This window comes from Bufo bufo, chromosome 2, assembly GCF_905171765.1.
Source record: "Bufo bufo chromosome 2, aBufBuf1.1, whole genome shotgun sequence".
NCBI lineage: Eukaryota > Metazoa > Chordata > Amphibia > Anura > Bufonidae > Bufo > Bufo bufo.
In genome coordinates, this window is record NC_053390.1 from 482,045,884 (window position 1) to 482,622,599 (window position 576,716).

The following is a 576,716-nucleotide window of genomic DNA, read 5'->3' on the forward strand; positions in this document are numbered from 1 at the left end:
CTTCGGATGAAGCATCCGAAGTTGATTCGGTAATCCCTAGTTGTAACCATGGAAACGAGCAGTGAATAATGTGGACAACCACAATACATTAGTAAGTGCCTTGTAATAACTTTTTCTCCATGAATGCCATTTGCTGAAGTGACAAAACCCCTTTTTTACAGTCCCACAAATTTGCGTTGTCCAGGCCGCCCATAAGTGGGTTGTATATGGGGCATTACTGACAAGAGATGTTGGTAAGTATGCCTTTAATGAATATTGGACTGTGAGATGAGAAAATCACGCACAGCAGGACATAGTTCTGCTACATCCAGAAGAAATGCTGTTATTACACGCGTGGCACAAGAAACTCATGTCACAATCCGCGGCATGACTCCACCAACTTGCCGTAGTCTCCCCGCCTCCCCCTCCTCCTTAGTTCACGTTGGATTTGCTATCTCCATGGCAACTGCATGATGCATCTTACGTCTCATTCGTCTGATGGAAACAGGCGCCGCCATCTTTGTGCGCCATGTTGTGGATTTCTCCATCTTATTACTCGCGGAAGCGGAAGTAGTGTGCTCGAGGCTCTATAGACGGCTCGCCTGGGTAAGTCGTTTCTGAGGTGTAGGTGCTGCTGCTGTCTGTGTGGACTAGCCTATAGTGGCCAGTCGCCTTGAGCTTACAACAGCCTCCTCCATCAGGATCTGTGTTGTGGAAAACGGTGCCAGTGCTGCTATGGAGGTGTGCACGGCTCTGATGTCGTGCTGGAGGCTCCATTCTGTGCCACAGACATGGCATCTATTGGGCCACCACGAATGGCACTGGCTTGATGCTATCAGCCCTGCTGATTGGAGGAGGTCCCAGTCGTCCAGTCTGAACCTCTGCAGTCACATCTCATCATATTATTTGATATGTTTGTGTCTGCTTTGAAATGGTAAAATGTGAAACCATATTTTTTTTAAAGGGGGGTGTAGGATGCGTTTTTTTTTTTTTTTTTTTTTAATTGCATATTAAGTGTAAAAAAAAAAAAGAGCATATTTTAAAGGGGTTCTGCAGTTTGTTTACACTGATGATCTATCCTCTGGATATCCGACACCTGGGACCCCTGCCGATCAGCTGTTTGAGAAGCGCCACAGCCTTCTCACTGTTTACCGCTGGTCCAGTGAGGTCACAACCAGTATCAACTTGCCAGGGCGGTGCTAAGGCTACTTTCACACTACCGTTCAGAGCGGGTCCGTCTGATGTCTGCTCAGACGGATCCGCTCCTATAATGCAGACGTTTGGATCCGTTCAGAACGGATCCGTCTGCATTATAGTTTAAAAAAATTTCTAAGTGTGAAAGTAGCCTGAACGGATCCGTCCAGACTTTACATTGAAAGTCAATGGGGGCGGATCGTTTGAAGATTGAGCCATATGGTGTCATCTTCAAACGGATCCGTCGCCATTGACTTACATTGTAAGTCTGGACAGATCCGCTCGCCTCCGCACGGCCAGCCGGACACCCGAACGCTGCAAGCAGCGTTCAGGTGTCCGCTTGCTGAGCGGAGCGGAGGCTGAACGCCGCCAGACTGATGCATTCTGAGCGGATCCGCGTCCACTCAGAATGCATTAGGGCAGTACGGATGCGTTCGGGGCCGCTCGTAAGCCTCTTCAAACGGAGCTCACAAGCGGAGCCCTGAACGCTAGTGTGAAAGTAGCCTAAGCTCTGTTCACTTGAATGGATCTTAGCCGCGCCCAGGCCAGTTGATACTAGTCGTGACGTCACTGGGCCAGCGGTAAACAGTGACAAGGCCGCGGCGCTACCTTCTCAAACAGCTGATCGGCGGGGGTCCCGGGTGTAGGACCCCTGCCGTTCAGAGGCTGATGATCTGTCCAGAGGAATGAGGATAGATCATCAGTTTGAACAAACTGCAGAACCCCTTTAACTTAGGCTACTTTCACACTCTTGTTTGGTGCGGATCAGTCATGGATCTGCACAGACGGATCCGTTCAGATAATACAACCGTCTGCATCCGTTCAGAACGGATCCATTAGTATTATCTTTAACATAGCCAAGACGGATCTGTCAATAACACCATTGAAAGTCGATGGGGGATGGATCTGTTTTCTATTGTGCCAGATTGTGTCATAGAAAATGGATCCGTCCCCATTGACTTACATTGTGTGTCAGGACGGATCCGATTGGCTCAGTTTCGTCAGACTGACACCAAAGCGCTGCAGGCAGCGTTTTGGTGTCCGCCTCCAGAGCGGAATTGAGATGGAACGGAGGCAAACTGATGCATTCTGAGCGGATGCTTTTCCATTTAGAATGCATTAGGGCAAAACTGATCCGTTTTGGACCGCTTGTGAGAGCCCTGAACGGATCTCCCAAACAGAAAGCCAAAACGCCAGTGTGAAAGTAGACTTATGGATCATCATGTGAGTATAGTACAGTAGCCTTGCGATCAGATGGGAAGTGGCTGCATCATAAATGACTATCATATAGTCAGTTCGGGCCAGGGGATGCAGCCGACACATACCATGTTTTCCTGACCGAGCGCAGTGGTGTGCACAAAAAGGGAACACTGCTGACGAGCCACAGATGATTGCCTCAGGGGCCATATGCGACCCGCTCGCTGTGTGTTTAAGACAACTCTTTTAGTACATAAACATACGGTAGTGTCAAATGCATGGTGCAATATAACCCACTTTGTCTAAATCCAGGATCAGCACTCCAGCAGTTCTGTAACTACAACTCCCAGAATCCTCCTTTCGCTTCTATGGGACTTACAAGTAACAACTGAGTAAGGCCTCATGCACACGACCGTGCCGTTTTTTGCCGTCCGCAAACTGCGGATCCGCAAATAACGGAAGCCGCCCGTGTGCCTTCCGCAATTTGCGGAACGGGCGGCCCGTTGTAGACATGCCTATTGTTGTCTGCATCACGGACAAGAATAGGACATGCTATATTTTTTTTGCGGGGCCTAGGAACGGAGCAAAGGATTGAAGTGAATGGGTCCGCACCCGAGCCACAAAAACTGCGGCTCGGATGCGGACCACAACTACGGTCGTGTGCATGAGGCCAAAGACCCCTTTCACACGGGCGCGAATTCCGTGCAGGTGCAATGCGTGAGGTGAATGCATTGCACCCGCACTGAATCCGGACCCATTCATTTCTATGGGGCTGTTCACATGAGCGGTGATTTTCACTCATCACTTGTGCGTTGCGTGAAAATCGCAGCATGCTCTATATTGTGCGTTTTTCACGCAACGGAGGCCCCATAGAAGTGAATGGGGCTGCGTGAAAATTGCAAGCATGGTTGCTAGGAGATGATCGGGATGGGGACCCGATCTTATTATTTACATAGAAACATAGAATGTGTCGGCAGATAAGAACCATTTGGCCCATCTAGTCTGCCCAATATATCTGAATCTTATGAATTGTCCCTGGCCCTATCTTATATGAAGGATGGCCTTATGCCTATACCATGCATGCTTAAACCCCTTCACTGTATTTGCAGCTATCACTTCTGCAGGAAGGCTATTCCAAGCATCCACTACTCTCTCAGTAAAGTAATACTTCCTGATATTACTTTTAAACCTTTGCCCCTCTAATTTAAAACTGTGTCCTCTTGTGGTAGTTTTTCTTCTTTTAACCTCCTCAGGACCGCCGTACGCAGGATTGCGTCTTTGCGGCGGCCCTGCTCTTCTGGGTGGACGCGCCGGCGCGTCCTCTCGCGAGACGCGAGATTTCCTGTGAACGCGCGCACACAGGCGCGCGCACTCACAGGAACGGAAGGTAAGAGAGTTGATCTCCAGCCTGCCAGCGGCGATCGTTCGCTGGCAGGCTGGAGATGTGTTTTTTTAACCCCTAACAGGTATATTAGAAGCTGTTTTGATAACAGCGTCTAATATACCTGCTACCTGGTCCTCTGGTGGTCCCCTTTGTTTAGATCGACCACCAGAGGACACAGGTAGCTCAGTAAAGTAGCACCAAGCACCACTACACTACACTACACCCCCCCCCCCCCCCGTCACTTATTAACCCCTTATTAGCCCCTGATCACCCCATATAGACTCCCTGATCACCCCCCTGTCATTGATTACCCCCCTGTCATTGATCAACCCCCTGTAAAGCTCCATTCAGACGTCCGCATGATTTTTACGGATGCACTGATAGATGGATCGGATCCGCAAAACGCATCCGGACGTCTGAATGAAGCCTTACAGGGGCATGATCAATGACTGTGGTTATCACCCCATATAGACTCCCTGATCACCCCCCTGTCATTGATTACCCCCCTGTAAAGCTCCATTCAGATGTCCGCATGATTTTTACGGATGCACTGATAGATGGATCGGATCCGCAAAACGCATCCGGACGTCTGAATGAAGCCTTACACGGGCGTGATCAATGACTGTGGTGATCACCCCATATAGACTCCCTGATCACCCCCCTGTCATTGATTACCCCCCTGTAAAGCTCCATTCAGATGTCCGCATGATTTTTACGGATGCACTGATAGATGGATCGGATCCGCCAAACGCATCCGGACGTCTGAATAAAGCCTTACAGGGGCATGATCAATGACTGTGGTTATCACCCCATATAGACTCCCTGATCACCCCCCTTTCATTGATCACCCCCCCCCCCCTGTCATTGATTACCCCCCTGTAAAGCTCCATTCAGATGTCCGCATGATTTTTACGGATGCACTGATAGATGGATCGGATCCGCAAAACGCATACGGACGTCTGAATGAAGCCTTACACGGGCGTGATCAATGACTGTGGTTATCACCCCATATAGACTCCCTGATCACCCCCCTGTCATTGATCACCCCCCTGTCATTGATCACCCCCCTGTCATTGATCACCCCCCTGTCATTGATCACCCCCCCTGTCATTGATCACCCCCCCTGTCATTGATCACCCCCCCTGTCATTGATCACCCCCCCTGTCATTGATCACCCTCTGTAAGGCTCCATTCAGACATTTTTTTGGCCCAAGTTAGCGGAATTATTATTTTTTTTTCTTACAAAGTCTCATATTCCACTAACTTGTGTCAAAAAATAAAATCTCACATGAACTCACCATACCCCTCACGGAATCCAAATGCGTAAAATTTTTTAGACATTTATATTCCAGACTTCTTCTCACGCTTTAGGGCCCCTAGAATGCCAGGGCAGTATAAATGCCCCACATGTGACCCCATTTCGGAAAGAAGACACCCCCAGGTATTCCGTGAGGGGCATATTGAGTCCATGAAAGATTGAAATTTTTGTCCCAAGTTAGCGGAACGGGAGACTTTGTGAGAAAAAAATTAAAAATATCAATTTCCGCTAACTTGTGCCAAAAAAAAAAAATTTCTATGAACTCGCCATGCTCCTCATTGAATACCTTGGGGTGTCTTCTTTCCAAAATGGGGTCACATGTGGGGTATTTATACTGCCCTGGCATTCTAGGGGCCCCAAAGCGTGAGAAGAAGTCTGGTATCCAAATGTCTAAAAATGCCCTCCTAAAAGGAATTTGGGCACCTTTGCGCATCTAGGCTGCAAAAAAGTGTCACACATCTGGTATCGCCGTACTCAGGAGAAGTTGGGGAATGTGTTTTGGGGTGTCATTTTACATATACCCATGCTGGGTGAGAGAAATATCTTGGCAAAAGACAACTTTTCCCATTTTTTTATACAAAGTTGGCATTTGACCAAGATATTTATCTCACCCAGCATGGGTATATGTAAAAAGACACCCCAAAACACATTCCTCAACTTCTCCTGAATACAGAGATACCAGATGTGTGACACTTTTTTGCAGCCTAGGTGGGCAAAGGGGCCCATATTCCAAAGAGCACCTTTCGGATTTCACTCGTCATTTTTTACAGAATTTGATTTCAAACTCCTTACCACACATTTGGGCCCCTAGAATGCCAGGGCAGTATAACTACCCCACAAGTGACCCCATTTTGGAAAGAAGAGACCCCAAGGTATTCGCTGATGGGCATAGTGAGTTCATAGAACTTTTTATTTTTTGTCACAAGTTAGTGGAATATGAGACTTTGTAAGAAAAAAAAAAAAAAAATCATCATTTTCCGCTAACTTGTGACAAAAAATAAAAAGTTCTATGAACTCACTATGCCCATCAGCGAATACCTTAGGGTGTGTACTTTCCGAAATGGGGTCATTTGTGGGGTATTTGTACTGTCTGGGCATTGTAGAACCTCAGGAAACATGACAGGTGCTCAGAAAGTCAGAGCTGCTTCAAAAAGCGGAAATTCACATTTTTGTACCATAGTTTGTAAACGCTATAACTTTTACCCAAACCATTTTTTTTTTACCCAAACATTTTTTTTTTATCAAAGACATGTAGAACAATAAATTTAGAGCAAAATTTCTATATGGATCTCGTTTTTTTTGCAAAATTTTACAACTGAAAGTGAAAAATGTCATTTTTTTGCAAAAAAATCGTTAAATTTCGATTAATAACAAAAAAAGTAAAAATGTCAGCAGCAATGAAATACCACCAAATGAAAGCTCTATTAGTGAGAAGAAAAGGAGGTAAAATTTATTTGGGTGGTAAGTTGCATGACCGAGCAATAAACGGTGAAAGTAGTGTAGGTCAGAAGTGTAAAAAGTGGCCTGGTCTTTCAGGGTGTTTAAGCACTGGGGGCTGAGGTGGTTAAATATGCTCTCCTCCTTTACCGAGTTGATTCCCTTTATGTATTTAAAAGTTTCTATCATATCCCCTCTGTCTCTTCTTTCTTCCAAGCTATACATATTAAGGTCCTTTAACCTTTCCTGGTAAGTTTTATCCTGCAATCCATGTACTAGTTTAGTAGCTCTTCTCTGAACTCTCTCTAGAGTATCTATATCCTTCTGGAGATATGGCCTCCAGTACTGCGCACAATACTCCAAGTGAGGTCTCACCAGTGTTCTGTACAGCGGCATAAGCACTTCACTCTTTCTACTGCTTATACCTCTCCCTATACATCCAAGCATTCTGCTGGCATTTCGTGCTGCTCTATTACATTGTCTTCCCACCTTTAAGTCTTCTGAAATAATTACTCCTAAATCCCTTTCCTCAGATACTGAGGTCAGGACTGTGTCAAATATTCTATATTCTGCCCTTGGGTTTTTACGCCCCAGGTGCATTATCTTGCACTTATCCACATTAAATTTCAGTTGCCAGAGTTCTGACCATTCTTCTAGTTTTCCTAAATCCTTTTCCATTTGGCGTTTCCCTCCAGAAACATCAACCCTGTTACATATCTTTGTGTCATCAGCAAAAAGACAAACCTTACCATCGAGGCCTTTTGCAATATCACTTATGAAGATATTAAACAAAATTGGTCCCAGTACAGATCCCTGTGGAACCCCACTGGTAACATGACCTTGTTTTAAATGTTCTCCATTGACTACAACCCTCTGTTGTCTGTCACTCAGCCACTGCCTAATCCACTCAACAATATGGGAGTCCATGCTCAATGACTGCAGTTTATTGATAAGTCTTCTATGTGGGACAGTGTACTTCCCCTTATAACATGGTTATAAGGGGAAATAATAGCATTCTTAATACAGAATGCTTAGTACAATAGGGCTGGAGGGGTTAAAAATATAAAAATTAAACTCCCCTCACCCAGGCTGTCTTTTCGTCTTTCTTCTTCTTTGAGGACCTGGGAGGAAAAGGACCTTTGTTGACGTCACTGCGCTCATTACATGGTCCGTCATACACGACGCCTGTGTGAACTCAGCCTAAGGCCGGGTTCACACGAACGTGTATGACCCGTGCCTGTGCTGCGGCCCGCAAATAGCGGGCTGCAATGCTCGATCGCCGGCCGTAGGTCAGCCGCATCGGATCGCGGACCCATTCACTTTAATGGGTCCGCGATCCGGCCATTTCGCTAAAAGATAGGACTTGTTCTATCTTTTAGCGGAACGGAAGTACGGGACGTAACCCCACGGAGGCACTCCGTAGTGCTTCCGAGGGGTCCCGTCCCGTGCGGCCGTTCCGCGATTCCGGATTAGCGGACCCATTGAAGTGAATGGGTCCGCATCCGTGATGCGGAATTCACACGGAACTGTGGCCGTGTATTGCGGGCCGCGATTTGCGGGCCGCAATACGGCCACAGATCACACACGTTCGTGTGAACTTAGCCTAAGTGTGCATCCTGGAGTGCCGATTCTGGGTCTAGAGCCTCGACTCCTATAAATGATGACGGCATTCAGCAGATCAGAGTGACACTGGCTGGAATTACACATTCAGGTTTTATTATGCTGTTTTTGAAGCAAAATCCATGTATGCGTTATAAAGGAAGAGTCTAAGTACAGATACTACCTGACTGATGGTTTGGAATTCATTCCTGGTTTTGACTTCAAAAACTGCATGAGAAAATCTGAAAGTGTAAACCTGGCCTAATGTAACACAAATGGAGGATATCAAGCTCCTTGCACCCCAAAATGCAATGAACTCAGCTGTTAAAGTGAACCTGTCACCGGGATTTTGTGTATAGAGCTGAGGACATGGGTTGCTAGATGGCCGCTAGCACATCTGCAATACCCAGTCCCCATATCTCTCTGTGCTTTTATTGTGTAAAAAAAACAACGATTTGATACATATGCAAATTAACCTTAGATGTGTCCTGTATGTGAGATGAGTCAGGACAGGACACATCTCAGGTTAATTTGCATATGTATCAAATCGTTTTTTTTTGCACAATAAAAGCACACAGAGCTATGGGGACTGGGTATTGCAGATGTGCTAGTGGCCATCTAGCAACCCATGTCCTCAGCTCTATACCCCAAATCCCGGTGACAGGTTCCCTTTAATGTTGCACCCGGTAATTTAGCATTTATTATCCCTGCCAGCGCAGCTTTGGATTTGCCGTCTCTGCGAAAGCAACTCGCACCTAGAGGAAGGCTCGTGAAGTTTTTATATACCCACAAACCCTATTCTTTTACCCTCCCTTGCTGCCAACATTACATTATCTAAAGAAAGCCATCTCAACTTTTTGTATAGCTAGCCACATTTTTATTCCAGCACCAAATCCTGTAAGAGCATGTTACATAATTTTCAAGTTCATAGTTCAGGCTGTAAAATAAGGGATCACGAATGTGTGCTGCTTGTGTTGTTCATTGGGGACTGCAAATTTGCGTATCCACAAAACACAGATACTGTCATATCCACAAAAACACAGATACTGTGGCTGTGTGCATTCCGCAATTTGTGGAACAAAATGGCCAGCCCATAATAGAACAGCCCTTCCTTGTCCGAAATGCAGAAAATAATAGGACATGTTTTATTTTTTTGCGGAACAGTGAAGTGAATTCTTCTTTTTTGCGGCCTGTATGCAGAACAGACACAGACCAAAAAATCAAGGATCTGGTTTTCGCTGCAGGGGACCCACCAGGCCGCTACCTCTTGGAATAGTCCCGGTGCAGGCAGCTGACCTAAGGGAGACAATGGTGCAAATCATCAAGTGGTCAGGCAATACTCCTAGTCGATCCACAGGCAGATTTCTGGGCAGGGAAGTCCGTGTAACTAATCTGAGGTCAGGGCAGGCAGTGGAGTAACAAGTCTGTAAATAGGCAGACATTCAGTTCACAGATAAACCAAATAGCGCACCTCCACTGGTTAAACTAGGAACCTAATGCTAAAATCCTATGCTCACCGCTTTCTCCCCCACAGTTCTCTGCACTGCAGCTTCAGTCCTCTTCCTGCTGTTTGGCTGGCTGTGGCAGTATATACACAGTCCTCAGCGATCTATTGTCCTACACCGCTGAGGACAGTAATTGGCTGCAGTGGTATTGTGCCTCATACTACTGCAACCTTGTCTGCAAATGGCGGGAAGCGGACTGGAGCTGCATCACAGATAAAGAGTTGAGTATAGGATTTTATGTTAAGTGATGTTGGGAGGATTTTAGAATCCTGCACACATGAATTTTGTCAGTAGTTTTTCACCATAAAAAAAAGCTAAAATAATAATAATATTTTTTTTTTGAAGGGGGGTGGGGGCCTGCAAACAATACCCCAGATTTACTCATTGTAAAGATAGCATAAGCTTAGACAGGCCTCCTAGACCTGCACTAGATTTACCACAGTGGGTCAGGTTGGATGATAAATCTGGTACAGGGATATACTGGTACACTGACTCTATACCAACTATTGGTTGGATTACTTTGAGACAAACTTTTATGCCAGAATCGCCCATTTCTGATAAACCCTGCCCCTTGCTAGTGATGATTTGTTGCACGTACATTAGTAAATCTGGGGCAGTGTGTTTCTGCATGAATATGTGAAAACGCAGTGTGCCGTGTGTGCTTGGTAAGCTGTGAAGACACTGCAGTGCTCACCGGGACTAGATGGATAGATGATCAGTATCCAATTAATGGATAACCCCTTTAATGAAATCAGTTGCAAAAATGTACGTCATTTCCATCATGGATTCTGACCAAAAAGTACTCTTGACACCTGAGTGAGCAGATCTAGTAAACATATTTGTGTGTTTGCAAAAATGTGAATGAAACATCAAAGAAGGAATTGTACAAAACAAGTGCAGAAAAAGATGCTACATAATTAGAATGCTTTCAAAAATAGAAATGTTTAACAAATAAACACAAAGCAATGAACAAAAGAGAAATCTCAATCAGATTAGTATTTGCTGTGACCACCCTTTGCCTTCAAGACAGCATCAGTTCCTATAGGTACACATGGGGGTCATTTATCAAACTGGTGTAAAGTAGAATTGGCTTAGTTGCCCTTAGAAATTAGATTCCACCTTTCATGTTCCAAAAGAGCTGAGGAAAATGAAAGAAGGAATCTGGTTGCTATGGGCAACTAAGCCAGTTCTACTTTACACCAGTTTGATAAATGACCCCCACAGTTTTTTAAAGGAGCTCAGCAGGGAGGCTGTTCCAGACATTTTGGAGAAATAACAGAGATGTAGGCTAGCTCAAATCTTTCAAATCCCAGACAGACTTGATGACATTGAGATCACAGCTCTGTGGGGGCCATTTTATCACTTCCGGGGCTTCCTGTTCCTCTTTACGCTGAAGATAGTTTTTAAGGACGTTGTATGTTTGGGGTTGTTGTCCTGCTGCACAATAAATTTGGAGGCAACCGGATGCCACTCTGATGGTACTGCTTGATGGATAAGTATCTGCCTGTACACTGCGTGCAGAATTATTAGGCAAATGAGTATTTTGACCACATCATCCTCTTTATGCATGTTGTCTTACTCCAAGCTGTATAGGCTCGAAAGCCTACTACCAATTAAGCATATTAGGTGATGTGCATCTCTGTAATGAGAAGGGGTGTGGTCTAATGACATCAACACCCTATATCAGGTGTGCATAATTATTAGGCAACTTCCTTTCCTTTGGCAAAATGGGTCAAAAGAAGGACTTGACAGGCTCAGAAAAGTCAAAAATAGTGAGATATCTTGCAGAGGGATGCAGCACTCTTAAAATTGCAAAGCTTCTGAAGCGTGATCATCGAACAATCAAGCGTTTCATTCAAAATAGTCAACAGGGTCGCAAGAAGCGTGTGGAAAACCAAAGGCGCAAAATAACTGCTCATGAACTGAGAAAAGTCAAGCGTGCAGCTGCCAAGATGCCACTTGCCACCAGTTTGGCCATATTTCAGAGCTGCAACATCACTGGAGTGCCCAAAAGCACAAGGTGTGCAATACTCACAGACATGGCCAAGGTAAGAAAGGCTGAAAGACGACCATAACTGAACAAGACACTCAAGCTGAAACGTCAAGACTGGGCCAAGAAATATCTCAAGACTGATTTTTCTAAGGTTTTATGGACTGATGAAATGAGAGTGAGTCTTGATGGGCCAGATGGATGGGCCCGTGGCTGGATTGGTAAAGGGCAGAGAGCTCCAGTCCGACTCAGACGCCAGCAAGGTGGAGGTGGAGTACTGGTTTGGGCTGGTATCATCAAAGATGAGCTTGTGGGGCCTTTTCGGGTTGAGGATGGAGTCAAGCTCAACTCCCAGTCCTACTGCCAGTTTCTGGAAGACACCTTCTTCAAGCAGTGGTACAGGAAGAAGTCTGCATCCTTCAAGAAAAACATGATTTTCATGCAGGACAATGCTCTATCACACGCGTCCAAGTACTCCACAGCGTGGCTGGCAAGAAAGGGTATAAAAGAAGAAAATCTAATGACATGGCCTCCTTGTTCACCTGATCTGAACCCCATTGAGAACCTGTGGTCCATCATCAAATGTGAGATTTACAAAGAGGGAAAACAGTACACCTCTCTGAACAGTGTCTGGGAGGCTGTGGTTGCTGCTGCACGCAATGTTGATGGTGAACAGATCAAAACACTGACAGAATCCATGGACGACAGGCTTTTGAGTGTCCTTGCAAAGAAAGGTGGCTATATTGGTCACTGACTTGTTTTTGTTTTGTTTTTGAATGTCAGAAATGTATATTTGTGAATGTTGAGATGTTATATTGGTTTCACTGGTAAAAATAAATAATTGAAATGGGTATATATTTGTTTTTTGTTAAGTTGCCTAATAATTATGCACAGTAATAGTCACCTGCACACACCGATATCCCCCTAAAATAGCTAAAACTAAAAACAAACTAAAAACTACTTCCAAAAATTTTCAGCTTTGATATTAATGAGTTTTTTGGGTTCATTGAGAACATGGTTGTTGTTCAATAATAAAATTAATCCTCAAAAATACAACTTGCCTAATAATTCTGCACTCCCTGTATTTCTCAGCATTGACGACACCATTAATCCCTGACCACATTGAGGACTGTAGACAGTCGTTGTTCAAGGAAACTTAATGCAGTAGATCAGTGATGCCCAACCTACGGCCCGCGGGCCAAATGCGGCCCACGCAGTGACCAGACTTTATCAGCGCAGGGCGCGCTGCGAACGACACAGGCAGCAAAGCGATGCTGCCTGCGCCTGCAATCTCCCCGCCCAGCGCCGCCTCCTAGCTAATTTATTCACGGCACTTACCTCTGTGAAATTGAAGAGAAGCGCCGTAATCTCGCACAGGCGCACTGACAGAGGCATCGAAGTGCACATGCACCGTCTTCCTGGCCTCTGTCAGTGCACCTGTGCGAGATTACGGCGCTTCTCTTCAATTTCACAGAGGTAAGTGCAGTGAATAAATTAGCTAGAAAGCGGCTCTGGGTGGGGGGATATCTGTGGAGGACACTGAAGGGGGGGGATATCTGTGGAGGTCACTGAAGGGGGATGTTGGGGTGGGAGGTCCTGGAGGGGTGTTTGGGTGGGAGCTCTGGAAGGAGTGGGAGATCCGATAGGTATCCGGGAGGGGGGGGCCCATAATCTTTTTTGCTATGGGGCCCAGTCATTTCTAGCTACGCCCCTGATTGTTAAGATTGGGCGGGCACTGGAGCGATAGAGCGCCCTGCTGTAGGAGAAGCCGGCGGGAGATGAAAGGAGGAGGGGCCAGCTCCTGGTGGTGTCGGGCACACGGCGCAAGCATGGCGGTGGAGGATCTGACTGAAGCCTAAAGACCAGACATCAAGGTAGACCTGCAGAAGAAGGTGACAGCGCAGTATGTGATGTATACATGTGTGTAATGTATGTAGTGCATTGTGTGATAATCACATACTGCACTACATACATTACACACATGTATACATCACATGCCCCCTCACAGTAATAATGCCAAGATATGTGCCCTCTTCACAGACATAATGCTCACACATGCCCCCTCACAGTAGTTATGCCCAGATATGTGCCCCCTCACAGTAGTTATGCCTTGATATGTGCCCTCCTCACAGCTCACAGTAGTTATACCCTGATATGTGCCCTCCTCACAGTAGTTATGCCCAGATATGTGCCCTCCTCACAGTAGTTATGCCCAGATATGTGCCCTCCTCACAGTAGTTATGCCCAGATATGTGCCCCCCTCACAGTAGTTATGCCCAGATGTGCCCCCCTCACAGTAGTTATGCCCAGATATGTGCCCCCTCACAGTAGTTATGCCCAGATATGTGCCCCCCTCACAGTAGTTATGCCCAGATATGTGCCCTCCTCACAGTAGTTATGCCCAGATATGTGCCCTCCTCACAGTAGTTATGCCCAGATATGTGCCCTCCTCACAGTAGTTATGCCCAGATATGTGCCCTCCTCACAGTAGTTATGCCCTGATATGTGCCCTCCTCACAGTAGTTATGCCCTGATATGTTCCCTCCTCACAGTAGTTATGCCCTGATATGTTCCCTCCTCACAGTAGTTATGCCCTGATATGTTCCCTCCTCACAGTAGTTATGCCCTGATATGTACCCTCCTCACAGTAGTTATGCCCAGATATGTGCCCTCCTCACAGTAGTTATGCCCTGATATGTGCGCTCCTCACAGTAGTTATGCCCTGATATGTGCCCTCCTCACAGTAGTTATGCCCTGATATGTGCCCCCCTCACAGTATTTATGCCCTGATATGTGCCCTCCTCACAGTAGTTATGCCCTGATATGTGCCCTCCTCACAGTAGTTATGCCCTGATATGTGCCCTCCTCACAGTAGTTATGCCCTGATATGTGCCCTCCTCACAGTAGTTATGCCCTGATATGTGCCCTCCTCACAGTAGTTATGCCCTGATATGTGCCCTCCTCACAGTAGTTATGCCCTGATATGTGCCCTCCTCATAATAGAAGGCAGTTTGTTTGCCGGAGGGCTGGAGAGCTGTACAATAATCAGTGTCTGCAGGCAACAATGAAGCATGGTGAAGTTTCTCTTCATTACAGCAAATGGAGTTGGGGATTTGGTCAGAATTACTGGTGTCCTCAATGCTGAGAAATCCAGGCAGATACATATCCATCATACCAGGGGTCAGCAACCTTCGGCACTCCAGCTGCTGTGAAAATGCAACTCCCAGCATGCACACATGCGCAGCTGTTCTTGTAACTCCCATAGAAGTGAATGGAGGGTTCTGGGAGTTGTAGTTTCAGAACAGCTGGAGTGTCGGAGGTTGCTGATCCCTGCATCATACCATCAGGGAGGCGTCTGACTGACTCCAAATTTATTCTGCAGCAGGACAATAACCCAAAACATATAGCCATTGCAATTAAGAACTATCTTCAGCGTAAAGAGGAACAAGTAGTCCTGGAAGTGATGATAAGGCCCTCACAGAGCCCTAATCTCAACTCAGTCTGTCTGAACTTACATGAGGACAGTAGGATTTCAGCAAGCCTACATCCACAGGAGCACTATGGTTCGTTCTCAAGGATGTTTAGAACAACCCCCCTGCCGAGTTCCTTCAAAATCTGTGTGCATGTGTACCTAGATGAATGGATGCGGTTTTGAAGGCAAAAGTTGGTCACACAAAATATTGATTTGATTTACGTTTCTCTTTTGTTCATACACTTGGCATTTTGTTAATTTGTTTGAAAGCATTCTTACTTAGCAGTACTTTTTTCCACACCTGCTTAAAACATTTGCACAGTTCTATATGTAAATAATATTTTGTGTACTTCAGGTTGGTGTGGTGCTTTTCTATATTCTAGATATTCTAGACAGGATAAAGATACTCATGGCAACTTACAGTTTGGCAAATGAAAGACTGCGTATCCTAGAGGAGATTGAGAGAGAAATTGCTTCCATCTTATTAAATGCAGGTAATCTGAAAGGATGACTACACAATGTTTGTTATATAGTACTGTGTACATAATTTTTCATTCCAGAATCAGTTGGGTCACCTGACTGTCTGCAAAATATGAATAAACCTCAGACACACTCCTTGTACTGAATATTCTCAAGCATCCCCCAGAGAGAGAATTGGTAAGGGGAGGTGGGCAATCAAGCTCAGTGTATACAATCAGTCCCGTCTTATCAATGCCTCTTGTAACACAACCCATATTGCCACACTGCTCAAGATCTCCCTGATGAGCCTCACATACTTAAAAGGCGAGACACATAGAAGAACAGAACCATAGGAGATTGGGTTAGGGGATGCCCTTATCAGGGCGGGTCGGCTGCTCATATCTGGCTGAGGGTTTACAACTGCATTATGTCAGGTATCTAGGGTATACTAGGTTTTCACAGTAAAAGACCCCATGGTGCTGCCTCTTATAACACAGAATACATAATTCTGGATCCAACCAGCTACTAAATAATAAATTTTCTCTTTTTAATTATTATTTTTATTTATTTTTTTCGTAAATTTTTATGAGAAGTAATAAAAGTTATATGTTTTAGACCCATGAAATGTTGAATTCTGTATCCCTTTCCTTGTACCAACCAGCAGAGTTGTGCACATATGTGCTATAAACTGAAAGGAGAGATGCTCTTCATTCTTCACCTCAGCAATCATCCGTTATCACTGAGGTGCATTAGTGTAGCGTTTTCGTACTTGTGCATAATAGCTTTGGATTTGGCATGTCTGCCGAAGCTACTTGTGTCTGCAGTCTGGGCCATGAAGCTATGCCCACAAACCCTATTATTTTTTTTTTATTTTTTTTTTTACTGTCTCCTGGTGAGAATTGAATAGATGCCTGGATTAACTTTAATGTTATCTAATGAAAAATATCTCAACTGTCCACAAATCTATCCACACTGTAATCCAGCACCAAATTCTGTGGGAACATGTTCCATAACTCTTCAGCTTTGGAACGTTATTATTCTCCCTGCAAGGTGTGTGTTGGCCAGAAGAAGAATATCACAAATGGATACTTGTGGCCCAGTAGGTGTTTTCTGAATTATGTCTTAGAAGTACCACCACAAAGGGATTTTTCTTCAAAATGTTGCTGAAGGGCAGGAAGGTTCTAAAATCAAAAAGAAGCCTCACTTACCTGCTCAGTCTTCCTTGGTTCTCCGGCAGTGATGTGCCTGAATACTCCATTTACTGGCCTTTGCAGATCTTCCTACAGCAGGGACATGCCCAACTACCTCACATTACGCTTAGGCACGGTATCGCTGCAGGGCCACAACAATAAACTGCTGGAATGGTTGGGGGATTGAGCAGGTGAGAAATGCTTTTATTATACAGACATCTTGGACATCTGCACATTTTTTTTGGGGTGCCAGAAAATTCCAGACTGAACTCTTACATATATCTAAAGCCTTCTAAGTAAATGTCTGTTGGAATGCCACTCTTATGTTTCTCTTATTTGTTGCAGGAAATGTTGTATTGGAGCTCTCTAAGGAGAAACCAAATGAACGCCTCTTAGACAGACATGCTGTTCAGTTCACCACCTCCATGCAGAAGGTTGAATCTGAACTATCAGCACAAATACGTTATCTTACACAGGTATGTTTAAACCGCATCTTCATATCAGAGGCAGGTGTTAACCCCTCAGTGACCTGCCTGTTTTGGGGCTTACTGACCAAGCGTTTTTCTTTTTTTCTTTCAAGAGCTATAACTTTATTTTTTCATCTATGTAGCTGTATGAGGGCTTGTTTTTCACGAGACAAGTTGTAGTTTCTAATGGTGCCATTTTTGGTTACACATAACTTTCTGATTAACTTTTATTAACTCTTTCTGGGAGGGGGAAGGGGGGAAAAGCAGCAATACTAACACTGAGTTTTTATGTTATAAATTTTGCAGCACTCAATTTTTGGCATAAATAACATGATATCTTTATTGTTTGGGTCAGTACAATTACAGCGATACCAAATACATATAGGGGTCATTTATTAAACAAAAATACGGTTAACCCCTTAAGGACACAGGGCGTACATGTACGCCCTGTGTATTTTTGATCACCGCCGCGCGGCGGGCAGTGATCGGAACCCCGTGCCTGCTCAAATCAATTCAGACCTGCGGTTTTCTGCGTTTCCGGGTTATTCGGGTCTCTGAAGACCCGATAACCCGGAACAGGATGGTGATGGTGGTGTGATTTCACCCCACCAATCACCATTCAGCGATCCTGAGTGGTGATGGTGACATCACCACTCAGGATCGCTTCTGATTGGTCTATGGGCGGTCCGGCGGCAGATTCAAGAGGCAGGCGCTCCTCTCTTCCTCCTTTTGTGTTCCGGAGGAGAGAGGAGCTGCCTACACGTGTCCTCCATCGCTGCCCCCAGGACCCGATCTGTGCCCCAGCACCCCCCATCAGGTACATAGGGAAAGTTTGGGTTAGGCAGGGAAAAAAAAAGGGAAAGTTAGTTTGTACTTTTATTGCATCACCCTAAGTTAGGGTGTCTGGGGTCCACAGCACAGCTGTGTGACCCTAGACCCACCAGGGGTGCTGCCGCTTGCCCCCCCCCCCCCCCCCCCCACACCTTTTTTGGGGTGCATTCATTTATTTTTTTATTTTTTGTACGCTGACTGTGGCCGGCACTCTTAGCGCCCGGCCACTGTTAGCGCATCGCACACCCCACCGCTGATCAACTTCGGATGGTTGATCAGCGGTTTTGAATTTTTTTTCCCATCATTTTTTGGCCTTTTTTTAGTTAGTTTATTTTTATTTTTTTCTGTTAGTTTTAGGGTGAGTTCGTGAACACCCGTGCCCCCACACACACGCACACCAAATAAAGAGTTACACACACGCACATATACACGCAGACACACACTCCCCTATGGCCCACCGGACGTTCTCGGCCAAGGAGGCATACGCCCAGCTTGCCTCCGACTCCGAGAGTCCCAGTGAGAACGAGGATGACCCCACATTCCTGTTGTCATCCGCGTCCTCATCATCTAGCGATGATGATGAGCCCCCAAGGCGGCGGAGACGCCGCCAGGCGGAGCAAGGGGACCGCCATGTTAGGGACCCTGTGGCCCACACTAGTACGAGCAGCTCTGGGGCTCGTACTGGTTTCCCGGCCCACCAGTTAAATCCACCGGAGCACCCTGCCGGTGAACTAGTCTGGTGTAGCCCAGAGCGATACGAGCCCGTGATTCCTGATTTTGTAGGCCAATCAGGAATCCAGATTTCCACAGTGGGCTTCACTGAATATGACTTTTTATTTTTATTTTTTCAGTGACCCACTGGTAAATCTGATGGTGGAGCAGACGAACCTGTATGCCCAACAGTTCGTTGCTCAGCACCCGGGCTCCTTTTTGGCCAGTGCAGCCGAAATGAGGACATTTTGGGGCCTCGTGCTGCATATGGGCCTGGTCAAGAAACCCAGTGCCAGGCTGTACTGGAGTGGGGACGTCCTATACCAGACCCCACTTTACAGTACGGCCATGACACACTCCCGGTTTGAGGCCATCCGGAAATGTCTGCATTATTCCGATAATGCAGCATGTCCCCCCCGAGGTGATCCTGCCCATGACCGTCTGTATAAGATACGGCCGGTCATCGATCACTTTGGGGCCAAATTCATGGAGTCCTATGTACCTGGAAGGGAGGTCGTGGTTGATGAGTCTCTCATTGCGTTCAAGGGGAGACTCATTTTCCGCCAGTATGTGCCCTCCAAGCGGGCGAGGTATGGCGTGAAGCTATACAAAATTTGTGAGAGTACCTCAGGGTACACTTACAAATTTTGTGTATACGAGGGCCGAGATTCCCGGATTCAACCCCCAGAATGTCCCCCCACTCTGGGTGTTACCGGGAAACTTGTGTGGGACCTTATGTACCCACTGCTGGATAAGGGTTACCACCTTTACGTGGATAACTTTTATACCAGTATCCCCTTGTTCCAGTCCCTTGCCGCCAGATCCACGTCCGCTTGTGGGACCGTGCAGAAAAATCAACGCGGCCTCCCTGCCCACCCCCTCCAGGTACCTATCCCCAGGGGTGAGACCCGTGCCCTTACCACTGGAAACCTGTTGCTGGTCAGGTATAAGGACAAGAGGGATGTCCTTATGCTGTCCACAATTCATGGTAACGGCATCACCCCTGTCCCTGTGCGAGGTACCGCGGCAACGGTACTCAAGCCCGATTGTATCGTCGACTACAATCGGTATATGGGAGGAGTTGATCTCTCGGATCAAGTCCTCAAGCCATATAAACGCCATGCGCAAAACCCGGGCATGGTACAAAAAAATTGCGGTCTACTTGGTACAGGTTGCCATGTACAACTCTTTTGTACTATCCCGAAGCGCTGGCAGCACAGGGACATTCCTCCAGTTCTATGAGGCAGTCCTCAAGGCCCTGATCTTTTCGGACCGGGAAAGAGCAGGCCGGAGTACCTCGGGAACTGTAGGCGCCCGAATCGTCCCTGGCCAACACTTTCCAGGTGTGGTCCCCCATACTGGAAAAAAGGGACGAACCCAAAAAAAAGTGCAGAGTGTGTCGCAGGAGGGGGATACGGAAGGACACGACTACTCAGTGCGACACGTGCCCCGATCATCCGGGCCTCTGCATTGGCGGTTGCTTCAGGGAGTATCACACTTCCATGGAGTACTAAATTTATATCCCAATTTAGCACTGACATCGGATAAAAAAAACTGGTTCTCATACCCCATGACCTAACCCCCCAGATTAACACGGTCCAGAAAAAAAAAAAATTGCAAAAAAAGTTTTTTTTTTTTTTCACCTTACATAATAAAAAGTTTAATAGCAAGCAATCAAAAAGTCATATAGCCCCCAAAATAGTGCCAATAAAACCGTCCGCTCATCCCGCAAAAAATGAGCCCCCACATCAGATAATTGGATAAAAGAAAATAAAAAAAATGACACTTAGACTTTAGAGATACCCAAAAAAATAAATTGTATCAAAAAGGATAATATAGTCAAAAACCTAAATAATTTTTTTTTAAAAAGTAGACTTATTAGGTATTGCCGCGTCCGTGAGAATCTCCTCTATAAAAATATCCCATGACCTAACCCCCCAGATTAACGCGGTTAAAAAAAAAAAAAACGGTGCCAAAACCGCTATTTTTGGCACTTTTCCATTTCAATCCGTTTTTTCCGGTAACAAAACAAGGGTTAACAACCAAACAAAAGTTAACATTTGTGGTCGTAAACTGCTGTATCAGTAAAAGGGAGGTCCCAAAAGGAAAGGACCGACGTGGTTTCTGGAAGGCTGATTTTGATGGCCTTTTTTATTGACACCATGTCCCTTTTGAAGCCAACCTAGAGTAAAAACTCCCTAAAAGTGACCCCATCTAAGGGCTCTTTCACACTTGCGTTGTCCGGATCCGGCGTGCACTCCATTTGCCGGAGGTGCCCGCCGGATCCGGAAAAACGCAAGTGAACTGAAAGCATTTGAAGACGGATCAGTCTTCAAAATGCATTCAGTGTTACTATGGCACCCAGGACGCTATTAAAGTCCTGGCTGCCATAGTAGTAGTGGGGAGCGGGGGAGCAGTATACTTACAGTCCGTGCGGCTCCCGGGGCGCTCCAGAATGACGTCAGAGCGCCCCATGCGCATGGATGACGTGTTCATGTGATCACGTCATCCATGCGCGTGGGGCGCCCTGACGTCACTCTGAAGCGCCCGGGGAGCCGCTCGGACGGTAAGTATACTGCTCCCCCACTCCCCACTACACTTTACCATGGCTGCCAGGACTTTAGCGTCTTGGCAGCCATGGTAACCATTCAGAAAAAGCTAAGAAATGCGCCGAAACGATGTTTAGCTTAAGCCTTTCAATGGGCATTAATTCCGGATCCGGCCTTGCGGCAAGTGTTCAGGATTTTTGGCCGGAGCAAAAAGCGCAGCATGCTGCAGTATTTTCTCCGGCCAAAAAACATTCTGGTCCGGAACTGAAGACATCCTGATGCATCCTGAACGGATTTCTCTCCATCATTAGGATAAAACTGATCAGGATTCTTCCGGCATAGAGCCCCGACAACGGAACTCTATGCCGGAAGAAAAGAACGCAAGTGTGAAAGGGCCCTAAGAAACTACACCCCTCAAGGTATTCAAAATTGATTATACAAACTTTATTAACCCTTTAGGTGTTTCTCAACAGTTAATGGCAAATGGAGATGAAATTTCAGAATTTCAATTTTTGGTAACCTTGCCTCACAAAAATGTAATATAGAGCAACCAAAAATCATATTTACCCTAAAAATAGTCCCCAAACAAATGCCACCTTATCCCGTAGTTTACAAAATGGGGTCACTTTTAGGGAGTTTCTACTCCAGGGGGGTTGAAACAGGACACGGTGTAAATAAATTAGTCCATAAAAATCAGCCCTCCAAAAACCAAACGGTGCACCTTTCACTCTACGCCCCGCTGTGTGGCCGTACAGTAGTGTACGACCACATATTGGGTGTTTCTGTAAACGGCAGAGTCAGGGCAATAAAGATACAGTCTTGTTTGGCTGTTAACCCTTGCTTTGTTAGTGGAAAAAATGGGTTAAAATGGAAAATAAGGCAAAAAAATGAAATTTTCAAATTTCATCCCCATTTGCCAATAACTCTTGTGCAACACCTAAAGGGTTAACGACGTATGTAAAATCAGTTTTGAATACCTTGAGGGGTGTAGTTTCTTAGATGGGGTCATTTTCAGGTGGTTTCTATTATGTAAGCCTCGCAAAGTGACTTCAGACCTGAACTGGTACCTAAAAATTGAGTTTTTGTAAATTTCTGAAAAATTTCAAGATTTGCTTCTAAACTTCTAAGCCTTATAACATCCCCAAAAAATAAAATATCATTCCCAAAATAATTCAAACATGAAGTAGACATATGGAGAATGTAAAGTCATCACAATATTTGGGGGTATTACTATGTATTACAGAAGTAGAGAAACTGAAACTTAGAAATTTTTGTTAAATTTAGGTATTTTTTGTGCAAAAAAAAATAATTTTTTTTTACTTCATTTTACCAGTGTCATGAAGTACAATATGTGACGAAAAAACAATCTCAGAATGGCCTGGATAAGTCAAAGCGTTTTAAAGTTATCAGCACTTAAAGTGACACTGGTCAGATTTGCAAAAAATGGCCTGGTCCTAAGGTGAAATAAGGCTGTGTCCTTAAGGGGTTAAATTAGGCATATTTCTGGTGCAGATTGTGGCACAAAGGTCCTTTGCGCCACAGTCTGCAACTTCTCCCAGGTCTAAAAAAAAGTGTTTGTAGCGGGGAAGGGGATGACCTGTCTCATTCACCATTTTCTATGCCTGGTTTAGGAAGCTGTCTTACAATTAAAAGCGGCAGTGGATCTGCCGAAGTTATGAAGAGACCAGTGCCTCTTAATAACTCAGGTCGATCCAGCGCAGGGCCTTATTAAGACCAGCATCTAAAACGCTGGTCTTAATAAACGTGACCCTTAGTTTTTTAGGTTTTAATATTTTTGTGCAGTAAAACCCTTTTTAAAAAATAAAATAAAAAATCTAATCTTTTTACATCACCGCATCCCAAGACCCATAAATTTACCGTATTTTTACCCTATAAGACATTTTTTTTTTACCCCCCCTTAAAGTGGGGGAAAATGCCCCTGCGTCTTATGGGGCGAATACTAATGAAGAGCTTTCATTATGGAAGCTCTTCATTAGTACCGGAGGACCAGGAAGCGGTGAAGGCTCTGTAGTGACCGCTTCCTGGTTGTCGGCTGTGAAGGCTGCGCACAGTGTCAGGGCACTGTGACCTCATGCTGTGCGCGCCAGTTCACAGCAGACGGAGGAGGAGGAGGAGGAGTGGCGGCGTCCAGAGCAGAAAAGTTAAGTGTTTTTTTTTTATTTTATAAAACATGAGGCGCTGGTGGCAATATAAAGATCCTGGAGGCTGATATGGGGGCAATATGGACATGCTGAAGGCTGATATGGGGGCATTATGGACATGCTGGAGGCTGATATGGGGATAATATGGACATGCTGGAGGCTGATATGGGGATAATATGGACATGCTGGAGGCTGATATGGGGGCAATATGGACATGCTGGAGGCTGATATGGGGGCAATATGGACATGCTGGAGGCTGATATGGGGGCAATATGGACATGCTGGAGGCTGATATGGGGGCAATATGGACATGCTGGAGGCTGATATGGGGGCAATATGGACATGCTGGAGGCTGATATGGGGGCAATATGGACATGCTGGAGGCTGATATGGGGGCAATATGGACATGCTGGAGGCTGATATGGGGGCAATATGGACATGCTGGAGGCTGATCTGGGGCAATATGGACATGCTGGGGGCTGATCTGGGGCAATATGGAGATGCTGAGGCAATATAAGGCTGATGTGGGGCTGCTGACTGCTAATATGAGAGGCAATGGGGACTGATGAGAGGCAGGAGGCTCTTATCTGAGGTCTGATTAACATTGGGGGTTTGATTAGTGGTCTGACCTGAGTTCTAATGAGATTTTTTTTTTCTTATTGTCCTACTCTAAAAACCTATGGGTTATTTACCCCTAAATTATACCAATGAAAACTACAAGTTGCCCCGCAAAAATCAAGCCCTCACACAACTCCAAAGAAAATAAATACCGTATTTTTCACCCTATAAGACACAGATCTGGAATATAACTCTACGCCTAGGAATCAGATTTTTGTGGATGGGGTAAGAGTTGATTTTCTTAGATTTTCTATCCATCCTAGATCCGAAAGAGTGTCCATAAAGTTCTGTGTGGCCCAGGAACTTGCTTCTTTTGAGTTGCCGACTATTAAGAAGTCGTCCAGATAAGGAATAATGCTGTTTCCTTTTTTGCGTAAGAAGGCGACCATCTCCACCACTAATTTGCTAAATATTCTTGGTGCCGATGAGATGCCGAACGGGAGGGTTTTACGTACTGGAAATGATGAAGGATTCCTTTTGGATCTCTTAACATGAATCTTAGAAATCTTTGGGACACCTGGTGAATTGGAATGTAATAATAGGCATCCCTTAGGTCCACTGACGTTATAAATGCACCCTCTGGAATTAACTGTATTGCCGAGCCGATTGACTCCATCTTGAATCTCCTGTACGTAATAAATGGTGTAGTAGTAGTACAAAAGGTGTTTTTTTTTTACAAAAAAAAAAGGTTTGAATAAAAACCTTTTTTCTTTTTCTGAATCCGGAACCTCCTGGACTCTTTCTGATCTTACTAAGTCCTGAACACCTTGCCAAATCTTTGTTTGAACTGCTTTGTTTTGGGACGTGATCTGAAATCTCTCTGGAGGTATGAAAGAGAATTCTATTTTGTACCCCTGGGCAATGATGTCTAATGCCCAGGAATTTGATGTAATCTGACTCCAATGAACAAGAAATCTCTTCATTCTGCCTCCCACTCTGGTGTCATTGTCTGTTTCCCTGTCTATTCTGGGGATTAAGGATAAATCCTCTGCCTCTACTACCCTTGGGGTAGCTCCACCGGCCCGATTTTCCCATCCCTCTGTAGGATCTGGGTTGAGAGGGGAACTGACGAAAGGACTTCTTCCTTGATTCTTTCTCCTCTGGAAATCCTTTTTTTCTGTCGGCCGCCTTTTCCAGTATCTTGTCCAATGTTGGACCAAACACGAATTTGCCCGAAAAGGATATGGAGCATAGTTTAGCCTTAGATGCCTTATCTCGTAACCAAGCCTTCATCCATAAGGCTCTGCGTGCTGCGGTGGAGAAAGCTGCTTCCTTAGAGGAAAAGCGTATCGACTCCGCCGATGCATCTGCCAGAAAGGCAGTTGCTGATCTTAGCAGAGGTATAGAGTCTATAATATTTTCTCTCTCTGGGATTCTTATTTTTAAGATGATCTTCTAGCTCTGCTAACCAAATGTACATAGCCCTAGCCACGGAAGTTGCCGCTATGTTAGTTTTGACCCCAAACTAACAATACATTTAAGTTTGGTCAGCAATGGTTCAGACAATTGCACGGCAATGGGGACTCCAGTCTCGTGCACGTTTGCCAACATTTATCCTCCAATCTGCTGAGATATATGTGTTCCCTTCCTAATACATATGAAAATATTTATACGCTACGTGGATGATATCTATGTGGTGTGGATGGGTACACGGACGCAGCGTGAGGATTTTGTGGCTTACCTCAATCGCACCAATGACATGAACATGAAGTTTACCCTCAATTTTGGGGGCAATTCCTTGGAGTTTCTCGATGTTCGTGTCATTGTGCGGGATGGTGGGATTGTCACAGAAGGGTATAGAAAACCCACTGCGACTAATTCCCTACTGCACCATGGTAGCTTTTACCCACGTACCGTAAAGGAAGCTGTACCATACGGACAATATGTGAGACTGAGACGAATCAATAACACCAATGAAGGGTAAGCCAGACAAGCAAATCAATTAAGAGAGAGATTCACTAGGAGAGGGTATTCGATATGGGGATTGGATAGTGCTATGCGTAGGGCACAATCACACACAAGAATTACTGCACCTCAATGGTAAAAAAAAAGTTGTGATGTAGAAAGTGAAGGTAGATTTGTGTTCGCATTTAAATTCAGCCCTATGTCGGACCGGATTAAACTGGTCGTTCTAAATAATTGGGACATACTTAAAAATGAACCGAGTTTGGCTAAATTTGTGGAAAAGAGGCTGGTGGTCACGTTTTAAAAGGAGTCACACACTTAAGGACATGCTGGTTCGTATCTGCTTTAAAGAAAAAAACAAAAAGAATTGGCTAACAGGTAGGAAACCATGTGGCAACTTTAAGGCTGAGTTCACACGAGCGGATGCCGTGCGGGCATCCGCTCCGTGAAAGAGTGCCAAGACCCGATGCAGACTGCAGAGGCACGGAGCATTAACATGACTGATAATGCTCCGTGCCTCTCTGTGATCTCTTTACTACGAAATCACAGTTGTCACTGTGATTTCGTAGTAAAGAGATCACAGAGAGGCACGGAGCATTATCAGTCATGTTAATGCTCCGTGCCTCTGCAGTCTGCATCGGGTCTTGGCACTCTTTCACGGAGCGGATGCCACTTGGCACTCTTTCACGGAGCGGATGCCACGCACGGCATCCGCTCGTGTGAAACAGCCCTAAATGTGGTGACTGCTCTTTTTGTAGCTATAATTATCAAAAGAAAGAGCTCACCATTGGAGGTGTAAACCATAGGATAACCCAATTTATTACGTGTAAAACTACCTTTGTGGTGTATATTGTTAATTGCAGATGCGGGGCATTTTATGTGGGCAAAACCATTAGACCTATGTACGAGAGGTTTAGGGAGCACCTAAACTCGGTAAAGTCAGTGAAAGGTTGCCCCCGCCTCATAGACCATGTACGTAGAGTTCATGGAGGCGATATTAAATGCCTCAGCTTTGCTGGAATCAAAGCCGCCCTCCGATGACGCAGGGTGGGGATAGACCGCCTCCTGCTTCACAAAGAGGCGCGGTGTATTATCCGCACAGACGCCACGGGAGCATTAGGATTAAATGAACAAAATGACCTTAATGTATTCATCTAATTGTCTGTTATATTGCTTATTGTTTGTAGGGGTCATGTTTTGGATTACTGATTTTAATTGTAGTGAGTAATCGATCACAGCAACTCAACTTGAATCAAAGATACTTTTTGTATTGCTGGGCACATAAGCGGCAGTACGTGTTTAAACATTTTCGGTGCGTAGGCCTTCATCAGCCACTGTGCCGCAGTTAGGTATCAAGAGTAGAGTAAAAGTACAACGTGGGTAAAGGTGTCAGATCGCACCTGTGGAGTAAAGGTGTCTACTCTACTCCTGATAGCTAACTGCGGCACAGTGTCTGATCAAGGCCTATGCGCCGAAAACGTTTACACACGTACTGCCGCTTATTTCTTATGTACCCAGCTATAAAAAAAAAAGTATCTTTTGATTCAAGTTGAGTTGCTGTGATCGATTACTACTAGCAAATTGGGGTGGGAACCCTATACACAGCAGACGCCAAACAGAGTGCAACAAAGTTCTGTGAACTGTTTAATTGTAGTGAGACATGGATCCGCCTATCTGTTTGAGCTTCGGCATTATTGGTTGCCATGACAACCTTACTTGACGAAGCATAAGAGCCGGCGCATATCCATGTCGTCACATTGGTAGCCGGAGAAAGCGTTTGCTACCTAGCGTGGTGTCGGTGGAAGGTCTTCCGCCCCAGCCCTATTTTGCCTGTATCGATGTATTCGAAATAAAGAAGATTCTTCTCCAGTGGTGAGTGCCGCCTGTATTTCTGCAATCTGTTCATCGAGTATCATCACTTACTATTCGAGGCAGTACACCACGTACACTGAGTGTTACGGGGTTTGTAGGACTGAGTAACCACATAGGAGTGGTCCAGTAGTGCTGCCCGCTTTTCTATTGTCTTCATTGGCTGTGTATAGAATCTATAATATTTTCTCTGGGAGTCTTATTTTTAAGATGTTTTTCTAGCTCTGCTAACCAAATGTACATATCCCTAGCCACGGAAGTTGCCGCTATGTTAGTTTTGACCCCAAACATGGCGGATTCCCAAGATCTTTTTAGAAGGCCATCTGCTTTACATTCCATAGGATCACCCAGTTGTGAGGAATCTTTAAAGGGTAACTTTTTTCACTACTTTGGCTACCTGAATGTCTATTTTTGGAATATCATCACAAATCTTGCATTCTGTCTGATCAAAGCATAGTCTATTTCTGAATTATTTTGCGACACCAAGTCTCTTCTCCGGATCCAGCCACTCATCCATAATCATTTCCCTGATATTTTCATTAATAGGAAAAGACAATGGATTTTTTTGAGCGAAGGCCTCCAAACATTTCATCTTGCACCGTGCGAGGCTTAGGAGTGTCCTCTATACCCATTGTGGCTCTTACTGCCTTCAACAACTCCTCCATATCATCAGAGGAGAAAAAATGTTTTTTATCAATATCTATGATCTCTTCCTCTGAGAGGTGGTCCTCCTCAATGTCCTCTGGGTGAGAGGAAGACTAGATGGAAAGTCTCTGCTTTTTTACAGGAGGAATAGAGGTGATGGGAGTAGACATGGAAGCCAGGGAAGATTTAATTTCTTCGTGAATGAAGGACTTCATTTCTGAAAAGATATTTGGTTGTTCTTCTTTCAAATTGTCGGACATGCAAGATCTGCATAGTCTTTTCTTATAGTTTTCAGGAAGCTTTTTTGAACAAGCAGAGCATTTAAGAGACATTGCTTTAGACTTAGGGTCTCTTGTGCCCTAAGGGACAAAAGAAAGCAACCAAATATCAGCAAGATTATCACATATCAGAAGTATATATATATATATATATATATATATATATATATATATATATATATAATTTTACAGTTGCAAGAAAAAGTATGTGAACCCTTTGGAATGATATGGATTTCTGCACAAATTGGTCATAAAATGTGATCTGATCTTCATCTAAGTCACAACAATAGACAATCACAGTCTGCTTAAACTAATAACACACACAAATAATTAAATGTTACTATGTTTTTTATTGAACACACCATGTAAACATTCACAGTGCAGGTGGAAAAAGTATGTGAACCCTTGGATTTAATAACTGGTTGAACCTCTTTTGGCAGCAATAACTTCAACCAAACATTTCTTGTAGTTGCAGATCAGACGTGCACAACGGTCAGGAGTAATTCCTGACCATTCCTCTTTACAGAACTGTTTCAGTTCAGCAATATTCTTGGGATGTCTGGTGTGAATCGCTTTCTTGAGGTCATGCCCCAGCATCTCAATCGGGTTGAGGTCAGGACTTTCACTGGGCCACTCCAAAAGGCTTATTTTCTTCTGTTTAAGCCATTCTGTTGAGGGATCCGGGCCCTCCAGACGAGGTGTAGGTGTCTCTGGACATCACGGCGGAGATGCAGAGAAAGTTCTGTATGAGCACTGTGTAATTTAAATTTCCTGGCATCTTACGTCATAAAGCTGCCCCCTGTATTATACTGTACACTGCTGCATTCTCGGGGCGCTCAATGCGCCGCACAATCCCTGATGAACCTCAGATGCGCTCCATGTGCCGCATCGCACTTACCGTCAGCCAGTCCCAACAAGATAGGAGACACCGCACTCTGCGCTCGTGCTTCGCCTGGAACCGTCTCTGGCTGACTGCTTCCACCAAGTGGAAGGAAGACTGCCTCATAGTAAGGACCGCAGGCCCCAGCTTAAGCCGGGACGAGGGTCCTTGTTGCCCCCGCTGTCCAGCCTTAGCCCCTGCCGCGGGAGGACAGCGGGAGATGCAGGTAATTTTTTCCTGTCTTCTTTCTTCACCTCCCGATAGGGAGGCCTCTCTCTGTATGTTAACCCTTGTAGGGGCAGGAAAACACTGAGGGGGTGGAGGGGTGGGGGCTACTTAAACTCTCTCTGTGTGTTCCTGCCCCTACAGAGGTCAAGGGTCATCTCTCATTGTGGCCGTCATGGTGGAGGAAATGGGAAATTAGCTATACAACAGAAAGAACCCATCAAAAACATCTCAACTCTCTATACCTTACTACTGCCCAAGATCAATCAGAGTGAATATTGGTTTATAACTAAATGGGAAAGAGATCTCTGAGTGAATTTCTCTATCATTATCATATGCAATACCCAAATTCCATTATCCCCCTCTGTGTTGCCTACTCGGCCTTATTACAGAGGTGCAATAATCCAAATACTCCTGGGAGCGGCTCGGATCTTAGTGTGTAGAAGGAGAGGGGAAAGAATCCCCCCCCCCCCCCAAAAAAGAGCGTTAATCTTAGACTTCCCTTGGACGGTTACTCCAAAGGTGGTCTTAAGGACAACAACCAGGCGCCACCAGGAAGGAGAGAGAAACCAATAGTGAGTAGGGAGACGGGTGGGTGGGAGGCTGCCAGGAGTGGCTGATAGTCGTATATAGTATTGATAAAGCAAAGGGAAAAAAACACAAGAAAAGAACCCAGCCACAAAATAGGCGACAATCACCTGTGTGAAATGAAGTCTGACTAGAGTAGATTTTTAAGAAGTATATATGGTCCGTGAATAGAAGAACGACTGTGCGTTTATTAGAGGAACAGTCTGTGTATATATCAACAGTTCGTTAAAAGTGGGTTCAAAACCTCAGTTATGGCAGAATATATAGGTATATAAAACCACAAGCCAATAAATAAAATAAAATACGGATAAAATAAATAAAATTATACATATAAGAAACTCACTTCACAGGGGCAGATAGTCTAAGGGATAAGCATAAAACACCCAAAGGCTAAACTCCCCCGGCCAGGATCGCTTGTAGAGTCACAGGAACAAACCACAGTCTCCACGGGAAGAGCTTCTGGAATATTCCTTTTATTATACCCATCCATATTGTGTATCCATTAGGAGCACATGTGTCCGGGCGGGATAAGGAAGTGATGTCACTTCCGGTTCCGGTGGGGCATGCGTTCCACTGTGCAACGCATGTCCATTCTGTGTTAATTAGAGTCTGTCCTAAAAGGCATATATTGTGAATATCCTCCGTCCCCGATCTATATGTGAAGGTGGGGAGGAGGTAAAAGGACGCCTCGATCCATCCTAGGTCGGAGGGACTAAACTTCCGGTAGGTATATGGACCGCATCATGGAACGCATGCAGCCCACGTGACTTCTGGTTTTCGGACTTAAGCGCAGCAAGAGCTGGCAGGGAAAGTGAAGAAACCCCGCCCCACACTCAGGGGAATGTGAGAGCACCGGGGGATGGGTTTTTGACACAATTTTAAGAATAGGGATACAAAAATAAATATAGTAATAGGATAGGAACAGTAGGTGTATATATAAATATAATAGGAACAGTAAATATATATCTAAATATAATGTGCTATGTTATAGTCTACATGACTAAGTAGAGGAGAGGGGCACACCTACATATGATAATCAAATGGAGCTGCAGCCAATACGTTTAAACTATTTATTTGTCACAGTAAAATCAGGTACCTAAATAAATCACAAAATACATTCGATAAAATACAGTTAATACATAAATAACCATCTGTGTGGACTCAAATAACCAGTATGGGGTGTCACTGGTACCCAATAGGAAATCGTAGGTTTGATATTGAATAAATCCAAATGCGCTATGTCTCTGCTGGTGTTAGGTAATGACTAGCAGCTAAGGCTAGTATGTTGCAATAGTATACAAAGTCTCGTAGTATTGCTTGCTGATTGTTACAGCATATCAAATAATGCGTTATAGTAGCTTGCTGTGTGTGAACACACTACTCACTGTTTGAAGCGATGATATGTTATAGTCTATATGTAGCACTAAAAGCATGCCTGTGTCTGTGTTGGGGTATCCCATGTTGAACCTGTCATCCATTCCAAACACAGACACAGGCACGGGAGGAGTTTACAGGGGGAATTAGGTCCATGTTTAGTTCCCCCTTGCCCACCGGCAGTAGTATAGATCTATTCCAACTAAAAGTACTTGAAGGGGTAAAATCCCTGGTATACCCCCAAGCACACAAAAATCTAGACATGGGGGAAGAAAAAGCCCTGAGAAGGCTACAATTCCGTGATCATATGGTTATTAAACCGGCGGACAAGCGGGGCAACGTGATCCTGATGACTAAAGATTATTATCTGTCAGAAGCCCGCAGACAATTAGAGAATAATAATGTGTATGAGGAATTGAAAACAGATCCCACATACAAAATCCAGGACTATTTGAGAAGCCTATTACATAGGTACAGTGGATATAAAAAGTCTACACACCCCTGTTAAAATGTCAGGTTTCTGTGATGTAAAAAAAATGCGACAAAGATAACTCATTTCAGAACTTTTTTCCACCTTTTAATGTGACCTATGCTGAAACAGCAACACGTTGCCCCAGGCAACAGCAAGCGTGGCAAAAGTGTCACAGCGCACACCAAAGGCCGTGACACAGACACAGTCACACACACACATTGTGCGCATTCCTGGGTTTGCCCGCTGCCTCCTACACAGCCCAGCATCTCGATGTGTGGACTGCTGGGGAGTGCCATAGCTCAGCTGACCGGTGAAGCAGCGAGCGGACAGCTCGCTGCTTCACTATCTAAATGAACTGCCCGGGCGCACCACCCGGGACATGTGCCCCACTTATCCCCCTCCTTGCAACACCCTTACTTTTTACCATAGTGTTCAAGCATTGCCGCTGCTGCTGGATTGCAGGGTGGTCGTAACCATGGAAACGAGCAGTGTACAATGTAGTGGAAAAATGAATCTAGCCATCAAACAAAGCCATATGGACAATCGCAATATATTGGTAAGTGCCTTGTGTTAACCCCTTCAAGACCCTGCCATTTTTCACCTTCCTGACCCTGGCTATTTTTGCATACAGTGGATATAAAAAGTCTACACACCCCTGTTAAAATGTCAGGTTTCTGTGATGTAAAAAAAAAAATGAGACAAAGATAAATCTTTTAAGAACTTTTTCCACCTATTTGGAACTGCTCATAATTCTCTCTAGTTTAACTAAGGCCCCAGTTCCATCTGAAGAAAAACAGCCCCAAAGCATGATGCTGCCACCACCATGCTTCACTGTGGGTATGGTGTTTTTTTGGTAATGTGCAGTGTTGTTTTTGCGCCAAACATATCTTTTGGAATTATGGCCAAAAAGTTAAACCTTGGTTTCATCAGACCATAACACCTCTTCCCACATGCTTTTGGGAGACTTCAGATGTGTTTTTGCAAAATGTAGCCTGGCTTGGATGTTTTCTTCGTAAGAAAAGGCTTTCGTCTTGCCACTCTACTCTACCACACAGCCAGTACTTGCCAGATATTCCTGCAGCTCCTTTAATGTTGCTGGAGGCCTCTTGGTAGCCTTCCAGACCAGTTTTCTTCTCGTCTTTTCATCAATTTTAGAGGGACGTCCAGTTCTTGGTAATGTCACTGTTGTGCCATATTTTCTCCACTTGATGATGACTGTCTTCACTGTGTTCCATGGTATATCTAATGCCTTGGAAATTCTTTGGTACCCTTCTCCTGACTGATACCTTTTAACAATGAGATCCCTCTGATGCTTTGGAAGCTCTCTGTGCACCATGGCTTTTGCTGTGGGATGCGACTAAGAAAATTTCAGGACTTTCATCTCCGCTGAAAAATCATGTTCTGAGCGGACACCGAACAGACCCCATTATAGTCTATGGGGTCTTTAGGCTCAGTTAGGTCTCAGTTATCTGCAGAATCCATCCTTTCCATTCTCCTGCTCCTCAACGGAGCCGGAGAACGGAAAGGAGAAACTGTGATGTGAAAGGAGCCTTAGAGATATAAAAGGGACTCGTCCTATAATAGCGTTCAGGAGATGTCACACACTAAAAGATGGGTTAGTCCGGAGCCGTTTCAATAGTCCGGAGTAAAATCAATACATGGATTGTTGGCGATCACAAGGTGTGGAATTGCTCCTGTTGTAAGTTCAACCCCCAGTGGAAAGTTCTGTCTTTTGGTGGGTTACAACACCATGTCAACACTTTGATCACATGCAAAAGCAAATTTTTGGTGTACCTGATATTGTGCATATGCGGTAGATTTTACAGTACTGCCCATAATTATTCATACCCCTGGCAAATTTTGACTTAAAGTTACTTTTATCCAACCAGCAAGTAATTTTTTGACGGGAAATGACGTAGGTGTCTCCCAAACAATCAAAATGATTTAAATCACGAGTTAGTAAGGCTTGATTTAAATCATAGTTTTCTACATAAAGACTAATTCTTGCTGGTATAACTTATAATATGCAAGTAGATGAAGATTTTTAGAATAACCACTTTTCATATTAGGTTGATTCTGCATTCATAGGTTTGTAGAAGTTAGGATTAAGGTATTTTTCTCAACTCTGTTCATGTTATAACATTTTTGCTGTGAAGAAGAGGCATGTGATCTCTGCTGAGTCAAATTCAGTTTTGAGAACTACAAAAGTAAACCAAGCATCTGTGATAATATCTTGTAGGCAGAGAAACTGCCCAATAATCTTACAAAAACCTCTGGAAGAGCATGACATTGTGAATGGATTAATGGAATTTATTTACCCAAAAAATTACACATATAGAAACATAGAATGTGTTGGCAGATAAGAACCATTTGGCCCATCTAGTCTGCCCAATATACTGAACACTATGAATAGCCCCTGGCCCTATCTTATAAGAAGGATGACCTTATGCCTATCCCATGCATGCTTAAAATCCTTCACTGTATTTGCAGCTACCACTTCTGTAGGAAGGCTATTCCATGCATCCACTACTCTCTCAGTAAAGTAATACTTCCTGATATTACTTTTAAACCTTTGCCCCTCTAATTTAAAACTATGTCCTCTTGTAGCAGTTTTTCTTCTTTAAAATATTCTCTCCTCTTTTACCTTGTTGATTCCCTTTATGTATTTAAAAGTTTCTATCATATCCCCTCTGTCTCGTCTTTCTTCCAAACTATACATGTCAAGGTCCTTTAATCTTTCCTGGTAAGTTTTATCCTGCAATCCATGTACTAGTTTAGTAGCTCTTCTCTATACTCTCTCAATAATATCAATATCCTTCTGGAGATATGGTCTCCAGTACTGAGCACAATACTCCAAATGAGGTCTCACTAGTGCTCTGTAGAGCGGCATGAGCACCTCTCTCTTTCTACTGGTAATGCCTCTCCCTATACATCCAAGCATTCTGCTAGCATATCCTGCTGCTCTATGACATTGTCTGCCTACCTTTAAGTCTTCTGAAATAATGACCCCTAAATCCCTTTCCTCAGATACTGAGGTTAGGACTGTATCACTGATTTTATATTCTGCTCTTGGGTTTTTACGCCCCAGGGGCATTATCTCGCAACCACTGAGGAAGGGGCCACTAAGAGCCCCGAAACGCGTCTGGTACTGGACCCCCCGACTGGACCTAAGGACCACCAACCTTTGCAGCTTCGCCCCTTCTTGGAGAAAATAAATTGAAGGTGGAACGCATATCTGCAGAGCTGTGGACTACAAAGATACTACTGGCGCCAGTAAGTGAGAAACTTTGATTGTTCAATTGAAAAACAGCTTGTTGAAAACTCTCTGTGAAACTTACTAGGAGTTATCAAAGACTATTCCATTGTGAAGTTGTGGCTCACACGTACAAGCGGAGATCATACCCTGACTATTACGCGGGACGCCGCGGATTGCTGATCTGAGCCGCCTAAGTACATTTATGTGAGTAGACTATAATACAACTGACAAATTATCCATTTGGAAATTAACGCTGTTACTTTGAACTGTGCGAATATTTGTATTCAGGACTATTCGTCTCTGTAAAAGATCTCAGGATATCGGATCAACTATTTCATCCGTCCTTTTTGTATATGGCACACTTCTGATATTGGACTGAACATTCGGATAGTTTTGGACTGTTTTCGTCCTCCATATATGCGGATTATTGGTCATATGCGAATTACTGATCATATCTTACTCTTATATATATCAAATAGGTCCTTTTACCATTGTGTTACAGTGATTATATTTATATTTTAGATACTATTATTGATGTGTATGAATGTGTGTTAGAATATGTGTTTTTAATATTATAATAATTGATTCTAATTAATAAAGCACCACGGCTACTAGATATAGTGAGTGCCCAGCCCTTTTCTTTTGTATAATTATCTTGCACTTATCAACATTACATTTTAGTTGCCAGATTTTTGACCATTCCTCTAGTTTTCCTAAATCCTTTTCCATTTGGTGTATCCCTCCATGAACATCAACCCTGTTACAAATCTTTGTGTCATCAGCAAAAAGACACACCTTACCATTGAGGCCTTCAGCATTGTCGCTGATAAAGATATTAAACAATATGGGTCCCAGAACAGATCCCTGAGATACCCCACTGGTAACAAGACCATGGTCTGAATATACTCCATTGACTACAACCCTCTGTCCCTCAGCCACTGCCTAATCCATTCAACAATATGGGAGTCCACGTACATAATTAAAAAACGAATCTTTATTTCATGATGGAATAACCTTTGGATGGTAATATATTTTCCTCAAAAAGCATTTTATATAATAAAAAAAAAGATTTTTATTTATTTTATTTGTTTTGGGTCATTGTCATGCTGAAATGTCCACTGGTGCCCAAGGCCAAGTATCTCTGCAGACTGCCTGATGTTGTCGTTGAGAATCCTCATGTATTGCTCTTTTTTCATGGTGCCGTTTACTGTGATTAGGTTCTCTGGTCCATTGGCTGAAAAACACCCCCAAAGCATTAGGTTCCCACCACCATGTTTGACAGTGGGGATGGTGTTCTTTGGGTTGAAGGCTTCTCCTTTTTTACGCCAAATGAAGGAAACCTCATTGTGATCAAACAATAAAATTTTTGTTTCATCTGGCCATAACACAGAAGACCAAAAGTCTTCTTCTTTGCCAGATGAGCTTTTGTAAAGGCCAAGCGAGCTTTTGTGTGCCTTATCTGGAGAAGTGGCGTCCTCCTTGGTCTGCAGTGTGCAGTGTCCATTGGATTGTCTGCCTTGAGACATTGCCACCAGCAGAGCCCAGATTCACCAGGATGGCCTTGGTGGTGATCCTTGGATTCTTTATTACCTCTCTAACTATCCTCCTGGCCAGCACAAAGGTCCCTTTTGGCTTCCGACCACATCCTCTAAGATTTTCCACAGTGCGGAACATCTTGTATTTTTTGCTTAAATGTAAATAAAAGCTGAGAAATGTTTTTTTTTTACACAATAATGCCTCTTGTACATCATCTTATCTTTTGGGAGACACCTATGTCATTTCCCATCAAAACATTACTTGCTGGTTGAATAAAAGTAACTAAGTCAAAATCTGATGCTTACATGAAAGAATTCGTGAACACATAAATTCAATTGTTACAGGAAAGGGGTGTCCACGCCTTATTAACCATGTTAACATTGAACATGAAGGCAATAGTGATGTGTTAAAGTTTGCAGGCATAGAAATTGTACCGAACCACCCACAAGGGGGAGACGGACATAAAGAACTTCTCAGGAGAGAGAGAGTAAGTGGATTCTGCACTCATGCGCAATGGGCGCCCTAGAGTTAAATAAAAAAAAATCAATATGGGAGTGTTTCTATAGGATTTAGTATGTCATAATGTAGGGTTTTGTTTTTAAAATTGTGTGTTTTGTAACACTGTAAGGAATGCTGGGCCCGTGGTGACGTCATCAGCGGGCGCCGTACTCCGGTGCCGCTGTTGACGTCACGCATGTGAGAAGAGCGCCGGTATTCAAAGGCTGACGTAGTGATGCCACCATGTTGTTTGGCCTGAAGAAGCGCGCGAAACGGCCGTTGCCTTATCACCTGTGTCGGCACTGCATGTAAGTCCACCTCCAGCCATTTTATGTACTCAGCTTTTATGTATCCAGCCATCATGTACTCGGCCATGTGTACTCAGCAATGATGTATTCAACAATGATGTACCCAGCTCTGGAGGAAATAAAAAAAGATTGCACCGATTGGTGAGTGCCGCCTACATATTTTCATTTAGAAGCTGAAAATGGTAGATTAAGATTTCAATTTTAGCTCTTGCAGGCATTTTTCCTGCCAAAAGTCAAATGAAAAAGAAAGCCCATTTGAATTTTCATTTTAACGTTGTACTAACATTCAGATTTAATTTAGATGAGCAGCAGTGGGCATGGTGCAGCATGCAAAATGTTATTTAATTCCTGACTGAACAGACAGTGACTCTGTATGTCCACTAGAGGGCGCTGTGCTTCTCCACATATCCAACAGCTAACACAGGATCAAGTTTACAATTCCAATAGATGGCGCTGTGACAGTGAAATCTTAGTATTGTGCCGAATGCATAGGATAAGATTATGTCTAATAGTGCCCTCTTTTTGAGGAGTGAATTATACTAGGATTAAGATTATATCATCAACTCTGCTGCCCTGTTAACCCCCTAGATGCAGCTCTGCCATACTTGAGTGAGGACGTGGTGGATGTTGCTCCAGGAAAAAGCCAAGAAGCTTAAAAAGTCTCAAATTATGCTACTCATGTCATGCGCCACAATCAGTGACTTTTTTACATCAGTATAGTGGCATAACGATTAGTAAATGTCCTCCATTGTGTCTGTGTGACCAAAAATCAGGGTGCATGACTTGCAGAAACGCGGAGCATCCTTGGCATCACTGTGCTCATTGGTGGGAGAGCTCAGACCCCTATTATCAGTATTGATGGCTTACAATAGCGCTCAGCAACCTTCGGCCAGGGGTATAACTATAGGAGGTGTAGAGCCTGAGGGAGTCCAAAGACTCCTGTGCTGCTTAAGAAGACACCGGTATTATATAAAGTACATGCTGGTCAAGTACCTCCTCTGGCTGAAGAGAAAGGGTTTAAATTTTTGCCTCAGGCACTGCAAAGGCTATGTGCTCCCCTGCCCCTGGCAACAAAGCACTGGATTAAGGGGGCCCAAGCTGAACTCTTGCACCGGGCCCATGAGCCTTTAGCTATGCCACTGCATTCGGCATGCCAGCTGCTGTGAAACTACAACTCCCAGCATGCACATTTACTCAGCTGTTCTTGTAACTCCCATAGATGTGAAAGGAGGATTCTGGGAGCTGTAGTTTCAGAACAGTTGGAGCTACGGGAGGTTGCTGATGCCCAGCCTACGATATTGATATGTCACTCTCTTCTTCTCCGGCCGGCGCTGCACTGTTATCTGACAGCGTGCAGAGTCAGGTCATAGTGCACGCACTACGTCCTGACGCTGTACGGGGTCAGGAAAGTGCAGCGCCGACCATAGCAAAGAAGACCAGTATCGCAAGCGCTTGCACCTGGTGAGTATCGGAAGCTCTTCCTGGCTCCCGTCACCTAATGCATACTAGTGAGCGCTTCCATAATGGAAGCGCTCACTAGTATTTGCTTTATAAGACTCTCAGCAATTTTCCCCTCACTTTTGGGGGAAATAAGGAAGTATTAAAAAGCAAAAAATACGGTAATTCACTCCTCAAAAAGAGGTCACCATCTATTAGACTCATAATCTTATCCTATGCATTCGGCACAATACTAAGATTTCACTGTCACAGCCCCATCTATTGGAATTGTAAACTTGATCCTGTGTTGGCTGTTGGAAATGTGGAGAAGCACAGCGCCCTCTAGTGGACATACAGAGTCAGTCTGTTCAGTTAGGAATTAAAGGGGTTCTGCAGTTTTTTAAACTGATTATCTATCCTCTGGATACATCAGCATCTGATCGGCGGGGGTCCGACACCCGGGACCCCTGCCGATCAGCTGTTTGAGAAGGCAGCAGCCCTGGCAGTAGCGCCACGGCCTTCTCGCAGTTTACTGCAGGCCTAGTGACGTCACGACTAGTATCAATGGCCTGGACGGGGCTAAGCTCCATTCAAGTGAATAGAGGCCATTGATACTAGTCGTGACGTCACTCGGACTGCGATAAACAGCGAGAAGGCCGCATCGCTACTGGTAGCGCCGCTGCCTTCTCAGACAGCTGATCGGCAGGGGTCCCGGGTGTCGGACCCCTGCCGATTAGATGCTGATGATCTATCCAGAGGATAGATCATCAGTTTCAAAATGCTGCAGAACCGCTTTAAAAAAAACATTTTGCATGCTGCACCACGCCCTCTGCTGCTCATTTAAATTAATCTGAATGTTAATCACATACTAGAAAAATAAGGACCCTTAAAACGCAATACTTTATTTTAATTTAGATAAGAGTATCCCAAACCTTAATATAAGGCTGACTACAGTACACAGAAGATACAAATAGAAACAGATATCAAAAGTAAACAGAAAAAGCTGAAAATACTAGGGGAATGTACTTACCGACCGAGGGAGGGGGGAACTGTCCCTACAGAAAACCCTGGTCTACCCTCAGCCCGGGGACAACTTCTGATGGTGGGGTTTTGCCGTCCTCGTACCTGTCCTGATATGCCCTTTAATGCCCTGCGTTGTGAGACCTAATACCGGTTCACCCCAATCTGAATGTTAGTACAACGTTAAAATGAAAATTCAAATGGACTTTCTTTTTCATTTGACTTTTGGCAGGTCTGACAAATACCACACCTCGCGGCCCCGCCTGACGTCGAGCTCACGAGATACGGTTTAGTCACTGGTTTTCAAGTTACGCCCTCCCTGGGAGCACGTAAGGTCAGCTTGATGCAGTTTATACAGACTCCTCCTTTCCACTCGGGCACACAGAGGCAGGGGGGTGAGAGACGGTGGTTCACGCGGCCTCCGGTGTATTTCCACACTCGCTCACAACCCTGACAAGCTGAAAGAGCCTTTTCACTGCCCCAGTGAAACAGAGCTTTCTCAGCCCGGTAGACTGCCACCAGTTCCTCGTTTGATATAAGCCCAGTCTGCTATCGGGATTATATAGGGTGAGAAACCAACCCGCAGTAGCTTATAACTATGCCCAAACACGAACGTGGGAATTCGTGACTGAGGTACAAGAACAGCACAAGATTAAATTATATATTTAATTGCCTTAAGGGCGCACTAGACAATACACGATACACACAGAGAATATATACAGTGGTCGGATGTGCAAATACAGGTGGTATGATACAACAGAATTAAACAGAGCAAGGGTCAGTTACCAGATGGATGAGTAGTCCTTTGGGTTACAATGAGTTCTGGGGTGCTGTAATGCTTGACTGTAGTCACAGGGGAGGCAGTGATGCCAGCAGTTTGTCCACGGTCCCTCCAAACACATTTCTCGATGTGACCCCTTCAGAGAAAGACACTGGCCTCTGGCCTGCATGGGCCTTTTAACCTGTAGTCGGTGACGCCCCTCCCTTGATCTGGGAGGAGTCCACCCTCCCTTCCTTGTCTTGGTAGCTAAAGACCCACAACATCCATTATGGCCCATAGCTCTAGATCGGAAGGTCACACGGAGATGGTTCTGGGACCTACGGGTCCGCCTGGGTCCCGGCTACAGGTGGAGACCAAACATGGTGCCGTTATTAGGTTCCTACTGGGATATCTCTGTATGTCCCCTTCCCAGCACCTTACCCCCCAACTATTACCAGGGGAAAGTCTGTCTTGGCCCCAGGGTCGCAGATATATAACTGGTTTAACCCCTTTGGGACACAGCCTTATTTCACCTTAAGGACCAGGCCATTTTTTGCAAATCTGACCAGTGTCACTTTAAGTGGTGATAACTTTAAAATGCTTTGACTTATCCAGGCCATTCTGAGATTGTTTTTTCCTCACATATTGTACTTCATGACACTGGTAAAATGAAGTCCAAAAAAATTCATTTTTAATTATAAAAAAATAGCAAATTTAGCGAAAATTTGTAAAAAAATAGCAAATTTCCAAGTTTCAATTTCTCTACTTCTATAATACATAGTAATACCTCCAAAAATAGTTATTACTTTTCATTCCCCATATGTCTACTTCATGTTTGGATCATTTTGGGAATGATATTTTATTTCTTGGGGATGTTACAAGGCTTAGAAGTTTAGAAGCAAAAACCCAATTTTTAGGGACCAGTTCAGGTCTGAAGTCACTTTGCGAGGCTTACATAATAGAAACCACCCAAAAATGACCCCATTCTATAAACTACACCCCTCAAGGTATTCAAAACTGATTTTACAAACTTTGTTAACCATTTAGGTGTTCCACAAGAATTAATGGAAAATAGAGATACAATTTCAAAATTTCACTTTTTTGGCAGATTTTCCATTTAAATTTTTTTCCAGTTACAAAGCAAGGGTTAACAGCCAAACCAAACTCAATATTTATGGCCCTGATTCTGTAGTTTACAGAAACACCCCATATGTGGTTGTAAACAGCTGTACGGGCACACGTCAGGGCGCAGAAGGAAAGGAATGCCATACGGTTTTTGGAAGGCAGATTTTGCTGGACTGTTTTTTTTTTTTTACACTATGTCCCATTTGAAGCCCCCCCTGATGCACCCCTAGAGTAGAAACTCCAAAAAAGTGGCCCCATTTTAGAAACTACGGGATAGGGTGGCAGTTTTGTTGGTACTAGTTTAGGGTACATATGATTTTTGGTTGCTCTATATTACACTTTTTGTGAGGCAAGGTAACAAGAAATAGCTGTTTTGGCACAGTTTTTATTTTTTGTTATTTACAACATTCATCTGACAGGTTAGATCATGTGATATTTTTATAGACCAGGTTGTCACGGATGCGGCGATACCTAATATGTATACTTTTTTTTATTTATGTAAGTTTTACACAATTATTTTATTTTTGAAGCAAAATGTTTTAGTGTTTCCATAGTCTGAGAGCCATAATTTTTTCAGTTTTTGGGCTATTACTTTGGCTAGGGTATGATTTTTGCGGGATGAGATGACTGTTTTATTGGCACCATTTTGGGGTGCATATGACTTTTTGATCGCTTGCTATTACACTTTTTGTGATGTAAGGTGACAAAAAATTGTTTATTTAGCACAGTTTTTTTTTTTTACGGTGTTCATCTGAGGGGTTAGGTCATGTGATATGTTTATAGAGCCGGTCGATACGGACGCGGCGATACCTAATATGTATACTTTATTTTTTTTCCCCCTATTTTTTACCAATTTTTTTTTAACTTTTTTGGGGAAAATTACGTTTTTGTTTATTTTTACATGAAACTTTTAATTTTTGGGGGGGAAAACTTTCTTTTTTCAACTTTTTTTTTCACTTAATTTTTTGTCCCACTTTGGGACTTGAACTTTTGGGGGTCTAAACCTTTACAATGCATTCCAATACTTCTGAATTGGAATGCATTGGCTGTATGAGTAATACTGTGAGTATTACTCATACATTGATCAGCAGGCACTCACCATCTGTATTTCACATATATAACACATTTATTAAAATTATTAATTTGATAACAGCCTAAAATATAAATAAATAACCTAAAACTTTGAAATCACTTTACATACAACATTATACACTATTAACATAAACTTTTACCATAAATGACCAACTTCAAAAGGAGTAGAATCTTCAATATTGACAAAAATCGAGTAATAAAAGAATCGAATAAAACATTGAATAAATTGATCGAATAAATTATCGCATAGTTATTCAGATAAAATTTTCCAAGTAAAATTTGAATAAAGTTTCAAGCATATATTTATCATCCAGAGTATATGTTATCTCTATGTCCTTGTTGGGATTGCTTGCAAGTAGGGATGAGCGAACCCGAACTGGGAGAGGACGTGGCCGTTCTGCCACAGCCACACGTCCTAGTGAACCAACTACCTCAGGTCCCAGGTCCCAGTAGCCAGCAGAATTTACAGCGATATTTGGTGGGGCCCAATGCCGTTCTAAGGATGGTAAGGCCTGAGCAGGTACAGGCATTAGTCAATTAGGTGGCCGACAGTGGATCCAGCACGTTCACATTATCTCCCACCCAGTCTTCTGCAGAAAGCGCACAGATGGCGCATGTAAACCAAGCCCATCAGTCTGTCACATCACCCCCATGCATATCAGGGAATCTGTCTGAGCCTCAAGTTATGCAGCAGTCTCTTATGCTGTTTGAAGACTCTGCTGCCAGGGTTTCCCAAGGGCATCCACCTAGCCCTTCCCCAGGGGTGGAAGAGATAGAATGCACTAACGCACAACCACTTATGGTCCTAGACCCCACATGGAATGAAGGTCGTGCCACTGACTTTCAGAATTCAGAGGAAGAGGAAGTGGTGAGACCGAGCCAACAGCGTAGCAAAAGAGGGAGCAGTGGGCAAAAGCAGAACACCCGGCGCCAAGAGAGTCTGTCTGCTATTGGCCACCGCCATCTAGGACCCAGCACCCCAAAGGCAGCTTCAAGGAGTTCCCTGGCGTGGCAGTTCTTCAAACAATGTGCTGACGACAAGACCCGAGTGGTTTGCACGCTGTGCCATCAGAGCCTGAAGCGAGGCATTAACGTTCTGAACCTTAGCACAACCTGCATGACCAGGCACCTGCATGCAAAGCATGAACTGCAGTGGAGTAAACACCTTAAAAACAAGGAAGTCACTCAGGCTCCCCCTGCTACCTCTTCTGCTGCTGCCGCCTCGGCCTCTTCCTCCGCCTCTGGAGGAACGTTGGCACCCGCCGCCCAGCAAACAGAGGCTGTACCACCAACACCACCACCACCTCCGTCACCAAGCATCTCAACCATGTCACACGGCAGCGTTCAGCTCTCCATCTCACAAACATTTGAGAGAAAGCGTAAATTCCCACCTAGCCACCCTCGATCCCTGGCCCGGCCAGGGACGCTATATCTCCCTAACTGCACACTGGGTAAATGTAGTGGCGGCTGGGCCCCAGGCGAAGAGCTGTTTGGCGCACGTCCTTCCGCCGCCAAGGATCGCCGGGCAACATTCTTTGCCTCCTCCTCCTACTCTGCTTCCTCCTCCTCTTCTTCTACCTGCTCATCCAGTCAGCCACACACCTTCACCACCAACTTCAGCACAGCCCGGGGTGAACGTCAGCAGGCCATTCTGAAACTCATATGTTTGGGGGACAGGCCCCACACCGCACAGGAGTTGTGGCGGGGTATAGAACAACAGACCGACGAGTGGTTGCTGCCGGTGAGCCTCAAGCCTGGCCTGGTGGTGTGCGATAATGGGCGAAATCTCGTTGCAGCTCTGGGACTAGCCGGTTTGACGCACATCCCTTGCCTGGCGCATGTGCTGAATTTGGTGGTGCAGAAATTCATTCACAACTACCCCGACATGTCAGAGCTGCTGCATAAAGTGCGGGCCGTCTGTGCGCGCTTCCGGCGTTCACATCCTGCCGCTGCTCGCCTGTCTGCGCTACAGCGTAACTTCGGCCTTCCCGCTCACCGCCTCATATGCGACGTGCCCACCAGGTGGAACTCCACCTTGCACATGCTGGACAGACTGTGCGAGCAGCAGCAGGCCATAGTGGAGTTTCAGCTGCAGCACGCACGGGTCAGTCGCACTGCGGAACAGCACCACTTCACCACCAATGACTGGGCCTCCATGCGAGACCTGTGTGCCCTGTTGCGCTGTTTCAAGTACTCCACCAACATGGCCAGTGGCGATGACGCCGTTATCAGCGTTACAATACCACTTCTATGTCTCCTTGAGAAAACACTTAGGGCGATGATGGAAGAGGAGGTGGCCCAGGAGGAGGAGGAGGAGGAAGAGGGGTCATTTTTAGCACTTTCAGGCCAGTCTCTTCGAAGTGACTCAGAGGGAGGTTTTTTGCAACAGCAGAGGCCAGGTACAAATGTGGCCAGCCAGGGCCCACTACTGGAGGAGGACGAGGATGAGGATGAAGCATGTTCACAGCGGGGTGGTACCCAACGCTCGGGCCCATCACTGGTGCGTGGCTGGGGGGAAACGCAGGACGATGACGATACGCCTCCCACAGAGGACAGCTTGTCCTTACCTCTGGGCAGCCTGGCACACATGAGCGACTACATGCTGCAGTGCCTGCGCAACGACAGCAGAGTTGCCCACATTTTAATGTGTGCGGACTACTGGGTTGCCACCCTGCTGGATCCCCGGTACAAAGACAATGTGCCCACCTTACTTCCTGCACTGGAGCGTGATAGGAAGATGCGCGAGTACAAGCGCACATTGGTAGACGCGCTACTGAGAGCATTCCCAAATGTCACAGGGGAACAAGTGGAAGCCCAAGGCGAAGGCAGAGGAGGAGCAAGAGGTCGCCAACGCAGCTGTGTCACGGCCAGCTCCTCTGAGGGCAGGGTTAGCATGGCAGAGATGTGGAAAAGTTTTGTCAACACGCCACAGCTAACTGCACCACCACCTTATACGGAACGTGTTAGCAGGAGGCAACATTTCACTAACATGGTGGAACAGTACGTGTGCACACCCCTCCACGTACTGACTGATGGTTCGGCCCCATTCAACTTCTGGGTCTCCAAATTGTCCACGTGGCCAGGGCTAGCCTTTTATGCCTTGGAGGTGCTGGCCTACCCGGCGGCCAGCGTTTTGTCTGAACGTGTATTCAGCACGGCAGGGGGCGTCATTACAGACAAACGCAGCCGCCTGTCTACAGCCAATGTGGACAAGCTGACGTTCATAAAAATGAACCAGGCATGGATCCCACAGGACCTGTCCATCCCTTGTGCAGATTAGACATTAACTACCTCCCCTTAACCATATATTATTGTACTCCAGGGCACTTCCTCATTCAATCCTATTTTTATTTTCATTTTACCATTATATTGCGGGGCAACCCAAAGTTGAATGAACCTCTCCTCTGTCTGGGTGCCGGGGCCTAAAAATATCTGACAGTGGCCTGTTCCAGTTTTGGGTGACGTGAAGCCTGATTCTCTGCTATGACATGAAGCCTGAATCTCTGCTATGGGACCTCTCTCCTCTTTCTGGGTGCCGGGGCCTAAATATCTGACAATGGACTGTTCCAGTTTTGGCTGACGTGAAGCCTGATTCTCTGCTATGGGGCCTCTCTCCTCTTTCTGGGTGCCGGGGCCTAAATATGACAATGGACTGTTCCAGTTTTGGCTGACGTGAAGCTTTATTCTCTGCTATGACATGAAGACTGATTCTCTGCTGACATGAAGCCTGATTCTCTGCTATGGGACCTCTCTCCAATTGATATTGGTTAATTTTTATTTCTTTTATTTTTATTCATTTCCCTATCCACATTTATTTGCAGGGGATTTAACTACATTTTGCTGCCTTTTGCCCTCTAGCCCTTTCCTGGGCTGTTTTACAGCCTTTTTAGTGCCGAAAAGTTCGGGTCCCCATTGACTTCAATGGGGTTCAGGACGAGGGTCGGGTTCGGATTCCAAACCCGAACATTTCCGGGAAGTTCGGCCGAACTTCTCGAACCCGAACATCCAGGTGTTCGCTCAACTCTACTTGCAAGTCTATACAAAGTTCCATACAAAAAAGTGCGTAATTGCAATGATTATATTAATCCAAAGACCGTATAGTCTTTTAGCGTTAATGGCTTTGGTTTATACACTGAAATTTCAATTGGGACAGTCTGGCTGTATAGTTGTGATCAATGTGTCTTTCGAAATAACAGTGCGATTTTACTTATATAGGACTAAATAGTCGATTGTTTGCACTTATATAAGATTTGATGGTGCTTACTGCAGAGGCATCCCTCCCGCAGTACAGCTACTCACCCAATCAAGACCTTTTGTGCCATACTCTTGTGGTACTCAGCTGTTGGCGTCCCACGTGGTGTGTGGACACGTGTTTTCTCTATGGAAGAGATACTGGAGGAAAGACGAAGTTGTGATGTTTGTCTTTTATATTTCCAACTTTTTCGAATGTGCACTGCTTGATCCTGCAGGATATATTCTTATGGTAGTTTGGTTCCTTTAGCTCGCCAGACGCGTTTCGAGGTGACCTCACCTCTTCGTCAGTTGCTTGAATGTGAACCAAACTATTTTTTCTTCTTTTTATATGGTCGATGGTTACATCAAAAACCAGGATTTTCGGAATGTTGGAAACTCTGGTAGGAATTTTGTACGTCATTTTGCATATATGAGAAATATATTACCAAATATACAATATATAGCTTGGATAGCACTAAATTTTATATTCAATAGTTGTTTCAGAGAAAGAAGAGTGAGGGAAAACCAAAAAACGCTTTTTCTCAAAATTGCGTTTTTTGGTGTAACCATCGGCCATATAAAAAGAAGAAAAAATAGTTTGGTTCACATTCAAGCCACTGATAAGGAGGTGAGGTCACCTCGAAACGCGTCTGGCGAGCTAAAGGAACCAAACTACCATAATAATATATCCTACAGGATCAAGCAGTGCACATTCGAAAAAGTTGGAAATATAAAAGACAAACATCACAACTTCGTCTTTCCTCCAGCATCTCTTCCATAGAGAAAACACCTGTCCACACACCACCACGTGGGACGCCAACAGCTGAGTACCACAAGAGTATCAGTCAAAAGTTCTTGATTGGGTGAGTAGCTGTACTGCGGGAGGGATGCCTCTGCAGTAAGCACCATCAAATCTTATATAAGTGCAAACAATCGACTATTTAGTCCTATATAAGTAAAATCGCACTGTTATTTCGAAAGACACATTGATCACAACTATACAGCCAGACTGTCCCAATTGAATTTTCAGTGTATAAACCAAAGCCATTAACGCTAAAAGACTATACGGTCTTTGGATTAATATACGGTAATCATTGCAATTACGCACTTTTTTGTATGGAACTTTGTATAGACTTGAAAGCAATCCCAACAAAGACATAGAGATAACATATACTCTGGATGATAAATATATGCTTGAAACTTTATTCAAATTTTACTTGGAAAATTTTATCTGAATAACTCTATGCGATAATTTATTCGATCAATTCATTCGATGTTTTATTCGATTCTTTTATTGCTCGATTTTTGTCAATATTGAAGATTTTACTCCTTTTGAAGTTGGTCATTTATGGTCAAAGTTTATGTTTAGTGTATAATGTTGTATGTAAAGTGATTTCAAAGTTTTAGGTTATTTATTTATATTTTAGACTGTTATTAAATTTTATCAAATTACCGTATTTTTCGCCCTATAAGACGCACCGGCCCATAAGACGCACCTAGGTTTTTGGGGAGAAAAATAAGAAAAATATTTTTAACCAAAAGGTGTGCTTTTGGTGGGTTTGGAACTAATGGTGGTCTGTGGATGGCACTATTACTGGGGATCTGTGGATGACGGACACTGTTATGGGGGGATCTGTGGATGACTGACACTGTTATGGGGGGATCTGTGGATGACGGACACTGTTATGGGGGGATCTGTGGATGACTGACACTGTTATTGGTGGATCTGTGGATGACGGACACTGTTATGGGGGGGATCTGTGGATGACGGACACTGTTATAGGGGGGGATTTCTGGCTGGCACTGTTACAGGAGGGATCTGTGGATGGCACTGTTACAGGGGGGATCTGTGGATGGCACTGTTACAGGGGGGATCTGTGGATGGCACTGTTACAGGGGGGATCTGTGGATGGCACTGTTACAGGGGGGATCTGTGGATGACTGACACTGTTATGGGGGGGATCTGTGGATGGCGGACACTGTTATGGGGGGGGGATCTGTGACGGACACTGTTATGGGGGGGGGATCTGTGGCTTGCACTGTTACAGGGGGGATCTGTGGCTTGCACTGTTACAGGGGGGATCTGTGGCTTGCACTGTTACAGGGGGGATCTGTGGCTGGCACTGTTACAGGGGGTATCTGTGGCTGGCACTGTTACAGGGGGGATCTGTGGATGGCACTGTTATATATGTGCCATCCACAGACCCCCCCCAGCCCATAACAGTGCCATCCACAGACCCCCCCCCCAGCCCATAACTGTGCCATCCACAGATGTCCTCCATAAAAATGTCATCCACAGATCCCCCCACTCCCGCCGCTCCAGTATACAAATATAAAATGTCTTATTCAATTAAAAGTTATTACACATGCCCCCCAACTCCTAATAGTACCGTACATCCTAACCGCTTCAGTACAACGCAGGCAGGCTGGGCGGCCCGCGCGTCACTCTCTGACGTCACTTGCCTGCGCCGCCTGCTTCATTCACCTCGAAACGCGTCTGGCGAGCTAAAGGAACCAAACTACCATAAGAATATATCCTGCAGGATCAAGCAGTGCACATTCGAAAAAGTTGGAAATATAAAAGACAACTTCGTCTTTCCTCCAGAATCTCTTCCATAGAGAAAACACCTGTCCACACACCACCACGTGGGACGCCAACAGCTGAGTACCACAAGAGTATCGGTCAAAAGTTCTTGATTGGGTAAGTAGCTGTACTGCGGGAGGGACGCCTCTGCAGTAAGCACCATCAAATCTTATATAAGTGCAAACAATCGACTATTTAGTCCTATATAAGTAAAATCGCACTGTTATTTCGAAAGACACATTGATCACAACTATACAGCCAGACTGTCCCAATTGAATTTTCAGTGTATAAACCAAAGCCATTAACGCTAAAAGACTATACGGTCTTTGGATTAATATACGGTAATCATTGCAATTACGCACTTTTTTGTATGGAACTTTGTATAGACTTGCAAGCAATCCCAACAAGGACATAGAGATAACATATACTCTGGATGATAAATATATGCTTGAAACATTATTCAATATTTTACTTGGAAAATTTTATCTGAATAACTCTATGCGATAATTTATTCGATCAGTTCATTCGATGTTTTATTTGATTCTGTTATTGCTCGATTTTTGTCAATATTGAAGATTCTACTCCTTTTGAAGTTGGTCATTTATGGTCAAAGTTTATGTTTTAGTGTATAATTTTGTATGTAAAGTGATTTCAAAGTTTTAGGTTATTTATTTATATTTTAGACTGTTATCAAATTTTATCAAATTACCGTATTTTTCGCCCTATAAGACGCACCGGCCCATAAGACGCACCTAGGTTTTTGGGGAGGAAAATAAGAAAAAAAAATTTTTTAACCAAAAGGTGTGCTTTTGGTGGGTTTGGAACTAATGGTGGTCTGTGGATGGCACTGTTACTGGGGATCTGTGGATGACGGACACTGTTATGGGGGGATCTGTGGATGATGGACACTGTTATGGGGGGATCTGTGGATGACTGACACTGTTATGGGGGGATCTGTGGATGACTGACACTGTTATGGGGGATCTGTGGATGACTGACACTGTTATTGGTGGATCTGTGGATGACGGACACTGTTATGGGGGGATCTGTGGATGACGGACACTGTTATAGGGGGGGATCTGTGGATGACGGACACTGTTATAGGGGGGATCTGTGACGGACACTGTTATGGGGGGGGGGGGATTTCTGGCTTGCACTGTTACAGGAGGGATCTGTGGCTGGCACTGTTACAGGGGGGATCTGTGGATGACTGACACTGTTACAGGGGGGATCTGTGGATGACGGACACTGTTATAGGGGGGGGATCTGTGACGGACACTGTTATGGGGGGGGATCTGTGGCTGGCACTGTTACAGGGGGGATCTGTGGATGGCACTGTTATATATGTGCCATCCACAGACCCCCCAACCCGTAACAGTACCATCCACAGACCCCCCCAGCCCATAACAGTGCCATCCACAGACCCCACCAGCCCATAACTGTGCCATCCACAGATGTCCCCCATAAAAATGTCATCCACAGATCCCCTCTCGCCGCTCCAGTATACAAATATAAAATGTCTTATTCAATTAAAAGTTATTACACATGCCCCCCAACTCCTAATAGTACCGTACATCCTAACCGCTTCAGTACAACGCAGGCAGGCCGGGCGGCCTGCGCGTCACTCTGACGTCACTTGCCTGCGCCGCCTGCTTCATTCATAAAGTAGGCGGCGCAGGCACGTGACATCAGGGAGTTACGCTGCCGCCCGCCCAGCCTGCCTGCCTGCATTCTACTGAAGCGGTTAGGATGTACGGTAATATTAGGAGTGAGGGGGCATGTTTAATAACTATTAATTGAATACAACATTTTATATTAGCATACCGGCGGGGCGGGGCTATAGTACACTGACTGCACCGCCCCGCCGCTATTGCCGGCCCCCAGCTTCTCCTCCCCCCGCAGACTCGCATACATCGCAGCCAGCGATGTAAAACTGCCAGCATTCGCCCCTTAAGACGCAGAGGCATTTTTCCCCCATTTTGGGAGGAGAAAACGTGCGTCCTATGGGGCGAAAAATACGGTAATAATTTTTATAAATGTGTTATATATGTGAAATACAGATGGTGAGTGCCTGCTGATCAATATATAATTATTCAAATCAAGAGATTAGGTGAATCACTTACAGCAGGGCACCATTACCATAGTGACAAGTGGGGTGAGCCACTATATTCCACAAAAATCTATTACTCATACAGCTTCCGGCCTGTGAGATCCAGGGGGCTGGATCTCGCAGGCACGTCACAGGAAGGCAGCGCGATGCCTTCCTTAGACATTGCGCTGCCTTCCATGCCATCGGGTCCCCCCCACAGCCGCATGGGGACCCGATGGCACCGCCCGCCGCCGCAATAGGTAAAAGACGCAAACCGCAGGTCTGAATTCACGGGACCCCCTCGGACATTTAGCAGAAGTGCCTGCTCAATGATTTGAGCAGGCACCGGCTTCCGATCACCGCCCGCTGTGCGGCGGTGATCAGAAATACACAGGGCGTACAGGTACGCCCTGTGTCCTTAAGTACCAGGACATAAGGGCGTACCTGTACGCCCTGTGTCCTGAAGAGGTTAAGCCTGTGATGGGTGGGCAATTCGTAATTCCTTATAAATCCCCAGTTCCATGATGTCTGATGGATTTTAGTGATCTGGGTAATAGCTGAGACCCCTTACAGGAGGGTTTTCCTGTAGGATGAGTTGGCCTCCGTGCTGGCTGAGTGAGGTGTGAATTGTACGCCTGTGGCCTGCTTGAAGCCAGGACCCCTGCGGAGTTCACTCCCTTTGTTATTTCGCAGCAAATGGCTGGAATTAGATCATGACTGGCATTAGATCATAATTCCACATTCCTCACAGCAGGGAAAATGCCTGCAAGAGATTAAATTGAAATCTCAATCTACCATTTTCAGCTTCTACATGGTGTTTTCATTTGATTTATGATTTTGATATGAAAAACCCGCTATAGGAAGAGGAGAATTAATTGACAAAGTGGAAATTTACAAAAACCTTCACAGACAACCTATGAGGGCCACATATATTGATTAAATCACAACCTATAACACCACTATGTGCATACCCAGATCACCCCAAAAAAAGCGACCATTTGTAAGCAAAAAATATATACTTTATTAGAACAACACAATAAAACACATATAATGGAGTCTTACATCATTGGATGGAGTAAAACAGGTATAAAAGAGGGACATAGGGGGGAGGGGACCGATAAATGTGATACATATAGGGGAAGCAGCAAATGTAATTAAATAAATACACAAGTGTAAACGCTACCCTAAATTAGTAACAAAAAATTAAGGATACTACAGCAGGTTTCCACACACAGGCAAAGAGCCTAGTAAAGTACATAGCAATAGTGCCTCAGGTAGACCAGGAACCACATATAGTAGCTCATTCAATTGTAAACAAATGTATTAACGGTCACATCACCCATCCAGTGTCCCTCATTTATCCTACACATTTCGCCTCGCCAGATGGCTTCGTCAGGGGAAGTCCTGTGTCCCTCTTTTATACCTGTTTTACTCTATCTAATGATGTAAGACTCCATTATATGTGTTTTATTGTGGTGTTCTAAAAAAGTGTATATTTTTTGCTTACATATGGTCGCTTTTTTTTTGTGATCTGGGTATGCTATAGGGTGTGGTAAAGTGGAAATTTAAAATGAAAAAGGCTATTTATTTTTACATTTATTTTTGGCAGTTATTACCCACACTGGAGTTGGAAAAGAAAATTAAAATTGAATTTTCTTTTTAATTTTGCAGACACTAGATGAAATTTAAATTTTAAAACGTTATTTTAATTATAGTTTTAGTTTTTTCAATTTCATTTTTACCTCCCATAGTGGAGAACATAGGCCACTCCTTGGAATTGTCACTATTGCACTCCACCATCTACACATGGAGCAGCAATTACAGTTTGGGACAGTACGTGTCTTTCAAGGCCCGTTGGATCAGTGGTAGCAATGAGTTCAGGTGCTATTGACATCTCCACTGCTGTGCCAGTCTGGTTCTTACACCAGATGCTTCTCTCCTTTCTCTATGTGCTCTTCAATGGATATGAGCCAACGCCTGCCTGCATTTGTCTGACCAGAAGGCCCTTCTCTACCCCCTGTTGAGTCACCACTTCTGCCACTGCAACAAGTAGCAGAAGCACCAGCAGCACACAGTACAGTTTGTTGAACATTGTAGAACAATTTTTTCGACCATCGCATCAACCTGACGCACATCAGCAAATAGATACACGTCACCTGAACAACCAGGTTCAGTTGTACCTGAACTTTGCTCTTTCTCTAGCACATACCTTGAGCCCTGCCATCAGTCAAGACAGTTTAGCCTCCAGTATACTCTTAGAGAGGGTATTCAGTGTGGCAGGTGGTATTGTCACACCGAAGGTGATAAAATTGTCCTCTAAGTGTGGACAAAATTTAATTTGTGTAAATTTAATCATGCATGGATCAGTGAGGATTTTCACACGCCTCTGGCTAATGCTAATGAATAGATCAGCCATTTAGGCTGTGGCTATTTATAACCAGCACAATGATGCCACTGTTACTGTCTGCCTGTCCATCATGTCCCATAGTGTACTGCTGCCTCTGTAGCTACTACTGCCCCAGCTGCCAATACTACTACTCCTACACACTAATACATATCTGTCTTGTCTGTCTGGTCCATCACTGTACTGATGCTGCTGCTCCTAAAATAGGGAGAATTTTGCATGGCTTTTGTAAAAACAAAAGCCATTTCTTATTTTCTTTCCTGGAACTCTGCACGCTGGCACTAGCACATGTATTTGTGAAAGTGGAATTGGTGGAGATAGTGTATTTACATGATATACATATTTTAACATGGCTTAACATAGCACCAAACCTGTTGCTACTTGGTGGTGGTGCAATAATCTGAAACCCCTTGTCTTTTAAAGTCTCTTTCCAGGAGAGCCAATCATAGGCAAAGGTTCCCTCATGCTGCAGCAACCAGTCAGTATCAACAAAAGTTAAAAGCAGAGTGTAATAGTTTATACGATTTTATGATCTGCATGATCTTTTAGAAATCACAAGTGTTTATTTTCTCCTGATTCTTTTTATTGTTCCGTAACAGGCAATTGAAACAACAAACTTAAAGGGGTTGATCTAACTTCTTATTGCTCAGATGGGAATAACCCACAGTAAACACTGTTCTGGGATGGATGAAGTTACACACATGGCTGAGTGGACAGTGCTCCACTGTTTCCTTAAACTCCATAGCAGTGAATGGGTGCTATACGAGCAGCATAGCACAGCACACTATGGGTAACTAAGTTTCAGTTGTGTAAATCTTCCCCTTAAAGGGGTTCTCCAGGAATTAAGAAAATCAAAATACTTAAAGGGTTTCTGTCACCCCACAAAACTCTTTTTTTTTTTTTGTTGGATAGTTATACTTCTCTTTCGGTGATGTCATCGGCGCAGGCGCACTGAGGGAGTGCTGAGGAGACGAGCCTCCTCATCTCAGAGCGCCTGCGCCGAATGACCAGAGGCGCGCGATTTTTGAAATACTGACAGGGCCCGGCCGGAGGAGAAGACCACGGCTGGCCATGTCATTCAACAAGAGGGGGGGGGCGGATTTCTGCTGCGGCTACCAGCAAGTAGACGCCCTACTTGCTGGTAGAGCCCTGATTTGCATATTATAAAACTTCCTTTTCTAAAGAATCGGCCGCATGAAAGTAAGTAAGACTATTATATTCTCCTATATCGCGCTATAAGGAATATAACTATCCAAAAAAAAAAAATATGAGTTTTGTGGGGTGACAGAAACCCTTTAAATATTACTTTATTATAAATATATTCCCAAATACCTTTCATTAGTTATAACGGCTCGTTTTGTCTAGGGAACAATTAGGAGAAACAAAAAAAATGTCCGCTGTCCTATTAGTACACACAAAACCTGTCCTAGTCACAAAGAAGGATAAGTTACTTCACAACACTGAGCTGAAGAGCTGCCTCATCCTTCTCTCTGCTCTGCTTGTCAGGGCTTATGATCCTGAATACAGCTGATAAGAACTTTAGCTCTGTGGGAATGGCGTTCATGGGGAGACATGGAGTACAGAGAAGATGGACAGGACAGACTGTGGTAATGTGGAGCTGAAACTTGCTGACTTGTTACATGTGCACATAGGAGCTAAAGGTATCTGTGTTGGTCCCGTGTGTCCACATTGCTGAGAAAAGTGAATTTTTTATATATGCAAATCATTTTTAGGAGTAGTGGAGGCTCAGCTCTCTCTGCATCTGCTCCACCCTCTGTTCTTTGGCAGGGTCCGGTGTGATGACGTTTACACTGACTGGCCCTGTCAATCAAATTACACAGGCTGCGGCAGTTGCAGAGAAGGCAGAGCTTCTAGATGTAACAGCAACTCCCTCATTGCTCCAAGAGGCTCTCCTTAGACTTCGCAGAGTAATAACTACAGCTCATAGGGGCCAATACATTCTAATACTTATAGAGTGCTCGCTCCGTACAGTATTCTAACAACGTTTTATGCAAATCGACCTCGGATGTTTCATCCAAAGTCTATTTGCTCATCCCTAGTCTAAATAGTGTAAAAATATAAACTTTAGAGAATTTTTTTTTTTTTTTTTTTAACATCACCATATTCTGACCGACATAACTATTTTTACAGTTATATCTACTAAGCTGTGTCTGGGCTCATTTTTTGCAGGACAATCTTTAGTTTTTATTAATACCATTTTGGAGTGTGTGACTTTTTGATCACATTTTATTACTTTTTTTTGGGGTAAGAGAAGCAATAAAAAAAATGGTATATTGACCATTTTGACCCTTTTTTCCATTACGCCATTCGCCATATTGGAAAAATATTTTAATAGTTTGAGCGTTTTCAGTCAAGGTGATAGCTATGAGGCTGTTTTTTGGAAACTTGACATGTCACTTTATGTGGTAATAACTTTGGAACACTTTCACTTATGCAAGTCATTCTGAGATTGTTTTCTCGTGACAAATTTACCACTTCATGATAGTGGTAAATTTCAGTAAATATTTTTCATTTTTATAAAAAAAAATATTTACAAAAAAATTGGAAATATTCGCAACTTTCCAAATTTCTATTTCTCTGCTTTTAAAACAGATAGTGATACCTCATATAATAGTTATTACTTTACATTTCCCATATGTCTACTTTGTTTGGATCATTTTTTGAATGCCATTTTATTTTTTGGGGACGTTTAGAAGGGTTTTTCAGAATTTCCAAAACCCACTTTTTAACGACCAATTCAGGTCTGAAGTCACTTTGTGGGGCTTACATAATAGAAACTCCCCATAAATGACCCCATTTTAGAAACTACACCCCTCAAGGTATTCAAAACTGATTTTACAAACTTTGTTAACCCTTTAGGTGTTCCACAAGAATTAGATAAAAATGTAGATGAAATTTCAGAATATCACTTTTTTTGGCAGATTTTCTACTTTAATCCATTTTTTTTCCACAAGCAAAGCAAGGGTTAACAGCCCAACAAAACTCAATATTTATTACCCTGATTCTGCCGTTTACAGGAACACCCGATTTGTAATCGTAAACTGCTGTACGGGCACACAGCAGAGCGCAGAAGGAAAAGAGCGCCATGTGGTTTTTGGAGGGCAGATTTCACTGGGATAATTTTTAAGTTGCCATGTCATATTTGAAGACCCCCTGATGCACCAATAGAGTAGAAACTCCAAAAAAGTGACCCGATTTTGGAAACTACGGGATAAAGTAGCAGTTTTGTTAGTAGTATTTTAGGGTACATATGATTTTTGGTTGCTCTATATTATACTTTTTGTGAGGCAAGGTAACAAAATATAGCTGTTTTGGCACCGTTTTTATTTTTTGTTATTTACAATGTTCATCTGACAGGTTAGATCATGTGCTATTTTTATAGAGCAGGTTGTTACAGACGCGACAATACCAAATATGTCTACTTTTTTTGTTTGTTTTACATTATATTTTTTAGTGTCTCCATATTCTGAAAGCCATAGTTTTTTTTTTTTGGGGGGGGGTAATTGTCTTGGGTAGGTCTTATTTTTTGTGGGATGAGATTAGAGTTGTTGCGATACCAAATTTTTGATTCGGTTTCGATACCATGAAAAAGTATTGCGATACTCGATACCATTCGATACCACGCGAAAAAAATAAACAAAAAAAGCCACGTGCATTCCTCATTTTTAAAAATGGCGAATCGCGCAGTTTTTATTTTATTTTTTCTGTTCCGGCATTCACCACCTAGATTTTTTTTTTATATTTTAATAGTTTGGACTTTTCTGACGTGGCGATGTAATATGTTTATTTATATATTTTATATGTGAAATTGGGAAAAGGGGGGTGATTTATACTTCATATTTTAGTGTTTTTTGTTTTTTTCACTTTTTATTTAATAACTATTTCCCCCCTTAGGGGCTAGAACCTGGGATCTTTCATCCCTTTTCCTATTCACCCTGATAGATCTCTATCAGGGTGAATAGGACTCCACACTGTCCCTGCTGCTCTGTGCTTTGTGCACACAGCATCAGGGATGTTACCATGGCAACCAGGGCTTCTGTAGCGTCCTGGCTGCCATGGTAACCGATCGGAGCCCCAGGCTTACACAGCTGGGGCTCCGATCAGAAGCTGCCACTGCACCACCAATGAGGGGGAGTGGAGAGGTCCCTGTGGCCACTGCCACCAATGATTTTAATACTGGAGGGTTGAGAGGGGCCGGCGCACTGTGCCACCAATGATTTTAATGGGATGGGGGGATTGAGGGGGGGGGGGCACACTGCACCACCAATGATTTTACCCCTTTATACAGGAGGCGGGTACTAGCAGATCAGCGGCAGTTAACTGCCGCTGATCGCAGCTCCCTGTCAGGGGCAGGGTGCCGGCAATGCGATTCTGCTGCCGGCACCCGCCTCCTGTATGTGTTAAAGACTGACTACTGTATATGAGTCCAGACTTTCACTATTAGGCCACACAGAGCGGCGCCCAGCGATGTCTCAGCACTCACCATTTAGTCCTGGGCGCCGCTCCGTTCGCCCGCAGTGCCCCATTACTGTCTCCTCTCCTGCTCCACATGCTGCTGATTACTATCGGAGCGATGGGAGGAGACATCAGCTTCACTAGTGGGCGTTCCTTCTCCCTGGCTGTAGCGCTGTCCAATCGCAGCGCAGGGAAAAGGAACGCCCACTAGTGAAGCTGATGTCTCCTCCCATCGCTCCGATAGTAATCCTATCATTGGTGGCGCAGTGCGCCCGCCCCTCCTCCGCCCCTCTCTTCTCATTGCCGCCCCTCCTCCGCCCCTCTCTTCTCATTGCCGCCCCTCCTCCACCCCCTCTCTTCTCATTGCCGCCCCTCCTCCGCCCCTCTCTTCTCATTGCCGCCCCTCCTCCGCCCCTCTCTTCTCATTGGTGGCAGCGGCAGCAGCCCAGGGGGAGGGAGGACAGCTTCCTTCTCCCCGTGCTGCTGAGAGAGAACATGAGCGCGCCGATAGCAGCGCGCTCATGTTCAGAGATACTAGACTGCGCAGAAGCGCAGCCCAGTATCGAAAAAACGGAAATCCCGGTAAAAGTATCGATTGGGTATCGAAATTTCGATACCCGCAACAACCCTAGATGAGATGACTGGTAATATTTTAGGGTGCAAATTACTTTTTGATCGCTTGGTATTACTTTTTGTCATGTAATGTGACAAAAAAAATTTTTTTTTTTACTTTTTTTTTTTTTTTTTTTTTACGGTGTCTTCCTGAGGGGTTAGTTCATGTGATTTTTTATACAGAAGGTTGTTACAGACTCGGCAATACCTAATATGTGTACTTTTTTTAATTTAAGTTTTACACAATAAAAGCATTTTGTAAACAAAAAAAAATCATGTTTTAGTGTTTCCATATTCTGAGAGCCATAGTTTTTTTTTTATTTTTTGGGCGATTGTCTTAGGTAGGGTCTCATTTTTTGTGGAATGAGATAATTGGTACCATTTTGGGGCTAATATGACTTTTTGATCACTTGGTATTACACTTTTTGTGATGTAAGGTGACAAAAAGCTCTTTTGACACACTTTTTTTTTTTTACAGTGTTCACCTCAGGGGTTAGATCATGTGATATTTTTATACAGCAGGTTGTTACGGATGCGGCAATACCTAATATGTATACTTTTTTAAATTTAAGTTTTACACAATAAAAGCATTTTGTCTTAATATTCTGAGAGCCATAGTTTGTTTGTTTTTTTTTTTTTTGTTTTTTTTTTTGGGCTGTTGTCTTAGGTAGGGTCTCAGTTTTTGCGGGATGAGATGACGGTTTGATTGGTTCTATTTTGTCGAGTGTATGACTTTTTGATCGCTTGGTATTAGGGTTGCATCGGGTATCGAATTATCTATACCCCCAATCGATACATTTGTACCAGTATCGATTTGATACCGAGATTTGACATTTACCGATACTAGGCTGCGCTACTGCACAGCCTAATATCAGAGAACATGGTGCGCTGCTCTCAGCAGTACAGTGGAGAAGGAGTCTCTCCCTCCCCCATTCCGCTGCTGCCAATATGAAGAGAGACGGGAGGAGGAGGGGAGGGGCTGTGACCACTACACCACCAATGATGATAACCCATTAATACAAATATAGGCGGCGGGTGCCGGCAGCAGAATCACATAGCCGGCACCCGACCTCTATGACAGGGAGCTGCACCTGAGTGGTTAATTGCCGCTGATCTCAGAACCCTGTCATAGAGGTCAGGTGCCGGCTATGTGATTCTGCCACCGGCACCCGCCTCCTGTATTTGTATTAAAAGGTTACTTATCTTCATTGGTGGCGCAGTGCGCCCCCCCCAACCACCCCAGTATTATAATCATTGATGGCAGTGGCCACAGGGTCCCCTCCATTCATTGGTGGTGCAGTGGCAGTTGTGATCGGAGCCCCAGCAGTGTAATCCTGGGACGCTGATCTGTTACCATGGCAGCCATGATGCTACTGAAGCCCTGGCTGCCATGGCAAGCTCCCTACTTCTGTGTGCACAAAGCACAGGGCAGTAGGGAGAGTGTGAAGTCTAGTCACCCTAATAGAGCTCTATTAGGGTGAATAGGACAAGGGATGGAAAGATCCCAGGTTCTAGCCCCTAAGGGGGCTAATAGTTATTAAATAAAGTTTTTTTTAAAAAAAACACATAAATATTAAGTTTAAATCACCCCCTTTACCAATTTTACATATAAAATATACAGTATAAACAATAAATAAACATATTACATATCGCCACACCCAAAAAAGTGCGACCTATTAAAATATAAAAAAAAATCTCATATGCGGTGAACGCCGTAACAGAAAAAAAGCGCGCCATTTTTTGTCACCTTGTCCCCCCAAAAAATAGGATTGGACTGTTCGATTATGGGCCGGACGTTCCATAAAATGCAGAATGCACGTGGCTTTTTTGGTGGTTTTATTTTTTTCGCGTGGTATCGAATGGTATTGAGTATCGCAATACTTTTTTATGGTATCTAAATCAAATCTAATCAAAATTTTGGTATCGTGGCAACCCTACTTGTTAGTACACTTTTGTGATGTAAGGTGACAAAAAATGTTTTTACAGTGTTCACCTTACAGGTTAGATCATGTGATATTTTAATAGACCTGATTTTTCTACTTTTTTTTTTTTTTACTTTTAACACAATACTTGAAACAAAAAAAATCATGTTTTAGTGTCTCCATATTCTGAGTGCCATAGTTATTCCCCCCCCTGATTGTTTTATGTAGGGGCTCATTTTTTGGGGGATGAGGTGATGGTTTGATTGGTACTATTTTGGGGGGCATACGCCTTTTTGATCGCTTGGTGTTTTTTTTTGTGATGATTTTAAAGCTCATATTGCAGACTACAAAATCTATCTTTTAATTTTGAACAATGTATTTTTAAACTGCACTTATTATTGAGAATTGCTCATTTCTTATGTTGTCCTGCCATCTGATGGATAAAGTAAGAATTGCACTTTGAATGTTTTCAGCCTCTGAGCCCATTCAAATCAATTACTGGAATCCCTATTGGCCGCAGAGGACGCCGGTAACGCTCCCGGAAGCGCGAGCTTCTGTTTTTTACGCAATTAGATGCCGTGATCTCACTTGATCATGGCATCTAAAGCCTGTAATTAGCCGCAGGTCTCTGCTGTTTGAAACAGCAGAGACCTGCCGGTCTTGACACCCGTTGCACGTGCGAGCGGGCGCCATGTTTGTGCTGGTAGCGAAGGGGTTAAAGTGTATTTGAGTAGTAAACACAAGTAAGAATTGCCTTTTTTTTTTCCATACTTTTTGACACTTTTGATATTCCCTCACAGGTAGCCACTGGACAGCCCCATGAAGGTTCAAGTTACAGTGCACGCAAGGATGGAACAATGGCACTAAACAGAATTGACTATGCTCGAGTGAAGCTAGCTGAGTTGTGTAGAACGTGCGAACAAATTCTTGAGCAGTCCTGACCTTCATTAAGAAATCAAATACAATATTAATAAATGTATTTCTAACTGCATTAGAAAGATATGAAACAAATGGCAGGATTCACAGTCTCTGCCGATGGCTTACAGTAAATCTAAGATCAGTGGTTGCATATAATGTGATTGTACAGCAATACAAAAATGTTTGAGGCAAAGGAAAATACTTTTTTTACTATTTTGATTCTATGAATTTCACCTCCGTTTTTTTTGTTTTGGCTTTAGCCATTGTTTTTTATTTTTAATCTGAAGACGTGCAAGTTACAAATTGCTTGATTTAGTTATCTACCTATACAAACCTTCAGGGTAGCTATGTTTTGTTAATAAAATGTATTGATAATGTATCAAAGATTGCATGTCCGATAAACATAATAAATTTCTACAAGTTCATGACAATCACTTACGTATTGGCTATTTAGGTATCCTACTGTTGTTGCATTGTCGGAGAATACCTTTACATAATGACCTCGGATTATTTGTTTCAGGCTCAGAAATGATTAAAAAAACTGCCAATAACTCTGCAGTTTGAAGAGCATAGTGACATCTGAGGACTCCAGGTTCCTTGAACCATATTGTGTAGAGTATGGACCCCCTCCCCTTTCTGCTTGCATCGGTGGTCACTGTAATTTGATTCTGTGGCCGGCCCTGGACTCCTGTCTGCAAATGCTTTTTTAACATTCACCAGATGAGCGACCTTTTTACTTGATCTGGAATTTTTACCTTCTTTTCCAAGGAACTTTGCTGTTTGTCCCAAGATGAGAGAAGGTAGGACTTTAATATTCTCATTTGACCCTGAGCCCAATTCACCAAGGTTATTTTTGATGTTAGATGGCCCAACAAACGCATGATCTCCCTTATCGAGGCTGTCTTCTTGGAACAAAATACTTTCACTGAGTCTACTAATGCCTTCTGTTGGTCTTGTGGAAGAAAAGAGGATAGGTGGGGAGAGTCCAAGAATACTCCCAAAAAGATTTTTAGTTGACTGGGAATTAGGCTTGATTTCTCTTGATTTATTGTCAAGCCCAGTGAGGATAGTCTCTTCCACTATTTTAAGATGAACTAAGAGGTTTCGATATGAGTCCGCGGCAATTAGGTCATCCAGATAAGGGGTGACTAGGATCCCCTTCAGATGAAAAAACCCCACTACATCCACCATGATTTTTGTAAAAATTTGAAGTGCACAGGAATTTTTGACTTTCCCTGTCAACTGGGACATGGTCATAAGCATTTGCCAGATCAAATGTTACCATGTAATAGTCCTGGCTGAGAAGATTTAGGCCTCATGCACACGACCGTTGTGTGCATCCGTGGCCGTTGTGCCGTTTTCCGTTTTTTTTCGCGGACCCATTGACTTTCAATGGGTCCGTGGAAAAATCGGATAATGCACCGTTTTGCAGCCGAGACCGTGATCCGTCTATCCTGTCCGTCAAAAAAAGACCTGTCCTATTTTTTTGACGGACAACGGTTCACGGACCCATTCAAGTCAATGGGTCCGTGAAAGAACACGGATGCACACAAGATTGGCATCTGTGTCCGTAGGTTACTTTCATACAGACGGATCCAAAGATCCGTCTGCATAAAAGCTTTTTCAGATCTAAGTTTTCACTTCGTGAAAACTCAGATCCGACAGTATATTCTAACACAGAAGCGTTCCCATGGTGATGGGGACGCTTCTAGTTAGAATACACTACAAACTGTGTACAAGACTGCCCCCTGCTGCCTGGCAGCCCTGATCTCTTACAGGGGGCCGTGATCAGCACAATTAACCCCTTCAGGTGCGGCACCTGAAAGGGTTAATTGTACTATTATATCCCCCTGTAAGAGATCAGGGCTGCCAGGCAGCAGGGGGCAGACCCCCCCTCCCCAGTTTGAATATCATTGGTGGCCAGTGCGGCCCCCCCCTCCCTCTATTGTAATAATTCGTTGGCACAGTGTGCGCCCCCCCCCCCTCCCTCCCTCTATTGTAATAATTCGTTGGTGGCACAGTGTGCGCCCCCCATCGGCCCCCCTCCCTCTATAGCATTAACAACATTGGTGGCCAGTGTGCGGCCTCCCATCTCCCCCCCCCCCCCCCATCATTAGTGGCAGCGGAGTTCCGATCGGAGTCCCAGTTTAATCGCTGGGACTCCGATCGGTAACCATGGCAACCAGGACGCTACTACAGTCCTGGTTGCCATGGTTACTTAGCAATAGTACAATAGTAGAAGATTCATACTTACCTGCTGCTGGCTGCTGCTGCGATGTTCGTGTCCGGCTGGGAGCTCCACCTACTGGTAAGTGACAGCTCTGTGCGGCGCATTGCTAAATGATCTGTCACTTACCAGTAGGAGGAGCTCCCGGCCGGACACAGACATCGCAGCTCCCAGGTAAGTATGAATCTTTTACTATTGTACTATTGCTAGTAACCCGCTGCCACCAATGATCGGGGGGGGGGGGAGATGAGAGGCCGCACACTGGCCACCAATGTTGTTAATGCTATAGAGGGAGGGGGGGCCGATGGGGGGCGCACACTGTGCCACCAACGATTTATTACAATAGAGGGAGGAAGGGGGGGGGCGCACACTGTGCCACCAACGATTTATTACAATAGAGGGAGGAAAGGGGGGGGGGCGCACACTGTGCCACCAACAAATTATTACAATAGAGGGAGGAAGGGGGGGGGGCCGCACTGGCCACCAATGATATTCAAACTGGGGAGGGGGGGGGGGGTCTGCCCCCTGCTGCCTGGCAGCCCTGATCTCTTACAGGGGGATATGATAGTACAATTAACCCCTTCAGGTGCGGCACCTGAGGGGTTAATTGTGCTGATCACGGCCCCCTGTAAGAGATCGGATGCTGCTAGGCAGCAGGGGGCAGTCATGTACACAGTTTGTAGTATATTCTAACTAGAAGCGTCCCCATCACCATGGGAACGCCTCTGTGTTAGAATATACTGTCGGAAATGAGGTTTCACGATCTAACTCATATCCGACTGTATATTCTAACATAGAGGCGTTCCCATGGTGATGGGGACGCTTCAAGTTAAAATATACCATCGGATTGGAGAAAAGTCCGATCCGATGGTATAAAAGGGACTCCAGACTTTACATTGAAAGTCAATAAGGACGGATCCGTTTGAAATGGCACCATATTGTGTCAACGTCAAACGGATCCGTCCCCATTGACTTGGATTGTAATTCAGGACGGATCCGTTAGGCTCCGCACGGCCAGGCGGACACCAAAACGACTTTTTTTTCATGTCCGTGGATCCTCCAAAAATCAAGGAAGGCCCACGGACGAAAAAACGGTCACGGATCACGGGAAAACGGAACCCCGTTTTGCGGACCGCAAAAAAATACGGTCGTGTGCATGAGGCCTTATAGTGGATCTTATTGACTCCATCTTGAAATTTATGTAAAGGATGAAGTGGTTTAGATATTTTAGAGTGAAGATGGTTCTGAATTTTCCACTTGGTTTCTTTATCAAGAATAGAGGAGAGTAAGGCCCCTTCCACACGGGTGCAATACGTGACATGAACGCATAGCACCCGCACTAAATTCTGACCCATTAATTTCAATGGGTCTGTTTTCATGCATCAGTTCTGCGTTGTGTAAAAAACGCAGCATGTTCTATATTCTGTGTTTTTCACGTAGCCCTGGCCTTATAGAAGTGAATAGGGCTTTAGTGAATAATGCATTGCATCCGGAAGAGATGTTTGTAAACCTTCAGGTTTTTTTTTTTATCGACATCATCTGACCAAGAGCTTAACCAGATAGCTTTACAAGTGGCATTTCACAGAGCCGTAGATCTGGCTGAAAATCTCACCAGGTCAGCCGAGGCATCAGCAAGGAAGTTAGAGGCCTATTTTAAAACTGGGAGAGAAGATAAAATCTCCTCACAGGGAGTCCCAGCTGCTAAATGATTCTCAAGTTGACTAATCCACACAGATAAGGATCTAGCCGTACATGTTGCCGCTATTGCCGGTTATATACAGAGGTCACCTTGTTTCCCGTGATTTTTTTTTAACCACCTCAGCCCCCCTAGCTTAAACACCCTTAATGACCAGGCCACTTTTTACACTTCTGCACTACACTACTTTCACCGTTTATTGCTCGGTCATGCAACTTACCACCCAAATGAATTTGACCTCCTTTTCTTCTCACTAATAGAGCTTTCATTTGGTGGTATTTCATTGCTGCTGACATTTTTACTTTTTTATTAATCGAAATTTAACGAAATTTTTGCAAAAAAATGAAATTTTTCACTTTCAGTTGTAAATTTTTTTTTAAAAAACGACATCTATATATAAATTTTTCTCAAAATTTATTGTTCTACATGTCTTTTGATAAAAAAAAAATGTTTGGGTAAAAAATAAATGGTTTGGGTAAAAGTTATAGCGTTTACAAACTATGGTACAAAAATGTGAATTTCCGCCCAGACAGTAGAAAAACCCCACAAATGACCCCATTTCGGAAAGTAGACACCTTAAGGTATTCGCTGATGGGCATAGTGAGTTCATCAAACTTTTTTTGTTGTTTTTTTTTCTTACAAAGTCTCATATTCCACTAACTTGTGACAAAAAATAAAAACTTCCATGAACTCACTGTGCCCATCACAAAATACCTGGGGGTGTCTTCTTTCCAAAATGGGGTCACTTGTGGGGTAGTTATACTGCCCTGGCCTTTTAGGGGCCCTAATGTGTGAGAAGTAGTTTGAAATCAAAATGTGTAAAATGCCCTGTGAAATCCTAAAGGTGCTCTTTGGAATGTGGGCCCCTTTGCCCACCTAGGCTGCAAAAAAGTGTCACACATCTGGTATCGCCGTACTAAGGAGAAGTTGGGCAATGTGTTTTGGGGTGTCATTTTACATATACCCATGCTGGATGAGAGAAATATCTCGGCAAAAGACAACTTTTCCCATTTTTTTTATACAAAGTTGGCATTTGACCAAGATATTTATCTCACCCAGCATGGGTATATGTAAAATGACACCCCAAAACACATTGCCCAACTTCTTCTCCTGAGTACGGCGATACCAAATTTGTGACACTTTTTTGCAGCCTAGATGCGCTAAGCGGCCCAAATTCCTTTTAGGAGGGCATTTTTAGACATTTGGATTCCAGACTTCTTCTCACGCTTTAGGGCCCCTAAAATGCCAGGCAGTATAAATACCCCACATGTGACCCCATTTTGGAAAGAAGACACCCCAAGGTATTCAATGAGGGGCATGGCGAGTTCATAGAATTTTTTTTTTTTTTGGCACAAGTTAGCGGAAATTGATTTATTTATTTTTTTTCTCACAAAGTCTCCCGTTCCGACAAAAAATAAAATTTTACATGAACTCGCCATGCCCTTCACAAAATACCTTGAGGTGTCTTCTTTCCAAAATGGGGTCACATGTGGGGTATTTATACTGCCCTGGCATTTTAGGGGCCCTAAAGCGTGAGAAGTCTGGAATATAAATGTCTAAAAAATTTTACACATTTGGATTCTGTGAGGGGTATGCTGAGTTCATGTGAGATTTTATTTTTTGTCACAAGTTAGTGGAATATGAGACTTTGTAAGAAAAAAAAATATATCAATTTCCGCTAACTTGTGCCAAAAAAAAGTCTGAATATGGAGCCTTACAGGGGGGTGATCAATGACAGGGGGTCAGGGAGTCTATATGGGGTTATCACCACCCTGTCATTGATCACCCCCCTGTAAGTCTCCATTCAGAGGTCCGTATGTGTTTTGCGGATCCACGGATCCATGGATCGGATCTGCAAAACACATACGCACGTCTGAATGGAGCCTTACAGGGGGGTGATCAATGACAGGGGGGTGATCAGGGAGTCTATATGGGGTGATCACCCCCCTGTAAGGCTCCATTCAGACGTCCGTATGTTTTTTGCGGATCCGATCCATAGATCCGTGGATCCGCAAAACACATACGGACCTCTGACTGGAGCCAGCCTTACAAGGGGGTGATCAATGACAGGGGGTGATCAGGGAGTCTATATGGGGTGATCACCCCCCTCTAAGGCTCCATTCAGAGGTCCGTATGTGTTTTGCGGATCCATGGATCGGATCCGCAAAACACATACGGACGTCTGAATAGAGCCTTACAGGTGGGTGATCAATGACAGGGAGGTGATCAGGGAGTCTATATGGGGTGATCACCCCCCTGTAAGGCTCCATTCAGAGGTCCGTATGTGTTTTACGGATCCATGGATCGGATCCGCGAAACACATACGGACGTCTGAATGGAGCCTTACAGGGGGGTGATCAATGACAGGGGGGTGATCAGGGGGTCTATATGGGGTGATCACACCCCTGTCATTGATCACCCCCCTGTAAGGCTCCATTCAGACGTCCGTATGTGTTTTGCGGATCCGATCCATGTATCCATAAAACACATACGGACATCTGGATGGAGCCTTACAGGGGGGTGATCAATGACAGGGGGGTGATCAGGGAGTCTATATGGGGTGATCAGGGGTTAATAAGGGGTTAATAAGTGACAGGGGGGGGTGTAGTGTGGTGTTTGGTGCTACGTGCTACTTATTACAGAGCTGCCTGTGTCCTCTGGTGGTCGATACAAGCAAAAGGGACCACCAGAGGACCAGGTAGCAGGTATATTAGACGCTGTTATCAAAACAGCGTCTAATATACCTGTTAGGGGTTAAAAAAATCGCATCTACAGCCTGCCAGCGAACGATCGCCGCTGGCAGGCTGGAGATCCACTCGCTTACCTGCAGTTCCTGTGAACGCGCGCCTGTGTGGGCGCGTTCACAGGAAATCTCACGTCTCGCGAGATGACGCACGGATGCATCCAGGAGGAATGAATCGACCGCCGCCAGGACGCATCCGTGCGTTAGGTAAGCAGTTAAGGAGGCCCTCACTTTTTCCATAAGGTCTTTTAACAAACCCATGAAAAACTATCAAAACGCATTGCACCCGCGTGGAAAAAACTGAACGCAGCAGCAGACAAAACTGACTGGACTTGCTTGAAAATGGTGCAAGTTTCACTGAACACACCCTGAACGCATCCGGAGCCAATCTGTATCGTTCGTGTAAAAGAGACCCGGCCTGGTCTCCCGGGACTTTTACAATGACTCTGCTCTAGCAGGGTTGCTAACATCCTCTACCTTCATCGTAGCTCGCAGTAGGGACTCTGTGTCCTCAGGTGAACACAATGGATGACCAGACCCATTGTCAGAGGAATCAGAGTCCCCATCCGAAAAGAGCTCTCCTTCACCAAAATAGATTGTATCTGGATATGGATCCAAAGATCTTGAAGTTGAAGGATGGGGAGAAGTGGGTGTCATGCGGTGGTCAATTGCAGAATTCACTTCGTCCCTAATAAGAGTACTAAGATTTTCCATTAAGGAAGGCAATTCTTCCACTACCACCTTTTCTGTACATAGCGGCTTTTTACATGAAGGGGGTAGACCTTTACTATACATGGCACTTTTCTTTTTTACAGATTCACCACCTGTGGCCTTTGTAGGGTCAGCGTTTCTAGTCTAGAGAGCACAAATAAGCATTAGAACCCCATTAATGCAGAGGCTTTCACCAAACACCCGGGTGGTGAATTTCAGGGACCAAGGGAATATAAATCCCACCAAAACCCCAATGCAGACGGAGGAGGTCTTTTACCGGGCCAAGGGATTTGCAGATCTGAATGGGACATCTCCAGGGTCAGCGGAGGACATCTTGCTGACAGTAGTAGGAGACTACGCTGTCCTGTAGCTGCAAAATCCATTTAAATGATCTGCAGCCTTGCACTCCTCCTGGCTTTACCCCCATGTTCAGATGTCCAGTGTACATCCAGAGTGCGCATCCATTGGATGCACCCCCACTTCTTCTGGCTGGTGCCCACTGCCAGAAGTGTGTCACTCAGTGGAAGTGGCGGGGTGCAGCGTGCTTTGGGAATACTCCTGTCCACAGAGGATTCCCATCTGCCGGGGGTGCAAGTGATGCCAATCCCCCCTGCCCACACAACACACAGCCTGGGATGCCTTAAGCAGGACTAACTCCAAGGGACAGAGAAGGAGAGCCCATGCTCCACCCAGTCTCTGTCTCCAGCTCAGCCCTCCCAGGCTGAGTGAAGATTTAAGCCAAAGCACTTGAAGAGGCTTGGGCAGGAAACAACTAAAGCAGGTAGGAGATGTATTTTTATTGGGGCTTCCGCTGTTGTTTCCTGTACTCGGGATCATCCTCCTAGTAGTGGAGGTGTGGAGGTGTTGGAGAAATAGATGCTACTAATTAGCAGCTCTCCCTGCACTTAACCACATAACTGTTTTGCCCCAGTCCAGCTCTGGCAGTGGGAAAAGTAGCTAACTGGAGGGTGGAGAGCTGCTTTAGATGCTGCTATCTCCTGAATGGTAGCAGCAAGAAACATGCAACTGGTCTTGTTTGGAAGCTGAAAGATGACAGTTAAAGTCCAAGCAACAGAGGAGAAATCACTGTTAGAAATCAAGTCGGGAATAATCACTGGTAAAATCTGTTTTTACTTTGACTTTCAGCTGCATTCACAGCATCCCAATTTCTATCAATGATATCTTTCCCTGTACTAAAAATATTGCGGTCTTTCTGGTCTTGTATCAAGGCGTGGAATGTCTGCTTTCAAACAAAAACCGTTACATGTTTCTAGCTGCTACCATTCAGGAGATAGCAGCATCTAAAGCAGCCCTCCCCCCTCCAGTTAGCTACTTTTCCCACTGCCGGAGCTGGATTGGGGCAAAACAGTTAGGTGATTAAAGAGGACCTTTCACCGATTATTACACTATGAACTAAGTATACAGACATGTAGAGCGGCGCCCGGGGATCTCACTGCACTTACTATTATCCCTGGGCGCCGCTCCGTTCTCCCGCTATGCCCTCCGGTATCTTCGTTCGCTAAGTTATGGTAGGCGGAGTCTGCCCTTGTTCTTCTGTAGTGCTGGCCAATCGCATTGCAGAGCTCACAGCCTGGGAGAAAATAACCTCCCAGGCTGTGAGCTCTGCGCTGCGATTGGCCAGCGCTAGAGCAGAACAAGGGCAGACTCCGCCTACCATAACTTAGTGACTGAAATCTCTGCCTACTATAACTTAGTGAGCGGAGATACCGGAGGGCATAGCGGGAGAACGGAGCGGCGCCCGGGGATAATAGTAAGTGCAGTGAGATCCCCGGGCGCCGCTCTACATGTCTGTATACTTAGTTCATAGTGTAATAATCGGTGAAAGGTCCTCTTTAAAGTGAGTTTGTAACGTAAATTTCACTAATATAACTACCAGCAAAGGCTATCAACACATTGTAAAAGCATTCTAACCATACCTTTATGTCATTTGGGTGCTTATTCCATGTCCAGGAAAAAACTATTTTATTCCTATGAAAAACAGCTCCCAAGTGCCCAACTGGGCTGCTTCCCTTTTCCTAGTGAAGGCCCCAGGCCTGCCTCCAGCATGTCCCAGCAGGTTGTGCCTTTCCTGCTGGTGAATGTTAGTTTAGCACTGACTGTAAAATTAATTGCACTACATGAATAGTTCAATGTATTTTAGAAGCGATCAAAAGATTGCCTATTATATGCCCTTGTGGGTCTATTAAATGGTTAAAAAAAAGTTTTAGGAAAAAAAAATCCAAGTAAAAATAATATCCTTTTCTATTGGAAAAAAAAGCGCTTTTCAATGGAAAAAAATTGCAAAAATAAAATCTCCATATATATGGTCTTCATAATATTAAAACCGTGCTGCTCACCAGAGAATCCACTCAGACCACTTCAGCTTGCGTCAACATTAATCCATATGCCAATCACTGGTTCCTTGCTACACATCCATTCACCTGCCCTATAACAGCCAAGGCCAGATAGGCAAAGCTAGTGAAGCACCGCAATGAGATTTAATCACACACCAGTTTTTATTATACTCGCAAACATGCGAGGAATATAGGCATATATAACAATTCAGGCGGCTTCCCGTCTATCACCCGATATATATCCCACCCAAGATAGGCATGTTTTTTATACACAATTTAAGCTCCTCCCCCTCACTTAGTTCACATACAGCAATTTAAAACCCTCTACGTATCAAATAAAAGCTTCAGTTTTACATATAAAATAACTCATTAACTTTAAAATACACAAAATCATCAGACCTTCTTACACCATCAAATATCCATATATATTTCATTCCAGCGTTACATGTCCAGGTGTAGCCAATCAGAGAATACTATCAAATCCTATTCATGAATATATTAGTCCCCACCCCTAGGCATCCATTCATACTCAAGTTCCCGTTTCTCATGATAGTTTTTGAAGGAGTTTATGAATGCATATCAGTTTACAGACTCTCCCCTTATTAGCAGGGAGCCACACATCCCTTTTATATCAAACAAGGTTTTAAATCAAACTCCACATTCAGCCCTGCAAGTTCCAGAGTACCCATTTCATGAATCCATTCCACCTCGCAGCGATTAATCTTAGCGACAGGATCCTCTCCCCGCCATTTGTTGGTCACGCGTTCAACTCCAACAAATTTTAGCTTGGATGGATTTTTATTATAGTGGGCCGAGACACTATGTGTTTCCAGCCCTTTCTTTATATTTCTGATATGTTCCTGTATACAAGTTTTTAGTTTTCTCATAGTTCGTCCCACATACTGGAGTCCACAGGGGCACTCCAGCATGTAGATGACCCCCATAGTCTCACAGGACAATTCACCTCCAATCTTAAGGTACCACCATTACTCATAGACACCACTTCATTTGCCCTCAGTTTTCTATCTTTCTCTCGACGGTTTTTGCACGGCAAGCAGAAACCGCACCATGTGAACACATGCTTTTTGACACCCTAATTTTTTAAAGATAGACAACTATGCACTAAGTGGTCTTTTAAATTAGGTGCTGTGACAAACTGCCATTTGCCACTGGGCATTGTAGAGGACTTATGGCTAGCCTCCTGCCCTACGACTATGGCCCCGGGACATGTTGCCCTTCAGGAACAGTGACAGAACTGTGCCGCATGTCTGGACTGTTGGTGGGACCGAACACGGTCAGCGGTGTATGCTGGGGATTCTGTGGAGCTGGAATCGGATGCGCGGATACACGTACGCCGCTGACCCTTACCTTCTGTCATACTGAACTTTCAGCTCCAGAGACTAAGTCCCGTTCGAAGATGGGACTTAGTCATTTTTCTGCATGGAATTGACCGACCGCACAGCCCAAATCTATGGAACTGTTTTGGGCAGGAAGTTGTGCTTGCGGTCGGTCATAAAAGGACTTCCACTAAACTTTTGATCCGCTGGAGGGATTTGTGTGATTTTTGGAAGTGTTTATGTTTGATGTATGCAGAGTTTAAATATGTAATTTTTATGGAGATGGAATGTATGGTTTTAAAGTTACAGTGTATGTTTAAAAACTGTATTTTTACTGTCTGTGATAGTTATGTTAATCCATAATTATATCCCAGACAGAAGGGAGGATTTTGTGTATTCGGGTGGGGATTCCTCTCCTATTGTTCCCACATGTGTATTGGTGGTCTCCCTTTGTCCTAGGAGATAATTGAATTGCACTTCGGGTGTCTCTAGGGCAGAGAGGAGGAGACCATGATGCATTGTGGGGACCTGCATAAATACGGGCGGGTAGCCCTCAATAAAGAGTTCATGCTCAGTTCCTGTTTTAACCCTTCAAAACGCAGCCTCGTCTCGTTATTGGAGGGAATTGCTGTGTCACGCTGGGGATTGCTATGCTCTGCATATTCCCTGGAGGAGAGATCTTTCCCACACGGTCCTGAATGCTGGAGGTTCATTCAGGGTGGAAGGAAGACGGCGCGGCTCCAGTTAAGCTACGGCGGTTGTGGAGTCTGCGGAGGTTGTGGTGTCCAGTGCGGTGCTTGTGGTCCTCGGCGCAAGCTAGGAAGCGTCCATTAACGGAAGCGGATCCGTTACAGGTGCTTTTCTGAATATGAATTCTGGATTAGCAGGGATCATCTCATCTAATACGGGATCATTTTTAAGAATTGACCAGTTTTTTTCTTATGGCGTTTTTAATTAAACTCGCATTGCAGTTATATTGGGTAATGAATGAAAATTTATAATCCTCCTTATCTTGTTTTTCCATTTTTTGGGGTATAGTTTTCCTGTTTTTCACTCTTTTTTTCTATTTCTTCCCTACATCTTTCTAAATCTTTATTTTTATATCCTTTTTCCAGGAACGACTCCTGTATCATATCACTCTGTTCTCTATAGGTTTTTTTCTCTGTACAATTCCGGAAAATTCTTTTAAACTGTCCCTTCGGGATGTTTTCAATCCAGGGACCGTAGTGACAACTGGTAGTATCAATGTTTACATCCATAGGTTTGAAATATGAAATTCCTCCAACCCCAATAGATCACCTTCCAATATTAACACAGTCATCGATGAATCGCTTCCATAGGCACAATTTACCTTTTTCTTGTCGCAAGTTTAGTAAAGGGTCTATAAATTCACTTTCCCAAGCGGCCATAAATAAATTTGTAAAAGACGGGGCGAATTACGCCCCCATCGCCGTACCAATTAACTGTAAATAAAAATGATCCAAAAATCAAAAATAATTGTGACAAACAAAAATAAATACATTCAACTAAAAATTCCCCTTGTGCTTTTAGACATATTCGGCTCATTCTCAAAATGCTTCTGAACCGCTCTTAATCCTTTTATCCTTAGGGATTACTGTGTACAAAGACATAACATCAACTGTAGCAAGATACATATTATCAGAAAATAACCCCAAATCATTAATTTATTTTCAATACATCACCCGTCTCCCGCAAATATGAGGTCGTTGCTGTTACATATTTCTGTAGGTAAAAGTCTACATATTACTGAGTTTATCCCTGAGACTATGGGTCTACAAGGCTCTTATGTATTTTAGAGAGTTGATATATTACCAATATGACTGGATGTCTAACCCTCAGGTATTCATATTCTTTTCCACTCAATATACCCTTTTTATGCCCTTTTTCCAACAGAGCCTCCATTTCATTTATAAACTCAATAGTGGGGTCTCCTTTTAACACTTCATACATAATTTTATCCTCCAATAATCTCAACATTTCTGCCTTATATTTCATCCTGTCCATTATCACAACTCCACCCCTTTGTCAGCAGGTTTTATCACTATCTCAGTTCGAAATTCCAGGGTTAGTAATGCTTGTCTTTCCTCGTATTTGAAATTGCGGTAGGTGGGTTTAGTATTGATGGTTTCTAGTTCCTTCAAAATACCTTTCCTAAAAGCCTCTACACATTCACTTCCTTTGATTACTGGACAAAATTTAGACTTTTCCTGCAACCCGAGTGAATGACCCTGTCGTCTTTTCCTCCATTAGTTTCTATTCTGGGGTTCAGGATTGCATATTTTGCATATATTTGTGCACATCCAAAAATGTTTCAAATTTATTCATTGTTCTAGTTGGTTGGTGCTTCACTATCTTTGCCTATCTGGCCTTGGCTGTTATAGGACAGGTGAATGGATGTGTAGCAAGGAACCAGTGATTGGCGTATGGATTAATGTCGACGCAAGCTGAAGTGGTCTGAGTGGATTCTCTGGTGAGCAGCGCGGTTTTACTATTATGAAGATTTGAATTCGGTGTGAGTAGAACCCACCACGCCTGAAACCTGCAGCGCTCAAAGTAGGATTGACTATTCGGAACTGACTTTCTTATTTCCATATGTATGGTACCTGCAATATACAAATATCATGTAATTTATAGGAAAATAAAGTATGTGTATCGCGGCTCACCCGTATCTCTAATATGGTTAAGGTGCTCTGTTTTTTGGATGATTCACCTATTCATCCAATATAACAAGTGCAATCCAATTCTAAATAAAAACAGGCACTCACCACCTGGTATATTTGCAGTTGGTATCTTTACTCAATATAATGATAAAATTGCACATAAAATATACATTTATATAAAATACAATAATAAAATTAAATACACTGCGCTGCAATATCTAAAAATGACACATACACTCACCTAAAGAATTATTAGGAACACCTGTTCTATTTCTCATTAATGCAATTATCTAGTCAACTAATCACATGGCAGTTGCTTCAATGCATTTAGGGATGTGGTCCTGGTCAAGACAGTCTCCTGAACTCCAAACTGAATGTCAGAATGGGAAAGAAAGGTGATTTAAGCAATTTTGAGCGTGGCATGGTTGTTGGTGCCAGACGGGCCGGTCTGAGTATTTCACAATCTGCTCAGTTACTGGGATTTTCACGCACAACCATTTCTAGGGTTTACAAAGAATCGTGTGAAAAGGGAAAAACATCCAGTATGCGGCAGTCCTGTGGGAAAAAATGCCTTGTGGATGCTAGAGGTCAGAGGAGAATGGGCCGACTGATTCAAGCTGATAGAAGAGCAACGTTGACTGAAATAACCACTCGTTACAACCGAGGTATGCAGCAAAGCATTTGTGAAGCCACAACACACACAACCTTAAGGCGGATGGGCTACAACAGCAGAATACCCCACCGGGTACCACTCATCTCCACTACGAATAGGAAAAAGAGGCTACAATTTGCACAAGCTCACCAAAATTGGACTGTTGAAGACTGGAAAAATGTTGCCTGGTCTGATGAGTCTCGATTTCTGTTGAGACATTCAAATGGTAGAGTCCGAATTTGGCGTAAACAGAATGAGAACATGTATCCATCCTCTGATGGCTACTTCCAGCAGGATAATGCACCATGTCACAAAGCTGGAATCATTTCAAATTGGTTTCTTGAACATGACAATGAGTTCACTGTACTAAAATGTCCCCTACAGTCACTAGATCTCAACCCAATAGAGCATCTTTGGGATGTGGTGGAATGGGAGCTTCGTGCCCTGGATGTGCCTCCCTCAAATGTCCATCAACTGCAAGATGCTATCCTGTCAATATGGGCCAACATTTCTAAAGAATGCTATCAGCACCTTGTTGAATCAATGCCACGTAGAATTAAGGCAGTTCTGAAGGCAAAAGGGGGTCCAACACCGTATTAGTATGGTGTTCCTAATAATTCTTTAGGTGAGTGTAGATGTTCATATATGTTCAACAATTCCCACTCACTGCATATTATGATAACAGGATGGATCATAAGGTATATTTCATACTGGATTCCTAATAACCTATTTGAAGTGTCCTGTGTAAAAACAAATTTTTTGTGCAAAATGATTTTTCATAAAATATTTTCATAAAAAATATATATCCTGTGCGAAAAAAACTTTTTCAAGAAGTGCAAGTTATTAAAGTGTTCTGTGCAAACAAATATCCTGTGAAGAAAATATCTTGTAAAAAGAATCCTGTAGAAAAACTTGTAACAACTATTTCTTATGAAGAAGTATTAGTAGATGTACAGTCGTGGCCAAAAGTTTTGAGAATTAGATAAATATTGGAAATTGGAAAAGTTGATGCTTAAGTTTTTATAATAGCAATTTGCATATACTCCAGAATGTTATGAAGAGTGATCAGATGAATTGCATAGTCCTTCTTTGCCATGAAAATTAACTTAATCCCAAAAAAAACTTTCCACTGCATTTCATTGCTGTCATTAAAGGACCTGCTGAGATCATTTCAGTAAGCGTCTTGTTAACTCAGGTGAGAATGTTGACGAGCACAAGGCTGGAGATCATTATGTCAGGCTGATTGGGTTAAAATGGCAGACTTGACATGTTAAAAGGAGGGTGATGCTTGAAATCATTGTTCTTCCATTGTTAACCATGGTGACCTGCAAAGAAACGCATGCAGCCATCATTGCGTTGCATAAAAATGGCTTCACAGGCAAGGATATTGTGGCTACTAAGATTGCACCTCAATCAACAATTTATAGGATCATCAAGAACTTCAAGGAAAGAGGTTCAATTCTTGTTAAGAAGGCTTCAGGGCGTCCAAGAAAGTCCAGCAAGCGCCAGGATCGTCTCCTAAAGAGGATTCAGCTGCGGGATCGGAGTGCCACCAGTGCAGAGCTTGCTCAGGAATGGCAGCAGGCAGGTGTGAGCGCATCTGCACGCACAGTGAGGCGAAGACTTTTGGAAGATGGCCTTGTGTCAAGAAGGCCAGCAAAGAAGCCAATTCTCTCCAAAAAAAACCATCAGGGACAGATTGATCTTCTGCAGAAAGTATTGTGAATGGACTGCTGAAGACTGGGGCAAAGTCATATTCTGCAATGAAGCCTTTTTCTGATTGTTTGGGGCATCTGGAAAAAGGCTTGTCCGGAGAAGAAAAGGTGAGTGCTACCATCAGTCCTGTGTCATGCCAACAGTAAAGCATCCTGAGACCATTCATGTGTGGGGTTGCTTCTCATCCAAGGGAGTGGGCTCACTCACAATTTTGCCCAAAAACACAGCCATGAATAAAGAATGGTACCAAAACACACTCCAACAGCAACTTCTTCCAACAATCCAACAACAGTTTGGTGAAGAACAATGCATTTTCCAGCATGATGGAGCACTGTGCCATAAGGCAAAAGTGATAACTAAGTGGCTCGGGGACCAAAACGTTGACATTTTGGGTCAATGGCCTGGAAACTCCCCAGATCTTAATCCCATTGAGAACTTGTGGTCAATCCTCAAGAGGCGGTTGGACAAACAAAAACGCACTAATTCTGACAAACTCCAAGAAGTGATTATGAAAGAATGGGTTGCGATCAGTCAGGAATTGGCCCAGAAGTTGATTGAGAGCATGCCCAGTCGAATTGCAGAGGTCCTGAAAAAGAAGGGCCAACACTGCAAATACTGACTCTTTGCATAAATGTCATGTAATTGTCGATAAAAGCCTTTGAAACGTATGAAGTGCGTGTAATTATATTTCACTACATCACAGAAACAACTGAAACAAAGATCTAAAAGCAGTTTAGCAGCAAACTTTGTGAAAACTAATATTTGTGTCATTCTCAAAACTTTTGGCCACGACTGTAGTATCCACAATGTATCCATCCAACGTGACACTGTTGTAGCAAGTTGTAAGTCAGTATGCAATATGCATATAGATTTAAATGATACAGGTCAAGGAGACTCCTCTGTTGGTATTATGTGTCTCAATTCGATTCAAAGTCCGCAATATAGCAGTTGAAAGTTAATATGCCTCTAAGGGTTAGGTAGTGGATATTAAAGACGGTCGGGTTTCGCAGTTGGGGCGTCCCCCTAATGCAAACCCTCTTACCTTGCCCTTTGAGGTGGATTTTCTACTACGGTAGCTGTCTTCACTAAGGTCACTGCTCCTGTACTTGTTGTATTCTTCGTATCTCCCACGGGATCCGATACTTGGTTCTTTCTGCTCGCTGCTCTCTGGTCTCTCGGCGTTCCACGTGGTTTCCTCTTTGCGTGTCACCGTCCAGGAAGCACTCAGCAGAATTTGCGTTGTCTCGCGATAGACCAAACCAGATTTTCTTTTACTTGCGCTTGGATTTGTATGGAAATCCTTATCTTATAATGACCCATACTGTATTTAGTAGGTCTTTACTCTGGTTCAGGTAGGTAGTTATCACTCGCAGGACCAGCCAGACGCGTTTCGAGGGTTCTCCCTCTTCCTCAGTGGCATAGTAAGTTATGTGTACTCCCCAAAATGGCACCATTAAAAACCACAACTCGCCCCCATACGACTACCTTGACGGAAATATAAAAAAGTTTTAACTCTTGGTTGGTGACAATGAAAAAATGAAGAAAAAAAAAATCACTTGGTCATTAAGGCCAAAACACAGGCTTGTCACTATGGGGTTGAGAAATTATTCCCTGAAAACACATTTAGAGTCCTTCAAACATTTTTCCTACAATGGTAGCTTACTGGTCTGTGGAAGACCTTTTTTAAATGGGCACCATCTTTGCCTTGCGCCAGTTGCCTGGCAATAGAGAATCTCAAAAATTTACAAACAGGGACACCACAATAACTAAACTGAGTTATTTAAGAATTCTTGGGTTTAAATCGTCTGCACCTGGAGTCTTGTACACATTTACTTTCCTAGCTCAGCTTGGACCATATTTACATTCACTTAAGTATATTACTGGATGGCACCTCTTGTACCTAGTGTACAACCATGCAATATTATAAACAAGATAGTCCGATACACTGACGAGCAGAAGGGTAACAATGTTTTGTACTTTTGACTTTCAGGTTTCATATCTCACCATCCACTACAACTTTGAGACTACCATCATTTTATAGACAATCATCTTGGCTATCTCATACATAAATTGGACTTGCAAAACTATTTAGCATATGATTAGTTATGCAGATTCTTGTCATGTAACTGCATTGTCATGTAACTCATTTTGTTTCAGGATCATCTCCCTCTCCCACACCACTTGAGGTGGAAGGGGTGGTACATGAGCTATTATCCTGAATTTCAAGTGTTTTTCTCTGTCCTATTTCTACAAAATGTTTAGGAACAGGTTTTTTTTATGGTGTATCTAACTGTATATTGGTTGATACGTGTTTTAAGATCTAAAGTCGTCTCCCTCACATATGACAAGTTACAAGGACAGATCACAAGATAGACAACATAAGTGGTATCGCAAGTCAAGAAGTGTCTCATAGATCACCAAAGAGTGGGTGTGCAACGCTTTCACACTTTAATATGTACAGACAGTGTACACAACTAATACATGGAAAGCACCCCAATCTTTTTCTGGGTCCCAACTGAGACTGTACTGTCGATCTGTGGCTCATTTTCTGCCATCCATTTATTGTATACAGAAAACATTTATGTTAAAAGATGCCTCAGTCTGATGCCATACAGTGGCATCCGTTCACCATAGAGTCCCATTGTTAAAAAAGTATACGTTAATGTAGGATAAAAAGCATGGAGGATAAAAAAGCATGGTGTGCTGCGCTTTTGTATACTTTTTTTTTTTGCAACATATCCGTTAAACAGATAACACAGACTTGGTAGGAAAACAAAGGTGGATTATTGAGTTCTGGGATATGATGTCAATATGAATGGGATGCTATGTCTTTGAGAATGTTTCTCTCTCTGTCCTACTTGTAGAATACTATCTCTTTCTAAGTTTGTGACCCTATCCTGTTGGTACTTGATCAATTTCTTATGGTATCCTCTCTTTAAGAATCTGTGAGATATTTCATTTAGTATTTAGCGCTGGGGAGTGGCTTTCCACTGTGCCAGTAATGAATTCTGCTCACTAGAGGTTTAAGTTACTTTTCAAGAAAATGGCACCCCGGCATGCGCAATTGAACAAACATATCATACTAGATTTGGCAATACTGGATTACTTTCCGGAAGCATAGACTATAATTACAATTGCAAAAAAAAATAAAAAATTAAATTCCACCACAGTTTTATGTGTTATGTTTTTACTGTGTTCTCTATGTGTAAAAACTGACCCATTCCCTTCATTCTCTGGGTCAGTACTATTACAGTGATTTGTATAGTTTTTCTTGTGCCGTACTTTGCCATACATTTCATTGCCATATTCTGACCCCCATCATTTTTTATAGTTATTTTGTGTGTGGGGTTAATTTTTAAAGTATGATCTGTATTATTATTATTATAATTTATTTTCTTTTAAACAAATTTTATTAAGGGAAGAGGCATGAATAGTTCTTGACAGTGCAATAACTGAAACTACATAGGTATGAAAGTTACATTGCTTGTCGGTAATTAACTGTCACAGCCACTATCTCTGGCTGTGACCTTCCATCCTTGCTCGTTCGGCGCTCCTCGCTGAAGTTTTGTTTCTGTGTGTTATTTGTGGTTCTGTATGGGTTAACTCCCCTGTGTTCCTATTAGGAGTTAATCCTCTGTCTGCTCCATGGGTGTGGTCTCTCTGCTGCACCCATGGAACCTGTATATAAGGCTGAGGTTTCCTCAGTTCTGTTTCAGCTCTCCTGGTGTGTGTTGTCTTGTCCTGTCCTGTCCTGCTCCTGGTTTGTACTCTCTCCCATGCTGCTGACCCATGGGATCCGTGTCTGTCTGCCTGTGCTCTGTGGGTTTCCCTACTTGTTCATTTACGTCCTTTCCCGTCCTCTTTGACGTCTTCTCTCCCGTCCTCATTCCTGTGTTTGTTATCTGTTATGCCAGTTATGTTTGTTATGTTATATGTCTCTGTTCAGCAAGCTTTTGCAGCAGAGTGGCATGCGCAAGGCCATGCAGTTTACTACTGGTGGAGCAAGTCCTTCTCTGCTCATTGCCACTCCTGCTCCCTTGCGAGAACTCCTGCTTGTATTATTAGTTGCCCTGTTTTGTATTTGCCTGTCTGTTATCTTTGCCTATGTGCCGTCGGTACCTTCTGGTACCTGTTGTCCATTTGTTCCTGCTGTCACTGTCTAGTTCACGCTCCAGAGTGGACCCTGGCAACTTCCTGCGGCAAAGTCTAACCCTACCATCTAGGGCTCTAGTGAATACCAGGAATTGCTTAGTCACGCCCCTCTGGAGTATTACTAGACAGTGGCGCAGTGGGGGTTTTCTCCCACTGTGCTGACGGTACATAGAGCTCTTGTTTTGTCTGTGCTGCCTTCCTTGTTTTGTTTGTGCAATAAACTCTTATGTGTCTGTACCTGATTTCCGTTTGTTTATTGCATGACGACGCGGTGGTCTCTCCTGGGACCTCCAACTCGTGACATTAACATTGTTTCATAATACAATTTGACAAATTTGTTTATCATTTACTACGGAATAGATGTTCTATGCATATTGTTTCTCATATTTTCCTTTTTTCCACTCAAAAGCTTTTATTTCGAGAGAATACAAACTTGTTTGACGGCAATATAGCCCTCACACTTGGAATATGATGGATTTCACAAATAAAACATCATAGCTTTCAACAGATACCAGTAGACATGTGTAAGTCTTGTTTCTAACTTCCCTATTTTCTTTTTCCTCCCCTAAACCCCCCCCCTCCCTACTATCCAATTCAACTAATAAACATCCTGCTCGAAACGAAACCTTAGCATATATCCATGAACATAAACAGAATTAGCGAAGATCGCACTTGTCGTGTACACTTCTACTTCTCACTAGTGTAGAATGATTATTTCTGTGCCCAACGGCCTAGCATTCCCTTCAATTGTTCTTTCAAGTACTATTGTGTGAGTGTGAAGGATTTCATTATATTTTCTATTTCTGAATTAGACAACATTTGCGTCATAAAACCTTGCCACTTTTTCAAAAACTTGCCCCCCTTCCCTTCTTTACTTCTTTCCGCTTCCCTGTGTTCCAACGCCAATAAAACTTTCAGGTTTAATAAAATGCTGTCTCTAGAGGGAATCGAGGGTTGCAGCCAAAGTTGCAGTATGCTTTTTTTGGTTATCATGCAAATTGCATGGAAAAGAGCTGGCAACCTTCGTTCCGTGGAGACCCCGTCCTTCGTCTTTTCCCAATAGTGGAACAGATATATCATAGGATTTAGTGGGACTATAAGGTTCCAGATATCTTTGATTATCTGAGCTACTTGTTGCCACAAACTATAGATTTGGGGGCAAGTCCACAGACCGTGATTTAGATCCGTGTGTGGAGTAAGCAATTTGGGCAGCTGGTGAGCCTGTTAGGTCTGCTGGGGGGTGATGGCAGGTTGAAAGCATAGGAATATAAGAGAGAAATGGACTGGGGACCTGTCCCTCTCAACAGTATCTTGTCAAAGTCATTTTTAATTACCTCTCCAGAGACATCTATTAATCTGTCGGTCAATAATTTCTTGATTTGTGCGTATTGTATGGTCTGAAAGGGACTTAGCTGGTATGTGTCCCTAACTTCCTGGCATGTTAGTCATTCATCATTTGTTGAGCTGTCAATATCCCTTTTTGTATCCATTCTTTAAACAGAACACTATTTCTGCCCTGCTTAAATTCTGGGTGTCCCCATAGAGGCAAATCTTTCGACATTCTATGACATAAGTGAAGGTTTTTCCTAAGTGCTCTCCAAGCTGCCCAAGTGTGTTGAAATAATAATGAGTTTTGCAAGTGCATTGGTAGATTCTTCCGATTCGTGTGTAGTAAGGGGGCAAAGGTCCCAGGGGGCGCAGAGGTTACTCTCTAGTACATAGTCTGAATGAAAACTAGTGTGTCGTATCCAGTCTATAATATGTCTGAGCAAACACGCTTGATTATACACTCGTATGTTAGGTATGTTCATTCCTCCCTTGATTTTGAGAGCCATAAGCTTCATCATGCTTATTCTAGGTCGTCTACCTTTCCAAATGAAATGTGTCATTTCACTATGCAACCTGATGATATCCATATGTTTAATCAGTAAAGGTAGTGTTTGGAGGGGATATAGAAGTCTGGAGAAGCTTATCATTTTAATTAAATGTATTCCGCCCAGGAGAGACATTGGTAGGTTCTTGCGCAATTCTTGTGTCACCTTGGTAAGCAGAGGGGGATCATTTAGTCGGTACATGGAGTCAGTTTTAGCTGCTATTTGTATCCCCAGGTAGGTTATATGGTCTTTTACTATTGGTATACTGCATAGGGTCTGTTCACGACTCGATCTCTCTTGTTCCTTTTCGTAACTGTAAAAGAGCACATTTGGCAATATTGATCCGGAAACCAAACAGTTTTCCAAAGTCTGCTATAATATTCAGAACCATCTGTAACTCCTCTCTTGGTTTTTCCATGAATAATAGGATGTCATCGGCAAAAAAAGATTGCTTTCAGTTCGACATTTCCTACCTTAATGCCCTCAAACTGTCCACTGGAGTTCAATAAGCGAACCAGGGGCTCTATAGCCAGATTGAATAGGAGAGGGGACAAGGGACAACCCTGCCTGGTTCCCTTATGTAGGGCAAAAGAGTCAGACAAAAATCCTTGCATGCCTATCCTGGCCATTGGGGTTGTGTATAACTGTGCTAAGTACATCCTAAAAGAGCCCCTTATCCCAATCCGATCTAGCACCCTCCCTAGCCATTCCCAGTGTATGTTGTCAAAAGCTTTTTCAGCATCCAGGGTGACTAAGGAGGGCGCCGTTTCTCCCCCTCCCCTTCGACCTATCTCATCAAGAACCGACAGAACTCTGCATATATTTGTAACCGCCGATCGCTCTCTTACAAAGCCTACTTGCATTGGGCTGACCAGACTCTGAAGAACGAGAGCCAGCCTATTAGCCATTAATTTGGAGAGGATTTTCAAATCCGGGTTAATGAGGGAGATCGGAATGTACGACTTTGGGTCCTCAGCTGGTTTTCCCTCTTTTGGGATCATGCGTATATGTGCCATGGTCATTTGTGGCGTTAATTTCCCCCCAGCTCTCCCAGCTGGGAGATGCATTTCCTATCTCAGCTAGCACGGGCGACAGTTGTATTTTCAAAGCTTTGTAAAAATCGCCAGAGTAGCCATCGGTCCCTGGCGCTTTGTTTCCGGGCAGCTGGGAGATCGTGTTTTGTATTTCTACTGCCGTAATGGGTGTATTAAGTAGGGCTAGATCCTCAGGAGTAATATTCGGGAGATTTAAACCATCTAGGAACTTCGATTCTCCCTCCCATGGTCTAAGGGCTTACTATATAGATTGAAATAGTAACTTCAAAAAATTTTCTGACTTTTTGCAGGTTGTGTCACTATATTTCCCCCCGTCCACGTAAACAACTCACCGGGGCTGCTTGGCGGCGGTGCAGATCTAGTTCCCATTCAGCTTTATGAAAACCCTCTCTTCTCAGTGCCCAAATTTCAAAATCTCTCCTGGCCTCTGTCCACTTTAGTTTTTTTTTCTGGCGTCTGGTTTTGTATGAAATCTCTATATCGTCTTTGGACCTCCAAGCTACTTTTAATATATTGGGCTTTAGTGGCTTTTTTAAGTCCTGTGACATGCGATCAACCTGCCCTGCATCACCGCCTTGCCCGCCTCCCAGAAAAGTAGATTTGTCCTGTGTTCCTGATTTGAAAGTGCTATATTCCAGCCACCATCCTCTCAGCAGTTCGACAAAAGGTCTCGTCATTCACGAAGAAATACGGGAATTTCCAGATAGGTTCTGGCCCTCTCGGTTCTGTGTCCGCTAGCATCGGGACCACCGGTGAGTGGTCTGAAATTACCAAATTTTCTATGGATACTTCCAGAACTCTAGATAAAAGTTCTGCCTTTGCTAGCCAGTAATCGATTCGGGACCAAGAATTATGCGCATGAGAGAAGTGGGTAAATTCCCGGTCATCAGGATGAGAAACCCTCCAGATATCCACTAGCGCCTCCTACGATCTTATCTACTGCTGCGTCTTGTAAGATTATATCTCTCGGAAGCAAAGAAGCGTCCCTGAGCTACATTGGGAGCATATACAGTCAGGTCCATGAATATTGGGACATTGACACAATTCTAACATTTTTGGCTCTATACACCACCACAATGGATTTGAAATGAAACTAACAAGATGTGCTTTAACTGCAGACTGTCAGCTTTAATTTGAGGGTATTTACATCCTTATCAGGTGAACGGTGTAGGAATTACAACAGTTTTCATATGTGCCTCCCACTTGTTAAGGGACAGAAAGTAATGGTACAATTGGCTTCTCAGCTGTTCCATGGCCAGGTGTGTGTTATTCCCTCATTATCCCAATTACAATGAGCAGATAAAAGGTCCAGAGATTATTTCAAGTGTGCTATTTGCATTTGGAATCTGTTGCTGTCAACACTCAAGATGAGATCCAAAGAGCTGTCACTATCAGTGAAGCAAGCCATCATTAGGCTGAAAAAACAAAACAAACCCATCAGAGAGATAGCAAAAACATTAGGCGTGGCCAAAACAACTGTTTAGAACATTCGTAAAAAGAAGGAACGCACCGGTGAGCTCAGCAACACCAAAAGACCCGGAAGACCACGGAAAACCGCTGTGGTGGATGTTCGAAGAATTCTTTCCCTGGTGAAGAAAACACCCTTCACAACAGTTGGCCAGATCAAGAACACTCTCCAGGAGGTAGGTGTATGTGTGTCAAAGTCAACAATCAAGAGAAGACTTCACCAGAGTGAATACAGAGGGTTCACCACAAGATGTAAACCATTGGTGAGCCTCAAAAACAGGAAGGCCAGATTAGAGTTTGCCAAACAACATCTAAAAAAGCCTTCACAGTTCTGGAACAACATCCTATGGACAGATGAGACCAAGATCAACTTGTACCAGAGTGATGGGAAGAGAAGAGTATGGAGAAGGAAAGGAACTGCCCATGATCCTAAGCATACCACCTCATCAGTAAAGCATGGTGGTGGTAGTGTCATGACGTGGGCATGTATGGCTGCCAATGGAACTGGTTCTCTTGTATTTATTGATGATGTGACTGCTGACAAAATCAGCATGATGAATTCTGAAGTGTTTCGGGCAATATTATCTGCTCATATTCAGCCAAATGCTTCAGAACTCATTGGACGGCGCTTCACAGTGCAGATGGACAATGACCCAAAGCATACTGCAAAAGCAACCAAAGAGCTTTTTAAGGGAAAGAAGTGGAATGTTATGCAATGGCCAAGTCAATCACCTGACCTGAATCCGATTGAGCATGCATTTTACTTGCTGAAGATAAAACTGAAGGGAAAATGCCCCAAGAACAAGCAGGAACTGAAGACAGTTGCAGTAGAGGCCTGGCAGAGTATCACCAGGGATGAAACCCAGCGTCTGGTGATGTCTATGCATTCCAGACTTCAGGCTCTAATTGACTGCAAAGGATTTGCAACCAAGTATTAAAAAGTGAAAGTTTGATTTATGATTATTATTCTGTCCCATTACTTTTGGTCTTAACAAGTGGGAGGCACATATACAAACTGTTGTAATTCCTACACCGTTCACCTGATTTGGATGTAAATACCCTCAAATTAAAGCTGACAGTCTGCAGTTAAAGCACATCTTGTTCATTTCATTTCAAATCTATTGTGGTGGGGTATAGAGCCAACAATGTTAGAATTGTGTCGATGTCCCAATATTTATGGACCTGACTGTACATTGTAAAGGCTGAGACCCCCGACTGTGTCTTTCATTGTCAGCACCAACACCCTGCCTTCGTCATCTGTAGTCTGCCCTTGTAATTTGTGCACTAGTTTTTATGTACCAGAGTGATTACGCCTGCTTTACCGTGTACCGCCGGAGAGCCATACATCTCTCCCCACCCATAACTTTGACATTCTCTGAAAATCATCCTCTGATAAGTGAGTTTCCTGCAAAAATGCAATGTCCGCTCCTAGGCGTTTAAGATGACGTAGTACCATCATGCGTTTCTGCAGAGAATGCAGGCCTTTCACGTTCCATGTGATTGATTATCTTAACCATTGTACATCAATTGAGCTGTTCCTCCGGCGATTCTAGTACATGGAAATGCAAACATACTCAGCAGGAAAACCCCAACATAGTCAAGACTCGCATATAAAACATACATGAACAACATTAGTTATACTTTCTGTCGTGGACTTCTCTTATTTCTGGTAACATACTCCAGTCCACAGTCCCCCCCCCTTCTGCGTTTATTAAGGGAGCGAGCATTCCAGCATAACAGTACCTCTTTTGGAATCTAACTTGCTGAAGGCACTTCTATATTGTACCCTGGAGGTTTTCACTTTCGTTGGCGCCTTTGGTTATTGGAGGATGGGATGATGTCCTCATACTAGCGCCGTAACCGGAAATCCGTATGACTTTTTTTATCCAATTATTTTGAGAGGAGGTGTAGAGATGGAAAAAATGGCGAACTGGCAATTTTGATCTTTTTCCCATTACTCTGTTCACCGCATGGGATAAATATTTTTATATTTTAATAGTACGGGCATGTTGGGATGCAGCGATGCCTATGATGTTTATTTTTTTGATTGTTTATTTTTACTCTGGTAAAAGAGAGGGGATTTGAACGGAACGTTTTTTGGATCTCGGATGCCTTGGTCACATTTCACCATGGTATTTGAGGGGTTAAATGTCTGCTATCAGCATTATCGCTGATCACAGACATTAGCCCAGGGTGCCTGCTGTTTAAAAAAACAGAACACCAGTGGCTATGGCACCCCCTGCAATTGTGAGCAGGTGCCATTTATGGCGGAGGTCCAGAAGGGTTTGTTATCCCCTATCTACAGTATAGGGGATAACTATTAGATTGGTGGGTCAATTTGAGGGGCTTAAATAATAGAAACCACCCATAAATGACTTCATTTGAGAAATGACACCCATCAAATTATTAAAAACTGATTTTACAAACGTTGTTAACTCTTTAGGTGCTCCACAAGAATTAAAGGGTTAACAGCAAAACAAGCCTCACTATTTATTACCCTGATTCTGCAGTTTATAGAAACAGAGCTCAAAATGGAAGGAGCAACAATTTTTTTGGAAGGCAGATTTTGCTAGAAGGGTTTTTGGGGCCATGTCACTTTTAAAGAGACCTTGATGTAAGCCTACAGTGGAAACCCCCAAAAAGTTATGCCATTTTGGAAAGTACACCCTGTGACGCTTTGCGATCCACAGCGGTATTAGGAAATCGCAAATGCGCCATATTTTGCAATCACAGAGACACCAGAGGGTTCACTAAAAATCTTCTCTTTTCACTAAAGGAGTAATTCACAGAGCAGAGGTGACATTATCACCTCCTTGTGACAAACCTTTCCTGCCCCATGCCAAGTTGAGTATCCATCAATCTAGTTCTCTTATGACAGAACCTCCTAAACCTGGTCTTTCTGCAGCTATAGTGTCTCCAATACCAGCAGGGTTCTCACACCTTCAGTCTTGCCAGTGCGCTTCAAAGAGAGCAGGACAGATTCTTATCAGACAGCTGTTTGAGACACAAAAAGAGGTCACTGGGCAGCCACCTCTAAGGCTACTTTCACACTTGCGGCAGTGTGATCCGGCGGGCAGTTCCGTCGTCGGAGCTGCCCGCCGGATCCACCGATCTGCCGCTGACTGAAAGCATTTGTGAGACGGATCCGGGTGCGGATCCGTCTCACAAATGTATTGCAAGGACGGATCCGTCTCTCCGCTTGTCCGGTATTCTGAATGCCGGATCCGGCGCTAATTCATTCCTATGGGAAAAAATGCCGGATCCGGCGTTCAGGCAAGTCTTCAGTTTTTTTCGCCGGAGAGAAAACCGTAGCATGCTGCTGTTTTCTCTTTTGCCTGATCAGTCAAAACGACTGAACTGAAGACATCCTGATGCAAACTGAACGGATTACTCTCCATTCAGAATGCATGGGGATAAAACTGATCAGTTATTTTCCGGTATAGAGCCCCTGTGACGGAACTCTATGCCGGAAAAGAACAACGCAAGTGTGAAAGTAGCCTAATACATAGCTTTCATATTTGCGTCCATATTTCCTCATATTTCCTGGGTTTGGAACCAATGCACTGAACCATCTCTTTAGGGATTATTCCGGCCCCAATAATACACCTTTCAGGAAATCGGCCAGTAATACAGAGATTCTCTCTCTCAGATATCAACGCTCTCAGGGAATCTAAATGGTAATTCTATCCTGTTTGGTATCAGAGGATCTGTAAAATTGTGCTGATTCTCAATATGACTTCTATGTCCTAATTTGACCCACGGGTACGGAGAAACTGGCACAGCAAAGATTCAGCCAGATTTCCTCTGTCCAGGGCAGGAACTGCCCCTCTTCCAATTACCCAAGGCTGGACTTGTGCGGGTCACAACCCCTCCCCACTACAGAGTGGGTAAAACCCTGTGACACATTCAGCCCTGGGTCCTTCTTCTACCATCTGACGTCGACTAACATCACGACCGCCCACTGGACACGGGCACACCCCACCATATTGGATTATTCTACAAAGACTTTTCCTTTTATTGGACTTTACCACGGTAATTCTGAACTTACAGACATTCTATTCCCTTCCACCTCTTACCTATTTCTATCCAAACCAATCTGTCCAACTGGCAGGTATATTTATCTGTCAGCTTTAATGTATATATTTTTGTGTATAGTTTTAGAATAAAAACTAACGATTTCATCGTTCCAGTTTTGCCCTTGTTACTTGATGACCTGATCTATGCTAAGAACTCTGTCCTCAGAAGACACACTACCAAATTGTTTTATTTTTATAAATTGTTAATTTACTAGCTAGGTTGCAAATAACCGTTTCGTCCCTTTAGGATTAGCTAGCCAGGGTCTCTTCGCCCCAATTCAATACGAAGAGTGGTGGCAGCAAACTAATTTGATTTCTAGCATGAAATCAGTAATTTTATTTTTACCGATTGTACATACAATCTTGATTGTATCCTGTCTGGGCACACCAAACAATCTTAGGCTACTTTCACACCTGCGTTTAGGTCGGATCCGTCTGGTATGTGCCCAGACGGATCCGCACCTATAATGCAAACGTTTAGATCCGTTCAGAACGGATCCGTTTGCATTACCATGAACAAAAAAAAAAAAAAATTTTTTTTTGTTCATGATGATGCAAACGGATCCGTTTTGACTTTACATTGAAAGTCAATGGGAGACGGATCCGTTTGAAAATTGAGCCATACTGTGTCAACTTCAAACGGATCCGTCCCCATTGACTTACATTGTAAGTCTGGACGGATCCGTTTGCCTCCGCACGGCCAGGCGGACACCTGAACGCTGCAAGCAGCGTTCAGGTGTCCGCCTGCTGAGCGGAGCGGAGGACAAACGGAGCCAGACTGATGCATTCTGAGCGGATCCGCATCCATTCAGAATGCATTAGGGCTGGACGGATCCGTTCGGGGCCGCTTGTGAGCCCCTTCAAACGGAACTCACAAGCGGAGCCCCAAACGCTAGTGTGAAAGTAGCCTTAAACGTCTTCTGTGCTCTCAGTGGATTCGCCTCCAGAAGTCTCTAGTGGAGACCTGTATGGCAACTGTGGCTTAGTACGACGGGATTGGCGGGTGGTTGTCACACACCCCTCAAGGAATTTATCGAGGTGTGTACTGAGTGCTTGACCACACAGGCGTTACACAGAATTTAGAATTTAGATGGCTGTAAAAATGAAAAATTTCATGTCTTCCAATAAATAGTTGCATAAGCCCCAAATTTTTCATTTTCACAAGGGGTAACAGGAGAAAAGCAAGACTAAGTTTGTTACCTATTTTCTCCTGAACCCAGCAACAGCCCATTTATGGTTGTAAACTGCTGTATGGGCACACCTCAGAGTTTAGAAGTGAAGGAGCGCCATATGGTTTTTGGAGGACAGATTTTTCTGAAATTGTTTTCTGGCGCCATGTCACATTTGAAAAGACTCTGAGATAACTCTACAGGGGAAAACCCCAAAAAGTGACCCCATTTTAGGAAACTACTTTCATAAATTCTGTGAAGCACCTTCAGGGGTGTAATGAGTGCTTTTAACCCACAGGCGTTTCATAGAATTTAGAAACATTTTGGTGTGAAAATGAAAAATGAAAAATGTTGCTTTAGCTCCAGATTTTTTATTTCCACAAGGCGTAACAGAAGAAAAAGTATATTTACATTTAGTCATCGACTACAAGATACCTAAGGCCTCTTTCACACGGGCTTTGCAGGAAAATGTGCGGGTGCGTTGCGGGAACACCTGTGATTTCTCAGCGCGAGTGCAAAACATTGTAATGCGTTTTTCACTCGCGTGAGAAAAATCACGCATGTTTGGTACCCAAACCCGAACTTCTTCACAGAAGTTCGGGCTTGGGTTAGGTGTTGTGTAGATTTTATTATTTTCCCTTATAACATGGTTATAAGGGAAAATAATAGCATTCTGAATACAGAATGCTTAGTAGGTGGTCAATTGAGTGTTAAAAAAAAAAAAAAAAAATTAACTCACCTTCTCCTCTTGTTCGCGTAGTTCCCGGTCTCTTCTTTACTTCTCAAAAGATGAACTATCGGCTAGGACCTGTGGTGACGTCAGATCACATGCTCCAATCACATGGTCCATCACCCCGGTGATGTACCATGTGATTGGAGCATGTGATCTGACGTCACCAAAGGTCCTTTAGCCGGTAGTTCATCTTTTGAGAAGTAAAGAAGAGACGGGAACTACGCGAACAAGAGGAGAAGGTGAGTTAATTTTTTTATTTTTTTTTAACCCTCAATTGACCACCTACTAAGCATTCTGTATTCAGAATGCTATTATTTTCCCTTATAACCATGTTATAAGGGAAAATAATACAGTGAATAGACTGTCACCTAGCAACCATGCGTGAAAATCGCACCGCATCCGCACTTGCTTGCGGATGCTTGCGATTTTCACGCAACCCCATTCACTTCTATGGGGCCTGCGTTGCGTGAAAAACGCAGAATATAGAGCATGCTGCAATTTTCACGCAATGCACAAGTGATGCGTGAAAATCACCGCTCATGTGAACAGCCCCATAGAAATGAATGGGTCGGTATTCAGTGCGGGTGCAATGCGTTCACCTCACGCATCGCATCCGCGCAGAATACTCGCCCGTGTGAAAGGGGCCTAACTTTTACATGTACCTATTGGTTTGCTTTAAACGTAACTTTTATTGAAACCATTAAAAATAATTAAGAGGTAATTTTAAAAGCATCAGTGTTTGGCACAGTTCACTTTTTATGTACTACCAATATAATCACCGCTACTGTATTTCTGCAGCAGTACGCAGTGGTAATATAGCTGTATACAGCGCGGGCAGATGCATGCTTCCACCAGCGCTGCTTTTACTACAATATTACTGACTATTCTCACTTCTCTTTCCTTTATATCTACAACAATACTGTGCCCCTATACTGGACTAAAAACACAGTCAAACGCTGCCTCCAGACATTTTTCGCTTGAACACTGGCGTATTCAGGAGATCGGGCTGCTTTTAAGGGTCTGATACCCTCTACAATACATTGGGGCAGATTTACTGGTGTAATGTGTGCCAGGAAATGATGCATCACATTTATTAACTGTTTTACACCTTTTTCTAAGCATTTTACGCCATATCCAACAAACGTGACTTCTAGAATGGAATGTGGCCTAAATTGTGGCTCCATGTACAAAAATGAACTTATATGTAGTGTAAATTTAGACTAGATATTTTTTGTGGCGCACAGACACAATGTTTGGCGCATGGACAAAATTCTAGCTTTAATCTGGTGGAAGATTTACAACATTCCAAATTTACAAAGGTCCATGCGCCAGAATATAAAATTTGTGTAATATTAAGTCTGATTCATATTCTTAGACAGTGTAAAGTATAACACTATTAGTAAATCTGCCCTATAGTTTGTATTTATGCATTGTGACCTGGGCTGTGATACCTGTGCAGTCGTACAGGGCACATCATACTATTCCCCATGAGGGATTGCCATTCCTGACAAATGCAGGTCACAGGACTAGATGAAGTGTGTAGCTAGACAAGTTGTGATTAGAGTTGAGCGAACACCTGGATGTTCGGGTTCGACGAGTTCGGCCGAACTTTCGAAAAATGTTCGGGTTCGGGATCCGAACTCGACCCGAACTTCATCCCGAACCCGAACCCCATAGAAGTCAATGGGGACCCGAACTTTTGGGCACTAAAAAGGCTGTAAAACACACCCGGAAAGGGCTAGAGGGCTGCAAAAGGCAGCAAAATGTAGTTAAATCCCCTGCAAACAAATGTAGATAGGGAAATGATGAGTTAACATAAAATAAATAAAAATTAAACAATATTAATTGCAGTGAGGTCCCATAGCACAGAATCAGGCTTCAAGTCACCCACCAATGGAGAAGGTCACTTACTATTATTTTGACCACAGCACCCAGACAAAGGAGAGAGGTCCCACAGCAGAGAACCAGGCATCATATCACCCACCACAGGAGTAGGCCACCATTTAGTTACTTTGACCCCTACACCCAGACGGAGGAGAGAGGTTACACAGCAGAGAATCAGGCATTTAGATCACCCACCACAGGAGTAGGCCACCATTGAATCAGACCCCGGCAACCATGTCAGATGGCACAAGCATAAGCTTTATATCAATCAGCACAGGAGAAGGCGACTTTGACAGACTTTGACCCCTACACCCGGACGGAGGAGAGAGGTTTCAAAGCAGAGAATCAGGCATTTAGATCACCCACCACAGGAGTAGGCCCCAATTTAATGGGACCCCGGCAACCATGTCAGATGGCACAACCATCAGCTTCATATCAATCAGCACAGGAGAAGGCGACTTTGAAAGACTTTGACCCCCTACACCCAGACGGAGGAGAGAGGTTTCACAGCAGAGAATCAGGCATTTAGATCACCCAACACAGGAGTAGGCCCCCATTGAATCAGACCCTGGCAACCATGTCAGATGGCACAACCATCAGCTTTATATCAATCAGCACAGGAGAAGGCGACTTTGAAAGACTTTGACCCCTACACCCAGATGGAGGAGAGAGGTTTCACAGCAGAGAATCAGGCATCATATCAACCACCACAGGAGAAGCCACCATTTAGTTACTTTGACCCCTGCACCCAGGAAGAGGAGAGAGGCACCACAGCACATATTCTGGCATCATATCAGCCACCACAGGAGAAGCCACCATTTAGTTACTTTGACCCCTTCACCCAAACAGAGGAGAGAGGTTCCACATCAGAGAATCAGGCATCATATCAACCACCACAGGAGTAGGCCACAATTTAATGGGACCCCGGCAACCATGTCAGATGGCACAACCATCAGCTTCATATCAATCAGCACAGGAGAAGGCGACTTTGAAAGACTTTGACCCCTACACCCAGACGGAGGAGAGAGGTTTCACAGCAGAGAATCAGGCATTTAGATCACCCACCACAGGAGTAGGCCCCCATTGAATCAGACCCTGGCAACCATGTCAGATGGCACAACCATCAGCTTTATATCAATCAGCACAGGAGAAGCCACCATTGAGTTACTTTGACCCCTGCACCCAGGAAGAGGAGAGAGGCTCCACAGCACATATTCTGGCATCATATCAGCCACCACAGGAGAAGCCACCATTGAGTTACTTTGACCCCCGCACCCAGGAAGAGGAGAGAGGCACCACAGCACATATTCTGGCATCATATCAGCCACCACAGGAGAAGCCACCATTGAGTTACTTTGACCCCCGCACCCAGGAAGAGGAGAGAGGCACCACAGCACATATTCAGGCATCATATCACACACCACAGGAGAAGGCCTCTTTCAGTGATTTAGGCCTTTGGACCCAGACAGAGGAGAGAGGCACCACAGCACATATTCTGGCATCATATCAGCCACCACAGGAGAAGCCACGATTGAGTTACTTTGACCCCTGCACCCAGGAAGAGGAGAGAGGCCCCACAGCACATATTCTGGCATCATACTAACCACCACAGGAGAAGCCACCATTGAGTTACTTTGACCCCTGCACCCAGGAAGAGGAGAGAGGCCCCACAGCACATATTCTGGCATCATATCAGCCACCACAGGAGAAGCCACCATTTAGTTACTTTGACCCCTGCACCCAGGAAGAGGAGAGAGGCACCACAGCACATATTCTGGCATCATATCAGCCACCACAGGAGAAGCCGCCATTGAGTTACTTTGACCCCTGCACCCAGGAAGAGGAGAGAGGCCCCACAGCACATATTCTGGCATCATATCAGCCACCACAGGAGAAGCCACCATTGAGTTACTTTGACCCCCGCACCCAGGAAGAGGAGAGAGGCACCACAGCACATATTCAGGCATCATATCACACACCACAGGAGAAGGCCTCTTTCAGTGATTTAGGCCTTTGGACCCAGACAGAGGAGAGAGGCACCACAGCACATATTCTGGCATCATATCAGCCACCACAGGAGAAGCCACGATTGAGTTACTTTGACCCCTGCACCCAGGAAGAGGAGAGAGGCCCCACAGCACATATTCTGGCATCATACTAACCACCACAGGAGAAGCCACCATTGAGTTACTTTGACCCCTGCACCCAGGAAGAGGAGAGAGGCCCCACAGCACATATTCTGGCATCATATCAGCCACCACAGGAGAAGCCACCATTTAGTTACTTTGACCCCTGCACCCAGGAAGAGGAGAGAGGCACCACAGCACATATTCTGGCATCATATCAGCCACCACAGGAGAAGCCGCCATTGAGTTACTTTGACCCCTGCACCCAGGAAGAGGAGAGAGGCCCCACAGCACATATTCTGGCATCATATCAGCCACCACAGGAGAAGCCACGATTGAGTTACTTTGACCCCTGCACCCAGGAAGAGGAGAGAGGCCCCACAGCACATATTCTGGCATCATACTAACCACCACAGGAGAAGCCACCATTGAGTTACTTTGACCCCTGCACCCAGGAAGAGGAGAGAGGCCCCACAGCACATATTCTGGCATCATATCAGCCACCACAGGAGAAGCCACCATTTAGTTACTTTGACCCCTGCACCCAGGAAGAGGAGAGAGGCACCACAGCACATATTCTGGCATCATATCAGCCACCACAGGAGAAGCCACCATTTAGTTACTTTGACCCCTTCACCCAAACAGAGGAGAGAGGTTCCACATCAGAGAATCAGGCATCATATCAACCACCACAGGAGTAGGCCACAATTTAATGGGACCCCGGCAACCATGTCAGATGGCACAACCATCAGCTTCATATCAATCAGCACAGGAGAAGGCGACTTTGAAAGACTTTGACCCCTACACCCAGACGGAGGAGAGAGGTTTCACAGCAGAGAATCAGGCATTTAGATCACCCACCACAGGAGTAGGCCCCCATTGAATCAGACCCTGGCAACCATGTCAGATGGCACAACCATCAGCTTTATATCAATCAGCACAGGAGAAGCCACCATTGAGTTACTTTGACCCCTGCACCCAGGAAGAGGAGAGAGGCTCCACAGCACATATTCTGGCATCATATCAGCCACCACAGGAGAAGCCACCATTGAGTTACTTTGACCCCCGCACCCAGGAAGAGGAGAGAGGCACCACAGCACATATTCTGGCATCATATCAGCCACCACAGGAGAAGCCACCATTGAGTTACTTTGACCCCCGCACCCAGGAAGAGGAGAGAGGCACCACAGCACATATTCAGGCATCATATCACACACCACAGGAGAAGGCCTCTTTCAGTGATTTAGGCCTTTGGACCCAGACAGAGGAGAGAGGCACCACAGCACATATTCTGGCATCATATCAGCCACCACAGGAGAAGCCACGATTGAGTTACTTTGACCCCTGCACCCAGGAAGAGGAGAGAGGCCCCACAGCACATATTCTGGCATCATACTAACCACCACAGGAGAAGCCACCATTGAGTTACTTTGACCCCTGCACCCAGGAAGAGGAGAGAGGCCCCACAGCACATATTCTGGCATCATATCAGCCACCACAGGAGAAGCCACCATTTAGTTACTTTGACCCCTGCACCCAGGAAGAGGAGAGAGGCACCACAGCACATATTCTGGCATCATATCAGCCACCACAGGAGAAGCCGCCATTGAGTTACTTTGACCCCTGCACCCAGGAAGAGGAGAGAGGCCCCACAGCACATATTCTGGCATCATATCAGCCACCACAGGAGAAGCCACCATTGAGTTACTTTGACCCCCGCACCCAGGAAGAGGAGAGAGGCACCACAGCACATATTCAGGCATCATATCACACACCACAGGAGAAGGCCTCTTTCAGTGATTTAGGCCTTTGGACCCAGACAGAGGAGAGAGGCACCACAGCACATATTCTGGCATCATATCAGCCACCACAGGAGAAGCCACCATTGAGTTACTTTGACCCCTGCACCCAGGAAGAGGAGAGAGGCCCCACAGCACATATTCTGGCATCATATCAGCCACCACAGGAGAAGCCACCATTTAGTTACTTTGACCCCTGCACCCAGGAAGAGGAGAGAGGCACCACAGCACATATTCTGGCATCATATCAGCCACCACAGGAGTAGGCCACAATTTAGTTTATTTGACCCCTGCACCCAGGAAGAGGAGAGAGGCCCCACAGCACATATTCTGGCATCATATCACACACCACAGGAGAAGGCCTCTTTCAGTGATTTAGGCCTTTGGACCCAGACAGAGGAGAGAGGTCAGAGATTAGCTTCATATCCCCCAGCACAGCAGAAGACCGCTTTATTTGACTTAGGCCTCAGCACCCAGACAGAAGACAGAGGTAGCATGGCAGAGGTTATGGCTTCATGTCACCCGTTAGTTTAACCGGCCACTTTCATCTGGTTAGGCCCCGGCGCCCAGACAGAGAAGAGTTTCATTCAACTGTGGGTTTCATAAAATTTGTATCAAATAAAGAAGTGGCCCGTAGCACAACAAGACATGTTTTAGGCAGTTAATAAGGACTACTCTGCACAAGGGAGGGACAGGTCCTGTGGGATCCATGCCTGGTTCATCTTTATGAAGGTCAGCTTGTCCACGTTGGCTGTGGACAGGCGGCTGCGCTTGTCAGTAATGACGCCCCCTGCCGTGCTGAATACGCGTTCAGATAAAACGCTGGCCGCCGGGCAGGAAAGCACCTCCAAGGCATAACATGCTAACTCTGGCCACGTGGACAATTTCGAAACCCAGTAGTTGAATGGGGCCGAACCATCCGTCAGGATGTGGAGGGGTGTGCAGACATACTGTTCAACCATGTTAGTGAAATGCTGCCTCCTGCTAACACGTTCCGTATCAGGTGTCGGTGCAGATAGCTGTGGCGTGGAGACAAAACTTTTCCACATTTCTGCCATGCTAACCCTGCCCTCAGATGAGCTGGCCGTGACACAGCTGCGTTGGCGACCTCTTGCCACTCCTCTGCCTTCACCTTCCACCTGTTCCCCTGTGACATGTGGGAATGCTCTCAAGAGCGCCTCTATCAGCGTGCGCTTGTACTCGCGCATCTTACGGTCGCGCTCCAGTTCAGGAATTAAAGTGGGCACATTGTCTTTATACCGGGGATCCAGCAGGGTGGCCACCCAGTAGTCTGCCCACGTTTTAACGTGGGCAACTCTGCTGTCGTTGCGCAGGCATTGGAGCATATATTCGCTCATGTGGGCCAGGCTACCCATGGGTAAGGACAAGCTGTCCTCTGTGGGAGGCGTATCGTCATCGTCCACCGTATCCCCCCAGCCACGCACCAGTGATGGGCCTGGGCTGCCACCCCGCTGTGAACTTGCGTCATCCTCGTCCCCCTCCACCTCCTCCTCCTCATCCTCCTCGTCCTCCAGTACAGTGCCTTGGCTGGCGACTTGTGAACCTGTCCTCTGCTGCTTAAACAAACCTCCCTCTGAGCCACTTCGAACAGACTGGCCCGAAAGTGTTAGAAACGAGCCCTCATCCTCCTCCACCTGGGCCACCTCCTCTAACATCATTGCCCTAAGTGTTTTCTCAAGGAGACATAGAAGTGGTATTGTAACGCTGATAACAGTGTCATCGCCACTGGCCATGTTGGTGGAGTACTCGAAACAGCGCAGCAGGGCACACAGGTCTCGCATGGAGGCCCAATCATTGGTGGTGAAGTGGTGCTGTTCGGCAGTACGACTGACGCGAGCGTGCTGCAGCTGAAACTCCACTATGGCCTGCTGCTGCTCGCACAGTCTCTCCAGCATGTGCAAGGTGGAGTTCCACCGGGTGGGCACGTCGCATATGAGGCGGTGAGCGGGAAGGCCGAAGTTCCGCTGTAGCGCAGACAGGCGAGCAGCGGCAGGATGTGAACGACGGAAGCGCGCACAGACGGCCCGCACTTTATGCAGCAGCTCTGACATGTTGGGGTAGTGGTGAATGAACCTCTGCACCACCAAGTTCAGCACATGCGCCAGGCAAGGGATGTGCGTCAAACCGGCTAGTCCCAGAGCTGCCACGAGATTTCGCCCATTATCGCATACCACCAGGCCTGGCTTGAGGCCCACCGGCAGAAACCACTCGTCGGTCTGTTGTTCAATACCCCGCCACAACTCCTTTGCGCTGTGGGGCCTGTCCCCCAAACATATGAGTTTCAGAATGGCCTGCTGACGTTTACCCCGGGCTGTGCTGAAGTTGGTGGTGAAGGTGTGTGGCTGACCGGATGAGCTGGTGGAAGCAGTGGAGGAGGAAGCCGAGTAGGAGGAGGAGGCTACAGGAGGCAGAGAATGATGCCCTGCGATCCTAGGGGGCGGAAGGACGTGCGCCAAGGAACTGTCCGCCGGGGGCCCAGCCGCCACTACATTCATCCAGTGTGCAGTTAGTGAGATATAGCGTCCCTGGCCGTGCTTACTGGTCCACGTATCTGTGGTTAGGTGGACCTTGCCACAAATGGCGTTGCGCAGTGCACACTTGATTTTATCGGACACTTGCATGTGCAGGGAAGGCACGGCTGTCTTGGAGAAGTAGTGGCGGCTGGGAACCACATACTGCGGGACAGCCATGGCCATCAGCTGTTTGAAGCCGTCTGTGTCCACCAGCCGGAATGACAGCATTTCAAAGGCCAGCAGTTTAGAAATGCTGGCGTTCAGGCCAAGGGCTCGAGGGTGACTCGGGGGGAATTTGCGCTTCCTCTCTAAGGTTTGAGATATTGAGAGCTGAACGCTGCTGTGTGATATAGTGGAGACGCTAGTTGACGGTGGCGGTGGTGGTGGTGTCGGTGGCACATCCTCTGTTTGCTGCTCGGCAGGTGGCAACATTCCTCTCGAGGCGGAAGCCGAGGCAGCAGCGGTAGAGGGAGCAGGGGGAGCCTCAGCGAGTGCCTGGTTTTAAGGTGTGTACCCCACTGCAGTTCATGCTTTGCATGTAGATGCCTGGTCATGCAGGTTGTGCTGAGGTTCAGAGCGTTAATGCCTCGCCTCAGGCTCTGATGGCAGAGCGTGCAAGTCACTCGGGTCTTGTCGGTAGGACATTGTTTAAAGAAGTGCCATGCCAGGGAACTCTTTGAAGCTGCCTTTGTGGGGCTGGGTCCCTGTTGGCGATGTCCAGTAGCAGGCGAACTCTGGGGGCGGCGGCTCGTCTGCTTTGGCCCCCTGCTCCCTCTTTGGCTTCGCTGTTGTCTCGGTCTCACCACTACCTCTTCCTCTGAACTGTGAAAGTCATCGCCACGACCTTCAGTCCATGTGGGGTCTAAGACCTCATCGTCCTCTGCATCGTCTTCCACCCAGTCTCCCTCCCTGACCTCCTCCTGTTCAGTCTGCACACTGCAAAAAGACGCGGCAGTGGGCACCTGTGTTTCGTCATCATCAGAGAGTCGGTGACTCTGCTGTGGTGGTATTCCCATGTCCTCTTCATCTGGAGACATAAGTGGTTGTGCGTCAGTGCATGGTATGTCTTCCTCCACTGGGGAAGGGCTAGGTGGACGCCCCTGGGAAACCCTGGAAGCAGAGTCTTCAAACAGAAGAAGAGACTGCTGCATAACTTGTGGCTCAGACCGTTTCCCTGATATGCTTGGGGGTGATGTGACAGACTGATGGGCTTGGTTTTCAGGTGCCACCTGTGCGCTTTCCGCAGAAGACTGGGTGGAAGACCATGTGGTGAACGTGCTGGAAGCACTGTCGGCCACCCAATCGATTAATGCCTGTACCTGCTCAGGCCTTACCATCCTAAGAGCGGCATTGTGCCCCACGAGATATTGCGGTACATTCTGCCGGCTAGTTGAGGGAGTTCGTTCCCTACTGTGTGCGCCTGGGGCCGAACGGCCACGTCCTCTACCAGCAACAGAGGCTCCACGGACACCACCACGACCGCGTCCTCGTCCCTTAATAGTATTTTTCTTCATTGTTGCGATTCAACTCGCACCACAATGAAATATATTATTTTTTATAAGCAAAATCCCCTCACTGGAATACTTTCAGTCTTTTGACTGTATGGATTACAGATGGAATGACTGTTATATGTGAGTACCGCTTTCTTTGACAGATTCTAGTATGGGTACATATATGTTTTCCCAACCCCAGCACATTAGTTTGCTAATTCCAGATGTATGAAACGCAGGCCTAACTGTATCTAGTATATTGAACGCCAGATAAACTAACTTGGCCTTTTTTAAATAAAAAAAATTCCCTCACTGGAATACTTTCAGTCTTTTGACTGTATGGATTACAGATGGAATGACTGTTATATGTGAGTACCGCTTTCTTTGACAGATTCTAGTATGGGTACATATATGTTTTCCCAACCCCAGCACATTAGTTTGCTAATTCCAGATGTATGAAACGCAGGCCTAACTGTATCTAGTATATTGAACGCCAGATAAACTAACTTGGCCTTTTTTAAATAAAAAAAATTCCCTCACTGGAATACTTTCAGTCTTTTGACTGTATGGATTACAGATGGAATGACTGTTATATGTGAGTACCGCTTTCTTTGACAGATTCTAGTATGGGTACATATATGTTTTCCCAACCCCAGCACATTAGTTTGCTAATTCCAGATGTATGAAACGCAGGCCTAACTGTATCTAGTATATTGAACGCCAGATAAACTAACTTGGCCTTTTTTAAATAAAAAAAATTCCCTCACTGGAATACTTTCAGTCTTTTGACTGTATGGATTACAGATGGAATGACTGTTATATGTGAGTACCGCTTTCTTTGACAGATTCTAGTATGGGTACATATATGTTTTCCCAACCCCAGCACATTAGTTTGCTAATTCCAGATGTATGAAACGCAGGCCTAACTGTATCTAGTATATTGAACGCCAGATAAACTAACTTGGCCTTTTTTAAATAAAAAAAATTCCCTCACTGGAATACTTTCAGTCTTTTGACTGTATGGATTACAGATGGAATGACTGTTATATGTGAGTACCGCTTTCTTTGACAGATTCTAGTATGGGTACATATATGTTTTCCCAACCCCAGCACATTAGTTTGCTAATTCCAGATGTATAAAAACGCAGGCCTAACTGTATCTAGTATATTGAACGCCAGATAAACTAACTTGGCCTTTTTTAAATAAAAAAAATTCCCTCACTGGAATACTTTCAGTCTTTTGACTGTATGGATTACAGATGGAATGACTGTTATATGTGAGTACCGCTTTCTTTGACAGATTCTAGTATGGGTACATATATGTTTTCCCAACCCCAGCACATTAGTTTGCTAATTCCAGATGTATGAAACGCAGGCCTAACTGTATCTAGTATATTGAACGCCAGATAAACTAACTTGGCCTTTTTTAAATAAAAAAAATTCCCTCACTGGAATACTTTCAGTCTTTTGACTGTATGGATTACAGATGGAATGACTGTTATATGTGAGTACCGCTTTCTTTGACAGATTCTAGTATGGGTACATATATGTTTTCCCAACCCCAGCAAATTAGTTTGCTAATTCCAGATGTATGAAACGCAGGCCTAACTGTATCTAGTATATTGAACGCCAGATAAACTAACTTGGCCTTTTTTAAATAAAAAAAATTCCCTCACTGGAATACTTTCAGTCTTTTGACTGTATGGATTACAGATGGAATGACTGTTATATGTGAGTACCGCTTTCTTTGACAGATTCTAGTATGGGTACATATATGTTTTCCCAACCCCAGCACATTAGTTTGCTAATTCCAGATGTATGAAACGCAGGCCTAACTGTATCTAGTATATTGAACGCCAGATAAACTAACTTGGCCTTTTTTAAATAAAAAAAATTCCCTCACTGGAATACTTTCAGTCTTTTGACTGTATGGATTACAGATGGAATGACTGTTATATGTGAGTACCGCTTTCTTTGACAGATTCTAGTATGGGTACATATATGTTTTCCCAACCCCAGCAAATTAGTTTGCTAATTCCAGATGTATGAAACGCAGGCCTAACTGTATCTAGTATATTGAACGCCAGATAAACTAACTTGGCCTTTTTTAAATAAAAAAAATTCCCTCACTGGAATACTTTCAGTCTTTTGACTGTATGGATTACAGATGGAATGACTGTTATATGTGAGTACCGCTTTCTTTGACAGATTCTAGTATGGGTACATATATGTTTTCCCAACCCCAGCACATTAGTTTGCTAATTCCAGATGTATGAAACGCAGGCCTAACTGTATCTAGTATATTGAACGCCAGATAAACTAACTTGGCCTTTTTTAAATAAAAAAAATTCCCTCACTGGAATACTTTCAGTCTTTTGACTGTATGGATTACAGATGGAATGACTGTTATATGTGAGTACCGCTTTCTTTGACAGATTCTAGTATGGGTACATATATGTTTTCCCAACCCCAGCAAATTAGTTTGCTAATTCCAGATGTATGAAACGCAGGCCTAACTGTATCTAGTATATTGAACGCCAGATAAACTAACTTGGCCTTTTTTAAATAAAAAAAATTCCCTCACTGGAATACTTTCAGTCTTTTGACTGTATGGATTACAGATGGAATGACTGTTATATGTGAGTACCGCTTTCTTTGACAGATTCTAGTATGGGTACATATATGTTTTCCCAACCCCAGCACATTAGTTTGCTAATTCCAGATGTATGAAACGCAGGCCTAACTGTATCTAGTATATTGAACGCCAGATAAACTAACTTGGCCTTTTTTAAATAAAAAAAATTCCCTCACTGGAATACTTTCAGTCTTTTGACTGTATGGATTACAGATGGAATGACTGTTATATGTGAGTACCGCTTTCTTTGACAGATTCTAGTATGGGTACATATATGTTTTCCCAACCCCAGCAAATTAGTTTGCTAATTCCAGATGTATGAAACGCAGGCCTAACTGTATCTAGTATATTGAACGCCAGATAAACTAACTTGGCCTTTTTTAAATAAAAAAAATTCCCTCACTGGAATACTTTCAGTCTTTTGACTGTATGGATTACAGATGGAATGACTGTTATATGTGAGTACCGCTTTCTTTGACAGATTCTAGTATGGGTACATATATGTTTTCCCAACCCCAGCACATTAGTTTGCTAATTCCAGATGTATGAAACGCAGGCCTAACTGTATCTAGTATATTGAACGCCAGATAAACTAACTTGGCCTTTTTTAAATAAAAAAAATTCCCTCACTGGAATACTTTCAGTCTTTTGACTGTATGGATTACAGATGGAATGACTGTTATATGTGAGTACCGCTTTCTTTGACAGATTCTAGTATGGGTACATATATGTTTTCCCAACCCCAGCAAATTAGTTTGCTAATTCCAGATGTATGAAACGCAGGCCTAACTGTATCTAGTATATTGAACGCCAGATAAACTAACTTGGCCTTTTTTAAATAAAAAAAAGTCCCTCACTGGAATACTTTCAGTCTTTTGACTGTATGGATTACAGATGGAATGACTGTTATATGTGAGTACCGCTTTCTTTGACAGATTCTAGTATGGGTACATATATGTTTTCCCAACCCCAGCACATTAGTTTGCTAATTCCAGATGTATGAAACGCAGGCCTAACTGTATCTAGTATATTGAACGCCAGATAAACTAACTTGGCCTTTTTTAAATAAAAAAAATTCCCTCACTGGAATACTTTCAGTCTTTTGACTGTATGGATTACAGATGGAATGACTGTTATATGTGAGTACCGCTTTCTTTGACAGATTCTAGTATGGGTACATATATGTTTTCCCAACCCCAGCACATTAGTTTGCTAATTCCAGATGTATGAAACGCAGGCCTAACTGTATCTAGTATATTGAACGCCAGATAAACTAACTTGGCCTTTTTTAAATAAAAAAAATTCCCTCACTGGAATACTTTCAGTCTTTTGACTGTATGGATTACAGATGGAATGACTGTTATATGTGAGTACCGCTTTCTTTGACAGATTCTAGTATGGGTACATATATGTTTTCCCAACCCCAGCAAATTAGTTTGCTAATTCCAGATGTATGAAACGCAGGCCTAACTGTATCTAGTATATTGAACGCCAGATAAACTAACTTGGCCTTTTTTAAATAAAAAAAAGTCCCTCACTGGAATACTTTCAGTCTTTTGACTGTATGGATTACAGATGGAATGACTGTTATATGTGAGTACCGCTTTCTTTGACAGATTCTAGTATGGGTACATATATGTTTTCCCAACCCCAGCACATTAGTTTGCTAATTCCAGATGTATGAAACGCAGGCCTAACTGTATCTAGTATATTGAACGCCAGATAAACTAACTTGGCCTTTTTTAAATAAAAAAAATTCCCTCACTGGAATACTTTCAGTCTTTTGACTGTATGGATTACAGATGGAATGACTGTTATATGTGAGTACCGCTTTCTTTGACAGATTCTAGTATGGGTACATATATGTTTTCCCAACCCCAGCAAATTAGTTTGCTAATTCCAGATGTATGAAACGCAGGCCTAACTGTATCTAGTATATTGAACGCCAGATAAACTAACTTGGCCTTTTTTAAATAAAAAAAATTCCCTCACTGGAATACTTTCAGTCTTTTGACTGTATGGATTACAGATGGAATGACTGTTATATGTGAGTACCGCTTTCTTTGACAGATTCTAGTATGGGTACATATATGTTTTCCCAACCCCAGCACATTAGTTTGCTAATTCCAGATGTATGAAACGCAGGCCTAACTGTATCTAGTATATTGAACGCTAGATAAACTAACTTGGCCTTTTTTAAATAAAAAAAATTCCCTCACTGGAATACTTTCAGTCTTTTGACTGTATGGATTACAGATAGAATGACTGTTATATGTGAGTACCGCTTTCTTTGACAGATTCTAGTATGGGTACATATATGTTTTCCCAACCCCAGCACATTAGTTTGCTAATTCCAGATGTATGAAACGCAGGCCTAACTGTATCTAGTATATTGAACGCCAGATAAACTAACTTGGCCTTTTTTAAATAAAAAAAATTCCCTCACTGGAATACTTTCAGTCTTTTGACTGTATGGATTACAGATGGAATGACTGTTATATGTGAGTACCGCTTTCTTTGACAGATTCTAGTATGGGTACATATATGTTTTCCCAACCCCAGCACATTAGTTTGCTAATTCCAGATGTATGAAACGCAGGCCTAACTGTATCTAGTATATTGAACGCCAGATAAACTAACTTTGCCTTTTTTAAATAAAAAAAAAATTCCCTCACTGGAATACTTTATGGCTTTTCACTGTATGGATTACAGGTGGACTGGTATTAGTAGGGGTGACACAAGCACACCCAAGTCCCTGATGTAGGATTTCTATGGCACAGACCACTATTACAAGTGATTAATGGACGTTGGGAGAGATTGTGCTGCAGCACTAGTCCCAAGATAGCCGCCGCCTATCAGCCCAGTAACATGTGCCACAAAATGGTCTGCACAACCTTTAAAAAAAATAGCCTTGGACTGTGCTGCTAAATCGCTATTGGTCTGAATCCCAGGTGTAGATGTCTGACTTGTTTGGAGCTTTGGAATGCACACTGTGGCAGCTTCTGCTGCAGCACTACAAGTCGCAAAATGGCGGCCGGCGGTCAGCCCGGGTACATGTGGATGGAAAAATCACTCTGGCCACTCTAAAAATAGCCAATCCCTATCAAAAAAGCAGCTCAGCTGCAGTTGTTCAGATGAATCACAGGTGGAGGAGAGAAATTTGCTTCCAGTTATTCAATTATCCCTGCCTATTCTCGCCCTAGCATCAGCTGCGTCTAACCCTGTTCTATTCACATCGGGAGTGAGCACGTCCCGACGTGCGCACAAGCTTATAAGAGGCTGAGTCACATGCTGCACTTGGCCAATCACAGCCTTGCCAATAGTAGGCATGGCTGCGATGGCATCTTAGGGCAAGTAGTATGATGCATGTTGATTGGCTGCTTTGCAGCCTTTCAAAATGCGCCAAAATACATGCCGAACGACGAACCCGAACCCGAACTTTTACGAAAAAGTTCGGGTTCGGGTCCTTGTCACGAACACCCCAAAATTCGGTACGGACCCGAACTATGCTCGAACTGTTCGCTCAACACTAGTTGTGATATTACTTTCAAGAAAGGCTTCCTGGCCTCTCTTGCACTTGTACAGTGAGTGAACAATCATAACATCCTGTGGCCGAGAGGTTCACTACTCTTATCCTTAAGAATCCACATGTATGTTGATGGTGAAATTCTATTTCATCTAGGTATAGAAGATATTCTCTTGTCATGGTTACAGGCCTAGGTATTAAAAAAAGACCATTAGAAAGATCTCCGTACTGTCTATTTATGTACAGGTATTTTTACATCCCCTAAGCCATCTTTTTTCAAAGTTAACAAACCCAAATTAGATAGCCTGTCTTGATACTGCAAGCCAGCCATTCCCTAAATTCCCCTAAGGTCATGTTCACATCTCTTGTGAACGTTTCCGGCAGATATGGCATTGCCAGATTAATAAGATCTCCGCTGGATCCCTATTGATTATAATGGGATCCGGTGGTGATCCTGCATAATTGCTGTGTTTTGTCTGGACAAAAAACATTAGATACAGCGGTCTTTGATCTGGTTGAAAGCCGGTAATTTTGCTGAATCAGGCAGTGGGATCATCTCTGACAGAGATGTGAATGCTGCCTTAGTCACTGTCCTCTGCATCCGCTCTAGTTTAGCTATGTCCTTATAATACAAGGGTGCCAAAACTTGTATAGAGTATTCTGGATGATATACCATTCAGATTGTATTCAGTATTGCTTCAGTAATCAGGATTTACTTGTGTATTCCTTCCTTCCTGCATTTTTTTTATTCACTCCTATAGACTAAAAAGTACAATAGGAAGGGATGGAGCCCGTGAGAGGGTCCCCACCCTTGGTAGAGACACTAACTGCGCAACTGAACGACCAGGTGAGTATTAGATACAAACTTATCTTTATTCAAGGTTGACAACGCGTTTCGGAGCAAACAGTGCTCCTTTTTCAAGTCTAAAGAGACACATATGTGTGTAAATGAACATTTAACCCCTTCCCGACACGTACTAGTACGTCATTAAAGTCGGTGACTTACCGCATCTTGACGTAATAGTACGTCATGGATAACTAATCGGCAGTCAGCAATCTTGACTGAAGGAGACCAGTAGTTTTTCCACCCCCCTGCAGCCCCGATCGCTGCGATTGGCTGGCTAGTGAAGACCAGCCCATCCCAGCGCCGTCAATATATGGAGCTGCAGGGGGGCTCAGCAAGAGGTGGGAGGAGGCTGATGTCAGCCCATGTCTCCTCCTAGGTCAGGGAGGGGACACCAGACACAGGTGTCCCTTCCCAGCACTGCGATTGGCTGGAGCAAAGCTCCAGCCTATGGCAGCGCTATACAACTATCAGCCAATCTGTGGTGCTGCTGGTGGCTGGGACGGAGGTGATTGGGGCTGATTACAGGGAGGGGAGGGAGGGGAGGGGTCACTGATGTCCCCTCCCAGCGCTGCGATTGGCTGGAAAAACGCTCCAGCCAATGGCAGCGCTATGCAGCAGAAAGAACCGTTGGTGCCTCTCTGCAAGCAGCCATTTTAGCTTGGTGACTGCTTGCAGAGAGGACCTGTGCCCTTCTGTGCTGCTCGTTGTCGGCTGGGACTTATGGTACTACCACATAAATCACTGCTTTTCATTAAGAGCTTTTCAGAAGAAGAAGAAAAAGAACAACATCTGGAACAGCTGAAGTGATCTTTGGCTCATCAGCAGCTGTTTCAGATCCCCATTCCCTGTCTCCGTCCTTTTTTTTTTTTTTGGGCTTTTGTTGGCTTTTTTTTTGGCTCTGCACCACTTTTTCTGTGTGCGAGCTGTCACTGGCAAGTGCTGATCAGCACTTGTGTTTGTTTTTTTTGGTGCTAGCTAGCTATATATATATAAATATATATAATATTATTCACAGTCACTTAAACTAATACGGGCTTTTGGATACACATATCCAAGTCAATTAAATGTTTACTATGAATTTCACTTGCTTTTTAATTATGTATTTTTGGATCGTGATATGTACTTTGATGAATTGTATTATTTATTGCACTTAATTATGTTATTGATTGATTGATATGAAACATGCTATAAATATGTTATGTGCACTCCCCTTTCACATCACTGCTTGAAAAAGGTTCCAGTGTGCGAACCGAAACGTTTTTACTGAAGGAAGTGCCGTGGATTTCCTGGATATATATACACTGCTCAAAAAAATAAAGGGAACACAAAAATAACACATCCTAGATCTGAATTAATTAAATATTCTTCTGAAATACTTTGTTCTTTACATAGTTGAATGTGCTGACAACAAAATCACACAAAAATAAAAAAATAGAAATCAAATTTTTCAACCCATGGAGGTCTGGATTTGGAGTCACACTCAAAATTAAAGCTGAAAAACACACTACAGGCTGATCCAACTTTGATGTAATGTCCTTAAAACAAGTCAAAATGAGGCTCAGTAGTGTGTGTGGCCTCCACATGCCTGTATGACCTCCCTACAACGCCTGTGCATGCTCCTGATGAGGTGGCGGACGGTCTCCTGAGGGATCTCCTCCCAGTCCTGGACTAAAGCATCTGCCAACTCCTGGACAGTCTGTGGTGCAACGTGACATTGGTGGATAGAGCGAGACATGATGTCCCAGATGTGCTCAATTGGATTCAGGTCTGGGGAACGGGCGGGCCAGTCCATAGCATCAATGCCTTCGTCTTGCAGGAACTGCTGACACACTCCAGCCACATGAGGTCTAGCATTGTCTTGCATTAGGAGGAACCCAGGGCCAACCGCACCAGCATATGGTCTCACAAGGGGTCTGAGGATCTCATCTCGGTACCTAATGGCTGTCAGGCTACCTCTGGCGAGCACATGGAGGGCTGTGCGGCCCTCCAAAGAAATGCCACCCCACACCATTACTGACCCAATGCCAAACCGGTCATGCTGGAGGATGTTGCAGGCAGCAGAACGTTCTCCACGGCGTCTCCAGACTCTGTCACGTCTGTCACATGTGCTCAGTGTGAACCTGCTTTCATCTGTGAAGAGCACAGGGCGCCAGTGGCGAATTTGCCAATCTTGGTGTTCTCTGGCAAATGCCAAACGTCCTGCACGGTGTTGGGCTGTAAGCACAACCCCCACCTGTGGACGTTGGGCTATCATATCACCCTCATGGAGTCTGTTTCTGACCGTTTGAGCAGACACATGCACATTTGTGGCCTGCTGGAGGTCATTTTGCAGGGCTCTGGCAGTGCTCCTTCTGTTCCTCCTTGCACAAAGGCGGAGGTAGCGGTCCTGCTGCTGGGTTGTTGCCCTCCTACGGCCTCCTCCACGTCTCCTGATGTACTGGCCTGTCTCCTGGTAGCGCCTCCATGCTCTGGACACTACGCTGACAGACACAGCAAACCTTCTTGCCACAGCTCGCATTGATGTGCCATCCTGGATAAGCTGCACTACCTGAGCCACTTGTGTGGGTTGTAGACTCCGTCTCATGCTACCACTAGAGTGAAAGCACCGCCAGCATTCAAAAGTGACCAAAACATCAGCCAGTGACCCAAACAAATTTGTACGCCCAGCAGTTTATTTCTTAAAACCCAACATCCTCATATACTAGACCCCTAGGTTGGACCCCTGTAAATGCGGCAGACATTATGAAGTTTTGGGGGCTGTTGCTGCATATGGGCCTTGTAAAAAAAACTGAAATGAGACAATATTGGAGTTCTGATGTCTTGTACTACACTCCAATTTACAATATGGCCATGTCCCGCTCAAGATTTCAATCTATTTTGAAATTCCTACATTATAATGATAATGCACAGTGCCCCCCCCCCCCCCCCCCCCCAATGACCAAAATTTTGACCATCTATTCAAAATAAGACCCCTCCTGGAGCACCTCAACTCAAAATTTACAGAGGTGTTAACCCCAGCAAAAGAAATTAGCATAGACGAGTCCCTTGTACATTTTAAAGGAAGGGTTAAATTTCACCAGTACCTGCCCAGCAAGCGGGCACGGTACGGAATAAAAATGTACAAGCTGTGCGAGAGTACCTCAGGGTACACCTACAGGTTCCGGGTTTATGAGGGGAAAGATTCCCGGATACAACCCCCTGAATGCCCCCCTTCCCCCGTCCTAGGAGTTACTGGCAAGATTGTGTGGGACTTACTGCACCCACTGCTGGATAATGGTCATCACCTCTATGTAGATAACTATTACACCAGCATACCCCTATTCATGTCCCTAAAAGTCTGAGGTACTGTGGCTTGCGGCACAGTGCGAAAAAATCAGAGAGGGCTCCCTAGATCCCTGGTAGGGCAACTACTCAGAAAAGGTGACAATAAGGCTCTCCTCCATGAGAACATATTGGCGGTTAAGTACAAGAACAAGAGGGATGTCCCTGTACTAACCACCATTCACACAAACACCAGTTCTCCTGCCCAAGTGCGAGGTACCACTACCCCTATCAACAAGCCTGACTGCATCCTTGATTACAACAGGCACATGGGAGGGGTTGATCTGTCCGATCAAGTTCTGAAGCCCTACAGTGCCATGCGTAAAACTAAGGTGTGGTACAAAAAGCTTGCCGTATACATTGTACAGATGGCAATGTACAATGCGTACATTTTACATCGAACTGCAGGCCAGACAGGAACTTTCCTTCAGTTCCAAGAGGCAGTAATCAAGGCCCTAATTTTCCAAAGTTAGGAAGGGGAGGGCCCGAGTACTTCAGGAGGTCATGGTGCCCGTGTTGTACCAGGACTACATTTCGCTGGTGAAGTCCCACAAACAGCGAAGAGGGGAAAGACCCAAAAAAGATGTTGGGTTTGTTACAAAAGGGGAGTACAAAAGGACACCATTTATCAGTGCGAAACCTGCCCTGATAAACCTGGCCTCTGCATGAAAGAATGCTTCCGAACCTACCACTCGTCCATGGATTTTTAATTTCATCCTTTATGCTCCCTGTAATATTTCCATATCTCTGATTTAGTCCACCTCACTTGCATACCCACTTTCCAACAACCACTACATAATCTTTTCTGTGAGACACCTGTTTAGTAAAAAGTACTCTTTCCACCACTTAAAATGTCCGTACAGGGGTTCTCTTGGGGGTTTTCATTTCTGGGGACCTCTGGAAATTTATTAAATGCGACATGGCAGCTAAAATCCATGTCTGCCAATTCAGGCCTGCAAAAACCCTATTTTGCACTTTGCCTGCAGCGGCCTGCTGTGCGCCAATACAGTAGGCTATGAGCACCTAATGGGGTGTTTGCAAAATGGGGGGGAAATGGGGAACATATACTGGGGTGCATTTTCTCCTTTAACCCCTTGTGAAATTGAAAAATTGGGGTCTGCTAGTAATTTTTACAAATGTGTGCTATGAAATGCTAGTCTCAAGTAATTCTGCCTTCTGTGAGACACCTGTTTGGTACAAAGTACCCTTTCCACCACTTAAAATGTTCTTACGGTGGTGCTCTTTCCGAAATGGGGTAACTTTTGGGGATTTTTCATTTCTGGGGACCTCAGGAAATTTTTTAAATGTGACATGGCAGCTAAAATCCATGTCTGCCAATTCAGGTCAGCAAAATCCATATATAGCTTTTTGTATCTAGAGCCCTGCCATGCATCCAAACATCATTTTATGAGCACATATTGGGTGTTGGCGTATTCGGGGGGAAATGGGGAACAAAATGTGGGGTGCATTTTGTCCTGCTACCCCTTGTGAAAGTGAAAAATGTGGGTGTAAAGCTACTTTTTCTCACTACACACCTTGAAATATTCCTTGAGGGGTGTAGTTTTCGGGAATGGGGGTCACTTTTTTGGGGATTTCCACTCTAGGGGTACTTAAGGGTGTCTTTATATGCGACATAGTTCCCAAAAGCCAATCCTGCAAAATCTGTCCTCCAAAAGCCCTATTGCACTACTTCCATTTTGGACCCTGCCATGCACCCATACATCATTTTATGAGCACATATTGGGTGTTGGCGTATTCAAGGGAAAATGGGGAACAAAATGTGGGGTGCATTTTGTCCTGTTACCCCTTGTGAAAGTGAAAAATGTGGGTGTAAAGCAACTTTTTATGGAAACAATTGTAATTTTTCATTTTCACAGCCAAGTGTTTCCTAATTCTGTGAAACGCCCGATGGGTCAAAGTGCTCACTACACACCTTGAAATATTCCTTGAGGGGTGTAGTTTCCAGAATAGGGTGACTTTTTGGGGGTTGCCACTGTAGGGCCACCTCAGAGTGTCTTCACATGCGAAATAGCTCCCAATTACCATTCCAGCTAAATCCGCTCTCCAAAAGCCATATGATGCTCCTTGCACTATGAAGCCTGCTGTGCAGTTTTTGAGCACACATGGGGTGTTTCTGTAAACCCCAGATTCAGGGTAATAGATTTTGAGTTTTGTTTGGCTGTTAACCCTTGCTTTGCTACTGGAACAAATGGATTAAAATGAAAAATCTGACAAAAAAGTGAAATTCAGAAATTTCATCTCCATATGCCATTTACTCTTGTGGAACACCTAAAGGGTTAACAAAGTTTGTAAAATCAGTTTTGAATACCTTGAGGGGTGTAGTTTCTAAAATGGGGTGATTTATGGGTGGTCTCTAATATGTAAGCCCCAGAAAGTGACTTCATAACTGAACTGATCATGAAAAATTTGGGTTTTGGAAATATTGTAAAAAATTTTAAGATTTGCTTCTAAACTTCTAAGCCTTCTAACGTCCCCCAAAATATAAAATGTCATTTTCAAAATGATCCAAACATGAAGTAGACATATGGGGAATGTAAAGTAATTACTATTTTTGGAGGTATTACTATCTATTATAAAAGTTGAGAAATTGAAATTTGGAAATTTGCTAATTTTTTGAAATTTTTGGTAAATTTGGTATTTTTTTTATAAATATATTTTTTTTTTACTCCATTTCACAGGTGTCATGAAGTACAATATGTGACGATAAAACAATCTCAGAATGGCCTGTATAAGTAAAAGCGTTTTAAAGTTATTTCCACATAAAGTCACACATGTCAGATTTTCAAAAAATGGCCTGGGCAGGAAGGTGAAAACAGGCCCGTGGTTGAAGGGGTTAAAAGAAATATAAATATAGAACATTAAAAGTAGCTGACATGATTAATTAATAAAAACAGTTTGCACGACATGATGCTTGGTCATGATTCAAATAAAACAATTCATGATCGTTAATCATTGCTTATAGTTGATAATGGAGAGAAAGACTGGAAGTATACGAATATTAATAAGGATTAATATGAATTGAGAAATATAAATAGAGAGATGGATAAAGAAAAAAATAAATATATATATACCACCATCAGTTTGTGGCTAAAAATTCATTATGTAGAGGCAATTGGATAAAAAATTGTCTATTATATGCATAAAACAACCAAATATAAATATAAATGTACACATATATGTACCAGCATGCTAGAGCATTATGTGCATTTGTTTCAGTATGAGGGCTAACCATAGGAAACAGTGGCCTGCTGTTAAAACCAAGAATTAACGAAAAAATAAAATTTTAATGGATAGTCGTGAATTGATTGATTAAATAGTGTTTTAGTCCCATAATAAAAGTGTTTTTTATCTAATATATGTCGGCTTTTTATTGATGGAGTAGTTGTTATAGACAAGGATGGACATGATGTAGGGTAGGGCAATTTATAGGTGGGGGGTATGAATGACATAGGAAATGAGGCTAATGGGATGTATTACCAGTATTGAAAAAAAAAAGAGAGAGGATTTTATTCCCTTTTTATATTTTTTAAAAACATTTTTATTAGAAATGTTTTATTGATTTGACAAGTGGTGTGTTGTCTGGGGACACCGTCTACACAGGGAGAGGAATGGACTGGTCACTAGAGGAGAGGGGGAGAAGCTATTGGGACTATAGGGTTGCGATTGGTAGATACAGGCTGGGGGCCGAAATTACGGATATTGGGGAGGGAGAAATTAGGTGGGTGTGTTTGTTAGATGGGGCGCTCGTTTGTAGTTGACAAGCATACATTGGAATGGTGATTTATGTGTGCTCAGCAAGATAATGCGCTCTGGGGAAAGAAGGGGGGGTAGGGGAGAGAGGGAGAAAGAGGTGCAGACAGCCGTGATCGGCCAGAGACAAACTGTGACGGCCATGCCGTCATGGGGGAGAGTGAGTAGCGCTGCGGGTATGGAGGGAATGAAGAGCGCACAGGCTGTAAGCCGGCGCATGTGTAGTTTACCTGGTATGCCATGGCTGATGATAGCTGGTGCGTCTTACTTGGCGCGATGTCGGGTGTAACAACAGGCAGAGCACAGAGCGCCGATTTTAAACCCAATGGTGATGATCACATCACCACTCACCTCCCCTCACCACTCAGTACGTCCCCCTTCCCATGCATCCACCAACCATTATACCGGTTTTGTCCCCTCCCACCCTCCATTCGTAGTCCACTCCCCCCCATTGGGTTTAAAATCGGCGCTTTCTGCTCTGCCTGTTGTTACGCCCAGCATTGCACCAAGTAGGACGCATCAGCTATCATAAGCCACGGCATACCAGGTAAACTACACATAAAAACCTTTCTTTCTTTTTTTTCAATACTGGTAATACATCCCATTAGCTTCATTTCCTATGTCATTCATACCCTTCACCTGTAAATTGCCCTACCCTACATCATGTCCATCCTTGTCTATTACACTACTCCATCAATAAAAAGCCGACATATATTCGTATACTTCCAGTCTTTCTCTCCATTATCAACTATAAGCAATGATTAACTATCATGAATTGTTTTATTTGAATCATGACCAAGCATCATGTCGTGTGAACTGTTTTTATTAATTAATCATGTCAGCTACTTTTAATGTTCTATATTTATATTTCTTTTAAATGTTCATTTACACACATATGTGTCTCTTTAGACTTGAAAAAGGAGCACTGTTTGCTCCGAAATGGGTTGTCAACCTTGAATAAAGAAAAGTTTGTATCTAATACTCACCTGGTCGTTCAGTTGCGCCGTTAGTGTCTCTACTAAGGGTGCGGATCCTCTCACGGGCTCCATCCCTTCCTATTGTATTGTTCACCTCACAAGAGTTGGCAACCCCTCCAAGTGAGGACCAGACGACACTGGCAGCACCGACCTCCCACTATCACCGACGTACACTAGTGTTGTGCCTATGTTAGCACAACCATACAAGGTGAGCCTAAATTTCTCCAAACGACCCTGTTTATCACGTACATACCACCCTATGAGCGCCTTTCCCCCTCTACTTGCCCTTTCTGCTATAGACTATAAAGGGGATATTTGGAAGCAAATATGCACAAAACTAGTACATGCTATGTATTTCAAATACTGAGGGAAATTAAATGCCTGTGTGAGTAGCTCTGTTCATTAAAGGGGAGTTTTATACTGATGATCTATCCTCCTCAGGATATGTCACCAGTATCTGATCAGTAGGGGTCTGACACCCGGGACCCCGCCGATAAGCTGTTTGAGAAGGCAGCAGTGCCTGCAGTACCGCAGTGGCCTTCTCAGTTGAGGTGCAATACCAAGCACAGCCTCTATACAATGTACAGCACTATGCTTGATTTGTTGAAAAGGCTGCAGCACTACTGCAAGCGCCGGTGCCTTCTCAAATAGCTGATGGGGGGGGGGGGGGGGGGAGGGTCCTAGGTGTCAGACCCTGTTGTGGCAGACCAGCCACGTGAGGATCGAGCCACGTGTTCAAGGTGAATGACGTAGATGGAGAATAATGACAGAAGTCAGCACACGGGTTAAAACTCTGCTGGGATCCCAAATTGGGAGTGTCCTAGGCCCTTTATTTATACCCATTCCAAGGGTGTAACCTCTTAAAGTATTGACATGATTGGTTTACAAATATTCCAATAATAACTTCTGATTGGTACAAAAATAATACTTCTAATTGGTCAGAACTGAATCTATCTATTGATTGGTTAGTATTCTATGAGCTTTCTATTTTCTACTAATGGGTTAATCGCTGAGACTTTTTTTTTGTTGCAAGAAATGCATATTGCTTATTTAGCACGTATACAACTTATCTTAACACGCACTTGCTAACTTCTTTTATCTTTAAGTTAAAGCTCATCACCATTTTCTTATGGCGTACACAGAAATTTAAACACAAAAGTCTCTCTGTAAAATGGAAAGCTGGGTTCTTCTTTAACAGACCCCCACCGATCAGATACTGATGACCTATCCAGTATATAAAATCTGTGCCATATATGTATTGCAGATATGCTCATGTGAAAAGGACATAAGTGTACTTTGGAAAAATCATCTTCTAAAACACTTTAACCACTTAAGGACCACAGGTTTATACCCCCCCCCAGTGACCAGGCCCTTTTTTACAAATCGGCACTTCACAACTTTAACGGTTTATTGCTCGGTCATGCAACTTGGCACCCAAATTAATTTTACCTCCTTTTCTTCTCACAAATACAGCTTTCTTTTGGTGGTATTTGATTGCTGCTGAGATTTTTCGTTTTTCTGATAGTAATCAAAATAGACCGCAATTTTCTCAAAAAATGTGTATTTTTAACTTTCTCTGGTTAAATTGTTCAAATATAATTACATTTCTATACAAGTTTGTGTCAGAATTTATTGTGCTACATGTCTTTGATAAAAAAAAAATCCAATAAGTGTATATATATTGGTTTGCGCAAAAGTTATAGCATTTACAAACTATGGTACTAAAATGTGAATTTCCGCATTTTGAAGCAGCTCTGACTTTCTGAGCACCTGTCATGTTTCTTGAGGTGCTAGAATGCCAGGATAGTATAAATACCCCCCAAATGACCTCATTTTAGAAAGAAGACACCCCAAAGTATTCGCGAGTGAGTTCATGTATGGTTAAAAAAAAATTCACAAGTTAGGCTACTTTCACACTTGCGGCAGAACGGATCCGACATGCTGTTCACCATGTCGGATCCGTCCTTCCGCTATTTCGCCGTGCCGCCCCTCCGTCCCCATTGACTATAATGGGGACAGGGGCAGAGCTCCGGCGCAGCACGGCAGTGCACGACGAAAGCCGCCGGACTAAAGTCGGACATGCAGGACTATTTAGTCCGGCGGCTTTCACCGCGCACCGCCGTGCTGCGCCGGAGCTCCGCCCCCGTCCCCATTATTGTCAATGGGGACGGAGAGGCGGCACGGCGAAATAGCGGAAGGACGGATCCGACATGGTGAACAGCATGTCGGATGCGTCCAGCCGCAAGTGTGAAAGTAGCCTAACTTGTGAAAAATATTTAAATCATACATGAACTCACCATGCCCCTCCGCGAATACTTTGGGGTGTCTTCTTTCTAAAATGGGGTCATTTGGGGGGTATTTATACTATCCTGGCATTCTAGCACCTCAAGAAACATGACAGGTGCTCAGAAAGTCAGAGCTGCTTCAAAATGCGGAAATTCACATTTTAGTACCATAGTTTGTAAATGCTATAACTTTTGCGCAAACCAATAAATATACACTTATTGGATTTTTTTTTAATCAAAGACATGTAGCACAATAAATTCTGACACAAACTTGTATAGAAATGTAATTATATTTGAACAATTTAACCAGAGAAAGTTAAAAATACACTTTTTTTGAGAAAATTGCGGCCTGTCCGACTTTTTAGTCCGGCGGCTTTATAGTCAATGGGGACGGAGCGGCGGCACGGCGAAATAGCGGAAGGACGGATCCGACATGGTGAACAGCATGTCGGATCCGTCCTGCCGCAAGTGTGAAAGTACATTTAGCGGAAAATGACACTTTCTGAGGAAAGAAAAAAATATAAAGTTTCTATTTTTGCTAACTTCTGGCAAAAAAAATAAAAATCTCCCACTGACTCACTATGCCCCTCAGTGAATACTTTGGGGTGTCTACTTTCCGAAATGGGGTCATTTGTGGGGTGTGTTTACTGTTCTGGCATTTTGGGCGGGGCTAAATTGTGAGCAACCCTGTAAAGCCTAAAGGTACTCGTTAGACTTGCGGCCCCTTTACGCACCTAGGCTGCAAAAAAGTGTCACACATGTGGTATCGCCGTACTCAGGAGAAGTAGGACAATGTGTTTTGGGGTGTATTTTTACATATACCCATGCTGGGTGAGAGGAGAATCTCTGTAAATTGACAACTTTGTATAAAAAAAATTAAAAAGTTGTCATTTACAGAGATATTTCTCTCACCCAGCATGGGTATATGTAAAAACACACCCCAAAACACATTGCCCTACTTCTCCTGAGTACGGCGATACCATATGTGTGACACTTTTTTGCAGCCAAGATGCACAAAGGGGTCCAAATTCCAATGAGTACCTTTTAGGAGGGCATTTTTAGACATTTGGATTCCAGACTTCTTCTCACGCTTTAGGGCCCCTAAAATGCCAGGGCAGTATAAATACCCCACATGTGACCCCATTTTGGAAAGAAGACACCCCAAGGTATTCCGTGAGGGGCATGGCGGGTTCCTAGAAAAAAAATAATTTTGGCACAAGTTAGCGGAAAATTATATATATTTTTTTTCTCTTACAAAGTCTCATATTCCACTAACTTGTGACAATTTTTTTTTTTTTACATGAACTCGCCATGCCCCTCACGAAATACCTTGGGGTGTCTTCTTTCCAAAATGGGGTCACATGTGGGGTATTTATACTGCCCTGGCATTTTAGGGGACCTAAAGCGTGAGAAGAAGTCTGGAATATAAATGTCTAAAAAATTTTACGCATTTGGATTCCGTGAGGGGTATGGTGAGTTCATGTGAGATTTTATTTTTTGTCACAAGTTGGTGGAATATGAGACTTTGTAAGAAAAAAAAAGAAAAAAAATCTATTTCCGCTAACTTGTGCCAAATAAAAAAAAAAATCTTCTATGAACCCGCCATGCCCCTTAAAAGTGATCTTTATAGCGCCGCAGCGATTTTACGGTGTTTTTGCAGTGATCAGAAAAAAAAAATTCTGCCACTGCGGTGGGGCGGACTGAACGCAAGTGTGCGCACAAGATCAGGCCTGATCGGGCGAACACTGCATTTTTTGTAGAGCCTATAGAACATGTCCTATTCTTGTCCGCAATTGCGGACAAGAAAAAGCATTTTCTATATAGTTCTGGCAATGTGCGGATCCGCAAAATGCGGAAAGCACATTGCCGGTGTCCGTGTTTTGCGGATCCGCTAAACACATACGGACATCTGAATGGAGCCTTACAGGGGGGTGATCAGGGAGTCTATATGATGTGATCACCCCCCTGTCATTGATCACCCCCCTGTAAGGCTCCATTCAGACGTCCGTATGTGTTTTTCGGATCCGCAAAACACATTCAGACGTCTGAATGGAGCCTTACACTGGGGTGATCAATGACAGGGGGGTGATCAGGGAGTCTATATGGGGTGATCAGGGGTTAATAAGGGGTTAATAAGTGACAGGGGGGGGTGTAGTGTAGTGTGGTGATTGGTTCTACTTACAGAGCTGCCTGTGTCCTCTGGTGGTCGATCCAAGTAAAAGGGACCACCAGAGGACCAGGTAGCAGGTATATAACAAAACAGCATCTGATATACCTTTCTGATGCGATTATTTTAACATCTACAGCCTGCCAGCGAATGATCATCGCTGGCAGGCTGTAGTATAACTTCCGAACAGCGCGCCGCTGTGAACAGCAAATCTCGGGTCTCACGAGATGACGCCGATCGGCGTTAGTGTGACCTGAGGGAGCCGCCACACTGACGCCGATAGGCGTTAGTGTGACGGGAGATGGTTAAAGAAGCAACAATCCACTTTTTGAAAAGTTTTTGAAAATAGTAGCATAAAAGTATGCACCACTTTATTATGGCACATATTTCTAGTAGATTCTAATCTTGTAGATTGTAAGCACTTGCGGGCAGGGCCCTCTCGTCTTCTGTAACAGTCTGTAACTCTTCTTGGTCATGCTTAGTGCAATTGTCTGTATTATGTATGTATACCCCTTATCATATACACTCACCTAAAGAATTATTAGGAACACCTGTTCTATTTCTCATTAATACAATTATCTAGTCCAGTGTTTCCCAACTAGTGTGCCTCCAGCTGTTGCAAAACTACACCTCCCAGCATGCCCGCACAGCCAAAGGCTGTCCGGGCATGCTGGGAGTGGTAGTTTTGCAACAGCTGGAGGCACACTGGTTGGGAAACACTGATCTAGTCAACCAATTACATGGCAGTTGCTTCAATGCATTTAGGGGTGTGGTCCTGGTCAAGACAATCTCCTGAACTCCAAACTGAATGTCAGAATGGGAAAGAAAGGTGATTTAAGCAATTTTGAGCTTGGCATGGTTGTTGGTGCCAGACGGGCCGGTCTGAGTATTTCACAATCTGCTCAGTTACTGGGATTTTCACGCACAACCATTTCTAGGGTTTACAAAGAATGATTGTGAAAAGGGAAAAACATCCAGTATGCGGCAGTCCTGTGGGCGAAAATGCCTTGTGGATGCTAGAGGTCAGAGGAGAATGGGCCGACTTATTCAAGCTGATAGAAGAGCAATGTTGACTGAAATAACCACTCGTTACAACCAAGGTATGCAGCAAAGCATTTGTGAAGCCACAACACACACAACCTTGAGGCGGATGGGCTACAACAGCAGAAGACCCCACCGGGTACCACTCATCTCCACTACAATTAGGAAAAAGAGGCTACAATTTGCACGAGCTCACCAAAATTGGACTGTTGAAGACTGGAAAAATGTTGCCTGGTCTGATGAGTTTGGATTTCTGTTGAGACATTTAAATGGTAGAGTCCGAATTTGGCGTAAACAGAATGAGAACATGTATCCATCATGCCTTGTTACCACTGTACAGGCTGGTGGTGGTGTAATGGTGTGGGGGATGTTTTCTGGGCACACTTTAGGCCCCTTAGTGCCAATTGGGCATCGTTTAAATGCCACGGGCTACCTGAGCATTGTTTCTGACCATGTCCATCCCTTCATGACCACCATGTACCCATCCTCTGATGGCTACTTCCAGCAGGATAATGCACCATGTCACAAAGCTCGAATCATTTCAAATTGGTTTCTTGAACATGACAATGAGTTCACTGTACTAAAATGGCCCCCACAGTCACCAGATCTCAACCCAATAGAGCATCTTTGGGATGTGGTGGAACGGGAGCTTCGTGCCCTGGATGTGCATCCCTCAAATCTCCATCAACTGCAAGATGCTATCCTATCAATATGGGCCAACATTTCTAAAGAATGCTATCAGCACCTTGTTGAATCAATGCCACGTAGAATTAAGGCAGTTCTGAAGGCAAAAGGGGATCCAACACCGTATTCGTATGGTGTTCCTAATAATTCTTTAGGTGAGTGTATATGCACCATGGAATGAATGGCACTTTAATAATAAATAATATTTCCCATTGAAAATAGCAGAAAGCTGTTTTGAAGGGGTTCACAAGCTTATTACAGCACACACTACTGACATTTATGATCCAAAATATGCTGTGCACTTGTGTTATCATGGTTATGGCTGCATTCACATAGCTGCTAGATTGGGTCATTAAACGGGTTGTCCGTGTTATTTTTTTGTTCTTTCTATGTTCCTAACTAAGCAAATGTAACAGCTTTCCAATTAACTCACTTTATCTGCAGTGTCTGGTTTCTCAGATTTCACTGAGGGTCACATGACCTGTGATGTTAGCTTCTCTCCCTGCTCTGATAATGTTCGTTTACAAGCCTGTAAACGAGACGACTGTGCTGGCCACGCACCCCTTCACTGCCGTCTGCTCTCTGCTATGATTCTTAACCCCTTCAGCTGCACAGACTGGCTAGCTGCAGCAGTGAGGAGACAATGCTGGGCACTGGAGCTGACAGACTAGAGAGAGCCTTGCGCAAGAAGGTAGGGGGAAGATCCTGTGTGTATTAGCAGTGTCATTATACAGCTGGGACCTGTAGTTCTACACTTACAAGATGCTGCTGATTCTCCCAGCACTCAGGGCAGTACTTGTATTCACTCCCTTAGCAGTGTCATTATACAGCTGGGACTTGTAGTATAAGTATAACACCTGTCATGGGTAAACTGTTTGAAGGTTTTCTAAGAGATTATATCTTGGAGTACCTCAATGAAAAATAACTCTGTATCAGCATGACTTCATGAGATATCGGTCATGTCAAACTAATTTAATCAGTTTCTATGAGGAGGTAAGTTCTAGACTTGACTGCGGCAAATTAATGGATGTCGTATATCTGGACTTCTCCAAAGCATTTGACACTGTACCATATAAAAGGTTAGTATATAAAATGAGAACGCTTGGACTGGGGGAAAATGTCTGTATGTAGGTAAGTAACTGGCTCAATGATAGAAAACAGAGGGTGGTTATTAACGGTATACACAGATTGGGTCACTGTCACTAGTGGGGTACCTCAGGGGTCAGTATTGGGCCCTATTCTCTTCAATATATTTATTAATGGTCTTGTAGAAGGGTTGCACAGTAAAATATAAATATTTGCAGATGACACTAAACTGTGTAAAGTGATTGACACGGAAGAGGACATTATACTGCTACAGATGGATCTGGATAGATTGGAGGCTTGGGCAGAGAAGTGGCAGATGAGGTTTAACACTGACAAATGTAATGTTATGCACATAGGAAGGAATAATGCAAATCACCAGTACATACTAAATGGTAAAACACTGGGTAACACGGATATGGAAAAGGACCTAGGAATTTTAGTGAACAGCAAACTAATTGGTGCATTGGTGATACCACTATTGAGGCATGTGAGAGTCTGGCTGTGAGTTGGTTTCTAGCACTGTTCAGACCCTGTTCACACACCACGGGTAGTTGAGTAGTAGGACCCCATGCTTGCTGAGACACCAGGACGTGGTGCATGAGGGGCTCTGATATGTTCCTGACTGGAAGATATTGGCAAAGTTCTCAGCTTTTAACATCGGCTTGAGGAATTGGTTAGTATTGTCAGTTGCGTATCTTTTTGGTGCATTTTTTTCAGTGATTTGTGTATGTATATATTTTTTTTATCTACACAATGTATAATTTTGTGTAAAATGTCCTGGTGGTGCATGTGGTCTGCCCAGACATCCTCCATTGTACGCATTTTTTGCTGGGGATTGCCGTTATCTGCGGACCACATGCGGGGGAATTGCTCCCCCGGTTATAGACACGCTACAGTGTCTGGGTTTGGAGCATTTCCACCCGTTCAAGTCACTTTTTTCAGTGAGTTTTTGAACAGCAAACTAAGCTGTAAAAAACTGTGTCAGGCAGCTGCTGCCAAGGCCAATAAGATAATGGGTTGCATTAAAAGGGGCATAGATGCCCATGATGAGAACATAGTCCTACCACTTTACAAATCACTAGTCAGACCACACATGGAGTACTGTGTACAGTTCTAGGGTCCTGTGAACAAGGCAGACATAGCAGAGCTGGAGAAGGTTCAGAGGAGGGCAACTAAAGGAATAACTGGAACTACAGTACCCTAAAATATGATCAAAATTAGGCTTATTCACTTTAGAAAAAAGATGACTGAGGAGAGATCTAATTACTATGTATAAATATATCAGGGGTCAGTACAGAGATCTCTCCCATCATCTATTTATCCCCAGAACTGTGTGTCACGACCGCTATCCCAGCAGCAGTCGTGTCGCACCAGACGGAGGGGAAGGGGGACCCTTATCTACGGATGGGAAATAGAATGGCCACCCCTGACTAACCCTAAGCTGGCACCTGTCTGCCCTGATACCCTAGACGGGGTGTGAACCCGTGCGGCGAGCAGGATGCCTAAACCCTCAGTCACCCTAACAAGACTAGACTGGGGAAAGGCCGATGGGAGCCCTAGTCACCATCACTCACGTCTAGGAGAACAACAGGGGAAGACAGCAACAAACAAACCATCTATAGCAGAGATAGACTTATCCAGTCACGAGCAGAGAAGGCGATCCCAAACACGACAGTCCACGCCGGACAAGAGCTCCACAGCAACACCGTCAAACGATCTCCTTCAAAGGTCAGAATAGCACTGGAAGTAAGGAATATATCTGGCAATGACTGCAAGTGAAACTGAAACTAATATAGTAGCTGGGAGTGGCAGACAGGACTCACCTGAGAAGGATGCCTACAAACTCCCAGTCAGGACAAAAAGGTTCACAAGGCAAAACCCGGATGACATACCCTGAACCACGGAGCAAACTCACAAGCTATCGCGAGTAGCAAGTCGCTGCGACCTTCTCCTCCCAGACCTGTCTGGATCAGTCACAGTCGTGACACTGTGACAGTGACAAGTGGACATCCTCTGCATCAAACATAGAAGAGGATTCTTTACGGTAAGAGCAGTGAGACTGTAGAACTCTCTGCCTGAGGAGGTGGTGATGGTGAGTTCACTAAGAGAGTTCAAGAGGGGCCTGGATGTATTTCATATCTACATATTTCTGGAGTGTAATAATATTACAGGCAGGGGCGTAGCTAGAAATGACTGGGCCCCATAGCAAAAAAAAAATTATGCCCCCCCTCCCGGATCTCCCACCCCCACACACCTTTCTCGGACCTCGCCGCCACATCCGCAGCTCCTCATGCACTTGCGACGGTTACGCGTAGGACTGAGCACAGACAGTTGGTCACTGGCAACGCATTTGTGCCAGTGTAGGAAATGTATGAATCTAAATGTCTGTATATTAAAGAAGATTGTTAAATTGTACAGTGGTCTGTAACTCAAGAAGGTGAAAGTACATATCGTGGGGTGTGTATGTGTATTAGACAGAAGGTAGGGATATGTATCTTGTGTAGTTTGGGTATTAGGAAGAGTAAGGGGTATATATCTAGTGCTGATACACGTGTAGGTGAAGAGCCGCTCTGACATAATTCGTCTCTTACTTACAGTTTTGAAGACTCAGGGGTGCTGGCTGGCTTGGTCTCAGGGGGGCTGGCAGGCTTGGCCTCAGGGGTGCTGGCAGGCTTGGCCGGGCAGAAGGAGTGTGGGAGACTGTGAGTCCTTTTTTCTCCAAGCTGCTCCGGAAAAAAAAAAATTCCATTATACCTCAGGTCAGACCACCAATCAGACCCCCAATGTTAATCAGACCTCAGCTAACAGCCCCAATAAGATCCCCAATGGTAATAAGACCCGAATAAGACCTCAGATCACACCTCAGCTCAGACCCCAATATGAATGACCCCCAATCAGACCTCAGATAAGAGCCCTCAGTAGCCTCATAGCAGCCCCAAGTAGCCTCATAGCAGCCCCCAGTAGCCTCTCCATCAGCCCCCCAGTAGCCTCTCCATCAGCCCCCCAGTAGCCTCTCCATCAGCCCCCCAGTAGCCTCTCCATCAGCCCCCCAGTAGCCTCTCCATCAGCCCCCCAGTAGCCTCTCCATCAGCCCCCAGTGCCTCTCACCAGCACCCAGTACCCTCTCCATCAGCCCCCAGTACCCTCTCCATCAGCCCCCAGTGCCTCTCACCAGCCCCAGTACCATCTCCATCAGCCCCCAGTACCATCTCCATCAGCCCCCAGTGCGCCCTCTCCGGTATTAAAATCATTGGTGGGCAGTGTGCCCTCCCTCCCCTGTATTAAAATCATTCATTGTTGGGCAGTGTGCCCCCCTGCCCCCTCCCCCCCGGTATTAAAATCATTGGTGGGCAGTGTGTCCCCTGCCCTCCCCTGTATTAAAATCATTCATTGGTGGGCAGTGTGCCTCCCTGCCCCCCCCCCGGTATTAAAATCATTGGTGGGCAGTGTGTCCCCCCCTGCCCTCCCCTGTATTAAAATCATTCATTGGTGGGCAGTGTGCCCCCCCCTCCGGTATCAAAATCATTGGTGGCCAGTGTTCCCTCCAGCCCCCCCATCAGTGGTGTCAGCGGCAGCCCAGGTCACTACTACCCATAACAAGGTGGGGGGGCGTCCCCGGATTACCCTTCACCTACCACCAGTGACATGTACAGGACACAGCACACAGACAGAACAGGGACGTACAGCAGGCTCTGCAGGACTCACAGCTACAATGGTCAGTTACTCTGCAGCGCAGCATACTTACATCATTGCATGTGCTGTGGCTGCCTGGCGCTCTTTCTTCTTGTAACGCGTCACAGGTCTGTGCGGCGCATTGCTTATGCTTTTAGCGATGCGCCGCACAGACCCGTGACGAGTTATAAGAAGGAGGAGCGCCCGGCGGCCACAGCGCATGTAAGTATGACTAACTGACCATGGCAGCCAGGAATTCAGTAGCGTCCTGGCTGCCATGGTAACTGATCGGAGCCCCAGCATTACACTGCTGGGACTCTGATCGGTACTGCCGCTGCCACCAATGAGGAGAGGGGGGGGGCCCTGATCGCACCGCCACTTGAATTTTTTTTTTTAATCCTCAGCCGGCATCCCGGGCCCCCAGTGGCGTAGGACCCCATAGCCATTGCTATGGCTGCTATGGCGATCCCCACGCCACTGATTACAGGCTATAGCTACTAGAGATGGGTCGTTGATCCAGGGAGTTATTCTGATTGCCTGATTGGAGTCAGGAAGGAATTTTTTCCCTTAAAATTAGGAAATCTGGCTTCTACCTCACAGGGGTTTATCTTTTTTTTGCCTTCCTCTGGATCAACTTTGCAGGATACAGGCCGAATTGCATGGACAGATGCCTTTTTTCAGCCTTATTAAACTATGGGGCTCATTTATTAAGACTGGTGTTTTCCACGCCGGTCTTGTGTCTCTGTACTGCTGGAGGAAGTGCCAAAGTTATGTGAAAGTAAAGCCTCTGCATAACTTTGGCGCTTTCTTCCACAGGCCATGCGACAGATTTAAATCTACACCAATAGCTGGTGTAAAGTTAAGCCATTTTCTACGACAAAAACTGGCATAGAAAATGATAAATGAGATGTGCCTGCCGCCCCGCCCACACTTCCTTTTCTCGACCGGTCGGAAAAGTGGCGAGTACGGGGAACAGTCCCAGATTTTGCCACAAAATGGCGTGCAACAAACTCTGCAACTGATATAGACCACAGTTTATTAAAGAATCCCTATGTTACTAGATTTACAGCTGCATTAGGCTACTTTCAGACTAGCGTTCAGAGAGGATCCGTCTGGTGTCTGCACAGACGGATCCTCTCCTATAATGCAGACGTTTGGATCCGTCTGCATTATAGTGTAGAAAAAATTCTAAGTCTGAAAGTTGTTCAGACGGATCCGTCCAGACTTTAAATTGAAAGTCAATGGGGGACGGATCCGTTTGAAAATTGAGCCATATTGTGTCAACTTCAAACGGATCCGTCCCCATTGACATACATTGTAAGTCTGGACGGATCTGTTTGCCTCTGCACGGCCAGGCGGACACCCGGACGCTGAAAGCAGCGTTCGGGTGTCCGCCTGCTGAGCGGAGCGGAGGCTGAACGCTGCCAGACTGATGCATTCTGAGCGGATCCGCATCCACTCAGAATGCATTGGTAGCTGGACGGATGCGTTCGGGGCCGCTTGTGAGACCCTTCAAACGGAGCTCACAAGCGGAGCCCCGACGCTAGTGTGAAAGTAGCCTTATTTGTATGTTTGCACGGTAAAATTTACTTATCAGTAGTAGAATAGTCAGCTGAAAACAGATTTTCTTTGTTGGATACACCACCTACTCATTAATGTATTTTACCACTTTTCCATAGAAGTCAACAGTAAACCACCATCAAATCCTGACAGACTGTATTGGATTATAGGGCGATAGTCAGGACTACCAGATTTTGAACATAAAAATTGGTGCTGTAATAACCATACTGCTAATGTGAATAATGCCCACTGCTGTACAGTGCTTCTAGCCATGAAGTTGAAAATAATGCAAAGCTCGCCATTTGTTCTGCCACAATTTAGGATACAGCTACACAGCAATTTTGGGGCGCAAAACGTGTTGTGTGCTCCAGTATCACAGTGTAGCAGGGCAGCCATAGGAAAGAATCGGGTTGCAGCGCAACCTGCATGTTTGCCACGACAATCGTAAAAAATCCAATAGTGTCCTTAACCACTTAAGGACCACAGGTTTATACCCCCCTAAAGACCAGGCCCTTTTTTACAAATCGGCACTACACTACTTTCACCGTTTATTGCTCGGTCATGCAACTTACCACCCAAATGAATTTTACCTCCTTTTCTTCTCACTAATAGAGCTTTCATTTGGTGGTATTTTATTGCTGCTGACATTTTTACTTTTTTTGTTATTAATCAAAATTTAACGATTTTTTTGCAAAAAAATGACATTTTTCACTTTCAGTTGTAAAATTTTGCAAAAAAAACGAGATCTATATAGAAATTTTGCTCTAAATTTATAGTTCTACATGTCTTTGATAAAAAAAAAATGTTTGGGTAAAAAAAAAATGGTTTGGGTAAAAGTTATAGCGTTTACAAACTATGGTACAAAAATGTGAATTTCCGCTTTTTGAAGCAGCTCTGACTTTCTGAGCACCTGTCATGTTTCCTGAGGTTCTACAATGCCCAGACAGTACAAACACCCCACAAATGACCCCATTTCGGAAAGTACACACCCTAAGGTATTCGCTGATGGGCATAGTGAGTTCATAGAACTTTTTATTTTTTGTCACAAGTTAGCGGAAAATGATGATTTTTTTTTTTTTTTTTTTTTTCCTACAAAGTCTCATATTCCACTAACTTGTGACAAAAAATAAAAACTTCTATGAACTCACTATGCCCATCACGAAATACCTTGGGGTCTCTTCTTTCCAAAATGGGGTCACTTGTGGGGTAGTTATACTGCCCTGGCATTCTAGGGGCCCAAATGTGTGGTAAGGAGTTTGAAATCAAATTCTGTAAAAAATGACCAGTGAAATCCGAAAGGTGCTCTTTGGAATGTGGGCCCCTTTGCCCACCTAGGCTGCAAAAAAGTGTCACACATCTGGTATCTACGTACTCAGGAGAAGTTGAGGAATGTGTTTTGGGGTGTCATTTTACATATACCCATGCTGGGTGAGATAAATATCTTGGTCAAATGCCAACTTTGTATAAAAAAATGGGAAAAGTTGTCTTTTGCCAAGATATTTCTCTCACCCAGCATGGGTATATGTAAAATGACACCCCAAAACACATTCCCCACCTTCTCCTGAGTACGGCAATACCAGATGTGTGACACTTTTTTGCAGCCTAGGTGGGCAAAGGGGCCCATATTCCAAAGAGCACCTTTCGGATTTCACAGGTCATTTTTTACAGAATTTGATTTCAAACTCCTTACCACACATTCGGGCCCCTAGAATGCCAGGGCAGTATAACTACCCCACAAGTGACCCCATTTTGGAAAGAAGACACCCCAAGGTATTCCGTGAGGGGCATGGCAAGTTCCTAGAATTTTTTATTTTTTGTCACAAGTTAGTGGAAAATGATGATTTTATTTTTTATTTTTTTTTCATACAAAGTCTCATATTCCACTAACTTGTGACAAAAAATAAAAACTTCCATGAACTCACTATGCCCATCAGCGAATACCTTGGGGTCTCTTCTTTCCAAAATGGGGTCACTTGTGGGGTAGTTATACTGCCCTGGCATTCTAGGGGCCCGAATGTGTGGTAAGGAGTTTGAAATCAAATTCTGTAAAAAATGACCTGTGAAATCCGAAAGGTGCTCTTTGGAATATGGGCCCCTTTGCCCACCTAGGCTGCAAAAAAGTGTCACACATCTGGTATCTCTGTATTCAGGAGAAGTTGAGGAATGTGTTTTGGGGTGTCTTTTTACATATACCCATGCTGGGTGAGATAAATATCTTGGTCAAATGCCAACTTTGTATAAAAAAATGGGAAAAGTTGTCTTTTGCCAAGATATTTCTCTCACCCAGCAGGGGTATATGTAAAATCACACCCCAAAACACATTCCCCACCTTCTCCTGAGTACGGGGATACCAGATGTGTGACACTTTTTTGCAGCCTAGGTGGGCAAAGGGGCCCATATTCCAAAGAGCACCTTTCGGATTTCACAGGTCATTTTTTACAGAATTTGATTTCAAACTCCTTACCACACATTTGGGCCCCTAGAATGCCAGGGCAGTATAACTACCCCACAAGTGACCCCATTTTGGAAAGAAGAGACCCCAAGGTATTCGCTGATGGGCATAGTGAGTTCATGGAAGTTTTTATTTTTTGTCACAAGTTAGTGGAATATGAGACTTTGTATGAAAAAAAAAAAAAAAAAAAATCTGCATTTTCCACTAACTTGTGACAAAAAATAAAAAATTCTAGGAACTTGCCATGCCCCTCACGGAATACCTTGGGGTGTCTTCTTTTCAAAATGGGGTCACTTGTGGGGTAGTTATACTGCCCTGGCATTTTCCAGGGGCCCTAATGTGTGGTAAGTAGGTAAATGACCTGTGAAATCCTAAAGGTGCTCTTTGGAATATGGGCCCCTTTGCCCACCTAGGCTGCAAAAAAGTGTCACACATGTGGTATCGCCGTATTCAGGAGAAGTTGGGGAATGTGTTTTGGGGTGTCATTTTACATATACCCTTGCTGGGTGAGAGAAATATCTTGGCAAAAGACAACTTTTTCCATTTTTTTATACAAAGTTGGCATTTGACCAAGATATTTCTCTCACCCAGCATGGGTATATGTAGAATGACACCCCAAAACACATTCCCCAACTTCTCCTGAGTACGGCGATACCAGATGTGTGACACTTTATTGCAGCCTAGATGCGTAAAGGTGCCCAAATTCCTTTTAGGAGGGCATTTTTAGACATTTGGATACCAGACTTCTTCTCACGCTTTGGGGCCCCTAGAATGCCAGGGCAGTATAAATACCCCACATGTGACCCCATTTTGGAAAGAAGACACCCCAAGGTATTCAATGAGGGGCATGGCGAGTTCATAGAAATTTTTTTTTTTTGGCACAAGTTAGCGGAAATTGATATTTTTAATTTTTTTCTCACAAAGTCTCCCGTTCCGCTAACTTGGGACAAAAATTTCAATCTTTCATGGACTCAATATGCCCCTCACGGAATACCTGGGGGTGTCTTCTTTCCGAAATGGTGTCACATGTGGGGTATTTATACTGCCCTGGCATTCTAGGGGCCCTAAAGCGTGAGAAGAAGTCTGGAATATAAATGTCTAAAAATTTTTACGCATTTGGTTTCCGTGAGGGGTATGGTGAGTTCATGTGAGATTTTATTTTTTGACACAAGTTAGTGGAATATGAGACTTTGTAAGAAAAAAATAATAATAATTCCGCTAACTTGGGCCAAAAAAATGTCTGAATGGAGCCTTACAGAGGGGTGATCAATGACAGGGGGGGTGATCAATGACAGGGGGGGTGATCAATGACAGGGGGGTGATCAGGGAGTCTATATGGGGTGATAACCACAGTCATTGATCACGCCCGTGTAAGGCTTCATTCAGACGTCCGTATGCGTTTTGCGGATCCGATCCATCTATCAGTGCATCCGTAAAAATCATGCGGACATCTGAATGGAGCTTTACAGGGGGGTAATCAATGACAGGGGGGTGATCAGGGAGTCTATATAGGGGGATCACCACAGTCATTGATCATGCCCCTGTAAGGCTTCATTCAGACGTCCGGATGCGTTTTGCGGATCCGATCCATCTATCAGTGGATCCGTAAAAATCATGTGGACGTCTGAATGGAGCTTTACAGGGGGGTAATCAATGACAGGGGGGTAATCAATGACAGGGGGGTGATCAGGGAGTCTATATGGGGTGATCACCACAGTCATTGATCACGCCCCTGTAAGGCTTCATTCAGACGTCCGGATGCGTTTTGCGGATCCGATCCATCTATCAGTGGATCCGTAAAAATCATGCGGACATCTGAATGGAGCTTTACAGGGGGGTGATCAATGACAGGGGGGTGATCAGGGAGTCTATATGGGGTGATAACCACAGTCATTGATCACGCCCCTGTAAGGCTTCATTCAGACGTCCGGATGCGTTTTGCGGATCCGATCCATCTATCAGTGCATCCGTAAAAATCATGCGGACATCTGAATGGAGCTTTACAGGGGGGTAATCAATGACAGGGGGGTGATCACCACAGTCATTGATCATGCCCCTGTAAGGCTTCATTCAGACGTCCGGATGCGTTTTGCGGATCCGATCCATCTATCAGTGCATCCGTAAAAATCATGCGGACATCTGAATGGAGCTTTACAGGGGGGTAATCAATGACAGGGGGGTGATCACCACAGTCATTGATCATGCCCCTGTAAGGCTTCATTCAGACGTCCGTATGCGTTTTGCGGATCCGATCCATCTATCAGTGCATCCGTAAAAATCATGCGGACATCTGAATGGAGCTTTACAGGGGGGTGATCAATGACAGGGGTGTAATCAATGACAGGGGGGTGATCAGGGAGTCTATATGGGGTGATCACCACAATCATTGATCATGCCCCTGTAAGGCTTCATTCAGACGTCCGGATGCGTTTTGCGGATCCGATCCATCTATCAGTGCATCCGTAAAAATCATGCGGACATCTGAATGGAGCTTTACAGGGGGGTGATCAGGGAGTCTATATGGGGTGATCACCACAGTCATTGATCATGCCCCTGTAAGGCTTCATTCAGACGTCCGGATGCGTTTTTCTATCAGTGGATCCGTAAAAATCATGCGGACGTCTGAATGGAGCTTTACAGGGGGGTGATCAATGACAGGGGGGTGATCAGGGAGTCTATATGGGGTGATCAGGGGCTAATAAGGGGTTAATAAGTGACGGGGGGGGGGGGTGTAGTGTAGTGTAGTGGTGCTTGGTGCTACTTTACTGAGCTACCTGTGTCCTCTGGTGGTCGATCCAAACAAAGGGGACCACCAGAGGACCAGGTAGCAGGTATATTAGACGCTGTTATCAAAACAGCGTCTAATATACCTGTTAGGGGTTAAAAAAAACACATCTCCAGCCTGCCAGCGAACGATCGCCGCTGGCAGGCTGGAGATCAACTCTCTTACCTTCCGTTCCTGTGAGCGCGCGCGCCTGTGTGCGCGCGTTCACAGGAAATCTCGGCTCACGCGAGATGACGCCTATTGGCGTTAGCGTAGCCTGGGGGAGCCGCCGCAATGACGCCTTTCGGCGTTACAGTTGCAGGAAGTGGTTAAGAAAGCATTAACATATTTTACCCACAATAAAGGTTAAATGTCATGATTACGTTGTCACTACCAGAGCTTTGGGACGTTCTCACAGCTCTGTTTCTCCACCCCTGTGATGATGTCACTACTAGAGCTGGGAGGAGTTCTCACTGCTCTGTTTACTTTTGGTTTCCTTCCTCCCAGCTGTTCCTCATGCGTTTGATTTCCCTCTCTTTATATCACCCCTCCTCCTATTGTAGCAATAAGAGAGAAATTCTGCTTCGGCGCAAGTCCACAAATGGAAACGGTCTCACAAGTATGATAGTTCTTCTTTAATGGAAACAACGCGTTTCGGGGAGTAAAACTTCCCCTTCATCAGGTTTCATAGTATTACAATAAACAGACAAATATTTATAGGTGCAGAATAACAGAAAACAACAAAAAAACCGCCAAAAACGAGCACCTGGGGCCCGCCCCCTAGGGGCGGAGCTACATACAGGTGTCACTTCAGACATCATGTAAATCTCAGTTTCGTTTACACAGATCTTACTATGGTGTAATCCCATGTAATTCTGTGTAGGTTCAATAAAAAAACGAGTATCCTAAACATTTATTTCATGTGGAGACATTTCTGTGTATTTAACACATATACATCATGTGACTGCAGAAGGTCACATGATCGGACTGCAGGCTGGAGACATGAGCATCCTCTGGTGATTGGCTCTCTCTCATATGGAAATGCAGGGGGAGAAGGAGAGAGGACGATCACCATGGGCTCCTGTCTCTGTGTGTATGGATACTTTGCTGTCTGCAGGAGGCTGCCGACCAGGGGGCGTGTCGGTCTGTGACGTCATGACCATGTGATCGCAACCAGGCAGTCACATGGTCTGTTGCCAGGGCAACGGCAATGCTTTGGTTTCAGGCCACACTTAGGAGATATGAAAGAGCTCTGCCCTGGTGTATCAAGGGGATTCAGTAGACCAGGTTACAGCTCTGTATATTCATTTAGGATAGCTCTGCATATTACATATGCTTGGAGTGCATACTAAAATTGTTATTATTATAAATGAGGGGTAAAAGATGAATGAAAGGTAATCACATAATTATCAGATAATTAATAGATAATTGATAAATAGGGTGTATATAAAATTAATAGATAGTATGAATAAAATCCAATAGCACTGTTTAAGGAAAAATCTATATAAAAACTACTCATAATTGGTAAGAATATAAAATAAAATTGTTTGTAGTGAAAATATACAATATAGTGGGATATAAATATAGATATAAAATTGGAGTAATTTCAGATATGCCGTTTCCCTAATACTAGTTGTTTTCTTGTGTATTAAAAGGTACTCAGTGAGCACATAATATATTATAATATTTTGGTACATTATTTTATTTAAATTTTTTATATTTTTATTTCTATTTTTATTTTTGTGGGGCATATTGTTTATTATATATCTAACGTTGAATACTTGGACTTCATAGATTAATTTCAAATGCCTCGTTAAGGCCATAGGGATTGAGGCTGTTTAATTTAAAGATCCAGTACATCTCTCGGCGTCTGATGTACTGGATGTCTTTCTGCAGATGGATTGGGATCTGTTCTATAGGTGTCACAGAGAATCCGACTGCATTACCCTCGTGCTGTTCCGTTGCGTGTCTGGAGACGCTATGTTTCATAAATTTCTTTTTGATATTTGACCTATGCTTATTAAATCTGTTACGTAGGGTTTGAATGGTGCGGCCTACATATTGTAGGTGACATGGACATTCAAGCAGGTATATTATGTGGTTGGAGTTGCAGGTTAGGTGTTCTGAAATCTGAAAGGATTCCCCAGTTGAGCGGCTTTGGAAGGATGACCTCTGGTAGATGCTAGTACAGCATAAACATCTACGGTGACCACATTTGTAGCTGCCTTGAGGGGTCCTAGTGTCCTGATCACGGGTGGGATAAGTAATAGATCTTAGTTTACTAGGTGCCAGGATATTTTTCAGGGTTTTTGCTCTTCTGTATGTGAAGCGGGGATTCACTGGAATGATTTGGCTCAAAATGGGGTCTCTTTTTAGGATGTGCCTAAAAAGAGACCCCATTTTGAGCCAAATCATTCCAGTGAATCCCCGCTTCACATACAGAAGAGCAAAAACCCTGAAAAATATCCTGGCACCTAGTAAACTAAGATCTATTACTTATCCCACCCGTGATCAGGACACTAGGACCCCTCAAGGCAGCTACAAATGTGGTCACCGTAGATGTTTATGCTGTACTAGCATCTACCAGAGGTCATCCTTCCAAAGCCGCTCAACTGGGGAATCCTTTCAGATTTCAGAACACCTAACCTGCAACTCCAACCACATAATATACCTGCTTGAATGTCCATGTCACCTACAATATGTAGGCCGCACCATTCAAACCCTACGTAACAGATTTAATAAGCATAGGTCAAATATCAAAAAGAAATTTATGAAACATAGCGTCTCCAGACACGCAACGGAACAGCACGAGGGTAATGCAGTCGGATTCTCTGTGACACCTATAGAACAGATCCCAATCCATCTGCAGAAAGACATCCAGTACATCAGACGCCGAGAGATGTACTGGATCTTTAAATTAAACAGCCTCAATCCCTATGGCCTTAACGAGGCATTTGAAATTAATCTATGAAGTCCAAGTATTCAACGTTAGATATATAATAAACAATATGCCCCACAAAAATAAAAATAGAAATAAAAATATAAAAAATTTAAATAAAATAATGTACCAAAATATTATAATATATTATGTGCTCACTGAGTACCTTTTAATACACAAGAAAACAACTAGTATTAGGGAAACGGCATATCTGAAATTACTCCAATTTTATATCTATATTTATATCCCACTATATTGTATATTTTCACTACAAACAATTTTATTTTATATTCTTACCAATTATGAGTAGTTTTTATATAGATTTTTCCTTAAACAGTGCTATTGGATTTTATTCATACTATCTATTAATTTTATATACACCCTATTTATCAATTATCTATTAATTATCTGATAATTATGTGATTACCTTTCATTCATCTTTTACCCCTCATTTATAATAATAACAATTTTAGTATGCACTCCAAGCATATGTAATATGCAGAGCTATCCTAAATGAATATACAGAGCTGTAACCTGGTCTACTGAATCCCCTTGATACACCAGGGCAGAGCTCTTTCATATCTCCTAAGTGTGGCCTGAAACCAAAAGCATTGCCGTTGCCCTGGCAACAGACCATGTGACTGCCTGGTTGCGATCACATGGTCATGACGTCACAGACCGACACGCCCCCTGGTCGGCAGCCTCCTGCAGACAGCAAAGTATCCATACACACAGAGACAGGAGCCCATGGTGATCGTCCTCTCTCCTTCTCCCCCTGCATTTCCATATGAGAGAGAGCCAATCACCAGAGGATGCTCATGTCTCCAGCCTGCAGTCCGATCATGTGACCTTCTGCAGTCACATGATGTATATGTGTTAAATACACAGAAATGTCTCCACATGAAATAAATGTTTAGGATACTCGTTTTTTTATTGAACCTACACAGAATTACATGGGATTACACCATAGTAAGATCTGTGTAAACGAAACTGAGATTTACATGATGTCTGAAGTGACACCTGTATGTAGCTCCGCCCCTAGGGGGCGGGCCCCAGGTGCTCGTTTTTGGCGTTTTTTTTGTTGTTTTCTGTTATTCTGCACCTATAAATATTTGTCTGTTTATTGTAATACTATGAAACCTGATGAAGGGGAAGTTTTACTCCCCGAAACGCGTTGTTTCCATTAAAGAAGAACTATCATACTTGTGAGACCGTTTCCATTTGTGGACTTGCGCCGAAGCAGAATTTCTCTCTTATTGCCATTTTTCCTTTTGTGGGACTGGACATCCCATCAAAAAGAACTCACAATCTGCGGCTGCAGTTCCGGAAGATAAGTCTCATCACTCTAAAGCCTTCAATAGAGTTGTGCCTAAATTTTGCACAACCAAAAAAGGTGAGCCTTCACAATTCCTATGATATTATCATTTTATCTGTATATACATACTACCCTATTGTGCGCCCCTTTTCTCTCCTATTTCTCTATTCCCCTCATTTACTGAGAGGAATTTAGATCCGTCCAACACACAAAGTCCTCCTATTGTAGGGCGTGGATTATAGTTCTCATTTCAGTTGTAGCTCTTGCTTTAGTATCTTCACTTGTAGCTATCAGTTCACTGGACCTGTGTTCTGCTGCAGCAAGCACTCCGGATATTGCCAGCTGTCCTTGGATCCGTCTTCTCTGCGGCTGCAACACCTTCAGCTAAGTGTACAGACATTGTTGTGTACCAGAATATTTTCTGACTGGATCTGAGGTGGCCACGGTTCCCTCCATATACTGAGTAGGGCACCGGTGGCCGTGCCCCTTCCACTATTGTAGGGGTTACAGTGGTCATCAGTCTTAGGTACGTGGGCATGCCTCGTTCCGCCATTTGGATCCGGTCATGTGCTTAGCAGCATAGGGAGAGCTTTGAGGGTCTGACAGGGGTCACCCTTTATCCTCCCTAGTTTGGGTCCGGTCAGTAGCTCTTTTACTGTGTATACTATTGTTGCTCACATACAGCCGTGACATTATAATCCACCAAAACCGTCCTTTTTTGACATGGATCCGCTTTCTGGCCTGGTTGACCGCATGCAGGGTCTTTCTTTGGAAGTAGCGGATCTCCGTCAATCTATGACTCAGCTTCAAACATTGGGCTCTGCTCCGGCTCATGGAGTCTGTTGCGAGCCAAAGGTCTCACTTCCGGAAACGTTCTCCGGGGGCAGTGAGAATTTTGTTCGCTTCAGAGAGGCATGCAAACTCCATTTTTGCTTGTGTCCCCACTCCTCTGGTAATGAGCAGCAGAGGGTGAGGATTGTCATCTCCCTGCTCAGGGGTAATGCTCAGACTTGGGCTTTTTCGCTGCCATCAGGGGATCCCTCCCTTCGATCCGTGGAAAGATTTTTTGTGGCCCTGGGGCGGATTTATGATGACCCGGATCGTGTTGCTCTGGCCGAATCTAACTTACGTGTTTTATGCCAGAACAAACTGTCTGCGGAGCTTTATTGTTCTGAATTTCGGAGATGGGCAGCTGATTCGGGTTGGAATGATGCTGCACTCCGGAGTCAGTTCTGTCATGGTCTCTCAGAGAGATTGAAAGATGCGTTTGCTTTCCATGAGAGACCAACGTCCTTAGAGTCTGCCATGTCATTGGCGGTACGCCTTGACAGGCATCTAAGAGAAAGAAACGAGACCTCTCTGTCCAGCCATTGTCAGTCTAGGGGCAGTGGTGCGGACTCATTCAGTGTGCAGGGGCCTCATCCTGTCTCGCTCCCTTCTGAGGAGGAGCCCATGCAGCTAGGTCGACTTGCCCCTGATAAAAGAGGATTTAGTCCTCAGAGTATGGTGTGTTTTTGTTGTGGGGGCATAGGTCATTTGGCAAATGTTTGTCCGTCTAGGAGATTCTTGAACTGTACTAAGAGCGATAATAAGAGAAAAACCTCAAAAGGTAAATCATCAAATTCTGCTTCATCTGCTACTTTGGGCAAAGTTGATGTAGGAATTGATGCTTTTCCTCTGACCTGCAGTTCCCGTTTTCTCCTGTCTGCCAGGGTGGCGCTAGAGAGCAAAGTCATTTCTTGTGAGATTTTTGTCGATAGTGGAGCGGCCGTCAATCTTATTGACACTCAATTTGTAGCCATGCATGGTTTTCAGGTTTGCACATTAGAAAAGGATATACCTGTTTTTGCTATTGACTCTGCTCCACTCTCACAGAGATCTCTGAAGGGCATTGTTTACAATATCCGGCTAGCTGTAGGTGACACTCATGTGGAGGATATATCTTGTTTTGTCCTTAACGGATTGCCTTCTCCTCTAGTTTTGGGGTTACCCTGGCTCACTAGACATAACCCCACTATTGATTGGCAAGGAAGGCAAATAAATGAGTGGAGTGACTTTTGTAGAGAGAATTGTCTCACAGCGACTTTTGCAGAGGTGTCTACTAAAACTGTGCCATCATTTCTCTCTGATTTCTCGGATGTGTTTTCCGATAGCGGTGTTAAGGAGCTACCTCCTCACCGGGAGTTTGACTGTCCCATTAACCTCATTCCCGGCGCCAAGCTGCCAAAAGCACGCCTCTACAATCTCTCACAACCGGAAAGAATCGCAATGCGAACTTATATCTCCGAGAGTCTCGAGAAGGGGCATATTCGTCCCTCAAAGTCACCTGTGGCCGCGGGTTTTTTTTTTGTTAAAAAAAAAGATGGCTCTCTGAGACCTTGCCTAGATTTTAGGGAGCTGAACCGTATCACGATTCGCGATCCCTATCCCCTTCCTCTGATCCCGGACCTCTTCAACCAAATTGTTGGGGCCAAGGTGTTTTCCAAATTGGATTTGAGAGGCGCGTACAACCTGGTCAGGGTCAGAGAGGGGGATGAATGGAAAACGGCCTTTAATACCCCTAACGGGCATTTCGAGAATCTCGTTATGCCTTTCGGCCTGATGAATGCTCCGGCCGTCTTTCAGCATTTTGTTAATAGTATTTTCTACCATTTAATGGGGAAATTTGTATTGGTGTATCTTGATGATATTTTGATTTTTTCCCCTGATGTTCAGACCCATCAGGATCATCTTTTTCAGGTTCTGCAGATTCTGCGGGAAAATAAATTGTACGCCAAGCTGGAGAAATGTCTTTTTATGGTATCGGAGATTCAATTTCTGGGTTTTCTCCTCTCTGCTTCTGGTTTTCGCATGGATCCGGAGAAGGTCCGTGCTGTACTTGAGTGGGAGCTTCCTGAGAATCAGAAGGCATTGATGCGCTTTCTGGGTTTTGCGAACTATTACAGAAAGTTAATTTTGAATTATTCCTCTGTTGTCAAATCCCTTACTGACATGACAAAAAAGGGGGCGGATTTTTCCTCTTGGTCAGAGGAGGCGCTTGCAGCCTTTTCTGAGATTAAAGAGAGTTTTGCGTCTGCTCCCGTCTTGGTGCATCCCGATGTTTCCTTACCTTTTATTGTTGAGGTGGATGCTTCCGAGGTGGGTGTGGGTGCGGTTTTGTCCCAGGGCCCTTCTCCTGCCAAATGGCGACCCTGTGCCTTTTTCTCTAAAAAACTCTCCCCGGCAGAGAGAAACTATGATGTGGGAGATAGGGAGTTGTTGGCCATCAAGTTGGCTTTCGAGGAATGGCGCCATTGGTTGGAGGGGGCCAGGCACCCTATCACCGTTTTTACCAACCATAAGAATCTGGCATACTTGGAGTCGGCCAGGCGTATGAATCCGAGACAGGCCAGATGGTCTCTGTTCTTCTCCAGATTCAATTTTGTTGTTACATTCCGACCTGGGATAAAAAATGTGAAGGCTGATGCTCTCTCTCGCTGTTTTCCGGGAGGAGGAAACTCAGAGGACCCGGGTCCCATTTTGGCGGAGGGGGTAGTTGTTTCTGCTCTATATTCCGATTTGGAGGCCGAGGTCCAGGCTGCCCAGACTGAGGCACCTGCCCGTTGTCCTTCTGGGAAGTTGTTCGTGCCTCCTGAGCTACGTCACAAACTCTTTAAGGAGTAGAACCGAAAACAATTTCTCAAACAATGAGAAAGTCATATGTGAGTAATAACTCAATGAAAACCGAAAGACAACAAAACACATATGCATGAATAATTAATTTATTGAATGGTCACATAAAGGACAACAGCATGGACAATAATAAATAAAATAGATGAACAAAATAGCAGTAATGTAGTGGTACTGTGGACCAGCGCCTCGCTGAGGTACCAGATGGTATGTCTATCCCCAAAGCATACGTCACCAATTGGTCTGATTAAGCCTAATGGCAAATATCTGAGATGAATGATCTCTCATCCAGACCAAACAGTGGCGCAAGCTTATAGAATGATATAATATAAATGCTGTCATGCTGGCCAGGTTATAAGAGTGAACGAATGCAGTGTGTGGATGAAGTATTCACACCAAGTAGCTGGATTGCTCCATGCACCCAGCACTCAAATACACAGCCAGCATAAACAACATGCATAAATAGATTAAATACAAATACAATGTAAGGGGAAACCAACCTGGAGACCTGAGTGAGCGCACCCCTATACGGTTCTTGCTGGTCACCCCGGGAGTAGAGCCACGGTAGATCTCATTGCTCAGAGATTTTGGTGGCCGGCTCTTCGTAAGTCGGTGGAGGGTTTTGTGGCTGCTTGTGAGAGACGTGCGCTCGCGCTAAGGTCCCTCGTTCACGGCCTTCAGGTTTCCTTCTCCCGTTACCCATACCTTCCCGTCCTTGGACACACCTGTCCATGGACTTTATCACGGATCTTCCTCGTTCCTCGGGGAAGTCGGTGATCCTGGTGGTGGTGGACCGTTTTAGCAAGATGGCTCATTTCGTACCTTTCCCTGGTTTACCCAATGCTAAAACGTTGGCACAAGCTTTTGTCGACCATATTGTTAAATTGCACGGCATTCCCTCTGATATTGTTTCCGATAGAGGCACGCAGTTTGTGTCCTTGTTCTGGAAGGCTTTCTGTTCTCGCCTGGGGGTTCGGCTGTCCTTCTCTTCTGCTTTTCACCCGCAGTCGAATGGTCAGACTGAGCGCCTCAATCAGAATCTGGAGACATATTTGCGCTGTTTTGTGGCAGAGAACCAGGAGGATTGGTGTTCATTTCTCCCTCTTGCTGAGTTTGCTCTGAACAACCGTCGTCAGGAATCTTCTGATAAGTCACCATTCTTTGGTGCATATGGGTTCCATCCGCAGTTTGGGACATTCTCGGGAGGGGCTCTTTCTGGTTTACCTGAGGAGGAGAGATTTTCCTCGTCTTTGTCTACCATTTGGCAAAAGATTCAGAGTAATCTTAAAAAGATGAGTGAGAGGTATAGGCGTGTGGCTGATAAGAGACGTGTGCCTGGTCCGGACCTGAATGTGGGTGATCTGGTGTGGTTGTCTACAAGAAATATTAAACTGAAGGTTCCCTCCTGGAAATTGGGTCCCAAGTTTATTGGGCCTTATAAAATCTTGTCAGTCATCAATCCTGTTGCCTTCCGTCTTGATCTTCCACGGGTTTGGAAGATACATAATGTATTTCACAGATCTCTCTTAAAACCATATGTCCAACCCAAGGTACCCTCTTCTTTGCCTCCTCCTCCGGATTTTGGTTGATGGCAATCTGGAGTTTGAGATTTCCAGAATTGTGGACTCTCGCATTGTCCGCGGTTCTCTTCAGTACCTCGTTCATTGGAAGGGTTATGGTCCTGAGGAGAGGATGTGGGTTCCGGTGTCGGACATTAAAGCCACTCGCCTCATCAGGGCATTTCATAGGGCTCATCCTGAGAAGGTGGGTCCTGGGTGTCCGGAGTCCACCTGTAGAGGGGGGGTACTGTCACTACCAGAGCTTTGGGACGTTCTCACAGCTCTGTTTCTCCACCCCTGTGATGATGTCACTACTAGAGCTGGGAGGAGTTCTCACTGCTCTGTTTACTTTTGGTTTCCTTCCTCCCAGCTGTTCCTCATGCGTTTGATTTCCCTCTCTTTATATCACCCCTCCTCCTATTGTAGGGCGTGGATTATAGTTCTCATTTCAGTTGTAGCTCTTGCTTTAGTATCTTCACTTGTAGCTATCAGTTCACTGGACCTGTGTTCTGCTGCAGCAAGCACTCCGGATATTGCCAGCTGTCCTTGGATCCGTCTTCTCTGCGGCTGCAACACCTTCAGCTAAGTGTACAGACATTGTTGTGTACCAGATTATTTTCTGACTGGATCTGAGGTGGCCACGGTTCCCTCCATATACTGAGTAGAGCACCGGTGGCCGTGCCCCTTCCACTATTGTAGGGGTTACAGTGGTCATCAGTCTTAGGTACGTGGGCATGCCTCGTTCCGCCATTTGGATCCGGGCATGTGCTTAGCAGCATAGGGAGAGCTTTGAGGGTCTGACAGGGGTCACCCTTTATCCTCCCTAGTTTGGGTCTGGTCAGTAGCTCTTTTACTGTGTATACTATTGTTGCTCACATACAGCCGTGACATACGTCATCTCTAATCATGACTTCTATCATTTCATTTTCAAGTGTAAATACAGTAAAGAAGCAGAGCAGCAGGTCAAAAACATGCCCTTCCGCTTCATTCTCTATGGGACAGCCAGAAATAGCCATACCTGCAGTCCCATAGAGAATGAAGGCAGGACACAAGTATGGGGTCCCCATTCTCAGGATTGGTGGGAGTTCAAATCCTGACCAGTGGATAGGGGATAACTTTTAGTAAGGCCTCATGCACACGACCGTTCAGTTTTTTGCGGCCCGCAAAAATGGAAGCCGCCCGTGTGCCTTCCGCAATTTGCGGAGCGGAACGGAACGGGCGGCCCATTGTAGAAATGCCTATTCTTGTCCGCAAAACGGACAAGAATAGGACATGTTATATTTTTTGGGCGGGGCCACGGAACGGAGCAACGGATGCGGACAGCACACGGAATGCTGTCCGCATCTTTTGCGGCCCCATTGAAGTGAAAGGGTCCGCATCCTAACCGCAAAAACTGCGGCTCGGATGCGGACCAAAACAACGGTCATGTGCATGAGGCCTAACTCTAATATCACTTTAGGGACACCTGCACACGAATGCGGAATATGTACGGAATATTTAACCACAGGGTAGTACAGTACCAGTAAAGTGTATAGGATTTAACAAGTCTTATGTACACTTTGTGCCTGTTTTCTGTGCAGAAATTGACCTGCAGTGCAGATTTCCAAATCCACAGCATGTCACTTATGTTTGCAGTTTTAGCTGTGGATTACACCTTTTTCCAATGAAGGGTAAGATCTGCAGCAAAACCGCATCAAATCCACTGTTAGAAGTTGCAGATTTTGGTGCAGAAACGCACATAAGTCTGTGTAGATCTTATGTGCGTTCATCCACACTTGTGTGCAGGTGGCCTAGTAGATAGGGTTTTCCTCATTCTCCTCCACCACTGTACCCAGCTATACTTTCAATGTTACATTATTATTTATGTATTTTTCTTTCTCTGACATCTCAGTGTATACGGGCTCATTCAGACGACCGTATATGTTTTGCGGTCTGCAAGTCGCAGATCCACAAAACACGGATACCGGCCGAAAGCCTGGAAATTCTACCTTTAACATTGTCATTGGTGCCAATGTGCACATGACAGCTGTGTCCTCACTAGCTGCTCACAGTAATTTGTCAACCTTAGGCCTCATGCACACGACCGTATGTATTTTGCGGTCCGCAAAAAACGGATCTGCAAAAAATACGAATGACGTCCATGTGAATTTCGTATTTTACGGAACAGCTGGCCCCTAACAGAACAGTACTATCCTTGTCCATAATGTGGACAATAATAGGACATGTTCTATCTATTTGTGGAACGGACATACGGAAACGGAATGCACCCAGAGTAACTTCCGTTTTTGTTTGCAGACCCATTGAAATTAATGGTTCCGTATACGATCCACACAAAAACTGAACGGACGCAGAAAGAAAATACGTTCGTGTGCATGAGGCCTTATCCACAATATGCTAAACCTGAGTGTTCTGTCCTCATGTGTGAAGGTACATAGCTTGACAGACAGCTAAACCTTATCCCGGCAATGAATTGACAATGGAGTAACGTCCAACTTTATCTTTATTGCAAGGATGTAAATCAGTGTGGTAAAACTGGGGAACAGAAAAAACTATGTGCCTACTACTGGGGTCTGACATATAGTAATGCATATACAAACACAGATGCATATCTAAACCAGAGCATGTTACCTATCTGCATAACGAGCATGGTCCCTAGCTGCTAACTATAAGCTGCTATTAAGGAGAGGAAAAGGATATGCAAAATACATATGAAAACAGATGCAAACAGGCTGTAATGTGGCTATGTGACATAACAGCGATGCTACTGTGAGCTTAGATGGATAGTCGTGGCCAAAAGTTTTGAGAATGACACAAATAATAGTTTTCACAAAGTTTGCTGCTAAACTGCTTTTAGATCTTTGTTTCAGTTGTTTTTGTGATGTGGTAAAATATAATTACACGCACTTCATACGTTTCAAAGGCTTTTATCGACAATTACATGACATCTATGCAAAGAGTCAGTATTTGCAGTGTTGGCCCTTCTTTTTCAGGACCTCTGCAATTCGACTGGGCATGCTCTCAATCAACTTCTGGGCCAATTCCTGACTGATAGCAACCCATTCTTTCATAATCACTTCTTGGAGTTTGTCAGAATTAGTGGGTTTTTGTTTGTCCACCCGCCTCTTGAAGATTGACCACAAGTTCTCAATGGGATTAAGATCTGGGGAGTTTCCAGGCCATGGACCCAAAATGTCAACGTTTTGGTCCCCGAGCCACTTAGTTATCACTTTTGCCTTATGGCACGGTGCTCCATCGTGCTGGAAAATGCATTGTTCTTCACCAAACTGTTGTTGGATTGTTGGAAGAAGTTGCTGTTGGAGGGTGTTTTGGTACCATTCTTTATTCATGGCTGTATTTTTGGGCAAAATTGTGAGTGAGCCCACTCCCTTGGATGAGAAGCAACCCCACACATGAATGGTCTCAGGATGCTTTACTGTTGGCATGACACAGGACTGATGGTAGCGCTCACCTTTTCTTCTCTGGACAAGCCTTTTTCCAGATGCCCCAAACAATTGGAAAGAGGCTTCATCGGAGAATATGACTTTGCCCCAGTCCTCAGCAGTCCATTCACCAAACTTTCTGCAGAAGATCAATCTGTCCCTGATGTTTTTTTTGGAGAGAAGTGGCTTCTTTGCTGCCCTTCTTGACACCAGGCCATCTTCCAAAAGTCTTCGCCCTCACTGTGCGTGCAGATGCGCTCACACCTGCCTGCTGCCATTCCTGAGCAAGCTCTGCACTGGTGGCACTCCGATCCCGCAGCTGAATCCTCTTTAGGAGACGATCCTGGCGCTTGCTGGACTTTCTTGGACGCCCTGAAGCCTTCTTAACAAGAATTTAACCTCTTTCCTTGAAGTTCTTGATGATCCTATAAATTGTTGATTGAGGTGCAATCTTAGTAGCCACAATATCCTTGCCTGTGAAGCCATTTTTATGCAACGCAATGATGGCTGCACGCGTTTCTTTGCAGGTCACCATGGTTAACAATGGAAGAACAATGATTTCAAGCATCACCCTCCTTTTAACATGTCAAGTCTGCAATTTTAACCCAATCAGCCTGACATAATGATCTCCAGCCTTGTGCTCGTCAACATTCTCACCTGAGTTAACAAGACGATTACTGAAATGATCTCAGCAGGTCCTTTAACCTCCTCCCGACCGCCTAACGCAGGGATGCATCCTGCGGGCGGTCGGTTTGTTCCTCTTGGACGCATCATCTCGCGAGACGCGAGATTTCCTGTGAACGCGCGCACACAGGAGCGCGCGTTCACAGGATCGGAAGGTAAACAAACTGATCTACAGCCTGCCAGCGGCAGTAAACACACCCCACAACTGACCCCATTTCGGAAAGTAGACACCCCAAGGTATTCGCTGAGGGGCATATTGAGTCCATGAAAGATTGAACTTTTTGTCACAAGTTAGCGGAAAGGGAGACTTTGTGAGAAAAAAAAAATAAAAATCAATTTCCGCTAATTTGTGCCATAAAAAAAAACTTCTATGAACTCGCCATGCCCCTCACGGAATACCTTGGGGTGTCTTTTTTCCAAAATGGGGTCACATGTGGGGTATTTATACTGCCCTGGCATTTTAGGGGCCCTAAAGCGTGAGAAGAAGTCTGGAATCCAAATGCCTAAAAATGCCCTCCTAAAAGATACTCATTGGAATTTGGGCCCCTTTGCGCACCTAGGCTGCAAGAAAGTGTCACACATGTGGTATCGCCGTACTCAGGAGAAGTAAGGCAATGTGTTTTGGGGTGTATTTTTACATATACCCATGCTGGGTGAGAGAAATATCTCTGTAAAATGACAACTTTGTATAAAAAAATGGGAAAAGTCTTTTACAGAGATATTTATCTCACACAGTATGGGTATATGTAAAAATACACCCCAAAACACATTGCCCTACTTCTCCTGAGTACGGCGATACTACATGTGTGACACTTTTTTGCAGCCTAGATGCGCAAAGGGGCCCAAATTCCAATGAGAATCTTAACGATTTCACAGGGCATTTTTTACGCATTTGGATTCCAAACTACTTCTCACGCTTTAGGTCCCCTAAAATGCCAGGGCAGTATAAATACCCCACAAGTGACCCCATTTTGGAAAGAAGACACCCCAAGGTATTTCGTGAGGGGTATGGTGAGTTCATGTAAAATTTTATTTTTTGTCACAAGTTGGTGCAATATGAGACTTTGTAAGAAAAAAATAAATATCATTTTCCGCTAACTTGTGACAAAAAATAAAAACTTCCATGAACTCACTATGCCCATCAGCGAATACCTTAGGGCAGCGGTTCTCAACCTAGGGGTCGCGACCCCTTTGGGGGTCGATCGGCCCTTTCCGGGGGGTCGCCTGAGGCTTCCTATTGTGGGTCCAGGCCCGTCGCTAACAGACAGGCAAAACAAGCAATTGCTTGGGGCCCGAGCTGGTTGGGGCCCCGAGCTGGCCCGGGGCCAAGCAGAGCCGGTGCTTGTTTTGCGGCTGAGTAACTCAGAAGATCCGATGGTATAATCTAACCCCCAGGCGTTCCCATGGTGACGGGGACGCTTGCCTGGGGGTTAGAATATACCATCGGATCTGAGTTTTACGAGCTCAGTGAGATCGTAAAAACTCAAATCCGATGGTATATTCTAACCCCCAGGCGTTCCCATGGTGACAGGGACGCTTGCCTGGGGGTTAGAATATACAGGGCCACGCCGCTCACAGCAGTATATTTATAAACTAATAAGTAACTACTTTAACTTTAATCATTGCTCATTGCTGAGCTCTTTACTTGGATTATAATTTATTTGGATATCTTACTCTGTCTTAGCTCGGGTGCACAGCAGGCAGTGCGGGCGGGCGGCACTCACTCACTGACGTCACGCGCCTGCTCCTCCCACTAGGCGGCGCAGGCGCGTGACGTCAGTGAGTGAGCGCCGCCCCCCGCACTGCCTGCTATTACCGGAGCTAAGACAAAGTAAGATATCCCATATCCAAATAAATTATAATCCAAGTAAAGAGCTCAGCAATGAGCAATGATTAAAGTTAAAGTAGTTACTGATTAGTTTATAAATATACTGCTGTGAGCGTCGGGGAGGGAGATCTGTGGATGGCACTGTAGGGGGATCTGTGGATGGCAGTGCCTTCCACAGATCCGCCTACAGTGCCATTCACAGATCCCCCCTCCCCTAAACAGTGCCATCCACAGATCTCCCCCCTAAACAGTGCCATCCACAGATCCCCCCTAAACAGTGCCATCCACAGATCCCCCCCTAAACAGTGGCACTGTTTAGGGGGGATCTGTGGATGGCACTGTTTAGGGGGGAGATCTGTGGATGGCACTGTTTAGGGGAGGGGGGATCTGTGGATGGCACTGTTTAGGGGGGATCTGTGGATGGCACTGTTTAGGGGAGGGGGGATCTGTGGATGGCACTGTTTAGGGGGGGATCTGTGGATGGCACTGTTTAGGGGGGGATCTGTGGATGGCACTGTTTAGAGGGGAGATCTGTGGATGGCACTGTTTAGGGGAGGGGGATCTGTGGATGGCACTGTTTAGGGGAGGAGGGATCTGTGGATGGCACTGTTTAGGGGGGAGATCTGTGGATGGCACTGTTTAGGGGAGGGGGATCTGTGGATGGCACTGTTTAGGGGGGATCTGTGGATGGCACTGTTTAGGGGGGGATCTGTGGATGTCTTTGTGATTAATTACTCTGCTTTAATTATGTTCAATTTGTAGCAATAAAAATACATCCTGCATATCAGATATTTACATTACAATTCATAACAGTAGCAAAATTAGTTATGACGTAGCAAGGAAAAAAAATTAATGGTTGGGGGTCACCACAACATGAGGAACTGTATTAAGGGGTCACGGCTTTAGAAAGGTTGAGAACCACTGCCTTAGGGTGTCTACTTTCCGAAATGAAACATGACAGGTGCTCAGAAAGTCAAAGTGCGTAAATTCACATTTTTGCACCATAGTTTGTAAACGCTATAACTTTTACCCAAACCAATAAATATAGAACAAGACATGTAGAACAATAAATTTAGAGAAAAATGTATATAGAAATGTACAATTTACAACAGAAAGTGAAAAAATAAAATAAAAATGTCAGCAGCAATGAAATACCACCAAATGAAAGCTCTATTAGTGAGAAGAAAAGGAGGTAAAATTCATTTGGGTGGAAAGTTGTATGACCGAGCAATAAATCGTGAAAGTAGTGTAGTGCAGAATTGTAAAAAGTGGTCTGGTCATTAAGGGGGTTTAAGCTAGGGGAGCTGAGGTGGTTAATGACAGCAATGAAATGCAGTGGAAAGGTTTTTTTGGGATTAAGTTAATTTTCATGGCAAAGAAGGACTATGCAATTCATCTGATCACTCTTCATAACATTCTGGAGTATATGCAAATTGCTATTATAAAAACTTAAGCAGCAACTTTTCCAATTTCCAATATTTATGTAATTCTCAAAATTTTTGGCCACGACTGTAGAGGATGTCTCAAGTAGTGATGTCCGGATCATGAACGAATCGTTCATTTGAATCGATTCAGTTCACTGAACCGGAAGAGTCGGTTCCTCTGACTAAGCTGATCCATGTGAAACAGCTCAGTCAGATTAGCATAGAGGCAGCAGCAGGCAGTGTAATAGGAGCCTACAGTGGAAGCTAGCCCCGCCCCTCCCCGCCCTCCAACCAATCAGAGGCACCCAGCACTGACTCACAGCACAGGGGGAGTCGTGCAGGGACTCAGAGAATTGTCTGAGTCTATTAGTTAAAAGAATCGAATGAGTCAGAGACTCATTTGATTCTTTGAGTTAAAAGAATCGTGTCACCGAGTCCCTGCCAGGCTTCCTGCTCTGCGGCTCCCTGTATCCCGACAAGTCCGTCCGGGGGCAGGGCATTAGTATAGCATGTAGCGGGCTGTGTGTGTACAGGGTGCATGCAGCAGTGTAGCATGTAGCAGAGCAGGAAGTCTGGTAGGGACTCGGTGACACGATTCTTTTAACTAATAAACTCTCAGACAATTATCTGAGTCCCTGCAATAACTATAGCCACTACATCACAGTCTGCTCCACTGCATTCACTGCAGCAGAGCTGTGTTTGCCAGGAGCGTGTCCCTCCTGACCTTCGGTTCACTTGAGAGCCAACTCAGCAAGTGAACCGAAGATTCGATGAGCTGAGCATGCGCATTGATCTTCAGTTCACTTGCTTCTGCCGGCTCAGGAAGTCAACCGAAGATCCGATTCATGAATCGGTTCTTTTGAGTGAACTGATTCAAATGAACCGATTCATGAAAAAGATCCGAACTTCCCATCTCTAGTCTCAAGAGGCTTCCAAGCCATGTGCTATCCTCAGGCAGTGATGACTGTGAATGAAGAAAATGGCTTCTATGTGCAGGGATGATGATGTCACTAAGATAAGGAAGCTGAAGTAGACCAAACTTGTAGTATAAATAGCTGGAATTGTATGTAAAACGGCCACTAGATGGAGCTGTTACACAATTAACAGAGAATGATACAGAAAACATATTAACTATGTATGAAAGTTATGCACAAATTAACAATAAACTTGCTGAAGGCATGACACTGAGCTTCTGGAAGACAACATACTGTTTGGCATTCCCAGTGTTTTTGACAAACTGCCATATCTGCACCCCCTAATAACTAAGGCTCCTCACGAACAGCATCTGTCTGAGCTGGTCTTCTCTGCACGTCCCAATTCGCCAACTTGGCAAACGTATGGAGTTTATTGCGACCAATGGTAAATCCCTCACAGCACTGTACAGCCCAGAAAGTTTTGTACGAACAAATAAGAAAATATAATTACAACCCACACCCGCCCTCCAACAGCTGATCAGCGGGGGTCTTGGTTGTTGGAACCCCACCAATCTCATATTGATGACCTATCCAGAGGAAAGGTCATCAATAGTAATTCCTGTATAACCCCTTTAATGATTTCTAAATGCCGGTAAAGGGAAAACGACCTATTGTTTAAATCATGTTTAATATATTTTTAAAAGAATTTTGGATTGTTTTTCATTTTCCATGTCAATATCTATATTTAAACAAAATCCATAAAATCGTGCAGTTTTGGCCGCTAAGCATAATAATTGGTGCCACTTCTTGGTCTGTACAGATCACTTTACTGCAGTTAACAAGTTCTAATCCTGCCTGTAATGATATCACCTCTGTGTACAGATAAGACAGGATCCACCATTCACAATAGGTGATTGTCAAATCTTATCTATTCTTTCCTTGTACAATGACCTCTGTACAGGTCACAGAGCATGCCTAGAAAATGCTCCCATAGAAGTCAATGAGGACTTCTCCTGACCATTGTGTGTATGCTACAAGAAAATTTAGACTAGAACCTTTAGAATCACAGGTGCATATCCATGAAGCAACCATGATTATAAAAAAGAAAATGGCTGCACACCATTATACATACAAACAGAAGAGCTAAGAAATGGGGATAATTCTAAATTAAAGTGGTACAATACCGAATGTAAATGAGTTAATGGAAGCTCTTAGCGCACATATTTGATCAAACGTGTGTCGGGCCCATCTACCAGGCTGGGTCCCTAACACTAATATACTGCCTCTTTTTGGACTTACCTAAGCCTACAATATTCAGGACACACGTTTGGGGCTTGGCTGTGCAGATGAGCGGTGATTTTCACGCATCACTTGTGCGTTGCGTGAAAATCGCAGCATGTTCTATATTCTGCATTTTTCATGCAACGCAGGCCCCATAAAAATGAATGGGTCTACGTGAAAATCGCAAGCAAATGCGGATTTTCACGCATGGTTGCTAGGAGATTATAGGGATGAAAGCAACCCCGGACCCCATTAAAGTGTATTCACTGTATAATTTTCCATTATAACATGGTTATAAGGGAAAATAATAGCATTCTTAATGCAGAATGCTTACTAAAATATGGAATGAGGGGTTAAAAATAAATAAAAAAATTAACTCATCTTATCCAAGCCGGCATCGTCTTCTTGCTTCTTCTCCTCAATCCACATTTTAGCAAGCATTCTGTATTAAGAATGCTATTATTTTCCATTATAACCATGTTATAAGGGAAAATAATAAAATTAATAGAACACCTAACCCAAACCCGAACTTCAGTGAAGAAGTCCGGGTTCGGGTCTGGGTACCCACATTCAGTTTTTTCTCACGCGCGTGCAAATCGCATTGCACTCGCGCGGAAAAAACTGAACATCGGAACGCAATCGCAGTCAACACTGACTGCAGTTGCGTGCCCACTGATGCGGTTTTCCCGCAATGCACACGCGACGCATCCAGAGAAAATTCGGGACGCCCGCTTGGAAGAGGCCTTATAGTTACCTATGTTAACTATTAAAAAGCGTTTAAAAAAAATGAAAAAATATTTAAAAAATTTTTTTTTTTAAAAAGATATAAAAATTCAAATCACATCCCTTTCCCGAAAATCTAATTAGGGATGAGCGAATCGACTTCGCATGCTTTATCCGAAGTCGATTCGCATAAAACTTTGTTTGAATACTGTACGGACCGACTACTAGATTGTATTATCTCCAATGAGCCGAAGTTATTACCAAGGTTTTTTATAGTAGAAATTAATTTCTGAAGTTATTACCCGAAGTCTCTAAAGACTTTCGCAAAGTAATAACTTCGACTCATTGGAGCCAATACATTCTAATACTGAGCAGTGTTCAAACGAAGTTTTATGCGAATCGAGTTCGGATGAAGCATCCACAGTTGATTTGCTCATTCCCAATCGAAATATATAAACAGTAAAAAATAAAAAATAAACATAATGGGCATGGCCGCATGTGAAAACACATGTAACAATATTTATCCCATATGGCAAACAGCGAAATGGAATGGCCAATTTGCCATTTTTTGGTCGCTTCACCTTCCACCAAAATTTTTATAAAAAGTGATCAAGAAGTCATACGCAACCAGGGGCGGATTGGCCATAGACCCTACAGGGAAATTTCCTGGTGGGCTGATGCCCAAAGGGCCACCCAAGCTATCCTGATGGCCGCAGGCCAGGTATATAATGATCTGATGCTCAACGGCCGCAGTTGCCCTCCTGAACTGAACTGTATTACCATCTTCATGACGGTGATACAGCTAAATACTGTGGAAAGGGCAGTAGAATTTTGTGCTGCACTGTGACATTTGATTCTGTTGGGGTGGTATTTTTTGCTTCACAATGGTATTGCAGGCCCTGTCTACTTCTGTTGTCCCTGCCTACTTGTGTTGCCCCATCTTCTATCAATTTAGTCCCGCCTACAACATGGGGCCACTTTTAGGCTTTTTTCCAGGGCCACTTTAAGTTCCCAATCCGAACCTGTACGCAACCCAAAATGGTATCAATAAAAAGTCCAGATTGCCCTGCAAAAAATGAGCCCTCACACAGCTCCGTACACATAAATATAACAAATTATGTTGGTCAGAATATAGCCATGCAATGAAAAAAATAAAATTTAAGTTTTATTTTTTCCCCCCGTATTAATATACAAGAAAAACTATACATATGTGGTATCGTTGTAATTGCATAGAAAAACAAAACCCATATCATTTTCCCCCGCTTCCCACTATATCATGCCACCATTTATGGTTGCATAAAATAAAGTAAATCTTGTCCTGCAAGAAACAAGCCCTCATACGGCTATGTGAATGGAAAAATAAAAAAGTTATGGCTGTGAGAAAGCTGGGAGTAACAAACGAAAGCGGAAAAAAATAAAAATCACCCTGTCATGAAGGGGTTAAACAGAACCAGGTAATTTTTGCTGACCTATATAAGAGCTGGATATGCTAGTGGGAGAGAAGATGAGCTCTGTGATATATAGGTTTATACGATTTGGCGCAGGATTTCTGAGTAAAGCCAGGGCTACATGGCGACCCTGTCACGGCCAGGGTTAGGAGAGTTCCTTTGGTCAAACCGGTGTCTGCTCTCTATGCATCGCTAATGATACTGCAAGACTCTCCCCTTGATAACTCTCTTGTCAGGTGGAGAGGAGATGTTGAAAGTCTAGAAGATACACATATTAAGGAAATTGGCGGTACATGGAGATCGACAGTGGTGAGCACTAGAGATCAATTGATTCAAATTAAGTGGCTTCATAGGATATACTATACCACTGAGAGACTATTCAAAATGGGTAACTTACCTGACCCGCAATGAACGCGATGTGGATATGAAAAGGGCTGCCTAATTCATATGATTTGGCAGTGTCCAGTCATCTATGGCTTCTGGGAAGAGATTCCTGCCTACATTAATGATAAACTGGGCTTTCCTAATGTCTGTACTCCACTGACGAGTTTGCTGGGGATAGCTAATGAGGTTGTTCCCAGCAAGTTTGGCAGGAAACTATACAGAATTCTGTTGTTCTACGCTAGGAAAACCATCCTCCTTAATTGGAAACCCCCTAAGAGTCCTACGGTGCAACAATGGATACAAATAATCAATACTGACCTTGAGTTGTATAAGTTTATATATGAGCGACGAGGGACCCCAGACCGTTTTATGAAAATCTGGGACTCCTGGATTGGAGCCCAAACGCTATTGCCTTAGGAGGTAGTGATATTTTGTCTCTGGCTGATGAAGGAGTGTATGAATGTGTGTATGCGGTACTTTCTATTATTCCAAGTCATATTCTATTTGGTGCTATTCACACTATTAATGTTACTATCTGCTGCTGACCTGGGTAAGGTCTAAAAGGAAACTGTTGTGATTAATCCCATGTTGATTATTGTACTGTGCTTATATGGGATATGCCTTTCAATGGAGTGAATGTAATGCTTTTTGTTAACCTTTAATAAAAAGATACTAATAGAAAAAAAACTGTCACGACCAGAATCAGAGTACCAGTGATCCCAAAGAAATTAACGGGATCACTGCAGCAGTCACAAGAAATCCAGCCTTGTTTAACCATATCAGTGTGTGGATGGGGTAAGCAGGATTTGCACAGCTTCTCTCCCTCTGAAAAAATTAAGTAAAAACAAACAAACAGCCTTTTCCCAAAATAAAGTAAATTTTTTTTTTGTCAAAAATAGGGAAAATAAGGAAAGTAGACATAGGTATTGCCACATCCGTAACAATCTTCTCTATAAAAATACCACATGACCTAACCCCTCAGGTAAACACCGTAAAAAAAAAAGTAAAAATGGTGTAAAAAATCCATTTTTTGTCACCTTATATCACAAAAAGTGTAATACCAAGCGATCATACACACCCCAAAATCATACCAATCAAACAGTCATCTCATCCCGCAAAAATTGAGACCCTACCTAGGACAATCACCCAAAAAATAAAAATAAATATGGCTCTCAGACTATGGAGACACTAAAACATGATTATTTTTTTTTGTTTAAAAAATGCTGTTATTGTGTAAAACTTAACTAAAAAAAAGTATAGATATTAGGTATCGCCACGTCCGTAAGAACCCGCTCTATAAAAATATCACATGAACTAATTCCTCAGGTGAACACCGTAAAAAAATAAAATTAAAAAGTGTGTCAAAAAAGCAATTTTTTTGTCACCTTGCATCATAAAAATACCAAGCGATCAAAAAGTCATATGCATCCTAAAATAGTACCAATGAAACCGACATCTCATACCAAAAAAAATGAACCCCTACATAAGACAGTCGCCAAAAAATAAAAACTATGGCTTTCAGAATATAGACACTATAGTCATATTTGGTATTGTCGCGTCTGTAACAACCTGCTCTATAAAAATACCACATGATCTAACCTGTCAGATGAACATTGTAAATATGAAAAATAAAAACTTTGCCAAAACTGTTGCCTTGCCTCACAAAAAGTGTAATATAGAGCAACCAAAAATCATATGTACCCTAAAATAGTACCAACAAAACTGCAAACTTATCCGGTAGTTTCCAAAATGTTGTAATTTTTTGGGAGTTTCTACTCTAGGGGGTGCATCACATCTTCAAATGTGACATGGCAACTTAAAATTATCCCAGTGAAATCTGCCTTCCAAAAACCATATGGCGTTCCTTTCCTTCTGCGCCCTGCCGTGTGCCCGTACAGCAGTTTACGACCACATATGGGGTGTTTCTGTAAACTACAGAATCAGGGTAATAAATATTGAGTTTTGTTTGGATGTTAACCCTTGCTCTGTTCGCTGAAAATTGATTCAAATAGAAAATCTGCCAAAAAAGTGAAATTCTGAAATGTAATCTACATTTTCCTTTAATTCTTGTGGAACACCTAAAGGGTTAGCAAAGTTTGCAAAATTTTTGAATGCCTTGAGGGGTGTTGTTTCTAAAATGTGGTGATTTATGGGTGGTTTCTAATATGTAAGCCCCAGAAAGTGACTTCATAACTGAACTGGTCCTGAAAAAATTGGGTTTTGTATTTTTTTAAAAAAATTTTAAGATTTGCTTCTAAACTTCTAACGTCCCAAAAAAATGATCCAAACATGAAGTAGACATATGGGGAATGTAAAGCAATATATAAATCAAAAATAAAAGCAGGCACTCACCAGCTGGCAGGTCTAAGAATAGTAGCTTTATATATTGTTGCATAAAATTTACAATAAAATATACGAATGAAATATTCACATAAAATGTTCACATAAAATTTAACATAAATTGCACTGGGGACAATAGATCGTTGTGTATCTTCCTTATATTAGCTAACTGGTTGAATGATAGGCTCTAGGTCAAATCCTTATTATCATGTGTAAAAAATCATGTGTATAAAATCATGTGTAGAAAATCAAGAGTAAATATCCTCCCGTGAAAATCTGTGAAAAATAAAATACAATAGTAATGGTATCCTGTGGAGAATAAATGTGACACAAAATATATAAATATAAATATAATAATATTTGGTGAAAGAGTGTTCCAGTAAGGTTTTGAGATGGCCTAGTAGCAATTCCTCAATTGAGGTATTAGTTCAGTAGCAATTCCTCTATGCGCCAGAAAGTAAGGGTTTAGGTAAAGAGTAGTCGGGCTTTAAAACTGGGGCGTCCCCCTAGTTCTTCAAACCCTCTTACCTTACCCTTGAATGTGAATTCTCATAGGCGCTAGGGCTCTCGGTTCTCCCGGAATGATGTGGGATCCAACGCTGCAGGAGTTACCTCTCGCCGATCTCGGCGTTCCACGAGGCTACCTCCTTGCGTGTCAACAGTCAGGAAGTAACTTCCAAAGTTCTCGTGGTCTCGCGTAGTCTCGCGATAGCTTGATCCAGCTAGGTTTAGACTGGAATATCAATACAGGCTATATGGTAGTCTTCCGATTGTTATTATGGTCGAATTCAGATGGGTAGTTATTACTCAGATGGGTAGTTATTACTATATTTCTTTATGTGGGATGAATAGGTGAATCATCCAAAAAGCAGAGCACCTTAACCACAGTAACAAACACAGGTGAGCCACGATATATATATATACGAATGTAAAGCAATAACTATTTTGGGAGGTATTACTATCTATTATACAAGTAGAGAAATTGAAATTTGGAAATTGGCAAATTTTTGGTAAATTTGGTGTTTTTTTATAAATAAAAATGAAATATTTTGACTCAATTTTGCCACTGTCATGAAGTACAATATGTGACGAGAAAACAATCTCAGAATTGCCTGGATAAGTAAAAGTGTTTTAAAGTTATTACCACATAAAATGAAATTAGGCCACATGCACACGACCGTATGTGTTTTGCAGATCCGCAAAAAAAAACTGATGACATCCGTATGCCATCTGTTTTTTTTTTTTGTGTGGATCCATTGTAACAATGCCTAAAACAGACAAGAATAGGACATGTTATATTTTTTTTGCGGGGCTACGGAACGGACATACAGATGCGGATAGCACACGGTGTGCTGTCTGCATTTTTTGTGGACCCATTAAAATGAATGGGTCTGCATCCTATTGGCAAAAAAAACGGAACGGACACGGAAACAAACAACGTTTGTGTGCATGTAGCCTTAGGCTGCGTCCTGAAGGTGAAAAATGGCTGTGTCCTGAAGGTGTTAAAGAGGACCTGTCACCACAAAATGCAATCTAATCTGAAAGCACCATGTTACAGAGCAGGAGGAGCTGAACAGAAAGATGTATAGTTTGATGGGAAAAGATTCAGTAAAACTTGTAACTTTAACATTTATATCTGCAGCCCTGTGACAGCTTTCTCTGTATACACACTTAGGGCTTATGCACACGAACGTATTTTCTTTCTGTGTCGTTCCATTTTTTTGTGGACCGTATGCGGAACCATTCATTTCAATGGGTCCGCAAAAAAAAAAAAAACGGAAGTTACCCCGTAATCCACATTACGGACAAGGATAGGACTGTTCTATAAGGGGCCAGCTGTTCCGGTCCGCAAAATATGGAATGCATACAGTGTTCATCTATATTTTTTGTGTTTTGCGGACCGCAAAATACAGACGGCTGTGTGCATGAGCCCTTATAGACAATGCTATCAATCACTGATAACACCTCCCTCCTGTACTGATATTTTTTTTTCACCTCCTGTGAACAGCTAAGATATAAATTACAGATTTTACTGAATCTTTTCCCTATATATCAATCTGCTCGGCTCCTCCTGCTCCATTACGTGGTGTTTTCAGATTACATTGTATTTTGTGGTGACAGGTCTTCTTTAAGGAAAAACAATGGTCATACAGAGGCACATAGCATTATAAATCAGTACTATGCCTCATGCACACGACCGTGTCGTTTTTTTGCGGTCTGCAAAACGCGGATCCGCAAAAAACGTAAGCCGCAATTTCCGGAACGGAACGGGCGCCGGCAATATAAATGCCTATTCTTGTCCGCAAAGCAGGCCTCTCATGAATTTGCTGCATTCTCCGGCAGGTGACACACAAGTCTATGTTATCCTACCTCCCATAAATTTGTATCTTTATTCACACCAGAAAATTGGCGTGACTAAAGATAAAAGTGTCAGGCCACCCTCTTTTCAGAAGTGGCGTGAGGGCCAAAAAGTGTAAAATTTTGCTGCAAATACAGCATGCAACGAAATTTGTGACTTTTCCACACCAGCATTCTGGCATAAATGCCATGGTAAATGCCCCCCAAGGTCCTTTTACTTAGACTGACAATCAGGAAGATTATCAGGGATGATATAAACGCTCGTTCCCGATAACTGGCCTGTGTAAAAGGGGCCAGTGATCAGCCGATGAACGGACAGGTATTTGATATCTGGTAATCATGTCATTCTGCCGGCACCAAAAATCATTGTTCCTGTGCAGCAGATCGTGCTGTCTAAATAGTGATCTGCTGTCCAGGAACAAAGGGGGTCACTTAGTAACATTTTAAATGATTGTTCCTGTGCAGCAGATCGTGCTGTCTAAATAGTGATCTGCTGTCCAGGAACAAAGGGGGTCACTTAGTAACATTTTAAATGATTGTTCCTGTGCAGCAGATCGTGCTGTCTAAATAGTGATCTGCTGCCCAGGAACAACGGGGGTCACTTAGTAACATTTTAAATCATTGTTTCTGTGCAGCAGATCGTGCTGTCTAAATAGTGATCTGCTGCCCAGGAACAACGGGGGTCACTTAGTAACATTTTAAATCATTGTTCCTGTGCAGCAGATCGTGCTGTCTAAATAGTGATCTGCTGCCCAGGAACAACAAGGGTCACTTAGTAACATTTTAAATCATTGTTCCTGTGCAGCAGATCGTGCTGTCTAAATAGTGATCTGCTGCCCAGAAACAACGGGGGTCACTTAGTAACATTTTAAATCATTGTTCCTGTGCAGCAGATCGTGCTGTCTAAATAGTGATCTGCTGCCCGGAACAACGGGGGTCACTTAGTAACATTTTAAATGATTGTTCCTGTGCAGCAGATCGTGCTGTCTAAATAGTGATCTGCTGCCCAGAAACAACGGGGGTCACTTAGTAACATTTTAAATCATTGTTCCTGTGCAGCAGATGGTGCTTTCTAAATAGTGATCTGCTGCCCAGGAACAATGGGGGTCACTTAGTAACATTTTAAATGATTGTTCCTGTGCAGCAGATCGTGCTGTCTAAATAGTGATCTGCTGCCCAGAAACAACGGGGGTCACTTAGTAACATTTTAAATGATTGTTCCTGTGCAGCAGATCGTGCTGTCTAAATAGTGATCTGCTGTCCAGGAACAAAGGGGGTCACTTAGTAACATTTTAAATGATTGTTCCTGTGCAGCAGATCGTGCTGTCTAAATAGTGATCTGCTGCCCAGGAACAACGGGGGTCACTTAGTAACATTTTAAATCATTGTTTCTGTGCAGCAGATCGTGCTGTCTAAATAGTGATCTGCTGCCCAGGAACAACGGGGGTCACTTAGTAACATTTTAAATCATTGTTCCTGTGCAGCAGATCGTGCTGTCTAAATAGTGATCTGCTGCCCAGGAACAACGGGGGTCACTTAGTAACATTTTAAATCATTGTTCCTGTGCAGCAGATCGTGCTGTCTAAATAGTGATCTGCTGCCCGGAACAACGGGGGTCACTTAGTAACATTTTAAATCATTGTTCCTGTGCAGCAGATCGTGCTGTCTAAATAGTGATCTGCTGCCCAGAAACAACGAGGGTCACTTAGTAACATTTTAAATCATTGTTCCTGTGCAGCAGATGGTGCTTTCTAAATAGTGATCTGCTGCCCAGGAACAATGGGGGTCACTTAGTAACATTTTAAATGATTGTTCCTGTGCAGCAGATCGTGCTGTCTAAATAGTGATCTGCTGCCCAGGAACAACGGGGGTCACTTAGTAACATTTTTACAGCAGTTTTTTTTTTTTAGGATGATGGCACACAGTGCAGTTCTGACAGGCATTCAGGATGCAGTTTTTATTGTAGCTTGCTGAGATTAATGAAATCATTCCCACTATGCAGAACACCACAGTTTAACCACTTCCCCCCTTCCTGACCAGGCCTAATTTTGCAAATCTGACATATCTCACTTTATGTGGTAATAACTTTTGAACGTCTTTACTTATCCAAGTCATTCAGAGATTGTTTTCTCGTGACACATTGTACTTCATCCGGGATTCCTGATAGGTTCTTTTCTTGGTTACGAAGTTTGCAGGACACTGCGATTTAACTTTTTCGCTTTGTGTGGTTCTTCTTGATGAATAATTTTGATATTAAATAGTTGTCCCGGTATTAATGTTCCTCACTGTTTCTCTGTACCAAACGCGTTTCGGGACTAATTCTTGTCCCTTCCTCAGTGGTTAATAGTTGTATACTGGGAACAAGTGAGGGTTTATATATGGTATCACCTTCAAAGGGGTGTGCCCCAAATTGAATTGAGTTGTTTATAAGTCCTGGACCGGATGATTCATTTCGAACATCTTTGATTTGGTGTACATATAAAGTTTCATATATACCGTATTTTTCAACCCCTATAAGACGCACTTCCCCCCCCCCCCCAAAAGTGGGGGGGAAATAGCAGTGCGTCTTATGGGGCGAATGCTGCTGATTTTGCTGAATTTTCAATGATACACCCGCCGCGATGCCGCGCGGCGGGTGTATCAGCTGTGAGGGAGGAGGGGCTGGGAGCCGGCATCTGCTTTTATAATGACAGCGGGGCCCGTGCAGTGACTGTATTCTACTACACGGGCCCCGCTCACTGTATAATCGTATCTCTAATAGTTAATTGTTATGTATATAATCGCATAATCAGCGCCTGTATACTTACAACTACAAGCGCTCAGTAGGTAGCAGAGAGGAGGGAGGAGGCAGGCTGGGAGGACGGGCGCTGGCAGCGTGAGTCACTATGTCACGCGCCTGCGCCGCCCACTTTATGAATGAAGCAGGCGGCGCAGGCTCGTGACGTAGTGACTCACGCTGCCAGCGACCGTCCTCCCAGCCTGCCTCCTCCCTCCTCTCTGCTACCTACTGAGCGCTTGTAGTTGTAAGTATACAGGCGCTGATAATGCGATTATATACATAACAATTAACTATTAGAGATACGATTATACAGTGAGCGGGGCCCGTGTAGTAGAATACAATCACTGCACAGGCCCCGCTGTCATTATAAAAGCAGATGCGACCCCCACCCCCTGTATTGAGGGTCATTCACTACAGGGACACTTATGGAGGGGATCTGTGGATGACACATAGCATAAGATGCTAAATATGTGTCATCCACAGATCCCCCCCATAACTGTCATACACAGATCCCCATAACAGTGCCATCCAGAGACCCCAATAAGTGTCACCCACAGATTCCCCATAAGTGTCACCCACAGATCCCCCATAAGTGTCACCCACAGATCCCCCATTACAGTGTGTCACCCACAGATCCCCCATTATAGTGCGTCACCCACAGATCCCCCATAACAGTGCGTCACCCACAGATCCCCCATAACAGTGCGCCATCCACAGATCCCCCATAACAGTGCGCCATCCACAGACCACAATTAGTTCAAAACCCACCAAAAGCACACCTTTTGGTTCAAATTATTATTTTTCTTATTTTCCTCCTCAAAAACCTAGGTGCGTCTTATGAGCCGCACCGGTCTTATAGGGCGAAAAATACGGTAGTTTAAGACAATATAGAGAATATAAAAATCAAATAAAAGGGGAAAATATATATATATAAAATGTGAATATATAGAAATAAGTATATAAAAATTATAAAAGAATTGATATATATACTGTATTGGGGTTCTTTCTTATTTTTGATGAAAACTAGACTGCTTGGACTGTATTTATGCTGGGTATCTAATCCTTTTATGGTTTAGAATCGCAAGACGCGATTTGCACGCGGTTTCTATGCGTTTATTTATTTTCTTGTTTTTTTATTTTTTTAGTATATTTCATTGTAATCCTTGTAGTATTATTAATTTTCATAGATGCAGATATGTGTTATCTAGATTTTGGCTTATTATTGATTGATTTACCTGTAAAGGATGTTGTATTATTCAATTTAATTTACTTGATACATACTCTAAACTGTACTTACATTTGATTTTGGCTGAATATCTAAAATACAATGATGCGTTTGTTGTGCGATTTTTATGCAATTTTTTTTATTTTTCTTATTTTTTTGTTGTTATTCATTTTATCACTGTTAGGCTACTTTCACACCTGCGTTCGGGGTTCCGCTTGTAAGTTCGGTTTGAAGGCTCTCACAAGCGGCTCCAAACGGATCCGTACAGCCCCAATGCATTCTGAGTGGATGCGGATACGCTCAGAATGCATCAGTTTGGCTCCGTTTCGCTCAGCAGGCGGACACCCGAACACAGCTTGCAGCGTTTTGGTGTCCGCCTGGCCGTGCAGAGCCAAATGGATCCGTCCAGACTTACAATGCAAGTCAATGGGGACAGATCCGTTTGACGTTGACACAATATGGTGCAATTGCAAACGGATCCGTCCCCCATTGACTTTCTATGTAAAGTCAGGAGTCCCTATTAAAATAAACTCTCAGATCGGAGTTTTCTCCAATCCGATGGTATATTTTAACTTGAAGCGTCCCCATCACCATGGGAACGCCTCTATGTTAGAATATACCATCGGATTTGAGTTAGATCGTGAAACTCAGATCCGACAGTATATTCTAACACAGAGGCGTTCCCATGGTGATGAGGATGCTTCAAGTTAGAATATACTAAAAGAACTGTGTACATGACTGCCCCCTGCTGCCTGGCAGGTGCTGCCAGGCAGCAGGGGGCAGACCCCCCCCCTGTGTTTAACTCATTGGTGGCCAGTGCGGCCCCCCCTCCCTCCCCTGTATTTAACTCATTGGTGGCCAGTGCGGCCGGCCCCCCCTCCCTCCCCTGTATTTAACTCATTGGTGGCCAGTGCGGCCGGCCCCCCCTCCCTCCCTTGTATTTAACTCATTGGTGGCCAGTGCGTCCGGCCCCCCCTCCCTCCCCTGTATTTAACTCATTGGTGGCCAGTGCGGCCGGCCCCCCTCCCCCCCCCCTAATTAAAATGACCGACCCCCCATCATTGGTGGCAGTGGAGAGTTCCGATCTGAGTCCCAGTTTAATCGCTGGGACTCCGATCGGTAACCATGGCAACCAGGACGCTACTGCAGTCCTGGCTGCCATGGTTACTTAGCAATTTTAGAAGCATTATACTTACCTGCGATGTCTGTGACCGGCCGGGCGCTCCTCCTACTGGTAAGTGAAAGATCTGTGCGGCGCATTGCTTATAGCACAGACCTTTCACTTACCAGTAGGAGGAGCGCCCGGCCGGTCACAGACATCTCAGGTAAGTATAATGCTTCTAAAATTGCTAAGTAACCATGGCAGCCAGGACTGCAGTAGCTTCCTGGTCGCCATGGTTACCGATCGGAGCCCCAGCGATTAAACTGGGACTCCGATCGGAACTCTCCGCTGCCACCAATGATGGGGGGTCGGTCATTTTAATTAGGAGGGAGGCGAGGCCGGCCGCACTGGCCACCAATGAGTTTAATACAGGGGAGGGAGGGGGGGGGGGGGCCGGCCGCACTGGCCACCAAGGAGTTAAATACAGGGGAGGGAGGGGGGGCCGGCCGCACTGGCCACCGATGAGTTAAATACAGGGGAGGGAGAGAGGGGGGGGGCGGCCGCACTGGCCACCAAGGAGTTAAATACAGGGGAGGGAGGGGGGGGGGGCGGCCGCACTGGCCACCAATGAGTTAAATACAGGGGAGGGAGGGGCGGCCGGCCGCACTGGCCACCAATGAGTTAAATACAGGGGAGGGAGGGAGGGGGGGGGGGTCTGCCCCCTGCTGCCTGGCAGCACCTGCCAGGCAGCAGGGGGCAGTCATGTACACAGTTCTTTTAGTATATTCTAAACTGAAGCGTCCCCATCACCATGGGAACGCCTCTGTGTTAGAATATACTGTCGGATCTGAGTTTTCACCAAGTGAAAAATCAGATCTGAAAAAAAACTGTTATGCAAGTGTGAAAGTAGCCTAAGTTTAATATCTGTTGAAATCTGCAATGGTTCCATTTTCCAATGTATTTTGATTTATTGAAGTTCCTTAGAGAGATGAGTCTTCATTTTTGTTTGGCCATAAATATTAAATATGAATCTTCTGATAAACATTCTTGTGTGTGTAGCAAGGAATGAAGTGTATGAGAGGGGGGCCCCCAAGAGGAGAGGGGATAGAGGTGCTGCTGTCATCAAAGGGCACCCCCCCCCCTTTATGTTGTTTAAAGAAATCCAAAAATCTCAAGTTCGGCATTGAGGCCAAAAGATATTAGAGTGTTAAATTCATATATTTGTTTTGATTCTATTCTGGACATGTTTTCAATATGATTTCCTCCTCTCCAGGGTTTATTGATTTGATTTTTTTCAAGAGCTATGAATTTTAATGATGTAGGGTCACTGCTATGGTGGGTTTTGTATTGTTTGGATACTGTGTGTTGCTGGTATCCTTTTTTAATAATAGCCATATGTTCGGCTATTCTTGTTTTCATTTGTCTTTTTGTTCTGCCGATATATTGTTTTGAACACGGGCACTTTAACAAGTAGATGACATCTGTAGTATTACATGTTAGGCACTCATCAATTTGTAGTTTGTATGAGTTTTGTATAGATTGGACTTGTGTTGTTTTTCTCGGAAAGTTAGTAGATTTGCAGTTACTGCAGCGTCCGCACCGGAAAAAAAACCTTTAATGAGAGGCAATTTTTAGGTGTCCCTTTTTTGTTTTCTGTTTTATTGTAGGGGCTACTTTGAGGCCTAAATTGGGGGCTCTGGTGTATACAATTAGCGGAGTAGTATTTAATAGTGAACCTATAATTTTATCATTTAGTAGATGGTGCCAGTGTTTGTTTAGGATTTTTGCAATAACTTTATGTTGAGAATTATACGGTAGAATCAGTCTTGCCTCATCATTTTGTTGGGTGATTTTTACTTTCTCTTTGAAAAAATCTTGTCTATCCATTTTTTTCACCTTGTTTAGTGAGCTTTCTAATAGTTTGTCTGGATACATCTTATTTTAAAATTTTTGTTTCATTTCTGCTGCTTCTTCTTCGAACTTGGTGTTGTTGGTGCAATTTCTTTTCAATCTTCTAAACTGATTTGTCTGAATATTAGTTAGCCATTGAGGGAGATGGCAACTGGAAAAAAGTATGTGACTATTTTTCATTACTGGTTTGTGGTAGGTGCTACATGTTAATTGATTGTTATTATCTTGAATGAGTAGATCGAGAAATTCTGTGTTTTAGTGATATTTGTTGAAAACTGTAAATTCTGGTCATTTTTATTGATACTAGTTAGAAATGATTGTAAAGCGTTATCTGTATCTCACCAAATGAAAATGACGTTGTCGATATAACGTCTCCAGAGCACCAGACCCCCCCCCCCCCTCCCCCAAGCAGAGGCTGTATAACGTCCTCCTCCCACTGGGACATAAAGATATTAGCATAGCTTGGGGGCAAATCTGGTGCCCATGGCTGTACCTCTTTGTTTTTGGTAATATTCAGAGTCAAATATGAAAGAGAGAGTTGATATCTAGTGTGCTTAGAGTCCAGTTTTCTTGATAGTCTATTGCTTCTAACATGGTGATGATGTCTGTGGTGTCCTTTATATATGAAGGAATGATTTTGACGTATGGTTGTAAAATATTATCAATATATTGGGATAGATTTGATGTTATAAATCCTATTCCTGAGATGATTGTAAAATGACATGACATTAAAATGCTGGTAGTCTTTTTTGAGTGGATGTAATAAATGTATATTCTCTTTCCAATAAAATACCTTTATTTTGACCTGTAGTGCAGTATGCAATTAGTTGTTTTTGGTATTCGTCAAGTTGGCGTTTACATTCTTGATTGTAACTACTAGAATCTAAAATCACTATTGCTCCTCCTTTATCAGCGGGTCTGATTGTGATTTCTTCCATTGCTTGCAATTGTTTCATTGCCTCCATTTCCTTTTTTGTTAGATTATTGAAGGTTGAGTGTACCCTCAATCTTCTAATATCCTGTTCCATACTTTTACGGAAAGTGGTGATCTCTTGGCTTATCTCTTGTCGCGGAAAATATTTGGATTTACTTTTTAGTTGTGTATGTAGATACTCTTTATTTTCCAGTGTTTGTGTGGCGGTTGAATTTTTCAGGTGATATTTTTTAAGGCAAAGTTTTCAAATTTATTTTTTTATGCCTATATATGTGGCAAATTTATTTAGGTTAGTTGTGGGTGCAAAATTAAGTCCTTTGTTTCGTAGATTTTTTTTGATCCAGTGTTAAATTTGTCTGGCTTAAATTGACGATTATGTCTTCCTGTTCTATCTGTTGTGATATCTGACTGGATAATTGTCTCCTTCTTCCTCTTTGTATCTTTCTTTTCTTTGATATGTGTGTGATTTGGGTGGACTCCATGTTTGCTGCGGTGACTTTTCCCTTTGGTGGTGATTTTGATACACAGATTGATGTTTGTGTTTTGTTGGGCGTTCTCTTATTTGATTCAATTGTTTGTTGTTGTGTCTGTGTCTTAAGTTGTAATCGTGTGTGGATCTATGTGTTTGGTTGTATTCTTTCTCTGGAAAACGTGGTGGTGTCACTTTGTGTCGAGTTCTGTGATGTGGGGGAGTTACATCTAAAAATTGTGGGGTCACCAGTGTTTTATATCGATTGGAGGTTGGGATGTTGTAGTTGGGAGGTGAATTATTAGAGCTTGAATGATGTTGCTTGTTTTTTTCAATGTTATTTTCCCTGTCTTTGGTGTTTTCTTTTTCTCTATCTCTATTGGGATATTTTCCTTTTTGTGAGGGATTTTGTGATCTATGTTCCGAGTGTTGGGTATTTGGTTTTTGGTATTGGTGGTGTTCTGGGTATTGAATATTACGTTCTTCATGTTGATAGTGTTTCAGTTTTTTTATATATTATTTCCCGTTCTAATGAGTCTATCCTCTACATATTCTGTCTTCCCATTTCTTATATTCCTCATCCTTTGGGAGTTGTTCCACTTGTTCTTTCAACTTGTCTATTTGTATTATGGTTTCATCTAGTATTTGTTTACGTCTTTTGATAATTAATTCTACTAGGGCACATGATTGTGTTTTTAGGAGTGTGTCCCATTCTTCCTTAAATTCTGTGCTGTACAGATCCTGTGCTGGATCTTTTGTTAGGGTTAGGCCTTTTGGTTTCAGGCCTCTCTCCAAGCATTGAGTTAAGGCTTTTATCTCCCATCTATGTTTTATCTGCTTATATAGTAGTTTTCCTAATTCTTTCAAAGTTACTGTTAGTGATACTGTTGTACTTGTTAATGTATTATTAACAGTTTGTTCATCAAATGTATTAGAGTCTATTTTCTTGCATTTATTTTCCATGTGGCTCCAGCTGTCCATATTTACTCAGTTAGGAGCTCAACCGATAGGTGTGTATGTATATTAAAAAATGAGGTAATTCAGTGGCTCACTGACTGTGCAATGTGGATAGAGGTGCTCATACACTGGTACACCTAGAAACCGTGTAGACAATAAATTGGAAAAATATAGTTGTGATGGCACACTCTCATCTGGTATATATTGAAGTAGGTTATTAGGTTTAAAAACTTATTTATATTTTTGGTATAAAAACAATTTGATAGACTGGTTGAATGGTTTTATAGTTGATATCAAGGTGTTATGTACAGGCTGAATGCATATACTACTATAACTGGGTAAATATAGTGTTATATACAATGGCTGAGTACACAAGGATAAAGAGGAGACTGTCGTGTATATCTGGTTTGAGGTGCTGTCTTGGTGTAGATTCCAAGAACTAAAGTGCTGTATGCAGGCTGAATACACTAAAGTGCTATATAAGCTGACTGCACAGAAGTGCTAGATATAGGCTGGGTACAATAAATGCTGTGTGTCAGCTAAAATATAAAAGTCCTAGTGCAAGCTGGATACACTAAAGTGCTGTGTGCAAGCTGGATACACTAAAGTGCTGTATGCAGACTGGATATACTAAAGTGCTAGATGCAAGCTAGATAAATATGTGCTAGATGCAGGCTGGGTACAGTGCTATAAGTATGCTGGATATACAGTCAGGTCAATAAATATTGGGACATCGACACAATTCTAAAATTTTTGGCTCTATACACCACCACAATGGATTTGAAATGAAACGAGCAAGATGTGCTTTAACTGCAGACTGTCAGCTTTAATTTGAGGTTACTTACATCCAAATCAGGTGAACGGTGTAGGAATTACAACAGTTTGCATATGTGCCTCCCACTTGTTAAGGGACCAAAAGTAATGGGACATAATAATAATAAATCAAACTTTCAATTTTTAATACTTGGTTGCAAATCCTTTGCAGTCAATTACAGCCTGAAGTCTGGAACACATAGACATCACCAGACACTGGGTTTTATCCCTGGTGATGCTCTGCCAGGCCTCTACTGCAATTGTCTTCAGTTCCTGCTTGTTCTTGGGGCATTTTCCCTTCAGTTTTGTCTTCAGCAAGTGAAATGCATGCTCAATCGGATTCAGGTCAGGTGATTGACTTGGCCATTGCATAACATTCCACTTCTTTCCCTTAAAAACTCTTTGGTTGCTTTTGCAGTATGCTCTGGGTCATTGTACATCTGCACTGTGAAGCGCCATCCAATGAGTTCTGAAGCATTTGGCTGAATATGAGCAGATAATATTGCCCGAAACACTTCAGAATTCATCCTGCTGCTTTTGTCAGCAGTCACATCATCAATAAATACAAGAGAACCAGTTCTATTGGCAGCCATACATGCCCACGCCATGACACTACAACCACCATGCTTTACTGATGAGGTGGTATGCTTAGGATCATGAGCAGTTCCTTTCCTTCTCCATACTCTTCACTTCCCATCACTCTGGTACAAGTTGATCTTGGTCTCATCTGTCCATAGGATGTTGTTTCAGAACTGTGAAGGCTTTTTTAGATTTCATTTGGCAAATTCTAATCTGGACTTCCTGTTTTTGAGGCTCACCAATGGTTTACATCTTGTGGTGAACCCTCTATATTCACTCTGGTGAGGTCTTCTCTTGATGGTTGACTTTGACACACATACACCTACCTCCTGGAAAGTGTTCTTGATCTGGCCAACTGTTGTGAAGGGTGTTTTCTTCACCAGGGAAAGAATTCTTCGGTCATCCACCACAGTTGTTTTCCGTGGTCCTCCGGGTCTTTTGGTGTTGCTGAGCTCACCGCTGCATTCATTCTTTTTAAGAATGTTTGAAACAGTTGTTTTGGCCACGCCTAATGTTTTTGCTATCTCTCTGATGGGTTTGTTTTGTCAGCCTAATGATGGCTTTCTTCACTGATAGTGACAGCTCTGTGAATCTCATCTTGAGAGTTGACAGTAACAGATTCCAAATGCAAATAGCACACTTGAAATGAACTCTGGACCTTTTATCTGCTCACTGTAATTGGGATAATGAGGGAATAACACACACCTGGCCATGGAACAGCTGAGAAGCCAATTGTCCCATTACTTTTGGTCCCTTAACAAATGAGAGGCACATATACAAACTGTTGTAATTCCTACACCGTTCACTTGATTTGGATGTAAATACCCTCAAATTAAAGCTGACAGTCTGCAGTTAAAGCACATCTTGTTCGTTTCTTTTCAAATCCATTGTGGTGGTGTATAGAGCCAAAAATGTTTTATATTGTGTTGATGTCCCAATATTTATGGACCTGACTGTAATCAGTGCTGTAAGCAAGTAGGATGTATAAGGTGTTCAGGGTTAGGCTACATTCACACTTGCGTTCGGAAATGATCCGTCTAGTGTCTGCACAGACGGATCCGCTCCTATAATGCAAACGCTTGCATCCGTTCAGACCCCCCCCCCCCTCCCTCCCCAGTTTTAAATTCATTGGTGGCCAGTGCGGCCCCCCCTCCCCTGTATTTAACTCATTGGTGGCCAGTGCGGCCCCCCTCCCTCCCCTGTATTTAACTCATTGGTGGCCAGTGCGGCCTCCCCTCCCCCTAATTAAAATGACCGACCCCCCCCATCATTGGTGGCAGCGGAGAGTTCCGATCGGAGTCCCAGTTTAATCGCTGGGGCTCCGATCAGTTACCATGGCAGCCAAGACGCTATTGCAGTCCTGGCTGCCATGGTTACTTAGCAATTTTAGAAGCATTATACTTACCTGTGATGTCTGTGACCGGCCGGGCGCTCCTCCTACTGGTAAGTGACAGGTCTGTGCTATAAGCAATGCGCCGCACAGACCTGTCACTTACCAGTAGGAGGAGCGCCCGGCCGGTCACAGACCGCGCAGGTAAGTATAATGCTTCTAAAATTGCTAAGTAACCATGGCAGCCAGGACTGCAGTAGCGTCCTGGTTGCCATGGTAACCGATCGGAGCCCCAGCGATTAAACTGGGACTCCGATCGGAACTCTCCGCTGCCACCAATGATGGGGGGGGGGGGATTTTAATTAGGGGAGGGAGGGGGGGCCGCACTGGCCACCAATGAAAATAATACAGGGGAGGGAGGGCCGCACTGGCCACCAATGAATTTAATACTGGGGAGGGAGGGGGGTCTGCCCCCTGCTAGCACCCGATCTCTTACAGAGGGCTATGATACGCACAATAAGGGTCCATTCACACGTCCGTTGTTTCTTTCCTGATCTGTTCTGTTTTTTGCGGAACAGATCTGGACCAGATCTGTACCCATTCATTTTCAATGGGTCCTGAAAAAAAAACATTGAGCTGTCCGATTTTTTTCAGGACCCATTGAAAATGAATGGGTACAGATCTGGTCCAGATCTGTTCCGCAAAAAACGGAACAGATCAGGAAAGAAACAACAGACGTGTGAATGGACCCTTAACCCCTCAGGTGCGGCACCTGAGGGGTTAATTGTGCGGATCACAGCCCCCTGTAAGAGATCGGGTGCTGCCAGGCAGCAGTCATGTACACAGTTCTTAGTATATTCTAACTTGAAGCGTCCCCATCACCATGGGAACACCTCTGTGTTAGAATATACTGTTATCGTGAAAACTCAGATCTGAAAAAGCTTTATGCAGACGGATCAGCGGATCCGTCTGTGCGAAAGTAGCCTACGGACACGGATCATAATCTTGTGTGCATCCGTGTTTTTTTCACGGACCCATTGACTTGAATGGGTCTGCGAACCGTTGTCAGTCAAAAAAATAGGACAGGTCATATTTTTTTTGACGGACAGGAAACACGGATCACGGACGCGGATGAACAACGGTGCATTTTCCGAGTTTTCAACGGACCCATGGAAAGTCAATGGGTCCGCAGAAAATCACGGAAAACGGAACAACGGACGCACACAACGGTCATGTGCATGAGGCCTTACTTGAATAAATGTTCCTCAAAACAATCTTCAAGCTTTGTCTTGGTCCGAGCAGGCTTTGGCATAAACTGGAAGGCTTCTTCAATAACTCTGCTTGCTTTCTCTCTCTCTGCTGTACTGACAGGCTTGGTTAAATACTTTTCTTTCTTTTTTTAAGCTGCACTAAATTCTGCTTAAAGGGTTTCTACCACCAGAAATACTGTTATGTAGCTGACTGACATTAGCGATGCGCTAATGTCAGCACTACATAACAGTATGTTTTTGACGTTTCTCCCTGCATCCGTTTTAGTAAAATAAGCACTTTTACAATATGCTAATGAGCCTCTAGGTGCTATGTGGGCGTAGAATCAGCACCCTGCCCAGGTCCCCTGTTCTGCCAGCCCCGCTTGATTGATGTCACGGTTCGCTGTATCGTTGACGAAATCCCGCGCCTGCACCGTTCACTTCTGTATTCGGCGCAGTGAGTGAATGATGTGCTCTTGGTGCCGGATTCCTCACCGCGCCTGCGCCGACTACGTCACAGTGAGGAAGCCGGCATCAGGAGAGCGGCCTTCACTCACTGCGCCGAATACAGAAGTGAACGGCGCAGGGATTTTGTCAACGATACAGCGAACCGTCACATCATTCAAGGGGACCTGGGCGGGATAAAGGGTGGGTAGGCGGAGTCTCTAGGTGCTGATTCTGCGCCCACATTGCACCTAGAGGCTCATTAGCATATTGTAAAAGTGCTTATTTTACCAAAACGGATGCAGGGAGAAACGTCAAAAACATACTGTTATGTAGTGCTGACATTAGCGCATCGCTAATGTCAGTCAGCTACATAACATTATTTCTGGTGGTAGAAACCCTTAAAGTCTGGTTACTGTACTTTAGGACGGTTCGGGTGTCCTTGGATGGGGTGCCATCGACTGTTATTCCCCTCCTGACACTCAGTAAAACTTATCTTCAGCCAAAGAACTCTTCCTCTTGCTGATTTCTCTTGTGGTGGTCGAAGAAAAATTTCCTTTGGCTCTATGGCTTCCAGACATCTTTCTTCATAGCCAGCAGAGCTTAGGGTACTCACACTCCTCTGGTCTAGAACTAGGGACTCATTCACACGACAGTATATTTTTTCCGTTCCATTTTTTTTGCGGACCGTATACGGAATCATTAATTTCAATGGGTCTGCAAAAAAACGTAATGTACTCCATGAGCATTCAGTTTCCGTTCCGCAAAAATATAGAACATGTCCTATTATTGTCCGCATTACAGACAAGGATAGGGCTGTTCCGTTCCGCAAAATACGGAATGCACACGGATGTCATCCGTATTTTTTGCGGATCCATTTTTGCAGACCGCAAAAATACACACGGTTGTGTGAACAAGCCATAACTTGTTGAGGGGGCCTGGCAACAAAATAATTTAGTACTGCTCCCAAGGCCAGATACAGCTGCTTTCCCTGATAGACACACCACTGATGCCAATCTTAGGCCCGGAAACATGTTTAGAAAATATACAATATTTTTTTTATCAGCTTGAAAAAAAGGCATTTTTAAAAAATTTTTTTTTATGGATGTTCACTTCAATACAAAGTTACATTTTCAGCTTGAGGATTTTAAAGATGTGATACCAGGGAAAATGGAGCATTACAATGATGGCAGACTACTGTTGGATGCTTCAGAGAGACATTCCAGATGCTACTCGCAAGCGTAAATGCACCAAGAGGAGCCTCACAGGAACGAAGAATCGAGTTTAGTGTGTGTAGGTGAGCTCATTTCAGTTCAAAAAAGGATTTTCATAAAAAAAAAATTGTAATAAAACTTTAATTTTCTAAGTCTATTTCCATTTATTTTGAGGTATAGCCCTATTTAACATGGTTACCTAAATTGTCAGGAAACGTGATGTCCTATGACAAAATGGAGGTCATTTTCGGATTCAGCGCACCAAAAAACATAAAGATCACGTGGAATAACCAAAACAGCTCTTAAAATTATTTTTTTTGCAGACCTGTTTAATTTATAATATTGCCAATTCCTTCCTGGTCGTAAAGCTGCGGAAATGTAGTTACGGCATTATGACCCTGCAAATCTACTCCAGATGAGCAGTGTCCAAGATATATAGCTCCCCCAGGGAGCATTTCAGATAGTGAACATGTTCGTCTGAACTACCCTAAAGCCACCTCCACACAGGTTCGGCTGAACACACTCAAGATCTGGACAAATTTCCATGGGGACTTTCTGCAGAATATCGGAAATCCGTAATTTTAAACAATGGTTTAGATGTGGTTTTGCCACAGATCTCACCCTTCCATTGAAAAGGTTAAAATCCACAAACATACCAGTAATTGACTTGCTGCAGATTTTGAAATCCACACAGCAGGTCAACTTCCGCAATGAAAAAATCTGCAAAGTGTACATGGAATTTGTGTAATCTCAGACAGTTTGCTGGTACTGTATTATGCTGCAGCTTTTCCGCATGGGAATCTGTGTGGAAAAACCACACGTATACCATAACGTGTGCAGGTGGCCTAAAGGTACAAGCAGTTAAACAATTATAGTGGTCTTTATAATAAAGGCGGGAAGATTATTAAGCACTGCGTAGAGATGCCACAAGTGTGTTCCTCATAGCGTTCATGAAGCGCTTATCTGTGATCTTTTTTCCAGAATCCAAAAAATCTAAATAGGCGAACGAGGCACAAAAGCCTCCAAAACAGGTGCAATTTAGAGTCTAAAACAGCATTTTTCAAGAATAAAAACAGGTGCAGACACTATAGTAAATGTGCCCCACTGGTTGAAATTAAAGAAAGACTGTTGGCAGGAAACTGACTAAGAGTTCAATGTAAATTTTTCCAATACGTTGCCTGGATGGTTCTAATTGCAGCGAGTCCCAAAGTGAAGTGGATCTTTATTCCCAAAAACAGTACATACAGGTTCTTCTCAGAAAATTAGCATATTGTGATAAAGTTCATTATTTTCTGTAATGTACTGATAAACATTAGACTTTCATATATTTTAGATTCATTACACACAACTGAAGTAGTTCAAGCCTTTTCTTGTTTTAATATTGATGATTTTGGCATACAGCTCATGAAAACCCCAAATTCCTATCTCAAAAAATTAGCATATTTCATCCGACCAATAAAAGAAAAGTGTTTTTAATACAAAAAAAGTCAACCTTCAAATAATTAAGTTCAGTTATGCACTCAATACTTGGTTGGGAATCCTTTTGCAGAAATGACTGCTTCAATGCGGCGTGGCATGGAGGCAATCAGCCTGTGGCACTGCTGAGGTGTTATAGAGGCCCAGGATGCTTCGATAGTGGCCTTAAGCTCATCCAGAGTGTTGGGTCTTGCGTCTCTCAACTTTCTCTTCCCAATTTCCCACAGATTCTCTATGGGGTTCAGGTCAGGAGAGTTGGCAGGCCAAATGAGCACAGTAATACCATGGTCAGTAAACCATTTACCAGTGGTTTTGGCACTGTGAGCAGGTGCCAGGTCGTGCTGAAAAATGAAATCTTCATCTCCATAAAGCTTTTTAGCAGATGGAAGCATTAAGTGCTCCAAAATCTCCTGATAGCTAGCTGCATTGACCCTGCCCTTGATAAAACACAGTGGACCAACACCAGCAGCTGACATGGCACCCCAGACCATCACTGACTGTGGGCACTTGACACTGGACTTCAGGCATTTTCCTCTCCCCAGTCCTCCTCCAGACTCTGGCACCTTGATTTCCGAATGACATGCAAAATTTTCTTTCATCCGAAAAAAGTACTTTGGACCACTGAGCAACAGTCCAGTGCTGCTTCTCTGTAGCCCAGGTCAGGCGCTTCTGCCGCTGTTTCTGGTTCAAAAGTGGCTTGACCTGGGGAATGCGGCACCTGTTGCCCATTTCCTGCACACGCCTGTACACGGTGGCTCTGGATGTTTCTACTCCAGACTCAGTCCACTGCTTCCGCAGGTCCCCCAAGGTCTGGAATCGGTCCTTCTCCACAATCTTCCTCAGGGTCCGGTCACCTTCTCGTTGTGCAGCGTTTTCTGCCACACTTTTTCCTTCCCACTGAGGTGCCTTGATACAGCACTCTGGGAACAGCCTATTCGTTTAGAAATTTCTTTCTGTGTCTTACCCTCTTGCTTGAGGGTGTCAATGATGGCCTTCTGGACAGCAGTCAGGTCGGCAGTCTAACCCATGATTGCGGTTTTGAGTAATGAACCAGGCTGGGAATTTTTAAAAGCCTCAGGAATCTTTTGCAGGTATTTAGAGTTAATTAGTTGATTCAGATGATTAGGTTAATAGCTCGCTTAGAGAACCTTTTCATGATATGCTAATTTTTTGAGATAGGAATTTGGGGTTTTCATGAGCTGTATTGCCAAAATCATCAATATTAAAACAAGAAAAGGCTTGAACTACTTCAGTTGTGTGTAATGAATCAAAAATATATGAAAGTCTAATGTTTATCAGTACATTACAGAAAATAATGAACTTTATCACAATATGCAAATTTTCTGAGAAGAACCTGTATATAAAAAGGGGCCGCGCAAAATTCCAAGCCAATAGGACTGGTGTGCGTCTTCCACCAACTTTCAGCAAGCACACACTAGCTTCATTAGGCGTTTCTTTCAATTAGCATCCTGTGAGATTATAAAGAAGACACGCACATAGTAAAGTACTGCAACAACCAGCCGTTCCTCCTCTCGATGTTATACTAACAAGCGTATAAGTAGAATATGCGCCTCCTGCAGGAGCATTGATCTGTGTTGATTTTACTGTTGCGCATTTTATCTCATCTGAATGGGAGTATAATAAACCAGAGTTTCACCATGGGAGCAATATTGAATCATCTGTAGGAGGCACAACGAGAACAACTGTGCAGAGGACCTACTGGTCGGCTTTCTTTTGAGGCGCATATTCTACTTATACATTTGTGAGTATAACATCGAGAGGAGGAACGGCTGGTTGTTGCAGTACTTTACTATGTGCGTGTCTTCTTTATAATCTCACAGGATGCTAATTGAAAGAAACGCGTAATGAAGCTAGTGTGTGCTTGCTGAAAGTTAGTGGAAGACGCACATCAGTCCTATTGGTTCGGAATTTTGCACATCCCCTTTTTATTTAGGAAAATTGACTAAGCAGAGTGCCTTAGGCCTCTTTCACATGAAGGATATGGATGCGTTCAGTGAAACTCGCACCATTTTGCAAGCAAGTTCAGTCTTTTGCATTCAGTTTTTTCCACACAGGTGCAATGAGTTTTTCACGCGCGTGATAAAAAAAAAAAAAACTGAGGGTTTACAAACAACATCTCTTAGCAACCATCAGTGAAAAACGCATTGTATCCATAAGCAAGTGCGGATACAATGCGTTTTTCACTGATGGTTGCTAAGAGATGTTGTTTGTAAACCCTCATTTTTTTTTTTTTTCACTGAAGCCCATTCACTTCCATGGGGCCAGGGCTGCGTGAAAGTTGCAGAATATAGAACATGCTGCATTTTTCACGCAACGCAGAACTGATGTGTGAAAAAAACAAACACTCATGTACACAGACCCATTGAAATGAATGGTTCAGGATTCAGTGCGGGTGCCATGCGTTCACTTCACACATCGCAACCGCGTAGAAAACTCGCTTGTGTGAAAGGGCCCTTAGGACTCTTTCACACTAGCGTGATGGATTAGGTCCGGATGCGTTCAGTGAAACTCGCACCATTTTGTAAGCAAGTTCAGTCAGTTGTGTCTGCGATTGCGTTCAGTTGTTTTTTCCACGCGGATGCAATGCGATAAAAAAACTGAAGGTTTACAAATAACAGCTTAGCAACCATCAGTGAAATACGCATTGCATTGCTCACTTGCTTCCGGATGCTATGTGTTTTTCACTGAAGCCCTATTCACTTCTATGGGGCCAGGGCTGCGTGAAAAAATGCAGAATATAGAACATGCTGCGTTTTTCACACAACGCAGAACTGATGTGTGAAAAATAAAATAAAAAAACACTCTTGTACACAGCCCCATTGAAATGAATGGGTCAGGATTCAGTGCGGGTGCTATGTGTTCACGTCACGCATCGCACCCACACAGAAAACTCGCTCATGTAAAAGGGGCTTTATAGTGCTAGCTCAGCTGCATTAAAGATACCCTTCACTTAGGATCCAGCAACACCAGCATAATATTAAAAGGGAGTTTCTCCCCTGACGTCATGGCGCTACAGGGTAAGAAGCAGGGAAGGACGGCAAGCTTGGGCACTTAGAACAGCAAAGCCCACCCAGCTGGACACTTGGAATAAATACCCAGATGACAAAGGTATGGTTAGAATGCTTTAACAACCTTCTGATGGCCATTGCTGGTAGTTAACGTATTTTACTAAAATTTACATGACAAACTCCCTTTAACTAACTGGAAGAGCATTGTTTATTCTGTGTTCATGGTAACCTGTGAAACCACGCGGACAATGAACACCAAATAAATAATGTGGTTCCAATTATTTAATATGATGCTGCTGTGGCTCATATGCCACCATCCCAACCGCAGCACGGACGCTTGGGTGGCTTGGGTCTGAACTATTTGCATGTAACTGTTCATTTGCATAAGGTTTAAATGTACTTTTTTTCCGAATGAAGCGATGGATTACTGAGTGAAAGATATCCTTACATTTCACGAGGCATTGTGTTTGGCTTAATAGTGAATTTCCTGGTGACAGATTCCCTTTCCTGTCCGATCGGGCAGCCTTTTTTTTTACTTACTTATAGAGTGCCGACATATTCCGCAGCTCATCCCTCATGTCCCCAGTGGGGCTCACAATCTAAGGGTGCTTTCACACTCACATTTGGTGAAGATCCGTCTTGTATCTGCACAGACAGATTCGCACCGATAATGCAAATGCTTGTATCCGTTCATAATGGATCCATTAGCATTATTCATAAAAAAATAAGTCTAAGTCAAAACGGATTCGTCCTGACTTACATTTAAAGTCAATGGGGGACGGATCCGTTTTCAATTGCACCATATTGTGTCAGTGAAAAACAGATCTGTCCTCCATTGACTTACATTGTAAGTCAGGACGGATTAGTTAGGCTCCGCATCGCCAGGCGGTCACCAAAACGCTGCAAGCTGCATTTTAGTGACCGTCTAAAAAACGCAACGGAGACCAAACGCAGCCAAATTGATGCATTCTGAACAGATCCTTATCCATTCAGAATGCATTGGGGCTGAACTGATCCATTTTGGACCACTTGTGAGAGCCCTGAAACAGATCTCACAAATGGACCCAGAACCGTCAGTGTGAAAGTAGCCTAAATTCCCCATCAGTATGTCTTTGGAGTGTGGGAGGAAACCCATCCAAACTCCATGCAGAGCCAGCATTACACCTTCCACAATCCATGTGTCAGGGAGTGATCGTTATCATTTAAAGGGAAACAGTCACCTACAAACCACAAGCATTACCTTACAGATGTTTTTGTCTTATATGTCCGATGTGCAAGACAACTGAGAAAGGACTTTTACTCTCCTGCAGGCCATATGTAAATTAGGTTCTTGAAGTCAAGGGGGCAGCGGCTTTATCGCTTGAAGTCAAGCTCGCTGCACCCCCTTAGCATTTGATTGACAGCCTTTGGTATACATTCAGGTACAATTCCTTCCTTGAGACTGTGCCTGCAGGTACAGAACATCAAGGATCAATGCGCATGTGCTAGATCTGAGGAAGAAATTCCCCCTGAACGTATACCAAAGGCTGTCAATCAAATGGGAAGGGAGCGCAGAGAAAGCCGCTGCCTCCTTGACTTCAAGAACCTCATTGACATATGACCTGCAGGGGCATAAAAGTTTTGCTAGTTGAAAATGTAACCTTTACAAGATGCCAGATGCGTGTACCTAAAGCCTCCTGCATATTTTTCTGTAAGGAAAAACTCAATTTGCCTTTGCTTAAGGCCTCCTGCACACGATCTTATCCATTTTTGTGGTCCACAAAACAGGGATACCAGCAGTGTGCATTCCGCGGATCAGCTCATCCTGCACTTTGTTAGAAAAGCCTATTCTTGTCTGCCAAACGGGGCCATGGAACAGACCGCTGCTCTGTTCCTGGCCCCTTCTAGTCTCCGGGGGGACTGGAAGTGGCCAGAAACTGAGCAGTGGAGTAACCGCAGACAGGCGAGTCTTCCTTTTTTATGTTCAGGGGAACAGAACCAGACCAAAAGGACTTTACAGCACCAAGGCTGGAAAACCTCTTCAAGCTAATTTTACACAGGCAGTATTTCCATCCACTTAACAATGGACAGCACGTGGACTGAACACTGACACATTTAATCAAACGCGTATCTTCACATGAGCGATTCTACATATGGACTATCGCTCAGTGCCAAGAAAAATCACAGCATGTTCTATATTTGTCCATTTTTTCCTTCAAGACTCGATCATTCAAATTAATGGGTTTAGCCAGTTGCACCCTGGCTAAAACTAAACATGAAGATTGGAGCACTTTTCAAATCCACTGCAGCTAAAAGCAGTTCATGTGGTGGAAAAATCTGTCAAACGACTCGGGTGTGGATTTTTACCAGCGTATTCCATCCATCACAAATTAATGGCGACATTCTGCTTCAGAAAAGCCACAACACATCAGTATTTACTCTGCAGCAGAACACAGGGCAGGGATTGACATTTTCCAACCCTATAGGATAACATGGGGGAAGTCTTTATCCTTCCTACTGAATTTTTCTACCACATATGAAGCTAAACAGACGGTACCTGTGTGGCCATTAAGGTTGCCTTCACACGTGGTAAATTGTGTGCGTAAAAATTTCTGCAATTGAAAGTAAGTTCCATTCATGTGAATTGCAAGAAATAGCCAAGAAAAGGCCATAGTGAACGCATTACCCTATCAGGACTTGTTCAGGAAAAAACGGTTTTGCACATTTGATACATTTTTCATGCTCGTGAAAAAACTGAAGAACAATCATCTACATCTTCCAGTAACCATCAGTGAAAAACACATTGCACCCGGATGCAATCTGTTTTTCATTGAAGCCCCATTCACTTCTATGAAACCAGAGCTGCACAAAAAAACTGAATACGCTGCAATTTTTCCTGAACACAGAAATAATGCAATTAAACTGGGGTCAGGATTCAGTCCGGATACGATGCGTTTGCTTCAGGCATCATACCCTGACGGAAAACTTGCTTGTGTGAAAGAGGCCTTATGCTCACCTGTTTGCATTGTGCAAAGTGGGCACAACACCAATGAAAGCTTAGGAGGCAGGAGCAGAGGTCAGTAAAGCAGATGCCATCTTTGTTGACCAGGGTCAAAAGCCAGTCAACTGAAAGAGTAGGAGAACCAAAGGAAGGGAATGGGTGGACTGATTGAGTCTCACTCTGAGGTAATGGCTGACAGGCACCAATGTAGTTATAAGTACCGAAAACACGTTATCCATGAGAAAAGCAATATTTAATAAAGATCTTACAGTTTGTAACTACGTTGGTCCTGGGTTTCAGACTTCATCAGTCCACTTGTATCCTTCCTGTTAGTCATCTGAATAGGGTTGTTTTAGTGGCAAGCACATGGATTTCTGCAAGCCCCATTTCAATTAATAGAAATAATTTTCCACCACAAAATCTGTGTGGGACGACACCTTAAATTTGAAACTGTAGTTGGCTTTAGTAAACTTGAAAACTTCGGTAAAAATGTGAACCACGCCACAGAAGCACTGTTTCCAATGGTGCAGCCAGCAATAGCTTCTTATAGCAGTCATTTGTGTGACAGTGCATAGGGTGAAATCCACAAAATCCATGAGAAATCTGCATGCGAGTTGTAGATTTCTCCACTTGTCCCGTTTAGATGTACCAATAAACTTTAAGCATTACTGCTATGCAAAAAATGCAAAGTCACAACAAAACTGGTACAATCCAACAAAGAATAAAGCTTACAACACTGCTGTATGCCTAGTATGTGTGGTTTTCAACCCCAGTGCCTGAATGGGATGTTAGAAATTCTCATCCACTATAGTGTAACATTTCTACCACTACAGAAGTACTGTGAGCGCAAACAGCTGTACAAGTGGCTGTAAACCTTTCAACCACGTAGAAATCTACTACTAAAGTCACATCCCAAGTTTTGTCTAAAGCAGGCATGCTCAACCTGCATGCTGCCGACCCCTGGTCTAGAGTTTCATGATCTTATATCCAGACTATATTTAGGACTTGATCTTTGTCTACAAAAGTAGCAGTTTCGTTTCATACGAGTTTGTCAGTGGGTTGAGGTGCACTCAACACTAAAAACAAGATTTACTGGGGAGCTGCACAAGGGTATATTCACATGCAGCAGATTTGTTACAGACGTTTCTGTGACTGACCTATTCATCTGACATGCTTCATAACATGCTGCATAAACTATTAGTTGCAGAAATTCTGCACCTAATCTGCCACACGTGAATACGGACACTTCCAGTTTGCTACTTATAGAATAGACGTTAGGACAAAAGAAACTGAACAGCACGGCTTAGTGTACAGTATTCCTTAACTCTTTCCCTTAAATATGGATGCAAAAAAATAACATTTCACTTTTTCAGCACACAAAAAAAGCATATTAATGTCAGACTAATTAAAAAAACACCAACAGAAAAGTTACCAAAAGAAAATGAAATGAAAACAGTATGAGGCTCTTATTTCATTTGACTGACGAAGTCCTGAAGAAGGAAGAGGCTCTTATTTTAAGAGCGTTGTAAAAGTCAGTGTTATTGAAGTTTAATTCCAATGTGAAAGACGTCCACTTCAAGGTATTCATGTGCGAATGGATCAAGCGAAGAGTTTCTGTACATGTTCATTAATTGCTTTGTTCCTGTACAGGACTGAATCCTAATGTAAAAGCAACCAACGACCGCAGGACCTTTAATGAACATTGAGGGGGTTGGCAGCAAGATAGAAACTAAAACTGATGCATATAAAATAAAGTTATGTCTCGGAAAAGCAACGCAGATTGCACAGCGGATAATAGGAGAGGGAGGAAAAACTGGATTTCACACAGCTCATCAATATGATGAGCTGTTTATTCTGAAGCATTCTACACTGTATATAGGTTGGATACTTCATAGATCCCCTCCAAAAACACTATAAAAAATATATATATAGGGACCCAATGTATTTGTCTGGTTTACTTAAAGTGAACAAAAAGATAGAACAGTTCCTTGGTAAGTGGATAAAGTCTGTGTCCCCAGTCCACCTTTGTAATGAGTAGCCGGTTTTAAATATTCCATGAGGCATACAAAGAGGGGGCATCTGTGGATTGTCATCCTGCCAGGTGAGGACAACCATCTTTCTGGGAATGAGGTAAGTGGCTGCTATGTACTGGATACGGGTGGCTTGTCTCCTTCATCACTAGGTGCTACAAAAAGAAGTAAAAAAATATATATGTTAAAAGGTGAGCAAAAAACATGTTTTTTTTTTTAAATGACACGTTATCTTTATTCTGATGGTCAGTACAATGAGAGATACCAATTTTATATAGTTCTTTTTAAGTTTTAAAATCCAGTTTTTTTTTTTTAAATCAAAAGCAAATCATCAGTGTTTAGTACTTACTACTCGTAGCTGCTACTGCAGGGGTAAGGACATCATCATCACTGTCTTCCTCATTAGATTGGGTGACCTCCCTAGATGGTTCAGGACACTTCACCTCAGCCTCCTGCTCTACACGGCTCCGAAGGGCAAGAATGCGGTGATGTATTGCAGCAAAAAGCTGCCCGGTGTCTTTAGAACTTGCCTGTAAACATTTATATTTATAGCTTACGTTATGTATTTATCTTTTACCTGTGCAAAGACATCTTCAGATTTACAAAAAAAAGTGCAAAGGAAGGCTGATAAATGGAACTTTTCATGTAGTAGTTTGTAGCTTTCACTAAGCCCAAGAGACATGAGAGCTGACATCTACTGTGGCAAGACATTCAGGGTAAGGCCACATGTAGTGTGTTATTGCAGATCTTCAGAAGCGGAAACTCTGCAGCGTATCTGACCAAAATCCACACCAAATTTTCTGCAGATCTCACCCACTGCATTGCAAAGGGCGATATCCATTGCAGATATGCACAGATGTTCCCTAGGATCCTAAATGAAATCTTACAAATTTTTTTCTTCTGGAGCTCTGCTGGTTCCAGAGTTTCAGGCAGCTGATGGACCACCTGTAATGCTGCGTAACCCAAAGTGGCAACTTTATCAAGGCACAGTATCTTAAGTAGTTGCAGGGTAGTAAAACTACTTAGTGTAAGTCTTCTTGCAAAGCTTAGTGCCTTAAGAAGGCTTGACAAAATTTTTACATGGCATCAAAATACGCCCAAAAATTGATAAATGACCGCCGATTGCTCCTGACATGCATGGCCGATCAGGCTGTTATGGCCCATGGGATATATCTTAAGGTCACATACACAAGCTTTCCAACCAACTTGAAGACAAGATATAATTAGACAAAAAAATGACATATTTTTCCAATGTTTGCTACTATTGGGGTGAAAATATCTCAAATGTGTAATTTTTAATCTTATTTTTATTAATCTCATCTATAACAACATGTTTTTTTGCCACAAAAGTCACCCTGTTTTATCTTTGACCCAGCCTTATGTTGGCCAGAACTAAGCTCACAAGAATGTACCTATTTTGTAAGCGCATGAACTTCACTACAAGGAGACATTTTTGGTGGCCTCCTGTCTGACAAGCTGGTGAGCCAGAAACATAAGATTATGTAATGCTGCTGAGCTTGTTATCCTAATATAACTTATTTTTTTTAATCAAAATCATTTTTATTGATTTTAAATAAAGTACACATTGCACACAATGATCAGGATCCAGCCAGTCATTTACATGGACAAAAATCTAATGCAATGATAATACAGAGCAATACAAAATTATTAATATTATCTTGCAGAGAGAGGACTACACCACCCCATCTTCATTGCAATTTATTTAAACATCTCCCAAAGGAGGTCATAACCACCTAAGTTAACAGAAAATTGAGCACACGATCCTCATTAATATGTAGCGTAAATTTAAGATAAATGTCCCATCAAGGACAGTTGTCCTCTCATGCAGTCCCTAGTCAGTGCTAGTGAAGCCAAACTCCCAGATTCTAACCAGCCTTGCCATATTAACCAGAATTTTTTTGGTCATTTCCTCTTGACATATACCCCTCTTTCAAGACGTAAGATTGTATTCATCCTATTTATGTATTCCTGCTTGTTGGGAGGCCTATCTCTTATCCAATGCTTAGTGATTAGATAATACATGCCGAGCAGGTGAGCTGGACAAACGTAATTTTACATAAAGGAGATAGTCTCAGACTCCAAATAAGACTAGGAGTTAAAGCCAGGATGTCATTCCATTGGTCTTGAGATATTTTCCCAACATCCTCTTCCCACTTCCCCTTTACAACTAAAGGGGTTGAGGGGATAGTGGCGTCAAGAATGTATTTATATAATTCGGATATCAGGCCTTTGGCAACTCTAGCTTCTAGTAATTGTTTCACCACAGGAGGAGAGGCGGCAATTACTATGTTCCTTGGAAATTGCCCTTGGTATGCATGTCCTAATTGAAGGAATTGGAAGAACGCCATTTTGGGCAGGCCAAACTCTTCCTGGGGTTGAGTAAAAGATTTAAAAACACTCCATGCGATCGAATTTGGTCCAAAAAGAGTATGCCCCTCTCCTCCCATGGGGAAAAACCTTCCAGCCTGAATATTTCTGGTAGTTAGGGGGTTTCGCCATATTGGTGTAATGCAGTGCGCCAGGCTCCGTAAAGGGGGGCTCGTTCAGGGCCGGCCTTTGGGGTGTGCGAATTTCTTTTGTATAATGCCGGCAGGCAGGCCGGCGCGTCCCTCAGTGATGTCACGTGCCTGCGCCGCCTGCTTTATGAATGAAGCAGGCGGCGCAGACAAGTGACGTCACTGAGGGACGCGCCGGCCGCCCGGAATTATACAGTAGAAATTCGGATATACGGTACTATTAGGAGTGAGGGGGGCATGTTTAATAACTTTAAACGGCGGCGGGCACACGGAATCTGTGGATGGCACAGTTAAGGGGTGGGGGTCTGTGGATGGCACTGTTATGGGCTGGGGGGGGCACTGTGGATGGCACTGTTATGGGGTGGGGGGTCTGTGGATGGCACATATATAACAGTGCCAGCCACAGATCCCCCTGTAACAGTGCCAGCCACAGATCCCCCCCATAAGTGTCCGTCATCCACAGATCCCCCCACAAGTGTCCGTCATCCACAGATCCCCCCACAAGTGTCCGTCATCCACAGATCCCCCCACAAGTGTCCGTCATCCACAGATCCCCCCACAAGTGTCCGTCATCCACAGATCCCCCCACAAGTGTCCGTCATCCACAGATCCCCCCATAAGTGTGTGTCCGATCCACATTTCTTTCTTTTTTTATTCTCTTATACGTTAATAAGGATACAGTGTTATGCAGAGGTGTACTTATAACAATTTTATAGACAAATTATACCATTTACAGTCGCGCGGGGGGCGCGAAATGTTTTCTTCTTCCTAGGAGGGGAGGGGGGGGGGGGGGGGGAGGCAAGAAAATAATTGAGAAGCACTGGTGTAATGTCATTGAATTCAGTTAGATTCATAAATTCTTTAAATTTTGCCCAAACCTTGGCTAAAAGGGAAAGCGTGGGTAGTTTTTTACCAAGAGGGTGATGTCTACTTATTTCCAACGCGGAAATAGGCGCTTTTTGTTTCATAGTGTGGGCAACAATATCAGCTGAGGGGTCTAAATTAGTTGTATTAATCCACCCTCTAATGTGTTATAATTGTGCAGCTATATAATAGGACCATGGGTTCGAAAGAGATAGGCCGCCCTCCTCCTTACTTTTTTGGTGTGTTTCTATGCGAATTCTCGGTTGTTTCTTTTTCCATATCAGTGATCTAAAGATCCCTTGGATCTTATAGAAGATCCTTTGTGGGATCCATACCGGCGAGTTGTGTAATATATATAATAGTTGTGGCATGAATATCATTTTAAGAAGGTTACAACGGCCAATTACCATAAGGGGTAGTTTGCACTAGGGGTGGGCGATATAGGCGATATGCGATATAAATTTGGGCCACGATATGGATTTTCGCCATATCGCCGGACCGCGATATGATCGCGCTCTCTGCGCGCACCATTTTCTCCTGAGCCCGCCGGCCGACACAGTGGAGGGAGTCCCTCCCTCCCCACTGTGCGCGGCTGCCTCTGAACACCAATGAGAACAGAGTAGGAGGAGGAGGGGAGGGACTGTGGCCAATGAATGTGCCGGCCATATCGGTTACCATGGCAGCCAGGAGTCACGCTACTGAAGTCCTGGCTGCTATGGTATGTTAGTAAGCAGCATTATACTCACGTGCGCCGTGGCCGCAAGTCGCTCCTTCTTCTGTCTGTGCGGCGCATTGCTAATGCTTATAGCATTAGCAATGCGTCGTACAGACCTATGAGAAGAAGGAGCGACCGGCGGCCACGGCGCACGTGAGTATAATGCTGCTCACTAACATACCATCGCAGCCAGGACTTCAGTAGCGTGACTCCTGGCTGCGATGGTAACCGATTGGAGCCCCAGCATTACACTGCTGGGACTCCGATCGGAACTGCCCACTGCCACCAATGATGGGGGGAGGAGGGGGACCCTGTGGCCACTGCCACCAATGATTAATACTGGGGAGGGAGGGGGGGTGGGTTTGAGTTACCATAGGGGGGCAGCAGATCCAGAGGCTGGGGGGGAGCAGATCCAGAGGCTGGGGGGGGGAGCAGATCCAGAGGCTGGGGGGGGGAGCAGATCCAGAGGCTGGGGGGGAGCAGATCAGAGGCTGGGGGGGAGCAGATCAGAGGCTGGGGGGGAGCAGATCAGAGGCTGGGGGGGCAGATCAGAGGCTGGCTGCCATGGTCAGCTCCCTGCTGTTGTGTGCACAAAGCACAGGGCAGCAGGGAGAGTGTAAAGTCCTATTCACCCTAATAGAGCTCTATTAGGGTGAATATGACAAGGGTTCTGGCCCTTAACCCCTTAAGGACCGGGCTCATTTTCACCTTAACCACCTCAGCCCCCAGTGCTTAAACACCCTGAAAGACCAGGCCACTTTTTACACTTCTGACCTACACTACTTTCACCGTTTATTGCTCGGTCATGCAACTTACCACCCAAATGAATTTTACCTCCTTTTCTTCTCACTAATAGAGCTTTCATTTGGTGGTATTTCATTGCTGCTGACATTTTTACTTTTTTTGTTATTAATCGAAATTTAACGATTTTTTTGCAAAAAAATGACATTTTTCACTTTCAGTTGTAAAATTTTGCAAAAAAAAACGACATCCATATAGAAATTTTGCTCTAAATTTATAGTTCTACATGTCTTTGATAAAAAAAAAATGTTTGGGTAAAAAAAAAATGGTTTGGGTAAAAGTTATAGCGTTTACAAACTATGGTACAAAAATGTGAATTTCCGCTTTTTGAAGCAGCTCTGACTTTCTGAGCACCTGTCATGTTTCCTGAGGTTCTACAATGCCCAGACAGTACAAACACCCCACAAATGACCCCATTTCTGAAAGTACACACCCTAAGGTATTCGCTGATGGGCATAGTGAGTTCATAGAACTTTTTATTTTTTGTCACAAGTTAGCGGAAAATGATGATTTTTTTTTTTTTTTTTTTTTTCCTTACAAAGTCTCATATTCCACTAACTTGTGACAAAAAATAAAAACTTCTATGAACTCACTATGCCCATCAGCGAATACCTTGGGGTCTCTTCTTTCCAAAATGGGGTCACTTGTGGGGTAGTTATACTGCCCTGGCATTCTAGGGGCCCAAATGTGTGGTAAGGAGTTTGAAATCAAATTCTGTAAAAAATGACCTGTGAAATCCGAAAGGTGCTCTTTGGAATATGGGCCCCTTTGCCCACCTAGGCTGCAAAAAAGTGTCACACATCTGGTATCTCCGTACTCAGGAGAAGGTGGGGAATGTGTTTTGGGGTGTCATTTTATATATACCCATGCTGGGTGAGAGAAATATCTTGGCAAAAGACAACTTTTCCCATTTTTTTATACAAAGTTGTCATTTGACCAAGATATTTATCTCACCCAGCATGGGTATATGTAAAAAGACACCCCAAAACACATTCCTCAACTTCTCCTGAGTACGGGGATACCAGATGTGTGACACTTTTTTGCAGCCTAGGTGGGCAAAGGGGCCCATATTCCAAAGAGCACCTTTCGGATTTCACTCCTCATTTTTTCCTGAATTTGATTTCAAACTCCTTACCACACATTTGGGCCCCTAGAATACCAGGGCAGTATAACTACCCCACAAGTGACCCCATTTTGGAAAGAAGACACCCCAAGGTATTCCGTGAGGGGCATGGCGAGTTCCTAGAATTTTTTATTTTTTGTCACAAGTTAGTGGAAAATGATGATTTTTTTTTTTTTTTTTTTCATACAAAGTCTCATATTCCACAAACTTGTGACAAAAAATAAAAACTTCCATGAACTCACTATGCCCATCAGCGAATACCTTGGGGTCTCTTCTTTCCAAAATGGGGTCACTTGTGTGGTAGTTATACTGCCCTGGCATTCTAGGGGCCCAAATGTGTGGTAAGTAGGTAAATGACCTGTGAAATCCGAAAGGTGCTCTTTGGAATGTGGGCCCCTTTGCCCACCTAGGCTGCAAAAAAGTGTCACACATCTGGTATCCCCGTATTCAGGAGAAGTTGAGGAATGTGTTTTGGGGTGTCTTTTTACATATACCCATGCTGGGTGAGATAAATATCTTGGTCAAATGCCAACTTTGTATAAAAAAATGGGAAAAGTTGTCTTTTGCCAAGATATTTCTCTCACCCAGCATGGGTATATGTAAAATGACACCCCAAAACACATTCCCCAACTTCTCCCGATTACGGAGATACCAGATGTGTGACACTTTTTTGCAGCCGAGGTGGGCAAAGGGGCCCATATTCAAAAGAGCACCTTTCGGATTTCACAGGTCATTTTTTACAGAATTTGATTTCAAACTCCTTACCACACATTTGGGCCCCTAGAATGCCAGGGCAGTATAACTACCCCACAAGTGACCCCATTTTGGAAAGAAGAGACCCCAAGGTATTCGCTGATGGGCAAAGTGAGTTCATGGAAGTTTTTATTTTTTGTCACAAGTTAGTGGAATATGAGACTTTGTATGAAAAAAAAAAAAAAAAAAAAAATAAGCATTTTCCACTAACTTGTGACAAAAAATAAAAAATTCTAGGAACTCGCCATGCCCCTCACAGAATACCTTGGGGTGTCTTCTTTCCAAAATGGGGTCACTTGTGGGGTAGTTATACTGCCCTGGCATTTTCCAGGGGCCCTAATGTGTGGTAAGTAGGTAAATGACCTGTGAAATCCTAAAGGTGCTCTTTGGAATATGGGCCCCTTTGCCCACCTAGGCTGCAAAAAAGTGTCACACATCTGGTATCGCCGTATTCAGGAGAAGTTGGGGAATGTGTTTTGGGGTGTCATTTTACATATACCCATGCTGGGTGAGAGAAATATCTTGGCAAAAGACAACTTTTCCCATTTTTTTATACAAAGTTGGCATTTGACCAAGATATTTCTCTCACCCAGCATGGGTATATGTAAAATGACACCCCAAAACACATTCCCCAACTTCTCCTGAGTACGGCGATACCAGATGTGTGACACTTTTTTGCAGCCTAGATGCGCAAAGGTGCCCAAATTCCTTTTAGGAGGGCATTTTTAGACATTTGGATACCAGACTTCTTCTCACGCTTTGGGGCCCCTAGAATGCCAGGGCAGTATAAATACCCCACATGTGACCCCATTTTGGAAAGAAGACACCCCAAGGTATTCAATGAGGGGCATGGCGAGTTCATAGAAATTTTTTTTTTTTGGCACAAGTTAGCGGAAATTGATATTTTTAATTTTTTTCTCACAAAGTATCCCGTTCCGCTAACTTGGGACAAAAATTTCAATCTTTCATGGACTCAATATGCCCCTCACGGAATACCTGGGGGTGTCTTCTTTCCGAAATGGGGTCACATGTGGGGTATTTATACTGCCCTGGCATTCTAGGGGCCCTAAAGCGTGAGAAGAAGTCTGGAATATAAATGTCTAAAAAATTTTACGCATTTGGATTCCGTGAGGGGTATGGTGAGTTCATGTGAGATTTTATTTTTTGACACAAGTTAGTGGAATATGAGACTTTGTAAGAAAAAAAAAATAAAATTCTGCTAACTTGGGCCAAAAAAATATCTGAATGGAGCCTTACAGAGGGGTGCTAAATGACAGGGGGGTGATAAATGACAGGGGGGTGATCAATGACAGGGGGGTGATCAATGACAGGGGGGTGATCAATGACAGGGGGGTGATCAATGACAGGGGGGTGATCAGGGAGTCTATATGGGGTGATAACCACAGTCATTGATCACGCCCGTGTAAGGCTTCATTCAGACGTCCGGATGCGTTTTGCGGATCCGATCCATCTATCAGTGCATCCGTAAAAATCATGCGGACATCTGAATGGAGCTTTACAGGGGGGTAATCAATGACAGGGGGGTGATCAGGGAGTCTATATGGGGTGATCACCACAGTCATTGATCATGCCCCTGTAAGGCTTCATTCAGACGTCCGGATGCGTTTTGCGGATCGGATCCATCTATCAGTGCATCCGTAAAAATCATGCGGACATCTGAATGGAGCTTTACAGGGGGGTAATCAATGACAGGGGGGTGATCAATGACAGGGGGGTGATCAGGGAGTCTATATGGGGTGATCACCACAGTCATTGATCATGCCCCTGTAAGGCTTCATTCAGACGTCCGGATGCGTTTTGCGGATCGGATCCATCTATCAGTGCATCCGTAAAAATCATGCGGACATCTGAATGGAGCTTTACAGGGGGGTAATCAATGACAGGGGGGTGATCACCACAGTCATTGATCATGCCCCTGTAAGGCTTCATTCAGACGACCGGATGCGTTTTGCGGATCCGATCCATGTATCAGTGCATCCGTAAAAATCATGCGGACATCTGAATGGAGCTTTACAGGGGGTGATCAATGACAGGGGTGTAATCAATGACAGGGGGGTGATCAGGGAGTCTATATGGGGTGATAACCACAGTCATTGATCATGCCCCTGTAAGGCTTCATTCAGACGTCCGGATGCGTTTTGCGGATCCGATCCATCTATCAGTGCATCCGTAAAAATCATGCGGACATCTGAATGGAGCTTTACAGGGGGGTAATCAATGACAGGGGGGTAATCAATGACAGGGGGGTGATCAGGGAGTCTATATGGGGTGATCACCACAGTCATTGATCATGCCCCTGTAAGGCTTCATTCAGACGTCCGGATGCGTTTTGCGGATCCGATCCATCTATCAGTGCATCCGTAAAAATCATGCGGACATCTGAATGGAGCTTTACAGGGGGGTAATCAATGACAGGGGGGTGATCACCACAGTCATTGATCATGCCCCTGTAAGGCTTCATTCAGACGACCGGATGCGTTTTGCGGATCCGATCCATGTATCAGTGCATCCGTAAAAATCATGCGGACATCTGAATGGAGCTTTACAGGGGGGTAATCAATGACAGGGGGGTAATCAATGACAGGGGGGTGATCAGGGAGTCTATATGGGGTGATCACCACAGTCATTGATCATGCCCCTGTAAGGCTTCATTCAGACGTCCGGATGCGTTTTGCGGATCCGATCCATCTATCAGTGGATCCGTAAAAATCATGCGGACGTCTGAATGGAGCTTTACAGGGGGTTGATCAATGACAGGGGGGTAATCAATGACAGGGGGGTGATCAGGGAGTCTATATGGGGTGATCAGGGGTGATTAGGGGTGATCAGGGGCTAATAAGGGGTTAATAAGTGATGGGGGGGGGGTGTAGTGTAGTGTAGTGGTGCTTGGTGCTACTTTACTGAGCTACCTGTGTCCTCTGGTGGTCGATCCAAACAAAGGGGACCACCAGAGGACCAGGTAGCAGGTATATTAGACGCTGTTATCAAAACAGCGTCTAATATACCTGTTAGGGGTTAAAAAAAACACATCTCCAGCCTGCCAGCGAACGATCGCCGCTGGCAGGCTGGAGATCAACTCTCTTACCTTCCGTTCCTGTGAGCGCGCGCGCCTGTGTGCGCGCGTTCACAGGAAATCTCGCGTCTCGCGAGATGACGCGTATATGCGTGACTGTGCGCAGCGCTGCCACCTCCGGAACGCGATCCTGCGTTAGGCGGTCCGGAGGTGGTTAAGGACCAGGCCATTTTTTGGAAATCTGACCAGTGTCACTTTAAGTGCTAATAACTTTAAAACGCTTTGACTTATCCAGGCCATTCTGAGATTGTTTTTTCGTCACATATTGTACTTCATGACACTGGTAAAATTAAGTCAAAAAAAATATTTTTTTTGCACAAAAAAATACCTAATTTACCAAAAATTTGGAAAAATTTGCAACTTTCAAAGTTTCAGTTTCTCTACTTCTGTAATACATAGTAATACCCCAAAAAATTGTGATGACTTTACATTCCCCATATGTCTACTTCATGTTTGAATTGTTTTGGGAATGATATTTTATTTTTTGGGGAAGTTATAAGGCTTAGAAGTTTAGAAGCAAATCTTGAAATTTTTCAGAAATTTACAAAAACTCAATTTTTAGGGACCAGTTCAGGTCTGAAGTCACTTTGCGAGGCTTACATAATAGAAACCACCCAAAAATGACCCCATCTAAGAAACTACACCCCTCAAGGTATTCAAAACTGATTTTGCATACATTGTTAACCCTTTAGGTGTTGCACAAGAGTTATTGGCAAATGGGGAGGAAATTTGAGAATTTCATTTTTTTGTCTAATTTTTCATTTTAACCCATTTTTTCCACTAACAAAGCAAGGGTTAACAGCCAAACAAGACTGTATCTTTATTGCCCTGACTCTGCCGTTTACAGAAACACCCAATATGTGGCCGTAAACTACTGTACGGCCACATAGCGGGGCGTAGAGTGAAAGGTGCGCCGTATGGTTTTTGGAAGGCTGATTTTTATGGACTGGTTTATTTACACCATGTCCCATTTGAAGCCCCCTGATGCACCCCTAGAGGAGAAACTCCCTAAAAGTGACCCCATCTAAGAAACTACACCCCTCAAGGTATTCAAAACTGATTTTACAAACTTTGTTAACCCTTTAGGTGTTGCACAAGATTTAATGGAAAATAGAGACACAATTTCAAAATTTCACATTTTTGGCAGATTTTCCATTTTAATATTTTTTTTCCAGTTACAAAGCAAGGGTTAACAGACAAACAAAACTCAATATTTATGGCCCTGATTCTGTAGTTTACAGAAACACCCCATATGTGGTCGTAAACAGCTGTACGGGCACACGGCAGGGCGCAGAAGGAAAGGAATGCCATACGGTTTTTGGAAGGCAGGTTTTGCTGGACTGTTTTTTTTTACACCATGTCCCATTTGAAGCCCCCCTGATGCTCCCCCAGAGTAGAAACTCCAAAACAGTGACCCCATTTTAGAAACTAAGGGATAGGGTGGCAGTTTTGTTGGTACTAGTTTAGGGTACATATGATTTTTGGTTGCTCTATATTACACTTTTTGTGCGGCAAGGTAACAAGAAATAGCTTTTTTGGCACGTTTTTTTTGTTTGTTATTTACAACATTCATCTGACAGGTTAGATCATGTGGTAATTTTATAGAGCAGGTTGTCACGGACGCGGCGATACCTAATATGTATACAATTTTTTTTATTTATGTAAGTTTTATACAATAACTTTATTTTTAAAACCAAAAAAATGTTTTAGTGTCTCCATAGTCTAAGAGCCATAGTTTTTTCAGTTTTTGGGCGATTATCTTGAGTAGGGTCTCATTTTTTGCAGGATGAGATGACGGTTTGATTGGCACTATTTTGGGGTGCATATGACTTTTTGATCGCTTGCTATTACACTTTTTGTGACGTAAGATGGCAAAAAATAGCTTTTTTTACACCGTTTTTTTTTTTTTTTTTTTTTACGGTGGTCATCTGAGGGGTTAGGTCATGTGATATTTTTATAGAGCCGGTCGATACGGACGCGGCGATACCTAATATGTATACTTTATTTTTATTTATGTAAGTTTTACACAATGATTTCATTTTTGAAACAAAAAAAATCATGTTTTAGTGTTTCCATAGTCTAAGAGCCATAGTTTTTTCAGTTTTTGGGCGATTATCTTGAGTAGGGTCTCATTTTTTGCGGGATGAGATGACGGTTTGATTAGTACTATTTTGGCGTACATGCGACTTTTTTGATCACTTTTATTACCTTTTTTGGGAAGTAAGGTGGGCAAAATTTCAATTTTCTCATAGTTTTTATTTTTTTATTTTTATGGCGTTCACCATGCGGGGAAAGTAACATGACCGTTTTATAGATCAGGTCGTTACGGACGCGACGATACCTAATATGTGTACTTTATTTTATTTTTTTAATTTTTATTCTGTGATAAATTTTTTTTTTTTATCTTAACTTTTTTCACTTGTTTTTACATTTTTTTGACCCAGACCCACTTGGTTCTTGAAGATCCAGTGGGTCTGATGTCTGTATAATACAGTACAGAACCATATATAGGGCTCTGCACTGTATTTTACTTACACTTTGTCTGAACAGATCTCTGCTTTTAGCACAGATCTGTTCAGCACCATGGACAGCAGGACGCCTGAGCAGGTGTCCTGTTGCCATGGGAACCTTCCCCGTCTGCCACAACTTCGCAGACGGGGAAGGGTAAGCACAGGGCTGAGGGGGGCTGTCTCCCTCTCCATCGGGGGGCTGCAAAGGCACAGCAGCCCCCCGATGGAGAGGGAGGGAGCTCCCTGACCGATGACAGTTAACTTTTTCCATACAGCGGTCCGTTCATGGGGAGGCGGGCGGGGGATCGCGATCCCGCCTGCCGCACCGCCCGCCTCCCGCAACGCCTGCGACACTAACCCCCCCCCCACCCCCCGCGATCAAATCGTGCAGGGGTGCATGAAAAATATTGATTTTATGCACTCTCAAGTTTCTGATCCCCGCGGCCAGGGCCCGCGGGGATCAGAAACTGCAAAAAGCGCAGCAAACTGCAGGTCTGAATTGACCTGCGGTTTGCTGCGATCGCCGATACGGGGGGGTCAAATGACCCCCCCCTGCATTGTTACGGGATGCCGGCTGAATGATTTCAGCCGGCATCCCGTTCCGATTAACCCCCGCGGCGCCGGAATTCCGATTTTAAGTCAGGACGTACCGGTACGTCCTGTGTCCTTAAGGACTCGGGAAATAGGGCGTACCGGTACGTCCTATGTCCTTAAGGGGTTAAGGAGGCTAATAGTTATTAAATAAAAAGTAAAAAAAAAAAAAAAAAAGTTTAAACACCCCCCCAATATAGAAAACAATATATCGCAATATAAATTTTAGGCCATATCGCTCACCCCTAGTTTGCACCAAACAAATTTAGCAATCAATGGCTCTAGATTCAGTTTTTTATATTCAGCTGGTATCAGTGTTATTATCACCCCTAAGTATTTTAATTGAGTGGTCAGCTGCAGTGGTATGAGTGAGGTAGGATCCAATGGGACAATTGTGGATTTGTCCCAGTTTATTCTTAATCCAGAGTATTTCCCAAAATTGGTAATTTCGTGCATTATAGGGTCTATAGACTTCTGTAAGTCACCTACATATACTAATAAATCGTCAGCGTATAACGAGACTCTTTCATCCCGGGGCCCTATTGGAAATCCCTTCCAGTCAGGGGAGGTGCGTAAAAGACAAGCTAGAGGCTCAATTGCTATTGCAAATAGCAGTGGAGATAAGGGGCAGCCTTGTCGTGTGCCTCTATGTAATGGAAATTGATTGGAAAGTATCCCATTTGCACTAATCCTTGCTAACGGGGAGTTATACAGCAATTTTATCCAAGAGACAAATCCCCGTCCAAAGCCCATGACTTCCAAAACTTCCAATAGGTATTCCCATTCTACGCTGTCAAAAGCTTTGGCAGCGTCTAAGGAAATTATTGCACGGCAACCCCCGGTATTTAATGGTCTCTGGATGTTCAGGAACAAACAACGAAGATTATTGGCCGTGCTTCTGTCTGGCATGAAGCCAGCCTGATCCTTATGTTTTAAGGGAGTGATTACTTTATTAAGCCGATTGGCCAATACTTTGGCTAGAAGTTTTACATCATTTGATAGGAGTGAAATGGGTCTATATGAGTCAGGTCTTATTGGGTCCTTATTGGGCTTTGGAATAACCACCACTATCGCCTCCCTCATAGATGTAGGTAATGTCCCAATTCACAGCGCATCATTGAAGGTCTCCCAGTTCCTCCAAAGTAAGGAGTTCATCCAGGTATGCAGCAGAGTCTAGGGACAGTTTAGGGATTGATATCCGCCCAAGATACTCCTTTAGATCATCTCTTCTCATGGTCATTTTAGAATATAATTCCTCATAATATTTATGGAATGTATCAAGGATTACTGAATTTTCCTCCGATAGTGTCCCATCCATGGTTTTGATTGCTACTATTCTGGACGCACCGTCCTGTGATCTGACGACTCTGGCCAGTAGTCTACCCGTACTCTCCCCCGCCTCAAAGTATTTTTGTTTGATGAAAAAACGTTTATTGTCTGCTATATGTAGTAAGTGGTCAGTAAGTTTAGATTGTGCATTTTTTCCATACTGTTTCAGATTGCTGGGAGGGTGTACTGATATACAATTGCTCACTCCTTTAGTAAGTTCCCTAGTTTTAATTTTGTGTCTATTAATTTTCTGGATGTAAAGGACTCTTACATATGCTTTTATAGCGTCCCATATAGTCCCTATAGCTGCTGATCCTTTACTGAGATTGAAAAATTCTATTTGGTTCGTCAGGGGGTCTTTCTCATCTAATAGTTGTATCCAGAAGGGATTGAGCTTCCAGAGAACTGAACCACAGCGCCCTCTATCGTTCCCGAATCTCAATTCTAGGTGGATAGGTGAATGATCATAGAGGCAGCGCAGTAGGTATTCTATAACGAAGGCATAGGACAGTGCTTCTAAAGACCCAATGGGTAGGTCTATTCTGGATAGGGACCCATGAGACGCAGAAAAACAGGAGTACTGCCGTTCCTGGGGGAATCCGATTCTCCACAAGTCATGCAGGTCGAGTTCTCTGAGTAGCTTTGCCAATGAAGTCTCACCAGTATTTGTTAGGTTAGGAGGTAACTGAAATTTATCCATAGAAGGATCTAAATATTTGTTGAAATCACCCAGCATTAGGATTGGCACCTACGGTCCCTGAGATACCCATGACATTACCTCTCTTATGGCGCCGCAGGAGTATGGTGGCAGGATGTACATGGCAATTAGGAAAAATTGTACCCCAAATATAGAACAGTGCAGGCAGACATACAGACCTTCAGTGTCAATTTTACTAGAGTGACATCCAAAGGGGATAGCTCTATGAATTAGGACACTAACCCCCCCTAGCGTGTGTAGAAAAGGTGGAGTGAAAGGCCTGTGAGATCCTTGGTTTCTGGAGCAACCCTTTGGATTGTTTAGATAAGCGAGTCTCAGTGAGACATATTATAGCTGGTTGATACTTTTGAACGGCTGTAAAAAAACGCTTGGCGTTTAGTAGGGTCTCCCAGGCCTCTAACATTCCATGCTACAATGTGAGTTCTATCCGCCATCGTCCCATGGGAGACATAAAAGGAAAGAAGATCTAGGTATCAAAATAAGACATATCAGGTACTGAAAGAATAAATACGTGCATCATCTCTCTGCAGGCCATGAACCTAGGTGAATAAACATAATATCCCCAACATAAAGAACTTGTAATGGTCCCTGAACAGGACATGAGGCACAGGAAAAATTCCTGTAACCCGCAGCATAGAAGGTAAAAACAGATCCGCATTCACGGAACAGGTCTCAGTAGTAGAGACCCGGGCAGCAATAAAACAGTATAAGGCTACTTTCACACTAGCGTTCGGGGTTCCGCTTGTGAGCTCCGTTTGAAGGGTCTCACAAGCGGCCCCGAACGCATCCGTACTGCCCTAATGCATTCTGAGTGGATGCGGATCCGCTCAGAATGCATCAGTCTGGCAGCGTTCAGCATCCGCTCAGCAAGCGGACACCTGAACGCTGCTTGCAGCGTTCGGGTGTCCGCCTGGCCGTGCGGAGGCAAACGGATCCGTCCAGACTTACATTGTAAGTCAATGGGGACGGATCCGTTTGACACAAGTTGACACAGTATGGCTCAATTTTCAAACGGATCCGTCCCCCATTGACTTTCAATGTAAAGTCTGGACGGATCCGTCTGAACTACTTTCACACTTAGATTTTTTTTTAAACTATAATGCAGACGGATCCGTTTTGAACGGATCCAAACGTCTGCATTATAGGAGCGGATCCGTCTGTGCAGACATCAGACGGACCCGCTCTGAACGCAAGTGTGAAAGTAGCCTAACAAATGGCAGTTTGGTACAGGTAACTCGTGGCATATCAACTAAATAAATGGACAGCACAAGTATGGCTATTAAAGTCATTGCCAGAAGGTGGCACCAAACTACTACTCTGGAGCATTATGGCAGTAGTATAAACATGAACTCTCAACTAATATGGAACATTATACTTATCCGCCCATCCCCAGAGTCCTCCAGGTTTTCCCTCAGTGAAGACCCAGGTACGGCAATGTCCACTTTCCTATCGGTCGTCGTCATAACTTCCGGATTAATAGGATTCCATTTGTTCAATCCACCGGTTAGAGTCCTACACGGAGCTTTGAGGGATATAACATGGCGTACTGTATATTCTGCGATCATAGTCGTCTTTTAACATCCAGAAAACGTGCGCGGCGTCTCTGCACCTCCGCTGAAAAGTCAGGAAAGATAGAAACTTTATGTCCAGCCACAGATAAATCCTGGTGCTCTCTTGCTTTACGGAGAATGGTAGCTCTATCCTGAAAGTGGAGAATCCTCATAAGCATTGGTCTGGGAGGGCCGCCCGACGGTGGTGGGCAAAACAGCACTCTGTGCGCCCTCTCTATGGCAAAGAAGGGAGACAGAGAGTCTTTCCCAAATATCTTCAAAACCAATCCTCAAAGAATTGGACAGCATGGGGCCCTTCAGCTTTTTCAGGGACCCCCAAGATGCGAAGGTTATCTCGTCGTGACCTGTTTTCCAAGTCCTCCGTTTTACTAATCAGGAGAGTGACGTTGTGTATTACTTTAGTCAGATCACGCTTCATAGGGGAGACTTGGTCTTCCAGTTGGCTTACTCGCCCCTCCGCCACAGTAATTCTTTCATTAACTTTCCTTATATCTTGCCTATTAAAGGACACATTTTCTTGGAAGGACCCAATAGATGTGTTAAGGGTCATTAGAGCTGCATTACATTGGTGCACGGCCGCATATACAGTCGTGGCCAAAAGTTTTGAGAATTACATAAATATTGGAAATTGTAAAAGTTGCTGCTTAAGTTTTTATAATAGCAATTTGCATATACTCCAGAATGTTATGAAGAGTGATCAGATGAATTGCATAGTCCTTCTTTGCCATGAAAATTAACTTAATCCCCAAAAAAAATTTCCACTGCATTTCATTGCTGTCATTAAAGGACCTGCTGAGATCATTTCAGTAAGCGTCTTGTTAACTCAGGTGAGAATGTTGACGAGCACAAGGCTGGAAATCATTATGTCAGGCTGATTGGGTTAAAATGGCAGACTTGACATGTTAAAAAGGAGGGTGATGCTTGAAATCATTGTTCTTCCATTGTTAACCATGGTGACCTGCAAAGAAACGCGTGCAGCCATCATTGCGTTGCATAAAAATGGCTTCACAGGCAAGGATATTGTGGCTACTAAGATTGCACCTCAATCAACAATTTATAGGATCATCAAGAACTTCAAGGAAAGAGGTTTGGTGAATGGACTGCTGAGGACTGGGGCAAAGTCATATTCTCCGATGAAGCCTCTTTCCGATTGTTTGGGGCATCTGGAAAAAGGCTTGTCCAGAGAAGAAAAGGTGAGCGCTACCATCAGTCCTGTGTCATGCCAACAGTAAAGCATCCCGAGACCATTCATGTGTGGGGTTTCTTCTCATCCAAGGGAGTGGGCTAGCTCACAATTTTGCCCAAAAACACAGCCATGAATAAAGAATGGTACCAAAACACACTCCAACAGCAACTTCTTCCAACAATCCAAAAACAGTTTGGTGAAGAACAATGCATTTTCCAGCACGATGGAGCACCGTGCCATAAGGCAAAAGTGATAACTAAGTGGCTCGGGGACCAAAACGTTGACATTTTGGGTCCATGGCCTGGAAACTCCCCGGATCTTAATCCCATTGACAACTTGTGGTCAATCCTCAAGAGGCGGGTGGACAAACAAAAACCCACTAATTCTGACAAACTCCAAGTAGTGATTAGGAAAGAATGGGTTGCTATCAGTCAGGAATTGGCCCAGAAGTTGATTGAGAGCATGCCCAGTCGAATTGCAGAGGTCCTGAAAAAGAAGGGCCAACACTGCAAATACTGACTCTTTGCATACATGTCATGTACATGTCGATAAAAGCCTTTGAAACGTATGAAGTGCGTGTAATTATATTTCACTACATCACAGAAACAACTGAAACAAAGATCTAAAAGCAGTTTAGCAGCAAACTTTGTGAAAACTAATATTTGTGTCATTCTCAAAACTTTTGGCCACGACTGTATGTCATTGATAGTAGGATCGGCCAGTAGTGGCAAAGTGGGGATACAGGGTGTAGAGGGTTGTACACCAGCATTTTGCAGTTAGCCAGATTCAGCAGCAGCAGGACCCCCCCCCCTTCCCCCTCAATTGCCTCCAGCTCCTCCACGTGGGATCCGCCATCTTGGGAGCTAGCACCTCGCTCCACCGAGTGATCGGCCGAAGCTGCCGCATGTTCAGACATCACTCCAGATAGAGTGCCCTCATGTACAGTGTCCTCTTTTGTTTGGGGGACTCTAGCAAATTGTTCCAGGCGCGCCGCAACCGCCGCTTTAGAAGACGCGGCCGCGCCATGCTGCTTCGCAGGAGTCGGCCTCGCCGCTTCCTTCTCTTTTCGGGCCGAATGGGTCATAAAGGCCTGGGGTCCAGAGGAGTTCCTCAGCAGATATTAGTGGTGCCTGGCTGTTTTAATTCACCTCAGCCACAGGATGATGAAGGATTCTGCTAGCGCTGCCAGGGAGCTCAAGCTCACACGTCCTTCTACATTGCCGGCCAGGCCACGACCCCCCCTCCTAATATAACTTTTAGATATATTTCCATACACATTCTAATTGTGGGTTGCCATTTTTAATTGGATTTAAGTTAATTGGTTCCCACCTATGGCCTATATTACTTCAATTTACTTGAATAAATGACCTACAAGCTACACATTTGGCATCCTTGCTGTTCCTAAACCCAAGCAAGGAAAAATGCTGTCTGAGCACATAAAGCAGAATGTACTGGATTTTTATGAAAATGCTGAATTTTCTAGAGTATGTCCAGGCAGAAAGGATTGTGTGTTTGTGAGGATAAATGGTGAAAAGCTATTGAAGCTATTGACCATCTATCGGGACAAGCATGGGCCTGAAATTGGGTTCTCCAAATTCTGTGCGAGTTTCCAAAATGGTGTGTTACTGTTGGCTCATCAGGAACTTATTCAGTCTGTCTGCACAATCCATCAAAATGTTAAACTTATGCTTTTGGCCACCACACTTCCAGATGACTACAAAATGCTTTTAAGTAAAACTGTCTGTGATATTAAATCAAAAGATTGCATGTTGCAACGATGTGAAGAGTGCCCTGGAAGGACTGCTTTGGAAGAATATCTTGCTGATAATTTTAAGGAAAGTGACCCTAATGATACTGTTGAATTTAAGAAGTGGATTCACACAGATTCAGATACCTTAGAACAGTGATGGTGAACCTTTTAGAGACCGAGTGCCCAAAACTGCAACCAAATACCCACTTATTTATCACAAAGTGCCGACACGGCAATTTAACCTAAATACCAATATAATAGATCTTTCATGTCCTTTATCATTTATCTATAATAGATTGATAGCCTACATTTAATGCGCTGCCTGTGCTGTTTATAGTGTGTCCTGGGGAGGATGAATGGCAGGAAAAGTCTAAAGCATATTGCTATGCCATAGACTTTTTCCAGGGCGTGGGTTCCCACATAGAGGGCTCTGAGTGCCGCCTCTGGCACCCGTGCCATAGGTTCGCCATCACTGCCTTAGAAACACAGCAGTTATCCAGCCTGATCGGACATGCATGTCAGGAGCAGTGGGCAGTCAAAACAGGCCCTTAACGGTCATTTGTAAATTTTTTGGCCTATTTTGATGCCATGTAAAAATTGAGTCAAGCCTACTTAACCCCTTAAAGACTCGGACCAATTTCACCTTACGGACTTGGCCATTTTTTGCAAATCTGACCAGTGTCCCTAAGTGCTGATAACTTTAAAACGCTTTGACTTATCCAGGCCATTCTGAGATTGTTTTTTCGTCACATATTGTACTTCATGACACTGGTAAAATGAAGTAAAAAAAATCATTTTTATTTATTAAAAAATACCAAAATTTACCAAAAATTAGTAAAAAATTGCAAATTTCCAAGTTTCAATTTCTCTACTTCTAGAATACCTCCAAAAATAGTTATTACTTTACATTCCCCATATGTCTACTTCATGTTTGGATCATTTTGGGAATGATATTTTATTTTTTGGGGATGTTACAAGGCTTAGAAGTTTAGAAGCAAATCTTGAAATTTTTCAGAAATTGTCAAAAAATGAGATTTTTTGTGACACTCACCAGTAAAAAAAATTTCTCGACTTTTTCATTGGGGGACACAGACCATGGGTATAGCTTAGAGGTATTAGTAGGAGGGACACTATGCAAATACAAAAGAGCTCCTCCTCCTCGGGCTATACCCACCGACTCCACCAGGAGAAACTCAGGCGTTGCAAAAGCAGTAGGAGAAGGAGAAGAAAAACTAATGGAAGCCATCGGACCAAAGCCCATGAGGTCCAATCACAAACGGAAACTGAACTGAAAACCCTTCCTGCAACAGGCAGAATGGGTGGGAGCTGTGTCCCCCAATGGAAAAGTTGAGAAAAAGATTTTACAGGTGAGTTTCACAAAAAATCTTCTTTTCTCTGACTTTTTTCCATTGGGGGACACAGACCATGGGACGTCCTAAAGCAGTCCATGGGGTGGGAGAAATATCAGCACCGCCAGGAGGAACGTCCAACGGTCAAACAGGAACCACAGCCTGTAAAACCCTGCGGCCAAAGACAGCATCAGCCGAAGCCAGGGAATGCAACTGATAAAACTTCGTAAAGGTATGTAAGGACGACCAGGTGGCCGCCTTACACAGCTGAGACGCAGAGGCACGATTGCGCCTTGCCCAGGAAGCCCCCACCGCCCTAGTGGAGTGAGCGGTAATCCGAGCCGGGGAAACCCTACCATGAGCGCGATAAGCCGCGGAAATGGCCGAATGGATCCATCGCGCCACAGTGACCTTGGAGGCCGCCAGACCCTTACGAGGTCCCTCAGGAATCAAAAAGAGGGAATCTACACTTTTAAGGCCCAGACGACATCCAGGGAATGTAGAGCGCGTTCCTTGGGGTTTGCCGGAGAAGGGCAAAAGGAGGGCAGGACAAGATCCTCGTTAAGGTGGAAGGAGAGACCACCTTTGGCAGAAAGGAGGGAACCGGACGGAGCACAACCTTATCCTGGTGAAAAACCAGAAAAGGCTCCTGACAGGAAAGAGCGGCCAACTCCGACACCCGTCTTATGGAAGTTATGGCCACAAGGAAGACCACTTTTCAGGTGAGAAAAGTCAGGGAGACCTCTCTTAGAGGTTCGAAGGGGGCCGTCTGCAGAGCGCGCAGGACCAAATTGAGATCCCAAGGAGGCAAAGGGGGAACATACGGAGGAGCCGAATGTGCCACCCCCTGAAGGAAAGTTTTCACAGGACCCATAAGAAGCAAGGGACTTCTGAAAAAAGACGGCCAGCGCCGAAACCTGACCTTTTAGGGTACTCAGCGACAGTCCCATCTCCAGTCCGGACTGAAGAAAAGACAGCACCATCGGGATGGAAAAGCGAAGGGGAGGGAACCCCGAGTTCTCACAAAAAGTCAGGAAGGCCTTCCAGGTACGATAGTAAATCCGGGAGGAAGCCGGCTTCCTCGCACTGATCATGGTTCTAATTACTGAATCAGAGAACCGCCTCTTCTTCAGAATGGCGGTTTCAACAGCCACGCCGTTAAACAAAGAGACCGTAAATTCCGGTGGAAGAGCGGGCCCTGAGACTGTAGATCCTTTCGGATCCCGGGCGCGAGCCAGGAACACCGGGAGCTTGTTGTTGAGCCTGGACGCCATCAAGTCCACATCCGGACGGCCCCATCTGCGGCAGATTTCTTCGAATACAACTGGATGCAGAGACCACTCGCCTGGATCCACCTTGTTGCGGCTGAGAAAGTCCGCTGTCCAGTTGTCTACTCCTGGAATGTAGACCGCTGACAACACCGGAACGTGCGACTCCGCCCACGTCAGAATTCTCGATACCTCCTGCATCACCATCCGGCTGCGGGTCCTGCCCTGATGGTTGATGTAGGCCACAGCCGTGGCATTGTCCGATTGAATCCTCACCGGGAGGCCCGCAAGGAGAGGAGTCCAATGGGAGAGGGAGTGAAAAATTGCCCTTAGTTCCAGAATATTGATCGGAAGGCGAGATTGCGCCGCCGACCAAACCCCCTGAACCGTGCGAGAATGGAGAACGCCGCCCCAACCCAGGAGGCTGGCATCGGTGGTGACGATCGTCCAGGAGAACGGGAGAAAGGATCTCCCTGACATCAGGTCTCAGCGGGTTCGGGCAGCTCTCCCTTGGTGGCTGTCCCCGATGAACAAGCGGATGCGATCGTCCAGACCCTGAGAGGTCTTGTCCCAGAGGGAAAGGATCTCCTGTTGCAACAAGCAAGTGTGAAACTGGGCATATGGAACGGCCTCGAAAGAGGCTACCATAAGACCCAGGACCCGCATGCAGTCCCGTATGGAGAGGCACAGGGAGCGCAGCAGATGCGACACTGCCCCCTGGATCTGGGAGGACTTGGAGACTGGCAGGAACACTCTGGCGGACGAGGTGTCCAAAATCATCCCCAGGAAGGAGAGCCTCTGGGACGGAAGGAGAGAGGACTTTGGGAAATTTATCAGCCAGCCGAACTGTTCCAGAGTCTGAACAGTGATCCGGACGCTGTCCTCGGCCTGCGGAAGCGAGGAGGCCTTTATCAGGATATTGTCCAGATAGGGAAGCAAAGGAATGCCCCTGGTACGAAGAAGCGCTATGATCGGTGCCAGGATCTTGGTAAAGACCCGAGGGGCGGTTGCTAAACCGAAAGGAAGGGCGACAAACTGATAGTGCCGACCACCAATGGCGAAGCGCAGGAATCGTTGGTGAGATTCTGCGATCGGAACATGCAGATAGGCGTCCTGGATGTCCACGGACGCGAGGAACTCCCCTGGAAGAAGAGAAACAATAACGGAGCGGAGGGATTCCATTCGAAACCTCTGCACCCGCAGAAATTTGTTGAGCAGTTTTAGATCCAGGATCGGACGCACCGACTCCTCCTCCTTTGGGACCACGAACAGGTTTGAATAGAAACCTAAGCCCTGGTCTTCTGGGGGAACTGGGGTAATAACCCCCCGGTCCAGAAGGGAGGAAACTACCTTTAAGAGGTCCGAAGCTCGGACCGGATTCCCCGGAACGCGAGAAGGGAAAAAACATTCCGGCGGTCTGGACACGAAATCTATCTTGTAACCAGACGTTATAATCTCTAGGGCCCATGCGTCCTGAACATGAGCCCTCCAAACCTGCTGATAAGAGAGCAGGCGGCCCCCCACCACGATGGGTGGGGGCATCCCTGCATGCGGAAGACTGCTTGGGAGCCGCAGGGCGGGCCAACTGTGCCCTCGGGCGCCAGGAAGGCTGGGGCTTGAAAGAGGGCTTCTTTTGGGAGTCCTGTGACCCCCCTGCGGAGGATGCAGGCGAAGTCCTGTTAGAGGAGAAGCGGCGAAAGGACTGGTACCGAGAACCGGAAGTCCTAGCCCGAAAGGGGCGCTTAGACCTAGGCTGGGGAAGGGGAGAGCTCTTGCCCCCTGTAGCGGCAGAGATAAACTCATCAAGTTGAGCCCCTTTGAGGGTTCCAGAAAAGTATGGAACCCTCAAAAGGGGAGGTTAGCAAGGGAACGCTTGGAGGAAGCGTCGGCGTCCCATACCTTCAACCAGACCTGCCTGCGTTGAATGACAGAGAGGGTTGAAATGCGGGCAAAGAGGGAACCAATGTCCATGGAAGCCTTGCAGAGGAATTTGGAAGCCTGCGACATCTGGAGAACCAAATCCAGTGTGTCAGCAGACGCACCTTGTTCTGTCAGGTCCTGGTGATGGCGATGCAACCACAGCGAGAGAGCTCTGGCCACCCATGCCGAGGCAAAGGCAGGTCGCAGGGACGTGCCCGCCAGTGAAAGAATGGCTTTGGCCAGAGAATCTAGGCGCCTGTCCACAGCGTCCTGCAGAGAGGAGCCGTCAAGGACAGGGAGGGCCATGTTTTTGGCTACCTTAGGGGGAGAAGACCACTTCTCCACGCTGTCTGCCGGAAAAGGATAGAGAGTATCCATGCGTTTGGTGGCGGAAAACTTTTGATTAGGACTGTCCCAGGCCCTAGATATGACCGCGGAAAATCCCTCATGGACCGGAAAGGCAGTAGCCTCCGGTTTTTTGGGAGGAAAAAGGTCGAACTCCCTCCTAGTGGAAGAGGGAAAAACCCCCTGGAGATTAAAGGTGTCCCGGACAGCCGCTACTAAGTCAGCCACCATGGTGGAGAGCATAGACGGAAGGTCCCGCTCCTCCGTGACTTCGTCCGAGCCGGATAATTCCCCTTCAGACCTGCACTCCCTGGGGGCAGGGGTGGGGGGATAGAGTCGTCTGAACATGCCTCTAGACGAGGGGGAGAAGCGGAGTCATCCGAGGAGGGATGCTGTCGCTCACGCTGCCTCTTAGTAGTCAGGCGTCCTCTGCGGGAACCACTGTGAGGAGACGGAGTGGTTGGCGCTGCAGGATTGGAGACTGCCATACGTTCCATGAAGGACATGGCTGCCTTGGCGAATAAGGCCAAATCAGCGGCCGCACTGGACATGGCGGATGCCCAAGCGGGAGCCGCAGACTCCACAGTGACCGGGGGACGACGACGGGGGGACTGGTCTGGACAAGAAAAGGGGGAGAAGGGTGACTGTCCAGGGCCAGGGCAGGAGGCACAGGTACCAGTGACAAAGTGGAAGAAGACACTCTATACAGGACCTATTGGGGTCTGAGAAGAGGTCTTAACAGACTTATGTTTTGGCATGATGACAACCAAAAAGATAAATAGCTGCAGCTAGAAGCTGAAACAATCCTACCACTCAGGCAACAGCACAGGAACAACACCAGAGAGGAGCAGGGGAGCAGCCACCCGGCAAGAGGAGAGCTCACAGTGGACGGAGTAGGTTGCTGGAGCGAAGCGCTAGGCTCCGCCCCCTGGACGCGTCAGAGGAGCGAAAAAAGCGCGCGCTCCACTCTCAGGGCTACTGATAACATGGCGTAGCGGGGGTTAATAAAAGGTATGGCTGCTCATGCAGGGGAAGGCTGAGAAACCCAGAAAGCGGGGATCCGCCGCTGGTGTGTGCCGCTGTAGTATAGAGAGCGGCGCCGGCACCGCTCTGATCAGACGTGCCGCATAAAGAGAAAGCCAGTATGGCCTATGCCCTTAATAAAATGCCTCCAGATCCCCAGCGCCCCAGACAGAATGACAGAATGAATCACCCAATTCCCCATTCACCCAGACGGCCCATAGGTCTCAGTGCAGAGGAAGGGGGGGGGGGCACAGAGGATGCAGCTTCATACTTATCAGCTCCTGAAGTCTTCTCCCTCTGTCTTGTACCAGCAGGGCTCTCCTCTTCAGACATCTGACTCACCTGAGTTCAGTGCTCTGGATGGAGGGCAGCAGCAGGTGACCCAGGGGCTGGTGGGAAGCCTGAGCTAACAGGTCGAGCCCAGATCCACTTGACTTCTTGGGGGGAAATGGAGGCAGCCAGGCAACGTCCCAAAGACGGCGGCGGGCACTCCATGGGGGACCAGGAAGGCGCCATGCCGACCTGTGTCCCCATCTAGAAGAAAATAACAAAAGGGAGTAGAAAAAACTAAGTGTCAACCTCCTTCACCAGACACTAAGCAAAGACTGAGTTCCTGTTGGTGGAGTCGGGGGGTATAGCCTGAGGAGGAGGAGCTCATTTGTATTTGCATAGTGTCCCTCCTATTAATATCTCGAAGCTATACCCATGGTCTGTGTCCCCCAATGGAAAAAAGTCTGAGAAACCGAATTTTTAGGGACCAGTTCAGGTCTGAAGTCACTTTGCGAGGCTTACATAATAGAAACCAACCAAAAATTACCCCATTCTATTAACTACACCCCTCAAGGTATTCAAAACAGATTTTACAAACTTTGTTAACCCTTTAGGTGTTCCACAAGAATTAATGGAAAATAGAGATACAATTTCAAAATTTCACTTTTTTGGCAGATTTTCCATTTTAATAATTTTTTTTCCCAGTTACAAAGCAAGGGTTAACAGCCAAACCAAACTCAATATTTATGGCCCTGATTCTGTAGTTTACAGAAACACCCCATATGTGGTCGTAAACTGCTGTACGGGCACACGGCAGGGCGCAGAAGGAAAGGAATGCCATACGGTTTTTGGAAGGCAGATTTTGCTGGACTGTTTTTTTTGACACCATGTCCCATTTGAAGCCCCCCTGATGCACCCCTAGAGTAGAAACTCCAAAAAAGTGGCCCCATTTTAGAAACCACGGGATAGGGTGGCAGTATTGTTGGTACTAGTTTAGGGTACATATGATTTTTGGTTGCTCTATATTACACTTTTGTGAGGCAAGATAACAAGAAATAGCTGTTTTGGCACAGTTTTTATTTTTTGTTATTTACAACATTCATCTGACAGGTTAGATCATGTGATATTTTTATAGACCAGGTTGTCTGGGATGCGGCGATACCTAATATGTATACTTTTTTTTTTTTATGCAAGTTTTACACAATGATTTCATTTTTGAAGCAAAAAAAAATAATCATGTTTTAGTGTTATCATAGTCGAAGAGCCATAATTTTTTCAGTTTTGGGCGATTACCTTGGGTAGGGTATGATTTTTGCAGGATGAGATGACTGTTTTATTGGCATGAGTTTGGGGTGCATGTGACTTTTTGATCGCTTGCTATTACACTTTTTGTGATGTAAGGTGACAAAAAATTGTTTATTTAGCACAGTTTTATATTTTTTTTACTGTGTTCATCTGAGGGGATAGGTCATGTGATATTTTTATAGAGCCGGTCGATACGGACGCAGCGATACCTAATATGTAAACTTTTTTTTTTTATTTATGTAAGTTTTACACAATAATATTTTTTAAACAAAAAAAAAAATCATGGCTCTCAGAATATGGAGACACTAAAACGTGTCTCCATATTCTGAGAGCCATGTTTTTTTTTTTTGGGCGATTGTCTCAGGTAAGGGCTCATTTTTTGCAGGATGAGGTGACGGTTAGATTGGTACTATTTTGGTGGGCAAACGCCTTTTTGATCACTTGCTGTTGTACTTTTGGTGATGTAAGATGACAATTTTTTTTTATTTAGCACAGTTTTTTTTTATTGTGTTCATCTGAGGGGTTAGGTCATGTGATATATTTATAGAGCCGGTCGATACGGACACAGTGATAACTAATATGTATACTTTTGTTTTTACCTAATCTGTATACTTTATTTGGGTAAAATGACGTTTTTGTTTATTTTTACTTTAAACTTTTTTTTCAGGGAGAACTAATTTTTTTAACTTTTTTTTTTTTTTTACTTTTTTTTGTTTGTGTCTCACTTTGGGACTTGAACTTTTGGGGGTCTAATCCTTTACAATGCATTCCAATACTTCGGTATTGGAATGCATTGGCTGTATGAGTAATACTGTGTGTATTACTCATACAGCTTCCAGCCTGTGAGATCCAGGGGGCTGGAGGGGGGGCGGTGTCACATGATCCCCTCCCACCAGGCGTTGTGACAGGATGCCCGCTGAATGATTTCTGCGGGCATCCTGATCCTATTAACCCCCGCTGCAATCTACTTTTAAACTTAGGACGTCCTGAGTCCTTAAGGACTCGGCAAACATGGCGTACCGGTACGTCCTAAGTCCCTAAGGGGTTAAGGCACTAAACTTTGCAAGGAGTTTTACTACCCTGCAAAGAGTCAGCCTCCTACCTTAACTACTTAAGATACTGTGCCTTGACAAAGTTGTCACTTTGGGTTACGCAGCATTACAGCTGGTCCATCATCAGCTGCCTGGAACTTTGGAACCAACAGAGGCCCAGATAAAAAACTCATTTGAAAGATTTCATTTAGGACCCTAGGGAACATCTGTGCAAAATTTTATTCATTTGGAGGGGGTCTGTTGGTCCACTTGACATGGAATGACCCTGGTGCCATTATGGGGGTACACATAGCTTACTGATTAACTTTAATTTTTTTAAACTCTTTTAGGGAGGAGATAGGAAAAAACAGCAATGCTGCCATAAATAACAACTTTATTCTATGGGTCAGTACAATTACAGCAATACCAAAATAAATAAATATTTTTCTACTTTTTCCATCACCGCATCCCAAGACCCATCACTTTTTGACCTCTTCTTAGACCTCATGCACACGGCCGTGCCGTTTTTTTGAGGTCCCCAAACCGCGGATCCGCAAAAAACAGAAGCAATTTGCGGAACGGGCGGCCCATTGTAGACATGCCTATTCTTGTCCGCATCACGGACAAGAATAGGACATGCTATATTTTTTTTGCTGGGCCACAGAACAGAGCAAAGGATGTGGACAGCACACGGAGTGCTGTCTGCATCTTTTGCAGCCCCATTGAAGTGAATAGGTTCGCACCCGAGTCGCAAAAACTGCGGCTCGGATGCGGATCACAACTACGGTCGTGTGCATGAGGCCTTATTCTGTTTTGGTGGCAAATAAGCAAAAAGCAATCCTGTTTTTTTGTTTTTGTTTTTTTACAAGGCGTTCACCATATGGGATAAACGACATGATAACTGCATAGTGGGGGGTTGTTACGAACGCAGTGATGCCAAATATTTTATTTTTGCTATTTATTTTTCAAAGATAAAAAAAAAGCTTTATTAGAATTTTATTTAATAAATGTTTTTTTCTATTTTAACCATTTAATAGTTCCACAAGGGGACTATAGTAGCAATCTTTTAATCACTTCTGAAATACATTGCACTATTTCTATAGCGTAATGCATTTTAATGCCAGTGCTATCCCTTGAGAAAGCAGCACGTGAAACGTGCATCGGGGAGTGGACTGGTGGTGCCTGGTTTGAGGTCTGGATTGTGTACATTGCAATACTGCTTTCATTGTTTTCTCTCAGTGCAGACATCATAGTCTGCTGGTGATTTGTACTAGTCTTCAGTCCTTTTCTATATTGCACTATATGCATGTTGTGTGCCACACTGTGGCGCCAGTGGTACACACTGTTGGTGCATATACCATTTTCCTTTCTTCTATATAATTAAATTTGTGATTATATCACTGTACTGAACAATGAACTAAATCTCCTCTGCTGATCGCATTTTGCACTTACCCATGGCATGTAGGGGGTTAAACAGGATGTGAGTGTCGAGACCCCACTATCCGTTGCATGGAGACCCGTGCAATGCTTAGACTGGGCTACCGTGAAAATCTGGCGGCTCTGTCTAAGGCCCCTTAGTGACCCCCGTAAAAAGGTGTATCGGTGGTCACTAGGCGGTTAAAAATGCAGGATTCTCCAGCTTGGAACCCCCTGTGTAAGCCACAGCAGAGGGGCACACAAAGAAAACAGCTGATTGCTGCTTCAGCTTCATTATGGAAAGGGGTAATCTTTGTCGGACAACCCCTTTAAAATACCAATGAAAAGATGTCTCTGAAAATAATTGGCTCTATGCCATTTAGGCCTTATTCACACGTCCGTTGTTTCTTTCCTGATCTGTTCCGTTTTTTGCGGAACAGATCTGGACCCATTCATTTTCAATGGGTCCTGAAAAAAATCGGACAGCTCAATGTCTGATTTTTTTCCAGGACCCATTGAAAATGAATGGGTCCAGATCTGTTCCGCAAAAAACGGAACAGATCAGGAAAGAAACAACGGACGTGTGAATGGACCCTTAGACTGATGGAGAATGAAAAATAATGTCTTGCAACACACCAAGTTGTCTCCTCTAACTATACTTTATAGGATAACCCAAAATATTACCAACCACATCATGCAGACAAACTACATAGACACGAATACCTTAATGTGTGACGTAGATGTCTGCCAAAGTTTTTCTATGGTCTTCAACAAGAACACTAGAATATTTAATACATGGTGAAGTTTCTGAAAAGCATTATGGAAGTCAGGGTAGAGGATAAACCCAAGCTATAATTGTTTATAGATCAAACCTCTCTACTCTACAGATATAATTTTTGTGGCCATGTCTTTACCACCTTATTATTGTTTGCTATGTAGTACTTTGGAGGCATGGTCGATATAAAGTGAATAAAAATAAATAAAGTCAAAATGTGAAATATAATATAGATATTTTCAAATACGTCGTCATTACCCCAAAAGAAAGGTGTTCTGCAGTCTACAGTGGAGCTGCACTAGCAGCAATACAAATATGGTCCAAACAAAGGATTTCATTGGGATGGATCGACACTCACAGATATGAGAAACACTTTAACGCCTTGGTCCTCTGTGTCCATTGCAGTAATTCGAATGCTCTTCTCACTGGCTTTGTCTATCTGCATCTGAGCCCAGAGCTTAGTGTTGAGGATTAACCGCAGACTTCCCTGTGTGCGCATAACTGAGGAAAGAAGGTACATATTCGATTTATAAGGGACTAGACCAGTGATGGCGAACCCATGGCACGGGTGCCAGAGGCGGCACTCAGAGCCCTCTCTGTGGGCACCCGCACCCTGGAAAAAGTCTATGGCGTACCAATATGCCTTAGACTTTTCCTGCCATTAATCAGCTCAGGGCGCACTATGAACAGCACAGGCAGCGCACTGACTGTAGGCAGGCTATTATAGCTAATGATAAAGTACATGGAAGATAGACTATATTGTATTCAGGTAAAATTGCAGAGGTTGGCACTTTGCAATAATTAAGTGGGTTTTTGGTTGCAGTTTGGGCACTTGGTCTCTAAAAGGTTCGCCATCACTGGACTAGACCATACTACTAATCTTGGCCATAACACCCTTGACGCGGCCAAGGACTGGGCGTATAAGACGACCCCCAACTTTTCCATTTAAAATATAGGGTTTGGGCTATACGCGCCGTATAAGACTACCCCTGAATGCCCAGCCCTCCCTGTCTTCAAAACTATCTTCTCCAGTCCAGGGAACTGACTGAAATCTGTGGATGGCACTGTTACGGGGAAGGGAATCTGTGGAAGGCACTGCTACGGGGAGGGGGGATCTGTGGATGGCACTGTTATGGGTTGGGGGATCTGTGGATGGCACTGTTATGGGGAGGGGGATCTGTGGATGGCACTGTTATGGGGAGGGGGATCTGTGGATGGCACTGTTATGGGGAGGGGGATCTGTGGATGGCACTGTTATGGGGAGGGGGCTCTGTGGATGGCACTGTTATGGGGAGGGGGATCTGTGGATGGCACTGTTATGGGGAGGGGGATCTGTGGATGGCACTGTTATGGGGAGGGGGATCTGTGGATGGCACTGTTATGGGGAGGGGGATCTGTGGATGGCACTGCTATGGGGAGGGGGGGATCTGTGGATGGCACTGCTATGGGGAGGGGGGGATCTGTGGATGGCACTGCTATGGGGAGGGGGGATCTGTGGATGGCACTGCTATGGGGAGGGGGGATCTGTGGATGGCACTGCTATGGGGAGGGGGATCTGTGGATGGCACTGCTATGGGTTGGGGGATCTGTGGATGGCACTGTTATGGGGAGGGGGATCTGTGGATGGCACTGTTATGGGAGGGGGATCTGTGGATGGCACTGTTATGGGGAGGGGTAATCTATGGATGACACTTTATAGCATCTTATGCTATATGTGACATCCACAGATCCCCCTCCCCAACGCTCACCGGAGTACATTTATAAACTAATCCGTAACTTTAACTTTAATCAGCGCTCATCTCTTTACTAGGGTACCTTACTCTCAGCTCCGGTAACCGGCAGTGCGGGCGGCGCAGGCACGTGATGTCAGTGAGTGAGCGCCGCCCGCACTGCCTGTTACCGGAGCTGAGAGTAAGGTACCCCTAGTAAAGAGATGAGCGCTGATTAAAGTTAAGGATTACAGTTTATAAATGTACTCCTGTATATTCTAACCCCCAGGCAAGTGTACCCGTCACCATGGGAACGCCTGGGGGTTAGAATATACCATTGAATCTGAGTATACCTGGCGTATAAGGCGACCACCGACTTTTGAAAATAATTTCTAGTGTTAGAAAGTAGTCTTATACGCCAGAAAATACAGTAGTTCAATGGCTGCACTGTTACATAGAGATCATAGGTGGTGGTCAGTGTAGCCTCAAACTTAGAGAGCTGTCATAAGGCGTTTCTGTAAAATTACATTACAAAATACAAGTTATACATTTACAACAAAAATAAAGTGGTATAACTATAAAAGATGTATTGGTGTATAGCTTAAAGGGAACCTGTCACCTGGATTTTGTGTATAGAGCTGAGGACATGGGCTGCTAGATTTCCGCTAGCATATCCGCAATACCCAATCTCCATAGCTCTGTGTGCTTTTATTGTGTAAAAAAAAAACTATTTTATATATATATGTAAATGAACCTGAGAGGAGTCCTGTCTCCTCCATGCTTTAGAGATAAGTCCAGCGTTCTCTGACTCTCGGAGTGCAACCACACCCACTGTGAAGGAGCCCAGCACCGCGCCCGTATCCTCCTTGCTCACCGACGTCACAAAGCTAGAGCGCCGTAATCTTGCGATGCGCGAGCTAGCACATGTGCAGTTCGTTCCCTGAGGCTGATGCCAGCACAGTGAAGGAACACTATGCCGATACTGCGCATGCGCTAGCTCCAGCTTTGTGACGTCGGGGAGCAAGGAGGAGATTCGGAGGATGCGGGGCGGTGCTGGGCTCCTTGACAGTGAGCGTGACTGGGCTCCGGAAACGTTAGTACCAGCTCCTTGGGCTTCTTACTTGCCTCATTTACATATACAGTCATGTGAAAAAAATTAGGACACCCTTTGAAAGCATGTGGTTTTTTGTAACATTTTTAATAAATGGTTATTTCATCTCCGTTTCAACAATACAGAGAGATTAAAGTAATCCAACTAAACAAAGAAAACTGAAGAAAAGTCTTTTCAAGATCTTCTGTAAATGTCATTCTACAAAAATGCCTATTCTAACTGAGGAAAAAGATAGGACACCCTCACATGTATTCCCTCTTAAATTGGCTCAGATCTCACACAGGTATATCACACCAGGTGCACATAATTAGTAGATCGTTACTCTGCATGTTGAATGAGGCTTGCCCTATTTAAACCTCAGACATTTAGTTTGGTGTGCTCCTGACTGTTGAAGTGAGAGTGAGCACCATGGTGAGAGCAAAAGAGCTGTCAGAGGACTTCAGAAAAAAGATTGTAGCAGCCTATGAGTCTGGGAAGGGATTTAAAAAGATCTCAAAAGATTTTGAAATCAGCCATTCCACTGTCCGGAAGATAGTCTACAAGTGGAGGGCTTTCAAAACAACTGCCAACCTGCCCAGGACTGGTCGCCCCAGCAAGTTCACCCCAAGAGCAGACCGCAAGATGCTAAAAGAGGTATCCAAAAACCCTAAAGTGTCATCTCGAGAACTACAGCAGGCTCTGGCTACTGTTGATGTAGAAGTACATGCCTCTACAATCAGAAAGAGACTGTACAAGTTTAACTTGCATGGGAGGTGTGCAAGGAGGAAACCTTTGCTTTCCAAGAGAAACATCGAGGCCAGACTGACATTTGCCAGCGATAAAGTTGACAAAGACCAGGACTTCTGGAATAATGTTCTTTGGACAGATGAGTCCAAAATTGAATTATTTGGACACAACAGCAGAGGACATGTTTGGCGTAAACCAAACACAGCATTCCAAGAAAAGAACCTCATACCAACTGTGAAGCATGGAGGTGGAAGTGTCATGGTTTGGGGCTGCTTTGCTGCAGCAGGACCTGGTCAGCTCACCATCATAGAATCCACGATGAATTCTACTGTGTATCAGAAGGTGCTTGAAGAACATGTGAGACCATCAGTTAGAAAATTAAAGCTGAAGCGGAACTGGACCATGCAACATGACAATGACCCAAAACATACTAGTAAATCAACCAAAGATTGGCTGAAAAAGAAGAAATGGAGAGTCCTGGAATGGCCAAGTCAAAGTCCAGATTTGAATCCCATTGAGATGCTGTGGGGTGACTTGAAAAGGGCTGTACGTGCAAGAAACCCCTCAAACATCTCACAGCTGAAAAAGTTCTGCATTGAGGAGTGGGGTAAAATTTCCTCAGACCGATGTCGAAGACTGGTAGATGGCTACAAGAACCGTCTCACTGCAGTTATTTCAGCCAAAGGAGGTAACACTCGCTATTAGGGGCAAGGGTGTCCTATCTTTTTCCTCAGTTAGAATAGGCATTTTTGTAGAATGACATTTACAGAAGATCTTGAAAAGACTTTTCTTCAGTTTTCTTTGTTTAGTCGGATTACTTTAATCTCTCTGTATTGTTGAAACGGAGATGAAATAACCATTTATTAAAAATGTTACAAAAAACCACATGCTTTCAAAGGGTGTCCTAATTTTTTCACAAGACTGTATATATAAAATGTTCTTTTTGACACAATAAAAGCACAGAGAGCTATGGGGACTGGATATTATGGATCTGCTAGGGGCTATCTAGCAGCCCATGTCCTCGGCTCTATACCCAAAATCCAGGTGACCGATTCCCTTTAAAACTGAATAACTGCAAACACATTGCATTACTACTACATTGTGCAGAAATGTAAACCATCCCAATAATATGATTTCAGCCTGTAAGGGATATGTCAACAAGCTAGCAACAACAAAAACTGAATGCAGATAACTATCAGATACACAGTTTTTCTCCATATAGGGCTGGGGGTACATGGAGATCATCACCATAACTAAATGCTGTGTAGCACTACCGCCATTGATAAGAAGGGGTTGGAGTGTGACACAAGTTGCCATGACCAATATACTTCAATGGCTGAAGTGCTACACAGCATCCGGGCTGGTCATGGCCAAGGTCGCAGCACAGCAATATCCTAAAAGTTAATAGTGACCGTTATAATCAGACAAATAATTACAGCCTGCTTGCCAAGAATAACTCACCAAGTCTAGACTGCAACGTGCCATCTTCTGTAGAGGCCATGTCATTGAGCCGTAAAAGACCCCGGCCTCTCTCTACCCAAGACTGAGACAGTTTATCAAACACGAACAGCTTGCACTGAATCTAAGAGTAGGCAGACAACATAGAAATAAAAATGTGCTCTTTGAATTAATCATCTACAGAATAAAACAAAAAAAAAAAACAAAAAAAAAAAAACACTGCATATCAATTCTCTATTAACCGATCAATAAATATAGAAAATGCATACCAATGACATAACTGTGTGAGATGAGGGATAACTTCAATCTAAGCTATTTAACCGCTTGCATGCCACAGCCACTTTTGACCATGGCATCTGAGCAGTTAGAGGGAGGGTGCTCTGTCAATCAAGGGGTAGCGATGGTTGCCTGACAATGGTCACTAGGTCTGGCAAGTATGGAAACCTATTAGGCCTTGCCTGAGGCAGCACGGTAGCTCGGTGGTTATACTGTTGCCTTGTAGCACATGTCCAAAATTCAATATCAACCAAGGGCAACATTTGCCTAGTGTTTGTATTTTCCCCATGTGTTTACATAGCTTTCCTTCCACACTATGTAAGCATACCGGTTAATTAAAAAATTTAACTGTGATCTCCATTAGGGACACAGACCGATTTTAATGATGCACAGAACTGCAGAATATGCAAGTGCTATATAAATGAATAAGATGAATCGGCTATCAGTAGCATACAGACATACTAGTGCAGTACCGTACATGTTCAAGATCCCTTGTGGGGTTTAATAAAACAAAAATACATTTCAATATATTTTAAGCATTAAAAAAAACTATTCAAAATTGGTGTCCCACATTCGTAATCGTCCAACCCTATTAAAGTTAATATAAAAAACAATGCTTAGACGATTGCTTTTTTCTTTTTACTTATCCTGCCTCCACAAAAAAAAAAAAATCATATATACACCCCAAAATGGTACCAATGAAAACTACAGCTGGTCTTGCAAAGACAAGCCCTCACACAACTTGATTGAAAAATGAAAGTGGCAATATGGCAATTTCTCCTGATGCGGCCATCATTAGTACCAAGGCAGAACCTACTTTCATCACTGGACACTATTGTTTGCCATTGATAGCTGCATCAGAGTTCTTCCATGAAGTGCAAACAACAACCACCTTGGCTGAACAAGCTTATGACGACATACCACAGGAGGATATCCAGCATCTGTATGACCATTACCATGCCAGACTAGCATCCTGTATCACAGCAAGGGGAGACGCCACCCCGGATATAATGTGATCTTGTCTTAACCTATAAAATTTTCACGCAAATGAATGGGGTTGCGTGAAAATCGCAAGCATCCGCAAGCAAGTGCGGATGCGGTGCGATTTTCACGCATGGTTGCTAGGAGACGATCGGGATGGAGACCCGATCATTATTATTTTCCCTTATAACATGGTTATAAGGGAAAATAATAGCATTCTGAATACAGAATGCATAGTAAAACAGCGCTGGAGGGGTTAAAAAAATATAAAAAATCATTTAACTCACCTTAATCCACTTGATCGCGTAGCCCGGCATCTGCTTCTGTCCCCTTTACTGAATAGGACCTGTGGTGAGCATTAATTATAGTTCAAGGACCTGTGATGACGTCACTCCGGTCATCACATGGTACGTCACATGATCTTTTACCATGGTGATTCACCATGGTAAAAGATCATGTGACGTACCATGTGATGACCGGAGTGACGTCACCACAGGTCCTGTTGCTGCACAGAGATCAGATGAAGCCAGAAGGAAATGCCGGGCTACGCGATCAAGTGGATCAAGGTGAGTTAAATGATTTATTTATTTTTTTTAACCCCTCCAGCGCTGTTTTACTATGCATTCTGTATTCAGAATGCTATTATTTTCCCTTATAACCATGTTATAAGGGAAAATAATACAATCTACAGAACACCGATCCCAAGCCCGAACTTCTGTGAAGAAGTTCGGGTACCAAACACGCGTGATTTTTCTCACGCGAGTGCAAAACGCAGTACAATGTTTTGCACTCGTGCGGAAAAATCGCGGGTGTTCCCGCAACGCACCCGCACATTTTCCCACAACGCCCGTGTGAAAGAGGCCTTAGCGTTTGCTTTAGTTTAGTATGCATAGCATATGTACTTCACTATATTGGTTTTGGTTTTCATGCTGTATATGAACACTTGGGAGTGCTATCATTTGTTTACTAACCAGTAAGTCAACATGCTGCCTCAATACATTAAAATGGCCATCATTTTGTTTTATCTTTCAGTCGCCAGTGTTGTATGAGGTCTTTATAATTTTCAACTTTAAACTGTAATTTCCATTCCCACTAGGGGACGAAACCAAGCAGTCATACTTTTATCACTCACATAATACACTGTAATCCTTCTGCATTGCAGTTTACTATGCCAATTAGGCAGTGGCTTTGACAGTACACAAATGACTGACCAAGGGGAGAATGGTAGAGGGAGAATCAGGAGCGACAAAGGGAACCTCCTCCCTTTGTATAACTGCATTTAGATGCTCTAGCCTTGGCCAAGGTTTCAGCTCAGTGCAGCCAGCGCAGGGTAAAAAGGGAGCAAAAAAACAAAACAAAAACAGTTGGTTGCTAAATCTACGTCGTAAATTAAAAGTTATTTTAATCAGGGATGAGGCAATTTAGCATTTCCTTACCTGTAACACATTGCTCTCTGCTTCTTCTCCAGTGATAACCTCTACTTTCTCCAGAAGACATCGTTTTGCTGTGGCTTTTGTGTAAGCAGCTGCAGATTCCACCAGTGATTCTGAGATGTTGTTAGCTGCAATTTCCAGACAATGGCCCAGATTTACTAATGTGTCTGTGTCTAGAATCTGCCTACTAAGTCGCGCAAATCAGGGCAGTTTTTTTCTTTAAAAAAAAAAAAAGGGGGTGGGGCTTGGGGGAGGGTAGACTAATATGTGCCATTTGACACAAAAATTCACAATTCTGATGTAAAATAAGATTTTATCTCAAAGTAAGCCAAGCAATATTTGGCATAGAGCCAGACAAAAGAGTCTATCCCTGCACCAGGCTCATCTTCCAGCATTTACCACTATGATAAATCTGCTCTAGACAGCCTAAGTTTACGCCATTTACAGGCTTAGTAAATCTCCCCAATGTTATTTTATATAAAACACAAACATAAGACTAGCAAGCAAAACTGTATTTTTAATGTCTCACTAAAGCTACATGCACACGACCGTGTGCCCCCCCCCCCTGGCCATATTGCGGGCCGCATACAGCGTGTCCGCAATACACGGGCACCGGCCCTGTGCATTCCGCATCACAGACCCATTCACTTGAACGGGTCCGCAATCACGGGGATGCGGAACGGAGACACGGATCGGAACCCCACGGAAGAACTACGGAGTGCTTCTGTGGTGTTTCTGGCCGTGCCTCAGCACCGCAAAAAATAGCGCATGCACTACTTTTTTGTGGTGCGGCCCGTCGGATGCAGATGGCAGACCCCATTCAAGTGAATGGGTCCGCGATCTGCATGCGGCTGCCCCACGGTCTGTGCCCGGAGTCCTAACGTTCGTGTGCATGTAGCCTTAGACATGGGTCTGAACAAGAATGAAAAAAAGTCAACACACATGCATGAGCTCCACTCCTTTTGCTTTCAGCATTCAACATTTACAATATCATGACAGATGAAAGTGGACAAACACTGTACATACAACTACTTGCATGCTTTTAATTAGAAACACAGCTTATAGAGACAATCTAAAACACAATTACAAATGTTTCTGCATAAAAATCACAATACAAACTAACTGTCTTACACTTACATTTCTCTGGGGTGTTTTCCAATGAAGATCCCTCAGCTCCAGATTCTCCAGCATTCTCCTTATTGCTGTCAGAACTTGCTTCTACTTTGGGTGGACTCTGAAAACCACAAGGTTAGGGATTAGAAAAAAAATACTCTATCTGAATCTACTTTAGGAGGAAAAGGAAAAAAAAATAAATAAATAAATAACAGCTTTTGATTTAGGCTGGGACTCCATAGCGATCTTGGCTGTAACACTAATCGCACAACAAAAGGATCTCTATGTAGCTGTGCAGCCATAGAATTGAATGAGGTTGCAGGTCAACCCTGCTCAAATTTTGTGGACATTCTGAGGTTGTGGTAGCTTGCAAGTAATGGTGTATACGTTTATTGAACATTTTGCAAGTTGAAATACTCAGGTTAACTACCTGCGGTTCGAGAGTATGAATTAAGAGGCTCTCAGTATCATATGCTATAACAAGAGGTTAAAAGTAATCCCATATATGCTTATTGAACCCATTTATTTCTGCGGCTGCACTGCTACACAGCGATCCTTGGATGCGTGACGGCTGTGACAGCTAAGATCGCCATGTAGCAACAGCCTAAAACAAAAAGCCATCTCAACATACATTGGTTCATAGAAAACAATCTAAGCCGTAATATTTCAACTCAAACTTATGCTGCAGAAAAAATTACTTACCAAAACTCTTTCAATCATATTTTGCCCAAATACAAATTTATTGCAGGCTGCTTCTGCTTTGTGCGCGGAATTTTCAAGGCTAAACACAAAAATACAAAACTGTGAAAATTTGTGCACAGACTATGACCTTTATATAAAACAGGCAGAAAATAAACCACAATAAACATACAGAAATGCTATCAATAGTTTTTAAAGGACTTTAAAAGATTTTTTTAACCCCTTAAAGACCATTCCTTTTTTCATTTTTGGATTTTGGATTTTTCCTCTCCACGTTCCAATAACAGTAACTTTTTTTTTCCGTTCACATAGCTATGAGGGCTTATTTTTTTGCAGGACAAGATATATTTTTTAATGCCACCATTTAATTTACCATATCTTGTATTGGAAAACAGGAAAAAAATCATTAGGGTAGTAACATTTAAAAAATTCCGCCAAGGTTTTGAGGGTTTTGACATCCTTATTCTGTTGTTCAAGTTATTAAATTTTTGGGGGGACAAGATGACCAAATGCCAATTTTTTTTTCCCCTGTTACTGCGTTCACCACACGGGAATTATTTTTTTATATTTTAATAGTTCAGACATTTTTTGTGATACCCAATATGTTTATTTTTTTATTGTTCATATATTTATACAGTGGATATAAAAAGTCTACACACCCCTGTTAAAATGTCAGGTTTCTGTGATGTAAAAAATAAATAAAAATGAGACAAAGAAATAATTTCAGAACTTTTTCCACCTTTAATGTGACCTATAAAACTGTACAACTCAATTGAAAAACAAACAAATCTTTTAGGGGGAGGAAAGAAAAAAAAAAGAAAACTAAAATAATGTGGTTGCATAAGTGTGCACTCCCTCTTATAACTAGGGATGTAGCTGTGTTCAGAATTAAGCAATCACATTCAAAATCATGTTAAATAGGAGTCGGCATACACCTGCCATCATTTAAAGTGCCTCTGATTAACCCCAAATAAAGTTCAGCTGCTCTAGTTGGTCTTTCCTGAAATTGTCTTAGTCGCATCCCACAGCAAAGCTATGGTCCACAGAGAGCTTCCAAAGCATCAGAGGGATCTCATAGTTAAAAACGTATCAGTCAGGAGAAGGGTACAAAAGAATTTCCAAATATGCACAACAGTGACATTACCAAGAACTGGACGTCCCTCCAAAATTGATGAAAAGACTAGAAGAAAACGGGTCTGGGAGGCTACCAAGAGGCCTCCAGCAACATTAAAGGAGCTCCAGGAATATCTGGCAAGTACTGGCTGTGTGGCACATGTGACAACAATCTCCCGTATTCTTCATACAACAACCCAAAGCATACATCCAAATCAACAAAGGAATGGCTTCACCAGAAGAAGATTAAAGTTTTGGAATGGCCCAGCCAGGGCCCAGACCTGAATCAGATTGAAAATCTGTGGGGTGATCTGAAGAGGGCTGTGCACAGGAGATGCCCTCGCAATCTGACAGATTTGGAGTGTTTTTGCAAAGCAAAGAGGGCAAATCTTGGCAAGTCAAAATGTGCCATGATGATAGACTCATACCCAAAAAGTCTGAGTGCTGTAAATAAATCAAAAGGTGCTTCAACAAGTATTAGTTTAAAGAGGACCTTTCACCAATCCTGACATTGTGAACTAAGTATACAGACATGGAGAGCGGCACCCGGGGATCTCACTGCACTTACTATTATCCCTGGGCGCCGCTCAGTTCTCCCGCTATGCCCTCCGGTATCTTCGGTCACTAAGTTATGGTAGGCGGAGATTTCGGTCACTAAGTTATGGTAGGCGGAGTCTGCCCTTGTTCTGCTGTAGCGCTGGCCAATCGCAGCGCAGTGCTCACAGCCTGGGAGGTTCTTTTCTCCCAGGCTGTGAGCTCTGCGCTGCGATTGGCCAGCGCTACAGCAGAACAAGGGCTGACTCCGCCTACCATAAATTAGTGACCGAAATCTCTGCCTACCATAACTTAGTGACCGAAGATACCGGAGGGCATAGCGGGAGAACGGAGCGGCGCCCAGGGATAATAGTAAGTGCAGTGAGATCCCCGGGTGCCGCTCTCCATGTCTGTATACTTAGTTCACATTGTCAGGATCAGTGAAAGGTCCTCTTTAAGGGTGTGCACACTTATGCAACCATATTATTTTATTTTTATATTTTTGTTTGTTTTTCAATTGAGTTGTACAGTTTATAGGTCACATTAAAGGTGGAAAAAGTTCTGAAATTATTTATCTTTGTCTCATTTTTTACATCACAAAAACCTGACATTTTAACAGGGGTGTGTAGACGTTTTATATCCACTGTATATGTAAACATTTGGAAAAGGGGGGTGTTTTAAACTTTTAATACATAGGTGTTTTTTTATTTATTTTTTACTATTTCACTTTGTTTTTTTTACTAGTAGCCCCCATAGGGTGCTAGTACATGGGATCTTTTGACCTCCTATCCTATTCACCCTAATAGAGATCTATTAGGGTGAATAGGATTTTGCCTCATGCATTGCTCAGTATGGAGAAAGCCATGGCAGGCCTGGAGCACTTCAGCAACGTCCAGGCTGTCATAGCAACAGATCGGAGCCCTGCGATTTTACTGCGGAGGCTCCGATTGGAAGGCAGAGGGATGCGACTTGTTGACCACAGCACCTCAGGGTTCAAGTGATGGGGACGGCGTGATCACCGCTCCCCGTCAGTGCGGGCGGATGCCGGCTGTATGATACAGCCAGCATCCCTAGTGTATGGAGCGGGCCCGCTGAAGAGGCCCACTCCATACATCCCCTCACACATCTTGTACATGTACGAGATAATGCGAGAAGGGGTTTTAAAGGACAATACTAGCAGTTAAAAGCAGACGAAATAGTCCTGGCAGACATATTACATTTATCCTCAGCGGCAGTAGCCAGACACCATGATGATATCATAAGACATCAAGCACAAAAAAGTGTACGAAGCCATTACTTTCTGAAGCAGCAGGAAAGAGGAGCCACAAGGAATAATGCTGCCCAATTGTCCTTTAATGTGCAAAGGCCTCTATATATGTTATAGTATTGTTGGCAAAACTTGACTTAAAGGGGTTCTCCGGGAATTAAGAAAATGAAAATACTCAAAATATTACTTTATTATAAATATATTCTCAAATACCTTTCATTATTTATAATGGCTAGTTTTGTCTGGGGAGCAATCAGGGAAAACAAAGTGGTCGCTGTCCCATTAGTACACACAAAACCTGTCTTGATCACACGAGGACAAGTTACTTTACAACACTGAGGTAAAGAGCTGCCTCATCCTCATCTATGCTTGTCAGGAATTATGATCCTGAATACAGATAAGATCTTTAGCTGAATTTCTGTGGAATTTAGATCATGAGGAGTCATATTGTACAGAGAGGATGGACAGGACAGACTGTGGTAATGGAGGCTGCATACAAGTGCTGCTGCTCATTAGCCAGACCCCACAATCCTCTCCTGTCTCTTCATCATCTCCATTCCCAGAAAGATTCACCTGTATTTAGGATCATAATCCCTGGCAAGTAGAGCAGAGAGGATGATGAGGAAGCGCTTTACCTCAATGTTGTAAAGTAACTTGTCCTGCTGTGTGATTAGGACAGGTTTTGTATGTACTAATAGGACAGCGGCCATTTTGTTTCCCCTAATCATTGCTCCCCAGACAAAACAAGCCATTTTAAGTAATGAAAGGTATTTGTGAATATATTTATTATAAAATAATATTTAAGTATTTTCATTTCAATTCCTGGAGAACCCCTTTAAAGAGGTTCTCAGAGAATAATACATTTTTAGCAAGTGCCTGCAGCCTGCATCTCTAAACAGAAGCTTCATACTTACCGGCTACCATCGTCCTGGTTTTCTGCCTCAATGTTCTGGTCCTTGCAGTGTTGACATTTGGCGCACCATGGGCAAAGACTGCCTTCAGCAAAGCATGTGACCATGTCCATGGTGCTCCAGGTGTCAACAATGTGGGAAAGGAACAAGGAGACAGCACAGAGGACCGGAGCGGTGGGGAGCTTGTAAGTATGAAGTTTCTGTTTAGAAAAGCAGGATGTGGGCACTTGCTAACAAATTATTATTCCCAGAGTACATATGTGGTTACTTTCAGTTAAAAAGATGAACTACAGACTTCAGTCTGTAATCTCCATTACTTCATTCACTTTCAAATTCCTTAGAAACAAAGACGACTACATATGGTTCATCTGGTCTGCCCATTATAACACATCTGCTGAAGCATGTTTCATGCATCTACTAGTTCTTTAACCCCTTCACACCCAGCGCTGTACATGTACGGCGCTGGAGGGGTGTTTATATATGGCGCCCACTCCTGTGGATACATCATCAGTTTAAACAAAGTGCAGAACCCATTTAAGGGTCCATTCACACGTCCGCAACTGGTTTGTGGTCCGGAAATTACGGATCCGCCAAACACGGACACCGGCCATGTGCGTTCCGCATTTTGTGGACCACACATGGCCGGAACTATGATAGAAATGCATATGCTTGTCCGTGGCTGCGACAAGAATAGGACAAGCTCTATTTTTTTGAGGGGCCGCGGAACGAAAGTGCATATGCGGACAGCACATGGAACGTGAAAATGAAAATTGCGGAACAGATGCGGAACCATTATCCGGACGTGTGAATGGACCCTTAGTTATGGCCCATGGTAGCAGAATCCATAACGTAAATTCTTACAAAACCCGAACCTAAACCTTGTTCGCCAAACTTAAAACACAAGTTCGCTTATCCCTAGTTGCAGCCACAGGGGTAAATAAAGTGTTTTTCTTTGCACTCATTTTTTGTGAGAGTGTTGCAATTTTTAATTCTTATATTGTCCTGGATTTGTGCCGGATCCATTGGCCTGCACCTCCATCTCCATATTTATATTTGGCCTGATGTGCTGCCATTGTTATATATACACTGCTCAAAAAAATAAAGGGAACACAAAAATAACACATCCTAGATCTGAATTAATTAAATATTCTTCTGAAATACTTTGTTCTTTACATAGTTGAATGTGCTGACAACAAAATCACACAAAAATAAAAAAATAGAAATCAAATTTTTCAACCCATGGAGGTCTGGATTTGGAGTCACACTCAAAATTAAAGTGGAAAAACACACTACAGGCTGATCCAACTTTGATGTAATGTCCTTAAAACAAGTCAAAATGAGGCTCAGTAGTGTGTGTGGCCTCCACATGCCTGTATGACCTCCCTACAACGCCTGTGCATGCTCCTGATGAGGTGGCAGACGGTCTCCTGAGGGATCTCCTCCCAGTCCTGGACTAAAGCATCTGCCAACTCCTGGACAGTCTGTGGTGCAACGTGACGTTGGTGGATAGAGCGAGACATGATGTCCCAGATGTGCTCAATTGGATTCAGGTCTGGGGAACGGGCGGGCCAGTCCATAGCATCAATGCCTTAGTCTTGCAGGAACCGCTGACACACTCCAGCCACATGAGGTCTAGCATTGTCTTGCATTAGGAGGAACCCAGGGCCAACCGCACCAGCATATGGTCTCACAAGGGGTCTAAGGATCTCATCTCGGTACCTAATGGCAGTCAGGCTACCTCTGGCGAGCACATGGAGGGCTGTGCGGCCCTCCAAAGAAATGCCACCCCACACCATTACTGACCCAATGCCAAACCGGTCATGCTGGAGGATGTTGCAGGCAGCAGAACGTTCTCCACGGCGTCTCCAGACTCTGTCACGTCTGTCACATGTGCTCAGTGTGAACCTGCTTTCATCTGTGAAGAGCACAGGGCGCCAGTGGCGAATTTGCCAATCTTGGTGTTCTCTGGCAAATGCCAAACGTCCTGCACGGTGTTGGGCTGTAAGCCCAACCCCCACCTGTGGACGTTGGGCTATCATATCACCCTCATTGAGTCTGTTTCTGACCGTTTGAGCAGACACATGCACATTTGTGGCCTGCTGGAGGTCATTTTGCAGGGCTCTGGCAGTGCTCCTCCTGTTCCTCCTTGCACAAAGGCGGAGGTAGCGGTCCTGCTGCTGGGTTGTTGCCCTCCTACGGCCTCCTCCACGTCTCCAGATGTACTGGCCTGTCTCCTGGTAGCGCCTCCATGCTCTGGACACTACGCTGACAGACACAGCAAACCTTCTTGCCACAGCTCGCATTGATGTGCCATCCTGGATAAGCTGCACTACCTGAGCCACTTGTGTGGGTTGTAGACTCCGTCTCATGCTACCACTAGAGTGAAAGCACCGCCAGCATTCAAAAGTGACCAAAACATCAACCAGGAAGCATAGGAACTGAGAAGTGGTCTGTGGTTACCACCTGCAGAACCACTCCTTTATTGGGGGTGTCTTGCTAATTGCCTATAATTTCCACCTGTTGTCTATTCCATTTGCACAACTGCATGTGAAATTGATTGTCACTCAGTGTTGCTTCCTAAGTGGACAGTTTGATTTCACAGAAGTGTGATTGACTTGGAGTTACATTGTGTTGTTTAAGTGTTCCCTTTATTTTTTTCAGCAGTGTATTAGACATTATGCCCGTTACAATAACGGGCACTAGAATTGGCCGGCACGCAGAGCAATCATCACACCGCGTTCCATGGACAGCGCAGGCGGCATTGAGCAGCCGTCGCTCAGGGTGTGGTCGGTGCGGACAGCGTGTGGGGGGCCGCTCAACGCCGCTGGCCAATTCTAGGGCCAGTTATTGTAACAGGCATATTGTAGGGACAAACAGCTGACATAAATATCCATGTGGCCTAAGGTGCACCATGTTTTTATTGGTCGCCGGCACGCTGATGTGGGCGGTCCGATGCAATTGTGGGCGGTACCTGCGGCGTGTGGGGTGGCTTTGATGCTACCGCGCTGTTGCTGTGGGCGGTTCTGGAGGCCTGAGGTGCACAGAGTTTGTATTGGCCGGCAGCGTGCTGAGGTGGGTGGTCCGGATGGCTGTGTGGTGCGCTGCAATTCTATTGGCCGTCCCACTGCGCATGCGCATCCAACATCAGCACACACATCGCAGGCACAAAGGGATTTTTATATAGAGTGTGTGTGTGTGTGTGTGTGTGTAATTAATTAAATATATATATATATATATATATATATACATACACACACCTAAAGAATTATTAGGAACACCTGTTCTATTTCTCATTAATGCAATTATCTAGTCAACCAAATCACATGGCAGTTGCTTCAATGCATTTAGGGGTGTGGTCCTGGTCAAGACAATCTCCTGAACTCCAAACTGAATGTCAGAATGGGAAAGAAAGGTGATTTAAGCAATTTTGAGCGTGGCATGGTTGTTGGTGCCAGACTGGCCGGTCTGAGTATTTCACAATCTGCTCAGTTACTGGGATTTTCACGCACAACCATTTCTAGGGTTTACAAAGAATAGTGTGTAAAGGGAAAAACATCCAGTATGCGGCAGTCCTGTGGGCAAAAATGCCTTGTGGATGCTAGAGGTCAGAGGAGAATGGGCCGACTGATTCAAGCTGATAGAAGAGCAACGTTGACTGAAATAACCACTCGTTACAACCGAGGTATGCAGCAAAGCATTTGTGAAGCCACAACACGCACAACCTTGAGGCGGATGGGCTACAACAGCAGAAAACCTCAACGGGTACCACTCATCTCCACTACAAATAGGAAAAAGAGGCTACAATTTGCACAAGCTCACCAAAATTGGACTGTTGAAGACTGGAAAAATGTTGCCTGGTCTGAGGAGTCTCGATTTCTGTTGAGACATTCAAATGGTAGAGTCCGAATTTGGCGTAAACAGAATGAGAACATGTACCCATCCTCTGATGGCTACTTCCAGCAGGATAATGCACCATGTCACAAAGCTTGAATCATTTCAAATTGGTTTCTTGAACATGACAATGAGTTCACTGTACTAAAATGGCCCCCTCAGTCACCAGATCTCAACCCAATAGAGCATCTTTGGGATGTGGTGGAACGGGAGCTTCGTGCCCTGGATGTGCATCCCTCAAATCTCCATCAACTGCAAGATGCTATCCTATCAATATGGGCCAACATTTCTAAAGAATACTACCAGCACCTTGTTGATTCAATGCCACGTAGAATTAAGGCAGTTCTGAAGGCAAAAGGGGGTCCAACACCGTATTAGTATGGTGTTCCTAATAATTCCTTAGGTGAGTGTATATTGAAACAAAAATCATGTTTTAGTGTCTCCATTTTCTGAAAGCCATATAGGTTTTACTTTTTGGGCGATTGTCTTAGGTAGGGGCTCTGCGGGATAAGATGACCGTTTGATTGGCACAAATTTGGGGTACATATGACTCTTTTAATCACTTTTTTACCATTTTGTGGCAAGTGCGGTGGGACAAAATTGCAAATCCATCATAGTTTTTCTTTTTTTGGCGTTCACCGTGCGGTAAAAAGTGCATGATCCTTTTATAGATCAGGTCGTTACGGGTGCGGTGATACCAAACATGTTAAGTGTTTTTTTTATTTTTTTACACTTTTAACCAATTATATGTGCTGATATAGGAAGAAGTAGGGCTTGTTGCCATCCTGAAGGGGAGGGGGTATGACAGCTTGTATAGAGGCAAGGGAAGAGGGAGGGCGCGGCGGACGCCGCCATCGGGGGATTTATGCCATGGGGGAATACATTATTAGTTTGTAAAAATTGGTATTATATATATGTATGTTATTATTCATTTCCTACCTGAGTCCTGGTGGAGGTTAACCTAAGGGGTAGTGTGAAGTTTGGAAGAGACTCGGGTGGCAATAGGGATGGTACCAATATATCCCGTGGATAATGACCGTTAGAGAGGCAAATCAAATGAAGGGGATGTTGGCAAACTAGGGGACCTCTCTAAATGAGTGGACTCGGTTTTTTGCTAGGGTGTGGGCACCTGACTTCCCCCTTTTTAGGGGTTAGGAAGTGCACCTAGCCTTTTTGTCCCTGATATGAATGGCAATTGCTGTAATCTCTACACACTCCCCACTGGTGAGAACCATTGGGGTCTGTGCTGTCAATTAATAGGACCCCTTCTAGGTCCTGGGGATACGCATGTACCTTTTTGTGTTTCCTTTTTCCACGAATTGGGGTTGCACCCTTACGTCCCCATAACTCTTACCCAGGGTATTAGAGATCGAGCCCTCCGCTGGGACCTAGGAGATAGGGACGGACCCGTTTGTGGGTCATACATGTATTAGTATACCCCATGGACATATCCAGTGGGATTCATTTAATCATAGGGACCTGTTTGTAACAAGCCCCGTCATATATTTAGCTTCGAAGTTGATGTTGCGCCAGAAACATAATATATATAATGTATGTATATAATGTTTTATTACATCTCTATATATAATATGCAGAGTACAGGTGAACAGTACAGGTGAACAGCGCATATAGTTTGTGCTCTGTAGCGATGGTTTTTCTCTTATGTATAGGACCTGGCCATAATGAAGAGGTTTAACACTGCGTAGAACCTGTTGTTGCTGGGATACGGTGACACATAGGAACATGTGATGTGTCAGGTGACTGGCAACAGGGGTAGTGTCCTAGCAACGATGGCAGGTCCTAGTCATGTGGCCGAGCACATGATCGCCGGAGATGCCGGCCTACTATGGAGACCAGGAAATGAAAGTCAGGCATGCTGTAGATGCTGTTCACCTTACTCAGTGTGTTTGTCTGTTCCTTGGGCTCAGCTGTGTTGTAAGTACTAGTTTATACATGGATTTTTGTTACACATGTAGGTTGTTGGTAATGAGGTCACTGTGGATATCACAGGTGGAATTGTCTAAGGGAGGGGTTATTTCTGATACCTTGGGACAGCCCCCCAACTAATCCTGTTTGAGTAGGATGTATAACTATGTGCTAGTGTTCACTTGTAACATTATATAAAGACTTTGCTGTTGAAACGTTGCTATTTTTTTCGGTGTTAATAAACACAAAATGGGATTCAAGACTGGGACTGCTGCGGTTTTTCAACTATTTTTTGGGCTACCAAGGGGGCCCCTCAGGTCGAGGCCTGGCACTGCGAGCACCACCGCCATTTTACACAGAAATCGACTAACAAGTGGTGCTGTCTTGTCTTCACTTTGACGAGCCATCGGGCCGCTGCCACAGCAGAGCATCAGCCCGATGGTTAGCCCCTTCCATACAGCGGTCCCCGAGGACCATGGCATAGAAGGGCTTATGTCTGCAGTTTGAAGCAGACTGTCAGCTGTATGTTACAGCTGACAGCAGAGGTTGCACTACATTTTTTCCAGAAGAGTAAAAATATTCCTCTTACTCCTCTGAGTATTTTTAGCAGAGTACAAATTGTGCGGTAATTCGTATATATAATGCATAGGCCCACATAACGTTATGATGCTGATATTTCTGCAGGGAAACTGTTGCTAGTCTCACATGCAGAAATAAATGTAACAATTTTAAATTTATCCAACATCATACACTACACCCACCTGACGCTGCCATACACTGCGCCCACCTGACGCTACTATATACATATTACATACACAGCTCTACCACATGCCCATTACACAGATAGTTTACTATATACACATTGCACACACAGCTCTGCTACATGTCCATTACACAGATAGAACTACTGTGTGCACCTTACACACAGAAAACTGTATAATAGACTGGTTATACTGACATAGCCTTGCTTTATACACACCTTCCATACATAAAGTACCTCTGCATTCTCCACCAGCACAGTCCTACACGGAGCCTGTGTTCCTCTAACTCGTCCCACACACACATGGCTGATCACATTACTGTGACATCACCACAGGTCCTGTAACCACAATGTAGTCTGGAGCTGCTCCTGGTGAGAGAGATGTCTGAGAGGCGGGGCTTCTCAAGAGAGGGACGGGGCTTCATGTGTGCGGGACCCGCAGCTTCAGACACAGCGCTCCTGACCGGCGGGGTGGATTAGGAGAGAGAAGGAGACAGTGCGTGCTCCCGTGTGCACACAGGAGGGGTTACAAAAAATGACGGATTCTCTGTAAACTCACTGAGAGCAGACTGCTGTGCATAGAAAGCACAGCAGGCTGTAGAATGAAAACTGTAAAAAATTAGAACCAATTGGAGAAACGATTTTCTCCATAAAATAAATTAGTGTAAATTTTTTTTTTTAAAATGGCAGTCACTAAGGGGCCTTAGACTGTGTTGCTGACTTAACGGTGGCACAGTCTAACTGCTCCAGTGGCTCAGCACTCACATGACAGACTCCTGCTGTAATGGTCCAGAATGCCAGAAGTGAATATCCAGGATGGTTAACCCCTTAGATGCCGCAATAAATAGCTATAGACTGCAGCATCTAAGAAGTCACAGAGGGAGCAGACTGTCAATTGGCACCCCAAAGATGAGATTGTGTGCTGCAGATGTCTGTGTATGGAAGCCTAGGACTAGTGATGAGCGAAGCGAGCTTTGGATGCTAAATCCGAAGTCGTTTCATTCAAAACTTCGGATTAATGCTTTATGGAGAACTCTCTTAATACAGCATTAAAATGTACGGCCTCCAATGAGGCGAAGTTCTGGTCACCAGTCCACAGACAGGATGTCCTGGATCTGGAGAATGGACAAAGAAAAGCAACTAAACTTATAAAAGGGCAAAAGGTGGGGAGAGGGGCTTAGAAGTTTAGAAGAATTAAACGTACAGGTACATCTCAAAATAGAGTCATTCAATTTAAAAAGCAAACCTCATTATATAGATTCATTACACACAGAGTGATCCACTTCAAAGCATTTATTTCTTTGAATGTTGAAAATTATGGCTTACAGCTAATGAAAACCCAAAAGTAAATGTATTAGATAATTAGAATATTGGAGAAAGTTCAGCTAATCAACACAAAACGCCTGCAAAGGTTTCCTAAGCCTTTAACCCTTTCCCGACCAGTGCCGTACTAGTACGGCGGTGGCCGGGTCTTTAAAAGATGGCGCCCGCTCCTGAGCGGACCGGGTGCCATAGCCGCGGGTAGCCTGCTGTTTCTTATAGCAGACCTCCGCGCCTAATGTCCGCAACCGGCAGTAATGCCGATCTCGAAGATTTAACTCCTCAGATGCCATGGTCAATCATGACTATGGAGTCTGAGCGCATCAAACACCTGATGCTCCGGCTCCCCCGTGCGGCAATCAGAGGAGCCGGAGCGTTAGTGCAGCAACCCCTGTCTTTGTGAATTGACATGAGGCTGCTGCATAGTATTTCCTATGGAGCCCTTGCCTATAATAGGGTTCCATAGGAAACTAGCAATTTTCTCATAGACTCCAATGCTAGTGATTGCTTGTTATAGTTCCCTATGGGAACTATAAAAAAAAAAAAAAAAAAAGTCAAAAACTAAAGTAAAAAATGTTTTTAATTCAAATCTCCCTTTTCCCAAAATAAAAATAACTAAAAAAAACCATAAAAAATTAACATCATGGGTGTCGCAATGTGCGAAAACTCACATAGTATAAAACTATATTCCCCATACGGCAAACAGCAAAACAGAAAAAAGCATCACAATGGCCGATTTGCTGTTTTTGGTTTGGTCGCTTCATTTTCAAAAAAAAAAAATTAAATAAAAAGTGATCAAAAGGTCATACATACCCCACAATGGTATCAATGAAAAGTTTAGATCGCCCCACAAAAATTAGTCCTCACACAGCTCCGTACACATAATTACAAAAAAGTTATGGGGTCAAAATATGGCAACGAAAAAATAAAATAAAAAATTGTCTGGTGCGCGACAAGCAATAAAGAAAAAATCATGCCTAGTACAGGGGCAATGAGAAGACTTGGAGGTACTGCATCAGGTGTCAGATCTGAAGAGGCCAGCCATATACCGGATCTAGGAATTGCAATTCTACTCCGCACAAAAAGGGAGGAGAACATATGGTTACCAGGTACATACTCCAACCACGATGGCCTGTCTGATACAGCGCCTTGAGATAGTACAAGTACACCGCCGAGCACGACCGTAATGAGGTGCCATATGCATACTAGAACCAGAAAAGAGTGATGAATACAGCGTCTGGCGATGGTACCATCACTTAGCATGAAGAGGGGCCCCATGATTGCCTAGCACACATTACAGGCAGAAAAATACACCCAGTAATGCAGGAGCCGTATGGGCCACGGATTGTACAAATAGGGCACAGCACTTGGAGATACTATAAATACTCCGCCGGAATGGGAGTAATCTGATTGCATGGTGCACACGATAATGAGAGTGGAGACATAGCTACAGCATCTGGAAATGGCATAGGTACTGTGCTTGATAAAGGAGTAGAATGACTGCATGATGCACACTAGAACCAGACAGGTGTAATGGCGAGAAAAACGGCTGTGTAATGCAGACTAAAAACCAGACAGGTGTAAAGGCTATAGCATCTGGAAATGGTACAGGTACTCTACCTAATAAAGGAGTAATACGGCTGTGTAGTGCAGACTAAAAACCAGACAGCTGTAATGGCTACAGCCACTGGAGATGGTACAGGTACTCCACCTTATAAAGGAGTAATACGGCTGTGTAGTGCAGACTAAAAGCCAGACAGCTGTAATGGTTACAGCCTCTGGAGATGGTACAGGTACTCCACTGAAGGAAGCAAGGTGGCTGCATGGTGCACACTAGAGCCAGACAGGTGCTATGGCTACAGTGACGTAACATGGCATGTATACTTCGCCTGTGGTGCACACTAGAACCAAACAGGTGTAATGGCTACAGCCTCTGGAGATGATACAGTTACTTCACCTAAAGGAGTAATATGGTAAACCAGGGCTCCCCCAGTAATATGTTGCATGGTGCACGCTAGCCCCAGGCTGGTGTACTGGCTACACCGTCTGGAGAAGTAATACGGAGGCCTGGAACACTCTCTGACTAGGAGAGTGTGTTGAATATAGCCCCTGGAATAGAGAAATTACTCCAGCTGAAAAGGAGATACCTTGGAACGAGGAAAGTCTGCCGGATACAGCATTTGGAAGTGGTACAAGTACTCCCCTGTGAAGGGGAAGGCAAACGTACCGGGGACACCACATAGGTGTGCCAGCCTGCTAAACACAGTGGCGGGTAAAGCACCACGTACTGGAGAGGCGGCAAGCTGACTTACCTGTGTGGATAATATCCTGTGCAGCCAGGGGAGTGCCATCTGAAAATCCACTAAAGGGGATACCAACCTTGGAGAGGAGAGGTTCCTCAGTGGACATTTGTCTTTGACCACCCAGAGAGATTCTGTATGGTGGAAGACCGCCTGATGCTCTGTTCAGAGTCAGAATCGGTGCAGAGGTGTCCCCCGAGGAGGTGTAACATGCATCAGGAAACAATACATCACCAGCCTCAGACCTGTCCTGGGGTGACCCGAGGAGGAGCGGGACTTAGTTGTGACAACTTGAGGTCGTTTGCGGGACCTGGTGTCTGAATGTGAGCGTGCCCCATCCGCGGAGGAGTCCCTGGGAGGGGCAAAGACAGTTGCAATTTGGGCAGGCAAGCGGTCCATCGACTCCACCATGGATTGGGAGAGTCTGACTTTGTTCCCTATGGCTTGGGACAGGTAAGAGGCCCATTCAGGAGGGACCGACACAGAAGGGGTGGTCAGGGAGACATGAAGGGCCTGGGAGCAAGGTACTGCGCACAAACAGGGAAGGCTGACCACATGGCAACTTTTTATCGCAAGGGGGCATGCAAAATACATGGCGACCAGGAGAGGGGGCTGGGAATGAGAGTCCTTTCTGGAGGAGGATTTGGGGGCTGATCGGGAGCCTGAAAAAAGAAAAACAGACAGGCAGAGGCTGTCCTACCGGACCCCAGGTGCCGTGTCCCCGAAGAGGTACTGCAGCAGCTGTAGAAACATACAAGGAGGTTTGTTCGCAAGATGGAGGCTCTTTTTTTCTTGAAAAAGAGGTAAAGTGGAACCTCCCTCCACAGAACTAAAGCCTGCGCTTTGCTGGGATAGGAGGGGAAGAGAACCCCTCCCATAAGCCGAGAGGAGCGGGGAGGGGCCAGGAAAAGGTCCGGAAAAGGGGGGTGGGGTGAAGAGACGCGGCCTAAGCGAGAAAGAAATCGGGGCCTCGAATAATGAGGTGGCCGGAAAAGGTGTGCCGTTGGCGGACCGGAACCGCGGGAGACCTGGGGCCCTCCGGAATCGATATTTTTTTTTTTAAATGGGTGAGTGGGGCTCCTGAGGAGGAGTGACGCTCAGGGAGGGTAAAAACAGGGCAAAGCACCAGGGGCCCGAAGATGCGGCCTAGCCCCGGCAGAAGCCAGGGATCAAAGTAGAGGGGAAGGCCGGGAGAGACATGGGTGGCCAGGGAGGTGAAGGATACCCAAGGGAGGGAAGAAAAAGGGGAAAGGAGGGACCTAGCCACGCCCCACAATAAAATGAATACCATCCCTTGGCCAGAAAAGGGGATTTAACCCGGGGACCTCTTGGGGCAGGGATGCAGGGGAGAATACTTACAAAAAACAGAGCAGGTCATGTCTGCCTCCTACGGACACTAGACTAAAACGGATTAGCCTAATGTCTGTGGAGAGGGTATAGCCCACCTGGGCGGAGTCAACCTTTTTGATATCTAGTGTCGCCTCCTAGTGGTAGCTTGGCATATACCATGGTGCTGTGTCCCCCAATGACATTAACGAGAAAAGTTAAGTTTTCGATGATATTCTATTTTATTGAGACGCACATGTATTTAGTCTTGAGAAGAGGCATCTAAGGGGTGGACATCATTAACTTATATAAATTGCCCATGCAAAAAATATGGTGGATAGCTGTTTTATGTAAAATCCACCCGAAATACAAGGGACACTGCCTCCATCTGGACAAGAAAAAGGTCAGTTTCTAGATACGACAAAGCTTCTTCACCATAATGGCCCATGCACATGACCGATGTTTTGAGGTCAACAAATTACGCATCAGAAAAACACGTATACCGGCAGTGTGCATTCTGCGGAACAGTATGGCTGGCCCATAATAGAACGGTCTTATCCTTGTCCATAATGCAGGCAATAGGACATTTTTTTTTTTTTTTTTTTTGTGGAACGGACATGCTGACAGTTAACGCACACTAAGTGCAAAAAAAAAAAAAAAATAATATATTATATTATAATATATATATGCGCAAACTGTAGAACTCAGAAGGGATGGAGCACCATTTGGCTTTTGGAGAAGAGATTTTCAGGTGTTCTCATATTTGCAGAGACCCTGAGCCACCTGTACTGAAAACCCCCAATAAGTAACTCCATTCAAAAACTACACCTCAAGGGGTGGAGGAAGCATTTCGACACCACAACTATTTTGCAGAAAATTAAGGGGACGTGAAAATGTTATAGATATGGCATTCCAGTGCCCAATATGTTGTGCCCAGCTCGTGCCACTGGATTGGTTTATGGGCACCATTTTGCTGTTGATCAGCCTCTGGGGTACCAGTACAGCAAAGTCATTTTTTTTTTTTTTTTTGAGAAGCATACTTTTTATTTTCCTCTCAACGGAGCTTATTTTGAGGAGTAAGTTGCTATTATCATGGTTTCCATTTTAGGGTACAAACAACTTTATCCGGTTTCCCAAAAAGCAAAATAAAAAAAGAAAGGGCAGCAATTGTGCTCTTGCTTTTTAGGTGCCCCGTACGCTAAAAACAACATGTTTACTTTATTGTGCTGGTCTGTACGATTACGATTACAAAGATGCCAATTTTATATTATTATTTTTTTCATGTTTGCTACTCAATTACCAATTATGTTTGTGTCACCATTTTTTATTTATTCTCAAGCAACAACCTCTGCTCCTTCAGTGCTGTGTATACAGTGATGGGGGAGGCAGGGCCGGTGAAACACTATGGGGAGTTGTCACTAACAGCAGGCTTCCCAACTGCTGCTGCATGATTATCGTGTAGATGTGATCTCTGCATGGACGTTTTAAAATGTCCATGCAGAGATCTGTCCCTACTGCACGGATGTATATAGTCTATGGGCGCTGGTAAACTAAAGATCACTGTATCAAGTCACACCTGTTGTGCACAAGATTGCATACAACACAATTTACTAATATGGACGACAGCTGTAGTTCGACCCACTCCTCGTTTTGGCTTAAAAAAAACGGCATTAAAAAGCTGGACTGTTGAGCACCACCCATAGGCCTCCTGCACATGTTGGGAAATAAGTGCGTTTTTCTGCACTGATTCCCGTGCCGAAAAATCGCAGCATATTACAGTACCAGCAAAGTGTATAATATTACACAAATCTCATGTACACTTTGCTCATTTTTTCTGTGCGGAAATTGACCTGCTGTGTGGATTTACAAATCTGCAGACTGTCAATTATGTTTGAGGTATTAGCTTTGGATTTCACCCCGTTACAAAGAAGGGTAAGATGTGCGGCAAAACCACATCTAATCCACATCAAAATACACAAATTGCAGATTTTGTTGCGGATATGTTGCAGAAATGCACATAAAGCCGCAGATCTATTGAGCGTTCACCCGCTCTCGTGTGTAGGCGGCCTTAGTGTAGCCCTAGCCTCACTCAGAAATCTTGTTCCAAATTATAAATCTTCCTTTATGATATACTGTTCACAGACTGGGCAGCAAAAATTTACAGGGATTCCTCCCACTAACGCTGAAACTTTATAAGTAAACCATGGGCATATTAAAAATAGTCTTGTGTTGCAGCTACAACACAAGGGTGATTTTAATACAGCAGTGAGGTCAGTATGTCAGTCAGCATGGAACAGACCGGGCACTACAGGAGGGTGTCTCTATTCTGTGAGACACAGTACAAAATCAATGCAAGCCCTCAGTTTCTCTGCACAGACCACACAATCTGTGAAGAAAAAACTAAGGTGCGAATAGCGGCATGTACTTCTACAGATCAGTGTGCTGTCCACGTGCAAAATGGACAGAAAAATACAAAAAGATATGGACATGTAAATCACGCCTTTGAGGGAAGAAATTATAATTCTCCATAAAGCATGGACTGGCCCAGTAAGCATGAAAACCATTTTTCCAGCTTTATTACCTTACCTGGAGCTAATGTATTGCAGAAAGTAATTGGTCTGCGCTGGAGCATCTGCACTTTGCGGCCCAGGGTTCGCCACATCAAGGGAATCTTTACTTTCCACTCCAAGCTGCAAGATAATGAACATATTTAAAAACTGAACAATAACACTTTATGAAATGTAAGGAGTATCCAAAAGAGGGATCTTAAGGGTACTTTCACACTAGCGTTTTTCTTTTCCGGCATAGAGTTCCGTCACAGGGGCTCTATACCGGAAAAGAACTGATCAGGCATATCCCCATGTATTCTGAATGGAGAGTAATCCGTTCAGTCAAAACGACTGAACTGAAGACATCCTAATGCAAACTGATCAGGCAAAAGAGAAAACATGCTACGGTTTTATCTCCGGCGAAAAAAAACCTGTAGACTTGCCTGAATGCCGGATTCGGCATTTTTTCCCATAGGAATTGTATTAGTGCCGGATCCGGCATTCATAATACCGGATCCGTCCTTCCGGTCTGCGCATGCGCAGACTGAAAAAAAGGTGAAAAAAATAAATGCCGGATCCGTTTTGCCGGATGACACCGGAAAGACTGATCCGGCATTTCAATGCATTTTTTCGACTGATCAGGATCCTGATCAGTCTTAGGGCTCTTTCACACTTGCGTTCTTGTCTTCCGGCATAGAGTTCCGTCGTCGGGGCTCTATGCCGGAAGAATCCTGATCAGGATTATCCTAATGCATTCTGAATGGAGAGAAATCCGTTCAGGATGCATCAGGATGTCTTCAGTTCCGGAACGGAACGTTTTTTGGCCGGAGAAAATACCGCAGCATGCTGCGCTTTTTGCTCCGGCCAAAAATCCGGAACACTTGCCGCAAGGCCGGATCCGGAATTAATGCCCATTGAAAGGCATTGATCCGGATCCGGCCTTAAGCTAAACGTCGTTTCGGCGCATTGCCGGAGCCGACATTTAGCTTTTTCAGAGTGGTTACCATGGCTGCCGGGACGCTAAAGTCCTGGCAGCCATGGTAAAGTGTAGCGGGGAGCGGGGGAGCAGTATACTTACCGTCTGTGCGGCTCCCGGGGCGCTCCAGAGTGACGTCAGGGCGCCCCAAGCGCATGGATCATGTGATCACATGGATCACGTCATCCATGCGCATGGGGCGCTCTGACGTCACTCTGGAGCGCCCCGGGAGCCGCACGGACTGTAAGTATACTGCTCCCCCGCTCCCCACTACTACTATGGCAACCAGGACTTTAATAGCGTCCTGGGTGCCATAGTAACACTGAACGCATTTGGAAGACGGTTCCGTCTTCAAATGCTTTCAGTACACTTGCGTTTTTCCGGATCCGGCGTGTAATTCCGGCAAGTGGAGTACACGCCGGATCCGGACAACGCAAGTGTGAAAGAGGCCTTAGGCTACTTTCACACTAGCGTTTGGGGCTCCGCTTGTGAGTTCCGTTTGAAGGCTCTCACAAGCGGCCCCGAACGGATCCGTCCAGCCCTAATGCATTCTGAGTGGATGCGGATCCGCTCAGAATGCATCAGTCTGGAACCGTTTGTCCTCCGCTCAGCAGGCGGACCCCTGAACGCAGCTTGCAGCGTTCGGGTGTCCGCCTGGCCGTGCGGAGGCAAACGGATCCGTCCAGACTTACAATGTAAGTCAATGGGGACGGATCCGTTTGAAGTTGACACAATATGGCTCAATTTTCAAACGGATCCGTCCCCTATTGACTTTCAATGTAAAGTCAAAACGGATCCGTTTGCATTATCATGAACCAAAAAAAAAAAAAAAAAATATATATATATATATTTTTTTTTTGTTCATGGTAATGCAAACGGATCCGTTCTGAACGGATCTAAGCGTTTGCATTATAGGTGCGGATCCGTCTGTGCAGCTACCAGACGGATCCGCACCTAACGCAGGTGTGAAAGTAGCCTTACAAATGCCATCAGTTGGCATACGTTTTGCCTGATCAGGCAGGCAGTTCCGGTGACGGAACTGCTTGCCGGATCTCTCTGCCGCAAGTGTGAAAGTACCCTTAGCTTGGGAAACTGAACAAGAGCAACATACATATATTTTACAATTAAAAAATAAATAAACAAACTACCTTTACTCGGTCACGAAGATTCTGACCAAACACAAAGCACTGTTGAGAATTCTGTTCCACCCTCTCGGAGCTCTCAAGAACACCAAATTTAATAGCTATCGACTCTGACTGAGCATCGCCAGCCTTAAAAAAAGAAAGAAAAGAAAAAAAACATTGATCATGTACATTCTATTCACACACATTTTTCTTTCTAAATTAAAAACTTCCAAATTATAGAGTTATTCTCCAGATATGCCACAAATGTCTGACAGATGCAGGTACGCACAAATTTGGTTCTGCCTGGTCATGCACATCTCTCTTTATTGACTTATATAGGAGTCAAGAGGAGGGCACGCTTATGAGAGATAACTGATATGTGTAGACACTCACTACTGATAAATCCATGGCTGTATAATGCCTCATTAGTTATAGTGACTGAACTATGAAGCCTCAAAGTACTCGAGTTTTGTTTTAAAGACTGCTTTACATGGGCTGACTCAGCAGGCAGTTTTCCTAACCAAACTATCTCTGATAATTGCCTGCTTATCAGAGGAGGTGAAAACTCCATTTACATGCAGTAATCATCTCCACTATATGAAGGCCAATGATCACTTGGCCCCCTGGAGAATCAGTTTTTGGGCAGCAGCTCCCTATGTACGCAGGACAATCTGCTGCCCAGAAACAATAATTTAGGTGTTCATGTCGGTGATGCTTTCTCCCTGTACACGAACATTTGTTTGGAAGCAACTCGGAACATGGCAACTATCGTGGATGAGCGTTTCTAGGAACATTCCTTCCTGATAATTGCCCGGATTGTAAGCCCACTTCAGAAATGCGCAAGCTGTAAGCTACTCACTTCCGGCTGTTGTGATCTACAACAGACAGCCCGACCCAGATACGACAACATGTAAAATACTGTATTTTCTCATATTCAGTTGACATCCTTTTATATATTTTTGTAAATCTTGCATGTTTTTCTGTCTTTAAGGCATGTAGCACACAAACGGTGTTTCAGTTTTTTTTTTTTTTCTTCTTTGCAGATATTTCAATGGGTCCGCAAAAAAATGCGGACAGCACACCGTGTGCTGTCCGCATCAGTATGTCCGTTTCAGGGCCCCACAAATAAAATAGAATATGTCCTATTCTCGTTAGTTTTAGGCATTGTTACAATGGATCCGCAAAAAAAAAAAACGGATGGCATCCTTTTTTTTGGGCGGATCCGCAATTTGCGGACCGCAAAACACATACGGTCGTGTGCATGTAGCCTAAAGGGGTTTTCCGGGTGTTCAATATTGATTGCCTATCCTCAGGATAGATTATCAATATCTGGAAGGTGGGGGGTTGACACCCAGACCCCCCACTAATCAGTTGTTTGAAGAAATAAAATAAGTTTGTTACTCTAGGGCTGTGTGTACACACACGGCTGCAGGTCAAAATGTATGGGAATGGGTCTATTCCAGATTTCAGTTTGTACGATATGCACAGACCTGCGCTCCTTGGAACAGGTAGCTTCTCTTTCTCAACAAGAACTACACCCTCCACAGACGTCGTAATCCTCTCCTTCGGAAGATTTCTTCCTACCACCAATCTCTTGCTGTTACATTAGAGATAGCTAGTCTCTGATCTGGGTTGCCCTCAACGCTCTCCTCCCCTTATATGCAGATGTCCTCCTATATTGATTACCTCCCAGATCTACCGGTAACCACTAGTTGACCAGATTGGAGTGTGGATAACTGGAGAGGTCTAGAAGCACCTATATTACCCAGGCAACACCACACAGAAGAAGAGATGGCAAAAACCCCTGGGTCAGCAGCAAAGGGCTACACCCAACAAGGCTCAAGACACAGGTGTAGCAAGCAAACAGCTGGGATATGCAACAATGAGGGTCCATTCACACGTCCGTGGTGTGTTGCGGACCCGCAAATTGCTGATCCGCAACACACCCGGCCGGCACCCCCAATAGAAATGCCTATGCAGCTGCGGACAAGAATAGGACATGTTCTACCTTTTGTGGAGCTGCGGACCTAAGTTCGGGGCCACGCTCCGTAAATGCGGAAGTGGAGAGCACATAGTGTGCTCTCCGCTTCACGTCCGGGCCCATAGAGAATGAATGGGTCCGCACCCGTTCCGCAAAATTGCGGAACGGTTGCAGACGTGAAAATGGGGCCTTAATCTGCATGGGAGCAAGGAACTGCAATCACTTGTCCACATATGGCGGAGGTTAGTGCTGTACATAACTGCCGCTTTAGACTTAAAGGGCATGTCAGCAAGATTGTGCTTATGAATCTGGATGACCTGTTACATGTGCACTTGGCAGCTGAAGGCATCTGGGGTAGGGTAACTGGCAGCGTCTCCATCAGTCTACTATGGCACCCGATCAGCTCCAGAGTAGCTCCCATATTTAAAGCCCGAACATCTGCTGTGCATGCACAGGGCATGTGGCCAAGGGGTATACGGCATATAAACAATCTGAAATATTTCCAATTAGAATGGCACCGGATTCCTTTTATGTTCGTGACGCACTATAATCATATTTAGCTGCATGCAGTTTTAGGAGTGCACACTCATGTTTATACAAAGGGAACAGACATTTAAAAATGTTGGTAAAAGTCACTTTTTTCATTTATAAAAGATCTATTGAGGCTTGCTGTATGTATTAGGAATGCAAACTGTATATGAGCCATTTACTTTGGAGATGGGATCACAGTGTGGAAAAAAAATAAAAAATAATAAAAAATAGAGCAGTACGAGTTAGGCCTCATGCACATGACCGTTTTGGCGGCTCGGATGCGGACCCATTCACTTCAATGGGGCCGCAAAAGATGCGGACAGCACTCAGTGTGCTGTCCGCATCCGTGGCTCCGTTCCGCGGCCCCGCTAAAAAAATATAACATGTCCTATTCTATAGGCATTTATATTGCCGGCGCCTGTTCCGTTTCGCAAATTGTGGAAGGCAACACTGCCGGTTTACATTTTTTTCGGATACGCGGACCGCAAAAATCGGTATGGCCGTGTGCATGAGGCCTTAGTCAGAATTTCCACTTAGGTTGGGTTTACATCACGCTTCACGGGTTTACATCACGCAAAACATGTTAACGGGTGCCTCAGACAGATGCCATACTGTGGCATCAGTCACAACAGTTCTATTGCACATAAAAAAAAAAAAAAAATAACTTTTGCTGGACTTTGCAGGATAGAAAAACATGGCTTTCCCATCCTGCAGTCTCCTACAGGAAAACATGTTAAAGTATTTTTTTCTTTTTTACACAGCGGGACTCTATGGTGACTGATGTCACAGTATGCCATCTGTCTGAGGCATCCGTTAACGTATAAATTTTTGTGTACGTTAAATACTGTATTTTTCTCTTTATATGACGTGGTAAACTTGAGTCAATATATTTCACCTTTATTTATAAAAAATAATCCAAAATTTAGAAAAATTCGCAATTCTCAAAATTTCTATTTCTCTGCTTTTAAAACAGAAAGTGATACCTCATAAAATATTTGTTACTTAACCCCTTTGGGACACAGCATTATTTCACCTTAAGGACCAGGCTATATTTTGCAAATCTGACCAGTGTCACTATAAGTGGTGACAACTTTAAAACGCTTTGACTTATCCAGGCCATTCTGAGATTGGTTTTTCGTAACATATTGTACTTTATGACACTGGTAAAATGAAGTTAAAAAAATTCATTTTTATTTATAAAAAAATACCAAATTTTTTATTTATTTTTTACAAATTTTTGGTAAAAAGGCAAATTTCCAAGTTTCAAATCTCTACTTCTATAATACAAAGTAATACCTCCAAAAATAGTTATTACTTTTCATTCCCCATATGTCTACTTCATGTTTGGATCATTTTGGGAATGATATTTTATTTTTTGGGGAAGTTACAAGGCTTAGAAGCAAATCTCTGAAATTTTCAAAAACCCAATTTTTAGGGACCAGTTCAGGTCTGAAGTCACTTTGCGAGGCTTACATAATAGAAACCACCCAAAAATGACCCCATTCTAGAAACTACACCCCTCAAGGTATTCAAAACTGATTTTACAAACTTTGTTAACCCTTTAGGTGTTCCACAAGAATTAATGGAAAATAGATACAATTTCAAAATTTCACTTTTTTGGCAGATTTTCCATTAATATTTTTTTTACTTTTACAAAGCAAGGGTTAACAGCCAAACAAAACAATATTTATGGCCCTGATTCTGTAGTTTACAAAAACACCCCATATGTGGTCGTAAACTGCTGTATGGGCACACGGCAGGGCGATGAAGGAAAGGAATGCCATACTGTTTTTGGAAGGCAGATTTTGCTTGACTTTTTTTTTTTTTTTACACCATGTCCCATTTGAAGCCCCCCTGATGCACCCCTAGAGTAGAAACTCCAAAAAAGGACCCCATTTTAGAAACTACAGGATAGGGTGGAAGTTTTGTTGGTACTAGTTTAGGGTACATATGATTTTTGTTTGCTCTATATTACACTTTTTGTGAGGCAAGGTAACAAGAAATAGCTGTTTTGGCACCGTTTTTTTTTTTGTTATTTACAACATTCATCTGACAGGTTAGATCATGTGATATTTTTATAGACCAAGTTGTCACGGATGCGGCGATACCTAATATGTATACTTTTTTTATTTATGTAAGTTTTACACAATGATTTCTTTTTTTGAAGCAAAAAAAAAAATCATGTTTTAGTGTTTCCAAAATCAGAGCCATAATTTTTTCAGTTTTTGGGCGATTACCTTAGGTAGGGTATGATTTTTGCGGGATGAGATGACTGTTTTATTGGCACTATTTTGGGGTGCGTGTGACTTTTTGATCGCTTGCTATTACACTTTTTGTGATGTAAGGTGACAAAAAATTGTTTATTTAGCACAGTTTTTATTTTACATTTTTTTACGGAGTTCATCTGAGGGGTTAGGTCATGTGATATTTTTATAGAGCCGGTCGATACGGACGCGGCGATACCAAATATGTATACTTTTTCTTTATTTATGTAACAGCTTTTTTAAAACAAAAAAAAATTATGTTTTAGTGTCTCCATATTCTGAGCCATAGTTTCTTTATTTTTTTTGGGCGATTGTCTCAGGTAGGGGCTCATTTTTTGCGGGATGAGGCGACGGTTAGATTGGTACTATTTTGGTGGGCAAACGCCATTTTGATCGCTTGCTGTTGTACTTTTTGTGATGTAAGGTGACAAAAAAATTGTTTATTTAGCACAGTTTTTATTTTTTACGGTGTTCATCTGAAGGGTTAGATCATGTGATATTTTCATAGAGCTGGTTGTTACGGACGCAGCTATACCTAATTTTGTACTTTTTTTTATTATTTCACTTTTTTATTATTTTTTGCAGGATGAGGTGACAGTTTTATTGGTACCATTTTGTGGGACATACACCTTTCTGATCATTTGGAGTTGCACTTTTTGTGATGTAAGGTGACAAAAATAGCTTTTTTTGACAGTTTTTATTTTTTTATGGTTTTTATCGGACTGGGTGGATCATGTGATATATTTATAGATCCGGTCGTTATGGACACGGCAATACCAAATATGTTTTTTTTTATTACTTAATTAGGCATAGTTTTTTTCCATGTGAAACATTTTTTATTAATTTTTTTTAACAATTTTTATTTATTTTTTTAAAACACAATTTTTATTTTATTTTACACTTTGCGTCCCCCATAAGGTCATACAAGACAGGGGACATTTAACTTCACTTTTATTTTTTCACTATTGATTGCTCCTTTAACTGGGGCAGACATAGTAGCCCCAGTTACAGGGGAAATACAGCCCCCAGAGAAGCAGTACAGCAGAATACAACGCTGTACAGTCTTAGTGCAGGGCTGATCGAGGTCTATGGAAGACCCGACAGCTCCTGCACTTTCCCGGCTCGGGCGGTCACATGAAGCATAGCGTTTCCTGATCTGTATACACTGCACTCACTGAGCGCTGTGTATACACAGCAATCTAGAAGGCAGGGACACCTGGGAAATGTCCCTGCCTTTTCTCACCCCCGCTCGGCAGCTGCACGATTAGCGTGCAGCTTCCATCTTTGAATGGACGTTCCAGAACGTCCATTCAGAGATAAACATCCACCCATAGGACGTTTATATCCTATGGGCAGATGTGAAGTGCTTAACAAAGCAGAGCCACTGGATTACATGACTAGAATTTACATATGAAGACTGCTGTGAGCGGGGCCCGGTGTAATGGAGTAAAGTGACTGCACTAGGCCTCACCACGAGTGCAACAGCAGTTGCAGGCCTCCAGCCCCTCCTCCCACCCCGCGATGGATAGGACTTGTTTCTTCTGGTCGCGCAAAATTCCGGGTTACACAAGAAGGGTGCGCTGGGAACAAGTGAAGGAATAATACATTCTAGATTATCAGATGCCAGATTATCAGATACCACAAGAAACACGCCTGTATTGAAAAGTTCTCAGTTATATTAGAGTGGTGTGCTGGGAGCAAGTGAATGATTATTAATTTTCTGGATTATCAGATGGCGGATTATCAAATACTACAAAAAACACCACTTTACTGAAAAGTTTTCAGTTATATTGGAGTTGTGTGTAGGGAGTACTGCACAGACGAGCGGGGCCTGGTGTAATGGGGGTCACTATTTACACAGGGACATGAGTAGACACAGAGGGGACCAGCATCAGATGCCCCGCCCATAACAGTGCGTCATCCACAGATGCCCCGCCCATAACAGTGCGTCATCCACAGATGCCCCGCCCATAACAGTGCGTCATCCACAGATGCCCCGCCCATAACAGTGCGTCATCCACAGATGCCCCGCCCATCACAGTGCGTCATCCACAGATGCCCCGCCCATAACAGTGCGTCATCCACAGATGCCCCGCCCATAACAGTGCGTCATCCACAGATGCCCCGCCCATAACAGTGCGTCATCCACAGATGCCCCGCCCATAACAGTGCGTCATCCACAGATGCCCCGCCCATAACAGTGCGTCATCCACAGATGCCCCCCATAACAGTGCGTCATCCACAGATGCCCCCCCATAACAGTGCGTCATCCACAGATGCCCCCCCATAACAGTGCGTCATCCACAGATGCCCCCCCATAACAGTGCGTCATCCACAGATGCCCCCCCATAACAGTGCGTCATCCACAGATGCCCCCCCCATAACAGTGTCATACACAGATCCCCCATAGTGTCATACACAGATCTCCCATAATAGTGTCATACACAGACCACCATTAGTTCAAAACCCACCAAAAGCACATTTTGGTTCCAAAAAAATGTTCTTATTTTCCTCCTAAAAAACCTAGTTGCGTCTCTAGTTGCATCTTATCAGGTGGGTCTTATAAAGTGAAAAATACGGTACATGACAAACGTGATGTGAACCCAGCCTTACCGACTCAAAAGCCCTGTTTAATGCATATGAAATTAAAGCAGATTACACTTATTAATATACTTCGAGTAACATAGCTGCCCTGATGTCCCATACTAGTGCCAGTCAGGCCACACTTCCAGCTTGGTTTAACACAAAAAGGGATCAGCACATCACTGGTGACATGCTTGAAGGGGGCTACAGGACTCATTTGAATGAGTTAAAATTTATTGAAATGTACAGCAACTGTAAAAACATTGTGGAGTGGAAAAAACAAACATTAGATGAACGCCAGTCAAATTTACCAATTTTAGCGGACGATCTACTGTCTATGGAGGTATTCCTGTGTAATGGACCGAGCAAGTTCATGTAGCACTGCACCCACTGAAACTAATCCTGTACAATCTTAAGGTCTATGACCATCTTCAATTACTTAGAAAGGCTACATAATGTGTCCCGTACAAAACAACGGATAGTAGGTGGTATACAATAGTCTTCAGAAAACATGAAGCAGCCTGAAGAACAGTAAAATACAGAGGACTATAAGTTCTTCTGTTGTCGCCCACATCTTTGCAATGCCGTTAAAGGAAACCTGTCACCAGGATTTTGGGTATAGAACTGAGGACATGGGTTGCTAGATGGCCGCTAGCACATGGGTTGCTAGATGGGTTGCTAGCACATCCGCAATACCCAGTCCCCATAGCTCTGTGTGCTTTTATTGTGTATAAAAACAGATTTGATACATATACGAATTAACCTGAGATGAGTCAGAGCTTGAAAATATGACTCTTCTCTGGTCACACAAGTAAGATATGACTCTTATGTTAATTTGCATATGTATCAAATCAGTTTTTTTACACGATAAAAGCACACAGAGCTATGGGGACTGGGTATTGCGGATGTGTTAGCGGCCATCTAGCAACCCATGTACTCAGCTCTATACCCAAAATACCGGTAACAGGTTCCCTTTAAGTTTAGCATGTGACCGTTTAGGCCTCTATTGGGCTGCTGCTGTCATGTAATCACTGGAAGCTTGTTAATAAAGAGAGGCAGAGGGACCAAAGCATCTGCGACCAATTGAAAATCGCTCACAGTTTTTTGTTTTTTTTTCTAAAATGTGTGGCTCCTTCCCAAAATCCACTTAAAGATTCACTGAGAAAACCTACTTTATCAGATGTAAGTGTTGGGGCAGCTTGACTTGTTGAAATTTTATTAGTAGATGAACCACATGGTTCAGAGGAGACACTTATGCCATTAGTTCCACTGCTGACAACTGGAAAACAGAACATAAATATGATCAAATCTATAAATGTTTTGTTAAGCAGTAACAATAAATTTTTAGCGACATTTAGAAAATCCTTGCTACTTACATGGTGTGCAAAAAGTCTTCGGTTGTGGTGCTTGTAATACTGCTGGACGTAGCACACTGCGCTGCTGTTCCTTGGGTTTCTGACTAGGAAGCCCTGAAATGCCCAAAATGATTAATGGTAGCTCACGTTAGAAAACAATTCTAATTATCATGAAGTATAAGGAGAAAAATACAAACAGCCATCGCTAATGATAGACAGAAAAAGGCACAAATGTTCTTGTGCACAGGAGCATATTCAGGAGACATATGGGCTCAATGCAGATAAGACCCTGACAGCCACTAGTTATATGCATACTGCTGTTCAAGTTACTGTATTTTTTAGACTATAAGACGCACCCCATCCCAAAATGGGGGGAAATCGGCAGTGCGTCTTATAGTCTCAATGTTGGCATGCAAGAGGCATGGGGAGGTGAGGGCAGAGCTGCGCTGGCTGTACTTCCCTACCCTGGTCTTCTTTCAAGTCCCGCTGTAGTATCCTGACTGTGCACAGTGTTAGGATATATTGCATGTAGGCACGCACTATGACCTGAAGCTGTGCGCAGTCAGGTCACAATACACAACGGGACTGATTGGAGGTCAGATCTGAAGCCAACGGGGACTTGGGGGTTCTGATCTGAGGTTAATGGAGGTTGAGGGGTCTGACAGGCTGATGGAGCTCGGAGGGGTCTGATCTGAGGTCTGATGAAGAATAGGGGCTCTGATTTGGGGGTCTGCTCTGACAGAAAAATGTTTTTTTTCTTATTTTCCTCCTCCAAATCCTACGTGTGTCTTAGTCTGAAAAATACAGTATACATCAGTATTTCTATGTATGTGGCATGTTTAACAGGAAGGCGTATGCAGGTGACCTTACTAGAAATCTGCAATAAAGAGCAGTTAATATAGAATACCAACTATATTAATGTCTTATGCTCACCATGCACATTATTTTAACCCCTTACAGCATTATGTGCTGGGAACTGCGCTGAACCTGCTCCATACACTGTGGGTGTTGGCTGTATAATACAGCAAGCACATGGTCGCAATGATGAGGAACGGTGATCACATGGAACCCGGTCATTTAACCACCTCAGCCCCCCTAGCTTAAACACCCTTAATGACCAGACCACTTTTTACAATTCTGCACTACACTACTTTCACGGTTTATTGCGGTCATGCAACTTACCACCCAAATGAATTTTACCTCCTTTTCTTCTCACTAATAGAGCTTTCATTTGGTGGTATTTCATTGCTGCTGACATTTTTACTTTATTTGTTATTAATCGAAATTTACCGAAATTTTTGCAAAAAAAATGACATTTTTCACTTTCAGTTGTAAATTTTTTTTTTTTTTAAAAATACATTTCTATATAAATTTTTCTCTAAATTTATTGTTCTACATGTCATTGATAAAAAAAAAAAAATGTTTGGGTAAAAAAAAAAAAATGGTTTGGGTAAAAGTTATAGCGTTTACAAACTATGGTACAAAAATGTGAATTTCCGCTTTTTGAAGCAGCTCCGACTTTCTGAGCACCTGTCATGTTTCCTGAGGTTCTACAATGCCCAGACAGTAAAAACACCCCACAAATGACCCCATTTCGGAAAGTAGACACCCTAAGGTATTCGGCTGATGGGCATAGTGAGTTCATAGAACTTTTTATCACAAGTTAGCGGAAAATGATTTTGTTTTTTTTCCTTACAAAGTCTCATATTCCACTAACTTGTGACAAAAAATAAAAACTTCCATGAACTCACTATGCCCATCACGAAATACCTTGGGGTGTCTTCTTTCCAAAATGGGGTCACTTGTGGGGTAGTTATACTGCCCTGGCATTTTAGGGGCCCTAATGCGTGAGAAGTAGTTTGAAATCAAAAGGTGTAAAAAATGCCCTGTGAAATCCTAAAGGTGCTCTTTGTAATGTGGGCCCCTTTGCCCACCTAGGCTGCAAAAAAGTGTCACACATGTGGTATCGCCGTACTCAGGAGAAGTTGGGCAATGTGTTTTGGGGTGTCTTTTTACACATGCCCATGCTGGGCGAGATAAATATTTTTGTCAAATGACAACTTTGTATAAAAAAAAATGGGAAAAGTTGTCTCTTAAAGAGATCTTTCTCTCACCCAGCATGGGTATATGTAAAAAGACACCCCAAAACACATTGCCAAACTTCTCCTGAGTACGGCGATACCACATGTGTGACTTTTTTTTTTGCAGCCTAGATGCGCAAAGGGGCCCAAATTCCTTTTAGGAGGGCATTTTTAGACATTTGGATCCCAGACTTCTTCTCACGCTTTAGGGCCCCTAAAATGCCAGGGCAGTATAAATACCCCACATGTGACCCCATTTTGGAAAGAAGACACCCCAAGGTATTCCGTGAGGGGCATGGCGAGTTCATAGAAGTTTTTTTTTTTGGCACAAGTTAGCGGAAATTTAATTTTTATTTTTTTCTCAAAGTCTCCCTTTCCGCTAACTTGTGACAAAAAATAAAATTTTACATGAACTCGCCATGCCCCTCACAAAATACCTTGAGGTGTCTTCTTTCCAAAATAGGGTCACATGTGGGGTATTTATACTGCCCTGGCATTTTAGGGGCCCTAAAGCATGAGAAGAAGTCTGGAATATAAATGTCTAAAAAAATTTACGCATTTGGATTCCGTGAGGGGTATGGCGAGTTCATGTGAGATTTTATTTTTTGTCACAAGTTAGTGGAATATGAGACTTTGGAAGAAAAAACCAAAAAAATTTAAAAAATTAAAAAATATAAATTTCCGCTAACTTGTGCCCAAAAAATGTCTGAATGGAGCCTTACAGGGGGGTGATCAGGGAGTCTATATGGGGTGATAACCACCCTGTCATTGATCACCCCCCTGTAAGGCTCCATTCAGAGGTCCGTATGTGTTTTGCGGATCCACGGATCGGATCCGCAAAACACATATGGACGTCTGAATGGAGCCTTACAGGGGGGTGATCAATGACAGAGGGGTGATCAGGGAGTCTATATGGGGTGATCACCCCCCTGTCATTGATCACCCCCTGTAAGGCTCCATTCAGACGTCCGTATGTGTTTTGCGGATCCGATCCATGGATCCGCAAAACACATAGGAACCTCTGAATGGAGCCAGCCTTACAGGGGGGTGATCAATGACAGGGGGGTGATCAGGGAGTCCATATAGGCTATATGTCATTGATCACCCCCTGTAAGGCGAGCTGCCTGTGTCCTCTGGTGGTCGATCCAAGCAAAAGGGACCACCAGAGGACCAGGTAGCAGGTATATTGGACGCTGTTATCAAAACAGCGTCTAATATACCTTTTAGGGGTTAAAAAAAAAAAATCGCATCTACAGCCTGCCAGCGAACGATCGCCGCTGGCAGGCTGTAGATCAGCTAGTTTACCTCCGGTTCCTGTGAACGCGCGCGCCTGTGTGCGCACGTTCACAGGAAATCTCGCGTCTCAAGAGAGGACGCGCCGGCGCATCCACCCAGAGTAACAGGGCCGCCGCAAAGACGCAATCCTGCGTACGGCGGTCCTGTAGTGGTTAACAGTATGTGAACCCCTAGACCAATGACATCTGTAAGAGCTAATTGGAGTGAGGTGTCAGCCAACTGGAGTCCAATCAATGTGATGCGATTGGAGGTGTTGGTTACAGCTGCCCTGCCCTATAAAAAACACACACCAGTTCTGGGTTTGCTTTTCACAAGAAGCATTGCCTGATGTGAATGATGCCTCGCACAAAAGAGCTCTCAGAAGACCTACGATTAAGAATTGTTGACTTGCATAAAGCTGGAAAGGGTTATTAAAGTATCTCCAAAAGCCTTGCTGTTCATCAGTCCACGGTAAGACAAATTGTCTATAAATGGAGAAAGTTCAGCGCTGCTGCTACTCTCCCTAGGAGTGGCCGTCCTGTAAAGATGACTGCAAGAGCACAGCGCAAACTGCTCAATGAGGTGAAGAAGAATCCTAGAGTGTCAGATAAAAACTTACAAAAGTCTCTGGCATATGCCAACATCTCTGCTAGCGAATCTACAATACGTAAAACACTAAACAAGAATGGATTTCATGGGAGGATACCACAGAGGAAGCCACTGCTGTCCAAAAAAAACATTGCTGCACGTTTACAGGTTTGCACAAGAGCACCTGGATGTTCCACAGCAGTACTGGCAAAATATTCTGTGGACAGATGAAACCAAAGTGGAGTTGTTTGGATGAAACACACAACACTATGTGTGGAGAAAAAGAGGCACAGCACACCAACATCAAAACCTCATCCCAACAGTGAAGTATGGTGGTGGGGGCATCATGGTTTGGGGCTACTTTGCTGCGTCAGGGCCTGGACAGATTGCTATCATCAAAGGAAAAATGAATTCACAAGTTTATCAAGACATTTTTCAGGAGAACTTAAGGCCATCTGTCTACCAGCTGAAGCTCAACAGAAGATTGGTGTTGCAACAGGACAACGACCCAAAGCATAGAAGTAAGACTACCTTCACACCTGCGCTAGGTGCGGATCCGTCTGGTATCTGCATAGACGGATCCGCACCTATAAATGCAAACGATGGTATCCGTTCAGTGTGGATCCGTCTTCATAACAGCTTTTTCAAATCTGAGTTGTCACGATCGTGAAAACTCAGATCCGACAGTATATTCTAACACAGCTTTTAATACTGGGGAGGAAGGGGGGCTCGCACTGGCCACCAATGCTTTTAATACTGCGGAGGGAGGGGGGGTCTGGCCCCTGCTGCCTGGCAGCACCCGATCAGGGAAATAAACAATATAAAAACAATCTCCAATTTTTGGTGTACTTATCGGCGCTGCAGATCCACCAAACGATGTGAGTATAGGTCGCTTCACAGATAAAATGTCCACATGTTTGTTGATCGCGCTGCCTTCTGAGTGCAAAAGTTCCAATCCCAGACCCTCTTTTTTCTCCAATGCTCAGATTGTTTCACTTTGTAGCCACACAAACGGTTACCAGAGGCTAGGTGCACTCACGTACACCTGCACCCTAGAGGGAAGTATTAGTACAAATAGTGAAGTTCCACCAGGTATTTATCACAATCAGCAGGTTTTATTCTACTTACAAAAAGGTCTACAATCTCAGTCATAAAAAAAAGTCTTTTTCATCACAGATCCACCCGACCCGGGTTTCGCCAGTCCAGCTTCGTCAGGGGCGATGATGTCCTGCCCCACACGTGCAGTATTTATTGAGCCACAATATGTATATTTGAGGGCCGCCCACTAATATACATATTTCTATGTTATTTTCTCCTTTTAGATGTTCATAAATACGGGATTGTCAACACCCGAACCACATGATTCCCCTTGAGCCAATGACAGCCCACCACAATAGCTTCATTCATAGTCGAGCATCCAAGGACAGCGGCAACACACCACCTGATAACATAATACTACAAGGAAGGAAATCCACTATCCTGCATGGATCCACATCGGTAGCAGCACCCTCCCATGGCTCCCTCTTTACTCTACTAGACACGGTTTTATATCGAACTCTACATTGAGCCCTGCTGGTTTTAAGGTCCCCAATTTATATATCCAACTGACCTCCTTCCGATTTATACTGGCGACAGGATCCCCTCCCCTCCAGTTCCTCTCAACCTTTTCCAGACCACTAAACCTCAAGCCCGCCGGATTCTTACCATGCGCCAGCTTGAAGTGTAGTGGAACACTGTGGTCCTCCTTACCTTTCCTAATATTCCCTATATGCTCCTGCAGTCGGGTCTTCAATTTACGGAGGGTTCTGCCCACATACTTTTGCCCATAAGGGTGTTAAAGATGTGTGAATTTTATTCTATATTTTGTATATCTAGGACTGTAATGAGTTAAACTTTTTCTTCTTCAAGTGCCTCCCACCCCCCACCCCTCTCTTTGTTTCAAGACTGTAGAAGACAAGGGGGGGCAAAGTGCTGCGGGCAGTGTCTGATTTCTCATCTTTTTGCAGGTGTCCCATAGAGTGTGGTGGAGATGTGCAAGCCAATCATATGGCTTGATGATATATATTATTCACTGCCTAGAAGCACCTCTTTGAAGTGTCACATATGACGTATGCAGTATTATTGTTAGATTGTCAGCCATTACAAAATGGCGATGGTAACGAGATGTTTACATTAGTTCACATTCCAAAGTAGGACCCTGTGCGCAGATGCAGGTGTATTATCTCCTCTCTCTTATCTCTTCTTCCTTTTTGACCAATGAAACAATGTTTTAGCCTCAGTGAGGACTGCCCTCTTCTGAAGATGTATAATACGGCTTACCTGATTTAAATAAAGGATTGCTTTGACCAACTTCTGTGTCAGTGTTCAGTCTCTCAGCCACGCGTGGATATTAACCCCTGGGGGGGTACATTGATCTGGAACACCAGAGTGTATCTAAAATGCCCTAATTTAGGGCTGCTTTAACAAATGGCCCCCAACGTGGGGCCCCAAGGCGAATGTAGCATCAAACAGCTGACAAGACGGGCCCCTGAGCTTGACGAACGGCAGAGGGGAGAGGATTGCAACCTCAAAGAAAGGTGAGAAAACTTTTTATCTCATCTGCCTTTCTATTTACTTCGTCATGCTCAGATAGCTCAGTCCGCTGTGGGGTGGTACCCATGTAAGTATAGTAGTCGGCTGTAATGCTGAAAGCCTGGGGTCCATAGAACCATAGTCTGAAATTATAGATCACTCTGGTGTGTATATGTGTGTGTCTGTGATATGCGAGGAGTGAGTTGAGCACAGACGGTAAAACCACAGACAAAGGGAGGGGACAGTAACCTCCTGGTTTGGAAGGGGGCGCTGGCAACAGGGATGAAAATCTGTAAGAAACTGAAGTTAGAGCTTACAGATTGAGGGCATCAGAACTCCGGTGATGTTGAAGGGGGAGTTTTAACGAGTGAGTAAACAGAGCAGTGCCGGGGAAAGCGGAATGATTATTAGGTGCCGCAACTGGAGGGACAAAAAGACAGTCAGGAACTGTGAAATAGAGAGATTCACCTTCCCCCCCGCCTTAACACAGAAACATTCCTGAGATAAGAGGAGCAGGAAAATGGGGGGAGGGAATCGTGCAGAGTAAGTGATGTTATGTGTGTAATATTATTATTATAGAAGACAAAGAATTGTTCAATAATCTTCTTTCTTCTTTCCCAAGCAGTGGACTGTGGGAATCCAGCTTTTAACAAAATGACTGTATGATTATAATAACATGTATATTGTCTTACAGCGACAGACCATCAGCAATTCTGGGTGTGGTGTGGCTATCTGTTTCCAGGAAAGCTGTGTTTGTCTGTGCTGCAAGTTTTGGGATGAAACAATGTGGGTTGGAAGCCATGAATGATTCAGTGGAATGTGAATGGGTGTGGCTTTGAGTTGTAATTGAGGCGAATATGTGTGAAGACTGATTATGAGCTGTTAATGAAAATGTATATGAATGCGTATGGAGTACGGTATTTGTTTTTTTTAAATAATATGCGCATTGAGGATTTTATTTTATTTTTTCTTGGAAGTTTTGGGGTTTTCATTGATCAAGCTGTACATTTTTTTTATATCGAAGTCAATGAAAAGTTTTTATGGGCCCTTTGTGTGTTCATGTCTGTATTGTCAGATCTGTTTGTTTCAATGTTTGAAGTTACGTGTTACATGTTAAGTGTTGTGCTTCACACCAGAGCTCTGTTCTCATAGACAGCTAGCACATTACTGACGGACAAAAGGAAGACCACAGAGTCCGACTGAAGGGGGTGGACTTAGATGACTCAGAGCGGAGGGAGGAGGATAGGGGTGGACGTTACAGACAACGACAGCCCTTGTGCCCATCCCCTAGTTATAAGACACTCCCATGGAAGATGAGAAGTCCTGTTTTGTTTTCCAGTCTATTAATTCCGCGATAGGGAAAGTTGGATACTTCTGTAAGTCAAAATGCAGAGTAACATCAAGCGGCATTGGGTGGTTCAGTGGTGCCAACCATAGGTAGTGTTCCTTTGGCATTGCTTCAGCCCTGATGCCAAACGCCTCATTGAGTCTGTGGGACCCAGATCCCAGAAGAGAGAGTGTTGTGCTGTGTGTGGTACTCCTCGTCCACACCACACGAGAGGATTGTATTCTATGTTGACCATGCCTGGATCACTGTCCGTCCCCACAGACACCCATGTTTTGTTGTCATAAGGAGAACACAAAGACAGGGAGGGGGGGGGAGTTAGATCAAGATTAGGAAACAGGAAATCCAGTATCGGCTCTACTTTTAAATATTTTAAGCAGATTCAGTCTGGCCCAATGATATCCCTTACTCTGGGTGATAAAGTAGTCGTCCCTTTTTGATTGATACTGGAGCAGCCAAGACAGTTGTGCACAGCAAACATGGCCTCCACTGATTTACTCTCCAAGCACACCAGTCTTTGGGTAGAAGTGGATGGGAAAGTAGTACGTTCCCTTTTCAACAGAAACCATCCACATTAGATTTGCCCCTAACCAAGATGCGCTTGCCCGTTTGCTGGTCAGTGGTAACGCCCTTTGTTGCCTCCTAGGTGCAGATTTGCTTGCAAAAGTACATGCTGGTTCTCACATCAGGAGGAAGGCACTGTGAAGCTTACAGGTGCCCTCAACGACCAGGAACTTTGTTTGTTGGCCATTGGTGATAAAATTCCCTGGTCCATGTTTGTATCAGTACTCCCAGAAGCTGAAAAAAGCAAACCCACTCACCATTGGATGGTACATGACCTACATGCCGTTAATGAAGTCACAGTTTCTAACACCCACATCGTGCCCAATACACACACCTTGTTGGCTCAGGTTCCCATTACCCCTGCTCACTCCACTGTGATTGATTTGTCCTTTAGTCCCTACCGCTTCACAGATGAGGTGGTAGATGCTTTTTATGCCTAGAACTGGCAATTTTGTGTTCCCCCACGATGTACTATCAGATTATTACTTTTAGATTGTATTGTTATGAAGTGAGTGGCCGTGACTCAGCTGTCCTCACCCAACTGCATGGCCAGCAGTAACGCCCCGTAGCATATTATTCAGCCAGACTTGATCCCGTGGCCAGAGGTGCCCCTTTCTGCATCAGAGCTGTAGTAGTTGTACTAGCTATGCTTGATGAAAGCTCTGAGATAGTTCTGAACCACAAAGTGATGGTGATATTACATCTATCCTGATGAACGTACAATCCAAATGATTGTTTTGTTGCCCGTTATTTGAGAATGCAGTGTTCCATTTTGTTGCCTGACAATGTTGCTCTCCAAAGGTGTAATACTTTGGACCCAGCCACCCTGTTGCCTCTGGACCAAGGGGGGAGGGAAGAGTTAGGGCACCGCACTTAACTTTTCTTCCAGATTCAAAGGAAGAGGCTCCTGACTGTTTGCAGATGATGTCACAAGAGGTAGTGGGATTTGGTAAATCAGCCATTAGGTAATCTAGATCATGTGCTCTTTGTGGATGGATCGAGGTATGGCCAGGATGGCAGGTACTACACAGGTTGGGCAGTGGTGATTAAACGTGAACTACCACACGTCTGCTCAAGAAGTGGAGCTAAAAGACTCTGAAGATGGCTTGCAGATATGCAGATGGAAAAACAGCTAACATTTACACTGATTCCAGGTGTGCTTTTGGGATAGCCCATGACTATGGGCCCATATGGAAAGCCAGAGACTCCTTGATCGCTTCAGGTAAACCCATCGAAAATGGGGAAGCAGTGAGGTCTCTGATGGAAGCCCTCTTGTCACTAACATGAGAGGTGATGATAGCAACGAAAGGCCACTGTAAACAGATGGAGAGGAGGCAAAGGGGAAAGCCACGGCAGATCAGGCGGCAAAAATGGCTGCCAAATTACCTAAGACAGGGGTCTGCTTAAGTGGCCACAGTTCAGGTCCCTGAAATAACTCCTCCTGTCTCCCGAAAGTTCTTAAGACCTTACAGAACCAGATGGGGAAGGAGGAAAGGGACTGGTGGATGGAAAAGGGGGGACTACAAATAAGAAGTGAAACTTTACCTTCCCAGGTCCCTCTAATCCACGATGGCACAGGCAACCCATGGAGTGACGCACCAGACAAAAACTGCTATGTGTGATTTAGTACGTAGCATATGGTACGCCCCAGGGTTCAGCACTGTAACAGTCAGACATACTGAAGGATAAACGGTTGTGCCCACAACAACGTGGACAAGGTGGTTAAGGTACCCAAGAAACACGTCTTGCTTTTTGTATCTGTTTCAACGTTTACAGACTACCTTCAACTACACAAGGTGGGCATGTATGAGTATGTATTGATATGTGACTTGTTTTCAGGATGGCCAAAACCGTACCCAAAGAAGTAAAAAAAAAAAGATTATGGCCAAAGTTGTGTGCAGGTATGGGGTACCTTAGATCATTGAAAGTGACACAGGTGTTCACTTCACAGGTGAAGTGATGCAGGAGATGATGAAGGTTTTGGGTGTAGGACAGGCCTTACATGCTTCGTACCATCCACAAAGCAGCGTAGAGTAGGGAAAAGGAACTGAACGGGACACTAAGTTAAAGATTCAAAAGCCTTAGAGTGCCTGCTGGTTGCCCTCTTTTAGTAAAGTATATGCCTAACCGTGAGACAGGCCTTTGTCCCTATAAGGTCCTTTTTGGGTCAGGCCCTAGGATAGGATTTTATCTCCCACAGCAGCTTCAGATGCAACATGGTTGTCTGACAGATTATGTGATCAGTTTTGTACAAGCATTTGACTAAAGTACATTTTCGAGTTTTTGCTTCACTTCCAGGTTTTGATAAAGTACCAGGAACCAACCCACTTGTGTCTGGAGATTGGGTGGTAGAAAAAGACACGTTAGAAAAGTCCTAAAACCCTGGTTTGATGGTCCATTCCGAGGGTTGTTGACCACAAGCACAGTGAAGCTCAAAGAAAGCATAATTGAATTGATTTCAAGGAAGTGTTGAGACTGGTTTTCCCTTGTGTGACTGTTGATCATGACTCAAAAGAATATGGAAAAATTGTATGAAAACATCGATCCATGATGACCTCCAGTCTCCCCCATATGATGTCAACGCCGGTTAGGGAAAGATCATCTGACTTCCCCGTGCTCTAGTCCAGTGTCACGGGAGGTTGTTCGCTAGGAATGACTTGTCGTGGAAGCTGGTGAAAAGGAGGCGGAGCATTGGGACAGATGGTTAGGTTTAGAGAGAGAATGAAATTCAAGGGGGGACTGTTAAAGATGTGTGAATTTTATTCTATATTTTGTATATCTAGGACTGTAATGAGTTAAACTTTTTCTTCTTCAAGTGCCCCCCCCCCCCCCCCCACCCCTCTCTTTGTTTCAAGACTGTAGAAGAGAAGGGGGGGCAAAGTGCTGCGGGCAGTGTCTGATTTCTCATCTTTTTGCAGGTGTCCCATAGAGTGTGGTGGAGATGCGCAAGCCAATCATATGGCTTGATGATATATATTATTCACTGCCTATAGAGAAGCACCTCTTTGAAGTGTCACATATGACGTATGCAGTATTATTGTTAGATTGTCAGCCATTACAAAATGGCGATGGTAACGAGATGTTTACATTAGTTCACATTCCAAAGTAGGACCCAGTGCGCAGATGCAGGTGTATTATCTCCTCTCTCTTAGGCCTCTTTCACACTTGCGTTGTCCGGATCCGGCGTGTACTCCACTTGCCGGAATTACACTCCGGATCCGGAAAAACGCAAGTGTACTGAAAGCATTTGAAGACGGAACCGTCTTCCAAATGCTTTCAGTGTTACTATGGCACCCAGGACGCTATTAAAGTCCTGGTTGCCATAGTAGGAGCGGGGAGCGGGGGAGCGGTATACTTACAGTCCGTGCGGCTCCCGGGGCGCTCCAGAATGACGTCAGAGCGCCCCATGCGCATGGATGACGTGATCCATGCGATCACGTGATCCATGCGCTTGGGGCGCCCTGACGTCACTCTGGAGCGCCCGGGGAGCCGCACGGACGGTAAGTACACTGCTCCCCCGCTCCCCACTACACTTACCATGGCTGTCAGGACTTTAGCGTCCCGGCAGCCATGGTAACCATTCAGAAAAAGCTAAATGTCGGCTCCGGCAATGCGCCGAAACGACGTTTAGCTTAAGGCCGGATCCGGATCAATGCCTTCCAATGGGCATTAATTCCGGATCCGGCCTTGCGGCAAGTGTTCCGGATTTTTGGCCGGAGCAAAAAGCGCAGCATGCTGCGGTATTTTCTCCGGCCAACAAACGTTCCGTACCGGAACTGAAGACATCCTGATGCATCCTGAACGGATTTCTCTCCATTCAGAATGCATTAGGATAATCCTGATCAGGATTCTTCCGGCATAGAGCCCCGACGACGGAACTCTATGCCGGAAGACAATAACGCAGGTGTGAAAGAGCCCTTATCTCTTCTTCCTTTTTGACCAATGAAACAATGTTTTAGCCTCAGTGAGGACTGCCCTCTTCTGAAGATGTATAATACGGCTTACCCGATTTAAATAAAGTTAGAGATTGCTTTGACCAACTTCTGTGTCAGTGTTCAGTCTCTCAGCCACGCGTGGATATTAACCCCTGGGGGGGTACATTGATCTGGAACACCAGAGTGTATCTAAAATGCCCTAATTTAGGGCTGCTTTAACAAGGGCACTCCAGTATGTAGACTACCCCATGGTCTCGCATGACATCTCTCCTCTAATCTTATATGTCTGCCCTCCTCTCGACTGAATTTCCTGCTGGTTTCTTATTTTTTGTCCTTCTTGGTGCGGTTTCTGCAGACACTGCAGAAGCCGCACCAAGTGAACTGGTCCTTACTTGGTTTCTAACTTTTCGCCAAGCAGCTATGAACCAATGCATCTCGCGGGTTTGGTGCTCTTTTATACAGTACCTTGGGACGTTCAGGAATAATCTGCCCCAACACTGGGTCATTTTTTAGGATAAACCAGTTCTTCTGCAAGGAGTTCTTCAGTGGTCCTATCTGTGTGTTGTATTGGGTAAGGAAGGAAAACTTGAAATCAAGCATTTTGTTCTCTCTCTCTGTATCCTTCTTTTCTTTACACTTCATCCCCTCCCATCCCATTCCTCCACTTCTTTCCTGATCTTATTTAAAGCCTCGGGGTCATATCCCTTCTCCTCAAACCTCTTCTGAATTATCCCACTCTGTTCCCTATAATCCTCAATTTTGGTACAGTTGCGGTGAACACATATAAACTGTCCCTTGGGGATGTCATCTTTCCAGGGGGCAGGGTGGCAGCTCCGCATATCAATATACCCGTTCACATCTGTTGGTTTGAAGTAAGTCTTTGTCTCCAGCCGACCTTCTTCCAAAAAAATAGTAAGATCAAGAAAGTTGATACTGCTGGGGCTGATTTCACATGTAAATCTAAGATTATGTATATTTTAATTCAGGCTGATTACGCCCGATTATGTGGAAAGGGGAACACTGTGGTTTGGAAAAATTTTCAGCAGTATCAACTTTCTAGATCTTACTATTTTTCTGGAAGAAGGTCGGCTGGAGACAAAGACTTACTTCAAACCAACAGATGTGAACGGGTATATTGATATGCGGAGCTGCCACCATGCCCCCTGGAAAGATAACATCCCCAAGGGACAGTTTATACGTGTTCACCGCAACTGTACCAAAATTGAGGATTATAGGGAACAGAGTGGGATAATTCAGAAGAGGTTTGAGGAGAAGGGATATGACCCCGAGGCTTTAAATAAGATCAGGAAAGAAGTGGAGGAATAGGATGGGGTGATTAAGAAGTGTAAAGAAAAGAAGGATACAGAGAGAGAGAGAACAAAATGCTTGATTTTAAAAAATGTTTTCCTTCCTTACCCAATACAACACACAGATAGGACCACTGAAGAACTCCTTGCAGAAGAACTGGTTTATCCTAAAAAATGACCCAGTGTTGGGGCAAATTATTCCTGAACGTCCCAAGGTACTGTATAAAAGAGCACCAAACCTGCAAGATGCATTGGTTCATAGCTGCTTGGCGAAAAGTAAGAAACCAAGTAAGGACCAGTTCACTTGGTGCGGCTTCTGCAGTGTCTGCAGAAACCGCACCAAGGAGGACAAAAAGAAAAGAAACCAGCAGGAAATTCAGTCGAGAGGAGGGCAGACATATAAGATTAGAGGAGAGATGTCATGCGAGACCATGGGGGTAGTCTACATGCTGGAGTGCCCTTGTGGGCAGAACCCTCCGTAAATTGAAGACCCGACTGCAGGAGCATATAGGGAATATTAGGAAAGGTATGGAGGACCACAGTGTTCCACTACACTTCAAGCTGACGCATGGTAAGAATCCGGCAGGCTTGAGGTTTAGTGGTCTGGAAAAGGTTGAGAGGAACTGGAGGGGAGGGGATCCTGTCGCCAGTATAAATCGGAAGGAGGTCAGTTGGATATATAAATTGGGGACCTTAAAACCAGCAGGGCTCAATGTAGAGTTCGATCTAAAACCGTGTCTAGTAGAGTAAAGAGGGAGCCATGGGAGGGTGCCGCTACCGTGGTGTATCCATGCAGGATAGTGGATTTCCTTCCTTGTAGTATTATGTGATCAGGTAGTGTGTTGCCGCTGTCCTTGGATGCTCGACTATGAATGAAGCTATTGTGGTGGGCTGTCATTGCCTCAAGGGGAATCATGTGATTCGGGTGTTGACAATCCCGTATTTATGAATGAGAATGGAGGGAGGGAGTTGTTTTGTATTGTATGCTCTGATCATTTATGTTTATTTATGTTATTTTGTTATTTCATATCAGTATGTTTCAAGCCTGATAAGGCTTTGAAACCTGTTGTCAGTTATTGTGAACATCTAAAAGGAGAAAATAACATAGAAATATGTATATTAGTGGGCGGCCCTCAAAAGGGGTTGTGGCTCAATAAATACTGCACCTGTGGGGCAGGACATCATCGCCCCTGACGAAGCTGGACTGGCGAAACCCGGGTCGGGTGGATCTGTGATGAAAAAGACTTGTTTTTATGACTGAGATTTTAGACCTTTTTGTAAGTAGAATAAAACCTGCTGATTGCGATAAATACCTGGTGGAACTTCACTATTTGTACTAATACTTCCCTCTAGGGTGCAGGTGTACGTGAGTGCACCTAGCCTCTGGTAACCGTTTGCGTGGCTACAAAGTGAAACAATCTGAGCATTGGAGAAAAAAAAGAGGGTCTGGGATTGGAACTTTTGCACTCAGAAGGCAGCGCGAACAACAAACTTGTGGAGCACCCGAGCAGGGGGCTGAGATCCGCACAATTAACCCCTCAGGTGCGGCATCTGAGGGGTTAATTGTGCGGATCACAGCCCCCTGTAAGAGATTGGGTGCTGCCAGGCAGAAGTCATGTACACAGTTCTTAGTATATTCTAACTTGAAGCATCCCCATCACTATGGGAACTCCTCTGTGTTAGAATATACTGTTGGATCTGAGTTTTCACGATCTAACTCAAATCCGATGGTATATTCTAACATAGAGGCGTTCCCATGGTGATGGGGACGCTTCAAGTTAAAATATACCATCGGATCGGAGTTTTCTCCTATATTAATAGGGATTCCTGACTTTACATTTAAAGTCATGGGGGACGGATCAGTTTACAATTGCACCAATATTGTGTCAATGTAAACGGATCCGTCCCCATTGACTTACATTGTAAGTCAGGACGGATTCGTTCGGCTCCGCAGCGTTTTGGTGTCCGCCTCCACAGCGTAATGGAGGCGGAACGGAGCCAAACTGATGTATTCTGAACGGATCCTTATCCATTCAGAATACATTGGGGCTAAACTGATTTGGGGCCGCTTGTGAGAGCCTTGAAATGGATCTCACAGGCGGACCCTGAAACACCAGTGTGAAAGTAGCCTAAATCAGAATGGCTTAAACAGAAGAAAATACGCCTTCTGGAGTGGCCCAGTCAGAGTCCTGACCTCAACCCGATTGAGATGCTGTGGCATGACCTCAAGAAAGCGATTCACACCAGACATCCCAAGAATATTGCTGAACTGAAACAGTTCTGTAAAGAGGAATGGTCAAGAATTACTCCTGACCGTTGTGCTTGTCTGATCTGCAACTACAGGAAACGTTTGGTTGAAGTTATTGCTGCCAAAGGAGGGTCAACCAGTTATTAAATCCAAGGGTTCACATACTTTTTCCACCTGCACTGTCAATGTTTACATGGTGTGTTCAATAAAAACATGGTAACATTTAATTCTTTGTGTGTTATTAGTTTAAGCAGACTGATTGTATATTGTTGTGACTTAGATGAAGATCAGATCACATTTTATGACCAATTTGTGCAGAAATACATATCATTCCAAAGGGTTCACATACTTTTTCTTGCAACTGTATTACTGTACTAGTGATGTACACCAAGTTGTGTGAAACTATAGTGACCATTTAACACATTTTTCTCCTTGACATTTCTCATGTAACTGCAGTTGATCCATCAGGTTCCATACAGGTGGAATACCGTGCCCAGAGCTTCACTGCAGGGCTAATCGGGGTCTACTAAGTTACCCGGCGATCACATGATCAATGGAGCCAAGAGAAGGAAGTGTCACAGCTGCTTCCTGATCTGTATACACCGTGCTCACTGAGCCAGGGTAGAAAAGTGATGTTGAAGGTAGGGGCGTAATGAACCTCCTCTAAGGGTATCCCGGCTGCCACCAGTAACCAGCTCCCCACTCCAGCAGCTGCATGATCTCTATGCAACTGCAAACTCTGCAGGGATGTCTTTGCAGAAAAATATGCAAACTTGTGGTATTAGAAAATATATATAATATATATAAAAATAAATAAATACATACAATAATGGAAAAGAATACCTGCACTGGGAGCTTGTCCATGAATAAGTGTGGGAGGTTTGAGTCTGAATCCACTGGATTTTTCCTCTAAAAAGACAGTTATAAATTGTCAAAGAATATTTTCTGAAATTAATTCTGGGTACAAGAAAAGAGAATGTATAAGAAGTTAAAAGAATAAGCAAATCAAATATCTTTTCCATTGAAATCAGTAAGCACAATCAATATAGATCATACAAGCACATATGGTGGTGAATGGGAAAATCCTTTGTAATATAGCATATAGAGCATGTCACACTTTGTTCTCTTCTCTGAGCCCACGAGCTGTAAATATGAAGCCATCCAAGGGAGGAATTCTATAGGTGCAGTATATGGAAGGGCACTATAGTGCTCAATACTTGTTATACAATCTAGGTGTGAAGATGGAGTGGATCTCAGCCAAGGCTTCCTGCCAAGTGTCAAATCACTGACAAGCTAATAGTGGTATACGTTCCACGATCAAAAATATAAATCACTGTAGTAAGGAACGCTATAGGGATTAGATAAAACTAATACTTTATTAAATTTGCAAAAATTATGAGGAAAGGAAACCTACTAACTATATAAAAATCTAAGTGACCAGATCTATCAACGGAGACGGATCGAGGTATCACATGGAAAACCACGATCAGCGGTACCGCTCAGGTGTGCATAAGGTAACCAAGAAATCCACTTCATGTGCACTACTAATGGTTGCAAAACCACGCCAGACGGCTGTAGTAATCTGACACAACCAAAAGTGTGCACTGTGGCACGGACAAGGTGCTCTGCTCAGTCACCCAGTCTAGATGGCCCTGGACTAAATTAACAAACTAATCCATTGATAAAATAAGTAGATTTTATAGTGGCTCACCCTTCTGATTCCAGGTCAGGTGCTCTCACTAATGAGTGGTTCACCCTAACCACAATTGCAAGATATGGATTAGTAGAGTATATAGTGGGCACTCAATATCTGGCGCTACACATCAGGTATACAGCGTTATAGTTGCAACACATTTATTCAACAATCACCACAATAAATCTAAAACAATGCACTTCAAATCAAATCCTCTATTCATATAATAGTGCGGTCTGCCTGTGGATATTGGAATCATAAGATAACATACATTCATATAGTAAAATCATAAAATTATTCCATATAATTCCTATATGTTTACATAGGCGCTTGTATCCCAGTCTTTACGCTTTAGAGAAAAGTCTCAAACGTGTAGCTCACTGTTAGGTAATACGGTCCACAGTCTCAATCCTATAGTATATCAGTGGGTTTCAGTAATTTATTGTATTCACTGTTTGAAGTCCAGTCTGCTCATCTCTGCCTGTGGCGGCATCCCACCACAGGTCAGTGCACTCATCCGACTTCTTGTATTCAATGGAGAGTATCCACCGATACTGTATTTTCGCAATGCCGTTAGTGGTTAACAACCTCCTTGCGGCTTTCAGCTGTGCGTCTCAAGTGTTGCTGGCGTCCCGCGTCTTACCAGCGTTCCACGTGATCAGGACGTCAGAGGAGCCCTCGTGACCTGAGGTTTCTTTGATTGGTTTAGAGTTCCTGCAATGAATCGGGGGTGGAGTCAACTCCCGTCTATATGATTTTTCGTTACTTTTTTGTAATTTTTCGTGTTGATCAGCTGATCTTTCCAATATAGTAAGGTGTCTTTTCAGTTATAAGGAACTCATCCGCTATACGCGTTTTAAGGTCTCGGACCTCTTCCTCAGTAGCTGGTCTTATGAATTCAATATCCACAGGCAGACCGCACTATTATAGGAATAGAGGATTTGAAGTGCATTGTTTTAGATTTGGGGTGATTGTTGAATAAATGTGTTGCAACAATAACGCTGTATACCTGATGTGTAGCGCCAGATATTGAGTGCCCACTATATACTCTACTAATCCATTGATAAACATCTACTCATTGGATCCAACCGGGATCAAGAACCACCTGTTCGTGGATATTAACCAGATGTCTGATTGTCGGCCCTGTGAGCACGAATCAAGGGACTCTAACTACCTGGGTGTGAGCAAAAAGCTTGAGTGCACCTGTTCACATACTATAGAGGGCTGGATTGACGCAGACCACTTCTGTTGTGTGAACGCAAATCAAGCGACAATTCAAAAACACGAGTTTGCCCCCACTGATCGCTCGACGCGTTTCGCCAGGTTTGGCTCGTCAGGAGCATAAAATGTGGGTAGAAGGACAATCAAACAAGTCAGCTGCTGACCTCCGTGACAGAGGCTGCAGCTATTAGCACTGAGTGGCCGTACGCGGCCGCAAGGACAGGTGCTATATAAGGAGGAGACTCCTCCCCTCTTCTGGATCAAGTCCCTGGGGCAGCCAATAAGTACGCAGGAGGCGCGGCAACGCCGCAACAACCAACCCGCCCCACTTACCTGCCCCCTCTGTGAGACTATCACAGGAGAATGTCAAAACATTCGCATACTAATGTTAGAGTGACCAAACGACGGTTTAAAATAAATAAGGTAGCATAGGGATCGTTGTCTTATTCTGGTAAGTGGGCAAGTGTAGTAATTATAGTAATTAAGTACTGTAGTTGTTGACACTGAGTCAGGATAACTCAGAGACATGAAAAGTCCTGGATTATCTTGGAATGTAGGGGTGATGCATCCTGTGACTTGCCATAATGTTTCGAGGCGACGCACAGCGTACCCAATTCTAAGATGAAAATATAGAGCGGGGCAGGATATATTGTATCCTCATTTGAATATAAGCCAAAAGCACTCCCCATAGTAGTGTGAGACAAACTACATGCATCGGGACTCAAAGAAAGCAGACAAAAGAGTTATACTCATTGAGTCCCAGCGGTTGGAGTATGTGCACGCGGTAAATCCACCGTGTCTCTTTTTGTAACAATCGCTTGTCAAAGTCGCCTCCTCTTGGAGATCTTCTCACCACCTTTATGGCCTTAAATTTAATAAAGTATTAGTTTTATCTAATCCCTATAGCGTTCCTTACTACAGTGATTTATATTCCTGCCAAGTGTCACTCATCAAGGTCATGGTATATCAGCAGTAATAAGTCTGAGCTACTGACTTGTTGAATTTTTGTTTCTTCAATATGTTTTGCTAATCATCCGACTGTCTTTTTCAGTTAGAAGGGCTTGCATGAGAATTCTCCTGCATTAAATACTGGTGACTCGTGACTGAAGCTATTAGGTATAACATCTGCATAGTAAGAGGTTTTATGTCCCAGCTACCCAGTGATATCTGGAAGAGAGTGGTGGAATGTATAACATGCACAGCACAGTAGAAGTTCTCCATTCCATGCAACAGCCATACACATGAGGAATTAACCTGGACACACAGGAATGCAGCTAGGACATGGCAAATCCAAGTAAGGCTACTTTCACACTAGCGCTTGGTGCGGATCAGTCATGGTTCTGCACAGACGGATCCGTTCAGATAATACAACCGTCTGCATCCGTTCAGAACGGATCAGTTTATTATCTTTAACATAGCCAAGAGGGTTCCTTCTTGAAGACCATTGAAAGTCAATGGAGGACGGATCAGTTTTCTATTGTGCCAGATTGTGTCATAGAAAACCATTGACTTAGGCTACTTTCACACTAGCGTTCGGGTGTCCGCTCGTGCGCACCGTTTGAAGGGGCTCACGAGCGGCCCCGAACGCATCCGTCTGGTCCCAATGCATTCTCAGTGGAGGCGGATCCACTGAGAATGCATCCGCCTGCCAGCGTTCAGCCTCCGCTCCGCTCAGTGAGCGGACACCTGAACGCTGCTTGCAGCGTTCGGGTGTCCGCCTGGCCGTGCGGAGGCGAGCGGATCCGTCCACACTTACAATGTAAGTCAATGGGGACGGATCCGCTTGAAGATGACACAATATGGCTCAATCTTCAAGCGGATCCGTTCCCCATTGACTTTCAATGTAAAGTCTGAACGGATCCGCTCAGACAACTTTCACACTTAGAAAATTTTCTAAGTTTTAATGCAGACGCATCCGTTCTGAACGGATGCGAACGTCTGCATTATCGGAGCGGATCCGTCTGATGTTTCATCAGACGGATCCGCTCCGAACGCTAGTGTGAAAGTAGCCTTACATTGTGTGTCAGAACGGATCCGTTTGGCTCAGTTTCGTCAGACGGACACCAAAGCAGAATTGAGATGGAACGGAGGCAAACTGATACATTCTGAGCGGATCCTTTTCCATTCAGAATGCATTAGGGCTAAACTGTGAAAGTAGCCTAAAGCGTGAAGAACTTTTGAGATGGGGTTCTTACCCAACTGGAGACAGACGTCCTGAATAAAGAACTGAACTTTGTAATTGCCCTCAATATCATCCCAGTGGTGGGTGTTATCTCAGCCACTGAAGCCTTCATCCATAGCAAAATGTCACAAGATGAGGCTGAACAACTCTGTCCTAAAATGGCTGCAGCCGGGGGCGTGGCCTGGCCGGTGATGTAGGAGGACATGCGCGCTTGAGCTCCCAGGCAGCACCTGCTAATATCCAACTTCATCCTGTGGCTGCGGTGATTTAAACAGCCGATCACCATCACAATACAGAGGGAGATCTCCCCACTATCCCTGGCCAGCATGACTTGTTCGGCCAGGAAGGATAAGGAGGCGGCGGGACCGACCCCAGCGAAGCAACATTGCGCGACAGCTTCGCTTAAGGCGGCGGACGTAGCGGCGAACCTGGAACAGTATGCTCATGTCCCCCCCCTCGGACATTTTGCCCGGAGTCCTGGCGGCACAAGCTGTGACTTCGGCCGCTCATGATGCAGAGGGAGACTCCTGTTCCCAAGATGGCGGATCCCACGTGGAGGAGCTGAAGGCAAGTGACGGGGGGGCCCCCCCTACCGAATATAATTCACTATGTAGGGCCCAAATGCAGCCCTCTGCCCCCATGCTTCCACTACTGTCTGATCCTACCACCAAGTACATTTATACAGCCGTGCACCAATGTAGTGCAGCTTTGATGACCCTTAATACATCTATTGGGTCCCTCCAAGAGAATGGGTCCCTTATTAGACAGGACATCAGGAAAGTTAATGAAAGAATTGCTGAAGCAGAGGGACGCGTATCCCGCCTGGAAGACCAGGTCCCCCCCCCTATGAAACGTGATCTGGCTAAAGTAATCCATAATATCACCCTTCTAATAAATAAAACGGAGGACTTGGAAAAAAGATCGCGCCGAAACAACCTTCGCAAAGTGGGAGTCCCTGAAAAATCCGAAGGGTCCAATGCTGTTTATTTCTTTGAGGACTCTCAAATATTTGGAAAGGACTCTCTTTCCCCCTTCTTCGCTATAGAGAGGGCGCACAGAGTGCCGTCTCGCCCACCACCACCGGGAAGCCCTTCTAGACCAATGCTAATGAGGATTCTACACTTTCAAGATAGAGATGCCATTCTCCGCAAGGCAAGGGAACACCAGAATCTATTTATAGATGGTCAAAGTCTCAATTTTTCCTGACTTCTCAGCGGAGGTGCAGAAACGGCGAGCACGGTTCCTGGATGTTAAAAAGCGACTACGCTCACAAAATATACAATATTCCATGCTATACCCCTCAAAGCTGCGGATAATGTTTACGAATCCCCGGAGAAAGCCGGGCCACTGGGTTGAACAAATGGAATCCTTCTCTTCTAAAAACTATGAGAACGACAGAGTGGGAAATGCCATGCCTGGGAAATTCTGGAGACTTCATGGAAGACTCTGGGGACGGGCGGATAAGTATAATGTTTAATGCTTGTTATGAGCCTGTTGTTGCACTATTACTACCGTGCCCCGGAGTAGCAATTTGGTGCTATCCAATAACACTGACTTTAGTATTCAAACCTGTGCTATTGTTAATTGTTTTGTTGACATGCCAAGAGTTAACTATGTCACTATGCTACTTGTTGCCCTCTTATTGCTGACCGGGTCTCTATTATAGAGATCTGGTCCGTAAATGCAGATGTGTTACCACTTCCTATGTTGCGGGTTACAGGAACCTTTCCTCTGCCTCAGGTCCTGCTTGGTAACCATCAAAAGTTTGTTCTTTTGTAGGAATTATTATATTTACGGTTCATTGGAGGTTATGATCCAGAGAGACAATATATGTTTTTACTCTTTTGCCATACGGTGATTGCTTTATATGGGTGCCTGGACCGCCATTTCTCTTATGCTTCTCACGGAGTGATGGCGGATAAAAAACACGTTTTGGCATGGAATGTTAGAGGCCTGGGAGATCCCTCTAAATGTCAGCGGTTTTTATGGCTGTCCAGAAGTACCAGCCAGCCATAGTGTGCCTCACTGAGACTCACTTGTCTAAACAATCCCACAGGCTGCTTCATAAACCATGGATCTCGCAGGCCTTTCATTGCACGCTCTCTACACACATTAGGGGGGTTAGTGTCCTGGTTCATAGAGCCCTTCCCTTTGAGTGCCACTCTAGCAACATTGATACTGAAGGCCGATATGTCTGTCTGCACTGTTCTATTTTTGGGGTACAATTTCTTCTAATTGCCATATATATACCACTGCCATATTCCACTGGTGTAATAAAAAGAGGTGCAGGGCCCCCAGGCGCCGGTTCTGATGATGGGTGACTTTAATAAATATCTGGACCCTTCTCTGGATAAGTTCCTGCCACCTAATGATCTAACACATGCTGGGGAAACCACATTGGCAAAGTTACTCAGAGAACTGGACATGCACGACCTATGGAGAATTAGATTCCCTCAGGAACAGCAGTACTCCTGCTTCTCTGCATCCCATAATTCTTTGTCCAGAATAGATCTACCCATTGGATCCCTGGAGGCATTGCCACATACCTCTGTTATTGAATATTTACCGCGGTGCCTCTCGGATCATTCTCCCATACACATAGAATTGAGATTTAAAAACGACAGGGGGCGTTGTGGTTCAGCGCTCTGGAAACTCAACCCTTTTTTGGATACATTTGTTAGACGAGGAAGATCCCATGACAGAATACATAAGAGAATTTTTCAATTTTAACATAGGGTCAACACTCATGGGAATAGTTTGGGACACCATGAAAGCATACGTGAGAGGTCTTTATATCCAGAAAATGAATAGACGTAAAATTAAAACTAGGGAACTCACTAAAGCTATACAGCAGGAAGTGATAAGGAGTGAACAGGTATATGTAAGTGCGCCCTCCGAGCAGACTGCAGCCGTATGGAAAGAAGCGCAATCCAAACTTACTGATCATCTGCTACATATAGCGGACAATAAACGGTTCTTCACCAAACAAAAATACTTTGAGGCAGGAGAGAGTACGGGTAGTCTGCTGGCTAGGGTGGTCCGGTCACAGGAGGGTTCATCCAGAGTAGAAGCAATCAGAACCGCAGATGGAGAACTTTCCGTGGAAAGTTCAGTAAACCTTGATACATTTCACAACTTTTATAAGGATTTATACTCCTCCAAATTGTTCATGGAAAGAGATATTAAAAATTATCTTAGCCAAATATCTATCCCTAATTTATCCCTAGAATCGGCCGCATATCTGGATGAACCCATTACACTGGAGGAACTTGAAATTGCTTTAAGCTCTCTTCCTAATGAAAAGGCTTCGGGGTCGGATGGATTACCAGGGGAATTCTTTAAACAATACAGGGACTGTCTCCTTCCACACCTCCTGGAGACCTTTAATGATGCCTCTCTCATAGAAGCAGGAAGATTTCCGATTCGTAGCGCGATAGTGGTGGTTATTCCAAAGCCCAATAAGGACCCAGCTAAACCTGACTCATACAGACCTATTTCTCTCCTACCTAATGATGTGAAATTGCTAGCCAAATTACTGGCCAACCGACTTAATAAGGTAATTACTCCTTTAATACACAAGGATCAGGCTGGATTAATGCCAGATAAAATCTCCGTTGACTGTTTTTTGAATCTCCAAAGACCGTTAAATACGGGGGGGAGGGGGCATGGGGGTGCTGCGCAACAATATCCTTAGACGCTGCCAAGGCTTTTTACAGCGTGGAATGGGAATACCTGTGGGAAGTCTTTGAGTCCATGGGATTTGGGCGGGGTTTTATCTCCTGGGTCAAATTACTGTATAACTCCCCATTAGCAAGGATTAGAGCGAACGGGCTACTCTCCAAACATTTTCCTTTACATAGAGGCACACGGCAGGGTTGTCCCTTGTCTCCTATTTGTGATGGCAATCGAGCCCCTGGCCTGCCTTCTACGAAATTCTCCACATTGGAAAGGATTTCCAATAGGCCCCCGGGAAAAAGGTCTCGTTATACGCAGATGATCTATTATTATATGTGGGAGACATGCAGAAGTCCATAGATCCAATAATGAAGGAGATTGTTGATTTTGGGACATTAAAATAAACTGGGACAAGTCCACAATTCTCCCCTTAGATCCCACCCCAACACAATTAGATCTCGCCCGTATACCCCTGCAACTGACCACCCACTTCAAATATTTAAAGGGGTTATCCCACTTTGCGTTTTTATACTTACCTGCTGCCACCGCGCGTTCACTTCCTGGATTCTGGCTGGGGGCGGGCTTCATCTTGATTGAAGTCTTCTCCCGGCCGGGCCGCGCGCTGGACTGAACGCGCACGCTGCCGCGCATGCGCAATGTGACTTATTTCTGGCCAGTATAGTACAGAGCCGGCGTGCGCGTTCGCATCTCTGTACTATTCTGGCCGGGAAGAAGTCACCGTCGCGCATGCGCGGCAGCGTGCGCGTTTAGGACAGCGAGTGGCCCGGCCGGGAGAAAAGAAGAAGTCTTCTGGGCAAGCGCGACCATCGGGATTTTGCGGAAGAGCGGTGGTCGTAACCAGGGGAGACCGAGTCACAACAATAAGGTAAGTGGGGATGAATTTTCTCCTAATCGGTGGGAATTTGTTAATAAAGTATATTTACAAAAATGATCACTGTCAAATCATTAACAGATTTAACAGTGATCATTATGATGGGATAACCCCTTTAAGCGTAATGATATCACCAGTACCAGCCGAATACATAAAACTGAATTTAGAGCCACTAATTGCTAAATTTGTAGTCAAAACTAATGTTTGGTGTAAGCTGCCCCTTGCGGTAATTGGCCGCTGTAATCTAATTAAAATGATATTCATGTCACAACTATTATATATATTACACAACTCCCCGGTATGGGTCCCATAGAGAATATGCTACAAAATTCAGGGGATTTTTAGATCACTGATATGGGGGAAAAAGGCAACCGAGAATTCGCTGTAAGGAAGAAGGCGGTTTGTCCCTCCCAAACCCGTGGTCCTACTTTATGGCTGCACAATTGCAGCATGTTAGGGGTTGGATTAGAACACGTGAATTAGACTCCTCGGCTGAGATAGTGGCTCATAGTATGAAGCAGAAAGCACCTATTGCTTCGATTGAAGTGAGCAGGCAGCACCCTCTAGGTAGGAAACTTCCCACAATTTCCCTTATAACCAAAGTTTGGTCAAAATTCAAGAAACTGGCAAATTTAACAGGTTTTAGCGAGAATACGCCATTATGGCAAATAACCCAATTGCCAGAGATATTCAGACTAGAAGGCTTTTCCCCATGGGAGGAGAGGGGCATACTATTTTTGGGCCAAATTCAATCTCAAGGACAAATCTTTTACTCAGCTGCAGGAAGAGCTTGGCCTAGGGTTGGGCAATATACCGGTATCACGATATACTGCGGTATTAAAAAAACTGCGATATGGCGATATCGCTGTTTCCTAATTACCGAGGTATTTCGTGACGTCATAAAAGCGGTCATGTGCGCTGACCGCTTCTAAATCTGCGTCCACCCGCCCCAGCATGAACCTATACTGGACATTTGCAGAGTTCTAGTACTCGTGCAAATGTCCCCGATACCTGGTGGCCGATTGAGGCGGCGCTCTTAGCAGTTCGGCGTGGGGGAAGGAATTCTGTGACTCGCATTCCCGACACCCGACCTCTGAGAGGACGATGTGATCCGTGCAATTAACCCCTCAGGTGTGGCACCTGAGGGGGTTAATCGCGCGGATCACAGCGTCCTCTCAGAGGTCGGGTGCCGGGAATGTTCTTCAGTCTCTGACTCTGCATTGGTGGCAGTGGGCAGTGCGCCCCCCCCCCTCCCTCCCTAGTATTAATCATTGGTGGCAGTGGCCACAGGGTCCCCCTCCCCCCCCCCCATCATTGGTGGCAGTGGGCAGTGCGCCCCCCCCCCTCCCGCCCCAGTATTAATCATTTGTGGCAGTGGCCACAGGGTCCCCCTCCTCTCCCCCCCATCATTGGTGGCAGTGGGCAGTTCCGATCGGAGTCCCAGCAGTGTAATGCTGGGGCTGCGATCGGTTACCATGGCAGCCAGGAGTCACGCTACTGAAGTCCTGGCTGCCATGGTATGTTAGTGAGCAGCATTATACTCACGTGCGCCGTGGCCGCCGGGCGCTCCTTCTCATAGGTCTGTGCGGCGCATTGCTAATGCTATAAGCATTAGCAATGCGCCGCACAGACAGAAGAAGGAGCGCCCGGCGGCCACAGCACACTTGAGTATAATGCTGCTCTCACTAACATACCATGGCAGCCAGGACTTCAGTAGCGTGACTCCTGGCTGCCATGGTAACCGATCGGAGCCCCAGCATTACACTGCTGGGACTCCGATCGGAACTGCCCAATGCCACCAATGATGGGAGGGGGACGCTGTGGCCACTGCCACCAATGATTGGGGGGGGGGGGGGGGGTTGAGTTACCAGAGGGGGCTGATAAGAGGGAGAGGCTGGGGGGCACATGAGAGGCTGATCAGAGGCTGGGGGCTGTTTTTGGGACTTTTGGTTGGTCAGTGGTCACAAAATAAATGTGTTATTTATTTAATTGTTATAATTGGTATCGTTAATTAACGTCTCCTTGTGGCTGCCCCCATACAGTGTAACGTCTCCTTGTGGCTGCCCCCATACAGTGTAACGTCTTCTTGTGGCTGCCCCCATACAGTGTAACGTCTCCTTGTGGCTGCCCCCATACAGTATAATGTCTCCTTGTGGCCCCAAGTGTTTTTTTCTTCTAAATAAGAAATTTATCGCGATAAATGCCCAATATCGTTATCGTGGGAATATTTTTGATATCGTCCAACCCTAGTTTGGCCTACCCAAAACGGCATTTTTTTCCATTTCTACAATTAAGACATGCTTGTCATACACAATTTCCGAAGGGTATGGTGGTTGCCACACCCCCTGCTGTGGTGAAACAGCTACTGATATCACGACTATATAAATTTATACTGGACGCCAATGCCTCCTCAACTCCCTTGGTGGTAAAAGGAAAATGGGAAAAGGATATAGGAACAATATCTCAAGAACAATGGACTGACGTTCTGGCTTTAACAACTAGTCTTACATTGAATGAATCTCAGAGACTGTCCCAGCTATATCTAATACACAGATTGTATAGAACCCCAAAATTTATATTCAAAATAGGCACTCGACCGGACTGCTCATGTCCTTGCTGTGGAGAAATAGAAGCAACACTGCTTCATATGGTTTGGAACTGCCAAAAATTGAAGAGATTTTGGGAAGATATACGTGAAATCATAACCGTTACAACCCAGATACGATTGCCTAATGATCCAAGAGTCTGTGTATTGGGTATTCTAGACTCTTCAGAAATAGACGATAAACTGTCGTTGTGCATTCATAGAATGCTGTTCCAGGCGAGGGTTTTACTTGCTAAACACTGGATAAGAAGTAATCCGCCCAACAAACAGGAATATATAACGAGGCTGAAAACAGTTTTACGCCTTGAAAGAGGAGTCTACGTCAAGAGAAAATGTCCCAACAAATTCCTGTCGATTTGGAGGGGCCAGATATCTTGGTTAGATGTTAACACTAATTCTGCAATGTCCTGTATCCTTATAATAACATGTATCTGTTTTTTCTATCCTGTACTACGATGCTTTCATGTTAATATGGTGACAGTCTCATTATGTTGGAAAGACTCTGATGTATGGACTGGCAAGATATTTGTTGTTGTATACAAAATCTTTATTTTGTTAATACCTTTATTGAAAATCAATAAAAACGATTTTGATTAAAAAAAATTATAAAAAAAATGTCGGCAGCCTTAGCCAGAGCTAAACCACCCCATCCAACCTGACTAAACAAGAAAGAAAGGCCATTACACCCCTCCAGAAAGACTGCTTTTAATACAGTTGTAAAAAGTTGCTATGGTGGCCACACTTCTGAGTGATAAGACAAAGAAAGGGACCAACAGTTATAAGAAAAAGATCGCAGAACTTGTAAAACAGCTTAAAAAGGGCCAAGCTATTCATTACTCCTGCCAGCCAAATACTGGCTACTGTTTGAGAGGAAGCTCCTTACTTTTCCTAGGCTCTAAGAACTGTATAAGTAGTTGAGAAGACTGTCTGCAATCCTTTGTGACCTGCAAATACTGAAGGAGACATCTCCTAACATACAAAACAGTGAAACTTCTCTTTCTTGGGATTACAAGCATGGCATCCACAATACAGCTCTGTAGTATTCATTTGAGCAGACAGAGCCGTCTGATAAAAGTGAATGGGGACGCCATACTTATAATTACACCTGCTCACCACTGAAACTGCTGCGGTGAGCAGGTAAACAGAGCATAGAAGGAAGTGCTCATACGAGTGCTGCCTTCTCTTCAAACAGCAGATCGGCAGGGGCCCCGGGAGTCCGACTCCCACCGGCGATATTGATAACCTATCCTAAAGATAGGTCATCAATTGTAAAAAAGGGAAAAACCCCTTGAAGTAGCAGCAACTTAAACAATATTTCCTCTCTAGGTTCAAAGGAAGCTGAAGTGATGGCAGTTAAAACTAAATTAAAAGGGGTTCTCCGGGAATTAAGAAAATAAAAATACTTAAAATATTACTTTATAATAAATATATTCCCAAATACCTTTCATTATTTACAATGGCTCATTTTGTTTAGGGAGAAGTCAGAGGAAACAAAATGGCCATTGTCCTATTAGTACATACAAAACCTGTCCTAATCACACAGCAGGACAAGTTACTTTACAACACTGAGCTAAAGAGCTGCCTCATCATCCTCTCTGCTCAGCTTGTCAGGGATTATGATCCTGAATACAGTTTATAAGAACTTTAGCTAAATCTCTGGGGAATTTAGTTTACAAGGAGACATGAAGTACAGAGGGGATGGACAGGACAGACTGTGGTTATGTGGTAATGGAGACTGCATACAAGTTCTGCTGCTCATTATCCCCTCATGTCTCGTCATCTCCATTCCCACAGAGATTCACTAGTATTCAGGATCAAAATTCCTAACAAGCAGAGAAGGATGAGGCAGCTCCTTAGCTCAGCGTTGTGAAGTAACTTGTCCTGCTGCGTGATTAGCACAGATTTTGTGTGTACTAATAGGACGGCGGCCATTTTATTTCTCCTAATGATCGCTCCCTAGACAAAATGAGCCATTATAAACTAATGAAAGGGGTATTTGGGAATTTAATTTAAAATCTTTAAGTATTTTAATTTTCCTAATTCCCAGAGAACCCCTTTAACATCCCATGGAGGAAATCTATTTCTCTGGATAGATACCATCCTGCTTACTGCTCTGATAAACCTTTTAACCCAGGGGTGTTCTGCCAGGCGGAAATCGAACAGAGAACTCAAAGTTGAAACCTGAACTTTAAAGGGAACCTGTCATCAACTGCTGCCCATACTAACAGCAGTATAAAGTAGAGACAGTTGAGTTAATTTCAACAGTCTGTCATTTAAAAGTTAAAATTAACTGGTTGCCGAGAACCAACAACACAATCATTGCAGACTGGGCTTCGAAAAGAGTCACGGCCCCCTGAGATAGTCATCAGCAGGGAGAGCAGGAATCTATGAATAACGATGACTCGACAGTCTTCTACCTAGTTTTCTCCTTTTCTCTCTAGGAGAGAACTGACAATCATCAGCAGATGGGTGGAGTCCAGGAGATTATCAATAACCAGGACTCTTCAGTATATTTTCAAGGCCTGGGCTGCAATGATTATGATGCTGGTTTTCAGCAACCACTTTTAGCTCATGAGTGACACCGCTGAGATGAGCATTTCTGTTACTATTTTATGCTACCCTAAGTGAAGTCAGCATATAGTTGATGACAGGTTCCCTTAAAGAGTACTAGGTCCAGGTCCAAGATTCTTATTTCAACATTCCTGAAAAAACTCACAATAAGAAAAATGTCCAGAGCAGTTAGAACAGCTACAGGTGTATTTACAAATTTATAGAAAGCCCTCCATATCCTAAGGTATACAGTAGATGTGACTTTATTTCTGCTTGACAGAAGGGTGGTGATAGTCTCATCATCAGAGGTCCTTCATTCTCAAAACCCACCTATCAATAGCCAGGCTGTCAAATGAAGATTCTTTATATCAAGGTGAAAGACTGACTCAAGAGCTTCTGGGTCTCAGTCAGGATCCAGGGTGTAGCTATTGGCATCTTGGAGTGCCATGAAAATCAAACCCTCCTGAGCTAAAATGCAGCAATTACTATCACCATAGCCCCCTCTTCTCTGATCTTTTTGGGACCTCATGGCATAAGCTTCAGCTGGGGAAAGATATAAAGTAATCCTTTGCTCCAAGATTGAGCAAATACATCTATCCCTGACAGGAGATCCCTTGGAGAGAAAAGAACCTGTTCACGTTTTTGTTGGATCAAGTTTGCAAACCTCTCTCTGGAGACCCCCCCCCCCCCCCCCTCCCCAAACAGCAACTACTTGATTGTAAATGGTGTGATTTACAGCCCATTCCCCCCTGACACAGACAACGCTCAGAAAATCTGTTTCAACATTCTACACTCCTCTGAGATGAACTGCCAAGAGAGACTAGTGACCTTTCTACAAACTGAAGAGTCAGATTGGGAGAGGGACATTAACCCTGCAGCTCTGGTACCGTCTGTTGATATAGAACAGTGGTAACTGAGTAAATGTTGACGTTCCTGCACTGTATTACCGAGAAAATCTATACTAGGGCCTGAGAAACCTTCAGCTCCTTGTAGTTGTGGGATTAGGATAAAGTCAGTTTGTCCCACATACTCTGAAGTAGTAAAGACTCTGCATTGGGCTATAAAAATTTTGACTTTTCTATTCCTAGGGCGGAAAGATCTCGGAGATAAAAAAAATAAAAATTATTGGCAGTAGGAAATCCCTTCTTATCCAAAGCTTTTTCCAGCAAATCATCTAACACTGTGCCAAACAAAAAATTTACCCTAGCAAGGAAGCACAACTTATGTTTTGAAGCCACATCCACATTCCAGTTCCTAAGTCAGAGGGCTCTAGGCGCCGGTCTTGAAAGGGCAGCAGTGGTTTAAATACTGCAGCAGAGGCTCTCCAATTCTTTCTAACCCTATACCACAGCCCTTTTGTCCACGGGATCTTTCAGAGACCCCCCCATCTGGCCTGCAGTGATGACCCCTTCCTCCTCCATGCCCCCAAACCAGAAGTTGTCATCATACAGCCTATTCTCACGATCCTGAGGCAGACAGGCATGGCCCGTAGTGGCACACAGATACCCGCCCACGTCAAGGAAGAGAAATCCTCTAACCTCCATGCGAACAGATTGGGGAGGAGACTGGAAAGTACAGATGTGGAGACAAGACACCAGACTAGGCCGTGGCTCCTAATAGAGGCTTATGTCGCCCAGGGTAATCCTTCTCTACATATTTCCCCATAAGACAGGAAAGAGAACTGGGGAAATAGGTTCCCTTCTTTAAAGCGATTCTGGCTCCCATTTTCTGTCCTGAGCAAGGGCAGCGGTCTCTCCATGAATGCGGTTATAAAGAGAATGGGAAATTAGATATTGATGACCTAATCCAGGATAGTTCATCAATACCTTATCGGTCAGGGTCCAACTGCTGACTTCTCAAATTAGCAGGTGTCTGACTCCCAGCACCCCTGCCAATCAGCTGTTTTGAAAAATCATGCGACTGATGGATATGATGGCACAGGCTGAAAAAGAGACAGCAGTAGTTGACTGAGCCATGCGGCACTTGCAAAAGCTGACCGATAGGGTGCTGGGAGCCAGAGCCCAATAAAATCCTATCCTAAGATCTTATGACCGAAACGCGTAAGCAAAGACACTTCCGATGTATCCATGCTGATGTTTTTAAATAAAGTGTAGAAGATTTTATACTGCTCATAGGACTGCTTTTCTTATTCTTGATTTCTTTTTATCATGTTTGAAGCTTTCCAGCTATTTTCCATGCGCCCAGAGGACTACAATTAAGATGCCCGATGAGCTGCCTACTATCCCAAGGATAGGTTATGAGTGTTTAATTCCCAGACAACCCCTTTCTAACATGCTACATCAAATTATAGAGCAGAAGAAATCAAACAGATTAACATAGTTTTACAGCTAAATCTCCAGTTTATTAATCCCGTTAAAGGGGTTGCGTCATCTCAGACAATGGGAGCATATAACTAGAATATTCCGATTGTCTGATAGATGTGGGTCCCAGAGATGGGACTTGCAGCCATCTTGTAAACTGAGCCAGCAAAGTCCCAGAGGTCGCATCGCACATGCGCGGCTGCCCTCCCTTCATTTCTATGCGGCCCCAATAGAATTGGAGCGGTGGGCGGGCAAGCGTGGTGCGCTCCCAATCATTTCTATGGGGATTCCGAAAGTAGCCGAGTATGTCGCTCGGTTATTTTCAGCAGGCCAATATGAAGGCTTGGTGGTGGCCGGACCCGCCTGGCCACCCCTTTGCCGACCTTGTGTTTGGCTTCGTTTTAGAGATCGTGACAGCGATATGCCCCCAATGTCTGAGATGGGAATACCCCTTTAAACATAGACCAAGGTGTAAGGGTTACAGACCAAACAGAACAAATGTCATCAATTAGTAGAATCCCTTCAATGATTGTATCTGACCAAAAGAATAGAGGCATCTGACAGGTGGACAACACAGTCCAGTCAAGAGTAGGATTATGATAGGGTATCTAGTTTGCTGCTTACCTGCTTCAGAATCAGAGTTCCCTGTGGAAGGCTGACAAAAACTGGATGGCATGAAGACATTGTTCTTTGTCACTAGAATTAAAAATGCACAAAATTCACAACTTAAGGGAAATTATAATCCAACACTCCTGCAGCTACTACAGTAAAAAAAAATAGCAACATATAGGACATTTGTTTAGAACAGTGAACAATGTGAAAGTGGGATTGGACAGGACAAACCCTCCTGAAAAGAAAGTCATCCTAGCCTTTAACTACAGTGCATTTGGAAAGTCTATAGACCCTTTAACATTTGTTATGTTGTGACCTTGTTCCAGGATAAAATAAAAAAATATTACAATGTTCCCCCTATTATTCTGCACTCAATACCCCTAAATGAGAAAGTGAAAATCTAGATTTTTGTACTTACCGTAAAATCTATTTCACTTCAATTCATTGAGAGACACAGGCTTGACCAAGGGTATAGCTGCTGCCACTAGGAGTTGGACACCAAGTACAAAAGTGTAAGCTCCTTCCATCAGCTATACCCTTCCTACAGGGACTGAGCTAAAAACAGTTAGTGCAAGTAGGAGAAGCAAGAAATGAAAACAGTACAATGTACAAACCCAGTAGCAAATCAAGGACCATCAAACAAGAGAATTGGTGGTAGCTGTCCCCCCCCCCCACCCCCAAATTAACAGAAGAGAAATAGATTATACGGCAAGTACAAAAGTCTAGTTCTCATCCATATAATTGGGGACCAAAGGCTCGACCGTGGGACGTTTCAGAGCAGTCTAAAGGGTGGGCCAGAAGCAAGAAATAAAGACAATCAGAGAACTAAAGATGCAAAAGGTGTGCACCCTATAAAAACCAGGCAAAGGTGAATAAGGACGACCAGGTAGCAGCCTTAACAACCTGAAGGGCCGAAGCCCTATGATGCACCGCCCAGGAGGACCCATCACCTGAGCTAAATTTTCAGTAACACGGAAGGGCGGCTCATGGTGCTTGATACAGTACACTTCCACAATAACCAAACAAATGCACTGAGAAATGGATGCTTTGGACGCACCCAGCCCTCACCTCAGCCCATCTGGAATGATGAAAAGGGAATTCACCTGACGGAAAGAGGATGTCTGCGATAGATAGACGCGAATAGCCAACACCAAATCCAGACTGAAAATACTGCTCCCTGGGATGAGATGGAGCGGGGCAAAAAGGGGGCAGAACAATCTCTTCATCGAGATGGAATGCAGACACCACTTTTGGAAGGAAATATTGTACAGTGCGAAGAACTACCTTGTCCTGAGAGCCGCAAGTTCCGACCGCTTCCTAGCCCGGATCATTGCCTGTATGACCGCTTCAGAGAATTTACGAGCCCTTAGAACAGTGACCTCAGCCATGCTGATAAATGTAGAGACTGTAAATTTGGGTGGAAGAGCAGTCCCTGGGTTCTTTTTAAGGGGAAGATGCCAGGGTTCGTCAGTGAGGAGGGCAACCAGGGATATGTGGCAAACTCAAAGCGGGCAATTCAGAGCCATGGGAATGACTGGCAGACTGTCGGGTCAGGAAGACAGAGAAACTGATCCAGTGAAGCTGAGACCAGTTCCAATTGTTCAGAATGTCCTGCTAAAGCGTTTTGGTGTGGAACTGAGCAAAAAGGACGTCAATGTCACGGCTGTATGTGAGCAACAATAGTATACACAGTAAAGAGCTACTGACCGGACCCAAACTAGGGAGGATAAAGGGTGACCCTGTCAGACCCTCAAAGCTCTCCCTATTCTGCTAAAGCACATGCCCGGATCCAAATGGCGGAACGAGGCATGCCCACGTGCCTAAGACTGATGACCACTGTAACCCCTACAATAGTGGAAGGGGCACGGCCACCGGTGCCCTACTCAGTATATGGAGGGAACCGTGGCCACCTCAGATCCAGTCAGAAAATAATCTGGTACACAACAATGTCTGTACACTTAGCTGAAGGTGTTGCAGCCGCAGAGAAGACGGATCCAAGGACAGCTGGCAATATCCGGAGTGCTTGCTGCAGCAGAACACAGGTCCAGTGAACTGATAGCTACAAGTGAAGATACTAAAGCAAGAGCTACAACTGAAATGAGAACTATAATCCACGCCCTACAATAGGAGGAGGGGTGATATAAAGAGAGGGAAATCAAACGCATGAGGAACAGCTGGGAGGAAGGAAACCAAAAGTAAACAGAGCAGTGAGAACTCCTCCCAGCTCTAGTAGTGACATCATCACAGGGGTGGAGAAACAGAGCTGTGAGAACATCCCAAAGCTCTGGTAGTGACAGTACCCCCCCTCTACGGGTGGACTCCGGACACCAGGACCCACCTTCTCAGGATGAGCCCTATGAAATGCCCTGATGAGGCGAGTGGCTTTAATGTCCGACACCGGAACCCACATCCTCTCCTCAGGACCATAACCCTTCCAATGAACGAGGTACTGAAGAGAACCGCGGACAATACGAGAGTCCACAATTCTGGAAACCTCAAACTCCAGATTGCCATCAACCAAAATCAGAGGAGGAGGCAAAGAGGAGGGTACCGTGGACTGGACATATGGTTTTAAGAGAGATCTGTGAAATACATTATGTATCTTCCAAACCCGTGGAAGATCAAGACGGAAGGCAACAGGATTGATGACTGACAAGATTTTATAAGGCCCAATAAACTTGGGACCCAATTTCCAGGAGGGAACCTTCAGTTTAATATTTCTTGTAGACAACCACACCAGATCACCCACATTCAGGTCCGGACCAGGCACACGTCTCTTATCAGCCACACGCCTATACCTCTCACTCATCTTTTTAAGATTACTCTGAATCTTTTGCCAAATGGTAGACAAAGACGAGGAAAATCTCTCCTCCTCAGGTAAACCAGAAAGAGCCCCTCCCGAGAATGTCCCAAACTGCAGATGGAACCCATATGCACCAAAGAATGGTGACTTATCAGAAGATTCCTGACGACGGTTGTTCAGAGCAAACTCAGCAAGAGGGAGAAATGAACACCAATACTCCTGGTTCTCTGCCACAAAAGAGCGCAAATATGTCTCCAGATTCTGATTGAGGCGCTCAGTCTGACCATTCGACTGCGGGTAAAAGCAGAAGAGAAGGACAGCCGAACCCCCAGGCGAGAACAGAAAGCCTTCCAGAACCTGGACACAAACTGCGTGCCTCTATCGGAAACAATATCAGAGGGAATGCCGTGCAATTTAACAATATGGTCGACAAAAGCTTGCGCCAACGTTTTAGCATTGGGTAAACCAGGGAAAGGTACGAAATGAGCCATCTTGCTAAAACGGTCCACCACCACCAGGATCACCGACTTCCCGAGGAACGAGGAAGATCCGTGATAAAGTCCATGGACAGGTGTGTCCAAGGACGGGAAGGTATGGGTAACGGGAGAAGGGAACCTGAAGGCCGTGAACGAGGGACCTTAGCGCGAGCGCACGTCTCACAAGCAGCCACAAAACCCTCCACCGACTTACGAAGAGCCGGCCACCAAAATCTCCGAGCAATGAGATCTACCGTGGCTCTACTCCCGGGGTGACCAGCAAGAACCGTATCATGATGCTCCTTAAAGAGTTTGTGACGTAGCTCAGGAGGCACGAACAACTTCCCAGAAGGACAACGGGCAGGTGCCTCAGTCTGGGCAGCCTGGACCTCAGCCTCCAAATCGGAATATAGAGCAGAAACAACTACCCCCTCCGCCAAAATGGGACCCGGGTCCTCGGAGTTTCCTCCTCCCGGAAAACAGCGAGAGAGAGCATCAGCCTTCACATTTTTTATCCCAGGTCGGAATGTAACAACAAAATTGAATCTGGAGAAGAAAGGGACCATCTGGCCTGTCTCGGATTCATACGCCTGGCCAACTCCAAGTATGCCAGATTCTTATGGTCGGTAAAAACGGTGATAGGGTGCCTGGCCCCCTCCAACCAATGACGCCATTCCTCGAAAGCCAACTTGATGGCCAACAACTCCCTATCTCCCACATCATAGTTTCTCTCTGCCGGGGAGAGTTTTTTAGAGAAAAAGGCACAGGGTCGCCATTTGGCAGGAGAAGGGCCCTGGGACAAAACCGCACCCATACCCACCTCGGAAGCATCCACCTCAACAATAAAAGGCAAGGAAACATCGGGATGCACCAAGATGGGAGCAGACGCAAAACTCTCTTTAATCTTAGAAAAGGCTGAAAGCGCCTCCTCCGACCAAGAGGAAAATCCGCCCCCTTTTTTGTCATGTCAGTAAGGGGTTTGACAACAGAGGAATAATTCAAAATGAACTTTCTGTAATAGTTCGCAAAACCCAGAAAGCGCATCAATGCCTTCTGATTCTCAGGAAGCTCCCACTCAAGTACAGCACGGACCTTCTCCGGATCCATGCGAAAACCAGAAGCAGAGAGGAGAAAACCCAGAAATTGAATCTCCGATACCATAAAAAGACATTTCTCCAGCTTGGCGTACAATTTATTTTCCCGCAGAATCTGCAGAACCTGAAAAAGATGATCCTGATGGGTCTGAACATCAGGGGAAAAAATCAAATATCATCAAGATACACCAATACAAATTTCCCCATTAAATGGTAGAAAATACTATTAACAAAATGCTGAAAGACGGCCGGAGCATTCATCAGGCCGAAAGGCATAACGAGATTCTCGAAATGCCCGTTAGGGGTATTAAAGGCCGTTTTTCCATTCATCCCCCTCTCTGACCCTGACCAGGTTGTACGCGCCTCTCAAATCCAATTTGGAAAACACCTTGGCCCCAACAATTTGGTTGAAGAGGTCCGGGATCAGAGGAAGGGGATAGGGATCGCGAATCGTGATACGGTTCAGCTCCCTAAAATCTAGGCAAGGTCTCAGAGAGCCATCTTTTTTTTTAACAAAAAAAAAACCCGCGGCCACAGGTGACTTTGAGGGACGAATATGCCCCTTCTCGAGACTCTCTGAGATATAAGTTTGCATTTTCGATTCTTTCCGGTTGTGAGAGATTGTAGAGGCGTGCTTTTGGCAGCTTGGCGCCGGGAATGAGGTTAATGGGACAGTCAAACTCCCGGTGAGGAGGTAGCTCCTGAACACCGCTCTCGGAAAACACGTCCGAGAAATCAGAGAGAAATGATGGCACAGTTTTAGTAGACACCTCTGCAAAAGTCGCTGTGAGACAATTCTCTCTACAAAAGTCACTCCACTCATTTATTTGCCTTCCTTGCCAATCAATAGTGGGGTTATGTCTAGTGAGCAAGGGTAACCCCAAAACTAGAGGAGAAGGTAATCCGTTAAGGACAAAACAAGATATATCCTCCACATGAGTGTCACCTACAGCTAGCCGGATATTGTGAACAATGCCCTTCAGAGATCTCTGTGAGAGTGGAGCAGAGTCAATAGCAAAAACAGGTATATCCTTTTCTAATGTGCAAACCTGAAAACCATGCATGGCTACAAATTGAGTGTCAATAAGATTGACGGCCGCTCCACTATCGACAAAAATCTCACAAGAAATGACTTTGCTCTCTAGCGCCACCCTGGCAGACAGGAGAAAACGGGAACTGCAGGTCAGAGGAAAAGCATCAATTCCTACATCAACTTTGCCCAAAGTAGAAGATGAAGCAGAATTTGATGATTTACCTTTTGAGGTTTTTCTCTTATTATCGCTCTTAGTACAGTTCAAGAATCTCCTAGAGGGACAAACATTTGCCAAATGACCTATGCCCCCACAACAAAAACACACCATACTCTGAGGACTAAATCCTCTTTTATCAGGGGCAAGTCGACCTAGCTGCATGGGCTCCTCCTCAGAGGGGAGCGAGACAGGATGAGGCCCCTGCACACTGAATGAGTCCGCACCACTGCCCCTAGACTGACAATGGCTGGACAGAGAGGTCTCGTTTCTTTCTCTTAGACGCCTGTCAAGGCGTACCGCCAATGACATGGCAGACTCTAAGGACGTTGGTCTCTCATGGAAAGCAAACGCATCTTTCAATCTCTCTGAGAGACCATGACAGAACTGACTCCGGAGTGCAGCATCATTCCAACCCGAATCAGCTGCCCATCTCCGAAATTCAGAACAATAAAGCTCCGCAGACAGTTTGTTCTGGCATAAAACACGTAAGTTAGATTCGGCCAGAGCAACACGATCCGGGTCATCATAAATCTGCCCAGGGCCACAAAAAAATCTTTCCACGGATCGAAGGGAGGGATCCCCTGATGGCAGCGAAAAAGCCCAAGTCTGAGCATTACCCCTGAGCAGGGAGATGACAATCCTCACCCTCTGCTCCTCCTTACCAGAGGAGTGGGGACACAAGCAAAAATGGAGTTTGCATGCCTCTCTGAAGCGAACAAAATTCTCACTGCCCCCGGAGAACGTTTCCGGAAGTGAGACCTTTGGCTCGCAACAGACTCCATGAGCCGGAGCAGAGCCCAATGCTTGAAGCTGAGTCATAGATTGACGGAGATCCGCTACTTCCAAAGAAAGACCCTGCATGCGGTCAACCAGGCCAGAAAGTGGATCCATGTCAAAAAAGGACGGTTTTGGTGGATTATAATGTCACGGCTGTATGTGAGCAACAATAGTATACACAGTAAAAGAGCTACTGACCGGACCCAAACTAGGGAGGATAAAGGGTGACCCCTGTCAGACCCTCAAAGATCTCCCTATTCTGCTAAAGCACATGCCCGGATCCAAATGGCGGAACGAGGCATGCCCACGTGCCTAAGACTGATGACCACTGTAACCCCTACAATAGTGGAAGGGGCACGGCCACCGGTGCCCTACTCAGTATATGGAGGGAACCGTGGCCACCTCAGATCCAGTCAGAAAATAATCAGGTACACAACAATGTCTGCACACTTAGCTGAAGGTGTTGCAGCCGCAGAGAAGACGGATCCAAGGACAGCTGGCAATATCCGGAGTGCTTGCTGCAGCAGAACACAGGTCCAGTGAACTGATAGCTACAAGTGAAGATACTAAAGCAAGAGCTACAACTGAAATGAGAACTATAATCCACGCCCTACAATAGGAGGAGGGGTGATATAAAGAGAGGGAAATCAAACGCATGAGGAACAGCTGGGAGGAAGGAAACCAAAAGTAAACAGAGCAGTGAGAACTCCTCCCAGCTCTAGTAGTGACATCATCACAGGGGTGGAGAAACAGAGCTGTGAGAACGTCCCAAAGCTCTGGTAGTGACAGTCAACCGCTGAGCCGGATGAAGGCATGACTTTGGAAGGTCCAGTATCCATCAGAAGCGCTCCAGGGTGTTGCTGCCGGAAACGATAGACCCTTGATCAGATTATCGTCCAAGTACGGTAGGTCACGATCACCCTGGCATGGAGGGGGGCCAGAAGCCTGGTGAAGACTTTGGGGAGCCGTGGTTAACCCAAAAGGAAGTGACACAAACTGGCAATGGAAGGGGCCCAAGGCAAACTGAAGAAATTTCTGGTGGCTAATGCAAATAGGGATTTGGAGGTAAGCATCCTTCATGTCTATCGAGTATATGTACTCCCCCGGTTCCATGGACGCAGTGTCCGATCCGGAAGTGGCGCACCCAGTACCGAGTAAAACCCACAAAAACGTTCATGCGCAGGAACCGGAATGATCACTCCCTGCAGCAGAAGAGGATAGATTGAAGATTTTATATCTCATCACCTTGGTAATAATATGCTCAATAGTGCCATTTATTTCCATCGTATATCTTGTAGACATGGATCACTATATTGGGGATAACGCCTCTTGCAATGTTATTTGTTTCAATATCTATCTTGCCTTTTTTTTTAGAATAATTTTTTAATATTAATCAATAAATAAAGATTGCTATATATTTTTTGTACATTTGGAGTACCACAGCCTTCTTTGTATGTTTAGAAGGTGGTATGCTTAACCATGCGATACACTGGTGGGTAGAAAATTAGAGGATGACCACTTTTTTGTCAGATCCTCCAGAAAAGGGTACAAGACCTCCAGGCATTTTGGCAAGATAAACATCTATCCCAGAAATCCCACTCATTGGAAAGAGAATAATTAAAATCTGGATGGTTAGGTAAACATTTGGGTGAGCGACAGGATCGTTTAAAGGAAAATCCTGAGCCGGCAGATGAGGGTGTCGGTTCCTCAACCTGTAATGTCCCTATGACTGCCGTTTCCATGGAGGACAGTTTGGAGGACTGCTTCTCAGGCACAGCAAAATCTGTCTGACAATTTTCCCTCGGAACATGCCTCTTACCAGGACACGGAGGAGTGAGACTCCCTAAGAGGTGGAAAGGAGACGGAAGAAATGGGGGATAGGAACTAGCTGCAGGTTCGCAGTCAGAGGGTGGTCGCGTGGATAAACACCCCAGCATTTCAACAATAGCTTTGTTGGAATGGGAAATGTCCTGTACCATTTTTGCCAGTTCCAACATAGGATGGGGAGAAGGGGCAACTGCGTCAGAAGAACAGAGGGGATCTAACTGACGGCACTGAAATTTGGAATGACAAGAAGCACAGGCAAGTTGCAGTCTGGTTTGAGGCTTGTGCTCAGACAGTGTTTTTACTGCAGGAACACACAGTAAGAAAAGGGAGAGAATAGCTAGATCCTGTAGGAAGGGATAGGTGTAGCTTACCCAGCCTGGGTCCCTCAATGTAGCTTGCGAGGTGGTGTCCGCTGCAGAGTATCAGCATGCAAGAGCCCTGAAAAGATCCTCAGCCACAAAGTGGGTGTTCCGGGCAAAGCTGACTGTCTCTTACAAGGCCATACCCCCAGTGGATTGGGCCCCAAGTAGGTTGCACAATCCCAAGCATTAATAAGGCTTGTGGCCCCCGAAAGAACGTCCGACATATGCCGTCCAATGCCCGGCCTGACCAGAGTTGCTGGGCAGCCGGCGATGCAAGATCACCAATGTGACATGCAGTGGGGGCCTACGATGTGGAACAGGCCTCAGTGAAGCCGGGGCCTTATTTATGAGAAGCAATGGAGGGAGACTCGGCCGGGAACCGGCCGTCCTGATAAGGAGTGGTACAGCCCCAGAAGAAGGGAGTGGAGGCCGCACCACACGGTAATATGTATGGAGGCTGCCGCATGTGTCCCTTAAAGGGGCTGTGTCACTTCAGCAAGTGGCATTTATCATTTAGAGAAAGTTAAAGAGGACCTTTCATCAGTTTAGACTAGGGCGGTGCGCTCTGATTGGATGCGTTCACAGCCAGGGAGAAGAGAATCGCCCACAGCGAAACTGCGAGTCTCCGCCTAGTACAGTCCTGATCAAAAGTTTAAGACCACTTGAAAAATGGCAAAAAATCATATTTTACATTGTTGGATCTTAACAAGGTTCCAAGTAGAGCTTCAACATGCAACAAGAAGAAATGAGAGAGACTAAACATTTTTTGAGCATTCAATTGAAAATAACGATTAAACTGAAACAGGCTGTTTTTCAGCTGATCCAAATTTTACTACGACATGCCTTTAAAAAGGCCAAATCTGTGCAAAGATGTGGATTCATTGTCATTTTCTGTCAGGTAGTCACACGTTGTGATGGCAAGGCAAAAAAAACAACTCTCCCTTTTTGAACGTGGTCGGGTTGTTGAACTGCATAAGCAGGGTCTCTCACAGCGCGGCATCGCTGCTAAGGTGGGACGCAGTAAGACAGTCATTTGGAATTTCTTAAATGATCATGAGGGTTATGGAACAAAAAAGTCAAGTGGACGACCCAAAAAAATTTCATCAGCACTGAGCCCTTACTGGTGTTGACTGCAGCCCCATAACCATCAGACGGCATCTGAGACTGAAGGGCTTCAAAAACAAAAAAAGTCTTCAAAGACCTCGTCTCCTTGAACGCCACAGAACTCTTGCAAAGTCCAAACAAGCAGAGCACCAAACATGGGACATTCAAAGGTGGAAGAAAGTTTTATTCTCTGATGAGAAAAAATTGAACCTTGATGGTCCTGATGGTTTCCAACGTTACTGGCATGACAAGCAGATCCCACCTGAGATGTTTTCTACGCGCCACAGTGGAGGGGGCGCCATAATGGTCTGGGGTGCTTTTTCCTTCAGTGGAACAATGGAGCTTCAGGAAGTGCAGGGGAGTCAAACGGCCGCTGGCCATGTCCAGATGTTGCAGATAGCATTCTTTATGACTGAGGGCCCTCGTCTGAGTGGTAACGACTGGGTTTTTCAACAGGACAACGCTACAGTACACAATGCCCGCAGGACAAGGGACTTCTTCCAGGAGAATAACATCACTCTTTTGGCCCATCCTGCGTGTTCCCCTGACCTAAATCCAATTGAGAACCTTTGGGGATGGATGGCAAGGGAAGTTTACAAAAATGGACAACAGTTCCAGACAGTAGATGGCCTTCGTGCGGCCGTCTAAACCACTTGGAGAAATGTTCCCACTGCATCAAGCATGCCGAAACAAATTTTGGAAGTGATGAACAATAACAACAATAATATTTTTTTTTTTTTTTGGGGGGGGGGGTTAGTTTTTTTTTTGGAGGTGTGGTCCTAAACTTTTGATCAGCTGAAAAACAGCCTGTTTCAGTTTATTCATTGTTTTCATTAAATTGAATGCTCAAAAAATGTTTTGTCTCACTCCCATTTCTTATTGTTGCATGTTGAAGCTCTACTTGGAACCACGTTAAGATCCAGCCATGCTAAATATGATTTTTTGCCATTTTTCAAGTGGTCTTTTGATCAGGACTGTATAACAGAGTCAGCTCATTATAATGTAAGGTGCCGAAATCAACGGGGCCAAGAGCGGACGAAAAAAAAAAGTGCAATGGCATCAGTGGGGGTCGCCCTATAAGGTAAGACCACAATTAGACTAGGGCTAAACTGATGAAAGGTCCTCTTTAATACAAGGCACTTACTAATGTATTATGATTGTCCATATTGCTTCCTTGGCCGACCAGATTCATTTTCCCATCACATTATACACTGCTCGTTTCCATGGTTACGACCAACCTGCAATCTAGCACTGGTGGACACGGTTGCACACTACAGAAAAAATGCTGGACTATGCACGCTCCCATGGTCCAAGTCGCCAGAGAGCATGTGCTTTTTCCTATATTGTGCAATCACGACCACTGCTGGTGAATTACAGGGTGGTTGTAACCATGGAAACAAACAGTATATAATGTCCTATCTTTTGTAGAGTGGAAGCATGGGCCTGAAAGCTTGTGGATCGTGGAGCCATTTAAGTACGCAGAGTTTACAGGGTTGGTGATTGTGTATTGCGGACCCACGGTTTGCTGTCCACAACACGGGCACGGAAGCAATACAGTAATGTGAATGAGCCCTATGGCTGCGTTCTGTAGCAAGATGATCCGGCACAAATGTCGTTTTCTTGTCTGGCTGAAACCCAGCATTTATGCCAGAAAGCTGCCGGATCACCGCTGGATCCCATTATAGTTGTAGGGGGGTATGAAGGGCTTTGGCAAGAGAGGTAACCAAGAACCCAACAGTCACTCTGGCTGAGCTCCAAAAATCGTGTGTGAAGATGGGAGAAACTCCCAGAAGGTCAACCATCACAGAAGAACTCCACCATGGCAGAATAGCCAGAAAGAAGCCTCTCTTTAGTAAAAGAAACAAGACTTGTTTTAAAAATAAAATAAATGGACCCAAACTGTGAGAAACATGATTCTCTGGTAAGATAAAACCAAGATTGAACTTTTTGGCCTTGATTCTAAGCTCCATATTTGAAGGAAACCAGGCACTACCAAAGCATGGTGGGGACAGCATTTTACTGTGGGGATGTTTTTCAGCAGCTTAGGGACAACTCTGTCAATGTCTAACTGGCCAAGTCAGAGCCCTGACTTATACAGGATTGAACATCTCAGGAGAGACCTGGATATGGCTGTCCACCAAGGCTCCCCATCCAGAGAGGATCTGTAGAGAAAAATGGCAGAAAATCTCCATATTCATGCAAACATGGCATCATATCCAAGATGACCGGAGGTCCTTGCCAAAGATTCTTCAACTAAGTACTCAGTAAAGGGTCTGAACACTTAAATCAATGCATTATTTTAGTTTGTCCTTTTCAATAAATTAGAAAAGATTTCAAAAATTCGTTTTTAATTTTTTCATTATTGGATATTGAGTGCAGAATGATGGGGAAAATGTTGAACTGTGTTTTTTTTTTTTTCATTTTGGGCTACTTTCACACTAGCGTTTTTTGCGGATCAGTCATGGATCTGCAAAAACGCTTCCGTTACAATAATACAACCACAGGCATCCGTCAAGAACGGATCCAGTTGTATTAGGTCTTCTATAGCCATGACGGATCAGTCTTGAATTCCATTGAAAGTAAAAAGGGTGACTGATCCAGTTTCTATTGTGCCAGAGAAAACGGATCAGTCCCTATTGACTTACATTGTGTGCCAGGACGGATCCGTTTGGCTCTGCTCCGTCAAGCCGACAGCAAAACGCTGCAGGCAGCGTTTTGGTGTCCGCCTTCAGAGCGGAATGGTGACTGAACGGAGGTAAACTAATGCATTCTGAGCAGATCCTTTTCCATTCAGAATGCATTAGGGCAAAACTGAGGTGACAAAAAAAAAGTTAAAGAATTAAAAAAAAATGTAAGTTACAAATATAGAAAAATAAGTTAAAATCACTCCCCTTTCCTTAAAATAAAAATTAACCAATAAAAAAAATACAAACATCATGGGCATCGCCGTGTGCGAAAATGCCCATACAAATAGCGAAACTGAAAAAAAAAAAATAATAAAAAAAAATTTGCCATTTTTTGTCACTTCAACTACCCAATAATTTTTTCTTTTTATAAAAAGTGATCAAAAAGTCGAACACACCTCAAATTGGTATCACTAAAAAGTACAGATAGTCCCTCAAAAAATGAGCCTTCGCACAGCCCCATACACAACTACAAAAAAAGTTAAAAAGGGTCAGAACATTGTTGTAAAAAAGAAATTCAGTATTAAAACACAAGAAAAATTATACAACTGTAGTATCGTAACTGTAATGACCTGGACAATGAAGTTAACAGGTCAAATGCGTTTTTTCCCAATTCTACCCCATTTGGAATTTTTTTTCTGCATCCTACTATGCAACCGTAAATGTTGCCATTAGAAATTACAACTAGTCGCACAAAAAATAAGCCCTCATAAGGCTATGTGCATGGAAAAATAAAAACAAGTTAGGACTATGGGAAGGCGGGGAGTGAAAAAACGAAACCGTAAAAAAAAAAAAAAAAAAAAAAAAAAGGAAAAATCTCAGGGTCCTTAACCACCTCAGCCCCCAGTGCTTAAACACCCTGAAAGACCAGGCCACTTTTTACACTTCTGACCTACACTACTTTCACCATTTATTGCTCGGTCATGCAACTTACCACCCAAATGAATTTTACCTCCTTTTCTTCTCACTAATAGAGCTTTCATTTGGTGGTATTTCATTGCTGCTGACATTTTTACTTTTTTTGTTATTAATCGAAATTTAACGATTTTTTTGCAAAAAAATGACATTTTTCACTTTGTTGTAAAATTTTGCAAAAAAAAACGACATCCATATATAAATTTTGCTCTAAATTTATTGTTCTACATGTCTTTGATAAAAAAAAAAAATGTTTGGGTAAAAAAAAAAATGGTTTGGGTAAAAGTTATAGCGTTTACAAACTATGGTACAAAAATGTGAATTTCCGCTTTTTGAAGCAACTCTGACTTTCTGAGCACCTGTCATGTTTCCTGAGGTTCTACAATGGCCAGACAGTACAAACACCCCACAAATGACCCCATTTCGGAAAGTACACACCCTAAGGTATTCGCTGATGGGCATAGTGAGTTCATAGAACTTTTTATTTTTTGTCACAAGTTAGCGGAAAATGATGATTTTTTTTTTTTTTTCCTTACAAAGTCTCATATTCCACTAACTTGTGACAAAAAAGAAAAACTTCTATGAACTCACTATGCCCATCACGAAATACCTTGGGGTCTCTTCTTTCCAAAATGGGGTCACTTGTGGGGTGGTTATACTGCCCTGGCATTCTAGGGGCCCAAATGTGTGGTAAGAAGTTTGAAATCAAATTCTGTAAAAAATAACCTGTGAAATCCGAAAGGTGCTCTTTGGAATATGGGCCCCTTTGCCCACCTAGGCTGCAAAAAAGTGTCACACATCTGGTATCTCCGTACTCAGAAGAAGGTGGGGAATGTGTTTTGGGGTGTCATTTTATATATACCCATGCTGGGTGAGAGAAATATCTTGGTCAAATGCCAACTTTGTATAAAAAAAATGGGAAAAGTTGTCTTTTGCCAAGATATTTCTCTCACCCAGCATGGGTATATGTAAAATGACACCCCAAAACACATTCCCCAACTTCTCCTGAGTACGGAGATACCAGATGTGTGACACTTTTTTGCAGCCTAGGTGGGCAAAGGGGCCCATATTCCAAAGAGCACCTTTCGGATTTCACAGGTCATTTTTTACAGAATTTGATTTCAAACTCCTTACCACACATTTGGGCCCCTAGAATGCCAGGGCAGTATAACTACCCCACAAGTGACCCCATTTTGGAAAGAAGAGACCCCAAGGTATTCGCTGATGGGCATAGTGAGTTCATGAAAGTTTTTATTTTTTGTCACAAGTTAGTGGAATATGAGACTTTGTATGAAAAAAAATAAAAAATCTGCATTTTCCACTAACTTGTGACAAAAAATAAAAAATTCTAGGAACTCGCCATGCCCCTCACGGAATACCTTGGGGTGTCTTCTTTCCAAAATGGGGTCACTTGTGGGGTAGTTATACTGCCCTGGCATTTTCCAGGGGCCCTAATGTGTGGTAAGTAGGTAAATGACCTGTGAAATCCTAAAGGTGCTCTTTGGAATATGGGCCCCTTTGCCCACCTAGGCTGCAAAAAAGTGTCACACATGTGGTATCGCCGTATTCAGGAGAAGTTGGGGAATGTGTTTTGGGGTGTCATTTTACATATACCCTTGCTGGGTGAGAGAAATATCTTGACAAAAGACAACTTTTCCCATTTTTTTATACAAAGTTGGCATTTGACCAAGATATTTCTCTCACCCAGCATGGGTATATGTAAAATGACACCCCAAAACACATTCCCCAACTTCTCCTGAGTACGGCGATACCAGATGTGTGACACTTTTTTGCAGCCTAGATGCGCAAAGGTGCCCAAATTCCTTTTAGGAGGGCATTTTTAGAAATTTGGATACCAGACTTCTTCTCACGCTTTGGGGCCCCTAGAATGCCAGGGCAGTATAAATACCCCACATGTGACCCCATTTTGGAAAGAAGACACCCCAAGGTATTCAATGAGGGGCATGGCGAGTTCATCGAATTTTTTTTTTTTTGGCACAAGTTAGCGGAAATTGATATTTTTAATTTTTTTCTCACAAAGTCTCCCGTTCCGCTAACTTGGGACAAAAATTTCAATCTTTCATGGACTCAATATGCCCCTCACGGAATACCTTGGGGTGTCTTCTTTCCGAAATGGGGTCACATGTGGGGTATTTATACTGCCCTGGCATTCTAGGGGCCCTAAAGCGTGAGAAGAAGTCTGGAATATAAATGTCTAAAAAATTTTACGCATTTGGATTCCGTGAGGGGTATGGGGAGTTCATGTGAGATTTTATTTGTTGACACAAGTTAGTGGAATATGAGACTTTGTAAGAAAAAAAAAAAAATAATTCCGCTAACTTGGGCCAAAAAAATGTCTGGAGCCTTACAGAGGGGTGATCAATGACAGGGGGGGTGATCAATGACAGGGGGGGTGATCAATGACAGGGGGGTGATCAGAGAGTCTATATGGGGTGATCACCACAGTCATTGATCACGCCCGTGTAAGGCTTCATTCAGACGTCCGTATGCGTTTTGCGGATCCGATCCATCTATCAGTGGATCCGTAAAAATCATGCGGACATCTGAATGGAGCTTTACAGGGGGTTGATCAATGACAGGGGTGTAATCAATGACAGGGGGGTGATCAGGGAGTCTATATGGGGTGATAACCACAGTCATTGATCATGCCCCTGTAAGGCTTCATTCAGACGTCCGGATGCGTTTTGCGGATCCGATCCATCTATCAGTGCATCCGTAAAAATCATGCGGACATCTGAATGGAGCTTTACAGGGGGGTAATCAATGACAGGGGGGTGATCAGGGAGTCTATATGGGGTGATAACCACAGTCATTGATCATGCCCCTGTAAGGCTTCATTCAGACGTCCGTATGCGTTTTGCGGATCCGATCCATCTATCAGTGCATCCGTAAAAATTATGCGGACATCTGAATGGAGCTTTACAGGGGGGTGATCAAAGACAGGGGGGTAATCAATGACAGGGGGGTGATCAGGGAGTCTATATGGGGTGATCAGGGGCTAATAAGGGGTTAATAAGTGACGGGGGGGGGGGGGGTGTAGTGTAGTGTAGTGGTGCTTGGTGCTACTTTACTGAGCTACCTGTGTCCTCTGGTGGTCGATCCAAACAAAGGGGACCACCAGAGGACCAGGTAGCAGGTATATTAGACGCTGTTATCAAAACAGCGTCTAATATACCTGTTAGGGGTTAAAAAAAAACACATCTCCAGCCTGCCAGCGAACGATCGCCGCTGGCAGGCTGGAGATCAACTCTCTTACCTTCCGTTCCCGTGAGCGCGCGCGCCTGTGTGCGCGCGTTCACAGGAAGTCTCGCGAGATGACGCATATATGCGTGACTGTGCGCAGCGCTGCCACCTCCGGAACGCGATCCTGCGTTAGGCGGTCCGGAGGTGGTTAAAAGGGTTAACCACTTCCCAACTGCTCAGACTATAAACATTCTGGGCAGTAGAGTTCTGAATGAATGTTCTGGAACGTCCATTCAGAGATTGCAGCTGCAGTGCTGGGGGCCTGCTGTCAGTGACAGCAGGGCTCCCCATAGAGAAGGCAGTTACTGTTCCTGTGTGTCCCTGCCTTCTGGATCAATGTATACACAGAGCTGAAGGAGCGAATGCTGCTTCCTGTCCCGGACGGTGGTCATGTGACCGCTGCGGCTGAGGGAGTGCCGGAGTTGTTGGGTCTTCCACAGACCGTGATCAGTCCTGCAGTGAGGGTGTATAATCCTGTACAGCCTCTCTGGTGGCTGTATTCCCCCTGTAACTGGGGCTACTATGTCAGCCCCAGATACAGGAGAAAAAGTGATGTTAAATGTTCTCCAAAGGTCTTGTATGACCTTGTGGGGGACACAAAGTAACATAGTATATAAGGCCGAAAAAAAATACACATTTGTCCATCCAGTTAGGCCTGTTATCCTGCAAGTTGATAAAGAAGAAAGCAAAAAAAAAAAAAACTGAGGTAGAAGCCGGCGGGGGTTCCTTCCCGACTCCAATCAGGCAATCAGAATAACTCCCTGGATCAACGACCCCTCTCTAGTAACTATAGCCTATAATATTATTACACTCCAGAAATACATCCAGGCCCTTCTTGAAATCTTTTATTGTACTCACCATCACAACCTCCTTAGGAAGAGAGTTCTATAGTCTCACTGCTCTTACCGTAAAGAATCCTCTTCTATGTTTGTGTACAAACCTTCTTTCCTCCAGACGCAGGCGATGTCCCCTTGTCACAGTCCTTAGGATAAATAGATGATGGGAGAGATCTCTGTACTGCCCCCTGATATATTTATACATAGTAATTAGATCTCCCTCAGTCGTCTTTTTTCTAAAATAACTAATCCTAATGTTGAGAATCTTTCAGGGTACTGTAGTCTATTCATTCCAGTCATTACTTTAGTTGGCCTCCTCTCTACCCTGTCCAGCTCTGCTATGTCTGCCTTGTTCACAGGAGCCCAGAACTGTACACAGTACTCCATGTGTGGTCTGACTAGTGAAGTGGTAGGACTATGTTCTCATCATGGGCACCTATGCCCCTTTTGATGCAACCCATTATCTTATTGGCCTTGGCAGCAGCTGCCTGACACTGGTTTCTACAGCTTAGTTTGTTGTTTACTAAAATTCCTAGGTCCTTTTCCATGTCAGTGTTACCCAGTGTTTTACCATTCAGTATGTACAGGTGACTTGCATTATTCCTTCCCATCTGCATAACCTAACATTTGTCAGTGTTAAACTTAAACTGCCACTTCTCTGCCCAAGCCTCCAATCTATCCAGATCCATCTGTAGCAGTATACTGTCCTCTTCCATGTCATTTACTTTACACAGTTTAGTGTCATCTGCAAAAATTTATATTTTACTGTGCAACCCTTCTACAAAATTATTAATAAATATATTGGAGAATAGGGCCCGATACTGACCCCTGAGGTACCCCACTAGTGACAGTGACCCAATCTGAGTGTGTACCGTTAATAACCACCCTCTGTTTTCTATCATTGAGGCAGTTACTTACCCACATACAGACATTTTCTCCCAGTCCAAGCATTCTCATTTTATATACTAACCTTTCATGTGGTAGAGTGTCAAATGCTTTGGAGAAGTCCAGATACACGACATCCATTGATTCGCCGCTGTCAAGTCTAGAACTTACCTCCTCATAGAAACTGAATAAATTAGTTTACATGATTGATCTCTCATAAAGCCATGCTGATATGGCGTTATTTGCTTATTTTCCTTGAGGTACTCCAAGATAGCATCTCTTACAAAACCTTCAAACAGTTTACCCATGATAGATGTTAAACTTACCGGCCTATAGTTTCCGGGCTCTGTTTTTGCACCCTTTTTGAATATTGGCACCACATTTGCTATACGCCAATCCTGTGGAACACTCCCTGTCAGTATAGAGTCCTTAAATATCAGAAATAAGGGTCTGGCTATGACATTACTTAATACTCTTAGGATACGGGGGTGTATGCCATCTGTTCCTGGCGATTTGTCTATTTTAATCTTTTTAAGACGCCGCTGTACTTCTTCCTGGGTCAGACAGGGCACTTTTAATGGGGAATTTACTTTTACATTCTGCATGTCATCTGACTATTTTCTTCAGTGAATACAGTGGAGAAAAAAATATTTAATAACTTTGCTTTCTCCTCATCGCTCTCCGATTTGCGGCCTTGTCTATCTTGTTTAGTAGCAGATTTTCTCTGGACTCTTGTATGTTAGGTGGTTTATAATAAACTCCTATTAGTAGTTTATTAAAGTTTTTGCCTCCATGTATCTCTACCCACAGTGACTCCACATGTTCATGTCCCTCACTTATATCTTCCGGTAGTGTGGGCTTTAGACAGGACTTTATATAAAGGCAGACCCCTCCCCCTCTCCGGTTTTGGCAATCCTTTCTAAACAGACTGTAAGGCCTCATGCACACGACCGTATTTTTTTGCGGTCCGCAAAACGGGGTTCCGTTTTACCGTGATCCGTGACCGTTTTTTCATCCGTGGGTCTTCCTTGATTTTTGGAGGATCCACGGACATGAAAAAAAAAGTCGTTTTGGTGTCCGCCTGGCCGTGCGGAGCCAAACGGATCCGTCCTGAATTACAATGCAAGTCAATGGGGACGGATCCGTTTGACGTTGACACAATATGGTGCCATTTCAAACGGATCCGTCCCCATTGACTTTCAATGTAAAGTCTGGAGTCCCTTTTATACCATCAGATCGGAGTTTTCGCCAATCCGATGGTATATTTTAACTTAAAGCGTCCCCATCACCATGGGAACGCCTCTATGTTAGAATATACTGTCGGATATGAGTTAGATCGTGAAACCTCATTTCCGACAGTATATTCTAACACAGAGGCGTTCCCATGGTGATGGGGACGCTTCTAGTTAGAATATACTACAAACTGTGTACATGACTGCCCCCTGCTGCCTAGCAGCATCCGATCTCTTACAGGGGGCCGTGATCAGCACAATTAACCCCTCAGGTGCCGCACCTGAAGGGGTTAATTGTACTATCATATCCCCCTGTAAGAGATCAGGGCTGCCAGGCAGCAGGGGGCAGACCCCCCCCCCCTCCTCCCTCTATTGTAATAATTCGTTGGTGGCACAGTGTGCCCCCCCTTCCTCCCTCTATTGTAATAATTCGTTGGTGGCACAGTGTGCGCCCCCCCCCCCCCCCCTTCCTCCCTCTATTGTAATAATTCGTTGGTGGCACAGTGTGCGCCCCCCCCCCCCCTTCCTCCCTCTATTGTAATAATTCGTTGGTGGCACAGTGTGCGCCCCCCCCCCCCCTCCTCCCTCTATTGTAATAATTCGTTGGTGGCGCAGTGGTTCTCAACCTTTCTAAAGCCGTGACCCCTTAATACAGTTCCTCATGTTGTGGTGACCCCCAACCATTACATTTTTTTCCTTGCTACGTCATAACTAATTTTGCTACTGTTATGAATTGTAATGTAAATATCTGATATGCAGGATGTATTTTTATTGCTACAAATTGAACATAATTAAAGCAGAGTAATTAATCACAAAGACATCCACAGATCCCCCCCTAAACAGTGCCATCCACAGATCCCCCTAAACAGTGCCATCCACAGATCCCCCTCCCCTAAACAGTGCCATCCACAGATCTCCCCCCCCCCTAAACAGTGCCATCCACAGATCCCTCCTCCCCTAAACAGTGCCATCCACAGATCCCCCCTCCCCTAAAGAGTGCCATCCACAGATCTCCCCCCTAAACAGTGCCATCCACAGATCCCCCCCTAAACAGTGCCATCCACAGATCCCCCCTAAACAGGGCCATCCACAGATCCCCCCTAAACAGTGCCATCCACAGATCCCCCTCCCCTAAACAGTGCCATCCACAGATCTCCCCCCTAAACAGTGCCATCCACAGATCCCTCCTCCCCTAAACAGTGCCATCCACAGATCCCCCCTCCCCTAAACAGTGCCATCCACAGATCCCCCCTCCCCTAAACAGTGCCATCCACAGATCTCCCCCCTAAACAGTGCCATCCACAGATCCCCCCCTAAACCGTGCCATCCACAGATCCCCCCTCCCCTAAACAGTGCCATCCACAGATCTCCCCCCTAAACAGTGCCATCCACAGATCCCCCCCTAAACAGTGCCATCCACAGATCCCCCCTAAACAGGGCCATCCACAGATCCCCCCTAAACTGTGCCATCCACAGATCCCCCCCTCCCCTAAACAGTGCCATCCACAGATCTCCCCCCTAAACACTGTCATCCACGGATCCCCCCTAAACAGTGCCATCCACAGATCCCCCCTCCCCTAAACAGTGCCATGATGGCACTGTTTAGGGGAGGGGAATCTGTGGATGGCACTGTTTAGGGGGGGGATCTGTGGATGGCACTGTTTAGGGGGGATCTGTGGATGGCACTGTTTAGGGGGGAGATCTGTGGATGGCACTGTTTAGGGGGGGATCTGTGGCTGGCACTGTTTAGGGGGAGATCTGTGGATGGCACTGTTTAGGGGGGAGATCTGTGGATGGCACTGTTTAGGGGAGGGGGGATCTGTGGATGGCACTGTTTAGGGGAGGAGGGATCTGTGGATGGCACTGTTTAGGGGAGGAGGGATCTGTGGATGGCACTGTTTAGGGGGGGATCTGTGGATGGCACTGTTTAGGGGGGAGATCTGTGGATGGCACTGTTTAGGGGAGGGGGGAATCTGTGGATGGCACTGTAGGCGGATCTGTGGATGGCACTGCCATCCACAGATCCCCCTACAGTGCCATCCACAGATGTCCCTCCCTGACTCTCACAGCAGTATATTTATAAACTAATCAGTAACTACTTTAACTTTAATCATTGCTCATTGCTGAGCTCTTTACTTGGATTATAATTTATTTGGATATGGGATATCTTACTTTGTCTTAGCTCCGGTAATAGCAGGCAGTGCGGGGGGCGGCACTCACTCACTGACGTCACGCGCCTGCGCCGCCTAGTGGGAGGAGCAGGCGCCCCCCGCACTGCCTGCTATTACCGGAGCTAAGACAAAGTAAGATATCCCATATCCAATGATTAAAGTTAAAGTAGTTACTGATTAGTTTATAAATATACTGCTGTGAGCGGCGTGGCCCTGTATATTCTAACCCCCAGGCAAGCGTCCCTGTCACCATGGGAACGCCTGGGGGTTAGAATATACCATCGGATTTGAGTTTTTACGATCTCACTGAGCTCGTAGAACTCAGATCCGATGGTATATTCTAACCCCCAGGCAAGATATTCCATATCCAATGATTAAAGTTAAAGTAGTTACTGATTAGTTTATAAATATACTGCTGTGAGCGGCGTGGCCCTGTATATTCTAACCCCCAGGCAAGCGTCCCCGTCACCATGGGAACGCCTGGGGGTTAGAATATACCATCGGATCTTCTGAGTTACTCAGCCGCAAAACAAGCATCGGCTCTGCTTGGCCCCGGGCCAGCTCGGGGCCCCAACCAGCTCGGGGCCCCAAGCAATTGCTTGCTTTGCCTGTCTGTTAGTGACGGGCCTGAACCCACAATAGGAAGCCTCAGGCGACCCCCCGGAAAGGGCCGATCGACCCCCAAAGGGGTCCCGACCCCTAGGTTGAGAACCGCTGCCTAGGTTGAGAACCGCTGCAATAGAGGGAGGGGGGGGGCGCACACTGTGCCACCAACGAATTATTACAATAGAGGGAGGGGGGGGGGCCGCACTGGCCACCAATGATATTCAAACTGGGGAGGGGGAGAGGGTCTGCCCCCTGCTGCCTGGCAGCCCTGATCTCTTACAGGGGGCCGTGATCAGCACAATTAACCCCTTCAGGTGCCGCACCTGAAGGGGTTAATTGTGCTGATCACGGCCCCCTGTAAGAGATCGGATGCTGCCAGGCAGCAGGGGGCAGTCTTGTACACAGTTTGTAGTGTATTCTAACTAGAAGCGTCCCCATCACCATGGGAACGCTTCTGTGTTAGAATATACTGTCGGTTCTGAGTTTTCACGAAGTGAAAACTCAGCTTTGAAAAAGCTTTTATGCAGACGGATCTTCGGATCCGTCTGTATAAAAACTAACCTACGGCCACGGATCACGGACACGGATGCCAATCTTGTGTGCATCCGTGTTCTTTCACGGACCCATTGACTTGAATGGGTCCGTGAACCGTTGGCCGTGAAAAAAATAGGACAGGTCATATTTTTTTCACGGCCAGGAAACACGGCTCACGGATGCGGCTGCCAAACGGTGCATTTTCCGTTTTTTCCACGGACCCATTGAAAGTCAATGGGTCCGCGAAAAAAAACGGAAAACGGCACAACGGCCACGGATGCACACAAGGGTCGTGTGCATGAGGCCTAACCCTGTACGTTACATTAACTGCCCAGTCATAGCTATCATCCAGCTATGTCTCTGTTATTCCCACTATGTCATAAACCTCCTCACCCATCACTAATTCCAGTACACCAGTTTTATTAGTCAGACTTCTGGCATTAGTATACATACATTTAAGAGGTTTATGTATATTTTGCAACCTGCACATTTCCTTCTGAGCTATTCTAGTCCCTCCATCCATTTCTCCCCCAGTCCCATTACCTTGCCCCCGGTATCTATCTGCACCATCTTCCCATCCTAAAACGTAAGTACTCTCCCCAACAGTCCCTACTTTAACCGCTTTACGTCCGCCCATAGGATATAAATGTCCTATGGGTGGACGTCTATTTCTGAAAGCACGTTTTAAAACGTCTTTTCAGAAATAGCAGCTGCACGCTAATCGTGCAGCTGCTGATCGGGTTGCCCGCTGTCAGTGACAGCAGGGCAACCCTAAGACAAGGCAGGGACAGTGCCCAGGTGTCCCTGCCTTCCGGATCGCTGCAGACACAGCGCTCACCGAGCGCTGTGTATGCAGAGAAGGAAGCGCTATGCGCTTCCTGTTCCGGCCCGGCGGTCATGTGACCGCCGTGACCGGAGAGTGCAGGGGCTGTGTGAGGTCTCTCAGAGACCTCGATCAGCCCTGCTCTGAGGCTGTACAGCGCTGGATTGCTGCTGTACAGCCTGTCTAGGGGTGTATTTGTCCTGTAACTGGGGCTACTATGTCAGCCCCAGTTACAGGAGAAATAAACAGTGAAAAAAAAAAAAAATAAATAAAAAAAAAAAGTGAAGTAAATGTCCCCCAGAGGTCTTGTATGACCTTATGGGGGACGAAAAGTGTAAAATAAAAAAAATAAAAATAAAAGGTTGAAAATAAAAGGTTGAAAATAAAAAAATAAAAAAAAGTTTCACATGTAAAAAAAAAAAAAGTCCCCAAGTAAAGGAATGAAAAAAAAAAGTTAAAAATAGAAAAAAATAAAAAAAAAGTATACATATTAGGTATTGCCGCGTCCGTAAAAACCAGCTCTATAAAAATATCACATGACCTAACCCCTCGGGTGAACACCGTTAAAAAAAAAAAAAAGTCAAAACAAGCAATTTTTGTCACCTTGCATCACAAAAGGTGCAACACCAAGTGATCAAAAACGCGTATGTCCCACAAAATAGTACCAATAAAACAGTCACCTCATCCCGCAAAAAATTAGCCCCTACATAAGAAAATCTCTCAAAAAATAAAAAAACTATAGCTCTCAGAACATGGACACATTAAAACATAATTTTTTTTTGTTTCAAAAATGCTATTATTGTGTAAAACTTCAATAAATGAGAAAAAGTATTCATATTAGGTATCGCCACGTCCGTAACAATCTGCTCTATAAAAATGTCACTTGACTGAACCCCTCAGGTGAACGCTGTAAAAATAAATAAATAGAAACTGTGCTAAAACAACCAATTTTTTGGTCACCTTGCCCCATAAAGTGTTATAATGAATGATCAAAAAATCATATGTACCCAAAAATAGTACTAATAAAACTGGCACCTTATCCCCTAGTTTCCAAAATGGGGTCACTTCTTGGGAGTTTCTACTGTAAGGGTGCATCAGGGGGCTTCAAATGGGACATGGCATCTAAAAACCATGTGGAGTTCCTTTTCTTCTGCGCCCTGCCGTGTGCCCATACAGCAGTTTATGACCACATGTGGGGTGTTTCTGTAAACCGCAGAATCTGGGTAATAAATATTGAGTTTTGTTTGGCTGTTAACCATCGATGTGTTAAAGAAAAATTTTTTATTAAAATGGAAAATCTGCCAAAAAAGTGAAATTTAAAAATTTGATCTCCATTTTCCTTTAATTCTTGTGGAACGCCTAAAGGGTTAACAAAGTTTGTAAAATCGGTTTTGAATACCTTGAGGGGTGTAGTTTCTACAATGGGGTCATTTATGGGGGTATCCACTATGTAGGCCCCACAAAGTGACTTCAGACCTGAACTGATCCTTAAAAAGTGGGTTTTGGCAATTTTCTTAAAAATTTGAAGAATTGCTTCTAAACTTCTAACGTCCCAAAAAAATTAAATGACATTTCCAAAATGATGCCAACATAAAGTAGACATATGGGGAATGTTAAATAATAAATATTTTATGAGGTATCACTTTCTGTTTTAAAAGCAGAGAAATTGAAATTTAGAAAATTGCGAATTTTTCAAATTTTTGGGTAAATTTGGGATTTTTTCATAAATAAAAAGGTGAAATATTTTGACTCACATTTATGACTATCATGAAGTACAATGTGTCACGAGAAAACAATCTCTGAATGACTTGGATAAGTAAAGGCGTTCCAAAGTTATTACCACATAAAGTGAGATATGTCAGTTTTGCAAAATTTGGCCTGGTCAGGAAGGGGGCAAATGGCAGGTGGTTAAACAAAAGAAAAAAAGGGTTTTATAAATATTTTAAAAAATTCGCGTTCGAAACGATCATGTGATATGGTTATTGAGCTGATCTACCCAATCAGGTGAATGCCTAAAATAAATATAATATAATATAATATACACACATATATATACATACACACATATATATATACACACACACACACATATATATAAATACACACACTGCTCCAAAAAATAAAGGGAACACAAAAATAACACATCCTAGATCTGAATTAATTAAATATTCTTCTGAAATACTTTGTTCTTTACATAGTTGAATGTGCCGACAACAAAATCACACAAAAATAAAAAAAAATGGAAATCTAATTTTTTAACCCATGGAGGTCTGGATTTGGAGTCACTCAAAATTAAAGTGGAAAAACACACTACAGGCTGATCCAACTTTGATGTAATGTCCTTAAAACAAGTCAAAATGAGGCTCAGTAATGTGTGTGGCCTCCGCGTGCCTGTATGACCTCCCTACAACGCCTGTGCATGCTCCTGATGAGGGCGGCGGACGGTCTCCTGAGGGATCTCCTCCCAGACCTGGACTAAAGCATCTGCCAACTCCTGGACAGTCTGTGGTGCAACGTGACGTTGGTGGATAGAGCGAGACATTATGTCCCAGATGTGCTCAATTGGATTCAGGTCTGGGGAACGGGGGCGGGCCAGTCCATAGCATCAATGCCTTCGTCTTGCAGGAACTGCTGACACACTCCAGCCACATGAGGTCTAGCATTGTCTTGCATTAGGAGGAACCCAGGGCCAACCGTACCAGCATATGGTCTCACAAGGGGTCTGAGGATCTCATCTCGGTACCTAATGGCAGTCAGGCTACCTCTGGCGAGCACATGGAGGGCTGTGCGGCCCTCCAAAGAAATGCCACCCCACACCATTACTGACCCAATGCCAAACCGGTCATGCTGGAGGATGTTGCAGGCAGCAGAACGTTCTCCACGGCGTCTCCAGACTCTGTCACATCTGTCACACGTGCTCAGTGTGAACCTGCTTTCATCTGTGAAGAACACAGGGCGCCAATGGCGAATTTGCCAATCTTGGTGTTCTCTGGCAAATGCCAAACGTCCTGCACGGTGTTAGGCTGTAAGCACAACCCCCACCTGTGGACGTCAGGCCCTCATATTACCCTCATGGAGTCTGTTTCTGACCGTTTGAGCAGACACATGCACATTTGTGGCCTGCTGGAGGTCATTTTGCAGGGCTCTGGCAGTGCTCCTCCTTGCACAAAGGCGGAGGTAGCGGTCCTGCTGCTGGGTTGTTGCCCTCCTCCACATCTCCTGATGTACTGGCCTGTCTCCTGGTAGTGCCTCCATGCTCTGGACACTACGCTGACAGACACAGCAAACCTTCTTGCCACAGCTCGCATTGATGTGCCATCCTGGATAAGCTGCACTACCTGAGCCACTTATGTGGGTTGTAGACTCAGTCTCATGCTACCACTAGAGTGAAAGCACCGCCAGCATTCAAAAGTGACCAAAACATCAGCCAGGAAGCATAGGAACTGAGAAGTGGTCTGTGGTTACCACCTGCAGAACCACTCCTTTATTGGGGGTGTCTTGCTAATTGCCTTTAATTTCCACCTGTTGTCTATTCCATTTGCACAACAGCATGTGAAATTGATTGTCACTCAGTGTTGCTTCCTAAGTGGACAGTTTGATTTCACAGAAGTGTGATTGACTTGGAGTTACATTGTGTTGTTTAAGTGTTCCATTTATTTTTTTGCGCAGTGTGTGTGTATAATATATATATATATATATATATATATATGAAAAATCACAAATAATGCAGCCGCACAGTCAGACAATTTGCCCTGGGTGCAACTCCTCACAGAGATCGGCTTCTCCTCCACGATATATACTCATCAAATAACGAGGCAGCACTTCCAGCTTTTGGTGGTAGGGTGACGACCCCAAAACTTTATTCCCAGCAACGTTTCGGCCTACTCAATGAGGCCTTTGTCAAGCTATACAACAGTGCTTACTAATGGGTATATATAACCACAATTCATTACAAACTCAGTGCAATCAGTGAACACACCTGCTAACAATAGGGTCACATGATCATCCAAACTGCTTAATCACATGACATTTTGTATACATAACACATTAGTGTCAGAACAATTTACCATATACATGATCAATATAACAAATCTTCAGTGTACATCGTGTAATCCATGTATAATACACCTGTACATTACATTTTACTATGCACAGACAGTGAACCTTAAGTGCTATATCTCATATTATTTCTATAGTGCACCCGTGTTCTGTGCCTAAAGGGTTAAAATTCTTTATCCATGATGCAGCTGCATCAAATTGAATTTTAAAAACCGATGGAACATACCGCCCATGGATCCGCCGAGTCAGCCAGCTCTGGCGTCCCTCCATCTGCCCTGCGCATGCGCCAAGTCGGACGTCTCTCTCCCACCTCCCAGCGCGGCCGCGTCACCACCAGGGAGCGTGCCCACCCATCCCCTCTTTGTTTCAAGACTGGAGAAGAGAGGGGGGGCAAACAGCTGTGCTGTGGGCAGCGTCTGGTTTCTCATCCTTGTACAGGTGACCCAAGGGAGGTATATAGAGTGTGAAGGAGTGCATAAGCCAATCATATGGCTCGATGATATGTATATATTATTCACTGCCTATAGAGAAGCACCTCTTTGAAGTGTCACATATGACGTATGCAGTATTATTGTTAGAATAGAAGCAATTACAAAATGGCGACGGTAACCAGATGTTTACATTAGTTCACATTCCAAAGTAGGGCCCAGTGCGCAGATGCCAGGGTGTTATCTCCTCTCTCATCTCTTCTTCCTTTTTGACCAATGAAACAATGTTTTATGCCTCAGTGAGGACTGCCCTCTTCTGAAGATGTATATACGCTTACCCCATGTAATAAAAGTTAGAGATTGCATTGACCATCTATGTGTCAGCGTCTAGTCTCAGCCACGCATGGATATTAACCCCTGGGGGGTACATTGATTTTGAGCACCAGAGTGCATCTCAAATGCTCTAATTTAGGGCTTCTTTATCAAATGGCGACCACGAAGGGACTGAGCGAAAGTAGCATCAAACAGCTGACAAGACGGGCCCCTGAGCTTGACGAACGGCAGAGGGGAGAGGACTGCAACCTCAAAGAAAGGTGAGAAAACTCTCTCTCATCTGCCTTTCTGCTATTTACTTCATCATGCTCAGATAGCTCAGTCTGCTGTGAGGTGGTACCGATGTAAGTATAGTAGTCGGCTGTAATGCTGAAAGCTTGGAGTCTATAGAACCAATAGTCTGAAATCATAGATCACTCTGGTGTGTATATGTGTATATGTGTGTGTGTGTGTCTGTGGTTTATGTGAGGAGTGAGTTGAGCACAGACGGTAAGACCACAGACAAAGGGAGGGGGCAGTAACCTCCTGGTTTGGAAGGGGGCGCTGTAGCGCCGAGGTGTGGGACAAAGTCAACTCCGGCTGACCTGACCAGGAAGACGCGTGGAGCCGTATGACCCTTTGAGATAAGGGAAGACTGCAGAGATATTCTCCACCTGACCTGACCCCCAGGAAGACTCTGCGGAGCCCATCTGACCCCTGGAGCAGGGGAAGACGTGCGGGGAGTCCCAGCTGACTAGTCAGACGTGATAGTCAGATTTGAGCCAACTAGAGGGGAGGGCAAATCCTTTGTCTGCGGAGGAAAGGGTTAAAGGTGCTGATCACTCCTCTGTTTTGTGTGTGTGTCAGTCTGAAATACTGTTGTTTTGAGATGGGTCAGTCTCACTCACATGAAGAAGGAGAATTGAAAGTTAAAATGTGACAAAGAATGTTAGAGAAAGTGTGGCCCTGGACAGCAGGTCACCCGGCTGGCAACAGGGATGAAAATCTGTAAGAATCTGTGAAGTTAGAGCTTACAGACTGTGGACGTCAGAACTCCTGTGATGTTGAGGGGGGGGGGGTTCTAATGAGTGAGAAAACAGAGCAGTGTCAGGATGTTAATTGATGGCACTAGCAAGAAAGAAAGTGCCCCAGTGTCTGCAATCAGAACGGGCTTGTGTTAAATGTTCAGATATGACCGGGTTAAGTTTTGTTACCCTTATGATATGTGTGTGTTTAAATAGGGAAGATTACAGCAGTAAAAGATGGTCAGTTAATGGAAGTATTGTATCCAGTGTGAGCTGCAGAGATTCACTTTCCCCTGCCTTCACACAAACATTCCTGAGATAAGAGGAGCGGGCAAAAGGAAGAGGGGAGAGGGACTCATGCAGACAAAGAATTGTTCAATAATTTTCTTTCTTCTTTCCCAAGCAGTGTAATGTGGGAATCCAGCTTTTAACAAAATGACTGTATGATTATAACATGTATATTGTCTTCTTATAAGATTTGATTAATCACAGAGTGAAGACCAGAAGACATTGGAAAACAGCACAACCGCGACAGACCATCAGCAATTCTGGGTGTGGTGTGTCTATCTGTTTCCAGGAAAGCTGTGTTAGTCTGTGCTGCAAGTTTTGGGATGAAACAAAGTAACTATGTGGCAGGGTTGGAAGACATAAATGATTCAGTGGAATGTGAATGGGTGTGGCTTTGAGTTGTAGTTGAGTCGAAAATGTGTGAAGACTGATGGATGTTTTTAGCAGAGCTATGAATGCAATTCATATTTAATGTATGAGGGCGCGGTTATGAGCGGTTTGTGAAAATGCGAATGCGTATGGAATACGATATTTGTTTTTAAATAATATGCGCATTGAGAATTTTATTTTATTTTTCTTGGAAGATTTTTGGTTTTTTATTGGTGCCAACAGTTTTGATTGAACTGTAAATAATTTTTTTTAATGAAGTCAATGAAAAGTTTCTTATGGGCCCTTTGTGTGTTCATGTCTGTATTGTCAGATCTGTTTGTTTCAATGTTTGAAGTTACGTGTTACATGTTAAGTGTTGTGCTTAACATCAGAGCTCTATTCTTATGGATAGCTGGGACACTACTGACGGACAAAAGGAGGACCACAGCGTCCAACTGAAAGGGGTGGACTTAGATGACTCAGAGCGGAGGGAGGAGGATAGGGGTAGAAGTTACAGACAACGACAGCCCTTGTGCCCATCCCCTAGTTATTAGACACTCCCATGGAAGATGAGAAGTCCTGTTTTCCAGTCTAATAATTCTGCGAAAGGAAAAGTTGGATACTTCTGTAAGCCAATGCAGAGTAACATTAAGCAGCATGGGTGGTTCAGTGGTGCCAACCATAAGTAGTGTTCCTTTGGCATTGCTTCAGCCCTGATGTCAAACGCCTCATTGAAGTGAGGAAAAAGTAAGTCTGCCATCCTATAATGGTCCTGGGAGATGGGCCTGCAGAGTCTGTGGGACCCAGATCCCAGAAGAGAGAGTGTTGTGCTGTGTGTGGTACTCCTCGTCCACACCACACGAGAGGATTGTATTCTATGTTGACCATGCCCAGATCACTGTCCGTCCCCACAGACACCCATGTTTTTTTTTGTCATAAGGAGAACACAAAGACAGGTAAGGGGGAGTTAGATCAAGATTAGGAAACAGGAAATCCAGTATCGGCTCTACTTTTAAAGGGAACCTGTCACCTCTACTATGCTACCCTCACTGAGCGTTTCTAAATGTTCATTGTGTTACCCTAAACATATAAATTACACTTTTAATTTCATTTGCAGACGAATTCAATAAGTATTATTCATTTCTGTACTTCCTGCCTTTTATGCAAATTAACATAAGAGTCATATCTTACTTGTGTGACCAGAGAAGAGTCATATTTTCAAGCTCTGACTTATCTCAGGTTAATTTGCATATGTATCAAATCGGTTTTTTTAGACAATAAAAGCACACAGAGCTATGGGGACTGGGTATTGCGGATGTGCTAGCGGCCATCTAGCAACCCATGTCCTCAGCTCTATACCCAAAATCCCGGTCACAGGTTCCCTTTAAACATTTTTAGCAGATTCAGTCTGGCCCAATGATATCCCTCACTCTGGGTGATAAAGAAGAAGTCCCGTTTTTTATTGATACTGGAGCAGCCAAGACAGTTGTGCACAGCAAACATGGCCTCCCCTGATTTAATCCCCAAGGACACCAGTCTTTGGGTAGAAGTGGATGGGAAAGTAGTACACTCCCTTTTCAACAGAAACCATCCATATTAGATTTGCTCCTAACCAAGATGCGCTTGCCCGTTTGCTGGTCAGTGGTAACGCCCCTTGTTGCCTCCTGGGTGCAGATTTGCTTGCAAAAGTACATGCTTAGTTGGGAGAGTATTTCTTGAATACTTTGTTCTTAGTTTTTTGGCTTGGTGGCCTAGTTTAATGAAAATACCTCGGATGACTGCCTTATGGGCATTCCAAAGGCTATATGGGCTGGAGACCAACAAGCTATTTAATAGAAAATATTCGGAAATGGCCTTCTCGAATTCAGTTTTGAGTGTTGGGTTTGATATGATGTAGGGGCTGCAGCGCAATAAGGCATCTTTGTGGTTAAATGCTTCTTTTATTGTGAGGGTAATGGCGGCGTGATCAGACCACTTAATGGTTCCTTTGGTGGACTGGGAGGATAATTGGAGTGAAAATCTACTAACAAGAAACAGGTCGATACGCGAGTAGGTTCCATGTACCTGTGAGTAGAAAGAATAATCTTTCGCAGATGCATGGTGTAACCTCCACACATCACATAGTTCTTCCCGCAGAATCAGAGGCTGGAGTACCGGGTAGGAGCTTCTGGTGGTGGATGAGGAGTCAATTGAGGCGTCAGGGATAATATTAAAGTCGCCGCATACAATGAGATGGCCTCTCTTCACATTGTTCACCTTGGTTAGCACTCTGTTCAAGAAATAGATTTGGTGTTTATTGGGAGAATAAACTACTACAATAGTGTAGGTGATATTGTTCACCGAGCACACTTGTATAATAAATCTACCACTATTAACCACTGAGGCAGGGACAAGGAGTCGTTTCGAAATGCGGTTGGTGCAGAGAAACAGTGAGGAACATCAATACCGGGACAACTATTTAATATCGAAATTATTCATCGAGAAGAACGACACAAAGCGAAAAAGTTAAAATTGCAGTGTCCTGCAAACCTCGTAACTAAGAACCTATCGGGAATCGCGGATTGAGTGACGCACCGCCCCGCCAGAATCACGTGGGACGCCACAAGAGAAAGCAAGAGACCACGTGGGACGCCGCGTAAGGTCCTTGCAGGACAAAGCAACACAAAAACCGGCGAGGAGTGGAAACGTACTCAAATATCTCATGGTAACAGAACTTAGACCATCAAGTTTTATTATAATTAATTTATATATATATATATATATATATATATATATATATATATATATATACACACACATACATATATACACACACACACCTGTAATATAGCTGTTATCCTCCCCACAAAGTGGGAACATTTATGCATTTATGACTGAAAACCTACTGAACATTAAGTCATAATTAAGTTGACGTCAACACTAAACGTCCCATCCAAGTGACATTCTTGATTCATATATGTCCACATGACATTTTACTTTTTTGTCCTGGACAATATTTCAGTGCACTGAATTTTTATGCACAGTATACCTAATGGTCTTTTTGAATTTTAAACACCTTTATGCACATTGATGAATTTACAATTGTATATTTAGCCACTTGCCATCTGGTCCATTTGCCCCCTTCCTGACCAGGCCTAATTTTGCAAAACTGACATATCTCACTTTATGTGGTAATAACTTTGGAACGCCTTTACTTATCCAAGTCATTCAGAGATTGTTTTCTCGTGACACATTGTACTTCATGATAGTCATAAATTTGAGTCAATATATTTCACCTTTATTTATGAAAAAATCCCAAATTTACCCCAAAAATTTTCTAAATTTCAATTTCTCTGCTTATAAAACAGAAAGTGATACCTCATTTTTAGAAGTTCAGAAGCAATTCTTCAAATTTTTAAGAAAATTGCCAAAACCCACTTTTTAAGGACCAGTTCAGGTCTGAAGTCACTTTGTGGGGCCTACATAGTGGATACCCCCATAAATGACCCTATTGTAGAAACGACACCCCTTAAGTTACTTAAAACTGATTTACAAACTTTGTTAACCCTTTAGGCGTTCCACAAGAATTAAAAGGAAAATGGAGATCAAATTTTAAAATTTCACTTTTTTGGCAGATTTTCCATTTTAATCCAATTTTTTCTTTAACACATCGATGGTTAACAGCCAAACAAAACAATATTTATTACCCAGATTCTGCGGTTTACAGAAACACCCCACATGTGGTCATAAACTGCTGTATGGGCACACGGCAGGGCGCAGAAGGAAAGGAACTCCACATGGTTTTTAGATGCCATGTCCCATTTGAAGCCCCCTGATGCACCCTTACAGTAGAAACTCCCAAGAAGTGACCCCATTTAGAAACTAGGGGATAAGGTGCCAGTTTAATTGCTACTATTTTTGGGTACATATGATTTTTTGATCATTCATTATAACAGTTTATGGGGCAAGGTGACCAAAAAATAAGTGTCTATTTATTTTTACAGCATTCACCTGAGGGGTTCAGTCAAGTGACATTTTTATAGAGCAGATTGTTACAGACGTGGCGATACCTAATATGTATACTTTTTCTTATTTATTTAAGTTTTACATAATAATAGCATTTCTGAAACAAAATAATTATGTTTTAATGTGTCCATGTTCTAAGAGTTATAGTTTTTAATATTTTTTGTGAGATTTTCTTATGTAGGGGCTCATTTTTTGCGGGATGAGGTGACTGTTTTATTGGTACCATTTTGTGGGACATACGCGTTTTTGATCACTTGTTGTGGCACTTTTTGTGATGTAAGGTGACAAAAATAGCTAGTTTTGACAGTTTTTTTTTTTTTTTTACATTGTTCACCCGAGGGGCTAAGTCATGTGATATTTTTATAGAGCTGGTTTTTACGGACGCAGCAATACCAAATATGTCTATTTTTTTTTTTTTTTTAATTATTTTTTTTATTCCTTACATGTGAAACCTTTTTATTTTATTTTTTTCAACACTTTATTTTAATTTTTTTATTTTACACTTTGGGGGACATTTACTTCACTTTTTTTTTTTCACTGTTGATTTCTCCTGTAACTGGGGCTGACATAGTAGCCCCAGTTACAGGGGAAATACACCCCCCAGAGAGGCTGTACAGCACAATACAGCGCTGTACAGCCTCAGAGCAGGGCTGATCGAGGCCTCTGAAAGACCTCACACAGCACCTGCACTCTCCGTTCCTGGCGATCACATGACCGCCGGGCCGGAACAGGAAGCGCATAGCGCTTCCTGCTCTGTATACACAGCGCTCGGTGAGCGCTGTGTATGCAGCGATCTAGAAGGCAGGGACACCTGGGCACTGTCCCTGCCTTCTCTCTGGGTTGCCATGCTGTCACTGACAGCAGGCAACCCGATGAGCAGCTGCACGATTAGCGTGCAGCTGCAGTTTCTGAACGGACGTTCTGGAACGTCCATTCAGAAATAGAGATCCACCTCCCGGACGTTTATATCCTATGGGCGGACAGGAGGTGGTTAGATAATATTGTTTACCTTTATATTCAGCTTTACTCAATTGTATGTATTCAGCTAACACTGAACACCTTATACATCCTACTTGCTAACAGCACTGATTATATCCAGCTTACTTATAGCACTGTACCCAGCCTGCATCTAGAACATATTACATCCAGCCTACTTGCAGCACCTAAGTGTATCTAGCTTGCATCTATCACTTTAGTATATCCAGTTTGCATACAGCACATTAGTGTATCCAGCTTGCACACAGCACTTCTATATTTTAAATGACACACAGCATTTATTGTACCCAGCCTATATCTAGCACTTCTGTGCAGTCAGCTCATATAGCACTTTAGTGTATTCAGCCTGCATACAGCACTTTAGTTCTTGGAACCTACACCAAGACAGTACCTCAAACCGTATATACACGACAGTCTCCTCTCTATCCTTATGTACTCAGCCATTGTATATAACACTATATGTACCCAGTTATAGTAATACATGAATTCAGCCTATACATAACACCTTGATATCAACTATAAAACCATTCGACCAGTCTATCAAATTGTTTTTATACCAAAAATATAAATCAATACGTTTTTAAACCTAATAACCTACTTCAATATATACCAGATGAGACTGTGCCATCACAACTACACTGCTCAAAAAAATAAAGGGAACACTTAAACAACACAATGTAACTTCAAGTCAATCACACTTCTGTGAAATCAAACTGTCCACTTAGGAAGCAACACTGAGTGACAATCAATTTCACATGCTGTTGTGCAAATGGGATAGACAACAGGTGGAAATTATAGGCAATTAGCAAGACACCCCCAATAAAGGAGTGGTTCTGCAGGTGGTGACCACAGATCACTTCTCAGTTCCTATGCTTCCTGGCTGATGTTTTGGTCACTTTTGAATGCTGGCGGTGCTTTCACTCTAGTGGTAGCATGAGACGGAGTCTACAACCCACACAAGTGGCTCAGGTAGTGCAGCTTATCCAGGATGGCACATCAATGCGAGCTGTGGCAAGAAGGTTTGCTGTGTCTGTCAGTGTAGTGTCCAGAGCATGAAGGCGCTACCAGGAGACAGGCCAGTACATCAGGAGACGTGGAGGAGGCCGTAGGAGGGCAACAACCCAGCAGCAGTACCGCTACCTCCGCCTTTGTGCAAGGAGGAACAGGAGGAGCACTGCCAGAGCCCTGCAAAATGACCTCCAGCAGGCCACAAATGTGCATGTGTCTGCTCAAACGGTCAGAAACAGACTCCATGAGGGTGATATGAGGGCCCGACGTCCACAGGTGGGGGTTGTGCTTACAGCCCAACACCGTGCAGGACGTTTGGCATTTTCCAGAGAACACCAATATTGGCAAATTCGCCACTGGCACCTGTGCTCTTCACAGATGAAAGCAGGTTCAAACTGAGCACATGTGACAGACGTGACAGAGTCTGGAGACGCTGTGGAGAACGTTCTGCTGCCTGCAACATCCTCCAGCATGACCGGTTTGGCATTGGGTCAGTAATGGTGTGGGGTGGCATTTCTTTGGAGGGCCGCACAGCCCTCCATGTGCTCGCCAGAGGTAGCCTGACTGCCATTAGGTACCGAGATGAGATCCTCAGACCCCTTGTGAGACCATATGCTGGTGCGGTTGGCCCTGGGTTCCTCCTAATGCAAGACAATGCTAGACCTCATGTGGCTGGAGTGTGTCAGCAGTTCCTGCAAGACGAAGGCATTGATGCTATGGACTGGCCCGCCCGTTCCCCAGACCTGAATCCAATTGAGCACATCTAGGACATCATGTCTCGCTCTATCCACCAACGTCACGTTGCACCACAGACTGTCCAGGAGTTGGCAGATGCTTTAGTCCAGGTCTGGGAAGAGATCCCTCAGGAGACCGTCCGCCACCTCATCAGGAGCATGCACAGGCGTTGTAGGGAGGTCATACAGGCACGTGGAGGCCACACACACTACTGAGCCTCATTTTGACTTGTTTTAAGGACATTACATAAAAGTTGGATCAGCCTGTAGTGTGTTTTTCCACTTTAATTTTGAGGGCGACTCCAAATCCAGACCTCCATGGGTTGAAAAATTTGATTTCCATTTTTTTATTTTTGTGTGATTTTGTTGTCAGCACATTCAACTATGTAAAGAACAAAGTATTTCAGAAGAATATTTAATTATTTCAGATCTAGGATGTGTTATTTTTGTGTTCCCTTTATTTTTTTGAGCAGTGTATATTTTTCCATAAAAAAATCTATCATTTAGGTCGGTAATTAGGGTACTAAGAGAAAAGGAAAGTTACTGAAAGCCAGTATGACTCCCCTCTGCTTCTTGCGGTAATGAGCTTGCATAACATGAGGGAATTGACGGTGGTGGATTCTATGAGCACCTTTGTGCACTATGGGGGCTTCTTGAACGTAGAGGATATCTGCTTTAGCTGTCACAGTTTCAGAGCAGAGGTAGGATCTTTGCCGACAGGTCAGTGTAGAGCTTCACATCCTGGTATGGTGCCGGCATTTCTGTGACATGGCGGGCAGCTGCTAAGGCTGCCTCCTTCGTTTGGCAAAAAATGGATGCGGACTAAGTTGTCCCTAGGTATGCTATCAGGGAGATGCTTGGGCTTGGGAATCCTGTGAGCCCAGTCAATTATTAGATCCCTGGCGGAATAGGATGGAAGGAGCTTTTGTAAGAAAGCTTGGAGAAAGTCCATGAGCTCAGACGGCCCAATGTCCTCCGTTATACCACGGAATTTAATATTGTTCCGCCTGGAGCAGTCCTCCAGCTTAGCCTTGATCTTTTCCATTTCGGCTGCCATTTCATCATGGCTGTCTATTAGCTGATTATGGGACTCTGCAAATTCTCCCATATTTGTTTCTACGTGGGAGACTCTGGAATCTAGGCCTGAGATGGAGGCTTGGATAGGCGCTATTATGGATGCGAAGTCGCTATGTAGCGCTGAGCTGAAAGCTATCAGCATATCGTTAAGGAGATTCCCTGAGGCGGGTTCATCAGAGGTGGAGAACCCCTGTAACATAGAAAGGAAGGCTGCGGGGGACCCGGAGCTCACCTCTCTAGCCATCTCCTCCTGCAGCCTGGGCCTCTGTTTTGCTGGACTCCTCGTGGTGGGAGAAGACGGCAACTGGGTTCACAGGAGCAGGAGATGATCAGGACGCACTCTCACTTGCCTCGGATCTAGGTAATGTCGTGCTCCACTGAGAGGTAAAGCTTGGGACTGCTGGAGGAGAGGGTCCGGTGCTCTGTTGTATAGCTGGCGCGGAGACCGCCACCAATAATGGTAGTGAAGGCGGCAACTTCGTTGGGCCCGTCTGAGAGGCGTCTGGCTCTTTGTCGAAGTAGAAGTCCAGTTTCCCCTGTTTCGCTTGGGGTCTTTTGCCTCTGGGCATCCTCAGCAATCGTAGGGCACCACTTACCACCAGAATTATTACAGATGTTGGGGTATTAGTCAGGCGCTGCATGCAGAAGCTCAAGATTCAAGCGGCCATCATACTTGGCAGCCAAGCCACGCCCCCAACCACTTACTTTTAACTTATAAATGACAGACCGCTCAAATCAACTCACCTGTTTCTACTTTAGGCTACATGCACACAAACGTTGTTTGCTTCCGTGTCCGTTCTTGTTTTTATTGTGGATAGGGTGCCGACCCATTCATTTCAATGGGTCCGCAAAAAATGCGGAAGGCATACCGTGTGCTGTCCGCATTAGTATGTCCGTTCCGTAGCCCCGCAATAATTAAAGAAAAAGATAGAACATGTCCTTTCTTGTCCGTTTTAGGCATTGTTACAATGGACCCACAAAAAAAAAAGGGGATGGCATACGGATGTCTTTTTTTTTTTTGCGGACCGCAAAACACATACGGTCGTGTGCATGTAGCCTTATTTTGCCATTAGTATGGGCAGCATAAAGTTGATTACAGGTTCCCTTTAACCTCTTCAGGACACATGACGTACCGGTATGGCATGTTGTTCTGGTACTTAACCCCTTAAGGACTTGGCCCTATTTCACCTTCTGGACTTGGCCATTTTTTGCAAATCTGACCAGTGTCACTTTAAGTGCTGATAATTTTAAAACGCTTTGACTTATCCAGGCCATTCTAAGATTGTTTTTTCGTCACATATGGTACTTCATAACACTGGTAAAATGAAAATCAAAAAAAATAATTCTTATTTATAAAAAAAAATACCAAATTTACCAAAAATTTGTAAAATAAATATGCAAATTTCCAAGTTTAAATTTCTCTACTTCTATAATACATAGTAATACCTCCAAAAAATAGTTATTACTTATCATTCCCAAAATGATTAAAACATGAAGTAGACATGGGGAATGTCATTTTATTTTTTGGGGATGTTACAAGGCTTAGAAGTTTAGAAGCAAATCTTGAAATTTTTCAGAAATTTTCAAAAAACCCAGTTTTTAGGGACTAGTTCAGGTCTGAAGTCACTTTGCGAGGCTTACCGTATTTTTCGCCCTATAAGAAGCACCTGCCCATAAGACGCACCTAGGTTTTTAAGGAGGAAAATAAGCAAAAAAATATTTTGAACAAAAAGGGTGTGCTTTTGAACTAATGGTGGTCTGTGGGTGACACCGCTATGGGGAGGGGGGGGATCTGTGGGTGACCCCGCTATGGGGGGGGGGGGGGAATCTGTGGGTGACACCGTTATGAGGGGGGAATCTGTGGGTGACACCGTTATGGGGGGGGAATCTGTGGGTGACACCGTTATGGGGGGGGAATCTGTGGGCGACACCGTTATGGGGGGGGAATCTGTGGGCGACACCGTTATGGGGGGGGAATCTGTGGGCGACACCGTTATGGGGGGGAATCTGTGGGCGACACCGTTATGGGGGGGAATCTGTGGGCGACACCGTTATGGGGGGGAATCTGTGGGCGACACCGTTATGGGGGGGAATCTGTGGGTGACACCGTTATGGGGGGAATCTGTGGGTGACTCTTATTGGGGTCTCTGGATGGCACTGTTAAGGGGATCTGTGGATGACACTTATGGGGGGGGTGTCCCTGTAGTGTGAATGACCCCCAATAAAGGGGGTGGGGTCGCATCTGGTTTTATAATGACAGCGTGGCCTGAGCAATGACTGTATTATACTGCACAGGGCCCGCACAATATATACCGTAATCTTATCTAGAATTGTAGGCATTGTTAATATATACAAATTCAGGGTAATCAGCGCCTGTATTACTTACAACAAGCGCTCGGTAGCAGGAGAGGAGGCAGGCCGGGAGGACAGGTGCTGGCAGCGTGAGTCACTACGTCATGCGCCCACGCCGCCTGCTTCATTCATAAAGTGGGCGGCGCAGGTGCGTGACGTAGTGACTCACGCTGCCAGCGCCGCGCCCGTCCTGCCTCCTCCCTGCTACCGAGCGCTTGATATAAGTAATACAGGCGCTGATTACCCTGAATTTGTATATATTAACAATGCCTACAATTATAGATAAGATTACGCTATATACAGTGAGCGGGGCCCGTGTAGTAGAATACAGTCCCTGCACGGGCCCAGCTGTCATTATAAAACCAGATGCCGGCCCCCAGCCCCTCCTCCCTCCCAGCTGATACACCCGCCGCGCGGCGTATCATTGACAGTTCGGCAAAATGCAGCATTCGCCCCATAAGACGCACTGCTATTTTTCCCCCACTTTTGAGGGCGTGATTTATTTATTTTTGGGTATTTGGGTATTTATTTATTTTTGGGGGCGTCTTTTAGGGCGAAAAATATGGTACATAATAGAAACCAACCAAAAATGACCCCATTCTAGAAACACCCCTCAAGGTATTCAAAACTGATTTTTCTAACTTTGTTAACCCTTTAGGTTTTCCACAAGAATTAATGGAAGATAGATACAATTTCAAAATTTCACTTTTTTGGCAGATTTTCCATTTTAATAATTTTTTTCCAGTCACAAAGCAAGGGTTAACAGCCAAACCAAACTCAATATTTATGGCCCTGATTCTGTAGTTTACAGAAACACCCCATATTTGGTCGTTAACTACTGTACGGGCACACGGCAGGGCGCAGAATGAAAGGAATGCCATACGGTTTTTGGAAGGCAGATTTTGCTGGACTGGTTTTTTTGACACCATGTCCCATTTGAAGCCCCCCTAGAGTAGAAACTCCCAAAAAGTGGCCCCATTTTTGAAACTACGGGATAGGGTGGCAGTATTGTTGGTACTAGTTTAGGGTACATATGATTTTTGGTTGCTCTATATTACACTTTTTGTGAGGCAAGATAACAAGAAATGGCTGTTTTGGCACCGTTTTTATTTTTTGTTATTTACAACATTCATCTGACAGGTTAGATCATGTGATATATTTATAGACCAGGTTGTCACGGATGCGGCGATACCTAATATGTATACTTTTATTTATTTATGTAAGTTTTACACAATGATTTCTTTTTTGAAGCAAAAAAATAATCATGTTTTAGTGTTTCCATAGTCTGAGAGCCATAATTTTTTCAGTTTTTGGGTGATTACCTTGGGTAGGGTATGATTTTTGCGGGATGAGATGACGGTTTTATTGGCACAATTTTGGGGTGTGTGTGACTTTTTGATCGCTTGCTATTACACTTTTTATGATGTAAGGTGACAAAAAATGGTTAATTTAGCACAGTTTTTATTTAAAAATTTTTACGGTGTTCATCTGAGGGGTTAGGTCATGTGAGTTTTATAAAGCTGGTCGATACAGACGCGACGATACCCAATATGTATACTTTTTTTTTTATTTATGTAAGTTTTACACAATATCATTTTTGAAATAAAAAAATAAATAAATCATGTTTTAGGCCCCTTTCACACAGGCGAGTTTTCCGCACGGGTGCAATGAGCGAGTTGAACGCATTGCACCCGCACTGAATCAGGACCCATTCATTTCTATGGGGCTGTTCACATGAGCGGTGATTTTCACGCATCAGTTGTGCGTTGCGTGAAAATCGCAGAAAGCTCTATTTTGTGCGTTTTTCACGCAACACAGGCCCCATAGAAGTGAATGGGGCTGCGTGAAAATCAAAAGCATCCGCAAGCAATTGTGGATGGGGTGCGATTTTCACGCACGGTTGCTAGGTGACTATCGGGATGGGGACCCGATCTTTATTATTTTCCCTTATAACATGGTTATAAGGGAAAATAATAGCATTCTGAATACAAAATGCATAGTACAATAGCGCTGGAGGGCTTAAAAATAAATAATTTAACTCACCTTAATCCACTTGCTCGCGCAGCCCGGGTTCTCTTCTGTCTTCTTCTTTGCTGTGTACAGGAAAAGGACCTGTGGTGACGTCACTCCGGTCATCACATGGTCCGTGACATGATCCATCATCATGTGATGGACCATGTGATGACAGGAGTGACGTCACCACAGGTGCTTTTCCTGTACACAGCAAAGAAGAGAAGCCGGGCTGCGCGAGCAAGTGGATTAAGGAGAGTTAAATTATTATTTATTTTTAACCCCTCCAGCGCTATTGTACTATGCATTCTGTATTCAGAATGCTATTATTTTCCCTTATAACCATGTTATAAGGGAAAATAATACAATCTACAGAACACCGATCCGAAGCCCGAACATCTGTGAAAAAGTTCGGGCTTGGGTACCAAACATGCCGATTTTTCTCACGCGCGTGCAAAACGCATTACAATATTTTGCACTCGCACGGGAAAATCGCGCATGTTCCCGCAACGCACCCGCACCTTTTCCCGCAACGCCCGTGTGAAAGAGGCCTTAGTGTCTCCATATTCTAAAAGCCATAGTTTTTTCATTTTTCGGGCGATTATCTTAGGTAGGGTCTCATTTTTTGCGGGATGAGATGACGGTTTGATTTGCAGTATTTTGAAATCATTGTGTAAAACTTACATAAATAAAAAAGTATACATATTAGGTGTTGCCGTGTCCGTAACAACCTGGTCTATAAAAATATCACATGATCTAACCTGTCAGATGAATGTTGTAAATAACAAAGAATAACGGTGCCATAACCGCTATTTCTTGTTATCTTGCCTCACAAAAAGTGTAATATAGAGCAACCAAAAATCATATGTACCCTAAACTAGTACCAACAATACTGCCACCCTATCCCATAGTTTCTAAAATGGGGCCACTTTTTGGGAGTTTCTACTCTAGGGGTGCATCAGGGGGGCTTCAAATGGGACATGGTGTCAAAAAAAAACAGTCCAGCAAAATCTGCCTTCCAAAAACCGTATGGCATTCCTTTCCTTCTGCGCCCTGCCGTGTGCTCGTACAGTAGTTTACGACCACATATGGGGTGTTTCTGTAAACTACAGAATCAGGGCCATAAATATTGAGTTTGGTTTGGCTGTTAACCCTTGCTTTGTAACTGGAAAAAAATTATTAAAATGGAAAATCTGCCAAAAAAGTGAAATTTTGAAATTGTATCTCTATCTTCCATTAATTCTTGTGGAACACCTAAAGGGTTAAAGAGGAATTTTCACCATAATAAAACCTCTAAACTAACTATACAGACGCGTAGAGCGGCGCCCAGGGATCCCCCTGCACTTACTGTTATCCCCGGGCGCCGCTCCGTTCTCCGGTATCTTCATGGTTAGGCTCCACCCAGGGGAACCTGCCGGCGTCTCATTCTTCCATGCTGTAGCGCTGGCCAACCGCAGCACTCAGCTCATAGCCTGAGAGAAAAAAAAAACCTCTCAGGCTATGAGCTGAGCGCTGCGATTGGCCAGCGCTACAGCATAGGAGCAAGAGACGGCGTCAGGTTCCCCTGGGTGGAGCCTAACTATGAAGATACCGGAGGCTATAACCGGAGAACGGAGCGGCGCCCGGGGATAACAGTAAGTGCAGGGGGATCCCTGGGTGCCGCTCTACAAGTCTGTATAGTTAGTTTAGAGGTTTTATTATGGTGAAAGGTCCTCTTTAACAAAGTTTGTAAAATCAGTTTTGAATACCTTGAGGGGTGTAGTTTCTAGAATGGGGTCATTTTTGGGTGGTTTCTATTATTTTTGAAGGTATTACTATGCATTATAGAAGTAGAGAAATTGAAACTTGGAAATTTGCAATTTTTTACAAATTTTTGGTAAATTTCGTATTTTTTTATAAATAAAAATGAAATTTTTTTACTTCATTTTACCAGTGTCATGAAGTACAATATGTGCCGAAAAAACAATCTCAGAATGGCCTGGATAAGTCAAAGCATTTTAAAGTTATCTGCACTTAAAGTGATACCTGTCAGATTTGCAAATGGTCTGGTCCTTAAAAGGAACCAGTCTCCAGTTTTATGGTGTCCTAACTAAGGGCAACATAAATAAGAGATTGATTCTCTTAGCACAATGCTGGGTCACTTTCTTTAATTGACCCAGTCAATCTGCCAACATCTTGTATTGAAAAGCTCCAGCTGATAATGATGAGTCATGAATATTCATGAGCTCCTGACTCTCCCCGCCCACCTGCTGCTGAATGAGTTTGTTTCCATATGAACCAGCAGCAGGTGGGCAGGGGAGTGGCTATAGCTCTGAATTAAAAATACGCTGGACTCAATGACATCACGCCGGACTCCAATCAGCTTATTAGCATGCGGCATCTTTGTGTGTATATTATGAGATAACCATTTGTCACACCAGTAAGTGAATACATCTAAGGTACTTTTTAGTAGCTAATGATTGTATATAATTAGTTCGATTATAATCAAATATCCACATGACAGGTTCCCTTTAAGGTGAAATAATGCTGTGTCCTAAAGGGGTTAAAGCACCATTTTCTTGTATAAAAAGATTTTTTAATTTTTCATTTTCATAGCCAAGTGTTATTAATTCTATGAAACGCTTGTTGGGTGGTGTTATGTAGTTTCCAAAATGTCGTCACTTTTTGGGGGTTTTCACCGTAGGGGTAGCTCAGTTTCTCTTCAAATGCAACATGGTACCTAAACACCATTCCAGCAAAATCTACTCTCCAAAAACCATATGGCGCTGATTGCCTTCTGAGTCCTGCCGTGTGCCCATACAGCAGTTTAAGACCACAAATGCGGTGTTTCTGCAAACTGCATGGGTATAAATATTAAGGTATTTGTTGTTCACCATTGAAGCATTACAGGAAAAAAAGGATTAAAATGGAAAAGCTGCAAAAAAAATAAAATAAATTTCCTCCATTTTGCTTTAATTCCTGTGGAATACTAAGAGGGTCAACAACATTTCTAAAACCAGTGAATAGGTTGAGGGGTGTAGTTTTTAAAATGGAGTAACTTATGGGTTGTTTATAGTGTCAGCTCCTCAAAGTGACTTCAGAACTGAACTGGTCTGTAAAGTTGGTTTTGGAAATTTTCTTGAAATTTCTAAAATTGTAAACATTCTAACCCCCTAATTAAATGACATTACCAAAATGATGGCAACAAAGACATATCTCCCCATTCACTGCTCTGCTAGACTTATATCAAGCTGGCAGCTCAAGGGGGGTGTCTTTACTGCTGGAGATCAGGAGACGTGTCCATGCTGTCCCTAAGTTCAGGAGGCAGTTGAAGAACTGAGCATGTGCGGCCATCTCCGTGAGCAGGACAAATTATAAAAATAAAAAACAGCAGTTGGCGCTAGCTATATAGATATATTTCATTGAATAACTTAGTGGCTAAGCTAAATTTTTAATTACATGTAATTACAAAAGAATTCAGATCCTGGTGCCGGTTTGAAAACTGTCGATTATTTTTGTGGGACAACCCCTTTAAAGCACAAGTAATTCATTTATATTGGCAAGGAAAGTGGTCAACCATATGATACTTGATTTTGAGGAGTCTGTCAGGGTGGGACCTGTTCTTTCCACTTATTCTCTGTACCATGCTTATAGAGCAGAGTTTCTCAACTCCGGTCCTCGGGACCCACCTACCAGTCATGTTTTCAGGATTTACTTAGTATTGAGCAGGTGATATAATTAGTGTCCATGCATCAGGACTTACCACAGCAGTGCTCCAGACAAAAAAAAAAAAAAGTAGCCATTGGCTCCTGAACTGAAAAATTTAGGAGAGAAATCGAAACCCGAATAAAAAATTTTTTTTACGGCACTCACCGCATAGGAGATATTTTTTAATAATTAAATAGTTTGGACTTTTCGGACGCAGCACTATGTAATATGTTTATTTATTGTTTATATATTTTATATGTAAAATTGGGAAAGGGGGGGGGATTTAAACTTAATATTTTAGGGTACTTTCACACAGGATGCATCAGGATGTCTTCTATTCAGGATGCATCAGGATGTCTTCAGTTCAGTCATTTTGACTGATCAGGCAAAAGATAAAACCGTAGCATGCTACAATTTTATCTCCAGCCAAAAAAACTGAAGACTTGCCTGAATGCCGGATCCGGCATTTTTCCCCATAGGAATGTATTAGTGCCAGATCCGGCATTCTAAATACCGGAATGCCGGATCGGTCCTTCCTGTCTGCGCATGCGCAGACCGGTAAAAATGTGTAAAAAGATACAAGACGGATCCGTCTGTCCGCATGACAAGCGGAGAGATGGATTTGTTCTTGCAATTCGGATGCGTCTCACAAATGCTTTCAGTCACATCCAGATCGGCGGATCCAGCCGCAAGTGTGAAAGTAGCCTTAGGCCCCTTTCACACGAGCGAGTATTCCGCGCGGATGCGATGCGGGAGGTGAACGCATTGCACCCGCACTGAATACCGACCCATTCATTTCTATGGGGCTGTTCACATGAGCGGTGATTTTCACGCATCACTTGTGCGTTGCGTGAAAATCGCAGCATGCTCTATATTCTGCGTTTTTCACGCAACGCAGGCCCCATAGAAGTGAATGGGGTTGCGTGAAAACCGCAAGCATCCGCAAGCAAGTGCGGATGCGGTGCGATTTTCACACACGGTTGCTAGGAGACGATCGGGATGGAGACCCGATCATTTTTATTTTCCCTTATAACATGGTTATAAGGGAAAATAATAGCATTCTGAATACAGAATGCATAGTAAAACATCGCTGGAGGGGTAAAAAAAATAAATAAAAAATTTTTAACTCACCTTAGGCTACTTTCACACTTGCGGCAGAGAGATCCGGCAAGCAGTTCCGTCGCCGGAACTGCCTGCCGGATCAGGCAAAATGTATGCTAACTGATGGCATTAGTAAGACTGATCAGGATCCTGATCAGTCTTAAAAATGCCTGATCAGTCGAAAAAATGCATTGAAATGCCGGATCCGTCTTTCCGGTGTCATCCGGCAAAAACGGATCCAGCATTTATTTTTTCACCTTTTTTTCAGTCTGCGCATGCGCATACCGGAAGGACGGATCCGGCATTCCGGTATTCTGAATGCCGGATCCGGCACTAATACATTCCTATGGGAAAAAATGCCTGATCCGGCATTCAGGCAAGTCTTCAGTTTTTTTAGCCGGAGATAAAACCGTAGCATGCTACGGTTTTCTCTTTTGCCTGATCAGTCAAAACGACTGAACTGAAGACATCCTGATGCAAACTGAACGGATTACTCTCCATTCAGAATGCATGGGGACATACCTGATCAGTTCTTTTCCGGTATAGAGCCCCTGTGACGGAACTCTATGCCGGAAAAGAACAATGCAAGTGTGAAAGTAGCCTTAGTCCACTTGATCACGGCCCGGCATTTCCTTCTGGCTTCATCTGATCTCTGTGCAGCAACAGGACCTTTGGTGACGTCATTCCGGTCATCACATGATCCATCACATGATCTTTTACCATGGTGATGGATCATGTGATGACCGGAATGACGTCACCAAAGGTCCTGTTGCTGCACAGAGATCAGATGAAGCCAGAAGGAGATGCCGGCTACGCGATCAAGTGGATTAAGGAGAGTTAAATTAAATTTTTTCTTTTTTTTAACCCCTCCAGCGATGTTTTACTTTGTATTCAGAATGCTATTATTTTCCCTTTATAACCATGTTATAAGGGAAAATAATACTATCTACAGAACACCGATCCCAAGCCCGAACTTCTGTGAAGAAGTTCGGGTTTGGGTACCAAACACGCGCGATTTTTCTCACGCGAGTGCAAAACGCATTACAATGTTTTGCACTCGTGCGGAAAAATCGCGGGTGTTCCCGTAACGCACCCGCACATTTTCCCGCAACGCCCATGTGAAAGAGGCCTTAGTGTTTGTGTTTTTTTTTACTTACTATTAGCCCCCTTAGGGGCTGGAACCCTTGTCCTATTCACCCTTAGGCCCCTTTCACATGGATGAGATTTCTGGGCAGGTGCACGCAACGCAGGCCCCATAGAAGTTAATGGGGCTGCGTGAAAATCGCAAGCATCCGCAAACAAGTGCGGATGCGGTGCGATTTTCACGCATAGTTGCTAGGATGAAAGTCTATTCACTGTATTATTTTCCCTTATAACATGGTTATAAGAGAAAATAATAGCATTCTTTAATACAGAATGCTTAGTAAAAGGTCAATTGAGGGTTAAGAAAAAAATAAATAAAAATGAACTCACCTCCTCCTCTAATTGATCGTGTAGCTGCCGGTCTCCTGTTCTTTCTTCAGGACCTGTCAAAGAAATTGGGGGACCTGTGGACGCCACTGTCATGTGGGGGACCTGTGGACGCCACTGTCATGTGGGGGACCTGTGGACGCCACTGTCATGTGGGGGACCTGTGGACGCCACTGTCATGTGGGGGACCTGTGGACGCCACTGTCATGTGGGGGACCTGTGGACGCCACTGTCATGTGGGGGACCTGTGGACGCCACTGTCATGTGGGGGACCTGTGGACGCCACTGTCATGTGGGGGACCTGTGGACGCCACTGTCATGTGGGGGACCTGTGGACGCCACTGTCATGTGGGGGACCTGTGGACGCCACTGTCATGTGGGGGACCTGTGGACGGCACGGTCATGTGGGGGACCTGTGGACGGCACGGTCATGTGGGGGACCTGTGGACGGCACTGTCATGTGGGGGACCTGTGGACGGCACTGTCATGTGGGGGACCTGTGGACGGCACTGTCATGTGGGGGACCTGTGGACGGCACTGTCATGAGGGGGACCTGTGGACGGCACTGTCATGTGGAGGACCTGTGGACGGCACTGTCATGTGGGGGACCTGTGGACGGCACTGTCATGTGGGGGACCTGTGGACGGCACTGTCATGTGGGGGACCTGTGGATGGCACTGTCATGTGGGGGACCTGTGGATGGCACTCATGTGGGGGACCTGTGGATGGCACTGTTATGGGGGATATGTGGATGGCACTGTTATGGGGGATCTGTGGATGGCACTGCTATGGGGGGGGGATCTGTGGATGACACTGCTATATGTCATCCACAGATCCCCCTCATAACAGTGTCCCCCAATACACCGGCCCTCTGCTCACCGAAGTATTTATAAACATGAATCCTTATCCTGTTATTAAGTTTAACTAACGCTGCTCTCTCCCATGTTCCCCTGTATCCCCACAGCACTTACGAACAAGCTTCCATAGCAGGCAGAGCGGACGGCAGCAGTAACGTCACTCACTGACGTCGAGCGCCTGCTCCGCCTGCTTCATTCATAAAGTGGGCGGAGCAGGCGCTCGACGTCAGTGAGTGACGTTACTGCTGCCGTCCGCTCTGCCTGCTATGGAAGCTTGTTCGTAAGTGTTGTACTGATGCAGGGGAACATGGGAGAGAGCAGCGTTAGTTAAACTTAATAACAGGATAAGGATTCATGTTTATAAATACTTCGGTGAGCGGCGGGGCTCGGTGTAAGAGTACAGTGACTGCACCGGGCCCCACCTCTAGTTCCGGACTCCAGCCCCTCCTCTCTCCTAGCTCATACATCGCAGTCTGCGATGCTGCAGCGTCGCAGACTGCGATGTAAAATGGAAGCATTCGCCCCATAAGACGCAGGGGCATTTCCCCCCCACTTTTGGGGGGGAAAAAGTGCGTCTTATGGGGACGAAAAATACGGTATTTATTGTTTTCTGTTCTGGTGTTTACCGCATAGGAGATTTTTTTTATATGTTAATAGTTTGGACTTTTCAGACGTGGCAATATGCAATATGTTTATTTATTGTTTATATATTTTATATGTAAAATTGGGAAAAGAGGTGATTTATACCTAATATTTTGGTGTTGATTTGTTTCTAATTAATAACTAGGGGCTAGAACCTAGGATCTTCAAATCCCTTGTCCTATTCACCCTGATAGAGCTCTATCAGTGTGAATAGGACCTCACACTGTCCCTGCTGCCCTGTGCATAGTACACACAGCAGCAGGGAGCTTACCATGGAAGGCTTCAGTAGCGTCCTAGCTGCAATGGTAACCGATCTGAGCCCCGCAATTACACTGCTGGGGCTCCGATCAGAAGCTGCCACTGCCACCAATGAAGAGGAGGGGAGGGGACCAGAGGTCGCACTACATTTTTTCCCAGAAGAATAAAAACACTCCTCTTAATTTTGAGGAGTATTTTTAGCCGAGGAGCAGTAGGAATTTTAATTAGGTAATTCACATATATATATATATATATATATATATATATATATATAAATAATTAGGGATCGACCGATTATCGGTTTTACCGATATTATCGGCCGATATTCAGGATTTTGAACGTTATCGGTATCGGCATCTATTTTGCCGATATACCGATAACGTATGGGGAACACAGATCGTGCTGCTCTCAGCGCTCTCTGTGTTCCCTCAGCAGCACAGGGGAGAAGGAAGCTGTGTCTCCCTCCCCCTGTGCTGCTGCTGCCGCCAATGAGAGGAGATAAGACAAGAGAAGGGGAGGGGCTGTGGCCGCTGCGCCACCAAAGAAGATAAGTCTCTCATTAAGTCATATACAGGAGGCGGGAGCTCAGCTGGCTGCAGAATCACATAGCCGGCTCCCGACCTCTATGAGCGGTAGCTGCGGTCCGCGGTAGTTAACCCCTCAGGTGCCACGGATCTCAGCTACCGCTCATAGAGGTCGGGAGCCGGCTATGTGATTCTGCAGCCAGCTCCCGCCTCCTGTATATGAATGAATGAGAGACTTATCCTCATTGGTGGCGCAGTGCGCGCCTCCCCCCCAGTATTAATCATTGGTGGCAGTGGCCACAGGATCCCCTCTCCCCTCCTCCTCCGATCGGAGCCCCAGCAGTGTAATCCTTGGGCTCCGATCGGTTACCATGGCAGCCAGGACGCTATTGAAGCCCTGGCTGCCATGTTCAGCTCCATGCTGCTGTGTGCACCAAGCACAGAGCAGCAGGGACAGTGTGCGCTCCTATTCACCCTGATAGAGATCTATCAGGGTGAATAGGACAAGGGTTCTAGTCCCTAAGGGGGCTAAAAGTTAGTAAAAAAAAAAAAAAAAAACACAACAACACACAAAAATATTAAGTATAAATGAAAAAGATTTACAAAAAAAAAAAAATAATAAATACACGTTAACAATAAACATGAATTTACAGCAGATTTGTGTAGGAAATTTTTTTTTTCTCAAAAATGAAAATTCCCAGAATATCGGTATAAATTATCGGCTATCGGCCTGAAAGTTCACAAATTATCGGTATCGGCCCTAAAAAATCAATATGGGTCAATCCCTATATATAATGCATAGGCCCACATAAGGTTATGAGGCTGATATTTCTTCAGGGAAACCATTGCTAGTCTCACATGCAGAAATAAATGTAGACAATTTTACATTTATCCAACATCATACACTAAACATAAGACCACTGCTGCCATACACAGGGCCCACCTGACACTACTATATACATATTACAGGCACAGCTTTACCCCATGCCCATTACACAGATAGTTTACTATATACACACACATTGCACACACAGCTCTGCTACATGTCCATTACACAAATAGAACTACTGTGTGCACCTTACACACAGAAAACTGTATAGGAGAGTGTTTTTTACTGAAATAGCACATAGCCGGCACCCAATCTCTATGACAGGGAGATGCGATCAGCGGCAGTTAATCTCTCAGGTGCGGCATAGAGGCCAGGTGCTGGCTATGTGATTCTGCTGCCAGCACCCGCCACCTGTATCTATATTAATGGATTACTTATCTTCATTGGTGGCGCAGTGGCCACAGTCCCTCCCCTCCTCCGCCCCTCTCTCCGCTCACTAGTGGCAGCAGCAGCACAGGGGGAGGGAGAAACTGCTTCCTTCTTCCCTGTGCTGCTGAGGGAACATGGAGCGTGCTGAGAGCAGCGCGACCTTTTACAGATACTAGAGCAGCCTAGTATCGGTAAAAGGCAAATCCCAGTATCGAATTGATACCGGTACAACAGTATCGATTGAGTATCGATAATTCGATACCAGGTTCAACCGCAGTGGGCAGCTCAGGATTAAAACAGAGATCAGGTAGCGAAAGGTGTGACCGCTGGCCCTTTATAAGCGATAGATAGCACGTGTACCCTAATTGCAGCAAGAGGCAGGAAGCAGGCCTCAGCCCGAGTGTAAGGAGAACAGTGTTACTCCGGTGGCGGGACCCACCGGAGCTATGGAGCAGGTGAGCACGATGGCGGCCATGCCTAAAAAAAGAGGAGTGGGGCAGTGGTAGGCACGGACAGCTGCCATAACAGCACCCCCTTACACCTCCCCCTTCTCTGGTCTCAACTGTTGTAGGCCTCTGCCTGCATGGAGGGGGGGGATAACGGTACTCCAGTGGTCGGACCCACTGGACAGGGATAAATGGACACCAGCAAAACCACTGGAACCCAAGGAAGCTGTGCCCACCAGGAGTGGAGCAGCGGTCAGCATGGACTGCTGCCATAACCTTCAGAAGCCATATGAACATGTCTGCGCCAACAAGTGTACATGACCGACGATGCAGATTTTCCACACGCAACCCTAATTGTGTGCATTTAGCCTTGATGTGCATAAAGTAATTGTGCAGCCTCCGAAAAGAGATGGATCCTCGGCACCTTATGGTCCTCCCATGATGCAGAGCAGGACAGTTAGTAATCTCTAGGTATATCAAACTACACAAATTACAGCTAATAAAGCGAGAATTCACATTCATTTACAAGCTTGCTTAACAATGGCTTTTCAGTATGTAACCTTGTGTATTCTCCTCTGTATTGTCAGTCATTGCTGTTTCCTTTTGTTTATATGTTGCTTTGACTACCTGACGTCATATTCTTTGATGCCAGATCCGGCGGGCTATTTAAATCTTGTTTGCTGCACATTTAGAGTCGAAACGGGTCACTTACTTTGTCCCTCTATGTAGCAATAAAAAAAAAGCAGCATTATATCCACTTCAGCGAGTGTCGGTCTTTTCCCTTGGATGTTTGTGGGACGCCGACCCTGACATGTGCACCGCACATGAATATTGGAGTGGCGGCTGTTTCTCTCTATTAATTTACAAGCGTCAGTCACTGAGACAAGCCTGATAATTTTCTTCAAACCATGCATGAACAAAATTTCACCACTCTCCCAGCAAGCAGAGATGGTAAGAGATTTAACAGCTTATGTGATGTTGTGCTGAGACATCATGAAACCTCTAGGTAAAATGTTAACTAAATCAAATTTATTATAAGCCTTACCGGACTGAGAAGGGGGGAACTGAGAAAAGGATGATGTACGTTCTCGTTTCGGGGGTGGACAGTAACCTCCATCTTCTTTGTCAGAATCTAAACAGTGAAAATATTTCTCATTACTGTATAATTTACCATTGATAATATCTAGTATTCACAAACTGTTGTGCAAAAACATTGTTACCTTCACCTTCTTCTGGACTTGATCCGTCAGCAGACCTCTATAAAACAGGAAACACAGCCTTTATGCCATTCTGGCAGGCAATATAAAAACATACTGCTCCAGCTACACATGAAATGAATATACAACACGCATGGGACTGATTGAATGTATTTAATAACGGTCCATTTTACTTTACTACACAGTACACTGCATGTAAGGCACCAACTTATTTGGAGCACGGCCAGACTGAACATGTGAGCAGACGTGTGGGGTGAAGCTCCTGCTTTCACCAACTATACGGGGGACTCAACTCCCTAGCATTACCTCTACTAGGCAGCAGCAGATAAAAAGGGAAAGTCAGCTACAGCCCAGCGGGAGACACTAATGGTGGTGCAGCCTCTGCCTCCGCAAAAAATAAATAAGACGGCCTCTAGAGCCTCCACAGCATTCACAAAGCTGCGCCAGTAAACCTGAGTCCCACCAGAATGTAGTCAACTGGCGATAGCTTCAGCTACGATTGTCCTGGCCTATGCCAATCTGCAAGGTACCGACACTCTACCCACAAGCTATCATGCAAGCCTGTGCCCATACTCAAAGCTCCTACCTACCCTGTCAACAGCATACATCAGTCTAAGGGTGTATTTACATGGCTGTCTGTTTTGTAGATCTGCAAAACATGGACCACGGGAGTGTGCCCCCCTGACCGCAATGTGGAACCACTGATATCATCGATCTGCATGCTGTGGCCAAAGTTAGGACATGTCTTATCTTTTGCGCCATGGCTTCAAGGTCCATTCCACAAAATATCAAAAGACATGTCCTATCTTTGGCCACAACACACTGATCGCAGACGCATTGAAGTAAATAGGAACGCACTGCAATGCGGGGTACAAACGGCCATAGTCCGTGTTTTGCAGTCTTCAAAATAGACATGGCCATGAGAATACACCCTAGGGGTGGGCGATATGGCCTAAAATTTATATTGCGATATAATTTTAAGCATGTGCGATATGCGATATATATTGCGATATATTGTTTTCTATATTGGGGGGGGGGGGGGGTGTTTAAATTTTTTTTTTTTTTTTTTTACTTTTTATTTAATAACTATTAGCCTCCTTAAGGGCTAGAACCCTTGTCCTATTCACCCTAATAGCCTCTGATCTGCTCCCCCCCAGCCTCTGATCTGCCCCCCCACAGCCTTTGATCTGCCCCCCCCCCCCCCCCCCCCCCATGGTAACTCAAACCCACCCACCCCTCCCTCCCCAGTATTAATCATTGGTGGCAGTGGGCAGTTCCGATCGGAGTCCCAGCAGTGTAATGCTGGGGCTCCGATCAGTTACCATGGCAGCCAGGAGTCACGCTACTGAAGTCCTGGCTGCGATGGTATGTTAGTGAGCAGCATTATACTCACGTGTGCCGTGGCCGCCGGTCGCTCCTTCTTCTCATAGGTCTGTGCGGCGCATTGCTAATGCTATAAGCATTAGCAATCCGCCGCACAGACAGAAGAAGGAGCGCCCGGCGGCCACGGCGCACGTGAGTATAATGCTGCTCACTAACATACCATCGCAGCCAGGACTTCAGTAGCGTGACTCCTGGCTGCCATGGTAACCGATCGGAGCCCCAGCATTACACTGCTGGGACTCAGATCGGAACTGCCCACTGCCACCAATGATGGGGAGGAGGAGGGGGACCCTGTGGGATATGGCCGGCACATTCATTGGTGGCGCAGTGGCCACAGTCCCTCCCCTCCTCCTCCTACTCTGTCCTCATTGCTGTTCAGCGGCAGCCGCGGACAGTGGGGAGGGAGGGACTCCCTCCTTCTCCCTCCACTGTGCCGGCCGGCTGAGGAGAAAATGGTGCGCGCAGAGAGCGCGATCATATCGCGGTCCGGCGATATAGGCGATATGGCGAAAATCCATATTGTGGCCCAAATTTATATCGCATACCGCCCACCCCTAATACACCCTAAGGCCTCTTTCACATGGGTATCACGGATTTGGGCCAGATGCGTCCCGAGTGCATTGCGGCAAACCCACGCAAGTAGGTACGCAATTTCAGTCAGTTTGATGCGTTTTGCACGCGCGTGATAAAAAACTGAATGTGGTACCCAGACCCGAACTTCTTCACTGAAGTTCAGGTTTAGGTTCAAGGTTGTGTAGATGTAATTATTTTCCCTTATAACATTGTTATAAGGGAAAATAATAGCATTCTTAAAACAGAATGCTTAGTAAAATAAGGCTGGAGGGGAAAAAAAATTAAATATTTTTTTATTTAACTCGCCTTAATCCACTTGTTCGCGCAGCCGGCTTCTCTTCGGTCTTCTTTCTTCAGGACCTGTGGTGACGTCACTGCGCACATCACATGGTCAGTCACATGATCCATCACCATGGTTGGATCATGTGATGGACCATGTGATGAGCACAGTGACGTCACCACAGGTCCTTTTCCTCACATATCAGCAAAGAGGACAGAAGAGAAGACGGGCTGCGCGAACAAGTGGATGAGGCGAGTTAAAGTAAATTTGATTTTTTAACCCCTCCAGCCCCATTTTACTAAGCATTCTGTGTTAAGAATGCTATTATTTTCCCTTATAACTATGTTATAACCATGCTTACAATTTTCACGCAGCCCCATTTACTTCTATGGGGCCTGCGATGCGTGAAAAACGCACAAAATAGAGCATGCTGCTATTTTCACGCAACGCACAAGTGATGCGTGAAAATCACCGCTCATGTGCACAGCCCCATAGAAATGAATGGGTCTGGATTCAGTGCGGGTGTAATGCGTTCACCTCACGCATTGCACCCGCGCAGAAATCTTGCCCGTCTGAAAGAGGCCTAAGGGTACTTTCACACTAGCGTTTTTGTTTTCCAGTATCGAGTTACGTTCTAGGAGCTCAATACCGGAAAAAAAATTATCAGTTTTATCCTAATGCATTCTGAATGGAGAGCAATCCGTTCAGTATGCATCAGTTCAGTCCCTCTTACGTTTTTTGGACAGAGAAAATACCGCAGCATGCTGCAGTTTTCTCGCCTGCAAAAAATCCTGAACACAATGCATTTGCCAAGTGTTCCAGCAAAACAGATTCGTTCTTTCCGTCCGCGCATTTGCAGACCATAAAATCTGAGAAAAAAAATAAATACCGGATCCGTTTATCCAATTGACACCGGAGAGACGGATCCGGTATTGCACGGTATTTGTCAGGCGGATCCGCATCTGGATCCATCGGACAAATGCCATCAGTTTGCATCTGAATTGCCGGAATCCTCTGCCGCAAGTGTGAAAGTACCCTAAGGCCTCATGCACACAACCATACCCGTTTTGCGGTCAGCAAAACACAGATCCCAGCTATGTGCATGCCAAAAGTTTTTTTCCAAACTCCTGCAAAACGGACGTTCTCTCTTACTTACAGGGCCGCGAAATGGACACATCTTCTGCAGCCCTATTGAAACGAATGGGTCCGCATCTGATCCGCAAATAATGTGGATCGGATGTAGACCGAAACTACGGTCATGTGCATGAGGCCTAACCTTGAGCAACTTCCAGGTGAGCCATCACTGAAAGACATTTTCAAGAGCTGTCATTGTAATGCTGCTCTTTCTACATTAACCGCCTCCGGACCGCCTAACGCAGGACCGCGTTCCGGAGGCGGCAGCCCTGCGCACAGTCAGGCATATATGCGTCATCTCGCGAGACGCGAGATTTCCTGTGAACGCACGCACACAGGCGCGCGCGTTCACAGGATCAGAAGGTAAGCGAGTGGATCTCCAGCCTGCCAGCGGCGATCGTTGGCTGGCAGGCTGGAGATGTGATTTTTTTTAACCCCTAACAGGTATATTAGACGCTGTTTTGATAACAGCGTCTAATATACCTGCTACCTGGTCCTCTGGTGGTCCCTTTTGCTTGGATCGACCACCAGAGGACACAGGTAGCTCAGCAATATGTAGCACAAAACACCACTACACTACACCCCCCTGCCCCCCCTGGTCACTTATTAACCCCTGATCACCCCATATAGACTCCCTGATCACCCCCCTGTCATTGATCACTCCCTTGTAAGGCTCCATTCAGACGTCCGTATGATTTTTACGGATCCGCTGATACATGGATGTGATCCGCAAAACACATACGGACGTCTGAATGGAGCCTTATAGGGGGGTGATCAATGACGGGAAGATCAACCCATATACACTCCCTGATCACCCCCCTGTCATTGATCACCCCCCTGTCATTGATCACTCCCCTGTAAAGCTTTATTCAGACGTCCGTATGTTTTTTTACGGATCCACGGATACATGGATGGGATCCGCAAAACACATACGGACATCTGAATGGAGCCTTATAGGGGGGTGATCAACCCATATAGACTCCCTGATCACCCCCCTGTCATTGATCACCCCCCTGTAAGGCTGCATTCAGATGTCCGTATGTTTTTTACGGATCCACGGATACATGGATCGGATCCGCAAAACACATACGGACATCTGAATGGAGCCTTATAGGGGGGTGATCACCCCATATAGACTCCCTGATCACCCCCCTGTCATTGATCACCCCCCTGTAAGGCTCCATTCAGACATTTTTTTGGCCGAAGTTAGCGGAAATTATTTTTTTTTTTCTTACAAAGTCTCATATTCCACTAACTTGTGTCAAAAAATAAAATCTCACATGAACTCACCATACCCCTCACGGAATCCAAATGCGTAAAATTTTTTATACATTTATATTCCAGACTTCTTCTCACGCTTTAGGGCCCCTAGAATGCCAGGGCAGTATAAATACCCCACATGTGACCACATTTCTGAAAGAAGACACTCCAAGGTATTCCGTGAGGGGCATATTGAGTCCATGAAAGATTGAAATTTTTGTCCCAAGTTAGCGGAAAGGGAGACTTTGTGAGAAAAAAAATAAAATAATAAATTTCCGCTAACTTGTGCCAAAAAAAAAAAAATTCTATGAACTCGCCATGCCCCTCATTGAATACCTTCGGGTGTCTTCTTTCCAAAATGGGGTCACATGTGGGGTATTTATACTGCCCTGGCATTTTAGGGGCCCTAAAGCGTGAGAAGAAGTTTGGGATCCAAATGTCTAAAAATGCCCTCATAAAAGGAATGTGGGCCCCTTTGCGCATCTAGGCTGCAAAAAAGTGTCACACATCTGGTATCGCCGTACTCAGGAGAAGTTGGGCAATGTGTTTTGGGGTGTCATTTTACTTATACCCATGCTGGGTGAGATAAATATCTTGGTCAAATGCAAACTTTGTATAAAAAAAAATGGGAAAAGTTGTCTTTTCAAAAAGGTAAAGGACGGCTCACCTCTGGCTCAAGATGGCAAGGTGCACCAAACAGATGTCGTACCCTGATCACCAAAGAACAATTGTGAAGTAAAAAAGAATGGGCACTCTTATACCTGGTTCACAAAGTTAGCAAAGTGACACTATTTATTAATGACAATTAATACACAGATCGTCACCATACATGAATGAATATATATGTATCCTAAACAGAATATTACCCTAAAAAATGCTGCAATTAAAACACCAAATACAATATCAGATAAAAATTATAAATGGATCAGTCCACTGATATAACTACTAGATGGGGATGGCCGGAGTTGACCAGGCTGCATGGGAATAAGCAGACTGGGTGTCCTCTATTAATTATAGCAGTGGCCAGTGCCGGGAATTTCTCCAGATAAAACGTAAAAATAATTATATATCGACGTGTGTGCATATAAACATATAGTGCAATAGAAACCAATAGTGATATAAAACAATTGTGTAGAGTGAAAAAACCTGTAAGGTAAAATACAATGATTATGTGATTAAATGTAGCAGTGCTCAAAATAGTCGCGTAATAAATAAAACATAAAGTGTCACTGGAGACTCGGCAATATAAGAGGGCAGTAGGTCTCACTGATGGTTCTATTCCTAAAAAGCGATTTTCCTGTTATACCATAGGTCTCCTAAGAATCAGCTTAATATAGCACTATTCGGTCGGCACAGTTCATCAATGTACTATATTGCACAAAGTTGCGATCCAGCAGTATAGCTAGTTAGGCATACTTTTCATTCCAAAGTGGCAGTGCGGTGTGAAGGAATTATTGTGCAGCAATGCATATATTTTCAGCAGTATTCAGTTTGTTACTTACGTACAATCCTGCAAGCCCCACCGTGGCGTCCCACGTGGTGTAGAATCAGGGTGAGTTGCTGCTTTACTGCTGGATCCAAGTACTGCGTAAGGGGTCTTTCAATTTTGCAGATCCGGCTGTGAGTAGAGGCACTAGTTCTCTTGCACTCCAGATTCACAGATTCACATTCAGTTGCATTGATTAGAGTAGGTGTTCCACCTGTCTTAGTCAGCATAGGTGGTTCAGACTCACCCGCCCCTCACTGCACTGTGTCCAAAGAGCTGCGGTTTTTAGTTCTCCTTAGGAAGCGCTTCCTTAATCCAACAGATATATTAAACTGTTATAGTTGAAAAAGCCGGTTGGTTGTCAGTCCAATTGGTCCACGCCAGACGCGTTTCGAAGGTTGCCCACCTTCTTCCTCAGTGGCTCTGTTTGGACTAACTTACTTGCCGGCTATTTATTCATTTTCACAGCCAAAGGGACTCTATATTAAACAAGCACTGGATCTAGAAGGATCTGGATTTCACAGGTGCCTTTTTCATGTATTGCGGTATATCTGCGGTTCCTCTGCGGTTTTTTCGGACATACATGCGTTTTATGTGTTATATGGTCGAGGGACCATTAAAACCATTAGTCATGCCCAAATTGCCGTTTTGCCTGGTTCTACTTCATTCTTATAAATATATTTTTACGCCAATTGTCAGATATTCGTCAAAACATACAGAGTATAAAATAAATCAGATCTACTGTGGTCTATATATTAGAGTTCCTTGCCTTTTTAGCAGCTATATAGAATAGTGAAATCAATTCTGATATTTTATTATTAAAATATATTTATTTGTTATAAATTAAAGATCAAATTGAAAATTAAAAATTTATATTTATTTATAAATAGATTAAAAATATGTATTAAGAATGAATTAAATATTGGGGTATATCTGTAATAACTTTAAAATAAGATAAAAGAAATATAAAATGTATTTATATAAATTATTAATACAAAATATTGCAACATTTTTGCGGTGCACAGCCTCAATTGCTATGTATAATAGAAGAGTGGCGCAGAGATAGATATAAATAGTGGGCAGCAGACTGAGGCCAATGGGGCTCATCCCCTAATGTACTTCGGGCAAATAGTCAGAAGGAAGGTATTGATGGAATAGGGGTGGAGACCTCTAGCCCAGGGGGGGTCATAGTGCTGCTAAACAGCCCGACTAGTACTCCCCGTGGACCAAAGGCGTCCAGCCCATCACAGGAACCCAAGAATTTCTAATTCGGCATTTAGCCCTGCTGGAGCCAAACTGCCGAATTCGAAAATCCTTCTTGACTCAGCCCTAGACATCCGAGCAATATGGTTACCTCCCCTCCAATGGCGCTCTATCTGTTCAAATGCTGCGAATGTTAAAAATTTGGGATCCTGATTATGTATCAATTTAAAATGTTTGGATAGTACATGCTTTTCGTAGCCCTTTTTAATATTATTTATGTGCTCCGCTATCCTGATTTTTAGGGGTCTTTTGGTCCTGCCAATATATTGTTTAGCACATGAGCATTCGATGATATAGATTACGTTTGAACTATTGCATGTAAGAAGATTCTTTATCTCAACTGAAAAATTATTTTGTGTTGAGCTCACTTTTGTCGTCTTTTTTGCAAAGGACGTGTTCTTACAATTAACACAGCATCCACATCTATAGAACCCACTCCTTTTTAGCCATTTATTGATGGATCCAGTTTCTCTTGTCTGATTTTTAATAGATGGTGCTATCTTCAGACCTAGATTTGGGGCCTTTGTATACACTATCTCTGGTATTGGTGGAATCAGAGGGCCTATGATTTTGTCCTTTTGGATTAGATGCCAATGGTTTTTGATACTTTGCTCAATTTTCTTATACTGTGCATTATAGGGCAGTATTATGCGGAATTTATTATCATTATTGGGCTTATCAGCTTTCTTTTGGTTAGCTTCAAAAAACATCTTCCTGTCCATTTTTCTGACTTTACACAGAGCATTATCCACCACTATCTCCGGATAATCTTTCTCCAGAAATTTTCCTTTCATAATAGCAGCTTCATCCTCGAATTCTACCTGGTCTGTGCAGTTCCTTTTTTATTCTACGGAACTGTCCAGTTGGTATATTCAATAACCAGGTCGGTAGATGACAGCTAGAAAAGAGGATGAAGCTGTTCTTGGCTACCTCTTTCTGGAAAGTATTGCATGTATAGTGGTCCATCTGACTAGTGATCCGTATATCCAAAAATTCAGTATATTCCTGATTTATATTAGAAGAGAAATTCAGATTATATACATTTTTATTGATTTCTACCAAGAAGGTATGGAGGCTAGATATATCCCCCTGCCAAATAAAAATAATATCATCAATATAGCGCTGCCAGAGCACCAGATCCGACCCCAGCCTGGGTGTGATGGTCTCCTGTTCCCATTGTGCCATAAACAAATTGGCATAGCTGGGGGCGAATCTGGTGCCCATGGCAGTGCCTCGGGTTTGAAGATAATAAGCCCCCTCAAAAAAGAAATAATTGTAAAGTTAAAATGTATCTCACACCTTCTGCTAAGAAATCAATTTGCTTCTCTTTAAGGTTACCATGGTTCTGCAACTGTAATTTCATACTATTAGTGCCTTGTTCATGGTCAATCACGGTATAGAGTGATTGCACATCCAACGTGCCTATCAGCCAATGTGACTCTCTCCTCAGATTTTCCAAAATCTGGACAATCTGGGTGGTATCTTTAAGATACGATGGTATAATTTTCACTGTTGGCTGAATAAGTCGATCTATAAATTGAGACAGGTTGGATGACAAGGACTCTATACCCGAAATTATGGGACGGCCTGGCGGATCTATCATACTTTTGTGTATCTTAGGCAGGCAGTAGAACACAGGTAGCCTATGTTGTGTCCCTAAAATAAAGTCAGATTCCTGCTTAGAGAGTAGTCCGTCCTCAAGTCCTCTATTACAGTATTGGTTTAATAACTTTGAGAATTCTTCTGTTGGATCTTTCTTCAATTTCTTATATGTCGTAATGTCTGCAAGTTGTCTCAGACATTCTGCATTATATTTAATGGTATCTAGGAGTACAATAGCTCCGCCTTTATCGGCGGGGCAAATAGTAAGGTTATTTAATTTTTGTAATTCCTTGATTGCTTTAATCTCCTGTATGGTCAGATTGTTTCTCCTCATCTGTTTGTCAGATATCTTCCTCAGGTCTGTTTCTATATTTCTTCTAAAAGTGGCTATCTCTGCGCCAATCTCCTGTCTTGGAAATTTTTTTGATTTTAGTTTCAAAGATGTATACTTGACATCTCCATCCACACGCTCATCTGTATTCAGTACTATCGGATTTTTCAAAAAATATTTTTTCAAACAGAGTTTCCTCACAAATTTTTCTATCCCTACATACGTATCGAATTTATTCAATTTCGCTGTAGGTGCAAATCTCAACCCTCTGTTCAGTAGTCTTGTCTGTGCATCAGTCAAGACGGCCGAACTAAGGTTCACTATGGATTCTGAATTGTTTATCTGTACCTGTTGCAAGTCCCTCTTTTTTCTTTGGGATCTTCGTATCTTTCTTTTGGGTCTGGGTTCTGTTGCTGTCTGTGAGTTCCCTCTCTCAGGTGTTTCGGTGTATAATGCTGTCTGTTGTTCTGTGAGGGCCGGATCCTCTGTTGTGGCTCGTAATCGTCCAATTGGTGATTGAGCCTGTTCCTCAGATTGTACATGTGTGGTTGGTCTCTTACTGGTGTTCGTGATCTGTGTCTGGGTCTCGTATTGCGATATGTTGCTATCTGTTGGTGTTGGACATATGTATCTATTGGTGTCTGAGATCTCTGTCTGATCCTTGTCTTGTGGTGGGGTGGAGTTCTGTCTAAAAAATGGTTATCATTTAGTGCCTCAAATCTATTACTCACCGGAATATTGTATTTGGGGGGATAGTTGTCATTGTTTGAATGACCCAAGGGTCTAATATTTAAATCTCCCTCTTGTGGGTCATTTCTATATTTATGTCCCTCCATTGGTTTGGCACTAAATCTATGTTTTCTTGTTTTTTTATTTATTATTTCTAATTCCATTTTATCTAAACTCCTACATAGACGTGACTGCCACATAGCCCATTCCTCATTGGCTGGTAGTTTTTCAACCACAATTTTAATTTGATTTATTCTCTCATTAGCTCTTCCAATATTTTGGATCTCCTTTTTAGAATAAGTTGTGTCAACATTATTGATTGGGAAAGTAGCAAATCTTCCCACTCCTTATTAAATTCTTCATTACAAAGATCCTGTGCAGGAGTCTTGGATAGCATTAGTCCCTTGGGAATTCTTTTATCTTCAATGCATAGTTTCAGAGACTTGATTTCCCACTGCTGTCTAAGTTGTTTTAGCAGCAGCGGTTCAAGTTCTCTGAAAGTTTCTTCTATGGATTTTTCTCCTCCAGTAGCATTTAAATCATATGTAATTAGGTCATCGAACCTATAGGTTTCAACTTTGAGTCGCTTGCTTTCTATGTGATTCCAGATATCCATTGTTAAATCAGAGGGAGCTCTGCCTACGTAGGTACGTAAATAAATATGTCTATGCAAAAAGGTATCTCAGACACCAATAGATACATATGTCCAACACCAACAGATAGCAACATATCGCAATACGAGACCCAGACACAGATCACGAACACCAGTAAGAGACCAACCACACATGTACAATCTGAGGAACAGGCTCAATCACCAATTGGACGATTACGAGCCACAACAGAGGATCCGGCCCTCACAGAACAACAGACAGCATTATACACCGAAACACCCGAGGAGAGGGAACTCACAGACAGCAACAGAACCCAGACCCAAAAGAAAGATACGAAGATCCCAAAGAAAAAAGAGGGACTTGCAACAGGTACAGATAAACAATTCAGAATCCATAGTGAACCTTAGTTCGGCCGTCTTGACTGATGCACAGACAAGACTACTGAACAGAGGGTTGAGATTTGCACCTACAGCGAAATTGAATAAATTCGATACGTATGTAGGGATAGAAAAATTTGTGAGGAAACTCTGTTTGAAAAAATATTTTTTGAAAAATCCGATAGTACTGAATACAGATGAGCGTGTGGATGGAGATGTCAAGTATACATCTTTGAAACTAAAATCAAAATAATTTCTAAGACAGGAGATTGGCGCAGAGATAGCCACTTTTAGAAGAAATATAGAAACAGACCTGAGGAAGATATCTGACAAACAGATGAGGAGAAACAATCTGACCATACAGGAGATTAAAGCAATCAAGGAATTACAAAAATTAAATAACCTTACTATTTGCCCCGCCGATAAAGGCGGAGCTATTGTACTCCTAGATACCATTAAATATAATGCAGAATGTCTGAGACAACTTGCAGACATTACGACATATAAGAAATTGAAGAAAGATCCAACAGAAGAATTCTCAAAGTTATTAAACCAATACTGTAATAGAGGACTTGAGGACGGACTACTCTCTAAGCAGGAATCTGACTTTATTTTAGGGACACAACATAGGCTACCTGTGTTCTACTGCCTGCCTAAGATACACAAAAGTATGATAGATCCGCCAGGCCGTCCCATAATTTCGGGTATAGAGTCCTTGTCATCCAACCTGTCTCAATTTATAGATCGACTTATTCAGCCAACAGTGAAAATTATACCATCGTATCTTAAAGATACCACCCAGATTGTCCAGATTTTGGAAAATCTGAGGAGAGAGTCACATTGGCTATATAGGCACGTTGGATGTGCAATCACTCTATACCGTGATTGACCATGAACAAGGCACTAATAGTATGAAATTACAGTTGCAGAACCATGGTAACCTTAAAGAGAAGCAAATTGATTTCTTAGCAGAAGGTGTGAGATACATTTTAACTTTACAATTATTTCTTTTTTGAGGGGGCTTATTATCTTCAAACCCGAGGCACTGCCATGGGCACCAGATTCGCCCCCAGCTATGCCAATTTGTTTATGGCACAATGGGAACAGGAGACCATCACACCCAGGCTGGGGTCGGATCTGGTGCTCTGGCAGCGCTATATTGATGATATTATTTTTATTTGGCAGGGGGATATATCTAGCCTCCATACCTTCTTGGTAGAAATCAATAAAAATGTATATAATCTGAATTTCTCTTCTAATATAAATCAGGAATATACTGAATTTTTGGATATACGGATCACTAGTCAGATGGACCACTATACATGCAATACTTTCCAGAAAGAGGTAGCCAAGAACAGCTTCATCCTCTTTTCTAGCTGTCATCTACCGACCTGGTTATTGAATATACCAACTGGACAGTTCCGTAGAATAAAAAAGGAACTGCACAGACCAGGTAGAATTCGAGGATGAAGCTGCTATTATGAAAGGAAAATTCCTGGAGAAAGATTATCCGGAGATAGTGGTGGATAATGCTCTGTGTAAAGTCAGAAAAATGGACAGGAAGATGTTTTTTGAAGCTAACCAAAAGAAAGCTGATAAGCCCAATAATGATAATAAATTCCGCATAATACTGCCCTATAATGCACAGTATAAGAAAATTGAGCAAAGTATCAAAAACCATTGGCATCTAATCCAAAAGGACAAAATCATAGGCCCTCTGATTCCACCAATACCAGAGATAGTGTATACAAAGGCCCCAAATCTAGGTCTGAAGATAGCACCATCTATTAAAAATCAGACAAGAGAAACTGGATCCATCAATAAATGGCTAAAAAGGAGTGGGTTCTATAGATGTGGATGCTGTGTTAATTGTAAGAACACGTCCTTTGCAAAAAAGACGACAAAAGTGAGCTCAACACAAAATAATTTTTCAGTTGAGATAAAGAATCTTCTTACATGCAATAGTTCAAACGTAATCTATATCATCGAATGCTCATGTGCTAAACAATATATTGGCAGGACCAAAAGACCCCTAAAAATCAGGATAGCGGAGCACATAAATAATATTAAAAAGGGCTACGAAAAGCATGTACTATCCAAACATTTTAAATTGATACATAATCAGGATCCCAAATTTTTAACATTCGCAGCATTTGAACAGATAGAGCGCCATTGGAGGGGAGGTAACCATATTGCTCGGATGTCTAGGGCTGAGTCAAGAAGGATTTTCGAATTCGGCAGTTTGGCTCCAGCAGGGCTAAATGCCGAATTAGAAATTCTTGGGTTCCTGTGATGGGCTGGACGCCTTTGGTCCACGGGGAGTACTAGTCGGGCTGTTTAGCAGCACTATGACCCCCCCTGGGCTAGAGGTCTCCACCCCTATTCCATCAATACCTTCCTTCTGACTATTTGCCCGAAGTACATTAGGGGATGAGCCCCATTGGCCTCAGTCTGCTGCCCACTATTTATATCTATCTCTGCGCCACTCTTCTATTATACATAGCAATTGAGGCTGTGCACCGCAAAAATGTTGCAATATTTTGTATTAATAATTTATATAAATACATTTTATATTTCTTTTATCTTATTTTAAAGTTATTACAGATATACCCCAATATTTAATTCATTCTTAATACATATTTTTAATCTATTTATAAATAAATATAAATTTTTAATTTTCAATTTGATCTTTAATTTATAACAAATAAATATATTTTAATAATAAAATATCAGAATTGATTTCACTATTCTATATAGCTGCTAAAAAGGCAAGGAACTCTAATATATAGACCACAGTAGATCTGATTTATTTTATACTCTGTATGTTTTGACGAATATCTGACAATTGGCGTAAAAATATATTTATAAGAATGAAGTAGAACCAGGCAAAACGGCAATTTGGGCATGACTAATGGTTTTAATGGTCCCTCGACCATATAACACATAAAACGCATGTATGTCCGAAAAAACCGCAGAGGAACCGCAGATATACCGCAATACATGAAAAAGGCACCTGTGAAATCCAGATCCTTCTAGATCCAGTGCGTGTTTAATATAGAGTCCCTTTGGCTGTGAAAATGAATAAATAGCCGGCAAGTAAGTTAGTCCAAACAGAGCCACTGAGGAAGAAGGTGGGCAACCTTCGAAACGCGTCTGGCGTGGACCAATTGGACTGACAACCAACCGGCTTTTTCAACTATAACAGTTTAATATATCTGTTGGATTAAGGAAGCGCTTCCTAAGGAGAACTAAAAACCGCAGCTCTTTGGACACAGTGCAGTGAGGGGCGGGTGAGTCTGAACCACCTATGCTGACTAAGACAGGTGGAACACCTACTCTAATCAATGCAACTGAATGTGAATCTGTGAATCTGGAGTGCAAGAGAACTAGTGCCTCTACTCACAGCCGGATCTGCAAAATTGAAAGACCCCTTACGCAGTACTTGTATCCAGCAGTAAAGCAGCAACTCACCCTGATTCTACACCACGTGGGACGCCACTGTGGGGCTTGCAGGATTGTACGTGAGTAACAAACTGAATACTGCTGAAAATATATGCATTGCTGCACAATAATTCCTTCACACCGCACTGCCACTTTGGAATGAAAAGTATGCCTAACTAGCTATACTGCTGGATCGCAACTTTGTGCAATATAGTACATTGATGAACTGTGCCGACCGAATAGTGCTATATTAAGCTGATTCTTAGGAGACCTATGGTATAACAGGAAAATCGCTTTTTAGGAATAGAACCATCAGTGAGACCTACTGCCCTCTTATATTGCCGAGTCTCCAGTGACACTTTATGTTTTATTTATTACGCGACTATTTTGAGCACTGCTACATTTAAATCACATAATCATTGTATTTTACCTTACAGGTTTTTTCACTCTACACAATTGTTTTATATCACTATTGGTTTCTATTGCACTATATGTTTATATGCACACACGTCGATATATAATTATTTTTACGTTTTATCTGGAGAAATTCCCGGCACTGGCCACTGCTATAATTAATAGAGGACACCCAGTCTGCTTATTCCCATGCAGCCTGGTCAACTCCGGCCATCCCCATCTAGTAGTTATATCAGTGGACTGATCCATTTATAATTTTTATCTGATATTGTATTTGGTGTTTTAATTGCAGCATTTTTTAGGGTAATATTCTGTTTAGGATACATATATATTCATTCATGTATGGTGACGATCTGTGTATTAATTGTCATTAATAAATAGTGTCACTTTGCTAACTTTGTGAACCAGGTATAAGAGTGCCCATTCTTTTTACTTCACAAAAGTTGTCTTTTGCCAAGATATTTCTCTCACCCAGCATGAGTATATGTAAAAAGACACCCCAAAACACATTGCCCAACTTCTCCTGAATACGGCGATACCACATGTGTGACACTTTTTTGCAGCCTAGGTGGGCAAAGGGGCCCACATTCCAAAGAGCACCTTTAGGATTTCACAGGTCATTTACCTACTTACCACACATTAGGGCCCCTAGAATGCAAGGGCAGTATAACTACCCCACAAGTGACCCCATTTTGGAAAGAAGACACCCAAAGGTATTCCGTGAGGGGCATGGCGAGTTCCTAGATTTTTTTATTTTTTGTCACAAGTTAGCGGAAAATGATGATTTTTTTTTTTTCTTACAAAGTCTCATATTCCACTAACTTGTGACAAAAAATAAAAACTTCCATGAACTCACTATGCCCATCACGAAATACCTTGGGGTGTCTTCTTTCCAAAATGGGGTCACTTGTGGGGTAGTTATACTGCCCTGGCATTCTAGGGGCCCTAATGCGTGAGAAGTAGTTTGAAATCAAAATCTGTAAAAAAAAATGGCCGGAGAAATCCGAAAGGTGCCCTTTGGAATGTGGGCCCCTTTGCCCACCTAGGCTGCAAAAAAGTGTCACACATCTGGTATCACCGTACTCAGGAGAAGTTGGTAAATGTGTTTTGGGGTGTCTTTTTACATATACCCATGCTGGGTGAGAGAAATATCTTGGTCAAATGCCAACTTTGTATAAAAAAAAAAAAATGGGAAAAGTTGTCTTTTGCCAAGATATTTCTCTCACCCAGCATGGGTATATGTAAAATGACACCCCAAAACACATTGCCCAACTTCTCCTGAGTACGGAGATACCACACGTGTGACACTTTTTTGCAGCCTAGGTGGGCAAATGGGCCCACATTCCAAAGAGCACCTTTCGGATTTCACCGGCCATTTTTTACAGATTTTGATTTCAAACTACTTACCACACATTAGAGCCGCTAGAATGCCAGGGCAGTATAACTACCCCACAAGTGACCCCATTTTGGAAAGAAGACACCCCAAGGTATTCGCTGATGGGCATAGTGAGTTCATAGAAGTTTTTATTTTTTGTCACAAGTTAGTGGAATATGAGACTTTGTAAGAAAAAAAAAAAAAAAAAAAGAATCATTTTCCGCTAACTTGTGACAAAAAATAAAAAGTTCTATGAACTCACTATGCCCATCAGCGAATACCTTAGGGTGTCTACTTTCCGAAATGGGGTCATTTGTGGGTGTTTGTACTGTCTGGCCATTGTAGAACCTCAGGAAACATGACAGGTGCTCAGAAAGTCAGAGCTGCTTCAAAAAGCGGAAATTCACATTTTTGTACCATAGTTTGTAAACGCTATAACTTTTACCCAAACTTTTTTTTTTATCAAAGACATGTAAAACAATAAATTTAGAGAAACATTTATATATGGATCTCGTTTTTTTTTTTGCAAAATTTTACAACTGAAAGTGAAAAATGTCTTTTTTTTGCAAAAAAAAAAATCGTAAAATTTCGATTAATAACAAAAAAAAAGTAAAAATGTCAGCAGCAATGAAATACCACCAAATGAAAGCTCTATTAGTGAGAAGAAAAGGAGGTAAAATTCATTTGGGTGGTAAGTTGCATGACCGAGCAATAAACGGTGAAAGTACTGTAGGTCAGAAGTGTAAAAAGTGGCCTGGTCATTAAGGGTGTTTAAGCTAGGGGGGCTGAGGTGGTTAACCCCTTCAGGACCCCAAGATTTTGCTTTTTTTGCATTTTCATTTTTCATTCTCCGCCTTCCCATAGTCCTTTCCTTCCCATAGACTTTTATTTTTCCATTCACAAGCATTATGAAAGCTTATTTTTTGCGGGAAAAGTTGTACTGTTTAATGGCACCATTTACAGTTGCATATCATGTAGTAGGAAGTGGGGAAAAAAATTCCAAACGGTGTAGAATTGGGGAAAAAAAAACGCAATTCTAATAAAGGTTTTTATTTTTACACTATGCAGTAAAATTGACCTGTTAGCTTAATTCTCCAGGTCAGTACGGTTACAGCGATACCACACATGTATAATTTTTCTAGCATTTTAATACTGAAAAAAAATTAAAACCTTTGAGGTAAAAAAAAAAAACTTTTTGGTAGTTGTGCACGGGGCTGTGTGAGGACTAATTTTTTGCAGGATGATGTGTTCTTTTCAGCGATACCAATTTGAAGTGTGTGCGACTTTGATCACTTTTTATAAAAAAAAAATATTGGGTAGTTGAAGTGACAACAAATGGCAAATTTTTTTCCCGTTACACCATTAATATTGTTATATTTTAATTGTATGGGCATTTTCACACACGCCGATGCCCATGTTTATTTTTTTGTTATAGAGAACCTATCAACTTTATGCCGACCGTACTGAGGGCAGTAAAAAGTAGTGACAGAAATGCTGATTTCAGCGGTGTGTCACACATCAGCTAAAAGTCAGTGGTTGCCGAGAATTAGCATCAATCATTGCAGCACAGGACTTGAAAAGAGCCAAATCTACCTGAGAAGAGTCCTGGTTATTCCTAATCGCCTGCTCTCTCACCCATCTGCTGATGATTGGCAGTTCTCTCCTAGACAAAAAGGGAGAAAACTAGGTAGAAGACTCAGTCATCAGCAGGTGGGCAGGGAGAGCAGGAATTTATGAATAACCATGACTCTTCTCAGGGGGCCGTGACTCTTTTCCAGGCACAGTCTGCAATGATTGTGATGTTGGTTCTCGGCAACCACTTACTTTTAACTTTTAAATGACAGACGGCTGAGATCAATTCACCTGTCTCAACTTTATTCTGCCGTTAGCATGGGCAGCATAAGGCTACTTTCACACTAGCGTTCGGGTGTCCGCTCGTGCGCACCGTTTGAAGGGGCTCACGAGCGGCCCCGAACGCATCCGCATGCTTGCAGCGTTCGGGTGTCCGCCTGGCCGTGCGGAGGCGAGCGGATCCGTCCACACTTACAATGTAAGTCAATGGGGACGGATCCGCTTGAAGATGACACAATATGGCTCAATCTTCAAGCGGATCCGTTCCCCATTGACTTTCAATGTAAAGTCTGAACGGATCCGCTCAGACAACTTTCACACTTAGAAAATTTTCTAAGTTTTAATGCAGACGCATCCGTTCTGAACGGATGCGAACGTCTGCATTATCGGAGCGGATCCGTCTGATGAAACATCAGACGGATCCGCTCCGAACGCTAGTGTGAAAGTAGCCTTAAGTTGATGACAGGTTCCCTTTAAGTACATTTATTTTAAAGGGCTTCTGTCACCCCCCACATCTACACCCGGCGCAGGCGCACTGAGCAAGGAGCGGCCGAGCGAGCGTCCTACTATCAGTGCGCCTGTGCCGACTGAAGACCGGTACGGCGCAGGCGCGAGATTTAGAACACAGACAGGGCCAGCCAGAGGAGGAGAGCGCTCGCTGGCCCTGTCAATCAACAAGAGGAGGTGGCGTTTATTGGAAAGGAGAATGCGGCAGCTACCAGCAAGTAACCGCCCTACTTGCTGGTAGCCAGGTAATTTACATATTATAAAAGTGCGTTTTTTAAAGAAACTAGACAACAGAAAAGGGTAAGAGCACTATATATAGAAAAATCGCACTATAAAGGATTTTAATGAGCCCAAAAAAGAAAAATGACTTTTGGGGGGTGACAGAAAGAAGCCCTTTAAGGAAAGGGGGGTTATTTGAACTTTTTTATATTTGTAAAAACTTTTCTTTTTTTTTTTTTTTTTTTTAAATTTATTAAGTCACCTTGGGTGACAATAACTGCCAATCATTGGATTGCCCATTGTGTTCATTCATGGCTATATAGCCATCATTAAACACTTCACTTGCAATATAACTATACAATGCTGCCACCTAGTGGCCTGTATTGGTATATTACTGAAATACAATGAAGCCTGCTTGAGGCTTTGGGCTATTTTAGCGATGTAACAAGTTCCCCGATCTCACTCAGGGAACGCTGTTACCGGAGCAGAAGCGCGCGACTTCCGCTTCCGGACTGCCAAAATGCCGTGGTCACATTTGACCACGGCATCTGAAGGGGAAAATGTATGCCATCAGCCTTATGGCTGATTGCATACATGTTTTGCGGGTCTGCAGCTATGGTTCCTGCTGCATGTGCGAGTGGGCGCCATATTTAGGGACCAGACTATTGCTGTACATATATATGGTTGAGGTCCTTAAGGGGTTAAACACGTAGGCTAGTTTCACACAAACATGAATAATAGGGACTGGCTGAGATCCAGCAGCAACCAGGCACATATGCCGAGAATTGGCCAGAAGGAAACTGGTGCATGTGCCACATCCCTAGCTCTAGTATGACACTAACCTTACACAGGCACTGTGAAAACGGTTATTTCTTATATGTAAAATGTTAGGGAATGACTAACGGTAGTGGAGGAGTGAGTAGGTGATGTTGAGGATATATCGACACCTCCTACTGGTGTCAATGCCGTGACACATTGATATTGCAAAATAAGACCAATGGCCTTGAAAACAGTATAAGGCCTCATGCACATGACCGTTGTGTGCATCCGTGTCCGTTGTTCCGTTTTCCGTGATTTTCTGCGGACCCATTGACTTTCAATGGGTCCGTTGAAAACTCGGAAAATGCACCATTTGTCATCTGCGTCCGTGATCCGGGTTTCCTGTCCGTCAAAAAAAATGACCGGTCCTATTTTTTTGACGGACAATGGTTCGCGGACCCATTCAAGTCAATTGGTCCGTGAAAAAACACGGAGGCAAACAAGATTGCCATCCGCGTCAGTGATCCGTAGGCTACATTCGCACAGACGATCCGCAGATCCGTCTGCATACAGCTTTTTCAGAGCTGAGTTTTCACATCGTGAAAACTCAGATCCGACAGTATATTCTAACACAGAGGCGTTCCCATAGTGATGGGGACGCTTCAAGTTAGAATATACTAAGAACTGTGTACATGACTGCCCCCTGCTGACTGGCAGCACCCGATCTCTTACAGGGAGCTGTGATCCGCACAATTAACCCCTCAGGTGCCGCACCTGAGGGGTTTATTGTGCGTATCATAGCCCCCTGTATGAGATCAGGTGCTGCCAGGCAGCAGGGGGCAGACCCCCCTCCCTCCCCAGTTTTAAATTCATTGGTGGCCAGTGCGGCGCCCCCCCCCCCCCCCCTCGTATTAAATTCATTGGTGGCCAATGCGGCCCTCCCTCCCCTGTATTAAATTCATTGGTGGCCAGTGCGGCCTCCCCTCTCCCCCTAATTTAACCGCCCCCCCCCCCCCCCCCCCCATATCATTGGTGGCAGCGGAGAGTTCCGATCGGAGTCCAAGTTTAATTGCTGGGGCTCCGATCGGTAACCATGGCAACCAGGACGCTACTGCAGTCCTGGCTGCCATGGTTACTTAGCAATTTTAGAAGCATTATACTTACCTGCGCTGTCTGTGGCCGGCCGGGCGCTCCTCCTACTGGTAAGTCAAAGGTCTGTGCTATAAGCAATGCGCCACACAGACCTTTCACTTACCAGTAGGAGGAGCGCCCGGCCGGTCACAGACAGCGCAGGTAAGTATAATGCTTCTAAAATTGCTAAGTAACCATGGCAGCCAGGACTGCAGTAGCGTCTTAGTTGCCATGGTTACCGATCGGAGCCCCAGCGATTAAACTGGGACTCCGATCGGAACTCTCCACTGCCACCAATGATGGGGGGGTGATTTTAATTAAGGGGGGGGGGGGGGGGAGAGGCCGCACTGGCCACCAATGAATTTAAAACTGGGGAGGGAGGGGGGTCTGCCCCCTGCTGCCTGGCAGCACCTGATCTCTTACAGGGGGCTATGATACGCACAATTAACCCCTCAGGTGCGGCACCTAAGGGGTTAATTGTGCGGATCACAGATCCCTGTAAGAGATCGGGTGCTGCCAGGCAGCAGGGGGCAGTCATGTACACAGTTATTAGTATATTCTAACTTGAAGCGTCCCCATCACTATGGGAACGCCTCTGTGTTAGAATATACTGTCGGATCTGAGTTTTCACGATCTAACTCAAATCCGATGGTATATTCTAACATAGAGGCGTTTTAACATAGAGGTGTTCCCATGGTGATGGGGACGCTTCAAGTTAAAATATACCATCGGATTGGAGAAAACTCTGATCCGATGGTATCGGGACTCCTGACTTTACATTTAAAATCAATGGGGGACGGATCCGTTTACAATTGCATCAACGTCAAACGGATCCGTCCCCATTGACTTGCATTGTAAGTCAGGACGGATCCGTTTGGCTCCGCACGGCCAGGCGGACACCAAAACGACTTTTTTTTTTTTTTTAAACTTTCCTTCATGTCTGGTGATCCTCCAAAAATCACGGAAGACACACGGAAACAAAAACGGAAACGGATCACGGAACAACGAAACCCCGTTTTGCGGACCATAAAAAAAATACTGTCGTGTGCATGAGGCCTAAGGCAAAATAATATATATGTCTTATCAGAGTGCCAGAGGCAAATGGAGGGTGATAATCCAGGGCACTATTTGAAGACTTGACTCAGAGATCCCTTTAGCCCTGATATGTTAAGCTCATAGAGTTCCTACTAGGTATTTACCTTCAGGCCCTCCCCCTATTCCAGTCATGGTCAAAATGTATTTCAAATAAAGAGATAAGATATTGCGGTTGGCAAGAGACCATCCTGAGCTACAAATTGATGATTTTAAAGTGCCTATGTTCTCCACCTTCTCTGTGGACATGCAGAAGCACAGGGCAATTTCACACCAGGCTACGCTTACTCCAAGTGCCCTATTCAATGTATTGCAGGTGGTGGCTCTCAACGCCTAACACTGCTTTGAAACCCTAAAAGCTGCTTTAACCCCTTAAGGACCTTCGACGCATATGTACGGCGGTAGTCCAGTCCCCAAACATGGCGCCCGCTCACACGTGCAGCGGGCACCAATGTTGCCGGGTTTCTGCTATTTTAAATAGCAGAGACCCGCGGCACATGTATGCGATCAGCCATAAGGCTGATTGCATACATTTTTCCCTTCAGATGCCGTGATCAATTGTGACCACAGCATTAGAGAAGTTGCACGCTTCAACAGCGTTTCCCGACTGAGAACGGGGAACCTGTTATATCTCTGAAATAGCCCGAAGCCTGCATGCTGTCCGCATCCGTTGCCCCACAATTTTATATATATATTTTTTAAACAGAACGGGTCCTATTCTCGCCCGTTTTGCAGACAAGAATAGGCATTTCTATTTAGGGGGCGACCCATTCAGTGAATTGTGGAACGTGCATAGGCATCATCTGTGTTTTGTGGATCTGCAATTTGCAGACAGCAAAACATGGCACGGTCGTGTGCATGTAGCCTTAGACTGACACTCTAATTGAACACCATCTCCACAACGGTCTTCTATGGAAATCATGGGACTCTTCCAGTCTAGTATAGCGTCCCTCAAGAGATTCTCTTTTCTGTACACAGTTCTGAATTAGTGGTTTTTAGCAGCTGCAGTCAGTGGAAAGCACGTTGTTGTGTTTTTTTTTTTTGTTATGGAGCAATAGCTTCTCTCAGTTATTGCCTTTACCAAATAGGTCTTAGTGCATTGTTTTCTACTTGGTGCTTAGATTCCAGGTGCTTATGTTGCCCCGTCAGGCATGGTGGTTTGGGGTTATTTTACCTCTCCAGTCATGTACATTTGCTGGTATGTTTCATATGTGTCGGTGTTCTCCATGTGAGGCGGGACAGATCTGGTTCAGGTATCTCCTACTATCTCCACATTATGGCTAAGGGCTGTATTACACTGGTATATGTGGCAGACGATTGTCGGAAAGGAAGCACTCCTTCCTGGCAGTCGCCTGCTTGTCAGTGAAGGAGACCACTGCTTTTACATGCAGTGATCTCCTCCACAGTATTGGGAGGAGTGATCGCTAATGCCATAATTCGTCCCCATACTGAATCATTATTTGTCGGCAGCAGAGAGCGATCAGATAGCATGATCTCCCGCCACAAACAATGCGATTACCCAATGAATGAGCGCTTGCTTGTTCATTGGGTAATTGGCGGCAGTATTACACAGGCAGAATATCCCAGTCTAATACAGGTCTTATTTTAGAATCCTGATAAGCCACGTGCTATTGATAGAGTCCTCTGATCTCAGAACCACATATGGTCCCAGAATCAACATATCTTCTGAACAGACCTTGGATTGGTCATGTGTACCACACCACCTTTACAACTCATGCAAGGGGAGCGAGTGTTTTAGTTCTTAGACCCTTGTTGATCCTGAGGGTAAGTTTATTTGTTTGCTTTGTAAACTTTATAATGTAAACTGTATAAAATTATAGTTTTCAGTTTGCTTTTGATTACTTTTCTAACTGGACACAATTAAAAATGTGTTATAGTGACCGAGTTATTCAATAAAATCTATCTTTATCGTGCCACTTCATGTTTTTTTCTATTTATTATTTCACATTCTCAGTTGCATCCTTCAACTGTCTCCTGAGCTGTGATAGAGAGCGCTCCAGGAGAACGGACATGCTCCTCTTGAGCTGCCAGCTTGATATAAATCTAGCAGAGCAGTGAATGGGGAGATCTCTGGATCCATGTGAGGTACAGGGCTGGTTCTGGCTTTGTTAGAGATTGTCATGGGATAACCCTTTTAACTAGGAGTCCCTCTGATTGCTTCTTTCTGCTCTAATCCGAGTGGTTCACCTGTGGTAACTAAATCTACACTGACACACAGCTCTAGACAAGCCTTAAAAGCAGCTACAAGAGCATTTTGATATCAATTGGGGCTCTGCATTTCCATTAATAGTATGGTACGCCATGAACGCATTTCTCAGCGGTATATTAAAGAGGTTCCCAGGAATAGTGATTTTCGGGTAAGTGCTCACAGAAAGTTCATAGTTGCCTGGTCCCCGCTATCCAGTCTTCCACTCTGCCTTCACTGTGTTTACATGCGGCGCTGCATAAGCACGATCACATGTTCCACTGCAGCCAATCATAGGCTTCAACTGAAATCCACTTCGCGATCACTTAGGGCTCTTTCACATGAGCGGATGCCGTGCGTGTTATCTGCAGCGTGAATGACAGCCAAGTCCCGTTCCGGACAGCAGAGGCACGGCGCATTAACATGATTGATAATGCTCCATGCCTCTCTGTGATCTTTTTACTACAAAATCACGGTGACAACTTTATCTCACTGTGATCTTGTAGTAAAAAGGTCACAGAGAGGCATGGAGCATTATCAATCATGTTAATGCGCCGTGCCTCTGCTGTCCAGAGCGGGGCTTGGCACTCTTTCACGCAGCGGATTACCCCACAGCATCCGCTCGTATGAAAGAGCCCTTAGGCTGAAAGGGCATCACTTTATGCCCTGATAATACTAGAGGAACTGAACGATGCTCTAAAGAACTACTTCTGACTAAAGTATTGGAGGTTATTCAAGAATCCTTAAAAATAGATACGCTTACTAAATCTGTCAGAGGCCATGATAGTTCTTCGGAAACCAGAAAAAAAAAAAACTCCTACCAGAATCGCATAGACCAAATTAGTTATTGACCTCTGCGCCTTTATGTCTATGAGGATCAAACAGGTTTTATGCCAGGAAAATCTACAGCCCATAATCTGAGTCAGCTATATTTAAAGGGCTTCTGTCACCCCACTTAGGCTACTTTCATACTAGCGTTCAGAGAGGATCATTCTGGTGTCTGCACAGACGGATCCTCTCCTATAATGCAGACGTTTGGATCCGTTCAGAACGGATCCGTCTGCATTATAGTTTAGAAAAAATTCCTGCAGCTGCGCCCACATGAGGTTAATGGTAGAGCTATTCTTTCACTCACAGCAAAGCCTTCAACAGCGTCATGTAGAAGTATTTATGGGTGGCAATGTAGATCATAGACGTCTCTCTCCTGGGTTTTTCTCCTCTATTCAAATCCAAAAGCCAAGATTATAGCAAATCAAGAACGGTTGGGCTCTTTTGCCTTGGGAACGTGACAGGCAGAGATCTTACTACATTTTTTTTCAGAAAAGTAAAAACTAGGTGGGACGAATCCAATTTTTTTTTTAATCCATCGAATCTCGAATCGGGGGGGACCTCTGTGGACGGCACTGCTATGGGGAAGCGGGACCTCTCTGGGCGGCACTGCTATGGGGGACCTCTCTGGGCGGCACTGCTATGGGGGACCTCTCTGGGCGGCACTGCTATGGGGGACCTCTCTGGGCGGCACTGCTATGGGGGACCTCTCTGGGCGGCACTGCTATGGGGGACCTCTCTGGGCGGCACTGCTATGGGGGACCTCTCTGGGCGGCACTGCTATGGGGGGGGGAGGGATCTGTGGATGACACATATGCATCTTATGCTATGTGCCATCCACAGATCCCCCCATAACAGTGTCCCTGCAGTGTGAATGACCCCCTGTATTCTAATACACCGGCCCCGCTCACTGTTGTATAATCTTATTCTTATCTAACCTGTAGGCATTGTTAAAATACACTGCTCAAAAAAATAAAGGGAACACAAAAATAACACATCCTAGATCTGAGTTAATTAAATATTCTTCTGAAATACTTTGTTCTTTACATAGTTGAATGTGCCGACAACAAAATCACACAAAAATGAAAAAATGTAAATCAAAATTTTCAACCCATGGAGGTCTGGATTTGGAGTCACAGTCAAAATTATAGTGGAAAAACACACTACAGGCTGATCCAACTTTGATGTAATGTCCTTAAAACAAGTCAAAATGAGGCTCAGTAGTGTGTGTGGCCTCCACGTGCCTGTATGACCTCCCTACAACGCCTGTGCATGCTCCTGATGAGGTGGCGGACGGTCTCCTGAGGGATCTCCTCCCAGTCCTGGACTAAAACATCTGCCAACTCCTGGACAGTCTGTGGTGCAACGTGACGTTGGTGGATAGAGCGAGACATGATGTCCGAGATGTGCTCAATTGGATTCAGGTCTGGGGAATGGGCGGACCAGTCCATAGCATCAATGCCTTCGTCTTGCAGGAACTGCTGACACACTCCAGCCACATGAGGTCTAGCATTGTCTTGCATTAGGAGGAGCCCAGGGCCATCCGCACCAGCATATGATCTCACAAGGGGTCTGAGGATCTCATCTCGGTACCTAATGGCAGTCAGGCTACCTCTGGCGAGCACATGGAGGGCTGTGCGGCCCTCCAAAGAAATGCCACCCCACACCATTACTGACCCAATGCCAAACCGGTCATGCTGGAGGATGTTGCAGGCAGCAGAACGTTCTCCACGGCGTCTCCAGACTCTGTCACGTCTGTCACATGTGCTCAGTGTGAACCTGCTTTCATCTGTGAAGAGCACAGGGCGCCAGTGGCGAATTTGCCAATCTTGGTGTTCTCTGGCAAATGCCAAACGTCCTGCACGGTGTTGGGCTGTAAGCACAACCCCCACCTGTGGACGTCGGGCCCTCTTATCACCCTCATGGAGTCTGTTTCTGACCGTTTGAGCAGACACATGCACATTTGTGGCCTGCTGGAGGTCATTTTGCAGGGCTCTGGCAGTGCTCCTCCTGTTCCTCCTTGCACAAAGGCGGAGGTAGCGGTCCTGCTGCTGGGTTGTTGCCCTCCTACGGCCTCCTGCACGTCTCCTGATGTACTGGCCTGTCTCCTGGTAGCGCCTCCATGCTCTGGACACTACGCTGACAGACACAGCAAACCTTCTTGCCACAGCTTGCATTGATGTGCCATCCTGGATAAGCTGCACTACCTGAGCAACTTGTGTGGGTTGTAGACTCCGTCTCATGCTACCACTAGAGTGAAAGCACCGCCAGCATTCAAAAGGGACCAAAACATCAGCCAGGAAGCATAGGAACTGAGAAGTGGTCTGTGGTTACCGCCTGCAGAACCACTCCTTTATTGGGGGTGTCTTGCTAATTGCCTATAATTTCCACCTGTTGTCTATCCCATTTGCACAACAGCATGTGAAATTGATTGTCACTCAGTGTTGCTTCCTAAGTGGACAGTTTGATTTCACAGAAGTGTGATTGACTTGGAGTTACATTGTGTTGTTTAAGTGTTCCCTTTATTTTTTTGAGCAGTGTATAATCATTTGTAATCCAGCTGTACTTACAGCTAAGTTCCGTAGCAGGGAGGAGGCAGGCCGGGAGGACGGGCGGGCGGCGCGTCACTCACTAAGTCATGAAGCTGCGCCGCCCCACTTTAGGAATGAAGCAGGAGGCGAGGGCGCGTGACGTAGTAAGTGACGTGCCACCCGCCCGGCCTGCCTCCTCCCTGCTACGGAATTTAGCTGTAAGTACAGCTGGATTACAAATGATTTTAACAATGCCTACAAGGTTAGATAAGAATAAGATTATACAACAGTGAGCAGGGCCGGTGCATTAGAATACAGGGATTGCATCGGTCCCCGCTGTCGGGATTAGTCGGATTCGAATCCACGAATCCCTCGAATAGATTCGTGGATTCAACGGATTAGTCGTCCCACCTCTAGTAAAAACAGTCCTCAAAAGTGCTGAGAGAAGTATTTTCAGCCAAGTAGGAGCACGAAAAAAAGAATGCTGGGTCGCTTTTTTTTTTTTTTTCTGGCCAAATTTTATTTTTGTCAATGTAACCATATGAGGGCTTGTTTTTTTGCGGTGCATATTGTATTTAATGACACCATTTTGAGAGAGAGAGAGAGAGAGAGAGAGAGAGAGAGAGAGAGAGAGAGAGAGAGAGAGAGAGAGAGAGAGAGAGAGAGAGAGAGAGAGAGAGAGAGAGAGAGAGAGAGAGAGAGAGAGAGACGGGCGCACTGCGCCACCAATGATAGCAGGACTTTAAATGGGTTCGGACTTTGTTAAGCATTAGGCTACACAGAGCGGCGCCCAGGGATGTCCCAGCACTTACTATTATTCCTGGGCGGCACTCCGTTCGCCCGCTGTGCGCCTGTGCCCCATTACCGTCTCCTGCAGTCCTGCTCCATATGCTAATTACTATCGGAGCAATGGGGAGGAGACATCAGCTTCTCTAGTGGGCGTTCCTTCTCCCCTGGCTGTAGCGCTATCCAATCGCAGCGCAGGTAGAAGGAACGCCCACTAGAGAAGTAATTAGCATATGGAGCAGGACTGCAGGAGACGGTAATGTGTAGCTTAATACGTAAAGTCCGAACCCATAGAAGGTTGTCTTTAACTTTTAATACAGGAGGCAGGTGCCGGCACCAGAATCGCATAGCCAACATCCTGCCTCTGACGGCACCTTGGGGGTTAACTGCCGCTGATCTGCTACCAGTACCCGCCTCCTGTATTAAGGGTTAATTAACATTGTTGGCGCAGTGCCCCCTCCCCCCCAGTATTATAATAATTGGTGGCAGTGGCCACAGGGTCCCCTCCGCTCCTCCTCATTGGTGGCAGTGGCAGCTTCTGATCGGAGCCCCAGCAGTGTATTCCTGGGGCTGCGATTAGTTACCATGGCAGCCAGGACGCTACTGAAGCACAGAGCAGCAGGGAGAGTGCGAAGTCCTATTCACCCTGATAGAGATCTAGTAGGGTAAATAGGACAAGGGATTCGAAGATCCCAGCATAGTTATTAAATAAACTGTAAAAAAAAAAATATTTAAAAAAGTTTGAAAAAAACACACCAAAATATTAAGTATAAATCACCCCCCTTTCCCAATTTTACATATAAAATATATAAACAATAAATAAACATCGCCATGCCCGAAAAGTCCAATTTATTAAAATATAAAAAAAAAATGCACGATTCGCCATTTTTAAAATGCAGAATGCACGTGGCTTTTTTTTTTATTTTTTCACGTGGTACAGAGTATTGCAATACTTTTTATGGTATCGAAACCGAATCAAAATTTTGGCATCGCAACAACTCTACTCAACAATAGCACAACTCATAAATTTTTGAGCAGACGTACGGCTACTTTCACACTTGCGTTCGGAGCGGATCCGTCTGGTATCTGCACAGACGGATCCGCTCCTATAATGCAAACGATGGTATCCGTTCAGAACGTATCCGTCTGCTTATATTTGAGAAAAAATCTAAGTCTAAAAAGTTAGTCAGACGGATCCGTCCTGACTTTGCATTTGAAAGTCATTGGGGGACGGATCCGTTTGAAATTGCACCATATTGTGTCAACTTCAAACGGATCCGTCCCCATTGACTTACATTGTAAGTCTGGACAGATCCCTTTGGCTCCGCACGGCCAGACAGACACCCGAACGCTGCAAGCTGCGTTCGGGTGTCCGCCTGCTGAGCGGAACGGAGTCCAAACGGTGCCATACTGATGCATTCTGAGCGGATTCGCATCCACTCAGAATGCTTTGGGGCTGTATGGATCCGTTCGGGGCCGCTTGTGAGAGCCTTCAAACGGAACTCACAAGCGAAACCCCGAACGCAAGTGTGAAAGTAGCCGTAGCTGTATAAGAACTTGTTTTTTTGGGGAACGAGATGTAGTTTTCATTGGTACCATTTTCTGCAGTAAATGGGATTTACTGGTTAAGATTAGGGATTAAGATTAGGGATAAAAAAAAAAAAAAAGCAGGACCCGAGTACCGAACTCGGGTCCTGCTGTACCACTTGGAACCGAAATGGTGTTCGGTAAAATGTTTTTAACAGTAGAAATTAATTTCTGAAGTTATTACCTGAAAGGGATTCGGTCATCTAGATTTTCGATATGAAGCTGTTCATATCATCCTCTCAGTCTCCATTTAGGGGGCATGCGCGAGATTACGGCGCACCATCGGCAATGAGAGGAGTGCATAATTAGCAGTGGGGTGGCGCTGGGCTAGAGTTGTTGCGATACCAAATTTTTGATTCGGTTTCGATACCATGAAAAAGTATTGCGATACTCGATACCATTCGATACCACGCGAAAAAAATAAACAAAAAAAGCCACGTGCATTCCTCATTTTTAAAAATGGCGAATCGCGCAGTTTTTATTTTATTTTTTCTGTTCCGGCATTCACCACCTAGATTTTTTTTTTATATTTTAATAGTTTGGACTTTTCTGACGTGGCGATGTAATATGTTTATTTATATATTTTATATGTGAAATTGGGAAAAGGGGGGTGATTTATACTTCATATTTTAGTGTTTTTTTTTTTTCACTTTTTATTTAATAACTATTTCCCCCCTTAGGGGCTAGAACCTGGGATCTTTCATCCCTTTTCCTATTCACCCTGATAGATCTCTATCAGGGTGAATAGGACTCCACACTGTCCCTGCTGCTCTGTGCTTTGTGCACACAGCATCAGGGATGTTACCATGGCAACCAGGGCTTCTGTAGTGTCCTGGCTGCCATGGTAACCGATCGGAGCCCCAGGCTTACACAGCTGGGGCTCCGATCAGAAGCTGCCACTGCACCGCCAATGAGGGGGAGTGGAGAGGTCCCTGTGGCCACTGCCACCAATGATTTTAATACTGGAGGGTTGAGAGGGGCCGGCGCACTGTGCCACCAATGATTTTAATGGGATGGGGGGATTGAGGGGGGGGGCACACTGCACCACCAATGATTTTACCCCTTTATACAGGAGGCGGGTACTAGCAGATCAGCGGCAGTTAACTGCCGCTGATCGCAGCTCCCTGTCAGGGGCAGGGTGCCGGCAATGCGATTCTGCTGCCGGCACCCGCCTCCTGTATGTGTTAAAGACTGACTACTGTATATGAGTCCAGACTTTCACTATTAGGCCACACAGAGCGGCGCCCAGCGATGTCTCAGCACTCACCATTTAGTCCTGGGCGCCGCTCCGTTCGCCCGCAGTGCCCCATTACTGTCTCCTCTCCTGCTCCACATGCTGCTTACTATCGGAGCGATGGGAGGAGACATCAGCTTCACTAGTGGGCATTCCTTCTCCCTGGCTGTAGCGCTGTCCAATCGCAGCGCAGGGAAAAGGAACGCCCACTAGTGAAGCTGATGTCTCCTCCCATCGCTCCGATAGTAATCCTATCATTGGTGGCGCAGTGCGCCCGCCCCTCCTCCGCCCCTCTCTTCTCATTGCCGCCCCTCCTCCGCCCCTCTCTTCTCATTGGTGGCAGCGGCAGCAGCACAGGGGGAGGGAGGACAGCTTCCTTCTCCCCGTGCTGCTGAGAGAGAACATGAGCGCGCCGATAGCAGCGCGCTCATGTTCAGAGATACTAGACTGCGCAGAAGCGCAGCCCAGTATCGAAAAAACGGAAATCCCGGTATCGTATCGATACCGGGACAAAAGTATCGATTGGGTATCGAAATTTCGATACCCGCAACAACCCTACGCTGGGCTACGAGATAAGGGCACAAAAGGCCGGAGGGACAGCCCCTTGGGCACGCTAGTAAGGTAATTAGCATATTGATAAAACCGATTTTTATCCAAAATGAAATGACAGGTGGGGGTAAAACTAGTATATTTTTTATTAGATAATGGAGACTGAGAGGATGATATGAACAGCTCCATATCGAAAATCTTGATGACAGAATTCCTTTAAGTTTCGCGAGATTTCATGAAGTAATAACCGGCTCATCTGAGCCAATACATTCTAATACTGTATGGAGCGCCCGCTCCATACAGTATTCTAACTTAGTATAATGCGATTCGCTCATCCCTACCTATAACCATTACTTTTTAGTCCCACTAGAAAACATGGCTTTTTGTAATGACAGACAGTCTATTAGGCGGTGTCTGTAGCACAGTCTAATGGAAATACATTGTCAGGCCTGGGGTCTTTTGCCATGACAGCCAGGACCTAACAATGTTGGCAGAGGGAGCCCTCTCCCTCTAACTGCCTAGGTGCCATGGTGGCTATTGACCATGGCATCGAGGGAGTTAGACAACCAGCATCGGAGTTAACTTCAATACTAGTCATTATATTGGGAGCCCTGCTCCAGTCAGTGTCAGGCTCTCTAGAACGCTATATCAGCTCAGCTTGTGAGGCCTGACCATTTCCTGATGCCCACGCCAAATTTAATGGTGCAGGCAGGCAGAGGGTAGAATAGCAACACCTAACCGCTGGTTTTCCTTCCTTTCAGACCAACTACAGCATTTTAAGGGATGGGCTCAATCTGACTGAACACAGCTGGAAGATCATGCCTACAGTATCTACTACATAATAGGTCTCATGGTCAAAGAACACCAAGCAGAAACAGGGTTGTCGCGTGCACCCCTTGTTTTGTTAACATCGTCTGATATACCTGCTACCTGGTCCTCTGGTGGTCCCTTCTGCTTGGATCGACCACCAGAGGACACAGGCAGCTCTGTAAGTAGCACCAATCACCACACTACACTACACCCCCCCCCCCCTGTCACTTATTAACCCCTGATCACCCCATATAGACTCCCTGATCACCCCCCTGTCAGGCTCCATTCAGACGTCCGTATGTGTTTTGCGGGTCCGAGGATCCGCAAAACACGGACACTGCGGATCCGCAAAACACGGATAACGGCAATGTGCTTTCCGCATTTTGCGGATCCGCACATTGACAGAACTATAAAGAAAATGCCTAATTGCGGACAAGAATAGGACATGTTCTATAGGCTCTACAAAAAACGCAGTGTTCGCCCGATCAGGCCTGATCCTGTGCGCACACTTCCGTTCAGTCTGCCCCACTGCAAAAACACAGTAAAATCGCTGCGGCGCTATAAAGATCACTTTTGAGGGGCATGGCACAAGTTAGCGGAAATTGTTTTTTTTTTTTTTTTTTTTTGTCTTTTCTTACAAAGTCTCATATTCCACTAACTTGTGACAAAAAATAAAATCTCACATGAACTTACCACACCATTCACGGAATCCAAATGCGTAAAAAAAAAATTGACATTTATATTCCAGACTTCTCACGGTTTAGGGCGCCTAAAATGCCAGGGCAGTATAAATACCCCACATGTGACCCTATTTTGGAAAGAAGACACCCCAAGGTATTCCGTGAGGGGCATGGCAAGTTCATGTAAAATTTTATTTTTTGTCACAAGTTAGTGGAATATGAGACTTTGTGAGAGAGAAAAAAAATAAAAACATTTTCCGCCAACTTGTGCCAAAAAAAATAATAATATTCTAGGAACTCGCCATGCCCCTCACGGAATACCTTGGGGTGTCTTCTTTCCAAAATTGGGTCACTTGTGGGGCATTTATACTGCACTGGTATTTTAGGGACCCTAAAGCGTGAGAAGTAGTTTGGAATCCAAATGCGTAAAAAATGCCCTGTGAAATCCTAAAAGGTACTCATTAGAATTTGGGCCCCTTTGCGCACCTAGGCTGCAAAAAAGTGTCACACATGCGGTATCGCTGTACTCAGAAGAAGTAGGGCAATATGTTTTGGGGTGTATTTTTACATATACCCATGCTGGGTGAGAGAAATATCTCTGTAAATGACAATTTAAAAAAAAATAAAAAAATTATACAAATATTTCTCCCACCCAGCATGGGTATATGTAAAAATACACCCCAAAACACATTGCCCTACTTCTCCTGAGTACGGCGATACCACGTGTGACACTTTTTTGCAGCCTAGGTGCGTAAAGGGGTTGCAAGTCTAACGAGTACCTTTAGGCTTTACAGGGTTGCTCACAATTTAGCCCCGCCCAAAATGCACACCCCACAAATGACCCCATTTCGGAAAGTAGACACCCCAAGGTATTCACTGAGGGGCATAGTGAGTCCGTGGGAGATTTTTTATTTTTTTTGCCAGAAGTTAAAATAAAGTTTTTATTTCTGCTATTTATTTTTTCCTCAGAAAGTGTCATTTTCCGCTAACTTGTGAAAAAAATGATGATTACACTTACCGGTAATCGGATTTTCCTGACCCCACGACAGCACCTTAGAGAGATGGCTCCGCCCCAGGACAGGAAACCTGCAGCATAAAAAGGTGGAGCCGCTCTCCCACCTCAGTGAGTTTCCAGAGCATGAGAGGGACTCCCCTTTACGTTAGTTTAGTTATTACATTTTTTATTCTTTTATTTTTTGCAACACCCGTGAACACACAACCCTACACCAACAGGGAGGGAATAAAGAGGTGCTGTCGTGGGGTCAGGAAAATCTGATTACCGGTAAGTGTAATCATCATTTTTCCCCTCCCCCACGACAGCACCTTAGAGAGAGATTTCAGAGATCATCCTCAGGGTGGGAGACCGTGCTCAAGACTTTTGTACCAAAGAGAAGGTCAGAAATAGAGTCAAGCTGAAGCCTATAGTGTTTATAGAAGGTGGACGGAGAAGACCAGGTGGCAGCCCGACAGATCTGTTCAATAGACACGCTGGCCCTCTCAGCCCAAGAAGTGGACACCGCCCTTGTGGAGTGAGCCCTCACAGAGACAGGGGGAGACGCCCCGGATACTGAATACGCCAAGGATATAGCTTCTCTGATCCAGCGGGCAATAGATGCCTTAGAGGCTGTATTACCTTTTCTAGCCCCACCGAACAGGACAAATAAAGCGGAAGACTTTCTCCAGTCTTTAGTCACATCCAGGTACTGCAAAATACACCTCCTAACATCAAGGGAATGCAGCTCCTTCTCTCTGTCGTTCTGAAAAGAAAGCTGGAAGAACTACCTCCTGAGCCCTATTTGTCCTAGAAGGGACCTTCGGCATAAAACCAGGATCTGGTCTGAGGACTACCCCGTCTTCTCTAATGAAAGAATTTTAACCGAGCAAGAGACTAGAGGTTCAAAAGGATGTCTAGTAAGGGCATTCAATACTAGGTTAAGGTCCCAGGGAGGAAATCTAGGACCTGCTACCGGGGTAATCCTATCCACTGCCTTAAAAAACCTAACGACCCAAGGGTCCATGGCTAAACTCCTTCTCCCTAAGACCTACAAAGCTGACACCTGCACTTTTAGTGTACTTTTTGCCAATCCGAGCGACAATCCCTTTTGTAAAAAATCCAACACCTGAACCACTGAAAATTCTAACGGCCAGGAAACCCTTACTGCGCCTATAAAGGACAGGAACTTTCTCCAGACCCGCGCGTAGATAATATTAGTCACCTCCTTCCTACTTTTCATTAGAGTGGAAATTACCTCCTTAGAAAATCCCTGACTAGCTAGAAAGGACCTCTCAAATTCCATGCCGAAAGATGCAGAGACTCTACTTCCGGGTTGAACACTGGGCCCTGTGACAATAGGTCCGGAATTCCTAGCAGGATCCATGGATCCGAAATCGACATGGCTCTCAACAGGGAAAACCACGCCCTCTTGGGCCAGAAGGGAGCTATCAGAACTACTCTTGCCCCTTGGAATCTGATCTTCCTTATCACTAGAGGAATCAATTGTAGCGGGGGAAAGGCATAACCTAGAGGAAAGTCCCATCTCTGGAGGAAGGCGTCCACCCCAGATGGGCACTCCTCCGGACTGAGGGAGAAGAATTTCTGTACCTTTCTGTTATCCCTTGTGGCGAACATGTCTACTGAAGGCAGACCCCATAAATCTACTATCTGGGGAAAAAAAAATTCTGATTCAGAGACCACTCCCACTGACGTAACCTGTGGCGACTCAGGAAGTCTGCTCGATAATTCTCGACCCCTCTGATATGAATAGCCGAGAGATGAAGCACTCTCCCCTCTATCTCTTCGAAAATCCAATTTTGTCTCCTTTTGTAAGGAGTCTGACCTGGTTCCTCCCTGATGATTGAGATATGCGACCACCGTCCGATTGTCGGACATCACTCTCACATGTCTGTTCTGGATCAAAGGAAGAACCGCTCTCAAGGCCAGCAAAACCGCCCTCAGTTCCTTTCGATTTAACGAGAACCATCTCTGACCCTGGGACCACTTTCCCTGAAAATTCTGATCTTCCACGTGAGCCCCCCATCCCCAGGGGCTGGCGTCCGTAGTCACAACTACTGGTTCTGGAAATGACCAGGGAAGTCCCTGAGTCAGATTCTCTACTTCCTTCCACCAATTTAGGGATGAAAGCGTTCTGACCGATAACTCTATACCTGACTCCAGGGACGTCCCTGCCCGTCTCGAGGCGGCCAAGATCTCTCCCTGCAACTGTCGAGAGTGTCGCTGCGCCCACTGGACCGCTGGCATGCAGGATGTTAGAACTCCTAACAGGGACATAGCTTTCCTTACGGATAGGGCCTCTCCTGACTGAACCCTGTGAATTCTTCTCTGAACCCCAGCTACCTTCTCCTTTGTGAGGAAAGTCTTTTCCAGTCTGGAATTTAACACCAGACTGAAAAAAATCTGGTTTGTTGATGGCTCCATCCTGGACTTCTGAACATTTAACAGCCACCCCAGGGACTGAAGTACCTCCATCACCCGATTCAGAGCCCTGACACACTCCGCTCGAGATTGGGCCACCAGAAAGTCGTCCAGGTAAGGCAAAAACGTGATGTTCTCCCTTCTGATGAAGGAGGCCATCTCCGCCACTACCTTGGTAAAGATCCGAGGCGCCATGGAAAGGCCAAAGGGAAGTGCCTGGAACTGATAGTGTAGAAGACCCGCCTCGGTTCTTACAGCTACCCGGAGAAATCTCTGGTGATCTGGGTGAATCGGAATGAGATGGTAAGCATCTTTTAAATCCAGAACCGCCATGTGACAGCCTGGAGATAAAAGATATATCGCTGACCTGATAGTTTCCATCTTGAATTTTCTGGGTTTCAGGAACTTGTTCAGGTATCTGAGATTTATTGTAGTCCGGTATGACCCATCTGGTTTCTTCACTAGAAACAGGGTGGAATAGAAACCCTTCCCTAGCTCTGACTCTGGGACAGGAATTAACACCTTTTTGCTTATCAATTTTTTTATTTCTTGCAGCATAATGAGAGAAAATCTTGAAATCACAGGGGGATCTCAGGAATTCCAACCTTAAACCCTCCCGCAGAAGACCTATCAACCATTTTCCTGCCATCTTTTCCCAAGCAGGAAGGAAGAATTTTAATCTTCCTCCTACCGGGATCATGGCGTCATTGCTTTCCTTGTTTTCCCGCACGAGCTGCGGCTGATCTAAACAAAAAGCCCTTATTTCCTGATCTAGGCCTTGCTTCCTGCTCTCTGTCCCCCGTCTGCTTCTTACTTTGAAATCTTGACTGATTTCGAAAGGGCTGTCTATACTGCCTGAACTGAGTAAAAGATTCCTGGGGAAATTTTTTCTTTCTATCCGCCGCTTTTTCGAGTAGGGAGTCAAGTTCCGACCCGAAAAGAAACTGGCCATCACAGGGGATGCTACATAATCTCAGCTTGGACGGCATATCCCCCCCTTTCCAATTTTTAAGCCACAAAGCACGTCGCGCAGAATTGGAAAGGGATGCGGCTCTAGCTTCCAGCCTTACTGAGTCCACCGCGGCATCAGCAATAAAGTCTGCGGCTTTTTGGAAAGTTGGTAAAGATGCTAGTAACTGCTCTCTAGGGCATTTATCCCTAATCTGCCCTTCTAGCCTATCTAACCACAGTGACATAGACCTTGCAACAACGGTGGCAGCTATACTAGGCCTAAAAGCCGCCGCAGCAGATTCCCACGAGTTCTTAAGGGAAGAGTCTATTCATTTATCTAAGGGATCCCTTAAAAATCCCATATCCTCAAAGGGCAGTGAGGATTTTTTAGAAATCTTAGAAATGGCTACATCCAGTTTCGGGGCCTTGTCCCAAGATGTAGAAGCCTCTTCCTCAAAGGGATACTTCCGTTTAAATGTCTTAGAAATGAATGGTTTTTTAATCTGGTTTTCTCCACTCTTTCTCCATCACCGCCGAAATAGATCTATGGACAGGGAAACATCTGCGCTTCCTTTCCCTAAACCCCTCAAACACGACATCCTCTACTGATCTATCCTCTTTGGAATCCTCCAACTCCAGGGTAGATCGGATAACCTTTAACAATTTGTCCGTATCCTCTGCTGGAAATAGGAACTTCCCTTCTTTAGTGTTATCTTCAGAAGAGGATGAATCATTAGAATCCTCATTCCCGGAGAGAGAATCACTATCCTCCGATTCTACGTCAGACTCCTGCCTCACCGCTCTCTTCCTCTTCCTACCGGCTTTCAGGGTATTTTTAACTTCTGACATGATCGATCTTAGATCTTTCAGAAGACTCGGGGTCTCCTCAGCCACCGTCTTCTCAATGCACTGTTGGCAGAGCTTCTTAGCGTAAGAAGAAGACAGCGAACATTTGCAGATAGGGCATTCCTTGTTCTTTTTCTTGGCCACCACCTTCTTAGGCACCGTCTAAGAAAAAAGGAAGATACCCAAATCTAAGGAACAGCCTATACCCTTTAAAGACCGAGATTAGGACTCAATACCGGCGGCAGGATCTCAATATCCGCACTTTCAGACCTTCTTTCTTCATCCATAATGAAGGAAAAACCTGTACTGATGAAACATTGTCAAGTTACCTTCTGCCACCAAGTATTGCTCTCACCTGAGAGATACACAGCTTCCTGCAGACCCACCACTCCACAGATAGCACTGGAACAGAATCTGGTCCACTTTCTGGCACTCTGAATCCAGACACCGGCGTCCAAATAACCCAGGCAGACTCCCACCTGAATAGCTTGTTTAAAAACTGCCGGCCTTGGAACGCATGGCACTTCCTGCCGGGACGTCACTTCCGGTGGCGTCCTGGCTGATCTGCAGCAACTTGGGGTCTTCTGGCCACACTCAATCCATTGGTGCGGTCTTCCTCGCCTGAGGGACCGGCACCTTCTGCCTCCCGGAATCTCTGTCCCCGGCATCCTGCCCCCCGACGCCTGTGGGTGAGGAATAATCGGCAGGCACAACACGTCGCCGCTAACCCTCCAGCATCTACCGGGACTTCCAGGTTAGGACAACTGCAGGCTCCCGTACCAGGACAGGAAACCTCACTGAGGTGGGAGAGCGGCTCCACCTTTTTATGCTGCAGGTTTCCTGTCCTGGGGCGGAGCCATCTCTCTAAGGTGCGGTCGTGGGGAGGGGAAAAAATTAAATCATACATGAACTCACCATGGCCCTCCGCGAATACTTTGGGTGTCTTCTTTCTAAAATGGGGTCATTTGGGGGGTATTTATACTATCCTGGCATTCTAGCACCTCAAGAAACATGACAGGTGCTCAGAAAGTCAGAGCTGCTTCAAAATGCGGAAATTCATATTTTAGTACTATAGTTTGTAAACGCTATAACTTTTGCGCAAACCAATAAATATACACTTATTGTTTTTTGTTTTTTTTTATCAAAAGACATGTAGCACAAGAAATTCTGCCAGAAAACTTGTATAGAAATGTAATTATATTTGAACAATTTAACCAGAGAAAGTTAAAAATACACTGAGAAAATTGCGGCCTATTTTGATTAATATTGGAAAATCGAAAAATGTCAACAGCAATCAAATACCACCAAAAGAAAGCTGTATTTGTGAGAAGAAAAGGAGGTAAAATTAATTTGGGTGCCAAGTTGCATGACCGAGCAATAAACCGTTAAAGGGCTTCTGTCACCCCACTAAACTTTTTTTTTGGGGGTACTTATAATCCCTATACTGCGATTTATCCATACATAATGTAATTAATCATTTTGGTTCAGTAGATACTGCAAAAAACTTACTTTTATAATATGCAAATTACCTGTCTACCAGCAAGTAGGGCGGCTACTTGCTGGTAGCAGCCGCATCCTCCTCTCATAAAGACGCCCCCTCCTCATGTTGATTGACAGGGCCAGCGGACGCGCTCGTTCTCTGCTGGCCCTGTCTGCATTCAAAATGTGGCGCCGGCGCCGTACCTGTCTTCAGTCGGCGCAGGCGCACTGAGGGGAGGTCGCTCGCTCGGCCGCTCCTTCCTCAGTGCGCCTGCAACGGGTGTAGATGTGACGTCACCGGCGCATTGAGGATGGAGCGGCCAAGCGAGCGTCCTCCCCTCAGTGCGCCTGCACCAACTGAAGACAGGTACGGCGCCGGCGCCAGATTTTGAATGCAGACAGGGCCAGCAGAGAACGAGCGCGTCCGCTGGCCCTGTCAATCAACATGAGGAGGGGGCGTCTTTATGAGAGGAGGATGCGGCTGCTACCAGCAAGTAGCCGCCCTACTTGCTGGTAGACAGGTAATTTGCATATTATAAAAGTACGTTTTTTGCAGTATCTACTGAACCAAAATGATTAATTACATTATTTATGGATAAATCGCAGTATAGGGATTATAAGTACCCAAAAAAAAAAAAAGTTTAGTGGGGTGACAGAAGCCCTTTAAAGTTGTGAAGTGCCGATTTGTAAAAAAGGGCCTGGTCACTAGGGGGGGGTATAAACCTGTGGTCCTTAAGTGGTTAAAGGGGTTATCCCACCTTTCAATTTTCAGGCCGTCACATCGCTTTCCCGCTCTTCAAGCCGCTCAGTCATGGGGCGTTGTCCTCTGTATTGACTGACAGCGGAATGAGCGCTCTGCAGCTCCACTGACTCCGCCTACCCTGCCTGCGTGCTCCCGTGTCAGCCGTACCTTCTGCCAGCAAGCACCTCATACTCTCCTCCATTCATGCTCCCCGATCGCCATGGTAAGATCAATAACATATATCCTGTTTTTATACCGCAAGCGCATATATATCTTTTGAGTAAACCGCAATTATGGGGCCAGTCTGGGCATAATAATGGGGCCAGTGTGCGGATAACTATGTGGGCAGTATGGTGGCAGTCTGGGGGACAATTCTGAGGGTAATTCTGGTGGCAGTGTGGTGGCAATTCTGAGGGCAATTCTGGGGGCAGTATGGTGGCAGTCTGGGTACAATTCTGGGGGCAGTATGGTGGCAGTGTGGGGACAATTCTGAGAGCAATTCTGGGGGCAGTATGGTGGAAGTCTGGGGGCAATTCTGGGGGCAGTATGGTGGAAGTCTGGGGGGAAGTGTGGTTGCAGTCTGGGGGCAATTCTGAGGGCAATTCTGGGGGCAGTATGGTGGCAGTCTGGGTACAATTCTGGGGGCAGTATGGTGGCAGTCTGGGTACAATTCTGGGGGCAGTATGGTGGCAGTCTGGGGGCAATTCTGGGAGCAGTATGGTGGCAGTCTGGGGGCAATTCTGGGGGCAGTATGGTGGCAGTCTGGGGGCAATTCTGAGGGCAGTATGGTGGCAGTCTGGGTACAATTCTGGGGGCAGTATGGTGGCAGTCTGGGGGCAGTGTGGTGGCAGTCTGGGGGCAATTCTGAGGGCAGTGTGGTGACAGTCTGGGGGCAATTCTGAGGGCAGTGTGGTGACAGTCTGGGGGCAATTCTGAGGGCAGTGTGGTGACAGTCTGGGGGCAATTCTGAGGGCAGTATGGTGGCAGTCTGGGGAAAATTCTGAGGGCAGTGTGGTGGCAGTCTGGGGAAAATTCTGAGGGCAATTCTGGGGGCAGTATGGTGGCAGTCTGGGTACAATTCTGGGGGCAGTATGGTGGCAGTCTGGGTACAATTCTGGGGGCAGTGTGGTGGCAGTCTGGGGGCAGTGTGGTGGCAGTCTGGGGGCAATTCTGGGGGCAGTATGGTGGAAGTCTGGGGGCAGTGTGGTGGCAGTCTGGGGGCAATTCTGAGGGCAATATGGTGGCAGTCTGGGGACAATTCTGGGGGCAGTATGGTGGCAGTCTGGGGACAATTCTGATGGCAGTGTGGTGGCAGTCTGGGGGCAGTGTGGTGGCAATTCTGAGGGCAATTCTGGGGGCAGTATGGTGGAAGTGTGGTTGCAGTCTGGGCACTATTCTGGGGGCAGTGTGGTGGCAGTCTGGGGGCAATTCTAGGGGCAGTATGGGGGAAGTGTGTTTGCAGTCTGGGGGCAGTGTGGTGGCAGTCTGGGCACTATTCTGGGGGCAGTGTGGTGGCAGTCTGGGGTCACTTCTAGGGGCAGTATGGGGGAAGTGTGTTTGCAGTCTGGGGGCAGTGTGGTGGCAGTCTGGGCACTATTCTGGGGGCAGTGTGGTGGCAGTCTGGGGTCACTATTCTGGGGGCAGTGTGGTGGCAGTCTGGGGGCAGTGTGGGGGCAATTCTGATGGCAATTCTGGGGGCAGTATGGTGGAAGTCTGGAGGAAGTTTGGATTCAGTCTGGGGGCAGTGTGTGTTGAATTCTGGTGGTGTAGACTTTTAATTGCCAACTTTATTATAATTTATTTTTTGTTTAAAATCTCTATGCCTGAAAACTGATAGTATGTAATTTTTATTATTTTTTATTATTTTTACAATTCAAAGGCACATGGTAAGGATTACAATGAGGGTATTTCCGAACCAGAACTTCATGAATTGGAGACAACTATGTCATCAATGCAGGTATGAGTAATAAATCATCTATTTTCTTGATTTTTATATTATTTTTTTATGCAACAGTGCAAATAACAATGTTTTTTTTTTTTTTTTTTTAATTGGTTAACAGATCATCCCAAGACATCCCATACTCTTTATAGTATAATTATTCTACAATGAATAAACTAATTTGTTTTGGTTTTGGAAACACTGTTCCCCAACTCAGTTTTCTTCATATTTTTTAAATAAAATTTAAAACATAAAATCTGCATACATTACTGTAAAAACAAGATCCAACAAAGTGGCGTTTGATAAATAAAAAATAAAAAATTCTGTCATATTTTGAACCAAGTTATTTCAATCATTTCTAGAAAGAAGTCTCTCTATATATTATTCAGAGGGCTTATTTTGGTCACTAATTTACAATTATTTTTAATATAATAAATTTAGGATGTTGCATAATATAATAATATGAGTTATCACATAGTATGTTAAAACTAATTAGTAACCATTTTTTTCTAAATTTTCAATTCAGATATCAGTGAGTGATGAAAGTTGGCTCAACCAAAGTCTTGATCAAGAAAATTTTCAAGAAGATGAGGTAATGAACAAGTAATTAACTTAAAAAAATTATTTTCAAAAAAATTAATAAAACAAATGTATATTTTTAAAATTATTTTTTAATAGCATTTGTGACCATAAATATTTTAAATTTTTGTATTCAGGCAAAAAAAAAAAATAGGTTTATGTTCATCCATTTAATTTTCTTATAAATTAACTGGATGAGAATTTTTTTATTTTTTCTATTTGTATCATCTTAGCTTGGACTATTCCTATAGGTGGAACAATTTTAATTTTTTTTTTACTTTACAAGTCAGCCAATCAAATTTTGTGTTTATTTTTTAATCTCTATGATGTAATAATATATTTTTTGTAATTTATTGATAATTACCTAAAGAATTAAAATAAATAAAAATAAAATTTAATGAATGAATAGTCTAATTGAGCGCCTAAGAAAAAAAAATAAGTACGCAATGACTGGTGAAGACTATTGTTTTCAGACTGACCCATTGTGTTCCCCGGGGGAGTATTCTGGTTGTGAAGAACAAGACCCAGATAAAAGATTGCAAAAATTGGACTGGTGTACATGTGGAAGCTGTGAAATTATGAAATCTGTGGATGAATGTTTATGCTGCTCCGAGATCTGCCTTGGAAAGTTTCCTCTCACCTGAAATAACATGCATATGTAAACATCCATCTTTCAAGGATGTGTGTCAAGACAGGGATGAAATTATTCGACTTCTTACAACTATGCAAATTACCACTGGTCGTGCTTTCAACATTGAAAATCCAAGGTAAGTAATTAGTTACTTTAGAAATACATTATTACTGTATTGCAACTTGATGTGACTGATCTTTAGTTGTATAAAAACTCGTCATTCTATGTGAAGGGTATTATCTTCAAATCTGATATTTTTAGTATTTGAGCCATATCCTTTTCAAAAAAAAATATATATGTTTATAAAACAACGAAAAAAAGTCTAAACAACTCTTTTCTGTTTCAAATTTCAGATGTCTTCGTCTAGCAGCATATCGAGCATTTTTTATGTGGGTACATGGCCCATTGGGTAAACATAATCGGAGACCTATACCAACTTGTGTAGTGTTACAAATTAGAGCCGACTTTCCAGATCCAAACGGTTCTTACACTGGTTTTCAATATTATCAAAATGTGCCACTAACCCAATCAGATTTGGATTTAAATTTTAAGATAATTGTTCATAATGTTTAGATTAAATAGATGTTTTACACTATTACTAATTTGTCTAATTGACAATCTGTCTAAATATTCAAATAACTAATTTGATTATTAGGATTATCTATTGTATGTATGAACATAACACATGGAATACGTGTTTTCTACATGATCCATGTCTAATATTGCCCAAAACATACAAAAAGAAAAATAGACATTATGGAAAATCATAATAATTGAATTGGTATATATAAAATATTTTTTTCTATTGTTCAAGTATGAAAACTAGTTTTCACAATTAAATTTTATTAAAATAATTGACACAATTTTTCTACATAAAAATTGTATATTTGTCAATTCTGCAATCAAATGTCTAAAATGTTTACCAATGTTTTACTTTACCTTACATTATAAATATTAGTTAGCGACACCAAACAACAATTTTTGAATTTATTCTAAGTGTTACTAAAGAATACCTTTGACTTCGGATGTATGGAGTGAGAAACTCACACTATTTTATGATTTCTTGAGTAAATGTGTAAATCATGTTGATTTCTTGTATAAGGCTGGGACATGTGTTTTGTCTGTACAGTGGCATTCCTCTCCCACGCAATACACATGTCCCTGCCTCATATAAAAGAAATCCCCGCATGTGAGAAATATCGGTGACTGGACCGTTTGACCACGGGCAATTTAGAAAAAAATAAATTGTGCCCATGACCTCAGCGGGGGCCGACCAGGAAAGTAGTGTGAGTTTCTCACTACCTACATCCAAGATTAGAAAAAAAATTTTTTTTTTTTTTTTTTAAATGTCCCTATTAAAATATTGTGTAAACATTTTCGACAATGGAGTTCAAGTAAGCTTTGAGCGGGAGTATCTAACATTAGAAAAAAATGTGATGCCTTTTTTTATTTCTAACATCTTGAGAAGTTTTCCTTCTAACGGAATCCAGAGTTAGTAACTTTTGCTTCAATTTTAGTATGGTTTTAATAAATGTATGTATAAAGAAATGCAATAAAAAATTTATTCTAACAATTTTTTTTTTTACATGTTCTATAAACACAATGTAATAAAACTATAACTATACTGAATATGTTAAAGGATTATTTATTATAACTATAATAATTTAAATAAATAAAAGAAAACTTGATAACGGATTTTTTGTTTTATTTATGTTACCAACTATATATAATATATTACAGAAAAATTTCCTATATAGGGTTTTTTAAACACAAAATAATAAGTTTTCTAGCATAAAATTGTGTATGATCGAAAGACCAAATATTTCTTGTTCATGTCCAATAAAGGTCCTATAACCTACACACCTTATTGTCTTCCAAATCTAGAAAGATATTTTTCAATCATATCATTAGACGATGGTTTTTCAATTGGTGCTATATTTTTGGGGAGTGCTGTTCTAGATGACTGCCAATCACTGTCGATCTTGTTTTCGGCATAAAGAAATATGTCACTCAGAATTTCTTTCAGGAATTGGTTTGAACGAGGTTCATATAGTGTCTTGACCACCCAAGCCTTACGGGCTTTTGAATACTCAATGCGAAAACGTTTTTTTCTTGCTTCTTCATTGTTGTTTTCAAAAGTTTGTAATGCGACTTGAACTCTGTCAATATTTCTATTGTGATCTATAACAGCCAAAGTGGTGCGTGCCACCATACCATCCATAAAAAAATGCACACGCTTGGGTCTGTATTTTAGGGCACTTGCATAAAAACTTCCAACTCTCCAGTGTGACAGAAGAAAGATAAGTGTTCCAAATCTCTTAGGATTGTTTGATTTAGAATAATAGCTTTTAATTTTGCAAAGGCTGAAGAATCTTCAAGTAACCATTTAGTGTGTGGTTGTCCAGTTAGATGATGGCACTTACAGTATTGCCCGTCATCATCCCATTCGTGTACATTGATAACATGATAACAGATGGACTTCCAACGTGCCACTAAATCCGATGGATCCTCATTACAATTTCTGGCACACCACCATAGATGATTTTTGATTGAGTGTATCCATGGAGAAATTTTCTCACAGTTTCTCGATTTGGATGCAGACAGTAATTTTTGGCCAACTGATTTCGCCATATGCCATACGTCAAATTGATGTTTGATGTGAGGATAATCTTCCCTTACGATTTTTCTAATCGCTACATGTCTGTCGGTGGTAATGATTCTGACTTTTACATTAGATTCTAGAATTCTATCCAATGTTTTCTTGAAAGCTATTTTTTCCAAGCTGACAGAGTTTGTAGGGGGAACAATTTGTTCAACTGTAAAGTCTACTATTTTTGAAGTTTCTGTGTCCAACATGGTGTAGACACAGTATTTGCCTGAAAATCCAGGGCTATCTGATTGCCCATCGCCAGCAAGGCATACTGCTTGTTGGCCGATTGAAGAGATCACATTATTTCTTTTTTCCAAAGATAGTGAATCATTGGAAACCAGTATTTATTCTGATGCCTGTAATGTGTTGATTTTGAGATACAGAAAATGTTCAAAACATCAAAAAAGTTCTTTATTTTCAAAAAATTGTTACCACTAAGCAAAATACCACTGGAGATCAGCAAGTTTCCAGCAGGTACACGATTAACAAGGGGCTGGCTAGTCCAAAGGTATTTTTGGTGACCTCTTGAGCATCTCACATCAACATATATTGCTGAAGCAGAATGTCTAATCCCAATATGCGTTAATTTTTGACCACAGGACTTATGGTACTGGCATGGAATCATAAAAATCAATTGTTTCAAACAACTGTAATAAACAATGAATTTTGGCTCTTGGGGATCATTTTCCGCGTCCGATAATATTGGATCCATATTGTCAATCCTATTATTTGCGTTGACAAAGTCTGTTTCCTCATCATCGCTGTTGTCTGAAAGGTCACTTATAATTTCGTCCTCCTCTACATCTGAATCCTCCTGTGGCACTGCAAATGAATCATCATAGTTTTCAAATATATTGTTTTCGTCTAAATTCTCTCCTACCTCCACCCAATCCAGTTTTTTGGCAACCGCGGATCGCATTTTATGTACAGGAGAACAATTGTGAATTTCTGGACATTGTGGCGTGCCAGAAACACTCATTGGGGTGGAAGCAATAACAGCTTTTTCTTGATTTTTAAAATTCTTTGTAGGGGTAGTTGCATATGGAATTGCAAAAACAGAATCATCGAAATTTGAATCTGATATCCCTATATTCTCAAAATCAATTATTTGTTCAATGGCTAATTCAGGATCGACATCTTCTGTTCTATTAGTTGAATTTTGCATTGATCCACAGTCTTGTGCTCTGTCACAATCCTGACTGAAAAGACCATCTAAAGAGGTTATGATATCAACATTTTCCTTTGAAAAATTTTTGGGGGGGTTTTTCTTTGGGTATTTCGGTGGATCTTGGAACAATTTACACGGTGTTTCTCTAGTTTTTTTTTTTTTTGTTTGATTGTTTGCGTCCCGCAGTTTTTCGTAGAAATCAGAGAAGAGGCCGTTACAAACATTTTTTTGTCTTCATACCTGATAGGTCGGTGTTTGTTGATATATTTTTTTTGTCTTGTTACTGTATAACTTTGTATCAGCTACAGTAGATGGATTGGAAATGTTTGGCATCTGAACATATATTGTGTCCCCAAGTAATAGTGCATCTAAAACAATGTTACTAGTTGATGTTGATGTATCAGAAGACATGTTATTATTATCGGGTTCAGATACTCGTTTCCGTTTCCGTGGCCTTTTTTCAGCATAGTCAGTATCTATTTGCAATGCAGGGTCTTGAGAAACGGAAGTTTGGTTTTCATTCGGGATTCTATTTATGTCTGGAAATATGGTTGGTAGTGCATGTGCGCACAGTTTTTTCCTTGAACCTCCATCCTGATATGAGAAATAATCAAAATGACGGGAACATAGTCTATAGTGGTCCGTCTCTTTTCCTTTATGAATTTTTTCAACCCAGTCATCCAAATCTTCAAAAAACTGGGGGCTTGCATTAGCCAACGCCGTATCAATTGTTTGTCTTTGGGGAAAACATGCATAATAACATAATGGTCTTTGTTTTTCCATGTGTTTCTGCAACCAGGAATAATGCAGGATGGCATGGTTCGTGATATATTTTGGCTATAAAATAAGATATAAGGCATATTAGCCTTGTGTATTTTTCCAATAAATAAAAGATTTGCACTTCCACTACACCATTTTTTATAAGTACTGATAATCAAAAATAATATAAAAACTTAGTGTGTGCTGTCTGTGATTAAATTACTCCGTAATTTCATCCCCTGAGTGTCCACATGATGACATCCCCTGTATGTCCCTCTGCTCCTTTTTGGCCTCCCCCCCATTTGTGCCTCTGTATTGTCCTCCCCTCTGTGATGACTTTCCCCCATTTGTGCCTCTGTATTGCCCTCCCCTCTGTGATGACATCCCCCATTTGTGCCTCTGTATTGCCCTCCCCTCTGTGATGACATCCCCCATTTGTGCCTCTGTATTGTCCTCCCCTCTGTGATGACATCCCCCATTTCTGCCTCTGCATTGTCCTCCCCTCTGTGCTGACATCCCCATTTGTGCCTCTGTATTGTCCTCCCCTCTGTGCTGACATCCCCCTTTTGTGCCTCTGTATTGTCCTCCCCTCTGTGCTGACATTCCCCCATTTGTGCATCTGTATTGTCCTCCCCTCTGTGATGACATTCCCCCATTTGTGCCTCTGTATTGTCCTCCCCTCTGTGATGACATCCCCCATTTGTGCCTCTGTATTGTCCTCCCCTCTGTGCTGACATCCCCCTTTTGTGCCTCTGTATTGTCCTCCCCTCTGTGCTGACATTCCCCCATTTGTGCCTCTGTATTGTCCTCCCCTCTGTGATGACATCCCCCATTTGTGCCTCTGTATTGTCCTCCCCTCTGTGCTGACATCCCCCTTTTGTGCCTCTGTATTGTCCTCCCCTCTGTGCTGACATTCCCCCATTTGTGCCTCTGTATTGTCCTCGCCTCTGTGATGACATCCCCCATTTGTGCCTCTGCATTGTCCTCCCCTCTGTGATGAAATCCATTCTAAGTCCATGTGCTCCACAATGAATTCTCCTTTTTTTTTTTACATGTGTGACATAATGGCCAGACCTCCACTTGTACATGTTGACATGTGCAGTGACATTTGACACTGAAACATGCGATTTTATGCATCAAATCTCTTCTACTCTCTCACTTACATAGCAGTGCTGACACTCTGTCACTGCTCCACGACTTGCAGGCTCTACTCTAGGTTCGCTCGCTCTAGTGCTGGACAAGAAACAAAGCATGAAACCACGGTGCCTAAGCTAAACATGAAACTGTAAAACTGCGCATGCGCGGACGCCGAGCGCGTTCATGGAAGAAAGGCATCCACAGTGTATCTCTGGGTTGTTCTGGCCGCCGCGCATGCGCGACAATTGCTTTTGGCCGGTGAGAGGTGGCCGTAACCAAGGGAGAGCACGCAACAGTGAGGTAACTGGGGGACGATTTTATTGAATATGGTGAAAAATAGGTAAATGATTATATTTATGTAAATTCACATTATCACATTGTGGACGGATTTAAACAGATTCGTTTTGATGGGATAACCCCTTTAAGTGCTGAGCCTCTAGTTACAATGTATTTGTTTTGTGAATGCAGCTTGTACATCGACTGGGAAGGGGGGGGGGGTTATCGGCCGATATTCAGGATTTTGACAGTTATCGGTATCGGCATCTATTTTGCAGATATTCCGATAACGTATGGGGAACACAGATCGCGCTGCTCTCAGCGCTCTGTGTTCCCTCAGCAGCACAGGGGAGAAGGAAGCAGTGTCTCCCTCCCCCTGTGATGCTGGTGCCGCCAATGAGAGGAGAGAAGACAAGAGGAGGGGAGGGGCTGTGGCCACTGCGCCACCAATGATGTTGACTTACTCATTCATTAAAATTGAACAGGAGGCGGGAGCTGGCTGCAGAATCACATAGCCGGCTCCCGACCTCTATGAGCGGTAGCTGCGATGGTAGTTAACCCCTTAGGTGCCGTGGATCGCACCGCTCATAGAGGTCGTGAGCCGGCTATGCAATTCTGCAGCCAGCTCCCGCCTCCTGTATATGAATAAATTAGAGATTTATGTTCATTGGTGGCGCAGTGTGGCCCCCCAAGCCCCACCCACATATTAAAAACATTGGTGGCGCAGTGCGCCCCCCACCCAAGCCCCCCCCCCGTTTTAATCATTGGTGGCAGTGGCCATAGGGTCCCCTCTCCCCTCCTCCTCCGATCGGAGCCCCAGCAGTGTAAACCTGGGGCTCCGATCGGTTACAATGGCAGCCAGGACGCTACTGAAGCCCTGGCTGCCATGGTAAGCTCCATGCTGCTGTGTGCACAAAGCACAGAGCAGCAGGGACAGTGTGAGCTCCTATTCACCCTGATAGAGATCTATCAGGGTGAATAGGACAAGGGTTCTTTCTAGTATTTAATAGGGCTGCGCATCTTCACTCGTCTCACGATTCGATGCGATTACGATTATCAAGTCCACGATTCGATTCGGCGATGCATCACGATGCATCAAGATTATTACCCAAGTCCCCTTGTTTTTCAATTTTACATCAAAAAATTAATTCAATCAGTCAGAAATTGCACAAAAATATTTATTTGTATCTGCTATTTAAACAAATCATACCAAGTTCCCTGCATATCATATAGCAAAGTCTGAATGAACAAAACAGTGCAGCAGACAACAGTATTTATTTAAAACACTACTGTCAGTGTCTCTGTAACATTAAACTGTTGTGCTGGCCTGGCTGGTGCAGTTAGTTTATAAGTTTTACAATAGTTTTACCATATAATATATATTATATATTATATAATATTAAACAGTACCTACAAAAAAAGGAGCACTTCAGTTCCTGACTGTAAAACATCACAGTGAGTCAGTGAACCTATAACACAGTCAGTGACTGTGTTATAGGTTCACTCACTGTGATGTTTGCCAGTCAGGAACTGTCTGTCACACAGTGTGTTCAAGTTGTCTGTGTTGCAGAACTTCCTGGTTCACCGTGATTGTTTTGGCAGCAGGAGCAGCACCACCACCAGCACCACCACCAGCACCAGCACCAGCACGGTAGTACGTCTAGATCAGTGCTATAAGCTCTCAGAGTTGTCACTTTACAGAAAACGTTACCTGCACTGAGCACTCAGCAAGCACTCTACCACGATACATCAACTGAAGCCAAGCCATGCCACCATTAGAGGAAGCTGGAAAATCCTTGACAGAATACATTTTCAACTGAATCTGAAAACCTTGGACAAATCTTTATGGGATCACAAACACACACCACAGAATACCAGAAAAAAAATAAACACACATCCTCCTCACTGAATCATAATGGTAAAGGGCAGGCCACAGGACGGGCAATGTGGCACAGCCACCATAGTCAGACATGATGTCAGAAGGTCAGTGTGTGTTTTTTTGGTTTGTGTGAATGTGTATTTGTGTGATCCAATAAAGATTTACTCCAGGTTTTAAGTTTCAATTTATTCTTTCAATGATTTGCCTTCCTCTGGTGGCTTGGCGGGCGTCAGTTGTCTTTAATCAAATAAATACACTTTTAGAATATTTGGCTGAGGTTTTAAGTTGAGCCCCCCTAAAAATTGACATTCAAAAGATAGACAGTACATCAAGTTAGAAAATTCAATGGAATGGACACATTTTTGAAGATTGTGTCCGACACAATCTTAAAAAATAATACCATTCTCACCAGTGCTAGAAATTGAAAAGCTTGTCGTCACACAGTGACTTAACAGAAAATTTTTCCTGCACTCTACCACGCATAGTCGCATACACCAACTGAAGCCAAGCCACGCCACCATTAGAGGAAGCTGGAAAATCCTTGACCGAAAAAATTGGCAACTGAATCTGAAAACCTTGGACAAATCTTTATGGGATCACAAACAGTCACCACAGAATACCAAAAAAAAAAGAAAACACACACATGACACTGGATAATGATTGGTAAAGGGCAGGCCACAGCAGGTCAGACAGACAAGCGGGCAATGTGGCACAGCCACAGACAACATGAGGTCAGGTAGGTGTGTTTTTTTTTTTTTTGGTTCGTGTGATCCAATAAAGATTTACACAGGGGGAGGGGGGTGTCACTGTCGTCACGTCAGCGGGAGGCGGGAAAGAAGGCGCCAAAAAACTTTTTTTCCGACTCGGCTCTGCACGGCGGACGCGACGCTGACGTCATCAACATGCATCGATTATTTAAAGCAACCGCATCGATGCAGAATCGCCGGGGGTCGAATCGCGATGCATCGCTGCATCGCTGCATCGATTATATTCGACAGCCCTAGTATTTAAGGGGGTTAAAAGTTAGTAAAAAAAAAAACAGAACTGGGGTGTGTTTTTTATAGGGCAGGGCAGCTGTAACCAACACCTCCAATCTCATCTCATTGATTGGACTCCAGTTGGCTGACACCTCACTCCAATTAGCTCTTGTAGATGTCATTAGTCTAGGGGTTCACATACTTTTTCCACCTGCACTGTGAATGTTTACATGGTGTGTTCAATGAAAACTTGGCAACATTAAATTCTTTGTGTGTTATTAGTTTAAGCAGACTGATTGTCTATTGTTGTGACTTAGATGAAGATCAGATCACATTTTATGACCAATTTGTGCAGAAATCCATATCATTCCAAAGGGTTCACATACATATATAGTTGCAAGAAAAAGTATGTATACACCTAGATCTCAGTCAATGACGAGGACCACCCACTGGACTCCTCCTAAGCATAGTGATTGAAATTAAAATATATAAAAAGTTACACTGAATAATTTTCCACCAAACTAAATCTACTTTGTTCCTCCTGTACCATAACATGCTGCATGATCCAGTGGGACAGGTTCTTTTTAACCACTTAAAGGCTATGTACACCTTCAGAGTAGGGATCGACCGATTATCGGTTTGGCCGATATTATCGGCCGATATTGAGGATTTTGAACGTTATCGTTATCGGTATCGGCATCTATTTTGCCGATATACCGATAACGTATGGGGAACACAGAACGCGCTGCTCTCATCGCTCTCTGTGTTCCCTCCGCAGCACAGGGGAGAAGGAAGCAGTGTCTCCTCCCCCTGTGCTGCTGCCGCCAATGACAGAAGAGAAGACAAGAGGAGGGGAGGGGCTGTGGCCGCTGCGCCACCAATGAAGATAAGCCTTTCATTCATTCATATACAGGAGGCGGGAGCTGGCTGCAGAATCACATAGCCGGCTCCCGGCCTCTATGAGCGATAGCTGCGATCCGCGGTAGTTAACTCCTCAGGTGCCGCGGATCGCAGCTACCGCTCATAGAGGTCGGGAGCCGGCTATGTGATTCTGCAGCCAGCTCCCGCCTCCTGGATATGAATGATTGAGAGACTTATCTTCTTCATTGGTGGCCACCCCCCCCCCCCCCCCCCCCAGTATTAATCATTGGTGGCGCAGTGCGCCCCCACCCCAATCCCGGCCAATAGTAAAAACATTGGTGGCGCAGTGTGCCCCCCCCCCCCCACCCAGTATTACTCATTGGTGGCAGTGGCCACAGGATCCCCTCTCCCCTCTCCCCTCCTCCTCCGATCGGAGCCCCAGCTGTGCAAGCCTGGGGCTCCGATCGGTTACCATGGCAGCCAGGACACTATTGAAGCCCTGGCTGCCATGGTAAGCTCCATGCTGCTGTGTGCACTATGCACAGAGCAGCAGGGACAGTGTGAGCTCCTATTCACCCTGATAGAGATCTATCAGGGGGAATAGGACAAGGGTTCTAGTCCCTAAGGGGGCTAAAAGTTAGTAAAAAAAAAAAAAAAAAAACACAAAACTATTAAGTATAAATGAAAAAGACTTTTAAAAAAAAAATACACATTAACAATAAACAAAAAAATACACATTAACAATAAACATTAATTTTCAGCAGATTTGTGTAGGAATTTTTTTTTTTTCCTCAAAAATGAAAATTCCCAGAATATCGGTATAAATTGTCGGCTATCGGCCTGAAAGTTCACAAATTATCGGTATCGGTCCTAAAAAATCAATATCGGTCGATCCCTACTTCAGAGGCAATCTTTGTTTATGATTGCACGTTGCAAATTTTTGCCTAAAAATCATATTCTCATTGGCCAGTCTGTCACAAAGGGTTAACTCTTTTTCTAACTGTATGACTGGTACTTTCACTTTGTGCCGATCATCTAATAAGCCTCATCTCTAAGGGCTCTTTCACACCTGCGTTATGGTCTTCCGGCATAGAGTTCCGTCGTCGGGGCTCTATGCCGGAAGAATCCTGATCAGGATTATCCTAATGCATTCTGAATGGAGAAAAATCCGTTCAGGATGCATCAGGATGTCTTCAGTTCCGGAACGGAACGTTTTTTGGCCGGAGAAAATACCGCAGCATGCTGCGCTTTTTGCTCCGGCCAAAAATCCGGAACACTTGCCGCAAGGCCGGATCCGGAATTAATGCCCATTGGAAGGCATTGATCCGGATCCGGCCTTAAGCTAAACGTCGTTTCGGCGCATTGCCGGAGCCGACATTTAGCTTTTTCTGAATGGTTACCATGGCTGCCGGGACGCTAAAGTCCTGGCAGCCATGGTAAAGTGTAGTGGGGAGCGGGGGAGCAGTGTACTTACCGTCCGTGCGGCTCCCCGGGCGCTCCAGAGTGACGTCAGGGCGCCCCAAGCGCATGGATCACGTGATCGCATGGATCACGTCATTCTGTAAGTATACTGTAAGTATACTGCTCCCCCGCTCCCCACTACTACTATGGCAACCAGGACTTTAATAGCGTCCTGGGTGCCATAGTAACACTGAAAGCATTTGGAAGACGGTTCCGTCTTCAAATGCTTTCAGTACACTTGCGTTTTTCCGGATCCGGCGGGCACCTCCGGCAACGGAAGTGCATGCCGGATCCCAACAACGCAAGTGTGAAAGAGGCCTAAACTACTAAGAAGTCAAACACTTATTTAAGCCACATTCTTACCTGTAAGATAACTGAGCTATAATGTGTTTATAATGTCAGAGCAGAGGTAAGGAGCCTGTCAGCTCCCCTGATGCCAGAAAAGACAAAAAATCCACAGGCAGCTACTATGGTATAGGGTTGGGCGATATAAAAAATATTCCCACGATAACTATATTAAGAAATTTATCACGATAACTATATATATTGCGATAAATATCCATTTAGAGGAGGGGGGGGGGAATTGGGTCACGAGGAGATATTATACTGTATGGGGGCCACAAGGAGACATTATATACTACATGGGCTGGTCGCTGGGCAGGCAGCGGGGCACAAGGAGACATTATATACTGCATGGGCCGGCAGCGGGGCACAAGAGGCTAAAAGAGTCACTATACTGCATGGGGCCATCAGGAGAGATTATACTGTATGGACTCAGGAACTATACTGTAAGGGGGCCATAAGGTGAAATTATACTGTATGGGACAACAGTTTGTAACCCCCATCAGTATATTAATGTCTTGTGGCCCCCCATACAGAAATGTCTTCTTGCTGCTCCTGTATTGGGGCAACAGGGAGACATTATAATGAATGAGGCTATTATACTGATGGGACTCATGATGGCCTGTATATCATTCCCTAAATGCCTGCTATGAGAGATCAAGTGCCATCACCGTGTGCAGTGCAGCTTGCAGGCAGGGCCTGGGCCGTAGAAGACAGACAGTACAACCTTTATTTCTGACACCTGGGCAGTTAGGGTCTCTCACTCCTCTTCCCCAACCTTGGCTTGGACACAGACTACTGACTGACTTTGCACGCCTCGCTCCTGTGCTCGGCCAGTGGGTGGAGACTTTAATATAGGAGCGAGGAGCCGGCCGATGCAGGAAGTAATATGTTATGTATGGTACGCATATGCACGATGCAGGGGCTGGCTGACACAGATTTAGGAGTGGTCAGCGGGCATATGACCGCTCCTATGATGTCACAATATACCAGGGTTATTTAGAAACAGCAATATCGCCATATCGCTGTTTCTTAATACCGCGGGATATCTGACACCGGTTTACCGCTCAACCCTACTACAGCATCTCAGCTATGTACACAAAAAAGGGCTCCATATTTTTAATAAAGACCAATTGAAAAAATGATTTCTAGCTCATAATAAGTACAATGCAATAATAAAGAAATTGCCCCCAAAGGTGTACATAGCTTAAATTTTTTTTTGCCTTTTTCTTTTCCTTATCTTGCAGGAGCAACAACTTTCTTACTTTTCTGTTCATATAGCCTAATGAGTGCTTATTTTTATATGTTTTGTTTTACTACAAAAAAATAAAAAATAACCTTTGAAGACGCTCAAAGTCTGTCTATGGTGAAATTAATCCCTTAAAGTTGTAGCGTTCAATTCATCATTTTCTTGCCAGATATTAAGCATCTTCCCTGAATGTCACTGCATATCTGAAACCTGTCCTACCACATTTTTGGCCACAAGAAAATGCACTGCAGCAATCACTGCATGTTTAATTAATAAATGAGCTAGACAGTAAAAAGAAAATGGAGAATAATGTCTCAGAATCAGAAATGCTAGACAAGCTCCCGGGGAGATTCAGTAATAATGTTGTTCAGAAATCATGTGGCATAATATAAAACCGTTAACCGGTTTGAATGTTGTGACCAGTTGCTGTAAAGGTCTCTAACCCATCATACATCAGATCTAACAAGCTGTACAATTTGTATATGATGCTGATGACTGACAAACATGGAATACGTCACCGCCCAACTCCAGTTTGTTAGATCACACAAAACATAACTTTTCAAATGGAAGCACTTAAATACGCTGGAGTTTATACGGTATATTGCCTTTACATACTTATTACGGTGCCCCCAATGTTCTTTCTCACAGCAACAACCCAAACTGTTCCCAAAGAATGCCAGGGTCACACACTAAAAATGTAACATCTAGCCCCTTAGGCTGGGTTCACATCACATTTTTGTCATACGTTTAACGTACACAAAAAACGTATACGCTAATTGAAGCCCCAGGCAGATGTCATACTGGGGCATTAGTCATCATAGAGTTCCATTGTGTAAAAAAAAAAAAGGTATGTTAGCCTACATGTTTTTTGTCAGATGGAAAAACGTGGTACACTACACTTTCCCATCCTGAAAAAAAAAAAAAAAAAAATATATATATATATATATATATATATATATATATATATATATACACACATTTATATTTTTTTATTTTTTTTTACAGTGGCACTCTATTGTGACTGATGCCAACCATCTGTCTGAGGCATCCATTAACATAATTTTTTTGTGTAGGTTAAACATGTGACAAAAACGTGATGTGAACCCACCCTTAGTGACTGCCATTACAGTTTTCTCTGTGGTTTGTCGGCCAATTTCACACAAGAGTATTCACTCTGTGTGACCTCTGTATTTCCTGAACTCACACCATCACAAAGATCTAAGATCCTGTGAGATCCTTCCTGACCGCAGGTCTAATAAACTGTACTCACATAATGCTGTGAGTGCAGAAGACCACAGTCAGGACATAGAGGAGCAGTGTTCAGTCCGGGAAATACACCGGTCACACAGTAGGGTGTAAGGGGTATTGCTTTAGAAGTCTGTGCTTGTGACAACTTACCACTGCTCTAATGGCCAGGTTCAGGTTTCTAAATCGTTTGTCCCCACAATTTTATGGTCAGCAGGAAATCCCACAATAAGTTGCCATTAAATTAAGATTTTATGTTCCACAAATACTATCGCATCACTCGATAAATGAGTATTTTACTCATTTTTGGGGGCAATTGTGGCACATTTACAAGGAGCAATTATTGAGAACAAAGTGTTAGGACATAAGAAAATTCATTTCCATTAACTGTCCCAATAATCTACCAATGTAAATTAGGCCCTCAACAATGGCCTCCAGGTCTGCCGTGTCCGTGTGCAGTAGCCCATTAGTCGCAGACATAAGTAGTGCAGTGTATTAGCATGCCCATTAGGGGAAATATAAAGTCAAATCAATGACACCCGTATGGAGCTTTTATTTCACTTACCTTCTGGCCTTTTTCTTTTTGAAACACAAACATGGGAGGTGCTATGGCTGTCTTTTCTGAAGGAGGGAAAAGGGATAAATGCAGCTTTACTTTCTTCAGCAACAAAAACCAAACCACAAAGCATCAAAAACTACAGTCAAGCCACGAATTAATGAACTGCTGTATACAAAGCAAATACAGTACATGGAAATGCTCAATCCACCCCCTTCCCATAGTCACAGTGTTCCTGGGCACCTTTAGATGGATTTTCCAATGATCTGCAGAAACACCTCACAGCTATAGACAGATGCTGATGAACCCTCGTTCAGCCCTCTTATAATCCAAGAGTAGCTGCCTATTTTCTGTCTCTAACGGCTCATGCACACGACCGTTCTCGTTTTGCGGTCCGTTTTTCACTGATCCGATGTTCCGTATCTGATTTTTTTTTCCTCTGATTTAAGTCCTCTACTGTTCCATTATTCCACAAAACATATCCATATGGTTTCCGTATACGATCCATTTTTTGCAGATTGGAAACAGTAACTTATTAAAGAGGACCTTTCACCTGAAAATGCAAGTTAAACTAAAGATATAACCTTACTTGCCGTCCCCGGTGGTGCCTTTTCAGTTGTTCATTTTGCACTCAGTGCCCCCGTTTGTCCGCGGTGCCCCCCGCAATATTTCCCACCTTCTATGCTAATGAGCCTGGGCGGGCCTGCAAAAGTTCTCCCGGGTGTGTCTTTCTTTTCCCTGGCACGGAGCGCATCCAATCAGTGCGCTCCGCTCTTAGCCAGGGAGAAGAAGATCAAGTTCTCGCGAGATTCTCGCGGCTCAGGATGGATGAAATCGCTCCAGTTCTCGCGAATCTCCCTGGTTAAGAGCGGAGCGCGCTGATTTGATGCGCTCCGTGCCAGGGAAAAGAAAGACATGCCCGGGAGAACTTTTGCAGGCCCGCCCAGTTGAGCCGGATGGCTCATTAGCATAGAAGGCGGGAAATATTGCGGGGGGGCACCGCAGACAAACTGGGACACTGAGTGCAAAATGAACAACTGAATAAGCACCACCGGGGGCTGGTAAGTAAGGGTATATCTTTAGTTTAACTTGCATTTTCAGGTGAAAGGTCCTCTTTAATCACCAAACACATGAGCAATATGGGCTGGGTATAGTATTTCTACAGTATGGACCCGCAAAATACGGATAAAATACTGATGACATACGGATGTGCTCCGTGTAGGGTTGAGCGATATACCGGTATCACGATATACCGCTGTATTAAAAAAACGGCGATATCGCCGTTTCGTAAATACCGCGGTATTTCGTGACGTCATAGAAGCGGTCATGTGCGCTGACCGCTTCTAAATCTGCGGCCGCCCGCCCCAGCATGAACCGATACGGGACATTTGCAGAGTACTTCTACTCGTGCAAATGCCCCCGATACCTGCTGGCCGCTTGCGGTGGCTCTCTCAGCAGTTCGGCCGGCGTGGGGGAGGGAAGAAATTCTGTGACTCGCATTTCCTGCACCCGACCTCTGATAGGACGCTGTGATCCGCGCAATTAACCCCTCAGGTGATCACAGCGTCCTCTCAGAGGTCGGGTGCCGGGAATGTGGGCAGTGCCCCCCTCCTCCCTCCCTCCCCAGTATTAATCATTGGAGGCCACAGGGTCGTCGTCCTCCTCCTCCCCCCATCATTGGTGGCAGTTTTCAGTTCCGATCAGAAATCCCAGCAGTGTAATGCTGGGGCTCCGATCGGTTACCATGGTAGCCAGGACGCTACGGGAGCCCTGGCTGCCATGGTATGTTAGTGAGCAGCATTATACTCACGTTGCGTCGTGGCCGCCGGGAGCTCCTTCTTCTCATAGGTCTGTGCGGCGCATTGCTAATGCTATAAGCCTTAGCAATGCGCCGCACAGACAGAAGAAGGAGCGCCCGGCGGCCACGACGCACGTGAGTATAATGCTGCTCACTAACATACCATGGCAGCCAGGGCTCCAGTAGCGTCCTGGCTACCATGGTAACCGATCGGAGCCCCAGCATTACACTGCTGGGACTCCGATCGGAACTGAAAACTGCCACCAATGATGGGGGGAGGAGGAGGACGACGACCCTGTGGCCTCCAATGATTAATACTGGGGAGGGAGGGAGGGAGGGAGGAGGGGGGGCCCACTGCCACCAATGATGGGGGGACGACCCTGTGGCCTCCAATGATTAATACTGGGGAGGGAGGAGGGGGGGCCGACTGCCACCGATGATCGGGGGGGGAAGACCCTGTGGCTTCCAATGATCAATACTGGGGAACGGGGGGGGGGCCCACTGCCACCAATGATGGGGGGGATGACCCTGTGGCCTCCAATGATTAATACTGGGGAGGGGGGGGCCCAATGCCACCAATGATGGGAGGGGGACCCTGTGGCCACTGCCACCAATGATTAATACTGGGGGGGGGGGGGCGCACTGCCCACTGCCACCAATGATGGGGGGGGGAGGGGGGGGGGGGGGAGACCCGGTGGCGACTGCCAGCAATGATTAATACTGGGGGGAAGGGGCACTGACACCAATGATGGGGAGGGGGACCCTGTGGCCACTGCCACCAATGATTAATACTGGGGGGGGGGGGGTTACCAGAGGGGGCTGATAAGAGGGAGAGGCTGGGGGGGCTGATCAGAGGCTGGGGAACTGCCCGTCTGCCCCCATACAGTGTAACGTCTCCTTGTGGCTGCCCCCATACAGTGTAACGTCTCCTTGTGGCTGCCCCCATACAGTGTAACGTCTCCTTGTGGCTGCCCCCATACAGTGTAACGTCTCCTTGTGGCTGCCCCCATACAGTGTAACGTCTCCTTGTGGCTGCCCCCATACAGTGTAACGTCTCCTTGTGGCTGCCCCCATACAGTGTAACGTCTCCTTGTGGCTGCCCCCATACAGTGTAACGTCTCCTTGTGGCTGCCCCCATACAGTGTAACGTCTCCTTGTGGCTGCCCCCATACAGTATAACGTCTCCTTGTGGCTGCCCCCATACAGTATAACGTCTCCTTGTGGCTGCCCCCATACAGTATAACGTCTCCTTGTGGCTGCCCCCATACAGTATAACGTCTCCTTGTGGCTGCCCGGCTGCCCCCATACAGTGTAACGTCTCCTTGTGCCCCCCCCCCCCCATACAGTGTAACGTCTTCTTGTTGCCCCCCATACAGTGTAACGTCTTCTTGTTGCCCCCGATACAGTGTAACGTCTCCTTGTGGCTGCCCCCATACAGTATAATGTCTCCTTGTGGCCCCAAGTGTTTTTTTCTTCTAAATGGGCATTTATCGCGATATATATCGTTATCGCGATAAATTTCTTAATATCGTTATCGTGGGAATATTTTTGATATCGTCCAACCCTAGCTCCGTGTGAGTTCCGTATTTTTTGCGAACCCATTGATTTGAATGGGGCCTCGGACCGTGATTTGTGGACAATAATAGGACATGCACTACTTTTTTGCGGAACGAAAATACAGAAATGGAATGCACACAGAGTATCTTCCGTTGTTTTTGCGGACACCTTGAAGTGAGTGTTTCCGCATACGGTCCGCAAAAAAAAAAAAAAAAAAAGGAAAACACGGAACGGAAGCGGAAAGAAAATACGTTTGTGTGCATGAGCCCTAACGGTAAGTCTACACGGCAACTTAGTCAATGGTGTCGCACTGCGACATAGTGCAACGCAGATAGCACAAAAATCCAACATACATGGATTTTTGTGCGACTGCTGTGTCGCAGTTCGACCCCATTAACTATCACTACAAATAACGTAATGCAACAAATGTCGTCGAGTAGCCGAGACCTTTGAATTCCACACCTGGTCATGGCTTTGAAAAATACATCAGTAAGGGCTCGTTCACATGAACGCTCGAAGCCCGGGCTGTGGACCGCAAGTTGCGGTCCGCAATGCACGGGCACCGTCCGTGGGGCAGGGGTATGGGGATCGCAGACCCATTCACTTGAATGGGTCTGCGATCCTTCCGTTCCACAAAAAAAAAAATATATATATATATATATAAAGCAAGTTCTATCTTTTTGCGGTGCAGAAGCACGGAACAGAACCCCAGAAAGCACTCCGTAGTGCTTCCGTAGTTTTCCGTTCAGCATCTCCGGATTTGCAGACCCATTGAAATGAATGAGTCCGCATCCGTGATGCGGAATGGCCACGGAACAGTGCCCGTGTATTGCGGTCCGCAATACGGCAACGGGCATCACACGTTCATGTGAACTAGCCCTAAACCTGATAAAAACCTGAACGTATAACGTTAGTGTTGGCGCAGATGTGAACTCTGTTCCAGCAGAGGAACAAACAGGAGTACACAATATGCGGTATAGCCAGAGAAGAAGAGAGTGCAGAATCGGCAGCGGCACAAGTCCAGAAACGTTTTACCTATTGAATGAATATTATATATATATATTAATTTTTTTTTACAGGTGATGCGTTCCAGGGCCGCACCGGCCCCTTCATCAGTCCAGTTTGATGAAGGGGCAGGTCCGGCCACGAAACACATCACCAAAAGATACTACCTTATCTGGACTTACCTGGCTGCCGTTCCTGCACTCTGTTCTGATAGCACCAGTGTCTATACTTACTCTCCAGGCTGCATGGGGTGTTGTGCTCACAGCACAACCCTTCCCGATGAGAGGCTCTGACTAACGAGCTTACCAGCATTCCTTCCATTGAAGCTCTGCTCTCCTTCTCTATTCCAATACCGACGTAGCCAGATACTGCCACGCACCTCTAGACCCACTGACTAGATTTGTATCTGACCAATTTCCAGCATAAATGTCGGCTTTCAGCCAAATACCTCTGCTTTGGTATTTGTCAGGCTAAAAGCTGGCATTTATGCTGGAAATTGTCCGGATCCCCTTAGGATGCGAGGCAGTATCCGTCTAAGGCTACTTTCACACTAGCGTTTCTATTTTCTGGTATTGAGATCCGGCAGAGGGTCTCAATACCAGAGAAAAACGCTTCAGTTTTGTCCCCATTCATTGTCAATGGGGACAAAATGTAACCGAACAGAATGCAACGCTACAAAAAGCATTCCGTTCTCATACCGGAGAGCAAACCACAGCATGCTGCCATTTGCTTTTCGTCCGGGATGCAGAGCAAGATGCAGTGCTCCAGACAAAAAAAAAACATCAAGAAGCCATTGGCTCCTAATCTGAAAAATTTACGAGCCAAATTTTTGTTGTAACATGAGGGTCAGAAAGTTTTTTTTATATTTTTTTTTTAGCCTCTTGACTTTTTCCATTCATAAACCTCCACATTGAGCTCCTAGCAGCAGATAGAAGCCTGCAGGGCACGCTGGCACTTCTGGTGTGACATCACCTGGGCACATGGTCTTTACTCAGCAGAGGCTCAGTTCCCGCCATGCTGTCGCTGGCACTTCATGAGCAGTCGGTAGTGGCGCGTGCTCCCCTGTTCCATGAATGGCAGTTAAATTATCGTGCGTATTCATACGCATTAGACATTGGACAAGGAGAGAAACTGTCTGTACAGGCGTCCATGACGCTTGTACAATCGTTATTGCGACTAGGGATGAATGAATCGACTTCAGATGAAACATCCGAAGTCGATTCGCATAAAACTTTGTTCCCTAATTGCGACCTCTCCCAATCACCATGTCTGCGATGCTGCATGCTCTAACCCTGCTGTTCTGTCGAGACTCCACCTGAAGCCTGGCAGGTAACAGCCATATTTTAATGAGTAGCGCCGTTGGACTTCTCCTGCACATCAGCCGTACTGTGCATACAAAAAGGATGGACTTAGGGCTCTTTCACACCTGCGTTCTTTTCTTCCGGCATAGAGTTCCGTCGTCGGGGCTCTATGCCGGAAGAATCCTGATCAGTTTTATCCTAATGCATTCTGAATGGAGTGAAATCCGTTCAGGATGCATCAGGATGTCTTCAGTTCCGGAATGGAACGTTTTTTAGCCGGAGAAAATACCGCAGCATGCTGCGCTTTTTGCTCCGGCCAAAAATCCTGAAGACTTGCCGCAAGGCCGGATCCGGAATTAATGCCCATTGAAAGGCATTGATCCGGATCCGGCCTTAAGCTAAACGTCGTTTCGGCGCATTGCCGGACCCGACATTTAGCTTTTTCTGAATGGTTACCATGGCTGCCGGGACGCTAAAGTCCTGGCAGCCATGGTAAAGTGTAGCGGGGAGCGGGGGAGCAGCATACTTACCGTCCGTCCGTGCGGCTCCCGGGGCGCTCCAGAGTGACGTCAGGGCGCCCCACGCTCATGGATGACGTGTCACATGGATCACGTCATCCATGCGCATGGGGCGCTCTGATGTCATTCTGGAGCGCCCCGGGAGCCGCACGGACTGTAAGTATACCGCTCCCCCGCTCCTACTATGGCAACCAGGACTTTAATAGCGTCCTGGCTGCCATAGTAACACTGAACGCAATTTGAAGACGTCTCCGTCTTCAAATGCTTTCAGTACACTTGCGTTTTTCCGGATCCGTCGTGTAATTCCGGCAAGTGGAGTACACGCCGGATCCGGACAACGCAAGTGTGAAAGAGGCCTAAGGGTACTTTCACACTTGCGTTGTTGGATTCCGGAATGCAGTTCCGTTGCCTGAACTGCCTGCCTGATCAGGCAAACTGTATGCAAACGCATGTCATTTTTTCTGACTGATCAGGCATTTTTCAGACTGATCAGGATCCTGATCAGTCAGAAAAATGCCTGGTCAGAAAAATGCATTGCAATAACGGATCCGTTTTTTTTAGTGTCATCAGGCAAAACCGATCCGGTATTCATTTTTTTTCTCATATTTAAAGGTCTGCGCATGCGCAGACCGGAAGGACGAATCCGGCATTCCGGTATCTTGAATGCTGGATATGGCACTAATACATTCCTATGGGGAAAAAATGCCGGATCCGGCATTTAGGCATGTCTTCAGTTTTTTTTCGCCGGAGACAAAACCGTTGCATTACTCTTCATACAGAATGCATGGGGATATGCCTGATCACTTATTTTCCGGTATAGAGCCCCTGTGACGGAACTCTATGCCGGAAAAGAAAAACGCTAGTGTGAAAGTAGCCTAGGTGCAAAAAAATAAGAGGGGTGTAAAGTGGTTGTCCCAAATGGCCATTTATTACATAACCACAGGTTAGATAAGCCTGGGGCTACATGGTGACTTTGGCCCCTTGCAGACGAGCTTTACTACCGCAGCGAGTCCGCAACACAGCACCCGGCCTGACCTCCCAGCACTGACGGGAATCACATAGCATTATATTGATTTATGATGCTATGTAACCCTTACAGTTCTGGAATGTATTGAATAACACTGACAGCATTATGCCAGTGTTACCAATGCTATCCAGATCTGTAAGGGTTACATAGCATCATAAATCAATATAATGCCATGTGACCCCCGGCAGCGCTGGAAGTCCAGGCTGGGAGCTACATTGTGGACTCGCTGCGGGAGGAACGCTAGTCTGCAAGGGGCCTTGTGACAGAATTGCGTCAACCAGCTATGGAATCAGTTTCATCTGCTAGTGTGAGGAGATTCTGCTGTCCACCATCATTGCCCCTTCTTCTCCCCCACTTCCCCCTTACTTGGGGGGCACAGGACACCCTCAGCACATGGCGCAGTGTACGCAGAACGCTCACCTCCGTGCGTCACATGACTGAAAAACTTGTCTACTTAGCTGCCCCTTGTTTATGGAGCAGTCGGCAATGAGCGCACTCCCAGTTTTCATAACTGAAAAGCAAGGGCTGTGTTCAGCCAATAGTACGGAAGCACGCTGATACTGACAAATCAGCAGCCTCCTCACTAATAACAGAGCTCTGTTATTGGATTGCTGTGTGTCTGCTGGATGCAAGACCTTTCTTCTTAAAGCGGCAGAGCAGCGGAGGGTCTAGGCGCAAATGGCGACAAGACTACAAAGTCTTGTCGCCATTTTGCAATTCTAAGTCGCATTGGCGACCATTTTGGTTGCCATCTGGAGCCCTGAAACGTATCAGTCATGATCCACAATGCAAGTCAATGGGGACGGATCAGTTTTCTCTGACAATAGAAAACGGATCCGTCTTGGCTAGGTTACAGAAAATACACTGCTCAAAAAAATAAAGGGAACACTTAAATAACACAATGTAACTCCAAGATAATCACACTTCTGTGAAATCAAACTGTCCACTTAGGAAGCAACACTGAGTGACAATCAATTTCACATGCTGTTGTGCAAATAGACTTCATGTGGCTGGAGTGTGTCAGCAGTTCCTGCAAGACGAAGGCATTGATGCTATGGACTGGCCCGTCCGTTCCCCAGACCTGAATCCAATTGAGCACATCTGGGACATAATGTCTCGCTCTATCCACCAACGTCACGTTGCACCACAGACTGTCCAGGAGTTGGCAGATGCTTTAGTCCAGGTCTGGGAGGAGATCCCTCAGGAGACCGTCCGCCACCTCATCAGGAGCATGCACAGGCGTTGTAGGGAGGTCATACATGCACGTGGAGGCCACACACACTACTGAGTAGGGGTGGGCGATATGGCCTAAAATCTATATTGCGATATAATTTTAAGCATGTGCGATATGCGATATATATCACGATATATTGTTTTCTATATTTAAGGGGGCGTGTTTAAACTTTTTTTTTTTTTTTTTTTACTTTTTATTTAATAACTATTAGCCTCCTTAAGGGCTAGAACGTAGAACCCTTGTCATATTCACCCTGATAGAGCTCTATTAGGGTGAAAAGGACTTTACACTCTCCCTGCTGCCCTGTGCTTTGTGCACACAACAGCAGGGAGCCGAGTCCCCTCCCCTAAACGGTGCCATCCACAGATCCCCCCCTCCCCTAAACGGTGCCATCCACAGATCCCCCCTCCCCTAAACGGTGCCATCCACAGATCCCCCCTCCCCTAAACGGTGCCATCCACAGATCCCACCCCCCACCCCCCCCCCCTAAACGGTGCCATCCACAGATCCCACCCACCCCCCCCCCTCCCCTAAACAGTGCCATCCACAGATCCCCCCCGACGCTCACAGGAATACATTTAAAAACGAATCAGTAACTTTATTCATTGGTGATCTCTTTACTGTATATACCTTACTAGGTCTTTGCTCCGGAAACAGCAGGCAGTGCGGGCGGGCGGCGCTCACTCACTGACGTCACGCGCCTGCGCCGCCTAGTGGGAGGAGCAGGCGTGTGACGTCAGTGAGTGAGCGCCGCCCGCCCGCACTGCCTGCTGTTACCGGAGCTAAGACCTAGTAAGGTATACAGTAAAGAGATCACCAATTAATAAAATTAAAGTTACTGATTAGTTTTTAAATGTTCTACTGTCAGCGGCGTGGCCCTGTATATTCTAACCCCCAGGCAAGCGTCCCCGTCACCATGGGAACGCCTGGGGGTTAGAATATACCATCGGATTTGAGTTTTCACGCGCTCACTGAGATCGTGAAAACTCAATGATTTACTGTCAGTCCCTCCCCTCCTACTCTGTTCTCATTGGTGGTCAGCGGCAGCCGCGCACAGTGGGGAGGGAGGGACTCTCTCCTTCTCCACTGTGCCGGCTCAGGAGAAGATGGTGCGCGCAGAGAGCGCGATCATATCGCGCTCCGGCGATATAGGCGATATGCTCAAAATCCATATCGTGGCACAAATTTATATCGCATATCGCCTATATCGCCCACCCCTACTACTGAGCCTCATTTTGACTTGTTTTAAGGACATTACATCAAAGTTGGATCAGCCTGTAGTGTGTTTTTCCACTTTAATTTTGAGTGTGACTCCAAATCCAGACCTCCATGGGTTGAAAAATTTGATTTCCATTTTTTAATTTTTGTGTGATTTTGTTGTCAGCACATTCAACTATGTAAAGAACAAAGTATTTCAGAAGAATATTTAATTAACTCAGATCTAAGATGTGTTATTTTTGTGTTCCCTTTATTTTTTTGAGCAGTGTACAACCGGATCCGTTCATAACGGATGCAGATGGTTGTATTATCAGTAACTGAAGCGTTTTTGCTGGACCCTGCCGGATGGCAAAAACGCTGGTGTGAAAGTAGCCTAAGGCTACTTTCACGCCTGCGTTTGGTGCGGATCCATCTTGTATCTGCACAGACGGATCCGCACAGATAATGCAAACGCTTGTATCCGTTCAAACTTACATTGAAAGTCAATGGGGGACGGATCAGTTTTCAATTGCACCATATTGTGTCAGTGAAAACGGATCCGTCCCCCATTGACTTACATTGTAAGTCAGGACGGATCCGTTTGGCTCCGCATCGCCAGGCGGACACCAAAACGCTGCAAGCAGTGTTTTGGTGTCCGCCTCAAAAGCGTAACAGAGACCAAACACAGCCAAACTGATGCATTCTGAACGGATCCTTATCCATTCAGAATGCATTGGGGCTGAACTGATCCGTTTTGGACCGCTTGTGAGAGCCCTGAAACGGATCTCACAGGCGGACCCAGAAACGCCAGTGTGAAAGTAGCCTTAGGCTACTTTCACACCTGCGTTCAGGTGTCCGCTCGTGAGCTCCGTTTGAAGGGGCTCACAAGCGGCACCGAACGCAGCCGTCCAGCCCTAATGCATTCTCAGTGGAGGCGGATCCGCTGAGAATGCATCAGTCTGCCAGCGTTCAGCCTCCGCTCAGCGAGCGGACACCTGAACACTGCTTGCACCGTTCAGGTGTCCGCCTGGCCGTGCGGAGGCAAGCGGATCCGTCCAGACTTACAATGTAAGTCAATGGGGACGGATCCGTTTGAAGATGACACTATATGGCTCAATCTTCAAACGGATCCGCCCCCATTGACTTTCAATGTAAAGTCTGGACGGATCCGTTCAGGCTACTTTCACACTTAGACGGACCCGCTCCGAACGCTAGTGTGAAAGTAGCCTAAGCCAGATGCAGTAAACCTTGGTAGTCTATTAATCTGCCAGAACAGCACCCCAGTGGTTGCTGCAGTTGTGAAACCACCCTTAGGCCCCTTGCAGACGAGTGTGTCCGGATTAGGTCCGGATGCGTCCCGGTGCATTGCGGCAAACCCGCGCGAGTAGGTACGCAATTGCAGTCAGTTTTGACTGCGATTGCGTTCCGATGTTCTTATTGCGCGGGTGCAATGTGTTTTGCACGCGCGTGATAAAAAAACTGATTGTGGTACCCAGACCCGAACTTCTTCACAGAGGTTTGGGTTAGTTGTAGTGTAGATTGTATTATTTCCCCTTATAACATGGTTATAAGGGAAAATAATAGCATTCTGAATACAGGATGCATAGTACAATAGGGCTGGAGGGGTTAAAAAAAAAAGAAAAAAAAATTATAATTGAACTCACCTTAAGGCCTCATGCACACGACCGTTGTGTGTGGCCGTTGTGCCGTTTTCCGTTTTTTTTCGCGGACCCATTGACTTTTAATGGGTCCGTGGAAAAATCGGAAAATGCACCGTTTTGCAGCCGCATCCGTGATCCGTGTTTCCTGGCCGTGAAAAAAATATGACCTGTCCTATTTTTTTCACGGCCAACGGTTCACGGACCCATTCAAGTCAATGGGTCCGTGAAAGAACACGGATGCACACAAGATTGGCATCCGTGTCCGTGATCCGTGGCCGTAGGTTACTTTTTATACAGACGGATCCGAAGATCCGTCTGCATAAAAGCTTTTTCAAAGCTGAGTTTTCACTTCGTGAAAACTCAGAACCGACAGTATATTCTAACACAGAAGCGTTCCCATGGTGATGGGGACGCTTCTAGTTAGAATACACTACAAACTGTGTACAAGACTGCCCCCTGCTGCCTGGCAGCACCCGATCTCTTACAGGGAGCCGTGATCAGCACAATTAACCCCTTCAGGTGCGGCACCTGAAGGGGTTAATTGTGCTGATCACGGCCCCCTGTAAGAGATCAGGGCTGCCAGGCAGCAGGGGGCAGACCCTCCCCAGTTTGAATATCATTGGTGGCCAGTGCGGCCCCCCCCCCCTCCCTCTATTGTAATAATTCGTTGGTGGCACAGTGTGCGCCCCCCATTGCCCCCCCCTCCCTCTATAGCATTAACAACGTTGGTGGCCAGTTGGTGGCCAGTGTGCGGCCTCCCATCTCCCCCCCCATCATTGGTGGCAGCGGAGTTCCGATCGGAGTCCCAGTTTAATCGCTGGGGCTCCGATCGGTAACCATGGCAACCAGGACGCTACTACAGTCCTCGTTGCCATGGTTACTTAGCAATAGTACAATAGTAGAAGATTCATACTTACCTGCTGCTGCGATGTTCGTGTCCGGCCGGGAGCTCCACCTACTGGTAAGTGACAGTGACAGGTCTGTGCGGCGCATTGCTAAATGAACCGTCACTTACCAGTAGGAGGAGCTCCCGGCCGGACACGAACATCGCAGCTCCCAGGTAAGTATGAATCTTTTACTATTGTACTATTGCTAGTAACCCGCTGCCACCAATGATCGGGGGGGGGGAGATGGGAGGCCGCACACTGGCCACCAATGTTGTTAATGCTATAGAGGGAGGGGGGCCAATGGGGGGCGCACACTGTGCCACCAACGATTTATTACAATAGAGGGAGGAAGGGGGGGGGGGGGGCGCACACTGTGCCACCAACGAATTATTACAATAGAGGGAGGAAGGGGGGGGGGGGGCGCACACTGTGCCACCAACGAATTATTACAATAGAGGGAGGAAGGGGGGGGGGCACACTGTGCCACCAACGATTTATTACAATAGAGGAAGGGGGGGGGCCGCACTGGCCACCAATGATATTCAAACTGGGGAGGGGGGGGGGGGGGTCTGCCCCCTGCTGCCTGGCAGCCCTGATCTCTTACAGGGGGATATGATAGTACAATTAACCCCTTCAGGTGCGGCACCTGAGGGGTTAATTGTGCTGATCACGGCCCCCTGTAAGAGATCGGATGCTGCTAGGCAGCAGGGGGCAGTAATGTACACAGTTTGTAGTATATTCTAACTATAAGCGTCCCCATCACCATGGGAACGCCTCTGTGTTAGAATATACTGTCGGAAATGAGGTTTCACGATCTAACTCATATCCGACAGTATATTCTAACATAGAGGCGTTCCCATGGTGATGGGGACGCTTCAAGTTAAAATATACCATCGGATTGGAGAAAACTCCGATCCGATGGTATAAAAGGGACTCCGGACTTTACATTGAAAGTCAATGGGGACGGATCCGTTTGAAATGGCACCATATTGTGTCAACGTCAAACGGATCCGTCCCCATTGACTTGCATTGTAATTCAGGACGGATCCGTTTGGCTCCGCACGGCCAGGCGGACACCAAACCGACTTTTTTTTCATGTCCGTGGATCCTCCAAAAATCAAGGAAGACCCACGGACGAAAAAACGGTCACGGATCACGGACCTACGGACCCCGTTTTTGCGGACCGTGAAAAAAAAAACGTTCGTGTGCATGAGGCCTAATCCACTTGTTCGCGCAGCCGGCATCTCTGTCTTGTTCTGTGAAGAATAGGACCTTTGATGATGTCACTACGCTAATCACATGGTCCGTCACATGAACAATCACCATGGTGATGGTTCATGTGACGGACTATGTGATGAGCGTAGTGACGTCAAAGGTCCTATTGCTCACAGATGAAGACAGAAGAGATGCCGGCTGCGCGAACAAGTGGATTAAGGAGAGTTAAATTATTATTTTTTTAACCCCTCCAGCCCTATTGTACTATGCATTCTGTATTCAGAATGCTATTATTTTTCCTTTTATAACCATGTCTTAAGGGGAAATAATAATGATCGGGTCTCCATCCCGATCGTCTCCTAGCAACCGTGCGTGAAAATCACACTGCATCCGCACTCGCGATTTTCACGCAACCCCATTCATTTCTATGGGGCCTGCGTTACGTTAAAAACGCACAAAGAGGAGCATGCTGCGATTTTCACGCAACGCACAAGTGATGCGTGAAAATCACCGCTCATGTGCACAGCCCCATAGAAATGAATGGGTCCGGATTCAGTGCGGGTGCAATGCGTTCACCTCACGCATTGCACCCGCGCGGGAAAACTCGCCCGTGTGAAAGGGGCCTTAGGGTTTTGCGGGGCAGGGGAGTAGTAGTAATAATAGTAACAGTAGTCACACCTGGACTTTTGTTCTGACACATGCTCCATACAGCCCAGATGCTTGCCAGCGCAGACGACTTTCATCCTGTCTGCACTGTGCATGCGCCAATAACAGAAACACCAGCACACACACACACACACACACACAAGATACCAGAGCCGGACAAGACCAAAATGTCCCCTGGGTGGCTGTCATTTAAAGCTGGAGGGGCGTGGCAGGCAGCAATAAGGAGCAGGGAGGTTGGTTCAATGGTGATGCCCTCGTGGCACCAAGCAGCTAATTTACATTCACTGATTTCTCAGTAACGCAGGCACTTATCGGGAAGTGGGATGTAGTTTTGTAATGAGACCTGTGCACATCTGACACTGCACTTGAATTACTATGGAAGTATGTGGTAACAGATTTCGTTTAACTCATTAGGGATGGTGCCTGCTCAGAAGCTGAAAGGGCACTGTAGCAGCCGGGTGCCTGTATTTTTACACAGCAGACACCCCAGACGGCGTCCGTGATCAGCGGTAACGGTGACCACAGACATTTAATCAGACAGATGCATGGTCAATTGTGACCACAGTATCTGAGCAGTGAAATATCGGGAGCACTGCGCTCCAGGGGCCCAAACAGCACTCCCTCACTCCAAGATCGAAGGAGCCGTTTGGTTTCTATGGCCACCTCAGGCCCTTTGAAGGACCCAAGGCAATTTTCCTATGGAGCCCTATCTTCAGCATCACTGCGTCTCAAAATGAGTATAATTAAAATATATTTATCCCGTATGGTGTACGACGCAATAGGAAGGGGATCAATTTTCTTGTCAATTTTCAGAATTTAGATTTTTCTGCTTTTAATCCTTAGGATACCAGAGGTTTTGTCGTTTTCATTTTTCTTTCCCATTTTTCTTGAGCCATAACTTTTTTATATTTCCGGTCACATAGCCTGTATGAGGGCTTATTTTTTTTGTTTACAGGACAGGTTGTATTTTCTAATGCCACCATTAACTATGGCATATTATGTAGTGGAAAGCTGTAAAAAAAAAAAATCAAAATGGGGTGGAAATGAAAAAAAAAAAAAACTAAATCCCTCCACCATTTTACGCCGCATGCCCTTCATTCTCTAGGCCAGCATGATTACAACGATACCCCATATGTATAGGTTCTTTATGTCTAAATAGTGTAAAAATAAATTTAAACTTTGATACTTTTTTTTTTTACATCACCATATTCTAAGCCCCATAACTTTTTTATATTTATGTCTTCTGAGCCGTTTAGGAGCTCATTTTTTGCCCCTAAACGTAGTTGTAGTTTTTATTGATATCATTTTATTGGAGTGTGTGACTTTTTGATCACATTTTATTACATTTGTTTTGGGTAAGAGAAGCAATTAAATGTCAAATCGGCTATTTTTATCCTTTTTTCCGTTACGCCATTCGTCGTAATGCAATTTTTTTTCTATTTTAATAGTATGGGCGTTTTTGGTTGCAGTGTTTATATTTATTGTTATTTAGGTATTTATTTATTTTATTATATGGAAAGGGGGGTGATTTAAACTTATTTATTTTTTAACTTTTTTTTTGTTATGATTTTGTGTCATATACGAGCCTATAAATTATGTTTTTTTAATTTTTAATTTTGTTCTATCAGGGATTTTTAAAATGCCATTTAACCTCAATTTTGCTCATTTCTTATCCTGGCCTTATCCATCTGGTGGCCAAAATAAGAATTGCAGCATGAACACTTTCAGACTCATCAGCGAGGCTGAAACTGTCAGTGCAAGTACCGATGCCACAATTGGCCACACGGGGCATCCGTAGGAAGCACTTCCGGGTTTTTGCGCATTTAGATGCAGTGATCTCACTTGGTCACGGCATCTAAAGCATTTAATTACTGCGGTCAGCATTATTGCCAATCACGGTAATTAGCTGCAGGTCTGCTGTTTGAAACAGTAGAGATCTACCGGACATGGCACCCGCTGCATATGCGAGCGGGCGCCATGTTTACACATCGCTCCAGCGCCGTACATGTACGGCGCTGGTAGTGAACGGGTTAAGATAGATAGCGATACCTCCGAATAGTTTTTACTTGACATTAACCACGTCTTCTTTACGCCAGCATCATTTTATATATATATCAGTTTATTTTTTTAGGATGTCAGAAGGCTTAGAATTTTAGAAGCAATTTTTTACATCTTCAGGTAAATTTTCAAACCGATTTAGTAGTAATAGGAGAAAACGCACCCAAAATTTTGTTACATAATTCTTGCCAAGTGCTATAATGCTGCCTATGTGGTCATAAACTGCTCTCCGACTACAGGGTTCATAAGCATATGGCCTCATGCACACGGCCGTTATTTTGGCGGCTCGGATGCGGACCCATTCACTTCAATAGGGCCGCAAAAGATGCGGACAGCACTCAGTGTGCTGTCCGCATCTGTTGCTCAGTTCCGTGGCCCCGCTAAAAAAATATAACATGTCCTATTCTTGTCCGCGCATTGGGGACAAGAATAGGCATTTATATTAAAGGCTGTCCGTGCCGTTCCACAAGTTGCGGAACGGGCACAGATGCCATCCGTGTTTTGTGGACCGCAAAACACACCACGGTCGTGTGCATGAGGCCTAAGAGAAAGAGCACCATGGGTATTTGAGTTTGGTATTTTATACAGAATTGGCCGACAAATGCAGAGGCTCTGAAAAAAAATTAAAATAAAAACACAAACAAGAAGTGACCCTATTTTAGAAACCACACCCCTCACAGCATTACCAAGTCAAGTGAGCATTTTGACCCCACAAGTGTTTTGCAAAAATGAATGCACAGCAGATGGTACATAGTGTGAATTGCAATTTTTCCACAGATATGCCATCTCAGGCCAGTATATTTTGCCCATCATGTGTCATTCTGAAAAGTCAGCCCTCTTATTATTGGGGCCCGTTCACACGACCGTATATTTGAGTCCGCATCAGTTTTGCAATTTCGCAGAACGGATGTGGAGCCATTCGTTTTAAAGGGGCCACAAAAGATGTGGACAGCAAACCACATAATGTTCACATCTGTACTTCTGTTCCATGGCCCCTGTATCCATGTTTTGCAGACCCCAAATCTGCGGACTACAAAACATGAGCCCTTTTGCTGCGTTTCCTGGTTTTCTAAACGCCCTCCATGTGACCCTAATCTTTTGCCAGAACATATGAGAGGGTTCAGGAGTAAAAGAACACTATTTGAGGCGCAGTGTGTTCATTTGTGCATCTTGTGCTGACAGCTGTAGTTACTAGAGTTTGGAAACTGTGCCCCTCATGGTATTAGGCTACTTTCACACTTGCGGCAGAGAGATCCGGCAAGCAGTTCCGTCGCCGGAACTGCCTGCCGGATCAGGCAAAATGTATGCTAACTGATGGCATTAGTAAGACTGATCAGGATCCTGATCAGTCTTAAAAATGCCTGATCAGTCGAAAAAATGCATTGAAATGCCGGATCCGTCTTTCCGGTGTCATCCGGCAAAAACGGATCCGGCATTTATTTTTTCACCTTTTTTTCAGTCTGCGCATGCGCATACCGGAAGGACGGATCCGGCATTCCGGTATTCTGAATGCCGGATCCGGCACTAATACATTCCTATGGGAAAAAATGCCTGATCCGGCATTCAGGCAAGTCTTCAGTTTTTTTAGCCGGAGATAAAACCGTAGCATGCTACGGTTTTATCTTTTGCCTGATCAGTCAAAACGACTGAACTGAAGACATCCTGATGCAAACTGAACGGATTACTCTCCATTCAGAATGCATGGGGATATGCCTGATCAGTTATTTTCCGGTATAGAGCCCCTGTGACGGAACTCTATGCCGGAAAAGAACAACGCAAGTGTGAAAGTAGCCTTAGTGAGTGGAGTCACCACTGATATTATGTAGAAATTAATGCACAGTGGACGGTGCAAAATGAAAATTGCAATTTTTGCGCAGATACAGCATTTCAGTGCCAAATATGATGTTCCCTGCTGGTGCCATCTAAGACTCAAACTACACTTCTTAAATAAATGTGGACATAAGCTGCTGTATGGAAGTGCTCAGAAGGGATGAAGCGCCATGCGGAGCAGAGATTTTGCTGGACTGGTTTTCAGGTGTTACATCACATTAGCAAAGACCCTGAGCCACCTGTACAGTGAACCCCCCAAATAAGTGGAGCCATTTAGGAAACTACACCCCCAAGTTATTTATCAAGGGGTGGAGTGAGCATTTTGACACCACAGGTATTTAGCAGAAATTAAAAAGTAGGAGAACAAGCAAAGTGAAAACTGCAAGTTTTCCACAGATATGGTCTATCAGTGCCCAGTATGAGCCAATTGAGACCCACATTATGCCCCTTACCATTTTTAGCTGTGTAGAGAAATGCCATAAAAGAGGACAAACTTTGGGGACCAGTACAGCCATTTTCTGAGAACCATGTATTTTTCTCTCGATGGACCTCTGTGAGGGCTTTTTTTTTGAGGTATCATTATTATTGGTTCTATTTTGAGGTACATACAACTTTTTTTTATCACTTTACATGATTACAGTGAAACCATTTTTTTAACAAGCATTTTTGAAAAAGAATCAAGATTTTAGGTCGTCATTTTCTGAAAATTTTTTATATTTATTTTTGATTTGAGGGCTTGTTTTTTTACAGGATGAGTTGACATTTTCACTGGTACCATTTTGTACATATGACTATTGCTTGATAATATGATTTTTGTTAGGAGATGTGACGGGGAAAAAAAAGTCGTTCTGGAAGAGTTTGATTTTTACAGTTAGGGTGTTTTTTAACCACTTATCAAAATAAAATGACTAGAAAAATTGATTTTTATTTTATATAATGTTTGTTAGTTTTTAGTTCTACTAGGGTACACTATTTTTAATTCACTGGTATACTTCATATCCTCAACAGTGACAGGCCTGCAGCACAATCTAACAGGCATCCAGTCATGGCAGGTCTTGAGACCTTTGTTAGGCCCCTTCCTACCAGGCAATGTACCCCCCTTACAATTGTGTTTGCCAGGTTGAGAGGCGTGGTGGCACTGCCTAGATGCAGCATCAGGGGTGGAGTGTGGGTTAGGCTACTTTCACACCTGCGTTAGGAGCGGATCCGTCTGGTATCTGCACAGATGGATCCGCACCTATAATGCAAACGCTTAGATCCGTTCAGAACGGATCTGTTTGCATTACCATGAAAAAAAAAAAAGAAAAATATTTTATTTTTTTTGTTCATGATAATGCAAACGGATCCGTTTTGACTTTACATTGAAAGTCAATGGGGGACGGATCCGTTTGAAAATTGAGCCATACTGTGTCAACTTCAAACGGATCCGTCCCCATTGACTTACATTGTAAGTCTGGACGGATCCGTTTGGCTCCGCACGGCCAGGCGGACACCCGAGCGCTGCAAGCTGTGTTCAGGGGTCCGCCTGCTGAGCGGAGCGGAGGACAAACGGTGCCAGACTGATGCATTCTGAGCGGATCCGCATCCACTCAGAATGCATTAGGGCTGGACGGATCCGTTCGGGGCCGCTTGTGAGAGCCTTCAAACGGAACTCACAAGCGGAGCCCCGAACGCTAGTGTGAAAGTAGCCTTAAGTGTCCAGGATTGGGCTCTCTAATCACAGCTGTTGCAGCAGGGCTCAATTGGTGCCAGACTCTTGTAGTGGTCTGAAGTAACCCTGGCACAGATGGCAGGGACTGAGCAGACATCTCTCCAGACTAAAAATAAAAGTCTCATGCGTAGAAATACAGGAGTTGTTTTTAAAAATGTTATATTGCTTTAGGCCTTATTGTGACCTCTGGACATCAGTTTCTGCTCAGCTGGAACTACATAGCTGCTTCCGTTCCAGCAGCAAGCAGAGAGTGTCTGCAGACAAATAGAAAGCAGAATGACCCAATATGCCAAGAGTTCATTCATGGGACCAGATGCTAGAAACCAAAGCAAAGTTCTGGTCACTTCTGAGAAAGGCACTGACAACTATGCAACAGTTTAGGCTTCATCCGCATGTGTCAGAGGCAAGACACAACAGAGCCCATTATAGCCCATGGGGCCAGCCAGCACCATTTGCTTCCATCACTGCCTTCTCTTCCTGGAACAGTAAAAACAATGTAAATGTGAAGGTAGCATTAGAGGCCTCTGGCAGATCTGTACACAGAGTCCAAATGCTGGCCCCCGGGCCACAGAGGCTTGGTGCCAGTCCCCATGACCTCCACTACAGGCAGGCATGGAAGGGCTGCACTCTCCTCCACAGATCAGGCGTTCTAGGTGGAAAGTCTAGGACGTGGCTCTGCCTGTAAACAATGGAGGCAGGGCAGGATCCATGCGGTTATCATGTGGAATACCCCGGATGAAGGAAGAATTAACTGCCCCCCAGAGCCGCTCAGCAGGGACAATTCACAAGCGGCAGGCCTCATGCAGACCAGGGTCTCTCCTGAGCCGCGCCCCCAGCGTACTATATTGGGCATAGGGCAGTGCCGGCCGCATCATAAAGCGAAGCACCTCAGAGCAGGAAAGCACACAACACCGCCCGCCTCAGAAACGTTACAGCCGCGGCTTTAGCACCACTTACCTTCGTTTGACAAATCCTCCATTTTACCGCCTGAGCCGCTCCCACAATGCTCTGCGGCCGCTTTCACAGTCAGGGGGCGGACGAAGTTGGGCGGGAACTAGAGCCAGGCACAGCAACCGCCTCGCTGCTCTCGCCCCGCCGGCATGTTGAACCGCGCATGCGCATAGCGCTTTTCGAGGGATGATTCCCTTCTCCCGTGCAGAGCCTACCACGTGGGGAGAGATGTCCAACGTTATGTGTAATGTGCTCTAAGCAGACATCCCAAGCTGCAAAAACTCATTTCAGGGAGGTTTTCTTTCACTAACTTTTTATTACATTTTCCAAACATCTGCAGTATCTGCACACTTTGCTCTATGGTGTGGAGGACTGGGCTCATTACCCTGCCCCAAATTATCATATTTATGTATATGGTTAAGGGGCGGACACAGACAGCAGAGGGCCCCTGTGCAAAGAATGTGCCTGGGCCCCCTCCCCTCCAAGCCAAGTTCTCAACATAACCAATTCCGTCCTAAGATTACTTATAGCAATACAAAACATACAGTGTCACCGTGATTTTGTAGTAAAAAGGTCACAGAGAGGCAAAGAGCATTATTAATCATGTTAATGCTCCATGTCTCTGCTGTCCGGTGCGGGGCTTGGCTCTCTTTCACGCAGCGGACGACCCGCACAGGATCCGCTAGTCTGAAAGAGCTCTAAGCCCAATGCATAGCTACACTCAACCAGTCCTAATAAAACCTGGTCCTACCTCATCCAGGATGTCACTGGCGTCGGTGTGATGTCCACTGGATCCAGAACAAGGTCCCTGTGGTGATAGAGAAAAAGAATAATCACATAAGGAAGAGATGGTGACAGCCCCTGTGAAATCGCCAGCAGGGGGCGCTGTGCTGGTCCTGTAAGACTGAGCCATGCCAATGTATAGCAGGGTAATCTAGTGCTACCATACAGTACTAATGCCCACATTGTGGCCCCTCACAGTAATTAAGCCGTCACAGCAGTTATGCCCAGATATGTGCCTCCCTCACATTAGTAATGCCCAGATATGTGCCTCCCTCACAGTCGTTAGACGAGATATGTGCCCCTCTCACAGTCATTATGCCCAGATATGTGCCACTCTCACAGTCATTATGCCCAGATATGTGCCTCCATCACAGTCGTTATGCCCAGATATGTGCCCCTCTCACAGTCGTTATGCCCAGATATGTGCCTCCCTTACAGTGGTTATGCTAGATATGTGCCTCCCTCACAGTAGTTATGCCAGATATGTGCCCCCTCACAGTCATTATGCCAGATATGTGCCCCTCACAGTAGTTCTGGCCAGACATGTGCCTCCCTCACAGTGGTTATAGCCAGATGTGTGCCTCCTCAGTCGTTATGCCCAGATATGTGCCCCCTTAGTCGTTATGGCCAGATATGTGCCTCCCTTACAGCAGTTATGCCAGATATGTGCCTCTAGTTATGCCAGATATGAGCCCCCTTACAGCAGTTTTGCCAGATGTGCCCCTCACAGTGGTTATGCCAGATATGTGCCCAGTGCCCATAGTTATGCCAGATATGAGCTTCCTTATAACAGCTATGCCAAATATGTGCCCCTCACAGTGGTTATGCCAGATATGTGCCCATAGTTATACCAGATATGAGCTGCCTTATAACAGTTATGCCAGATATGTGCCCCTCATAGTAGTTATGCCTATATATCTGTGCCCCTCACAGTAGTTGTTTTACCCAGATATGTGCCCCTCACAGTGGCTCTTTTGTGCCCCCCTCACTTTTGCAGCTTTATGGGGGGGGGGGGACTTAATACTTACCTTCTTCCCTGATGACAGGCTCCCACACTCACATCGTGCTGCTGGCTGTGTTGGAGGCAGATTCCCGGGCATTCATCGCTCCTCCCACAGCCAGCAGCGCAATGTGCAGCCAGCAGGGAGCAGAGAGGTCTCCCTGCTTCACTATAGAAACTAACAGCCCGACAGTGACGAGAACTGCCGGGCCGGGTGAGTGCGCCCCCCCCCCCCCCCTCCTCCTTGCCTCGGCGTCACCTGTTTGAAGAGCGCTCTGACTGGGCCCGGCATTCTCACTGTACTTCATGCTGGGCCCAGTCAGAGCGCTGCCATTACATGGGAGTGCAGTGGGCCCCCTCCCCCCGCCAGGCCTGTACACCCCTGCTTGGGCCCCCCAGGAGCAACTGGGCCCGTAGCAGCTGCCTTTGCCCCACTTTAAAGACGACCCTGGGAGTTGCTTACCTCCCCCTGCAGCCGTTAAGAAGGGGCCCCCTCCTGCTCTGGGCCCCTGTGCAACCGAACAGGCTGCACATGCGGTATGTCCGCCCCTGTGATTAAAGGGATTCTGTCACCACCTATATGCCCTGTGAGCTAAACATATGCTCAAGTCCAGGGTAGCATTCTGGTTTCTAAGGTGGCCTTATAAAAGCTATTTGTGGCTTTATTCTGCGGAAAAACTGGTTTTACTAACCTGTCAATCATTGAATTAAGGTGCCCAAGCAGGGGAGGTCTGTGGATGCATGGTGCCCAGCCGCATGCATCGCCGTTCGTGCCCAGCGCCGCCTTCTATTCCTCAGTGCCGCCTCTCCCTCCCTCCCCCTCCTCCCGCTTTGAGATCCTGCGCGTGCGCACAGGCTCAGCCTAATGCGCCGTTGCGGACTGCTGGCATCGGCTTCTTCTTGCACTGTGCACACGTGCAGAGAAGGGGACACTGCTACAGGTTGCCGGAAACGTTTACTGCGAGTAAACTAGAGATGGGAAGTTCGGATCTTTCACATGAATCGTTCATTTGAATCAGTTCATTCAAATGGAACCGATTCATGAATCGAATCTGACAAGAAGCAAGTGAACCGAAGCTTAGGTTGCGCAATGCGCATGCGCGGATGCTTCGATTCACTTGCTGACTCGCTGAGTCGGCTCTTGGTCTGAGTCAGGAAGTTTATTCTTTAAAACCCTGTGTCTAATTATCTACACCACTGTAGGAAAAAAAATTTAACACTGGGGTAAATAATATAATTAAAATGGAGGGTTAAATGTGTAAATGTATTTAAAAAAAATACATCTCTCTCAATAGTTCTATAGCTACTGAATGAGACAGAAGAAGGGATGCCTTTAACATATAGATCTCCTTGAGAAGCTAATTTGACCCTAAAGGGTTAATTCAACCTGTAATCTAAACTCTGTCCTGTCACTTCTCTTATCTCTCTGCTCTGCTATCAGTAAACCTTTATTGTTATATTGTTTCACATGTGGGTGTCAGGGAGACTTGAGATCCCTGGCTCTAAGCCTTGTTCCACCCAGATCGCACTGCCACATTTTAGCCCCATAAGGACAATTTTCAACCTATAGACCAAGTCACGTTTTGCAAATCTGATGTGTCACTTTATGTGGTAATAACTTTGGAATACTTTTAGGCTACTTTCGCATCTGCAAAACTGATCCGTTTTGTCCCCATTCATTGTCAATCACTGATCAGGATGCATCATTTTAGTTTAGTTGCATTTTGGGGCGGACACAAAACTGCAGCAAGCAGTGTTTTTGTGTCTGGTTTGCGAAACGGAACAAATCTGATCAGTGAAAGGCTACTTTCACACTAGCGTGTCTATTTTCTGATATTGAGATCCGTTATAGGGTCTCAATACCAGAGAAAAACGCTTCCGTTTTGTCCCCATTCATTGTCAATGGGGACAAAACTGAACTGAATGAAAGGGAATGCACCAAAATGCATTCTGTTCCATTTCTTTCCCATACCGGAGAGCAAGCTGCAGTTTTCTTTCCGTCATGGGATGCGGAGCAAGACGGATCCGTCATGACCCACAATGCAAGCCAATGGGACACAATAGAAAATGGATCCATCCCTATTGACTTTCAATTGAGTTCATGACGGATCCGTCTTGGCTATGTTAAAGGGGTTCTCCAAGAATATAAAATGTACCCTCATGTACTGGGCACCCCACATGGAATGTACTCACCCCGGTGCCCTCTCTCTGCGCTGTTCCTAGTCCCTGCACCACCGCTGCTGCTTCTCCCTGCACACGGATGAAAACATCCGATGTCGGGGAGGAGCAGCCAATGGCAGACAGGACGAGCTTCCCTAGCGTCACTGGCGATGCTAGGGAGGCTCGTCCCCGCCTGCCATTGGCTGCTCCTCCTTGACATCGGATGTTTTCATCCGTGTACAGGGAGAAGCAGCGGGGACCGGGGTAAGTATATTCCATATGGGGTGCCTGACACATGGGGGGGACATTTTATACTCTTGGAGAACCCCTTTAAAGATAATACAACTGGATGCGTTCATAACAGATGCAGACAGTTGTATTATCAGTAGCAAAAGCGTTTTTGCTGAGCCCGGCCGGATCCAGCAAAAACGATAGTGTGAAAGTAGCCTAAGGGTACTTTCACACTAGCGTTTTTGTTTTCCGGTATTGAGTTCCGTCACAGGAGCTCAATACCGGAAAAGAGCTGATTAGTTTTATCCTAATGCATTCTTAATGGAGAGTAATCCGTTCAGGATGCATCAGTTCAGTCCCTCTTACGTTTTTTGGATGGAAAAAATACTGCAGCACGATGCAGTTTTCTCTCCGGCCAAAAATCCTGATCACTTGCCGGATCCGGCATTAATTTACATTGAAGTGTATTAGTGCCTGATCTGGCATTAAGTGTTCCGGCAAAACGGAACCAGCTTTCCGGTCTGCGCATGCGCAGACCTTTAAAAATGCAAAAAAATAAATTATACCAGATCCGTTTTTCCAGGTGACACCGGAGAGACGGACCCGGTATTTCAATGCATTTGTCAGACAGATCCGGATCCGTCTGACAAATGCCATCAGTTTGCGTCCGGATTGCCGATCCGGCAGGCAGTTCCGGTGATGTAACTGCCTGCTGGAATCCTCTGCTGCAAGTGTGAAAGTACCCTGAGTCAATGGTGCCTGATCCATGTTTTTTATTGTTACAGAAAAGAACAGATCAGGCGCACAATGATTTTCATGCCTGATCAGGTTTATTCAGTTTTTATATAAGGCTACTTTCACACTCGCGTTTTGTGCGGATCCGTCATGGATCTGCAAAGACGTATCCATTCAGATAATACAACTATCTGCATTCGTTCAGAACGGATCCGTTTGTATTATCTTTAATATAGCCAAGGCGGATCCGTCATGAACACCATTGAAAGTCAATGGGGGACGGATCCGTTTTCTGTTGTGCCAGTGAAAACGGATCCGTCCCCACTGACTTGCATTGTGTGTCAGAACAGATCCGTTTGGCTCAGTTTCGTCAGACACCAAAACGCTGCAGGCAGCGTTTTGGTGTCCGCCTTGTAGGGGAGTATCTGGAGTGGTAGTGGACGGAAGATACGTGCCACCGGGGGTCGTGGCCCGGTGGAGTAAGAGCCGGGTCTTTTGTGTTTTGTGTTCCGGCTCTTACTGGGAACAGGCAAAGGGCAGGGTGGGTGTCTGTTCCCCACGGACCACCACGGGTTGACCGGGGAGGGGGGGGGGAACGCTGTACCCCTGTTCTCAACAGATGGTTTTCGGTTGTTGGTGTCAGTCTACACTGATCCGGGCAGGTTGGTTTCTCTGGCCCTAGTCGGGTAGTGAAGGAGTTAATCCTTCACTATGCTCGGTGGGTGTGGTCTTCCTGCTACACCCGGAGCGTGTGAACTGGTGTTCACTGACCGTGGGGGCTGATGTAGTGTGGTCCCCTGTCTCTCTGCAGGAAGCTGATCGGAGGGTCGGGCTGAGCTCTGTAGTCCGCTCTGTCTAACAAAGACTGCACAACTGCTGCAGGCGCAGAGAAGGACCAAAAGAAGGGATCCTGTGGCTGGAGCCAATCCCTTGTCCAGGCCGACACATGGCCTGTCTACCTTGCATGAACTTGGATGAACCTGCCCCACGACAAGGTGTAGTACCAATCACTGGTGGGAGAGACTGTGTGAACAGGCACCGAGACGCCTGCAGCGTTTGGGGCTCCGTTGTGGGAGGTGGGGTTTCTGAACATTGCTATTGTGTGAACTGCACAGTTTTTGATGCACTGGAGTGAATAAAAGAGCACGGTTTGGACACAAAGCCTGTCTCCTGAGCCTCTGTAGTGCCACCGCTACCGCCCGCCTACCAGAGCAAAACCCCCACAGCCTCCAAAGCGGAATGGAGATGAAACAGAGCCAAACTGATGTATTCTGAGCGGATCCTTTTCCATTCAGAATGCATTAGGGCAAAACTGATCCGTTTTGGACCGCTTGTGAGAGCCCTGAACGGATCTCACAAACGGAAAGCAAAAACACCAGTGTGAAAGTAGCCTAATACAACCGGATCTGGCCGAAACTGAGCCATCAGGATGTATTAAGTGGAATGGATCCTTTTAATTCAGGTTTCAGTTCCTCTGCCTGAATTCAAAACACAGATGTGAAAGAAGCCTTACTAAAGCCTCTTTCATATCTGTAACTCTCCCACAAGCTGTTCCAGCAGAGAACAGCCTGCCTCCATGCCTGGCAGATATGCTGGACAGACACCGTTGTGTGCAGAGATTTGTCTGGCTGAACCCTGGTATATTTGCTGGGTAGCTGCCATATCCAGGGCCCACCTTAGGGGGTGTGTGACTGCCCAGGGTGCATTACCCTGCACTACTGAAGGGAGCTTCAGATGGTCACCCTTATCCAGGCAACTAGTCACCAAAACGATTCAGCTGGCTCTGTGCTTCAGTATGAAGTAGCCTGTGCTCTCCAGCGGCAGACATGATGTAGTGACACACCGTGCCTGCTGAGCTCTGTGCAAACTCCATACAGGACGAGACTCTGCCTGTGCGTTCTCTAGCTCAGCAGGCTCCTCCCCCCAGGGCCCTTTAAGTGGAAAAAGAGTACTTGTTTTCATTACGCCAGTTGCAATGAAGCAACAAGGGCACAGGGCCCCTTTTAGTGATACCGTGGATGGTACCCAGGTGTAGGAATGCCATAGTGATGTAGGGCAGTCTATAATGTCCCTCAAAGTGTTGTGCACGTGCCATGGTGCTCCTACCTGGATACGCTGGACCCTAGGCACTGGCTCCCCAATGAAAAGGGGTTTGTTGATGAAGGGGAGGATGAAATAAATTGGGTCCAGACCTTGTGATGAAGTTGATAACAGATTTACTTTGCATAAACGTTTCTCCAAACTATTTACAGGTTTTATCTTGGTTCCAGAAGGCTTTGGCATTAACCGAACTGTGGCAGGCAAACTCCTCTCTGCTACATCAGTTGCTCTCTGACTCTGCTGTACTGACAGGCTGACTATGGAACTCAGATTCTGCTTGAGGCTGTCCTTCACGTTGTAATCTGGTTTGTCTCTAGCTTTGTTCAGGGAAACTTTACTCCTGGCTTTGAGGCTTCCAGCTTTGGCCTCCATACCCAGCTGAGCTGAAGGTGCTCAAGCTGTTCTACAGTCGTGGCCAAAAGTTTTGAGAATTACATAAATATTGGAAATTGGAAAAGTTGCTGCTTAAGGTTTTATAATAGCAATTTGCATATACTCCAGAATGTTATGAAGAGTGATCAGATGAATTGCATAGTCCTTCTTTGCCATGAAAATTAACTTAATCCCAAAAAAAACTTTCCACTGCATTTTATTGCTGTCATTAAAGGACCTGCTGAGATCATTTCAGTAGTCGTCTTGTTAACTCAGGTGAGAATGTTGACGAGCACAAGGCTGGAGATCATTATGTCAGGCTGATTGGGTTAAAATGGCAGACTTGACATGTTAAAAGGAGGGTGATGCTTGAAATCCTTGTTCTTCCATTGTTAACCATGGTGACCTGCAAAGAAATGCGTGCAGCCATCATTGCGTTGCATAAAAATGGCTTCACAGGCAAGGATATTGTGGCTACTAAGATTGCACCTCAATCAACAATTTATAGGATCATCAAGAACTTCAAGGAAAGAGGTTCAATTCTTGTTAAGAAGGCTTCAGGGCGTCCAAGAAAGTCCAGCAAGCGCCAGGATCGTCTCCTAAAGAGGATTCAGCTGCGGGATCGGAGTGCCACCAGTGCAGAGCTTGCTCAGGAATGGCAGCAGGCAGGTGTGAGCGCATCTGCACGCACAGTGAGGCGAAGACTTTTGGAAGATGGCCTGGTGCCAAAAAGGGCAGCAAAGGAGCCACTTCTCTCCAAAAAAAAAACATCAGGGACAGATTGATCTTCTGCAGAAAGTATGGTGAATGGACTGCTGAGGACTGGGGCAAAGTCATATTCTCCGATAAAGCCTCTTTCCGATTGTTTGGGGCATCTGGAAAAAGGCTTGTCCGGAGAAGAAAAGGTGAGCGCTACCATCAGTCCTGTGTCATGCCAACAGTAAAGCATCCTGAGACCATTCATGTGTGGGGTTGCTTCTCATCCAAGGGAGTGGGCTCACTCACAATTTTGCCCAAAAACACAGCCATGAATAAAGAATGGTACCAAAACACCCTCCAACAGCAACTTCTTCCAACAATCCAACAACAGTTTGGTGAAGAACAATACATTTTCCAGCACGATGGAGCACCGTGCCATGAGGCAAAAGTGATAACTAAGTGGTTCGGGGACCAAAACGTTGACATTTTGGGTCCATGGCCTGGAAACTCCCCAGATCTTAATCCCATTGAGAACTTGTGGTCAATCCTTAAGAGGCGGGTGGACAAACAAAAACCCACTAATTCTGACAAACTCCAAGAAGTGATTGTGAAATAATGGGTTGCTATCAGTCAGGAATTGGCCCAGAAGTTGATTGAGAGCATGCCCAGTCGAATTGCAGAGGTCCTAAAAAAGAAGGGCCAACACTGCAAATACTGACTCTTTGCATAAATGTCATGTAATTGTCGATAAAAGCCTTTGAAACGTATGAAGTGCGTGTAATTATATTTCACTACATCACAGAAACAACTGAAACAAAGATCTAAAAGCAGTTTAGCAGCAAACTTTGTGAAAACTAATATTTGTGTCATTCTCAAAACTTTTGGCCACGACTGTAGACAGTGCTCGTCCAGGAGGGACATGCACCTGCTGCACACCCTCCCTTGGTAAGCTGAACTGACTCTAACTAGAACTCCACCCTCACTGCAGCAAGTGGGACACGCCCACCATACCACAGGAGGTAGGGGGCGTTAGAATGGAAGGAAAAACTCCATTCTAGGTACCTGTAGCTCTGCCATGTTTGCTGCCACCTGCTGGTGAACCAGGTATATTACCTTTGAACTGTTACATAGCTAAATTATGAATACATACAGTCCTGATCAAAAGTTTAAGACCACTTGAAAAATGGCAAAAAATCATATTTTACATTGTTGGATCTTAACAAGGTTCCAAGTAGAGCTTCAACATGCAACAAGAAGAAATGAGAGTGAGACAAAACTATTTTTGAGCATTCAATTAATTGAAAATAACGAATAAACTGAAACAGGCTGTTTTTCAGCTGATCCAAATTTTAGGACCACATGCCTTTTAAAAGGCCAAATCTGTGCAAAGATGTGGATTCATTGTCATTTTCTGTGATGGCAAAGGCAAAAAAACTCTCCCTTTTTGAACGTGGTCGGGTTGTTGAACTGCATAAGCAGGGTCTTTCATAGCGCGCCATCGCTGCTGAGGTGGGACGAAGGGTTATGATCCTGAGGGTTATGGAACAAAAAAGTCAAGTGGAAGACCCAAAAAAATTTCATCAGCACTGAGCCGGAGGATCCAATTGGCTGTCCGTCAAGACACTGGACGATCCTCGACCCAAATTAAGGCTTACTGGTGCTGACTGCAGCACCATGACCATCAGACGGCATCTGAGACTGAAGGGTTTCAAAAACAAAAAACGTTTTCAAAGACCTCGTCTCCTTGAACGCCACAGAACTGCTAGTTTGGACTTTGCAAGAGAGCACCAAACATGGGACATTCAAAGGTGGAAGAAAGTTTTATTCTCTGATGAGAAAAAATTTAACCTTGATGGTTTCCAACGTTACTGGCATGACAAGCAGATCCCACCTGAGATGTTTTCTACGCGCCACAGTGGAGGGGGCGCCATAATGGTCTGGGGTGCTTTTTCCTTCAGTGGAACAATGGAGCTACAGGAAGTGCAGGGGAGTCAAACGGCCGCTGGCTATGTCCAGATGTTGCAGAGAGCATTCCTCATGACTGAGGGCCCTCGTCTGTGTGGTAACGACTGGGTTTTTCAACAGGACAACGCTACAGTACACAATGCCCGCAGGACAAGGGACTTCTTCCAGGAGAATAACATCACTCTTTTGACCCATCCTGCCTGTTCCCCTGATCTAAATCCAATTGAGAACCTTTGGGGATGGATGGCAAGGGAAGTTTACAAAAATGGACAACAGTTCCAGACAGTAGATGGCCTTCGTGCGGCCGTCTTCACCACTTGGAGAAATGTTCCCACTCACCTCATGGAAACGCTTGCATCAAGCATGCCGAAACAAATTTTTGAAGTGATAAACAATAACGGCGGAGCTACTCATTACTGAGTTCATGTTTGGAAGTTGGATTTCTGTTTTGGGAGGGTTTTGTTTTTTTGGAGGTGTGGTCCTAAACTTTTGATCAGCTGAAATACAGCCTGTTTCAGTTTATTCGTTGTTTTCATTAAATTGAATGCTAAAAAAATGTTTTGTCTCACTCCCATTTCTTCTTCAAGCACAAACATGTTGCCAGCGGCAACCACATGTGAGGCAACAATCTAGCCGCCCTCACCATGTGATTGACAAAAACCAAACCGCAGGCAACTGCATGCGGATCAGGAGTCACGACCATAACTATGGTCGTGACAATGGGGCACTAAGAGGGCACCACTACTGGAAGGTGGAAACTACTTGATGGGGCACTAAGAGGGCAACACTACTCGAAGGGGGCAGCAGTACTGGATGGGGCACTAAGGGGGCAAAACTACTGAATTAAGGGGACAGCACTACTAGAGGGGAGCACCAAGTGGGCATCACTACTCAGCCTTTTACTGTGTAGATACACTAAGGAGGCATTTTACTCTTTGGGGACAATAAAAAGGGATTAACTACTGTATGGGGGTACTATAGGGCATTACTAATGCATGTGGGCACTATGGGGGCATAATTACTATGTGGACACTAAGGAAGTGTAAATACTCTGTGGGGGCACTATGGGGAATAATTGCTTTGTGGGGTACTAAGGGGGCATAACCACTGTTCGTGAACACAAAGGGGGTATTCTACTCTGAGGGGTCACTTAAGGGGCATTCTACTGTGTGAAAGCACAAGCAGTGCATTCTTACTATGAGGAGACATTAAGGTGGCATAACTATTGTGAAAGGGCAAGCGCATGCCGCAGCTGCAACATTCTGCAGATTTCTGTATGGCCTCTTCTGGACGGGCCGGAATCTGTAGAACGTTGAAGGTGGCGCAATGATGTTTTTGCCCCGCTTATATCACAACAAAACGTGCAGAATAGCAAGGCAGGTAACCAGTAGTTCCCTGCTGCACTATTTGGAGCTTTTTTTCTGATTGCGGTGACGTTGTAACGTTCTGCAGATGCAGGCCTGTGTAGAAAAGGTTATAGCATGAGGCCCACTATAGGGAGTGTGGGGGATTAGCTCTCTTTCGGGGGTCATTCTCACAGATATAGTTGCAAGAAAAAGTATGTGAACCCTTTGGAATGATATGGATTTCTGCACATATTGGTCATAAAATATGATCTGATCTTCATCTAAGTCACAACAATAGACAATCACAGTCTGCTTAAACTAATAACACACAAATAATTAAATGTTACCATGTTTTTATTGAACACACCATGTAAACATTCACAGTGCAGATGGAAAAAGTATGTGAACCCTAAGACTAATGACATCTCCAAGAGCAAATTGGAGTGAGGTGTCAGCCAACTGGAGTCCAATCAATGAGATGAGATTGGAGGTGTTGGTTACAGCTGCCCTCCCCTATAAAAAACACACACCAGTTCTGGGTTTGCTTTTCACATGAAGCATTGCCTGATGTAAATGATGTCTCGCACAAAAGAGATCTCAGAAGACCTACGATTAAGAATTGTTGACTTGCACAAAACCGGAAAGGGTTATAAAAGTATCTCCAAAAGCCTTGCTGTTCATCAGTCCATGGTAAGACAAATTGTCTATAAATGGAGAAAGTTCAGCACTGCTGCTACTCTCCCTAGGAGTGGCCGTCCTCTAAAGATGACTGCAAGAGCACAGCGCAGACTGCTCAATATGGTGAAGAAGAATCCTAGAGTGTCAGCTAAAGACTTACAAAAGTCTCTGGCATATGCTAACATCCCTGTTAGCGAATCTACGATACGTAAAACACTAAACAAGAATGGATTTCATGGGAGGATACCACAGAGGAAGCCACTGCTGTCCAAAAAAAACATTGCTGCACGTTTACAGTTTGCACAAGAGCACCTGGATGTTCCACAGCAGTACTGGAAAAATATTCTGTGGACGGATGAAACCAAAGTTGAGTTGTTTGGAAGAAACACACAACACTATGTGTGGAGAAAAAGAGGCACAGCACACCAACATCAAAACCACATCCCAACGGTGAAGTATGGTGGTGGGGGCATCATGGTTTGGGGCTGCTTTGCTGCGTCAGGGCCTGGATGGATTGCTATCATCGAAGGAAAAATGAATTCCCAAGTTTATCAAGACATTTTGCAGGAGAACTTAAGGCCATCTGTCCACCAGCTGAAGCTCAACAGAAGATGGGTGTTGCAACAGGACAATGACACAAAGCATAGAAGTAAATCAACAACAGAATGGCTTAAACAGAAGAAAATACGCCTTCTGGAGTGGCCCAGTCAGAGTCCTGACCTCAACCCGATTGAGATGCTGTGGCATGACCTCAAGAAAGCGATTCACATCAGACATCCCAAGAATATTGCTGAACTGAAACAGTTCTGTAAAGAGGAATGGTCAAGAATTACTCCTGACTGTTGTGCACGTCTGATCTGCAACTACAGGAAACGTTTGGTTGAAGTTATTGCTGCCAAAGGAGTTTCAACCAGTTATTAAATCCAAGGGTTCACATACTTTTTCCATCTGCACTGTGAATGTTTACATGGTGTGTTCAATAAAAACATGGTAACATTTAATTATTTGTGTGTTATTAGTTTAAGCAGACTGTAATTGTCTATTGTTGTTACTTAGATGAAGATCAGATCACATTTTATGACCAATTTGTGCAGAAATCCATATAATTCCAAAGGGTTCACATACTTTTTCTTGCAACTGTATCTTCACCAGACACCAAGTTTAACCCCTTCAACCCCGGGCCTGTTTTCACCTTCATGCCCAGGCCATTTTTTGCAAATCTGACATGTCACTTTATGTGGTGATAACTTTAAAACTCTTTTACTTATCCAAGCCATTCTGAGATTGTTTTCTCGTCACATATCGTACTTCATGACAGTGGTAAAAATGAGTTTAAATAAAATATTTTTTATTCATAAAAAAATACCAAAATTACCAAAAATTTCTAAAAATTTGCACATTTAAATTTCTCTACTTTTATAATAGATAGTATTACCTCCAAAAATAGTAATTACTTTACCCATATGTCTACTTCATGTTTGGATCATTTTGAAAATGACATTACATTTTTGGGGGACGTTAGAAGGCTTAAAAGTTTGGAAGCAAACCTTGAAATTTTTCGGAAAATTTCCAAAACCCACTTTTTAAGGACCAGTTCAGGTCTGAAGTCACTTTGTGAGGCTTACATAATAGAAACCACCCAAAAATGACCCCATTTTACAAACTACACCCCTCAAGGTATACAAAACAGATTTTACAAACTGTTAACCCTTTTAGGTGTTCCACAAGAATTAATGGAAAATGGAGATGAAATTTCAGAATTTAACTTTTTGGGCAGATTTTACATTTTAATAAAAAATATTTCCAGTAGCAAAGCAAGGGTTAACAGCCAAATAAAACTCAATATTTATTACCCCGTTTCTGCGGTTTACAGAAACACTCCACATGTGATCGTAAACTGCTGTACGGGCACACGGCAGGGAGCAGTAGGAAAGGAACGCCATATGGTTTTTGGAAGGCAAATTTAGGTGAACTGGTTTTTAGATGCCATGTCCCATTTGAAGCCCCCCTGATGCACCCCTACAGTAGAAACTCAAAAAAGTGACCACATTTTGGAAACTATGGGATAAGGTGCCAGTTTTATTGGTACTATTTTGGGGTACATATGATTTTTAATTGCTCTATATTAAGTTTTTGGGGAGGCAAGGTAACCAAAAGATTGATGTTTTGGCACAGTTTTTTTATTTTGTATTTTTACAGCGTTTACCTGAGGGATTAGGTCATGTGACTTTTTTTTATAGAGCAGATTGTTACGCACATGGCAATACCTAATATGTCTACTTTTTATTTATTAAAGTTTTTGAAACCGAAATAATAATATTTTTGTGTCTCCATAGTCTGAGAGCTATAGCTTTTTTATTTTTTGACCGATTCTCTTAGGTAGGGTCTGATTTTTTATTTTTTTTTGTGGGATGAGGTGAAAGGTCTGATTGGTACTATTTTGGGGGGCATACGCCTTTTTGATCACTTGCTGTTGCAAATTTTGTGATGTAATGTGACAAATGGCTTCTCTTTTTTTTACGGTGTTCATCTGAGGGGTTAGGTCATGTGATATATTTATATAGCTGGTTGTTACGGACGTGGCGATACCTAATATGTATATATATTTTTTTTTTTTATGTATTTCACTTTAGCACAATAATGGCAGTTTTGAAACAAAAAAAATGATGTTTTAGTGTCTTCATGTTCTGAGAGCTATAGTTTTTTTTTTTCATTTTTTGGGTGATTGTCTTAGTTAAGGGCTCATTTTTTGCGGGATGAGGTGACTGTTTTATTGATACTATTTTGTGGGACATACGCCTTTTTGATCGCTTGGTTTTGCACTTTTTGTGATGTAAGGTGAAAAAAATGGCTTTTTTTTTACACCGTTTTTATATATTTCTTTTTATGGTGTTTATCGGACAGGGTGGATCATGTGATATATTTATAGAGCTGGTCATTACGGACGCGGCAATACCTAATATGTGTGGGTTTTGTTTTTTGTTTTTTTTATTTTTTATTATAAAATAAGGGGAAAGGGTGTAACGGTCGCGTACACACACACACACAGGGGGGAGGGAAGTGACCACTGCGCTCCACCCTTACCCCTGGCCCTGCCTACTTGCCTCGCGAGTCCTAATGACAGGGGACAACTGGACGGCAATCCCTAACTTGGAATAAGTGCAGGGATGACAGACAGACAAACAACAGGACGTGAACGGACCGAGTCAATACCAGGAAAGCTGCAAAGTACAAATGGAGCAAGCAGAGAATTGTCAGGAGAAGCCGGGGTCATAAATACCAGGAGAGCAGAGAAGTACAAGAGGAGTCCTAAGAGAGTAGTCAGGTGGGAGCCGAGGTCACAATACCAGGACGGATGCGCAGTACAGGAGGAGCAGGCAAAAGGATGGTCAGGGAACAGGATCAGGTAAGTATTCAGCAGTCCAACAAATAGCCAGGAACCTAGAAATTAACAGGCAACCTGTAGCCAGCAGGCTGCCTGTATTTATAGTGGGGAGTGAGGGTCATGTGACGTGGCCCGTGTCACATGACCGACAGACCAACCAGTCGAGCACCGAGTGATCAGCTCGGCGCTCAAGGCAGACTAGGAGCAGGGAGCCACCCAGCTAGTAAAGCCGCCCTGGGAATGAGGTCAAACACAGAACCTCATTCCAAAAGCTAAGCAACAGGTCTGCGGGCAATGGGGGACCGAGTGCACCTTTGGAACCCCGTGACAGTACCCCCCCTTTTACGAGGGGCCACCGGACCCAAGACTTCAGGCCGATGGCTTTTCAGGGTGTTCTAAATGAAATTTACGAACAAGTCTAGGAGCATGAACCTCCCTGGCAGGTACCCAAGATCTCTCTTCAGGTCCATACCCCTTCCAGTGAATCAGGTACTGCAAGGAATTACGCACCTTCCTGACATCCACTATTTTAGACACCACATACTCGACAGCATCATTAACAAGAAACGGCTAAGGCAAGGCTTTTGATGGTACTACCGGTTCAAAATATTTTTTAAGCAGAGATTTATGGAACACATTATGAATGTGGAATGACTCAGGCAGCTCCAACCTAAAAGATACCGGGTTAATCACTTCCGTGATCTTATATGGTCCAATAAAACGAGGAGCAAATTTTTTAGAAGTTACCTTGAGAGATAGATTCTTGGAGGACAACCATACTTTATCCCCAACCTGAAAGTTTACCCCCCTTGAACGTCTCCTATCGGCCTTTAGTTTTTGAGAACATTGAGCCTTTTCTAGGTCCAAACTGTGCACAGTTCGGAGGAGAGTTTATCCGCTTCAGGGTTAGAGGAGGAGACGGACGACCCAGAATGAAAACGGGGATGAAAACCATGGTTACAAAAGAAAGGGGAGACCCCAGCAGAAGAATTGACACGGTTATTCAAAGCAAATTCAGCCAACGGAAGGAATTTGACCCATAATTGCTGGTCATCAGCAACATACAACCTCAAGAATTGTTCCACAGACTGATTAAGGCGTTCAGTCTGCCCATTACTCTCAGGATGGTAGGCGGAAGAAAAAGACAATTAAATTTTACATCTTTGACAGAAGGCCCTCCAGAATTTGGACACAAACTGCACACCCGTCAAACTATATTTTCCGGGATGCCATGTAAACGAACAATCTCTCTCACAAAAATAGTCGCCAGGGTCTTAGCATTCGGAAGTTTAGACAGGGGAATGAAATGAACCATCTTGCTAAACCTATCGACCACTACCCAAACCACAGTCTTACCCTCCGCCAGCGGTAGGTCAGTTATAAAGTCCATCGAGATATGGGACCAGGGTCTACTGGGAATGGGTAGGGGTCGTAGGTTACCAGCAGGGCGAGTCCTAGGTGTCTTGGACCTGGCACAAACCTCACAGGCTGACACGTAGGACTTGACATCCCTAGTTAGAGTGGGCCACCAATAAGATCTAGAAACCAGATCCTTAGTGCCCTCAACACCCGGATGTCCACAAAAGGCAGAATCGTGACACTCACCCAACAGCTGGAGACGAAATTGTACGGGAACAAACAACTTATCTGTTGGGGTGGATACCGGTGCCAGATGTTGTTCAGACCTAATGCGAGCCGAGATATCCTGGGTAAAAGATGCTAAGAAGATTTTTGCTGGTAGGATGGATTCAGGTGGTACCTCAGTAGGTTGAAAAGCCTGGAAGCTCCGAGATAATGCGTCCGCCTTCACATTTTTACTTCCCGGCCTGAACGTGATGGAAAAATCAAAACGAGTAAAAAACAGAGCCCATCTGGCTTGACGGGGATTCAACCTCTTAGCAGACTCAAGAAACATAAGGTTTTTATGGTCAGTGACAACAGTTACACAATGCCTTGCCCCCTCCAGGAAATGCCTCCACTCCTCAAATGCCCATTTAATGGCCAGCAGCTCCCTATTCCCTATGTCATAGTTTCTCTCCGTGGGAGAGAATTTCCTGGAGAAGAAGGCACATGGTCTCAGATTAGTGAGGCTAGCAGGACCTTGTGAAAGGACTGCTCCTACGCCGTCCTTGGACGCATCCACCTCCACAATAAAAGGTTTCTCCTGATCAGGCTGGATCAGAATGGGAGCGCTACTGAATGCCTTTTTTAATTTTTCAAATGAAGAAATGGCCTCAGTAGACAAATTCTCCAAATCCGCCCCTTTCTTAGTAAGGTCGGTCAACGGTTTAGCAATTACGGAAAAATTCATAATAAATTTACGATAGTAATTGGCGAAACCTAAGAACCGTTGAAAGGCCTTTAAGGATGAATGTCTTACCCATTCCTTAATTGCTAGTACCTTACCAGGATCCATCTTGAAGGCGTGAGGAGTCAGAACATGCCCTAGAAACAGAATCTCCTGTACACCAAAGACACATTTCTCTTGTTTAGCGGATAGCTGATTCTCCCTCAACACCTCTAATACTTGTTTAACATGAGACACATGGGATTCGAAGTCAGGAGAGAATATCAAAATGTCGTCAAGATAGACAGACAATAACAAATTTACCTAAATACTCCCTAAGAATGTCATTCATGAAGTTTTGGAACACAGCTGTGGCATTGCTGAGTCCAAAAGGCATCACTTGATATTCAAAGTGTCCTACCGAAGTATTGAACGCCGTCTTCCATTCGTCTCCCTCCTTGATTCGGATTAGATTGTATGCCCCTTTCAGGTCAATTTTGGAAAACCAGGTTGCCCCCAGAACCTGGTTAAATAAATCCGGAATCAATGGGAGGGAGTATCTATTCTGGACAGTGATTTTATTTAATCTCCGGTAATCGATACATGGCCTAAGACCACCATCTTTTTTCTTAACAAAGAAAAACTCCGCCCCCATAGGAGAGACAGAAGGTCTAATATGCCCTTTACCAAGGCTCTCCTTAATATAATCTTCCATGGCCTTGCGTTCGGGCATAGAAAGATTATAAATTCGTCCTTTAGGAAACTTGGCCCCCTCTACTAGCTCTATGGTACAATCATAAGGTCTATGGGGGGGTAGAACCTCCGGGGTTGGTGATGAGAATACATCAGAATATTCTCTAACAACAGAGGGTAAAGTATCAGACTTTACTGAGACCCCAGCCTGTACCACGGACAAGCACGAGTCACACTTAGGCCCCCATCTCACCAACTCCCCATTGGACCAATCTATAGTGGGGTTATGTAGTCGGAGCCAAGGCAACCCTAGTACCACCTCAGCAGGTAGGTTCTCCAGGACTAGAAGCGAACATCTCTGGCACACACCCACGGTTAGAGAAATCTCTGAGGTACATAAGCTCACCGTACCACCAATAAGAGGAGTAGCATCAATAGCCATGACATGGATAGGAGTTGGTAAGGCAAACATAGGAATACCCAATCTTACAGCATACTCAGAGTCAATAAAGCTAGCCGCTGAGCCAGAATCAATAAAGGCCTTACCCGGCCATTTATCTACTCCCAGAGAAATCGTAATGGGTACCGAAAGCTTACATTTAGAAAATTCAGGGTGTACCTGGTCTTTAGGTTGCCTTGTCTTAGGAGACTTGACAGAGAGGACCTTCTTAGGACACTGGTTGATCCAATGGTCAGGATCTCCACAGTAAAAGCATTCTCCACGTCTGCGGCGAAGATTCCCTTGGGTCATGCCAACCTGCATGGGTTCCTCGGTGGAGACCTCAGCCTTGTCTCTGGGATAGGCCTCTGGCTGGACCACCATCTGGGAAGAGAACTGTTGTTCCTGTCGTCTCTCTCTAACCCGTCGGTCAAGTCGGACAACAAGGGTCATCATCTCCTCTAAGGTCTCTGGAAGTTGATAACTGACCAGAAGATCCTTTAATTTATCAGACAGACCTGACCTGAACTGACTCTTCAGGGCTGGTTCGTTCCATCCTGAGGGGACACACCACCTTCTGAATTGGGTGCAATAATCCTCCGCTGGTAAATTCCCCTGAACCAGTGCTACTAGAGTCCTGTCTGGTTCATCATAGAGGGTACCCAAAGCCTGAAAGAACCCCTCCACAGAATATAAACAACTGGCGCCAGCAGGTAAAGAGAACGCCCAGTCCTGGGGATCACCCTGTAATCGGGATATGATAATGCCCACGCGTTGACTCTCGGGGCCAGAGGACACGGGGCGCAAACGGAAGTAAAGTTTGCAACTCTCCTTAAAAGAGAGAAACTTCCTCCGGTCTCCAGAAAAGGGTTCTGGGGCTCAAAATGCGGACTGGAGGCCTGAGGAGTGGAAGAACCTTGCCCTAACTCAAAAGAACTGAGTTTTTCCCCTAACTCCTGCACTCTCTGCGTCAGATTAGAGACATGGTCAGTCAGGGTCACCAGAGGATTCATAATACAGTGGTTATTGGGCCTGTTAATCTGTAACGGTCGCGTACACACACACACACACACAGGGGGGAGGGAAGTGACCACTGCGCTCCACCCTTACCCCTGGCCCTGCCTACTTGCCTCGCGAGTCCTAATGACAGGGGACAACTGGACGGCAATCCCTAACTTGGAATAAGTGCAGGGATGACAGACAGACAAACAACAGGACGTGAACGGACAATACCAGGAAAGCTGCAAAGTACAAATGGAGCAAGCAGAGAATTGTCAGGAGAAGCCGGGGTCATAAATACCAGGAGAGCAGAGAAGTACAAGAGGAGTCCTAAGAGAGTAGTCAGGTGGGAGCCGAGGTCACAATACCAGGACGGATGCGCAGTACAGGAGGAGCAGGCAAAAGGATGGTCAGGGAACAGGATCAGGTAAGTATTCAGCAGTCCAACAAATAGCCAGGAACCTAGAAATTAACAGGCAACCTGTAGCCAGCAGGCTGCCTGTATTTATAGTGGGGAGTGAGGGTCATGTGACGTGGCCAGCGTCACATGACCGACAGACCAACCAGTCGAGCACCGAGTGATCAGCTCGGCGCTCAAGGCAGACTAGGAGCAGGGAGCCACCCAGCTAGTAAAGCCGCCCTGGGAATGAGGTCAAACACAGAACCTCATTCCAAAAGCTAAGCAACAGGTCTGCGGGCAATGGGGGACCGAGTGCACCTTCGGAACCCCGTGACAAAGGGTCTTTTTTTTTTTTTCTTTACTTTATTTATGACATTCACTTTTGGGGGTCTGATCCCCTCTGCAATACATTTGTATTGTAATGTCCGAAAACAAAGAGGTTGATTCCAGCTTTTAACATATAAAAATGTGTTCTTTATTCGGCTTGCATAGTTTAAGATCCAACAAATATCACATGGAGAGACACAAAGTGATTGTGACGCATTTCGGGCTGTGGTATTGAGCCCTTCTTCAAGACTTGTCTTGAAGAAGGGCTCAATACTACAGCCCGAAACGCGTCACAATCACTTTGTGTCTCTCCATGTGATATTTGTTGGATCTTAAACTATGCAAGCCGAATAAAGAACACATTTTTATACGTTAAAAGCTGGAATCAACCTCTTTGTTTTCGGACACATCAAGTATGGCTGGGTTCAAGCCATTTTCTTTCCGTGCTTCATGCAGGTGATCAGAGGTGAGAGCTGCTACAACTTACCCTTTTGTTTCACATCTGTATTGTAATGCATTGCCTGTTAGTGTATGACACTGAGTCATACACTAACAGGTTGCCTAGGAGACCCAGCCTGAGGCTGGATTTCCTCGGCACCTGTAGAATGCAGTTCCCGATGCCGTGCAAGGCATCAGGCTGCCTTGTGTCGCATAGGGTCCCCGCCGCAGCAGCGCGGGTACTCGATGCGATCACTCACCCAACACAAACCCCTTCTATGTCGCAGTCAGCGCAGATCGCGGCATAGAAGGGGCTAATCCGCCGGCATTGGCTTTTACAGCAATGCCGGCGAATACAGCAGGGGTCTGGCCACCACAAACTTCCGTGCCCCTGCAGTGATCGCGCGCGCACCGCTTCGGTGCCCGCGCAATCACTGACGTACTATTACGTCAAATTGTGGGAACGCAGTGGTTCCCATGACGTAGTAGTACGTCATAGGTCGGGAAGGGGTTAAGGTCCAAACACTGTGCTTTATTGCACATCCGCGTAAACATAAACAATTATGAAAAATAATAAACACTCACCCGGCTGGGTTCTAACTTAGGGCTCTTTCACACTTGCGTTATTGTCTTCCGGCATAGAGTTCCGTCATCGGGACTCTATGCCGGAAGAATACTGATCAGGATTATCCTAATGCATTCTGAATGGAGAGTAATCCGTTCAGGATGCATCAGGATGTCTTCAGTTCCGGTACGGAACGTTTTTTGGCCGGAGAAAATACCGCAGCATGCTGCGCTTTTTGCTCCGGCCAAAAATCCTGAAGACTTGCCGCAAGGCCGGATCCGGGATCAATGCCCATTGAAAGGCATTGATCCGGATCCGGCCTTAAGCTAAACGTCGTTTCGGCGCATTGCCGGACCCGACATTTAGCTTTTTCAGAGTGGTTACCATGGCTGCCGGGACGCTAAAGTCCTGACAGCCATGGTAAGTGTAGCGGGGAGCAGGGGAGCAGCATACTTACCGTCCGTGCGGCTCCCCGGGCGCTCCAGAGTGACGTCAGGGCGCCCCAAGCGCATGGATCACGTGATCACATGGATCACGTCATCCATGCGCATGGGGCGCTCTGACGTCATTCTGGAGCGCCCGGGGAGCCGCACGGACTGTAAGTATACCGCTCCCCCGCTCCCCGCTCCTACTATGGCAACCAGGACTTTAATAGCGTCCTGGGTGCCATAGTAACACTGAAAGCATTTGGAAGACGGTTCCGTCTTCAAATGCTTTCAGTACACTTGCGTTGTTACGGATCCGGCAGGCACCTCCGGCAACGGAAGTGCATGCCGGATCCCAACAACGCAAGTGTGAAAGAGGCCTAAACATAACATATCCCTGACTCTCCTAAAGCACCGTTCACACACGGTCAAAACATGCGTCTTTCCCAGCCCAATGTCCATCAGCCTCCTGGCTGTACAGAGCACCATTCACACACGGTCTCAAGTCCAGTACCTTTATGGGGGAGAGTGGCCCAGTAGTCTTCCCGACTCCGGCCTCGTGCCCTTGAGCCTGGGCGTCACGGCGTCTCCCAATGTTCCGGCTAGCCCCATGGCCCCTCAGCCATCCCGGCTGAGACCACTCTTCCAGAGCCTCCAGCAGGACTCTGTTTCACAAAGACTCTCTCCCTCTGACTGACAGTTTGGGCTGGGCTCTTATCCCAAACTGATTGTGGCACCTGGTGCTGCCTCAGAATTGATGACTGACGGGGAAGATATGGAAACTCCTGCCATGAATCTTCCCTAGCAGCCATGAGGCCTGTCACTGCCTCACAGGGGGCACAGAACATGAGGTACTATAGGGGGACGCAGAGCATGAGGCCTCAAAGAGGAAGAGGCACTATATAAAGGGGGCATAGATCCTGGCATTATATAAAGGGGACACTACATCTGACTCTATATTAATGGGATATAGAGCAAGAGGTGTTCTATAAAGAGGTCACAGATCCTGGTGCTTTTTAAAGGGGGCACTATATACAGTGGGAGCAGCATATGTGGCACTATATGCAGGGGTCACGGAGCATGAGGCTATATAGATGGTATCTCACAAAAGTGAGTCCACCCCTTTTTATTCTATCTTTTCATATGACAACACTGAAGATATGACCCTTTGATACAATATAAATTAATCGGTGTACAGCTTGTATAACAGTGTAAATTTAATGTTTCCTCAAAATAACTCAACACACAGCCATTAATGTCTAAACCATTGGCAACAAAAGTGAGTACACCCCTATGTAAAAATGGCCAAATTGTGCCCAATTACCCTTTTTTTTTCCTCCCTGGTGTCATATGACTTATTAGTGTTACAAGGTCTCAGGTGTGAATGGGCGAGCAGGTGTGCTAAATTTGGTGTTATCGCTCTCATACTGGTCACGGGAAGTTCAACATTGCACCTCAAGTCAAAGAACTCTCTGCGGATCTACAAAAAATAATTGTTGCCCTAGATAAATATGGCCTTGGCTATAAGAAGATTGCCAACACCCTGAAACTGAGCTGCTGCACGATGGCTAAGACCATACAGCGGTTTAACAAGACAGGTTCCACTCGGAACAGGCGTCTTATCCAAGAGATTGTCTTTTCAAAATAGACGTATAAGTGCGGCCAGCATTGCTGCAGAGGTTAAAGGGGTGGGGGGGTCAGCCTGTCGGTGCTTAGACCATAAGCCGCACACTGCATCAAATTGGTCTGCATGGTTGTCATCCCAGAAGGCTGTGAGGAGCTACAATTCATTGAGGGAACCATAAATGCCAACATGTACTGTATCATACTGAAGGAGAGCATGATCCGCTCCCTTCGGAAACTGGGCCGCAGGGCAGTATTCCAACATGAGAACGACCCAAACACACCTCCAAGACGGCTACTTCCATGCTTCCATTTTCACTTGGTGATGTACTCACTTTTATTGCCAGCATACAAGCTGTATACTGACTACTTTACATTGTATCAAAGTGTCATATCTTCAGTGTTGTCCCATGAAAAGATATACAGGGAGTGCAGAATTATTAGGCAAGTTGTATTTTTGAGGATTAATTTTATTATTGAACAACAACCATGTTCTCAATGAACCCAAAAAACTCATTAATATCAAAGCTGAATATTTTTGGAAGTAGTTTTTAGTTTGTTTTTAGTTTTAGCTATTTTAGGGGGATATCTGTGTGTGCAGGTGACTATTACTGTGCATAATTATTAGGCAACTTAACAAAAAACAAATATATACCCATTTCAATTATTTATTTTTACCAGTGAAACCAATATAACATCTCAACATTCACAAATATACATTTCTGACATTCAAAAACAAATCAGTGACCAATATAGCCACCTTTCTTTGCAAGGACACTCAAAAGCCTGCCATCCATGGATTCTGTCAGTGTTTTGATCTGTTCACCATCAACATTGGGTGCAGCAGCAACCACAGCCTCCCAGACACTGTTCAGAGAGGTGTACTGTTTTCCCTCCTTGTAAATCTCACATTTGATGATGGACCACAGGTTCTCAATGGGGTTCAGATCAGGTGAACAAGGAGGCCATGTCATAAGATTTTCTTCTTTTATACCCTTTCTTGCCAGCCACGCTGTGGAGTACTTGGACGCGTGTGATGGAGCATTGTCCTGCATGAAAATCATGTTTTTCTTGAAGGATGCAGACTTCTTCCTGTACCACTGCTTGAAGAAGGTGTCTTCCAGAAACTGGCAGTAGGACTGGGAGTTGAGCTTGACTCCATCCTCAACCCGAAAAGGCCCCACAAGCTCATCTTTGATGATACCAGCCCAAACCAGTACTCCACCTCCACCTTGCTTGCGTCTGAGTCGGACTGGAGCTCTCTGCCCTTTACCAATCCAGCCACGGGCCCATCCATCTGGCCCATCAAGACTCACTCTCCTTTCATCAGTCCATAAAACCTTAGAAAAATCAGTCTTGAGATATTTCTTGGCCCAGTCTTGACGTTTCAGCTTGTGTGTCTTGTTCAGTGGTGGTCGTCTTTCAGCCTTTCTTACCTTGGCCATGTCTCTGAGTATTGCACACCTTGTGCTTTTGGGCACTCCAGTGATGTTGCAGCTCTGAAATATGGCCAAACTGGTGGCAAGTGGCATCTTGGCAGCTGCACGCTTGACTTTTCTCAGTTCATGGGCAGTTATTTTGCGCCTTGGTTTTTCCACACGCTTCTTGCGACCCTGTTGACTATTTTGAATGAAACGCTTGATTGTTCGATGATCACGCTTCAGAAGCTTTGCAATTTTAAGAGTGCTGCATCCCTCTGCAAGATATCACACTATTTTTGACTTTTCTGAGCCTGTCAAGTCCTTCTTTTGACCCATTTTGCCAAAGGAAAGGAAGTTGCCTAATAATTATGCACACCTGATATAGGGTGTTGATGTCATTAGACCACACCCCTTCTCATTACAGAGATGCACATCACCTAATATGCTTAATTGGTAGTAGGCTTTCGAGCCTATACAGCTTGGAGTAAGACAACATGCATAAAGAGGATGATGTGGTCAAAATACTCATTTGCCTAATAATTCTGCACGCAGTGTAATAAAGAATTTACAAAAATGTGAGGGGTGTACTCACTTTTGTTAGATACTATACATGGGGCACAGAGTGTGTGGCACTATATAAGGGGGTCCTACCATTCAGAGCACTGTGTGTGGTGCTTTATTTTCAAGGGGCATAGCATGTGACATGACTGTATTTAGGGTCACAGTGTATACTGCTTTTATATTGAGGTTAGAGTATGTGGCACTAAGATGATTTTGTGTTTAGTATATAGGTTGCCGATGTGTTGTGTAAGGGGGCAGCGGGTAAAGTGTTAAATGACGTATATATTCCACCTAGGTTTCTCACCTATACATGGTGAGTGGCTCTATTCCTAGCCCTGGAACAACTTACTCTGCAGCCACTTGATTAATGCAGCTGCGCTGAGGCCTACTTAAAGGGGACCTTTCACCGATTCTTACCCTATGAACTAACTATACAGATATGTAGAGCGGCGCCCGGGGATCTCACTGCACTTACTATTATCCCCGGGCGCCGCTCCGTTCTGTCGCTATGCCCTCCGGTATCTTCGCTCACTAAGTTATAGTAGGCGGAGATACCAGTCCCTAAGTTATGGTAGGCGGAGTCTGCCCTAGCGCTGGCCAATCGCAGCGCAGAGCTCACAGCCTGGGAGGTTATTTTCTCCCAGGCTGTGAGCTCTGCAATGCGATTGGCCAGCGATAGGGCAGACTCCGCCTACCATAACTTAGGGAACGGAGATACCGGAGGACATAGCAGGAGAACGGAGCGGCGCCCGGGGATAATAGTAAGTGCAGAGAGATCCCCGGGCGCCGCTCCACATGTATGTATACTTAGTTCATAGGGTAAGAATCGGTGAAAGGTCCTCTTTAACTTAGGGACCGGGCTCATTTTCACCTTAAGGACCAGGCCATTTTTTTGCAAATCTGACCAGTGTCACTTTATGTGTGAATAACTTTAAAACTCTTTGACTTATCCAGGCCATTCTGAGATTGTTTTTTTTCCGCACACCTCCCCAACGGCACTAAGCAGGAGGATACCCCGCCTCCCAGGGACAGGAAACAACGTAGAGAACAGAGTTTAAAAGCCTCCTCCCCCTTACCTTCTCCAGTTGTTTCCTGTCCCTCAGGATGGAGTAGAGCACTAGCGGGTGCTCCCGCTATCCTTTCACCCAGCCTGGGGTAAGTATTCCCTGGTATTCAGGAGGGCTGAGGCAGAGCAGCGGAGTCCGGGGGCGAGATGTGGTTCCCACCGCTTGCTTCGGCGTAAGTCCTCTATTCAGGGCAGCCCTGGGCAGCAACCGCTCATTCCGGAGCCTACAGAAGGGACGGACGGTGCGAGACGCTTGGGCCAACGAGGGTAGTTGCCTTTTCAGGTCCTTGGCCGCCGGGTCTGCTATATGCCTTCCCACCAATCTAGTTAATACCAAAAGTCCTGACAAAGATTGCAGAAGAACACTCGCATGTAATCCTGATTGCCCCATATTGGCCAAAGAGGGCATGGTTCCCCCTGATCCTGACACTTTCCAGGAGGAGATACTGGATTCTTCCCCAGACCCTGGACCTTCTACATCAGGGGCCAGCCTGGCACTCAGCAGTCAAGCAGTTAAAACTCACTGCTTGGATTTTGAACGATCGATCCTAAAGTCAAAGGGACTTTCAGATGCTGTCTGTAACACTCTTCTTTCCAGCAGAAAATCGGTCACATCCAACATTTATCTCAGGACTTGGAGGACCTTTCTCAAATTTTCCAAAAGTTCCTGGGATCCTACTTTGCCTCCTGATACTAAGGTAATTTTAGACTTTTTGCAAAAAGGTCTTGACAAAGGACTCCGTGTTAGCACCATCAAGGTACAGATAGCCGCCCTTAGTGCTTTTATGGAGGTCAGGTTGGCGAGGTTGGATTTGATCAAGAGGTTCATCAAAAGGGCAAGTAGACTGCACCCTGTTCTTAGATCTACGATCCCTCCTTGGGATCTTAACCTTGTCCTTTCTGTCCTAACGGATCATCCCTTTGAGCCTCTTGACGAAATCTCTCTGACTCCTGTCTTTAAAAACGGCCTTTCTTATAGCAATCACCTCGGCCAGGAGAATCAGAGATATTCAGGCCTTTTTCTGTAGGCCTCCATATCTCAACATTTTAGAAGACAGAATAGTGTTAAGACATGAGCCGTCGTCTTTACCAAAAGTATTCTCGAGATTTCACTGTCAGCAGGAAATCTCGCCTACTTTCTGCGCCCAGGCTAATTCATCCAAAGAGTTGAAGTTTCATCATCTGGATGTGCGTAGATGCGTGCTGTCCTATCTAGACTCCACAAGACAGCTAAGGGAAGACATATCGCTTACTGGTCCAGTACGCGGGTCAAAACAAAGGACAGGCAGCTTCAAAAGCTACCATCGCCCATTGGATTAAGATGACTATCTGCATGGCATATAAAGAAAAAGGTCTCTCTCCACCAGCTGGACTTAAGGCCCATTCCACAAGAGCAGTATCAACCTCTTGGGCTGAATATTCCTCAGCATCCTTATCTCAAATTTGCCAGGCAGCAACCTGGTCTAGTGCATCTACCTTTGTTAATCACTATAAGCTGGACATACAGTCTAACAGGGACTTATCCTTCGGACGAAAAGTTCTGTCTGCAGTGGTCCCTCCCTAACCTGATTACTTTGTTAATCCTCCTGCTTAGTGGCGTTTGGGAGGCGTACAGAAAAGATGAAGATTACTCTTACCGGTAATTGGATTTTCCGTATAGCCTCCACAACGGCACTGGGTTTTTATCACCCTGATACTATTGCGATTATGTTATGTACTAATGATTTAAAAAAATATATATAATTCTTTTCTCTCCCAAAATAAAAATCTTATTTTTCTTCAGCATCATCCTGAGTTCTTTACTGGAGAAGGTAAGGGGGAGGAGGCTTTTAAACTCTGTTCTCTACGTTGTTTCCTGTCCCTGGGAGGCGGGGTATCCTCTTGCTTAGTGCCGTTGTGGAGGCTATTCGGAAAATCCAATTACCGGTAAGAGTAATCTTCATCTTTCGTAAATTATTGTACTTCATGACACTGGTAAAATGGAGTCCAAAAAATTCATTTTTATTTATAAAAAATACCAAATTTGGAAACATTTGCAGATTTCAAAGTTTCAATTTCTTTACTTCTATAATACATAGTAATACCTACAAAAATAGTTATTACTTTACATTCCCCATATGTCTACTTCATGTTAGGATCATTTTGAGAATGACATTTTATTTTTGGGGGACGTTACAAGGCTTAGAAGTTTAGAAGCAAATCTTGAAATTTCTAAGAAATTTTCAAAAACCAACTTTTTAAGGACCAGTTTAGGTCTGAAGTCACTTTGTGAGGCTTGCATAATATAAACCACCGAAAAATGACCCCATTCTAGAAACTAGACCCCTCAAGGTATTCAAAAATGATTTTTACAAACTTTGTTAACCCATTAGGTGTTCCACAAGAATTAATGGAAAATAGAGATACAATTTCAAAATTGCACTTTTTTGGCAGATTTTCCATTTTAATATTTTTTTTCCAGTTACAAAGCAAGGTTTAACAGCCAAACAAAACTCAATATTTATGGCCCTGATTCTGTAGTTTACAGAAACACCCCATATGTGGTCGTAAACTGCTGTACGGGCACATGGCAGGGCGCAGAAGGAAAGGAATGCCATACGGTTTTTGGAAGGCAAATTTTGCTGGACTGGTTTTTTGACACCATGTCCCATTTAAAGCCCCCCTGATGCACCCCTAGAGTAGAAACTCCAAAAAAGTGACCCCATTTTAGAAACTGGATAGGGTGGCAGTTTTGTTGGTACTAGTTTAGGGTACATATGATTTTTGGTTGCTCTATATTACACTTTTTGTGAGGCAAGGTAACAAGAAATAGCTGTTTTGGCACAGTTTTTATTTTTTGTTATTTACAAAATTCCTTTTGACAGGTTAGATCATGTGGTATTTTTATAGACCAGGTTGTCACAGACGCGGCGATACCTAATATGTATACAATTTTTTTATTTATGTAAGTTTTACACAATGATTTCATTTTTGAAACTATAAAAAAATCATGTTTTAGTGTCTCCACACAGTTTTTGGCCGATTTATCTTGGGTAGGGTATGATTTTTACGGGATGAGATGACTGTTTAATTGGCACTATTTTGGGGGTGTGTATGACTTTTTGATCGCTTGCTATTACACTTTTTGTGATGTAAGGTGACAAAATTTTTTTTTTTTTTTACGGTATTCACCTGAGGGGTTAGGTCATGTAATATTTTTATAGAGCAGGTTATTACGGAAGCGGTGATACCTAATATGTATACTTTTTTTATTTACTTTTATTTTACACAATAACCGCTTTTTTAATTAAAAAAAATGATGTTTTAGTGTCTCCATATTCTGAGCCATAGTTTATTTTTTATTTTTTGGGTGATTGTCTTAGGTAGGGGCTCATTTTTTCCGGGATGAGGTGACTGTTAGATTGCTACTATTTTGGTGGGCATACGCCTTTTTGATCGCTTGCTGTTGTACTTTTTGTGATCTAAGGTGACAAAAAAAGGTTTATTTAGCACATTTTTTTTTTTTTTACGGTGTTCATCTGAGGGGTTAGATCATGTGATACATTTATAGAGCCGGTCGATACGGACGCGGTGATACCTAATATGCCAATTTTTTTTTTTTTTATTTGGGGAAAATGACGTTTTTTGTTTATTTTTACTTGAAACTTTTAATTTTTGGGGGGTCTAATCCCCTTTACAATGCATTCCAATATTTCTGTATTGGAATGCATTAGCTGTATGAGTAATACAGCTTTATTACTCATACAGCTTCAGGCCTGTGAGATCCAGGGGGCTGAATCTCACAGGCTCGTCAAGGAAGGCAGCACCGATGCCTCAGGAAGGCATCGCGCTGCCTTCCATGCCATCGGGTCCCACCTACAGCCCCACGGGGACCCGATGGCACCGCTGCCCGCCACAACCTGTAAAAGCCGCAAACCGCAGGTCTGAATTGACCTGCGTTTGCAGCAATCGCCGACACGGGGGGTCACAGGACCCCCCCACACATTGTACCCGGGTGCCTGCTCATTGATTTGAGCAAGCACCTTCTTCCGATCACCTCCGCCGGGCGGCGGTGATCGTAACTACACATGACGTATCGGTACGTCATGTGTCCTTAAGTACCGGCTGCATTATGTGAGAGAGAGACAAACAGGGTGGTTGCTCTGTGTGAGCAGAAGGTACAGGTTGCTGTTTCTCTGTGTTATTTGGGGCAGTCAGGTACGTTACTGTCTAGTTAGTAATCGGACGAGCAGGAGTTTCTTTATGTTTTCTTTTTGAACCGTGCATCCTGTACATGTGCTGCCTGTTTACGCTAACAATAAATGCTGGAAAGGACCGCACTTTGAAACCTTAAAGTTTGTCTGGGTCTCTATAGCATTGGACTTGCTCGGACCAGTGAGCTAACTAGAAAAGTCCACATATGGTGTCGGATGTGGGCAGATCCTTAAAGAGACAGTACTCTTAAACAGACAGCGCACCTGGCGTAACCGGTTCCTGGTATAAACATGGAGGAACTTATAAAACAGCTGGTTCAGGCTAATATCAGCCTTTAGCAGAACCAGGCCACTCAGCAACAAGCCAATACTCTTCATCGACAGATGCATGAGGAGGCCATGAACGCCCAGAGTGAGATTAATCGTCTGTTGGCTCAAGTGCACCAAGCCTCGGTAAAAGAACAGCAGGTGAACCAATCTCTACAGCAGCAGATCCAAGCCTTGTTGTAGAGACCTGAGGTATCGCAAGGAACCCAGCCTGCGCCACTGCAGTTGGTGCAGAATGCCCTGAGAAAGATGGCGAAGGAGGATTATGTAGAAGCCTTCCTGGGCATCTTTGAAAGGATTGCAGAGAGAGAAAGGCTTCCGGGCTACCAGTGGGGGGCGGATGTGCTGGCCCCCTTCCTAACAAGCGAACCCCAAAAAGCTTACTTAGACCTGAGGGTACAAGATGCTAAGGTGTATGCCAAATTGAAGGCTGAAATCCTAGCCCGTCTGGGGGTTACCCTAGCGGTCCGGGCACAGAGGGTCTACGCCTGGGTATATGATCATGAAAAGCCAGCTAGATCTCAAATGTATGATCTCTTCCATCTCCCCAATAAATGGTTGCAGCCAGAGGAACTTTCTTCAGCTCAAAGTGTGGAGCGAGTTGTTTGTGATAGTTTTATATGGGCGCTTCATTGGATACACCGACCCAAAAAGTGTAGATGAGCTTGTGTCCGTGGTGGAGCCACTGGTCTGTGGTGGAGGTCACAATTGACCTGCGGTTTGCGGCGATCGCCGACACAGGGGGGTCACATGACCCCCCCCGCACATTGTCCCCGGGTGCCTGCTCATTGATTTGAGCAGGCACCTTGTTCCGATCACCTCCTGCCGGGCGGCGGTGATCGTAACTGGAGCGATACATGGTTACAGAGGAATACCTCCAGGATCTACTTCCTACCGGGGTGGCTCCTAGGAGCAAGAGAGGTCTGTTTGTGGGTAAGACTGCTCCATTTTCTAAAGGTGTGAGACTGTATCCTAAGGAAGAGGGTGGCACACATGCAGAGGGCCAAGGTGTAAGGGCCCCAAGTCAAAAAAGGGACACTGGACCAAGAGCCCGGGGCCCTATAGTATGTTGGCGGTGCCAAGGGTTGGGCCATGTTGTAGCTAACTGCCCACTAGCTCGTGAGCCTATGGAATGTGACTTGGGAAGACGTATGTCTTATTTCGCTAAACCGTCCTGTACAGCTCACGTGGACAGTAGAACCGACAGGCAAGTGTGTCAAGTCAAAATCGAGGGACACCCTGTAATGGCATTGCTGGACTCTGGGAGCCTGGTGACCCTAGTACACGCTAGTCTTGTCGACTCTGAGAGGCTCCAGTCCCACCGGTTAGGGGTGGTATGTGTCCATGGTGACACAAAAGACTATCCCACTGCGGTGATAACTGTGGAAACCGCCTGTGGGTCAGTGGCACATGAAGTGGGTGTGGTTAAAAACCTGTTACACTGTGCTGTTATTGGTTGGGATTTTCCTTTGTTTTGGTATTTATGGGAAAATAAGCAATCTAAGGTGGGGGATAACTTGCATAATATATGTGATGTTTCTGTGGCACCTGATAATGCAGTAACTCTGGGCCTTGGGGAGCCTGATAAATTCCCAATAGAGGTTCTGGCGGGGGACCCAGAGGAATCTCCTCCGGAGATAGAGTTTTCAAACTTACAAGTCTCCCGGGGCCGCTTTGGTACTGAACAGATGAGGGATCCCAGTCTAGTGAGTGCCTGGAAAAATGTCAAAGTAATTAATGGGGTACCCCAGGAACCAGGTATGGGTTTGGTGTACCCCCACTTCGCTGTACATAATGATTTACTTTACAGGGTAAAGAAAACACAAACAGAGGTTGTAGAGCAACTGGTTGTACTCAAGTCCCATGTCCGTGTGGTATTGGAACTAGCTCATTCCCATATTCTGGGAGGGCATTTAGGGGTGGAAAAAACAAGAGCGCATTGAACGGAACTTTTTATGGCCCGGTATTTATAAGGCTGTAGAGGATTTCTGCCATTCATGCCCTGAGTGTCAAATCCACACCCCTAGGCTGCATTTTCGTAACCCCCTAATACCGCTGCCTATAATTGAGGTTCCTTTTTAAGCGCATTGCTATGGATTTAGTCGGCCCACTTCCTAAGTCTCCCAGAGGTCACCAGAATATCTTGGTGGTACTAGACTATGCCACCCGTTATCCCAAAGCCATACCTCTTAGGAACACATCCGCTAAGGTCATAGCAAAAGAACTATTCCACATGTTCACCCGTACAGGTATCCCAACAAAAATTCTAACAGACCAGGGAACGCCTTTTATGTCCAACGTTACTAAGGAGCTATATCGGCTGTTAAAAATTACGCATTTACGTACCTCAGTATATCATCCCCAGACTGATGGTCTGGTGGAAAGGTTTAATAGAACACTTAAAGGGATGCTTAAACAGGTGGTTGATAAACATGGAAAGGACTGGGATTGCCTGTTGCCCTGTCTCATGTTTTCCATACGGGAGGTGCCACAGGCGTCAACAGGGTTTTCCCCGTTTGAGCTCCTATATGGTAGACCTCCTCGAGGGCTTTTGGACCTAGCCAAAGAGACCTGGGAACAAGAGCATACCGCCACAAAAGTGTTATTAAATATATCGCTCAAATGCAGGACAGAATTGCGTCAGTTATGCCGATTGTTCGAGAGCATATGCAGCAGGCTCAGGAAGCATAAGCCTGGGTTTACAATAGGTCGGCCAAGGTCGGGACATTTCAACCGGGCGACTGCGTGTTAGTACTAATACACACAGTAGAAAGTACGTTTCTGGCCAAGTGGCAAGGTCTCTATGAGATCCGGGAAAAGGTAAATGAAGTAAATTACAGGGTTTATCAACCGGGGAAAAGAAAACCCCTTCAAATATATCACATAAATCTAATTAAACCCTGGGAGGATCGGGAGGTTCTTATAGCTAGAAATCAGCCAAAGGAGGGTTCTAGTAATGATATACCAGAGGTTTGTATCGCAGAAACCCTGTCAGCAGTTGAAACTCAAGAGGCTAGGGAGTTTTTACAAAGAAATAGACATTTCATAATTACCAGGCCGAACCCTTGTCATAAAGCATGACATTGTGACTGAGCCTGGACAAAAGGTAAGACAGAAGCCATATCGGGTACCAGAGGCTCAGAGGCAGGCCATCTCAGAGGAAGTAAAAAAAAATGTCTCTAGGGGTGATAGAGAAATCACAAAGTGGCTGGTCAAGCCCCATAGTCCTCATTCCCAAACCTGATGGTAGTCTAAGATTTTGTAATGACTTCCGGTAGTTAAATGAAATATCAAAATTTGATGCCTAGCCTATGCCAATGGTCGACGAGTTGATTGAGAGGTTAGGGCCTGCCAGATATATAACAACTCTTGATCTCACTAAAGGTTATTGGCAGGTTCCCCTTACTGAAAAGGCCAAGGAAAAAACGGTGTTTTCCACACCCAATGGCCATTTCCAGTATGTTGTCCTCCCGTTTGGCTTACATGGTGCCCCAGACACTTTCCAGAGGCCGATGGACATTATTTTACAGTCTCACCAAGGGGATGTAGCTGCATATTTAGATGATGTCGTTTTCAGTTCAGACTGGGAGTCCCATCTAGAAAAAGTCCAAGCAGTTCTTAACTCAATTTCAGAAGCTGGTTTAACCATGAATCCCCAAAAATGTACCATAGGCCTAGAAGAAGCTCCTTACCTAGGCTACAACATTGGGAGAGGCATCATCAAGCCTCAAATTGACAAAATTGAGGCTTTTAAAAACTGGCCTCGACCGTTGTCCGAAAAGCAGGTAAAAGCCTTTTTAGGGATAGCTGGATATTATAGAAGGTTTCTACCAATTTTTGCCACATTAGCAGCTCCTCTCACTGATCTTACCAAGGAGTCCAAATCCACCATGGTAAAATGGAGTGAGACGGCAGAGCAAGCATTTCAAATGTTGAAAGAGGTCTTGTGTAAAAGGCCAGTGTTGATCGCTCCCAACTTCAGAAAATAATTTTTGGTTCAAGCAGATGCCTCAGATGTTGGGTTAAGAGCCGTCCTTTCTCAGGTGGTTAATGGTGAGTAACAGCCCATCATGTACCTTAGCAGAAAGTTATCCTCCGCAGAAAATAATTATGCAATAATAGAAAGGGAATGCTTAGCCCTTAAGTGGGCCATTGAGTCCCTTAGTTACTATCTGCTAGGGAGACAATTTAGGCTGATCACTGATCATTCTCCACTAAAATGGATAGCACAAAATAAAGGGAAGAATGCGAGAGTGACTCAGTGGTTTTTGGCATTGCAAGACTTCAAATTTATTGTTGAGCATCGCGCAGGCTCAGAACAAGGCAATGCAAACGCGTTGTCACAGGTCCACTGTCTAGGGGCACATGGTGCTCTTCCCCACAGGTCTGAGCAGAGGGGGAGGGTATGTAAGGGGGCAGCAGGTAAAGTGTTAAATGGCGTATATATTCCACCTAGGTTTCTCACCTATACATGGTGAGGGGCTCTATTCCTAGCCCTGGAACAACTTACTCTGCAGCCACTTGATTAATGCAGCTGGGCTGAGGCCTACTTAAGAGCCAGGCTGCATTATGTGAGAGAGAGACAAACAGAGTGGTTGCTCTGTGTGAGCAGAAGGTACAGGTTGCTGTTACTCTGTGTTATTTGGGACAGTCAGGTATGTTACTGTCTAGTAATCGGACGAGCAGGAGTTTCTTTGTTATGTTTTATTTTTGAACCGTGCATCCTGTACATGTGCTGCCTGTTTACGCTGACAATAAATGCTGGAAAGGACCGCCGTTTGAAAACTTAAAGTTTGTCTGGGTCTCTATAGCATTGGACTTGCTCGGACCAGTGAGCTAACTAGAAAAAGTCCACAGTTGGTAAAACAAGAAGTTGAACGGATCTCGGTGACAAACTCTGCAGAGACAAGTAGTGTGGTCATGAGAAGTCATCATAGTGTCTGAACCTGATGGAAAGATGATAAAAGAGAAGAACTCGGGTGGAGACGTCACCTTTAATCCCTTCTACCCCAGGCCAGTTTTCACCTTCCTGCCCAGGCCATTTTTTGCAAATCTGACATGTCACTTTATGTGGTAATAACTTTGGAACGCTTTTACTTATCCAAGCCATTCTGATATTGTTTTCTCGTGACACATTGTACTTCATGACAGTCATAAATTTGAGTCCATATAGTTCCCCTTTATTTATGAAAAAATCCCAAATTTACCGAAATTTTTTTAAAATTTGCAATTTTCAAAATTTTTATTTCTCTGCTTTTAAAACAGAAAGTTATACCTCATAAAATATTTATTACTTAACATTCCCCATATGTCTACTTTATGTTTGCATCATTTTTATAAATGTCATTTTATTTTTTTGGGGCGTTAGAACGCTTAGAATTTTAGAAGCAATTTAAAAAAATTAAGAAAATTTCCAAAACCCACTTTTTAAGGACCAGTTCAGGTCTGAAGTCACTTTGTAGGGCTTACATAATAGAACCCCCCCCCCCCCCCCCATAAATGACCCCTCACATTACTCAAAACTGATTTTACAAACTTGGTTAAGAGGATGCTCTGCAAGAAAGATTAATTAGCAAGACAGAGTATGAATTTTTACTACCTAAATTCCCTGTTCTCGCTACATTCTACAGCCTGCCTAAGCTACATAAACAGGGTCTTCCTTTAAAGGGCAGACCCATTGTTTCGGGCATGGGCAGCCTCACTGCAAATATAAGTACGTATGTGGATACCATTCTGCGTCCATTTGTGGTGAGTCTGCCCTCGTATGCCCGTGACACTATGGATGTGCTACAGAGACTGGATGGTATATATTGTGATCAGGATATATGGTTGGCTAGTCTGGATGTCGAAGCCCTTTACACCTCTATACTACATGAATTGGGGTGTAAAGTGGTAGAGACTTTCCTCCGGCAGCGAGGGGATCAGTATCGCCGCCATAATGCCCTTATTATGCAATTGTTGGATTTCATCCTGACATGGAACATCTTCCTCTTTGACCAACGTATCTACCACCAGCTCAGGGGGGTTGCGATGGGCAGTCCCTGTGCCCCTACCTTCGCAAACCTTTTCCTGGGCTGGTGGGAGAAGGAGGTGGTGTTCGTGGAATCTATGGACCCATACACATCCTGTATCCAATTGTGGATTAGATATTTGGATGATGTTTTGATATTGTGGAATGGTACTAGAGAGGGATTTCTTGAATTTGTGGAGACACTAAACACTAACGTAATTGCCCTCTTTTTTACATCCGAGATACAGGAGAGACAAATTACGTTTTTAGATCTCAGCATCTCAATAGGTGTTGATAGACGTATTACTACCAAGTTGTTTAGGAAACAAACTGCGACCAACAGTCTCCTACATTGGGAGAGCGGGCATCCCCTGGCCCTGAGAAGGGGTATCCCTAAGGGACAGTACCTCAGGGCCAGGAGAAATTGTTCTGAGCTTGGTGAGTTTAAGGCCGCAGCCTTAGACCTGAAACACAGGTTTACAAACAGGGGATACCCTGAGTATACCCTGAAACAGGCGTACCATCACGCCATGAGTACAAATCGTAGCCAGTTACTGACCCCTAGAAATAGGGATAATGTGGATATGACACCACGTATCCTGGCTTATTTTGACAAAGCCAAAAAAATAGAGTAGATTGGTGGTTGGCTCACACTCAGGTGATTATGGATAGGTGCTGCAAACTCACAACTTGGGTGCCCGAACCCAAAAATTAGTAGACAATATAAAAAGAAGAAAGGAGTGAGCACTCACACTATCTGGACCATGGGGAATAAATGGTATTTAATAAATGGTAATTTGTATCAACACTCAAATACAATAAAATCACATAAAATGATAAATGGTACCAACATAAAATCACACTGACGAGTGATGGTTGCGTAAACCTTGCGTAATAAATATTCACAATTCACACTTGACACCACATACAGTGGGGGAAATAATTATTTGACCCCTCACTGATTTTGTAAGTTTGTCCAATGACAAAGAAATGAAAAGTCTCAGAACAGTATCATTTCAATGGTAGGTTTATTGTAACAGTGGCAGATAGCACATCAAAAGGAAAATCGAAAAAATAACTTTAAATAAAAGATAGCAACTGATTTGCATTTCATTGAGTGAAATAAGTATTTGAACCCTCTAACAAAAAAAGACTTAATACTTGGTGGAAAAACCCTTGTTTGCAAGCACAGAGGTCAAACGTTTCTTGTAATTGATGACCAAGTTTGCGCACATTTTAGGAGGAATGTTGGTCCACTCCTCTTTGCAGATCATCTCTAAATCCCTAAGGTTTCGAGGCTGTCTCTGTGCAACTCTGAGCTTGAGCTCCCTCCATAGGTTTTCGATTGGATTAAGGTCCGGAGACTGACTAGGCCACTCCATGACCTTAATGTGCTTCTTCTTGAGCCACTCCTTTGTTGCCTTTGCTGTATGTTTTGGGTCATTGTCGTGCTGGAACACCCATCCACGACCCATTTTCAGTTTCCTGGCAGAGGGAAGGAGGTTGTCGCTCAGGATTTCACGATACATGGCTCCGTCCATTTTCCCGTTTATGCGAATAAGTTGTCCTGTGCCCTTAGCAGAAAAACACCCCCAAAGCAAAATGTTTCCACCCCCATGCTTGACGGTGGGGACGGTGTTTTGGGGGTCATAGGCAGCATTTTTCTTCCTCCAAACACAGCGAGTTGAGTTAATGCCAAAGAGCTCTATTTTGGTCTCATCAGACCACAGCACCTTCTCCCAGTCACTCTCTGAATCATTCAGGTGTTCATTGGCAAACTTCAGACGGGCCTGCACATGTGCCTTCCTGAGCAGGGGGACCTTGCGAGCCCTGCAGGATTTTAATCCATTGCGGTGTAATGTGTTTCCAATGGTTTTCTTGGTGACTGTGGTCCCTGCTAATTTGAGGTCATTAACTAACTCCTCCCGTGTAGTTCTAGGATGCTTTTTCACCTTTCTCAGAACCATTGACACCCCACGAGGTGAGATCTTGCGTGGAGCCCCAGAGCGAGGTCGATTGATGGTCATTTTGTGCTCCTTCCATTTTCGAACAATCGCACCAACAGTTGTCACCTTCTCTCCCAGCTTCTTGCTAATGGTTTTGTAGCCCATTCCAGCCTTGTGCAGGTCTACAATTTTGTCTCTGACATCCTTGGACAGCTCTTTGGTCTTTCCCATGTTGGAGAGTTTGGAGTCTGCTTGATTGATTGATTCTGTGGACAGGTGTCTTTTATACAGGTGACTAGTTAAGACAGGTGTCCTTAATGAGGGTGACTAATTGAGTAGAAGTGTCTAACCACTCTGTGGGAGCCAGAACTCTTAATGGTTGGTAGGGGTTCAAATACTTATTTCACTCAATGAAATGCAAATCAGTTGCTATCTTTTATTTAAAGTTTTTTTTTCGATTTTCCTTTTGATGTGCTATCTGCCACTGTTACAATAAACCTACCATTGAAATGATACTGTTCTGAGACTTTTCATTTCTTTGTCATTGGACAAACTTACAAAATCAGTGAGGGGTCAAATAATTATTTCCCCCACTGTAAGGTTATATGGTGACAATGAAACCGCAGGCCGCAAGTAGCAGCTTTAGTGTCCCGGTACAGATTCGTATGGCTCCGGATTAAAGTGTCCACGTGCATAGAAATGTCTCTCAATATAGCAGTCTCTCCACAATTGTTCCGGTATACCCGCACAGGGCTACAGGTAATGCGTGCCCAGTTCAGATTCCTACCTTATCCCAAGATTCACCAAACTGTTCTCCGCTGGGCCGTCCTGCCACGAGCAGCGAGTGATGCCGGCCGCTTCGGCGTCTCACGTCACAGATCTCGAGTCGCTGACGTCACAGTATCGCGGGAACAGAAAATTTGGCTGGTATGGATGGTAGATCGTTGTTGGAACCTGTATTTAGCTCCTGTGTCCTGGTAATGTGTTAATAAGATTCCTTATCGCATGGCCATGCAATGTATTCCATCAGAATCCAGTGGGTTAAGGTGGGCGCTTCTTCCAGTCACCAGACGCGTTTCGTGGCGTTCTACACCCCTTCCTCAGTGGTAAAAGCACAAGACCTCCCACTCCACCTTTTATAGTCCATTCGGTACTCCGGAAAATCCGGATTTTGGACAAATATGCTCCATTGCGGTTTCCATGCGGTAATGCTGCGGTTTTTTGCAACCTCATTGCGTTTTATCATGAATCAAATTAAAAACATATTGGGATTACCATATACCCCCATTCATGATTTAAAATAACATTTTATTATATATAAAAACACATTAATATTCCGAAAACTATAAAAATATAAATAAATCCCTAATCATACAAATTTATCCATATATAATCGGCTGAGAGGTCCATAGATCAAGATCATATATATATTTGATAGAGAAACTGATAGCAGCATGGGAAGATCAAAAACGGACGTACTATGGTGGGAGTCCCCACTCCGAGGGGAGGCCCCAGAACCCAAAAATGGTAAACTCTGGGACCCCCCATCGGAGACGGGACCTCCACCCTATAAGAAGCCGAAAATCTCCAAATCCGAATTCAGGCCTGCCGGTAATAGGCAGCCAAATTCATAGATGTGTTTAGATTCGGCTCTGGACATCCTCTTTATATAGTCCCCACCTCTCCAATGTTTATTGACTTTCTCTAACGCTGTAAAAAATAGTTTAGACGGGTCCCTATTATGTACCTCATCATAGTGTTTCGAAAGAGAATGTTTTGCATAACCCTTTTTGATATTAGCAATGTGTTCACTGATTCTAATCTTTAATGTTCTTTTGGTTCTACCAATATACTGGCGTTTACACGGACACTGTAGTAGATAAATGACTCCAGATGTATTACATGTGAGACAATCATTTATCTCCCAAGTGAAAGAATTATGTGTTGAGTGTACGGTATCTGTCTTTCTTTCTTGAAGGCTCATTTTACATCCTATACACCTCCCACATTTGAAAAACCCCTTTAAATTCAGAAAAGAACCCATATTGGATGTAGATTTTTTCTCTTTCACTGATGGGGCTATTTTAAGTTTCAAATTCGTGGCCTTTGTATATATTATTTTCGGTGTATTGGGTAACTGTGAGCCAATCACCCTATCACTCAATATGTGATACCAATGCTTAGTTATAATACTCTTGATCTTTTTATAATTACTGCTAAACGGTAGAATCATTTTGATATCCATCTTGGGATCCTCAGATGTCTCTATTGGCCCCTTTGTTTCAAAAAATAACTTTCTTTCCAGAGTTCTCACTTTATTTAGAGATTCATCCAAGATAGAGGTTGGATACTTCTTCTCTAAAAATTGAAGTCTCATTTTAACAGCTTCTTCCTCAAATCTAGCTTCTTCTGTACAGTTCCTTTTTAGCCTCCGAAATTGACCTAGGGGGACATTCAGTAACCACCGTGGTAGATGGCAACTGCTAAAAAGGATGAAGCCATTCTTTGCCGTCGGTTTCTGATATGTACTACAAAGATAGCGATCATCCACTTTCTTAATTAGCAGATCTAGAAACTCTGTTTCTTCCTTAATATTAGGTGTGAACACCAGATTTCGATCATTCTTATTAATCGTTTCCAAAAATTCAGATAATTCAGTCTCTCCCTTCCTCCAGATAAAAATTATATCATCAATGATTATTTTGACAAGGCCCACCGCCAAGTTCAGGAAATCCTCCAGAACCACTGGTCCATTCTACAGTCGGACCCCGACATTGGATCATCCCTATCTGATCGCCCATTGGTCACGTACAGACGTGGTTCCAATTTACGTGACCGATTGGTGCATAGCCTCTACACTCGGCCCACTCCTGAAACATGGCTCAAAAATTCTGCGAAAGGTAATTTCCCCTGTGGTTCGTGCATCATATGTAAATTCATTACCAAAGGAGATTCTTTCACTAGTGTCAGTAGTGAAATAAGATACAAGATTCGGTCCTTCATCAGATGCACTTCAGTGGGTGTAATATACCTTATGACGTGTAATTGTGGGCTCCAGTATGTGGGCAAGACAAAGCGAGAATTGAGATGTAGGATAGGGGAACATCTATCAGACATCCGGAACTCAAGGGACACTACGGTGTCTCGTCATGTACGGGAAGTGCATGCGGGGAATCCGGATGTTCTGAGGGTCCAGGGTATTGTTATGCCTAAAAGATCCATACGCGGTGGAGATATGGATACACTTTTGCTCCAAAAAGAAGCGATGTGGATCTTTAGATTGCAAACCATTCAACCTAATGGGTTAAATAAAGCAATTTCGTATTCATGCTTCATTTGAGTCATACCACTATATGGATACTTTCCTTTGTTCTTGTGTGCATTTAGTTGGTTAATACTTTGGCCACTATGTAAGTTACAACGCTTCTTGTATCTCCATGATCCCCTTTGTATAGAAATACTGGATTTATGGAGGAGGGGCTTGTCTCTCTACCCATGTCACTATGTCTGCTACTGTCTTTCTATTTACGCCTCTCCATTTACGGTTCTTTTCAAGGATGCACTTATATTTACCGTGATGTCACCAAATTGGGCTCCTCCGGTTTAGCTGACATTGGTGCTAGGCGTGTAGGTGACATATTTCCACCCGCGATTTTCGATTCCCCTTGTATACATGGGCACTTGTTGTGCTAGTATGGAGGTGTGTGCTGTAATGAGGGCGCTGGGCGGATCGGGGGTGTAAGTCAGATGACGCGCCTTTCTCTGATTCGGCCGAACGCTAACACACGCCCCCTTTGTAGGCGGGGCTGACTGGATATCTTACCAGTGTTCAAGCGGCCGCGTACAGCCATCACAGCGCCGAATGCCTCTACACACAACAGTGTGAGGCGGTTCTGCTTTACAGGCAAATATTGTTTAAACAGAGACCTTCGCTTCGCTCCTGATGAATTGTGGCTCATATGGCCATAGCGAAACGCGTTGAGCCGGTGATCCTGTGTTTGTTACACGGCTCTCTAGGCAGGGTGTTAATTTGACTCAAGCAGCGCAACAGCTGACTTGTGTATATAGGGTTTGTGATCTTTACTATACCTTAGGCTGATTTGGGCTGATGGAGATGGCTGAGTGAGCGTCCACATTACTGTGGCATCTGTTGGATGCTTTACCCTCAAGGGGGTTTGATTCACTCGTCAGCTATCCCACATCGCCCAGCCAGGTAGATCTACACCTGACACACCTGTGCCTGGTTCAATCCTTTGAGCCGTGCCTTGTTCCCTTACCAGCTTATATTAGCACTGATGTGCTAGCTGGATAGGGTTCTAGTCCGGACTCTATGATAGTGGTGTGGATTTAATCCCTCTCCTACACCACTTTTTTGGAGCCTGGAAGCCTGATAGTCACAGACGTGATATTCAGTTTCCCCTATTTATATTTAATAAACTCTTTATTATTTTTCTCCTCATACGTCTATTCAGGCAGATAATTTTAACCCTTTAGGTGTTCCACAAGAATTAAAGGAAAATGGAGATAAAATATCTAAATGTAATTTTTTTGACAGATTTTCCATTTAAATCAATTTTTTTCTTTAACACATCGAGGGTTAACAGCCAAACAAAACTCAACATTTATTACCCTGATTCTGAGGTTTACACCCCACATGTGGTCATAAACTGATGTAAGGGCACATGGCAGGGCGCAGAAGGAAAGGACTGCTGCATGGTTTTTGGAAGGCAGATTTTGCTGGACTGGTTTTTAGACACCATGTCCCATTTGAAGCCCCCCTGATGCCCCCCTACAGTAGAAATTCCTAAAAGTGACCCCATTTTGGAAACTAGGGGATAAGGTGACAGTTTTATTGGTACTATTTTGTGGAGCATATGATTTTTAATCACTGTATATTAGGTTTTTTGTGAGGCAAGATAACCAAAAAATGTTTTGGCACTGTTTTTATTTTTAATTTTTTACAACGTTCATCTGACAGGTTAGATCATGCACTATTTTTATAGAGAAGGTTGTTACAGATGTGGTGATATCAAATATGTCTACTTTCTTTGTTTCAGTTTTACATAATAAAGCATTTTTGAAAAAAAATGTTTTTGGGTCTCCATTTTCTGAACACCCTTTTTTTTTCCAATCGTCTTGTGCAGGGGCTAATTTTTTGCAGGAAGAGTTGGTTTTTATTGATACCATTTTTGGGTACATATGATTTTTCGAGTGTAGCGAGGAAGCACTGAAAAACTATAAGAAAAAAAATTAAATATGTAAAAAACAAATAAAAGCCGCCAAACCAGAGACTGAGAGATTAATTGCCAAAGAGAGCAAAACTAACCCTAAAATGTTCTTTAATTAAATAAATGGTAAAAAGTATTAATCTGAAGGTGTCGGCCCTCTACAGAGCAATGAGGGGGGAGTTGCAGAGAACAACGAGGAGAAAGCAAAGCTATTAAATATTTTTTTCTCCACTATATTCACTGAGGAAAATAAACTGTCAGATGAAATGCAGAATGTAAAAGTAAATTCCCCATTAAAAGTGCCCTGTCTGACCCAGAAAGAAGTACAACAGCGACTTAAAAAGATTAAAATAGATAAATCGCCAGGGCCAGATGGCATACACCCCCATATCCTAAGAGAATTAAGTAATATCAAAGCCAGACCCTTATTTGTGATATTTACAGACTCTATACTGACAGGGAGTGTTCCACAGGATTGGCGCATAGCAAATGTGGTGCCAATATTCAAAAAGGGTGCAAAAACAGACCCCGGAAAAAAAGGGTCACTGTCACTAGCGGAGTACCTCAGGGGTCAGTATTGGGCCCTATTCTCCAATATATTTATTAATGATCTTGTAGAAGGCTTGCACAGTAAAATATAAATTTTTGCAGATGACACTAAACTGTGTAAAGTAATTAACACTGAAGAGGACAATATACAGTTACAGATGGATCTGGATAATGTAGATGCTTGGGCAGAGAAGTGGCAGATGAGGTTTAACACTGACAAATGTAAGGTTATGCACATGGGAAGGAATAATGCAAATCACCCGTACATACTAAATGGTAAAACACTGGGTAAAACTGACATGGAAAAGGACCTAGGAATTTTAATAAACAGCAAACTAAGCAGTAAAAAAATAGTGTCAGGCAGCTGCTGCCAAGGTCAATAAGATAATGGGTTGCATCAAAAGGGGCATAGGTGCCCATGATGAGAACATAGTCCTACCACTTTACAAATCACTAGTCAGACCACACATGGAGTACTGTTCTGGGCTCCTGTGAACAAGGCAGACATAGAGCTGGAGAGGGTTCAGAGGAGGGCAACTAAAGTAATAACTGGAATGGGGCAACTACAGTACCCTGAAATATTATCAACATTAGGGTTATTCACTTTAGAAAAAAGACGACTGAGCGGAGCTCTAATTACTATGTATAAATATAAGGGGGCAGTACAGAGATCTCTCCCATCATCTATTTATCCTGAGGACTGTGACGAGGGGACACCCTCTGCGTCTGGAGGAAAGAAGGTTTGTACACAAACATAGTAAAGGATTATTTACAGTAAGAGCAGTGAGACCTCTCTGCCTGAGGAGGTGGTGATGGTGAGTACAATAAAAGAATTCAAGAGAGGCTTGGATGAATTTCTGGAGTGTAATAATATTACAGGCTATAGCTACTAGAGAGGGGTAGTTGATCCAGGGAGTTATTCTGATTGCCTTATTGGACTTGGGAATTAATTTTTTCCCCGTTAAAGGGAACCTGTCACCTGGATTTTTGGTATAGAGCTGAGGACATGGGCTGCTAGATCGCCACTAGCACATCCGCAATACCAGTCCCCATAGCTCTCCGTGCTTTTATTGTGTTTTTATAGATATTTAAATGAACCTTAGATGAGTCCTGTCTCCTCCATGCTTCAGAGATGAGTCCAGCCACGCCCACTGTGAAGGAGCCCAGCACCACCTCGCATCCTCCGAATCTCCTCCTTGCTCCCCGACGTCACAAAGCTACAGCGCCGTAATCTCGTGATGCGCGAGCTAGCGCATGGCAGTTTCTTCCCTGAGGCTGATGCCAGCACAAGGAAGGAACACTATGCCGACACTGCGCATGCGCTAGCTCGCGCATCGCGAGATTACGGTGCTCTAGCTTTGTGACGTCGGGGAGTAAGGATGAGATTGGAAGGATGTGGGGCGGTGCTGGGCTCCTTCACAGTGGGTGTGGCTGGGCTCTGGAAATGTTAGTAACAGCTCCTTGGGCTTCTTACTTGCCTCATTTACATATATATAAAATAGTTTTTTTGACACAATAAAAGCACACAGAGCTATGGGGAATGGATATTGCGGATGTGCTAGCGGCGATCTAGCAGCGCATGTTTTCAGCTCTATACCCAAAATCCAGGTGACAGGTTCCCTTTTAAGTGGGGAAAATTGGCTTGTACCTCCGTTTTTTTTCACTTCCTCTGGATCAACTTGCAGGATAACAGGCCCAACTGGATGGACAAATGTCTTTTTCGGCCTTATATACTATGTTATTATTACACTTTAGGCAAAGTGACCAAAAAAATTGGTTTTTATTTATTTTTACAGCGTTCACCTGAGGGGTTAGGTCATGTGATATTTTTATAGAGCAGGTCGTTATGGACGTGGCAATACCTAATATGTATACTTTTTCCTTTTTTTTTTTTAAGTTTTACACAATAATAGCATTTTTGAAGCAAAAAAAATTTTGTTTAGTGTCTCCATAGTCTGAGAGCCATAGCTTTTTTTTTTTTCTTTTTTTTTTTGACCGATTGTCTTAGGGTACTTTCATACTAGCGTTATTCTTTTCCGGCATTGAGTTCCGTCCTAGGGGCTCAATACCGGAAAATAATTGATCAGTTTTATCCTAATGCATTCTGAATGGAGAGCAATCCGTTCAGTATGCATCAGGATGTCTTCAGTTCAGTTCAGTTCAGTCTTTTTGCCATTTCAGGACGGAGAAAATATCGCAGCATGCTGCAGTTTTCTCTCCGGCCCAAAAAACTGAACACTTGCCGGAATGACGGATCCGGCATTAATTTACATTAAAGTGTATTAATGCCGGATCCGTCGTTAAGTGTTCCGGCAAAACTGATTCGGCATTCTGCAGACCGAATTTTTTATTTTTTATACCGGATCCGTTTTTCCAGCTGACACCGGAGAGATGGATCCGGCGTTTCAATGCATTTGTCAGATGGATCCGCATCCGGATCCGTCTGACAAATGCCATCTGTTTGCATACGACGGAACTGCCTGCCGGAATCCTCTGCCGCAAGTCTGAAAGTACCCTTAGGTAGGGGCTCATTTTTAGCGGGATGACTGTTTGGTTCTATTTTGGGGGCATGCGCCTTTTTGATTGCTTGGTGTTGCACTTTAAATGATGTTAGGTGACAAAAAATAGCTTTTTTGGCACAGTTATTTTTTTTTTTACAGTGTTCACCTGAGGAGTTGGGTCATATGATATTTTTATAGAGCAGGTTGTTACGGATGTGGCGATATCTAACATATCTACTTTTTTCATTTTAATTTTACTTTAACACAATAATAGCATTTTTGAAGCAAAAAAAAATCATATTTTAGCGTCTCCATTGTCTGGGAGTACTATTTTGGGGGGGCATATGCCTTTTTGATCGCTTGGTGTTGCAATTTTTATGATGTAAGGTGACAAAAAATTGAATTCTTTTTATTTTTTGGCACTGTTTTTATTTTGTTTACTGTGTTCACCTGAGGGGTTAATTCATGTGATATTTTTATAGAGCTGGTTGTTACGAACGCGATGATACCTACTTTTTATTTAATTCACTTTAACACTAATTGTATTTTTGAAACCAAAAAAATTCTGTTTGTGTCTCCCTAGTGTTGCTGTTTTTTTTTTTTTTTTTTGGATGTTTGTCTTAGGTAGGGTCTCATTTTTTGCAGGATGAGGTGACAGTTTGGTAGGGCATATGCCTTTTTGATCGCTTGGAGTTGCACTTTTTGTGATGTAAGGTGACAAAAATGGCTTTTTTTTAAACAGTTTTTATTTTTATTTTTTACGGTCTTTATCGGACAGGGTGGATCATGTGATATATTTATAGAGCCGGTCATTATGGACGCGGCGATACCTAATATGTGTGTGTTCTTATTTATTTATTTTTCCTATTTTTTTTTTTTACTTGAAACTTTAATTTTTTTATTAAAATCTTTTTCTTTTCTTTTTTTTTTTAACTTTATTTCTGTCCCACTCTAGGACTTTACTTTTGGGGATGTGATCCCCTCTGCAATGCATTACAATACATCTGTATTGTAATGCATTGCCTGTTACACTGGATCTCCTGGGCACCCGTAGAAGGCAGGTCCCGATGCCGTGCAGGGCATTGGGCAGCCTCTGAACAGCATCGGGCTGCCTTCTCAGTCTCAACCATCGGGTCCCCGCCACAGCAGCGCAGGGACCCGATGGGCTCCCTTACCCGCTGAAAATCCCTTCTATGACGCAGTCAGCGCTGATCCCGGCATTGAAGGGGTTAATCCGCTAGCATCGGCTTGCACAGCGATGCCGGCGGATACAGCAGGGGCCCGGCTATCAGGGACTGTTCAGACCCCTGCAGTGATCAGGCGCACACCGCTCCGGTGCCCACCCGATCACCATGACGTAATAGTAAGTCAAAATGCGGGAACACACCTGCCGCCATGACATACTATTACATCATATGTCGGGAAGGGGTTAAGTCACTAAATGTAAATGTTTACACCGCCGCTGACTGTGATCAGTGCTGTAGTCACTTGTATGGTTTAACAATGTGATGATGGGTGGTAGCATTCTCTTTTGTGAATCTACCACTCCCAGCTTACCTTTATTCCGCGCGGATGCGATGCGTGAGTTGAACGCATTGCACCCGCACTGAATCCCGACCCATTAATTTCTATGGGGCTGTTCACATGAGCGGGGATTTTCACGCATCACTTGTGCGTTGCGTGAAAATCGCAGCATGCTCTATATTCTGCGTTTTTCACGCAACGCAGGCCCCATAGAAGTGAATGGGGTTGCGTAAAAAATCGCAAGCATCCGCAAGCAAGTGCGGATGCGGTGCGATTTTCACGCACGGTTGCTAGGAGACGATCGGGATGGAGACCCGATCATTATTATTTTCCCTTATAACATGGTTATAAGGGAAAATAATAGCATTCAGAATACAGAATGCATAGTAAAATAGCGCTGGAGGGGTTAAAAAAAAATAAAAACTAATTTAACTCGCCTTAATCCACTTGCTCGCGCTGCCGGCATCTCGTCTGTCTCCTTTTTTGCTGAACAGGACCTGTGGTGAGCATTCATTGCAGGAACAGGACCTGTGGTGACGTCACCCCTGTCATCACATGATCCATCACATGATCTTTTACCATGGTGATGGATCATGTGATGGATCATGTGATAACCGGAGTGACGTCACCACAGGTCCTGTTCCTGCAATGAATGCTCACCACAGGTCCTGTTCAGAAAAGAAGGAGACAGCCGAGATGCCGGCAGCACGAGCAAGTGGATTAAGGTGAGTTAAATTATTATTATTATTTTTTTTTAACCCCTCCAGCGCTATTTTACTATGCATTCTGTATTCAGAATGCTATTATTTTCCCTTATAACCATGTTATAAGGGAAAATAATACAATCTACACAACCCCGATCCCAAGCCCGAACTTCTGTGAAGAAGTTCGGGTCTGGGTACCAAACATGCGCGATTTTTCTCACGCTAGTGCAAAACGCATTACAATGGTTTGCACTCGCGCGGAAAAATCACGCGTGTTCCCGCAACGGACCCGCACATTTTTCCGCAACGCCCGTCTGAAAGAGGCCTTACACCTGTTCAGGCCATGCTGGGACCTGTATTTTCACTCCCAGCATACCTTTACAACCTGAATATGTAAATGATATCTGTTTTTAGCTGGTGCTGTATATATGCACTGTATTGGTTCTGGTGCTGTACCGGTGAAACTCAAAAAATTAGAATATCGTTCAAAAGTCCATTTATTTCAGTAATGCAAATTAAAAGGAATTGCATTAATGCAGCTTAAAATTAGAATTTTGTGAAAACAAATTAAAACAAATAAAGGCTTGAAATATCTCGCTTTGCATGTAATGAGTCTCTCTCATATATTAGTTTCACCTTTTAAGTTGCATTACTGAAATAAATTAACTTTGCACAATATTCAAATTTTTGGAGTTTCAGTGCTTTATTTATATGTTCCTTATTTGATTCTAAAGCTGTATTTATGTGATGAGTTTGGTTCTGGTGCTGTATTTATGTAATGAGCTTGGTTCTGGTGCTGTATTTATGTGATGAGCTTGGTTCTGGTGCCGTCTTCATGTAATGAGCTTGGTTCTGGTGCCGTCTTCATGTAATGAGCTTGGTTCTGGTGCTGTATCCATGTAATGAGCTTGGTTCTGGTGCTGTATTTATGTAAATAAGCTTGGTCCTGGTGCTGTGTTTGTGATGAGCTTGGTATGGCACCACTACTTCTGTGCATACACAGAGTCCTTTCCATTCACTGCTATGGAGCTCAGTGCTCAGCTATTTTTGAAAGTCCTATGATGGTGAATTAAGGAGGGTTGTGCATGGTTGTGGAAGTATGTTGGGCAGGGCCGTCTTTAATATTGATTGGACCCTGGGCAAAAATTTACTTGGGCCCCCTGGATCCCGCCTTCCCACACCTTAGCAGGCAATCACGCCCTCCACCACAACACACACAAAAAATACACACACCTGGTAGAGTCCAGTGAATGACTGTAAATACTTCCAGTTCTGAAGACTCCAGCGGCTCAGGATCAGTGCTCTGGGTAGCTGGGCTCAGGCTGGAGGTGGGCACCGCTCTGCAGGAAGGAGACCAGGGCTCGGCTCACCCTAGTGTTACAGTGCACCCCAGCACCCCACAGTATGCGGTATAGCACCCTATAGTATACAGCACCACACAGTATGCAGTTTAGCACCCCACACTATACAGTACCCCACAGTATATAGTAGAGCAGTATAGCACCCCACACTATACGGTACCCCACAGTATATAGTAGAGCAGTATAGCAGCCCACAGTATACAGCACCTCACTGTATACAGCATCCCAAACTATACACGATACAGCCCCCCACACTATACAGTACAGCAGTATAGCCCCCCACACTATATAGCCCCCCCCCCACTATACAGGCCCCCCCCACTATACAGCCCCCCACACACTATATAGGTCCCCACACAGTATACAGGCCCCCACACAGTATACAGCCCCCACACTATACAGGACCCCCACACTATACAGGCCCCCCCACAGTATACAACCCCCACACAATATACAGCCCCCCCACACAGTATACAGGCCCCCACACAGTATACAGCCCACCACACAGTATACAGCCCACCACACAGTATACAGCCCCCCCCACAGTATACAGGCCCCCACACAGTATACAGTCCCACACAGTATACAGCCCCCCGCAGTATACAGCCCCCCCACAGTATACAGCCCCCCACACAGTATACAGCCCACCACACAATATACAGCCCCCCCCCCACAGTATACAGGCCCCCACACAGTATACAGCCCACCACACAGTATACAGCCCACCACACAGTAAACATCCCCCCACAGTATACAGCACCCCACTATACAGTAGTTTCCAGTATATTAACATAACAGCCCCTGTCACCTTTTTCTGATGTAATCTTCACACAAAAAAGCTCCACAGTTAACTTCTGCAACACTCCTGATAGGACCTGTGATGACCTCATAGCCATGTGACCAGTAATTGCTAGGTTACTGGTCACATGGTGATGATGTCATTAAGGTACTGATCCCAACTTTAACACAGTACGATCATGATGCCTGGACTCAGTGCAGGCATGGCATGGCAGCACCCCCTGTGTAGCTGACAGCTTGACACCCGGGGCAGTAGCTAGCAGGGCTCAAGAGGCAGCTGCCTTGGGCCCCCCAGGAGCAACTGGGCCCGGGGCAGCTGCCCCTTTTGCCCCTTGGTAAAGACGACCCTGATGTTGGGGGAGGCAACAAAAAGACTTCTTGCACAGGGTGCCATTTAACCTAAGGCCGGCCATGGCCATATTCCATTATAGTCAACATGGTAACATCCAGGGACATAGCTATAGGGGAAGCGGCTGTTTTGTGGCCCAAACTCAGAAAGGGCCCACCCAGAAGGATGACTAAAAGATTTTATTGTCCAGGCTAGGATCGAACGATTATCAGATTTTGTACATTATCGGTATCGGCATCTAACCATGCCGATATACCGATAAATCGTATAAAGCAAATACTAGTGAGTGCTTCCATTATGGAAGCACGCACTAGTATGCATCGGGTGCTGGGATCAGGGAAGAAGCGTAGCAAGCGCTTCCGATACTCACCCTCCCTGGTCTTCTTTGATGGGGCCAGCGCTGCACTGTCCTGACCCCGTACAGCGTCGGGACGTATTGCGGGCACTATTATTATTATTTATTATTAAAGCGCCATTCATTCCATAGCGCTGTACATATGAGAAGAGGTATACATACATAATACAGACAACTGCACTAATCATAAACTAAAAGGGTTACAAACTGGTACAGAAGGAGAGAGGGCCCTGCCCGTGAGGGATTACAATCTACATGGTATGGGAGAAGGACACAGTAGGTGCGGGTAAAGTTGGTCATAGTGGTATAGAGGCAGCAGGGTCACTGGTTGTAGGCTTGTCTGAGTTTGGGTTTTCAGGTTTCTTTTGAAGGATTCCACTGTAGGTGAGAGTCTGATATGTTGGGGTAGCGAGTTCCAGAGTATGGGGGATGCGCGGGAGAAATCTTGGCGTTGATTGTGGGAAGAGGTGATAAGAGGAGAGGCGAGAAGGAGGATCGGAGAGTAGGTGTGGGTATGTATCGGGAAAGTATCTCAGAGATGTAGGGAGGGGACAGGTTATGGATGGCCTTGTATGTATTTGTTAGCTTTTTGAAGTGAATTCACTGGGCAATGGGGAGCCAGTGAAGGGATTGGCAGAGGGGAGAGGCAGAGGAGTAATGGGGTGAGAGGTGAATTAGTCGGGCATCAGAGTTGAGGATAGATTGAAGGGGTGTGAGAGTGCTAGATGGAAGGCCACAGAGGAGAGTGTTGCAGTAGTCTAGGCTGGAGATTATGAGGGCATGTACAAGCATTTTTGCAGATTCAAAGTTAAGGAAAGCGCGGATGCGGGAGATGTTTTTGAGTTGGAGGCAGCAGGTGGTGGAAAGGGCTTGGATGTGTGGTCGGAAGGAAAGTGCAGAACCCAAGGTCACTCCAAGGCAGCGGACTTGGTTGACCGGGGATAGTGTGCAGCCATTGATCGTGATAGGTCTGTTGGGGGGGTTGAGCAAGATAGGGGGGGAAAGATGATGAATTCTGTTTTATCCATGTTAAGTTTTAGAAAGTGAAAAGCGAAGAAGGATGATATAGAAGATAGAGATAGATGTAGATGTAGATAGAGAAGAGCAGGGACACCAACAGAGAGGGAATGAGATGAGGAGGTGGTGCGGGAGTGGGAGACACAAAATGTCTGTTCTGTGAGGTATGATGTGATCCAGGAGAGGGCCAGGTCAGTGATGCCAAGAGATGAGAGCGTTTGCAACAGAAGGGAGTGGTCAACAGTGTCGAAGGCAGAGGACAGGTCAAGGAGAAGGAGGACAGAGTAATGTTTTTTTTTTTTTTTTTTTATATTAGATATAATTTTAGTACAAAAACAAAGGTTGCTAAAAAAAGTTAGAAAAAAGTACAATGCACCAGGTCTAAAGTATATAGGGTCTCATAACTAACATTGGGCTCCCCTTAGAATCCATTAAATATGCAGAAACATCCCACATAAGAAGCTTTAAACTCTAACAGCCCTCCAGCTACTCCTTATATTAAAATATAGGTTTTCCCTAAAGAATCACATTACCTATACACAAGTCTGTACAGTTTTTATAACCAGGCTAACAAAATGAGCTGCACTCGAGTTCACATTCTTAGCAAAAAAACAAAAACAAAGCTTCAACACAATTTATACATCGGGCAAAGCATTCACTCATCATCGTCATCATCTTCCTCCTCGTCTTCCTCTTCATCTTCTTCCTCCTTCTCGTCATCATCATCTTCAGGCTCAGGCTTCTTTTTGGATACTGCTGCCCTTCCAGTAACTTTCTTGCAGGCATCACTGTTGCCTTTTGCCCGATATGCAGCAACATCCTTCTCATATTTCTCTTTTAGTTTTCCAGCTTTCTGCTCGAATGGCTGCTTGTCCTTTGGCGTCTGTTCAGACCACAACTCTCCAAATTTCTTAGCTGTATCACCGATTGACAGGCCGGGACTCTCAGTCTTGATCTGGGGTCGATGCTCCGAGCAGAAGAGGAAGAAGGCTGAGGGGGGACGTTTTGGTGCATTGGGATCCTTCTTCTTCTTGCCCCCCTTCTTTAATTCATTTTTCGGGGGCACGTAGTTTTTCATCTCCCTCTTATATCGGACTTTGTCACCTTTTGCCATATCTTTCCCTTTTCCTTGGCAGACATGGTCTTCCACCTCTCTGAGCACTTCTTGGAGAACTCAGCAAAGTTGACGGAGGAGTCCGGGTGTTTCTTCTTGTGCTCTTCCCTACACGTCTGCACGAAGTAGGCATAGGAGGACATCTTCCCACGAGGCTTATTAGGATCTCCTTTACCCATGTTGTACCTAGAAGAAAAGGGACGCCACAGATCAGCAGAGTAATGTTTTTTGGTTTTGGCTGTTAGTAGGTCATTGGTGACTTTGGTAAGGGCAGTCTCAGTCGAGCAGTGTGGTCGGAAGCCAGATTGTAGGCGGTCAAAGAGGGAGCAGGAGGAATGGTGAGAGGACAGTTCTGAATGGACATGTTGTTCAAGTAGCTTTGAGGCATACGGAAGAAGTCATATGGGGCGATAACTGGACAAAGTAGATGGGTCAAGTGAAGGCTTTTTGAGGATGGGTGTAATGGTAGCATGTTTAAAAGCAGAGGGGAAGACACCAGAGGTTAGTGATGGGTTGAAGAGATGAGTTAAGGCTGGGATAAACACTGTGGTGAGGTTAGGGATGAGGTGGGATGAGGTGGGATGGGATTGGGTCAAGTGCACAGGTGGTCAGATGAGATCTGGAGAGTAGAGTGGAGAGTTTTTCTTCTGTAATGGTGGAGAAGCGGTTTTTGGAGAAGAGGACCGAGCAGTTGTGTAGTGGGTCAGTGGCGACTGTGTACTGAAGCTTTCTCTGATGTTGACTATCTTTTGTTTGAAGTATTTAGGAGTACACGCTGTCAGGTGACAGTGCAGCACGGGCCGGAGAACACAGGGGAGCGAGATGCCGAACCCGGAGATGGAGAGGAGCCGCAGCACAGGAGAGGTGAGGATTTTATTTTATTTTATTTATCTGAGGTCTGATAGGGGTTAATAAAGGTCTGATCTGAGGTCTGATAGGGGTTAATAAAGTCAGTGAGGAGGGGGGGATGGTGTGTAAATTGCCATTTGGCACTAGTATATTATAAATGCAAATTATTAATTGACTACCAACTAAGGGCTTTATTAATTTATAATTTACATTTATGATATACTAGTGCCAAATGCAAATTTCCACCACCTCAGTGACTACCAACTAATAGAATATACACTGCTCAAAAAAATAAAGGGAAAACTTAAACAACACAATGTAACTCCAAGTCAATCACACTTCTGTGAAATCAAACTGTCCACTTAGGAAGCAACACTGAGTGACAATCAATTTCACATGCTGTTGTGCAAATGGGATAGACAACAGGTGGAAATTATAGGCAATTAGCAAGACACCCCCAATAAAGGAGTGGTTCTGCAGGTGGTGACCACAGACCTCTTCTCAGTTCCTATGCTTCCTGGCTGATGTTTTGGTCACTTTTGAATGCTGGCGGTGCTTTCACTCTAGTGGTAGCATGAGACGGAGTCTACAACCCACACAAGTGGCTCAGGTAGTGCAGCTTATCCAGGATGGCACATCAATGCGAGCTGTGGCAATAAGGTTTGCTGTGTCTGTCAGTGTAGTGTCCAGAGGATGGAGGCGCTACCAGGAGACAGGCCAGTACATCAGGAGACGTGGAGGAGGCCGTAGGAGGGCAACAACCCAGCAGCAGGACCGCTACCTCCGCCTTTGTGCAAGGAGGAACAGGAGGAGCACTGCCAGAGCCCTGCAAAATGACCTCCAGCAGGCCACAAATGTGCATGTGTCTGCTCAAACGGTCAGAAACAGACTCCATGAGGGTGATATGAGGGCCCGACGTCCACAGGTGGGGGTTGTGCTTACAGCTCAACACCGTGCAGGACGTTTGGCATTTGCCAGAGAACATCAAGATTGGCAAATTCGCCACTGGCGCCCGGTGCTCTTCACAGATGAAAGCAGGTTCACACTGAGCACATGTGACAGATGTGACAGAGTCTTGAGACGCCGTGGAGAACATTCTGCTGCCTGCAACATCCTCCAGCATGACCGGTTTGGCATTGGGTCAGTAATGGTGTGGGGTGGCATTTCTTTGGAGGGCCGCACAGCCCTCCATGTGCTCGCCAGAGGTAGCCTGACTGCCATTAGGTACCGAGATGAGATCCTCAGACCCCTTGTGAGACCATATGCTGGTGCGGATGGCCCTGGGTTCCTCCTAATGCAAGACAATGCTAGACCTCATGTGGCTGGAGTGTGTCAGCAGTTCCTGCAAGACGAAGGCATTGATGCTATGGACTGGCCCGCCCATTCCCCAGACCTGAATCCAATTGACCACATCTGGGACATCATGTCTCGCTCTATCCACCAACGTCACGTTGCACCACAGACTGTCCAGGAGTTGGCAGATGCTTTAGTCCAGGTCTGGGAGGAGATCCCTCAGGAGACCGTCCGCCACCTCATCAGGAGAATGCACAGGCGTTGTAGGGAGGTCATACAGGCACGTGGAGGTCACACACACACACACACACACTACTGAGCCTCATTTTGACTTGTTTTAAGGACATTACATCAAAGTTGGATCAGCCTGTAGTGTGTTTTTCCACTTTAATTTTGAGAGTGACTCCAAATCCAGACCTCCATGGGTTAAAAAATTAGATTTCCATTTTTTTATTTTTGTGTGATTTTGTTGTCAGCACATTCAACTATGTAAGGCTACTTTCACACCTGCGTTTAGGTCGGATCCGTCTGGTATGTGCCCAGACGGATCCGCACCTATAATGCAAACGCTTAGATCCGTTCAGAACGGATCCGTTTGCATTACCATGAACAAAAAATAAAAAATAAATTATTATTATTTTTTTTTTTTTTTTTTTTTGTTCATGATAATGCAAAGTCAATAGGAGACGGATCCGTTTGAAAATTGAGCCATACTGTGTCATCTTCAAACGGATCCGTCCCCATTGACTTACATTGTAAGTCTGGACGGATCTGTTTGCCTCCGCACGGCCAGGCGGACACCTGAACGCTGCAAGCTGCGTTCAGGTGTCCGCCTGCTGAGCGGAGCGGAGGACAAACGGAGCCAGACTGATGCATTCTGAGCGGATCCGCATCTATTCAGAATGCATTAGAGCTGGACGGATCCGTTCGGAGCCGCTTGTGAGCCCCTTCAAACGGAACTCACAAGCGGAGCCCCGAACGCTAGTGTGAAAGTAGCCTAAAGAACAAAGTATTTCAGAAGAATATTTAATTAATTCAGATCTAGGATGTGTTATTTTTGTGTTCCCTTTATTTTTTTTGAGCAGTGTATATTATGAGATATAAAATATCGGTATAAATTATCAGCTATCAGCCTAAAAATTCAGATTAATGTTATCGGCTCTTAAAAATCAATATTGGTCGATCCCTAGTCAACAGTATTGTAAAATGACATTATACAGTGACACTGTAGGAAGTGGGTGGAGTTTCTGCTGGTGTCACGAGGGTGTCTAGAACCACACCTGACTCCGTTATACCCGGGGTCAGGAAGTCGCAGCTGTTGGCTGCGCGCTCTATGTAAGATAGGGCTGTTTCCTTATGGTAGCTTTCTGGGTTTGCTTTGCAAACCCTTTTGGCTCACTCAGGGATCCGTAGCTCCTTCTCCTCAGCTGTTCCTTGTCCAGCACTCCCAACCTCCTTATATTCCCCTCTCACATTTCTCCGGTTGCCAGATATAGAGCTTCCTGCCTGGACATCTATTCTTACCCTCTGGAGCTGTGTTGCTGCGTTCTCTGGTTGTTGGTCCAGAACGCTACCCTCCGGATCCTTGTTGGACCTTTGTGGTCTGCTGTGGTCGCCCACCTGGGTGTATGTGTTTGTCTGTATTGTCTGTCCTCTCCCTGGTGTTTCCCTCTTAGTGTCAGTGGTGCGGACTAGTGATCCCACCGGCCCGTTCACTATCTAGGGCTCATTTTAGTGAAAGCCAGGGTTTAGGCACGTGATCGCCGCACGGGTGAGGAACCCGTCTAGGGACGTCAGGGCAGTCAGGTGCCAGCCGCAAGGTGAGTCAGGGGTCACCACCTTTCCCTCTCCCTTGGGCAGGGCTTTCCCTTTTCCCTCCCTGTGCGTGTCGCCGGTCATTACAGCTGGGCCTCGTCTGAGAGAACAATCTTAACTAGCCACAAGAGTGGGGGTTGCGTGGGAGGAGTGGGTTGTGAAGAAGTCGCTGAGGGGGGTATGCCCGTTCAAAAATTTGCTGTGGGGCCCATTCAGTTCTAGCTATGCCACTTGTAACACCCATATACTTACTAATATTTAGGTATGTAAAAACCAGGACATAAAAAATCTCACCCCTGAGAACACCTAACTTCAACCAGAAACACACGTTTATGGGAAGGGTTATAATTAGGCCTGCCTATTTTGTGACAGGACAGACAAATTTGCCGGGACTCTCTCTGAAAACCAGGGACAGTCCCTGCAAAAACTGAAGAGTTGGCAACTATGCATATGGCTATGCTGAATTCCACCTCTCTTTGGCGTTCCTCTTGCTAATCTGTGTGTTATGCTGTGTTAGCTAGCTCCTGATGAAAGAGAAATATTAGACTGTGCAGATGCGTACAGCATGACCACAATGGTAGCACCAGGAACAAATAATGCATTGACTGTGGTTCATATTTAAAGGGACACTGACAGGCCCAATTAGCATATTTAGGCATATATATGTCAGTACAGGTCTTATAAAGTCTATTAAAATCATCTAAGTATCCCCCTGTCCACCATAAATACCGAAATATTAAGTTTTATAACCTGCTTGTCCGGGCACAAATCTGCCCAAGGGGCGGCGTTTCATCTGAAAATGCACCCAGCCAGCCGCTCCCAACTGCCGTCTGAAGCCCCGCCCAGCTCATCAATATTCACTTTGCTGGGCGGCGGCTACAACTCTCCCGACTCAAGTGCCCGGCGCATGCGCATAAAGCAGGGGCTGCAGCGCTCTGTACGCAGGCGCGATGTGACCCCGGCCGGGCGCATGCGCTGAAGATTGGACGGAGGACGTGCCCAGAGTATCGAATGGGCTGTGCGCAGAATCTTGAGTCTGGAGAGTTGTAGCCGCCGCCCAGCGAAGTGAATATTGATGAGCTGGGCGGGGCTGCAGACGGCAGTTGGGAGCGGCTGGCTGGGCGCATTTTCAGATGAAACGCCGCCCCTTGGGCAGATTGGTGACCGGACAAGCAGGTTATAAAACTTAATATTTCGTTATTTATAAGGTGGACAGGGGGGATACTTAGATGATTTTAATAGACTTTATAAGACCTGTACTGACATATATATGCCTAAATATGCTAATTGGGCCTGTCAGTGTCCCTTTAAGGGTGTGTGTGCTGGGTGCAACTTTAGATAATACAATTAATGGAACCAGGGATTCCCAGCCAATCTCCCAAACTGGTACTTGCCTAGCCTGTTAAAGGATATAGACACCTTTGTAAAAAAAAATTAATACATATATATTTTTTTTTTACACTAATTCATTTATTTTGTGGAGAAAATAATTTCTCCAATTGGTTCTATTTATCAATTTTTTTTATTTTTGTTTCCTGTTCTACAGCCTTCTGTGCTTCGTATGCACAGCAGGCTGCTCTCAGTGAATTTACAGAGAATCCGGCATCTGACTGATTTTCTCTAACTCCTCCTGGCTCCACTCCCCCTCCCCCCCAACACACTTTCGGATGGAAGAGCGGTGCAGAGTGTCAGCTCTGCCATTGCAACTTCCCGATGCTTGAAGGGTTAATGTGTCACACCCCTCTTTAGGATGACCGAGCATCAGCAGAAGCCCCCATTCCTGCAGGATGGCCGGGCGTTAGCAGAACCCCTCCCTCAGGATGGCCGAACGTCAGCAGAACTTTGCTCACCGGACTTTTCAAGAAATGGTATAATAAGTGATCAAAAGAGTCATATGCACCCCAAAATAGTAATAATCAAACCGTCATGTCATATCATACCACAAAACATGAGACTCAACCTAAGACAATCAGCCAAATAATAAAAAAGATATGGCTTTCAGAAAATGAAGACACTAAAACATGATTTTTTTTGTTTCAAAAATGCTCTTATTGTGTAAAACCAAAATATATATATAAAAAAAAAAAACATATTAGGTATCGCCACATCTGTAATAACCTGCTCTATAAAAATATCACATGAGCTAACCCGTTTGGTAAATGCCATAAAAAAATAAAAATAAGAACCGTGCCAAAAAGCCATTTTTACACCTTACAACACAAAAAGTGTAATAACAAGCGATCAAAAAGTCATATGTGTACCTAAATGGTACCAATCAAACAGTCATCTCATCCCGCAAAAAATGAGACCCTACCTAAGACAAAAAATAAAAAAAATATGGCTTTCAGAAAATGGAGACCCAAAGATATGATTTTTTTTTTTCCCAAAAATTCTTTTATTGTCTAAAACCAAAAAAAATAGACATTTTCGGTATAGCCGCGTCCGTAACAACCTGCTCTATATAAAAAAATAAAAACACACATTCTACCCTGTCAAGTGATTATTGTAAAAGACAAAAGATAAAAACTGTGCCAGAACAGCCATTTTTTGTTTACCTTGCCTCACAAAAAGCATAATATATATACTGTATATATACACATACACACAATGCACAACTACCTCTAGAAAAAGATTTATATACTGCAGGAGTAACCCATATATAATATATATATATTTATGACACTGGCAGTACAGCAGGCCAAATTTAAATATGGAGGTGCAGGTCAATGGATCCGGCAACAAATCTAGGACAATATAAGAATAAAAAAAAAAAAATGAAAGCAGTCACAAAAATTTTGTCAAATTAAAAATACTTTATTCACCCCTGTGGTCGCAACTAGGGATGAGCGAACTTCTGTTTCAAGTTCGGCGTAAAAGGTTCAAGTTATCTAAGAATTCCGTTATGGATTCCGCTATCACGGACCATAAATATGGTCCGTGGTAACGGAATCCATAATTGAATAATTGGATAACTTGAACCTTGGACGCTGAACTTGAAACACTAGCCGCAACGTTTCAGCTCATAGGTTGAAAAAAAGGCTCCGTGAATAAGCTGAAAACATTGCGACCACAGGGGTGAATAAAGTGTTTGAGAGTGCGGACATTTTTTTCTTTACATGACTATGTATACAGTGGGGCAAAAAAGTATTTAGGCGGCCACCAATTGTGCAAGATCTCCCACTTAAAAAGATGAGAGAGGCTTATAATTTTCTTCATAGATATACCTCAACTATGAGAGACAAAATGGGGGGAAAGAATACAGGAAATCGCATTGTAGAATTTCTAATGAATTAATTGGTAAATTCCTTGGTAAAAAAAGTATTTTGTCACCTACACAGGGGCGGACATACCGCATGTGCAGCCTGTTCGGTTGCACAGGGGCCCAGAGCAGGAGGGGGCCCCTTCTTAACGGCTGCAGGGGGAGGTGAGCAACTCCTAGGGTCGTCTTTAGAGTGGGGCAAAGGCAGCTGCCACGGGCCCAGTTGCTCCTGGGGGGCCCAAGCAGGGGCGTACAGGCCTGGCGGGGGGAGGGGGCCCGCTACACTCCCATGTAATGGGAGTGCTCTGACCGGGCCCAGCATGAAGTACAGTGAGAATGCAGGGCCCAGTCAGAGTGCTCTTCAAACAGGTGACGCCGAGGCAAGGAGGAGGGGGGGCGCACTCACCCGGCCCGGCAGTTCTCGTCACTGTCGGGCTGTTAGTTTCTATAGTGAAGCAGGGAGACCTCTCTGCTCCCTGCTTCACTGATATTCAGAGCTCAGGCGCTCCCCCTGCTGGCTGCACATTGCGCTGCTGGCTGTGGGAGGAGCGATGAATGCCCGGGAATCTGCCTCCAGCACAGCCAGCAGCACGATGTGAGTGTGGGAGCCTGTCATCAGGGAAGAAGGTAAGTATTGAGTTTCCCCCCCCCCCATAAAGCTGCAAAAAGGGGCAACCACTAAAGTGAGGGGGCACAAAAGAGCCACTGTGAGGGGCACATATCTGGGTAAAACAACTACTGTGAGGGGCACAGATATATAGGCATAACTACTATGAGGGGCACATATCTGGCATAACTGTTATAAGGCAGCTCATATCTGGTATAACTATGGGCACATATCTGGCATAACCACTGTGAGGGGCACATATTTGGCATAACTGTTATAAGGCAGCTCATATCTGGCATAACCTTGGGCACTGGGCACATATCTGGCATAACCACTGTGAGGGGCACATCTGGCAAAACTGTTGTAAGGGGGCTCATATCTGGCATAACTAGAGGCCCATATCTGGCATAACTGCTGTGAGGGAGGCACATATCTGGCCATAACGACTGAGGGGGCACATATCTGGGCATAACGACTGAGGAGGCACACATCTGGCTATAACCACTGTGAGGGAGGCACATGTCTGGCCAGAACTACTGTGAGGGGCACATATCTGGCATAATGACTGTGAGGGGGCACATATCTGGCATAACTACTGTGAGGGAGGCACATATCTAGCATAACCACTGTAAGGGAGGCACATATATGGGCATAACGACTGTGAGAGGGGCACATATCTGGGCATAACGACTGTGATGGAGGCACATATCTGGGCATAATGACTGTGAGAGTGGCACATATCTGGGCATAATGACTGTGAGAGGGGCACATATCTCGTCTAACGACTGTGAGGGAGGCACATATCTGGGCATAACTAATGTGAGGGGGCACATATCTAGCATAATGACTGTGAGGGGTCACATATCTGGGCATAACTACTGTGAGGGGGCACATATCTGGGTATAACTGCTGTGACGGCTTAATTACTGTGAGGGGCCACAATGTGGGCATTAGTACTGTATGGTAGCACTAGATTACCCTGCTATACATTGGCATGGCTCAGTCTTACAGGACCAGCACAGCGCCCCCTGCTGGCGATTTCACAGGGGCTGTCACCATCTCTTCCTTATGTGATTATTCTTTTTCTCTATCACTACAGGGACCTTGTTCTGGATCCAGTGGACATCACACCGACGCCAGTGACATCCTGGATGAGGTACCTACAAACAAGCAAGATTTCTGTCTCTCACAGACCTGTAACTTCTTTGAAAGGCTCCTCTGTCATCCACTCGTTACCTGTATTAATGGCACCTGTTTGAACTTGTTATCAGTATAAAAGACACCTGTCCACAACCTCAAACAGTTACACTCCAATCTCCACTATGGCCAAGACCAAAGAGCTGTCGAAGGACACCAGAAACAAAATTGTAGACCTGCACCAGGCTGGGAAGACTGAATCTGCAATAGGCAAGCAGCTTGGTGTGAAGAAATCAACTTTGGGAGCAATTACTAGAAAATGGAAGACATACAAGACCACTGATAATCTCCCTCGATCTGGGGCTCCACGCAAGATCTCACCTCGTGGGGTAAAAATGATGACAAGAACGGTGAGCAAAAATCCCAGAACCACACGGGGGGACCTAGTGAATGATATGCAGAGAGCTGGGACCAAAGTAACAAAGGCTACCATCAGTAACGCACTACGCCACCAGGGACTCAAATCCTGCAGTGCCAGACGTGTCCTCCATGCCAGTACATGTCCGGGCCCATCTGAACTTTGCAAGAGAGCATTTGGATGACCCAGAAGAGGATTAGGAGAATGTCATATGGTCAGATGAAACCAAAGTAGAACTTTTTGGTAAAAACTCAACTCGTCGTGTTTGGAGGAGAAAAAATGCTGAGCTGCATCCAAAGAACACCATACCTACTGTGAAGCATGGGGGTGGAAACATCATGCTTTGGGGCTGTTTTTCTGCAAAGAGACCAGGACAACTGATCCGTGTAAAGGAAAGAATGAATTTTGAGTGAAAACCTCCTTACATCAGCAAGGGCATTGAAGATGAAACGTGGCTAGGTCTTTCAGCATGACAATGATCCCAAACACACCGCCCGGGCAACGAATGAGTGGCTTTGTAAGAAGCATTTTAAGGTCCTGGATTGGCCTAGACAGTCTCCAGATCTCAACACCATAGAAAATCTTTGGAGGGAGTTGAAAGTCCATGTTACCCAGTGACCCTCAAAATATCGCTGCTCTAGAGGAGATCTGCTTGGAGGAATGGGCCAAAATACCAGCAACAGTGTGTGAAAACCTTGTGAAGAGTTACAGAAAATGTTTGACCTCTGTCATTGCCAACAAAGGGCATATAACAAAGTATTGAGATTAACTTTTGTTATTGACCAAATACTTATTTTCCACCATAATTTGCAAATAAATTCTTTAAAAATCAGACAATGTGATTTTCGGGATTTTTTTTTCTCATTATGTCTCTCACCTATACCTTGTGGATGTAAAAAAAAAAAAAACGGAGACAGCACGTCCAAAGAAATGAAAATTTATTCAATTTCTTTGGACGTGCTGTCTCCATTTTTTATTTTTTTGAAATCCACAAGTTGTTCGTTGGGGGGCATTTTACCACCCCCCTGGAGATGAGCACCTGCTGCATTGTTACTAAGGAGTGCAGTTCACCCGTGTTTTTGTCTCATCTATACCTATGATGAACATTACAGGCCTCTCTAATCTTTTTAAGTGGGAGAAATTGCACAATTGGTGGCTGACTAAATACTTTTTTGCCCCACTGTGTGTGTATGTATATGTGTGTGTGTATATGTGTGTGTGTGTATGTATGTATGTATGTATGTATATATATATATATATATATATATATATATATATATATATCACCTAAAGAATTATTAGGAACACCATGCTAATATGGTGTTGGACCCCCTTTTGCCTTCAGAACTGCCTTAATTCTATGTGGCATTGATTCAACAAAGTGCTGATAGCATTCTTTAGAAATGTTGGCCCATATTGATAGGATAGCATCTTGCAGTTGATGGAGATTTGAGGGATGCACATCCAGGCCACGAAGCTCCCGTTCCACCATGTAGCGGAGAGGCAGGGTGAAGTGCAGTATCTCCGCTGGTAGACAGGAACAATCAGAATGAAATGCAGGTAGCGTGTATATATCCCATCCCTCCAAGAACTAGACGACACATAGCTTGGAGGTGAACTGCCTGGCTGCTAGCTTGCAGCCCTTTTTATTACATGCCCCCATGAAGGAGAGGGACACACACATTATCATACATTAAGCAATAACATTGTAGTTACAACCCACACATATTCCTCCCCTCTGTCTAGGAGATAATTGAATCAATCACTGTATCTCCCCAATTATCTCCTAAACTGAAAAGTTACTACACAATGGGACAATAGAAACCCACCCAGCATATTCCTCCCCTCTGTTTGGAGCTAATTGAGTCAATCACTGTATCTTCTCAACTATCTCCTAAGCTGAAAAGTTACTCTTATACATTTTTACAACTTTGTGAGTTTACAGGTTACATACATAAAACTTATACCAATTTAACCAGTATAACTTGAGGATAACATATCCAAAACACAGTGGCAACTTGGAATAAAAGGGGGGGATTGTCACAGATACAGTCCAACAGTTCTCAATGTGGCTGGATTTGCCACAATGCTCCCCCAGAACCAAGCCGGCATACACAGTCTGATCCAAACGGATTGGCTTGGGGAGGTCCGGAAGAGTACCCACCGATCATTGTTCAAGGTCAGTTTGTCTGGATAACCCGTCGGCGTTGCCATTCTGCTTCCCAGGGCGGTAGTGAATTGTCAAGTCAAACGGCTGCAGCGCCAAACTCCAGCGCAACAGCCGGGCATTGTCTCCAGACACCCGGTTTAGCCATACCAACGGGTTGTGATCGGTGAGTAGCGAGAACTGTTGTCCATAAATGTACGGCTGTAATTTATTGAAGGCCCACACCACGGCCAGGCATTCCTTTTCGATGGCGGCGTAGCTTACCTCTCGGGGTAACAATTTCCTGCTTAAGTAAGCTACAGGATGCTCGCCGCCATCAGCTCCAACTTGGCTCAGTACTGCTCCCAATCCAAACATTGAAGCGTCTGTGTGGACCAGAAAACGTTTAGTTGGATCAGGAGCGGCCAAGACAGGAGCATTTATCAAAGAGTCTTTCAGTTTTTAGAATGCCTGTTCACACTCTGGGCTCCAGGTGACAATCTTAGGGAGATTTTTACGGGTAAGGTCAGTGAGGGGTTTTGCTACGGCGCTATAATTGGGTACAAATTTCCAGTAATACCCAGCGGTACCTAAGAAAGCTAATACCTGGGTCTTGGTGCGGGGGGTTGGCCATTTGGCGACAGCCTCAATTTTAGCGGGTTCTGGCTTCTGTTTCCCACTACCCACCCTGTGTCCCAGATACTGAACTTCTGCCATCCCTATATGGCACTTGCTGGGTTTTAGGGTCAGGTTGGCTTCCCTGATCCTATCTAGGATAAACCCGATATGGGTTAAATGTTCTTCCCAGGAGCTGCTGAATATGGCGATATCGTCTAAATATGCGCACGCAAACTCCTGGGATCCTTCCAATAGCCGATCTACCATCCTCTGAAAGGTAGCCGGGGCGTTCTTCATCCCAAATGGCATGACCTTAAACTGGTACAGGCCAAATGGGGTGACGAACGCCGACTTGGGGAATCTGCCAGTACCCTTTACACAAATCTATCGTCGTGAGGTACTGACCACGGGCCATCTTATCTAAGAGTTAGTCTATCCTGGGCATAGGATAGGCGTCTGATACAGTCTTGTCATTCAACTTCCGGTAGTCTACGCAGAAAAAGGGTCGTGCCGTCCCGTTTCGGCACTAGAACTACCGGGGAAGCCCAGGGGCTGTCGGAGTGTTCTATCACCCCAAGCTCTAACATTTCGTCAATCTCCTTACGCATGTGTTCCTTGACAGATTCAGGGATGCGGTAAGGGGGTTGACGCATGGGCAGCTGACCAGGGGTCTCCACTCGGTGAGTGGCTAGGGGGGTATACCCTGGTACATTAGAGAAGGTTTCGCTTTTCTCTCGTAAGAGATCTACAATCTGGTCCCTTTCCTGCGGGTTTATTCTTTCCCCCAATTGTACCTCTCCCAGGTCTTCGTTCCGGTTCTCCATTCCCAGGAGATCAGGGAAAGGTAAATTTTCCATATCTTCTGCAGCAGAGGCGCAAATAGCATTTACCTCCTCTGGGCGTTCATGATATGGTTTTAACATGTTAACATGGAGCATCCGACTAACTCCTGCTCCAGTACATGGACCGATCACATAGGTGTTGTCACAGACTTGTTCCACCACTTTGTATGGGCCCTGCCAGGAAGCCTGCAGTTTATCATTCTTAACAGGTTTAAGGATCAACACCTTTTCCCCCACTTGAAAACTGCGGTCCCTGGCACCTCTATCATACCATCGGCGCTGCCGGTTCTGGGCCGCCTGGAGGTTAGAGCGTACGGTCTCGGTTAGCTCCTCCAAGCGGTCCCGTAACTCCAGCACATATGGTACAACAGGGGTACCATCTATCGTGACTTCCCCCTCCCAATGTTCCCGGATTAAATCTAAGGGGCCCCTTACCCTCCTTCCGAACAATAACTCGAAAGGTGAGAACCCAGTGGACTCTTGAGGTACCTCCCTGTATGCGAACAACAGGTGGGGCAAAAACCGCTCCCAGTTCTTCTGGGTCTCCATGAACGTACGGAGCATTTGTTTCAATGTTCCGTTAAACCGTTCACAGAGGCCATTAGACTGGGGGTGGTAGGCAGAGTTTATAATCGGCTTTACCCCACATGTTTTCCACAACTGGCGGGTGGCTTCAGCGGTGAACTGGGTGCCCCTATCAGAAATAATCTCTCGGGGGAAACCCATGCGAGAGAATATTTTAATAAGGGCCTCGGCTACGGTCTCGGCATGAATATTAGTCAATGCCACTGCCTCAGGGTAACGGGTGGCGTAATCTACTACCGTCAGGATAAACCACTTCCCCGAGGGGCCGGGTTTAGCTAGGGGTCCAATAATGTCAACAGCTACCCTACTGAAGGGTTCTTCAATTATAGGGAGGGAGTGTAACTTAGCCTTATATTTATCTCCTCGCTTCCCTACTCGTTGGCAGGTGTCACACGTTTGGCAATACTGCCGAATGTCTTTGGAGATACCGGGCCAAAAGAAGTTCTGCGTTAGCCGGTGTTTAGTCCGACTAACGCCTAAGTGTCCTGACAGGGGGATGTCATGAGCAATGCGTAGTAACTCACGTCTGTATCTCTTAGGTACTACTAACTGTCGCATAGATACGGGAACTGTACCGGCTACTGTCTTCTCTGCATATCTATACAGTAACCCCTTTTCCCACCCATATCTCTCCCCCTCTAACCCAGTTTGGCTTCCTGCTACTTTAACTTTATATACTTGCAAGGAAGGGTCATTAGCTACCTCACTACCAAACTCTAATGGGGGGGCCCAAGGGATAACAGGGGTATTGTTCCTTACCGGAGCCTCAGAGTGATTTGCCGGTGGGTTGGTGCGGGCCTGCTGCCTGGTAACAACAGGTAAAGCTTCCTGGAGGTTCCGTTGTGGCACAAACACCGAAGTCAGCTCCCCCAAATCGTTGCCCAAAATAATATCCGCTGGCAAATCTTGCATGAGCCCCACTTCCACATTTCCAGACCCCGCTCCCCAATTCAAATGTACCCGGGCAGTAGGAATCTTGTAGATATTACCGGCTACTCAAACAGCTACACATTCACCGGTGAGCTGGTGAGCAGGGATCAAGTGACTCCGGACCAAGGTGATGGTGGCGCCAGAGTCTTGTAATCCCTGGCGGCTCCTGCCATCTAGGTGGACGGCTTGGCAATGTCCTTGTCTGTTGTCAGAGGCTGCCTGTATCGGGTTGGCCTCGTGTAGAATGCCCAAGGGTTCCCCTGGAGGCATTGGCACCAATTGCTGCTGGGAAAACTCATTTTGGAAGCAGTGTACTGCCGCTGGGCAATGAATCTGCTGGCTAGGGTTTCCCCAGTTGGAACGGTTTCGGTTCCTGGGACAATCTTTCTGGATGTGCCCCTGCTGCTTGAAAATATGGCATCTGACCTGAGGGCGAGACTGGTATCTGGGTGCTTGTTGGTAGTTGCCCCCACTCGATCTGTAGGGTGCTGGACTGGATGCTGGAACGGGGTTAGTTGTAGGGGCCCCGGAAAGGGGTCATTGTGCAACCTTCTGTGCCCGCCGGGCATCTTGGTACTCGTCTGCCATAGTAGCTGCCACATGTACGGTATTGGGTTTGCGATCCCGTAACCAGTTTTGTAATTCGTCAGACAGTCCTTGAAAAAATTGCTCCAGTAATAACAATTGTAACAGCTCTTCCAGCTGGGTTACCTGTGCTGCTTGTAACCATCCTTTAGCAGCACGGGTCAATCTATGTGCCCATTCCGTGTGGGTATCTCTCTCGGCTTTCTTTAGCTCCCGAAAGCGCTGGCGGTATGCCTCAGGGGTAATGGCATACCGGGTCAATATGGCTTGTTTTACCTTTTGATAATCTGTGCTGTCCTCATCTGGCATAGTCCAGTATGCTTCCGCTGCCCTACCCGACAATTTGCCGGCCAATAGGGGTACCTTATCCGCAGGATCGATTTTATGCAGCTGGCATAATCTTTCGAAGTCCTGCAGGTACCCATCAATGTCCTCGGTTTCCACATAGGTTTCAAATGCATGGTGCGGTAATTTCTGTTTTTCTGATATTACCGGATATGCAGGAGGGTTTGCTCCCCCAGGTGAAGTGAGGTTTGGTCGGGTGGCCGCTAGATATTCATTAATATCAGCTGATGTCCTTTCCAGAAATTCCTGGGAATGTGGCAACGGAAAAAATGCCAGCCTTATCCTCATTTCGTTGGCCCATGCTGAGCTATATGTTTCCGTGGCTGCTGGTGTAACTGCTGCTTGATCGCCCTCCATGAGTTCTGCAATAATGACTCTTTTCGCTTTGTTACTGGCAATAATTCCTCTGGCTTCCAGTAATGCCTTTAGCATTTCTCTTTTCAGCCTGGTATAATCCGTCCCCATTCGTCATCTGTTCGCATAAAATTCGCATACTCACAAACGATGACTTTGTATGGATGAGGTTCCTTTCCGTTCGTATCAAATAAAACAGCTGAACGGTCTTCTGCTGTGAGATTCGAATCCCGTCGCTTGCCACCAATTGTAGCGGAGAGGCAGGGTGAAGTGCAGTATCTCCGCTGGTAGACAGGAACAATCAGAATGAAATGCAGGTAGCGTGTATATATCCCATCCCTCCAAGAACTAGACGACACATAGCTTGGAGGTGAACTGCCTGGCTGCTAGCTTGCAGCCCTTTTTATTACATGCCCCCATGAAGGAGAGGGACACACACATTATCATACATTGAGCAATAACATTGTAGTTACAACCCACACATATTCCTCCCCTCTGTCTAGGAGATAATTGAATCAATCACTGTATCTCCCCAATTATCTCCTAAACTGAAAAGTTACTACACAATGGGACAATAGAAACCCACCCAGCATATTCCTCCCCTCTGTTTGGAGCTAATTGAGTCAATCACTGTATCTTCTCAACTATCTCCTAAGCTGAAAAGTTACTCTTATACATTTTTACAACTTTGTGAGTTTACAGGTTACATACATAAAACTTATACCAATTTAACCAGTATAACTTGAGGATAACATATCCAAAACACAGTGGCAACTTGGAATAAAAGGGGGGGATTGTCACAGATACAGTCCAACAGTTCTCAATGTGGCTGGATTTGCCACACACCACATCCCAAAGATGCTCTATTGGGTTGAGATCTGGTGACTGTGGGGGCCATTTTAGTACAGTGAACTCATTGTCATGTTCAAGAAACCAATTTGAAATGATTCGAGCTTTGTGACATGGTGCATTATCCTGCTGGAAGTAGCCATCAGAGGATGGATACATGTTCTCATTCTGTTTACGCCAAATTCGGACTCTACCATTTGAATGTCTCAACAGAAATCGAGACTCATCAGACCAGGCAACATTTTTCCAGTCTTCAACAGTCCAATTTTGGTGAGCTCGTGCAAATTGTAGCCTCTTTTTCCTATTTGTAGTGGAGATGAGTGGTACCTGGTGGGGTCTTCTGCTGTTGTAGCCCATCCGCCTCAAGGTTGTGCGTGTTGTGGCTTCACAAATGCTTTGCTACATACCTCGGTTGTAACGAGTGGTTATTTCAGTCAATGTTGCTCTTCTATCAGCTTGTATCAGTCGGCCCATTCTCCTCTGACCTCTAGCATCCACAAGGCATTTTTGCCCACAGGACTGCCGCACACTGGATGTTTTTCCCTTTTCACACCATTCTTTCTAAACCCTAGAAATGGTTGTGCCTGAAAATCCCAGTAACTGAGCAGATTGTGAAATACTCAGACCGGCCCGTCTGGCACCAACAACCATGCCACGCTCAAAATTGCTTAAATCACCTTTCTTTCCCATTCTGACATTCAGTTTGGAGTTCAGGAGATTGTCTTGACCAGGACCACCCCCCTAAATGCATTCAAGCAACTGCCATGTGATTGGTTGACTAAATAATTGCATTAATGAGAAATAGGTGTTCCTAATAATTCTTTTGGTGAGTGAGTGTGTATGTGTGTGTATATATATATATATATATATATATATATATATACAGGGAGTGCAGAATTATTAGGCAAGTTGTATTTTTGAGGATTAATTTTATTATTGAACAACAACCATGTTCTCAATGAACCCAAAAAACTCATTAATATCAAAGCTGAATATTTTTGGAAGTAGTTTTTAGTTTGTTTTTAGTTTTAGCTATTTTAGGGGGATATCTGTGTGTGCAGGTGTCTATTACTGTGCATAATTATTAGGCAACTTAACAAAAAACTAATATATACCCATTTCAATTATTTATTTTTACCAGTGAAACCAATATAACATCTCAACATTCACAAATATACATTTCTGACATTCAAAAACAAAACAAAAACAAATCAGTGACCAATGTAGCCACCTTTCTTTGCAAGGACACTCAAAAGCCGCCATCCATGGATTCTGTCAGTGTTTTGATCTGTTCACCATCAACATTGCGTGCAGCAGCAACCACAGCCTCCCAGACACTGTTCAGAGAGGTGTACTGTTTTCCCTCCTTGTAAATCTCACATTTGATGATGGACCACAGGTTCTCAATGGGGTTCAGATCAGGTGAACAAGGAGGCCATGTCATTAGATTCTCTTCTTTTATACCCTTTCTTGCCAGCCACGCTGTGGAGTACTTGGACGCGTGTGATGGAGCATTGTCCTGCATGAAAATCATGTTTTTCTTGAAGGATGCGGACTTCTTCCTGTACCACTGCTTGAAGAAGGTGTCTTCCAGAAACTGGCAGTAGGACTGGGAGTTGAGCTTGACTCCATCCTCAACCCGAAAAGGCCCCACAAGCTCATCTTTGATGATACCAGCCCAAACCAGTACTCCACCTCCACCTTGCTGGCGTCTGAGTCTGACTGGAGCTCTCTGCCCTTTACCAATTCAGTCACGGGCCCATCCATCTGGCCCATCAAGACTCACTCTCATTTCATCAGTCCATAAAACCTTAGAAAAATCAGTCTTGAGATATTTCTTGGCCCAGTCTTGACGTTTCAGCTTGTGTGTCTTGTTCAGTGGTGGTCGTCTTTCAGCCTTTCTTACCTTGGCCATGTCTCTGAGTATTGCACACCTTGTGCTTTTGGGCACTCCAGTGATGTTGCAGCTCTGAAATATGGCCAAACTGGTGGCAAGTGGCATCTTGGCAGCTGCACGCTTGACTTTTCTCAGTTCATGGGCAGTTATTTTGCGCCTTGGTTTTTCCACACGCTTCTTGCGACCCTGTTGACTATTTTGAATGAAACGCTTGATTGTTCGATGATCACGCTTCAGAAGCTTTGCAATTTTAAGAGTGCTGCATCCCTCTGCAAGATATCTCACTATTTTTGACTTTTCTGAGCCTGTCAAGTCCTTCTTTTGACCCATTTTGCCAAAGGAAAGGAAGTTGCCTAATAATTATGCACACCTAATATAGGGTGTTGATGTCATTAGACCACACCCCTTCTCATTACAGAGATGCACATCACCTAATATGCTTAATTGGTAGTAGGCTTTCGAGCCTATACAGCTTGGAGTAAGACAACATGCATAAAGAGGATGATGTGGTCAAAATACTCATTTGCCTAATAATTCTGCACTCCCTGTGTATATATATATATATATATATATATATATATATATATATATATATATAAAAATATATATATAAAATTTGTATTCGGGTCGGCTCAAGATAAGTACACCTACCTACCTACTATGCTAAGCAGTAGGGGTATGCCGAGACTGCTGTACGGAGGGTAGGCTAAAGGGGCCCACCCCATTGAGTAGTTAGAATAAAAGGAGACTTGGGAGGGTGGGGCAGAAACGAGCTGCCGGTAAGGTGAGGAGGAGGCTGCGGCTTATAAGCAGTATAGCCCAGCCTCCCCTCACACAAATGCGGCAAATAGCCATTTGCCTATAACTTGTATTCGGGTCGGCTCAAGATAAGTACGCCTACCTACCTACTATGCTAAGCAGTAGGGGTATGCCGAGACTGCTATACGGAGGGTAGGCTAAAGGGGCCAAAAATAACAAACATAGCTCAGGGCAATAGTGTTATTAACAAAATTACAATACCAGATTCCTGAAAGCATTAAACATTTCACACAGCGGATTTGGTATATTTCGTGCATAACAAGCCGACTGCCATCTGCCCAACTTCTTAATAACATGCACTGAGACAGTGTGCTTGGAGGCGGCGAAGCCGCGCCAATGCGAAAGTAATGCCCTGTGATGACCCCAACATTCCTCAATAATATTCGGATGAATTTGAGAAAGTTCTGACAACTCAAAGGCACAGAACCCAGCTTTAGCAGAAGAGCTTCCCCTGGGGTTGCTTTGGTAAAGCGCATCCATTCCTGCACTGCCATAACTGGGCACCACTAATTACCAGTGGGGAAGTATCTAACCTCTGTGAGCTGACCCGCTCGGGCCGTCTTTGTGGACGTTAAAGTAAGAACTTAGCATGACCCATCCCATGACAGGGGATCCTTCCTCAGATAGCTCTTGCATGTTGTGGCTCAGGTGAACTCGCCTGGTCTGAGGAAGCCGTAGAAGGCTAGGTACATGGTTGTCTTGATCAAAATTACTGTGCTTACTGAAGGGGTTTAGCGTAGTTTATCTGAAAGCAATCTGAACATTGACCCTGTAAATGGCTGTCGTGTAGGGCGGGCCAGAGCGGACCCCTTCTGGATACCCTTCAGTAGCATTCTAATTGGATGGGCTGAAAACAAGGAGGGTTGATTAGGATGCCGTAGATAAAAATGATGTTGAATCCCAGCGGGGTATAACTTAATAGTGCTAAATGACAGCTTGTGGGGAGAGTGGCAAAAATGCGGCAAAGGCCAGTAGGTAAGAGATGTTGCCCACTCCTGCCGAAGAATAGGTTCTCTTAAAAGTACAGAACGAGATCCATGCCTTCTTATATATCCTCAGGGTGTTACAGGACAGGGCTTTAGTCATAAGCGGCCTGGCGGTGGCGAGATGAACCGTTAGTCCATCACTAGCTGGTCGAGCCTGGGCACTGGTGATGGTACGCGGTCTGCTTGTGGAGAGACCTGCAAAAAGAGAAGAGCCAATAGCCCTGTATGGAAACCTGCGGAAAGATCATTGATAACATACTGTACCCAGTCTGCATGTGGATGGGACCCTAACAGGATAAGACAACATCCCTGTACAGACTAAAGGCTAAGACAAACTCTGGTATGCTGAGTTTCTATTCAACCTCACGTTCTTAGATTTGAGGACCACCGAGACCTCCCCACAGACTATGGTCTTGTTGTCTGGCGCCTCATGAGCTGTTATGAGTAAGGACGCTAAGTTCACGTACTTGCGGTCAATTATTTCCTGTCAAATGTTGGCTGGAACGAAGTGGAACGGTGCGATAGGGGGTACAGAACCTGACCCATCAGCAACACTAGAAGAACCTGCCGGACTCTGTATCGCCTGCCTCGACCGACTCTAGCCTGGCCTAAAAGTTCAACATTGATGATGCCATGGAGTTGATGGCCGCGTGCAGTTGCGTAAGCGAGGTCTGAATAGTGTCCATGGACACCACCTGTGGATTTTGGACCTCCGGAACTGAAGACAGAAGACTGAACAGTTCCGCCTTCCTTGCAGAAGCTGGAAATGGAATGCCTCTTTTGGATAACTCTGCCATCAACTTGGGCACAGTCCATGACCTTTATGATGGTGTGGAGTCTCTTGCGGAATGTGACACCACGCTCCCACGGGATGATGATGTATCGCCCATCAATGATTCTTGAGACATCCTGCTAAAACACAACATGATTAATGTAGAAGATGAATACCCAACACCAGTTTGTGCCATTCACCAGTATCACGGACCACCGATGTGCCAAGAACCGCCGTACCAGCACACGAGATGCCGTCCAGCATGCGGAGCACCCCTTCACCGAAGTGACTGAATATGGGAAGATGTGCACATAGCAGAATAGAATGTGACCTAAGTAGCCTTGCAAGCCCTGAACGAGTGTAGACTGAGACATGAGTGGACGAGGCATATGTTGTGGCAGGCCAAGGGTCAGCCACGTGATGATCGTTGCCTCGTGTTCAGGTGAATGATGTCGACGGAGGAAAATGACAGAAGTCTGAGTATAGTTCAAAACCTTGTCAGGAACCCAAAGTAGGAGTGTCCTAACCCATTTATTTATATGCAATACAAAGGGTGTAACCACTCAAAGTAAAACATGATTGGTTTACAGACATTTCAATAATGGCTTTTGATTGGTACACAAATAATACTTCTTGATTGGTTAGAACTTAGAACTGAATCCATCTATTGATTGGTTAGTATTTAACAAGTTTCACTTTTCCAAAAATGTGTTAACTAATGAGTTTAGTTTTTTTTTAGCAAGAGATGCATATTTGCGATTTAGCACGTACAAATCTTATCTTATCTTAACACACACGGCTCACTTATATAGGTTTTTAGCTTACGCTTGTTATATGCTTGTTTTTTTCAAATGTCACCACATTATATCACGTACCCAGAAAAGTGAAAAACATCTTATGAATTTTATATCCACTTTCAGAAATGCTGGATAATTTCCTTAACATTTCCCTCCTTTTTTCACGTGGTAGACGTTTTGTTCTGAAGGCTTCATTTTATCGTGTGTGTGTGTGTGTGTGTCTAACTACTAACCTGCCTGAACAAACAAATGACCCCTTAGACAGCCCGTACTTCAGAGTATACAGATAAGCTGCATAGACCATGCGATACAAGCATCGATTCCAGTCTGTCTAGTAGTTGTCATTTGATTAAGCATACATACATTTTATTAAAACCACAGCACACAAACACACACTATCTAAGTGGATGTCGGTGCAGCATTGTTGTTCCATACATTATTGTCCATAGTTCTGGATACACCTTCTTCTGCTCCTGTGTTGGGATCTCTAGGAGCTGGTAGGTTAGCTATACTGCTAGGAGCATCAGCAGTAAGCCTAAAAGTTTCTGTGTAGCTGTGGTCCTCTGTTGTAGAATCAGGAAGATGAACATCATCTTGGGCATTGCTGTCCCTTGGTTGTACAGTGCTGTCAATCATGGCATATCCCTTGACCAATATGGTGCGACCTGGAGTGTAGCTACGTGGAGTAGGCCTTGAACCGCCTTGAAAGTCCACCTCCATCCTCCTCTAGTCTACGTTATGGACACTTGGGTGATGGGAAACCTGGGACAGACACTTCCTTCCTGCCAAAGATGAGCCTCCATCCGAACTTCTACTTAGGTCCTAAAGCTACTTAATACAGAACAGAAAGTGATAAACGCAATAACCGTACAACCTGAGTGATTCCATCTGGGACCACCACTATAGTGACTCCATACTGTTGAGAGTGTAGAGCTTGTGTGATCCCTAGGGTCTTCAGTATGTGTCCCATTATCTCCCCAGTGAAGTGGGTACCTCTGTCTGACTCTATCACCTCTGGAATCCCATAACTGCAGACTACCTCTGACAATATTTTCTTAGCAGTATTTTTGGCCATAGCCGTAGTTACTGGCCAGGCTTCTGGTCAGCCTGAGAATACATCAATGGCTACAAGGACATACTCATATGTGCTCACCTTGGGTAGCTGTATGTAATCCACCTGCACTCTTTGAAACGGATACAAGGGTTTGGGAGTGTGTTTCTTGGGGGTCTTTACAAACCTCCCAGGGTTATGTCTGGCACATGTAAGACAACCCTAAACAAACTTTTCAAAGAGTGTCTGAATTCCAGGTGCAAACCAATGTTCTAACACTAGTGCGCTCATAGCTCCTTTTGACAAATGAGTAGGGCCATGTGCTAAATTGGCCATCATCGGATACAAACTCTGAGGCAAACATGTTCTGCCATTTACCTGCCAGAGCTCTCCTGTCTTCGTGGTCCCCCGCCTCCATCCATACCTTTTTGTCTTGAGGCGTTATCTGGGCCTGTAATTCCTGCAAGAGCGACAAATCTGGCATAGTTGGAAAAAAACAATGTCAGGAGCGGCAGACCAGCTGCTTGGTCTGCTTGAGCATTTCCCACGGCTAGCGGATCATCTTGCTTCACACGGGCTGGCACTTTAACAATGGCTACCTCTGTCGGCAGCGCTAGGGCCTCTATGAGGCTCTGTACTGCTTCTGAATTTTTAATTGGTTTGCCCGATGAAGTCAGAAATCCCCTAGTTTTCCAGATAACACCAAAGTCATGTGCTACCCCGAAAGCATACCTGGAATCAGTGTAACAATTTATTCTCAGTCCCTTACCCATTGTACATGCGTCAGTGAGTGCCTTCAACTTCGCCTCCTATGCAGACGCACAAGATTGGAGTGGCTTTTGTATGATTACCTTACCATCTTGGATTACCGCATACCCGGTGACAAAGTGTCCTTGTTCGTCATTCCACCATCTGGAGCCATCTACAAAATACTCAGCATCAGGATTAGTTAATGGTGTTTCAGTAACATTTGTTAACCCTTATGTTTCTGCAATCATCAATTCATGACAGTTATGATTTGCAACTGGATCAGGCATTTCTACTACCACTCCCCTCTTCTCTTCTAAATCCACTGGCATCCAAAGTAGCTGGATTTAGAACAATACATCGCTGTAAGGTAATGTGGGGACTGAGTAGTGTCATCTCATATTTTGTGATTCTGGCTTGAGACAAATGTTTCAGTTTGGTGGAGTGTAGTAATTCAGCAACTGAATGTGGTACTTGTAATGTAAGAGGGTGTTGTAGTACCAAGTCTTCTGTCTTTAGCACAAATTCAGAGGCTGCAGCGACAGCTCTGAAACATGTTGGTAGTGCTCTGGCAATACAATCCAAACTGGTAGAATAGTATGCTATGGGCCGCATACGGTCCCTGTGTTTCTGCGTCAGTACACCTGAGGCAAATCCCCCTTGCTCATGACAATACAATGTGAAAGTTTGTTTGTAATTGGGGATGCCCAATGCTGTTGTTGTGGTGAGAGTGAGTTTTAATGCATGAAATGCACTCGCAGCTCCTGGTGTGAGTTCAAAGGTCTCTCCTTTTGAGGCAGTCATATAGTGGCTGCATCATCTGAGAGCATTCCTTAATCTAGGGGCGACAGTAACTGACAAGTCCAATAAAGACACGCAGAGCCCTTGGAGTAGTTGGCAGGGGGTGCTGCTGTATAGCAGTAACCCTCTCAGTTGTGAGGTGTTTGGTACATGAAGAAATACAGTGACCTAGGAAAATCATAGTAGATTTACAAAGTTGCAGCTTCTCTTTGGAGGCTTTACAACCATTTTCAGCAAGGAAAATAAGCAAAGAAAAAGTTTCTTCATTATACTGTTCAGAGCTGTGGCAACAAAGCAACAGATCATCAATATATCGTAAAAGAACAGTGTCCGGATAGGCCGGCTGCCAGGACTGCAACACAGAATGTAAAGCAGTGGAGAGAATATCAGGGAAATTGGCAGCCCCTTGTGGTAAAACGACCCATGCATACTGCTTGTGACGGAAAGTGAAGGCAAAATAGGGACAGCATTCTTCATCTAAAGCAGCGGTTCTCAACCTAGGGGTCGCGACCCCTTTGGGGGTCGATCGGCCCTTTCCGGGGGGTCGCCTGAGGCTTCCTATTGTGGGTCGCCCGCACAACGGCAGCGGCCCCTTATCCTCTCGGGCACAGGAAGTGATGTCCTATCACTGCCTGTGCTTGAAGGAGCCTGACGTCTGGACGGGTAAGGTCTGTCTGCTGAGGTCCGAGTTTTTTCGTTAATGACACCGCCGCTGAGCACCACTGCCACCAATGATTTAATTGAGCCTGGCTAATTTTATTTAAATTATTTGGCTGAGCAAGGCTTAATTTATTTGGGGGGACATGAAGCACCGCTGATTTATTTATTTGGGGGACCCTGAGCACTTCTGATTTATTTATTTGGGGGACCCTCAGCACCATTGATTTATTTATTTGGGGGGGGGGGGGACCTGAAGCACCGCTGATTTATTTATTTGAGGGGTACCCTGAGCACCACTGATTTTTTTTTGATTTTTTTTTGGGGGGGGGGGGGGGTACTGTGAGCACCACTGAGTTATTTATTTGAGGGGTACTGTGCGCATCACTGAGTTATTTATTTGAGGGGTACTGTGCGCATCACTGATTTATTTTTCAGGGGGTATTTGTTGTTTATTATTTATTTTAAAGTTATTTAGGGCTCTTTCACACTTGCGTTGTCCGGATCCGGCGTGTACTCCATTTGCCGGAATTACACGCCGGATCCGGAAAAACGCAAGTAAACTGAAAGCATTTGAAGACGGATCCGTCTTCAAAATGCGTTCAGTGTTACTATGGCAGACAGGACGCTATTAAAGTCCTGGCTGCCATAGTAGTAGTGGGGAGCGGGGGAGCAGTGTACTTACAGTCCATGTGATCACATCATCCATGCGCGTGGGGCGCCCTGACGTCACTCTTGAGCGCTCGGGGAGCCGCACGGACGGTAAGTATACTGCTCCCCCGCTCCCCACTACACTTTACCATGGCTGCCAGGACTTTAGCGTCCTGGCAGCCATGGTAACCACTCTGAAAAAGCTAAACGTCGGATCCGGCAATGCGCCGAAACGACGTTTAGCTTAAGGCCGGATCCGGATTAATGCCTTTCAATGGGCATTAATTCCGGATCCGGCTTTGCGGCAAGTGTTCAGGATTTTTGGCCGGAGCAAAAAGCGTAGCATGCTGCGGTATTTTCTCCGGCCAAAAAACGTTCCGGTCCGGAACTGAAGACATCCTGATGCATCCTGAACGGATTTCTCTCCATTCAGAATGCATTAGGATAAAACTGATCAGGATTCTTCCGGCATAGAGCCCCGACGACGGAACTCTATGCCGGAAGAAAAGAACGCAAGTGTGAAAGGGCCCTTATTTGGTTTACAAATATTTTGTATTTATGCTAAAGTTCTGTGGTTATGAATGAATACTTGTGTATTTGAAATAACATTTGGTGTATTGGTGTCTGTGCGTGTTTTTGGTGGGTCATCATAACAGTAGCAAAATTAGTTATACGTAGCAAGGAAAAAATTTTTATGGTTGGGGGTCACCACGACATGAGGAACTGTATTAAGGGGTCACGGCTTTAGAAAGGTTGAGAACCACTGATCTAAAGGGACAGAGAAGAAAGCATTTGCAAGATCAATGACAGTAAAAGATGTGGCATCTATGAGCACTTGGTTTAACAGCGTGTGTGGATTGGGCACTTGTGGTGTATATATGACAGTTACAGCATTCACTGCCCTTAAATCATGTACCATATGATAGACTGGAGGCTCACAGTCTGTTTCTTCTTTACAGGAAATAGGGGTGTATTAAAGGGGCTTTTTATAAGGATTATTAACCCTTTCCCCAACAGATCTTTCAGATAATTTGCAATAGCATCTTCCTGTGAAGAATTTAGTGGGTACTGACGTACACATGGCGGCTTAATGCCAGGTTTCAGCTGCACAACCACCGGAGTTACTGGTAGTCTGCCCACATCTGTCTTGGAAGTTGCCCACAAATGTGATGGCACTTCAGACAGCCAATCTGGGGGTGTAATTTTAGAGGTAGAGGAGGCACTAAATGTCATTAAGTACATAAGTGCACACAGAGTCTCTTTAGGCACAGTGTCATGCCCTGCTCAGGTTATGTGCGGAGGTCTGTCAGGTTAGCAGCACGTGTATAGCCTTTTGTTTTTGTTTTGGAGTTGATCTGTATCTGCGTCCCTTCAGGTGCACTGGGTGGGGTCGTTGGTTTGAGTTTAAATTACGCCCACTCCCAGTGTCCTGTGCGGGTTATAGCTTCTGTCTTGCTCAGAGGAAAGAAGGAAGGATTTTCTGTTCCTGCTCAGTAACAAGATAAGTTGGTTTTGTTTTCTTGTGGTTGTCTGTCTAGGCTGTTAGAGAGACGCCTGCCCCCTCCAGGTCCTGAGGGAGCAGGCTGCCTCTTTCCCCCTTTCACTATCTTAGGGATTTTAGGGAATCTTCAGCCTAGGCACGGGGACACGTTTATTCCCACCTTCAGGGTCTGAACGTGGGCATAGAAGTCTAGGGAGAGCTGGTAGGGATTTGTTAGGTGGTGACCTTTATCCCCAGCTTCTATCCTAGACACTTGTTTGGTGGTATTCTGTGTATCTTGTATCCTGTCCACCGTGACATTATAACCTGCCCATACTTTGACTGCCATTTCTCAGCTGTTTTGCGATGGAGTCAATTGATGCGCTAGTGGATCGCATGCAGGGATTATCCCTAGAGGTTGCTGATCTGCGTACTTCGGTCACACGGTGTCAGAATGCTCTGGCATCAGGTGCAATAGGAGGAAGTCAAATTTATGGGGAGCCTAAAGTCGCTCTCCCTGATAGATTTGCAGGGGGTGTGGATGACTTTATCTACTTTAAAGAGTCATGCAAGCTGTATTTTCGGCTGCGTCCATCTTCGTCTGGTGATGAGAGTCAGAGAGTAGGGATAATCCTATCCCTGCTTAAAGAGGACGCGCAATCCTGGGCCTTTTCTCTGCCATCCGGTTCTCTGGCCCTCCGGTCGGTGGAAGCATTTTTTAAAGCCTTGGGATTAATTTATGATGATCCAGATCGGGTCTCGATGGCGGAATCTAAATTGCGTAATTTATTACAAGGTGAACATACTGCAGAGGCTTACTGCGTTGAGTTTAGGAGATGGGCTACTGAGTCAGAGTGGAATGACCCCGCGTTACGTAGTCAGTTTTGTCAGGGGTTATCTGAGAGATTGAAAGATGCCCTTGCTTTTCATGAGTACCCGGATACATTGGAGAATGCTATGTCTTTGGCAGTACGGTTAGATAGACGTATTAGAGAGAGGTGTAAGGTTCCCTCCGCACAAGAGATCCCTTCTGTGAGTGGTTTCGTCTCACCTGCTCCCCAGGGTGATATGAAATGTAACTCTGGGGTAGGGGAGGAACCCATGCAGCTGGGTCAGGTGTCTATCCGTTCTGGTAGTAGGAACTTTAGGAGGTTGCATAAACTATGTTATTACTGTAGAAAATTTTATTTTTGCTTGTCCTTTTGTTAAACCGCATGTTGATGAGAAATAATCACAAAGAGGTTTACTTAAAGAAAAAATAAATAAATCCCTAACTCTTGGTAGTGTGAATGAGGTGGTGGAGCAAGCAGGTATGCAAGCTCCCTGTAATACTCGTTTTCTCCTTCCAGCTATGGTGGCGCTAGAAAATTTATTGTTGAAGTATTCATTGACTGTGGTGCTGGGGTAAACCTTATTGATTTTATTTTTCTTCAAAATCTGGGTCTAAGTACTTGCACTTTAGAAAGAGAGATTCCGGTTTTCGCAATTGATTCTTCCCCTCTTTCTCAAAGGAGTCTCTCATATTGCTCATGGTATTCAGTTAAGGGTGGGTGATTCACATGTTGAGATCATGGCTTGTTTTGTCATGAAGGAATTGCCCGCTCCTATAGTCTTAGGTTTACCATGGTTGATAAAACATAACCCAATTATAGATTGGCAAGCAAGTGTCACGAGGGTGTCAAGAACCACACCTGACTCCGTTATACCCGGGGTCAGGAAGTCGCAGCGGTTGGCTGCGCGCTCTATGTAAGATAGGGCTGTTTCCTTATGGTAGCTTTCTGGGTTTGCTTTGCAACCCTTTTTGGCTCACTCAGGGATCCGTAGCTCCTTCTCCTCAGCTGTTCCTTGTCCAGCACTCTCAACCTCCTTATATTCCCCTCTCACACTTCTCTGGTTGCCAGATATAGAGCTTCCTGCCTGGACATCTATTCTGACCCTCTGGAGCTGTGTTGCTGCGTTCTCTGGTAGTTGGTCCAGAACGTTACCCTCCGGATCCCTGTTGGACCTTTGTGGTCTGCTGTGGTCGCCCACCTGGGTGTATCTGTTTGTCTGTATTGTCTTTCCTCTCCCTGGTGTTTCCCTCTTAGTGTCAGTGGTGCGGATTAGCGATCCCACCGGCCCGTTCACTATCTAGGGCTCATTCTAGGGAAAACCAGGGTTTAGGCACGTGATCGCCGCACAGGTGAGGAACCCGTCTAGGGACGTCAGGGCAGTCAGGTGCCAGCCGCAAGGTGAGTCAGGGGTCACCACCTTTCCCTCTCCCTTGGGCAGGGCTTTCCCTTTTCCCTCCCTGTGCGTGACGCCGGTCATTACAGCAAGACAGATCATTGGTTGGAGAATTTTGTTCGGACAATTGTCTTGGCACATCTATCTCTGGTGTGTCTACCACGGTTTTACCTTAGCATCTCTCCGATTTTTGCGGATGTCTTTTCAGAGGGTGGGGCTCAGGAATTGCCCCCTCATCATGACTGATTGTCCAGTTAATCTCATCCCAGGGGCTAAGTTGCCAAAGTCTCGGCTTTAGAATCTTTCTCAACCTGAAAGAGAGGTCATGCGGAAGTATATTGCCGAGAGTTTGGCAAAAGGTCATATTGGGCTATCTAAGTCTCTGGTTGCAGTTGGTTTATTCTTTGTAAAGAAAAAGGATGGATAGCTGAGACCTTGTTTGGATTTCCGAGAATTTAACCGTATTACGGTCCGTGATCCGTATCCCCTTCCTTGGATCTCCGATCCTTTTGATCAAATTGTTGGAGCCAAGGTGTTCTCCAAGTTGGATTTATGAGGGGCCTACAATTTGATCAGAATCAAGGAAGGGGATGAGTGGAAAATGGCCTTCAACACGCACGAGGGTCATTTCGAGAATCTGGTTATGCCTTTTGGGTTAACGAACGCGCCAGCGGTATTTCAGCGATTCGTCAATTACATTTTCCATCATTTTGTGGGGAGGTTCGTGGTAGTTTACTTGGATGACATTCTAACTTACTCTCCTAATCTGAAGACCCATCAGGATCACGTGAGACAGGTATTGTCGATCCTTCGGGAGAATAAATTATATGCCAAATTGGAGAAATGTGTGTTTTCTGTGCAGGAGCTTCCGTTTCTGGGATATCTGCTTTCTGACTCTGGTTTTCGTATGGACCCCGAAAAGGTCCGGGCGGTTCTGGAATGGGACCGACCGGAGAATCAGAAAGCTTTAATGCGGTTTTTGGGGTTTACTAATTATTATAGAAAATTTATCTTGAACTATTTGTAATGACCGACGTCACGCACAGGGAGGATAAAAGGGAAAGCCCTGCCCAAGGGAGAGGGAAAGGTGGTGACCCCTAACTCACCTTGCGGCTGGCACCTGACTGCCCTGACGTCCCTAGACGGGTTCCTCACCCGTGCGGCGATCACGTGCCTAAACCCTGGCTTTCCCTAAAATGAGCCCTAGATAGTGAACGGGCCGATGGGATCGCTAGTCCGCACCACTATCACTAAGAGGGAAACACCAGGGAGAGGACAGACAAAACAGACAAACACATACACCAAGGTGGGCGATCACAATAGACCACAAAGGTCCAACAGGGATCCGGAGGGTAGCGTTCTAGACCAACTACCAGAGAACGCAGCAACACAGCTCCAGAAGGTCAGAATAGATGTCCAGGCAGGAAGTTCTATCCCTGGCAACCAGAGAAGTGTGAGAGAGGAATATAAGGAGGTTTGGGAGTGCTGGACAAGGAACAGCTGAGGAGAGGGAGCTACGGATCCCTGAGTGAGCCAAAAGGGTTTGCAAAGCAAACCCAGAAAGCTACCATAAGGAAAACAGCCCTATCTTAAATAGAGCGTGCAGCCAACCGCTGCGACTTCCTGACCCCGGGTATAACGGAGTCAGGCGTGGTTCTCGATACCCTCGTTACAGTACCCCCCTCTCTACGAGGGGCCTCCGGACACTCAGGACCAGGTCTCTCAGGATGAGAGGCATGAAAAACCCGAACTAGCCTGTCGGCTTTTACCTCAGACGAAGGAACCCACATTCTTTCCTCGGGACCGTAACCTCTCCAATGCACCAGATATTGAAGAGAGCGGCGGACCCGACGAGAATTAACAATTTTGGATATCTGAAATTCTAGAATACCATCCACGACAACAGGAGGGGGTGGCTGCGGTGACGGTTCTAGAGGTGGAACATATTTTTTGAGTAACTACTTATGAAAAACATTATGAATTTTAAAAGTCTGAGGTAACTCCAGGCGAAAAGCCATGGGGTTGATGATGGCTACAATTTTGTAAGGGCCAATAAACCTAGGACCCAGTTTCCAAGAGGGAACCTTCAATTTAATATTCCTAGTAGACAACCACACATAGTCATTCACTTCTAGGTCCGGACCTGGCGACCGTCTCTTATCAGCCATGCATTTGTATTTACCTCCCATATTTTCCTCCCATTTTTCAAGTTAGCTTGCACCTTCTGCCATACAGATGAAAGAGATGACGAAAACCGTTCCTCTTCGGGAACCCCAGAAGACCCCCCCTCTTTGAAAGTACAGAATTGGGGATGAAAACCATATGCACCAAGAAATGGTGACTTGCCAGTGGATTCCTGACGACGATTATTTATGGCAAACTCAGCTAACGGTAAATATGATGACCACAACTCTTGGTTTTCAGACACAAAACATCTTAGATATGTCTCAAGGTTTTGGTTGGTACGCTCAGTCTGTCCATTCGACTGAGGATGGAAAGCTGAGGAAAAGGACAAGTGTACCCCCAAACGGGAACAAAAAGCTTTCCAAAATTTTGAAATAAACTGGGTACCCCGATCCGAAACAACATCGGAGGGGACCCCGTGAAGCTTCACGATTTCACTGACGAATACCTGAGCAAGAGTCTTAGCATTAGATAGTGCGGGTAACGCAATGAAGTGTACCATTTTGCTAAACCTGTCCACTACTACCAAGATAACTGTTTTACCCGCAGACAAAGGTAAGTCAGTGATAAAATCCATTGACAGATGTGTCCACGGTCTATTGGGAATGACGAGTGGTAATAGAGACCCTGCAGGACGTGTATGTGAAACTTTTGCGCGCGCACAGGTAGAACAAGAAGACACAATATCCAATACATCCTGACGCAACCTTGGCCACCAAAAACGACGAGACAATAGCTCCAAGGTTGCTTTACTACCCGGGTGCCCAGCAAGTGCCGAACTATGATGTTCCTTTAATAATTCAAAACGTAGGTTCAACGGTACAAACAATTTCTCTGAGGGGCAAGAGACCGGGGCGTCCCCCTGGGCCTCTAACACCTTCCCCTCCAGAACAGAGTGTACCGCAGAAACAACCACTCCTCTTTGAAGAATGGGCACCGGATCACTCACATTACCCCCTCCAGGGAAACAACGAGAGAGTGCATCAACCTTGGTGTTCTTTGCCCCAGGACGATAGGTAATCACAAAGTTAAACCTGGTAAAAAATAGCGACCACCTAGCCTGTCTAGGGGTGAGACGCTTAGCTGATTCGAGGTACAGAAGATTTTTGTGGTCCGTAATCACAGTGACGGGGTGGACTGCCCCCTCTAAGAAGTGACGCCATTTTTCAAACGCAAGTTTAATAGCTAATAGTTCCCTATTGCCGATATCATAGTTCTTTTCTGCTGCAGATAGTTTTTCAGAAAAGAAAGCACAAGGACGCCATTTGCCAGGAGACGGACCCTGAGACAGCACCGCCCCCACTCCCACCTCTGACGCATCGACTTCAACAATAAAAGGCTGAGAGACATCAGGTTGGACTAGTACAGGTGCTGAGGTAAACCTCTCTTTTAGAGAGGAAAAAGCAACTTTAGCGGCGTCAGACCATTTAGAAAAATCAGTCCCCTTCCTAGTCATGTCAGTAAGCGGTTTTACAATAAGTGAATAATTTTTAATGAATTTTCTATAGAAATTTGCGAAGCCCAAGAACCGTTGTAGTGCTTTGAGGTTCTCAGGAAGATCCCAATCTAAAATTGCCTGGACCTTCCTAGGATCCATACGGAAACCTGAAGCAGATAAAAAATAACCTAGGAATTGTATCTCCTGAACGGCGAAGACACATTTTTCAATTTTAGCATATAATTCATTCGTCCGTAGGACCTGCAGTACTTGTCTGACATGCACCTCATGTGTTTTTTCAGATCAGACGAATAAATTAAAATATCATCTAGGTATATTACCACAAACCTGCCGATTAGATGACTAAAAATGTCATTAACGAAATGTTGAAAGACGGCAGGAGCATTGGTCAGACCGAAAGGCATAACTAGATTTTCATAATGCCCCTCAGGGGTGTTAAACGCTGTCTTCCACTCATCCCCCTCCTTAATACGAATCAGATTGTAGGCCCCCCTAAGATCAAGTTTGGAGAACCACCTAGCACCCCCAATCTGGTTAAACAGGTCAGGAATGAGAGGAAGAGGGTATGGGTCCCGGATGGTTATCCGATTTAATTCGCGAAAATCTAGGCAAGGACGCAGGCCCCCATCTTTCTTTTTAACGAAGAAAAACCCTGCAGCCACGGGTGAAGAAGAGGGTCTGTTGTGTCCCTTAGCTAAGGATGATGAGGTGGTAACTTCTGACAACCCTTTTCAGAAAAAACATCCTCAAAATCCGAAATAAATGTAGGTAGGGTAGTTATGGAGGCGACTAAGCAATTGCTATTTAAGCAATTTTCTCTGCACTGCTCACTCCACTCCGATATCTCCCTGGCCTGCCAATCCACCACTGGATTGTGCGCTACCAACCAGGGAAGACCCAGCACTACCGGAGTGGGAAGCCCCTCCAGAACATAACCTGAAAGCATCTCGTTATGGTGGTCCCCTACCCGAAGGTGTAAATTATGAACAATATGGGTGAGGTTTCTCTGATACAGGGGAGCAGAATCAATAGCGAATATGGGAATGGGTCTCTGTAACGTACAGAGAGACAAACCCATAGTGCGGGCAAAATGGGCATCAATCAAATTTACCCCTGCTCCACTGTCTAGAAAGAAAGAAATAGTCTCCGTCTTATCACCAAAAATAATAACCGCTGGCAACACAAATTGCGATGTACATATGGAGGAAACGTATACCCCCCGGCTGACATCCTCCACACAGCCTGGGGTTAGTAGTTTTTCCGACGGTCTTTTGTTTTTGAGGAAGGAAGGACAGACATTAATAAAATGACCCCTCTCCCCACAAAAAAAACAAACCCCACGCCTACGGCGAGCCTCAGGGGAACGGACCTGACGAGTAGTTCCTCCTAGCTGCATAGGCTCGTCTAAGTCCGTACAGACTAACTGCTGCTTGGGAGGGGTTACCAATTGCTCCGGTTTTTTCAACCTGTCCCTAAGGCGTCTCTCTATACGGATAGAAAGGGACATAACCGCATCAAGGGAAAAGGGGGTCTCATATAATGCAAGCGCATCTTTAACCCTTTCGGATAACCCAGAGCAGAACTGACTCCTGAGAGCCGGGTCGTTCCATTGGGTATCCGTAGCCCACCTACGGAATTCAGAGCAATACCCCTCTACCGGCCGCTCTCCTTGTAAGAGTCTCCGTAATCTTGATTCAGCCAGTGCGACTCGGTCAGGGTCGTCATATATGAGACCCAAGGCCCCGAAAAACTCATCCACTGACCGAAGAGCCTGGGAATCAGTAGGTAAAGAGAACGCCCAGGACTGCGGGTCCCCCTGCAGCAGGGAAATAACAACCCCCACCCGCTGTTCTTCATTACCTGAGGAGTAAGGGCGCAGTTTAAAATATAACTTACAGGCCTCACGGAATGTCAAAAACTTGTCCCTTCCCCCAGAAAATCTGTCAGGGAGAGGGACCTTGGGTTCCGCAACAACCTGGTTACCAGTAGCAACTGCTGGGCTTGCGGTCAGTTGTAATCGCTGCTGTTGCTGGAGGACCGACGCCTTCAATCCTGCCACCTCACAAGACAGGCCATGAAATTGATTGGACAGAGCAGCAATTTGATCCATACTGGATTCTAAGTAGGTAAAAAAAAAATGTTTTTTTTTTTTTTTAACCTACACAAAATAAGGGCCAGAGATAATGTAATGACCGCGTCACGCACAGGGAGGATAAAAGGGAAAGCCCTGCCCAAGGGAGAGGGAAAGGTGGTGACCCCTAACTCACCTTGCGGCTGGCACCTGACTGCCCTGACGTCCCTAGACGGGTTCCTCACCCGTGCGGCGATCACGTGCCTAAACCCTGGCTTTCCCTAAAATGAGCCCTACATAGTGAACGGGCCGATGGGATCGCTAGTCCGCACCACTATCACTAAGAGGGAAACACCAGGGAGAGGACAGACAAAACAGACAAACACATACACCCAGGTGGGCGATCACAATAGACCACAAAGGTCCAACAGGGATCCGGAGGGTAGCGTTCTGGACCAACTACCAGAGAACGCAGCAACACAGCTCCAGAAGGTCAGAATAGATGTCCAGGCAGGAAGTTCTATCTCTGGCAACCAGAGAAGTGTGAGAGAGGAATATAAGGAGGTTTGGGAGTGCTGGACAAGGAACAGCTGAGGAGAAGGAGCTACGGATCCCTGAGTGAGCCAAAAGGGTTTGCAAAGCAAACCCAGAAAGCTACCATAAGGAAAACAGCCCTATCTTAAATAGAGCGTGCAGCCAACCGCTGCGACTTCCTGACCCCGGGTATAACGGAGTCAGGCGTGGTTCTCGATACCCTCGTGACACTATTCTACCATTGTAAAACCTCTGACCGATATGACTAAGAAGGGCGTCGACGTCTCTGTCTGGTCGGATGAGGCATTGCAGGCCTTTTCGGCTATTAATGAATGTTTTGTGTCTGCTCCCATTCTGGTGCAGACCAATGTGTCTCAGCCATTCGTGGTGGAGGTTGATGCATCAGAAGTGGGGGTTGGAGCAGTGCTGTTGCAGGGTCATCTCCTGGCAAATGGGTTCCGTGTGCTTTTTTTTCCAAGAAGCTCTCGGTCACCGAGAGGAATTATGATGTAGGAGATAGGGAATTGCTGGCCATCAAATTGGCCTTTGAGGAATGGCGTCAATGGTTGGAGGGGGCGTCTCATCCCGTTACAGTATATTCTGATCATAAAAATTTGGCTTACCTGCAATCTGCCAAGCGTCTGAATCCTAGACAGGCTAGATGGTCACTGTTCTTTACCAGGTTCAATTTTGTGGTTACTTTTCGCCCGGGGGTTAAAAACATCAAGGCAGATGCGTTGTCTCGCAGTTTTCCTGGGGGATGTGATTCAGAGGATCCTGCTCCGATTTTGGCTGATGGGGTGGTGGTCTCCGCTCTGTACCCTGAATTGGAGATGGAGGTGTTGGGAGCCCAGGAGGGGGCTCCTGGTTCTTGTCCCCCAGGGAGGTTGTTTGTTCCTGATGGACTGCGATACAAGGTATTTAAGGAACATCACGATACTGTTCTTGCTGGACATCCTGGTGGTAAGTCCACCTTTGATCTTGTGTTCCGGAGGTTCTGGTGGCCCGGGTTACGTAAGAGTGTTGAGGATTACGTAGCAGCTTGTGAAACCTGTGCACGGTCAAAGGTTGCTCACACTCGACCTTCTGGTTCACTTCTTCCTTTGTCTATTCCATCTCGTCCTTGGACGCACTTGTCTATGGACTTTATTATGGATCTGCCGAGTTCCTCCGGGAAAACAGTAATTTTGGTGGTTGTTGACCGTTTCAGTAAAATGGCTCACTTTGTATCGTTAGCTAGTCTGCCCAATGCCAAGACTCTTGCTCAGATTTTTGTTGATAATATCGTGAAATTACATGGCATTCCCTCAGACTTGGTTTCTGATAGGGGCACGCAGTTTGTCTCCAGGTTTTGGAGGGCGTTCGGCTCTCGGCTTGGCATTCAACTTTCATTCTCTTTGGCTTTTCATCCGCAGTCGAATGGGCAGACAGAGCGTACTAATCAAAACCTGGAGACCTACTTGAGGTGCTTTGTGGCTGAGAATCAGGAGGACTGGTCCTCATTCTTATCCCTAGCAGAGTTTGCTTTGAATAACCGTAGGCAGGAGTCCACGGGTAAGTCGCCATTTTTTGGCGCATACGGTTTTCATCCTCAGTTTGGTACCTTTTCTGGGACTAGTTCCTCTGGGATGCCAGAGGAGGAGAGATTTTCTTCTGTCTTGTCTTCTATCTGGCGGAAGATCCAAGTGAATTTGGAGAAGATGGGTGAGAGGTATAAGCGAATGGCTGACAAGAGACGTATGACTGCTCCGGACCTGTGTGTGGGTGATCTGGTGTGGTTATCTACTAAAAATATTAAACTGAGTACCATCTTGGAAACTGGATCCAAGATTTATTGGACCTTACAAAATATCTGCGGTGGTCAATCCAGTAGCGTTTCGTCTGGATCTTCCGCAGACTTGGAGGATCCATGATGTGTTCCACAGGTCTTTACTGAAGAAATATGTGAAACCGGTGGAACCATCGCCATTGCCTCCTCCCCCTGTTCTGGTTGATGGAAATTTAGAGTTCGAGATCTCTAGGGTTCTCGACTCAAGAGTTCTTCGGGGTTCCCTTCAGTACCTGGTACACTGGAAGGGATACGGCCCTGAGGAGAGAATGTGGGTTCTGGCTGTGGATGTTAGTGCCAGCCGACTGGTGAGGGCTTTTCACAGATCCCACCCGGATAAAGTTGGGCCGGGGTGTCCGGAGGTCACCCGTAGAAGGGGGGGTACTGTCATGCCCTGCTCAGGTTATGTGCGGAGGTCTGCCAGATTAGCAGCACGTGTGTAGCCTTTTGTTTTTGTTTTGGAGTTGAGCTGTATCCGCCTCCCTTTAGGTGCACTGGGTGGGGTCGTTGGTTTGAGTTTAAATTACGCCCACTCCCAGTGTCCTGTGCGGGTTATAGCTTCTGTCTTGCTGAGAGGAACGAAGGAAGGAAGGAATAATTTGCTGTTCCTGCTCAGTAACAAGATAAGTTGGTTTTGTTTTCTTGTGGTTGTCTGTCTAGGCTGCCCCCTCCAGGTCCTGAGGGAGCAGGCTGCCTCTTTCCCCCTTTCACCATCTTAGGGATTTTAGGGAATCTTTAGCCTAGGCACGGGGACACGTTTATTTCCACCTTCAGGGTCTGAACATGGGCATAGAAGTCTAGGGAGAGCTGGTAGGGATTTGTCAGGTGGTGACCTTTATCCCCAGCTTCTTGCCTAGACACTTATTTGGTGGTATTCTGTGTATCTTGTATCCTGTCCACCGTGACACACAGGCGCTGTAATTTGGGGTTTTCCTGAAGAGAAATCCACAGATGCCCTCATGGCACTGAGTACGTCAGTCCCCAGCAAATTATATTGACTATCTGAGCTTACCAACACACGCGTGACAATAGATAAGGCATCATGAATGTTAAGTTTAACAGGCTTTGTTAGTGGGAGTTTAACAGTTGTTCCCTCAACCCCTTGACAGTAGATGTAATCTGAGGAGATAAGCTCCTCGGGCACATGATTTTTTTGTATTAGGGTATGGGCTGCTCCTGTGTCTACCAAAAATTCAATTGAATTCCCAGTGTCCTCACATGGAGAGGGGATGATTAGTGGTGGACCCTTGCGTCAAGGGGGTAGTTAACGTTGAGGGAACTCGCAGGATTGCCGTCACTTCATTGAGAGGGCCGGGCAGTAGCCTGACCTCTCCGGGGACATTTGGAGTAATGCCCCTTTTTCCCACAATTCCAGCATGTTACTTGGTCCCAGTTACGTGGAGACTGATCCCCACCTGGTACCCTTTTCTGGAACCTGCCCTTAGGTTTAAAAGGTTGGTTAGCCATTATTGGCTTTTTTTTATTTTGTAAGTCTAGCTCAGCTCCCTTTACTATGGCCACTAGGTCAGGGAACTGGCAGGTCCGCCAATCAGGGCAAGCCTTCTTTACAGCATCCTGTATGGGTGCTTTTAATCCAGACATGAATGTATGTTTTAGTAGTCTCATGTCCTTACTGTCTCCTCTCTCATACCCATAGTCAAGCCAGAGCTGTTCTAAAGCTGTGGCATAGTCAGCTACAGTCTGCTTAGCGTCTTGTGTTTGCATCATAAAAGTGTCAGTCTGATTGTCCTGTTGCAATTTTACCCAGGGCTTAAGGGCCATGATAAATTCCTGGCCTGACTGGTCTGTGGCCTTATCCACAGGGACAGTACCAGGGGCCTTTGCCATCATTTGATTCTTAAGTACTTCCCCTCCTTTAGTCTCTAGAAGACTCTCCAGATCCGCCCAATTGGCTTTATATGCGGTCTGGATACTTTCCAATTTAAGAAGGAAAGTACTGGGGACAGTACGGGGGTCTGGCAAAGTGTTACACATAGCCAGCAACTCACTAGGAGTCCATGGCCTATAAACCTGTCATGACGGACGTGCACACAGACTAACAGTTAAACCACCAACCAGGCTCTAGGCGAGAGGCAGGGGAAGGGTCACCTCCTAACTTATCCCTGACCTCTCTCCCTGCAATGCTCAGCCCACATGCAGACCTTAATGGTAGGTATGATGTGTCCCCGTGCCTGGACTGAAACACCGTAAATTCCCTGAGATGGTGAAGAGGGGAAATAGGAGCAGCCTGCTCGCACAGAACCTGGATGGGAGAGATGACACCAAACAATCAAACAAGAAACCACACTTATCTCTCTGCGCTGGAACAGACAACCTTCCTCTCTAGCTTTTAAGACCAAAGTGATGAATATAATCCGCTCAGAGCACTGGGGTGGAGTGCTATTTAAACTCATAACCCCATCCAGTGCACCTAATGGGAGGCGGATCCAGCACAGCTCCAAAACAAAACACTAAACTCGTGCTGCTATTCTGGCCGACCTCCGGACACACTGTCAGGACGGGGCATGACAGTACCCCCCCCTTCTACGGGTGACCTCCGGACACCCCGGACCAACCTTATCCGGATGGGACCTATGAAACGCCCTCACCAGTCGGCTGGCGTTGACATCTAGCGCCGGAACCCACGTCCTCTCCTCAGGGCCGTATCCCCTCCAGTGCACCAGGTACTGAAGGGAACCCCGAAGAATTCTAGAGTCGAGATTCCTGGAGATCTCGAACGCCAAGTTTCCCTCGACCAGAAGAGGAGGAGGAGGCAATGGCGATGGTTCCACTGGTTTCACATATTTCTTTAGTAACGACCTGTGGAACACATCATGGATCCTCCAAGTCTGCGGAAGATCCAGCCGAAACGCTACAGGATTGATCACCGCAGAAATTTTATACGGACCAATAAATCTTGGACCCAGTTTCCAAGATGGCACCCTCAACTTTATATTATTAGTGGACAACCATACCAGATCACCCACACACAGGTCCGGACCAGTCACGCGTCTCTTGTCATCCATTCGTTTATACCTCTCACCCATCTTCTCCAAATTCCCTTGAATCCTCCGCCAGATGGAGGATAAGGCAGAAGAGAATCGCTCCTCCTCTGGCATCCCAGAGGAACCAGTCCCAGAAAAGGTACCAAACTGAGGATGGAAACCGTATGCATCAAAAAATGGCGACTTACCCGTGGACTCCTGCCTACGGTTATTCAACGCAAATTCTGCTAAGGACAAGAATGAGGACCAGTCCTCCTGATTCTCAGCCACAAAACACCTCAAGTAGGTCTCCAGGTTTTGATTAGTACGCTCCGTCTGACCATTCGACTGCGGATGAAAAGCCGAAGAGAAAGAAAGTTGAATGCCAAGCTGAGAGCAGAACGCCCTCCAAAAAGACAAACTGCGTGCCCCTATCAGAGACCACATCCGAAGGAATACCATGCAATTTCACAATATTATCCACAAAGATCTGCGCCAGGGTCTTAGCGTTAGGCAGACTAGTTAGTGATATAAAGTGAGCCATTTTACTGAAACGGTCAACCACCACCACAATCACTGTTCTCCCGGAGGAACTCGGCAGATCCGTAATGAAATCCATAGACAAATGCGTCCAAGGACGAGACGGAATAGACAATGGAAGAAGTGAACCAGCCGGTCGAGTATGAGCAACCTTTGACCGAGCGCAGGTTTCACAGGCTGTCACGTAATTCTCAATGCTCTTACGTAACCCTGGCCACCAGAACCTCCGGGACACCAGATCACAGGTGGACTTACCACCAGGATGTCCAGCAAGGACAGTATCGTGATGTTCCTTGAACACCTTGTATCGCATGCCCTCAGGAACAAACAACCTCCCTGGGGGACAAGAGCCAGGAGCCCCCTCCTGGGCTCCCAACACCTCCATCTCCAATTCAGGGTATAGACCGGAGACACCACCCCATCTGCTAAAATCGGCGCAGGATCCTCTGAATCACCTCCCCCAGGAAAGCTGCGAGACAAGGCATCTGCCTTGATGTTCTTGACCCCTGGGCGAAAGGTAACCGCAAAATTGAACCTGGTAAAAAACAGTGACCATCTGGCTTGCCTAGGGTTCAGACGCTTGGCAGATTGCAGGTATGCCAAATTCTTATGGTCTGTATATACCGCAACGGGGTAAACTGCCCCCTCCCACCAGTGGCACCATTCCTCAAAGACCAACTTGATAGCCAACAACTCTCTATCTTCAACATCATAATTCCTCTCGGCGACCGAGAGCTTCTTGGAGAAAAAGGCACACGGGACCCACTTGCCCGGGGATGAACCCTGTGACAGTACCGCTCCAACCCCCACCTCTGATACATCAACCTCCACTACAAATGGCTGACACACATCCGGCTGCACCAGAATGGGAGCGGACGCAAAACGCTCCTTAACCGCCTCCGGACCGCCTAACGCACGGATGCGTCCTGGAGGCGGTCGATTCATTCCTCCTGGACGCATCCGTGCGTCATCTCGCGAGACGCGAGATTTCTCGTGAACGCGCGCACACAGGCGCGCGCGTTCACAGGATCGGAAGGTGAGCGAGTGGATCTACAGCCTGCCAGCGGCGATCGTTCGCTGGCAGGCTGTACATGCAATTTTTTTAACCCCTAACAGGTATATTAGACGCTGTTTTGATAACAGCGTCTAATATACTTGCTACCTGGTCCTCTGGTGGTCCCTTTTGCTTGGATCGACCACCAGAGGACACAGGCAGCTCTGTAATAAGTAGCACCAAACACCACTACACTACACCCCCCGTCACTTATTAACTCCTTATTAACCCCTGATCACCCCATATAGACTCCCTGATCACCCCCCTGTCATTGATCACCCCCCCTGTAATGCTCCATTCAGACGTCCGTATGTTTTTTACGGATCCACGGATACATGGATCGGATCCGCAAAACACATACAGACATCTGAATGGAGCCTTACAGGGGGGTGATCACCCCATATAGACTCCCTGATCACCCCCCTGTCATTGATCACCCCCCTGTAAGGCTCCATTCAGACGTCCGTATGTTTTTTACGGATATATGGATCGGATCTGCAAAACATATACGGACGTCTGAATGGAGCCTTACAGGGGGGTGATCAATAACAGGGGGGTGATCACCCCATATAGACTCCCTGATCACCCCCCTGTCATTGATCACCCCCCTGTCATTGATCACCCCCTGTAAGGCTCCATTCAGATGTCCGTATGTTTTTTACGGATCCACGGATACATGGATCGGATCCGCAAAACACATACAGACGTCTGAATGGAGCCTTACAGGGGGGTGATCCCCCTATATAGACTCCCTGATCACCCCGCTGTCATTGATCACCCCCCTGTCATTGATCACCCCACTGTAAGGCTCCATTCAGACGTCCGTATGTTTTTTACGGAACCACGGATACATGGATCGGATCCGCAAAACACATACGGACGTCTGAATGGAGCCTTACAGGGGGGTGATCAATGACAGGGGGGTGATCACCCCATATAGACTCCCTGATCACCCCCCTGTCATTGATCACCCCCCTGTAAGGCTCCATTCAGACATTTTTTTGGCCCAAGTTAGCGGAAATATATACATATTTTTTTTTCTTACAAAGTCTCATATTCCACTAACTTGTGTCAAAAAACTCACCATACCCCTCACGGAATCCAAATGCGTAAAATTTTTTAGACATTTATATTCCAGACTTCTTCTCACGCTTTAGGGACCCTAAAATGCCAGGGCAGTATAAATATCCCACATGTGACCCCATTTCGGAAAGAAGACACCCCAAGGTATTCCGTGAGGGGCATATTGAGTCCATGAAAGATTGAAATTTTTGTCCCAAGTTAGCGGAAAGGGAGACTTTGTGAGAAAAAACAAAAACAAATCAATTTCCGCTAACTTGTGCCAAATTTTTTTTTTTTCCATGAACTCGCCATGCCCCTCATTGAATACCTTGGGGTGTCTTCTTTCCAAAATGGGGTCACATGTGGGGTATTTATACTGCCCTGGCATTTTAGGGGCCCTAAAGCGTGAGAAGTCTGGGATCCAAATGTCTAAAAATGCCCTCATAAAAGAAATTTGGGCCCCTTTGCGCATCTAGGAAAGAAGACACCCAAAGGTATTCCGTGAGCGGCATGGCGAGTTCCTAGAATTTTAAATTTTTTGTCACAAGTTAGCGGAAAATGATGATTTTTTTAATTTTAATTTTATTTTTATTTTTTTCTTACAAAGTCTCATATTCCACTAACTTGTGACAAAAAATAAAAACTTCCATGAACTCACTATGCCCATCACGAAATACCTTGGGGTGTCTTCTTTCCAAAATGGGGTCACTTGTGGGGTAGTTATACTGCCCTGGCATTTTAGGGGCACGAATGCTTGAGAAGTAGTTTGAAATCAAAATGTGTAAAAAATGCCCTGTGAAATCCTAAAGGTGCTCTTTGGAATGTGGGCCCCTTTGCCCACCTAGGCTGCAAAAAAGTGTCACACATCTGGTATCGCCGTACTCAGAAGAAGTTGGGCAATGTGTTTTGGGGTGTCTTTTTACATATACCCATGCTGGGTGAGAGAAATATCTCGGCAAAAGACAACTTTTGCCATTTTTTATACAAAGTTGCCATTTGACCGAGATATTTCTCTCACCCAGCATGGGTATATATATATATGTAAAATGACACCCCAAAACACATTGCCCAACTTCTCCTGAGTACGGCGATACCAAATGTGTGACACTTTTTTGTAGCCTAGGTGGGCAAAGGGGCCCACATTCCAAAGAGCACCTTTCGGATTTCACAGGGCATTTTTTACAGATTTTGATTTCAAACTACTTCTCACATATTAGGGCCCCTAGAATGCCAGGGCAGTATAACTACCCCACAAGTGACTCCATTTTGGAAAGAAGACACCCCAAGGTATTTCTTGATGGGCATAGTGAGTTCATGGAGGTTTTTATTTTTTGTAAAAAGTTAGTGGAATATGAGACTTTGTAAGGAAAAAAAAAAAATATCATAATTTTCAGCTAACTTGTGACAAAAAATAAAAGTTCTATGAACTCACTATGCCCATCAGCGAATACCTTAGGGTGTCTTCTTTCCGAAATGGGGTCATTTGTGGGGTTTTTCTACTGTCTAGGCATTGTAGAACCTCAGGAAACATGACAGGTGCTCAGAAAGTCAGAGCTGCTTCAAAAAGCGGAAATTCACATTTTTGTACCATAGTTTGTAAACGCTATAACTTTTACCTAAACCATTTTTTTTACCCAAACATTTTTTTTTATCAAAGACATGTAGAACAATAAATTTAGAGAAAAATTTATATATGGATGTCGTTTTTTAAAAAAAAATTTACAACTGAAAGTGAAAAATGACATTTTTTGGCAAAAATGTCATTAAATTTCGATTAATAACAAAAAAAGTAAAAATGTCAGCAGCAATGAAATACCACCAAATGAAAGCTCTATTAGGCCCCTTTCACACGAGCGAGTATTCCGCGCGGATGCGATGCGGGAGGTGAACGCATTGCACCCGCACTGAATACTGACTCATTCATTTCTATGGGGCTGTGCACACGAGCGGTGATTTTCACGCAACACTTTTGCGTTGCGTGAAAATCGCAGCATGCTCCTCTTTGTGCGTTTTTCACGTAAACGCAGGCCCCATAGAAATGAATGGGGTTGCGTGAAAATCGCAAGCATCCGCAAGCAAGTGCGGATGCGGTGCGATTTTCACGCACGGTTTCTAGGAGACGATCAGGATGGAGACCCGAACCTTATTATTTTCCCTTATAACATGGTTATAAGGGAAAATAATAGCATTCTGAATACAGAATGCATAGTAAAACAGCGCTGGAGGGGTTAAAAAAAAATAAAAAATCATTTAACTCACCATGGTAAAAGATCATGTGACGTACCATGTGATGACCAGAGTGACGTCATCCCAGGTCCTTAAACTATAGTTAATGCTCTCCACAGGTCCTATACAGTAAAAGAGTCAGACGGAGATGCCGGGCATCGCGAGCAAGTGGATTAAGGTGAGTTAAATGATTTTTTATTTTTTTTTAACCCCTCCAGCGCTGTTTTACTATGCATTCTGTATTCAGAATGCTATTATTTTCCCTTATAACCATGTTATAAGGGAAAATAATACTATTTACAGAACACCGATCCCAAGCCCGAACTTCTGTGAAGAAGTTCGGGTTTGGGTACCAAACACGCACGATTTTTCTCACGCGAGTGCAAAACGCATTACAATGTTTTGCACTCGCGCGGAAAAATCGCGGGTGTTCCCGCAACGCACCCGCACATTTTTCCGCAACGCCCGTGTGAAAGAGGCCTAAGTGAGAAGAAAAGGAGGTAAAATTCATTTGGGTGGTAAGTTGCATGACCGAGCAATAAACGGTGAAAGTAGTGTAGTGCAGAAGTGTAAAAAGTGGCCTGGTCATTAAGGGTGTTTTAAGCTAGGGGGGCTGAAGTGGTTAATAGCCGAAATTGCCTGCAATGCCTCATCCGACCAGACAGAGACGTCGGCGCCCTTCTTGGTCATATCAGTGAGAGGTTTTACTACGGTAGAATAGTTTGAAATAAATTTTCTATAATAATTCGTAAACCCCAAGAACCGCATCAAGGCTTTCTGATTCTCTGGTCGGTCCCACTCCAGAACCGCCTGGACCTTCTCGGGGTCCATACGAAAACCAGAATCAGAAAGCAGGTATCCCAAGAACGGAAGCTCTTGCACCGCAAACAAACATTTCTCCAATTCAGCATATAATTTATTCTCCCGAAGGATCGTCAAAACCTGTCTCACATGATCCTGATGGGTCTTCAGATCAGGAGAATAAATTAAAATATCATCCAGGTAAACTACTACGAACCTCCCCACCAAATGATGAAAAATGTCATTGACGAATCGCTGAAATACTGCTGGCACGTTCGTCAACTCAAAAGGCATAACCAGGTTCTCAAAATGACCCTTGTGCGTATTGAAGGCCGTTTTCCACTCATCCCCCTTCTTAATTCTGATCAGATTGTAGGCCCCCCTCAAATCCAACTTGGAGAACACCTTGGCTCCAACAATCTGATCAAAAAGGTCAGAGATCAAAGGCAGGGGAGTGTCACGGCCATGGTCGTGACTCTTAACCGCAAGCAGTTGCCTGCGGTCTTGGTAGTGTTGTCAATCACAGGTGAGTGCTATAGTATGTTGCCTCACCTGTGGTTGCCGCTGGCAACATTGTGTATGTGGCAGCAGAGCAGCTTGAGCGGTGCTAGGCAGCTTGCTGCAGTAGGCCAGCGGTTGCACCTGGCAACCTCTATTTATAGGTGTGCCTTTTATCGGTGTGCACGGGGTGTTATATGTGTTGTGTGCACTTCCCCTTTAAGTTGTTGTTTTCCCTTCCCTGGTGTTGGAAGGGTTAACTTCCTTCCTAGTGTGTGTGTGTGCACTGGGTGTGTCTGACTGTGGGTGTGGCTACTTGGCCCTATAAAGCCTCAGTGGAAGGCAGTAGTCAGAGAGGGTGCTTCAGCCATGCTTGCTGGAGACATCCTCCTGCTTATTTACCATCTGCCAGTGAGGGCCACCCTGGTTGTCATAAACTTTATGTCTGGTATTAGTTTATGGTTTATCTGTTATTGCAGCATATGTTTTACTGGGTTCCCGTGTGATGTCTGTTGTGTGCTATGTCCTTTTGTGTTGGTTGTGGATAACAGCACTTGCACGTGGGTTCCAGGTTGTGTGTCTGTGGCAGGTAAGTGTGGTACTAGTCTCACTTACCTGTCATTGCCATATGTCTGTTTATGTTCCCCTGTCTATGCAGCTTGTCCAGTGAGACTCCTGTTCCTCTGTGTCTAGGAGGAACGGGTCGTCTTACCCTGCTCCTAGTCCAGGGCCTCCCTGAGGGCGAGCAGGAATATCAGGTTCCGGAGTATGAGCCCTCCTACCTTCAGGGTTGGCTCATACGGATAGGAGACAGGGTCAGATTTAGGGATGTGTAGGAGGTGACCAGCTCCCTAATTCTCTGTCCTGGCCTTGCAGCAACTCCATCTGCTGATACCGCACGGCTGAGGGTTTTCCCCATCCTCAGCCGTGACAGGGATATGGATCCCGGACTGTAATACGGTTCAATTCCCGGAAATCCAAACACGGTCTCAGTGATCCATCCTTTTTCTTCACAAAGAACAACCCCACTGCCACTGGAGACTTAGATGGTCTAATATGCCCTTTTGCTAGACTCTCGGCGATATATTTTCGCATGACCTCTCTTTTGGGTTGAGAAAGGTTATAAAGCCGAGACTTTGGCAACTTAGCTCCTGGGACGAGATTGACTGGACAATCATAATCACGATGAGGAGGCAATTCCTGAGCCCCACCCTCCAAAAAGACATCCGCAAAATCTGAGAGATACGGAGGTAAAGCCGAAGTGGACACACCAGAGATAGAAGTGCCAAAACAATTATCCGAACAAAACTCACTCCAACCGATGATTTGTCTCGCTTGCCAGTCTATAATTGGGTTATGTTTAGTCTACCATGGCAACCCCAAAACTATAGGAGCTGGCAAATCCTTCAAGACAAAACAAGAAATAATTTCCACATGTGAATCACCCACCCTTAAGTGAATACCATGAACAATGTGAGTAAGGCTTCTTTGAGAAAGAGGGGAAGAATCAATTGCAAAAACACAAATCTCGTTCTCTAAAGTGCAAGTACTTAGTCCTAAATCTTGACAGAAAAGAAAGTCAATTAGGTTTACACCAGCACCAGGCAATGGGCCCCTAAGCAAAGGGAGGGGGGAGTGTACTTATTTAAAATATAGCTTTTAATAAGTTATACGATAGGCAGAGTAAAAAGGACTCACTAAACGAAAAACATACAAACATAGATAGGACCAATTAGTACCAGGCTGGTACAAATGAAAAATTCTGCTCCGTCTGTGAGGACGCGAGCAGTCTTACCAGACCCTTTGTAGTAAGTGGGTACGGTTCCTTGGTAACCGGAGGCAGTATGCCGGGCGGAGGACGGATGCTTCAGCAGTGCAGTCAGGTAGATCAGACAGTGTAGTCAGGTAGATCAGACAATAGGAGGAGTCCTATATATCCCTATCAAGGTGAGAGGGGCTATTATGCTGCTACCTGTCTATACAGAGCACTCGCCTTGAAAAAGGCGACCCCGTCCGGTAGCCTGTCCCTATGGTGGACCTGTACCCTGGAACTACAGAAGGTTTTTTCAGTGATGAATGGATGGTGATACTTCCAGTGGTCACCCGACGTGGCACGTTTCTGTCCGTGACTTCTTCAGGGGGAACGACTGCAGGAGGTAACAGTATAGCCGTAGGTATTTAACCTTAGGCTAGTTTAACACTGAGGAAAAAGGACAGGCTGTAATGGCCTGTGGACTGCTGAAGCCTGGTTGGGCTGCAGTTGCTGCTTAATCCGGGGTGGAAAGCAGAGTGGCACAGGAGGGGTAGTCTTGTGCAAGACGGTCTGGGGAATCTAATAATCCCTTTCAAACATGTGCAACCCCTATGGTTGGGGGTGACAGTATAGACCAGCCGCGATTGTATGTCTCAGAAGTGAGTTTAAATATCCGTGCCTCAGTTCCGTCGCCCCGCCCCCCAGTGACGTCATCGATGCAGGACGCCACCCGGGAGCGCCGCCGTACGTCCAGTCACGTGACCCAGGCATCAGGGAAGCCCGAGGAGAGTCACAGTGAACAGGGCAGAGGGCGGACGCAGCCAGTGACGTCACACGCCGGCAACACCACTCAGGTGAGGCGGGATTGCGGCAGGGGGTGGGCGGAGACCAATCGTCACACAGCCAGTATCTAGATGGTCTGGTGACCAAATGCGACTAATTCCCTCCTGAGGTGGGAGAGCAGTCACCCTCTCCCACTCAGGAGGGGTATACCAAAAGGGCAGTATCTTCGTCTGCGCAGAAACTGCTCAGACAAGAAGGATTTTGTGGCCCAGGCGGCTGACCTTAGGACAAGATTTTTCCAAAGGGGGTACCCTGACTACATCTTAAGGTCCGCTTACAAAGCAGCTCTTACACGACAGAGACCCACCCTACTAATGACTAAACAGCCGAATGCTCCCACCACTAAACTGTCCCGTATAATTACTACGTTCGACAGAGGTTCAAACCAGGTCAGAAAAATCTTACAATGCCACTGGGGGATCCTCAAGATGGACCCTGACCTCCAGGACATAATAGGTGACAGTCCACAAATTACATACAGACGTGGCACCAACCTGCGTGATAAACTGGTCCGCAGCCACTATTCACCTATCATGCAATCAACATGGCTGCGGTCCACTGCGGTGGGCAGTCATAGATGCGGCAGGTGCGTTGCCTGTAAGCACATCCTGACCACCAAAACCTTCACAGGTTCGGTCACGGGCATTCCACACTTCATCAACTGCAAATCCAGAGGTGTGATATATCGCATCGTATGTGAGTGTGGTCTGGAATACGTCGGCAAAACCATTAGGGAATTTCGGAGGCGGATTGGTGAGCACATGGGGGATGTCACACACAAGAGGGACACCCCTTTGTCCAAACACGTGCACACCAATCATAATGGCAAGGCCCGGTTGAAGTTCATGGGCATAGACCTTGTGAAACCCCCGCCAAGAGGAGGGGACTGGGACAAAAGCCTACTCCAACGTGAAGCACGCTGGATTTTCAATTTGAAAACAGCTGCACCAGGCGGTATGAACGAGAGGCTAAACTATGCCTGCTTTCTGTGACAATGACACTCTATATCTGTCATTAAGCCTGGCTTATATAAAGACTAATACTATCATGTTCTTCCCTCATGGCCCTTTGGGGAGGTGAGCTGCACCTGGGCAGGCACTGACTGCTGCGCAATCTCTGACGCGCATTGCGGTGCATGGGCATACAGTGCAGAGCCTCCCCTCGCCTCTTCTGCATCATCACATGTGTGTGATCTGCGCCCGACTCAATTCCTTTGGGGTATATGCGCCGGATTGGCCCATCCCCCTCCTGAATTGATGCAGCCACTACGTTTTGACTGTCATTCACATAATACGGTGGTCGCACTATATTGTGTACTGTTACAGGGATCCCTGATACATCATCTCATGGCACCCCTGTCCACTACAATAGTGCGCCCATATCTACATATCAATTTCATGTGGCCCAGCTAGTTATATCTCTAGCATCATCTGCGTCCCGCCCTGTGCCCGTCCACCCTGCACTAAATGCCACTAGCCGCATCCAGGCTATACTACTATTTACTTGGTAACCTAGGTGACGCATACACTTTGCGTCGGACGTCGTCACCAGACCATCTAGATACTGGCTGTGTGACGATTGGTCTCCGCCCACCCCCTGCCGCAATCCCGCCTTACCTGAGTGGTGTTGCCGGCGTGTGACGTCACTGGCTGCGTCCGCCCTCTGCCCTGTTCACTGTGACTCTCCTCGGGCTTCCCTGATGCCTGGGTCACGTGACTGGACGTACGGCGGCGCTCCCGGGTGGCGTCCTGCGTCGATGACGTCACTGGGGGGCGGGGCGACGGAACTGAGGCGCGGATATTTAAACTCACTTCTGAGACATACAATCGCGGCTGGTCTATACTGTCACCCCCAACCATAGGGGTTGCACATGTTTGAAAGGGATTATTAGATTCCCCAGACCGTCTTGCACAAGACTACCCCTCCTGTGCCACTCTGCTTTCCACCCCGGATTAAGCAGCAACTGCAGCCCAACCAGGCTTCAGCAGTCCACAGGCCATTACAGCCTGTCCTTTTTCCTCAGTGTTAAACTAGCCTAAGGTTAAATACCTACGGCTATACTGTTACCTCCTGCAGTCGTTCCCCCTGAAGAAGTCACGGACAGAAACGTGCCACGTCGGGTGACCACTGGAAGTATCACCATCCATTCATCACTGAAAAAACCTTCTGTAGTTCCAGGGTACAGGTCCACCATAGGGACAGGCTACCGGACGGGGTCGCCTTTTTCAAGGCGAGTGCTCTGTATAGACAGGTAGCAGCATAATAGCACCTCTCACCTTGATAGGGATATATAGGACTCCTCCTATTGTCTGATCTACCTGACTACACTGTCTGATCTACCTGACTGCACAGCTGAAGCATCCGTCCTCCGCCCGGCATACTCCCAGGTTTTCCTGCCTCCGGTTACCAAGGAACCGTACCCACTTACTACAAAGGGTCTGGTAAGACTGCTCGCGTCCTCACAGACGGAGCAGAATTTTTCATTTGTACCAGCCTGGTACTAATTGGTCCTATCTATGTTTGTATGTTTTTCGTTTAGTGAGTCCTTTTTACTCTGCCTATCGTATAACTTATTAAAAGCTATATTTTAAATAAGTACACTCCCCCCTCCCTTTGCTTAGGGGCCCATTGCCTGCTCATTAACTCGGAGTGTATTCAAAGCCTGAATTGTATCAGGGCTCTGATCAATTTTTTGCTTACACCAGCACCACAATCAAGGAACACCTCTAAAAAAAACATTTCTTGACTCCAGCGTACCATAGCTGGAAGGAGAAAACGGGAACTGCAGGGAGCTTGCATACCTGCCTGCTCCACCACACCATTCATGCTACCAAGTGTCAGGGAAGTTTTTTTTTCCTTTTTCTCTACCACCTGTGGTTTAACATAAGGACAAGCAAAAACAAAATGACCACTCTTTCCACAATAGTAACATAGCTTGTGCGATTTCCAAAAGTCTCTACTATCCGAATGGAAAGAAATCTGACCCAATTGCATGGGTTCCTCCGCTACCTCCGCGTTACCTGTAACATCACCCGGGGAGGCAGTAGAGACGAAACCACTCACAGAAGGGATACCTCGTGCAGGAGAAACCCTTTACCTCTCTCTGATACGTCTGTCTAGCCGTACTGCTAACGACATGGCGTTCTCCAAAGAGTCTGGGAATTCATGAAAAGCAAGGGCATCCTTCAGTCTTTCGGTTAACCCCTGACAAAACTGGCTACGTAACGCAGGATCATTCCACTCTGATTCAGTAGCCCATCTCCTGAATTCGACACAATAAGCCTCTGCAGTATGTTCCCCCTGAAATAAATTATGTAATCTCGACTCTGCCATCGAGACACGATCTGGGTCATCGTAGATCAATCCCAGAGCCTTAAAAAATTCCTCCACTGACTGGAGGGCCCGAGAACCAGACGGCAGAGAAAAGGCCCAGGATTGCGCGTCCCCTTTAAGCAGAGAAATAATTATTCCTATCCTCTGACCCTCATCACCTGATGAAGATGGACGCAGCCAAAAGTACAATTTGCAGGACTCTCTAAAACGGACAAAGTCATCCGTACCCCAGGAAGAGACACTTTAGGCTCCCCACAAACTTGATCTCCTCCTGATGCCAGAGCACTCGGACACCGTGCGACTGAACCACGCAGCTCTGCAACCTCTAGGGATAGCCCCTGCATGCAGGCAACTAATGCCTCAAATGACGCCATTACAAAACCGCTGAGCAATGACAGTCAGAGTTTTGGGCGGACTATAATGTCACGACGGACGTGAACACAGACTAACAGTTAAACCACCAACCAGGCTCTAGGCGAGAGGCAGGGGAAGGGTCACCTCCTAACTTATCCCTGACCTCTCTCCCTGCAATGCTCAGCCCACATGCAGACCTTAACCACTTCAGCCCCCAGTGCTTAAACACCCTGAAAGACCAGGCCACTTTTTACACTTCTGACCTACACTACTTTCACCATTTATTGCTCGGTCATGCAACTTACCACCCAAATGAATTTTACCTCCTTTTCTTCTCACTAATAGAGCTTTCATTTGGTGGTATTTCTTTGCTGCTGACATTTTTACTTTTTTTGTTATTAATCGAAATTTAACGATTTTTTTGCAAAAAAATGACATTTTTCACTTTCAGTTGTCAAATTTTGCAAAAAAAACTACATCCATATATAAATTTTGCTCTAAATTTATTGTTCTACATGTCTTTGATAAAAAAAAAATGTTTGGGTAAAAAAAAAATGGTTTGGGTAAAAGTTATAGCGTTTACAAACTATGGTACAAAAATGTGAATTTCCGCTTTTTGAAGCAGCTCTGACTTTCTGAGCACCTGTCATGTTTCCTGAGGTTCTACAATGCCTAGACAGTACAAACACCCCACAAATGACCCCATTTCGGAAAGTACACACCCTAAGGTATTCGCTGATGGGCATAGTGAGTTCATAGAACTTTTTATTTTTTGTCACAAGTTAGCGGAAAATGATGATTTTTTATTTTTTTTTCTTACAAAGTCTCATATTCCACTAACTTGTGACAAAAAATAAAAACTTCCATGAACTCACTATGCCCATCAGCGAATACCTTGGGGTCTCTTCTTTCCAAAATGGGGTCACTTGTGGGGTAGTTATACTGCCCTGGCATTCTAGGGGCCCAAATGTGTGGTAAGGAGTTTGAAATCAAATTCAGTAAAAAATGACCTGTGAAATCCGAAAGGTGCTCTTTGGAATGTGGGCCCCTTTGCCCACCTAGGCTGCAAAAAAGTGTCACACATCTGGTATCCCCGTACTCAGGAGAAGTTGAGGAATGTGTTTTGGGGTGTCTTTTTACATATACCCATGCTGGGTGAGAGAAATATCTTGGTCAAATGCCAACTTTGTATAATAAAATGGGAAAAGTTGTCTTTTGCCAAGATATTTCTCTCACCCAGTATGGGTATATATAAAATGACACCCCAAAACACATTCCCCACCTTCTCCTGAGTACGGGGATACCAGATGTGTGACACTTTTTTGCAGCCTAGGTGGGCAAAGGGGCCCATATTCCAAAGAGCACCTTTCGGATTTCACAGGTCATTTTTTACAGAATTTGATTTCAAACTCCTTACCACACATTTGGGCCCCTAGAATGCCAGGGCAGTATAACTACCCCACAAGTGACCCCATTTTGGAAAGAAGACACCCCAAGGTATTCCGTTAGGGGCATGGCGAGTTCCTAGAATTTTTTATTTTTTGTCACAAGTTAGTGGAAAATGATGATTTTTTTTTAATTTTTTTTCATACAAAGTCTCATCTTCCACTAACTTGTGACAAAAAATAAAAACTTCCATGAACTCACTATGCCCATCAGTGAATACCTTGGGGTCTCTTCTTTCCAAAATGGGGTCACTTGTGGGGTAGTTATACTGCCCTGGCATTCTAGGGTCCCAAATGTGTGGTAAGGAGTTTGAAATCAAATTCAGTAAAAAATGACCTGTGAAATCCGAAAGGTGCTCTTTGGAATGTGGGCCCCTTTGCCCACCTAGGCTGCAAAAAAGTGTCACACATCTGGTATCCCCGTACTCAGGAGAAGTTGAGGAATGTGTTTTGGGGTGTCTTTTTACATATACCCATGCTGGGTGAGATAAATATCTTGGTCAAATGCCAACTTTGTATAAAAAAATGGGAAAAGTTGTCTTTTGCCAAGATATTTCTCTCACCCAGTATGGGTATATATAAAATGACACCCCAAAACACATTCCCCACCTTCTCCTGAGTACGGAGATACCAGATGTGTGACACTTTTTTGCAGCCTAGGTGGGCAAAGGGGCCCATATTCCAAAGAGCACCTTTCGGATTTCACAGGTCATTTTTTACAGAATTTGATTTCAAACTCCTTACCACACATTTGGGCCCCTAGAATGCCAGGGCAGTATAACTACCCCACAAGTGACCCCATTTTGGAAAGAAGACACCCCAAGGTATTCCGTGAGGGGCATGGCGAGTTCCTAGAATTTTTTATTTTTTGTCACAAGTTAGTGGAAAATGATGTTGTTTTTTTTTTGTTTTGTTTTTTCATACAAAGTCTCATATTCCACTAACTTGTGACAAAAAATAAAAACTTCCATGAACTCACTATGCCCATCAGCGAATACCTTGGGGTCTCTTCTTTCCAAAATGGGGTCACTTGTGGGGTAGTTATACTGCCCTGGCATTCTAGGGGCCCAAATGTGTGGTAAGGAGTTTGAAATCAAATTCTGTAAAAAATGACCTGTGAAATCCGAAAGGTGCTCTTTGGAATGTGGGCCCCTTTGCCCACCTAGGCTGCAAAAAAGTGTCACACATCTGGTATCCCCGTACTCAGGAGAAGTTGAGGAATGTGTTTTGGGGTGTCTTTTTACATATACCCATGCTGGGTGAGAGAAATATCTTGGTCAAATGCCAACTTTGTATAAAAAAATTGGAAAAGTTGTCTTTTGCCAAGATATTTCTCTCACCCAGCATGGGTATATGTAAAATGACACCCCAAAACACATTCCCCACCTTCTCCTGGCATTTGAGGGTCTCCGCAATCATTACATGTATGCCCAGCATTAGGAGTTTCTGCTATTCTCCTTATATTGAGCATACGGGTAATGAGATTTTTTTTTTCCGTTCAGCCTCTGGGCTGAAAGAAAAAAATGAACGGCACAGATTTCTTCATTCGCATCGATCAATGTGGATGAAAAAATCTCTGCCAAAAAAAGAAAAAGGAGGGGAAAGGCGTCTGCCAGGACATAGGAGCTCCGCCCAACATCCATACCCACTTCAGCTCGTATGCCCTGGCAAACCAGATTTCTCCATTCACATCAATCGATGTGGATGAATAAATCATTGCCGGGATTTTTTTTTTTTATATATACAAAGTGTTTGCCAAAGTATATGAACACCGCCACCTCCTCAGCTCATATGCCTCGGCAAACGTATCTTTTACTGCAGAGGAGAAATCTCGTCTTGCAGCGCCGCATACACCGACTTGCGTGTAATCTGACAGCAGCGCAATGCTTCTGTCCGAATGCACATCAGTGCTGCAGCTGGTCGATCGGTTGGTCCACCTGAATGGTAAAAAAAACAAAACAAAAAAGAAAAAACCAGGCCGCAAAGCAATAACTTTATTAACTGTTGAACAGAACATAGAAACTTTTTTTAAACTTTTTTAACTGAACGTTTAACTTTTTTACTTACCGGTATTTTTTTTTTTGTTTAGTTTTTTTTACTTTTATAGAACAAACCTCTCCTTCCCCATGGGACAATGTGCAAAGCGCAAATCGCCCAAAGATGTGGCGAAGTACGTTATGCACTTTATCCCAGGTGAAAGGAGAGGTTTGCAGCAGCTGTGAGTGAATGGGCCCTAATAGCCCTGTGTGCCTGTCCTGGTGAGATGTGATCCCTATGCTAGGTGTACCTGTGTGTGTGGTACTTCCGGAAACACTCTCCATAGCATAGGGCAGGGTGGTCAGCACAGTCAGGACAGAAATAGCGGGTGTCACGCCTTATTTCACTCCTGCTACAGACACGACATCTTTTTCGGGGTGACGGTTGGGTTGAGGTACCAGGAACGACACTGGGGAAATGTCGCTCGTGTAGACGGCTAACTACACTGGTGGATGGGGCCACGGAACCTCCTGGGTAAAGGAGGTTCTCGATGATCTCTTCCTGGAATTTGAGGAAGGATCCTGTTCTCCCAGCCTTACTGTAGAGAACAAAACTATTGTAGAGCGCCAATTGAATTAAATATACAGACACCTTCTTATACCAGCGTCTGGTTCTGCGGGAAACTAAATACGGAGACAACATCTGGTCATTGAAGTCCACCCCTCCCATGAGCGCATTATAGTCGTGGACACAGAGGGGCTTTTCAATGACACGGGTTGCTTGCTCAATTTGGATTGTCGTGTCTGCGTGAATGGAGGAGAGCATGTAAACGTCACGCTTGTCTCTCCATTTCACCGCGAGCAGTTCTTCGTTACACAAGGCAGCCCTCTGCCCCCTTGCAAGACGGGTGGTTACAAGCCGTTGGGGGAAGCCCACGCGACTAGTTCGCGCGGTGCCACAGGCGCAAATCCGTTCTAGAAACAAATGCCTAAAGAGGGCCACACTTGTGTAGAAATTGTCCACATAAAGATGGTACCCCTTGCCGAATAAGGGTGACACCAAGTCCCAGACTGTCTTCCCACTGCTCCCCAGATAGTCAGGGCAACCGACCGGCTCCAGGGTCTGATCTTTTCCCTCATAGATCCGAAATTTGTGGGTATAGCCTGTGGCCCTTTCACAGAGCTTATACAATTTGACCCCATACCGGGCACGCTTGCTTGGGATGTATTGTTTGAAGCCAAGGCGCCCGGTAAAATGTATTAGGGACTCGTCTACGCAGATGTTTTGCTCAGGGGTATACAAATCTGCAAATTTCAGGTTAAAATGGTCTATGAGGGGCCGAATTTTGTGGAGCCGGTCAAAAGCAGGGTGGCCTCTGGGACGGGAGGTGGTGTTGTCGCTAAAGTGCAGGAAACGCAGGATGGTCTCAAATCGTGTCCTGGACATAGCAGCAGAGAACATGGGCATGTGATGAATTGGGTGCGTTGACCAATATGACCGCAATTCATGCTTTTTTGTCAGGCCCATGTTGAGGAGAAGGCCCAAAAAAATTTTAAGTTCGGAAACTTGGACTGGTTTCCACCGGAAAGGCAGGGCATAATAGCTTCCCGGGTTAGCGGTTATAAATTGTGTGGCATACTGGTTGGTCTCTGCCACGACTAAGTCCAAGAGCTCCGCAGTCAAGAACAGCTCAAAAAATCCCAGGGCCGAACCGATTTGAGCCGTCTCAACCCGAACTCCAGACTGGGCGGTGAAAGGGGGAACTACTGGAGCGGCTGAAGTTGGTGACTGCCAATCAGGATTTGCCAGCACCTCAGGGACTCTAGGGGCTCTACGGGCCTGTCTGTGCGGTGGCTGCGACGGGGTAATTATTGCACGTGCCACCGTACCAGCTTCAACTGCCCTTCTGGTGCTCGCTACTTCACCAGGTTGTACGGCAGTGCTGGTACTAGGTCCAGGAAGGGCTGCGCTGCTGGTGTATGCCTCACCATGTGATCCGGCAGCGACAGCCCCACTCTGCTGCTCTTGAAGCGGATCCTGCGTAACCTGTGGTCTAGCGACATGGGGCCGGGTACGCCTGGTGCTGCCAGGGACCTCCTCGTCCGAACTTTGGGTCAGAGAGCCACTGCTTTCCACAGGTTCATATTCTGACCCGCTAGATTCGTCAGATGAGGGTTCCCACTCCTCATCCGACTGGGTCAGAATCCTGTAGGCCTCTTCAGAAGAATACCCCCTGTTTGACATTTTGGACTACTAAATTTAGGGGTATTCCCTGAGACTACCCAAGAAAAAAAGCAAACCTGTCTTACAAAGGGGAGGCTAGCGAAGTACCGGAGGCCGCTGCGGTTGATAAAAAATATCAAAACTGATTTTTTTATCGCCGCAGTGCGTGTAAAATGAATGTGCAGTGTTTAAAAAATATATATTTTTTGTCACTGCGGTGGGGCGGGCGTGGGTGAACGCACGTGTGGGCGACCGATCAGGCCTGATCGGGCAAACACTGCGTTTTGGGTGGAGGGCGAACTAAAGTGACACTAATACTATTATAGATCTGACCGTGATCAGTTTTGATCACTTACAGATACTATAAAAGTACAAATGCTGATTAGCGATACGCTAAACAGCGAATAAAAGTGACTGCGGTGCGGTGGGGTGGGCGCTAACTGACGCTAACTACCTAACCAAGGGGCCTAAACTATCCCTAAAACCTAACAGCCAATACCAGTGAAAAAAAAAAAGTGACAGTTTACACTGATCACTTTTTTTCCTTTCACTAGTGATTGACAGGGGCGATCAAAGGGGTGATCAAAGGGTTAATTGGGGTGCAGGTGGGTGATCTGGGGCTAAGGTGTAGTGTTGGTGCTACTCACAGTTCAGTCTGCTCCTGTGCTGTATCCAACCGACGAAAAGGACCAGCACAGGAGCAGACAAGCCATATAACAGATCATATTTACTAATATGATCTGTTATATGACTTTGGATTGGATTTTTTGAAAATCGCCAGCCTGCCAGCCAATGATCGTTGCTGGCAGGCTGGTGACGAAATACTTCTTTTAATTTTGCCGGCCCGCGATGCGCATGCGCGGGCCTGCTTTGAGCGAAATCTCGCGTCTCGCGAGATGACGCGTATATGCGTGACTCTGCGCAGCGCTGCCACCTCCGGAACGCAATCCTGCGTTAGGCGGTCCGGAGGTGGTTAATGGTAGGTATGATGTGTCCCCGTGCCTGGACTGAAACACCGTAAATTCCCTGAGATGGTGAAGAGGGGAAATAGGAGCAGCCTGCTCGCACAGAACCTGGATGGGAGAGATGACACCAAACAATCAAACAAGAAACCACACTTATCTCTCTGCGCTGGAACAGACAACCTTCCTCTCTAGCTTCCAAGACCAAAGTGATGAATATAATCTGCTCAGAGCACTGGGGTGGAGTGCTATTTAAACTCATAACCCCACCCAGTGCACCTGATGGGAGGCGGATCCAGCACAGCTCCAAAACAAAACACTAAACTCGTGCTGCTATTCTGGCCGACCTCCGCACACCGTCAGGACGGGGCATGACAAAACCTCATAATCATGTGTTTCCAGTTGCCCAGCTTTTACTGTGGGGAGGGTCTTATTGACTAATGGGTATAAGCCCACACGAGAGTGTGGCTTGGGCCCCCCACAGGCTGAGCATCTCTCTCTTGAGTCTAGGTTCTGTTGTCCACAATTAGGACAAGTCCACCCCTCCGGGCCATTATATGGAGGTGGTGCTGTGGGAGGGAGAGATTTTTGTGGTTTATGGGGGATAATACACCATACTTCAGAAGGGATGTTTAATTCTTTTGTTGGCAATTTAATTCCATCCCATATTTCATACATAGTCCCTTTGTCAGTGTCTTTTGCCTTATGGGCAGTCATAGACATTCCCTGGGCTACATCATACCACATTGTGGCCTGGTCATATTTGTTATGGTCTTCCAACCACCCCTTGAAATTAGTGAGAAATTTCTGCCATACTGGTTCATCCAATGTTCCATTCACACCTGCTCCCAATTTCTTTAGCATTTGTCTACAGTCTTTGGTTGCTTCAGTGCCCTTTGCGCATTGCATAATATCAATTGCAGAGACCCATTTCTCTGCTCACTTCTCAGAGGAATGCTTACTCTGTGTAGCCCCCATCCCGTGGGTGGCTCCTTGTAATTCACTATCCAAGTACTCACACACAGTGCTGTGGACACACTTCCGAGGCGGCACTACTTTTTCTACTACCAGTGGTGCTTAAACCCCTCTACGTTCTTTCTATGGCACAGGAAGCAAACAAATACTGCAATCCAAATGATTATAACTGCAACCACCCAATCCAAACTGGTATCATAATACCCACGCATGTATACACTGTACAGCACAGGAATTGGCAACAATGCAGTAATTCTTCCTCACACAATATCAGCAGGCACTTAGTACATGTGAAACCACACAGTATGACATAACATTGGAACAACCCCTGACCTCAGGCGCCTTTTCAGGTACCAACAAGGAACTGCAGGGCCCCTATTAAATCTTACTGGACAGCTTTATACACTGCAACTTCTCACAGCCTCCTCCAGGATAGGTCTGTCAACCCTTTCTCCACCAGAACCAGAGGCCTCCAGAGTCAGGGACCGGACAAGCCAGTCAGCGAGCTCTAGACTTTCAGCTTGGCTCAGGAGGAGCAGGGCCAGACCCCTCCAAGATTCAGCTTATCTCAGCCACTCACACATTCGTGCATTCATATGCCTAAAAACAGTTTTGCACATATAGGGGAAATGAATTTATAATCTTTCCCCCATCTTGTTCAACAGACCTATCTATCATGATCAATGGCTGCACACTCTCCCCGGTCAACAAAGTCCGCTGCCTTGGAGTGACATTGGATTCTGCACTTTCCTTCCGACCGCAAATCCAAGCTCTTTCCACCACCTGCCGCCTCCAACTCAAAAACATCTCCCACATCCGTGCTTTCCTTAACTTTGAATCTGCAAAAATTCTTGTACATGCCCTCATTATCTCCCGCCTAGACTACTGCAACATTCTCCTCTGTGGCCTTCCATCTAGCACTCTCGCACCCCTCCAATCTATCCTCAACTCTGCTGCCCGACTAATCCACCTCTCACCCTATTACTCCTCTGCCTCTCCCCTCTGCCAATCCCTTCACTGGCTCCCCATTGCCCAGCGAATTCACTTCAAAGTACTAACAAATACATACAAGGCTGTCCATAACCTGTCCCCTCCCTACATCTCTGAGCTACTTTCCCGATACATCCCCACACGCACTCTCCGATCCTCACAAGACCTCCTTCTCTCCTCTCCTCTTATCGCCTCTTCCCACAATCGACTCCAAGATTTCTCCCGTGCATCCCCCATACTCTGGAACTCGCTACCCCAACATATCAGACTCTTACCTACATTGGAATCCTTCAAAAGAAACCTGAAAACCCACCTCTTCAGACAAGCATACAACCAGTGACCCTGCTGAATCTATACCGCCATGACCAACTTAACTCGCACCTACTGTGTCCTTCTCCCATACCATGTAGATTGTAAACCCTCACGGGCAGGGCCCTCTCTCCTTCTGTACCAGTTTGTAACTTGTCTTGTTTATGATTAGTGCAATTGTCTGTATTATGTATGTGCACCGCTTATCATATGTACAGCGCTATGGAATGAATGGCGCTTTAATAATAAATAATAATGATAATACATGCACCACGTTTACACACCACACTGCAGAACAGCGAGCAGAGCTCAGGAGACAGGCAGTAACACAATGGGTCTCCGTATCGCGATCTGCAGCTAGGAGCGTTGTTGTGGTGCACGCATCCTCCACCAGAAAATGTTGTGGCAGGCCAAGGGTCAGCCACGTGATGATCATTGCCTCGTGTTCAGGTGAATGACGCCGACGGAGGAAAATGACAGAAGTCTGAGTATAGTTCAAAACCTTGTCAGGATCCCAAAGTAGGAGTGTCCTAACCCATTTATTTATATGCAATTCAAAGGGTGTAACCCCTCAAAGTAAAACATGATTGGTTTACAGACATTTCAATAATGGCTTTTGATTGGTACACAAATAATACTTCTTGATTGGTTAGAACTGAATCCATCTATTGATTGGTTAGTATTTTACAAGTTTAACTTTTCCAAAAATGTGTTAACTAATGAGTTTAGTTTTTTATTTAGCAAGAGATGCATATTTGCGATTTAGCACGTACAAATCTTATCTTATCTTAACACACACGGCTCACTTATATAGGTTTTTAGCTTACGCTTGTTATATGCTTGTTTTTTCAAATGTCACCACATTATATCACATACACAGAAAAGTGAAAAACATCTTATGAATTTTATATCCACTTTCAGAAAAGCTGGATAATTTCCTTAACACATACAATGTAGGACCGTATCCTGTGGTTGTGACAGGACTTAACGTGTCTGTAGACGTGACAGACGTATAGAATTCATGCCTGTAAACGTGACAGGACTTAAGGTTTTGTTTTTTTTGCGAGTCTGTGGCCGTGACAGGCTCGAGCCTAACCGAGGATATAATAGACACGTGAGAGACCTGTCCGACAGACAGACTTGCCAGCTTTGTAAGTAGAATGTGAGTATGCACCCACAATGCTACTGTACCTGGCAACTGCTACCTTGCTGATGAAATGACTGAATGTAGCTGAACATGTTAAAAACGGAGTATTAGCAACTGTACCAACCCCCTAGTCTTAAATCTACTCCCGTGATGCACAATAGCTTACTTTGACCCTGATGCTAAATGTGTCTACTAAGAATAGCTGCGTCTGCTGGTACGAAGCCGTGCATCGGGTGGATAGAAGGAGCCACGAACCTATGGACGCATATATGAAAGAAAAACCTGTAGACAATTGACCCAATAACGCACTGCTTGAGATGACCCCACTAGAGAAGATGATGGGCAATTACCTTGCGACACACGCTGCGGAACCTTAAAGAGTCCCCTTGTATTTGATTTATTATTTATTTTTTCCCGTCAAACTGACCCTTTTTTTTTTTTTTTTAACCCAAACTCCCACTTTTTTTTGCTTGGAGGCTGCAGCAGACCAGATGAATCAAGAGCCTACCAGAAGCAAAACAGCCTTGCATGCACCACTGCCTCACTACGAGCACGGCGGCCCGTGCTATAAATCACAATGTGTCGAGAGCGGAGTCGCGCTGACTCCTGCAACCTGAGAGACTGCCGTGTGGGGAGCCGATGCTGCCAGGCAGAAACGTTCTGGTGCGGTGGTGCTCCCTTACCTAAAGGAGCCGACACACCGCTGGCCAGACTGAGAGGACGAAAGACCGCAGTAAGTCACTTACATTCATGAATCAGGAAAAGCAATGCAACCAAGGTCCCTGTGCAGCCAGACATAAGCCTGATGGGACTGAATATAGCCTATGTACTGCTCCATCCTATGATGTCATAATACCGGATATACATATAAAACACTCCTCATTTTTAACCCCTTTTTAATTTTTAATTTTTTTTTTCCTTTAACAACACCTTTTTCCCCCCTTTTTCTTTTTTTTTCATTTTACCACTGTAATACTATGCAACCATAGTCAGAATGTATCAAGACATGACAGGCAAATGTAAGCTGTAATAACACCGCCGACCAGCAGATGGCATGCTGGGACAACCTAAGGCAGCAGAGCGCCGCTCTGAACATATGGAAGCCGGCTCTGCCGCCCGCCGAGACGTGCAGGTAACAACGTGCCCCCTGCCCAGGAATGAAGCCGCAAGGCCCCAATCTTACCGCTGGAAGACGTGAACGCTGGGATGTAGACATCGATGCCGATGAGAGGCAGAGACCAAATACTCACGTGCGTACAGGCGCCCGGAAGTGATGCAGAAACGAGCCGCCGGCAAGGTGAGGAGGAGGCTGCGGCTTATAAGCAGTATAGCCCCGCCTCCCCTCACACAAATGCGGCAAATAGCCATTTGCCTATAATATATATATATATATATATGTGTGTGTATATAGTCCTTTTTTTAAACTGGTGTAAAGTAGAACTGGCTTAGTTACCCATAGCAACCAATAAGATTCCACCTTTTTACAGCTCCATTGGAAAATGAAAGGAGGAATCTTATTGGTTGCTATGGGAAACTAATCCAGTTTCCCTTTGCACTAGTTTTGATAAATCTCCCCCACTGTGTACTTCTATGTGTACATAGCATTGTGTGTCGTCACACTGTACTAATCTGTGTGGGAAAAATGACAGTTCGCTGTGCGGACTATACACAATACTGTTTTCAGAACAGAGTGCATGTAGTGAGAGCTATTAGTAATGAGATCTATATCAGGCTTATAACACGACTAGACATTAAGCCTGTTACAATAACGGACGCTAGAACAATAGTGCATAAACATTAGTAGGAACAGTCTATATTAAATGGCAAAGGAACTTGACCACACTGACTGGTGGCTGTGGCTGGTGGTCGAGACTGGCAGCTGTGGCTGAGACACTGCAGTTTGCTCTCCGGTATGAGAACGGAACGTAATGCATTTTGGAGCATTCCGTTCTGTTCAGTTACGTTTTGTCCCTATTGACAATGAATGGGGACGGTCTTTTTATTGAGACCCTATGACTGATCTCAATGCCGAAAAATATTAACGCTAGTGTGAAAGTAGCTTTAGAGAGTAGATTTCGCTGGAATGGTTTTGGGGCCTTGTGTTGTATTTGAAGAGATCCTGAGGTACCCATATAGTGGAAACTCCCAAACAGTGACCCCATTTTGGAAACTACACCCCTCAAGGAATTTTTCAAGTGGTGTAGTGAGCACTTTGACCAAACAGGCATTTCATAGACTTTAGAAACACTTGGACGTGAAAGAGAAAAATAAGATATTTTTTTTACAATAAAATGTCTTTTCAGTCCCAAATTTTTCATGACGGGTAACAGGAGAATGTAACAGCGACTGCTGTGCAACACTGTTCCCCTGCTTACCCCCGTGGTCCCGGGCGCCGTGCTCTTCGGTGATCGTGGCCAGTGCTTCCCAGTCCGGGACACTCTGTGTGAGTGATGTTGCTTCTGAGGATTCCGCTCCACAGCTTCCATTCAGCCCTGGACATTGATGGGGTATAAGTAACTCCATTTTGTCTGTTTTAGCAATGTGTATTACGATTACATCTGGCCAGTGCACTGTTTCAAGTTCCCCCTTTTGTGGAATTTGATAAACTTCCTGTGCATTTTGGAAGAGGCCCATACATGCCTTTGTTTAAACAGTCTTACCTCACAAGGTCATTCTCACTCAAAGTATACTAGCCCATGTGTTTATACCTGATTGGTTAACTGTTGTTACTATGAGTCATCTATTATGTTAATGCAGAGCTCATGTGTATTCATACTATAGGTTAAGACAAATGCTAACATATGATTGGATGTAAAGGAGGGTCAACCCTCCCCTATATTAAATGTGTCACGGCGGACGTGCACAGTATAACAGATAACACACCAACCAGGCTCTGGACGAGAGACAGGGGAAGGGTCACCTCCTAGTTTATCCCTGACCTCTTTCCCTGCACTGCTCAGCCCACAGACAGACCTTAAAGATAGGTTTGCTGTGTCCTCCAGCCTGTACTGACAGAACCCTGAACTCCCTGAGATGGTGAAGTGGGGAGAAAGGAGCAGCCTGCTCGCACAGAACCTGGATGGGATAGATGACATAAACAACCAAACAAGAAATGAAACTTATCTGCTGAAAGCAGGAACTGATAGCCAACCTTCCCTCCAAACTTCCCAGACCAAAATTAACAGTATAATCCGCTCAGAGCACTTAGCTGGAGACCATTTAAACTAATGACTCCACCCAGTGCACCTGATGCGAGGTGGATCCAGCACAGCATCAAAACAAAAACTAAACTCGTGCTGCAATCCTGGCTGACCTCCGCACATCGTCAGAGTGGAGCATGACAGTACCCCCCCCTTCTACGGGTGACCTCCGGACACCCTGGACCAACCTTATCCAGATGGGACCTATGAAAGGCCCTCACCAGTCGGCTGGCGTTGACATCTGACGCCGGAACCCACATCCTCTGCTCAGGACCGTATCCCCTCCAGTGCACCAGGTACTGGAGGGAACCCCGCAGAACTCTCGAGTCGAGAATCCTGGAGATCTCGAACTCCAAGTTTCCCTTGACTAGAACAGGAGGAGGAGGCAATGGCGATGGTACCACCGGTTTAACATATTTTTTTAGTAAAGACTTGTGGAAGACATCATGGATCCTCCAAGTCTGCGGCAGATCCAGTCGAAACGCCACAGGATTGATCACCGCAGAAATTTTATACGGACCAACAAATCTTGGACCCAGTTTCCAAGATGGCACTCTCACCTTGATATTCCTAGTGGACAACCACACCAGATCACCCACACACAGGTCCGGACCAGTCACACAGTCTCATGTCAGCCATTCGTTTATACCTCTCACCCATCCTCTCCAAATTCCCTTGAATCCTCCGCCAGATAGAGGATAAGGCAGAAGAGAATCTCTCCTCCTCTGGCATCCCGGAGGAACCAGACCCAGAAAAGGTACCAAACTGAGGATGGAAACCGTATGCGCCAAAAAATGGCGACTTACCCGTGGACTCCTGCCTACGGTTATTCAATGCAAATTCTGCTAAGGACAAGAATGAGGACCAGTCCTCCTGATTCTCAGCCACAAAGCACCTCAAGTAGGTCTCCAGGTTTTGATTGGTACGCTCCGTCTGACCATTCGACTGTGGATGAAAAGCCGACGAGAAAGAAAGTTGAATGCCAAGTCGAGAGCAGAACGCTCTCCAAAACCTGGAGACAAACAGCGTGCCCCTATCAGAGACCACATCCGAAGGAATACCGTGCAATTTCACAATATTATCCACAAAAATCTGCGCAAGAGTCTTAGCGTTAGGCAGACTTGTTAGTGGTATAAAGTGAGCCATTTTACTGAAACGATCGACTACCACCAAAATCACAGTTCTCCCGGAGGAACTCGGTAGGTCCGTAATAAAGTCCATGGACAAATGCGTCCAAGGACGAGATGGAATAGACCAGTGGTTCTCAACCTTTCTAAAGCCGTGACCCCTTAATACAGTTCCTCATGTTGTGGTGACCCCCAACCATTACATTTTTTTCCTTGCTACGTCATAACTAATTTTGCTACTGTTATGATGACCCACCAAAAACACGCACAGACACCAATACACCAAATGTTAATTCAAATACACAAGTATTCATTCATAACCACAGAACTTTAGCATAAATACAAAATATTTGTAAACCAAATAAATAACTTTAAAATAAATAATAAACAACAAATACCCCCTAAAAAATAAATCAGTGGTGCGCACAGTACCCCTCAAATAAATAAATCAGTGGTGCTCACAGTACCCCCCCCAAAAAAAAAAAAAAAAATCAGTGGTGCTCAGGGTACCCCTCAAAAAAATAAATCAGTGGTGCTTCAAGTCCCCCCCAAATAAATAAATCAGAAGTGTTCAGGGTCCCCCAAATAAATAAATCAGCGGGGCTTCAGGTCTCCCCCAAATAAATAAATCAGCGGTGCTCAGGGAACCCCCAAATAAATAAATCAGAAGTGCTCAGGGTCCCCCAAATAAATAAATCAGCGGTGCTTCATGTCCCCCCAAATAAATTGAGCCTTGCTCAGCCAAATAATTAAAATAAAATTAGCCAGGCTCAGCCAGGCTTAATTAAATCATTGGTGGCAGTGGTGCTTAGCGGCGGTGTCATTAACGAAAAAACTCGGACCTCAGCAGACAGGCGGCCCGTCCAGACGTCAGGCTCCTTCAAGCACAGGCAGTGATAGGACATCACTTCCTGTGCGCGAGGATAAGGGGCCGCTGCCGTTGTGCGGGCGACCCACAATAGGAGGCCTCAGGCGACCCCCCGGAAAGGGCCGATCGACCCCCAAAGGGGTCGTGACCCCTAGGTTGAGAACCGCTTCAATAGACAATGGAAGAAGTGAACCAGGCGGTCGAGTATGAGCAACCTTAGACCGAGCGCAGGTTTCACAAGCTGTCACGTAATTCTCAATACTCTTACGCAACCCTGGCCACCAGAACCTCCGGGACACCAGATCACAGGTGGACTTACCACCAGGATGTCCAGCGAGAACAGTATCGTGATGTTCCTTGAACACCTTGTATCGTAGGCCCTCAGGAACAAACAACCTCCCTGGGGGACACGAACCAGGAGCCCCCTCCTGAGCTCCCAACACCTCCATCTCCAATTCAGGGTACAGAGCGGAGACCACCACTCCATCCGCCAAAATCGGCGCTGGATCTTCTGAATCACCTCCCACAGGGAAGCTGCGAGACAAGGCATCTGCCTTGACGTTCTTGACCCCTGGGCGAAAGGTAACCACGAAATTGAACCTGGTAAAAAACAATGACCATCTGGCCTGTCTAGGGTTCAGACGCTTGGCAGATTGAAGGTAAGCCAAATTCTTATGGTCTGTATACACAGTAACGGGGTGAGAAGCCCCCTCTAACCAGTGACGCCATTCTTCAAAGGCCAACTTGATCGCCAACAACTCCCTATCTCCAACATCATAATTCCTCTCGGCGACCGAGAGCTTCCTGGAGAAGATCGCACACGGGACCCCTTGCCAGGAGAAGGACCCTGCGAAAGCACCGCCCCAACCCCCACCTCTGATGCATCAACCTCGACCACGAATAGCTGAGATACATCCGGCTGCACCAGAATGGGAGCAGACGCAAAACGCTCCTTAATAGCCGAAAAGGCCTGCAATGCCTCATCCGACCAGACAGAGACATCAGCGCCCTTCTTGGTCATATCAGTAAGAGGTTTGACTAGCGTGGAATAATTCAAAATAAATTTTCTATAATAATTCGTAAACCCCAAAAATCGCATCAAAGCTTTCTGATTCTCCGGTCGGTCCCACTCCAGAACCGCCCGGACCTTTTCGGGGTCCATACGAAAACCAGAATCAGAAAGCATGTATCCCAAGAATGGAAGCTCTTGCACCGCAAACAAACATTTCTCCAATTTGGCGTATAACTTATTCTCCTGAAGGATCGTCAAAACCTGTCACATGATCCTGATGGGTCTTCAGATCAGGAGAATAAATTAAAATGTCATCTAGGTAGACTACTACGAACCTCCCCACCAAATGATGAAAAATATCATTGACGAATCGCTAAAATACTGCTGGCGCATTCGTCAACCCAAAAGGCATTACCAGGTTCTCAAAATGACCCTCGTGCGTATTGAAGGCCGTTTTCCACTCATCCCCCTCCTTGATTCTGATCAGATTGTATACTCCTCTCAAATCCAACTTGGAGAACACCTTAGCTCCAACAATCGGATCAAAAAGATCAGAGATCAAAGGCAGGGGATATGGATCCCGGACTGTAATACGGTTCAGCTCCCGGAAATCCAAACACGGTCTCAGTGATCCATCTTTCTTCTTCACGAAGAACAAACCTACAGCCACTGGAGACTTAGATGGTCTAATATGACCCTTTGCCAAACTCTCGGCGACATACTTTCGCATGACCTCTCTCTCGGGTTGAGAAAGGTTGTAGAGTCGAGACTTAGGCAACTTAGCCCCCGGAATGAGATTCACAGGACAATCATAGTCACGATGAGGGGCAATTCCTGAGCCCCACCCTCCGAAAAACCGTTGGAAAAATCAGAGAGATACTGAGGCAAGGCCGTAACGGACACTTCAGAAATAGATGTGACAAGACAATTATCCGAACAAAACTTGCTCCAACCAATGATTTGTCTCGCTTGCCTCGCTTGCCAGTCTATAATTGGGTTATGTCTAGACAACCATGGTAACCCCAAAACTATTGGAGCTGGCAAATCCTTCATGACGAAACAGGAAATTATCTCAGCATGTGAATCACCCACCCTTAAATGAATACCATGAACAACGTGAGTAAGGCTCCCTTGAGAAAGAGGGGAAGAATCAATAGCAAAAACACGAATCTCGTTCTCTAACGTGCAAATACTTAGTCCCAAACCCTCAAGAAACAGAGAGTCAATTAAATTTACCCCAGCACCACAATCAAGAAAAACATCAACAAACACATTTCTAGACTCTAGTGCCACCATAGCTGAAAGGAGAAAACGGGAACTGCAGGGAACTTGCATACCAGTCTGCTCCACCACACCATTCATACTACCAAGTGTGAGGGGAGTTTTTTTTTCTTTTTTCTTTATTACTTCCCCCTGTGGTTCAAAATACGGACAAGAAAAAGCAAAATGACCCCTCTTCCCACAATAGAAACAAATTGTGCACTTTTCGAAAGTCTCTACTATCTGAATGGAAAGATATCTGACCTAACTGCATGGGTTCCTCCCCTACCCCAGAGTAACAAGCAATATCACCCTGGGCAGCTGGTGAAACAAAACCACACGCGGGAGGAATCCCCTGCACAGAGAGACCCTTACACCTCTCTCTGATACGTCTATCCAAACGTATCGCCAAAGACATTGCGTTTTCCAAAGTATCTGGGTATTCATGAAAAGCCAGAGCATCTTTCAACCTTTCAGATAACCCCTGACAAAACTGGCTACGTAACGCGGGGTTGTTCTACCCCGACTCAGTAGCCCACCTCCTAAACTCTGTGCAGTAAACCTCAGCAGTATGTTTACCCTGTAGTAAGTTACGTATTTTTGACTCTGCCATCGAAACTCGATCTGGGTCATCGTAAATCAATCCCAGGGATTTAAAAATTCCTCCACCGACCGGAGAGCCAGAGAACCGGGCGGCAGGGAAAAAGCCCAGGATTGCGCGTCCCCTTTCAGCAAAGACATGATGAAACCCACCCTCTGATCCTCATTACCTGATGAAAATGGGCACAATCGAAAGTACAAATTACATGACTCTTTGAAACGGAAAAAATCATCAGTACCCCCTGCAAATTTCTCAGGAAGAGCGACATTAGGCTCCCCAACAATTTGACCTGTACCTGAAGCCAACACCCTCTGACACTGTGTGACCGTACTACGCAGATCCGCAACCTCCAGGGACAAACCCTGCATGCGGTCAACCAGTGCATCAATTGACGCCATCACATAAACGCTGAGCAATGGCATTCACAGTATGGCGGATTATAATGTCACGGCGGACGTGCACAGTATAACAGATAACACACTAACCAGGCTCTGGACGAGAGACAGGGGAAGGGTCACCTCCTAGTTTATCCCTGACCTCTTTCCCTGCACTGCTCAGCCCACAGACAGACCTTAAAGATAGGTTTGCTGTGTCCTCCAGCCTGTACTGACAGAACCCTGAACTCCCTGAGATGGTGAAGTGGGGAGAAAGGAGCAGCCTGCTCGCACAGAACCTGGATGGGATAGATGACATAAACAACCAAACAAGAAATGAAACTTATCTGCTGAAAGCAGGAACTGATAGCCAACCTTCCCTCCAAACTTCCCAGACCAAAATGAACAGTATAATCCGCTCAGAGCACTTAGCTGGAGACCATTTAAACTAATGACTCCACCCAGTGCACCTGATGCGAGGCGGATCCAGCACGGCATCAAAACAAAAACTAAACTCGTGTTGCAATCCTGGCTGACCTCCGCACATCAGTTAGCAAACCAGAGTGAATTAGAACTAGACACGTGTTTGATGTTCAATTTGATTCATTCTCCTGGTACCAGAAAAGACTTAATTCAAGCTTACCACCAAAAGTTTTGTGTCAGGGACACAAATAGGTAAAGAGTCCAAATTGCCTTACAGCTTTGGGGGCTCTGTCCGGGATCGAAAGGGTCATCCTCGGGTCTGCTGTGAAAGACATCAATTCTTGTCCTTCGTCTGATCCGAGGGCACTGGCCACGTCTCGGCCCAAGTAAGTTGAACCATCTATTTTATGATTTCGGTAGGTTGCTGTGTCCGGGACACAGGCAAAAGCTCAGGGAGCTAAAAGGTGATTATAAAGGGATTCTGGGAATCCATGTCACCGCAGGTAGATATAAAGTGCACTAAAGGAATACTGTTCAGGGAACAGAAGGTTACAAGCTTGGATTAACTCTTATATATATATATATATATATATATATATATATATAGTATAAGTATTTTAGAAGTGATAAGATTATCTGTTTGAGTGAGATACTGATCGGGTGGTAAGTGTACGGTCACATCCCACTGTTATTGTTAACCTGCTCAGGACCGCCGTATGCAGGATTGCGTCTTTGCGGCGGTCCTGTTACTCTGGGTGGACGCGCCGATGCGTCCTCTCGCGAGACGCGAGATTTCGGGCAAACCGGCACGCGCATGCGCATCGCGGGCCGGCAAAATTTAAAAGACAAGTTCGTCATCAACCTGCCAGCCAATAATCGTCGCTGGCAGGTTGATGATTTTCAAAAAATCAAATCAGAAGCCATCTAACACATTATATTTATAAATATAATGTGTTAAATGGCTTCTGTGCTCCTCTGCTGGTCCTTTTCGTCGGTTGGTTCCAGCAGAGGAGCACACATCACTGTGAGTACCCACCAACACCCCACTTAGCCCCCAGATCACCCTCCATCACCCCAATTAACCCCTTGATCGCCCCTGTCAATCACCTAGTGAAAGGGAAAAAAGTGATCAGTGTAAACTGTCACTTTTTTTTCCCACTGGTATTGATTTATAGTTTTAGGATAGTTTAGGTCCCTTGGTTAGGTAGTTAGCGTCGGTTAGCGCCCAGCCCACCGCACCGCAGTCACTTATTCGCTGATTAGCGTATCGCTAATCAGCTTTTGTACTTTTATAGTATCTGTAAGTGATCAAAACTGATCACAGTCAGATCTATAATTGTATTAGTGTCACCTTAGCTTGCCCTCCACCCAAAACGCAGTGTTTGCCCGTTCAGGCCTGATCGGTCGCCCACACGTGCGTTCACCTACGCCTGCCCCGCCGCAGTGACAAAATTTTTTTGGTTTTTTGATCACTGCACAATCACTTTACAAGCGCTGTGGCGATAATTTTTTTAAAATATTTTTTATCAATCACAGCGGCCTCAGGTACTTCGCTAGCCTACCCTTTGTAAGACAGGCTTGCTTTTTTTCTTGGGTAGTCTCAGGGAATACCCCTAAATTTAGTAGTCCAAATGGCAAACAGGGGGTATTCTTCTGAAGAGGCCTACAGGCTTCTGACCCAGTCGGATGAGGAATGGGAACCCTCATCTGACGAATCTAGCGGGTCAGAATATGAACCTGTAGAAAGCAGTGGCAATCTGACCCAAAGTTCGGACGAGGAGGTTGAGGTCCCTGATAGCACCAGGCGTACCCGGCCCCTTGTGGCTAGACCACAGGTTGCGCAGGAACCGTTTCAAGGGCAGCAGAGTGGGGCTGGCGCTGTCGGATTACGTGGTGAGGCATACACCAGCAGCGCAGCCCATCCTGGACCTAGTACTAGCACTGTCGTACAACATGGTGAAGTGGAGAGCACCAGAAGGGCACCAGAAGGGCAGTTGAAGCTGGTACGGTGGCACGTGCAGTAGTTACCCCGTCGCAGCCACCACACAGACAGGCCCGTAGAGCCCCTAGAATCCCTGAGGTGCTGGCAAACCCTGATTGGCAGTCACCAACTTCAGCCGCACCATTAGTTCCCCCTTTCACCGCCCAGTCTGGAGTTCGGGTTGAGACAGCTCAGATCGGTTCGGCCTTGGGATTTTTTGAGCTGTTCTTGACTGTGGAGCTCTTGGACTTTGGCATACCGATTTGTTTCTGCCACGACTCTCAATTTATAGCCGCCAACCCGGGAAGCTCTTATGCCCAGTCTTTCCGGTGGAAACCAGTCCAAGTTTCCGAATTAAAATTTTTTCTGGGCCTTCTCTTGAACATGGGTCTAACCAAAAAGCATGAATTGCGGTCATATTGGTCCACGAACCCGATTCATCACATGCCCATGTTCTCTGCTGCTATGTCCAGGACACGTTTTGAGACCATCCTGCGTTTCCTGCACTTTAGCGACAACACAACCTCCCGTCCCAGATGCCACCCAGCTTTTGACCGGCTCCACAAAATTCGGCCCCTCATAGACCACTTCAACCAGAAATTTGCAGATTTGTATACCCCTGAGCAAAACATCTGCGTAGACGAGTCCCTAATACATTTTACCGGGCGCCTTGGCTTCAAACAATACATCCCAAGCAAGCGCGCCCGGTATGGGGTCAAATTGTATAAGCTCTGTGAAAGGGCCACAGGCTATACCCACAAATTTCGGATCTATGAGGAAAAAGATCAGACCCTAGAGCCGGTCGGTTGCCCTGACTACCTGGGGAGCAGTGGGAAGACAGTCTGGGACTTGGTGTCACCCTTATTTGGCAAGGGGTACCATCTTTATGTGGACAATTTCTACACAAGTGTGCCCCTCTTCAGGCATTTGTTCCTAGAACAGATTGGCTGCTGTGGCACCGTGCGACCTAGTCACCGGGGCTTCCCCCAACGGCTCGTTACCACCCGTCTTGCAAGGGGGGAGAGGGCTGCCTTGTGTAACGAAGAACTGCTCGCGATTAGAGTTGAGCGAACACCTGGATGTTCGGGTTCGAGAAGTTCGGCCGAACTTCCCGGAAATGTTCGGGTTCGGGATCCGAACCCGATCCGAACTTCGTCCCGACCCGAACCCCATTGAAGTCAATGGGGACCCGAACTTTTGGGCACTAAAAAGGCTGTAAAACAGCCCAGGAAAGAGCTAGAGGGCTGCAAAAGGCAGCAACATGTAGGTAAATCCCATGCAAACATATGTGGATAGGGAAATGAATTAAAATAAAAATTAAAAAAATAAAAATGAACCAATATCAATTGGACAGAGGTCCCATAGCAGAGAATCTGGCTTCACGTCAGCAGAGAATCAGTCTCTTCATGCCATAGCAAAGAATCTGGCTTCATGTCAGCAGAGAATCAGTCTCTTCATGCCATATCAGAGAATCTGGCTTCATGTCAGTGCAGAATCAGTCTTCATGTCATAGCAGAGAATCAGGCTTCACGTCACCCACCACTGGAACAGGCCACTGTCACACATTTAGGCCCCGGCACCCAGACAGAGGAGAGCGGTCCCGTAACAGAGAATCTGGCCTTATGTCAGCGCAAAATCTGTCTTCATGTCATAGCAGAGAATCAGGCTTCACGTCACCCACCACTGGAACAGGCCACTGTCACACATTTAGGCCCAGGCACCCAGGCAGAGGAGAGAGGTCCCGTAACAGAGAATCTGGCCTTATGTCAGCGCAGAATCTGTCTTCATGTCATAGAAGAGAATCAGGCTTCACGTCACCCACCACTGGAACAGGCCACTGTCACACATTTAGGCCCCGGCACCCAGACAGAGGAGAGCGGTCCCGTAACAGAGAATCTGGCCTTATGTCAGCGCAGAATCTGTCTTCATGTCATAGCAGAGAATCAGGCTTCACGTCACCCACCACTGGAACAGGCCACTGTCACACATTTAGGCCCAGGCACCCAGGCAGAGGAGAGAGGTCCCGTAACAGAGAATCTGGCCTTATGTTAGCGCAGAATCTGTCTTCATGTCATAGCAGAGAATCAGGCTTCACGTCACCCACCCCTGGAACAGGCCACTGTCACACATTTAGGCCCAGGCACCCAGGCAGAGGAGAGAGGTCCCGTAACAGAGAATCTGGCCTTATGTCAGCGCAGAATCTGTATTCATGTCATAGCAGAGAATCAGGCTTCACGTCACCCACCACTGGAACAGGCCACTGTCACACATTTAGGCCCCGGCACCCAGACAGAGGAGAGCGGTCCCGTAACAGAGAATCTGGCCTTATGTCAGCGCAGAATCTGTCTTCATGTCATAGCAGAGAATCAGGCTTCACGTCACCCACCACTGGAACAGGCCACTGTCACACATTTAGGCCCAGGCACCCAGGCAGAGGAGAGAGGTCCCGTAACAGAGAATCTGGCCTTATGTCAGCGCAGAATCTGTCTTCATGTCATAGCAGAGAATCAGGCTTCACGTCACCCACCACTGGAACAGGCCACTGTCACACATTTAGGCCCAGGCACCCAGGCAGAGGAGAGAGGTCCCGTAACAGAGAATCTGGCCTTATGTCAGCGCAGAATCTGTCTTCATGTCATAGCAGAGAATCAGGCTTCACGTCACCCACCACTGGAACAGGCCACTGTCACACATTTAGGCCCAGGCACCCAGGCAGAGGAGAGAGGTCCCGTAACAGAGAATCTGGCCTTATGTCAGCGCAGAATCTGTATTCATGTCATAGCAGAGAATCAGGCTTCACGTCACCCACCACTGGAACAGGCCACTGTCACACATTTAGGCCCCGGCACCCAGACAGAGGAGAGCGGTCTCGTAACAGAGAATCTGGCCTTATGTCAGCGCAGAATCTGTCTTCATGTCATAGCAGAGAATCAGGCTTCACGTCACCCACCACTGGAACAGGCCACTGTCACACATTTAGGCCCAGGCACCCAGGCAGAGGAGAGAGGTCCCGTAACAGAGAATCTGGCCTTATGTCAGCGCAGAATCTGTCTTCATGTCATAGCAGAGAATCAGGCTTCACGTCACCCACCACTGGAACAGGCCACTGTCACACATTTAGGCCCAGGCACCCAGGCAGAGGAGAGAGGTCCCGTAACAGAGAATCTGGCCTTATGTCAGCGCAGAATCTGTATTCATGTCATAGCAGAGAATCAGGCTTCACGTCACCCACCACTGGAACAGGCCACTGTCACACATTTAGGCCCCGGCACCCAGACAGAGGAGAGCGGTCTCGTAACAGAGAATCTGGCCTTATGTCAGCGCAGAATCTATCTTCATGTCATAGCAGAGAATCAGGCTTCACGTCACCCACCACTGGAACAGGCCACTGTCACACATTTAGGCCCAGGCACCCAGGCAGAGGAGAGAGGTCCCGTAACAGAGAATCTGGCCTTATGTCAGCGCAGAATCTGTCTTCATGTCATAGCAGAGAATCAGGCTTCACGTCACCCACCACTGGAACAGGCCACTGTCACACATTTAGGCCCCGGCACCCAGGCAGAGGAGAGAGGTCCCGTAACAGAGAATCTGGCCTTATGTCGGCGCAGAATCTGTATTCATGTCATAGCAGAGAATCAGGCTTCACGTCACCCACCACTGGAACAGGCCACTGTCCCACATTTAGGCCCCGGCACCCAGACAGAGGAGAGCGGTCCCGTAACAGAGAATCTGGCCTTATGTCAGCGCAGAATCTGTCTTCATGTCATAGCAGAGAATCAGGCTTCACGTCACCCACCACTGGAACAGGCCACTGTCACACATTTAGGCCCAGGCACCCAGGCAGAGGAGAGAGGTCCCGTAACAGAGAATCTGGCCTTATGTCGGCGCAGAATCTGTATTCATGTCATAGCAGAGAATCAGGCTTCACGTCACCCACCACTGGAACAGGCCACTGTCACACATTTAGGCCCCGGCACCCAGACAGAGGAGAGCGGTCCCGTAACAGAGAATCTGGCCTTATGTCAGCGCAGAATCTGTCTTCATGTCATAGCAGAGAATCAGGCTTTACGTCACCCACCACTGGAACAGGCCACTGTCACACATTTAGGCCCAGGCACCCAGGCAGAGGAGAGAGGTCCCATAACAGAGAATCTGGCCTTATGTCAGCGCAGAATCTGTCTTCATGTCATAGCAGAGAATCAGGCTTCACGTCACCCACCCCTGGAACAGGCGACTGTCACACATTTAGGCCCAGGCACCCAGGCAGAGGAGAGAGGTCCCGTAACAGAGAATCTGGCCTTATGTCAGCGCAGAATCTGTATTCACGTCATAGCAGAGAATCAGGCTTCACGTCACCCACCACTGGAACAGGCCACTGTCACACATTTAGGCCCCGGCACCCAGACAGAGGAGAGCGGTCCCGTAACAGAGAATCTGGCCTTATGTCAGCGCAGAATCTGTCTTCATGTCATAGCAGAGAATCAGGCTTCACGTCACCCACCACTGGAACAGGCCACTGTCACACATTTAGGCCCAGGCACCCAGGCAGAGGAGAGAGGTCCCGTAACAGAGAATCTGGCCTTATGTCAGCGCAGAATCTGTCTTCATGTCATAGCAGAGAATCAGGCTTCACGCCACCCACCACTGGAACAGGCCACTGTCACACATTTAGGCCCAGGCACCCAGGCAGAGGAGAGAGGTCCCGTAACAGAGAATCTGGCCTTATGTCAGCGCAAAATCTGTATTCATGTCATAGCAGAGAATCAGGCTTCACGTCACCCACCACTGGAACAGGCCACTGTCACACATTTAGGCCCCGGCACCCAGACAGAGGAGAGCGGTCCCGTAACAGAGAATCTGGCCTTATGTCAGCGCAGAATCTGTCTTCATGTCATAGCAGAGAATCAGGCTTCACGTCACCCACCACTGGAACAGGCCACTGTCACACATTTAGGCCCAGGCACCCAGGCAGAGGAGAGAGGTCCCGTAACAGAGAATCTGGCCTTATGTCAGCGCAGAATCTGTCTTCATGTCATAGCAGAGAATCAGGCTTCACGTCACCCACCACTGGAACAGGCCACTGTCACACATTTAGGCCCAGGCACCCAGGCAGAGGAGAGAGGTCCCGTAACAGAGAATCTGGCCTTATGTCAGCGCAGAATCTGTCTTCATGTCATAGCAGAGAATCAGGCTTCACGTCACCCACCACTGGAACAGGCCACTGTCACACATTTAGGCCCAGGCACCCAGGCAGAGGAGAGAGGTCCCGTAACAGAGAATCTGGCCTTATGTCAGCGCAGAATCTGTATTCATGTCATAGCAGAGAATCAGGCTTCACGTCACCCACCACTGGAACAGGCCACTGTCACACATTTAGGCCTAGGCACCCAGGCAGAGGAGAGAGGTCCCGTAACAGAGAATCTGGCCTTATGTCAGCGCAGAATCTGTCTTCATGTCATAGCAGAGAATCAGGCTTCACGTCACCCACCACTGGAACAGGCCACTGTCACACATTTAGGCCGAGGCACCCAGGCAGAGGAGAGAGGTCCCGTAACAGAGAATCTGGCCTTATGTCAGCGCAGAATCTGTATTCATGTCATAGCAGAGAATCAGGCTTCACGTCACCCACCACTGGAACAGGCCACTGTCACACATTTAGGCCCCGGCACCCAGACAGAGGAGAGCGGTCCCGTAACAGAGATTCTGGCCTTATGTCAGCGCAGAATCTGTCTTCATGTCATAGCAGAGAATCAGGCTTCACGTCACCCACCACTGGAACAGGCCACTGTCACACATTGAGGCCCAGGCACCCAGGCAGAGGAGAGAGGTCCCGTAACAGAGAATCTGGCCTTATGTCAGCGCAGAATCTTTCTTCATGTCATAGCAGAGAATCAGGCTTCACGTCACCCACCACTGGAACAGGCCACTGTCACATATTTAGGCCCAGGCACCCAGGCAGAGGAGAGAGGTCGCGTAACAGAGAATCTGGCTTCATGTCAGCACAGAATAAGTCTTCATGTCATAGCAGAGAATCAGGCTTCACGTCACCCACCACTGGAACAGGCCACTGTCACACATTTAGGCCCCGGCACCCAGACAGAGGAGAGGTTCATTCAACTTTGGGTTGCCCCGCAATATAATGGTAAAATGAAATAAAAAATTGTATTGAATGAGGAAGTGCCCTGGAGTAGAATAATATATTGTTAAGGGGAGGTAGTTAATATCTAATCTGCACAAGGGATGGACAGGTCCTGTGGGATCCATGCCTGGTTCATTTCTATGAACGTCAGCTTGTCCACATTGGCTGTAGACAGGCGGCTGCGTTTGTCTGTAATGACGCCCCCTGCCGTGCTGAATACACGTTCAGACAAAACGCTGGCCGCCGGGCAGGCCAGCACCTCCAAGGCATAAAAGGCTAGCTCTGACCACGTGGACAATTTGGAGACCCAGAAGTTGAATGGGGCCGAACCATCAGTCAGTACGTGGAGGGGTGTGCACAGGTACTGTTCCACCATGTTAGTGAAATGTTGCCTCCTGCTAACACGTTCCGTATCAGGTGGTGGTGCAGTTAGCTGTGGCGTGGTGACAAAACTTTTCCACATCTCTGCCATGCTAACCCTGCCCTCAGAGGAGCTGGCCGTGACACAGCTGCGTTGGCGACCTCTTGCTCCTCCTCTGCCTTCGCCTTGGGCTTCCACTGGTTCCCCTGTGACATTTGGGAATGCTCTCAGTAGCGCGTCTACCAACGTGCGCTTGTACTCGCGCATCTTCCTATCACGCTCCAGTGTAGGAAGTAAGGTGGGCACATTGTCTTTGTACCGGGGATCCAGCAGGGTGGCAACCCAGTATTCCGCACACGTTAAAATGTGGGCAACTCTGCTGTCGTTGCGCAGGCACTGCAGCATGTAGTCGCTCATGTGGGCCAGGCTGCCCAGAGGTAAGGACAAGCTGTCCTCTGTGGGAGGCGTATCGTCATCGTCCTGTGTTTCCCCCCAGCCACGCACCAGTGATGGGCCCGAGCTGCTTTGGGTGCCACCCCGCTGTGAACATGCTTCATCCTCATCCTCCTCCACCTCCTCCTCATCCTCGTCCTCCTCGTCCTCCAGTAGTGGGACCTGTCTGGCCACATTTGTACCTGGCCTCTGGTGTTGCAAAAAACCTCCCTCTGAGTCACTTTGAAGAGACTGGCCTGAAAGTGCTAAAAATGACCCCTCTTCCTCCTGGGCCACCTCCTCTTCCATCATCGCCCTAAGTGTTTTCTCAAGGAGACATAGAAGTGGTATTGTAACGCTGATAATGGCGTCATCGCCACTGGCCATGTTGGTGGAGTACTCGAAACAGCGCAACAGGGCACACAGGTCTCGCATGGAGGCCCAGTCATTGGTGGTGAAGTGTGTCTTATCCACAGTGCGACTGACCCGTGCGTGCTGCAGCTGAAACTCCACTATGGCCTGCTGCTGCTCGCACAGTCTGTCCAGCATATGTAAGCTGGAGTTCCACCTGGTGGGTACGTCGCATATGAGGCGGTGAGCGGGAAGGCCGAAGTTACGCTGTAGCGCAGACAGGCGAGCAGCGGCAGGGTGTGAACGCCGGAAGCGCGAACAGACGGCCCGCACTTTATGCAGCAGCTCTGACATGTCGGGGTAGTTGCGAATAAACTTCTGCACCACCAAATTCAGCACATGCGCCAGGCAAGGGATGTGCGTCAAACCGGCTAGTCCCAGAGCTGCAACGAGATTTCGCCCATTATCGCACACCACCAGGCCGGGCTTGAGGCTCACCGGCAGCAACCACTCGTCGGTCTGTTGTTCTATACCCCGCCACAACTCCTGTGCGGTGTGGGGCCTGTCCCCCAAAAATATGAGTTTCAGAATGGCCTGCTGACGTTTACCCCGTGCTGAAGTTGGTGGTGAAGGTGTGTGGCTGACTGGATGAGCAGGTGGAAGAAGAGGAGGAGGAAGCTGAGTAGGAGGAGGAGGAGACAGGAGGCAAATAATGTTGCCCTGCGATCCTTGGCGGCGGAAGGACGTGCGCCAAACAGCTCTCCGCCTGGGGCCCAGCCGCCACTACATTTACCCAGTGTGCAGTTAGGGAGATATAGCGTCCCTGGCCGTGCTTACTGGTCCACGTATCTGTGGTTAGGTGGACCTTGCCACAGATGGCGTTGCGCAGTGCACACTTGATTTTATCGGACACTTGTTTGTGCAGGGAAGGCACGGCTCTCTTGGAGAAGTAGTGGCGGCTGGGAACAACATACTGTGGGACAGCAAGTGACATGAGCTGTTTGAAGCTGTGTGTGTCCACCAGCCTAAATGACAGCATTTCATAGGCCAGTAGTTTAGAAATGCTGGCATTCAGGGCCAGGGATCGAGGGTGGGTAGGTGGGAATTTACGCTTTCTCTCAAATGTTTGTGAGATGGAGAGCTGAACGCTGCCGTGTGACATGGTTGAGATGCTTGGTGACGCAGGTGGTGGTGTTGGTGGTACATCCCATGTTTGCTGGGCGGCAGGTGCCAACATTCCTCCAGAGGCGGAGGAAGAGGCCGAGGCGGCGACAGCAGCAGAAGAGGCCGAGGCAGCAGCAGCAGAAGAGGTAGCAGGGGGAGCCTGAGTGACTTCTTTGTTTTTAAGGTGTTTACTCCACTGCAGTTCATGCTTTGCATGCAGGTGCCTGGTCATGCAGGTTGTGCTAAGGTTCAGAACGTTAATGCCTAGCTTCAGGCTCTGATGGCACAGCGTGCAAACCACTCGGGTCTTGTCGTCAGCACATTGTTTGAAGAAGTGCCATGCCAGGGAACTCCTTGAAGCTGCCTTTGGGGTGCTCGGTCCCAGATGGCGGCGGTCAGTAGCAGGCGGAGTCTCTTGGCGGCGGGTGATCTGATTTTGCCCACTGCTCCCTCTTTTGCTACGCTGTTGGCTCGGTCTTACCACTGCCTCTTCCTCCGAACTGTGAAATTCAGTGGCACGACCTTCATTCCATGTGGGGTCTAGGACCTCATCGTCCCCTGCATCGTCTTCCACCCAGTCTTGATCCCTGACCTCCTGTTCAGTCTGCACACTGCAGAAAGACGCAGCAGTTGGCATCTGTGTTTCGTCATCATCAGAGACGTGCTGAGGTGGTATTCCCATGTCCTCATCATCAGGAAAAATAAGTGGTTGTGCGTTAGTGCATTCTATCTCTTCCACCCCTGGGGAAGGGCTAGGTGGATGCCCTTGGGAAACCCTGGCAGCAGAGTCTTCAAACAGCATAAGAGACTGCTGCATAACTTGAGGCTCAGACAGTTTCCCTGATATGCATGGGGGTGATGTGACAGACCGATGGGCTTGGTTTTCATGCGCCATCTGTGCGCTTTCTGCAGAAGACTGGGTGGGAGATAATGTGAACGCGCTGGATCCACTATCGGCCACCCAATTGACTAATGCCTGCACCTGCTCAGGCCTTACCATCCTTAGAACGGCATTGGGCCCCACCAAATATTGCTGTAAATTCTGCTGGCTACTGAGACCTGAGGTAGTTGGTTCACTAGGACGTGTGGCTGTGGCAGAACGGCCACGTCCTCTCCCAGCACCAGAGGGTCCACTAACACCACCACGACCATGTCCACGTCCGCGTCCCTTATTAGATGTTTTCCTCATTGTTCCCGTTCACCACAATTTTGAGAATGGCAAATTTGGGAATGGTTTTTCAACCCAGAAAAAAAAGTGTGCTTTTACGGTCACTACAAATAACTTGACCAGCTAAAACAGTACAGATTTGGTTAAATAGAGATGTGAGGCCTGTTTTTTTTTGCGCTGTGTGACAGGTATAGGTTTAATCACAGAATCAGACTTCTATCTGCACGCTAGCGTGTGTCTTAGGTTTTTCTGAATGACACTATCACTAGCTTCAATGTAAGATATTCTTTTTGGGATAGATTTCAAGTAGGCCTCAAATACCAGAAACTAGTTATTTTGAGAATGGCAAATTTAGGAATGGTTTTTCAACCCAGAAAAAAAAGTGTGCTTTTACGGTCACTACAAATAACTTGACCAGCTAAAACAGTACAGATTTGGTTGAATAGAAATGTCAGGTCTATTTTTTAGGCGCTGGGTGACAGGCTCAACTTGCCCCTGATGTAATATATGGCCAAAAAATAACCACACTGTTGATGGTTAAATGCACTTGGGTGACACAGGCTCAGCCTACAACAGATGTAGTATATGGCCAAAAAATAATCAGACTGTCGATGGTTAAATGCACTTCGGTGACACAGGCTCAGCCTGCAGCTGATGTAGTATATGGCCAAAAAATAACCAGACTGTTGATGGTTAAATGCACTTCGGTGACACAGGCTCAGCCTGCAGCTGATGTAGGATATAGCACAAAATAACCACACTATCGATGGTTAAATACACTTGGTGATAGCTTGTGCTGGCGCACCACAAGTCACAAAATGGCCGCCGATCACCCCAGAAAAAAAGTGATCTAAAAACGCTCTGGGCAGCCTCAAAAAAGTGAGCAAGTCAATAATAGCACTTCAATGATCCACAGCTGCAGATCGATCACAGAATGAAGTCTTTTGGAGGAGTTAATCTGCCTAATCTCGCCCTAACGTCGCAGCTGCAACCTCTCCCTATACTGATCATAGCAGAGTGACGTGCGGCGCTACGTGACTCCAGCTTAAATAGAGGCTGGGTCACATGCTGCACTGGCCAATCACAGCCATGCCAATAGTAGGCATGGCTGTGATGGCCTCTTGGGGCAAGTAGTATGACGCTTGTTGATTGGCTGCTTTGCAGCCTTTCAAAAAGCGCCAAGAAAGCGCCGAACACCGAACCCGAACCCGGACTTTCACGAAAATGTTCGGGTTCGGGTCCGTGTTACGGACACCCCAAAATTCGGTACGAACCCGAACTATACAGTTCGGGTTCGCTCATCCCTACTCGCGATGAAATGGAGAGACAAGCGTGACGTTTACATGCTCTCCTCCATTCACGCAGACACGACAATCCAAATTGAACGGGCAACCAGTGTCATTGAAAAGCCCCTCTGTGTCCACGACTATAATGCGCTCATGGGAGGGGTGGACTTCAATGACCAGATGTTGGCTCCCTATTTAGTTTCCCGACGCACCAGACGCTGGTATAAGAAGGTGTCTGTATATTTAATTCAATTGGCTGCATATAATAGTTTTGTTCTCTACAGTAAGGGTGGGAGAACACGATCCTTCCTCAAATTTCAGGAAGAGATCATCGCAAAACCTCTGTATCCCGGAGGTTCCGTGGCCCCAACCACCAGTGTAGTGAGCCGTCTACATGAGCGACATTTCCCCAGTGTCGTTGCTGGTACCTCAAACCGACCGCCACCCCGAAAAAAATGTCGTGTCTGTAGCAGGAGTGGAATAAGGCGTGACACCCGCTATTTCTGCCCTGACTGCCCTGACCACCCTGCCCTATGCTTTGGAGAGTGTTTCCGGAAGTACCACACACAGGTACACTTAGCATAGGGATTGCATCTCACAGGACAGGCACACAGGGCTATTAGGGCCCTTTCTCTCACAGCTGCTGCAAACCTCTCCTTTCACCTGGGATAAAGTGCATAATGTACTTCGCCACATCTTTGGGCGATTTGTGCTTTGCACATTGTCCCATGGGGAAGGAGAGGTTTGTCCTATAAAGGTAAAAAAAAAAAAAAACACTGGTAAGCAAAAAAGTTAACTTTCAGTTCAAAAAGTAAAAAAAAAGTTTATATGTTCTGTTCAAAAGTTATTATAAAGTTAATAAAATTTATTGCGTTGCGGCCTGGTTTTTTATTTTTTTAATATTTTTTTTTACCTTCCAGGTGGACCAACCGATCGACTAACTGCAGCACTGATGTGCATTCTGACAGAAGCATTGCGCTGCTGTCAGATTACACACAAGTCGGTGTATGCGGCGCTGCAAGACGAGATTTCTCCTCTGCAGTAAAAGATACGTTTGCCGAGGCATATGAGCTGAGGAGGCGGCGGTGTTCATATGCTTTGGCAAACACTTTGTATATATTAAAAAAAAATAAAAATCCCGGCAATGATTTATTTATCCACATCGATTGATGTGAATGGAGAAATCTGGTTTGCCAGGGCATACGGGCTAAGTGGGTATGGATGTTGGGCGGAGCTCCTATGTCCTGGCAGACGCCTTTCCCCTCCTTTTTTTTTTTTGGCAGAGATTTTTTCATCCACATTGATCGATGCGAATGAAGAAATCTGTGCCGTTCAGTCCTTGTCATCACCACCGTTCTTCTAACTTTCTCCATCTTGGATCCCCAGAAAAATATAAAAAGTCTCCTTGTTGTTTTTTTATCCAGAGTTTTTCAGGTGGTAAAATAATGGAAGTATATAAAATCAGGGGTAAAATATCAGATTTAATTATTAAAATTTTCCCTTTCAATGATAAAAATCTAAGTTTCCAAAAATTAATCTTCTTCTCTATTTTCTTGTCTAATTCCTCATAGCTTTTTTTACCTTTGTTATTTTCCTCAAAAATGACCCCTAAAACTTCCACTTCTTTACTTTGGGGTATCGCAAGTACTTTTACTTCCACTTGTTTCCCATAGTTAGCAAATTGACACTTGCCCCAATTAATACTCATTCCTGCAATACTGCAGAAAATCTTCAGGTGTAGGTTAATTCTGTTTAAGTCCGCTTGGGATTGACACGCGAATACGGCGTCATCCATATATCCGAATGATTTTATTCTCCGTCCGGAACCCCCAGGTATAAAAAACCCCTCCACGCATTTGTCTTTCTGGATAGATAATAGTAAAGGTTCCATAACGCAAATAAAAAGAATTGGGGAGAGAGGGCAGCCCTGTCTAACACCTGACTTGACCTCCACTGCCAGACACACCCACCCATTTATTAAAACATGACTAAAAACATTTTTGTACATACCTCTGATAATATTAAGAATTTTTTCAGGGATCCCCATCTTCTTTAAAACACTAAATAAGAATCTATGAGATACCTTATCAAAGGCCTTTTCGAAATCTGTCGTTTCAATAAATAAAGGGACATTATTAAAACCAGAATAATAAATAATATCTCGTAATAAAACCAAATTGTCAGAAATCTTTCTTCCCGGGACTGCACATACAGTACCTGGTATTCGCCAACCATGCAACCTATTACATCACAAAGTCTATTTGCAATAATCTTGGTAATTATTTTATAATCACAATTTAACAATGTTATAGGGCGCCAATTTTTGATCTCCTTCTCACTACCTTTTTTATGTATTAGCGTGACTATACCTTTTCTCATGGAGGTAGAAAAAACACCAGTATTAAAAACAAAACGCACAATCCGACTCACCTCTTCTCCAATCACATCCCAATAAAAACAATAAAATTCTGCAGGGAGACCATCACTTCCAGGTGTCTTCCCTTTTGCCATCCTCCGTATAATATTTTGAACCTCTTCTTCACTTATATCTCCAATCAAAACCTCTTTTTCCTCCCTTGGGATGTTATCAGATAAAACATTACGGTACTCCTTAATTTCTAAATCCGAAGCCTGACTTTCATTTTTAAAAAGTGTCTCATAAAATCTGCATATATTTTTAACCATTTCATCACCAGTCACTTCTCCCTCAGAAGTTAAAACGGATTTAAAAACACCTTTTGGCTTAAAACTCTTTTTAAAAAAATATCTCGAACATTTCTCGTCCTCTTCTATGTGTTTTACCTTGGATCTATGCACAATATTCCTCCCTTTCTCCAACAATTTTTTTCTCCTTTCTTCTTTTATCTCATTAATCTCCTTCCCTACCTCCCAACCGCAATTCCTCAATTTGTACAATGCTTCTAATCTAGAAATTAAAATTTCCTCCTTTTTCCTTTTCTCTTGCGCCCTTTTGACACAGATATTCCTAAAAAAGGATGCAAATTTGGTTTTAGCCCAGTCCCACCAGTCTAAAATGCAATTAAAACATCCCTGTTGCCTGACACATGATAAAAACACTTCTCTAAAAGCATCCTTAACTTCTGCATCCTGCAACAGACCTGTATTCAATTTCCAGTAACCTCTACCGAAATCCACTAAATTCTTCATACTTATTTCAGCAGTAACAATTTTGTGATCGGATAGACTGTTCATCACATGGTCACACTTAATCACTTCCAGCCCCTCAGAAAATAAAACATAATCGATTCTAGACTTAGATCGACCACTATCCGCCATATAAGTATATTTCTCGTCTGTGTTGACCATCAGTCCAGCATCCTTAAAATGCAAATCTTGTATCATTCCGTTTAACAAAGTAGAGGTCACATCAATCTTGACTTCAGAGGTACTTTGCCTGTCCTGCACACTCCTAATACAATTAAAATCACCTAAAATAATGGTAAAATCTCTGCCAGGCATAAAAAGTTTAAGAGCTTCTAAAAAAGACACACGTTCACATTTTTTAGCCGGCGCATAAACACTAAAAACTCTAAAACGCTGCCCTAAAAACTCAAAACTTAAAACAATACAATGACCTGGTACCACTATTTTATATTCTATTACATTAATATTACTATTTTTCAATAATATACCAACTCCTTCATTTCTGTTATCAGTACAGGGCGACCAGTAAGATCTCCCATAAGTCCACTCTGATTCATGGGGTGTAGATTTAATTGCGCATTCCTGTATACATATTATGTCAGACCTTACTGTTGCCAGGTAATCAAAGACAGCGGCTCTCCTACTGCTTGACCCTATTCCGCGCACATTCAATGTAGCAACAATCAAACTCATGATAAATAAATTCAGAACGTTTACAGCCATAATAACTAATTTAAAAAGGTCTGGCTCAGCACTCTCCTCTCTACACCTAAACCACAATCAGGCGATTCTGGATCAGAATCCCTGTCACCCTGTCTGGGGCCCGAGAAAACAGGGTCACTCTGACTCCCGGACCAAACACCGTCCTCACCTCTTTTACACCTTTTCACATCAGAAGTGGGAAGATCTTCATCAATCTCCAATTCCGCCTCACTGTTAACATGCTGACCTGGAGTTATAGGAGCATCAGAGTCATACTCTTCCCCCTGACACTCCATCTCTTCTCCCTCGCCAGTCACATGATCCGGACATTCATCAACCTCACTTACATCACTGCTAGACACACTCCCCAACACATCCTCCATCTCAGCAGTGGCTTCAGGAGACCTCTTTTCCTTTTTTTTCTTTTTCCCAGCAGCCCCTTGCCCCGCCCCTTTTTTTGAATTTCCTCCAAAACGACATTTCCCTCCAAACTTTCATGAACACCATCCTCCATTTTGTCCCCCACACAACTGCCACCAGCAATCTCAGTATTTTGCACAATCACACTTGTTCCACCTTTCACCATCTCAGCATAAGTGCCTCCCTTTTTCTTTTGCCCACCTCTTTTATCCTCCACAATCTCAGCTCTAGACTGTCTGGTGTTAAAATACAAACATTTTCTGGCCAAATGGTCCCCACTTCCGCACACATCACAATATTTCGCCTCCATACAATCTTTCACCTTATGCCCTGTCTTTCCACAATTCCTGCAAGATTCCCCCTTCACCGGACATGCTTCCTGTAAATGGCCATAAGAGAAACACTGTCTACAATATTTTAGTTGCCCTTGGTAAAAACAGAACCCCCTCTCTCCACCAATCGAAAATACCGCAGGAACTGAACAGTTTTTCTTAAATCTGACAAAAAATCTCCGCTTGCCATTTAAAAAGCCGTGTCTGTTTGTAAGCCTTCTATCAAAAACTACTTCGTCACAATATCTTTTTAGGAAAGCACCAACAGTCATATCATCTACCTTCGGATTGTACATATGTACGATGATTGCCAGTTTAACCATTTGAAAAGATGGTATAACTCATACGTGCTCCAAGAAGGCCGGATTCTTTTCTTCCTTCATCTTCATTACGTCCATGTAGATTTTCTGGCATAATTCCTCGGAACAAAGGGTTAGGTCGTAAATTCCTTGTTTAGGAAAATCCTGCAGCGCGAGCACATCTCTCACCTGTAGGTAAGGGAGCTTCCGTAGAATCTCCCCTACGATCTGGTCCAATCCAATGCTTATACGATATCCTTCGTTCACCTCCAACCGAATGCTGTCCTCGAGACATCTTCTCCTCCAAAGTTGCGCAGGCTCACACACGAATGCCTGCCCACAGATCGCACTCGATCATACCCAGGGCCCCCCGCAAGGAGGACCCTGATATATTCCCTTAAGCCCAACCAAACACAGCACCTTGCGATACTACACCTGGTCAAGCCAAAAGGCCTAGAAGCGATCCCTGAGTGAAAGCAAGATCATATGAGACAGATAAAAATACTGCTGGAACAAAGAGAGTTTCTCAATCCAATATATCTATCTTTAAACGGGTACCCTTTTACATTAAGGAGAGCTCCTGATGCACCAAGGGGAGCCCCAATTCTGCGAAATACATGATTGTGCATGGCAAGCTACACAATGCTACTATGGCTTTCTGGGTAAGATATGCAAATTAGCTTCCATAAGCCTATGGCAGAAGATGTTAATTTGCATATCATCATTCTAGAAACCAAAAATAATGGATTGTTGTCTACATTCGTAATAACAAGTATGTTTTCAGTGAGAGTGAAAACTAGAGGGAGTTTTCCTCAGTAGCTAGACATTACTCTTATCAATCAATCCACTCTGATGTGGCTCGGAAAATAAAATGTCTATTTTACATCACAGGAATTCTACTTAAAAAAAGAAAAAGACTATAAAAATAATAATGAATCAAGATCTACTCACGAGGTTACTCCATTGAGACACTTTCCAGATTCCATCAGCTTTTTTTTCTCCAACTCTTTTTTTATCTAATAAGTATATCGTAAAAATCCTCGATAAAATTTTTTTTGAATATTCTCTTGGAGTTAAATTTTTTTTTTAAAAACCACTCAATACCTAGTGTCCCACAATACTTCTTTAAAAACAGAAAAAATTAACCAACAAACCCGTGAGTTCGATAAAATCTTAAAATCTTGACCAATAAAATTTTTCTCGTAACTAAAACTCCTCCATCCAGAAAGTGCAATAAGTAGACCTTTTAAAATCTTAAAGACTTCTTTCACATAAAAACAGTCCCAAAATAAATGACTAAGATCCTCGATGCCTCCACATCCTTCTCTCGGGCATCTCTCAGACACCCCTATGCCCCTAGTGTTCATAAAAAACCTGGTCGGGAGACACCCATGAAAGCTCAACCAAACAACGTCTTTTTGCTTATTTGAGAGACCTAAAAAAACGAAAAATTTCCATACTTTAGCAGCTTGTGCAGAATTACAGAATGGTACATCATATAAAATCTCATCTTTCCTTCTTGCTTTAAAAACTCCTCTTTTGTCAGTTCTACTTATAGAGCTTAATCCATATTGATCATAAAAAGACCTGAGCACCACATAAAATTTTGGGATCACGAAAGCAATTGGTCTGCTCAGTTCCTTTTCACACCAGCTCCATTTAATAAAAAACCATCCTGCCAAATACCTGCACATCGCTGTGGTTCTACTATTGCACTTTAAAATTTTAAAAATTAATAAAAAATAATGCATCCGTATTAAAAATTCAACATCTGGAAAATCATACCCACCCAATTCAGTTCTTGTCATGACAGCAGTTCTTCTTACTTTCTCCATCTTTGAGCCCCAAAAGAATACAAATAATTTTCTGTTCATCCTCCTTATCCACATCTTCCCAGGTGGTAAAATAATAGACGTATATAAAATTAATGGTAAAATGACAGCTTTGATAATTAAAATTTTCCCTTTTAACGATAATTGTCTCAACTTCCAAAAATTTAACTTTTTCTCAACTTTCTTTTCCAATGCTGTAAGACTCTTCTCTCCTTTATTCTCCTTTTCAAAAATTATACCTAAAACTTCCGCTTCATCTTTTATGGGGATTCCTTTATCACTCACCTCTACTTGCTTTCCGTAATTCACTAATTGACACTTGTTCCAGTTTATGCTCATCCCTGCCATACTGCAAAAAATCCTCATGTGTAAATTAACTCTATTCAATTCTGCTTGAGTTTGACAGGAGAAAACCACGTCATCCATGTATCCAAAAGATTTCACAGTTTTTCCAAAACCTCCTGGTATAAAAATTCCCTGAACACATTTGTCTTTTTGAATTGCTCTCAATAATGGTTCCATTGCACATAAAAAAAGAATCGGGGAGAGAGGGCAGCCCTGTCTGACTCCTGACCTAACCTCTAATGCTGGACCAACCCTCCCATTAATTAAAATATGACTAAAAACATTAAAATACATGCCCTTAATCACATCTAAAACTCTTTTAGGAATCCCCATCCTTTCCAGTATGCAAAATAAAAATTTATGTGAAACTTTGTCATAGGCTTTTCCAAAATCCATAGTTTCAACAATTAAAGGAACATTATTAAAATCAGCGTAATAAATCATGTCTCTTAACAAAATCAAATTGTCCGAAATTCTTCTGCCTGGAACGGCACAGACCTGGTATTCATCAATCATATACTCAACCACCTTACTCAATCTAATTGCAATAATGTTCGCAACAATTTTATAATCACAATTGAGCAAAGTGATTGATCGCCAATTTTTAATCTCTTTCTCATTCCCTTTCTTATAAATTAAAGTCACTATCCCTTTTCTCATGGAAGAAGATAAAACCCTGTTATTAAAAACAAATTGCACAACACGACTCACTTCCTCCCCAATAATATCCCAATAAAACAAATAAAATTCTGCCGGGAGACCATCACATCCAGGAGTTTTCCCACACGCCATCCTCTGTATAGCATTTATAACTTCCTCGTCATTAATATCTGCTGCCACAACTTCTTTTTCCTCCCTTGGGATATTATCAGGTTCAACTTAACAATACTCTTTTATTTCTCTGTCAGTTGCCTTACTCTCATTTTTAAAAAGTAAATCATAAAAAACACAAATATGTTTAATCATCTCCTCACCAGTTACTTCGCCTTCAGGGGTTAAAACAGACTTAAAAACACCCTTTGCCTTAAAACTCTTCTTAAAAAAATATCTAGAGCACTTCTCATTCTCTTCTAAATGAGTAACTTTAGATTTATACACAATATTTTTTCCTTTTACAACCAACTCATTTTTCCTTTCTTCTTTTATTTCACGAATTTCATTATTCACCTCCCAACCACAGTCTCTCAACTTATAGAGTGCTTCTAGTCTGCTTATTAATTCTTCTTCCTTCTTCTTCTTTTCCTGTGCTCTTTTAATACTAACATTTTTAAAAAAGGAGGCAAACCTTATCTTTGCCCAATCCCACCAATCCAATAAATAATTAAAACACCTCTGTTGCCTGACGCAGGATAAAAACACTTCTTTAAAATCGTCCTTTATATCCTCATCCTTTAACAAATCAACATTTAACTTCCAATTACCTCTACCAAAAATAATAGAACCTTCAACACATATATCAACAAGAACAATTTTATGATCAGAAAAGCTAGTCATCATATGGTCACATTTGGTCACCTTCAATCCTTCGGACACCAACACATAATCAATTCTCGATTTTGAACGACCACTATCCGCCACATATGTAAATCTCTCATCACCATTGACCATCAGTCCAGCATCCTTAAAAAATAAGTCCTGAATCATCTCATTAAGTAGAGTAGAGGTTATATCCGTTTTCACTTCAGAGGTGCTCTGTCTATCTTGTATACTTCTTATACAATTAAAATCACCTAAAATAATAGTAGAATCACGACCAGGCATAAAAAGTTTAAGAGTCTCTAAAAATGACACACGTTCACGTTTTTCAGTGGGGGCATAAACACTAAAAATTCTAAAACGCTGTCCTAAAAACTCCAAACTGAAAAACACACATCTACCCGGCACCACAACTTTTTGCTCTAAAACCTTAATACTATTATTTTTAATTAAAATCCCTACACCTTCATTTTTATTGTCAGTACTAGGTGACCAAAAGGACTCCCCACAACACCATTCAGACTCATGAGGTGCAGATCTTATTGCACACTCTTGTACACAAATTACATCTGCTTTCACACCTTTCAAATAGTCAAAAACTGCTGCTCTCCTATTACTTGAGCCAATACATCTTACATTGAGGGTTGCAACCACAAGACTCATGATAAAGATATTAAATAATTGTGCAGCCATTTCTAATTAAAGGATGCCTGGCTCAAAACACGTCTCTTAATATCAGGCGATCCTACTTCAGAATCCCTGTCACCAAAACCAGACCACACAGGGTCCTCTTGACACCCAGACCAAGTTCCTCCTTCACCTTTTTGCTGTCTTTTAACATTAGAACCATAAGGATCTTCATCAATTTGTAAATCTTCGTCACTTAGCATTCTCTGCCCTGGAGTTATGGGGGGGGGGGGGGGGGAGTCTGAATCACATTCACCTCCACCAATCTGCAACTCCATATCCTCTCCTTCCCCCACCACATAGTCCAGGCACTCCTCTACATCACTTGCCTCACTGCTAGATATAGGTTCTCCTAGTACTGCTTTAATTGCATCAACAGACTCCTGGGACCTTTCTTTTTTCTTCTTTTTCCCAGAAGCCCTCTGCCCCTCCCCTTTTTTTGAAATTCCCACCAAAACAGTCTCTACCTCCATTTTTCCAGCAAACACAGTCTCCATTTTGTTCTCCACACCACTGCCTTGTCCACCACTTCCATCACCGCTCTCATTAACAATATTCTCAACAATTACACTTGTACCATTTTTAACACATTCAGCATATGTCCCACCTTTAGTCTTCTGCACACTTCTTTTATTCTCAACAATATCCACACGTGATTGTCTGGTATTGAAATACGTACATTTTCTCGCTAAATGGTCCCCACCTCCACATACATCACAATACCGCTTCTCCACACAATCCTTCACCACATGAACAGTTTTTCCACAATTTCTACACACATCTCCTTTAACCGGACACTCCTCCTGCACATGGCCATAAGTCAGACAGTGCCTACAGTACTTAAGTTGCCCTTGATAAAAACAAAAGCCCCTCTTTCCACCGATAGCAAAAACTGCAGGAACCGCAACATCTTTCTTAAACTTAACAAAAAATCTTCTTTTGCCATTTAAATATCCATGTTAGTTAGTCAATCTCCGGTCAAAACTTACTTCATCACAGTAACGCCTCAAAAAAGCAGCCACAGTAAGATCATTAACCTTAGGATTGTACATATGAACTATTATCGCTTGCCTCACCATTTGAAACGAAGGTAGTATTTTGACGTGTTCCAAGAAATCCGGTTTTCTTTCTTCTTTCATCTTTACCAGATCCATTTAAATTCGCTGGCAAAGCCCCTCATAAAAAACGGTTAAATCAAATATACCTTGTTTTGGGAAATCCTGTAAAGCAAGCACATCCTTTACCTTTAAGTATGTAAGTTTCTTCAACAACTCTCCCACGATCCGGTCCAATCCGATACTCATCCGATATCCATCCTTCACTTCCAAACGCACAGTGTCCTCGAGACCTCAAGACATCTTGATAAAGTGCAGGTTACCACCGAAGTTTCACCCACAGATCGCCCCCGTCAACACCTAGGGCCCCCCCGCAAAGGAGGACCCCGATATCTACCTATCGGCCAAAACCAAACACAGTATCTTTCGACACTACACTTGATCCTAGCCAACAAGGCCGAGAAGCGATGGGTTACAGCAACAACATATGAGACAGGGAAACCTATCGCTGCAACAAAGAGAGATACTCAATCCAATTTATCTATCTTTAAACGGGTACCCTTTTACATTAAGGAAAGCTCCTGATGCACCAAGGGGAGCCCCAATTCAGCGAAATACATGATTGTGCATGGCAAGCTACACAATGCTACTATGGATTTCTGGGAAAGATATGCAAATTAGCTTCCATAAGCCTATGGCAGAAGATGTTAATTTGCATATCATCATTCTAGAAACCTAAAATAATGGATTGTTGCCTACATTAGTAATAACAAGTATGTTTTGTGTGAGAACTAGAGGGAGGCCATATGAGACAGAGAAAACTATTTCTGCAACAAAGAGAGTTACTCAATCCAATTTATCTATCTTTAAACGGGTACCCTTTTACATTAAGGAGAGCTCCTGATGCACCAAGGGGAGCCCCAATTCTGCGAAATACATGCTTGTGTATGGCAAGCTACACAATGCTACTATGGCTTTCTGGGAAAGATATGCAAATTAGCTTCCATAAGCCTATGGCAGAAGATGTTAATTTGCATATCATCATTCTAGAAACCAAAAATAATGGATTGTTGTCTACATTCATAATAACAAGTATGTTTTGAGTGAGAGTGAAAACTAGAGGGAGAGGGTTTCAACATAACTTTATTGCAAAAAGGAAAACAAATACAAAAAATTGAAACCAATTTTTGTAAAATAGAAAAATAAAAAACATAATAATCAGAAAAATCACTTAATAAGAAATTACCTCTTAAGAAAACTTTAATTTCAAACCTTTTTTTTTAAAGTAAATAAAATATGTCAATCTATCTATTTCACAGTGGTCCATTCTCCTCAAATTAATATTCCGATCGAATGGATGAACATCAAATTTACCCAAAAAATTTCCACCTTGAATTTCATCATGAAATATTGGATACAACACATCAAATTATAACCTGACTTCCTCAGTTCATCTATTCGCCCCTTCATGAAGTGAAAATACTCTATTTTCTTCTTCTCTAATTCTAACCTTTCCCTTTCCTCATCCCTTAACCGCCTCACGTCCGCCCATAGGATATAAACGTCCTATGGGTGGACGTCTATTTCTGACAGCACGTTTTAAAACGTCCTGTCAGAAATAGCAGCTGCACGCTAATCGTGCAGCTGCTGATCGGGTTGCCCGCTGTCAGTGACAGCAGGGCAACCCTAAGACAAGGCAGGGACAGTGCCCAGGTGTCCCTGCCTTCACGATCGCTGCAGACACAGCGCTCACCGAGCGCTGTGTCTGCAGAGCAGGAAGCGCTGTGCGCTTCCTGTTCCGGCCCGGCGGTCATGTGACCGCCGTGACCGGAGTGTGCAGGGGCTGTGTGAGGTCTCTGTACAGCCTCTATAGGGGTGCATTTGTCCTGTAACTGGGGCTACTATGTCAGCCCCAGTTACAGGAGAAATCAACAGTGAAAAAAAATATAAAAAGTGAAGTAAATGTCCCCCAGAGGTCTTGTATGACCTTATGGGGGACGAAAAGTGTAAAATAAAATAAAAATAAAATAAAGGGTTGAAAAAATAAAATAAAAAAAAGTTTCACATGTAAAAAAAAATAAAATCCCAAGTAAGGAATAAAAAAAAAAATTTAAAATAGAAAAAATAAAATAAAATAGACATATTTAGTATTGCCGCGTCCGTAAAAACCAGCTCTATAAAAATATCACATGACCTAACCCCTAGGGTGAACACCGTAAAAAAAAAAAAAAAAAAAAAAAAACTGTGTCAAAACAAGCAATTTTTGTCACCTTGCATCACAAAAGGTGCAACACCAAGTGATCAAAAACGCGTATGTCCCACAAAATAGTACCAATAAAACCGTCACCTCATCCCGCAAAAAATGAGCCCCTACATAAGAAAATCTCTCAAAAAATAAAAAAACTATAGCTCTCAGAACATGGACACGTTAAAACATAATTTTTTGGTTTCAAAAATGCTATTATTGTGTAAAACTTTAATAAATGAGAAAAAGTATACATATTAGGTATCGCCACGTCCGTAACAATCTGCTCTATAAAAATGTCACTTGACTGAACCCCTCAGGTGAACGCTGTAAAAATAAATAAATAGAAACTGTGCTAAAACAACCAATTTTTTGGTCACCTTGCCCCATAAAGTGTTATAATGAATGATCAAAAAATCATATGTACCCAAAAATAGTACTAATAAAACTGGCACCTTATCCCCTAGTTTCCAAAATGGGGTCACTTCTTGGGAGTTTCTACTGTAAGGGTGCATCAGGGGGCTTCAAATGGGACATTGCATCTAAAAACCATGTGGAGTTCCTTATCTTCTGCGCCCTGCCGTGTGCCCATACAGCAGTTTACGACCACATGTGGGGTGTTTCTGTAAACCGCAGAATCTGGGTAATAAATATTGAGTTTTGTTTGGCTGTTAACCATCGATGTGTTAAAGAAAAAAAATTATTAAAATGGAAAATCTGCATAAAAAGTGAAATTTAAAAATTTGATCTCCATTTTCCTTTAATTCTTGTGGAACGCCTAAAGGGTTAACAAAAATTGTAAAATCGGTTTTGAATACCTTGAGGGGTGTAGTTTATACAATGGGGTCATTTATGGGGGTATCCACTATGTAGGCCCCACAAAGTGACTTCAGACCTGAACTGGTCCTTATAAAGTGGGTTTTGGCAATTTTCTTAAAAATTTGAAGAATTGCTTCTAAACTTCTAAGCCTTCTAACGTCCTAAAAAAATAAAATGACATTTCCAAAATGATGCCAACATAAAGTAGACATATGGGGAATGTTAAATAATAAATATTTTATGAGGTATCACTTTCTGTTTTAAAAGCAGAGAAATTGAAATTTAGAAAATTGCGAATTTTTAAAATTTTTGGGTAAATTTGGGATTTTTTCATAAATAAAGGTGAAATATTTTGACTCAAATTTATGACTATCATGAAGTACAATGTGTCACGAGAAAACAATCTCTGAATGACTTGGATAAATAAAGGCGTTCCAAAGTTATTACCACATAAAGTGAGATATGTCAGTTTTGCAAAATTTGGCCTGGTCAGGAAGGGGGCAAAGGGCCCAGATGGGAAGTGGTTAACTTTCCTATTTCTAACTTCCTTCTCTCTTCTTCCTCTATGGCTAATCTTTCTATTATTGCTCTCTCTTCCTTTTCTTTAATTAATCTTTCTATTTTAGCTTTTTCTTCTTTTTCTTTAGCTAATCTCTCTGCTCTTACTTTTTCCCCTTTTTCTAATTCCTCTTTTCCCTTATCTACTCTTTTTATCACTAATCCCCCTTCATCTCTATCTTCATCCCTTTCTTCCTCTCTTTCCTTCCTTTAAGGCCTAGTTCACACGAACGTATGGCTTTTATAGTTTTTTGCGGTCCGTTTTTCACGGATCCGTTGTTCCGTTTTTTGTTTCCGTTGTGTTTCCGTTTCTGTTCCGTTTTTCCGTTCCATTTTTCCGTATGGCATATACAGTATGCAGTAATTACATAGAAAAAATTGGGCTGGGCATAACATTTTCAATAGATGGTTCCGCAAAAAACGGAATGGATACGGAAGACATACGGATGCATTTCCGTATGTGTTCCGTTTTTTTTGCGGACCCATTGACTTGAATGGAGCCACGGAACGTGATTTGCGGGCAATAATAGGACATGTTCTATCTTTCAACGGAACGGAAAAACGGAAATACGGAAACGGAATGCATACGGAGTACATTCCGTTTTTTTTGCTTAACCATTGAAATGAATGGTTCCGTATACGGACCGTATACGGAACACAAAAAAACGGCCCGTACACTCGCAAAAAAAACGTTCGTGTGAACTAGGCCTTACTCTCTTCCTTCCTCTTAGTACAGAATTTATACTTATGTCCTGTCTGCCCACACAAATGACATTTTTTCTCTTTCTTGCATGTACTAGATAGATGTCCTACTTCTTCACAAAAGGTACACCATTGATAAGTACAATTTTCTTTCACATGTCCGTATTTTTTGCAGTTTCTACAGAAATCAGACATACCATTAAAAAACAAATCCCCGTTAACTGCACCAATTTTAAACCGTCTTGGTGGAAAAACTATTTCCCCACCTTCATTTTAAAAATAGGAAACAAAATATTTACGTTTCATAGTCCAAATGCCATACTTATTGAGGACCTTGCTCGCAGGAATTACTTTCTCACAGTGTCTCATCAGGAAAGAAAAAATGTCCTCCTCAGGTACGTATGGACTATACAATAGCACGGTCACCATCCTCTGTCTTCTGGGAAAGTGTGGAATCGCTCTAACTCCATCAAAGACAGGATCCAAACCACGCTGCTCCAGATGTTTTAACACTGCTGTGCAAATATCCTCCGTAGCAAAAATAACGTCATAAGTCCCACGCTTAGGAAAGTCCAACATAGCCAAAATGAACTCTTTACGTAGTTCCAGACATCCCAACAAGATGTCCTCCACAAGAAAGGTGATCCCCTTCTCTCTCTTCTGCAGATCTTGTAACAGGAAGCGTACTCCGTTCTTTATACGCTGAAATGCAGGCACTTCTCCCGAATCATGGCTCTCGGATTCTGGAACTCCTCCCCCGCTAAGGTTACGGACCTCCATCTCCGCCATTTCTGCCAAAACGATCCGACTCTGGAAACCAGATGATGCCCTCACCCACTGGAACAGCAGGCAGGTAGGGTGATCGCTCCTCGTTGCCTGGGGACTAAGCCAGCTGCCCAATAGCAGCAATGGTTAAGGCCCTGGCTATAAACCAGGACCCGCTCCAAAGGCCGAGCAGCCGGGTACCCCAGGCACCTTCTGACCAACACCCAATGTATCCCTACACTTGTTCTTAGCCAAAAGGCCGAGAAGCGATCCCTGGGTTACAGCAATTTTTTTTTCCTCAGTAAATAGACATTAATCTTCCACTCAGTCCACACTTAAGTGGCTCAGTCTAAAAAATGTCTTATATACATCACTGGAACCCTACTGAAAATAAAATACTAATCAAAAAAAAGGTCAAGATTTACTCACGTAGTTTTTCCATTGTTTTACCTTCCATATTTTTTCAGCC

The 576,716-nt window shown here is 44.7% G+C and overlaps 3 protein-coding genes and 1 long non-coding RNA gene across 6 annotated transcripts; 1 reads left to right on the forward strand and 3 right to left on the reverse strand.

The window, feature by feature from the left end:
• Positions 1–565: 565 nt before the first annotated feature.
• Positions 566–62,872, forward strand: MED11 (mediator complex subunit 11). The gene is made up of 4 exons (XM_040420426.1): positions 566–585; positions 15,431–15,569; positions 17,070–17,200; positions 62,451–62,872. Exons 2-4 carry the CDS (start codon positions 15,485–15,487, stop codon positions 62,589–62,591), a joined length of 357 nt encoding a protein of 118 aa, XP_040276360.1. The 5' UTR covers positions 566–585; positions 15,431–15,484; the 3' UTR covers positions 62,592–62,872.
• Positions 62,873–185,993: 123,121 nt separating this feature from the next.
• RANBP3 (RAN binding protein 3) lies at positions 185,994–421,493 on the reverse strand. Of its 3 annotated transcripts, XM_040417759.1 has the most exons (17): positions 421,363–421,493; positions 400,750–400,805; positions 342,555–342,591; positions 342,380–342,466; positions 288,798–288,869; positions 271,878–271,943; positions 255,142–255,234; positions 254,938–255,044; positions 246,431–246,553; positions 244,344–244,447; positions 226,413–226,491; positions 225,735–225,831; positions 224,601–224,725; positions 221,911–222,031; positions 217,262–217,404; positions 187,009–187,189; positions 185,994–186,814 (listed from the first exon to the last, which is right to left on the reverse strand). In XM_040417759.1, the coding sequence occupies exons 1-17, from the start codon at positions 421,382–421,384 to the stop codon at positions 186,771–186,773; spliced, it is 1,557 nt and encodes a 518-aa protein (XP_040273693.1). In that variant the 5' UTR covers positions 421,385–421,493; the 3' UTR covers positions 185,994–186,770. The 3 variants fall into 3 exon arrangements, with proteins under 3 accessions (XP_040273693.1, XP_040273694.1, XP_040273695.1); XM_040417760.1 differs by lacking the exon at positions 288,798–288,869; XM_040417761.1 differs by lacking the exon at positions 246,431–246,553.
• Positions 421,494–424,930: 3,437 nt separating this feature from the next.
• LOC120991629 lies at positions 424,931–445,746 on the reverse strand. Its single transcript, XR_005776739.1, has 3 exons — positions 445,734–445,746; positions 445,374–445,375; positions 424,931–425,053 (listed from the first exon to the last, which is right to left on the reverse strand). It is a non-coding gene; the product is annotated as an uncharacterized LOC120991629 (long non-coding RNA).
• A 29,694-nt stretch (positions 445,747–475,440) lies between these two features.
• On the reverse strand, positions 475,441–476,240 carry LOC120989570 (high mobility group protein B2-like). Its single transcript, XM_040417762.1, is given in 2 exon segments — positions 475,441–476,038; positions 476,041–476,240. Coding segments are annotated over 2 exon segments (636 nt in total). The 5' UTR covers positions 476,210–476,240; the 3' UTR covers positions 475,441–475,571.
• Between the last annotated feature and the right edge of the window lie 100,476 nt (positions 476,241–576,716).

Bases quoted from the DNA above. Each gene is read 5' to 3' on its own strand.
- MED11 (XM_040420426.1), top strand. From the start codon at position 15,485: ATGGCAACTTACAGTTTGGCAAATGAAAGACTGCGTATCCTAGAGGAG. The intron at 15,570-17,069 runs GTAATCTGAAAG...TATTTGTTGCAG, and splicing joins TTCCATCTTATTAAATGCAG to GAAATGTTGTATTGGAGCTC. The intron at 17,201-62,450 runs GTATGTTTAAAC...ATTCCCTCACAG, and splicing joins AAATACGTTATCTTACACAG to GTAGCCACTGGACAGCCCCA.
- RANBP3 (XM_040417759.1), bottom strand. From the start codon at position 421,384: ATGGAGGATTTGTCAAACGAAG. The intron at 342,592-400,749 runs GTAAGTGAAATA...CCTGTTTTATAG, and splicing joins AAAAAGAAAAAGGCCAGAAG to AGGTCTGCTGACGGATCAAG. The intron at 224,726-225,734 runs GTAAGTGTAAGA...TGGAAATTGCAG, and splicing joins GGAAAACACCCCAGAGAAAT to CTAACAACATCTCAGAATCA.